The 576,716-nt window shown below is 40.2% G+C and overlaps 6 protein-coding genes, 1 long non-coding RNA gene, 1 other non-coding gene and 2 pseudogenes across 15 annotated transcripts; 6 read left to right on the top strand and 4 right to left on the bottom strand.

Moving 5' to 3' along the window:
• The first annotated feature begins 25,651 nt into the window (after nucleotides 1–25,651).
• Nucleotides 25,652–26,752, top strand: GPR6 (G protein-coupled receptor 6). Its single transcript, XM_060168015.1, has one exon. The coding sequence runs from the start codon at nucleotides 25,655–25,657 to the stop codon at nucleotides 26,750–26,752; it is 1,098 nt and encodes a 365-aa protein (XP_060023998.1). The 5' UTR covers nucleotides 25,652–25,654.
• Nucleotides 26,753–158,499: 131,747 nt separating this feature from the next.
• Nucleotides 158,500–252,174, bottom strand: WASF1 (WASP family member 1). Its single transcript, XM_060167428.1, has 9 exons — nucleotides 252,162–252,174; nucleotides 184,951–185,111; nucleotides 179,174–179,308; nucleotides 166,528–166,681; nucleotides 165,342–165,459; nucleotides 163,693–163,865; nucleotides 161,892–162,071; nucleotides 160,148–160,776; nucleotides 158,500–159,288 (listed from the first exon to the last, which is right to left on the bottom strand). The coding sequence occupies exons 2-9, from the start codon at nucleotides 185,081–185,083 to the stop codon at nucleotides 159,131–159,133; spliced, it is 1,680 nt and encodes a 559-aa protein (XP_060023411.1). The 5' UTR covers nucleotides 185,084–185,111; nucleotides 252,162–252,174; the 3' UTR covers nucleotides 158,500–159,130.
• A 973-nt stretch (nucleotides 252,175–253,147) lies between these two features.
• CDC40 (cell division cycle 40) lies at nucleotides 253,148–308,215 on the top strand. Of its 3 annotated transcripts, XM_060167425.1 has the most exons (16): nucleotides 253,285–253,343; nucleotides 253,507–253,649; nucleotides 271,528–271,614; nucleotides 277,803–277,932; nucleotides 284,810–284,893; nucleotides 287,023–287,162; nucleotides 288,537–288,633; nucleotides 290,176–290,315; nucleotides 291,144–291,218; nucleotides 293,851–293,896; nucleotides 296,109–296,210; nucleotides 297,487–297,602; nucleotides 297,846–297,979; nucleotides 302,623–302,699; nucleotides 305,074–305,218; nucleotides 306,219–308,215. In XM_060167425.1, the coding sequence occupies exons 3-16, from the start codon at nucleotides 271,600–271,602 to the stop codon at nucleotides 306,394–306,396; spliced, it is 1,479 nt and encodes a 492-aa protein (XP_060023408.1). In that variant the 5' UTR covers nucleotides 253,285–253,343; nucleotides 253,507–253,649; nucleotides 271,528–271,599; the 3' UTR covers nucleotides 306,397–308,215. The 3 variants fall into 3 exon arrangements, with proteins under 3 accessions (XP_060023407.1, XP_060023408.1, XP_060023409.1); XM_060167424.1 differs by lacking the exon at nucleotides 253,507–253,649 and having other exon boundaries at nucleotides 253,148–253,343; XM_060167426.1 differs by lacking the exons at nucleotides 253,285–253,343; nucleotides 253,507–253,649; nucleotides 271,528–271,614 and adding an exon at nucleotides 275,109–275,151.
• A 266-nt stretch (nucleotides 308,216–308,481) lies between these two features.
• On the bottom strand, nucleotides 308,482–429,434 carry METTL24 (methyltransferase like 24). Of its 3 annotated transcripts, XR_009543762.1 has the most exons (6): nucleotides 429,046–429,434; nucleotides 392,416–392,514; nucleotides 384,801–384,940; nucleotides 375,613–375,841; nucleotides 313,958–317,880; nucleotides 308,482–308,599 (listed from the first exon to the last, which is right to left on the bottom strand). XR_009543762.1 is itself a non-coding variant. In XM_060167429.1 (5 exons), exons 1-5 carry the CDS (start codon nucleotides 429,361–429,363, stop codon nucleotides 317,566–317,568), a joined length of 1,101 nt encoding a protein of 366 aa, XP_060023412.1. In that variant the 5' UTR covers nucleotides 429,364–429,434; the 3' UTR covers nucleotides 312,708–317,565. The 3 variants fall into 3 exon arrangements, 2 of the variants coding, with proteins under 2 accessions (XP_060023412.1, XP_060023413.1); XM_060167429.1 differs by lacking the exon at nucleotides 308,482–308,599 and having other exon boundaries at nucleotides 312,708–317,880; XM_060167430.1 differs by lacking the exons at nucleotides 308,482–308,599; nucleotides 429,046–429,434 and having other exon boundaries at nucleotides 312,708–317,880; nucleotides 392,394–392,433.
• LOC132530888 (small ribosomal subunit protein eS8-like) lies at nucleotides 368,203–369,826 on the top strand (annotated as a pseudogene).
• On the top strand, nucleotides 393,764–397,732 carry LOC132530854 (uncharacterized). The gene is made up of 2 exons (XR_009543924.1): nucleotides 393,764–393,903; nucleotides 397,479–397,732. It is a non-coding gene; the product is annotated as an uncharacterized LOC132530854 (long non-coding RNA).
• Nucleotides 429,435–455,992: 26,558 nt separating the features above from the next.
• Nucleotides 455,993–474,082, bottom strand: DDO (D-aspartate oxidase). Of its 4 annotated transcripts, none has more exons than XM_060167508.1 (5): nucleotides 474,008–474,069; nucleotides 471,974–472,149; nucleotides 467,549–467,657; nucleotides 464,144–464,320; nucleotides 455,993–457,434 (listed from the first exon to the last, which is right to left on the bottom strand). In XM_060167508.1, exons 2-5 carry the CDS (start codon nucleotides 472,143–472,145, stop codon nucleotides 456,867–456,869), a joined length of 1,026 nt encoding a protein of 341 aa, XP_060023491.1. In that variant the 5' UTR covers nucleotides 472,146–472,149; nucleotides 474,008–474,069; the 3' UTR covers nucleotides 455,993–456,866. The 4 variants fall into 4 exon arrangements, with proteins under 4 accessions (XP_060023491.1, XP_060023492.1, XP_060023494.1 ...); XM_060167509.1 differs by lacking the exon at nucleotides 474,008–474,069 and adding an exon at nucleotides 473,075–473,159; XM_060167511.1 differs by lacking the exon at nucleotides 471,974–472,149 and having other exon boundaries at nucleotides 474,008–474,082.
• A 9,539-nt stretch (nucleotides 474,083–483,621) lies between these two features.
• SLC22A16 (solute carrier family 22 member 16) lies at nucleotides 483,622–508,448 on the bottom strand. The gene is made up of 8 exons (XM_060167681.1): nucleotides 508,423–508,448; nucleotides 506,278–506,757; nucleotides 503,070–503,187; nucleotides 497,269–497,800; nucleotides 494,285–494,412; nucleotides 492,052–492,161; nucleotides 490,940–491,039; nucleotides 483,622–483,955 (listed from the first exon to the last, which is right to left on the bottom strand). The coding sequence occupies exons 1-8, from the start codon at nucleotides 508,446–508,448 to the stop codon at nucleotides 483,758–483,760; spliced, it is 1,692 nt and encodes a 563-aa protein (XP_060023664.1). The 3' UTR covers nucleotides 483,622–483,757.
• Nucleotides 508,449–529,669: 21,221 nt separating this feature from the next.
• LOC132530766 (V-type proton ATPase subunit e 1-like) lies at nucleotides 529,670–529,929 on the top strand (annotated as a pseudogene).
• An 8,492-nt stretch (nucleotides 529,930–538,421) lies between these two features.
• Nucleotides 538,422–538,528, top strand: LOC132530943 (U6 spliceosomal RNA). Its single transcript, XR_009543950.1, has one exon. It is a non-coding gene; the product is annotated as a U6 spliceosomal RNA (small nuclear RNA).
• The last annotated feature ends 38,188 nt before the right edge of the window (nucleotides 538,529–576,716 follow it).

The following is a 576,716-nucleotide window of genomic DNA, read 5'->3' as shown; positions in this document are numbered from 1 at the left end:
ACTAGGATGCGCCCACCCACTTCTAAGTACAGAAGCCGACCACAGTGTCCAGATGCTGGGTGCCTCCACATATTTGGCAGATACTCAATGAATGTCCATTATTACTATTACTGGCAGTAGTATTCAGATTCTTAAGTTTGGCATGTGATTATTCCAGGTGATAACCGAGACCTACCAACTTAGCCACAGGATTCCACAGATCCATGGAAATGGTGGGGGAAGGGAATGGGTGATCAAGTAACATCTGGAAAAACCACTGCCTCATGGATTTTGATGGTCATTAGGTCCTATGTCACTGACCAGGAGATCCACCACAATTACAGGGAGGCTCTTCTAAGCCAAGGATCACACCTGCCTCACCTTCTCTTGGTCAATGGTGCCTTCCAAGGTTTTGGAGCCTAATAGCATCTGGATCATTAACACTTGCTATTCCAAGTGGTATGACTTTACCAGAAACCACAAGTGTGCAGTGTGAAGGCTCTGATTTCACAGCCCAACCCTTTGGAGGGATATCGTGATAGTTTTCTCCATTGGTTTTGTGAAAGACTTATAGGAATGATTCTAGCTGTGGTGCTGGACCCAGGCTATGGCTGGGACACATTATAGAGGAAGAACCTGGAAGCTTGAACCTGTGGACATAACCTTCTACTCAGTGTAACAATAAGCTCTTTTGGGAAATTGACAGGAAAAAGCCAATAAATAATCTGTCACACAAACCTGTCCACCATCATGAATCCTGGTTAATGACGAAATGATCATATAGCCATCTAAGCCAAAGACCAAAAAGTCATTCTACATTCTTCCTTTTCTTTTTCTCCATTCATCTAAGCAGTCACTAAGTCCTCTTAGTTTCACCATATTAACATTTTTTCAACTCACTGCCATGGCCTTAGTTCAAGCCTTCGATATTACTCAGCAGCTTCAATTATCTCCTGTCAACTGTCCTAAGCCTTCCATCCAGCCACCAAACCTGATCATGTCACTCTCATTTTTAAAGTACCTTTCACATCTCCCCATGGCCCAGAGTATCCAAACTCCTTAGCACAGAGAGAAGCTGCTCCCAAATCCCCCTCCCAAGCTCTATCCGCTGCCAAATTCTCCAGCCTCATTTCTCACCACTCCCCACATGTACTCTACGAGTCAGTATAAGCTGGGATATACTGTAGTAACAAACAACTTCCCAAACCTCTGTGGCTTAACATACCAGAAATTTATTTCTTAATCATGCAAAGACCACTGTGGGACCACATCCTCACAAAGGAGATGAGAAGTATAATCTTGCATGTGCTCAGGAAAGAAAAGAGAACCAGAAACTGTTGAACAGTAGTAATGCCCAACTTGTGCTGTGGCCTCCTTAACATACCCTGCCCTGTGAGGCCTCTGTGCCTTTGCATTTGCTGTTCCCATCCTCTGGAATGCCTCTCTCCTTCCTCCTTTCCCATCTCTTGCTGCCTTTCTTTCTCTGCCAACATCTCCTGGGAAACTCTCCTACTTGGTTTTTGGAACCCAGACTTTGTCTCCTCCATGAAGCCTTCCCTGACAGCCCTCAGGCCCAAGGATGAATGGTTTGCACCCTCTTCAGTGCCACAACATTCTTAGAATATGGACAAGTTATTGACTTCCCATGTTGACATGGTTTGTTGATCTGTTCTTCCTGCTTCCCAAGATCCTAACAGAGTCCCTGGCAGTGGCAGTTGGCCAATAAGTGTGTATAGAACGACATTGAGTGAGTGAATGTGGCCCTTACTGGGGAGGGCTCAGGTCTTTCTCGTGGACCCCATCCCCATTAGACTTTCCAGGTCCAAGCAGGTTGGACGCAGCGGTCCATGTCAGAGCTGGTGTCCTCATGTCTCTCTAAACCCTCCACCTGTAAGTCAGAAGGGCCTGTTATCTTCCTTGGGCCTAGCAAGCACTGCTAGGAGCAAACAAAAGGTTAGGTTAATTCTTTGGATTTCTATGAATATTCTTCCCACTCATTCCTGAGGCCAGGCCCAGGGTTAACAGAAGAGGGAAATAATACTAAGAGGGTAGGAGCTTTGGAAAAAGGAAGAAAAGGTGAAAAGTAGCTTAGGTCACCCAGGGGGTAAAGGCATTTCTGCCCTTTCCCTCTTAGGCATAATCACCATACATTATGTCAACCTCTGCCCAGTGAGACTCCCATTGACCACTTACCCCCAGGACCCTGAGAGAAAGAGATACTACATCAGTTCTTTCCTGGAGAAAAGGGAGCCCTTCTACACTGTTGGTGGGAATGTAAATTGGTACAGCCACTATGGAAAACAGTATGGAGGTTCCTTAAAAAACTAAAAATGGAGCTACCATATGACCCCGCAATCCCACTCCTAGACATATACCCAAAGAAAACCATAATTCAAAATGATACATGTACCCCAATGTTCATTGCAGCACTATTTACAATAGCCAAAACATGGAAGCAACCTAAAAGTCTATTAACAGAGAAGAAGATAAAGATGACGTGGTACATATATACAATGAACTATCACTCAGCCATAAAAAAGAACAAAATAATGCCATTTGCAGCAACACGGATGGACCTAGAGATTGTCATACTGATTGAAGTAAGTCAGACACAGAAAGACAAATATCATATGACATCGTTTATGTGTGGAATATTAAAAAAAAAAGGGTACAAATTAACTTATTTACAAAACATAGTAGAGTAACAGATGTAGAAAACAAACCTATGATTACCAGGGGATAAGACAGGGGAGGGGTAAGGGAGATTGGGATTGACATATACATACTACTGTATATAAAATAGATAACTAATAAGAACCTACTGTATAGCACAGGAAACTCTACTCAATACTCTGTAATAGCCTATATGGGAAAAATCTAAAAAAAAAGAGTGGATATATGTATATGTACAACTGATTCACTTTGCCGTACACCTGAAACGAACAAAACATTGTAAATCAACTATACTCCAATAAAAATTTAAAAAAAATTCTACTTTACTTCAGTTGCCTCCTGGACTTTCCCACTAATGTGGGCTGCTTCCACTGGCCTCTACTTCTTCTAGTAGGGCTCAACCAACTAGATCTCAACAACCCCATTCTGTAAACTTAGTCTCAAACCACCTGGCTTCCTCTTTCCTGTCCTTGAAAACTAATTTTCCAACTAATATTCCAGTCTTTTCTCTTTTTTAACATCTTTATTGGAGTATAATTGCTTTACAATGGTGTGTTAGTTTCTGCTTTATAACAAAGTGAATCAGCTATACATATACATATATACCCATATCTCGTCTCTCTTGCATCTCCCTCCCACCCTCTCTATCCCACCCTTCTAGGTGGTCACAAAGCATGAAGCTGATCTCCCAGTGCTATGCAGCTGCTTCCCACTAGCTATTTTACATTTGGTAGTATGTATTCTCTGGAGATCCAGTTCACGGGCAGGGCCATGCTAACTCAGCATTCTTGGTGAACTATAATGATAGTAATTGGTATTTCCTTCTTATTATTATCTTTCTGATAGCCTGTGCATCTAGGGTATTTTTCCCCTCATCTTCCTTCACTGTCATCAAAACTCATTTTGCTGTTCTCATTCCATGTACTTAACAGCTCAGAGTGAGTTAGTGTGGCATCTGTGCTTTCCCCCTGGCTCGCTGTGCCTTCTCGATTAGTATCCACAGTAGGTTTAATTGGGATAATATTTATCTCTGCTTCTTGCTCATTAATAAAGATATCACAGCAAAGCAGACTCCTGTGACAGCCCTCCTAAGCCATATCCAGGTGTATGAATGTGAGAAGAGGGCCATTTGATTATTTGTGTGATAACTGACATAATAATGTGTTCATAACTTTTTCCCCGAGGCTCAGCAACCTCTTCAGAAGCAACTGTCATACAGTTATTAGCTACTTTCAAAACCACATTTTTTTAAATCAATAAAGCACTTAAAAGATCTTTAAAAAATATTCCCTTCACTGTTCCACCCTCTCCACATCTTCTCATTGATCCAGAGCCCCTAAAATGGAAAAATATGAAAACAAGGTCAAAGATACAGAGCAGGAAGAAGAGAAAAAGAATGGTGAGCAAGCCTTCTGTGGGGTCACCAGTGGCTCCCTGACATGGGTTGGAACATATCTTGTTTGCCCTTCCTTGAAAGGTGACTGTTGGGGTGTTTTTGGTTACCTACTGATTTTCTCATCTAAACCAACTGGAATACATGTTTGAGCAGGGAGATTTCATAAACCAATTTAGAGCCCTCTATCTGCAATATTTACTGTGAACTCTTCAGTTATTAATTCCAGAGCTCAAGGGTATTTGGACAATGCAAAGAATTCTTGTATGTGAAATATCTCAGTAGGGTCACTGAACATGATTGTTATACATTACCAGTGTAACTGGTGATAAGAACATAAACTGTCCTCCTACAGAGATGTCCCTAAGACATCTGTAAAAAGGGTAAAAGTGACACAGAATATACTTGGGAGGGGGACACAGGTATTAGTAATAGTAACTTAGAGTTGGTTACATGGAGGCTCTTAATTAGGGAGGTGTCAGAGGTTTTTCAAACACCCCAAAGGTTTGCATCCAATTGATCGGGGGCTGAATCCACACATGTGTATTTTGAAAAAGCTCTCCTTGTGTACCTCTTCCTTTGGAGAAGCAACCATAACACCTCATGGTTTTCGAAGCTCTTTTCCATCCTACACAACCGCTTGATGAGACTGCCTCCACATTGTCAGGTTCAAGGTCATTTTTCTTATCTTATCACTTGGCCTCTCAGTTGACCACTCACCCCTTCTGGTCAGACACTCCCTTCTTTTCTTGCCTTCAGGGACACCACATTCTTCTGCTTTTCCTCTGAACTCAGTGACTACTGTTTCTGTCTCTTTTGCTGGACCCTCTTCCTCACCATCATCTAAATGTTGAAGGGCCCCAGGGCTCAGTCTTTGCATATCCTCTCTCCTTAGGTGACTCATCCAGTCCCATGGCTTCAAATACCTCTTCTACATTGCAAATTCCTCATTTCTATCTCCATCTCCTATCTCCTCCTGCATTTTGGACCCCTCTATCCAACTGCCTGGCTAACATTTCTCCTTGGATATTTAAAGGACATTGCAAACCTAAAGTGTCTTAAAAAAAAAAAAAAGAATTCTTGATCCCTCCAAATCTGCTCTTTTCCTAGGCTTCCCCATTTCACTCAACCAGCTACTCAAGCCAAAAATCTGACCTAACCTTTATTCTTCTTTTCCCCACATATCCAATCCATCAGCAAGACTCATAGCCCAGAAGTATCCTTTCCTCTCCATCTCTCTCTTACCGTTCAGGGCCAATTCACCATCATCTTCTACCTGGACTCAAGCAACAGCCTCCTAACTGGTTGTCTTCTTTCCACTTGGTTTTCACTTTCCTCACAGTGACCAGAGAAATCTTTTTAAAACAAAAATCAAATCATGACATCCCCCCTCTCATGAAAACATTCCTATGGCTTCCTAACTCTCTTAGAATAAAATCTCAATTTATTACCGGGTTTACAAAGGTCTGCAGGACCTGGCCCCTGGCTCCCTCACCCCTTCACTCACCATATTCCAGGCATGCTGCCCTTCTTTTGGTTTCTCGAACACTCCAAGTTTATTCCTGTAATAGGACCTTTGAACTACATGTGTCTTCTACTGATTGACCTTCCCCTTCAACTTTGCATGGCTGGTTCCTTCTTGTCATTCTGATCCCAGCTTAAATGTTACTTCTTCAGAGATGCCTGCTCTGACTGCCCCCACTCCCAATCTAAAGCAAATGCCCAGTTCCTTCTTCCACACTTCCATGTTTATTCATCTGCATACTATTTACCCCCTATTTATTATTTTTTCATTTATGTATGTACCTTAGAATGAGAGGAGAGACCTTGTCTCATGCTCATTTGAAATATCCCCAGCCCTAGATAATTGTTGAATGAATGAACCAATTTAACTTAACTGTAACAACCTGGCTGTGAAGGAGGCTTGATCATCCTCTTCTACAGATGAGAAAAATGCCATGCATTTGGGCCAGATGACTTGCCCAAGATCCCACAGCTAGATCAGTGGCAGGTCAAGTCTTTCAAGTCTTACTCCAGCCCTCTTCTCTGCATATGTTGAGTCTGCCTCTACATGGGGAATTCCACCTTGCAAAAATGTCCTCATCTTCCTTTAAAAATTAAATGTCCAGGGAATTCCCTGGTGGTCCAGTGGTTAGGATTCCACACTTCCATGGCAGGGGGCGCAGGTTCGACTCCAGTTCAGGGAGCTAGGATCCCCAAGCTGCTTGGTGCGGCCAAAAAAAAAAGTTAAATGTCCTGCACATCAATGCAAAATAAAAATGGTGTGCAGACTGTGGATCTCAGTGAAACGAGAAGCGACCTTTGTTGGAGTCCTAAGGTTCGGTGGATTTCTTCTGACCAAATGTGACGTAACCTCCAGGAAGGGAACGTAGTAGAGCACAGAACAATTACACTGGGGCTGTGTGTGTGTGTGTATGTGTGTGTGTGGTGTGAATGAGTATGTGCACACACCACTCCTCATCTGCAGCTTCTTTGTGCTTGTACTGAACCAAGGCTCCTAGGATGATTCACAGTCACCAGTATGCATTCCTTGAACTGAACCTGCAGCACCTCCTTCACCAATCACTGCTCACCTAGGAAACAAGCCCAAGGAGAAAGCCTGAATGCACCACAGGGCAGAGCCTGTAGGTACCCCATGATTAGAAAAATGGGAATGTCAATTAGTTTTCAAGTTGTGAAGAAAGTCTTCAGGTTCTGTCTTTGGTAGGTGATTACCTGGCCATTCTTTTTCCAGTTGAACCAGTTGAAGTACATGCATTGACAATTGGCAGCATTTACCCCAGCCTGAGTGTCTCAGAAAATGTGTAGGAAATTGTCCCCATAGCAACGAGGAGATGGCAGTTCAAGTCTGCTGTTCCTGCTGGGTCACAGAATGCAGCAGGTGAGTTCTTCTTCTTCAGACCAAAGCTCTCCTTTATAAGGAAATGTTCTTAAGCATACCTTAACCTCCACGTAGCTTCCAGATCTGCCAGTTCAGAAAACACAGCCAGGTCCTCACAGCCATATTTCTAAACTCTTCCATAGACATCCAAGGAGCAAAAGAGGTTTGAAATCTGCTCACTCCTGATGGCTTTTCTTAACCCTCTGATTACTCTAGGCTCTCTGGTCTGTTCTGTTTGCCAGCTAATTGCAAGTGTTAGCACGTGGACTTGAAACCCCAGCTGCTACCCTCCATTTCCTTTGGTCTCCATGCTTGAGCCATGGAGAATAGCTGGCTATGAATAGCTATAAGGATTAGCAAACCCCTGTTGTTCTGGGGACTCTACCCTGAGTGGAAAAAACTGACTGAGGAACAGAGGAAGTTAGCTGGAGGTTCTACCAGCTGTATGACACTGAACAAATCCCTTAATCTCTCTGAGTTTTAGCTTCCTCGTTTCTAAAACAGGATTTACACATTAGAGGATTGTTGAAAGGATTTAGTACAAAAAGTAGAGAAAGCACCTAGTGCAGTGCCTGGCCAGTGTTAGCCCTCCATAAACTCTGGTTCTCTTCCCCTTGATACTCCACTCCTAAGACCACACCTTCCTCAGGAGGACAGACTTTCTAGACAGAGGCAAAGAATTTCGGGAGGAGAGAGCTTCCTTGATGGGCAGGGAGGGAGAGAAGAGGGATGGTGGACACCAAAGGATGTTGTTCTTTGCAGTGGAGTTGTGCGGCATGTGCTGGGTGACATCCAGCCAGAAAAAAACCCATGAACATGTTTTGGGATATTTGGTAGAAATCTTCCAGTTGGTTTTTTAAAGGCTGCTGAATAGCACTTTCTTGGTTAACTGACATTTTCTTTAATCCTGTATTGCATATGAGTTCCACCAGAGCTGTGCAAACAAGGTTTGAAATCCAGGGGCACAGGAGGACACTGAATAAGACTGATGAGGAGGGGCTTCCCTGGTGGCGCAGTGGTTGAGAGTCCACCTGACGATGCAGGGGACACGGGTTCGTGCCCCGGTCAGGGAAGATCCCACATGCTGCGGAGCGGCTGGGCCCATGAGCCATGGCCGCTGGGCCTGCATATCCGGAGTCTGTGCTCCGCAATGAGAGAGGCCGCAACAGTGAGAGGCCCGCGTACCACAAAAAAAAAAAAAAAAAAAAAAGATAGCGAGCAAGAAGAAGAACACAAATTACCTGTATCAGGAATAAAACAGGGACATCACTACAGCTGGTAAAAGGATAATAAGGTAATTTTATGAACAATTTTATATCACTATATAAATTTGACAATTTAGATTAAATGGATAAATTCCTTGTGTAATATTTTCCAAAACTGACACAGGAAGAAATTTTTTAAAAATGGAATATCTCCTATATTAAGGAAATTGAATTTGCAACTACAAACCTTTCCACTAAGAAAATTCCAGGCCCAGATGATTTCACTGGTAGATTCTATCCATATTACTAACATTAAACAAAATCCATCAAAAAATAGAGAGGAGAAAACACTTCCCAATTCATTTTGTGGGACCTCCATGATACTGATACAAAAATCCAATAAAGATATTGTAAGAAAAGGAAATTACAAGATCAATAATCCTCATGAACACAGATGCAAAAATGCATACAGTAAAATATTAGAAAATAGAATATAGCAATATATGAAAAAGATACATAATGACCAAGGGGTATATCCCAGGATATCAATTCATGCTCATCAGAATGACTGAAATTAATAAGACTGTAAATGCTAAGCATTAATGAGGATATGGAGAACTGAAGCTGTCATATATTGTTCTGACAACTTTTTATAAAGGTAACATAAGTACCATATGATCCAGTCATTCCATTACTAAGTATTTACTAGGAAAAATAACATGTCTGCAAAAATTTATGCATGAATTTTTATAGTAGCTTTATTCATAATTGCCCCAAACAGGAAACAGTGCAAATATCTATCAAGAGGTGAAAAGATAAATAAATTGTAATATATCCAGTTAATTACTCAGCAATAAAAAGGTACAAACTACTGATTTCAAGCAATGGCATGAATGAATCTCAAAAACATGAGGCCAAGTGAAAAAAGCCAGATAAACCAAGGATGTGCTGTATGATTCTATTTACAGGAAAATTATGAGGAGGTACAACTAATCTGTGATAGTAGAAATCAAGGAGTGGTTGTGTCAGAGGGCAGGGACTGTTTATAAAGGGGGCTGAGGGAACTTCCTGGAGGGTGATAGAAATCTTTAATGTCTTGATTGGAATGTTGATTACATGGATGTATTAATTTGTCAAAAGTCAATGAATCATACACTTAGTATTTGTGCATTTCCCTCTAGGCAAATTTTACTTTAGTTTTAAAAGAATAAGAAAAATGAATCACAAAACCAAACCAAAACAACCCAGCAAGCAATTTTCTCCAACTGAAAAATATCTTAAAAATTTACCCAAAGGAGTTGAAAACTTATGTCCACACAAAAACATGCACACAGTTGTTTGTAGGAAACTTATTCATAATTGCCAATACTTGGAAGCAACCAAGATGTCCTTCAGTAATGGACAAATAATCTGTGGTACATCCAGACAATGGAATATTATTCAGTGCTAAAAAAAAAATGAGCTATCAATCCATGAAAAGACACAGAGATACCTTAAAGGTATATTGCTAAGTGAAAGAAGCCAATCTGAAAAGGCTACACTTCATATGACTCCAAATATATGACATTCTGGAAAAGGCAAAACTGTGGAAACAGTTTAAAAAAAATCAGTGGTTGCCAGGGGTTTAAAGAGAGGGTGGGGTGACTAGATGGAATACAGGGGATTTTTAGGGTATCAAGACTATTCTGTATGATACTAAATGGGTGGATACATGTCATTATACATTTGTCTAAACCCATAGAATGTACAACACCAAGAGTGAATCCTAAATAAACTGTAGACTCTGGGTGATAAGGGTGTGTCACGTTAGGTTCACCAGTTACAAGGGTACCACCCTGGCAGGGGATGTTGATAACGGGGGAAGCTATGCACATGTTGGGGTGGGGGGCATGTGGGAACTCTCTGCACCTTTCTCTTAATTTTGCTGTGAACCTAAAACTGCTCTAAAACAAATACATTTAAAAAAAAAATAAGAGAAAAAAAAAGAGCAGAAGTAATCTCTAGGTGGATCAATATAACGTAAAACATAGGAGTTCAGCTTTCTGTCTGTTGTGTTAAGTGCAGATGATACAATGAACAGTATAGCACAGACTGCCCACAGGGAATGTTCAGTCTGGTGGAGAAAGACTAAAATTGATTATGCAAATAATGGTGGGCAAGTTGGACCAGTGCTGTAAGAGACAAGCTCAGGAGGTGTAAGATTAGAAGTGGAGCACCTAGGGACTTCCCTGGTGGTCCAATGGGTAAGACTCCACATTCCCAATGCAGGGGGACCAGGTTCGATCCCTGGTGGGGGAACTAGATCCCACATGCATGCCTCAACTAAGAAGCCCGCATGCCGCAACTAAAGATCCCGCACGGTGCAACAAAGATCCCACATGCCACAACTAAGACTCGGTGCAGCATACATACATACATACATACATACATAAAGTGGAGCACCTAACCTAGTTTGAGGACCAGGGAAAGATTCCTGAGGAAGTGACACTTACGCCCTAGGAAGATGTGTTAGCAATGCAAAGAACCAGAAGAGGACTCCAGCCAGAGAGAGCTGCATATGAGCAGACCCCAGGTGGTAAGGCATGTGGCCAGTGTGCCCTGAGCACAGACAAGAAAGAGAGAGTGTCAGGAGATGGGGCAGGACAGCAGGGCCTCCTCTCAGAGCCTTATGTTAAAGATGTGGTGTTTTATCTTAAAAGCAGTGGGGAGTTGCTGAAGGGGAGAAGCATGGCAGTGACATGGTCAATTTTGTCCTTTTAAAAGACTACCGTGGGTGCAGCATGGAAAATGGTCTATCCGAGCACTATCCATTAGAAATAACAAGAGCCACAAATGCAAGTCACATATGTAATTTAAAATTTTCTAGCAGCCACATTTTAAAAATGTAAAAAATTTTAAACCCAGGAATAATCTTAATAATATATTTTAACTCAACAATCCCAAATTATTATCATCTCAACATGAAGGAATGTAAACAATTACTAGCGAGCTAGTTTTACATACTTTTTTTTTTTTTTTTCTCTAAGTCTTCAAAATTCAGCACGTACTTACAGCACATCTCAATTCAGGCTGGCCACATTTTCAAGCGCTCAGTAGCTACATGTGACTAATGGCTACTGTAATGGAAAGTGCAAGTATAGGCTGAGGCAGAGCTGGTTAAGGGACTTCAGCAATTTTAAGGCAAGAGAAGTTGGTGACTTGAAACAGGGTAAGTAGTAGGGGTTGATCTGAGAGAAAATTTTCAGAAGGAACACGAGTGCTTGGTGACTGGTTATCAAAGTCTCAAATGAACTCCTTTCTCTAGTAGTCAGTCCCTGCCTTACTTAACCCATTTGATGTAGTTGATCATTTCCTCCTTGAAACATTTCCATCAATTGACTTCAAGCACATCACACTCTCCCACTTTTCCTTCTACCTCACTGCCTCCTTCTTCTCAGCCTCCCTTGTTCTTCTTCATCTCTCTGCCCTTTAACACAGCAGGGCTCCAGGGCTCAGGCCTGTACCAGTTCTCTTCTCTATCCATATCCATCCACTGCCCTGGTGATCCCATCTAGTCCTGTGACCTTAAACACCATCTACATGCTGGTGACTCCCACATGTGTGTCTCCAGCCCAGATCCCTTCCCTGAACTCCAGATCTATAAATCTCTCATAACTCATGTCCAGTTTTGTTGGCACTTTCTTCCTTCAAAATCAACCTCTATACTCAATACTCTGTAATGACCTATATGGGAAAAAAATCTCAGAAAGAGTAGATATAGGTATATGTGTAACTGATTCATTTTGCTATACAGCAGAAACTAACACAACATTGTAAATCAACTATACTCCAATAAAAATTAATTAAAAAAAAAAACTTTAGTGTTCTCTGTTCTACTGCTATCAGCCTAGTCTAGGCTCTTGGAATGTATCAGTGAGCAAAACAATGACCCTTGCCCTCAAAGACCTTACATTCTAGTGGGAGGGGGGACAATAAACAATAACATAATAAATAATTAAATTATACAGTATGTTAGAGGTCGATTAGGACCAGAGGAAAAGATAGAGCAGGAAAAAGTAGAAAAGGGGAAAGCAGGGGGTGGGAGTGCTGGTTGCAGTTTTAAATAGAGTAGTCACAGTGGAGGAGGGGCAGAATCTAACTTTCACCTTACAGAAGCTTCTTTCTGCCTTCAGTGTTGAGAATGGAATGAAGGTGGTCAAGGGTTAGCCATGGAGGAGGTGAGAAGTGGTCAGTTTCTGCTTCTCTTTTGAAAGTAGAGCCTAAAGGATGTCCTGATGTTTCCCTCATTACCTGTGAGAGCTGAGAGAAATTCTCTCTAGAGGGCTATGTTTCTCCCTCTATTACCATCAACATTTTAAACATTTTCCAGAAAGAGAGAATTTTCTTCAGTTCACAAGATTATTCCTAATAAAATGAACAACATCACGCCAGGATGCTGGGCTGTTGGCCAAGCTCACTTGAGCTAAATAATAGGTGTCAAATCTGTGCCTCAATAAAGCAGCCCCCATCTCCACGTGACTCCTGCATGGGCAATGCTGCAAGTGTTCAGGAGGGGAGCTAGAATTAAGGGCAGAGTTCTGAAAGCAAACTGCCTGGGTTCAGATACCAACATGGACACTTACTACATGTGTAACCTTGGACAAGGGAATTTCAACGGCAGTTTAAACTATGGGTAATAGTCTGTTCCTCCTAGGGTTATATGCATAATGCGTACACGCTAATGATCCCACATTTGCAGTCCGGGCACATTCTCAGATGTGCCCAAAACCAGCCAGGAGGGACAGCAAGCTCTAGAAACCCTCTAATGCCTGCCTGCAGGCTCCATCTCCTCCTCATATCAGTGTGGCAAGTGCCCCTCCCAGCCAGTGCTCAACAGCACCACTTAGGGGTAGCCTGGCACTTCCCCAGCACAGCATGGAGATGCAGAGTCCGGGCATCCTCTCCTCGCAGATCTCCCAGGCAATGGGCACCTTCGCATTCTGTGTGAGAAAAACTTCAGGAGGTCAAATGATCCTGTAGAGTCAGGGATCCTAGGTACATAGAGATATAATCTGTAAATACTCCCACAGGAATGTGGGGACTTTTTTCCCTTTTAGAGGGTCTCCGTGAATCCAGACCTGCTCAGGAATGACAGTCACAGTAGTGAGTGAACCGGAGAGCAGAAGACGATGCATTCTTTGTGGAGATAAAGTGGTGACGTGAGAGGTGCCCAAGAATATTTTTCACACCAAATGTGTGAAAATAGCTGAAATGTCAACACTGTATTTCGTTAACATCTGTTTTTCTTCATCTGATATCTCCCTTTTATTTTGTTATTTTAAGTATTCCTTACGTTTCAGGATAATTTTCCCTTCGCAGTGTAAGCAAATGTCTGGGAAATAATATTTAAAAATGACTTTTAGTCATTTGGAGCAGCAAAAGCAAAAGTAGCAACTGAATCGAAGCCAGCTTAAAATTAAATTGCTGGTGCTTGCCTGCAGTTTAGATAAACAAATGTAATGTAAACCTTGCACTATTATTAGGAATGAATGGGGACGCCTGTGATCTAGAAATGTAAGAGGAGGAGGAGTGGTGGGATGGGGGCTCTTCCACATGACGGGTGCTGGCATGGCTCCTAAATCAACTGCAACCCTCCTCAGGACCCAGTAATGCAAGGTTTCTCCTCTGTCACTGTTATATAACAGGACTACACATGGGTGTGTGCAAGCATGAGCTCACACATCCAGACACTGCAAACACACACCAACGTGATATGCGTGCACACACGCACACCCCTATGTGGCACAGGAGCACAGTATACATCCCCACTTACACACACCCCTATACAACACATAGGCTCCACAAATATAGCTCACAAAACACACATGAACATGTGAACACCTCATGAACATGTGTGCATCACCCACATGCTAAAACCACACAGCACGTGAGCAACACCCACCCACATCAAGCATGTGTAACACATAGCTGCAACACACAGACTTTCCTCTTGGTCCTCACAGGCCACAGTCTCAATATGTTGATAGAAGTAGCTCACTTGGGCAGGGAAAGTGTTGCCTAAACCATCTCAACTTTGGTTTTGCCTCAACTTACAAGTCTCTAATAACCTAAAAGGCTGTTACAAATATTCCCCAAATCCTTACGATGGAGCCACATCAATACTTTATTCCCAGGAGAGTTGTGAAAACGTTTGAACTAAAATCAAGACAGTCTTTGGACTAGGGATGGGACAATGTGTTCTTTCTATGAACACTATGTTCTTTCTGAACATAGTGTTAAGTGCTGATACAATGCAATTTATTTGAATGGTATATGAGAGCAGATATGAGTGAAACTTGGGACAAGTGGTTTCAATGAAAAATTTTGCAGCTAGAAAAATCATCCCATGTATAAGACTTGGACTAGAATTTTCAACATACCCCTATGTATTTCATGGCTTTCAAAAATATACAAATGTATTATCTAGAATTTGGTTCAGCTGTCAAGTGACAGAAAATTCAAAATAGTAGTGACTTATACAAGACAAAGAGGAAAAATAATTCTCATGTAGATATAGGGCATCCATGCCTGGTATGAATGGCCCATAACCATCAAAGACCCAGGGTTCTTTTCTCTTATTGCCTCAACATCTTCAGCATTATGGCTTCCACTTCAGGATCCAAGATGGCTGTCCCAGCTCCAGCCATCATGCTTACATTCCAGCCAGCAAGAAGGAGGAAAGAGAAGAAAGCATGCTTCTTCTTTTCAAGGACACGTTCTGGAAGGTGCCATACAACACATCCACTTATATCTCACTGGTCAGAATAGTTACTGTGACTACATCTAGCTGCAAGAGAGGCCTAGAAATATGCTATTTATTCTAGGTGGCCATGTGCTCAAATAAAATTGGAGGTTCCATTACTATTGAATAAAGAAAGAATGGATATTGGAAGATAGCTATTGGTTTCTGGCACACATTAAAAAACAAAAAAGGATAAAAATAGCCTCCATTCCAAGGTGATCACTGTTAACACTTTGATATATAGCATATATATGTAAATATATGTATATATATAATTTATTTTATAAAACTGAATTCATACAGTATACCCTGTTTTTTTGGTTTTGTGTTGTGAATATCTTTTTATGTCTATATGTCTATCTTTTTAAAAGCTCAAAAGAAAAATTTAATCCACCTCCACCTATAAAATAAGCATATTATACAAGTCATTTAAATCAATTATTCTTGCTTGAAGAATCATTCAGTTTGGGGTTCAGGGTAGGGTGTAAATCTATATCGAGTGAAAAGCCAGGAGAGTTTGAGAATCTATGAGAGGGTAGGTCCCTGGCTGAAGGAACTTTGGGGCTGCAGACATCCTGAGAATGCAGGTGTGAAGAGGACTCTTGGTGGGGACTCACCTCTGTGTACGTGGGACGAAAGTCTAGAGGAAGGGAAAGCAGATCCCTGCTGGCTCCCTCCTCATCTCCAATCAAACACTCAACTGCTGCTGGCTGCAGAATTGAGCTCATTTGGGAAGATTATTATGAATTCTGCTGCTTATGATACTTAGGCTTTATTCCCTTAGCAACCTCTCCTAGGTTTCAGAATCCTTCTTAAAAGATGACGGGATTACAGTTCAGATAAGCATCCAGAGTGCTGACTTATCTTAGCAGCAACTCAGAGATTCCCGCTTGCTCTCATTGGATAGGCTGCTTTATCTACTTGGTGCCCACAAGTATGTCATAGAAAAACAGGCTGCTTTCTGCTCTCCACTCCCTGCTGTCTTCCTAAAGCATTGATTCAAACCAACTCTCTGCTCAGAATCCTCCCCTGGGTCCCCATTTCCTCTTGCACCAAATCCAAACTCCTCCACTTGACTTGCTGTGCACTCCAAAATATGTTCACTGGCCGGACTGATCTCCCCTCTCCAGGACACACACTGTACTGACGCCAATACCATCTAAGGTGCCTTCCTCAGAGCTGAGACATTGTTTAGGGAAGTGAGACTTTGAGAACCAAATGGACTCTCTTATAAGCTGCGTAACAGTGAATGTTAGTTAACCCCTTTGACCCTCTGCTTCCTGGTGTGTTAAGTGGGAATAATAAAAATAGTCCCATGGGGGCAAAGTGGGTAAAACTAGATCATGCATGTAAAGTGCCTTGCACTGGGTCTGGCCCCTGGCAAGGTCCTAAGTGATTGTGACTTTCCTCTTCCCATCCCCTCTCAAACTTTTCTCTCAAAGTTTGTGTTCCAACTGGATGCCATTGCTGGTTGTGTTCCAACTGGATGCCATTGCTGGGGCTGGTCTGTCCCTTGCTCCCTCTTGGCTGGGTTATTCCATTGCCTGGAGCCTATTGGCTTCCCTTGCAGCTGAGGCCCTAACCTCTGACCCCACCTGGGGAGGTCTGTGCCAGAATTTGAGAGTCATGACCTCCCATGTCTGCCCAAAGGCTCTGCTGTCCTCATATGCCAAACCCTCCTCAGGTAGATCATACAGACCTTGGCCAGAGAGTGAGGTTTTGACTCTCAGATGAGACTGCAGCCTGCCTCAGGTCCCATTCCCCTCCCAGAACCTTTTGTCTCCCCAGAAGATCTCTGTCCTCTCTTTTCCCTAATAAATGACAGGAAAACTCTACTGCAAAGCCATGTATGTACCTTTCTCAGGCTAGAAGCCAAAGTATACATTATCTTTCTTTTAAAAAAACAAACTTTATAAAAATATAATATACCTAAACAATCAAAACTAAAGTAAAAAAAGGGAAAATGGATAAATTTCCCTCAACTCAGACACACAAACAATTTTTGTGTGGAAACTTTGTCAGCTATATAAAAACAGCATTAAGTCCTAACAGACTGAGGTTAAGAACAGATAATTCAAATAAAAGAAAATTCAGATTGTTTAAAAAAAGAGAGACAAATGGTCAACCTTAGTGGTCATCAAATAAATATAATTTAAGTCATTAATGAGGTACCACTTATGCCCACTGAATTGAAATAATGTTTTAAAATAATAAAACCCAGTGCTACAAAGGCTGCAGGGAAACTGGTATGCTCACAGAGTGCTACTGGCATCATAAACTATTACGGTCATTCTGAAACGCAATTTGGCTGAGCATTTCAAGAGCCATGAAAATGTTTCTGCCCTTTGGCTGACAATTTTCACGTCAAGATAATCACACAAATAAAAATAATTATGTGCATGAAAGTAATCTTTGTGGGGTTACCTACAATGGCACACATATAAACAACCTGAAAGTCTAACATTAGGAGAACTGGTCAATTAAATGTTGCTCTATGTCCTCAATGTAATATTGTGCAGCCATCAAACTGATAACTGTAAGGTCCCTTCCATTTGTCAACTCACCATTAGCTGATGTCCTCCTCCCCAAGTTTCACGAGGAATTTGAAGGCAATCCCTTGATTTCCTGGCTCCCCACTTAAAATTTACATGTATGGCCCCACCTGCATTCCTCATTCTTTCTGTCCCTGTCCCTTTCTCAGATTAATCTCTTCACCTGTCTTCAGACCCTCTCTGTCTTCTCTACCATCTCACTCCTTCAAATAGGTACTCTCTCTGAAATCAACCTTGGCCTCTCAGCCACCTCTTTCCCTTTCAAATCTCTTCCATTTTTAAAAGTAAACTCTCCCTTGAACTTACATCTCTGTCTAACCACTGCTCTATTACTCTCTTCCCCTCCAAGCCAAACTTCTTAAAGACATCCCACTCCCCTTTCTCACCCCTCCTTTACAGCCTGTTCACTTTCTCCTGGCTGCCCGCCATTCCTGCCCTTTTACTGAAGTCACCAATAACTTCCTAGCTAAATTCAGCTAATACTTTTTCTTCCTTGACCTTACCTCATTTGACCTCTCTGGGTATAAGTTGACTCTCCTCCTTCTGAAACTCACTCTTCCTTTGATTTCCATACCCACTCTCTTTTCTCTGACTGAGGCTGGGTTTCCATGATAGGTCCTGCCTCTCTGACTCTTCTCAACTTCCTTTGTGGTGATCTCTTCCTCCATCCATGCTGTAGGGACCGCCCCTGGTCCTCTTCACTTAGGTTTATCAGTTCCCTTCAACTGGAGTCAGAGGAATGGCATTCAGATTCACTTCCCAACCATGTGGAAGAGTCACTTCACCCCTCAATCCTCAGTTTGTCTTCTGTAAGATGAAGATAGTAATAGGGTCCACCCCATAGGGTACCTTAGCAAATGGCACACATTCAGTGAGTGGTAGCCTTATTAGTAGTAGTATATGGCATCTTAATCTGCTTTTCCAATCTAGATTCTCTGCTGAGTTTCAGAACAACCCCTCTATTTAACATCCTACTGGAGATCTGCGCTGGATGTCCTACCTCAAACTCAATATGTCCACAATTGCATTAGCCATTCTGCCCCTCTCCAATCCCATTCCTGTCCACACCTGAAAACTGGAAGTCATCCTTCATACCTTCTCTCCCTTTATCTGTGTCTGTCTACCATTCCACTTCCAGGAATGTCCCATAAAATACTCCAGGTTCATTTCCCAATCACAAGAATGGTGAAATGCTGAAATGGTGAATGCTGAAAACTCTGAAGTCCTAGAGGAGGTTACAGCTAAGATGGAAGGAGCTGGGTCCCTGATTGATCATGTGAAAGGCTGTCTACTGCTCAGGAAACCTGTTTTGGGTTTCATGTAAGAGACAATCCTCTAGTATGTTATGCCACCAAGATTTGTAGAACTAACTTTTATAGCAGCAGATATGCTTTAATATAATGTCCAAAACATGTGAAGGATCCATCAGCTTCTCCAGTCACTGCCGTCACTACCCACTGTTAAGCCTTCAGGATCTCCTGTACAGGTCACTGCAACAGCCTCTTAACAGGTTCACCTAACCTCATTCTTGCCCTTCTCTACTCCATTCATTGTATAGTTGTTGGTGGGGCCTCCATGGGTTGTAAGAGGGACCCAAATCTGATTATATCAACCACCTTGCTTAAGAACGTCTGTCACTGGCTCCCCATCACCTTCAGGATAAAATCTCACTTCCGCCATGACGCAGGAGGCCCTTCATGAGTTGCCCCAACCTATCTGATGTACCTATGCTCCTGCCCTCTTCATCTGACATGCCAGCCACAATCAACTGCCCACAGTCCCAGCGACCTGCACCAGCCTCACCTGACCTCATGCCTTTGCACATGCAGCTCCTTCTGCCTGGAACACTTGCATGCCTTTCTTACCTTCCATGACTGTTACTCATCCTTCAAAATTCAGCTTGGACATCATCTCCATCATCTCCTCTGAGAGGCCTTTCCTGATTCCTCTAGGTTGGGTGATACCCTTCTCTCAAGTGTCCCCATTACTCCTGCGATCACCTCTTTTTATTAGTATGTACCACACTTTTCTCACAGAATCCATTTACTTGTTTCTGAGGACAGGCACCTATTGTGCCATCTTGATTTTCTAGCACAATGTTTAGCATGTAGTAGGCACTCAATAAGTGTTTACTGAATGAATGAATGGCTATGCATAAGTATGAAAAATAATTATAATACAACATATAGAAATATTGACAACATACCCTTTACTACAAAGTGAAAAATTGTGTACTGTACATATAGTACATGCATACTATGCAATATACCTACATCAAATATATATGCGTGTGGATAAATTTTGGAAATAGTCATTCACTAGACATGTATTGAGCACCTCCTCTGTGACAGATCATACTGATGAAAAGATTAATTAGAACTTGTCCATCCCCTCAAGAAGTTTACAATCTTGGGAGGGAAAAGCAATCCTGGTTAGCTGATGGGAATATGGATGAAAGTTTTTCTTTCAAAATTCCCTTTAATTTTTTTTACAATACATTTTAAAAGCAGCTTACAAAACAGAAAAAAAAAGTCATCTATCAACTGCTGCTCATAGTGATTTTGAAGTTATAACCTCCATCATTTTGGATGCATCTATCCAAGGTAAGGCCTCTTTGAGTTTTGGAGTCTACATACCTTTGCATACATTGAATCCATGTTTGTTTTGCTTTCCCATGAGATTGTTGCTATCTTGTACACAATGTACTTGCTGGTGACCTGTGTGCCCTTGGACAACTCATTTCACCTCTCTGAACTTCACTTGTCACATCTGCAAAGAAAATAACCCCAAACTCCATGTAATTGTTTCAAAGAATAAAATGAGGTAATGAGTATGAACCCACTGTGTGAGCTCCAAAGCACTTTGAAAAAGTAGGGCACAGCAGATTAGAAGACTACCTCCTTGTTAATTTTCAAATATACCAATAGAACCAACTTTATCATTCTCATATTCAGCTAGTAATCTAAATTGTAAGATTATACATACCTCCACAAAACTCAATAAAGTTATTTTCACTCTTTATGAACAAAAACGTGTCTTTAAACGTTATTATTTTTCCTGATTTGTTTCTCATGCAAAAAAAGAGGTGTTGCTCACCAACTGAATTAAAGAAAAAATTTCAACTGTACTGCACAATGTTCTGCATCATGTGGACATGTAATAATAATAATGTAGCCTGGTCCTTTTCTAAAGTTGGTGGGAATATCATGTGATGCTGACCTCCCTGGATAACAGCCCTCTGGAGTGATGACTGCTCACCTGGCATGAAGCAGGAGCATCCCTGATGTGTTTGGACATGCTGAGGAGGTAGGTACCTTGGACATTATGACCCATCGTTGATGCTTTAGGGGGAGAGGAAACCATGGGGACAGGTGGAGACAGAGAAAAGGAGACATTTTTAATATCATTTATCTGCCTCAGCATGTGTCCCCAGAAGATTACCTCCATCCAAGACCTTGGTTCTGGCCATACAATTTAGAGTATTCAATGCCCCTTGTGATTCCTGCCTCTTTCAGCAACGACCTTTCTTAGTAACGGCTTCATACATCTCACTAAGCACCTGCTCTCTTCCTGAGCTGTCAGCACAAGTATTTGTATACCAGCAAATAGACCTATACTTCCCAGTAGAAAACTGTATTTTTTATTTCTAAGAACCAAGTAGAGGGAGTGTGTGTGTGCCCATGAGTGTGTGTGTGTGTGTGTGTGTGTGTGTGTGTGTGTGTGTGTGTGTGTAGATGCCCAGAGAGAGAGGCCAGAATTGCTGGTAAGGGTCTTTCCAACCCAGTTTTATAAGGTCTAGACAGTTTGGCTGACTTCAGCTCTGATTTTGTAAAATAGAATTGATTTGCAAAGATCTGGGCCAGGAAAGGGCACACCTGGGAAGTGGCTGTGAACTCAGAATAAGGAACAGGGAAAATACCTGAGAGCTACAGAAAAATAGAGGGTCCAGGGCAACCAGAATTTAGAGCTCCTTGATGGGGCTACTGAGTTCATCAGGGCTAAAAGGGAACCAAGCGTCAGCTTTCATCTTGGGACATAAAGAAGGTTCTTGTGAGCGTGGAAAATTAAAGGTCACAGAGGACTGGTCAGTGTCCTGAATCTGAAATTACACTAAGTGATTTGAAGCTGGATTGTTGCTAAAATTCCCTTATTGCAACTATTCCAAACTCCAATCTACAATTTTCAGGAGTTTCACTGCATGCTAAACTGACAATGAAATGGTATGATTGCTAAGATGAGTGTTCTCAACCCTGGCTTTCCATTAGAGTCTTTAGGAAATTTGGTGCCTGGTCCTCACTCCAGGACAAATGAATCAGAATCTCTGGGTGAGAGATCCAGGAGTCAGTAGTTTTAAAAAGCTTTCCAGGTAATTCTAATGTGCAGCAAGGGTTGGGAACCACTAGCTGAGCCTGAGGTGGGCAAGAGATAGCCAGGGGAGCAAGAGAAAGAGTTGTGGTTGAGAGGTTGTGATTCCTGGGCATAACCTCAGAGAAGGAAAGTTTCCTTGTGTTTATGCTTGGATAGTACTGGAATATAAAGGCGCCAGAGGATATGTTGGGTGTGTCACAGAGGTGGTAATGAGTTTAACCTGTGCCTGTAAGCCAGAAACCAAACTTTGCACATCCCAAAACATAACCAGGATCAGACAACCTGGTGGATGAATAATACATTTAGTTGTGTGTTTCAGTCAAGTATCAAAGATTCAGAGTAGAAACCCACTCAAGAAACCTCAAGATTAGGAAGGTTTGTAGTAGAGACTACAAATACTAATTTCAAGGGATCCAGGGATCTAGACTCCCAGAGCTGGCAACCAGATACTCAGGGACTGAGGTCATTCCCTCCATCTCTCACTCATTTGATCTCCCTTATCTCTGTTCCTCTCTGCACATCTGCTTCATTCCTCCATTGCAGCTGTCTTCCTCTGATTCTCATTTCACACAAGGTTCAACATGAGTGCTGCAGCCCTAACTTATCATGATCTTTCAGGTCCAGAGCCCAGCACTGACTGACCATTGTCACAATGTTTCTTAGTTCAAATTTTCAGGAAGGGAATCTGGTCACTGTCCAGCAAATAATGGCTGGTCTTGTCTAGCCTTGGGTCAAGCATCAGTCTCTTCCCATAAGCTGGGATGGGGGTGGAAATTGTCACATGGTTCACAGGCTGAACATTCTAGGAGACCACTGGAAGGGCAGGTTCTTGTGAGGAGCTGTGGGCAGAGTGGCAATGAAATACATCTAATACCCATCCATAACCAATGAACCCATACCTTTCTTCTTTCCCATCTTCTGCCTCCCAGGAGATAGGTGGGTGTGGGGGAGATAAGGAGGAGCTTGAAAGAATGTGCCTGTCTGCTGTCAGGATCCAGTCTAGCATCTGAGAGAGGTAACCACAGACTGGCACGACCAAAAGACAGTCTACAAACCCTCAACCAGCATTTATGTACATGATTATATGGGTGTTGTCCTCCTCCTGAAACTACTGAAAAGTCAGTCCCTTCTTGGCAATAGTGAAAGCCTAAAGATGTCTGAAACACAGGATCTCTGTTTGCTCAATTTTATTCTCATACTTTCTACTGCCTTGTGACATGTAAAAATGTAATACATTCAGTCACTAAGAAGGATTCTCCTTCCCTTGGGCCTTTATCTAATTGTTTGAAAAATTTGCAATTAACATGTGATTACAGTGGTTTGACAGTTTGCTTGACAGCTCTGAAATAACATTCTTGGCTTTTAGTTGACAATCTTTTACTGAAACTCAAAATGATACTTTCCAGAAACTTAGAACTTCAGTCAATTTGAAGGTTCATGAGAATTTTATAAACTCTCCAAATGGAGAAATTGTATGTAAACTCATCTTATGGGCCAACACTGGCTAATGCAGCAAAGAGCAGCAAAGAATTGAGTGGTCCTATAGTTTTCCTTCTTTTCTTTAGTTAAGTTCAGTTGCACAGGTGCAGGAGGGCAGGAGTAGTCTGGACTTGGGGGCCATTTTTAGAGGGAGAAGGCCAGGATAAAAATCCCCCTTCCACTCCAGCCTGTAGACAGTCCGAATATATTTTTTCTTTTGGGGCCCCTGGGTGTAGAGGCAAAGTGAAGCCAGGAGAGAGAAGGTATACAGGGAAAAGTAGAGGAAGGACCAGTAACAAATGTTGTCTATTTTCACCTTGCCCAGAGCATGTGGTCCCTGAAAATCATGTCTGTGGCTCTGGCATAATGCCATCATGCCAATATGCAATCATTTATTCTAGAGTCTTAGATGGAGTCAACTATTTTAGCTTTTTCCCCAAGTACAGCTATTGGAGATTCTGGATAATTAAAAAAAGAAGAAGAAGTCTAATACTTGTATTTTACTGACAAAACAAAACGCCTTTAAACCAAAAGGATGATTTATCGGAGCTGAAAATAAAACTCCTGCCTACTGAAGTCTGGTGCAGCTGAGTTATCACTATTTTCGTCCTGTAATTTGTTTCATAGGGTACTAATTAACAGGGCAAAGTCTGTTGCCAGCAAAGTAAATCACATTTTGCTGTTTTCTTCTTTTCTAACAAGACCCAGACCTGGTCTTTAATTGAAGAGCAAGTTCCAAGAGCACTATTAGCTAGTGCAGTTGGGAAACATTCGACTGGGAAGATCATGATGAAACCCGCTATGTAGAGTTCAAGAAAGATAGTGAGGGACAGGAAGAAATGGAGGGAGAGAGAGGAATTGATTGCACAGGTAACCTTCAAAAGAAGAGATTGTTTTCCTCAACTGTTCCATCTTTTCTCTGTTCCCCACAACTTGGCTTTTCTCCTCTGGCTCTACTCAGCTGACACACTGTACCAGAAACATCCTTAAAACATCCTTTAAAAAAACCCTCATCCTCCCCCACCCCACACACACCAGTTCATTCCTGTCCCCCAAACAGTACTTTTCCTTTAAGGTAGCAACTCTGCGTGCGATTGGGCCTCTCTGCCCCCAACCTCCCCCTTCTCCAGGCCTTTTCCTTCAACCTGTCCCCCTCAGTGACCTTTGACTCGGGGCCTTGCAGCCTGGCCAGTGCAACTCATCCCTCATCGCTCCCCTCCCATCTCACCCTCTTTGCCTGCCCTTAGTCTCCACTCTTTTCTCCCTTGCCTCTTTCTTCCATCCCATTCCTGGAGGGTCCGGGCCGGCGGCGGCCCTCTGGTTTCTCCTCCCTCCTTGAACCCTCTGAGACATCCTTTGGAGAGGGTATATGGTGAGGGAGCTTGCTGATGGGCGGGCGAGGAAAGCGAGTGCCTAGCTCGCACCCTGGAAACAGGAGCCTGACGTCACCACGCCCTGCCTGTCAATCTCCAGCGGGCGCGCTGCTCGTAACCGGCCTTTTCTTGTACTGACTGTGTCTCTGTAACTCTCAGCGGCGCCGGCACAGCTACCAGCGCCCTGCACTCCTCTGCGCGCCGTCCCGGCCACCTCCTTCAGGCGTCGGCTCTGTCCGCGCGGGCAGCGCATCCTGGCGCCCAGCCACAGCGCTCATGATCAGCGATTTCCTGAAGCCCTGACTCCCCAGGTGAGCAGCCCGGCTCTCTAAAGGAACTCTGAGGGCGTGCAGAGGGGAAGGGGTGAAGGATGGCCAGGGGATGGCTCCTTCCTGGAGCCAAGCATGACGCCACACACCCTCCACCTACACAGACCTCCTAGCTTCTCTCCCCCGAAACCGCTTTCCCAGGGGGTCTCTGGCCTCCGGGGTCCGCTGTGCTCCACGGTCGCAGAAACTTCGCTTTCAGCACCGTGGACAGCTACTCCGCCTCCCAGTTGAGGAGAGCGCCTGACCGAGCCGGTCAGAGCCAGGGCGGCACTCACTGAGGCTGACACTACTAGCTTGGTGCGCAAGATGCGTGTGCAAATACAGGCATACTTACGTGATCTGTGTGTATGCGAGTGCGTGTTATTCGTGTGTATATCTGTGCAAAAACTCAGATATCAGTGCGGGCATCCCTTGTGCATTGCACTCACACGCTCACTCACTTACCCAACAGGTATTTATTTTTGGCTCTCAACCACTGCTTCCTCGCTCTGCTCTGGGGTCCCGGGGTGGGATGGGCAATATGAGCGGGGGAGCAGCGCCCGGCGAAGTACCCTGGCGGCGTAAACAGCACACCTGACGCTTGTTCTCCCTTTCCACGCAGGGTGTAGCTTCCCGCCGTGATGAACGCGAGCTCATCTTCGCTCAACGACTCCCAGGTGGTGGCAGTGGCGGCCGAGGGTGCGGCGGCAGCGGCCACCGCAGCAGGAGCGCGGGACACCGGTGAATGGGGGCCGCCGGCAGCCGCAGCCGCAGCTGCGCTGGGGGGCAGCGGCGCAGCTAATGCGTCGCTGGAGTTGTCTTCGCAGCTGCCAGGGGGGCCGACGGGGCTGCTGCTGTCTTCAGTGAATCCATGGGACGTACTGCTCTGCGTGTCTGGGACGGTGATCGCAGGCGAAAATGCGCTGGTGGTGGCGCTCATCGCGTCCACACCTGCGCTGCGCACGCCCATGTTCGTGCTGGTAGGCAGCCTGGCCACCGCCGACCTGCTGGCGGGCTGCGGTCTCATTCTGCACTTCGTATTCCAGTACGTGGTGCCCTCGGAGACTGTGAGCCTGCTTACTGTAGGCTTCCTCGTGGCCTCCTTCGCTGCCTCCGTCAGCAGCCTGCTGGCCATTACGGTGGACCGCTACCTGTCCCTCTACAACGCGCTCACCTATTACTCGCGACGGACCCTGTTGGGCATGCACCTCCTTCTCGCTGCCACCTGGACGGTGTCCTTAGGCCTTGGGCTGCTGCCGGTGCTTGGCTGGAACTGCCTGGCAGAGCGCGCCGCCTGCAGCGTGGTGCGCCCGCTGACGCGCAGCCACGTGGCACTGCTCTCCGCCACCTTCTTTGCCGTCTTCGGCATCATGCTGCACCTTTACGTGCGCATCTGCAAGGTGGTCTGGCGTCACGCGCACCAGATCGCGCTGCAGCAGCACTGCCTGGCGCCGCCCCACCTTGCCGCCACCAGAAAGGGTGTGGGTACGCTGGCCGTGGTGCTGGGCACTTTCGGTGCCAGCTGGCTGCCCTTTGCCATCTACTGCGTGGTAGGCAGCCACGAGGACCCAGCTATCTACACCTACGCCACCCTGCTGCCCGCCACCTACAACTCTATGATCAATCCTATCATCTATGCCTTCCGCAACCAGGAGATCCAACGCGCCCTGTGGCTCTTGTTTTGTGGCTGTTTCCAGTCCAAAGTGCCCTTCCGCTCCAGGTCCCCCAGTGAGGTCTGAAGGCTCCCTCCATCCTCTAACCAACACCACGCCCCCAACAAGCCAGCCTTTGGTGAGCTTCTCAGTGCCTGCTGATGGACTCTGAGATCCCATACTGTGACTCTGACTTTGGAAAGAGATAATAAACATAAGCACAACAAACTCACAAGGACAAAGAGGCTTGTTGGAACTTTACATATACAGTGTATACATGTGTACATATATATACAAATATTTGTATCTTCTGGAGGTGTTCAGGATGTGGAATTTCCTGTTCTGTGAAAAAACTAACAAAAAAGCGGTTGTATACTCAAATTGTACATCACACTTGTCAAATGAAGACATTCCAATACTGCTTAATTATAGCACTTTATTTTTAGCTGCTGAACTGCCAAAACAGTGTTGCCATTTTCAAGGGCAGGGGAAGGGGGGTAAAAGTGTATTTTTGTTGTATGTGATAGAATATTTTGCTGCATATGCATCAGTAAATTACAACATATTTTGTACACAAATAAACACATTATAAAAATGTAATTTTTGGCATGTGACTGATGATAGAATTACTATTTAAGAGACAAATTATTAGTGTATTTACTTTAAAAGTTTATTATGTGTTATCTCCATCCTGTGAAAATCTTAATGTAAAAAATCACACACATTTGCACATTGCTCATAAATTGTCACTGAAACACCTAATCCAGATTACTGGGGAGGTACAGGAACTGAGTAATATATTCCCATAACGGTATTCACAGGACACTAAAGGGTTATTTGTGTATCAGTGCAAATTAATCTACTCCCTTGGTTACTGGGTTTGGAAGACAAGCTCCAGAGGATGTCTGAAACCATTCCTTTATCTTACCACATGTGCACTTGTGAATCCTGAAACCACAAATCTTAGATGTATTTTTTCCAGTTTGGAAAGAATTTTAAATGTTGAAAATTCATATTGACTGAGTATACTGTTACTGGCCAGGTCTTGTAGCAAAATGCACAGCCTTATAAAATAAATAAATTCATCAAAGACAGGATTCCAAGATATACTGTGTTCATCAGGTAAATTAAGATAAGCCCAGTAGTCCACTTTGAGGCACTCTTATCTTCAAAGTACAGGACATTAAACTAATATCCTCAAGAACTAAGTATTCCCATTCGGAATTGTTAAATTGTTCCCCTCCTTCCTTTCTTACAGGTTATGTGAGTATAAATAAGATAACATATATGGACATATTCTGAGCACCTGTGAAGACATATGCACACAAGCACAGGTAGTTACTGGTCTTAGGCCTTAGGAAAACATATACAAGCAAATTTTTTCATACAGTCCACAAATATTTATTGAATGCCTACTATCTGCTAGACACAATCCCAGGGCTGGGAATACAGATGTGAACTAAATAGAAGAAAGGTCTCTGCTCATAGTGTTATCCTCTAGTAGGGGAGATGGCCTACAAGCAAATAAACAAATATATATGAAGAGATTTATTATAAAGAATTGGCTCGTGCAACTGTGGAGGCTGAGAAGTCTCAAGGTGTACAGTCAGCAAGTTGGAAACCCAGGAATGCTGCTGGTGTAGTTCCAATCTGAGTCTGAAGTCCTGAGAACCAGGAGAGCCCACAGGTTCAGGACCCAAGAAGAACTGATGTTTCAATTAGAAACCAAAGGCAGAAAAATACCAATGTTCCAGCTCAGACCAATCAGGCAGCAGGAGTTACTCAGCTCTTTTGTTCGTTTCTGGTCTTCAGTTGATTGGATGAGTCTCCTCTACATTAGAGAAGGCAATCTGCTTTACTCAGCCTACTGAGTAGGCTGACACACCCAAAATAAGACACACCCAGAATAATGTTTAACCAAATGTCTGGGCACCCCGTGGTCCAGTCAAGTTGACACATAAAACTAACCATCACACCAAGAGAACACGGTAATCCAAAATAAAGGAGAAAAAGTGTTCCGGGAGGGAGGAGTCAATTGGGTCAAACATTGCTGAGAAAATAAGTAAAATGAGCATTAAAAACAATGACTCTAGATTTTGTAACGTGAATGTCATTGGTGAACTTGACAAGAGAAACTTCAGGAGAGTGGGGGCGGGGGGGGAGGATTAACTGTAGAAGGTACAAGAGAAAATGCACAAGCAATCTAGTCTCCAACATCTTGCAACAGAGCTGTGACCTTTTTAACAATATAAAACACACTAAGTTTTATAGACTTATAGTTTTATAGTGGCTGTAAATTTAGATCTAGTAGGATCAGCGTTATTGCTCATTCATCAAATTAACATTTTCTAGCTATTCAGCAACATCAGACACTCTTTCAGGCCCTATTAGTATCCAGGATGCTTTCAAGTGGATTGAAATAACAAAAGCTCTGGCTGTAAACTTTTCCAAACATGTGGTGGGGAAACCAACATGATTTCAGAGATGGAACAAAGAAGTCAAATTATTATACATGTTATAATTACAGAGAAAAATTTCTTGCAATCAGCAAGTTAAGAAAGTTCACCACTAAGATAGTAAGACAGTCTATGGATCTGACTTCAGTCCACTTGGTATTAATATTCAATATCTCCCCTAGTCCTAATCAAAACGTTTGAGAGAGCCAAGAACAAGAGGATACTAAACAATCAAGCTGTTAATATCCCTGGCTTACACAGTTGGCCAGGCTGTGTGATGTCAAGGGTCTGGATATTAACCTACTTGATGATGTAAGGATAAAAAACTGTGAGTATATCTTGAAACATTTCTAGGAAGGAATGTCACATATTCACTTGACCCATCAACTATTAATAATCTCTATTTCAAGACCCTATGCTAGTTGCTGGAAGCATACAGTCTTTGAGAAAAGCAAGATTCACTCAAATATCCAACCACTTACCCATTTTGCTATCTAACAGGCATCCTAAATTTAATACATTTAAAATAGAGCCACTCATCTTTACCTCAATAAGTGCTCTTTCTCCCTTCTTTATCATCTAAATTAATGGCAATGACATCTTTCTAGTTGTGCAGACCAGAAACCTTGGAATCACACTTACACTTCCCTTTCTCTCATACCTCCCATCCAACGTGGATGCCTATTGCCTTTATTTTCAAAGTATACCCAGAATCTAGCCACTTCTCACATTTCCACCACTATCATCATCTCTTACTTGAATTACTGTGGTAGCCTTCTCTCTGGTCTCCTGGCTTCAGTTCTTGTGCCCTTCAGTCTATTGTCTGTACAGTGGCTCATCCTACAAACAGTTGCTCTCTTGACTACCCTTCAGATCAAAGCATGGGTCCACTAGCAGTACAGTCTGTCTCAAAAGAACAAACTTGGGGAAGAGTTATTTAGGCTCAAGAAATAGGCCTCCAGGAAGAATTTCTTTTTTCGTTTTTTTTTTTTAACATATTTATTGGAGGATAATTGCTTTAAAATGGTGTGTTAGTTTCTGCTGTAGAACAAAGTGAATCAGCTATACATCCCCATATCTCCTCCCTCTTGCGTCTCCCTCCCATCCTCCCTATCCCACCCCTCTAGGTGGACACAAAGCACCGAGCTGATCTCCCTGTGCTATGTGGCTGCTGAGGAAGAATTTCTTGAGTCTAGAAGTGAGGACATAGGCTCTTTACCCCCACAGCTGGAATAGGAATAGAGCAGGGGCCTCTGCAGCCTGAGGCCCAGGGCAGGGCTTCACTTGGCCCAAGGTATTAGTTTCCTATTGCTGCTGTAACAAACGACCACAAACTTGGTAGCTTAAAACAATACATATTTATTCTCTTACAGTTATGAAGATCAGAAGTCTGCAATATATTTCATTGGGCTGAAATCAAAATTTAAGCAGGGCTGCACTTTCTTTGGAGGTTCTAGGAGGAGAATCTGTTTCCTTAAAATTTTCAGCTTTTAAAGTTGCATTCTTTGGTCTGTGGCCCCTTCCTCCATCTTCAAAGCCATCAGTGTATTATCTAGCTTAAGTGGTTACACTGCCTCCTTCTGTAGTCAAATCTCCTTCTGCCTCCCTCTTATAAGGACATTTGTGATTACATTTAGGACTTGCCCAGATAATTCAGGATAACCTCCCCATCTCAAGATCCTTGATTTAATCACATCTGCAAAATCTCTTTTGCCATATAAGGTAACAGTTACAGCTCTGAGAGCAGTACTAATGAAAAGTACAATAATAAAGGCATATACAGAGTGTAAGGATCCCATAGGAAGGTCAGAGAAATTCTATGGAAATCCAGTAGGAAGGCAATACTGAACTGAGTCAAGAAGAACAAAAGAAGTTTTCAAGGCAAAAGACACTGAAGGGGAGTGTACCAGACCAAGAGGACAACATGAAGCATAAAAGTGTGGCCCATTCAGAGCAATGCAGGCCATTCAGTATAGCTGGAGTGTGTAAGAACTAGAACCCAGAGAGGAAATAACGGGAGATAAGTCTGGAGAGGTAGGCAGGAACCAGATCACAAAGAGCAGTGCTGGGAATGGATTGCAGGTGGAAAAGACTGGAAGCCAAGAGACTATTTTGGAGACCAGTTGCAGCAATCCAGGTGAGAGCTGATGTCAGCATCAACTAAGGGGTAGGAGAAGGGGATGGATTCAAGAGGTATCAAAGAAGAGAGTGTCTTTGACTAAGTGAGTGATTATGGGGATTAAGGAAAAATTGAGGAGTCAAGGATGTTCAAATGGGGGGATAACACTGAGATGGGAACATAGCAGGAAAGGCAGATTTGAGAAAGAGGGTGGTGAATCAAGTTTTCTACATATTAAATGTCAGGATCTGTGGGAATATCCAAGTGGAGGCAGCTGGGCCTGTGGCTTTGGAGCTTGCAGGGTGGCGGGAATGGAGACATAATTTCAGTAGTCATTGACCTTAAGGTGGAAGTGAAGCCACGGGAGGGAATGAGAAAAGGCCAAAGTTACAGTCTGGACACAATAACATATGGGAGTACCGTGAAGGAAGCAAAAGAGAAAAGGAGACCAAGGAGGATCATCCAGGCGAGACCTCTGGAAAACCAACAGGAAAAAAGTTTTAAGAAGGAAGTGATCAAGTGTGTAAAGCATGCCCAGAGTCAAGTAAGAGAGGGTTTGGAATGTGCTAGATTTAGGAACATGGTGGTCACCAGTGACTTAAGTGAGAGCAGCTTCAATGGAGAGTGAGATAAAAGCTAGATTGCAGTAGATTGAGGAGGTAATGGAAATTTTCTAATTTTTTTCAATATATTTAACTTTAAATGGAAGGACAGAAATAGGGTGGTAGCTTGAGAGAAATACTGGGTCACAAGATAGTCTTTGTTTTGTTTTGTTTTTTAAAGATGGACAAGAATAGAATACGTTATTAGACTGAGGAGGAAGTACCATGTAATTGGAATGTCAGAAGACAGCAGAGAGAGTAAGATGCCTCACAGAGGGAGGCTTCACAGGAGAATGGGGTCCAGAACATAATGTGATGGGGAGAGAGGGACTTAGACAGGAGGAGGTGGAGACACAGTTCCCCTGCTCTGACAGGAGACAAGGTAGGAATTATTGGTACTGATACAGCTAAGTTTATAGGTGGTGGGAGGAAGTTCACAGAGTTCTCATCTGACACCCTCAATTTATCTGAAGGAGGAGTGCCAGTTAAGAGACTATTGCAAGAAGTATCAAGAACCTAAAGTGATGACTTTGGGGACAAAGCTGTGAATTTGGGATAGTGTAATCATTTAATCAAAATTAAAGGTCAGACCACACCAAGTACTGCAAGGATGTAGAGCAATTAGAATTCTCATATACTGATGTTGGGAATGTAAAATAGTACAAACACTTTGGAAAATAGTTTGGTGGTTTCTTAAGAAGGTAAACATACTCCTCCTACCATATGACCCAGCCATTCCACTCCTCCTAAGTATTTATCCAAGAGAAATTAAAGCATATGTCTATATAAAGACTTGCACATAAATGTTCATAGCAGCTTTACTTGTAATAGCCAAAAACTGAAAACAACTCAAATGTCCATCACAGGTAAATGAATAAAAATAAACAAACTGTGGTACATCCATACAATAGAATGTTACTCAGAAATCAAAAAGGATGAACTATTGATTCATGCAACAACATGGATAAATCTCCAAATAATTATACTGGGTAAAAGAAGCCAGGCAAAAAAGAACACACATTGTAAGATTCCATTTATATAAAGACCTTGAAAATATATAGTGACAGAAAGCAGATCAATGGTTGGGATTGGGGGAGTAGGGATGGGAAAGAGAGAGAGGCAGGGATTGCAAAAGGGCACAAGGTAACATTTTGGGGTGATGGATAAGTTCATTATCTTAATTGTGATGACGATTTCATGGGTGTATACTTGATATGTCAAAACTCATCAAGTTGTATACTTTAAATATGTACAGTTTATTATACATCAATTATACCTCAATAAAGTTGTAATAAATAAGTGTCAGAGAAAGAATCATAGTAAAATAGAATCTAATTGAAAATAATGCCGGATGGAAATAAAATATAAAGTTCCAGGGCTTCCCTGGTGGCACAGTGGTTGAGAATCTGCCTGCCAGTGTGGGGGACACGGGTTCGAGCCCTGGTCTGGGAAGATCCCACATGCCGCGGAGCAACTGGGCCCATGACCCACAACTACTGAGCCTGCACGTCTGGAGCCTGTGCTCCGCAACAGGAGAGGCCGCGATAGTGAGAGGCCCGCGCACCGCAATGAAGAGTGGCCCCCGCTTGCCGTAACTGGAGAAAGCCCTCGCACAGAAACGCAGACCCAACACAGCCAAAAATAAATAATTAATTAAAATATATATATATATACAAAGTTCCAATATGGCATGATTCATGTGTCAGAATAAGTTATGCTGCAGTAACAAACAACCCCCCAAAATCACAGTGACTTAACACAGCAAAGATTTCTCACCTATAGATGTTAACTGCACTGCCTGGGCAACTTCCCAAGACAACTGTTCTATATGCAGCAATGTAGCCATCCATCTTCTGACTCTATCCCTACAACATGAGGCTATCTCTATAATCACTGGGGAGAGGGAGAACTGGAGGGTCTCACACCAGCAATGCAATGCTTTGGCCCATAAATGACACTTCCACTCACAGCCCATTGGGCAGAGCTAGTCACATAGCCCACCTAACTACTAGGGCATGGGGAAAAGTAATAATCCTGACTATTCAGAAAGAAAGGCGAATCAGAAATGGATGAATTCACGAAGATTTTACCACTCATGGTTTCGAGAACAAATACACTGTCTCTGCCATCCCAACCTGAACATCAAGTTGCAGAGAGAAGAGATTCACAAGATTCAAACACAAATCTTCAATTATTTAAGACTAGACAGAGGTTTATCACCGTTTAATAAAACTTTACATTGTGGGGCTGTTGGGTTCATTTGAAGGAATACAGTGTAAAAACGTCAAGACGTGAAGTGAGCATAAAGGAAATGCAGTTCCAGACTGGACCTGATTTTCTAACCTCAGTCAGACTTTGCCCCTGGTCACACAGGAGGGGAGAATTGTGAAGGTTTAGCACAAACCCTTCTCCACAAACAGACTAACAAGCCCAAGCCCATGTTTTGGATATGTTGTTGAGATTCTGTGGGAAAAATTGAGGGAAAGAGTGCAAATTGATGGTGATCAGAGAATCCAGAAATATCTGAATTCTACCACAAACTTACTGGGTCCCTTAGGGAAATAGTGAGGGAAAATATCCTATCAAAATTATTAGCTGTTGGAGGGAAGGAAGGAGGAAGGAAGTTAGCTGTGACTGTGAGCTGTGGCTTTGGCACACAGCCTAAAGGCAGAGCATCCTTAGAAGCTGGGCTGGGTTGTATAAACCGTCCTGTTCTCTTAAATCAAGAATGTATAAATGGCCTCAGTTCAAAGCTTGACTTGCTTTGCCCAATTTAAGCCCTTAATACACAAACCCAGGTCTCAAATCTTGCCGTTAGTGGTTATAAAAAGAAACAAAACCAACACCAAACTTCCAGACATGGGAAGAAGATAATCAGAATGAGAGAGAGAGGGTGAGAGAGAGAGACCCAGTGGCCAGTTAGCCTGCACCTGTTTGCCTCAGAGGATGGCGAGAAGAAACCGGCAAGGCCTCCACACAAGGAGCAGTTCTGTCCCTTCTACTCCAGCCAGAAGGAAGGGAGTATGCAGTTGGCCATTTACTAGATGGGCCAATTGGATCAGTGTTCCTGCCAATTAAGGGTAGAGAGAAAAGAAGATGGAGAGAGAGAGGAAAACAGCAGCTTACATGATGCGGTCATCTGGCTTTTTAACTAGCTGTCAGACCATGGGAAAATTCTTATTTGTTCAGTGGGGAATCATAATAGTAATTACCTTCTAAGGCTGTTGTAAGGGTTAAATGAGTTAATATATAAAGTTCAGTAGTGCACATGGTAGCATCATGTATGCCTTAGCTGCTATTGTTATTACTGTTGGTGACAGCAGACTTCACGAATACTGAATTTCACCTAGTCTAGATTTTACAGCCTTAAGTGCATTTTGCTTTCCAAGTTTCCCTCTACTGCACCCATAAAATATTTTTCATATGTTATCTGTTTTCAGTAATCTTCAAATCTCAAAAATGCCTTTTCAATATCTTTAGCTACTGCTTTGAAAATAATTTGAATACAACGTATGATATTCATATAACATTTTTGATACCTAGTTAAGATTTATCTCCAAAACAGCAATCCAAATCAGCATTATGCCCATTTTTTCCAATGAATGAAATTGAGATCTACATACTTGCTAAAAAATATTGATCTTTAATTTTCAAATAGAATCTTGATATTTAGGAATACCTGAGCAGAACAATATTGATGCTGATTATATTACCTCTGCTTCCCTGAAAGCAGATTTTTTTTATACATAAAACCAAACAAAAAATTAACCTGCACACACACACATCCTCTCTTTGTCTTTCTGTTTCTCTCTCTTTCACGTACACACACACACACCATGTCTCTATTCTCTGTGACTTACCAGGGCTCACTCACTAGGATATACTACACACCCAGTAGTTGTTTGTGTTCCAGGATGTTCTACAGAACTCCGTTATTTTCTAGAGCAGTGCAGCTATAAGAAAAGAATCTGTCTGGATGAACTTCAGAGGTGTATAGGAGAGCCAACATTCCCAGAGTGGTGGCTGGATGAACACATTCGAATACATATATGTAGGTGGAAGGAAGCGGGGACAAGGACCTACACTCACTAAGAGAGTCCTCTGAGTACTGTACTTATCAGTCCAGGCATGTTGTGTTGAGGGAAAAGGGTTTATGGCCATTTGAGTATGCAAGTGAGAGCCATGTCCTGGAAGCCTTCCTGTGTGTGTTGGCTTAAGTCCTAGTGTAACCAAATTCAAGAATGATTATAGTGCCTGGTAGTGGGGTATTACTGTAATATTCAAGTGAACCTTGTATTAAAAGAATAATTGCCCCTAGATGTTTTTATTATTATTAATGGGAACACACAGTAAATAAACACAAGACAGCATTCTTTCCTTCACTGGAAGTGTTAAATTTGTGTTTTGCCAATATTTTACACAAAGATGCTTATGAAAACATTGGCAGAGGTAAAGACAGCTATACAATCACGTTTCATAACATACTGGTAAGTCACATTTCCACCACTGTGAATGCACATCCACTTTATTACTGAAACAGCTGACAGTTGATAATATTATCTTTTGTTGCTGAGACATTTAAACAGTGTGTGACAGGTGTCACTGGACAGGCTGGTACCATACCAACAGAACTTTCTATATCATGCAGTGTGCACGTGAAAACCAATCTGCCTGGGCTTTGCAGATTTCACTTAACTCCTGGAGCTTGTGGCTATCTGTGACTTCCTTCCTCTCCAGTTGTCAAGGGAGCCAACTGGGTCTGCTGGGGGTTTCGGCTGTAGCATCAGAGCCAGTCAGGACTGCAGGGACCTGAGAGACCATCTTGTCCACTCACTTGGGCTTCAGACTGTAATACTGTCTTTGGATTCAGTTCAGAGAAAATGGGTCATTTACCCAAGATTGCACAGCTTGTAAATGGGGAAGGCAGGTTTCCTCTTTTTCCTCCCTATCACATGAAGTATTTGGCATTCTGTCAGCCCATATAGACTCACATGTTCTCTCAACTACCTTTACAGTCCCTCTCTGCCCCTCCCTCTCTTCTCAGAGATGTCCCTTTCTTACATCCTAGCAAAGCAGCTGGGCCAGGACTCCATGCCAACTCTAGTGCCTGGACTGAGAGCTCTGAGTGTTGTTAGGATCGGTGACTCAGGCTGGACTTTTGGCAAGGAGGGTGCTGATGGAGGTATTTGCAAAGCCCAACACTATCTCTTCTGGACTTCAAACCCCAGGCTCAGAGTGAATGGTCCTACCACTCCAGAGTCCTGGCCATTCAGTGTGGTGAAAGAAGGGAGTTTTCACCCTGGACTCTGCTTATCATTCTCCCAAAGCTCAAAGTTTGGCCGCCTTTCTTTCTGTCAAGACAGAATGATACCACCCAGGAAGCAGTCTTGTGGCAACTTCCAGATCCACTGTTGTGGAGGACAGTCTTTGGCTAAGCATTCAGTCAACTGGCAGACAAGCTGAGTAATCAGCTTGTAAATCAGATGTCCCTAAATATCAGAGCCAAACTCTCTTGTGCCCTATAATTCAGTCCAGGATTTGCTCTGTATATTGTTTATACTTGAAATACCATCTTCAACCGCTAAGTCATGCAGCTGACCATCTTCAGGACTTTAAGTAAAGCTTTTAGCCTAAAGAGTCAAGAGTTTTCTACCTCCCCCAATTAAGCTTAATGTAGATTAATGAGTTAAATTACAAATTTTTATTCTATTAAAAATTAGAAGAAAATATGTGAGTACCTATCTCTGACATCTCTGGAGTGGGGAGGATTTTCTGAGCTGAAAGCAATGAACAGAGTCACAAAAGTACATAAGAAATTAAAGTATGTGTGCTAAAACAAACCTGTCATAAACTAAACCAGAAGAAAAAGAACATAGTAAATATTTAAAGTGTATATATGACAAAGGGGTTACTCTCTTACATTTGAAGAATTTTTATAATCAAGAAAAGCTAATGAACCCATTAGAAAATTTGATAAAAATATGAAACATATTTCAAAAAGGAAGATAAACTATTCAATTATATTACCCAAGAAATGTGAAAAGAAGCAGCAAGATGCCATTTTTCATCTAGCAAGTCAGGTACTTTTTTCAGTGAAAGTATCAAGTATTGACAAAATAATAATCATAATGTCCTGTTGACTTTGAAATATATGTAGAAGTAAAATGTAAGACACAACATTTCATTGTATAAGAGCAGAAATTTATGAAGTAGAAAAAAAACTGTATGATGGAGAAAATTAACAGTCTTCTCATTGTTTGGGAAATGGTAACAGTACTGTATTAGTTTCCTCTGGCTGCCATAACAAATTACTAGAAACTGGGTGGTTTTGAAAACAACAGAAATTTATTCTCTCACAGCTCTGGAGGCCAAAAGTCTGAAATCAAGATTTCGGCAGGGCCACTCCCTTTGAAGGCTCTAGGGGAGAATCCTTTCTTGCCTCTTCCAACTTCTGGTAGCTCCAGGCATTCCTTAGCCTATAGCTGCATAACTCCAGTCTCAGCCTCCATCTATACATGGCCTTCTCTTCTCTGTGTCCTCTCCTCTTCTGTCTCTTACAAGGACCTTTTTCGTTGGATTTAGGGCTCACCAGATAATCCGGGATGATCTCATCTACTGAGATCCTCAATTATTTCCTCAAAGACACTTTTTCTAAATAAAGTCACATTCAAACATGTATTTTAATTCAGCATTTACAGTTGTTCTTGGTGGAAGGATTGGTTTCTTACAAGCTAGTCCATCATAGTCAGAAGTTCCTAATATATGCTTACTGAGTATCATTTTGTCTGGATGTATTCCAGAAGAATGTATGCTTTCTCTGTTTCCTATGTATATATTTTAAATTTACATTAATGGTGTTGTGTTGTGTGAGATCTCCTTGTGTTTCTTACCTTTTTCTCTGAGTACCATGCCTCTGAGCTATCCCTGTGGCTGTGTAGACTCTAAAGATTATGCTTCTCACTGCTGAATTTCACAGTGTGCTTCCACCACATTCCAGTCTCCCAGTAATGGCACCCAGGCTGTCTCCAACTTTCTAAAACCACAAATAGACTCGAAATGAGCACTCCCAAGTATGCCCCTTTACTGACCAGTCTGAGAATTTCTTTGAACTATATATACTCAGGAGCAGAATTACTGGATCACTTGACCCAGAATTTCTGACTCAAATAATTGCTAATTTGACTAAGCAGTATAATATTGCTCTCCGGAATGGTTTCATCTCTATATTAATTGCTCAATATCACAGAAGTGTGAGTATTTGGAATTTTCCATAAAGCAAAATGGATACAGTAGTGATGCTAATCACTTTGTTCTCACGCCGCCTCCACCTGCCCTGTACACACACACCTGCTTCCTGCTCTGGCCTCCTTAGTTTTACCAGATGGACTTATACAATGATGGACACCTTGACCATGCTGAGCCAACCAGATACTTTCTACCAAAAATTTGGGATAAGGACACTGAAAGACTCAGTTAGAAGATGGTGGACACTTGAACTGAAAGTTTAGAGTCAGAACTACTCTGGTTCAACCACCGTCAACAACTTTCGCACTGATAATTAAGCAGGGAGAAACAGTCGAGAGAGAGAGAGACAGACAGACAGACAGACAGACAGGCAGAGAGACAGACAGACACAGACAGAGACAGAAACAGAGAGATAGAGACAGAGAGAGAGAAGCAGTGAATGGAGCTGACATGTAGCTGCACTAGAAATGGAAGAAGCAGTTTATCTGCTGACTCCCTGGACCTGGTCCTTGTGGGTCTTCCTGAATTTTGTTCCCCATTTTGGATGCCTATAAGGTTTGTGACCTACTGAATTCTTTTTTAAAAAACTGACTTTACCTAACTTAAACAGGCTACTTTCTAGTAACCAAATAGCTCCTAGGAAAATATATATTTTCTTGCCTTAGTAGACAGAGCACACTGATTTTTGTAAATAAAGTTTTACTGGAACACAGGCAGCTCATTCATTTATATATTGTCTATGGTTGCTTTTGCACTACAAAGACAGAGCTGTTACTGTATGGCCTACAGAGTCTAAAATATCATCTGGACCTTCACAGAAGAAGTTTGCTTACCCCAGGCTAATCTTTAGATAACTCAGTGGCATCATTATGAATATCGTCTCTTGCAATCTGCCTTGGTCCAGTGTTGCGCTCAGGGTTTCTTGAGGTGTATAGAGGGCTATTTGCCCCACTCTAAACGCCCCCAGAGAGCTGTGATGCTCTAGCAACCGGTTTTTTCTCTCTCCCCCTCAGGACCATTCTGCTCTGCATTGTTACTTCTCTCTGCTCTTTGGGTAGGATGGCAGCACCATGATTAACTGTTCCTGTGTCTATCACCTCTTGCGATGTCTGCTGGACCCTCCCCTTTCCTCCTCCTTTCCTCTCTCTCCTTTCCCTGCAGCTTCTCACTTTGCACTTTTGTCTTTGAACGTTGACTTTTAGGGCCAGTACCAGTCATCCAGTGCTCTGCTGAGGAGCTATCTAGACATACTGTCTCTCTTTCAGTCTTCTTATCTGAGGTTCTTATTGATTATTTTAATTATAGTTTAGTTTTATGTTCAGACTGCTGACACCTCCACATTGTGGAAAGTGCTGGAAACAGAGAAGTGGAAAAGTACAAAGAGGATTTCAACAGTTCTGCAGGACACATTAGATACTAGGCACTGGAACAAAGGTGGAGATAGACCACCCCTCCTCTGCATCTTCATGCAGATTCCACTTGGCCACCTCGCCATACCTCTGTCCCATTCTTCCCACTTCCACACAGGGCTGCGCTGGGCCAGAGTTCCAGATAGCCCTCTTTACATTTTGTCTTGACACAAAGACCCCACCCTAAACTACACCCTGCCCTTTAGAATCATCGCTCTAGCCATCTTTGGGGTGAAGTATTAAGAGAGGACAGAAGCCCCAGACATATGGACCCATCTAAAGTCCTCAAATGGTAGTCCTATATATATAGTAAGCCGCTTGTATTGTAATCAAAAGGGTATAATTTCTGCTCATGGGGGCACTGGCACCCTGGGAGTCAGACTGAGGCCTCAGCCCTGGCTCTTCCTTTGCATGTGTGACCGCAGATGAGGTCCTTCACCTCTCGGGCCTCAGCTTGTTCATCTGCAAAATGAGGGGTTTGGACTGAGATGAGTTCTGAGTTATCTTTTATTTTAGCCTTGTCACTCTGTTTTGAGCAGTTGGCCAGCCAAGATCCCATCTCTGATGGGGCTTAGAGAGATGCTACGTTGGCCGAGAACTAGCTTACTCTTCAGGGGATCCCTTGCTTAAATAACTTGGGTGGGGGTTCACTATATCCAGAGGCTGCTCTGTGCTTTCTGGCTTTGACTAAGGCAGAAATGCTTTGAAAACTGGTGGAATTTCATGTTCTAGAAGTTCATCACAGGGCTCCACCTGCATTAGAGAAAGGTGTATGAAGAGCAGAGAAGTGAGCTATTCTTGTCAGCTCCTCTGCTTAAACCCACAGTAGCTCCCATTGCCACTAAAGTCAGACTCCTTCACATGACCAGCCAAACTCTTCATCCACGAATCCCTGGCAGCTTCTTCCCATGGACCCCTCCTCAGCCAAGCCAGATGCCTTTTAGTGCTTGAATATGCTGCTCTCATCCACCTCCAAGGCTTTGTATGTTCTGTTACCTTCGACCTCAACCTTCCTCCCCTGCCCTCCCCACCTCTTCCCAACTGGTGAGTAATACCTCAGGTCCTAGTTTACACGTTCCTCCGCCTCAGACGAGGCTAGGTCTCCACAGGATGTTTTCCAAGTGCGCTGAGCATCCTCCAGCCTGGTAGTCTTCACCCTTTCTGGCAATTATTTCTCTAAATTGCCTCTCCTTGCTAGATTCTTAGTTCCAAGGGGCCCTGTCCATCTTGTCACCACCATATCCCAAGGTCTGAAGCAAGCCTTGTGTTTAAAAGGTATTCAAAACATACATGGTAAAGGAGGGCCAAGGAATGAGTTTGCTTCCTCTTCATGATGAGAAACACCTTCCTTCTTAGGCACTGCTATGGCGATTGGCCCAGAAGCCTTAAAAATGATCCAGTTAAGTGGCTTTATTAGCTGAAAGCTAAATGATGGGGAGATGTCTGGTGGCAATGGGAGGGCTGCAGATGGGGCTCTAAACCATTCTGGTAGCTGGGATGGTAATGTTATTAGATGGTGTCAGCACATCACAGCATAGGGATAGGATATGGCTCAGCTGATCAAATAACTAGCTAAAAAGCGAAAAGCAAAGAGACTCTTTCCAACTCTTAAACAAAAGGGGCATTAAATCCTTTGCACTTTGATCTCTTGACTCACTAGTCAAGTTAATTTCCAACTGTCTCAGGCCCTAGGATAGCAGGTTCCTCACTCCCTGTCCAGAATCCTAGAGTGTCCTCAAGCAGCTGCAGCCAGCACAGCTAAATCACACACTCCTGGGAAAATTCTGAGGTCCCAGAGGCAGAGGGAAGCCAAGAGGCCAGCTGGGAAGCCTGAGAAACCCCCTTGTTACTGCAGGTTCTTCTCATTATAATCTCTATGAATAGCAGATATTCATAGAAACAAAGTGTCCATTAAATAGTATTTACATAAAGACACACTGCAACCGAGCTCCTTACATTTTCAGAGGCAGCTAGTACAGCTGAAGAAAAATGCTAAGTGGTTGTGTTAAGATAGGGGCATGTTTGATTTCTTTTTATTTTCTCTGTATTCCAAATTATTTTTGATGAAGCACATAGATTTAATAATGGAAATATTAATTTATAGTAGAGAAAATATAAAATGGGGGCTATATTGTCTAGTATTAAAGACAACATAGTATTGTGACCTTTATACAAAAGTTAAAAATGTAGTACTTGGCCTCTTATTCCAAATTTCTAGTTCGGTCTCCTGCCAGGATTCTTAATACACAGCAGCAAGGTCAACTCTTAATCAACTCTTAATCATCATAGCAAGAGCTGGGATGGTGTGGGCTTCTAGCAATCATCTCTCTGTAAGAACCACCACCCTGCAACACATTTTAGGACGAGGAATGACTCACTCAAAAATATGCTTGCTGGTGGAGCCTCTGGGTGATCCCTGGGCAACCTCAGACCACCCGCCGTCCGGATCTTATTAGGCCCAAGGAATCCATGGTTGAACACTATGAGATTTCCATATATAATGATTCTGTGATTTTTCCAAGTCCTCAGGCCCCTCATCGAATAAGAATTAACCATGATTCAGTACCTGATTCTCACTGAAAATGGGCATATATGTACAAGCACAAGTACACTTGCACATTTAAGAATATACAATTATACCCCTACCTTGTTCCCAAAAGTATTTAAGATATATATGAGATAAACCTTAAATTAGTTTTGCCATTTAACATCTTTCCCTGAAATAAAGCTTCATGAATATTTATCTTATATTTGCATAAAAAGGCAAACACTTTGTCATGCGACCCTTTGTTCAGTTGGTTCACATCACTCAAGTTCATGATGAGAAACTGTCCTATTTATACACAGAATGTTAGATTTGCTTTTGACTGAAATGTGGTTAAGATCAGAAAAGTTGCCCTGTTAAGAATTTTGCTTTTCCTCAGTGACATCCACTTCAAATTCTCATTTCATGACTCTTCAGATTGTTTTTGGTCATGAAAATAGGGGCGCATACCTTTTAAATTCACACATACAATCCAGTTGTTCTAATACCTCTTGCACAGAAAAACACTCTCTGCTGGAGATGTCTGCCTTCCCCTTTGTCATCTCATCACCCATCATCAATAAAAGCCTCAGAGTCAAAAAGTAGATGGAAGCAATTTTCCTGCAAAGCAGGAAAAAGAAGCCAAATCTCCAAAGATGTCTTTGACCATCCGAAAGCTTAAAAGTTGGAGAAAACATGTTCTGTTTGAGCACTACAAGCAGGGGTATTACACCAATTACACCCACTTACAATCATTGCATAGACTGAATCCCACTTGGCTGAAATTCTGTTAGTTTGCAGGCAACTGGAGCTTAACCTGACTGGGTAACAGCAGGGCAGGGCATGCTCTAGGCACAGCCACTCCAGCCTGAGGGATTCAGGGACCAGGCAAACAGTGGGAAGTCATTGCAAACCAAATTAACCTGGAATAAGGAATTACAACCACATTTTCTTTTTCATTCAATGTTAATGAACAGCTATCAGTGCTAGGCACTGACTGTTGACAGGTCAAGGATGCCTAAATCCTGATCCCCACCCTCACTGTGCCCCTGAGACCTGCAATTTGTCCTATCACTAAAGTAATTCTCATTATAGAAGCTTGGGAACGTTTAGTAAATTAACCAGTGGGAGCGATGAAAAGTTAGGAAATGTGGTCACTGATAAACAAAGGTCCCTCAAGAGCCATTCAGAATAGCCTAGAAAATGAGTTTAATCATGCAGACCAGAGATAATTCTCCAAATTACTTGTGGGGCACTGACCATCAGTCCTGCCTCTAAGCCCTTCTTGATTGTCCACTTAATGGGTCAGGCAACAGCCAGGTGCTTTAGATCACTGGCTCTCACCTAAACTGCACATTAGAATCACCTGGACACCTCTTAAAGCTTTGAATGCCCAGGTTAAACCCCAGACCAATTAAATTAGAATCTCTAGGGATGGAATCTAAGCATCAATCAGTATGTTGTTAAACTCCCCCAGATGATTCCAATAGGCACCCAAATTGAAAAGCCAGTGATTTTAGATAAGTAATCTCATTTAATCTTTAAAACCACCTCATGAGGGGGTGTTTTCCATGCCTAGCCTATACAGGAAGAAACAGTCTTAGAGATTTTGAAATTTACAGGTAGTTTCTAACCTACATTTGTCTGATTCCAAAACTAAGGTTTGAACAAGAGCTTTCCTTACATTAACATCTAAGGAAAGCAGCTATTCAAATGCTGATCTTGATGGATCAGAATTCAATGACACATTAACAGACTAGTGTGCTAGCCTCAGAAGCAAAAAGCAGCATTCCTAGTGAATGGAGCCCAGGAAGGAAATTTGTGGTTAAGGGGAGGAGGTTGGTGTGTTCCAGACTTCGGTCTATGACACTAAGATGCCTTAGTCCCATGCCCTGGAGTATGTCTCTTGTTTAAATGTTGGTTTCATTGTGTTGTACTGAAATCTGACTAGGGCCTGATAGATATATGCTATTTTCCTTGAAGAAGAAATTGCCCTTAGCAACAAATAGGACATCAGTGGGAGGAGAAAGTCTCTTTTCTCTTGAGTTAGGTGCTCTAGAAGCCCAAAGCTCTCTGAGAATGGTCTGGATCGTAGAGGAAAACTTGCATATACCTTAGTGAGGCAGGCTGGGGGCCAAGCAGCAAGGCACTTCCTATTCTTTTCTTCCTATTCTGCCGACTGAAGAAAAATGCACAACCTAAAAGTTGAGAATTATGTTGTATTCAGTGGACATTCTGAAGACTTCAATCCCGGGACACAGCATCTCAGATAACTATGAGAGACTGCTCCAAAGAGGTAAGAGGCGGTGGGGGGTAGGGGGGAGTCAGGATATATAGGAGTTTTTGCAACAAAGACCAGGTAGTCAGAACATCAGAAGATTCCTGTTAATTAAAGAAAACCAGGGGCTTCCCTGGTGGCACAGTGGTTGAGAGTCCGCCTGCCAATGCAGGGGACACGGGTTCGTGCCCCGGTCCGGGAAGATCCCACATGCCGCAGAGCGGCTGGGCCCATGAGCCATGGCCGCTGAGCCTGCGCATTCGGAAAAATTAAGGAAAAAAAAAAAAAAAAGAAAAGAAAACCAGATATCTCAAGTTAAGGAATTTAGCGCTTTTCTATGTATGGGAAGATGCAGGAGTCTGGGCTCACTGAAATCATTCCTTTGATATGCACCTCAGCTATCTGGGGCCAGTATCCTGCTTTTCTCCATCCTGAATCCCCTCAGGGTGCACAGCTGGCGGTGATTGCAGTGGCTGAGGGCTTGGCAGTGGGCAGCCCATCTGTCTCCATCCTAAGTTCCCTCAGGGCTCACCACTGGGGGCAGCGAGGCGACTGTAATGTGATGGCTTGATGGCTGCAACATCCTTTGCTTACTGATACGGCAGGCAATATTTTTCATTCACACTACATATACTATTCCTTGGACAGAGCTTTTTAAAGATGCAAACTCCCAGGCCCCACCCCAGTCTTAGAGACCAATCTCTAAGGATGGGATGGAAATGTGTCTTTTTTTTTTTTTGCGGTACGCGGGCCCCTCACTGTTGTGGCCTCTCCCGTTGCAGAGCACAGGCTCCGGACGCGCAGGCTCAGCGGCCATGGCTCACGGGCCCAGCCGCTCCGCGGCATGTGGGATCCTCCCAGACCGGGGCACAAACCCCTGTCCCCTGCATTGGCAGGCGGACTCTCAACCACTGCGCCACCAGGGAGGCCCGGAAATGTGTCTTTTTATAAAGTTCTCCTAGGTGGAAATCACTTAGTTGGGAGACTTTTTTTTAATTTTTGTCTGCGTTGGGTCTTCGTTGCTGCGCACGGGCTTTCTCTAGTTGCGGCGAGCAGGGGCTACTCTTCGTTGCTGTGTGTGGGCTTCTCATTGCGGTGGTTGCTCTTGTTGCAGAGGACAGGCTCTAGGCACGCGGGCTTCAGTAGTTGTGGCATGAGGGCTCAGTAGTTGTGGCTTGCAGGATCTAGAGCGCAGGATCAGTAGTTGTGGCGCATGGGCTTAGTTGTTCCGCGGCATGTGGGATCTTCCCGGACCAGGGCTCGAACCCATGTCCCCTGCATTGGCAGGCGGATTCTTAACCACTGCGCCACCAGGGAAGCCCGGGGGACTATGGACAAAAGATGATTGAGCTACATTTTGTAAGTCTAAATAACTAATAATAGAATGTTCCTATCTGTGTTTATTTCCCTTTTGTCTTCCCTCAGCCCATAGCATAGCCTTGTTTAAACGTGCTAGCCAAGTCTATTGTGTATTATGAGTTGTGTGTCCATGCTTGTGCCAAAGTGTTAAAAGTAAAGTAACACTTCATCTCTCTGAGCACCAGTTTCCTCATCTGTTAAACACCAAATGAAATAAAGAATATATATAATGCATTTAATACAATGCCTGTAGGTCCCCAATGCCTTCCCTACATGGTGATAAGTAAAAATGCTCATCTCTACTATCTTTCTGCTGTGAAAGGAAGCAACTTCCTCCCATCCTTGGTCAAGGAGAGCCATGCCCAGGTGGAGGATATTAACAACCAATTGGGCAGGGAAGGCGGCCCAAGGACACTGGGCCCAGGTCATGCATTGGACATGTATAAAAACACAAACCTGTATCTGAATGATGGAAGATTCACTATTCACACTCCATAGTAGGTCTGAATGATAGAAAATGATTCAAAGTTGGATTTCTTCAATCTGCTAGTGCCACTACTGTATGTAAAATAAAATTTAATTTACACAAAATTTTATCTCCTGCATTAGACACAAGGTCAAGTATTTATGAAAGAGAAATTTCCTAATGTAAAACCAAGTGCAAAGATAAATGATCAGCTGGGAGCTCTACCAGATCTCATTTTCCTTGTTTTTGGACTCATGTAGACCCAAACTACCAGAGGTGTCACCATCACATTCAGCAACTATTATTGTATCTACTATGTCCATGGCATTGTGCTAGCTGACAGAGCCAGTTTTGGGTGGGAGTGGAGGACTGGGATACACGAAGAGAAATAGTGCAGACGTCCTGCCAAAAGAGTCAGGCAGCCAAATTACACTAAGAACCGTGGCCACAAGGCCCTGCACCATCTGCCCTGCCCACTCCTCTGTGCTCATTCTGCCGCATCTCACTGGCTCTTTTCTCTTCCTTGGTCCCAAGCTTGTCCCCACTCAGGACAGTTGCCATGTGGTCCCCTCCATCTGGAGTGCCCTCCCAACCCTACGCATTTCTTGCAGACCCTACTTCTCTTGATTGGAGGAGCCCAGCACTGTCACCTCTTCAGAAAGGCCCTTTCCTGACCATCCAAATTAGGATTCCTTTTCCTTTCCTCTGCTGGTAATCTCTCTCCCAATCCCTTTCTGGCTTCCTTCACAGTATGACACCTCCCATCATTTATTGTTATTTTATTTATTTGTCTGTTAACTGGGGTTTTATTTGTCTCCCTCCCAAGAGGTATCCTCAGTACTTATCATTATGTTTTGAACATGGTTAGTGCCCAATAAATAAATGAATGATTATCAAGTCACAACAAAGCAAGAAGAAGATTCAAAATTATAGAAATTAAAGGGATCAGAGTTCAGAAGAGGAAGAGAGAGCCTCCTGGTGCAGAGAGAAGATGGTTGGGGTCCATTTTCTGAGTGATAACAGGCCAACAGTCTCATTAGACTTGTGAGAGTGGGTGTTGGTCTCATCCCTAGTGGTCTCTTGGCAGAGAGCCACAGGGCTAATCATCTAAGAAGCCACTGGGTATTTGGGGGTGTCTCTGTAAGATGCCAGAAAACAGTACAGTATTTACAGTGACCTGGGCCCCTCTTAATCAACATGAACTTGACTCTGAGGGGTCCAGGCTGAGTAACCCTGAAAAGCCATTCCTTGTATCACAACCAAGACTTCCTTAGTGCCTACAGCATCCTTACTCTCACATTAAACATTAATAACTCACATTTATTGAGCACCTACTTATGTGTTAGGCACTAGCTTTACCGTTTAATATGCCCACAGCAACCCTATAAAGCAGATATTACTCAGGAAACTGAGGCAGAACATAGTTAAATGATTTACCAAGGTCACCCAAGCTAGGAAGTGGTAACACTGGGGCTCCATCCCAGGCATCTGACTCCACAGCTTATTCTCTGAAACCCTGCGTGACCCCACTTCTTAGAGCTGTTCATACACACTGCTGGCTGACTGTACTCCTAACCACTCTAACTCAAATGGAGTTTGCTAAATATTTAAAAGCATTCTTCAGTTTGACAATCTATTCTGGGAAACTATTAACTTTCTCTTTTGAGAATGTGGAAGCTTAATTAATTTATCCATGACAGTGGTGTGGTTTTTACCAACAGTAGGTTGTTTTTAACAAGCTGATTTTTCAGCATCTTCCCAGCATAGGAAAAGATCCTGTCATGGTCTTACCCAGCTTGGGGGCCACAGGGTCAATACGCGGATTTGTTGAAAGTCTTCAGAGGTGTCTTTCTACCACTTGATGAATCCTCCCCCCCTTTCTTCAACAAGCTGCCTTTTGGATTTCTTCCCCACCTTGGCTGGCATACAATCTCAAATTAAAATGACAGTTGGAAGACTGGTACACAGTCATGTGCCCAAAGCTCACGCAGAAGTGGTAAATGCTGCTATTGCTGAGAAATTGCTGGTAGCATGCAAGGATGCCAAAGCCCAAATCCTCAATCTTTCTCATCCAAAATAATGCAGAGGCAAAAAATCACAACTGCCCTGAAAACTCAGAAGTGGTGTTGGCTTTTTTTGTATGATATTGGCATACACTTATTGGAATTGTGCATACTGCTGGGACTGGGTGTAGAGGAGAATGAGTCTTTTTGGTTTTCTGCACAGAACTGCTCTGTAAACTCATCCATGCCAATATCAACATCTGGATCTATTAGGAGAAAGTATGGGGGAGTCCAGAGCCCCCTGTGGTCTTTTCCTCACATGAGTGACAGTTCTCACAGGAACCAGGCATGCCCAGAGCTCTACTGCTTTTTTATCTCAAAACCCTTTGTTCTGATAAAATGTACAAATATATACATGTATAATGTCCTACACAACACTAATAACATGTTGCCAGAAATGTGTGCTTTTTCACCTCTAAGTCTGTTGCAGTTCAAAACAGGATTCTTTCCCCTCATCAGCCTATAGAAAAATATAAATTTGCTTACGGCCAAATTCCAGGAAACCACTGAAAGGTATTTTTAATCCTAGGTGAAGCATCAGAGTATACCTTTTTTTTTTTTTCCTGCTTGCTTATTGTAACAAAGCCATTCTAACAAGTTCTTCTGGAGGCATTTCTAAAAGTCTCTAAATAGAAGCAGACAGAACTAGGTCTTTTTACTAAGCTAGAATTTTCATATACACCTTGAGATATGTTATAGGTGGTCACCTGGTGGTGGTGACCCTAAAATGACCTGACTAGTAATAAAAGATGTCAGATCCTGAATACAGCTACATCACTGGGTGATTGATTATTATAATTTCTTTAGAAAATGTTTTTGCATCATCTGCTAAAGTTGGACATATGCATACCCTGCACCTCAGCCATTTTCATTGCCATAGAATTGGAATTTTCTGAGGCAGAGCTCAGGCTTTGTAATTCTATCAGATGCTTCAGATATGCAGACACGTGAAGAATGTTCATAGCAGCACTATTTGTAATAGTCAAAAAGCGAAAACAACCATAGTGTCTATCAACAGTAGAATGGAAAAACTGAGGTCTAGTCACAGAATAGAATTTCATTTCCAAAATTAAAATGAAAAACTATTTCTACATACAACAACATGGATGAATCTCACAAACATAGTGCTTCATGAAAGAAGCAGAACACAAAAGAATGCATCTTGTTTGTGTCCACTTATATAACAAAGTTCAAAAGTATCAATGGTGGAAACACTGTAGTTGCTTTGCAACTGTTACCTGGGCTATATATTTTGGGTTTGGTGTACTCTTCCATATGTGAGTTATACTTCACAATAAAAAATGATTTTTTAAAAGAAAATTAATAAACTATATATAAAATAGATAACCAACATGGTCCTACTGTACAGCATAGAGAACTATACTCAATATTTTGTAATAACCTATAAGGGAAAAGAATCTGATAAAGAATATATTTATATATAAATAACTGAATTGCTGTGCTGTACACCTGAAACTAACATGATATTGTAAATCAACTATACTTCAATTAAAAAATTAATAGGAAGGAACTAAAGTCGATGCATATGGTCCATATTCTCAAACAATTTGGGAAGAAATCTGGTTTCATCTATGTCCTTTTTCCCATTGAAACCTGAGCATATGAGGCCAGAAGCCAAAGGCAAAAGTGGGTCTTTCTGGGAGCCTTTATGATTGCTCTAAATCAGATCAACTCCTGAGTTCCCAGTTCCACCTGTGAAAGATACCTAGTCTTGAACTCAGGAGTTCTAAATTCCATGTGACCAGCTTCCTTTTGCTTTTTACTTGACGAACAAATTGCACTGCCAAGAAAGTGTCAAAATTCTATCAAGATTAATTATGCAATTTCTGTCTATAAATGATATACCTCCTGTACCTGGTGAGACCCACCCATGCACTAATAGTATATGACAGCTGCATCACCAACAAAGCCTCCCCGGCCTTCAGTTCTCTTCAGAGGTGAACGCTTCCTGCTTGGGAGGTGCTGACAGGCCCTTTAACAAACGTGAATCCAGTGAAGTCTCAAACCTGAGACAGTGTGACTGCCCAGGCTCACCCAAGGACCATCCTGTGCCACCAGTGGGTAAAGAGGGGAATTCACCACATTTCCACCTTTTCAGAACAAAATACATTCCTGTTTGAGGTTTTGGAATTTTTTTCATGACGTTTTTTATTTTTTAAAAAGAGTTAAAAACTTTATTATTTTTTTGGTCAAGGTCATATGCAGTGTATTCCTGTCCAGAGACTGGGGAACCAACAGGCACCCCCTTCATGAGTGTCCTGAACTGAAGACTCAGCTGTACCCTCATCCTGTTACTAAGGCGAAAGGGACAATATCTGTTCTCCAGGTTTTCCTTGTCTCTTTATCCTCTTTGAATGAATAAAGAAATGACTGAAAGCTAAAGTTTTGAGCCTTAAGAGAAATAAAAATTCTTTCAGCATTGGCTACAGACTCATTCTTTCCCAATGTATTTAGATTGGGAAAAGGAAACAGCCACTGCACTGGAAAGAAAAAAGAAATTGTCCCCTCCGCTACTCCTGTGAACCACACACCCAGTTCCTCACTCAATTCCCACTTGTTCTGAGTTCAAAGGAAGATGCCAGAAGAAATGAGAGCAGAGACTAATCAGCATATGCAGCCCTTGCTCTCTAGAGACGTCCATATAAATATGGAAGGTGCAGACTAAATATAAGAAGGAACTATAAGATAATGGGCCTGGGATTTTATTTTATTAATCTTTTACTAGTATTATCCAAACAAACTCTACATCCAAAGGTACACGTTTTAGTAGAGGCTACACCATCATTCCACTGGTGCTGATTCTATTACAAACACTTTGGTAATACAAACAAGTTTGAACAATACAATTTTGAATTTGTTTTTGCATGCAATGAGGACGTTTTGAAATGTAAGAATTGGAGGAAATATTTGTGGATGATTTTATAAAGCCAGTTCAAAGAAAGTGGCATGTTCTTTGCTTTCCCTAGTATATTGTTATTGGGAAAGAAAGGGGGAAAGATCAGGAACAACAAAGGCAAAACCAGGGGCTGGAAAATTCTCCAAACCAGTGGTTCTCAAAGTGTGGCCCCTGACTGGCAGCCTCAGCATCACTTGGGAAGTTTTAGAAATGCAAATTCCCCACCCGACTTTAGACCTACCTACATTTCTAAATGTCCCCAGGGTTTTTAATAGTCTGATTCCATTTTTACTCTTTTTTCTCCTGTTTAAAAATAACGACTAACACCTTTGGATTTATTTCAAGTCATCCTTTTGGGGTACTTATGTGCATGGACCCTGTCCCCTTCATTCTAAACTGTATGATTTCACATTAGTATAGAATAACCCAGTCCTGCCTTCCTGTGTGTCACTAGGCTGCCCAGTGTGAACTGGGTCACTTCTGTGACTCACTGATCTGGTTTTTCCATAGCTGGTAGAAGAAAAAAGGAAAATCAGGAAGCAGCTTGTTTCTCATCTTTAATTAATTGTTCCTTCCTCGCGGAAAGGCTATTAGAATTAAACCAAGATTCCCTGACCCTCCATGGGAGAAGAGGAGCTATTTTCCCACCCCAGAGCCTGTGAGTATGCTGGAGGGTGGTGGATGGGCTTGTTGGAGGGGAGGGTGAGGGGGGGCCAGGGTGGGTATGAGGGTAAGGAAAGGTGGTAGTAAATTCCAGAGCAGATCAGGGGAGAGGGACCATGAAAGACACCCTTGGGGGAAACAGATCTGGAAGCCACAGTAAGAAGAGGCCTATCTGATTCTATTCAAGATGTACTTTGTCTTCATAAAACCATTTTGGAGCCTTTTAAAAGTAAATTCAATGAAGAAGCATTACATGATAGTGGATGCTCTCTCTCCGGCAGTACTTTTATCCTTATTCCATTTTATCATAGAACAATTAGTTACTGGACAGATGCTTTTGATCTCAGTATGGAGAATGGCAATGTCAAGAAAGAATACACATAAAAAATTATAACTTCTTTCAACCGTTTCTAATGAGTGTTGGAAGGGGGAAGAACTCAAAACATTTGCAAAACCAAAAACTGCTTTGGGAAAGCAGTGGGAAAGCACTGAGTAATTTTTCAAATTTCTCTGTTTCCACAGAAAGAGGATGTGCAACAATCTGGAAGACAGATGGGGTTGAGGAGGCGGGGATTCCATTTCCAGCTCCATCAGGGAGCCGTGGAGTGAACTTGGACCCCCAGAGCCCTTGGCTCCTCAACTGTAAGGGTTGGTATTTCCAATCTCAAAGACCCATTTCAGTTCCAGCTCCCTGAGTCTAAAAAAATTTAATAGCCAATAGGTAGAAACAACCCGAATGCCCATCAACTGATGAATGAACAAAATGTGGTCTGTTCATACAATGGAATATTATTCAGCCATAAAAGGAATGAAGTACTGACACATGTTATAACATGGATGAACCTTAAAAACATTATGCTATGGGGCTTCCCTGGTGGCGCAGTGGTTGAGAGTCCACCTGCCGATGCAGGGGACACGGGTTCGTGCCCCGGTACAGGAAGATCCCACATGCCACGGAGCAGTTGGGCCCATGAGCCATGGCCACTGAGCCTGCGCATCCGGAGCCTGTGCTCCGCAATGGGAGAGGCCACAACAGTGAGAGGCCCACGTACCGCAAAACAAAACAAAAAAAACACATTATGCTAAGTGAGAAAAGCCCGTCACAAAAGACCACATATTATATGATTCCATTCCCAGGGAATGGAAATCTATAGAGAAAATAGATTTGTGGTTATTTAGGGCTGAGGGATGGGTAGGTGGGGAGGATAAGGAGATGATAGATAAGGTCACAGAAGGTTTTTTTTGAGGTGATGTATGACGGTCATACAGATCTGTGAATACACTAAAAACCACTGAATTGTATACTTTAATTGGGTGGATTGTATGGTATGTGAATTATATCTCAATAAGACTATTTTCTAAAAGTCTATTAGAAAATGCATTTTCATAAGTTGCTAAGTTTTCTACAGGAAACAAACTCATGCTGCTAGACCAAGAACACCTTTATGAGATGGATAAGAATTATTATTTCATATAAAGCAAGTTTCACAGGGCTTAATACCACTCCCTTAAGATAAAATCTGGAGGAAAATTGAACTCCAGGACTTTGGGCATCGAAAGGGAATGACACAAACTGAATAGGTGGAAAAGTAGAGAAATGAGGTGAGGAAAAGTTACATGAGAATCAGCCCAAGGAGCTGACTCTGCATTTGGAAGGTCAGTGATGTGAAAACAGTGCCTGAGTGAGAAGAGCGGCTGCTCAGTGACCCCGGAGCAGGGGGAGCAGCCAGGCCAGCAGTGGTGAGGACAAGTGAGAAAGCTGGCACTGGCAGGTAACTTGGCAACATGCATGGGGAGGGGCGAAGGACAGACTGGGGGTGGGGGCCGGAAGCAATTACTAGATTGCCCAGCTGTAACCACCCCAGCGCAGGAGCCCATCTGCTGGCTGAAAGGCGTTTTCAGGTCAGAGAACTAAGGCTGGCCCTCAGCAAAATGCCCTCAGCCCACAAAAGCAAGCCCGGAAAAACTGACCACACCCAAAAGCAGCGACCTGAGTCAGTCCTTGGCTAACATTCCAAATTGGAAAACGAATGTTTGCGTCTGTTTTCTCCTTTGAGAAAACAGATACCATGTGGTACCGATGTACTGCACAGCCATAATCCTAGCAAGGGGGCTGGGGATTATGCAGCCCAACAAGCAAGCCCCTCCCCCATTCTCACAAAAGACAATGCAGCCAGACCCCGCTGACTCATCAGCACTAGCGTGCAATTTACAGGGAAGGGGCTACAGGAGGGGGACCAAGGGCAGCAGAGAGCTTGAATCTCTAAACTCTCAAGTGAGAGCCCCCTAGACTCCAATCTGGTCAGCCCAAGGCAGTGGTTCTCAAGGCATAGCCCAGGACCAACAGAATCAGTATCGCCTGGGAAATTGTTGGAAATGCAAATTTCTACTGAATCAGAAATTTGGGGATCGGGCCCAGCAATCTGTTTTAATAGGACACACGGAAGTCGCAGAACCATTAACTAAGTCATTCCCTATTCCAGTGACCCTAATGTTGAGCACCTGGGAGCCATATCCTATAACCTTTCTGGGGAATGTTGAGGTGGGGGGTCAGCGGGGACTTAGTCTGAGTAAGAGAAATCTACAAGTGACATGCACCAAGGACAGAAAACCTCTGAGCTTCACCTGAGCCCTGCTCACCAGGGCAGACTTCTGGTGTCTCACTTTTGTGAGTGGAACCCAAAGGGTGAGCCAAGGTCTCATGCAAACCCATCTCCCCACCTCTGCACTCCCCACCCTGCTCCGCCCTCCACAAACCTTCCACGGGGTGATTATTCCCTGGAACAGTCCCAACACTCAAATAGTGCTTTTCCATTAGGAAGTCCACTCACATATGTGCGTGCTTGATTTATTCTATTTAAGAACCTTGTGAGGGAGGGCACTCCCCCCGAGAGACAAGGAAATGGAAGAGAGGGGTACCAGGATTATACCCCATTATTCTCTCAGGTCTGAGTGATCTCCCCTGAACCCCGTACCTTCCTGGAAAATATCTCCTCAAAGGTTACACAACTGACTCAGAGACTAGAGACGTGGTGGCCTGCAACGTGAAAATAGATGCTCGAGACTGCTTTGCTCTTTCTCCGAGGGGTCCTTAATCCCTTCCAGAGTCTACTATCAGCCTGGACCATGAGGCACTTCTGCTCATCAACCACCCTGGTCGTGGGTGTATGGTTGAGTCTGTGTGCATGCACCCTTGTTTCAGGCCTCCTGGCTTCAACAGCCCTTGCTCCCAGCAATGGGCCATTTGACTGGCCTGCAGGGGATTTTATCTTATCTTCTTCACCCCTCCTCATGCATTCCACAGTTCTGGTCCTGTGGACCAGAAAGTCCTCCACCATGTTTTTATTTGATAGTAATGGTGTCAGGTAGTGTTTCACTTAACTAATTATTTGAGGAATTGTTCCACTGTAGCATTCTACAGCCTCTTATTATGGAGAGAGAGATTGTTACAGGACCAAGGTACCTTTGGGAAACACTGTGTACGTTTACCTTGCACAGTAGGTTGCTAAAGGCTTTGAGAATTCCTGCAATCAAGAAACCTACTGAACTTTGTTTGCCCATTTCCTCCCAAATGTAGTTGATTACAGAACTAGTTTTCATGGGATACCTATCTACCTCTCCCAGGACATGAGTGTTCCATGGAATGCATTTAGGGTGACAGGACCCTACCTTCTCCCCCATCCTGTACTTAACTCTGTTGGGTTTGTCTGACACATGTTCACTGTCCATAGCCTTCAGAGGACCATAGCTCTGATTCTTGGGCTCCACCCTAGCCCAGCTTCCTAGGTGTGGAAGCACCCTGTCCCTGGAACCTGGCTGCTTTTCATTAGCCTCTCCCAATTGTGAGGAAGGACAACTTCCTGTTTTGAGTCCACAGCCCACTCAGGCTCCCCACTGAGTTCCTGGTTTCCTGTCTGAAGGGTGTTTCTGTGTTTCCTTAATTCTAGGACAGAGAAGACTGTGGTGTTCTGAGCTTGGTGAATGGTCAGACCTTTCTTGAGGCAGGACCCCAGCCCTACCTCTTCCCTCAGGGTTTCTTTTGTGAAGGATAGGTCAGGCAGAGTTTCCCACTTGTTAGAGATTTACAATCAGAGAAACACAGCCAGCTCCAGGGACATTAAAATGGAGCTTGTAAGAAGTGACTAAAATGCAGACCTGGGCTTGAGAGGGAGGTCAGGGCCAGAGCTAGAGAGTGGAGCTCAGGAGGGAAGACAGTGAGGGACATATAGCAGGGCTTCTTAAAGGTCGGAAGGGAGGATGAGAACATGAAAGGTTTGAATTATGAGGACCAAATTCTAAAGAGAATCAGAGAGCTCACTTGGCATCCTCGATCTGAAAAATTCCTCATTTTATTCTCATTAGACTCATTAAATTGAGTACAACTTGGAAATGGCTCAAGTCGACACTACAAATAACTGAGAAATTTCACAGCAAAAAAGAGAGAGGCAAATACAAGTTACCATTTTCAAATTTTTTACCAGAGTTACAAAAGAAAGAATTGATGGAACCTGTCAAACTTCTCAGAGTAACATTTTATAGAATGCTCTTCTGTATACCTTTGGGAAGCAGAGAAAGCAAAACACGCATGAGGTAACTTCTACAGAATACCTGCAATAAAAACTTTGGATATCTTCTAGAACTTCTTATAAATGACAACTCATTTTTAACCTTAAGATGACTTTCAGCTCACCATCTACAGCTAGCATCTAAGCTCTGAAAACTATCCCCAATCCACACATTACTCACTTCCAAGCACTGTGGATTTTAGAGCCCTTTATCTCTAAGGAAATATTTCTACTTGTAATAGTGATGTCCTATAGGAGCAAGCCAAACATATTAGAGAGAACCAATGTAATTAGTTATTAAAAATAATCAGACTATAAAAACAAAAATGTAGATCAAAACTGTATTCAATACTGAGTGAAGTAAGTCAGACAGAGAAAAACAAATATATGATATCGCTTATGTGTGGAATCTAAAAAAATAGTACAAATGAACTTATTTACAAAACAGAAATAGAATCACAGATGTAGAAAACAAACTTACGGTTACCAGGGGAAGGGGTGGGGAGGGATAAATTGGGAGATTGGAATTGACACATACACACTACTATATATAAAATAGATAACTATTAAGGACTACTGTATATCACAGGGAACTCCACTCAATACTCTGCAATGACCTATATGGGAAAAGAATCTAAAAAAGAGTGGATATATGTATATGTATAACTGATTCACTTTGCTGTACAGCAGAAACTAACACAACATTGTAAACCAACTATACTCCAATAAAAATTTTTAAAATAACTGTATTCACTCCATGTCAGCTCAAAATGATCTGAAAGATGGAGTAGAGTGAAGGAGGGAGGAAAACTCATAATCTTAATGATCTTAAACATTCAGCTATCTAGAATAGGTGTTTTTTTTTTCCTGCATTGAACAAGCAGCCCCTAACCTCCTTCTTTGAGGCTTTGGCAAATGATTACTTCTGAGGTAGCAGCACCAAATCTAATGTACTCATTGTCAGAAAAGCCTGAGACTACATTATATTTCTTCTAAATTAGTCACCTAATAAGACTGGCTCCAAGTAAAAATCAAAAGTGTGTGTTCCTGCTATCTTTAGCTCTTGGGAAGGAAGAATCTGTCTCTTGCCTTTCAGAAGAGTCAGAAGCCCCTTAGCTGCTGATAGAATTATATACAGCTTCTCTCTGGCACTTTCACAAATTTAGCACTTGCACAAATATAATAAGGGGTCTGGCTGGGTACACATGCAGCACGCTCCAATAGGAGCCCACATTTATGTCCTTGGCCCATGGAGATAACTGCTCTTGGGGCCAGCCCTGAGGCTGGCTGTCTTTGTTGGTAAGGTTCTCTCTCTCTCTCTTTTTAAATTTTTATTGGAGTATAACTGCTTTACACTGTTGTGTTAGTTTCTGCTGCACAGCGAAGTGAATCAGCCATACGCATTCACACATCCCCTCCCTCATGGCCCTCCCTCCCCACCATCCCACCCAACTAGGCCATCACAGAGCACCTAGCTGAGCTCCTTGTGCTATACAGCAGGTTCCCACTAGCTATCTATTTTACATATGGTAGTGTACTCATGTCAAACCTAATCTCCCAGTTCATCCCACCCTCCCTTTCCGCCCCCGTGTCCACACGTCAGTTCTCTATGTCTGCCTTTCTATTCCTGTCCTGCAAATAGGTTCATCTGTACCATTTTTCTAGGTTACACATATATGCGTTAATATATGGTATTTCTTTTTCTCTTTCTGACATACTTCACTCTGTATGACAAACTCTAGGTCCATCACATCTCTACAAATGACCCAATTTCATTTCTTTTTATGGCTGAGTAATTTTCCATTATATATATGTACCACATCTACTTTATCCATTCATCTGTTGATGGACATTTAGGTTGTTTCCATGTCCTGGCTATTTTAAATAGTGCTGCAATGAACATTGGGGTACATGTGTCTTTTTGAATTATGACTTTCTCAGGGTATATGCCCAGTAGTGGGATTGCTGGGTCATACGGTAATTCTATTTTTAGTTTTTTAAGGAACCTCCCTACTGTTCTCCATAGTGGCTGTATCAATTTACATCCCCACCAACAGTGCCAGAAGTTTCCCTTTTCTCCACACCCTCTCCAGCATTTGTTGTTTGTAGATTTTCTGATGATGGCCATTCTGACCGGCGTGAGGTGATACCTCATTGTAGTTTTGGTTTGCATTTCTCTAATGATTAGTGATGTTGAGCATCTTTTCATGTGCCTCTTGGCCATCTGTATGTCTTCTTTGCTGAAATGTCTATTTAGGTCTTCCACCCATTTTTTGATTGGGTTGTTTGTTTTTTTGATACTGAGCTGCATGAGCTGTTTATATATTTTGGAAATTAATCCTTTGTCTGTTGCTTCCTTTGCAAATATTTTCTCCCATTCTATGGGTTGTCTTTTTGTCTTGTTTATGGTGTCCTTTGCTGTGCAAAAGCTTTTAAGTTTCATTAGGTCCCATTTGCTTATTTTTGTTTTTATTTTCATTACTCTAAATGTAAGACCAGACACTATAAAACTCTTAAGAGGAAAACATAGGAAAAACACTCTTTGACATAAATCACAGCACATAAATCACAACAAGATCTTTTGTGACCCACCTCCTAGCGTAAGGTTCTCTCTTATCCATAGAACTGGTGAAGACAAAAATCAAAACAAAGGGTCAACAAAGAAGCACTCAATCTCTTCCCTGTTCTTCTATAGACACACTGTTTTAAAATGTATCTAGGATCTATCATAATCAGGTATGGAAAAACAAGCAGACACATAAATGACGGTTATGAAGGAAGAAGTTTTTACTCACAGATCCCTAGAAGCAGGAGGCACAGCAGGCCACACAAGGCCACATGGGGAAGCACCAGTGTTGGTCAGGAGGCAGGAATGAAGGGAAAGCATAGGCAAAAGACTTTATTGTGGTTTTCGTAGAAAGGGATGGATGAGCAAGGTAAGCAGTTTAGGATTGGCTAGTTTGAATAATTTCAGCAAGCTCTGAACTACAGGGTGGTCCCTAGTTGTCCAGTACCTGTCCCTGGGTGATTTAGAGAGAATATTGGCTTGGTGTGTGAGTTAATAAAGGAAGTAACTGGGAATATGGACTTTGGATTGGTTGGTTTGCATATGAAGGGTGTGCTCACAGGCAAATTGTTTACTACCTCTAGGAATTAGCTAGCTCTGGAAGGGGCAGTCTCTTTGGGATTAGCAAGGCCCCAAGATGTCAAAGTATCATAAAATACAGAAAAAGTTAAAAATCACCTGATGTCCCTCCCTGCAATTCTCATTTCTTCCTTCCTCCTCTCCAACAAAGGACCAGTCTGTTCAGTAGCCCCCAGATGTACAGTACTATCCTCTCATCTGTGCAGGAACCCTTCTCACAGTGCTGCCTTAACACATTGCTTAAGCATCCTGGTTGAGAACCAGAGTTAAATATACCTGCACATCAGAATCACTGGGGGAATTTATTAAAAATATAGTTCCTTGGTCCCATTCCAGACCCACAGAATCAGAATTGTCCAAGGTAGTGCCGAGGTGTTCTGTGATGGTTAATTTTTTGTCAAATTGACCCCAGGGTGCCTAGATATCTGGTTAAACATTTTTCTGAGTGTGTCTGTGAGGGTATTTCTGAATGACATTAACATTTCAATCAGCAGACTAAGTAGAGCAGATTGCCCTCCCCATTGTGAGTGGAGTTCATCCAATTCATTGACGGCTTGAATAGGACACAAAAGGCTGAGTAAAGAGAGAATTCACACTCTCTGCTAGACTATCTTTGAGCTGCGACACCAGTCTTTTGCCTTCAGACTTGGACTGGAATTTACACCACCAGCTCTCCTGGTTCTCAGGTCTTCAGAAGCTTGTTGACTGCAGATATTGGGACTTCTCAGCCTCCATAACTGTATACCCCTCCTATGGGTTCTGTTTCTCTGGATAACCCAAGCAATTACACCTTGAAATTCTATCAAATGCTTCAGATCTTCAGATTTAGATCCAGGGTATGTATCCTCCAGTTCCCTGCCCTTCTGGTCCATGAAGACTTCTCTGCCTCAGCCCACACAGAGTTTTCCTTTCTCCTGAATGCTTGGCACATTAATTATCAGAACTACACATTTTTCTATATATCTGCATTTTCACTGTCTTGATTACTATAACTTTATATTAAATCATAAAATCATGAAGTATAAATAAAGAACTCCAAATATGTTATTTTTAATCAAAATCAATTTTTTATTCAAAATTGCTTTGGCTATTCTAGGTCCTCTGCATTTCTCTACAGATTTCAGAATTAGCTTGCCAATTTCTACAAAACTCCTTCTGGGATTTTGATTGGAAATGCATTGAATATACAGATCAATTTGGGGAGAACTGACATCTTAATATCATTTAGTCTTTCCACTGTAAGCATGGTATGTATCTCTATTTACTTAGGCCTCGTTTAATTTCTCTAAGCAATATTTTATATTTTTCATTGTACAGGTCTTGCACATATTTTATGCCATTATAAATAGTATTATTAAATTTCAGTTTCTAAATTATTCGTTGATTATATATAAAAATTTGATGATTCGCCTTTTATCCTATGACCTTGCTAAATCCATTTATTAATTCTAATAGATTTTTTGTAGTTTCTTAAGATTTCTTTACCTAGATAATAATGTCATCTGTAAATACAGTTTTATTTCTTTCTTTCTGATCTATATGTCTTTTATTTCTTTTCTTATCTTACTATACTGGCTAGGATCGATACAGTGTTGAATAGAAGTGAGAAGAGTAGACATCTTTACTTTGTTCCCAATCTTAGGGGGAATGCATTCAGTCTTTCTCTATCTAGTATAATGTTAGCTATAGGTTTTTTATTGATAATCCTCATTTTGGTGAGAACAATTTCTTCTTTTTCTATTTTACTGAGAGGTTTTTTTTTTTTAAATCAGTATTGAATATTATCTAATTCTTTTTATGCATTAGATCTGTTGAAATGATCATACTGTTTTTCATTTTTAGTCTGTTTAATGTGATAGACTATACTGACTGATTTTTGTATGTTAAACCAACCTTGCATCTTAAAGTGTATACAGGCCTTTAATGTCAGTGATAATGTCAGTGCATCTTAAAGTGGATACAGGCCTTTAAAATTCCTGTCAGTTGGCACTTATGCTGGCTTTTTTTTTTTCTTTCTATTACTTGTATTGATAATTTTTAGATGCGAAAATTAAGGCTCAAAATTGAGTAACTTGTCCAGTAGTTAGATTTGGGATTCAAACCCAGGATTCAAACTGAAATAGGAGGGAAGGGGGCAGGACACAACCTTTAAAAGAATGGCATAGCCATTGAGGATACGACAAAAACTGGTTAGAGCTGATTAGGCCCAACATGGTGAAAGATTTGACTTCCAGTAGACCTTGAGCCTCATTATACACTCACTGTAATACATTAGCATGCTAAATGACACACCCACAAGCACCAGGACAGTTCTGAGGCTGACCATAAGAGGCCAAAAGGTGGGCAGTGGCCCAATTCCTGGAAATCCCCACCCCTACCCCAAAACAGTTGGAATAATCCTCCCACCAGTTAGCCTGTGAAATTACTCAGCCCATAAAAACTAACCACCTCTTATTTCAGGCCTCTCTCACCTTTTGAGATGGACCACATTCTGTCTATGGAAGGTATATCTCTCTAAATAAATTCACCTCTTACCTATCACTTTGTCTCTCACTGAACTCTTTTTGCAACAATGAGACATAAAGAACATGAGTTTCTTTAAGTTCTGAAACCAGATGTTTGATTTCAATTAAAAGACAGTGTGTTCGAGTCCCAGCCCATGGGTTCAAGTCCCAATCCAAGTTGTGTGGCTTCAAAACCACCTTATGTTCATGCTGCCTTTAGAGGGAAGTGACTTCTTTTCATCTTGTGTAAGGATTCTGTATCAATTAGAAATGCATTTGGCTTCATGGAATAAAAGACCCAATATACAATGGCCTATTCAAATGGATATTTCATTTTTATTTTATTTTAGAAAGTCCAGATTTATGAACTTCAGAGTTCGCATGATGGCTCCTCAATGACACCAGGGACTCAGGCTCCTTCTGTCTTCCCACTCAGCCCTGTTTAGTGTTTGCCTGTCACCTCACGGGTATGAGCTGGCTTGTCCACCTCTAGCACTGAGACAAGTTCAAGGCAGGAAAGAGAGGATGGGCAAAAAGCAAAAGGAGATTGCTGCCTAAGTCTACCCTCGTTAAAAGAATGTCCCAGAAACAACAGTTAATTAATTAATTACTTATGCTTATACCACACTGGCCAGAACTGTGTCGCGTGGTGACTGAAAGATCGGGAAATGTAGTATTTCTCCCTAAGCACACTGTCTACCCCCCTCAGGGTATATTGCTGCCCTGTGCAAAACTGTGTATAATCAGTAAGAAAAGAAGAGAGAATAGATATTGAGTGGGTACTTAGCAATGTCAGCCACAATGTCTCTCAGGGAGAACTGATTATTCAACAATCAATAACCCTAGTACACTGGCTAGAAATGAGAGTGAAGTTCTGCTTTGACTATTTCCCACAGGCCACCAGGTAACAGTATAATCCTATGGTTATACACAAGTTTGACTGAATTATAGTCAGGGTGACTCTCCTTAGAGGTGTAGCTTACCACTCCAGCCCAAGCATTTCATCAATGGGGATTCTGTGAAACCATCTACAGTGTAAGAACGCTGAACTAGAGGTTGCAAAGAGGCTTGAGTCAAAAGTTATTCAGGTCTTTAAAGCAGGAGATGACCTGCTGCCAGTTTTCATAAATAAAATTTTATTGGGACACAGCCATGCCCATTTAAAAAAATATTGTCTGTGGCTATTTTCTGTCAAAAACAGTGCTAAATACTTGCAGCTGAGGCCTATGGCCCACAAAGCTGAAAATACTATTATTTGGCCCTTTGCAGCAAAAGTCTGTTGACCTCTGCTCTAACACAACGCTGCCCAATAGAACTTTCTTTGATGATGGAAATGTTCTGTGTCTGCCCAATATGGTAGCGACTAGCCACCTGTGACTGCTTGAAATGTGGCTAGGGGGACTAAGGAAATAAAATTTAAATTTCATTTGATTTTAATTAATTTAAATAGCTTCATATAGCTAGTGGCTACTGTATTGGACAGTGCAGCTTTAAAACGTTAGTGCATCTTAAAGTGGATATAGGCCTTCAAGATCCCTGTCAGCCAGGCACTTATGCTGACTTGCTGACTTTCTTTCTTTTTTTTTTTTTTTTTGCGGTACGCGGGCCTCTCACTGTTGTGGCCTCTCCCGTTGCAGAGCACAGGCTCCGGACGCGCAGGCTCAGCGGCCATGGCTCATGGGGCCAGCCGCTCTGCGGCATGTGGGATCCTCCCAGACCGGGGCACGAAGTCGTATCCCCTGCATCGGCAGGCGGACTCTCAACTACCGCGCCACCAGGGAAGCCCTGACTTTCTTCTTTGCTATAATTTCTTACATTAATAAGTTCCTTACACCTTGGCAGCTGAAGAAGCAGAGACTCATCCAAATTAACTAACTTGCCCATTGTTACAGTGTTAGTTAATGACAGACCCCACAGTTGAACAGAATCTCCATAGAGCCCATGTGTGATGCTTGCCAAGAGTGTGGTGAATTCATGTTTTGGTTCTCTAGGAGTTTTGGGGGTGGTATGGGTGGGCTTCGCCCTGTGTAGTCCTGGCCTAGGTGAAAGGCGTGTTATTAACATCCTGTCCATCCTTGGCTCCCTGTTGCTCTTTCTAATATGAGATGATAGAAGGATTTCTGCTCTAAAAGATATTCATTATTTTACCATGAATAGTCTTTCTGGCAAGGGTCTGAAGAGCTGTTTATGCTCCAGACTGCTCATTAAGATCCATTCTCTCCCTGGAGAGAGAAGACAAAGGGACCCCAATGACTTCCATTCTTTTGGGGGACCAGTAGTTGCATTTAAGTTGTACCCAAGAGGTACCAGAAAAGGGGCTCAATAATGTTGCTGACTGAATGGCTCTTCCAGCCAAATGTAAGTGGTTGTACCCAGAATACTAGCAAGGAATTAGCCCAGTGCACGTACAAAATGCAGCATTCCCTCCTCTGCAGTGTGGGTCCATGGACCGCTCTGCTTTTCCTTGGTTAAATGGGAGGTGCCTGTAGTCTTTTCTGCACTGGTTGTTAAATACCATTCCTCCCCCTCCTCCCACCCCACACCTTCCCCAGTTCTCTATTCATACTGGCCTGGAAACCTGCTTTTCCCATAAATGAAATAGTAAGAAAGGAATATAATCTGTGTTCATATCCATGTCAGCATGGAAGGAAAGTGTTCCCTGGCTGTGACAAGGCCTGAGTCATTCAGGGGCGGGTTCTGACCCTGGTGTGGGCCTGCAAATTATGGAAGTTAAAATGTGTGAGGGATGCCCATTGCCAGAGGAATCCTGTGATGTAGCCTCAGCAGGAAGGGTATCACTCACAATAGTAACAAAATACAGAATGTACTGAGAAATAAGCCTGGCATGCCATGCATGAGACCTATATAAAGACAACAAAAAGGCTTTATGAGAGACAAATGAAGAAGGGCTCTGTATAAGCCCTGAATATGGGGCCTGAGAGGACTGCTAGATCATGGATAAAATGCCAATTGTTCTCTCATTCGGGTAATAATAATTCTACCTTATGGAATTGTGGCAAAGATTAAATGGGAGAGCTCATATAAAGATCAAGGTCAGTACTCATTATATATTAACTACTATGATTATCAGTTAATTTTAACCAAACAAAACCTATTTTTAAAGGAAAGCAGAAAACACTAGTATGATTTAAAACATACCAGATATTTAAGTACGATTTAAAACAATGAGTAAAATAAACAGGTTACTGACATAAAGGTGGACATGTAAATAAATAGAGAATAGAAAGTGCTGGAGACTTACTCATTGTGAGAATGTAATCTATTCTAAAGGAACCATCACAAAATAATGATGAAAAGAAGGATTTGTTCAATATTCTTGGGATAACAATAAGCTATTTGGAAAGAATAATTTAGATTAACTCTTCATACCACACAATGAAAATAAATTCCATATGTGTATTAAAGAGTTAAACAGTTCTTATAAAACACAGAAAAACTAGCAAAAAACAAAACTGAGTGATTATCAGGTCTCTGGGGGATTAATTAACTTAAAGCTATGAAGTGATCAAAGTGTTAAAAATAAGACAACAGGCGCAAAATGAAGTTGCTTATGCTAAGCCCCACATCACAAAACCAAGACTTAATTACAGTTTCAGCCTCTTTCAGACATGAAATCTTAACGCAGTCAATCAGGAATCGTCTGATCAGCACTAGTTAGGTAATCTGCCTGAGAGATCCCTGCCATCCCCTAAAGGAAAGTAACCTTGCAATAATCAACTCGCTTTTTGCTTAGTATAATTTCCTTGTTTCTGTTCCCTTCTGCCTATGAAAGTCTTTCATTTTGTACAGCTCCTCAGAACTCCTTTCTATCTGCTAGATTGGATGCTGCTTGATTCAGGAATCATTTAATAAAGCCAACAGGATCTTTAAAATTTACTCAATTGAATTTTGTTTTTTAACAAAAGAAAATACAAAAGTAAAGATCAACAGAACTGACTACATAAAAGTGTTAAGTTTGACAGGACAAAAACTGAAAGAAAGTAATAGATTAGAGGAAATATTTTTGTTCAAAGTCCAAAAGATTAATATTTATATTATATGAAGAACTCATGAAGATATATTAAGAAAACATTAAGACTGACATAAATAAGAAATGATACATACAGTCCACATAAGAAGAGATATAATTAGCAAAATACATATGAAACAGTGTTTGCATCTTCCTCCTTACCTAAAATCACCACCAGAACAAAATGCTAACATACGAGGGAAGCATTAGAGTCTATGTATTAAATTGGAAAAATGTAGAAAATCTGACAAAACCCAGTGTTGATGAGACTGATAATACTTGCACATTTGTACATTGATATAAGTGTTACTGAAATTTGACACAGAACTTTGAACTCTGCAAATCAATTTGTCAATCTTCAAATCTTTTGACCTTGTGTATTGTGTGTATATATATTTCAATTCTCTTTATATTATGATGCTTTGACATCTTAAGAAAACTTTCTGGCTGGGAAGAGACTGCCTCCCTGGCTAGCCAATTCTTAGAGATAGCTAAGGGCCCAGCAGGGAGCAAGCCTTTGATATACAAACTAGCCAAGGCAGTCCTCTATCTGGCCTGTGTGCAGAAGGCCATATTCCTGTGCCTTTATCATCCCAGGGCCTGGTCCATACTACTAGGGACAACCCCTATAGCCCAAAGCCCACTGAGATTATTTTAAATCACCAATCCATACCCTGCCCTGCCTTGCCTTTCCCCCTGGAAACCCCAATAAAGGCTGTTGGAGGCAGCATTCTCCTCCATCCTCTCATCTGCTTCCTAACCAACCTGGTCAACACCTTCCTGGTGTTTTCCACATGTCCCAGTGCAGCATGCTGTGCCTCCTGTCTCTATGACCTGTTAATATAATAAACTTTCTTTTATCCTGAGCCTCTTTCTTCTTGTGGCCACACATGACTGACCATCTCAGAGTCAAAAATACAAAACACCCTGAAATACCATTTGAGGGAAATATTCCAAAAGAAAAATAAAATGGGTTTACTGCAGCAATATCTATAATAGTGAAACACTGGAAACAACCGAAGTGTACAATGGCAGGGAAATAATTAACCAACTTATGCTATCTGTAATTAATATAATATCATTTAAAAAGACAATTATGAATATATTGTAAAAACATTAAATGTTTATATGATATAACATTTAGCATAAAAGCAGCATACAAGTACAAAATAATGAAAACAATTTGATATATTGTGGTAGAAATATTGTGAGTGAATTTTTTTCCATTTTATATTAGTAGCTATTGATAATGATATCTTGTCAATGCAATTTAAAAATTTAAAGTTTTATAACTAATAAATGTAAGTATTTTCTAACATTAAGCACTATGGGTATCTCAAGAATATAATATGAAAACGTCTGTACCCATTTGAATGATTACTTTTCACTCTTTAAGTTAAAATATAAAATGGAAGAGATCTTTCCTAGAATTAATATCTATTTTAATATGACTTTTAAATTGTAAATCTTCTTAAGAAATGATGACTGGAGTGATGAATGCCAATTTTCCCCCAAGGCCAAGTGGAATACCTTCTATGGCCCATGATGACCCGGAAGAATTCAGTGCCCCAGCTCTGGGTTCCCACAATCCTTTTCTTCTCTGCTAGATGTCAGAGAGGCTATCTCAGCCCAGTAACAGTGGAGCCCAAGAAGTCCATTCCTCTCTGGGATCCACTTCAATAAAGGGGTACTTCTCCCCGACACTGGTCTTGGCAAAGGTTTTTTGGATATGACACCCAAAGCACAGCAACGATGGCAAAAATAAATAATTGGGACTATGTTAAACTAAAAAGCTTCAGCACAGCCAAAGAAATAACCAACAAAATGAACGAGCAACCTATGGAATGGGAAAAAACGTTTGCAAACCACACCGATAGGGGGTTAATGTCCAAAATCTATAAGGAACTCATACAACTCTAGAGCAAAAAAACAAGCAATCCAATTAAAAAATTGGCAAAGGACCTGAATAGATATTATTACAAAGATATTCAAATGGCCATGGTACCTGAAAAGGTACTCAGCATCACTAATCATCAGGAAAATGCAAATCAAAACCACAATGAGATATCACCTCAAACCTTTTAGGATGGTTATACCAAAAAGACAAGAGGGGCTTCCCTGGTGGCGCAGTGGTTGAGGATCTGCCTGCTAATGCAGGGGACACGGGTTCGAGCCCTGGTCGGGGAAGATCCCACATGCCGCGGAGCAACTAGGCCCGTGAACCACAACTACTGAGCCTGCGCATCTGGAGCCTGTGCTCCGCAACAAGAGAGGCCGCGATAGTGAGAGGCTCGCGCACCACAATGAAAAGTGGCCCCTGCTCACCGCAACTAGAGAAAGCCCTTGCACGGAAACGAAGACCCAACACAGCCAAAAATAAATAAATAAGTTTAAACATGCATTGGTAAAAGCCTTTACAATATGAGGATTTTAGCTACTTCAGCATAATCTAGCCTATTCTGACTGGTAGAGAATCTCTGTCATCACTTTCTCTTAAAAAAAAAAAAAGAGATAACAAATGCTAGCAAGGATGTGAGAAAGGGGAACCTTTGTACACTGTTGGTAGGAATGTAAATTAGTGTGGTCACTATGGAAAACAGCATGCAGGTTTCTCAAAATAGAATTACCATATGATCTAGCAATCACACTTCTGGGTATATACCCAAAGGAAATGAAGTCACTATCTCGAAGAGATATCTGCACCCCTATGTTCATTGCAACATTATTTACAAAAGCCAAGATATGGAAGCAACCTAAATGTCCATCAATAGATGAGTGGATAAAGAAGTGTGGTATACACACAGACACACACACACACACATACACACACTGGATTCATCAGTAGTTTGATTGATTCAGCCATTTGTGACAACATGGATGAAATGAGCACATGATGCTAACAGAAATAAGTCTGACAGAGAAGACAAATTTTGAAAGATCTCATTTATATTTGGAATCTAAAAAGAACCAAAACAGAGAACAGACTGGTGTTCACCCAGGGGCAAGGTGTGGGGAAATTGGTGAAAGTGGTCAAGGGGTACAAACTTCCAGTTATAAGGTCAATAACATGACGACTATAGTTAATAATACCCTATTGTATATTTTAAAATTGCAAAGAGTAAATTTTAAAAGTTCTCACCACACACACACAAAACTGTAACCATGTGAAGTGATGGATGTGTTAACTAACCTTATTGTGGCAACCATTTTGCAATATATACATATATACCACACTGTATACTTTAAACATATACAATGATCTATGTCAATTATATCTCAATAAAGCTGGGAGGGAAAAGGATACCTCTGAGACAGAGGGACAGTGAAATCTGAACTGGGTTCAAAACCTCCTGGCAAGTGTATGATTTTCAGTTTGGTCAGGAGCTGAAAAGAACTAAGTATTCAGTAGTCATGGTATTTCCAATTCACACATAGACTAAGACAGAATTTTTACAAAGTCTAAAACAATAATGATAATAATAAGCATTCAGATTCCCTAATAGACCCTCCATAAGTTTACATCAAAAAGTCTCTCTCCTTTTCAGGGGCTTCCCTGGTGGCGCAGTGGTTGGGAGTCCGCCTGCCGATGCAGGGGATATGGGTTCGTGCCCCGGTCCGCGAAGATCCCACATGCCGTGGAGCGGCTGGGCCCGTGAGCCATGGCCGCTGGGCCTGTGCATCCGGAGCCTGTGCTCCGCAACAGGAGAGGCCAAAACAGAGACAGGCCCGCGCACCGCAAAAAAAAAAAAAAAAAAGTCTTTCTGCCTAACAACTCTTCCCAGAGAGATGATGTGATAAACATACTATTTTTAGCCACAGGCTTGTTTGCTCTTATGGCCACTGTGATTACACTGTGATTATGTTCCCTTTTTTCTTCAGTTGCTAGGAAGCTCAAAGTCAATTTGTAGTCCACTCCAGCTGTCGTACAGGACTTTAATCGTGGGTAGCTATCTCAGTGTTTTCACACCACCCCTAACATTACTTTCTTTTCATTCCATCATTTTCCCTTTTTGCAGCTTCTTCAACTACTTTTCTTTTATCCCATTATAGACAATGTTATAAATTTACTCCAATCCTTTTTTTTTTTTTTTTTTGACTGCGTTGGGTCTTCATTGCTTTGCGTGGGCTTTTCTCTAGTTGCAGCAAGCCGAACTTGCAGAAACACACAAATTAATCAAATATTAAATTATGCCTGTCGTCAGTTCCTGACTCTACTCCTTTTGGCACCTGACAAACTGAAGAAGTATAGTTGGGGACAGGTGCCCTGACTACCCTGAGAGCCCTTGACATGCTCCCTTATTAGAAATGCTCTAAGAAATTCAACTGCAGGATCAAAGCCATCTCTGATTTAAGCCCTAAAACCATCCCCACAAAATTAATTTATTCAGTCCTTTTAAAAAGTGGAATTAACATTTATTAAAAAACCAACTTTATGCATTAGTTTATACAGACGTATAAGTTTTGACAGATGTATACATCTGGGGATCTATCACCCCAGCCAAGATGTAGCAATTTTCCATTACTTCAAAACTGCCTTTCTGCTACTTTCCAGTCGATCCTTCACCCCCATGCCCTATTCCTACCACCACTTACCTATTCTCTATCATAAATTTGCTTTCCTTGTAGAATTTTATGCAAATACAATTGTACAGTATGTACTATTATGTGCCTGACATCTTTCATTCAGATTAATGTTTTTAATTTTTATTTATTTATTTATTTATGGCTGCTTTGGGTCTTCATTGCTGCGCACAGGCTTTCTCTAGTTGCGGCGAGCGGGGGCTACTCTTTGTTGTTTCGGTGGCTTCTCTTGTTGTGGAGCACGGGCACCAGGCACGCGGGATCCAGTAGTTGTGGCATGCGGGCCCAGCAGTTATGGCTCATGGCCTCAGAGCACAGGCTCAGTAGTTGTGGCTCACGGGCCCAGCTGCTCCGTGACATGTGGGATCTTCGCGGGCCAGGGCTCGAACCCTTGTCCCCTGCATTGGCAGGTGGACTCCCAACCACTGTGCCACCAGGGAAGCCCCAGATTAATGATTTTAATTGATACATACATGTTGTATGTATCAGTAGTTTGATTATTTCCACTGATGAGCAGTATTCCATTGTATGCATGCTCCACGTTTTGCTTATTTACTCATTTGTTGATGGATATTTGGGCTGTTTCCAGTTTGGGGCGCTTATGAATAAAGCTGCTATGAACATTTACATAAAAATATCTTTGTGGACATATATTTTCATTTCTCTTGGGTAAATACTCAGGACTAGAATTGCTGGGTCATATGGTAAGTATGTTTAATTTCATAAGAAACTCCCAAACTGTTCTCTAAAGTGATTATATGATTTTACACTTGCTCTGGCAATGAATAAGAATTCTAGTAGTTTCAAATCCTTGTTAACACTTGATATTGTCAGTCTTTTAAAATTCTAGCGTTTTTAGAGACTGTGTCATGGTATTTCATTATGGATTTAATTTGCATTTCTCTGATGATTAATAATTTTGAGCATCTTCCATGTGCTTATTGGTGTTTTGTATATCTTCTTTTGTGAAATGCTTGTTCAAATCTTTTGCCTATTTTTTCATTGGACTGTCTTCTTATTGAGTTCTTTACATCTTCTGAATACAAGCCCTTTATGATGATCGGTAGATAGATATAGATAGCCACAAAATATTTGCAAATATCTGTATTTATATTTAATAATAGATATATTTCATATATTTGTGAATATAAATGCAGATATTTTATTTTTTCATATATTTTTATATGCAATATGATATATATTTACATGTGTAACATTTATGATACATGTACATTTTAAAATATTTTATCTCAGTTTATGCCTTTCATTTTCTTAATATTATCTGTTGAAGAGCAGAGCTTTCAGTTTTGAATAAATCCAATTTTTTTTTAAGGTGTGATTTTTGTGTCTTAAGAACTCTTTTCCTACGCCAAAGTCAGAAAGACTTTCTCCTATGTTTTCTTCCAGAAGTTTCATAATTTTAGCTTTTTTATTTAGGCCTCTGATCAATTTTGAGTTAATGTTTGTATATGGTGTGACATAAGATTCCAGGTTTGTTTTTCTCTTTCCAAATGGACACCAGCATCGTTTGTGGAAAAGACTATCCTTTCCCCCACTGAATTACGTTAGCATCTTTTTTGAAAATCAAAGGACCATATATATATGGTTCTATTTCCGGGTATTTTTTCCTGTTTCACTGATGGATATAACTACCGTTATGCCAATACAACACTCCTTGATTACTGTAGCTGTACAGTAAGTCTTGTAGTCAGGTAGTATAAAATCTCCAAAGTTGTTCTTTTTCAAAGTAGTTTTGGCTGTTTAAGGTCATTTTGTATTTTTATATAAAGTTTAGAATCCATTTGTGAATTTCTATTTCTAAAAATGGCAGCTAGAATTTTTATTTGAATTGTGTTCATTGACTCTATTAATCAGTTTGGAGAGAATTGACATCGTAACAATGTTGACGGTTCTAATCCACGAACACAAGTAATGAAAGGCTATATGATTTCTAAAGTGCTGGGTATTTAACAGTCCTGAGTGAACTTTCTGTTACTATACTTTTCATACATATGCTTTATTTCTCACTGTATGTTTGATATTACATTATTATATTTAAGAAAGCACTAAAATTTGCTTTTTATTTTCTAAGTGGTAAAACTCTTTTATGGAGGTGTTCTTTAATTTTTCTCAGCAACGTTTTGTCATTTTCTGTATAGAGGGTTTGGATGCCTTTGCTAAATTTATACCTAAGTATTTCATCTTTTCTTGGATACTACTGTAAATAAATAAATGGTGTTATTTTTTAAAATTTATATTCCAACTCTGTTGCTAGTCTACAAAAATACAATTAATTTTTTAAAATTGAAGTATAGTTGATGTACAATGTTGTGTTAGTTTCTGCCGTACAGCTAAGTGATTCAGTTATACATATGTATATTCTTTTCATGTTCTTTTTCATTATAGGTTAGTACAAGATATTGAATATAGTTCCCTGTGCTATACAGTGGGACCCTGTTGTTTATCTATTTTATATACAGTAGTTTGTATCTGCTAATCCTGAACTCCTAATTTATTAAATACAATTATTTTTTGTGTATTTGACATTGTATTGAGCAACCCAGCTAACTCAGTTTTTATTTCTAATAGCTTTTGGCTGATTCTTTAGGATATCCTACATACATGGTCATGCCATCTGCAAATAAAGACAGTTTTACTTCCTGACTCTTGAATTAGTATGGCTTTTTTCTTACCTTATTGTACCAGATAGTATCTCCAGTAAAATACTGAATCAAAACTGTGAGAGTGGCTACCCTTGCCTTCTTGATATTATGACAAAAAAGTGTTGTCTTTCACCATTAAGTATGTTGTGCATTGTAGGTTTTTTTGTAAATGTCCTTCATATATGGAGAGGCTTATCTTTGCAGCTCATCTCTGATGGCTCTGTGCTTCTTTCTTTCTTTCTTTTTTTGTGAAAGAGAGCTCCTTTTTTAAGATTTTTAAAATTTATTATTTATTTATTTATTTATTTTTGGCTGCATTGGGTCTTAGCTGCGGCACGCAGGATCTTTTGCTGCAGCGTGCAAGTTCTTCCTTGTCCTGCACAGGCTTCTCTCTAGCTGTGGTGGGCGGGTTTTTCCTCTTCTCTAGTTGTGACACGCAGGCCCCAGGGTGCGTGGGCGCTGTAGTTGTGGCGCGCAGGTTCCAGAGCACATGGGTTCTGTAGTTTGCGGTACGTGGGCTCTAGGTGAGGCGTGCGAGCTCAGTAGTTGCAGTGCACGGGTTGCCCCACAGTATGTGGGATCTTAGTTCCCTGACCAGGGATCGAACCCGCATCCCCTGCGTCGTAAGGCAGATTCTTTACCACTGGACCACCAGGGAAGTCCCATCTGTGCTTATTTCTGAGGACACGTGGAACCATGAAACAAACCCTTTGGCCAAGATAGGAATGATAATTAGTAATTTATAATGTGCTATTTAAAGTCCAGAACTTCCCTAGGGGCACCCTATATCAGCTTGTCTACATTGTTTATTGAAAATGTATAGATTGATGGCTTGAACCTGGTTTACTGTATACACAGCCCGGTTTTGGCTTTATGAGAGCAGAGAAAGGAAACTGACTTGGAATTTTTATGGCGGTTATTGGTGGGGGCAGAGTGAGGGTTTGTGAGCAGAGGGTAAAAGGTCTTGTATGGTTTGAACCTCCCACCAGCAAAAGAGGAGGGAGTATCTGCATTTTTTGTGGGCTTGTCCAGACGTGTAACACAAAGAGGGAGGACCGAGGCCTAAAAGCTGTCAGCAGTCAAACATCAAAAACTGGAATCATGGGCTTCCCTGGTGGCGCAGTGGGTGAGAGTCCGCCTGCCGATGCAGGGGACACGGGTTCGTGCCCCGGTCTGGGAGGATCCCACATGCCACAGAGCGGCTGGGCCCGTGAGCCACGGCTGCTGAGCCTGCGCGTCCAGAGCCTGTGCTCTGCAGCGGGAGAGGCCACAACAGTGAGAGGCCCGCGTACCGCAAAAAATAAAACTGGAGTCAGACACACATGATGAATTTGTCCATATTACCTAAGTTGTCAAATTTAGTGATATAAAATTATTTATAATATTCCTTAATATCCCTTTAATTACTGTAGAATATGTAGTGACGTTTCAGACACACATGAATTTGTCCATATTACCTAAGTTGTCAAATTTAGTGATATAAAATTATTTATAATATTCCTTAATATCCCTTTAATTACTGTAGAATATGTAGTGACGTTTCCTCTTTCATTCTTCATATTGGCAATTTGTGTTTTCTCTTTTCTGCTTGATTGGACTAGCTATAGTTTTATGAGTTTATTTAGTCTTCCAAAGAACCAGCTTTTGGTTTTATTAATTTTATTTATTGCTTATTCGTTCTCTGTTTCATCAATTTTCTCCGTATTATTTCCATTCTTTACTTTTCTTTATATTTACTTGTGTTTCACTAGCTTCTTAAGATGAAAGCTTACATTGGTCATTTTAGAGCTTTCTTTTTGCTCCGAGCATTATTGAGTTATGATTGATAAATAAAAATTGTATATATTTTTATGTATAAAACCTGGTGTACAGCAGGATGTTTTAATATACGTATTCATTGGGTTACCTTTCTTCTTTATTAATACAGGCATTTAAAGCTAAAAGTTTCCTTCCAAACATTGCTTTAGCTGCACTCCACACACTTTGACGTATTTTCATTATCATTCAGTTTAAAATATTTTCTTATTTCTCTTATGGTTTGTTCTTTGACCCATGGGTTGTTTAGAAAAGTGTCACTTAATTACAAATATCTGGAGATTTTCCAGGTTTCTTTTGTTTGTGATTTCTAGTTTAACTTTGTTGTGGTCCAAGAATATACTCTGTGTGAATTCAGTCCTTTTAATTTATTGAGATACTGTTAATGGCCAGCGTGTGGCCTACCTTGGTGAATGATCCATGTGTATTTGAAAAGGATGAGTATTCTGCTCTACAAATGGTGAAAATTTAGACTGAATGGTCAGGAAGGGCTTTTCAGGGACAGTCATAGTTAAAATGTGTAAATGACAAAAAGGAACCAACTAGGTAGAGACCAGGGTAAGGGCAGACTGGACGGAGGGAGTGGCTGGCGCAAAGAACCTGAGATGGGAGGTGGGTCCTATAATAACTGCCATCCGAGGACAATAACCTCCACACAACTCAGGCTCACTCAGGTTTTGGAGAGCTTCTGTCACACCTGGACTGCTGGTGCTTTATATCCAAGGGCCTCCTTTCTCCCCTGACCAGAAGCCAGTGGAATTGAAGAGATCTGCATCCAGTTACCCAAGAGGTGGGCGTGCCTCTGGTCTTTGCCTCAGTTATGATTTCAAGGCAGCTGTCTTATCTCAAGACTCACTAAAATAACAATAGATCTAAAATAACAATAGCAGTTATCACATATTGTACAGTACCAAACACACACACAGTAGACTCCACTTAATCCTCACAACTACCTTATGAAGTAGGTATCATTAGTCCTTTCACATGTAAGGAAAGTGAAGTTCAGTGAGGCTGAGGAATTCTCCCAAGTTCAGGTAGCTAGAAGAGGCAGAGCTGGGTTTTAAGCCCAGATAGCTCTGACTCTAAAGCCCATGCTTTTAACCATTAGACCCCACTGCCTCTCTTCACCCACCCGCCATGTCAGTTGTGACCCCGAATCCCTGTCTTAGTTCCAGTCTTGATGCTGTCAAGTTTCTCAGCACACTGAGCATGGAGCCCTGCCTTGCTCCTGCTGATTCTCCCGGTCTGGACACAAACACATGACGGGAACCTGCTCTATCCTGACATCCCCAATCCCATTGCCCACTTCACTGTGTGATGCTGGCCTGCAGCTGGATGTCCCAGGCCTACAGCAGGGGCTGTGAACACTTTACCATACCAGTGGGATTCCAGTTTTTGCCTCCTGGCCTTGGCCTCCCTGACTAGGGCCTGGGTCCAGTTCCAGGTCTTGGCCTCTCACCCACAGCCTCATGCCGCTGTGGCTCACTACACTCCACGTCTGAAGGACACACACTGCCCCTCAGCTTCCACCTTCTACTGGGGTTCTGTGACGTTTGGATTCCTGAGACTTATGGGGACTCCATTTGACTTCACACCTTGAACATCATCTGCAGCAGTAGACACCCAACCATTTTCATCAGAAACCCCATCAGTAAAACATTTCTGCACCTGTGCCCCTAATATACGTACATTTAATTATATGTAAATCAGAGACACGCACTATTGTACCAGTATATTATATACTTCATAAAGCACAAAAATATGGAAAGTGTTACATATGGAAAATGTTAAATTATAAAATATAGCACTCTCTAATATATGTTTAATATTTAATATATATAATATACATTGCAATATTTTCCACCTTAAGAATTCCACCTTAAGAATACCTGTGTGGGGGCTTCCCTGGTGGCGCAGTGGTTGAGAGTCTGCCTGCTGATGCAGGGGACACGGGTTTGTGCCCCGGTCCAGGAGGATCCCACATGCCGCGGAGCGGCTGGGCCCGTGAACCGTGGCCGCTGAGCCTGTGTGTCCGGAGCCTGTGCTCCGCAATGGGAGAGGTCACAACAGTGAGAGGCCTGCGTACCGCAAAAAAAAAAAAAAAAAAAAAAAAGAATACGTGTGTGGGACTTCCCTGGTGGCTCAGTGGTTGAGAGTCTGCCTGCCAATGCAGGGGACATGGGTTCGAGCCCTGGTCCTGGAAGATCCCACATGCCGTGGAGCAACTAAGCCCGTGTGCCACAACTGCTGGGCCTGCACTCTGGAGCCCGTGCTCCACAACAAGAGAAGCCACTGCAATGAGAAGCCCGTGCACCGCAACGAAGAGTAGCCCCCGCTCGCCACAACTAGAGAAAACCCATGCACAGCAACGAAGACCCTACACAGCCAAAAATAAATTAATTAATAATTTAAAAAACCATGTGTGTGTGTGTGTGTGTGTGTGTGTGTTGTGAGAGTTTTATTTTCTCATTCTTTAATACTTTTTATATTTTGTACGTATAATGTATATACACACTAATATTTTCTATACCAAGGATTTTTTTGTGGTTCACGTGAAGGGTACACCCTCCTCTGGAGACCCCTTAACCACAGGATCCAAACCAAGCCCCTCAGAAGCTGTCCTGGCTCTCCGCAGGCAGACCTGCCACCTTCTCCATGCCGACCCAGAACTCCGCCTCTGTCAGGCAGCTTTCCCCATTACTCCCCTCCATCCCAACACATGCTTTGGAGTCAGAACCCCTAAGGTTAACTACAGATGGCTGCTTACCAGCTGTGGGACCACGGACAATGTATGTAACCTCTACAGGCCTCAATTCTCACCTGTAAAATTGGAACAATAGCATGAACTTTTCTGGTGGTTGTGAGGACAGAAAGAGGAAATACCTAGAAGGCGGCCTGGCCCAGAGACGGCGGTCAACAACTGATGACCATCACCATCGTTTTGCCAGGGGGCTCACTACTGCCTGCAGCTGCTGTTTATTCTGATCTCTGCTGCCCTGCTGAGGGCTCCTTACCTTCTAGTTCAAGGGCTACCTTTCCTGACCGCTCCAGCCCTCTTGGCCTCCTCCATACTCTCTCTCCTCTGGCACCCCCCCAACCTTCTGCACTTAGGCCCAGGTATCTGCAGGTTACCAGTTAACCATTTCTGTCTACTCTCACTTCCCCATCCAGCTTACTGCTCCAAAAGGGCAGGGGCCAACAGAGGTCCTGCTCCTGGGTGCTCACCACAGGTGGCAGGTGCTCAGGCAAAGCAGATGAAGCAGACATGTGCCCTCAGACTGCATGAGTCTACAGTCTTCCTGAACCACCACCTCCTGGCATTTTGTCACCCTTTGTCCATTTGCTGAAATCACAAGGTTGCATCTGCTGTCCTATGAAATCCCACAGGCTCCTACAGAAGAGGCCACTCTAACCAGACACTCCAGCAGATTCTGCCAAGCTGGGATCAGCATCTAATCACGTTTCCATCACAACACAGTGAGAAACATGTGACTGGCCCTTAGCAACAGTTTCTCAAGAAAGCTACCCCTATAGAGAGCTCATTAAGTTAACTGAACAAACGTGAGGCAAAAGCTAAAAACAGACCTGTGCTGTCTGAAGCCTCATGCAGCACGTGGCAGAAGCTGGAAAGGGCAAGGATGGAGCCTGACTCCCAGGACGAGCAGGGAAAGAAAAAAAAAATCTGCTGGGCAGGCAGCCCCTGGGTGGGTCCCTATCCCTGAGAAAGAAGAGAGCTCTGGACTTCCTCCTGGGGCTGAAGACCCTTTGGTGAGGCCAGACCAGCCCCGCCCTGCCCCACACCCCAACACACACAGACAGCTGCTCCCAGGTATGAAAAGCTCTCCTCCACTCCCTAACCCCTAAGTCATTTGGAACCCAGGGCAGGGTAACACCAGGAACTGGCTTTGAAGAGCAACTTAAATAGTGAAAATTTTAAATTTAAAATTCATTTCAATTCAGTAAACCTCAGGCACTTACCATGTGTTCTGGGTGACATAGTCCTCACTCTTAAGAGGTTTACAAGGACAGATAGGTTACGTAACAAATACCCACAACTCAGGATAACACACAGTAAACGCTCTAATGAGGGAGCAGGAAGAGCATTCTGGGAGCAGAGAGGAGAAAGGAGGAATAATACTGAAGGGGGACAACAGGTAATCAGCGAGGGCTGCATGGAAGAGGCAGTACTTGTCCTGGGGCTTGGCTCCTGACTCCTGGAACCTGTGAGTTGTCTTCCTCAGGGCTCAACTGAATTCACCAAGTACTGGTTAAGTGGTTAAATAAGAAGGTATTCCAGGAGTTTGGTTATTGCCTATGCGTTGGTTGCCGAGGGTAGACTGGAAATGCTGCAGCTTCTTTTGTCTTTGGGGAACCTATTCAATGCGGTTAGAGAGACTCAAACCTCAGAGAGCAGACACCAAGGACGCTGCTCCCTTGCACCCTTTGCTAGTTGTCCCCCTTCCTTATGGAGACCAGTGGGGTAAAATAGACTCCTTGGCTCACTTTGATGTAAACATAGGAAAGCAAACTGGGGCAGCACACACCTGTGAGTTATGGCTTTTAAAATAATTTTGAAATGCAAAACAGTCTCAGCTACCTTCACTGACTGCTTGCCTTCAAGCAAAATCAGCACAAGGGGTTAATACTATTCCCTTTGCCTGCAGTATATAAAAGGCAACCGTCCTGTATTAAAGGAGCAGCAAACCTGGAAAGAGGAGAAAAGAAGGATGTGTTCCACCCCTGACATTCTGTATGTTTCAAAAGAACTCAAGACAGCAGGTGAAGGAGTAGGCAACTTTAACCTGAAGGTCTTAGCAGCCCATCACATTAGGAAACATGTCCACAAATGCACCTACGTACGCACTCAGACAGAGAGGGAAATTTCAAGAGTGTCTAGAACATCAGACATGCAGGCCACCAGAGCCTGGGTCAAAAATCTCTGGCCACCGCAGCTGGTGAAGGTGTAGAGGGAAGGGTGGGAGCCGCTGTGGGGTGTCAGCAGTAGGAATTCAGCTCTCATTTTCAAAGTCACCAGGAGGCTCCATCCCTAGAGGCAAACTCTTGAAAGGAAGGGGCAGCTCACACCTGCTTCAGACAGAGCCACACTCAAAAGCAGGGACATATGCCTGTGGTTATCTCTCAGACACACAGACGATGTAAAAGTTGTGACAAAGGGGTCTGTGAGGCCTGGAGACTGTGGCAGGGCTCTTCAACGAGAAAATGTGCACCGTAAAGCACTATACCAGGGGTCCCCAACCCCCGGACCCCAGACCCCGGACCAGTACTGTTAGGCACCAGGCCACACAGCAGGAGGTGAGCGGCGGGCGAGCTTTCATCTGCCGTTCCCCATCCATCGCTCCGCATCACAGCCTGAACCATCCCCTACCCCCACCCCCCACCGCCGTCTGTGGAAAAACTGTCTTCCACGAAACCGGTCCCTGGTGCCAAAAAGGCTGGGGACCGCTGCTCTATACAAACGTTAGGATTTAGTGTTTAAGGAAATTAACATCAACATTACTTCAGCTGAAATGAGTAACTGTCATTCCCAGCCTCCGAGGAGCTAGTGCTGTTTTTGCCTCACTCCCACCCGCCTCACTGAAAATTAATCAGTTCATTTATTTATTCCTTTACTCGATTCATTCAATACGTGCCGTTGAGCACCGAATACATGCAGATGCCCTCAAGAAATTCGCAGCCTGGTAAAAATGTTCCAAAGGTACTAGTTACACCAAATGCATAGAAAAGGTCTGAAAAGAAACACGCCAGAAGTGGCTTCCTCTGGGGAGGGGAGCAGGATGGGGGTATTAACTGAATTCTTTACCAGTGAAAGACTCAACCAAAGCACCCAAGTGTACCTCTGATTTTTGAAAAATGACGGCTCTGTAAGCTACCTTTTCATATGCAACAAAATGAAAAAATTTTGATCTTGGAATAAGCTGCTATTTCAGTGAGTCAGAAACTTCCTGAAATAGACGTGACCACTGCTGGCAGCTGTTCCCAGCTGAGTGAATTCACTCCTGAGTGAATGTCCCAACCTGCAGGTTGCAAGAGCACCAAACAACTTTTAATTATGTCCTCCTTCACACTGTCCTCTTGGAGGCCAAGCAAGTTCTGTTTCACGTGAGTGGAGCTCCTCGGGCTCATTTTAGTTCCATTTTCAACTTCCCGTTGACCCCAATTCCTCTCTGGCCCCAGGAATTAAGAGGAACACACTGGAACTGTGTTCCAGCTACATAAATTCTAGGCCTCAGAATGGCCGCGCATGCTGACAGTCATGTACCCTGTCCCTGGGCCCTCCAGTTCCTGCTGTCCTGCCCTTTCAGATGACCACAGCGTCTGTCAGCCCTCTCAGGTGGGCAAGGCCAGGGGCTGCTGAAAAAGGTCCCTTAAGAGGGTGTCCCAGACCACCCAGCCATGCATGCTGGCTCACGGTGCCCACTCCCCACTAGAGGACATGGGGAAGGAGACTTCCTAAGTGTCCTCTGAGAAGTTTTAAACAAGCAGAAGCCACTTAAACAATGAATGGTAGAATTAACATATAATTCATTCGTTCTCAAAGTATAGTCCCAAGGCCGCAGCATCAGCACGCCCTGGGAACTGGGTAGAAATACAAATTCTCAGGCCCTGCCCCACACCTACTGAATCAGAAATTGGGGGTGGGGTGCAGCAAACTCAGTCTCATCAAAAGCCCTCTAGGGGAGTCTAGTGCAGGCTGAAGTGTGAGCAGCACTAATATAATTATCTGAAGCTGCGATGAGAAATGACTGGTTCCCTTTACATGAAAATTCTAGAAACTGCTCAGTTTGAGTGCCTGCCTCAGAGAGTGTGTGTGATTGCCTCAGACACTTAATTCTACAGATGAGCTAAGTTATTTGAGGATGTCTGCTAGGGCTGCCATTACAAAATGGCACCAGGGACTGGGTGGCTTAAACAACAGACATTTTCTCTCTGATCTAGAGGTTGGAAGTCCAAGATCAAGGTGTCGGCAGATTTGGTTTCTCCTGAGGCATCTCTCCTTGGCTTGCAGGTAGCCGCCCTCTTGCTGCCTCTGCAGAATGGTCACCCCTGCATACATGCATGCCCCTGGCATCTCGCTATGCATCCTCATGGCCTCATCTTATAAGGGCACCATGTTGGATCAGGGCCCACCCTAACAGCCTCATTTTAACTTAATCACCTCTTTAAACCCAATCTCCAAATACTGTAACATTCTGAGGTACTGGAGGTTAAGAATTCAATGTATAAATTTGGGGGGATACATTTCAGTCAGAACAAGAGTCTTCTCAAAATGGACTGTTCTATCAGTTTTCACCAGTCCTGTCTGAAACACTTTCCCGGGGCGTGTGGGACCAAGGAGAGGATGACTGGATTCTCTTTCCTTCTCCTTGGCTCCCTCATCCCCTCACACTGCTTCAGGCCTGTCCACTACAGGCCCAAAGACCCCTGGGAAGGACAGCCATGCCATCGGCTGAGAAGCAGACAGGAAGAGGAGGAAACGGAGGGGGAACGGGAAAGAAGAAGGGAGAAGGAGAGACTGAAAAAAAAGAAAGGAGAAGGACAAAGGGTGAAAGCATTAATGAGCTCTGCAGGGAGAGGCCTACCTGCCTTTGTTTCCAGAATCAGAGATTCTAACCCCACCCAATGTGGAAGGCCAACCAGGGAGCCAGCCCAAAGCTATATCACTTATGAGCTGGGTGGTCTTGGGTCAGCCATTTACACCCTTGATATCTCTGCTCATTCATTTATTGTCTGGTTCATTCATTTGTTTGTTCACTAGTTTATTCGATCGTCCATCCTACAGAATAAGAATAGGCTTTAGACACTGTCCTAGGTATTATTTCCTTGTTGGTCAAATGGGAATAATAATCCCAATCTGCAGAGTTGTTAGGAGGATATGAGACAAACACCTAGCAGAGTGTCTAACCTTTTCGTGACTGGTTTGTGACTCTCACCTCACGTGAATGTAAGCCCTTGAGGATAGGGACGTGGTGTGTGTTTGTTCCCTCTGTCTCCCAGCACCTGGAGAGTGACTGGTGCTCAACAGACATTTGAGGAAGGAAAGAAACTTGGGATGAGGGGGGCAGAGAAGAAAGTGAGGCAAGCATGGCACGCTGAGTGCCCACTACCATTGCTTCTACCTCTTGGGATGGCCCAGATCCCGAGGAGTCCTGAGGACAGAGTCACGTTAGCACCAGATCTTGGAACCTCACCACTTCCCTCCTTCCTCAGCAAGGCTTCTGGGAACAGAAGGCTATACTTCTGAAGACATGAGGGATTCCAGGTCAGCTGTAGACCAGTCCACAAAGCAACTGAATTTGTCACCAGTGAAGCCCATTAACAATTCCCGGGAAATAAAAATAGAATCTGGGTAATAAAATAAAGTCTAACCTTTTTTCTTTTCCTTTGCGCTTGTCTAGCTTCATTCGAAGTGCACCCGACTCTTCAGACCAGAGATCCTAGTGTGAAACTGCGGCGCCCAACACCTCAGCTCGGCAGGCCGTGTGCGTGAGTGCTACGCTCGACACTGCAATCCAAGATGGCGGCAGGGGCGGGCCGCGCGCAGAGACGCGCGCCCCGCACGGCGATCAGGATCCGCAGCCGTGAGCATTGCAGCTGCGTGAGAACTCCGCCCCCTCCCTCCCCCACCCCACTGACGCAGATGAGAACCCTACTCAGCAGCCCACAGCCGGTGGGAAGAGCATGTGCTCTAAATCAGTAGCTCGCACCTCTCTGTCCTCCGATCAAAGAAGAAAGCTTTCCGTTGCTTCTGAACCAAACTTGATCTCATTCTATTGGCTCAAACGACACTGAGCAGGAGAGTCCTTGTTGGGGACTGACTCCGGTGGGTCCATGACAAAATTTCTCTTTGACGCTTTTCCAATTTCACCCCCCTTTCCTATACCCCTTACTCCTGATGCCCACGGGCTGCTGGAGCCCCGCACCCTGAGGGGAAAAGGGAGAGGGTGAGGTCAGAGCTCTAAACTCTCCCACACTATCCCCTTTGCACTTGCCAAGGCTTGTGTCCCTCCTGATAATTCCAGACATCTGGCCTGTGGAATGAGCTGAAGAACAAATTCTCACCGTGGTGTAAGAAACATGGTAGGATGGTGTGTTACCCCTCCCAAGGGTCCTTGCCCTGCCGCCGGGCCTGTGCTTTAAGCCACAGACTGTAATTACAGAAAGTTAGCACTGGGAGGGATCTTTTTTTTTTAATTTTTTAAAATTAATTAATTAATTTATTTTTGGCTGTGTTGGGTCCCTGTTTCTGTGCGAGGGCTTTGTCCAGTTGCAGCGAGCGGGGGCCACTCTTCATCGCCGTGCACGGGCCTCTCACTATCGCAGCCTCTCCTGTTGCGGAGCACAGGCTCCAGACGCGCAGGCTCAGTAGTTGTGGCTCACGGGCCCAGTTGCTCCAAGGCATGTGGGATCCTCCCAGACCAGGGCTTGAACCCGTGTCCCCCGCATTGTTAGGCGGACTCTCAACCACTGCACCACCAGGGAAGCCCTGGGAGGGATCTTACAGACCAGCCAGCCCAACCCTTCATCTCCAACGGCCAATTGCAGCCCCACAAAAACATAAAATCTAATACTGATCCCCTGAACAGAATGTCTCTTTGTGACTCCCTGAACCCCAATTTCTGAATGAGCCAGGCTGTTGGTGCTGACATACATTTTTGGCTTGGCAGAGACAAGTGAAGAAATTCTCTGTTCCATCTCGTTGCCTTCTCAGTGTCCTCAGACACTGCCAGGTATTGTCCTATTCTCACCTCTAATTGGACAAGAATTAATTTCCTGATACATGCGCTCTCCCGAGAAACCAGTCCCACGACCAGAGCCGTCAGGCTGGACCGCCGTGACACCAGCCCACCCAAGACCTTAGACCCCCAACTCCCCTCCTCTCACACACTCTTCCTTGGGACCGTAAGAGAAAACAGAGTTTGCCTTCCTTCTTCGGGCAGAAATTGCCATAATGGGGAGACAGCCCCTTCCAAAGCTGTTTTTATCATTCAAAATTTGAGAGCCTGTGTTTCCTGCATCTTAGCAAAGGAGGTGGGGAGTTAAAAGGCAGGTCCTGGCCTTCTCTGTCCTGGGCCCCAGGCTAAACGGAGAGCTGTCCCAGCACAGAGGGAGCCATGCTTAGGCCTGTCCCTGCAACATGCATCCCCAGCACAGAAGCTAAACACAGAGCCGAGACAGGAAGAGTCTCTGCTTCATTTCCACAAACTCAGCAGCAGCAGAAGTGGACTAATGCTGAGGTGAATGAACGCCTTACTTCAAGGTTCTGTGTAGGGTCCTAGCAACGCATTCATACATCATGTTTTTGTAAACTGTGTAGATATTTTATAACCTCAGTCAGTGAAGACTTTCCCTTCTGCCATCCCCTCCAACATACTCTTGTAGAGTGATGGAGACATTCTGGGCATGAGTTAAGGAGAAACAGAGTAAGGAATATGGGTTTCATGGGACATTTTGTGGTCCACAGTTATTTCCATGTCTTGCTAGATTATTGCTAGCCACCCTGAGGAAGGGCTTCCAGGAAATCTTCCACTGCCCACTGGGCATTCTCCTCTGCCCTCCTGACACAAATGTGCAAGGCCAGGGGCTGTGTAGCAATGCGAGCACATACTGGAAGAGTGGGGTATTGAAGGAGAATCAAGGTCTGGAATGTATGAAGCCAGAGGCAAGTCTGTGGAAAATTCATCCACTTCTTACAGCTCACATATGAAAGAAATTTGATAGCAGTTTTCAAACATCTGACAACAAGCCTAAACATTTGCATGGCATTGCCAATGAAAAGTTGTGAAGCTGGAAGAAAGTTTGCTAAAATATAATAAGAAAAAATAGGCCAGGTTTGATCAGCCAAGTCAGAGGAAAGATGAAGTATCTTTCTCTTCTCTCCATTAAAAATATACTACACTGGGCTTCCCTAGTGGCGCAGTGGTTGAGAGTCTGCCTGCTGATGCAGGGGACACGGGTTCGTGCCCCGGTCCGGGAAGATCCCACATGCCACGGAGCGGCTGGGCCCATGAGCCATGGCCGCTGAGCCTGCGCGTCCGGAGCCTGTGCTCCGCAACGGGAGAGGCCACAACAGTGAGAGGCCCGCGTACCGCAAAAAAAAAAATATATATATATACTACACTGAGAGTTAAATAATTGTAAGAATCAGGGACAAATAATTATAAGCCTTTATTTTATTAACCCAGAAAAACTACAAGTAATGACTTTCTCTATTCAGCTAACAACTTGGCTTATGGTTTATTTCTGAAGGAGAGATCATAAAGAAGATTGTTTAATGACTGTAAATCAATGTTCAAGAGAATTCACTTACTCATTCAACAAACATTCACACACCACCTACTATGTTCCGCTGTATTCAATACAATTTTACAATAGTGAAAAAGAAAAAAAAACTACAAAATCATTGTCATATGAAGAGGTGATCAAAGAGTATGCAAGGAAAAGATAAATAAATAAATGAAGGGAATAAAGCATTATAAGAGTGTTTCAAAGTTAATTAAAATAGCATATTGTTGGGCTTCCCTGGTGGCACAGTGGTTAAGAATCCACCTGCCAATGCAGGGGACATGAGTTTGATCCCTGGTCCGGGAAGATCTCACATGCTGCGGAGCAACTGAGCCTGTGCACCACGACTGCTGAGCCTGCGCTCTAGAGCCTACGAGCCACAACTACCGAGCCTGCATGCTACAACTACTGAAGCCTGCGCACCTAGAGCCCGTGCTCCACAACAAGAGAATCCACCACATTGAGTAGCCCCCACTCGCCGCAACTAGAGAAAGCCCACGCACAGCAACAAAGACCCAACGCAGCCAAAAATAAATTTTAAAAATTAATTTTTTAAAAAAAAGTTAAAAAAATAAATAAAATAGCATATTGTTTGAATTTTATAATGTTTGTGTTATATTTGATTTGTTTGTGTTTTCTCATTATAAATAAATACTTTTATACCTAACTTTGTAATGTGTGTTTTTGTTTTTAAGAGGACCTCCAAAACTATGTAAGCTTCATGCCCCAGATAACCTGGATGGAGCCCTGTCAGGGAGTCACTAAGGAAACAATTTGAACCCACTATATAGAAGTCAACCATGTAAGGACAACAATGACATTCTCCCTGTGGCACCCCCAAACAGCTATGCCATATAAATAAGGCAACTGAGCACAGAGAGGCTTTAGGTTCATAGGAATAGAGAGTTACATGGTTAAAGGAAATGTTCTCACTTGGGGGTAGATAATGCACATTAACTTGTGCATTGGTGCAATGTGAGTTGATACAATGTGAGTTGTGAGTCGGTAGTTGGGACTTCAAAAGAAAGGCAAGCCCCAGTGTCAAGTGAACTCTGCCCCTGGTTCTGGAAGATTGGAGCTGGGGTGTCCCTGATGGGAACAGGGAATTGTGTCCCCCTGCAAGGATGCATCAGAGAACTGGGGCTTCCCCTGACCTCACTCAGAGGAGGGGAAGACTCACATCTCTGGGATGAATCTCCTGCCCACTAGTCTGAGCCTTACAATGGTTAAGAGTGCTTTTAATCTCCTGAGTCTACCTTGAGTGCTCATTTTTCTTGACTTTGGTTTTATCCCTTTCTTTTCAAGTTATTTTATGTTTGGAGAAATGAAATATCAACAAAAAATCAACATGCTTCTGTAGGGTGGAGGGTGGCTAGAGCTCAGGCTTGTGCTGGAGGAGGACTGGGACTTTCATGGGGCCCTAAGGAAGGTTCAACATGACAAATGTAACCAGCGCAACTAGCATCCAAACCCAAGAAGCCTAACTTCTGACTCTGCACCAGGGAGTGTGTGCTCCTAACAGCCTCCCTCACCTATCTGGCCTTCCATATGCATCACTTCTGGTACATATTTTCTGTGGAAGAGAATGCTAAGTGTATGCCATGATTCATTCTTGCCGTCTTATAAAAGAATAGAATTTTAGGCCGTTCCCGCTGTATGCCCAGCCTCCCTTGCGGCTAGGCACAGCCACGTGGCTAAGTGCTGATCACAGTCACGTAAGATGAAATAATGGGAACAAATTCCAGGTGGTGCCCTCGAAGGGAAGGAGACTGCTTTCCCCTTCCCCTTCTCTCTTTCCCAAAGCTGGAGTGCAGACCTGGTCATTGGTGTTAGAGCAGCTTACACCACAAGATGGAAGCTGAGTTTTGAGGGTGGCAGTGCGCTGAGATGAAAGGAGCCTGGTGTCCACCACCATGGAGCCACCACACAGCCCTGGACTGTGATGTAAGAGAAATAAACTTCTAGCTTGTTTTGTCCACACTTGTTCCAGCCTTTGCTGCAACACCCAAACTTGCACCCTAGTATCCTTTCCACCAGGCAGTGTAGTACAACTGGTTAGAGCTAGCCTCTGGAGTTAGACAGATCTGGGTTCAAATCCTGGCTCCATCACAAAGGATGGCTCTGGTTCTTTTCTGGTAATTGCTATTCATCTTCTTTGACAGCCACTTTGTAGACCTTCCTAAGGGACATTTATTCATACGCCATATATACTCAGCACAGTATGGGCTCGATGGTTGAGCCCAAAGACTCATACTGTTGGGCTCAAATCCTAGATCCATATGTCCCAACTATATTACCTTGAGCAGGTTACTTACCCTTTCTGTGCCTCAATTTCCCCATACGTAAATGAGGATACTAATAATGCCTCCCTCATAGGATTTGGTGAGAGGTAAGACAGATGACAGCTACCCACTATGAATGCAGAGCAGACCCAGCTCCCTAAGACTTAAAGATCCCTGGCACAGGACCTGGTATATGATAAGCATTCAATAAATGTTAGCTGTTGCTGCTGCTTATTATTGTTTTTATTATTCCCAGGCTGAGCACAGAGCTTGGTGCCTAAGAGGTAAATGCTTTCAAAAGGATGAATGAATGAAGATCTAAACCATATTCTGTGGAGTGGAATAAGTCACAAAATAAACCAAATACCAAGGTGAGGTGTTTTACCCCAGATTGACCACTGCCCATCGGTGTCTGTCAGAGACACCTCAGTCTGCAAACCCTCACAAGAGTCCCTCAAGCTTGAAATGAAGGGTTTCAGTGTTGTTTACGCTCAATCAAAGCTTAGACTATGGCTCCCCATGGACCTTGTCGATAGCGGGGATCTCGTACAGCCCTGGGGGATTGTCCACGAAACGCAGATGTCCAGGCCACTTTTACTCTGGGTATTGACCCCTGCTATTTGGTGCAACCATAAGAATCTGTGATTCTTATTCAAAAAAGGTGAGTGTAATTCTCACCAGTGATGAAGCTGCAGTAAACTATCTCAGTCCAGGTGTTCATGAGGAGCTGACCCTGGGTGGGGCATCACTTCTGGTACAGCCCTGCTTGGGCACCAGAAGCCGACTCCACAAGTTCCTCCTCCAACAGACAACACCACGGTTTCTAAAGAAACAGGGACTGACTTGAACGAGGCAGTTGGCCCGGACTCCACAAGTCCTGAAGGTCTCTGCTTGGAGAGCTGGAGTCGACCAGAGGCAGAGCACAGAATCAGACCCCTGGGTTTGCCATTCACATTCTGGATCTATTACTAGTTATATGGTCAAATTTCTCTCTCTGAAACTTGATGTTCTCATCTGTCAAATGGATATAATAATGGTATCTACCTCACCGGTGGTTGTAAGAAATAAATTAAACAATGTGAAAAGCGTATAACAATGCCTGGCACATAGTAAGGCCACAATAAATGTTTACTATTATTCTTGCTGTTTTTAGTTTTTGGCTGGGGCGCACAGCCAGATGCAGTGGTCTGTGGGTTGTGGTGTGGTTTGCCCTCCTTCCTGCTTCTGCGCCTGACCCAGGCCATCCCTCCAGCCCAATGACTCTGCTGGCTCCATCCTGACCACCAGACAGTGGCCCCACTGGACCAGCTGTCACTGGGAACACATCCCCAAATCTCACCTCCTGCCTCAAGTATGCCCCACTGTGGTTTTAAGTTAAAAGCAAATGGAAAAGAGATATTTTAAAGCACTTTATAAATTACACTTGAAGTAACAATCCAGTTGGGCCCAGCCTGGTCAGCACTGTTTTTCTCTTTTCTCCTCAATTCTTTCCCCTCAGAGACCTGAGGGCAGATTGTTCTGGAGGAGGGGACATTGCCAGGTGACCCCTCTATTACAGTGTGGGCAGGTTGGTGCAGGGGGCCCCCGGGGGCACTGCCAGGCGCTAGCTCATCCACGAAGGCTGCCAGCTTTTCTAAAGTTCTTTATCAGTGTTTAACCCAGAGGTCCGTCCAGGAGCAGTATTCCTCCTCTCAGCCGGCCAACAGGATTGTATAAGGCAGGGAAATACTGCCACCTGTTGGTCATCCAGAATCCCTGTTTGAGCACAAACATTTCGCTGTACACCCACTTTGTAAATATTACTCTAGCCTTCTACTCGTGCTAGATACTTAGAAAATTCAATATCTTATGTTTCTGCCCAATGTGTCCATTTTACACAAATAGACCTAAAAATTAGTAAATAGACTTAAAAATGGCCTGTCAATACCAGCTCCCTATTCTCAAAATCACCTCTGCATAACCAGGTGTCCATTTCATATACAGTAGTCTACAGTCGGGCTCCAACACCGCCTGCATCCACGGGTTCTGCATCCCACAGCAGGCAGACGGTGAGGGACTGGAGCAACTGCAGTATCCTCTGGGGGTCCTGGAACCAACGCTCAGCAGACACTGAGGGATGACAGTGCACTTATGAAAGTTTTGTAGGATCAGAGGAGTAAGGGAGTCTAGAAGTTCAAGTTCGGAATTCTGGGCTCTGTCCTTGTCTGGCCATTGATTAGCAGTGGGACTGGGCGAGTGCCTTCCCCTCACAGGCGCTCTGGTGGGTGGGGTAAGCAGGGACTTCCAGCTCCAATACTATATGGTTCTGGGTACCTAATAACATGTAATGGGAAGGCACTGCAAGTGAATTTTCTGAACTAAGCATAACATCAAAAATTATATTGCAAAAATTCTATTTTTAAAAAAATGAATAGAAAGAGTTCTCTTTGAGGCCTTCCCCAGTGGGTCATTACCACCCTTGCAACAATTAATTGGGCCTGCAGAAAAGAGGCGCCTCCAAGCAAGAGAATGACCGTGGAAATGGCTGTGTGTCCATTCTCCCCGCGTTTGTCTGAATGGTTCCCCTCTCGACCTTTCAAACAGAGAGTGGGGTGTGCTCAAACCACCCTTGGCTGCCGCCACCGCTAGGAGCCCAGGTCCCCCAAAGAGTGCAGCAACTGGGGCTTCCCCACATGGGGAACCCCTGGGGTCGTCAGCCAGAGACTGGCAGTAAGGGATCCCTCCTTACTGCCTAGGACACCTGTGTACAGGGCCCTGGGGCTTTGAGGGTTTGTGGCACAAGTTAGGACTTTTTCTCACACCCAGTAAACACAGGACATTGCAGGTTGGACAGTCACCCTCAGAAATGGAAGAACAAAGAGGGTTCAGAGGTACATGTACAGTCCTGATTTGTCACATCTTCAAATAAAAATTTGTTACACATTTGCTAAAATTAAAAAATCAGTTATAAATTACAGTAATAAAAAAGACCTTATCCCGTAAAATTTTCAAAATACTACTACGCCCGTTAAACACATCTGTTAGTTTTTAAATTGTGCTTACTTATTTCACCTAATTCATCCTCAGATGCCCTGTCTCAGAATTGGGCTTGGGTTAGTCTGTGCCTCAGACTCCAGTGTTTCCAATCATCAGAATAGCTTGTCAGCCACACCTGCCAACAGCAAATCTCTTTCCTCAGTTAAGCCCCACCCAGTGATGACCTGAGAATTTGAGGCATAACCTCCCCAGATGAGAGTCTCTGTTTCACAGTTCCCACCTTGTCTCTCTAAGTCCCTGTTAAGTAACTTTTGTAGCCCTCAGAGCAGTGGTAGGCTGGTAAATGTTGAATAGCCACACCACCCACCCGCTGGGGCCAGGAAGCCCTGATCTGTAGTGTTTGCCAATTTCCATGGTGTAAATGCTCCTGCTGTGGCCAGTTTCAAGCGACTGTGATGTGACTGAGCACGGAGTTGAGAAGAAAAGTGCACAACTGGCAAGCGCCAGCCCCATCCCACCCCGACCCAGCACATCTCTGCAAAGTGAACTCACGTTCAGAGCTGATGATTTCTGAAAGACACACTTTCCCTACATGTTTGTATACAGAGCAGAAAATAGTATCTCTCAAACAAAACATTATTGTGGTAATCTGCAAAAACGTCGATACACAGTTGTTTTTTTCACACACGTGCCCCTGAGAAAGCCTTGGGAGAGTCTCCCCAGTTCTTGCGGATGCAGAAAACAACAGTGTAGGTAGGAGGAAAGGGAGTCGCGTATTTCATGACTGCAAAATCAGGAAAGTGAGAGAAAAGTCTGGGAAGGAGGACTAGACGCAAGGAAACAGGATATGCGCGGGTTACGGTTGAAAGAGGAGCTGGGTAGCAGTCCATCTCAAACTGAAATCTCTCCTCGGGGCCGAGGCCTCGCGGAGAAGCAAGCTGAATGCCGGATGCATGAATAGCAGCCCAACCCGGAGTCCCCGTGAGTCCCCCTCAGCACCCATCAAACCTTAGTGTGACTTGAGAGAGCTCCCACTTCAGGGAAATGAGATATGCAGCAGGGTCCCAGGGAACCCGCGAAAAGATGAACATCAACCTCATTCACACCCGTCTAAGGGGTCAGCACAGCCGACGGTGTACTGGGCTCAAGTATTCACATGCTATTAAAGCTTAGTGGGAGACGACCAGCCCCAGAAGAAGTCGAGAGGAAGCACACGTGTGTTTTCCTTCTTCCATCCTAATCCTCTCTCTTCCTCTCCCCGTTTGTCCGGCTGTTGGCTGCCTTCCAACGAATAGGCACACGCAAGAGGATTGGCCAGTCTGCTTCAACTAAGAATTCCCTTCAAAAAGCAATTTGCATTTTATTAATGGATCCAGGGAGACAGAAAAGCTTTCAAGAAATCAGCAGTCAGTGCAGGCGGGTCAGGGTGGAGGCTGCTCTGTCTTCCCGGGAGGCCGGGGCTTGGTCCCAAACAGGAGTCTTAAGAGATCAAGGCTGAGGTAATTAAAACAGAAGTCAAACACATTGGTGTTCATATAAATGGTGAGCACCTTCTGCGGAGGACTAAATGAGAGTAAACGAGTTTACATTTTAGCATGAACTATATAATGGATATAAGAAAAAAAAAACACTACAGATAACAGTATTTTAGATGATTTATCACATCAGTCGTTGACTTGGTGATTTTCCTTTCTTTCCCTCTTAGACGCTGTATATTTTTTAGATTTATTTTTTAAGTTAAACTGAGTAACATATAATTTTGCTTTTAGAATTATCCTTTAAACTTCATTACATGAGATATCCTGAGGCATCGTGGGAACAATTTGGAAGTGATAGTGGGTTTTTTTTAACCTTTGCACAAAGCTAATTAATCAAAATTGACATGATTAAGCAGAAACTTCTCCAGCAATGTGTCTATTAAAATGACCTCTACCCAGGTGATTATGAGTTCTACGTACTTTCTATTTGCTTATTTGTTCATTTGTTTTTAAAAGTTTATTCCTTCTTCCTCATGTCTCACGCTCATTCTCCCATCACGTTCACATAAGCAGACATTCCAATATTTTTCATGTATGTATTTTTGCATATCTGTATTCCTATAAATTTTATGTTGTTATTTTGTATACTTGGACTTTTATTTGAGTGATATTGTGTTGTGTACCACACTCTTTGTTACTTTTTTCCCTGAGCATTGTGATTTCTATATTCATCCAACTTGCGCTCTCGTAGTGACTTGGATGAGTACAACTGCTGCAAAGTAACCCAGGCAATGCACCATCACATTTTACCTCTGCTCTCCTTGTAAAGGACACTGAGTTCATTTCCAACACTTGGCCACCACAAACAATACTGTAACGAGCAATCTCCTCATGGACCTGGTGAGAGTTTCTTTGAGATAAACACCCAGGAGAGAATTGTTGAGTCATAGGGGATGCATATACTAAATTTTTCTAAGTAGGACCAGAAACCTTCTTTGTGTTCTTTCCAGAAAGAATGAACCAGTCATTCCTTCTGTTGAGTGGTGAATAAGGTTTCCTACATTCTTACAAATATCTGGCATTATCCAACTTCATATTTTTGCCGGGCTAATTAGTCTAAATTAATATCTCGTTTTCATTTGCATTGATTACTAATTATTTGAAGCTTCACTTCCTATACATGGCCCAGTGTTATATGATTAGCTTCTGGGCTGGCTATAAATGTCCTATTCCTATCCTTTTCCCATTTTTCTACTGGGGCTTGTCTTTTTTTTTTCCAAAAGTTTCTCATATGGTCTAAACATTAATCCCAGGTTTAGCTTAAATTTTGAAAATGTTTCCTCTTGTCCTACCTTCTCTCCATTAACTTTGTTTTTCACTGAAAAATAACGTTTAATTTTTAGTTAATCCAATTCATTTATTTGTTGTTTGTTATTTTTGCAATGTGATTTGTGCTTTTAAAGATGTGCTTAAAAAGTCTTTCCCTGCTTCTGGGTCACAAAGATAACTCCTGTATTATCTTGGATTAACCTTATAATTTTATCTTTCATATTTTCATTTTTAGTTTATCTCTAGTCCACCAGTGATATGGCATTGTGTAGGATCCAGTTTTATTCTTCTCTATAAAGTGAACCAGATCTCCAAACATGTTTTTACTAAACAGTCTGTCCTTTGCCTAGGATTGTCACCTCTATCCTGTAGTTTCCACAAATACTTGGATTTGTCCCTGAGCTCTCCATTATGTTCCATTGATCTATTTGTTCTTACTCCAAAACTAAACTTAAAAAAATAATTTGGTTTTGTAGTATGTCAGTATCTAGTAGGATTAGCCCCCCTCCCTATCTTTACTATTCTTTTTTAAGACTGATTAGCCATGAATTTTTATTTCTTCATATAAATGTTAAAGTTAACCAAATTCCTCAAAAAAATTCACCTGGAATGTTGATTGAAATCGCATTTGATTTATAGCTTACTCTGAGGAAGAATTGACATCTTTATAATACCACATCACAGCATTCAAGAGCATGGACTCTCTCTCCATTTACTGACATATTCTATGGTGTTTATAACAGTTTAAACGTGTTCTCCATAGAGTTATCATGTAGTCTTGGTCAAGTGAATTCCTGGATACTTTATGGTTTTTTGTTTCTATTATGAGTGGTATCTTAATTCTGATTATATAGTGTAAGAGATGCCGTTTTTACAGCTTGATCTTTATTCAGTAATATGGCTAAATTTGTATTACTGCTAACAATTTATAATTTCTGTTTATTTTTCTAGAAAGATGATTATATCTACTGAAAACAATGAAAGTTTCAACTCTTCCCTTTCAGTCTTTAAAGAACATATATTTTTTTCCCCAATAGGTTGTTCAGGATCACGAGTCCTGTATAAGATAGTATTAAGTAGTATTAATACTAATAGTAGCAGTAGTCATCATTGTCATCATCTTCGTCTTTTATTAGTATGTAAGGGATATTGTTTTGATCCCTATCTGAAAGGAACTGTGTCTAAAGTTTCATCATTATGCATAAGTATATTTACTGTATGTAAGATTTTGGTATATAAGCTTTATCAATTCAAGGATGTTTACTTCTACTCGTAGTTTGATAAGAGTTTTTATCACAAATAAGTAGTCTACTCGTAGTTTGATAAGAGTTTTTATCATAAATAGGTATTGATCCTTTTCAAAAGCTTTTTCTGCAAAGATTGAGGTAATTAAATAATTTTCCTTTATATGTGTGGAATGTGGGGAATTACACTGATTGATTTTCTGTTGTTGAGCCATCATTTTATTCCCGGGATAAACCTCACTTGATTTTGATGTATAATTTTTACAATAAACTGATGTTTTCAGTGAATATTTTATTCTCTGCTTATGTATCTACGTTCATCGTGAAATGAGTCTATAATTTTCTTTCTCTTCTGTCTTCGCAATCAAGAGTATACTAAATTCATAAAATGAATGAGGCAGCTTTCATTTTTCCTATTTTGTGGTACAACTTGTATAAGATAGGAATATCTGTTCCTTGAAAGTTTGGTGAAATTCACCTATGAGACTGTATGAACGTGGGATTTTTTGGAAGGTATGTCTTTGATGATCTTTTCAATTTGTTTAATACTTGATCTAGTTCAAGCTGTTTTTTCCTGTACCATTTGAACATTTCATATTTTTCTATGAATTCATTTCTTTCACCTAGGCCTTCAAATTTAGTGGCAGATACGTGTCCGTGTGCTCTTCCAATCTTTCTGTTATAGTTATTTCCCTCTTTTTAATTCTGTATTTTTAAATTTATGCCTTGTCTTTTTTTATTTTTCCCCTTTCAGTCTTGCGAGAGATCTGTCTTGTTGGTACAAAAAAAAAATTTGTTAATCCTGTCAATCATTTTTTGTTGTTCACTATTTTATTGAATTCTGCCCTTATAATTATTTCCTTCTTTCTTGTTTGCTTTATTGCTGTTTTCCAAATTCTCTTATTGATTGTTCACTTCATTTATTATTAATATTCCTTGTTTCCTGACAAATATATTTGAAGCTGTAAATGTTCCTGAAATTTTCAGTTGAATCCCACAATTTTAACGTGTAGTGTTCACTGTAGTCCTTGTATTTCTTAAAATTTCTTTATTATTTTCTCTGTAACGCAAATGTTGTTTAGTAGTATGTTATTTTGTTTTCTAACAAAAGGAATTATTTAGTTCTATTTAGTTGTTTTCTTGTTAGTGTCTGAATGTATTCATTATTAATTTGTTGCCTAAAACATAATCTATTTTTGTAAATGTTCCATGTGTGCTTGAAATCTTTGTTTAATTTTATTGTTAGGTCTTTGATCACTGCTTTTTCTTTCTTTCCCTTTTTTTGGGGGGTGGGTGTGTCTACTCGATCAGTCTTTCTCCAGTTACCATTGTAGGATCATCTATTTTTCTCTGTCATTCTCTGAAGCTTTTTTATTAGGTATATATATGCTCATAATTTTTTGTTGTTATTCCTTTTATACATATATCAACATAACGTCTATCATCTATCCTCTGTGATATTTTTTGCCTTAAATTCCTATTTTGTAAGATATTAATATTGCTACTCTAATTTTCTTTTTACTCATAATTACCTGGTATATATTTTTTATCTACTTTCATTGTCAACTTTCTGTATTTTGTCATAAATTCTGTAGATTCTTTTCACTCATAATTACCTGGTATATACTTTTTATCTACTTTCATTGTCAACTTTCTGTATTTTGTCATAAATTCTGTAGATTCTTTTCACTCATAATTACCTGGTATATACTTTTTATCTACTTTCATTGTCAACTTTCTGTATTTTGTCATAAATTTTGTAGACAACATACTGTTGTGTCATATTTTGTTTGTTTTTTAATCCACTCTGAGAGTCTCTGCCTTTGGTGAGTTTAACTTTTTGCTGCTCTAGTTCCACTATCTCATTTAGTTATTTATTTCTTTTTTATAATCACCATGCTATACATTACATCCCCAGGATTTATTTATCTTATAGCTGGAAGTTTGTACCTTTGACCATCTTTACTTGTTTTACCTGCTTCTGGCAATCACCAACCTGTTCTCTGTATCTATGAGTTTGTTTTTCTTTAGATTCCACATATAAATGAGATTATATAGTATTTGTCTTTCTCTGACTTATTTACTTAGCACAATGCTCTCAAGGTCCATCCATGTTGTCGACTATTTTGTTTGCTCTACTCTCTTTCCTCTGTTCCTCAGTTCCACTGCATATATGAAGTTTTCCCAAATGCACTGCTGTCTACATATCCCCGCCTTAATTTACCATAATCTCATGTCCTCTTGGGCTCCCTCCCACTCTGCTCCCTACATCATGCTGATAGAATTTTAGTTCTGGGTTTTATGTGAGGGGTTTTTTTCCTTCTGACACCAAATACGTGGAGTCTTTTCCAACACTATTTCTCCAACTCCCCAACTCCACCGAGGTGCCCTACAGTTCAATTCTGACACTAAGTACCCAGAGTTAGTCAGATTGCACAGGTTTAAGGACTTAGCCCTGGAGACTGCCCTCACTTCAGATGCTAGTTACAGGTCTCGGGTTCCCAGTTTACTCATGCTTCTGTCCAATTTGGCTACAAAGTCAGAGGTTTTCACAACCCTTACCCCAGGCTTGATAATTTGCTAGAATGACTCAGAATTCAGGAAAATACTATACTTACTATTACAGTTTATTATAAAGGTTATAAATAAACAGTCAGATGAAGGGGTATGCAGGACAAGGTCCAAAAGTGTCCTGAGCACAGGAGCCTCTGTCCCTGTGGAGTTGGAGTGCACCACCCTCCCAGCATGTGGATGTGTTCACCAGTTTGGATATTTCCCAGACCCCATCATTTCGGGGTTTTGAAGGAGGTTTCATTACATAGGCAAAATTGATGAAGCCATTGGCCACTGGTGATTAACTCAATCTTCGGCCCCTCTTCCTTCTTGGAGGCTGGGGAGTAAGGTTGAAAGTTCCAAGCTTCTAATCAAGGCTTTTTCTTTCTGGCCACCAACCCCCATCCAGAAGCTATCTAGGGGCCTGACAGACCTTGCCTTATTAGTCAAAAGATGCTCTGTCACCTTATCACTCAGGAAATTCCAAGGGTTTTAGGAGCTCTGTGCCAGGAACTAGGGACAAAACCCAAATATCTTTCTTATACCACATTATGTAAATATATTTCCTTCAACCTTAGCTTTTAAGACAAAGATAAGCTTTACCAAGATATTTGATCACTCTTACTTCCTATAAATCTTGCTCCATCATTTGGATTTATTTCTTATTTAAATACTTCTTCCAAAAGTGTTTTTAATATGGGTTTTTTTTGTGGCAAAACTTCTAATGCTTTCTATGCCTGAGAATATTGTTATTATGTCCTTACATTTGATTAGCAGATTGTCCGGATATAGTAGTTTAATACCAGAAAATTTATCTTTATTTCTTCAAATATTGCCTTTTCTTGTTTTTATTTTCCTCTCTTTCTAGGACTCTATTCGTGTGGATGTAGACATTTCTCTATCTTCCATTTCTCTAAGCTTTATTTATTTTAAATATGTATTTTCTTCTCCTCTTACCCTTTTCTGTTGCATTCCGGGAGAATTTCTCAATCTGATCTTCTAACTCACTAATCATTCTTTAGCTGTATCAACCCTACTAGTTATCCTTTCTATGGTGTTCTTTATTTTATTGCCTACTTTTTCCATACCTAGTAGTTCTACTTGGTTCTTTTTGGTGACTTTATTCTTATTAGTATCGCCCCTATTTCTTTAGGTGTACTTATAGTGCTTATTTTAAATTCTTGGTCCATCTGTTCAAATACTTCTGCCTGATGACATATGTTGTGCAGCTTATTTATTTTTTTGGTAGTTGTATTTCTCCAGTCATTTTGGCCTGTGAGCTTGTGTTACTCCCCTCTCCTCATTTTACCTGTTAATATTTCCTCTACTTTATTTTTTAATACATATTGGGAAAGAGCCAAAGACATGAAACCAGGCCAGTTCCAGTGAATATGGGGAGAAAGGAGGGAATGGAGTTCCTATGGGCTGCTGGCTTTCCGTCAGGCACCTCCTCTCGTCAAGATTTCATCTTTAAGTCTTTAGGATAAGGCAGGACTGGGAGGAGGTAGTCCCCTAACATGCTGTCCCCCATCCCTGGGGGTGTGGAGAGGGAGAGGTGAGGAATGACTCTCAGAGTTTAGCTGTTCAGTCCACATCTGTTTCCATCACTCTTCCCTCAGCAGGGCTGTTGTGCTGCCATGAATTTGCCCTGCAAATACCTGCACCAATAGTCCAGGCTACGAGCACAGAGAGTCAGGTCATGATTGTCATAAGGCTACTCCAGGGAGATGCAAGGACGGCCTTTTAAAGGCTTTTCTCCACCTGGTCTCTTCACTGCTGCCTCCGGGTCCTGCCACCCCAGGCTGCAGTACCCCCTCCATATATATAAGAGTTTAAGACAACCTTCCCAGCAGCTTATTGAGGGTTTTGTTTGTTTCTTTGGTTGTTTTTGTTTGTTTTCCCAAATGCACATTTCCCTCTTGCTTCAATGTTAGCAAGCAGCCTGATCTAGTTTGCCATCTTGCTAGGAACCTAACAGTAAATATTTAATAAATGTAATTGATTAGCAAAGCTAACAATGACGTATGTCTTTCTCTCCAGGTTTTGCTGTTTTTAAACAGGAAAAGCTTTTCAACTGGTTGCAAGGTTTAGGTATGTCCCTGACAGAAGGGGACAGGAAAGAGAAAGGAACGGACTTCTCACTCTGTGCTCACTAGGTGTGGGCACTTGCTAGCTGCTAAACATGTGAGATAGGTATGAAATGTACTCCACAAAATTTGTTTCATTTCTTTATTTCTCTAAATCAGATGACCACTCTGGGCTCCCAGCCAGATGGCTAGTGGAAAAGTCAATCTCAGTGATGGCGGGAGCTTCCCCTCCTTAGGGTGATACAAAAGTCCCAAGGGAATGAGTCTTCAGCAGCCTAGAGCATTCTGGAAAGGGCATCTACTTTTCAATTCCTGCTAGCGTCTCTTGGGGGACTCTGTGTAGTCTTTGGAAAGAGGCAGTTCTGCTGCTTCTCTGCCAGGCACCAGTCCAGGAGGTCTTTTCTGAGATTTCCAAAGCAACAACTAAAAATGTACACTCTCCCTCTTCTCAAATGCACATCACTTTCTGGGGGCTAAATAGAAGTGGAATGAGACCCACCTTCACAGGTCAGAATCCACATTCACTGATCTTCTCTCAGTTGTAAGGAATTTCTCTCCATTTCCATTTAAAATCAGGACCATTTCCATCTCCTTATCTTCAAATGCGCCTCATCCCCTCTGGGCTGGGACCATCCAGCCTGCTGGCCCTAAATGAGTTTGAAACACAAAAGCTTTCTCTCTCCCCTCTGGGGTGTTGAATTTCAGGATGGCAGCTGAGAACTTTAATGACACAATGCTACTTTTTCCAAGGATGAGGCTGGGAAAAGATGAACCAGTTAGGTTTTGTTTATTTATGTTTCTTACCTTATTATATAGATGTTATGTCAACACCTTCAGCAGTTGCTGCAGTTCACTGCCCAGGTCCTCACCTGGTAGGGAGGGCAAGGCAGTTTGGGGTCACTTTCCTTACCACAATGTCCAGAGGCTGGCTGATGTGGGATTCAGGTGAGGTATGAAGGCCTGGTCCCCTTGACTCAAGGTGGCACAACTCTGAAAGGCCATTTGTTGGAGCTGCCTGTGAAACCAGCTGAGGCCTTGTGCCTCATTGTCCCAGGTTGTCTCCCTGCCCACCCTGCTTCCTTGCCTTTCCCTCCACATGTTGGCCCATGAAAGCATTCTCCCAGGAACTTCCTGTACACAGATCTCTGCTTCAAAGACTGTCTCCTAAGATAAGCCCCAAGAAAGAGACATTTATTCACACTTTATAGGTGTGGAAACAGGCTCTGGGAGCTTAAGTAACTTGGTCAGATAGTAAACTTGATATTTGATTACAAAATCTGTCTGATTCCCAAACCTTTGGACATTTTTTGTCCAGTGAGGGCAGGACTGTGGAGTAATAACACTCATTCAACTGTTCTTCCCATGTCCTCCCTACCAGGCACCATGCCCCAAACCTATAGCTACATTACACATGCACACATCTTTGCACCAGGGTTACCATCTCTTCCATGTCGAAAATTCCCAAAGAGAAGTGAGGAGCTGCAGCCCATGGAGATATGCTTCAAATGCCTTTGCAGCTTCAGCAGCATTAGGCCAGGCTTTCGGCTGGGAAAGAGGGCTCTGGCTGACAGTCCCTCCCCTCAGGGCTGAGGCTGTGCTTCCCCTGCAGAGTCCAGAAGAGGAGGGGACGCCAGCCAGGCTCCAGGAATGGCTGCACCGGGAGGTCTCCTTCACCTCCCCTGACGTCCACCTCTTCCATTCCTGAAGAGCTCAGGGCTGTGAGGGAGGGGGAGTGAGTGAGTGTGAGTGTGTGTGTGTGTGTGTGTGAGTGCGTGTGTGTGAGTGTGAGTGTGTGTGTGTGCGTGCACACGCGTGCTGGTTTTCAGATTCCAAGGCAGAGTCAGGAACTGCTGCATTCTTTAAGAACAAATGCCGGGGATGAGGGGAAGACGGCGGAAGAGTAAGACGTGGAGATCACCTTCCTCCCCACAGGTACACGAGAAATACAACTACACGTGGAATAACTAAGACGCGGAGATCACCTTCCTCCCCACAGATACACCAGAAATACATCTACACGTGGAATAACTCCTACAGAACAACTACTGAACGCTGGCAGAAGACCTCAGACCTCCCAAAAGGCAAGAAACTCCCCACATACCTGGGTAGGGCAAAAGAAAAAAGAATAAACAGAGACAAAAGAATAGGGACGGGACCTGCACCAGTGGGAGGGAGCTATAAAGGAGGAAAGGTTTCCACACACTAGGAAGACCCTTTGTAGTCGGAGACTGCGGGTGGCGGAGGCAGAAGGCTTCAGAGCCGCGGAGGAGAGCACAGCAACAGGGGTGCGGAGGGCAAAGCAGAGAGATTCCGGCACAGAGGATCGGTGCCGACTGGCATTCACCAGCCCAAGAGGCTTGTCAGCTCACCTGCCGGGGCGGGCGGGGCTGGGAGCTGAGGCTCAGGCTTCGGTCGGATCCCACGGAGAGGACTGGGGTTGGCGGTGTGAACACAGCCTGCACAGGGTTAGTGCACCACGGCTGGCCAGGAGGGAGTCCGGAGAAAAGTCTGGACCTGCCGAAGAGGTAAGAGACTTTTTCTTGCCTCTTTGTTTCCTGGTGCGCAAGGAGAGGGGATTAAGAGCGCTGCTTGAAGGAGCTCCAGAGACAGGCGTGAGCCGCGGCTAAAAGCGCGGACCCCAGAGACGGGCATGAGACGCTAAGGCTGCTGCTGCCGCCACCAAGAAGCCTGTGTGCGAGCACAGGTCATTATCCACACCCCCCTTCCGGGGAGCCTGGGCAGCCTGCCACTGCCAGGGTCCCGGGATCCAGGGACAACTACCCCGGGAGAACGCACGGCACACCTCAGGCTGGTGCAACATCCTGCTGGCCTCTGCCGCCTCAGGCTCGCCCTGCACTCCGTGCCCGTCCCTCCCCCCTGGCCTGAGTGAGCCAGAGCCCCCGCATCACTGGCTCCTTTAACCCTGTCCTGTCTGAGCGAAGAACAGATGCCCTCCGGCGACCTACACGCAGAGGTGGGTCCAAATCCAAAGCTGAACCCCGGGAGCTGTGCGAACAAAGAAGAGAAAGGGAAATCTCTCGCAGCAGCCTCAAGAGCAGCAGATTAAATCTCCACAATCAACTTGATGTACCCTGCATCTGTGGAATACCTGAATAGACAGTGAATCATCCCAAATTGAGGAGGTGGACTTTGAGAGCAAGATTTATTATTTTTTCCCCTTTTCCTCTTATTGTGAGTGTGTATGTGTATGCTTCTGTGTGAGATTTTGTCTGTATAGCTTTGCTTCCATCATTTGTCCTAGGGTTCTATCCGTCCGTTTTTTTTTTTTAATTTTCTTTCTTAATAATTATTTTTTATTTTAATAACTTTATTATATTTTATCTTACGTTATTTTATTTTACGTTCACTTCTTTCTTTCTTTTTTCCTTCCTCCCTCCCTCCTTCCTTCCTTCCTTCCTCCCTCGCTCCCTCCTTTCTTTCTTTATTTCTAATTCTACTAATTCTTTCTTTCTACGTTTTCTCCCTTTTATTCTGAGCCGTGTGGATGACAGGCTCTTGGTGCTGCAGCCAGGAGTCAGTGCTGTGCCTCTGAGGTGGGAGAGCCAACTTCAGGACACTGGTCCACAAGAGACCTCCCAGCTCCATGTAATATCAAACGGCAAAAACCTACCAGAGATCTCCATCTCAACAGCAGCACCCAGCTTCACTCAATGACCAGCAAGCTACAGTGCTGGACACCCTATCCCAAACAACTAGAAAGACAGGAACACAACACCACCCATTAGCAAAGAGGCTGCCTAAAATCATAATAAGTCCACAGACACCACAAAACACACCACCGGACGTGGACCTGCCCACCAGAAAGACAAGATCCAGACTCATCCACCAGAACACAGGCACTAGTCCCCTCCACTAGGAAGCCTACACAACCCACTGAACCAACCTTAGGCACTGGGGACAGACACCAAAAATAATGGGAACTACGAACTTACAGCCTACAAAAAGGAGACTGCGAACACAGTAAGATAAGCAAAATGAGAAGACAGAAAAACACACTGCAGATGAAGGAGCAAGATAAAAACCCACCAGACCTAACAAATGAAGAGGAAATAGGTAGTCTACCTGAAAAAGAATTCAGCATAATGATAGTAAAGATGATCCAAAATCTTGGAAATAGAATAGAGGAAATGCAAGAAACATTTAACAAGGACCTAGAAGAACTAAAGAGGAAACAAACAACGATGAACAACACAATAAATGAAATTAAAAATACTCTAGATGGTATCAATAACAGAATAACTGAGGCAGAAGAACGGATAAGTGACCTGGAAGATAAAATAGTGGAAATAACTACTGCAGAGCAGAATAAAGAAAAAAGAATGAAAAGAACTGAGGACAGTCTCAGAGACCTCTGGGACAACATTAAACGCACCAACATTCGAATTATAGGGGTTCCAGAAGAAGAAGAGAAAAAGAAAGGGACTGAGAAAATATTTGAAGAGATTATAGTTGAAAACTTCCCTAATATGGGAAAGGAAATAGTTAATCAAGTCCAGGAAGCACAGAGAGTCCCATACAGGATAAATCCAAGGAGAAACACGTCAAGACACATACTGATCAAACTGTCAAAAATTAAATACAGAGAAAACATATTAAAAGCAGCAAGGGAAAAACAACAAATAACACACAAGGGAATCCCCATAAGGTTAATAGCTGATCTTTCAGCAGAAACTCTGCAAGCCAGAAGGGACTGGCAGGACATATTTAAAGTGATGAAGGAGAAAAACCTGCAACCAAGATTACTCTACCCAGCAAGGATCTCATTCAGATTTGATGGAGAAATTAAAACCTTTACAGACAAGCAAAAGCTGAGAGAGTTCAGCACCACTAAACCAGCTTTACAACAAATGCTAAAGGAACTTCTCTAGGCAAGAAACACAAGACAAGGAAAAGACCTGCAATTACAAACCCAAAACAATTAAGAAAATGGGAATAGGAACATACATATCGATAATTACCTTAAATGTAAATGGACTAAATGCTCCCACCAAAAGACACAGATTGGCTGAATGGATAAAAAAACAAGACCCATATATTTGCTGTCTACAAGAGACCCACTTCAGACCTAGAGACACATACAGACTCAAAGTAAGGGGATGGAAAAAGATATTTCAGGCAAATGGAAATCAAAAGAAAGCTGGAGTAGCAATTCTCATATCAGACAAAATAGACTTTAAAATAAAGACCATTAGAAGAGACAAAGAAGGACACTACATAATGATCAAGGGATCGATCCAAGAGGAAGATATAACAATTGTAAATATTTATGCATCCAACTTAGGAGCACCTCAATACATAAGGCAAATACTAACAGCCATAAAAGGGGAAATCGACAGTAACACATACATAGTAGGGGACTTTAACACCCCACTTTCACCAATGGACAGATCATCCAAAATGAAAATAAGTAAGGAAACACAAGCTTTAAATGATACATTAAACAAGATGGACTTAATTGATATTTATAGGACATTCCATCCGAAAACAACAGAATACACATTCTTCTCAACTGCTCATGGAGCATTCTCCAGGATAGATCATATCTTGGGTCACAAATCAAGCCTTGGTCAATTTAAGGAAATTGAAATTGTATCAAGTATCTTTTCTGACCACAATGCTATGAGACTAGATATCAATTACAGGAAAATATCTGTAAAAAATACAAACACATGGAGGCTAAAAAATATACTACGTAATAACGAAGTGATCACTGAGTAAATCAAAGAGGAAATAAAAAAATACCTAGAAACAAATGAAAATGGAGACACAACGACCCAAAACCAATGGGATGCAGCAAAAGCAGTTCTAAGAGGGAAGTTTATAGCAAAACAAGCCTACCTTAAGAAACAGGAAACATCTCGAATAAACAACCTAACCTTGCACGTAAAGCAATTAAAGAAAGAAGAACAAAAAAAACCCAAAGTTAGCAGAAGGAAAGAACTCATAAAGATCAGATCAGAAATAAATGAAAAAGAAATGAAGGAAACGATAACAAAGATCAATAAAACTAAAAGCTGGTTCCAAGAGAAGATAAATAAAATTGATAAACCATTAGCCAGACTCATCAGGAGAAAAAGGGAGAAGACTCAAATCAATAGAATTAGAAATGAAAAAGGAGAAGTAACAACTGACACTGCAGAAACACAAAAGATCATGAGAGATTACTACAAGCAACTCTATGCCAATAAAATGGACAACCTGGAAGAAATGGACAAATTCTTAGAAATGTACAACCTGCCAAGACTGAATCAGGAAGAAATAGAAAATATGAACAGACCAATCACAAGCACTGAAATTGAAATTGTGATTAAAAATCTTCCAACAAACAAAAGCCCAGGACCAGATGGCTTCACAGGCAAATTCTTTCAAACATTTAGAGAAGAGCTAACACCTATCCTTCTCAAACTCTTCCAAAATATAGCAGAGGGAGGAACACTCCCAAACCCATTCTACGAGGCCACCATCACCTTGATACCAAAACCAGACAAGGATGTCACAAAGAAAGAAAACTACAGGCCAATATCACTGATGAACATAGATGCAAAAATCCTCAACCAAATACTAGCAAACAGAATCCAACAGCACATTAAAAGGACCATACACCATGATCAAGTGGGGTTTATCCCAGGAATGCAAGGATTCTTCAATATATGCAAATCAATCAATGTGATACACCATATTAACAAATAGAAGGAGAAAAACCATATGATCATCTCAATAGATGCAGAGAAAGCTTTCGACAAAATTCAACACCCATTTATGATAAAAACCCTCCAGAAAGTAGGCATAGAGGGAACTTTCCTCAACATAATAAAGGCCATATATGACAAACCCACAGCCAACATCGTCCTCAAAGGTGAAAAACTGAAAGCATTTCCACTAAGATCAGGAACAAGACAAGGTTGCCCACTCTCACCACTATTATTCAACATAGTTTTGGAAGTTTTAGCCACAGCAATCAGAGAAGAAAAGGAAATAAAAGGAATCCAAATCGGAAAAGAAGAAGTAAAGCTGTCACTGTTTGCAGATGACATGATACTATACATAGAGAATCCTAACGATGTTACCAGAAAACTACTAGAGCTAATCAATGAATTTGGTAAAGTAGCAGGGTACAAAACTAATGCACAGAAATCTCTGGCATTCCTATACACTAATGATGAAAAATCTGAAAGTTAAATCAAGAAAACTGTCCCATTTACCACTGCAACAAAAAGAATAAAATACCTAGGAATAAACCTACCTAAGGAGATAAAAGACCTGCATGCAGAAAATTATAAGACACTGGTGAAAGAAATTAAAGATGATACAAAAATGGAGAGATATACCATGTTCTTGGATTGGAAGAATCAACATTGTGAAAATGACTCTACTACCCAAAGCAATCTACAGATTCAATGCAATCCCTGTCAAACTACCACTGGCATTTTTCACAGAACTAGAACAAAAAATTTCGCAATTTGTTTGGAAACACAAAAGACCCCGAATAGCCAAAGCAATCTTGAGAATTAAAAAAGGAGCTGGAGGAATCAGGCTCCCTGACTTCAGACTATACTACAAAGCTACAGTAATCAAGACAGTATGGTACTGGCACAAAAACAGAAAGATAGATCAATGGAACAGGACAGAAAGCCCAGAGATAAACCCACGCACATATGGACACCTTATCTTTGATAAAGGTGGCAGGAATGTACAGTGGAGAAAGGACAGCCTCTTTAATAAGTGGTGCTGGGAAAACTGGACAGATACATGTAAACGTATGAGATTAGATCACTCGCTAACACCATACACAAAAATAAGCTCAAAATGGATTAAAGACCTAAATATAAGGCCAGGAACTATCAAACTCTTAGAGGAAAACATAGGCAGAACACTCTATGACATAAATCACAGCAAGATCCTTTCTGACCCACCTCCTAGAGTAATGGAAATAAAAACAAAAATAAACAAATGGGACCTAATTGAACTTCAAAGCTTTTGCACAGCAAAGGAAACCATAAACAAGACCAAAAGACAACCCTCAGAATGGGAGAAAATATTTGCAAATGAAGCAACTGACAAAGGACTGGTCTCCAAAATTTACAAGCAGTTCATGCAGCTCAATAACAAAAAAACAAAAAACCCAATCCAGAAATGGGCAGAAGACCTAAATAGACATTTCTCCAAAGAAGATATACAGACTGCCAACAAACGCATGAAAGAATGCTCACCATCATTAATCATTAGAGAAATGCAAATCAAAACTACAATGAGATATCATCTCACACCAGTCAGAATGGCCATCATCAAAAAATCTAGAAACAATAAATGCTGGAGAGGGTGTGGAGAAAAGGGAACACTCTTGCACTGCTGGTGGGAATGTGAATTGGTTCAGCCACTATGGAGAACAGTATGGAAGTTCCTTAAAAAACTACAAATAGAACTACCATATGAGCCAGCAATCCCACTACTGGGCATATACCCTGAGAAAACCATAATTCAAAAAGAGTCATGTACCAAAATGTTCGTTGCAGCTCTATTTACAATAGCCCGGAGATGGAAACAACCTACGTGCCCATCATCGGATGAATGGATAAAGAAGATGTGGCACATATATACAATGGAATATTACTCAGCCATAAAATGAAACGAAATTGAGCTATTTGTAATGAGGTGGATAGACCTAGAGTCTGTCATACAGAGTGAAGTAAGTCAGAAAGAGAAAGACAAATACCGTATGCTAACACATATATATATGGAATTTAAGGGAAAAAAATGTCATGAAGAACCTAGGGTTAAGACAGGAATAAAGACGCAGACCTACTGCAGAACGGACTTGAGGATATGGGGAGGGGGAAGGGTGAGCTGTGACAGGGCGAGAGAGAGTCATGGATATATACAACTAACAAACGTAAGGTAGATAGCTAGTGGGAAGCAGCCGCATGGCACAGGGATATTGGCTCGGTGCTTTGTGACAGCCTGGAGGGGTGGGATAGGGAGGGTGGGAGGGAGGGAGACGCAAGAGGGAAGAGATATGGGAACATATGTATATGTATAACTGATTCACTTTGTTATAAAGCAGAAACTAACACACCATTGTAAAGCAATTATACCCCAATAAAGATGTTAATAAAAATAAAAAATAAAAAATCTAGGAACAATAGGGCTTCCCCTGTGGCGCAGTGGTTGAGAGTCCGCCTGCCGATGCAGGGGACACAGGTTCGTGCCCCGTTCCGGGAAGATCCCACATGCTGCGGAGCGGCTGGGCCCGTGAGCCATGGCCGCTGAGCCTGCGCGTCCGGAGCCTGTGCTCCGTAATGGGAGAGGCCACAACAGTGAGAGGTCCGCGTACCGCAAAAAAAAAAAAAAAAAAAAAAAAAAAACTAGAAACAATAAATGCTGGAGAGGGTGTGGAGAAAAGGGAACACTCTTGCACTGCTGGTGGGAATTTGAATTGGTACACCACTATGGAGAACAGTATGAAGGTTCCTTAAAAAACTACAAATAGAACTACCATATGACCCAGCAATCCCACTACTGGGCATATACCCTGAGAAAACCATAATTCAAAAAGAGTCATGTACCAAAATGTTCGTTGCAGCTCTATTTACAATAGCCAGGAGACGGAAACAACCTAAGTGTCCATCATCGGATAAATGGATAAAGAAGATGTGGCACATATATACAATAGAATACTACTCAGCCATAAAATGAAACGAAATTGAGCTATTTGTAATGAGGTGGATGGACCTAGAGTCTGTCATACAGAGTGAAGTAAGTCAGAAAGAGAAAGACAAATACCGTATGTTAACACATATATATATGGAATTTAAGAAAAAAAAATGTCATGAAGAACCTAGGGGTAAGACGGGAATAAAGACACAGACCTACTAGAGAATGGACTTGAGGATATGGGGAGGGGGAAGGGTAAGCTGTGACAAAGCGAGAGAGAGGCATGGACATATACACACTACCAAACGTAAGGTAGATAGCTAGTGGGAAGCAGCCGCATAGCACAGGGAGCTCAGCTCGGTGCTTTGTGACCACCTAGAGGGGTGGGATAGGGAGGGTGGGAGGGAGGGAGACGCAAGAGGGAAGAGATATGGGAACATATGTATATGTATAACTGATTCACTTTGTTATAAAGCAGAAACTAACACACCATTGTAAAGCAATTATACTCCAATAAAGATGTAAAAAAAAAAGAACAAATGCCATCTGCTGTCAGAGCGCAGCTAATAACGCTCCCTCTGGGGCCTTCATTATAACATACTAACCCTCCCTCCCGCTCGTGCCCATATTAACGTGCTGCACGCTGAAATATTCTCTAAGCGTAAGGTCCTTGCCTAGCACCTTTTCAAGAGGCGGTCGTGTTTGTTGTGTAGAAGAAACACCCTGAGCCTGCCTGCGGTCAGAAAGGCGCTCCGTGCTGTGAGCTCAACCCCACCTCACACAGAGGGCCTGGGGCTCTCCCTCAGCAAAACACTGCTTCAATGTGGCATCAAGGAGAAAATGCAAAGAACCCCCTGCTGTGCACAAACCGTGTTGCTCCTTTCTTGCAGGGGATCTGAAATTACCCCGGGCCTGTGTGTGGTTTCTGGGTCCGAGACCAGGCCCGGCTCAGCCCCCATGCTTTCCTGGTGCTTCTCTCCCGTGAGGAAAAGTGACAGATTAGAGGAGGAGAGGGCGGGGCCTGAGGCGGGGCCCTCACTCAGTGGAGGAATCCGCAGCCAGAGCCTATACCTTGGTATTTCCCCGTGTGCCATTCATGTGCCCGCAGCTCGGAGTAGCAGCCTCCTCTGTGGGTCTTTGAGGTGATAGCTCCAGTTGTCATGCCTGGTTTTATTTTTTTTTCTTTCTTTTTGTCTAAAAGTTTTATTAAAATAATCGAAGGACAATAAAGTTGAGTGGATCACCTTAAGAGCTTAGAACAGTTCCGCCACTTTGGTAGCAGAGAGGGCACTACAACGTCAGAAGCACAGCAGTTTGTGGTGCCCCAGCCCCCACAGGGGGCTTATCCTCTCCTTCTCTTGGTGGACAGCTGTGGTCCCTGTACCCCTGGTGTGTGACTTTCCCTCAGGGCCCCTCCCAGGGTCGGGGAGCTGGGCAACTCTTCCTGCTTCCCGAGCACCCATTGTACTCATGTGCTCCCCAGGATACTCCAGAGTCCCAAACCTGAACATCAGAGCTGGCAACATGGTGGTGAGGAAAAATAGATTTAACAACCATCACGGAACTTACCAAGTCTAGGGGGAAGACCAACACTGATCACAGAATTAGACAAATAAAACTAAAGTTATAATTGTGCCAAGAAAAGGAGGTACATGGAACCGTGAGAGCACGTAACAGGGGACCTGACCTAGTCAGGCTGCCCTGACTCTGGAGGAGAAGCAGGCAAAGTGGGCGATGGCCATTCTAAGCAGAGAGGACAGCAGTGGCAGGAGGGAGTGTGGCCTTTGAGGACTGGAAGAAGGCCAGTGAGGGTGGGAAGGGGAGATTGACCAGGTGTGCTGTGAGCCCAAGCTAGAGAGGGGCCAGATGGGGCAGAACAATGGAAAGTCTTTAAAGTATTTGAAGCAGTCACAGGAAGTCATCAGATATGCACTTAAAAAAAAAATCACTATTGCCTGCAGTAGAGAACAAAATAGGAAGAGATGGTGAAGACCAATTAGGAGTTACCACTTGGACCACAGTGTACAGATGAAGAGGAAACAGGTATTAGAGATCTTTCTGAAGAAGGATCAGCAAGACTTGGTGGATTTGATATGAGGTGGGGGGCAGAGAGAGGTGTCAAGGGAGATATATGGGTTTTGACTTCATAACTGGTTATATAGTAAGAGAAAGATCAAATCTGAGAAAAGATAATGAATACCCTTCAGACATGAAGTTTGAGGTGCTTAGGGACATTCAAGTTGTGTAGTCAAGGGCAGTTGGGCATCTGTAACAGGAGCTCGGGACCAGGAACCTAGTTTGTAATATAGGTGGTTACCAAAGCCCTGGGCCTGGACAAGGTCGCCCAGGGAGCAGTTAGAGAGTGGGAGGAGAGAAGAGGGCCATGGATGATGGAGGAGCTCCAACAGTTAATGGCAGGCTGGGGAGCACGAGCCTGCCAAGTAGACTAAGAGGAGCTCCTAGAGAGCAAGAGACAAAGCAAGAGAATGTCAGGGCATGGAATCCAATAGAAAAGAATGTGTTTCATGAAGAAGAGGACTTTGCTTCTGGCCACAGTGGGGTAACAGGGTGTAGATTTGTCCCCCTGCCTTAAAGACCTACTAAAACAGATAAGGTATATGAAACAATTGTTTTCAGACACTGAAGAACAGGCAGCATGGGACAGCCATCCCTGAGAGAAGAGAAATAAATGAGGTGAGTCCAACACTTGATGCAGTCTACTGCCTGGAGAGAGTTCCAGGCTGCAGGGCAGGGAGGGGGACCCTAAGCAGAGACTGATGGTCTTTCTGGGTCCAGGAGGCAGAGTGAGAATTCAGGGAGACAGATATAGTCTTTTCCTTTTCTTCTTCCAGAGGGCCTGAAGTGCTTTGAAATCTGGGTCTCACACGGGGCCTTCCTAGGGAGCTGGGGGGACTTGCGGCAGACAGTTTGAAACTAGCTGCAAGTAGCCTAGGGAGCAGGTAGAAACAGGGCATGCAGCCTCGATGGGAGAGTGACAGAGGGGCCCCATTCTGCTTGGAGAGTACAAGTCTGGGGGAAAGAGGGTAGCTGGTAGCTAGGCGTTGGGTGAGGGGGTGACAAGGCTGCATGGATTTATACCACCCTTTGGGACTTTCAGGGACTTTCAGGACTAGCCAGTGTAGGCACCTCCCCTCCCCTGCTGGGGCTGCTCTTACTTTGGCTTGTCTTTGGAGAAACCTATCTGGAAATTCAACATTACACCCATATTTTTTAACTTCCCAGTAAGAAAGCAGCTCACCGAAGCCCACCCACCAGACCCAGAAGCCCACCTGCCAGGTGTGGACGCCCACCCTTGTGGAAGAGACACAGCTGCCTTTTTTTCCCCTCCCAATCACTTTAGCATGTTGTAGTTTATGCAGTGCCCAGGCTGACCTTCCTTGTGGGTGGCCCAGCTGGCATACCTCAGAGCCTGTGACAGGTAAATGTCTTCACCTTCAGACAGAGGAAGTGATCCCCAAATTAATCTGCCAGGGGGCATGAATGATGAGCCAAAGAGCCAGGGCTGCCACCAAGAGCCTCACTTCAGCAATGCAACCTAAGGGAGATACAAAGCCAAGAATCTCCAGCTAGAAAGTCAGCTCTGAGGGTGGGCCAGTGGCCTGTTCACTCCTAGCAGCACATGTGCCCCGCCAGGCAAGGAAGCCTGGGAAGGACAGGAGAAGATGGGGTGGGGAGAGGATGGAAGCATATGAGGGGACATCCAGGAGCACACACAGCTCTTGTCACCATGCCTGCCTTGAGATGCTAACTAACTACAATTCTGGTTTGGCGTCCGGGTGTGTTTTGCTTGAGAGCTGGGTGAAGGGAAAGGCCCTGTTCATACAGTGTTCATCACTCACTGCATTAATTTTCTGAATTTCTGCTTAGAACATTTGTGCCTGTCAGATAAGAAAGGAACTCAATTAGACTCCAAATGTCACCATTTCTGGTAATTACCATCATGCACAAATAATGGAAAACTCTCAACAATGGGTCTGATTTGAAACATTAACTTTCAAAAATGCTCACAAATGAATCATTTAATCTACAATCAACTTCTATTTTATTTTCTTTCTCCTAGAGATAGAAAATAGATAATTACTGAGAAGAGAATTGGGGAAACTTTCCACGCAGATAATTTGTGTTCAGAAACATAGAAACAAACATTTCTCTGCAATGTACAAAATGATTCCATATATAATGTTATCATTGTAGAAAACCTTTTAAAATGGATTCAGTGCAAGAAATTCTGGTTGAAAAACATCTGTGATTTAAGGCATGTCAAACTTAAAATATGCATGTATGGGCGTGTGGGTGTATGTGCGTGCTCCCCATAATAGAGTCCCTGTGCTTCTCATTCTGTACATGGCCCATGTGTAAGTGGGCATGATGATTATTAACAAAACCCCAAGTTGCTGTACCAAGGAGAGTGTCTGATAGAGCAACACAAAAAAGGAGCATAAAGCCAGCGACTGCTATGCACTGGGGGGAGACTTGGTAACTATAGCAACTTGCTTTAGAAGTTCTTTCCCTGCCCAAAATGAGGTGGGCCCTGTCAGCCCGCCCCACACTGCAGGGAGAGAGAAGCCATTCAGGAGAGGCAGCAGGCCAGCCCCACAAAGGGCACATGGAGGAAAGCAGACTTCCTTAAGTTCTGACACCACATGGGTCTGTGAAGCAGCAGATTAGGAACAAGAATGAGGGGTGCAATTGAAGAAGGTGAACATAAAGAGTGGATTCTGAACTCCTGCAAACAGAATGGGAATTCTCTGTCAGGAATACGTCCACCCAGCTGTGACCATTCTGATGTAAACTGGCACATGACATGAAAAAGATCAGCACACACTCAAGAACTGAACCCAGGTGGGGTCAGGGTATTTCTATCAGGCTCCTGGGTAAGCCCTCACCCCTTCCCAGGGAGGAGGGACTGGAGTTAACAACAGAACCCCACCATATATTAGATTTTTTTAGTTGTGGCAATTTTTTTAAAATGTTCAACTGTTAGTAAACCAGATAGTTGAACACATAGGGTGAGCTCATTTCGTCTCATCAAATCCTTTATACTTGTCATTAAAAAGCCTGGAGCCAGGAGGAGCTTCAAGATGGAGGAAGAGTAAGATGCAGAGATCACCTTCCTCCCCACAAATACATCAGAAATACATCTACATGTGGAACAACTCCTACAGAACACCTACTGAATGCTGGCAGGAGACCTCAGACCTCCCAAAAGGCAAGAAACTCCCCACGTACCTGGGTAGGGCAAAAGAAAACAAAAAACAGAGACAAAAGAATAGGGATGGGACCTGCACCAGTGGGAGGGAGCTGTGAAGGAGGAAAGGTTTCCACACACGAGGACGCCCCTTCCCGCGCGGAGACGGCGGGTGGTGGAGGCGGGGAAGCTTCGGAGCCTTGGAGAACAGCACAGCAACAGGGGTGCGGAGGGCAAAGCGGAGAGATTCCCGCACAGAGGATCAGTGCCGACCAGCACTCACCAGCCCGAGAGGCTGGCAGCTCACCCATCGGGGCGGGCGGGGGCTGGGAGCTGAGGCTCGGGCTTCGGAGGTCGGATCCCAGGGAGAGGACTGGGGTTGGCTGCGTGTACAGAGCCTGAGGGGGCTAGTGCGCCACGGCTAGCCGGGAGGGAGTCCGGGAGAAAGTCTGGAGCTGCCGGAGAGGCAGGAGACTTTTTCTTCCCTCTTTCTTTCCTGGTGCGCGAGGAGAGGGGATGAAGAGCGCCGCTTAAAGGAGCTCCAGAGACTGGCACGAGCCGCGGCTATCAGCATGGACCCCAGAGACAGGCATGAGACGCTAAGGCTGCTGCTGCAGCTACCAAGAAGCCTGTGTGCGAGCACAGGTCACTGTCCACACCTCCCCTCCCGGGAGCCTGTGCAGCCCGCCACTGCCAGGGTCCCATGATCCAGGGACAACTTCCCCAGTAGAAAGCACGGTGCGCCTCAGGCTGGTGCAACATCACACTGGCTTCTGCCGCCGCAGGCTCGCCCCGCATCCGTACCCCTCCCTCCCCACGGCCTGAGTGAGCCAGAGCCCCCGAATCAGCGGCTCCTTTAACCCCGTCCTGTCTGAGCCGGAACAGGCGCCCTCAGGCAACCTACATGCAAAGGCGGGTCCAAATCCAAAGCTGAACCCCGGGAGCTGTGCGAACAAAGAAGAGAAAGGGAAACTCTCCCAGCAGCCTCAGGAGCAGCGGATTAAATCTCCACAATCAACCTGATGTACCCTGCATCTGTGGAATACCTGAATAGACAAAGAATCATCCCAAATTGAGGAGGTGGACTTTTGGAGCAAATATATATATATAGTTTTCCCTTTTTCTCTTTTTGTGAGTGTGTATGCTTCTGTGTGTGATTTTGTCTGTATAGCTTTGCTTTCACCATTTGTACTAGGGTTCTATCTGTCTGTTCTTTCTTTCTTTATTTTTTAGTATAGTTTTCAGCACTTGTTATCATTGGTGGATTTGTTTTTTGGTTTGGTTGTTCCCTTCTTTCTTTCTTTTAACTACTTAAAAATTTTTTTAAAAAAATTATTTTTTTTATTTTAATAACATTTTAATTAAATTTAATTTAATTATATCTTTTTCTTACTTTCTTTCTTTTTTTCTCCCTTTTATTCTGAGCCGTGTGGAGGACAGGTGCTTGTTGCTCCAGCCAGGCATCAGGGCTGTGCCTCTGAGATGGGAGAGCCAAGTTCAGGACATTGGTCCACCAGAGACCTCCCAGCTCCACGTAATATCAAACGGTGAAAATCTCCGAGAGATCTCCTTGTCAACGCCAAGCTCCACTCAATGACTAGCAAGCTACAGTGCTGGACACCCTATGCCAAACAACTAGCAAGACAGGAACACAACCCCATCCATTAGCAAAGAGGCTGCCTAAAATCATAATAAGGTCACAGACACCACAAAACACACCACCAGACGTGGACCTGCCCACCAGAAAGACAAGATCCAGCCTCATCCACCAGAACACAGGCACTAGTCCTCTCCACTAGGAAGCCTATACAACTCACTGAACCAACCTTAACCACTCGGGACAGACACAAAAAACAATGGGAACTATGAACCTGCAGCCTGTGAAAGGGAGACCCCAAACACAGTAAGTTAAGCAAAATGAGAAGACAAAGAAACACACAGCAGATGAAGGAGCAAGACAAAAACCCACAAGACCTAACAAATGAAGAGGAAATAGGCAGTCTACCTGAAAAAGAATGCAGAGTAATGAGAATAAAGATGATGCAAAATCTTGGAAACAGAACGGAGAAAATACAAGAAATGTTTAACAAGGACCTAGAAGAACTAAAGAGCAAACAAGCAATCATGAATAACACAATAAGTGAAATTAAAAATTCTCTAGAAGGGATCAATAGTAGAATAACTGAGGCAGAAAAACGGATAAGTGACGTAGAAGATAAAATCGTGGAAATAACTACTGCAGAGCAGAATAAAGAAAAAAGAATGAAAAGAATTGAGGACAGTCTCAGAGACCTCTGGGACTATTAAATGCACCAACATTCGAATTATAGGGGTCCCAGAAGAAGGAGAGAAAAAGGGGCGGAGAAAATATTTGAAGAGATTATAGTTGAAAACTTCCCTAATATGGGTAAGGAAATAGTTAAGTCCAGGAAGCACAGAGAGTCCCATACAGGATAAATCCAAGGAGAAACACGCCAAGACACATATTAATCAAACTATCAAAAATTATATACAAAGGAAAAAATATTTAAAGCAGCAAGGGAAAAACAACAAATAACACAAAAGGGAATCCCCATAAGGTTAACAACTGATCTTTCAGCAGAAACTCTGCAAGCCAGAAGGGACTGGCAGGACATATTTAAAGTGAGGAAAGGGAAAAACCTACAACCAAGATTACTCTATCCAGCAAGTATATCATTCAGATTTGACGGAGAAATTAAAACCTTTACAGACAAGCAAGAGCTAAGAGAATTCAGTACAACCAAACCAGCTTTACAACAAATGCTAAAGGAATTTCTCCAGGTAGAAAACACAGGAGAAGCAAAAGACCTACAATTACAAACCCAAAACAATTAAGAAAATGGTAATAGGAACATACATATTGATAATTACCTTAAATGTAAATGGGTTAAATGCTCCAACCAAAACACATAAACTGGCTGAATGGATACGAAAACAAGACCCATATATGCTGCCTACAAGAGATCAACTTCAGACCTAGGGACACATACAGACTGAAAGTGAGGGGATGGAAAAAGATGGAAATCAAATGGAAATCAAAAGAAAGCTGGAATACCAATTCTCATATCAGACAAAATAGACTTTAAAATAAAGACCATTAGAAGAGACAAAGACAGACACTACATAATGATCAAGGGATTGATCCAAGAAGAAGATATAATAATTGTAAATATTTATGGACCCCACATAGGAGCACCTCAATACGTAAGGCAAACACTAACAGCCATAAAAGAGGAAATCGACAGTAACACAGTCATAGTCAGGAACTTTAACACCCCACTTTCACCAGTGGACAGATCATCCAAAATGAAAATAAATAAGGAAACACAAGCTTTAAATGATACATTAAACAAGATGCACTTAATTGATATTTATAGGACATTCCATCCAAAAACAACAGAATAGACTTCCTTCTCAAGTGCTCATGGAACATCTTCCAGGATAGATCATATCTTGGGTCACAAGTCAAGCCTTGCTAAATTTAAGAAAATTGAAATCGTATCAAGTATCTTTTCCGACCACAACGCTATGAGACTAGATATCAATTACAGGAAAAAATCTGTAAAAAATACAAATACATGGAGGCTAAACAATACACTACTTAATAACCAAGAGATCACTGAAAAAATCAAAAAGTACCTAGAGACAAATGACAATGAAAACACGATGACCCAAAACCTATGGGATGCAGCAAAAGCAGTTCTAAGAGGGAAGTTTATAGCAATACAATCCTACCTTAAGAAACAAGAAACATCTCAAATAAACAACCTGCCTTACACCTCAAGCAATTAGAGAAAGAAGACCAAAAAAACCCCAAAGTTAGCAGAAGGAAAGAACTCATAAAGATCAGATCAGAAATAAATGAAAAAGAAATGAAGGAAAAAATAGCAAAGATCAATAAGGCTAAAAGCTGGTTCTTTGAGAAGATAAACAAAATTGATAAACCATTAGCCAGATTCATCAAGAAAAAAAGGCAGAAGACTCAGATCAATAGAATTAGAAATGAAAAAGGGGAAGTAACAACTGACACTGCAGAAATACAAAGGATCATGAGAGATTACTACAAGCAACTCTATGCCAATAAAATGGACAACCTGGAAGAAAATGACAAATTCTTAGAAATGCACAACCTCCCGAGACTGAATTAGGAAGAAATAGAAAATATGAACAGACCAATCACAAGCACTGAAATTGAGACTGTGATTAAAAATCTTCCAACAAACAAAAGCCCAGGACCAGATGGCTTCACAGGCAAATTCTATCAAACATTTAGAGGAGAGCTAACACCTATCCTTCTCAAACTCTTCCAAAATATAGCAGAGGGAGGAACACTCCCAAACTCATTCTACGAGGCCACCATCACCTTGATACCAAAACCAGACAAAGATGTCACAAAGAAAGAAAACTACAGGCCAATATCACTGATGAACATAGATGCAAAAATCCTCAACCAAATACTAGCAAACAGAATCCAACAGCACATTAAAAGAATCATATACCATGATCCAAGTGGGGTTTATCCCAGGAATGCAAGGATTCTTCAATATATGCAAATCAATCAATGTGATACACCATATTAACAAATTAAAGGAGAAAATCATAGGATGATCTCAATAGATGCAGAGAAAGCTTTCAACAAAATTCAACACCTATTTATGATAAAAACCCTCCAGAAAGTAGGCATAGAGGGAACTTACCTCAACATAATAAAGGCCATATATGAGAAACCGAAAGCCAACATCGTCCTCAAAGGTGAAAAACTGAAACCATTTCCACTAAGATCAGGAACAAGACAAGGTTGCCCACTCTCACCACTCTTATTCAACATAGTTTTGGAAGTTTTAGCCACATCAATCAGAGAAGAAAAAGAAATAAAAGGAATCCAAATCGGAAAAGAAGAAGTAAAGCTGTCACTGTCTGCAGGTGACATGATACTACATATAGAGAATCCTAAAGATGCTACCAGAAAACTACTGAAGCTAATCAATGAATTTGGTAAAGTAGCAGGATACAAAATTAATGCACAGAGATCTCTTGCATTCCTATACACTAATGATGAAAAATCTGAAAGTGAAATTAAGAAAACACTCCCATTTACCATTGCAACAAAAAGAATAAAATACCTAGGAATAAACCTACCTAAGGAGACAAAAGACCTGCATGCAGAAAATTATAAGACACTGATGAAAGAAATTAAAGATGATACAAATAGATGGAGAGATATACCATGTTCTTGGATTGGAAGAATCAACATTGTGAAAATGACTCTACTACCCAAAGCAATCTACAGATTCAATGCAATCCCTGTCAAACTACCACTGGCATTTTTCACAGAACTAGAACCAAAAATTTCACAATTTGTATGGAAACACAAAAGACCCCAAATAGCCAAAGCAATCTTCAGAAAGAAAAACGGAGCTGGAGGAATCAGACTCCCTGACTTCAGACTATACTACAAAGCTACAGTTATCAAGACAGTACGGTACTGGCACAAAAACAAAAATATAGATCAATGGAACAGGATAGAAAGCCCAGAGATAAACCCACGCACATATGGTCGTCTTATCTTTGATAAAGGAGGCAGGAATATACAATGGAGAAAAGACAGCCTCTTCAATAAGTGGTGTTGGGAAAACTGGACAGGTACATGTAAAAGAATAAAATTAGAACACTCCATAACACCATACACAAAAATAAACTCAAAATGGATTAAAGATCTAAATGTAAGGCCAGACACAATCAAACTCTTAGATGAAAACATAGGCAGAACACTCTATGACATAAATCACAGCAAGATCCTTTTTGACCCACCTCCTAGAGAAATGGAAATAAAAACAAAAATAAATAAATGAGACCTAATGAAACTTCAAAGCTTTTGCACAGCAAAGGAAACCATAAACAAGACCAAAAGACAACCCTCAGAATGGGAGAAAATATTTGCAAATGAAGCAACTAACAAAGGATTAATCTCCAAAATTTACAAGCAGCTCATGCAGGTCAATATTAAAAAAACAAACAACCCAATCTAGAAATGGGCAGAAGACCTAAATAGACATTTCTCCAAAGAAGATATGCAGATTACCAACAAACACATGAAAGAATGCTCAACATCATTAATCATGAGAGAAATGCAAATCAAAACTACAATGAGATATCATCTCACACCGGTCAGAACGGCCATCATCAAAAAATCTAGAAACAATAAATGCTGGAGAGGGTGTGGAGAAAAGGGAACCCTCATACACTGTTGGTGGGAATGTAAATTGATACAGCCACTATGGAGAACAGTATGGAGGTTCCTTAAAAAACTAAAAATAGGGCTTTCCTGGTGGCGCAGTGGTTGAGAGTCTGCCTGCCGATGCAGGGGACATGGGTTCGTGCCCCGGTCTGGGAAGATCCCACAGGCCCCGGAGTGGCTGGGCCCGTAAGCCATGGCCGCTGAGCCTGCGCGTCTGGAGCCTGTGCTTTGCAATGGGAGAGGCCACAACAGTGAGAGCCCGCGTACCGCAAAAAATATATAAATAAATAAATAAAAATAAAAAACTAAAAATAGAACTACCATACGACCCAGGAATCCCACTACTGGGCATATACCCTGAGTAACCATAATTCAAAAAGAGTCATGTATCACAATGTTCACAGCAGCTCTGTTTACAATAGCCAGGACATGGAAGCAACCTAAGTGTCCATCGACAGATGAATGGATAAAGATGTGGCACATATATACAATGGAATATTACTGAGCCATAAAAAGAAACGAAATGGAGTTATTTGTAGTGAGGTGGATGGACCTAGAGTCTGTCATACAGAGTGAAGTAAATCAGAAAGAGAACAACAAATACCGTATGCTAACAGATATATATGGAATATAAAAAAAATGGTCATGAAGAACCTAGGGGCAAGATGGGAATAAAGATGCAGAGCTACTAGAGAAAGGACTTGAAGACACGGGGAAGGGGAAGGGGAAGCTGGAGCAAAGTGAGAGAGTGGCATGGACATATATACACTACCAAATGTAAAACAGATAGCTAGTGGGAAGCAGCCGCATAGCACAGGGAGATCAGCTCGGTGCTTTGTGACCAGTTAGAAGGGTGGGATAGGGAGGGAGGGAGGGAGACGCAAGAAGGAAGAGATATGGGGATATATGTGTATGTATAACTGATTCACTTTGTTATAAAGGAGAAACTAACACACCACTGTAAAGAAATTATACTCCAATAAAAACATTAAAAAAAATGCCTGGAACCAAAGGAGCTCCTCAGATAAGGTGAGACAAAGTTTTCCCACCAGGGGAGCCCCAGGGACCTTCAGTAATCTGGTATATGAAGTGGGCAGAAGGGAGGCCTCCCTTGCATGGAATGGGGCTTGGTGAGCTTAATGTTACAGGGACTTAGGTTCGGTTTACCCTTCTCACCACAGCATAGGGCACAGTTGATTGCTGCCTCTGTCCTGAACCATGTCCTCCATTTGACCGGAGAACTCATTCCTGTTTACCTGGCACCTCACTGGCTGCTCCTGATCCCTTCTCTCTGCAGGATCTTCCTTCTCTTCCCCAACTCTGGATGACCTAAGCCTTGGAAGTTCTCCCCTCCTATCTACCCTCATTCCCTACGTGATCTCATTTAGTATCAGGGTTCTCACTATATCTGCAGGCTGATGACTGACGTAGCCAACCACCATCTCAATGTGACCACGTGGATGTCTAACAGGCACCACACACACAGCATGTCCCAGACAGTCCTCCCGGAGTAAATGGTTGGTCCCACCATCAAAGTACATCCCAAATGTGAATGCTTCTCAGCCAGTCCTCTGCTCCCTGTCAAGGCACTGGCACCCCTGCCTGGATTGCACCAGCGGCCTCCTGAGTTCTCTGCTTTTTGCCCTTGTTCTTTCCTACAGCCTGTTCTCCACATGGCAGCCAGTTATCTCTTAACAACACAAATCAGATCCTATCACTACCTTGCTCAAAACCCTCCAGTATCTTCTGGTCACAGAACAGAAGCTGGAGCTCTTGCCAGTGGCCTCTGGGCCATGATCTGGTGCACCCTCCCCTCCAACGTCCTCTTGACCACCTTCCCCTTTGCTCACTCTGCTCCTGACACACTGGTTTTCTTTCTTTCTTTTTTTTTTTAAGTTGTTTTTTTTTTAACGTGGACCATTTTTAAAGTCTTTATTGAATTTGTTGCAATATTGCTTCTGTTCTATGTTTTGGGTTTTTGGCCGTGAGGCATGTGGGATCTTAGCTCCCCGACCAGGGATTGAACCTGCACCTCCTGCCTTGGAAGGCAAAGTCTTAACTACTGGGCCACCAGGGAAGTCCCTACACTGGTTTTCTTTGCTGCTTCAAACGTGACCTCAGAGCCTCACACTTGCTGCCACTTCTGCCTGGAACACCGGAAGAGCTCGTTCCCTCTCTCCAAGTTTCCTCTGTCTCATTAGAAACATCCTCCCTGTCTATATTAGTTAACAACACTCACTCCATCCATTCTATCCCTTTATCCTGCTTTACTTTTTTTTGTCACACTAACCTCTACCTATATTATCACAGAAAGTTGTCTCCCTCAGTAGGATGTGAGATTTTAAAAACAGGGACTTTTTGTTGTAGTTCACTGCTTTTCCCCCAGGACTCAGAACAGTACCCAGCACGTGGTGGGTTATCAGCAAATATTTGTAAATGAGTGAATAAACATACACATAAAGGAAATAACCATAATTTGTGTAACACGTTGGCTGTGACATGTAGTGGTTCAATGGTTTTTAAACTACTTTTGATTTTGTTGCTAAATGATCTGGCTCCTGAAACAAAGCAGGCCGTAAAGTCAGTCATTCTGTTGGAGAATTAAACACATCTGGGGTCAAAACATGGTGCTCTCCCATGTCTCTGATATAAAATGGATTTCAGAAATCTAGCTAACAGAGGAGCCTGGATAGAACTAGAATAGGATTTTGGAGCTAGAAGAGACTTCTCTCCTCAAAGGAGATATATACCCTCCTCCTCCAAGAGCAAACACCAGCTGTTCCTCCCACCGTGTGTCCTGTGGGCTCACCTGCCCCAACCTTGCTCACCAAGGCATCCTCCCAATATATGTGCCTCTCCCAGAGGAATCCCTCTTCTAGTTGCTAAAAAAAATTCCTCCATATCATTACAGAATTACATAAGTTTTAATAGTAGCCACCATGTATTGGGCATTAACTACTTGCCACACATTTGACATTCACTTGTTTACTCCTCAAAGCAACCTGGTGATGTGGTATTGTTAGTAGTCTCGTCTCACAGATGAGGAAACCATAGCAAGCAAGGCTAAAGGACATGTCCAAGGTTACAAAGCTAGTGAGATATGGAGCCAGGATTCAACCTGAGGTTCTGATCTCAGCATCCATGCTCTTAATGGCCTGCACAGTCTCTGCTCTTAGCTAGAAGAGGCCTTAGAGACCACCTAGTTCAAGTCAAGTTGGGTGACTTGGCTAAGGTCAAACAGCAGGTAATGGACAAATGGGGAGGAGGGTGGGTCCAGGTCTATGTTTCCTGTTCTCTCCAGTTGGCTTGAAAGATTTCAGTGAGCTACATCTGCCCCTGGAGAGTGGGCAGCAAGGAAGTTGTACAGTGGCACCAGTCCTAACTATGAATTGCTAATTTAAGACCAAAGGGGGAAATTGTCTTGTGTACCCTATAAAAGAGGGTAGGATTTAAAGTAAATATCTGGAACTTTATCTCAGTTTAAGTGGCAGAGTATGCCTTTTGTATTTGAAATATTTTTTCCTTTTTAATCCTTTCACTACAAGGTATTGTGTGATGTCTACCTAAAAAGTACCTTTAATAAAGTTTTTCTGTTGTTCCCAATTAGTAATTATGCTTATTTTAAACCTGGTGCAGACTGTACCCTCTATGTTCCTTAATTTTGCCACATTCAAAGATTACTGTGTGCACCCCTGATGGAGTCTTGGTGGCTAAACAGCATTGCCAGGACTCATCCTAATGTCCCAATCCCCAAGCACGCAAGGTGAAATATATGACCTTGAGCAAGTCAGCCTCTCTGAGCCAGTTTCCTCATCTCTAACACAAGGGATGGGCCTGGCTGGTCTCTATCTTACTGGATGGTGCCTTCTGATTCTATACCTAGAATAACAACAGTCATTATTTCTTTATTACCAGGCACTGTGCTAAGTGTTTTATGTGCATTTCTCATTAACTCCTCACAACATCACTATGAAATAGGTACTATTATTATCTCATTTTTACAGATGAGGAAACTAAAGTTTAGAGAGGTTAATAAACTTGACCAAGGTCACACACTCAGCAGGTGAGGGGCAAGGTGGGATGCAAAGCCTGGCACTGTGCCCAGATCCTACAGTCGTAACCAGCATGAGGAAGTAGTGTGCTCCCTTACAGAATCACAGAGAGCAGAGGTGCCACAGAACATCTCCCCTCACAGTACAGATGGAGACACTAGGGCCAAGAGAATCTGAGTGACGTCCAATGTCACATTACCAGGCAGTGGCAAAGCCAACATGAACTCTCTTCTTGGCCACTTACTGTGGCTGTTCCATCAGGTAGATTCTGGAGAATGGACGTCTCTCTCATCAACAAGCTTTTGATTAGACTCTGGGCCTGGTTTACTCACCTTTTGTCCAGGAATATATTAAAAATAGTTTGGGGAAGCGGTATGCATCTACCATGCATTAGATTTATATATTTTCATGCTAGACTTAAGCCAGATCCTATATATCTATCCTTTTTTTTTTAACTTTATTTGGAATTTGTTTTCAGAATCCAATCTGGGTTTCACAAGGATGCTATTGGTTGTCAATGTGCTGTTCTAATCCTTCTCCACAGGAACTTTCTCCACAAATCCACTGCCAGATGGGTCTGCAGAAGGCTGAGGCTGAACTGAACTTGAAGTTCCTGCATCTTCTCCCACATGCTAAGCCCTAAAACATTGTTCTCCTTCACGTCATCTACCGACTTCTGACCTTTAGGTTGCTTTTATTAGGGCAATGATTCTCAACTCTGCCTGTACATTAGAATCATCTAAGGGAATGAGAAAAAAACTCATTTGGGACCACTGAAACCTTTGGAAGCCCCAAACCCACTGAAGGTGTGGGGAATAGTATGTTTCAGGAAACACGATGTGGGGAATAGTATGTTTCAGGAAAGTTGTGGTCAGGTTGCCATTTCCATAATTAACTGGAGGGAGATTTTTACATATTTTTTGGAAAGAGCCAGGTCTTCTGTTCTTAACCTCCCAGTTTTGGATTAATCTTGAATCATAGGTTTCCCACGCACCCTATTCTTTCTTCTCATGGTTCCCTGGGGGATTTATCTGATTTTCATTTTGCAGTTCTCACTCCACACAGAGCAGCTTGTGGAGGAGCATGTACCTCTATACTGTTTTCTCCCTACTTTATTATTAATTTTGAAAATATATTTTGTTCACATTACAACATTCAATACAGAGTAAAAAATGAGTCTCCCTACTTTCCTACCTTTTGGCCTTGGTTTTCCTCCCTGGAGCCCAGTTTCCAGCTCTTGGGGTATCCTTGCAGAGACGGTTTCTACATGTACAGGCAGATATTATGCATATGGATTTACCTAAATGGCAACCTTCTAAACGCTGATCAGTAACTTGCTTTTTTCCCCTTTCTCTTTCATCTCCAAAATTAAGCATGCAGGCTCTTCTTCTAGGTATCTTTTTTTAGGGAAATAAAAAGGGCAATGACAAGGCTCCTAGAGGATCCAGAACCTTAAAAATTGTCATCATCATATTTCTGAGTTCCTTGCTCAGTAGTACTTGGAGCTTCCCGCTCTCTTCCTTTCTCCTCTGTACCTGACAGTGGAGCTCTCCAAATCTTATTGTTACTCCCCCAACCTCCTGGGTCCCCAACCCCATTCAGCAATGTTTCCTGTCCTTCCTTCATGAAAGTTTCTTTCACTAGGAAGTGGCCCTGAATTTACAGTTGAGGTGAAAGAAACAATGCTTATGAATAGGAGGCCATTCAGGGGCCTGCCTAACTTCATTTGGGAATTATACATCTCAGGGGAATTTAGGATCCATGGTCACCCTGAGCAACCTTTCATTTAGTAATTTAGGCAAGTGACAAGGGTCTGATTTATGATGTTAAAAGCTGGAATTCAAAGGAAGGGGTAAACAGAAGAGACCATGCAAAGAGAAATGTGATGCAACTTGATAACCGACTAGGTTCAGGGAGTGGAAAGAAAGTAGTGAACAACTTTCTATGCCTTAGAATTTAAGATTTTAAGCTCAAGCAACCAGAAGAATGGTGGGATCACTGTTAAACAAGACATTCTTTGTAAAGGCTTTCAAAAGCCTTGTTTTTTTTTCTAGGTTGAATACAGTACTCATCAAATTTCCGAGGCGGACCAGACATGGGAAAATCTGTGAGGTAATGGGGTTTGTCTCTGACCCTTCTCTGCACCTCTTCTCCTTCACTCTTCTGCCTGATTCCATGGGCTATTCTTCCATGCAGCTGCCTGTCATATAACCCTGCCAAAGTGATGAACAGTATCAGGTGTAGGCTGATAAGGCAAAGCTGTGCCCTCTCTCTCGGGAGTAGCTACATTTTAAAGGGAGACTCATGAAGAGATAAAGCCTTAAGACAAAAAAAGAGTGCACCTACAAGAGTGAAATTAATGCGTCCTAGGGTGCGTTTTTTTAGATAAGCTGGTAGTCTTCAAATCACACCAGTGGTTAATCACAAGGTGAATTCTGTTCCATTGGAACTACTTATGTCAAAGCTTTTCTTGCCTGAACAGACTGCTGTATACTGATGGAGCTTTAGATCTATTATTGTGTGAGGTACAAAGTTACTTTCTAGCCATCCATTTATTTACTTTAAAAGATAAAATAGACATTGAATATGTTTCTTCCATATTTTCTGACAGTCTGTTTTGGTGGGATTTTTTTGTGGTCCATAATAGGTCTTTCCCTACTGGGATTATGTAATGTTTAATGTCTTGTTGAAGAACAATGATACCTCCATCACCACATCCAAAGCTTTAAGAGAGATACATTGCTCTTTCTCAAGAGACAATTCCCCACATCCTCAGTTAAGTTGAATGCAACTGAAACAGCTGTGTGAGCGAGCAACTCAGACCAGAGCAGAAGCTCAATAATGCATGCATACAACCAACAGTCACCAATTCCAATCCAGCTGGGTTTACCAGAGGTCCAGCTAAAGGAGATACTGCTTCACCTTCTCCAGGCATCTGATGTTGAAAATATTCACACTGTATAAGAAATAGAATGGAATAATGGTGAAAAGCAGGAGCTCTGGAGCCAGGCTATTTGGATTCAAATACTAGCTCTGCCAATCATTACTTAGGTGACCTCAAGACATTTATTTATTCTGCTGTGCCTTGATTCTGTAAAATAGGGACCATACTAATACCTATCCTACAGAATGGTTGTGAAGATGAAATGACATAATACATGTACAGCACTTAGAACAGTACATGGCAGATAGTTAATGCCATATGAGTGTTAGCTGTTAGTGGTTTTACTTACTAGTTCAAACATTTCATATTACTTCAGATTTTGCAAGCATTCCATTTTGCAATTAATTTTAGTTTGTTAAAATGAGACAAAAGAAAAAAAAACAGTATCTGGTTTCTGTCTTTAACCATTTCAAGTTTCTCTGATGTCCTAGGGTCTAGTAATGGCATCCACACGTGGCAAGGGACTATAGCAGTTAGGCCACACACTAAATGGCAGAGATGTCAGGGGACCCTTCAGAGTCATCTCTAAATTCTCATTGCCTGTCAGCACAGATAAACCCTTTTTATACCCCTTTACTGTCATACTGTCCACTGGCAGGAGATCCAGTTTCAACTGAATTCAGCCAACAACTTTTCACTTCTGCTTCAAGCAAGCACCCCTGGCAATGGAGACAAGGCAGTTAAAAAAGAAATATATCCTACATTCATGTCTTTTTCTTAAAAAAAATAATGTATATGCCAAAGTAAGATTTTTAAAGAGGTGACATGCCAATATTAGTTTCTTCAGCTAAAGGAGATACAAGGTCCATCTGAATATATAATCTCAACGAAAGGCAGATCTGTGATACCTAGAGGTTTGGAGAAAACTGTTACCATCAAGGACTTGGGAACATCTGAAGATATACTGAACAAATGGGTCGTTTCATCATGATGTCTTATTATTATTACACTGTGGAGCTACACAAATATTTGTTGAATATTTATGCTAGGTGCTTTGCCTCTGTATGAAACGTCTTTCACATAAATGTTCATTAATGTTTTTGGTGTGTTGAAAAGTAATCGTAATCTAAAGCATTTAAACTGGATGGTTGAAAATATTTTATTTAGAATTATTATTATTTAGATATCGCATCCTCTATGTTTTGGCCTTTAACTAGGGTACCTTTTTCTACAATACCATAGCAGGTCAATTTTCTATTCCATATTGTTTAAAAAATTCTCTATTTGTGGAGTTCAACAGGATTCCAGAAAAGAAACAAAGTGAGTTTAGTACCTTTACCTTTTAGCTTAGCTAACAAACACCAAATTAAAGCCACAAATAACCTCCAGACAGTTTGTACTGCTATTGATAAAAAATTCACTTTGATAGCAGTATCTTTAGGTATGAAAATGGAGCATATTTGAAAGAACCCCAGAGATTGCACCTTTTCTTTGAGAAGACATATCATTTCCTGATGGAAATATAAGGCTGAATCAAATACTGATGTTAGAGGTCTAATAAATCTTGTTGATGAATTACACAGAAGCACATATAATATGTCTAAAGCGTAGCTCATGCTAGGAGAATATATTAAATAAAGTTACATGCATAATATGTATTTTCTTCCTTCAATCAACTTTCCAAGAAACTGAATGAAGTATTTTAATTTAAACCAGCCCAGAGATGGCTCTGTTTCATATCCTATTCCATGTTACCTAAACTTTTATTCTTTTCTCCTATTTCTAGAAAGACTAGCGCTTATACTGGATAATGGGATACCTGGCACAATTTAATTTATCCAAAGATCTCAAAAGGACATACACAGAACAATGTGAGTTTTACCAAAGAAAAATAGGGTTCTTCAGAGTCACATAACATGTAACACGAGGGCTGGAACAGCTCAGCAGGCAACAGCTAGACTAAGAATGATGTTCCTTACTCTACAGCTGTGTTTGCTGAGTTACCACTTAGAGGCTCTCTCTCAGTATTGAAATCACAAAACAACTAAAACATCTCAAGCCATAAAAATCAAACCACAAGCTCAGCTCTTGGGTATGAATTAAGAGGCATCCAAACTTTAAAGATTCTATGGGTAATAAAATAAATTATTCATGATAAACTTTTTCATGATTAGCTTGTTAGCTTACTGATAGTGTATAATAAGCCCATTGGGGAATGGAAGAGAACTGGTGAAGTTTTGGTGAGACTGGGGGTAAAGCATTATGGGTGGGACACAGCGATGTTAGGGAGCTGCAGCATTGCCAGCACAGTAGACAGAGGTAGCACTGAGGTAGTTGGGAAGGAATGTGTGGGGTGGGATAAGATGGAAGGGGCCTTGTGAGTGAGATGGAAAATTTATTGTGGGAGGAAAGAATATAAAACACTCTCTCTCTGCAGATATATATGCATGTAGGGTGTGTGTATATCTTTCCTTCTCTCCTACCCCAGGCTGGCTCTGGCTAGTGATCCAACCCAGCACTAGTGTGGTCTTTGGTAGATTTTTAAAAAACTCTAAAATATGGTTTTAAAATAAACTAAATCTTTTTTTGAAATAATTTTTTATGTAGAAAAAATAATAATTTTATGATCTAGAGATCTTTTGACAAGTTTCATCCAAGTGTTCTCTATGTTTATTGTATTTCCGTAACTGGGATTATGCCTATAAGATTTTTAAGAATGTGAATATATGTTTCTTTACCTACAAAAAAAAGCATTAAATATTCCCTTCCTAAGGATTATCTTGAATGCTGTTTATTTCCCTGTGATTAAAAACTAAGTCCTATAGCATGCCTTCTACTTCCCTCAAACTCCTGCCCTTTTGTCATGGTTTAATCATTTGCTTTGTACTTTTAGCTGTTATTCAGAAGTCCTTCTCCCCTGATCCCCCCCTAAAAAATGGGGACAAGGAAATTTCACCTGAATAGGCCGCTCCCTTGTGTTCGTGATTTTTTACTCTCTTCTTTCAGAGTTGAACCCCATCCCATCCCCTTTCCTGTAACACAGCATGACTGTTGTTGGTTGTAATCTTTACTATAGCGCAAGGCAAATCTTAGTAACTCAAGTGGTTGACACAGACTAAACTGTCTTGTTCAGACTACCCTGTAAATCCCTTCCCTAGTTTTTAGCTCTTGGGCGTAGAAGGGGGCAAGTGATGGGGGTGCTGCCTGCCTGTCCTGAAGGCTTTTATTTTATTGTGGTAACACTGGTTTTTAACATTCTATAAATTTCATGTGTACCACATTATATTTTTACTTCTAGATACACAACAGCTTGCTCACCACCAAAAATTTAGTTTCCATCTGTCGCCATACAGTTGATCCCCTTTATTCATTTTGTCCAGGGCTTTTTAACCCCATGCTGGGTTGACTTCTTCTTTCAGACAGGCTGTTCTTGTTTCTGGAGAAAGAGGATGTTTTCCCATCTGGGTCCAAGTCCATCCATCTCTTTGACATCAAAACTGCCTTACCAGTCTCCTAAGACCAACCTGCCTGCTGTCTTCTGGGCTCTACCAGGAAATCAACAACATGCCTTTCTCTCCTGGCCCTGGGCCTCCAGCTCCTTATCCAATGTACTAATCAGAGCCAAGCATCTCCATTAGGAGATTCAAGTTTATTCTTCCATGTCCTTGCTGTCAAGTTCTTACATTAGTGAGCTGAGTGACCCCAGCCTCTCCCTCTATTCAGTTACCTCACTCTGGTTCCCAGGAGTGTATTTCTACACCCACATCTTCTCTGAAAAGCCTCCTTGTTGCTGCATATCTTACCCCTGTCCTTGGAATATCTAAGTCACAGCAGGGAAGGTCATCCTTCATGAATCACATTGTTCATGTACTCATAGCATGTTAGAAAGTTAATCGTCTTTTCCTGGGGAAACAGAAATTTCATATGGTTCAACCTAATAAATGTCACCAATAGGAAAATAAATAAATTAGTCATAATCTATTAATACTCTGGCTTAATACTGTGCGCAGTGAGAATGAATGAGCTAGAACAACATATATCATCATAGGTAAAACTCACAAATATATTGTTGAAGAAAGAAGGAGGAATATACATAGTATATCATGAATACAAAATTTGAAATCCAGGCACAACAGGGACTTGCCTGGCAGTCCAGTGGTTAAGACTCCGCTCTTCCACTGCAGGGGGCACAGGTTCGATCCCTGGTCAGGGAACAAGGATCCCACATACTGTGCAGCGTGGGGGTGCTCCCACACACAAAAAATTTATAAAAAAGAAAGCTAGGCACGACGATGCTATATATTTCTTGGGGATATATATACACACACATACATATAGTACAAATATATTTATATATATACATATAGTATGAATATATTTATATATATATACATATAGTATGTATGAATATATATACATATAGTATGAATATATATATATACATATATAGTATGTATATTTATATACATATGTATGAATATATACACATAGTATGAATATATACAAACATATGTAATATGTATACATATAGTATGAATATATATATATAATAAAAATATAAATAAGTGCACGGAAATAATAAACACACTGAATTCATGGTAGTAATTACGTCTAGCAGGGAGAACACAAGTAGCTTCAACTGTATTGGTTAATGTATATTTCTTAAGATGGGAGAAGATATGTGGATTTCATTATATATTTTATAATTTTATGTATGCATAACAAATAAAAAGAAAATGCCTTCCAGCTTTTGCTGTAAAAAGGTAGTTAAAATATTTTCTTAACGTTAGCTGAAATTTTGATAGAATCATTTATAATTTGCCTTCCCACAATGTACTGTGTTGGCCAAAAAGTTCATTCAGATTTTTTGTAAGATGTTGTGGAAAAACCCAAACGAACTTTTTGGCCAACCCAATAAAATTCTGGTAAGAAGTTGCTGGCTCTGTTTTCTTAGGAAGATAAACTTTATGTCATTTTAAGTTAATGTAACACTCTCTTTCTCTTATTCCAAGCACAAGTCACAGTAGGAAACTTCAATCCTAATTAAAACCAGCTCCTCTCTTTCCTAAAACTAACTGTGGAATTAATGTGGATCTGGCACTAAGTTTCTTAACTGGTACAAGCAAACTGGCTATGATTTCTGCTTATCTCTACTCAGGTTTCAGTGTTATAAATCACCATTGGCCAATAATAAAATCATATTTTAATGAAATATAACCACCATTAATATTATTCCTGAATTTATGAATTTTTCATTAAGATATTCAGAGAGTATTTTCCACCTTATTTACCAGGCATCAGAGTGGTGCCAAGACCATGGGCACAGCTACCCAGATAATTAAAAAATTAATCTCTGTTATGAGCTGGTTCACGTGTACCTTTTCTTTTTTTTTTTTTTTGCGGTACGTGGGCCTCTCACTGCTGTGGCCTTTCCCGCTGCGCAGCACAGGCTCCGGACGCGCAGGCTCAGCGGCCATGGCTCACGGGCCCAGCCGCTCTGCGGCATATGGAATCCTCCCGGACCGGGGCACGAACCCGCGTCCCCTGCATCGGCAGGCGGACTCCCAACCACTGCGCCATCAGGGAAGCCCGTACCTTTTCTTTAAGTTTCTTTTCTTACACATAATTCTGGTACCATGAGTAGTCACTACAAACCATAAATAATAATGTTTATATATATGAGAATTTGCAAAGTGTTTTCAATCTGAGATAATCAGTCAGAATTCCTTTGTTGTAATTTTCTGTAATATAAACCATATGCCACCAACATATATAAAGTTCTTGAGAAAATTATTAAGTAAATATTAAAAAATCATACATTCCAAATAACAGTAGAAACCATAAAACTTAAAATTATATCCTATCCTAAGGAAGGAATGAAATAAAAAAACATCTTTAATGGTACCTCTAAAAATATCACACTTTGAAGACAATAACTTATTATTATATATACATATAGAACTATGACATAAAATAGCATAATATTCCTGTGAGGTGAAAATAGTCATGTTTTTAGAGAAATACTAGGTGCCCCAACTCTCAGCCACCAAGTTCCTCATTAAGTTCTCAAGATAATAAAGGTGTCTGAGTACATAGCAACTTCAGGCCAACATTTTATTCACAATAGAATGGAATTTGGGAAAAGATAGATCTCAAGTGTAAGGTTAGATATAAAACTAATAGCCTAGGGGCTTCCCTGGTGGCGCAATGGTTAAGAATCTGCCTGCCAATGCAGGGGACACGGGTTCGAGCCCTGGTCTGGGAAGATCCCACATGCCGTGGAGCAACTAAGCCCGTGTACCACAACTACTGAGCCTGCGAGCCACAACTACTGAAGCCCGCACACAGCAACGAAGACCCAACGCAGCCAAAAATAAATAAATAAATAAATAAATTTTAAAAACCTAATAGCCTAAATGTATATAACTTACTCTCAAATGGTTCATTAAAAAGTACACATACAGGGGCTTCCCTGGTGGCTGAGAGTCCGCCTGCTGATGCAGGGGACACGGGTTCGTGCCCCGGTCTGGGAAGATCCCACATGCCGCGGAGCGGCTGGGCCTGTGAGCCATGGCCACTGAGCCTGCGCGTCCGGAGCCTGTGCTCCGCAACGGGAGAGGCTACAGCAGTGAGAGGCCCGCGTGCCGCAAAAAAAAAAAAAAAAAAAAAAAAAAAAGTACACATACAAATACACACAAAGTAAATAATAAAGAAAATTCAGTAAAATGTTAATAACAAGTAAATCTGGGGAAGAAGTATCTGGGTGTTCTTTGTATGATTCTTATTCTTGCAACTTTTCTATAAGTTTGAAATTATTTCCAAATAAAATATGTGTAAAAAGTTAATTGCCCTATTTTGGGGTTTAGGGGAAGAGAGCGGACAGGAGGAGGGAAGGAGAAGAAAAGGGGGCAGATTTTAAGTTTCCAACAAGTACACAGGAGTCCCCTGAGGCCTAGACCCTAAAATAATCTACAGTTCTGTTATTGATTGTCACATTTCATTAATCACAGGAAGAATGATTTTAATATGGCCATATTTTCAGGGAAGAAATTGTCCCTTTCCAGCCTTGGTTCAGAATTCCAAACCTTGGTTTTGAGAGTAAGATCCTCTCATATCTTAGAGGAGAGCATATCTCCTCTAAGATATGCCCAATTTTCAGAATATTCCTGGAATCATGTAGAGGCTGATAGCAAAAAGGGAAAATGCAATCATTTCTGATGGTTTCATTTGCAGGCAAGTCCCAGACAACTTGATTGGTAGGACAGCCACGGTTAGAGTTCAGTCTGTCAAAACTCATAAAGGGCCTAAGACTGCATCTTACTTGCAAGCTAGTTTCCTGGATGCTGACAGAAGACATGAGATTCCTGAATAAGAAATGAAAGCCTATTACAGCAAAAGCAGTGGCCAGAGTGTCAGAGGTTCGCAGTGGTTCCCTAAGCTCCAGTTCCCACAGGGGTGATGTGAATGGGCCTCGATGTAGATGGAGCTGTAGTGGGTTGCATTACAGGAGAGTAACAAGCTTGGGGTACCTGCTGTTTTAAAGTAGGAAGCAGGCAAGTTTGCTCTTTGCCAGGGAGGGAGACATTGCCTTATCCTTCAAGGTTGCTCACTGCAAAAACAACCCTGAGAAACAGCCCAGATAAAGAGTGGTCAGGGCCTTGCTGGAGTGCAAGAGTCTTGGAGGACTGTTTTGCAAGCATCTTTTCTCAATAATAGATAGCTAGTGAGTAGCACAGTGCAGGTTATCAGTCATAGCCAAAACATTTTCAGGACGGAGCTAATGGCAAGTGGACTGTGCACAAAAATAGTAGACAGAAAGGATGGATGGGCAGGCAAGTATAGCTTATCTAAGGTCTTATATTTGATTAAGAAGTAGAAGGGGTAGAAGAAGAGAGCAGGTGCCTACCAAATAAGGAGGCTGGAACATTCCAAGGAGGATGGGAAAGGTCTCTTTTACTTGTATTGTCTGTTTTTTTCCCTTAGCAGCTGCTTCCTCCTCCCGAGCCTTCCCTTTTGCCCTCTATGGGATGGCACTTTGGTGGCTGGCCCCGCTTTGGACAGCTTTCCTCTGAGATGTCCTCCAGTCCTAGATATTAGCCGTAGACATTTGCATCTTGACCCTCTTTTGCATCCTAGGGCTCACTGAAGGTTCTGGTTTTACAATAAAACTAACAGAATTTAATTTCTCAAATGTCTAAAAACCTCTCAGTCCCAATATTTCAAAGGAACAGAGACACTACAATGATCAGTTTTATTATTCTTTTAATTGAGAATATTTTACTTTTTAGTTATATATGGCTTCCCTCCATTCCACATTTATGTGTCCTGGTACTGTGTTCATGCTAGGGATACCAACTTTAACAAGTCAGTGTGCCTATTTCCAAAGATTTTACAGTCTCTGCCTAGAAAATCCAAGAGAATCCATAAACTATTATAATTCTTAGGCAAGTTCAGCAAGGTTGCTGGAAAAGTACCAATATTTGAAAAATATATGTACTAGCATTTAGAAAATATAATAAAAAGACACATTTAATTATAACCAAAAAGATAATAAGGTATCTAGTAATAATTTAACTGTAAACAGGATGTTGATTTGGACTCTTCTGTTTTGTTTCCCCAGAACTGTTAAGACCCAAAGAAAGGACAAGTGACAAGTACACCACCTACAAGAACACTACCACTAACCAACCACAAATGGGACCAGACTCCTCCCTCTAGGGAATGCAAAATTACCATCATCCACCTCCACTCCTGCCCAGTGTATAAGGTAGAGCACTGACAAGGACAAAGAAGAAGTGGTCAGAGTGGACTTATGAGGCACGTGGTAATTCATGGTTAACTGAGTAGGGGTAGATAGGGCAGTTGGTTCAAGAAAGAGACTAATAAAGATTGGAGATGCCTAACAGTGGGTTCTGTAGCTGGTTGTTGGCTCAGCTGCAAAATTTGTAGGCCAACGCTGATTGTCCTCTAAGTGTGGAAAGGGAGTTTTTGGGAGTGGCTTGACATTTGCTCCCTGAGATTGGGGTCATATTCTAGGTATACAATCTATGCATAGTCACCAACCCATGGAATTTCAATCAAAATCTCAAAAAAGTATTAATGGGATTTGATAAATTGGTCCTAAAGTTCATCTGGAAGAATACAGGACCAAAAAATAGCCAAGATTTTTTTTTTTAATCAAAAGAAACATACCCAGTTCTTATACCAAGAACTGGGAGTAAGAAGATAAGTAAGACACAGTGTCTATCCTCCAGCAGAGGTATTATCAGTGATACCTGTTAGGGCACCATTTGTAATCAACAAAGATGCTACAGTCACCAAACAGTTAAAATAGAAATGGAAGTATAAATAAATGCTTCAAACACACTTGCCCTCCCTTAAGCAAGAATGCTTCAAAGTAAAGTGCCACTGGGGAATTTTGATTTATGATGAAGTTTTTACAACTTGTATAACTTCAGATAGCATCCTGTAAGTCCCCAAGCAGTAAACTGCGAGCCATTTGACAGGTCTGTCATTTGCTTTTTCTCATTCTTCAGAAAACTCCAGGGATGCACTGTCTCCACTTATGTAAGCCTTTGTAACTACGCTTTTGAACATTTCCCTTTGTTAGTTAAAAATAACCCGGATTGTTCACAGTTCTTTTTGTTCTGATGTGTCTTTAAATGCAGCTGCATGCAGTTTCACAGCAAACAGTTTAATTGTGAGCTTAAAGAACTCACTTAAAATTTGGAAATTGTGCATTTTATGTAATGCATGTTCAGGATGGAAAATGCTGGTTATTAATTTTTACTTTTTATTAGTACAAAAAATGGACTTAACACTAATTTCCTTTTAGTTGATAAAGGAGGAAAAAAAAAACAGAGAGAGAGAGAGAGAGAGAGATTAGGCTGGCCAATCTCTTCTGGTAAAGAGGTACTAGGTAATTTGGATCTACCTTCTTACTGTGGGTAATAAGAAAGTTGGACAAAATATTAATATAAAGATATATGCTTGAAACCACTTGAAAGACAACTAGATCGTAAAGAACTGCCAGGCCAAGATCTGGGGAAACTTGATGGCCAAGTTACTTTCTCTTGGATGACTTTAATGATTCTTGAGGGGATTACTGAGAAAATAAGCAGTGCTTCTGACACCCTCATGGTGCTAGGAGGATAGGAACTGGAGTCTGGGACTGGCCATAGAGGAAGGCCAGGTGAACCTCTTCACTTTAGGTTAGGACCCTTAAGGGCTGTATCCTACGAGTGAGGTCAAATCAAAAGTAGACAGGGTCTATAAGGCCTGCAATGCAACTTTGAAATATCTCCATTCCTAAAACTGGACTGAAGTAATCCCATACTGATTGCTGGGCCAGAAAATAGTAAAAACAAATCCTCTCTGGAAGAAGGTATCATTGTTTAAAAAACCTTCAAATTATTTCTATAATCACAAATAACTAGGTACATAAGGGAAGAAGACAACATAAAGAAAACCTACAGAAATAACAGACATTAGAAATAGGGAATACTTGATCTTTCCAGATTTATTCCAGATACTGGAATTATCAGACAAAGACTATAAAAGAACTATTCTTGGGCTTCCCTGGTGGTGCAGTGGTTGAGAGACCGCCTGTCGATGCAGGGGACACGAGTTCGTAACCCTGGGAAGATCTCACATGCCGCAGAGCAGCTAGGCCCGTGAGCCATGGCCTCTGAGCCTGTGTGTCCGGAGGCTGTTCTCTGCAACGGGAGAGGCCACAACAGTGGCCTCTGCGTACAGCAGAAAAAAAAAAAAAAAAAGAACTATCCTTACTTTTCTTTTTCTTTACATCTTTATTGGAGTATAACTGCTTTACAATGGTCTCTTACAATGGTCTGTTTATAACAAAGTGAATCAGATAAACATATACATATGTTCCCATATCTCTTCCCTCTTGCGTCTCCCTCCCTCCCACCCTCCCTATCCCACCCCTCTAGGCGGTCACAAAGCACCAAGCTGAGCTCCCTGTGCTATGCGGCTGCTTCCCACTAGCTTTCTATTTTACGTTTGGTAGTGTATATATGTCCATGCCACTCTCTCACTTTGTCACAGCTTACCTTTCTCCCTCCCCATATCCTCAAGTCCATTCTCTAGTAGGTCTCTGTTTTTATTCCCGTCTTACCCCTAGGTTCTTCATGACATTTTTTGCCCCCTTAAATTCCATATATATGTGTTAGTATATGGTATTTATTTTTCTATTTCTGACTTACTTCACTCTGTATGACAGACTCTAGGTCCATCCACCTCATTACAAATAGCTCAATTTCGTTTCTTTTTATCGCTCAGTAATATTCAATTGTATATATGTGCAACATCTTCTTTATCCATTCATCCCATGATGGACACTTAGGTTGTTTCCATCTCCTGGCTATTGTAAATAGAGCTGCAATGAACATTTTGGTACATGACTCTTTTTGAATTATGGTTTTCTCAGGGTATATGCCCAGTAGTGGGATTGCTGGGTCATATCGTAGTTCTATTTGTAGTTTTTTAAGGAACCTCCATACTGTTCTCCATAGTGGCTGTACCAATTCACATTCCCACCAGCAGTGCAAGAAGGTTCCCTTTTCTCCACACCCTCTCCAGCGTTTATCGTTTCTAGATTTTTTGATGATGGCCATTCTGACTGGTGTGAGATGATATCTCATTGTAGTTTTGATTTGCATTTCTCTAATGATTAATGATGGTGAGCATTCTTTCATGTGTTTCTTGGCAGTCTGTTTATCTTCTTTGGAGAAATGTCTATTTAGGCCTTCTGCCCATTTTTGGATTGGGTTGTTTTTTTGTTATTGAGCTGCATGAGCTGCTTGTAAATTTTGGAGATTAATCTTTTGTCAGTTGCTTCATTTGCAAATATTTTCTCCCATTCTGAGGGTGGTCTTTTGGTCTTGTTTATGGTTTCCTTTGCCGTGCAAAAGCTTTGAAGTTTCATTAGGTCCCATTTGTTTATTTTTGTTTTTATTTCCATTTCTCTAGGTGGGTCCAAAAGGATCTTGCTGTGATTTATGTCATAGAGTGTTCTGCCTATGTTTTCCTCTAAGAGTTTGATAGTTCCTGGCCTTACATTTAGGTCTTTAATCCATTTTGAGCTTCTTCTTGTGTATGGTGTTAGCGAGTGATCTAATCTCATACTTTTACATGTACCTGTCCAGTTTCCCAGCAACACTTATTGAAGAGTCTGTCCTTTTTCCACTGTACATTCCTGCCTCCTTTATCAAAGATAAGGTGACCATATGTACATGGGTTTACCTCTGGGCTTTCTAACCTATTCCATTGATCTATAAGTCTGTTTTTGTGCGTACCATACTGTCTTCATTACTGCAGCTTTGTAGTATAATCTGAAGTCAGGAAGTCTGATTCCTCCAGCTCCGTTTTTTGTTCTCAAGATTGCTTTGGCTATTCGGGGTCTTTTGTGCTTCCATACAACTTGTGAAATTTTTTGTTCTAGTTCTGTGAAAAATGCCAGTGGTAGTTTGATAGGGATTGCATTGAATCTGTAGATTGCTTTGGGCAGTAGAGTCATTTTCACAATGTTGATTCTTCCAATCCAAGAACATGGTATATCTCTCTATCTATTTGTAACACCTTTAATTTCTTTCATCAGTGTCTTATAATTTTCTACATACAGGTCTTTCGTTTCCTTAGGTAGGTTTATTCCTAGATATTTTATTCTTTTTGTTGCAGTGGTAAATGGGAGTGGTTTCTTGATTTCATTTTCAGATTTTTCATCATTAGTGTATAGGACGGCCAGAGATTTCTGTGCATTAATTTTGTATCCTGCTACTTTACCAAATTCATTGATTAGCTTCAGTAGTTTTCTGGTAGCATCTTTAGGATTTTCTATGTATAGTATCATGTCATCTGCAAACAGTGACAGCTTTACTTCTTCTTTTCCGATTTGGATTTCTTTTATTTCCTTTTCTTCTCTGATTGCTGAGGCTAAAACTTCCTAAACTATGTTGAATAAGAGTGGTGAGAGTGGGCAACCTTCTCTTGTTCCTTATCTTAGTGGAAATGGTTTCAGTTTTTCACCATTGAGGATGATGTTGGCTGTGGGTTTGTCATATATGGCCTTTATTATGTTGAGGTAAGTTCCCTCTATGCCTACTCTCTGGAGGGGTTTATCATAAATGGGTGTTGAATTTTGTCGAAAGCTTTCTCTGCATCTATTGAGATGATCATATGGTTTTTCTCCTTCTATTTGTTAATATGGTGTATCACATTGATTGATTTGTGTATATTGAAGAATCCTTGCATTCCTGGAATAAATCCCACTTGATCATGGTGTATGATGCTTTTAATGTGCTGTTGGATTCTGTTTGCTAGTATTTGGTTGAGGATTTTTGCATCTATGTTCATCAGTGAATTTAGCATGCAGTTTTCTTTCTTTGTGACATCCTTGTCTGGTTTTGGTATCAGGGTGATTGTGGCCTCATAGAATGAGTTTGGGAGTGTTCCTCCCTCTGCTATATTTTGGAAGAGTTTGAGAAGGATAGGTGTTAGCTCTTCTATAAATGTTTGAAAGAATTCGCCTGTGTAGCCATCTGGTCGTCGGCTTTTGTTTGTTGGAAGATTTTTAATCTCAATTTCAGTGCTTGTGATTGGTCTGTTCATATTTTCTATTTCTTCCTGATTCAGTCTTGGCAGGTTGTGCATTTCTAAGAATTTGTCCATTTCTTCCAGGTTGTCCATTTTACTGGCATAGAGTTGCTTGTAGTAAGCTCTCATGATCTTTTTTTATTTCTGCAGTGTCAGTTGTTACTTCTCCTTTTTCATTTCTAATCCTATTGATTTGAGTCTTCTCCCTTTTTTTCTTGATGAGTCTGGCTAATGGTTTATCAATTTTATTTATCTTCTCTTGGAACCAGCTTTTAGTTTATTGATCTTTGCTATCGTTTCCTTCATTTCTTTTTCATTTATTTCTGATCTGATCTTTATAATTTCTTTCCTTCTGCGAACTTTGGGGTTTTTTTGTTCTTCTTTCTTTAATTGCTTTAGGTGCAAGTTTGTTTATTTGAGATGTTTGTTGTTTGTTAAGGTAGGATTGTATTGCTGTAAACTTTCCTCTTAGCACTGCTTTTGCTGCATCCCATAAGTTTTGGGTCGTCGTGCCTCCATTGTCATTTGTTTCTAGGTATTTTTTTATTTCCTCTTTGATTTCTTCAGTGATCACTTCGTTATTAAGTAGTGTATTGTTTAGCCTCCATGTGTTTGTATTTTTTACAGATGTCTTCCTGTAATTGATACCTAGCCTCATAGCGTTGTGGTCGGAAAAGATACTTGATACGATTTCAATTTTCTTAAATTTACCAAGGCTTGATTTGTGATCCAAGATATGATCTATCCTGGAGCATGTGCCATGAGCACTAGAGAAGAATGTGTATTCTGTTGTTTTCGGATGGAATGTCCTATAAATATCAATTAAGTCCATCTTGTTTAATGTATCATTTAAAGCTTGTGTTTCCTTATTTATTTTCATTTTGTGTGATCTGTCCATTGGTGAAAGTGGGGTGTTAAAGTCCCCTACTATGAATGTGTTACTGTCGATTTCCCCTTTTATGGCTGTTAGTATTTGCCTTATATATTGAGGTGCTCCTATGTTGGGAACATAGATATTTACAATTGTTATATCTTCTTCTTGGATTGATCCCTTGATCATTATGTAGTGTCCTTCTTTGTCTCTTCTAATGGTCTTTATTTTAAAGTCTATTTTGTCTGATATGAGAATTGCTACTCCAGCTTTCTTTTGGTTTCCATTTGAATGGAATATCTTTTTCCATCCCCTCACTTTCAGTTTGTATGTGTCTCTAGGTCTGAAGTGGGTCTCTTGTAGACAGCATATATATGGATATCATTTTAGTATCCATTCAGCCAGTCTGTGTCTTTTGGTGGGAGCATTTAATCCATTTACATTTAAGGTAATTATCGATATGTATGTTCCTATTCCCATTTTCTAAATTGTTTTGGGTTTGTTATTGTAGGTCTTTTCCTTCTCTTGTGTTTCTTGCCTAGAGAAGTTCCTTTAGCATTTGTTGTAAAGCTGGTTTGGTGGTGCTGAACTCTCTCAGCTTTTGCTTGTCTGTAAAGGTTTTAATTTCTCCATCAAATCTGAATGAGATCCTTGCTGGGTAGAGTAATCTTGGTTGCAGGTTTTTCTCCTTCATCACTTTAAATATGTCCTGCCAGTCCCTTCTGGCTTGCAGAGTTTCTGCTGAAAGATCAGCTGTTATCCTTATGGGGATTCCCTTGTGTGTTATTTGTTGTTTTTCCCTTGCTGCTTTTAATATGTTTTCTTTGTATTTAATTTTTGACAGTTTGACTAATATGTGTCTTGGCGTGTTTCTCCTTGGATTTATCCTGTATTGGACTCTGTGTGCTTCCTGGACTTGATTAACTATTTCCTTTCTCATATTAGGGAAATTTTCAACTATAATCTCTTCAAATATTTTCTCAGTCCCTTTCTTTTTCTCTTCTTCTTCTGGAATCCCTATAATTCGAATGTTGGTGCAGTTAATGTTGTCCCAGAGGTCTCTGAGACTGTCCTCAGTTCTTTTCATTCTTTTTTCTTTATTCTGCTCTGCAGTAGTTATTTCTACTATTTTATCTTCCAGGTCGCTTATTCGTTCTTCTGCCTCAGTTATTCTGCTATTGATTCCTTCTAGAGTATTTTAAATTTCATTTATTGTTTAATAATAATTTAAATGTTTCTTGCATTTTCTCTATTCTATTTCCAAGATTTTGGATCATCTTTACTATTATTATTCTGAATTCTTTTTCAGGTAGACTGCCTATTTTCTCTTCATTTGTTAGGTCTGGTGGGTTTTTATCTTGCTCCTTCATCTGCGGTGTGTTTTTCTGTCTTCTCACTGTGCTTATCTTACAGTGTTTGGGGTCTCCTTTTTGAAGGCTGCAGGTGCGTAGTTCTTGTTGTTTTTGGTGTGTGTCCCCACTGGCTAAAGTTTGTTCAGAGGGTTGTGTAGGCTTCCTGGTGGAGGGGACTAGTGCCTGTGTTCTGGTGGCGAGGCTGGATCTTGTCTTTCTGGTGGGCAGGTCCACGTCTGGTGGTGTGTTTTGGGGTGTCTGTGGACTTATTATGATTTTAGGCAGCCTCTCTGCTAATGGGTAGGGTTGTGCTCCTGTCCTGCTAGTTGTTTGGCACAGGGTGTCCGGCACTGTAGCTTGCTGGTCATTGAGTGAAGCTGGGTGTTGGTTTTGAGACGGAGATCTCTGGGAGATTTTCGCCGTTTGATATTACGTGGAGCTTGGAGGTCTCTTGTGGACCAGTGTCCTGAAGTTGGCTCTCCGTCCTCAGCGGCACAGCACTGATTCCTGGCTGCAGCACCAAGAGCCTTTCATCCACACGGCTCAGAATAAAAGGGAGAAAAAGTAGAAAGAAAGAAAGAAAGAGGATAAAATAAAATAAGGTAAAATAAAATAAAGTTATTAAAATAAAAAAATTATTATTAAGAAAAAAAATTTTATTAAAGTAAAAAAAAAGAAGGATAGAACCCTAGGAGGAATGGCGAAAGCAAAGCTGTACAGACAAAATCTCACACAGAAGCATACACATACACACTCACAAAAAGAGGAAAAGGGGAAAAAATCATAAATCTTGCTCTCAAAGTCCACCTCCTCAATTTGGGATGATTCACTGTCTATTCAGGTATTCCACAGATGCAGGGTACATCAAGTTGATTGTGGAGATTTAATCCCCTCCTCCTGAGGCTGCTGGGAGAGATTTCCCTTTCTCTTCTTTGTTCGCACAGCTCCCGGGGTTCAGTTTTGGATTTGGACCCACCTCTGTGTGTAGGTCGCCGGAGGGCGTCTGTTCTTCGCTCAGACAGGACGGGGTTAAAGGAGCTGCTGATTTGGGGGCTCTGGCCTACTCAGGCCAGGGGGAGGGAGGGGTACGGAGTGCGTGGCGAGCCTGAGGCGGCAGAGGCCAGCAGGACGTTGCACCAGCCTGAGGCGCGCCGTGCGTTCTCCCGGGGAAGTTGTCCCTGCATCACGGGACTCTGGCAGTGGCGGGCTGAACAGGCTCCCGGGAGGGGAGGTGTGTATAATGACCTGTGCTCACACACAGGCTTCTTGGTGGCGGTAGCAGCAGCCTTAGCATCTCATGCCCGTCTCTGGGGTCTGCGCTGTTAGCCGCAGCTCGTGCCTGTCTCTGGAGCTCCTTTAAGCAGCGCTCTTAATCCCCTCTCCTCGTGCACCAGGAAACAAAGAAGGAAGAAAAAGTCTCTTGCCTCTTCGGCAGGTCCAGACTTTTTCCCGGACTCCCTCCTGGCTAGCCATGGTGCACTAACGCCTGCAGGCTGTGTTCACGCCGCCATTCCTCTCCCTTCGCTCCAACCGAAGCCTGAACCTCAGCTCCCAGCCCTGCCCTCCCGGCAGGTGAGCAGACAAGCCTCACGGGCTGGTGAGTGCTGGTCGGCACTGATCCTCTGTGCGGAAATCTCTCCGCTTTGCCCTCTGCACCCCTGTTGCTACGCTCTCCTCCGTGACTCCGAAGCTCACCCCCTCCGCCACCCACAGTCTCTGCCTGCGAAGGGGCTTCTAGTGTGTGGAAATCTTTCCTCCTTCATGGCTCCCTCCCACTGGTGCAGGTCCCATTCCTATTCTTTTGTCTCTGTTTATTCTTTTTTCTTTTGCCCTACCCAGGTACATGGGGAGTTTCTTGCCTTTTGGGAGGTCTGAGGTCTTCTGCCAGCGTTCAGTAGGTGTTATGTAGGAGTTGTTCCACTTGTAGATGTATTTTTGATGTATCTGTGGGGAGGAAGGTGATCTCCGCGTCTTACTCTTCCGACATCTTCCCCCTCTCTCCTATCCTTACTATTTTTAAGGAGATAGAAGACAAAATTAAAAGTTCTGACAGAAAACTTAAAAAAAAATTGGAAATTCTAAAAATGATAAATATATAACAGAAATCAGGAACTTATTCAATGGGTATAACAGCAGATTAGACAGAGATTAAGTGAATTACAAAGGAGGACAGAAGAAAATATCCAAATTAAACACAGATAGACAAAGAATGGAAAATAGAAAACAAAAATAAAGAGATAAAGAGAAGGGACTTTCCTGGTGATGCAGTGGTTAATAATCCGCCTGCCAATGCAGCGCACACGGGATTGATCCCTGGTCCAGGAAGATCCCACATGCCGCGGAGCAACTAAGCCCATGTGCCACAACTACTGAGCCTGTGCTCTAGAGCCCACGAGCCACAACTACTAAGCCCCCACGCTGCAACTACTGAAGCCTGTGTGCTCTAGGGCCCGCGTGCCGCAACTTCTGAGCCCACATGCTACTGAAGCCCGTGTGCCTAAAGCCTGTGGTCTGCAACAAGAGAGGCCACCACAATGAGAAGCCTGTGCACCGCAGTGAAGAGTAGCCCCCACTCACCACAACTAGAGAAAGCCTGTGTGCAGCAACGAAGACCCAATGTATACAAAAAAAAATAAATAAAGGGAGAGAGTCAAGGAAGAGACACTGAGACAATCTAATATGTAGGTAATTGGAGTTCCAGGAGGAAAAGAAAGAAAACATCCAGGAAGAACATTTTAAAGAAATGATGACTGAGAATGTTCCAAAACTGATGATAGATATCAAGCCACAGATTCAAGAAGCCCTTCTGGATTCCAAGGAAGATAAATTCTAAAAAACTCATAATATTACCGCATAGTCTAAAAACATTAAGAGGACAATAAAGACATATTATGAACAACTTTATGTCAATACACTAAATAATTTAGATGAAAAGGACACAAATAAAAATCTGAATAACTCAATGTCTATTAAAGAAGTTAAATCTCTTATAATAAACCACCCCACAAAGAAAACTCTAAGCACATATAATTTCATGGGTGAAATTTATGAAACATTAAAAAAAGAAAATACCAATCTTACATAAACTCTTTCAGAAAACAGAGGAGGAAACACTTTCATAAGGCCAGCATAAACACATATCAATATGTGAAAATCTGACAAAGACATTCCAAAAAAAGAACTATTAACCCTCCTGAACAGTGATTACAAAAATCTTTAACAAAGCACTAGCAAATCAAATCTAACAGTACACTAAAAAAAAAATCATGATTAAGCAAAGGCTTATCTAGCAAGTTTGATTTAATGTTTGGAAATCAATCAATGCAATTCATCAAATTAATAGAAGAAAGAAGAAAAATCATCAGTTCAACAGGTAAAGAAAAAGCATCTGACAAAATTCAACTCCAAATCAAGATGAAAAACTCTCAGCAGGGGCTTCCCTGGTGGCGCAGTCGTTGAGAGTCCGCCTGCTGATGCAGGGGACACGGGTTCATGCCCCGGTCCGGGAAGATCCCACATGCTGCAGAGCGGCTGGGCCCATGAGCCATGGCCGCTGGGCCTGCACGTCCGGAGCCTGTGCTCCACAACGGGAGAGGCCACAACAGTGAGAGGCCCACGTCCAGCAAAAAAAAAAAACCTCTCAGCAAATTTGGACTGGATGAGAACTTCCCTCAGTCTGATAAAAGGCATCTACAAAAACCTTGCAGCTATCATACTTAATGGTAACATCAAACTTAATTAATGCTTTCCTACTAAAGACAGGATCAAAGCAGGGATATCTGCTCTTACCATTCCTATTTAACATTGCACTGGAAGTCCTAGCCAGGGTAATAGAATGAGAAAAAGAAATAAAGGGCATACATGTCAGAAAAGAAGTACACTGTTTCTATTCACAAATAATATGGTTGTTTACAGAGAAATTTCTATGGATTCTACAAAACAGAACTAATAAATGAGTTTGGCGAGTTTGGAGGACACAAAGCAAATATACAAAAAATAATTGTACTTTCATAGATTAACAGCAAACTACTGTAAAGTAAGATAAAAAAATTACTGTCAAAAATATAAGCTACTTTCAGTATAAATTTGATAGAAAAAAATGCAAAACCTCTACACTGAAAATTACAAAATACTGCCAAGAATTAGAGACACAGACTATGTTCACCACTGAGACATGGGAAGACTTGATATTGTTGTCAATTCTCCCAGCTGAGCTATAGATTCAAAGCAACTCTAGTCAAAATTCCCAGAAAAAAGTTTTTGTACAAATTGACAAGCTTATTCTAAAATTCACATGGGACTATAAAGGACCTAGAATATATAAAACAATGTTGAAAAAGAACAAATTGGAGGGTTTACAGTACCTGACTCCAAGACTTACAAAAGGTACCAGTAATCAAAGCTGTGTGGCACTGTCAGAGGACACACAATTAAAACAGTTAAATAGTAGAAAGCCTAGAAATAGACCTCCACTCATACACTCATTGAATTTTGACAAAGGCAATAAAGCAATCTCTGGTGGCCATAAAAATGCACCATTCAGATCTCCTGCTGGGGGAAGCATACTTGACTAAGGTAAGGCCCCAGCTGCTGCCCTTCTGGATCTACTACTATGTTCAGGCAAAGGCCAAGTTTACCTTTCACTAACCCTAGCCAATGATTTAGCACAGCAGGGTTAGTAATACTGGTCCATTCCTCTAACAAGGCAACTTTGGTGTGAGGAGTCCCCATAGGCCTGGCCAAAACTTTCTTAGAACAGCACTGCAGTTCAAGATACTTTTCAACCAATCATCCTTTCCCCTCCTCTCCTTTTACCACCCAAAGGCCTTCTCTGGCCTCCCTCCCCTTTCTCCTTCATAGGCATTACCCTCAGTAAATATCTAGTACATCTAATCTTGTCTTGGCATATGCATCTCAGAGGACCCTAAACTAACACAGGTGGTAATGGAAGTGATCTAAGAACACAAGTGGTAGGATCGAGTTGTAGACTGGCTTATTAATTACCTGGTAGGCAAAGAGGAATGTCATTCTGAGTAGTATGTGGGGCATGGATAGTCCCTGGCACCGGGTAGTGGCCAAACAGTTAAAGATTTCACCAATGGTGACCTGGGAAAACATGCTGGGGAGGTGATTGCCCTTGCCTGTGTATCGATTCAGGCATCTCAATGAAATGGGGAGAACAATGTCTAAAAAGACAGAGGAATTGGCTGATTACTGCCAAGTTACTATGATTCTCTACAGAGGGAGGGTGAGAAATGAGGGCTGTTGATGAGCAGTTAAAGTCTATGGGTGAGATATTAGTTTGGTAGCTTATAAAAAGGCCCTTATTTCTAGCTGTAGAAGATCAGATACAACTGAGTGGCTGACTGAAGGTCTGTTCATTAGAGCCACAGAGTTCTAGAAACATTTAAATGCTCAGATGGAGGTCTGCTATGCCAAGACCAGGAGGAGTGGCATAAGGGCACATGAGCAGAGTGGCCATGGTGGCAGAAATGAAGACCATGTGATGGGCTTCCACTTACCAAGGCCAATCAAGCCACTTCTGCCTCTGAATGGCCAACATGTTAGCAGCCAATCTGATTCTAAAATTTATATAGAAATACAAAGGGCCAAGAATAGTAAAGGTTATCTTAAAGAAAAACAATAAGGTGAAAGGGTTTGATTTCTTGGCTATCAACACCTTCTATAAGGCTAAAACCAATAGAAAAAACTGTGATACTGGTATAAGAATAGACTAGTAGAAAAGAATAAAGTCTATAAATAGACTCATTTATTTGTACCTATACTGTCATCATTACACAGTCATATCATAAATCATATATCAATATAAATATATATGTATATTTATTTTTCGTCTATGTTTATGTATTTTTAATAAATTGGCCCTGTAGAGCAGTGGGGAGAGGACAGTCTTTTCAATAAATGGTGCTAAGTTGATTCCATATCCATATGAAAACAAAATGAAACTTAACCTCACCTCATATGGCTCACAAAGATCAATTCCAGATGGATTACAGATCTAACTGTGAAAGGTAAAATAACAAAGCCTCTAGAAAACAATATAGGAAAATCATATAACCTCGGCATAGGGAAATATTCCTTAAATACGGCACAAAAAGCACTAACCATAGAAAGATTGATAAAATGAACTATATTAAAATTAGTAACTTATTTTCAAAGAGCACCATTAAAATGAGAAGACAAGCCACAGATAAGGAGAAGATATATCTAATAAAAACATGGAAAGATGCTCAACCTTAATAATCAGGGAAAAGAAAACTTAAACCATGAGACACTGCCACAAACCCACTAGAATAGCTAAAATTAAACAGTAATATCAGAAGCTGGCAAAGATAAAGAGCAACAGGAATTCTCAGACTGCTGGTAGGAAAATAAATTGGTACAACTTTGGAAAATCATTTGGCATTACTACTAAAGCTGAAGATAGCATATCCTGTAATTTAGCAATTCCACTCCTAGATATATACTTAACATAAATGCCTGCACATGAACAAGAAATATATGCAAAAATGTTCACACCAGCGTTACTTCTGAAAGCCCCAAACTGCAAACTAAAATATCCATCAACAGTAGAGTAGATAAATTGTGGTATATTTATACCACGGATCACTATTAGCAATGAAAATAAACAAAGCAGTTTACATACAATAATATAGTTGAATTTCACAAATAAAATTTTAAGTAAGAGAAGCCAGACACTGAAAAATTCAACTTATGTAAAGTTCAAAATATAGGCAAAATTATTACATTCAGAAACACATGCTTAGGGGGTATAAGTCTATATAAAAGCAAGGAAATGATTACCATAAATTAGGATAGTGGCTACCCTTGAGGGAAGGGGTGGTAATTAGGAAGGGCATGAGAGAGGTTTTCGGAAGTAATGACAATATTCTATTTCTTGACCTGGATGATGGTTACATTTGTATTCACACTGCAGTAAGATTACTGAGCTGAAAATTTTATGCACTTTTCTGTATGCATGTTTTGCAATAAAAAAGATTAAAAAACCAAACAAAATGAATGGTCTGGTCTTTGATATCAAGATGAAAGGATTAGTACTTGCTTCATATGCCCTTATCTTTGAGTTATTTTATTGACAATGGTAAGTAGTTCACATTGAATTATTCAGATTCTTTTACTGAGACCCTATGCCACACATTTCTAAGATGTTTGGCTAAGGGTAAAAAAACAATTTATTGCCAAAGAGTTGTGGAAAATTAACCAACCCAGGAATCAAATCTAAAAATATGGACTCATTTTAATACGCTCTAAAAAACAAAATTAATAGAATCACATCACACATAGTACTTATTTTTTGAGCTGAGTGTCTTCAAAAGAAAATGGATTCTTACCAACAAAGTAAATGAGGCGGAAGAGATAATATAGACATGAAAGGGGTAGATAAAAAGTCAAATTCCCCAAAGCCTCCCCCCTTGTTGCTGCTTTGTTTTGAATTAGAACCTCCACGGCAGAATTATCTTTGACAAAATCCTTAGAAGATTTCTAGATCTGAAAGATAACAGAATAAAGGGTAGCTGAGCATGTTAAAATGGGAATAGAGCAGAGATTCTGCAGATGTAACAGGATAAAAAGGAGAAACTGCATAATAAACTGAGGTAGAAAGAAAACCAAGATGGTGTTGAGCCTAAGGGTGGTGGAATGTAAGGTCTTAAAGACAGAAGATTCATCTGCATGATTTGACAATCCAGGAGAGCCTACTAAGTATACTTAATGAGAAAAGGAGATCAAACTAGTATTATGGTAAATTAGATGAGAAGAACTTCAACATGGAAGTTTAAGCATGGGATTAAGATACTAAGGAGATGGTTCTTCCATCTCACAATACAGTCAAAACCCAACTCTAGATAAATCCAACTCTCTTTTTGACAATTGCCTTCAGACTGCTGGGGAAAAAAATTACATATTGCAGACTGGAACCACTATAAATTCATGGTCACCAATCTCAACAATATTTCATGACAATTTCCTATTTCCCTGGAAAGCTCTCTCCCATTTTTCACATGACGACTTCAAACCTTCTCTACTTTTCTTAAAACTGCTGTCACTTCTCCTGCTCCCCATTTACCCTGAGCAGTGTTGTCATCTACTTCAAAGAGAACACAGATGCCGTTAGAAGGAAACTTTCTCAACTTTTTTGGCACCAGAACTTCAAATCTTTTTTACACATTCATCCTTTTCTCCTTCCTGGAGGCAAGGTTTCCTTTTACGAATGTAAGATTAATCCCTCCCTCCAATCATGTCAGTAATCCCTTCCCTGCTTTATGTCCCAAACTGCATTACTCATCCTCCCAGACCTGTTCTTCCTCTTAATGGTCTTTATATCAGTAAGCTAGGACTCTGGAAATTATCCTTTACTCCTTCCTCTCCAATTACCAAGTTCAGTGTATTCCACATCCTAAATATCTCCTGAACCTATTTCATTAACTATCTCCTCTGTCACCATCATCCCCAATTATTATCTGTCATCTACTGTACCTGCCTAACTGGTCTCGACCTCCAAGTGTACTTCTAACTCATTTACCACTTTGCAGCTGCCAATCATCTTTCCAAAATGCTACTCTGATGTCACTTCCTCAATTTTACTGCCCACAGAATATAATGCAAGCTCCTTAACAGGAGCTCCTATTACCTTCTGAAGGTAATATTACCTATTACCTTCTTAGCTCCTAAGACCTTCTCATGGTTTGCTCTTGCCTACCTTTCTAATTTATTTCTAGTTACTCCACTCCTTGTATGCTTTGCATCAAGCATTTCCAGACATGCACACTCCTATTTCCTTTGGCTGGGAGACTGTCCATCCTCACTTCAACATTCGCCTGCCTAGGCCACCTCAAACTTTAAATATTATTTCCTTTTGGAGGCCTTTCCTGACTTCCTAGACTAGGTTTGGTGTCTGTGCTAGGAGCTTCCCTAACATAACATTCATTGTTCTTTGTTAATTTATCTGTATGCTCAGAAAGTAGGACTCTGTCTATTCACTGTTGTATCCCCAATACCCAGCAGAATAACTGCAGGCGTCAAAAATTTTTGCTGAATAAATAGAAATATAATAAATGTAAAAAGAAAAAGAAAAGCAAATCATTAATAATAGATGTGCTCCTTTATCTGGTGTGGTCTAGATAAAAAGTTGCTATAGGTTTTCTTTAAAGTCAAGTATACATTTCATGGCTTTCATAGGTAAGAATGAAATAGATACTTTTAAGTAATATTGGAAGCTGTTACAATAGAAGACAGATTGTGATTTGATGACTCTTGTGTCTTCTGTATTGCTTCCAGGCCAGAAAGCTGTAGTTTTATTACTCCTGGAGACATCAATGTCCTATATCAAGAGAGTAGTATTGAAACAGCTAGCCTAAAGGCAGGATGGATAAATAAGAAATTTATCAAGAAGTCTTTGAGTATTACACAGACACATACACAAGGAACATATTTATATAGACGATAAAATATTCAAAATCATTATCACTAAACAAATTTATCTATTATAGCAAAAAGAAGAGAGTATAAATATCCTGAGGAAAATGACTTCAATACATGCTCAGTTGTCTTTAAAATTTTTTTTTCTAAAGAAAAAAAGTCAGGGCAGCTGGCCTTACAATAATGAGAAAAGATATTGATAACTAGTCTGTAAAAAAAAAAAAAAAAAGTGCCTGAAATGTTCATTCAAGGCTGGTATTCATTCTTTATTCAGAGCCTGGCTGTCAGACTTGAAAAGCAACAGAGATTACTGATGCATTCTACAGCCAAGTCATGGAGAACATAAATAAATTTGTTCTTAGTACAGCAATGAATAAAGGGAGGAAAAGACTTATTCTTTGTATTACAAGGGTTCTATGCCTTCTGTTTGGCTTCAGTAAGATGATTTCTATTAACTACAGTTATATGACACAATTTAGAAATACCATAATTTGATATTTCATTTTCATTAGTTCAATGCAGCAAAGCCACCTTTAAATCCTGATATTGCATGATTAATATCCTGCATTTGTTTATCTGCACTTATTTATTAAGTAGTTAACATAGGGATCATGAATTCCAAAAGGAATTTATTGGACTATTTAGGAGCTTTCAATAATTTATGCTTGCTTCAGTTTAGGGAGGTAGTTTTCAGAAAAATAAAAATATGGGGTCAAGATAAATGTAGTAAAGTGAAAACCAACAAAAAACCCAGCAGCGGTATGTTTACTAAAGTCAAAGTCAAAGCTATGTTTTGAAAGTCATTCATGAGAATTCCTATTAAATTAAAACATTTGATCAATTTTGTTCCCTGCATTAATAAATTACTTCAGAAATATTAATAACTTTCACCTTTTGGCCAGAAGGGGCGATTCTATGCTTTCCATTTCTTAAATTACACACACACACACACACACACACACACACACACACACACACACACGCACGTGTGCGTGCATGCACAGAGTTTTTATGAAGCTAGGACGAGTTTTATGTCAACTCTATTACTGAGATCAGCAGAGGAAATTTTTTTAAGCAGGAGCAGTGTCTAGGAAGATATTATTTTAAGAGTCTTAGTGGACAGAACAAAAAAGATATTTCCGAACCCGTTTACAAGAAGAGATATTGTGAGTTGCCTGTTTAAGACAAGGCCGCTGCTGTCTTGTGAGTTACCGATTTGGCAAGCTCGAGTAGTTAATAACTGTGATGCAAAATGGCTTAAGTATCACTTGAAGAAAGCCTATAAAAGAATTAGAGAAACTGAAAAGGAATATGAACTGTAGTTGTGGTGATCTGAGAAGACTTCATGAAAATATGGATGTGAGATTGTTGTTGAAGAAAAAGGGTAGGGATTTTTAAAAGTGGAAATAAAGGGTAGTGTCTCATAATTTACAGAACACAACTGAAATGAACATTTTTCTTATTTATCTTTAATACATATTTATAATATGAAAATGCTTCAGAAGTCATCTCATCTGCCCAAATAGATTATAAATTATGAAAAGTAGTAGTTATAGCTTAAAACACCTCATAAATCTGCAGCTTACAAATATGCCTTACTTAGGAAAAGTTATAGACATACTTCCTTTCCCTCCATAGTGACTGAATTTCATCCCAAATTCCACTGCTGCTAAGTATTTTCCTCCCCTTCTTTTGTCCCACCATTATTGGGAAGGGGAAGGAACAGTGTTACAAAAAAAAAAAAAGAATGTCAGAGGGACTGACAGTTTCAAGGAGGTAGAGTATATGCAGAAAATGAAGATCAAATAAATTAAGAACTAAACAGTGTTTGTTAGATTTGGTAATATGGAGGTAAATGGGTGACTTCAACCATAACAAGTGAAGCCAATTATTTCTTCACAATATGTAATTAATTTTTTCTGACTCTATGCTTATGCATGACCTTGTGGAACAGTAACATAATTCAATAAGAAAGAAAATAGTCATTACCCAGTAACTTTCATTCTTCTTAGGGTATTAAAATTAACTACTGAATGATTTGCTCCAAAAGTCTCTCATCAAGGTAAGTTGAATACTAGACTGAAAAGTTATTTTGATTTTAAAATAAATACTACATGTATGGCCTCTTCAGCCTGTGGGCACTTTCTTATCTTCTAGAATGTTCTGAAAAACAAACAAAAAAAACTATCATAAACTATTTAGGATATACACTTCCAGGCTTTACAACAGATCCACTTCTATTGTTAAGTTTGGGACTGACATGTACACACTGCTATATTTAAAATAGATAACCAGCAAGGACCTACTGTATAGCACAAGGAACGCTGCTCGATAGTCTTCAATAACCTAAATGGGAAAAGAATTTGAAAAAGAATAGATACATGTATGTGTATAACTGAATCACTCTGCTGTACACCTGAAACTAACACAACATTCTTAATTAACTATGCTCCAATATAAAATAAAAATTAAAAAAAAAAGACAAAAAGAAATCCTCAACCATTTCCTTTTGTATCTCCCTTAACTGCACCAATACCAGTATCATTCCCTTTTTAGTTACCTGGCCACAATTGAGCTTTACAAAAACTATCTACTAGCTACTGCTTTTTGATCATAAGCACCTTGGAAAGACAAACTTTAAATTTTGGTATATTTTCTGGAGTTAAGTTCAACAATATACAGTTTTGTAAGGTGGGAAGGAAACTCAAATGGCTATCTAATCTCTTGTTCTAGGTCTAGACAAATCTACCTAAAAGCAAATCTTTTTTTAAAGCCATTGGGAAATGTTTTTTATGTCCAAACCGTATTGCTATTGGAGGACTTAGTTCATCATTCCTCTTCTACAAGGATCACAGATCATTAGTTAGCTACCTAAAACCCCCTCAAATTAGCAGGTTACCAATGACCTCATGTTTCAGCTATCTATTGCCACAATGCTATGCGAAATAATCCACCTCAAAACTTAGGTGTAAGACAATAAACATTTACTTTTACTCATGAATTTATAGGTCAGCTGAACAGTTCTGGGCTGGGCTAATTTTAGCTACGCTTGCTCATCTGTCTACAGTCAGCCAGCAGGTGAGCTTGCAATTGGGTCATCTAAGTTGGCCTCACTTGGGATAGTTCTCTGCATAAGGTTTCTGAACTTCTAGCAGGCTCGGCTGAGCTTACTTTTTCCACATGTTTTTGGCTAAAACAAGTCTCAGGACACTCAGATTCAAAGCGGGTGGTAACAGAACCCATCTTTTGATGGGAGTAGCTGGGATAGAGGGATCCCTCTATTGATGGGATAGAAGCAAGGATGAAGATTACAGTCACTTTTATAGTCAAACTACCAAAGCCTCATTTAGTCTTTTCTTCATACTAAATAATCTGATATTGATGCTGCTTCTCGTTCATCCCTGAATCTGGACTGTGTAAACATTAACAACTAATTTTATCATTGCAAAACATAATTTCAAGAATGCTGTTAAACTGAAGTCAAGATGTGCTGCAATTAGAGAGCAAGTTGAGATTTTAATTTAAGAGCATAAGGAGTTGAAAAATACTGACTTTTGACTTTAGGAAAAAATGACATAAAAGCTACCTTATGCACCAGACAATATGAGTCTGTACAATTAAGAGGAAATTATACAGCTTAAGTACTTTTTAACTTTTTCATTGACTATTTAGAGCCTACTTTATATTATTTGATAAACTATCAGAAAGTTTTATTCAAAGAGGTAACACCCATGAACCTTTAAAATGAACCATTTATTAAATCAGACTGTTATTCTTAACAGTTATGTAAGTTACATGGTTTATGTCAGAGTATTTCACATGGAAAATTTTTAAACTCTTATAGGCAAGCAAAATTGTACCACACAATATATAAGTAGGAAGGGGATACTGCTAAACATTCAAATAAGGCAAGTATTTTAAAACAATAAAACAATAATTAAAAATTCAAGCATTCCTTTAAGAGAATTCAATACTACAAGCTAAATGTACTTTCTGAGTGTATTCATATAAAGGTAGTGTTTCTTCTTTTAAAACGTCAGGAAATGGAATAAGGCTCATTAACAGATACAGCTGCCCTCAAGATTTTTAATCTCAGTTGCTCTCTTTAAATTAAAATTCACAAAGTGCACAATTAAGATATATCAAAAAACTGAATCAGCTACTCTAATAACAGCTGTCCATGCTTAATACTTAGTGGTTTATTTGACCAAATGATGCCTTTTCAGGGAAAAATAAAAAAAGATAAGCCACTGTAAAACATTTAGTTTGAAATGTATGCTAATATTTTTCTTAGAAATCAAAAATTATGGAGGAAAAGGGTTATTTACCTTAAGGAAAAGAAAGCAAAACACTGGAATGACCAAACATTTTCAAAGAACAAGCACCACAAAGGACATTTGCATTCGGTTTTGTAATATTTATCAATACATTTTTTCTTACTCCAACCAATCTACTTCATCAAATTCTGAATCATCTTCTGAATCACTGTATTCCACAGCAATACGGCGGGACAGGATGGTGGCAACATCATTTTCAATGCGTTCGTGTTTAGCTTCCTGTTCACGCTGCTCTTCGACTTTTCGTAGCTGAATACCTGATATAGTAAATCCAAACCATTCATTGTAAACCAAAATACTAGATATTATTAGATATTATTAATCGAATAAATTCAAATACACATGAGAAATACTAACAGGAAAATAAAAAGCAAGATCTATTAAAAAGAATTTGAAGATTTGATGAAACTTACCACATACCCCAGTGGATGTCTATAGTTTATTTAGCCATTATGGTCTATTGTGCTTCCCTACTCACCACCTCCTAAAGTTAACCAGGTGATACATTTCTTTTGTTTGTTACCTCTACGGTCAAATAAATTAAACATCGTTGAGCATATTTTCTGTGGCTTTGTTCTCCCCAGTACTTGAGGGAAAGGCACTATTCATTCTATACTGTTACTGCCTGGCATATAGTAGGAAACGTTGGCTGAATAAATAAATGAATGTGACAGGTTGTTCCTTTGTTACTAAGGTAGGAACCTTAATCCTTTAAAGGTATTGGTAAAGCAAGTGTCACTTACATATCAAATGGACAGCCTTAACACTGAAGAAAATACCATTTTAAAAGGAGTTATATATATTGAATATAATATTTACAAAGGGTTTTAACTAAATTTTCTATAACATTTAAGTCTGATACTTTTAATTTCTCATTCATTCAATAAACATTTCAAGAACACCTACTAAGTATGAAAATAAAATGATTAATGTGACATATTTTCTTGAAAAAGACTTAAAATATAAATTGAACATAGCTTTACTTTCTAAAGATCACTTGTACAAAAACATGAGCATCTAAACTTTTATAAATGAAGAAAACATTATTGTCTCCAATATTTAGAAAAGTTCTAATGCTACCATTGCAATGCTTTTAACGGCTCTTGAGAAAATTACCTTTTCGTATTGCTTCCAGAAGTACACTTCTGGCATCACTGATTACAGGTAGGGTTGATGGATGACGCTTTGGCTCAGAAGCAGGTATAATTTGTGATGGAGGAGATGGAGGCATTAATGGAACATGGGGACCTGGGGCAGTAGATGGAGTTGGATGTAGCCCAGAGGGAGGATGAGCAAGAGCTGCAACTGAGACAGGTGATGATGGTCGAATGCCAGGTGGAGGCAGAGGAGGCGGTGGTGGGGGCGGAGGCAGCCCCTGGACTTCTCCTTGTGGGAGTGGGTGAACTGGTACAGTCTCGCATACTGGGGCAGCTCTAGCTACCGGTGGAGAGGGCTGTACTAGAGGAGGTGCAATTGGAGGAGGAGCTGGGTGAAGAACTCCAGGGGCAATCTGAAGAGGAGCTGGAGGCGGTGGTACTGCTGGAGCTTGCAAAGCAGTGGTTGGAGGTGGAGGTGGGGGAGGTACTGGTGGGGGGGGAGTCGAAGTCATTGAAGCTCTTAATGAAGAAGTTGACAAGGCAGATGGAAGAGGTGGTGGAGGAGGTGGTGGGGCGGCGCTCACAAACACAGGTGTCCTGCCTGTAGCTGGTGACTGAGGACGATTTTCTATCAAACCTGTAGCAGAACTGAAATGATAAAGAGATCCCAGCAAGTTACTTAAAGAGAAAAAACTAACCACACAAAACATAAATGGCTACCAGTAATTCTATCAAGGTAGAGGCATTAACATGTTCCTATAAAAATTAAAAATTCTTCAGCAATATTTAGAATGAAATGAGAACTAAAAGTACACTAACAAGAAAATCAATACGTGGCGCTTTGATTTATAATATTCTAAACGATCTCATCCTCTCATGCAACTTTCATATCCACTCGAGCATTTTATCCTTCCTTTGATAAAATGCTCAGTTTTACACTGGGATATGAGTCTTCATAATGACTCAACATTTATCATATTACAACATTTGTATTGCTATACCTGTGGCCAAAACAATACTGTATTTGTATTGAAGCTATTAAGACTCATTACATGTCATTTCAGTTAAATCAATGACAACTAATTACAAACCACAAAAGGAAATTTATGCCCCTCTTCCTTGCTGAGGATGGAACATCAAATGAGTCAGTAATATAAGATTGATCTTTTTAACTGGAAATTGTAAAGCTGATCTCTATTTCTCTATGAAAAAAAATTATAATGTGGATAACAGTGGACAAAATGAAACTTCAAAAAGCTTTACTAAAAGATTATTATGAGCAATTGCCTATTCTCTCTCAAATTCTTAGAGTATTTCCCCTAATATTAAATTAACATTTATAATCAAGTCTTTGGTTCCCATTTCTTTGTCCCTAACCACATACCAAAAATTCTTAATTTTTATTAATATATTGCAGATCATGTGCTTGATAACAAAGCTATAATATAATGAAACACACTTTAATCTTTAAGTTATCATTAGCTAAAATTTCCCAAGAGAATGTGTCAGCTCTTATGAGAGGCTGGCAAACTACGGATCAAATCTGACCCGATCCCTGTTCTTGTAAATAAAGTTTTGTTGAAACACAAACATATTCATTTATTTATGTATAGTCCATGGCTGCTTTCATTCAACAATGGCAGAGTTGAGTAGTTGTGACAGAAGCCATATGTCCTAAAGCCGAAAACATTTATTATATGGGCCTTTAAAGAAAAAGGTTACCAACATCTGAGATGAAACATCATGTGCTTGTTCTGACATACCTGATACAGGTGGGTATGGGTTTTGCATCTCCTGCTCCATGCACTGGTGGAGGTGGAGGTGGTTCATGTGGTCTGACTAAGACCCTTTCCTCAGCTCTCGTCAGAAGCTCACTCATCTGACTAAACGGCAAGGCAGAAAGCGAGTAAGATCCATCCATATGATCCACATATGTCTGCGGTCTAAAAAATACATACAGTATCAGTGTATTTTTCTTGAATTATTGGTGAAGTAAAAGGTTCTACATGAGATATTGAAGGTTTATCCTTTGAATGCCAATATTTTAACTACTTTAAGAAACTTCTTTCAGAAATTTATTACATTCATCTTGCTTTTAAAACACAGAATGCTGCTCACAACGCAACCTTTCCTTGCTGATTCAGGTTATTATGATGACCTTCAGTTATTTTATTATTTTATAATATAATACTAATTCAATTCACAAGGGTGAAAAGTATTACTTTCATAATCTGATAAACAAGAAAATAACTTTCAGCCAATTGTGTTCAAAGCTATCTGCCTCTATTTAATTTTTTTCTTTACAATAAGATGCCAATGACAACAAGCTAGAATATGAAAACTGGAATTTTCTACCACCAGAATATCCTGCTGTTCTTTTAAACCTAAATGACTTCCAAGTGTCTGGCACCCAAGGGAGATAGGTCTGTGATACCAGCAGCACAGACATGGCTAACTACATTGTTTTTGTCTTTTTGCTGTTTTCAAAGGTGCTAGGGTACTCAGAAAATAGCTGCGTAACATAATAACATGTGACTTAAGTCAGATTTAAGCAAAATTTTAGATACCTTGAGCATGTGAAGACATAAATATTTACTGACTGTAGTGCATGCTGGAGACAAAGCTGGATTTAAAAGATGTGTACAAAGCAAGTTAGAAATTATTATATTTACACAACTGGGTAGGCTCAATACCTCAATCACTTAACAGTGATTAGAAATAAATGTCTGTCTACAGATTATTAATTTTTTAAAAAATCAATCCTTTCAGTCTCTTTCTTTCAGTACTACATATGGATAGTACCTTATATGTATATTACTCCTAAAATAGGCCAAAATAATTTACACTTATGACCCAATAATTTACATGTATTATTCGAAAGAAAGTCTTAAGTTCTTTTCCATTCAAAAATCAATAACTATAAAACATATAATAATAACTATAATCAACTGTACACAAATCTCTTCACAGAGAGATGCTAGTATAATGTTTGTTAGGGTTGCATATTAGTTAGATAGGGTCCCTGGCCACTGAGAAAGGAAAAGGACCTATTGCATATTTCTGCAAAAGGGGATGAGTAATTTTGTTTTGAAAGTCCTGATATATCTGAGGTGGAAGATGTGGCATAGAAAGGAAGTCAGGGGAAAGAAAAAGGAACAAAATATAACCCCCTTCCAACTCCTATTTTATATGCAGTGAATCAATAATACTTCAAAAAAAAAATCCAGACCCCATTACTCTATTATGAAATTCTAACAGACTCTGCCTGAACTACTGAGAGTGAGCTGAGACCTCATATGAAAGTTAAAACATCGAAGATCATCTACTCCAACCACTTCTTTCTACAGATGAGAAAACTGAAGTCCGGGTACAAAAATGATCTGCCCAAGATCAGACTTCAATAGGCTCACAATGGTCAGGGTTTCAAAATCAACTCAATACTTATAGAACAGAGTCTGTCAATTCAACAGTTCAGGACCTAAGACTTAGACATATAGATATTAGAAATAAAGCCAGTGTTTTACCATTAATTTTGTTTAAAAAAACAAACAAAAGAAAATAAACCTTGTTTCAAAATGAGAGGCTGGGCCATTAGCAACTTCAATATGCTTATGTAAGAGATTAGCATCATCTTCAGCCAGCTCTGGACCTTGGGCCAGCTTCTGCCATTCTCTCCGCCTGTCATGAGGTGCTCTTGGCACTTTTTCTGGTTCATGAGGACGATCTAGATTTTTCTGCTATAACAGATGTATTGAAACAAAGCCAAATGCTGAAGTACTACGTTTTTAAAAAGAGGTTATAACAACGAAAATAGAATTCTAACATCAGTATTGAAAAAGACAATGTCATCATAATATAGTAAAAGTAACAGAGATACAGTTCATTTGTGCATTCAGAGTTAAATCTTAGCTAGTTTGTTTGTAATCCCACTTTCGAATGCTTTTTTAACCTTTAAATGAAATTGATGTATCAGATAAAAATAGTATGTCTACATAATAAAACTTGAGGTCAGAAAGTCCTTTCAGATGAAAACAGATTCATCAACTCTGCTCCCACATTATTAGTTTTTGCTATAATGAGTGAAATTTCTACAATTAAAGGCACTGCCTACCTCTAGCCAAAACCTGAAAATTTACTAAGGTTATATTATCTGAGAAACGACTAATTAGCTAGCCAATACATTAGAAAAAAATCCAATTACCCAATTAAACCATAATAACTGTCACTCAACAGAAAATAGGGTATTTGAAAAATAAAACAAAAAGTGATTCCAACTGTGGGAGAAAAAGTATAGAAAGAAACCAAAGGGGCCAAGCAGGTAACATACGTGAATAAAAAGAGCCAGATATAAGATGAGGCCTGCACTGAACTAGACGGGTATGTCCATCTAAGGCATTCCAGTTCAAAAATTTAAAAACCACTGTGTTTGTCAAACAAAACTGCTTGCAGGCATAGTCTGGGCTACCAGTCACCAGTCTGCAAACTCTGGCTAGAACACTGGTACACTGTCTAGTGCAGAAAATAATAACATGTAGGCATTTTGGGGAAGAGCAGGGAGAGCAGAGATAGCTATAGAAGAAACAGAGGGATGATAAAGACAAACTTTGCCACCTTCATAATTCTGCCTAAATCCAACTTTGCTTCCTCCTTCTATATTTCTAGTTATCATTAACATGGAATAAAACAGATCCAAGTGAATTTTATTAGAAAGTAGAAAATGATAATACAGCAGACAGGTAACAGGAATTTAGTGAGACTGTTATAAGCTTTCCATTTAGGATATGCTCTGTGGTAAGAAAATATTAACTTAATCTACTTTACCAATATCTGTACAATATTCCTTTGTTCTGCTTTAGCAGAATGCCTTTCTCTTCCCTGGACCACTTAGTTCTTATTTGTTCGTCAAGATTCATTATAAGCTTTGTTGAAGTGTTTATCAGCCCCGTCCTCCCTAAAGCAGGTGCTATTTTGTGCTACTCAAACCCTCCATGCATACCTCTCTGTTAGGTGGGTATTTATCACACCATATTATAATAACCTAATTGTTCATTTGCTCCCCATTAGACTGTGATCTTTCTGCGTGGTTATAAAGACTTCAGTATTTGACCATATGGACCAAATAAAATAAAACTGTCAAAGTACAGAATTAATAAAGTCCCACATATGCAACAAATCACAAATACATGAAAACTAACTTCAATTTTTTGAAATACCTTCTGCTTCCTCTTTTCCTTCCTCTTATCCTCCGTATCTTGTAACATTTTTTCTTTCCATAGATCAAAGAAATATGAAGGATTGGTATAAAACTTCAAACCTTCTTTACCATCATCTCTGAAGTATAAAATATCAATTAAAATATACATTAGTAAGACTTAGAGAGGCAATAGGAATAGAAGTAATTTTACTAAAATTGTTTCCTCTTACATTAACAAAATATAGCATGTGTAAAAATATTGGCAAAATAAATGAGAATATGCACCAATAGAACATTTCTCACAAATCAGACAGGAAACTTCTGGAAAACCAGAAGTTTTTCAGAGTTGGTATTAATAATTTAAAGGTACAACTGGACAATTTTCATCCCTAACTTCTGCTGAATGCCAAGTTTTCTATAAGTCCTGTGGGAAATTCCAGTAATTACAAATGATTCTGCCAAAGAGAAAAGCCTGAAAGGACAACAGAACAGAGAAACTATACAGGGTTTCTGCCAATACTCTAATTTACTTATCATCTTACCAAATCCAAAAAATATCACCAAATAGTCATTCTAATAGTAATAGTTATATCCAATGCCTTGCATACTGACAAATAGTTTCAAATAACTATCCAAATACCATTTTATTCAGGACACGTGTTGTGCCTCTTAAATCACCCATTTAACAATTCATGTGAAAGACTCCAAAGAAAGGCTGAATAAGTCCAGAGTTTTTAAATGGTAAAAAAAATTTAAAAACAGATACTACATATTCAATACACAGATATTTAATGCAAAGATCAAGAGTAGACAAGAACCAGAAAAAAACAATATTTTATTAATGTGGTGGGATTTTGAACTCTTTATTTTTTCTTTTCCATCTAATTAGAAATTAAATTAAAAAGACAATAACAACTCCTTGTCTCTTCATATTCATGTTTGCCATTGGCTTTTCTTAAAAACACCTGTCAAAACAACTCCTTTGAGTAAGTCTTGTTTTTTGTATGCCCAAACCTTGGGAACTCACCTAGTGAATAAAGCAAAGGTTTTCTAAAGGTGGTGGATAAGGAGGGTTCTCTGCATTGCTCAGGAGACCAGTGAAATAAAAAATGTTTGGGGATTTAGCATTTAAAGGTAGACTGCTACATATCTGAACTTGAAGTCTGAAATAAATAACCGGCCTTCTTACTTATTAGCGTACTGACCTGTAAGGAGTGAGTATATTGAGAGGTGGAGGCTGTTCACAAACATCGTACGTCTCCTGTAATGGAACAGGCAAAGTCCTGCGGTCGAAAAGCTGCTGATCTTGAACTGTAGAACTTCGGAAAGCTTTTCTCATGGTTATATCTTGCAAAGACACTAAAACAAAAATCCAAAATGTATTGTTTTATTTTACTAAGATGATTTAACATAAGGACAAATTCATATACCGTATTTGTTTAAAAGTCAGAAGGTCATGACTGTTAGTGGCTTATGAATCAGGAACCATATTTTAAATGTTCTATCACTATATGCCACATCATTTTGTGCTTTATTTTTCCAATTAGATGGGTTTTAATGCAACCTCTGATTTCTAAGGCTCTAATGACACCTGAAGCATATGCTACATTTCCCATCAAGTGCACCTTTTCCTTTTCTCTCCTTGCCGTCCCCAGTCCCCACCAACCTACATTTTCCTCTTTTTTTCTATAATCTTTTTTCCATCTCCCTTTATTACTTTTATTTAGCTTATACCAATAACACTGAAGGAACTACTTAGTTATCAGTGGCATTCTGGGCTAAATGCACTATTGCCCTCTATGCTTTAAGTATGCTATAAGTATGATACATGGACTATAAAGTTAAAACAAACTTATTGTAAAGAAAATTAAGTTTTCAAGTACTGGGCAATCTGTACTGTTGTCTATTTCACTTATCTTTTATCTTGTTCTATAAGGGTCTTCAATTAACTACAAGTTCTTGAAGACTGAGGCTATCTTGTACATTAGTTTCTCCAGTAAGTTAACACAGCCCCATCATACATATGAGGATTTAAAATAACTTCATTTGCTCAGTTTCTTTTGGACTGTGCAGCATGTTAAAATAAAAAATTTACCAAAATACTAGATTTTTAACTCTTAGAGTGATTTCTTGATATTAAAAAATTAGGTGATTTTTTAACATATCTAATATGGGTTTTAGTACAAATGCCTTATACCATAGAAAGGTCAGTATTAAATAATCATAACAATTCTTAAATTATTTTTCTCCCTAAAATAGTATCTCTTTCATCCTTACAAATAAAATTCACTCAACATGAATGTTTGGGTCTATGAAATAAGTGGAGCAATGAGGCTGGCTATGCAATAGCCACAACATGACTGCATTCCCAGCAATTCCACTTCTGACTTAAAAACACCAAAATAAAATTCAGAGAAGGAAAAAAGTTTTTTTCCCACTATCACTAAAGAGTAGTATGAGAGATACTTAATGAGTATAAACTATAGTGTTAGATGCTTTCACTAATTTTTACTTAAGCTTTATAACAATTTAATGGGATAGGAATTATTATTCCATTTTTAAACATAAGAAAATAGAAAATATTATATAACTGGCCCAAGGTAAAATGGTTAATAAGCAGTAGAGCCAGAACAGAAAACGCAGATCTGTCTGCCTTTGAGGCTAATCTCTCTGCCACAGTACCACATGCTGTTCCTCTGGCTCCTATCAGAAGTGGCCTCTGTTTTCTGCAATCAAAATGGATCAATTTTTGCCACCCTCCTACCCCACTTATTAACTGTAAGTATGAAACCTAGTGTTTGATTTCCCAAAACTGTCTTAGTAAAGGATATAAAGAACATGTAAAGTAATAAGCATTTTTCTATCTTCAGCTCCTTTCATTTATCATTTCTCTCATTTGTTAACAGACCAATGTGACAAAGCCCCTTCCAGTTGCCAACAATGACATCTGATATTACTTAGTGTTATATAACACAGTAAGTCAGCACAATATGTTTGTAAACATAACTGAATTAAAGATAATGGTACAGAGCTTTGTTTAAAGACTCAGTTTTTTACCCTTTCTAAATTACTGTTACTTACTATTTAATGGTAATTAAAAATCCCAAAATATTGATATTACATTCTGTAATTTATTATCCTACTCATAATGTTATTTTATGTGAACTTTAACTGAGTTAAAAAATCTAGGTAAAATAACTTTGAAAATTCCTCTATTCAACATCCCCATGACAATTTCAAATTAAGTAGTTCAACGTTTTAGATTCTGAATTCTTTCCCAATGCTCCATATAATTTTAAAGGAAACTGAATAATTCTGATAGTTGTTGGCACATTAAGAATTTTTTAAAACACTTAAACACACCTTAAGTTATTTACTAGTATCTGTATTTTCATTTTCAATTTTAATGGGAATGCTAAAATACCTGTTAAAATTTAACAGTATTTTCAAACTAAATATTAATTTTTATTTGTTACATAAAAGAACTGCCTGTATATTTCTATATTTTTAGATGAAATGTACTTGTAACTTACATGTTTAAATTATTTAAAAAAGAAATTTTGGATATAAATGACATATTTGAAAGTATGGCCACAAATTTTTTTTTAATATTAGCAATGATTTTTATCTCAAGAATTTCATGACGTATAACAATATACATTGTATACATTACAATATACACAAACATGTTTCAAGGGATACCACCAGTAAAAAACAACCGACAGAATGAGAGAAAATCTTTTCAAATCATAAGATTTGGGACTTGGATCCAGAATATATATAGAATTTGCGTAACTCAACAATCACAAGAAAAATAATCCGAATTAAAAATGGGAAAAGGATCTGAACAGATATTTCTCCAAAGAAGATACACAAATGGCCAGTAAGTCATTTAAACCCTGTTTTGTTTTTTTAAGTTAAGTTTTATTATTCTTTTTATTAATTTTTTTTTTACATTTATACATCACTGTGAATTACATTTGACTGTAGTTTTATTAAAGGAAGAAACACATTTTTACTATCTATTTCTGTTAGATTTTTGGTACAATGTAAAGTCAGGTTATAGATCCAGCCCTTTGCACAAAAATAGAATCATTTTTGTCTTAGTTGCTTTTAACTGAACTAGTTGCAGTTGTCAACATTTAAAAACAAGAGGTAAGAGATAAAAATCTAAATACCTGGCTTCTTGGACAAAAGAAAGATCTGGCATGACTACACTGACTTCACCTCATTTCATGTCACCCACATGCCAACAATCTGCTCCCTGTTTTGTACACAGTCTCAAAATCGCGCACTTGGTCCACTTCACTCAGAGTAACCTGGGTGTAAATCCTGGTTTTAAGTCCTAGCTCCACCACTTTCCTGCTTGGAGACTCGATTCTAAGTGGCTTATAAGCCATGAGAAGATGCTCAACATCATTAGTCATCAGGCAAATGCCAATACATTCTACAAAATGAACCAATATTGAAAACATTAGGCTTAGAAAGAAGCCAGTCACAAAAGACCATATATTGCATGATTCCATTTATTTGAAATGTCCAGAATAGGCAAATCCATAGAGACAGAAAGCAGATTAGTGATTGCTGGAGGCTACGGAGAAGGGGAGATGGGAAGTAACTACTGTTGGATATAGGGTTTCTTTTTGGGGTGAGGAAAATGTTCTAAAACTGACTGTGGTGATAGTTGCATAACTCGGTGAGAATACTAAAAACCACTGAATCATACACTTTAACTTTAGACGAGTTAATTGTAGGGTGTATGAAATATATTTCAATAAAACTGTTTTTTTTTTAAAGTACTGTCTTGGTTTTTTCTCATATCCAGACCTATGAGTTTCTATCTTTGCATGTAGAGGAAACTTAGCATAGTTAAGTACTCAACTCTCCTTATTCAGGCATTAAATTATGTCAGAAGTTGGTTCAATCACTAAAACAGCCATCATTATATTCTACCTTTTGCTTTTTTCAGCGATATCCTTTAATTTTTTTTTTTTCGGTACACGGGCCTCTCACTGTTGTGGCCTCTCCCGTTGCGGAGCACAGGCTCCGGACGCGCAGGCTCAGCAGCCATGGCTCACGGGCCCAGCCGCTCCGCGGCATGTGGGATCTTCCCGGACCAGGGCACGAACCCGCGTCCCCTGCATCGGCAGGCGGACTCGCAACCACTGCGCCACCAGGGAAGCCCTCCTTTAATATTTTTACTGTTCAAGTTTAGATCTATTATATAACTTACATTTATAATAAAAATGTTATTCCACAAAAAATATTTTGAACAGAGGATTATAAGAGATTCACATTAAATAATACTCTAGGGTAGATAAGTGAAAATTATGTTCTTAGTAGTTTCAGTTTTCCTTCTTAAAAAATAAACAAAACAGAAAGAGACATTTGAGAAACACCACCACTCAATGTTTTCTATCAAGGCATGAAATGTTTTACCACTAAACTTTCTACCATTATTATTTTTTTAAACCTAATATCCCTAGCTTAATATCTCAGCATAGAACACTTTTGTCCTATATACTGGCAATTTGGGAACTTTTTTTTTCTTTTGGAAATGTTGATTTAAATTGGGAAGTAACATTGAAAGAACGAGATCAGATTCTAGCAGTTTAGCAATATGCACACACACAAGTATATTAAAAGGAATTGCATTCTTAAACAATCAAACCTAAGAATTTCAGGTAATTTTCAAATTATTTCTAAGACAAATGTATACAAACAAATTATAAGAGAGAAAAGACAAAGAAACTGGAGGAAGAGTCTGGCCAAAAAAATTTTATGTCAAAAAATGAAGAGCTATTTAATATACAAAAAGAAGAGGTAAAAAAGGGGAAAAAAAGCTTCCCTGGTGGCGCAGTGGTTGAGAGTCCGCCTGCCGATGCAGGGGACACAGGTTTGTGCCCCGGTCCGGGAAGATCCCACATGCTGCGGAGCGGCTGGGCCCGTGAGCCATGGCCGCTGAGTCTGCGTGTCCAGAGCTTGTGCTCCACAACGGGAGAGGCCACAACAGTGAGAGACCCACGTACCGCAAAAAAAAAAAAAAAAAGAAAAAAAGAGGAGAAAACCCAGGAGACTCATGCTAATGGCATTTATACATAAGCCACCAATCTATTACAACATGTACAACAAAGGTCGTGGGTAAAAAAGTTGTGTAGTAAATTCCTTTTTTTTTTTTTAACATCACTATTGGAGTATAATTGCTTTACAGTGGTGTGTTAGTTTCTGCTGTATAACAAAGTGAATCAGTTATACATATACAAATATCCCCATATCTCCTCCCTCTTGCATCTCCCTCCCACCCTCCCTATCCCACCCCTCTAGGTGGACACAAAGTACCGAGCTGATCTCCCTGACTACGCAGCTGTTTCCCACTACCTATTTTACATTTGGTAGTGTATATATGTCCATGACACTCTCTCACTTCATCCCAGGTTACCCTTCCCCCTCCCCATGTCCTCATGTCCATTCTCTACATCTGTGTCTTTATACCTGTCATGCCATTAGGTTCTTCAGAACCAGTTTTTTTTTATTTTAGGATTCCACATATATATGTGTTAGCATATGGTATTTGTTTTTCTCGCTGAATTACTTCACTCTGTATGACAATCTCTATGTCCATTCACCTCACTACAAATGACTCAGTTTCATTTCTTTTTATGGCTGAGTAATATTCCATTGTATATATGTGCCACATCTTCTTTATCCATTCATCTGTCGATGGACACTTAGGTTGATTCCATGTCCTGGCTACTGTAAATAGAGCTGCAATGAACACTGTGGTACATGACTCTTTTTCAACTATGGTTTCCTCAGGGTATGTGCCCAGTATTGGGATTGCTGGGTCGTATGGTAGTTCTACTTTTAGTTTTTCAAGGAACCTCCATATTGTTTCCAATAGCGGCTGTATCACTTTACATTCCACCAGCAGTGCAACAGGGTTCCCTTTTCTCCACACCCTCTCCAGCATTTATTGTTTCTAGATTTTTTGATTTTGGCCATTCTGACTGGTGTGAGGTTATACCTCGTTGTAGTTTTGATTTGCATTTCTCTAATGATTAATGATGTTGAGCATCCTTTCATGTGTTTGTTGGCAATCTGTATATCTTCTTTGGAGAAATGTCTATTTAGGTCTTCTGCCCATTTTTGGATTCGGTTATTTTTTTTTTGATATTGACCTGCATGAACTGCTTGTATATGCTGGAGATTAATCCTTTGCTAGGTGCTTCATTTACAAATGTTTTCTCCCATTCTGAGGGTTGTCTTTTGGTCTTGTTTATGGTTTCCTTTGCTGTGCAAAAGCTTTGAAGTTCAATTAGGTCTCATTTGTTTATTTTTGTTTTTATTTCCATTTCTCTAGGAGGTGGGTCAGAAAGGATCTTGCTGTGATTTATGTCATAGCGTGTTCTGCCTATGTTTTCCTCTAAGAGTTTGATAGTTCCTGGCCTTACATTTAGACCTCTAATCCATTTTGAGCTTATTTTTGTGTATGGTGTTAGTGAGTGTTCCAATCTCACACTTTTAAATGTACCTGTCCAGTTTTCCCAGCACCACTTATTGAAGAGGCTATCCTTTCTCCACTGTACATTCCTGCCTCCTTTATCAAAGATAAGGTGACCATATGTGCATGGGTTTATCTCTGGGCTTTCTATCCTGTTCCATTGATCTATATTTCTGTTTTTGTGCCAGTACCATACTGTCTTGATTACTGCAGCTTTGTAGTATAGTCTGAAGTCAGGGAGCCTGATTTCTCCAGCTCCAGTTTTCATTGTCAAGATTGCTTTGGCTATTTGGGGTCTTTTGTGTTTCCATACAAATTGTGAAATTTTTTGTTCTAGTTCTGTGAAAAATGCCAGTGGTAGTTTGATAGGGATTGTATTGAATCTGTAGATTGCTTTGGGTGGAAGAGTCATTTTCACAATGTTGATTCTTCCAATCCAAGAACATGGTATATCTCTCCACCTGTTTGTATCGTCTTTAATTTCTTTCATCAGTGTTTTGTAATTTTCTGCATATAGGTCTTTTGTCTCCTTAGGTAGGTTTATTCCTAGGTATTTTATTCTTTTTGTTGCAATGGTAAATGGGAGTGTTTTCTTGATTTCATTTTCAGATTTTTCATCATTAGTGTTTAGGAATACCAGAGATTTCTGTGCATTAGTTTTGTATCCTGCTACTTTACCAGATTCATTGATTAGCTCTAATAGTTTTCTGGTAGCATCTTTGGCATTCTCTATGTATAGTACCATGTCATCTGCAAACAGTGACAGCTTTACTTCTTCTTTTCCGATTTGGATTCCTTTTATTTCTTTTTCTTCTCTGATTGCTGTGGCTAAAACTTGCAAAACTATGTTGAATAATAGTGGTGAGAGTGGGCAACCTTGTCTTATTCCTGATCTAAGTGGAAATGGTTTCAGTTTTTCACCATTGAGGACAGTGTTGGCTGTGGGTTTGTCATATATGGCCTTTATTATGTTGAGGAAAGTTCCCTCTATGCCTACTTTCTGCAGGGTTTTTAAAATAAATGGGTGTTGAATTTTGTCGAAAGCTTTCTCTGCATCTATTGAGATGATCGTATGGTTTTTCTCCTTCAATTTGTTAATATGGTGTATCACATTGATTGTTTTGCATATATTGAAGAATCCTTGCATTCCTGGAATAAACCCCACTTGATCATGGTGTATGATCCTTTTAATGTGCTGTTGGATTCTGTTTGCTAGTATTTGTTGAGGATTTTTGCATCTATGTTCATCAGTGATACTGGCCTGTAGTTTTCTTTCTTTGTGACATCTTCGTCTGGTTTTGGTATCAGGGTGATGGTGGCCTCGTAGAATGAGTTTGGGAGTGTTCCTCCCTCTGCTATATTTTGGAAGAGTTTGAGAAGTATAGGTGTTAGCTCTCCTCTAAATGTTTGATAGAATTCGCCTGTGAAGCCATCTGGTCCTGGGCTTTTGTTTGTTGGCAGATTTTTAATCACAGTCTCAATTTCAGTGCTTGTGATTGGTCTGTTCATATTTTCTCTTTCTTCCTGGTTCAGTCTTGGCAGGTTGTGCATTTCTAAGTATTTGTCCATTTCTTCCAGGTTGTCCATTTTATTGGCATAGAGTTGCTTGTAGGAATCTCTCATGATCTTTTGTATTTCTGCAGTGTCAGTTGTTACTTCTCCTTTTTCATTTTTAATTCTATTGATTTGAGTCTGCTCCCTTTTTTTCTTGATGTGTCTGGCTAATGGTTTATCAATTTTGTTTATCTTCTCAAAGAACCAGCTTTTAGTTTTATTGATCTTTGCTGTTGTTTCCTTCATTTCTTTTTCATTTATTTCTGATCTGATCTTTATGATTTCTTTCCTTCTGCTAACTTTGGGGGTTTTTTGTTCTTCTTTCTCTAATTGCTTTAGGTGGAAGGTTAGGTTGTTTATTTGAGATGTTTCTTGTTTCTTAAGGTAGGATTGTATTGCTATAAACTTCCCTCTTAGAACTGCTTTTGCTGCATCCCATAGGTTTTGGGTCATTGTGTCTCCACTGTCATTTGTTTCTAGGTATTTTTTGATTTCATCTTTGATTTCTTCAGTGGTCACTTCATTATTAAGTAGTTTATTGTTTAGCCTCCGTGTGTTTGTATTTTTTACAGGTCTTTTCCTGTAATTGATATCTAGTCACAAAGCATTGTAGTCAGAAAAGATACTTGATACAATTTTAATTTTCTTAAATTTACCAAGGCTTGATTTGTGACCCAAGATATGATCTGTCCTGGAGAATGTTCCATGAGCACTTGAGAAGAAAGTGTATTCTGTAGTTTTTGGATGGAATGTCCTATAAATATCAGTTAAGTCCTACTGGTCTAGTGTGTCGTTTAAGGCTTGGTTTCATTATTTATTTTCATTTTGGATGACCTGTCCATTGGTGAAAGTGGGGTGTTAAAGTCTCCTAATTTTATTGTGTTACTGTCGATTTCCACTTTTATGGCTGTTAGCATTTGCCTTATGTATTGAGATGCTCCTCTTTTGGGTGCATAAATATTTACAATTGTTATATCTTCTTCTTGGATTGATCCCTTGATCATTATGTAGCGTCCTTCTTTGTCTCTTGTAATAGTTTATATTTTAAAGTCTACTTTGTCTGATATGAGAATTGCTACTCCAGCTTTCTTTTTATTTCCATTTGTATGGAATATCTTTTTCTAACCCCTTTCAGTCTGTATATGTCCCTAGGTCTGAAGTAGGTTTCTTGTAGACAGCATATATACGGGTCTTGTTTTTGTATCCATTCAACCAGTCTGTGTCTTTTGGTTGGAGCATTTAATCCATTTACATTTAATATAGTTATCTATATCTATGTTCCTATTATCATTTTCTTGATTGTTTTGTTGGTATTTTCCTTCTCTTGTGTTTACTGCCTAGAGAAGCTCCTTTAGCATTTGTTGTAAAGCTGGTTTGGTGGTGCTGAATTCTCTTAGCTTTTGCTGGTCTGTAATGGTTTTAATTTCTCCATTGAATATGAATGAGATCCTTGCTGGATAATCTTTGTTGTAGATTTTTCCCTTTCATCACTTTAAATATGTCCTGTCACTACCTTCTGGCTTGTAGAGTTCCTGCTGAAAGATCAGCTGTTAACCTTATCGGGATTCCCTTGTATGTTATTTGTTGCTTCTCCTTTGCTGCTTTTTTTTCTTTGTATTTAATTTTTAATAGTTTGATTAATATGTGTCTTGGCATGTTTCTCCTTGGATTTATCCTGTATGGGACTCTCTGCACTTCCTGGACTTGACTATTTCCTTTCCCATGTTAGGGAAGTTTACAACTATAGTCTCTTCAAATATATTCTCAGTCCCTCTCTTTTCTCTTCTTCTTCTGGGACCCCTATAATTCGAATGTTGGTGCGTTTAATGTTGTCCCAGAGGTCTCTGAGACTGTCCTCAATTCTTTTCATTCTTTTTCTTTATTCTACTCTTTGGTAGTTATTTCCACTATTTTGTCTTCCAGGTCACTTATCTGTTCTTCTGCCTCAGTTATTCTGCTACTGATTCCTTTTAGAGAATTTTTAATTTCATTTATTGTGTTGTTCATCATTGTTTGTTTGCTCTTTAGTTCTTCCAGGTCCTTTTTAAACATTTCTTGTATTTTCTCCATTCTATTTGCAAGATTTTGGATCATCTTTACTCTCATTACTGTGCATTCTTTTTCAGGTAGACTGCCTATTTCCTCTTCATTTGTTTGGTCTGGTGGGTTTTTACCTTGCTCCTTCATCTGCTGTGTATTTATCTGTCTTATCATTTTGCTTAAGTTACTGTGTTTGTGGTCTCCTTTTTGCAGGTTGCAGTTCGTAGTTCCTGTTGTTTTTGGTGTCTGCTCTCAGTGGGTAAGGTTGGTTCAGTGGGCTGTGTAGGCTTCCTGGTGGGGGGGGACTTGTGTCTGTGTTTTGGTGGATGAGGCTGGATCTTGCCTTTCTGGTGGGCAGGACTGAGTCCATTGGTGTGTTTTGTGGTGTCTGTGACCTTATTATGATTTTAGGCAGCCTCTCTGCTAATGGGTGGGGTTGTGTTCCTGTCCTGCTAGTTGTTTGGTATAGGGTGCCCAGCACTGTAGCCTGCTGGTCCTTGAGTGGAGCTGGGTCTTAACGTTGAGATGGAGATCTATGGGAGAACTTTCACTGATATTATGTGGGGCTGTGAGGTCTCTGATGGACCAATGTCCTGAACTTGGCTCTCCCACCTCAGAGGCTCAAGCCTGACACCTGGCTGGAGCATCAAGATCCTGTCAGCCACACAGCTCAGAATAAAAGGGAGGAAAAAAAAAAGAAATAAAGATAAAATAAAAATAAAATAAAGTTATTAAAATTAAAAAATTATTATTAAAAATAAAAAAGCAGGGCTTCCCTGCTGGCGCAGTGGTTGAGTTCGCCTGCTGATATAGGGGACGCGGGTTTGTGCCCCGGTCCGGGAAGATCCCACATGCCGCAGAGCGGCTGGGCCCGTGAGCCGTGGCCACTAAGCCTGCGCGTCCGGAGCCTGTGCTCCACAATGGGAGAGGCCACAGCAGTGAGAGGCCCGTGTACCACAAAAAAAAAAAAAAAAAAAAAAAAAAGTAATAGAAAAAAGAAAGAAAGAAGAGAGCAACCAAGCCAAAAAACAAATCTACCAATGATAAGTGCTAAAAACTATATGACAAAATAAAAACAAACCAAAAAAAAAACGGGCAGAACCCTAGGACAAATGGTAAAAGGAAAGCTATACAGACAAAATCACACAAAGAAGCACAGACATACACACTCAGAAAAAAAGGAAAAAAAATACATATATTAAGAAAAAAAAGGAAGAGAGCAACCAAATCAATAAACAAATCTACCAATGTTAATAAGCTCTAAATACTAAACTGAGATAAACATAAAACCAGAAACAAATTAGATGTAGAAAGCAAACCCCAAGTCTATAGTTCCTCCCAAAGTCCACTGCCTCAATTTTGGGATGATTCGTTGTCTATTCCGGTATTCCACAGGTTCAGGGTATGTCAAGTTGATTGTGGAGATTTAATTTACTGCTCATGAGGCTGCTGGGAGAGATTTTCCTTTCTCTTGTTTGTTTGCAGAGCTCCTGGGGTTCAGCTTTGGATTCGGACCCGCTCCTGCGTGTAGGTCATCTGAAGGCATCTGTTCCCCACCCAGACAGCATGTGGTTAAAGCAGCAGCTGATTAAGGGGCTGTGGCTCACTCAGGCCACTGGGAGGGAGGGCTACGGAATGCAGGGCGAGCCTGCGGCAGCAGAGACTGGCATGACGTTGCAACAGGCTGAGGCATGCTGTGTGTTCTCCTGGAGAAGTTGTCCCTGGATCACGGGACCCTGGCAGTGGCAGGCTGCAGAGGCTCCTGGGAGGGGAGGTGTGGATAGTGACCTGTGCTTGTACGAAGGCTTCTTGGTGGCTGCAGCAGCAGCCTTAGCGTCTCATGCCCGTCTCTGGCGTCCGTGCTGATAGCCGCGGCTTGCGCCCATCTCTGGAGTTCGTTTAGGTGGTGCTCTGAATCCCCTCTCCTCGCACACCCCGAAACAATGGTCTCTTGCCTCTTCTGCAGCTCCAGACTTTTTCCCAGACTCCCTCCCAGCTAGATGTGGCGCACTAGCCCCTTCAGGCTGTGTTCACGCAGCCAACCCCAGTCCTCTCCCTCGGATCTGACCTCCAAAGCCCAAGCCTCAGCTCCCAGCCCCCACCTGTGCTGGCGGGTGAGCAGACAAGCCTCTCAGGCTGGTGAGTGCTGGTTGACACTGATTCTCTGTGCGGGAATCTCTCCGCTTTGCCCTCTGCACCCCTGTTGCTGCATTCTCCTCCGTGGCTCTGAAGCTTCACCCCCCCGCCCACCCCCCATCTCCTCCAGTGAAGGGGCTTCCTAGTGTGTGGAAAGTTTGCCTCCTTCACAGCTCCCTCCCAGAGGGGCAGATCTCGTCCCTATTCTTTTGTCTGTCTTTTCTTTTTTCTTTTGCCCTACCCAGGTACGTGGGGAGTTTCTTGCCTTTTGGGAGGTCTGAGGTGTTCTGCCAGCGTTCAGTAGGTGTTCTGTAGGAGTTATTCCACATGTAGATGTATTTCCGATGTATTTGTGGAGAAGAAGGTGATCTCCACATCTTACTCCTCTGCCATCTTGAAGGTCTCCCCCTGCCCCCCGAGGTGTAGTAAATTCATGTTTTGTGTGTGTGTGTGTGTGTGTGTGTGTGTGTGTGTGTATGTTTCTTTCATTAATTGAAGCACATTTCTCCCAGTTGTTTTTTTTTAATAAATTCATGTATAATAGTGTTCTTAAATATATCACTCATCCCACCTAACCAAAAACATACATGTGAAAGAAAATATAACATGAATAAACTTACATTCTTCTTCTTTAGGATCAAGCTGTGTAACACTAACAGATAAACGGTCCACACGTTCTTGTAATGAGTTAACTCTGAAGGAAAAACTATGTGCCTCATTGAATAATTCTCCAAATATATCTTCAGCATATTTACCTAAGCAAAAATGAAGCATATACCATAAAAGTTAATGTTATCTGAGATAAATATCAAACAATTTAACATTTAAAAACGCTGCCCCAATGAATTTGGTATTTACTTGAAAGTAGTTTAAATTTTAAACCCATCCTAAAGTAATCCAACTGTGACAGAGTGAGAAGAAAACACAAACCCTGGGAAATACAGTTTTAGATACTAGCTCTACCACTTCCTGGTAGGTGACTTGTGGCTAAGGAAATACTCTCCTGCTTTATCCCTATCTACACCTGTTGAGGGTTAGAGAGGTTATAATGTAAAGTACACATAAATAATACATCTCTAATCCCAATTCAGCAGTCATAAACAGACTGTGCACTAGAACCGAATTTCAGGCCAAGTGGCAGAATCCAAGATATTTCATAAACCTAGTAGATGACCTAATCTCAGGTACACCCAAAATACAGATCCTGAAAATTTATGAGATATTTTATATTTTCTCTCATTCTAGTTTCTTAAAACATCATAAATCTAAAATCACTGAATTCCTCTAGTCATGTAAATTTCCATTACTGTAAAGAATAAGCCAAAATAATCCCATTCTAAAAGGAGAAATAAAAATTTCTATCTAGTAAATAAGCCAGGGAGAAGTTTTAGATGACCTATAATTTTAAAATGTTCAAGTGTATTTAGAACATATAAATAAATGCTCACAATATAAAGATAAGTCAATCACTATCTATACCTTTGAATAAAAAAAAATTGATGGTCTTCCTAAATCAAGACATTTTAGACCCAAGCGTACAGTCTAGGTTAAATGTAGCTCAACAGTAAGCTCTATAGAGTCCTGTAACAGGGTACTAAATACTTATAGAATGAATTCATTAATCTCACCAGTTTACATTTGAACAATGGCTGTCTTTTTTTCAAAGCACTTCAATATATTATCAGTTAAATCAACAAAGGTTTACTGAGGGCTCACCCTGTGCCTGGTAGGTGTATTTCTTACTGAAGACACCAAGAAATAAAACATAAAATACCTGTCCTAGAAGATTTTATAATCTTTAGGAAAAAAATCATAACTTTAATCTCTCTATAATAAATTAAGAGAAAAAGGATAATTTTGTATATATTCATTCGCTCACATATATTCTTTAAGCCAAAATGACTGGGAATGTCTTATGTGCCAGACTGTGTGCCAGATCCTGGAGATATAAAAATGATTGGACGAAGTTCTCTGCCACTGACGGGTTTTGAACAGAGGGAGAAACAAATATTTAAATAAATGTGAAAACCAATTTAATAAATAAGTCCAAATCTTTGTTCCATTCACTTTGAGGCCTTGACATCAATTTCCTCACCCATAAAACAGGAATAAAAATATCTCCTTCAAAGAAGTTATAAGAAAAGGAGAAAAAAGAAGGAGAGGATGGGGTGCAATTGTAAAGTACCTGATACAGGATAGGGGCTCAACAACAGGCAGCTCTTACTATAAAACGACGTAAAAGTCACAAAGCACAGAGAAAGAAGCATCTAAACGTTTGGGTGTGGGATGGTATTAGAGACACTTCCAGAGGCACAGAGTTTCTCTGGCAGATAAGGGAAGCATTCCATACATTTATTCATCAAATGTTAGGGATACAGAGATGGAAGAGACAATTTTAAACCTAAAAGAACTTAGTTTAATACACGGATCTTTAAGTTATAGTCTGTATACCACCTGAAATTACATGCAGATTTTTAATGCATTTGCATTTTTCTGGAAAGAGGGCCCACAGATTTTTCTTTTTTTTAACAGATTTTTTAAAAAGAGTTTACACTTTCCCCACCTCAGGTTTAAGCACCAAAGCACTGCAGTGGGTAAGATAAACAACCCCATCTGTTCTCTTTTCATATTCCTTCTTACTTTCCACATCTACCTCCTCCTTCCCTCCCAGAGACAGGTGAAAGGAATAAAGTCCACAATGTAAAACTAATTGTGTATTATCTGAATTTCAACTAACCTTACATTTATTATACTATGTCTCTACTCAAGAATCTATGAGGTCTCATTACCTCTGATGTTAAAATCTAAATCCTCTCAGCTAACACTGTCCTCCATAATCAAGCTCCACCTTACATGTCTAATATCATTTGTCCCTTTAATCCCCCTCATATATTTATTTTTGCCTCCATTCATCTGCCTACTTCTACATGCAAGTTGAAATGCCTTCCTTCTTCATTCATCTCCAGTTTCCAAATTCTTTTGTTCCTTAAAGGCCCAATTCAATTCATATTTCATTCAGCAAGCCTCCTCTAATGACTTCACCTATGCCTATCTCCCTTTTCTCAGTTCCTATAATCTAAAACTCCTGATTTTAATTATATACATGCTCACACTGTTTGAAACTCACAGAATTCATAATATTAGACTCTTCAACTAAATGGGGTATGTTCTTTTTGGACAAGAAACATGTACCTTTATCACACAGCAAAATATTCAGTGTTATCTGTCCATTGTCTATCTATTATCTAATTAGTCTTATAGAGCCAATCTATTTATCCACCCTCTCACCCATCTACTTTCCTATCTATCTGTCAAATTTTCTATGATTGAGAACAAGAAGTAGGCTCTATCAGCTCATCTTGGTAGCATGAACTGACCATATTCAATAAGAGAAAGGCCTTGGGAAAAGAAAATGTAAAAGATCTCTCAGGTAATTAGAGTCCCAATCGTTGTTAAATAAGATGGCAATAAAATGGGGAAACTTTTGGTATAGCAAAAGAAATTTAAATAAAGTGAATTCTATGTTTTCAGTAATTATCTATTATAAAACAGAATTGTGTTCCGCTAGGAAAAACAACTGAACCAGATGCATATTTTTGCAAGGAAGAGGTCAGGACGATGTGCAGCTCCAAGCAATGATGAACTCTGGAGTTGACCTTCACTGCTGTGTGCAATAGCACTTTTGGTGTTAGGAATAGTACCAAAGTGAAAATCTGAATTACCTAGAACCATTCTGAATAGCCTAGCTTTCTAAGTAATTCAGAAATTATTTAATGCATTAATTATTATTTTAACTATTTTGGATGGAAACAAATGTAAAATCTACTCTAAGCTTCCCTGTCTTCTTAAATAAAAATTAAACATAATTTAACCTTTTATTGAGGACTTATAGTCATGAATTGATTATGAGAAACAACAGCTTTGAAATGTATAAGAATATTTGCTTTTATATTAAATGGCCTCTTTCCAGTTTTTATGTTGCTTTTTCCCTTATGTCACTTCTTCCTTTGCTATAAACTATATCTTTTGGTTGGCTTCAGTACTGCTTGCTTCTATTATCTCCCTACCCCCCACCCCCGCCCCGTATCTCCTCTTTTAATGCTCTGAAACATTAACGTTTGGAAACCACATCATAAACCCTGTCTGAATTACCAAAGTAAAAGTAAACAAGTTGGGAGAGGGATCAACTGGTTATTTTATGTGCATGGTCTTTAGTGCTTGGGCTTGTTTATTCTGGCTATCTAGAGGTCTTTTAAATTTAATTCCAGGTTCTCAACTATGTCACGTGGGAAAGCTGCCAGAGAGCTTAATTCTGGAGTGGTAAACTATTGTTAAACCTTGCTACAATATTTTATGCTTTTTCTTTTTTCTTTTTTTAAATCTCTACAAACTGCTTAGAACATGCCTCTATAGTCTCTGATTCCAAGTTTGAAGTACCCAAAACCTAATTTAGTTATATCTTTACGATGTATTTCTATTTTCAGTCTGGCTACAACATGACCATGTGCTTGCTGACAGATGTTGCTTATATGGACTTTCTGTATCAAACTTGAAAATTCCTTAAATTTTCACCTTCAGATTATGTAAGAAACAGGTTAGTACTGCAAAACTGACACACATTAGTTCTAAATTCTACATTGAAAATATACCTAAAAGAAGTTGTTTATATTAGATCTAATATTCATTTTAATTTAAAGAAATATTTTAACCAAATTTATTAATGTCATTTCTATGCTCTTAACATGTATTCTAATATTAACAAGCTGATGTACCCATATACATATAGAATATATGAATTTTATATGAAGTTATGTTACGTTAATAGAATCTAACAGATCATAAAACCGATTAGTGCTAGCAAATGACTTTAAACAATATGGATAATCATATATTAATGTACTTTCTAGGCCTTTTCTTTTGACTTGTCTCCAAAGTACACTTTATATTGAATTTCTCAAGGAAGAAACAAGTAAACAATACATTAATGATTCACTGCTGATAACTAACCTGAAAAAAAAACCCCACCAAATGAGACAACAAATACACTTAAACTCAAAGAAACAGTCTTTTAATTTACTCCTACAACTATTTCATAGGCAATGTAGAAATTTAGTGCTCTCACCAAGAATATTCAAATATAACTTTTTATGTTGCTCTGACTACAAGTGTATGTCCAAATGCTCTCACTTGAAACACATCAGATTAACAACATCTTTTTACCTTGTGCTAAGTAGTCAATTATAAAAAGAAAGGACAAAAGTTAAAAGGAAAAGAAAAGAGGAGCTAATCCTGCCTATAAAGCCAACCTATGTGGGTGGGTATGGCTGATAAATCTAGGACTACTTAGAGAAGATATGTAGACTAAAACCATCTTGTTTTATCTTTAAAATGAAATATAAATGTCTAATAAAAAGCTAATCCTTCAATTCAAAAGATAAACTATATTTAAAAAATTTTTCTAATATTACATTTAGAATAAATGGGAAATAATTTATTTAATTCCTTGACCTACTGGCTCTGTTATGTAATCTTATAATGGAAACATACTGCCTGTCTCCTCCTCCCCTAACCTGTCCCTTCCACTGGCCTTTATTATCTGACCAACCTGCTTGCCTTCTGTCTGCCATCATGCTGCACTTGACTGATATCCTAATGTCCTTTAGACAACTCACCTGACTAACCTAAATCCTCTGACTAGTTAGTTACTATTCCACATCTTTCACTTTTAGATATTTGGTAATAAAAAAATATTTCCCTATGCTAGTAAGATATATATATATATGTATATAAAGAGAGAGATACTAGCAACCCCAAACACAAATAGTTTAAGCCTCGAAAAAAGTAAATAGCGATAACAAGCAAGCAAAAGTACAACTTGAGCACCACCTTTTACAGACTGAATTATATTTTAAAAACAATCTCATTAATTCTTAACCATCATGTGATTCTGTTCCTAAAGATTCTATCCTTATTTCCCTTTCCCAGAGGAAACATGCAGGGGAAGAAGAAATGATTCTAAAACGCATTAATTTTACTTAAAATGACTACATTTTTCAAGATAACTTTGTACTCTTCTCATCAACTATCCCCCCCTCCTCCAAATTAATCACAAGAGTATCATCTTAATACCCTAAAGCATAACATTCTGGTTTACGAGTAGTATTTTTTTGCAGTACATGGGCCTCTCACTGTTGTGGTTTCTCCCGTTGCGGAGCGCAGGCTCCGGATGCGCAGGCTCAGCGGCCATGGCTCACGGGCCCAGCCGCTCCACGGCATGTGGGATCTTCCCGGACCGGGGCACGAACCCATGTCCCCTGCATCGGCAGGCGGACTCTCAACCACTGCGCCACCAGAGAAGCCAGCGAGTAATATTTTTAATTGATGTAAAAATACTTACTTAGGCTACTTAGTTGTCTAATTATATTTGCCAAGGAAATATTGGTTACACATTCCAGTTCATTCTTAATTCCTCTAGGCAGTGCTGTGTGGCACAAGTGCCTAGGATCGATGTTTCTTTTCACTAATGGCATCTTGAGATCAACCTCTATGGCAGTTCACCTGTAGGAAATCAAACAATAAATTAACACTTCAGTTTCGACCAACACAGAGTGAGACCTTATCTTTTTCATTTAATAATAAAATATTTGCTAGTATGAAGATGGTGAAAATGGAGTCACCGGGCTAAATGAATCAAAGTTGATTTGTTAACCATTTTTATCTTCAATTATTAGAATGTCAACATTATGTAAAATTTTTTTTTAAAAACTTACTTTCAATGTCAATTGCTTCATGGTGAATTCATAATCATCATCACTATTATTCTCCTAAAACCACTGATTTTACTTACTATACAACTAGGGGTTTTGTTCTAGAGAGTTAGTATGAAAGGTCCTCTGTAAGGAAGTATCTAAAAGGATTAAAGAAACTGCAAGAGTAGTATCAAAATTACACTTCCACATAAAATGTATCAGGCATTCAATAGCTCAGAAATCAGATAGTCCAAGTAGCCCTACATCCTCAATCTAATCAAAACCAACCAAATATTTAATTGATCAAATGGCTCAACCTTCTATGTATTACAGTCAGTCCTCACTTCCCAGGCTTCCCATATGCACAAATTTCAGCTTCCACAATTCGTTAAACAGTCCCCCAACAACATGGCTCCAACTTCACTTACCACAGTATACTAAGTGTGAGTAACTACATAAATACGAACTTCTTTGCTGGCACTTCACAGTTCACAGGTCACTATGTTAATAAGAGATGCACATCATTTCAGTGACCAATCACATCACTTCTTTTCAAAGTCTGTTGGTGATAGGTCACTTCTCATCTGTTACTCAGTTCTACAGACAGCAAAGCATGTAGCTGGTTTACCTTCTTGCCTCCCACTGATAAACTCATATGAAATTTTACAAAATGGTAACTGAAAGAGGGAACTGGCCAACAAAGATAAAAGTGTGGCACAGAAACGAAAAATGATGACACTGGAGTGAAATTCAAATTGAATATAAGTTGAGTAACAGAAAAAACAGCTGATTGCAGGAATGTTGTCACTGCCACTGTTTGAGAGACACAGATATGCAGTCAGAGGAATTTAGTGAAGGTGAAATTATTGATGTAAATGAGGAAAGTCGTTGTGACAAAAAGGAAGATGTCCCAGAAGAAGTGACAACAGCAAAAAACTTCACAATAAAGGAATTCTTGGAGATATTTCATGACACTGAAAGTGCAAAGGATAAAGTGTTGGAAGCTGATCCAAATTTAGTAGAAAAGAGTAAGAAAATTTACCATGGGACAGAAAAGATGCTTACTCTACTAGCTCTGTTTTTCTAAGTTATACAAGGAAAAGGCAAAGCACTGTTCAAGCTACTCTTGGTTAAGGTTTTTACAAAGAAATAAAGCACTATAATTCTAATTGTTTCTAATGTTTCATATTACATTATACTAAATTAATATTAGCTTTACTAATATTTTCATTTCCCTATATATTTATAACCAACATAGAAGAATTTTTAATGTTTTGACAAAAATTTTTAAAGATTATGGAACAACTGTTATTTTTTTCCCACTGATCATTAAGATCATTTTGTACAGTTTTATCTTGTATGCTCATCTTTTTTTCTTTTTGGTCCCACACTACCATACAAAGTGAGGACTGCCTGTACTTACCTACTGGTAAACAATGTTTACTGAAGGAAGGCACTTAGTATTTACTGAGTTTTAATCACTACCAAAAGGAAAGTTTTGGATAAATCTCATTGCATTTAAGTGTTACTCATCACCATTCTTTAAAAACAAACTTTTACATGAAATCTGTCCTCTTTGACATGTTTGCTCAGCATTCTCTCTACAATTTTAAACCTTTTTACAATTGTACAACATGAAACATGTAGGAAAAAAAGTATACAAAATTGTGCAGCTCAATGATTTAAGCCCCTAGCAAGCTAACATAAGAAATAAAAATCCCAGAACTGTCCCACTTTGGTCTCCTCCCCAGTCACCCTCGCTTCTTTTCTCCCCAAAGGTAACCATTATTCTGACTCTTACAATACATATTTCCTTGTTTTTCTTTATACTTTCACACCTTAAGCAGATAACTCTAAACACTGTAGTTCTGTTTTTATTGCTTTTTGAAGTTTATGTGAATAGAACCATATGATATGTATTATTATTTTGTGTCTTACCCTTTACAGTCAACATATTTGTAACATTCATCCATGTTGCTTTGTGTAACCGTAGGATGTTCATTTTCAATGCTGTAAGATATTCCACTGTATAACTACACCGCAATTTATTTACACATTCTAATGTTGCTATTATATACATGAGTGTTTCCAGTTTGAAGCTATTATGAATAACATGAACATTGTACATGAACATTCATGTACAAGTCTTACAAATGTGTCTTACTCTACACATTTCTGTTGGAAATATACTTAGGAGAATAGCTTGGTTAAGGATATGCACAGCTTGAACTTTAGGAGACGATGTCAAACTGTTCCAAGAGCGACTGTACTAATGTATACTCCTTTCAGCAGTGTAAGAGGCTGCTGCTGCTCCACATCCTCACAACACTCGGTACTGTCAGTTTTAAAAAATCTAGCAATTCTTGTAGGTAAATTGTGATAACTTACTGCAGTTTTATGTTTTCCCCAGTTACTGAGAGTTTATGCACCTTTTCACGTGTTTATCTTTTGGATTTTTCTCATCTGAGAAGTGCCTAGTCAATGCTCTTGCCCACTTTCTATTTACCATTTGTTGTGTTAGGGTTGATTTGTAGGAACACTGGATATGAGCCATTTAAAGGTTATATATGATGAAAACATCTTCTCTTGTGTCACTTGCTATTTCATTCTCTTGATGTCTTTTATGAGAAAGTGATGGAATTTATCACTCTTTTTCTTTTTGGTTTAGTATGAAAGCATAGGTTTTTTAAAATGTATTTATTTATTTATTATTATTTACAGCTTTATTGGAGTATAATTGCTTTACAATGGTGTGTTAGTTTCTGCTTCATAACAAAGTGAATCAGTTATACATATACATATGTTCCCATATCAATTCTCTCTTGCATCTCCCGCCCTCCCACCCTCCCTATCACACCCCTCTAGGTGGTCACAAAGCACCGAGCTGATCTCCCTATGCTATGCGGCTGCTTCCCACTAGCTATCTATTTTACGTTTGGTAGTGTATATATGTCCATGCCACTCTCTCGCTTTGTCACAGCTTACCCTTCCCCTTCCCCATATCCTCAAGTTCATTCTCTATTAGGTCTGTGTCTTTATTCCTGTCTTACCCCTAGGTTCTTCATGACATTTTTTTCCCCCTTAAATTCCATATGTATGTGTTACCATACGGTATTTGTCTTTCTCTTTCTGACTTACTTCACTCTATATGACATACTCTAGGTCCATCCACCACATTACAAATAGCTCAATTTCGTTTCTTTTGTGGCTTAGTAATATTCCATTGTATATATGTGCCACATCTTCTTTATCCATTCATCCGATGATGGACACTTAGGTTGTTTCCATCTCCAGACTATTGTAAATAGAGCTGCAATGAACACTGTGGTACATGACTCTTTTTGAATTATGGTTTTCTCAGGGTATATGCACAGTAGTGGGATTGCTGGGTCATATGGTAGTTCTATTTGTAGTTTTTTAAAGAACCTCCATGCTGTTCTCCATAGTGGCTGAACCAATTCACATTCCCACCAGCAGTGCAAGAGTGTTCCCTTTTCTCCACACCCTCTCCAGAATTTATTGTTTCTAGATTTTTTGATGATGGCCATTCTGACTGGTGTGAGATGATACCTCATTGTAGTTTTGATTTGCATTTCTCTAATGATTAATGATGTTGAGCATTCTTTCATGTGTTTGTTGGCAGTCTGTATATCTTTTCTGGAGAAATGTCTATTTAGGTCTTCTGCCCATTTTTGGATTGGGTTGTTTGTTTTTTGTTATTGAGCTGCAGGAGCTGCTTGTAAATTTTGGAGATTAATCCTTTGTCAGTTGCTTCATTTGCAAATATTTTCTCCCATTCTGAGGGTTGTCTTTTGGTCTTGTTTATGGTTTCCTTTGCTGTGCAAAAGCTTTGAAGTTTCATTAGGTCCCATTTGTTTATTTTAGTTTTTATTTACATTTCTCTAGGAGGTGGGTCAAAAAGGATCTTGCTGTGATTTATGTCATAGAGTGTTCTGCCTATGTTATCCTCTAAGAGTTTGATAGTTTCTGGCCTTACATTTAGGTCTTTAATCCATTCTGAGCTTATTTTTGTACATGGTGTTAGGGAGTGATCTAATCTCATACTTTAACATGTACCTGTCCAGTTTTCCCAGCTTATTGAAGAGGCTGTCCTTTCTCCACTGTACATTCCTGCCTCCTTTATCAAAGATAAGGTGACCATATGTGTGTGGGTTTATCTCTGGGCTTTCTATCTTGTTCCATTGATCTGTTTTTGTGCCAGTACCATACTGTTTTGATTACTGTAGCTTTGTAGTATACTCTGAAGTCAGGGAGCCTGATTCCTCCAGCTCTTTCATTCTCAAGATTGCTTTGGCTATTCGGGGTCTTTTGTGTTTCCATACAACTTGTGAAATTTTTTGTTCTAGTTCTGTGAAAAATGCCAGTGGTAGTTTGATAGGGATTGCATTGAATCTGTAGATTGCTTTAGGTAGTAGAGTCATTTTCACAATGTTGATTCTTCCAATCCAAGAACATGGTATATCTCTCCATCTATTTGTATCATCTTTAATTTCTTTCATCAGTGTCTTATAATTTTCTGCATAGACGTTTTGGTCTCCTTAGGTAGGTTTATTCCTAGATATTTTATCCTTTTTGTTGCAGTGGTAAATGGGAGTGTTTTCTTGATTTCACTTTCAGATTTTTCATCATTAGTGTATAGGAATGCCAGAGATCTCTGTGCATTAATTTTGTATCCTGCTACTTTACCAAATTCATTGATTAGCTCTAGTAGTTTTCTGGTAGCATCTTTAGGATTCTCTATGTACAGTATCATGTCATCTGCAAACAGTGACAGATTTACTACCTCTTTTCCAATTTGGATTCCTTTTATTTCCTTTTCTTCTCTGATTGCTGTGGCTAAAACTTGCAAAACTATGTTGAATAGGAGTGGTGAGAGTGGGCAACCTTGTCTTATTCCTGATCTTAGTGGAAATGAAAGCATAGGTTTTTAAATCATTTTATACACTAAGATCGTAAGTATGATATTATCTCTTGGCTTCGTTGTTTTGCCTTGCACTTTTTTTTTTTTCCTTTCGGTACGTGAGCCTCTCACTGTTGTGGCCTCACCCCTTGTGGAGCACAGGCTCAGGATGTGCAGGCTCAGCAGCCATGGCTCACGGGCCCAGCCACTCCACGGCATGTGGGATCTCCCCGGACCAGGGCACGAACCCGTGTCCACTGCATCGGCAGGTGGACTCTCAACCACTGCGCCACCAGGGAAGCCCTTGCCTTGCACTTTTAATCTATAATTGACATGGAATTAATTTTTGTGAATGGTGTTAGGTAGCAGTCAAGTTTCCTACATAATATTTCAACACCATTCACTGAAAAGACTGTTCATTCCTATTGCTCTACAGTGACGCTTTTGTCTTAAACCAAGTGTCTATGTATTTTTAAGGTGGAGCTTTACAGTAAGTCTTGATATTGAATAGGGTAAGTCCTCCTACCTTGTTCTTCAAAAATGCTGTTTATTCTTGGCCCTTTGTACTTCCATGTGAATTTTAGAATCAGATTATCAGGTTATACACACAGACACAAACACACCTATTGGGAATGTGACCAGAACTGTACTAAATCTATAGATCGTATTGGGAAGTAGGGATATCTGTACAACATTGCATATTCTTATCCATGAATATAGTGTATCCCTCCAATTATTTCAGGTTTTTAGAATGTTTCTTAATAATGTTTTATAATTTTCAGAATAGAAGTCACACATCCTTTGTTAGATTCATTTGTATGTATATGATTTTTTTTTACAATACTAGAAATGGCATATTTTGTTTTCTCTTTATTGTATATATAGAAAATAAGTTAATTTTTGAATATTGACTGCATATCAGGAGACTTTCCTAATCTCCACTAACCTATCTAAAATTATTTTGGATTTTTAAAATGTATACAATCTATTATATATGATTAATGATTGTTTATTTCTTCCTTTCTAATCTTCATTTATTTTTAATTTTTTCTTCCTTTTTTTTCCTTATTGCATTAGCTAGAACTTTTAATACAATGTGAAATAGAGTATTATTGTCTTTTCCCTAAACCAAAAGGGAGAGCCTTCAGTATTTCACAAGATGACTGATATAGGGTTTTTGTTGTTATTGTTGCTTTGCCTTGTAGACACTTTTTTTTTTCCTTGAAGTATAGTTAATTTAAAATGTTGTGTTAATTTCTGGTAGACAGCACAGTGATTCAGTTATTTATATTATTATATATTATATTATATTATATTATATATACATTCTTTTAAAAATTCTTTTCCATTATGGTTTATCACAGGATACTGAAGACAGTTCCCTGTGCTATACCGTAGGACTCTGTTATCTATTCTACATATAATAGTTAACATGTGCTAACCCCAAACACCCAGTGCCTTTCTCCCCCATCTCCCTCCCCTTTGGCAACCACAAGTCTGTTCTCCATTGTAGACACCTTTTAATAGACTAAGGATGTTCCTATATATTCCTAATTTGCTAAGATTTTTAAAAAATAATGCTGATTCTATAATTTTTTCCTACATCTATTATAATTATGAGGTTTTCTTCTTTTATTGTTAATGTGGTGAACTACATTGATTGATTTTTTTTATGTTAAACAGCTTTGCATCCTTGGAATAAACCCAGCCTGGTTGAGATGTATGTGGCAGGGCAAAATTATGGCCCTCCAAAGCAATCTATGTTCGATTCCCCAGAATATGTGACTGTAGTACATGGCAAAGGGAAATTAAGATAGCAGTTGGAATGAAGGTTGCTAATCTCAAAATAGGAAGGTTATATCATTTTTATTGTATTGCTGGATTTGGTTCTGGTTTGTTACTAAGTTTATTAAGTTTTGCATTTATGTTCATGAAAGAAATTGGTCTATTATCTTCCTTTCATGTATTGTCCTTGAGAAGTCTTTTGTATTAAGGTTATGCTAGTCTAATAAAACAAGTTGGGATATGTTCCCTCTTTCAACTATTCTTTGGTAGAATTTGTATAAGATATGCATAATTTTTTTCTTAAAAGTTTGGTATAGTTCAATTATGAAGCCATTTAGCCTCAAGTTTCCTTTGTGGGAAGGTTTAATATTATGAATTCTTAAGGGAACTCTCCTACACTGTTGGTGGGAATGTAAACTGGTACAGCCACTATGGAGAACAGTATGGAGGTTCCTTAAAAAAATGAAAATAGAGCTACCATATGATCCAGCAATCCCACTCCTGAGCATATATCTGGAGAAAACCACACTTTGGAAAGACACATGTGCCCCAATGTTCACTGCAGCACTATTTACAATAGCCAGGACATGGAAGCAACCTAAATGTCCATCAACAGAGGAATGGATAAAGAAGATATGGCACATATATAGAATGAAATATTACTCAGCCATTAAAAAGAATGAAATAATGCCATTTTCAGCAACTTGGATAGACCTAGAGATTGTCATACTGAGTGAAGTAAGTCAGACAGAGAAAGACAAATATATGATATCACTTATATGTGGAATCTTAAAAAAGGCTATGGGACTTCCCTGGTGGCACAGTGGTTAAGAATCTGCCTGCCAACGTATGGACACGGGTTCGAGCCCTGGTCCAGGAAGATCCCACCTGCTGCAGAGCAACTAAGCCCATGTGCCACAACTACTGAGCCTGTGCTCTAGAGCCCGTGAGTCACAACTACTGAGCCTGGGTGCTACAACTACTGAAGCCCGTGCACCTAGAGCCTGTGCTCCTCAACAAGAGAAGCCACCTCAATGAGAAGCCGGTGCACCGCAATGAAGAGTAGCCCCACTCACCGCAACTAGAGAAAGCCCATGTGCAGCAATGAAGACCCAACGCAGCCAAAATAAATAAATAATAAAAATTTTAAAAGGCTACAAAACAGAAAAAGAGTTACAGATGTAGAAAATAAACTTATGGTTACTGGCAGGTAAAGGAGTGGAGGGATAAATTGGAAGATAGGGATTGATACATATACACCACTACATATAAAAGAGATAACTAATAAGAACCTACTATAGCACAGGGAACTCAATACTTTGTAATGGCCTATATGGGAAAAGAATCTAAAAAAGGGTGGATATGTATATATAACAGATTCACTCTGCTGTACACCTGAAACTAACACATCATTGTAAATCAACTATATTCCCAATAAAAATTATTAAAAAATATGAATTCTTTGTCATAGAATTTTTGACATTCTCTATTTCTTTTGTTAATTTTTGGTAAGCTGCATTTTCTAGAAACTTATCTACTTCATTTAAATTTTCAAATTTATTGACATAGATTATTCTTATGACTTTCCTATGATCATAAGATTGTAAAATATCCTCGCTTTCATCTACTATATTAATTTTGCATGCTCTTTTTTTTAAATCACAAAGGGTTTATTGATTTTATTAATCTTTCTAGAGAACCAATTTTTGGCTTCACTAAATTTCATTATTGCTGATTTATTATTTCTCTCCTGCTTTCAGTGGGTTTAATATGATGCTCTTTAAAAAAGTTTCTTGATATAGATGTTTATTGATATTCAGCTTCATTTCAGACATATGGTTTTAAAGCTATAAATTATCCTCTAAGCATATATTTAACTGTATCCCTCAAATTTTTTAAAAAATAAATTTATTTTTGGCTCCGTTGGGTCTTTGTTGCTGCATGATGGCTTTCTCTAGTTGCAGCAAGCGGGGGCTACGCTTTGTTGCAGTGCATGGGCTTCTCATTGTGGTGGCTTCTCTTGTTGCGGAGCACGGGCTCTAGGCACGTGGGCTTCAGTAGTTGTGGCTCATGGGATCTAGAGCGCAGGCTCAGTAGTTGTGGTGCACGGGCTTAGTTGCTCTGCGGCCTGTGGGATCTTCTTGGACCAGGGCTCGAACACATGTCCCCTGCATTGGCAGGCGGATTCTTAACCACTGCGCCACCAGGAAAGCCCCTATCCCTCAAATTTTGATATGTAATAATTTTGTTATGGTTTACTGCAAAATATTTTCTAATATGCACTGTGATTTATTTTTGCTCCATGGGTTATCTAGAAGTATATTATTTTGATTAACAAACATATGGAGATTTTCCAATTATTTTTTGTTACTAATTTCTAGCTTAATGGCATTAATAGTCAGAGAGCATATTCTGTATTATTTCAATCCTTTAAAATGTATTTGTGTTTACAATAGAACTACCATATGACCCAGCAATCCCACTACTGGGCATATACCCTGAGAAAACCATAATTCAAAAAGAGTCATGTACCAAAATGTTCATTGCAGCTCTATTTACAATAGCCCGGAGATGGAAACAAACTAGGTGTCCATCATCGGATGAATGGATAAAGAAGATGTGGCACATATATACAATGGAATATTACTCAGCCATAAAAACAAACGAAATTGAGCTATTTGTAATGAGGTGGATTGACCTAGAGTCTGTCATACAGAGTGAAGTAAGTCAGAAAGAGAAAGACAAATACCGTATGCTAACACATATATATGGAATTTAAGAAAAAAAAAACCTCATGAAGAACCTAGGGCTAATACATGAATAAAGACACAGACCTACTAGAGAATGGACTTGAGGATATGGGGAGGGGGAAGGGTAAGCTGTGACAAAGCGAGAGAGTGGCATGGACATATATACACTACCAAACGTAAAATAGATAGCTAGTGGGAAGTAGCCGCATAGTACAGGGAGATCAGCTCGGTGCTTTGTGACCACCTAGAGGGGTGGGATAGGGAGGGTGCGAGGCAGGGAGACACAAGAGGGAGGAGATATGGGAACATATGTATATGTATAACTGATTCACTTTGTTATAAAGCAGAAAGTAACACACCATTGAAAAGCAATTATTACTCCAATAAAGATGTAAAAAAAATGTATTTGTGTTTACTTTATTGCTCAGCATATAGTCAATTATACATAAAGAATGTATATTTTGTTGTTGGTGGTTACAATGTTCTACATATGTCCATTAGTTGGATTTGCTAATTGTGCTCAAATCTTCTATAGTCTTAATGATTTTTTTGTGTTCTGGTTCTATCAGAGAGATGTGTTAAGATCTTCCACTATGATTACAGATTTATCGAATTCTCCAGATGATTTACACATTTTGAGACTATGTTATCAAGTACATTTATCACTATAAAGTTCTCTTTATCTCTAGTAATACGGCTTTTGTTTGCATGATATAGCTTTTCCCATCCTTTTCCTTTCAACTTTCTTGTATACCTACCCCTATAGTTTATACATGTCATTTCATAGCATACAGTTGTTTCTTTTTCATTCATTATTTTTTTAACTCAGTTTGACAACCTTATTAGTATGATGCTGATGTTCCCTCTGCCCGGGATACTCTTCTTGCCCACATTCCCTCTCTTCCCTACTCCTACTAGTTCTTCAGATTTCAACTCAAATAAGAGCATTCCCTGATGCCCCAGCCCCAGACTAGATCAGGCCCTTCTGTTAAAATTTTCTCATAGGACCTTATAATGTTTCCTTATAGCATTTGTCTCAGTTTGTAATGACATATCTTCATGACTGATTTCTGTTTCTCTCCTTTATTAGTTTTAAAGCAGATATCGTGTAGTTTGTTCCTCACAGTATGCTGGATGCTGGGTACATCACTGGCACATAAAAATAATTCAATATATATTTATCGAAAAGCTCAACAATTCTTAACTCCAACTCAAATCTCTCTCCTAACCTGTAGATGCATTTATGCAACTATCTCCCGGACATCTGTACTTGGAAGTTCTGTAACATCCCTCAAATTCAATATGTCCAAAACTTAACTCATTATATTTCCTCTTCAAATCTAGACATCACCGAATTAACTGTCCTACCACCACAGTTCCCAACTATATCCAATAGGAAATAAAGCCTTACTAATTCTATCTCATAAACATCTCTCATATTCTATTGTTCCTTTTCTATTCTAACTTCTGCTGCTTTAATTCAAGCCCTGGTCATCTCTCACTTGGTTGAACTAGACTTTCTGTCTTAAGGCTTACAGCTTTTTCCTGCCATGCCATCTATATCAGCACTCCCATCACAGCATTAAGAATACTGTCAAAATTTTGAAGCTGGTAACGTCACTGTCCTACAGAAACAAACTCTTCAATGGTTCATTGCTGCCAGGATAAAGTCCAAACATAATATACCAAGTTCTTCAGGATTTAGTCCCTCCCAATGTCTCCTAGCTTCATTCATACTACACTCCTTCTACCTCATGCTCTAACACACCTTGCTGCCTTATAGTCCTGCCTTTTCTCATGCTGTTCTCTGTCTAGAATGCTTTTCCCTTTTTATCCTCACAGAGAATAGCTGTTCAAGACTAGACTCAAGCATTACCTCTTTTCTGAAGCATGATTTAAGCCCCAGGCAGATGTAACTACCTACTCTTTGGTGCCCTCAACTCTGACCCACATATGCATCTATCCAAATACTACCAATTATACTCTTCTGTATTATACTTATATGTTTACATGTCTATGCTTGAATAAGAACTCCTAGAGGACAAAAAAATCTTGCCTTACTCAGCTTGTGTTTCCAAGATCTAAGAAATGGAAGATGTTCAATAGTTGATGATAAATAAAGGGAAAAAGGAGAAAACCATTAACTGTAAGGAGGCAAAAAAAATTCTTTAGGTTACTGAGTGGAGAGGACACACGCACACACACACCTTTCTAAAGCAACTATTTAATTATGATCCTAGGGAGTTGCTCTTTTCTATGTGCATGGAAAATACATTTGAGAAAAATAATATCTTTCTATTCTATTTGTATTGTGGAATCACAGGCTTACTTGTTTCACCCTCCCAAGAGAAAGCATGGACCACATAGACCAGTTATATATTTTTTATATATATATATTATATATATATAATATACACACACACACAGACATGCACATACACACATACATATACACAAAAGTATAAATATGTAAAGTGTTAAAAATAACCCAAGATCAGGTATCATAGCAATTTTATGGCTTTAAATATTAGAAAAATAAATTATCATTTTCAGAACACAAAAATAGCCCATAAAATTTATTTTAAATATTTAAAGGACTCCTTCAGTTAGCAATTCCAAGGAAAATAAAATAGCTGCTTTTTAAAAGACTGCCATAAAGTAATTACAGTTAATAATTGCTTTGCAGGTTATAGAAAGAGCATAAGAATTAAAAGTATTTTATTATGTCATCAATGACAGGTATTAATTCCTTATATTCACTAATATATTAATGAAACAACTAATCTATGATTGTTTAAGGATATTTCTGATTTTTTTAAATGACATTAATATTAAATAAGAAAAGCTTTATGTTAAATCATGGAAATATAATTTTCAAACTTTATAAGGATTCAAACTAAAGGATTATATTGTATTATGTAACCTAAGGGAACAGGTTAGAATAAAATGACCATTCTAATAAAAATAAATTTCAGTATTTTAAATACTTTAAGAACTTCTGAGGGTGCAAATACTTTTTAAGAAATTTCCTACCTCCTTAAGAGTAGAAGCCACTTAATTATGCATAACAGAAGAATTAAATAAATTTTATATATTCCTTGGGAATATATAAAAATAACAAATTTCCCCTTTGTTATGAGCAGTAAACTTTAAAACTACTCACTACTCATGAATCTCTAAAATTCTACACACGAAGAGATGACAAAGCCAAACTAGGCACTCACAGGATTAAAGAACTATTGATCATGCAGAACATCTACAGTTATTTGACTGTTTTGAGGTGCTCTGGCCCTTGCTTAAAGAATGTGCCCTAAGAAGAGTGCTATCTTTACGAAAAAGAAAGTATATTTTTCACCTCAAGTCACAATAGCAAAGTATTAAATTTTGGTTGAAAAGAATACACTGCTATATGAACTAAAGCAAAAAAGAAATGAAGAAATAAGCTACACACTGCAATTCATTACTGACGTTACTGTTAGATTCAAAAAGAAAAGTGGATGCTAATGAAATAATTAATATTGTTAAACACCTCTAGAGTGGAAATGAGATTCAGTGTAGTCAAATTTGATTCCATGTTACTCTCAAAGAAAATATGTATTTCTTTGAAATTAATACAACCACTATTGAAACTCACTTGGATAAATCATACAGGCATAAAATCGCTCCAAGGTTATTTTTAGTGTTTTAAGAGATGTTAATTTGAAATTTGAGGTATGTAAACCACAAATGCAGATTAAATTATTTGAAAAACGAGATCAGGTGTTCTTTATTCTATTGGAAAGTAATACCTCTAAAAGCAATAATTACCTATATGTTGTACTTTATATGAAAATGGCAATACTGACACACTGCCATCCATCCATTCATCTAGACATTCAATTACTGAACACCAATGGCTCAAGCACTATGCTAACTGCTGAAGATAAAAAGGTAAGCAAAAACAATCTCCCAGGGATTAGCTAGAATTTAGTATCTAATTATACTTATGATAAGTGCAATGAAGTAAAAAGTACTAGGTATTATAAAGAGATCTATTTCCTCAAGAAAATGACATTTAAGTTGGCACCAGAGGATTATTAGGAATTAGCTAGCTAGGTTGGGGGAGTTGGAGCATGTGTGTGTATGTTTTTATTCTAACTTAGAAGGTGCATCACACGCGAAGACCCTTAACCGCTAAGGGGTTTAATGTACTGGCAGCTATGAGAGCAGGACAGTGGACAAGAGTACAGTGAGCATAGACTGAGAGTCAGTAGGGGGTCAGATCAAGTAGGACCTTGAAGGTAATGTCAAAGATTTTCAATGTATCCTAATGGGAAGTCACTTAAGAATTTTAAGTAAAGAAGTGCCAAGATCAGGAATTGCTGTTCATTCTAATTGCTGCATGGAGACTTGGGGGGGTGAGTGATAGCAGAATAAATGCAGGTGGACCAGTTAGAAAACCCAGGTACAAGATGACAGAAGTTGTCCTGATAACAGAGATAGTAGTCATTTGGACTAGATGATGGTGACATAGAAGCATGTCAATTCAAGATATATCCTGAAAGTAGAATCAATAGGACTGATGATGGATTAGATGTAGGGGTGAGGCCCAAATTCTTGGCTTAAGAAAATTTCTATGTCAGCCAAAACTGAAAATTATTTCTAAATCACATCAATTCTATGATATATTATTCCCTATCTACAAAGTCTACGAGATTAGGAAGAGATTTATGACCAATACTAGTAATAAATATAACCAGGTAACTGGGATCACAGAGAGAGTAATTTCATGGTATTTGCGGCATAGGGTTATGGGGGAATGATGGCTTTTAAAACCAAAACTAATTGAGAGGATAAAGGAGCATTTAGTGACTTTCTTTTTCCCTTTTTATTTCTTTATAATTCATTATTCTCCATATGTCTTCTTTTATCTATTTCAGCCCCAAAGGAGAAATCTTAGATACACTTAACTCATTTTTTTCCCTACACTGTTCCCATCTCCGTACCCTGTAACTTGAGTTCACTTGATTTCTAGAGTAGAGAGCCTGGGTAAAACAATATTCCTAGCATTTCACCTTCCAGTTTCCCCACTCATATGAAATTTCCAGCCATCTTCTTTCAGCAAAACAGCACAGCAAAACATGGGTTTCTGCGTTAACAATTTAATTTCTCCAATGTTGAACTGTACCTTTCTCTTCATGTGTACTATGAAACAGAATGGATGATGACCATTGACAATAACAACAGCCATATTATTCTGTGGAACTGTATATCCATAATGGGACGAATTTCATTTCTCTGTTTTGTTGAAATTTACTAAACAAGAGTTTAAAAGATCTCCTTAAATATCTTAAAGTTAACAGTGAAGTGATATATAGTATAGGGAAAATTTTAACGTTTACACATCAAAAACTAAATAATGTATTAGCCTTTTTTTTTTTTTTTTTGGCCGTGATGTGCAGCATGCGGGATCTTAGTTCCCTGACCAGGGATCTAACCCATGCCCCCTGCACTGGGAGTGCAGAGTCTTTACCACTAGACCACCAGGGAAGTACCACCTTAGCACTTTTTTGGAAGAGAAAAAAATCTTTCAGACCCTTGATATTAGCTTAAATTATTTTTAATGTAATGTTACTTAGCAGTATATGGATGTACAATCAGATGTAAAATCCTTATGCTTATAACTCTTATGCCAAATATATATATAAATCTATGAAACCAAAATAGATTTAAAATAAATTCAAGAAAAAACCAATAAAATTCAAAATAACAGTATTAAATACAATGAAACCATTTTGCTTTAATTCCATCCTGCTTGCTATATGAATCTTGTACTGACTGCTCCAAAAACCTCCTTTATTTTGTTTATGCCTATCCTACTATGTATAAGAGCCTTTTCTCTATTTAAACTGCTGTGAAATTTTATTCATTCATTACCTGATTGACACTATTTAGGCTTTACTATTTACAAATACAACATTTATGTAGCAAGTGTGCCCCTGTGATATCATTATTAGATTGAAATAATTAAAGCTGTACTATTTGGCACCAAAATTATGCTAAACATAATCATAAACAGAGATACTAAAATTACTTGACAGGACTCACTAATTCCTTTTTAAAATAAAAATAAAAAATTATAATTCTCATAGAAAACTCACAAACATCCAAAAATATTCAGACTGAGAACCATAGGCCAAGCCAAAGACATGACTCAAAGAGGTGGAATGAGTGGCTCAAGAGTCAGGGCCAGGGGTATTATTTAAGAAGAGACCTGGAAGATGGCGGAAGAGTAAGACGCGGAGATCACCTTCCTCTCCACAGATACACCAGAAATACATCTACGCGTGGAACAACTCCTACGGAGCACCTACTGAACGCTGGCAGAAGACCTCAGACCTCCCAAAAGGCAAGGAACCCCCCACGTACCTGGTTAGGGCAAAAGAAAAAACTAAACAGAGACAAAAGGATAGGGACGGGTCCTGCACCAGCGGGAGAGAGCTGTGAAGGAGGAAAAGTGTCCACACACTAGGAAGCCCCTTCGCGGGTGGAGACTTCGGGAGGCGGAGTGGGGGAGCTTGGGAGCCGCGGAGGAGAGCAAGGCAACAGGGGTGCGGAGGGCAAAGCGGACAGATTCCAGCGCAGAGGATCGGGCTGACCGGCACTCACCAGCCGAAAGGCTTGTCTGCACGCCCACTGGGGCGGGCGGGACTGGGAGCTGAGGCTCCGGCTTTTGTCGGAGCGCCGGGAGAGGACTGAGGTTGGCGGCGTAAACACAGCCTGCAGGGCGTTGGTGCGCTGCGGCTGGCCGGGAGAGAGTCCGGGGAGGGGTCTGGACCTGCCGAAGAGGCAAGAGACTTTTACGTCCTTCTTTGTTTCCTGGTGCACGAGGAGAGGGGATTAAGAACGCTGCTTGAGAGAGCTCCAGGGACGGGCGCGAGCCGCAGCTAAGAGTGCGGAGCCCAGAGACGGACATGGGACACATGGGACGCTAAGGCCGCTGCTGCCGCCGCCAGGAGGCCTGTGTGCGAACACAGGTCACTAGCCACACGCCCTTCCGGGGAGCCTGTGCAGCCCGCCACTGCCAGGGTCCCGGGATCCAGGGACGGCTCCCCCGGGAGAACGCACGGCGCGCCTCAGGCTGCAACGTCACGCCGGCCTCTGCCGCTGCAGGCCCGCCCCGCACTCCGTGACCCTCCCTACCCCCCGGCCTGGGTGAGCCAGAGTCTCCGAATCAGCGGCTCCTTTAACCCCGTCCTGTCTGAGCAAAGAACAGACGCCCTCCGGCGACCTACACGCACAGGCAGGACCAAATCCAAAGCTGAGCCCCTGGGAACTGTGAGAACAAAGAAGAGAAAGGGAAATCTCTCCCAGCAGCCTCAGAAGCAGCAGATTAAAGCTCCACAATCAACTTGATATACCCTGCATCTGTGGAATACCTGAATAGACAACGAATCATCCCAAATTAAGGAGCCCTGTGGATGAAAGGCTCTTGGTGCTGCAGCCAGGAGTCAGTGCTGTGCCTCTGAGGTGGGAGAGCCAACTTCAGGACACTGGTCCACAAGAGGCCTCCCAGCTGCACATAATATCAAACAGCAAAAATCTCCGAGAGATCTCCATCTCAACGCCAGCACCCAGCTTCACTCAACGACCAGCAAGCTACAGTGCTGGACATCCTATGTCAAACAACTAGCAAGACAGGAACACAACCCCACCCATTAGCAGAGAGGCTGCCCAAAATCATAATAAGTCTACAGACACCCCAAAACACACCACCAGACGTGGACCTGCCCACCAGAAAGACAAGATCCAGCCTCATCCACCAGAACACAGGCACTAGTACCCTCCACCAGGAAGCCTACACAACCCACTGAACCAACCTTAGCCACTGGGGACAGACACAAAAAACAACAGGAACTATGAACCTTCAGCCTGCAAAAAAGGAGACCCCAAACACAGTAAGATAAGCAAAATGAAAAGACAGAAAAACACACAGCAGATGAAGGAGCAAGATAAAAACCCACCAGACCTAACAAATGAAGAGGAAATAGGCAGTCTACCTGAAAAAGAATTCAGAATAATGATAGTAAGGTTGATCCGAAATCTTGGAGATAGAATGGATAATAGAATGGACAAATTGCAAGAATCAGTTAACAAGGACCTAGAATAACTAAAGATGAAACAAGCAACGATGAACAACACAATAAATGAAATTAAAAGTACTCTAGATGGGATCAATAGTAGAATAACTGAGGCAGAAGAACGGATAAGTGACCTGGAAGATAAAATAGTGGAAATAACTACTGCAGAGCAGAATAAAGAAAAAAGAATGAAAAGAACTGAGGACAGTCTCAGAGACCTCTGGGACAACATTAAACGCACCAACATTCGAATTATAGGGGTTCCAGAAGAAGAAGAGAAAAAGAAAGGGACTGAGAAAATATTTGAAGAGATTATAGTTGAAAACTTCCCTAATATGGGAAAGGAAATAGTTAATCAAGTCCAGGAAGCACAGAGAGTCCCATACAGGATAAATACAAGGAGAAATACACCAAGACACATATTAATCAAACTGTCAAAAACTAAATACAAAGAAAACATATTAAAAACAGCAAGGGAAAAACAGCAAATAACACACAAGGGAATCCCCATAAGGTTAACAGCTGATCTTTCAGCAGAAACTCTGCAAGCCAGAAGGGACTGGCAGGACATATTTAAAGTGATGAAGGAGAAAAACCTGCAACCAAGATTACTCTACCCAGCAAGGATCTCATTCAGATTTGATGGAGAAATTAAAACCTTTACAGACAAGCAAAAGCTGAGAGAGTTCAGCACCACCAAACCAGCTCTACAACAACTGCTAAAGGAACTTCTCTAGGCAAGAAACACAAAAGAAGGAAAGGACCTACAATAACGAACTCAAAACAATTAAGAAAATGGGAATAGGAACACACATATCGATAATTACCTTAAATGTAAAGGGACTAAATGCTCCCACCAAAAGACACAGATTGGCTGAATGGATACAAAAACAAGACCCATATATTTGCTGTCTACAAGAGACCCACTTCAGACCTAGAGACACATACAGACTGAAAGTAAGGGGATGGAAAAAGGTATTTCATGCAAATGGAAACCAAAAGAAAACTGGAGTAGCAATTCTCATATCAGACAAAATAGACTTTAAAACAAAGACTATTAGAAGAGACAAAGAAGGACACTACATAATGATCAAGGGATCGATCCAAGAGGAAGATATAACAATTGTAAATATTTATGCACCCAACATAGGTGCACCTCAATACATAAGGCAAATACTGACAACCATAAAAGGGGAAATTCACAGTAACACATTCATAGTAGGGGACTTTAACACCCCACTTTCACCAATGGACAGATCATCCAAAATGAAAATAAATAAGGAAACACAAGCTTTAAATGATACATTAAACGAGATGGAGTTAATTGATATTTATAGGACATTCCATCCAAAAACAACAGAATACACATTTTTCTCAAGTGCTCATGGAACATTCTCCAGGATAGATCATATCTTGGGTCACAAATCAAGCCTTGGTCAATTTAAGAAAATTGAAATTGTATCAAGTATCTTTTCTGACCACAACGCCATGAGACTAGATATCAATTACAGGAAAAGATCTGTAAAAAATACAAACACATGGAGGCTAAACAATACACTACTTAATAATGAAGTGATCACTGAAGAAATCAAAGAGGAAATCAAAAAATACCTAGAAACAAATGACAATGGAGACACAACGACCCAAAACCTGTGGGATGCAGCAAAAGCAGTTCTAAGGGGGAACTTTATAGCAATACAAGCCCACCTTAAGAAGCAGGAAACATCTCGAATAAACAACCTAACCTTGCACCTCAAGTAATTAGAGAAAGAAGAACAAAAAAACCCCAAAGCTAGCAGAAGGAAAGAAATCATAAAAATCAGATCAGAAATAAATGAAAAAGAAATGAAGGAAACAATAGCAAAGATCAATAAAACTAAAAGCTGGTTCTTTGAGAAGATAAACAAAATAGATAAACCACTAGCCAGACTGATCAAGAAAAAAAGGGAGAAGACTCAAATCAATAGAATTAGAAATGAAAAAGGAGAGGTAACAACTGACACTGCAGAAATAAAAGAGATCATGAGAGATTACTACAAGCAACTCTATGCCAATAAAATACACAATCTGGAAGAAATGGACAAATTCTTAGAAATGCACAACCTGCCAAGACTGAATCAGGAAGAAATAGAAAATATGAACAGACCAATCACAAGCACTGAAATTGAAACTGTGATTAAAAATCTTCCAACAAACAAAAGCCCAGGACCAGATGGCTTCACAGGCGAATTCTATCAAACATTTAGAGAAGAGCTAACACCTATCCTTCTCAAACTCTTCCAAAATATAGCAGAGGGAGGAACACTCCCAAACTCCTTCTACGAGGCCACCATCACCTTGATACCAAAACCAGACAAGGATGTCACAAAGAAAGAAAACTACAGGCCAATATCACTGATGAACATAGATGCAAAAATCCTCAACCAAATACTAGCAAACAGAATCCAACAGCACATTAAAAGGATCATACACCATGATCAAGTGGGGTTTATTCCAGGAATGCAAGGATTCTTCAATATACGCAAATCTATCAATGTGATAAACCATATTAACAAACTGAAGGAGAAAAACCATATGATCATCTCAATAGATGCAGAGAAAGCTTTTGACAAAATTCAACACCCATTTATGATAAAAACCCTGCAGAAAATAGGCACAGAGGGAACTTTCCTCAACATAATAAAGACCATATATGACAAGCCCACAGCAAACATCATCCTCAATGGTGAAAAACTGAAAGCATTTCCACTAAGATCAGGAACAAGACAAGGTTGCCCACTCTCACCACTCTTATTCAACATAGTTTTGGAAGTTTTAGCCACAGCAATCAGAGAAGAAAAGGAAATAAAAGGAATCCAAATCGGAAAAGAAGAAGTAAAGCTGTCACTGTTTGCAGATGACATGATCCTATACATAGAGAACCTTAAAGATGCCACCAGAAAACTACTAGAGCTAATCAATGAATTTGGTAAGGTGGCAGGATACAAAATTAATGCACAGAAATCTCTGGCATTCCTATACACTAATGATGAAAAATCTGAAAGTGAAATCAAGAAAACACTCCCATTTACCATTGCAACAAAAAGAATAAAATACCTAGGAATAAACCTACCTAAGGAGACAAAAGATCTGTATGCAGAAAATTATAAGACACTGATGAAAGAAATTAAAGATGATACAAATAGATGGAGAGATATACCATGTTCTTGGATTGGAAGAATCAACATTGTGAAAATGACTCTACTACCGAAAGCAATCTATAGATTCAATGCAATCCCTATCAAACTACCACTGGCATTTTTCACAGAACTAGAACAAAAAATTTTGCAATTTGTATGGAAACACAAAAGACCCCGAATAGCCAAAGCAATCTTGAGAACGAAAGAAGGAACTGGAGGAATCAGGCTCCCTGACTTCAGACTATACTACAAAGCTACAGTTATCAAGACGGTATGGTACTGGCACAAAAACAGAAAGATAGATCAATGGAACAGGATAGAAAGCCCAGAGATAAACCCACGCACATATGGTCACCTTATCTTTGACAAAGGAGGCAGAAATGTACAGTGGAGAAAGCACAGCCTATTCAATAAGTGGTGCTGGGAAAACTGGACAGGTACATGTAAAAGTATGAGATTAGATCACTCCCTAACACCATACACAAAAATAAGCTCAAAATGGATTAAAGACCTAAATGTAAGGCCAGAAACTATCAAACTCTTAGAGGAAAACATAGGCAGAACACTCTATGACATAAATCACAGCAAGATCCTTTTTGACCCACCTCCTAGAGAAATGGAAATAAAAACAAAAATAAACAAATGGGACCTAATGAAACTTCAAAGCTTTTGCGCAGCAATGGAAACCATAAAGAAGACCAAAAGACAACCCTCAGAATGGGAGAAGATATTTGCAAATGAAGTAACTGACAAAGGATTAATCTCCAAAATTTATAAGCAGCTCATGCAGCTTAATAACAGAAAAACAAACAACCCAATCCAAAAATGGGCAGAAGACCTAAATAGACATTTCTCCAAAGAAGATATACAGAGTGCCAACAAACACATGAAAGAATGCTCAACATCACTAATCATTAGAGAAATGCAAATCAAAACTACAATGAGATATCATCTCACACCAGTCAGAATGGCCATCATCAAAAAATCTAGAAACAATAAATGCTGGAGAGGGTGTGGAGAAAAGGGAACCCTCTTACACTGTTGGTGGGAATGTAAATTGATACAGCCACTGTGGAGAACAGTACGGAGGTTCCTTAAAAAAGTACAAATAGAACTACCATATGACCCAGCAATCCCACTACTGGGCATATACCCTGAGAAAACCATAATTCAAAAAGAGTCATGTACCAAAATGTTCATTGCAGCTCTATTTACAATAGCCCAGAGATGGAAACAACCTAAGTGTCCATCATCGGATGAATGGATAAAGAAGATGTGGCACATATATACAATGGAATATTACTCAGCCATAAAAAGAGACGAAATTGAGCTATTTGTAGTGAGGTGGATAGACCTAGAGTCTGTCATACAGAGTGAAGTAAGTCAGAAAGAGAGAGACAAATACCGTATGCTACCACATATATATGGAATTAAAAAAAAAATGTCATGAAAAACCTAGGGGTGAAACAGGAATAAAGACACAGACTTACTAGAGAATGGACTTGAGGCTATGGGGAGGGGGAAGGGTAAACGGTGACAAAGCGAGAAAGAGGCATGGACATATATACACTACCAAACGTAAGGTAGATAGCTAGTGGGAAGCAGCCGCATAGCACAGGGAGATCAGCTCCGTGCTTTGTGACCGCCTGGAGGGGTGGGATAGGGAGGGTGGGAGGGAGGGAGATGCAAGCGGGAAGAGATATGGGAATATATGTATATATATAACTGATTCATTTTGTTGTGAAGCTGAAACTAACATACCATTGTAAAGCAATTATACTCCAATAAACATGTTAAAAAAAAAAAAAGAGTCAGGGCCAGGAACAGAACCTATCTGTATGCATTTGTGTCTTATCATACTCTATTGCTTCTATTATATTAAGATGAATTTATATAACACAGACTTTATAAAACCATTCTAACAGTTCACTATTCAGCAACTGACCAAAATTTCACTTAAGAGGAGAAACAAAATGATTCTTTCACCAACCGAAACAGATTAACACATTTTTTTTAAAAGTATAAAAGTATATCAGTATGTACCATGGATGAGAATAAGCCCACCCAGCCTCCTGCATGTGATTTATGCCAAGATATGGAAAATTTTATTCCCCCTTCCCACTGTCTTTCTCTCATTCTCGGGCCAGTGTTTCTCTTATCTTCAGATATGTATTTTCAGATACTGTTTACTCCCTATGAATAAACCTCAAAATCAACAAGCCCCAAACCAAAGCTGCTATTTTTCCCCAGCAAAAAAACCCTATCTCTTTCTTATTTTAATTAACAGTTCCATTGGAGAGTAGAAAGTTAGAAACAGATTTTTCTTTGACTCCTTCCAGTCTCACCATATCCAACCTGTACAAGAATATCCATTAAATTCCTAGCAGAAGACCTGTTGACAAAAACTTTTGGTATATTCCTTAATTTTTTGAAATATTGACCAATAACCTTCTAAAAATTTTCTACAAATTATATTTCCATATCCTCGCAAACACCAGGGAAAAATGCTTTCTAATGCCCACATTATAGTCTATAAGATTTATCATAATTTATTTGGATTCCCCTAATGCTGGACATTTTGGTGACTTTAGAAGTTTTACTATAATACATACTACTGGAAAATTTTTCATTATATAAATCTTAATGCAAGTTTCAGGTTATTTTCTTAGAATATGAAAAATTCAATGCCTTTGAAGTATTTATTTCCAAATTGCCTCTAATAAAATTATGCCATTTCCATTTTCATCACACGAGGCTATTTTACTACTTTCTCAGCTCCATTATTTACTGTCTATGAGACCACTTGTACTTCAAGTTTCTCATCTTTAAAATGGAGATAATAACAACACCTACCTCAAGGGTTGTTTATGAAGGTTAAAATGGTTATTACATATAGAGCTTTTAGAAAAGTCCTTGGCACTCCTGAACCACCAATGGGTCAACGAAGAAATGAGAAAATATCTTGAGCAAACAAAAAGGAAAACAAAACAAAGCAAAACTTAAGGAATGCAGCAAAAGCAGTTCTAAGAGGGAGGCTTAAAATGATAAATGTTTGCATTAAGAAAAAAGAAAGATCTGAAATAAAAAACTTAACTTTACACCTCAAGAAATGAGAAAAAGAACAAACTAAGCCCAAAGTTAGCAGAAGGAAGAAAATAATAAAGCTTAGAGAAGACACAAATGAAATAAAGACTAGAAAGACAATAGGGAAAAGTCAGTAAAACTGAGAATTGGTTTTTGAAAAGATAAAATTGACAACCTTTTAGCTAGACTAACCAAGAAGATAAGAGAGAGGACTCAAACAAAATCAGAAGTTAAAAAAAACATTACAAATGATACCAGAGAAATACAAAGGTTCATAGGCAGCTACTATGAACAATTATACATGAACAAATTAGATAACCTAGAAAAAAATGAATGAATTCCTAGAAATATATAAACTACCGAGACTAATTTATGAAGAAATAGAAAATCTGAACAAATAAGTAACAAGTAAGGAAATTAAATCAATAATCGAAAACTTCCCAACCAAGAAGAGCCCAGGACCAGATGGTTTCACTGGTGACTTCTATCAAACATTTACAGAAAAATTAAAGCCAATCCTTCTCAAACCCTTCCAAAAAACTGAAGAGAAGGGAACACTCCCAAACTCATTTTATGAGGCTAGCTTTACCCTGACACCAAAGCCAGATAAGGACATTACACAACACTTAGTAGTGTACACCAATATCCCTGATGAATACAGATGCAAAAATTCTTAACCAAATACTAGCAAACCAATTCAACAGCACACTAGAAGAATCATATATCATGATAAAGTGGGATTTATCCCTGGGAAGCAAGGATGGTTCAATATATGCAAGTCAATAAGTGTGATATATCACATTAATAAAATTAAAGATAAAAATCATATGATCATCTCAATAGATGCAGAAAAAGCATTTGACAAAATTCAACACTCTTTCATGATAAAAGCTTTCAACAAATTTGGTATAGAATGAACATATCTCACATAGTAAAGGTCATATATGACAAGCTGACATCTAACATCATACTCAACAGTGAAAAGCTAAAGCTTTTTTCTAAGGTCAGGAACAAAACAAGGATGTCCACTCTTACAACTTTTATTCAAGAGTACTGCAAGTCCAATTAGGCAAAAGAAAAAAAAAATGAAAAGAAATAAAAGGCATCCAAATTGGTAAAAAGGAAGTAAAATTATGTCTGTTTGCAGATGACACAGTATACCTAGAAAACCCTAAAGACTACCAAAAAAATTTGTTAGAACTGATAAATTCAGTAAAGTTGCAGAATACAAAATCAACATAAAAAAATCAGCTACATTTCCATACACTAACAATGAACTATCCAGAAAAAAAATAAAGAAAATAATCCCATTTACAATAGCATCAAAAACAACAAAATACTTAAGAATAAAGTTAACCCAGGAGGTAAAAGATGTACACTGAAAACTATAAGACACTGATGAAAGAAATTGAAGAAGACACAAATAATGGAAAGATGTCTCATGTTCATGGACTAGAAGAATTAATATTGTTAAAATGTCCATATTACCCAGAGCCATCTACAGATTCAATGCATTTTGAATGCACTGAATTCCTATCAAAATTCCAGTTGCATTTTTCACGGAAATAGAAAATGCAACTCTAAAAATTAATATGGAAACACAAAAAAACCCAAATTGCCAAATCGATCTTGAGAAAGAAGAACAAAACTGGAAGCAACATACTTCCTGATTTTATACTAAAAGGCAATAGAAATTAAAACATTATGGTACTGACAGAAAAATAAGATATACAGACCAATGGAACAGAATAAATAGCCCAGAGATACATGCATGTATAAATGGTCAACTAATATTTGACAAGGGAGACAAGAATACTCAATGTGGAAAAGATAGTCTTTTCAATAAATGGTATTGGGAAAAGTAGATATTCGCATGCAAAAGAATGAAATTGGACCCCTATGTGACTCCACTCACAAAAATTAACTTGAAATGAATTAAAGATTTATATGTAAGACCTGAAATGTAAAACTCCTAGAAGAAAACAAAGGGGAAAAGCTCCTTGACATTGGTCTTAGCAATGATTTTTTTGGATACAAGACCAAAAGCACAAGTAACAAAAGCAAAAATGAACAAGAGGGATGACATCAAACTAAAAAGCTTCTGCACAGCAAAAGAAACAATCAACAAGTGAAGAGACAACCTCCAGAATGGGGGAAAATATTTTCAAACCATTTATTTAATAAGGGGTTAATATCCAACATATATAAGGAACCCACACAATCCAACAGCAAAAAACCCCCAAACAATCCAATTAAAAATTGGGCAGAGGAGGGGCTTCCCTGGTGGCGCCATGGTTGAGAGTCCGCCTGCCAATGCAGGGGACGCGGGTTCGTGCCCCGGTCCGGGAGGATCCCACATGCCGCGGAGCGGCTGGGCCCATGAGCCATGGCTGCTGAGCCTGCGCGTCTGGAGCCTATGCTCTGCAACAGGAGAGGCCACAACAGTGAGAGGCCCGTGCAAAAAATAAATAAATAAAAAATAAAAATAAAAATAAAAAAAAATTGGGCAGAGGAGTGAACAGACATTTTTCCAAGATGACATACAAATGGTCAACAAGTAAAAAGATGATCAACATCATTAATTATCAGGGAAATGCAATTTTTTTCTTATTTAAAAAAATTTTTATACAATTTTAAAGGTTATTTTCCATTTACAGTTATTACAAAATACTGGCTATATTCCCCGTGTTATACAATACATCCCTGAGCCTATCTTACACCCAATAGTTTGTACCTCCCCCTTCCCCATCCCTTTATTGCCCCTCCCCTTCCCCACTGGTAACCACTAGTTTGTTCTCTATATTGGTAAGTCTGCTTCTTTTTTGTTGCATTCACTAGTTTGTTGTATTTTTTAGATTCCAAATATAAGTGATAGCATGCAATTTACAACCACAATGAGATTATCACCTCACAACTGTTATAATGGCTATTCTCAAAAAGACAAGAGATAACAGGTACGTCCCTGGTGGCTCAGTCGTTAAGAATCCACCTGCCAATGCAGGGGACATGGGTTCGATCCTTGGTCTGGGAAGATCCCACATGCCACGGAGCAACTAAGCCCGTGCACCACAACTACTGAGCCTGTGCTCTAGAGCCTGCGAGGCACAACTACTGAGCCAGCACGCCACAACTACAGAAGCCCGTGTGCCGCAACTACTGAAGCCCATGTGCTCTAGGGCCCGCGTGCTGCAACTACTGAGCCCATGTGCTGCAACTACTGAAGCCTGTGTGCCTAGAGCCCGTGCTCCACAACAAGAGAAGCCACCGCAATGAGAAGCCCACACACCACAACAAACAGAAGCCCCCACATGCCGCAACTAGAGAAGGCCCGCACGCAGCAATGAAGACCCAACATAGCCAAAAACAAATAAAGTGGAGAAAAGGGAACCACTGTATACTGTTGGTTGGAATGTAAATTGGCACAGCTACTATGGAAATGGTATGGAGGCTCCTCAAAAAAATTAAAAATAGAATTAACACGTGATCCAGCAATCCCCCTTCTGGGTATATATCTGAAGGAAATGAAATCATTATTTTGAAGAGGTATCTGCAATCCCATGTTCATTGCAGCATTATTCACAATAGGTAAGACATGGAAACAACCTAAATGTCCACTGACGGATGAAGAGATAAAGAAAATGTGCTATATACAGTATTTATAATGAAATAATATTTAGTCATAAAAATAAAGGAAATCCTGCCATTTGAGACAACCTTGATGGTATTATGCTAAGTGAAATAAGCCAGACAGAGATGAACAATGTATAATCTCACTTATACATGGAATCTAAAAAAGCTAAACTCAGAAACAGAAAGTAGAATTGTGGTTGCCAGGGAATGGGGATTGAGGGGAATGGGTACAAAATCTCCAGGTATAAGATGAATAAATTTGGGGGATCCAATGAATAGCATAGTGACTATATTTAACAATACTGTATTATACACTTGGAAGTTGCTAAGAGAGTAGATCTTAAATGTTCTCACAATAACAAAAAAGTAACTATGTGAAGTGATGGATGCAGTTAACTAATCTTATTGTGGTAATCATTTCACAATACATACTTGTATCATATTATCACATTGTACACCTTAAATTTATACAATGTTCTGTCAATTATATCTCAGTGAAGCTGGTGGGGAAAAGGCCCTGGCACACAGTAAGTGCACAATGGATACTAATTTATTTGAATTTCTCACCAACATTAATGGTTAGAAGATAGAATTGATAGAGATGGAAGGTTTAAGTTTGGAGAAGAGAATGAAAATGACTATACATAGAAAAGTTTGCAGGTCACAGAGACAGAAGTTCTCTGGAGCACAATGGGAAGATTTGAGAAAGATGGAGAAATGGGTCAAACGAGGAGCTATTCAAAGCAGTATGAAGATGTGAGTTCAGAAGATAACAGAAAACAAGGCCTGTATTTCTGCCAGTTGACACAGGTAAACAGTGATATGAGGCATAGTCAAATTATTTCTAGGTCTTTTGAAAGAGTATGGGTACACTCTTTGGTTTATGCGATGGTCCTGAAGATATCAATAGAGGATGCTATGGCATGCAGAAGTAAATATCCTTTCAATTTTACCACATGCTGCCATATAGCTAACTATCGGCATTGCAGGGATAATAATTTCAGTTCTGGCTTCCAATTCAGTGTTTCCTTCATTACAACAAGTTGACACTTTCTCCTAAATCTTATTCCTGGATTTGTAACTAATTACTTGGAATACATAATCATTTAAACATAGTTTTATTTTTCCTTAGTTGTATTCAGTTTGCTACAAAGAAGCTCATTTGCTATTTTCTTGTGCATTGTCTCATTAGATCTTCACATAATTTTTCACCACACAAAGGGATGTACTGGCATTTCAACATGTGCTTTCTCCTCTTGAACATTTTAAACATATAAAACCAGTATCAACATTAATCCCTACTGTTAATAGTTTTCAATTCAAAATAGACCTCTTTAAAGAATCTTAAGGTGGAAGAGATATTAAAAACCATTTAATCTCTCATTTTTTTGGATGAACAAACTTACCTGAGAAAATATTAAAACTTGTCCAAGTTCACAAAATTAACATCAAAGTTAATACTAGATTTTAGGTTTCCAGATTTTTAATCTACTGCTCTACTCTTAATCTGTTAGTATTTTTTAATTCCATTTTATGTTCTTGACAAATCAGCCTTCAAATTTCACAATACTCTAGAAGATTTTCGATGGTGTTTTGAAGCTCCGCAATTCCCAGGTGACTACCTCTTCCAACAAATATTTTAAGATTATATATTATGATCAAAACACAGGTGGAAAAAGAGATATAAATGAAATAAAATACCTTCACTACCCAGAAGCTTACAAGATAATAAGGAAACAAAGATATATGTCAAAAAATTTAAAACAATAAAAATTAACATATGGCTATGGTCTAAAAGTAGGATAAGACAAATTATTAGGTATGTAGAGAGAATGAAATCAAAACAAGGTAAAGAGATAAGGAAGACAATATTGATATAGACCTGTGCTATCCAATATATTAACTGTTAGCCCCATGTAGCTAAATTAAAAGTAAATAAATAATTTCAAGTTCAGTTTTTCAGTCACACTAGCCACATTTCAAGTGCTCAATAGCCCCATGTGGCTCGTGGCTGCAATACCGGACAACATAGTTATAGAACATTATACCATAACTGCAGAAAGTTGTACTGGACAACACTGATGTCTGTGATGGATAAAATGGCAAGGAGACAGGATATTTCAAGTCAAGAATAAGAGAGGAAAAGTAAGGAAACATGCCTGAAAGGAACACAAAGGTATCAATAGAACTAGAAGATAAAATGTAATCAAATTGAAAAATTTGAACTTTGATATTCAATAAAGAACATACGAGTCTTCTTAAGGAGCAAAAGATCACAAACATTTGCCTTTAAAGAATTTTAAAGAGATCTTATTGTTTATTATGGAACATATGTGAAATGACTGGAGGCAGTAAAATGCTGGGCCATAGGGTATATATACACATACATAAGCAGAGCTTTAGTAAATATTGCTAAATAGTTTTCCAAAGTGCTTGAACCAATTTATACCCCACCAGCTCTTTATGAGCATTCCAGCTGTTTGACATCCTTGCTAACACTTGGTATTGTACACTAATAATTTGATGATCCAACCAAGACTAATCACATTTTATTCTAAAGCTTCTAGTCTACAATATTTTTTAAATTTCTAAAATCTTTGGCCATTAAATAATAATTATAATAAAATATTAAATATATTATTCTTGATTTAATCCTTGTTAGAAAGTAAATGATGAATACATAAAATCTCTTCTATGATATACAAACAGTATTCCCTACATTCTGTAATATAAGAATTCTGTAAACTCAAGAATTCCAAGATTGGTCTAAATAATAAGATCAACAAAATTCATAGCTACATTAATTCATCTATCATACAAGTTTAAATAATGAATAGGGACTTTATTAAATTTATATTGGTAGACATACAATTAAATTATAATATTCATTAATCACAATTTTGAGTCAAGAACTTGTAAAACTTTCAAAATCACCTCTTTTCTATTATGTTTGATTCATAGTTACATCCTCAACATTCTAGTTTCCTCTCATTACAGGTGAAAAAAATACAAATACTGAAAAGGTGCTAGGCATATTATTAATATTTTAGTTCTATTCCCTGGCTTTGACATGGAAATGCTATGCAAATGCTATGCTGAATCAGTGAGAATAATCAATCTACATCTTTTCTAAGTCTCACAATCATCCCTCTGCAAGCATTTATTATAACCATTATTATTATTAGGTCTTTTGTCTTATTTTTAGAAAAAAACCTCATATACAAACTTTATTGAGGTATAATTGAAGTACAGTATACTGTCCTATGTGATAGGCAGAATTCTAAGATAGCCCCCAGATCTCCAGCACCTCCTCCTCCTACTCCTGTGATTACATTACATGTTACAAGAGATTATGAAGATGTAATTATGTTTGCTAATCAGCCAACCTTAATATACAAAGATTATATGCATGGGTTTAACCTAATCACATGAGCCCTTTAAAAGCAGAGTGTCTTCTCCAGCTGATAGCAGAAGAGGAAGTCAGAGATTCAAATCATGAGGGAGATACACCATATCATTGCTGGCTTGAAGACAGAGGCCACTTGGAAAGGACCTGAGAGTAGTCTTTAAGACCTAAGAGCAACATTTGGCTGACAGCCAGGAATAAAACAAGAATTTCAGTTCTACAACTGTAAGGAACCGATTCTGCCAATTTGAATAAGTGTGGAAGCTGATTTCCCCCCCAAAGCCTCTGGAAATGAATGTAGCCCAGTTAACACCTCGATTTCAGCCTTATCAGACTCTAAACAGAAAACCAGCTGAGCCCACTCAAACTTCTGACCTACAAAACTGTGAGATAATCAATAGATGCTGTTTTAATCTGGTAAATTTGTGGTAATTTGTTAAGCAGCAACAGAAAATTAAGTGTACATATTTATAACTGTACGATTTAGTTTTAAAGCAGTTTTAACAATTTAACACTGTGAAATCACTACAGTCACTCCTTACATTTTCTTTGTGCCCCTTTGCAATCCTTTCCTCCACTCATGCCTGCAATCAACCACTGACTTGCTTTCTGTCACTATAGATTTGTTTGCTTATTATAGAATTCTGTATATATGGAATCATATTTATACATTTTGCCTGTCTTCTTTCCATTAGCCTAATGATTTTTTTTAGATTCATCCCTGTTGTTGCATGTATCAACAATTCATTCATTACTATTATTGAATTTTATTGTTCATGGTATGGATGTACCCTAATTTATCCATTCATCTGTTGATGGACATTTGGGCTATTTTCAGTTTGGGGCTATTACAAATAAAATGACTATGAACATTTTGTGCAAGTCTGTGTGTGAACATATGTTTTTGTTTTTCTTGATAAATAACATACATAAGTTTGTTTTAAGAGCCTGAGGTGGGGCAGGGAGAGGATAAGTGGCAGGCAAAGAGTTACCTTTGCTGCAAAAAACGAGAGGAACTCTTTTGAGTTCCAAAAGTAGATTTCAGGAGAAGCTGTGAAGTCTCCTCTTCTGTACCTGGAAAAAACCTTGGAGGAACTAGGATTCTACAAACAGTTTGAATGATAACAAGGACAATGGGCTAACAGGCAAAGATCTAAGTCTCTTCTAAATTCTACTTTTTTTCAACGTATCTTTCTTTCCATGGTTTTATTTTGTTGTCTATATGCCTAATAAAATACAATATCACACATATTATATACAATGCATTTTCAATGCATTATTACAAAGATGCCTGCATTCCAGATTTCTCATTTACTGTGATGAACAATGTTACTTTGTCCTCTGTGAACAGGCTATGTGACAACAAGAACCATAGCCCAGCCTTAACCTGACCTCTATGGAAGGACCACAGTTCAGCAAGAACTCAGCCTCTATGAGTAGTCTTCAATTAAGAAGTATTACACACATAAGCAAATAAAGAAAAGAAGTCTAAAACAAAACACATAATGGTGGACTTGTTACCGCCAACTAACATTAATAAATCTGAAGTTGATTAATAAGCAATTTTGAAAGAGCACAAGTAAGCGGTGAAATTCATTCTAGCTCTCACGGACATATCTGAGTGATTATTGGGCATTTCAGTGAATATATTTTAGGAAATATATTCAAGTGTTTTTAAAGAGTAAAAGGAATTTGAATTTATTGAGAATGATTACTTATGAAAAATATTTTCTTTTTGGGGGGACAGGTCCTAGAACATAGAGAGATAAAATCTGCTCCAACTCCCCTTTTTTTCCATGATTCCTCTCCTGTGAGTCTACTCTGACCTAATCACATTTTCACTTTTTCATTGTATAGTATTCTCAAAACAGGTAAAATATAAACTAAGATATATCAGGCAGATAGCACTTGCTTGCTTCAAAAGTCATAAAACAAAGACAGAAGTAGAAGGAATACTTCCTAACTCAATGAAGTTGGCATTACACTAATACAAAAGCCAGACAAAGAAGTATCAGGAAAAGAAAACTACAAATCAACATCTCTCATGAATATAGATGCAAAAATCCCCCACAAAAATTAGCAAAATCAATCCAATAAGATATAAAAAAATTATACACCATGACCAAGTGGAATTCATTCTAGTTATCGAAGACTGGTTCAACAGTCAAAAATCAATCAAACGAATCCATCACATCAACAGGCTATAGAAGAAAAGTCACACAATCATATTAATAGAGTAGAAAAAAACATCTGACAAAAATCCAACACCCATTCATGATAAATTCAGAATGGCCAGCAAACTAGGAATAGAGGGTAACTTCCTCAACTTGATAAAGAACACCTAATAGTTAAAGCTGTTACCTACAGCTAACATCATACTTCATGGTGAGAAAATAGAAGCTTTCCTGCCAAGATCAGAAACAAGGCAAGGATGTTCCATATCACCATATCCTACTCAAAGTCTTAGCTAATGCAATAAGACAAGAAAAGGAAAAAGTATACAGATTGAGAAGGAAGAAATAAAACTATCATTATTCACAGATAACATGGCTGTCTATGTAGAAAATCCAAAATAATCAACAACAACAAAAAAACTCCAGGAAGTAGTAAGTTATTATAGCAAGGCTGCAGGATACAAGGTTAATATATAAAACTCAACTGTTTTTCTATATACCAGCAATAACAATTGGAAATTTAAATTAATAACACATAATTTACATTAGCACCCCAAAACCCAAAAATACTTAGGTATAAATTTAACAAAATTTGTATGAGAGCTATATGAGGAAAACTATAAAACTCTGATTTAAAAAAATCAAAGAAGAACTAAATAAATGGAGCAATATTTCATGTTCACAGGTAGGAAGACTCAATATTGTCACGATGTAAGTTCTTCCCAACTTGATCTATAGATTCAATGTAATCCCAATCAAAATACTAGCAATTTATTTTGTAGCTACTGACAAACTAATTCTCAAGTTTATGTGGAAGCCAAAAGACCCAGAACAGCCAATGCAGTACTGAAGGGAAAAAAAAAGTTGGAAACTGACACTACCTGACTTCAAGACTTAGTATAAAGCTACAGTAAGCAAGACAGTGCAGTATTGGCAAAAGCACAGGCAAAAAGATCAATGGAACAGAACAGAGCCCAGAAACAGACCTATATAAATAGAGTCAACCGATCTTTGACAAAAAAGCAAAGGTAATAATAGACATACCTCAGTTGTATTATGCTTCACAGATACAGCATTTCTTACAAATTGAAGGTTTGTGGCAACACTGTGTTGTCAGATGACAGCATATTTTAGCAATAAAGTATTTTTTAATTAAGATATATACTTTTTTTAGACATAGTGCTACTGCACATGTAATAGACTACAGTATAGTACAAACATAACTTTTATATGCACTGAGAAACAAAAAAATTCATGTGACTAGCTTGATTGTGATATACATTTTATTGGGGTGGTCTGGAACAAAACCCACAACATGTCCAAGGTATGCCTGTACAGTGGAGCAAAGACAGTCTTTTCAACAAATGGTGCTGGAACAACTGGACATCTACATGCAAAAAAGTGAATACAGACACAGACCTTACACCCTTCACAAAAGTTAACTCAAAATGAATCAAAGACCTAAATGTGAAATGAAAAACTATAAAACTTCTAGAAGATAACATAGGAGAAAATCTAGATGACCTTGGGTTTGGCAGTGACGTTTTAGATCCACGAAAAGAATTGAAAAGCTGGACTTTATTAAAATTAAAAATTTCTGCTCTACAAAAGACATTATCAAGAGAATGAGAAGACACATCACAGACTGTGAAAAAATATTTGCAAAAGACTGGAAAAGGGCTGTTATCCAAAATATACAAAGAATTCTCAAAAACAGTTTTAAAAAAAAGGAACAATCTGATTAAAAACTAGGCAAAAGATCTAAGCAGACACTTCACCAAAAAAGAGATATAGATGGCAAATAAGCATATGAAAAGATGTTCAACATCATCTGTCATTAGAGAACTGCAAATCAAAACAATGAGAATTCCCTGGCAGTCCAGTGGTTAGAGCTCCACGCTTTCAGTGCCGAGGGTGCAGGTTCAATCCCTGGTTGAGGAACTAAGATCCCACAAGCCACGTTGCACAGCCATAAATAAATAAATAAAATAAAAAACAACAATGAGATACTGCTATATACCTATTAGACCATACTGACAACAATACCAAATGCTGACGAGGATGTAGAGCAACAGGAATCTCATTCATTGCTATTGCTGATGAGGATGCAATATTTGTACAGCTACTTTGGAAGACAGTTTGGCAGTTTCTTATAAAACTAAATAAACCCTTACCATATGATCTAGCAATCAAGTTCCTTGGTATTTATTCAAGGAACCCTGTAGTTGAAACCCTATGTCCACACAAACACCTGCACATGGATGTTTATAGCAGCTTTATTCATAACTGCCAAAACTTGCAAGCAACTAAGATGTCCTTCGGCAGGTAAAAGGATAAAGTATGGTACATACATCCAAACAATGGAAAGTTATTCAGTGCTAAAAAGAAATGAGCTATCAAGCCATGAAAAGACATGGAGGAACCTTAATTGCATATTACTAAGAGAAAGCCAATCTGAAAATATATATTGTGTGATTCCAACTATATGACATTCTGGAGAAGGCAAAACTATAGAGACAGTAAAAAATCAGTGTTTGTCACAGTTTGAGAGTAGGGAAGAGGTGCATAGGCAGAGCTCAGAGGATTTTTAGGGCATTCTTGGATGATACTAAAACAGTAGATACATGCCTTCAGACATTCATCAAAATCCACAAAATATATAACACCAAATGTGAACACCAATGTAAACTATGGACTTTGAATAGTAATGATGTGTCAGTGCAGGTTCATTGATTGTAACAAATGTACCACTGGTGCAGAATGTTGATACTGGGGTAGGCATACCTTTGCAGAGTGAGTGTGTATGTGGGAACTCTGTACTTTCTACTCAATTTTGCTGTGAACTTAAAACTGCTATAAAAATAAAATCTATTTTAAAAAGTCATACAACATGTGAATGTACTTAATGCCACAGAACTGAACACTTTCAAAATGCTTAAAATGGTAAGATGTTATGTATATTTTACCACAATTTTCAAAAAGTCCTAAGAGAGTTCTAGCAATATTAGGAACTTAGAAGGTATTCTATTCAGATGTCTGTGTCTTCTCCATCTCTTCTTACTCAAACCACTGCCTTACTGTTCAGACTATTGTAACAGAATAACACAGACTGGGTGGCTTGTAAACAAAGAAATTCATTTCTTACAGTTCTAGTGGATGGGAAGTCCAAGATCAAGATATCTGGTGAGGGCCGGCTTCCTAGTTCACAGATGCCTGTCTTCTTGCTGTGCCCTCACATGGCCAAAGGGGCAAGGGAACTTTTATAATAACATAATCATTTAAGAATGAGTCTCCTTTAAGGCGATATTTTTCCTAACTACTTCCTTCTGGCTTAGACTTTCCATAGCAGCACTAATTCAAAGTGTGGTTCTTAAACCAGCATCACCTGGGAACAAGTAAGAACTGCAAAATTTTAATACCACCCTGTAACTTCTGATCAGAATCTACTTTTTTAACAAGATCCAGACCCAGGTAATTAGGATGCACAATAAAGTTTGAGTACAGTGTTCTAGAAGACTTAGCTCTTGTGTACACCCCCTTTTACCTCTTCCTTTAGACTCTTGGCAAGAGGCATGAATTCTAGCAATAAAGGAAGCAAGGAACAACAAAAATTTAAAGTTTTTATAAAAGGAGAAAGGGTAGGGATGCAGTCGTGTCAACTTGAATTTAAAAGGGAACCAAGCGTGTAGGTGGGAAAAGAGAAACATTTATGAGAAAAATCAGTGGTATACCAAGCCAAAATGGAATGTCAGTATCAGGGACTAAGGGGAATGGGAAACAGATGAATGCATGTGAAAAGAAACAGTTCGATGGACCAGGAAATTAGGGCAAAAGACTAGGAAGAGGGTTTAATAATGAGAAAAAAAAATGATACCCAACAATAATTCTCCTATTCTAAATTCTCATTTTGACCAAAATATTTCTGAACCCTTTTATCCTGAACAGATTTAAAACTGTAATGTTTTTAAAATACCAATGTCATTCTCAGATTGCATTTACACACCAAAAGTAGAGTCTTTACAGAGAATATTCAGATTACAATAGCATCCTCATTTTATGGAAAGCAAGGCTCAAAGAATGAGCAGAGACCCCAGGAAAGCCAACATGAGATGAAACCTATTTCAGTTTTAGTATTACATACATTATTAAAACAATAAACTAATATTGGCATTTTATACTCCAGCAATAGATGAAACATTTTTATTTACTTTGTCCTCTAGCAAAAATATTGCTAGTTGAACTTAATTTGTAAAATTTAAAGGCAGTTTCCTATAATGTTTAGGAATACAGAGTTTGACAACAGAGGAGATGGGGTTTGAATATGGTTCTGCCACTCACAAATTGTGCTAAAGACTTTAACCTCTCCGTGCCTCTGGGATTAATAGTACCTACTTCACTTGGTTGTTTGTGAGGATTAAATAAGCTAAAATGACTAGCAGAAGGCCTGGTACATAGCAAATAAGAACTCAAAAATGTTAATTATTATTTCTGTGAAAAAATTCTATAAGTATTTCTTAAAGAAAAATCTTCCAAGGATAAAGGGCTACCCTATCTTATTATAATTGGAATGACTTTCTTTCATTTTAAAGAACAATATTTGAATGAAAGGAACAGTAGTAGTCTGGATTTCTGCCACCTTCCCTTTTATGAACTATTATTTTGCATGTCCACAGAATCCACTATGTATATGCTTGTAGAAAAGTGCTTTGTTGAATCTTCAGACAGACTGGTCTGGTCTTTAACATAATCAATAATCAAATCTGAACGTTAGTTTTAACAGACTCAGAAGAACAGAAGTACTGTGATCTGTTTTTACGCACACCTCACTTCTGACAACAGATGTGTAGATTTTTCCATACCAAGGAGTTCTCCAATTCTCTGTGGACATCAACTGAGTGTCCTACATGTCAATTCAATTCTGACATTAACTACCCAGAGACTGCGCAACCCCACAGGTTGCTCACTCCCGTAAGACTGCCGCAACTTCAGAAGCCAGTCAAAAGTCTTAGGCCTTCCATCCTTCTCACCAACAGGCTATAAATCAGGGTTCCCATGACCCCCTCCTCAGATTTGCTAGAACAGCTCATGGAACTCGGGAAGGCACTTTACTTACTATTACTGGTTTGTTACACAACTCAAGAACAGCCATGTTCTTGAACAGCAAGGTATTGGGAGTGGGTAGAAATCAGGGCAGAGCTTCCATGCCCTGTCTGCGCACATCACCCTCCCAGCAGCTCAATGTGTTCACCAATCTGGAAGCTCTCCAAACCCTGTAATTTAAGAGTTTTTACAGAGGTTTCATTACATAGGCATGGTTGATGAAATCATTGTTCATTGGTGATTAACTTAATCTCTAGCCCCTCTTCCCTTTTTGGAGGTTGGGGAGTAAGCCTGAAAGTTCCAAACTTCTTTTTTTTTTTTTTTTTTTTTTGCGGTACGCGGGCTCTCACTGTTGGGGGCCTCTCCCGTTGCGGAGCACAGGCTCCGGACGCACAGGCTCAGCGGCCATGGCTCACGGGCCCAGCCGCTCCACGGCATGTGGGATCTTCCCGGACCGGGGCACGAACCTGTGTCCCCTGCATCGGCAGGCAGACTCTCAACCACTGCGCCACCAGGGAAGCCCCCCCAAGCTTCTTAATCAAGGCTTGGTCTTTCTGGTCCCCACCTAGGGGCTATTTAGCGGGCTCCTTGTCACTAGTCATCTCATCTGCATACAGAAAGACACTCAAAGGTTTTAGCAACTTGTGCGAGGAACCAGGGACAAAGACCAACTATATGCTTCTTATTATATCACAATATCACAAGAAGTAATTCTGCAGTTAAAAATGAAGATTAAAAGAAAATTTAAAAAGATAAAAAATAAATTAAAATCAAAATGAAGGTATATCTTAGTCATTTATCCTTGTGTCTATACTCCTAATAGTCCAAAAGTACATTCAATTAAATTGCTTTAGAGGCTATTAAGTCAGAAGGCAGTAATACATTTTCACCTCCTTTTTATATCAAAGGATGAAGAAGGATAGAAAAAAAGAGATCCAGTTTTCAGATTTCTAAAAGTCTAGCTACATGTAATTGTCTTATAAAAAAGATAAAAACTGTGAAATTATTCTTTTTGTGAGGATCCATTCCTTGCAAATAACATTTCTCTTTGCTATTCCATGCCATTTAAGGAAATTACCTTAGACTCCATCTTCTTATCACCTCCCACATTTCCTCAGACCTCTGACTCCCTAGCTTATTCTACCAAATAACATAGGTCAAATTTGTGTGGTAATTTTTTAATAATTGTGTATTATTACCCATAGGTATTGTCCAGTTCATGCAACCTTAAGTGCCTCAGGACCTATGGTAAATTATAAATGACTGCAAATTCTTTGCAACTCTTTATTACATTATTTCCATACTCCTTGAATATGGGCTGGTTTTGTGACTTGTTTTGACAATATCATGTGGTAGAAGTGACACTGTGATTTCCAAGTCTAGGCCTCAAGAGACCTCACAGCTCCTATAAATGCTCTCTTTGAAGTCTTCCACAGATAAGCTCAGATAGCCTCCTGGAGATCTATGGCCCATCCAATATCCAGAACCAACTGCCAGCCACATGAATGAGGTCTTCTTAGACTCTCCAACCCAAACTGGGCCACCAGATAACTGCAGTCATGTAAGTAACCTTGACAAGATCAGCAGATGAATTGCTCAGCTGATCCCAGCCCAAATTACTGGCCTACAGAATCATGAACAAATAAAATAGTTGTTTTAAGCCATTAAGGTTTGCAGTGGTTTATTATCCTGTGAGAGATAACAGACACAAGCCCACAACCCCCTTCTAAATAAATGAAATTATCTTTTCATAGAGTAAAACTGAGTTGTACTACTTTGCCTTCAATTAAACCAAACCTGATAATATGATCACAACCACTGGATTGGTATTTGATCTAAAAGCAGCCACATATTACAAGACATAGGAAAAGCTAGTCATCTATAAAGTGACATGGCACAAAACTCTGCCCTAGTGGACAATTCCGTGGAAGGTAGTGACAAACAAATTCACATCGTTTATTAGGTAACAGGAATGCAATATAAACACTGAAAAACTGGTCACTAAAGCTGTTATTGCATCCTGAAAAACATAATGTAAATCCTTATCCTGTAAGCACTAGGACCCAAGGGGCTGTATGTCTACTCAGCCTCTTTGTGACCCTACTCTGGAGTGAGCCTCCATTGGCTAAGGAAATCTGAGCATTTTTCTTTACAATCTGAAAGGACCTAATACACTATATTAATTTCATCTATAGTAACATTTTATAGTGTTTTTTTTAAGTTTATAAAACATTTTTAAATAATCTCATTTGAAAGGCAGCATGGCTTACTGGACAGAGCACAGACTTTGGGTCAGGGAGACCTAAGTTCGATCATACTAATCAAGAAATCACTACGAGCAGTTTTAAGGATTAGAAACAAGAAAAATTCATGTAAAAATTTTAAATTATCTGGCAAATAACAGCACCTCAATAAATTCTATTTTTCTATAATTTAGTAAGATTTATTAAGGACACTGATCTTATCAATTGGCTTCTGTTACATAAAAAAATGCCTCAAAAACTAGTAGCTTAAAATAACAACCAATTCTGAGTCAGCAATTTGGGCTATGCTCAGCTGGGCAGTTCTGTTGATCTTGGCCAGGCTCACTCATGTGCTGTGGACAGATGCCAGGTAGACTGGCTGGTCTAAGAAGGCTCAGCTGGTATGGTTGTCTCTGTTCTAAATGATCCCTTGTCATCTATCTGGCTAGCCTAGATTTGATTACATGTGGAAACATTCCTCTTAATGCCCAGGCTCAGAACTCATAAAACATCACTTCCACTGAGTTTACTGGCCAAAGCATATCACAAGGCAAGCCAAGACTTAAAAGGATGGAGAAACAAAGTCAAGGAGCTGCTTATTGTGGTCATTTTTGCAATTTACCCAGAGACCTATATATCAGGTATTGTTAAGGTCTTTTTATACATGTAGATGTGAATGTTTTATGTATTTAATCATTACATTAAATCATTACAAAAAGTCCTCAAGAGAGATATAGACTAATCCTATTTTTCCATGTGGGGCAACTGAAGTGTAGAGAGCTAGTAACTAGCCCAAAATATTATTACTTATACATGGCAGAGTCAAAATTGGAAATCAGGCTTCCTAGGTTCTACCTAGTTCAATGTTTTTTCCCTTATATCATCCTATTTGTCTAGAAATTGATTGCAAGATCCTAGTGGTCCTATAACACCTCTATAAAATAGCCTCTAAATAATGTCACATAACAAAATATTTTATAATTTGAGATGTTAGTTTAAGTCATATTTGCTTGATTTCTTTGTCACAGTCTACCTAACCTAACAAAACACCTGTGGGCAACTTTAATGAAAACCAGTTTACATGGCACAGGAATCATCTTGTTTCAGTTTGGTTCTGGGCACATTATTTTTCTTTCAAACAGAATTCATTCAATGAATCTCTACTGAATGCCTGTTGCCTATGTCAGTCACTGTACTAAATACTGAAGGTACAGCAAGATAATCTGCTCTTATAAACTTTATTAAAAGTTTCTCCCACATTATGATGCCTTCCTTGAATCATGAATAAGAAAGAAGTATTAATAAGGGAAGTATTTATTTTCGGAGAAATTTCTGGGATATACTATTTTAATGGAAATATATTCCTTTTTACAGTCAAACCCTGCAATAGCTAATAGGAATACCAAGTTCAATAAATTGTGTCACCTGTATGTATAAACAGATATTCACAAATATGCATTTAATTACCCAAGTCAGAAGCCTATTAATCATTCTGACTCCTATGTCTATTCATCCCCCTCATCTTGGTTGATTCTACCTTCAAAATATATATCAAGTCCATCTACTACTCTCCATTTCCACTAACACTACCTTGAATCAAGCTACTACTGTCTTTTGCTCAAACCATAACTGACACCAATTTGGTCTCCTTGTGTCCATTCTTGCCTTCTTAGAGGAGCTAAACATATTCTTTTTTTTAAAAAAACATATTCTTAAAATATAAGTCTGATCACATTATTTCTCCTGCTTAAAACCCTTCATGACAGCTTCCCTATTCTAAATGTAATCCCTTCAGTGTAGCCTACGAGACCCTGCTTACCTTTCCATCCTCACCTTTAACCCTTCTCTTTGTTGCTCCAGTCACACCACCCTTTTCCTTTCGTACCACGCTCTTTTCACTGTAGGGCCTTTGTATGTACTGTTCCCTCTTGACGTCACTGGCCTCTTTTCATTTCTCAAGGCTCAAACAGGCCTTTCCTAACTCCTCTCACATACATCCCCTTCTTGTCCTATTATAGTGCCCTATTTGTTTCCTTCATAGCATGTTTTCAATTTATAAATACATACTTACTTATCTACTTGTTATATCTTTCCTACCTGGCTGTAAGTTCCCTGAGAGTACAAACTATGTTTCATTCATTACTGTATAAATACTTAGCATACTGCTTGCTACATAGTAAGTGTTCAATAAATATTTTTTAAAATAATCAATATTTAATTCTTTGTATGGTACCATATTGGTTTATTCTCCAATAACTGCAGATAATAAAAGAAGGATGGACAAAACTAAATTTACCACAGGGAATGAAAATGAAAAGATTTCCAAGGTCAACACCCAACATGAAAATAAAATTTATTGCCTAAAATAAGTACCTGTTACCATCATCTTAGATTATTAATTGTCCAACAAATAAAACCTAATTCCTATGTGCCTAGAGTATCTACAGGGATAATCATATTACTGCTAGTGTGACTCTTCAGAATAGGCTTTTCTCACCTCTTCTATTTCTCTATAGGAACACTTCTCAGGTTAAATACTAGGTTGCTGAAATATACAGAAATGGAATTTATACATTAATTTCAAACACAGTACAGTGTATTTCCAAAGACAGAATTACACTGTTTCCAGCATAAAAGGAATAACTAATGTTGAAACAGATTTTTAAATAATGATTCTCTGCAGGCAGTTGAAAGAGGGAATTTCTAAGGTCAGTTACTTTAAAGTGGAATAACATATCTATATGGCATGTAAGTTAGTACAGTATAACAAACTAAATAAGTTTAGATAGCTCACTAATTTAAAAAAATATGTATCAAATAGTAGTTAGCTTCAAATGAAGTGTTTTCCCAACTATATTCAGAAACAACATACCTGTCTTTTTTTTTTTTTTTTTTTTGCGGTACGCAAGCCTCTTACTGTCGTGGCCTCTCCCGTTGCAGAGCACAGGCTCCGGACGCGCAGGCTCAGCGGCCATGGCTCACGGGCATAGCCTCTCCGCGGCATGTGGGATCTTCCCAGACCGGGGCACGAACCCATGTCCCCTGCATCGGCAGGCGGACTCTCAACCACTGCGCCACCAGGGAAGCCCCCATACTTGTCTTTTAATCATGTGAAATAATGTTTATTGCTGCCAGTTATATAATCAGTACATGTTTCTTGAAGAAAATTTAGAAAATATTCACATACATGAAAATAAAATTATCTCAAATCCCAGCAACCAGAGAGACTAACAGTTAACATTTTATTTAACAGATAACTATATTTTGGATCAATTACAGTATTATGTAGATAAACTCTTAAAAGAATCTAATTCTCTGAACTTATTCTGTGACTTCTATACAACTACTTCCAGACTTCTGCTCATGCCATTCTCTCCTCAATCTCCCCAATCTCAATCTACTCACCTTTAAGACTGAGTTATTTAACATCCCTGAGCATCTGTTTTATTATAAGATTTTTGTGGGGATTTAGTAATGCACATTAAGAACCTAGTACAGAAGGTGCTATACAAATGGTAGTCATTGTTACAGCTAAAAAGTCCCCTCTTTAGAGGAACTTTCACAGATTACTTCAGTTCTTCTCTGATGCTATTTGTATGTCACTTACATTGGAATGCCTCATCATGAGCCAATACATGTCTTATCTCCTTCACTAGGATCTGAGATGATTTTGGCAGGTCTCCTACAACTTTATACTCCCCACAGTGTATACAAATATTTAAGGTCAATTCAATAATATTTTTTTCACACATATTACCTGTAAGTCATTGAACTGGAGACACAAAGATAAATCTCAATTTCTGCCCTCACTTAGCTTATAGTAATCTTTTAGAGGGAAAGAGACATTATTTAGTGTAAATGACTTTAGGTCCACAAACTCTTTTTTTTTAAACCCTTTGGGGGAAAATGTGTTTCAGAATTTAGAATTTCCCAGATTTTAGAAAGGTAATACAGTATATATACTATATATTAAGAAACCACTCAGCAAGGTCTAGTTCAGCACCCTATGATCCAACATTGTTATTTCTATGATGAAATATATAAATATTTACTAACTGGTATAAATATTGACTATAAATAGCCTCCCATCAGTTCAGGTCAGGTTTTATCACTGTATTAGCTTCCAACTGCTGCTGTAGCAAATTACCACAAAACGTAGTGGCTTACACAATACAAATTTATTATCTTATACTTCTAAAAGTCAGAACTCTCACTGGGCTAAAGACAAGGTGTCTACAGGGCTGGGTTCTTTTTAGAGGATAAATGGGAGAATCTGTTCTTTGCCTTGCCTGACTCCTAGACGCTGTTTGCATTCCTTGGCCCCTGGCCTTCTTTCATCTTCACAGTCAGCAATCCCATTACTCTAACCTCTACTTCTGCCATGACATTTCCTTCTGACTCCCTTGCTTCTCTCTTCCTCTAATAAGGACTCCTGTGATTACACTGAGTGCATCTAGGTAATCCAGGCTAATCTCCCCATTGCAAGATCTTTTTTTTTTTCCTTGTCTATAAATAATGTTTTATTGAAACAGTTATACTCCTTTATTTACATTTTACTGTGGCTGCTTTCTGGCTACAATGACTGAGCTGAGTAGATACAACAGAGATCATATGGCAAATCTAAAATATTTCCTCTCTGGCCCTTTATACAAGTTCCATTCCAAGCTCTTTAATTTAATCATCTCTGCAAAGTCCCTTTTGCCAAATAAGGTAATATGTCCATAGGTTCCAGGGATTAGGACATGGACATCTTTGGGGGGCCATTATTTTGCCTACCAGAGCCACCAATCTAGTCTTTTTTTTTAAAAAAAAAGAAACTTCTAGTTTTCAGTCTTTTGAACTTTAGAACTACAGGTAAGGAATTTTGGACCTGTATAACCAAAGGTAGTACAAGGCCAGTGATATAAGAAAAGCACAGGAGAACTGCAGAAATATGATGAATGGAAAGACCACAACCAGCTAAGTATCAGGAAAAGCTCAATGAAATAGATGGAATTTGATGAGAGCCTTCAAAGGTGCAAAGGATCATGACAGGTGAACACTAGTACAAGAGGTAATTTTCAGACATACTTGCTCTCAAAATTTTATAGAGACATACAAAATAGCAACAACAAATTTGGAGTCAGGAAACTACAGTATATATTTGGAGAAGAAAGAGAATGCAGTTTGACTGAACTATACAGAATAAAAGTAGAAGAATAGTGAAGGAAAAGAAGGGGAAAGATAAATTGAAGACAGATACAATGGGCTATGTTGCTTGTCAGTATGAAGAGTTTGTCCTTAATTCTGGAGGAAGTGAGCAGTCAGGTGGAAATAGTTTTGAACTGAGAAATGATGTGATATGATTGGTGTTATATTGGAGAAAGATTAACTTGGCAAGAGGAATGATTCAAATTGAGAAAGGCAGAACAGTAGCAGACAAATGACTAATCTAAAGAAGTAATAATGGGGCCTCCCTGGTGGCACAGTGGTTAAGAATCCACCTGCCCATGCAGGATACATGGGTTCGAGCCCTGGTCCGGGAAGATCCCACATGCCGCAAAACAACTAAGCCCGTACGCCACAACTACTGAGCCTGCGCTCTAGAGCCCATGAGCCACAACTACTGAAGCCCGTGCGCCTAGAGCCCATGCTCCGTAACAAGAGAAGCCACTGCAATGAGAAGCCTGCGCACCGCAACAAAGAGTAGCCCCTGCTCGCCGCAACTAGAGAAAGCCTGCACGCAGCAACGAAGACACAACACAGCCAAAAATAAAAATAAATTAAATTAATAATTTATTTTAAAAAAAGAAGTAATAGGTACTTTAGCGTGATAGGAAAAATAGAATGATGTCAAGGTAGCTAGAATTCGTTAAGAGATTTTCATCAACATGATTTTTAATAAAAGTAGCTATGAATTATAGTTTACTGTATGTCAGGCACCATTCTATGAAAGAGTTTAACTCCATTTTATAGATGAGAAGACTAAGGCATAGAAAGTGTAAGCAATCCTACACTGAGTAAATATCATGGCTGGGATTTGAATCCAGGTGTATATGACTCCAAAGTCCAAATGAATGTGAGCCTGTAGTGACAATTTGAAAGCTGAACAAATTGATCTGTGAAAAATTCACCATTCCACTTAAAAGTAAACTATGGTAAGTTAAAGATGTATACTATAAACTCTGAAGTAAACACTAAAATATCACAAGGAATTATAGCTATTAAGCCAACAAAGGAGAAAAAATAGAATCATTAAAAAAATTAATCTAAAAGAAGACAAAAAGGGAGATAAAAGATTGATGAACAGTTAAGACAAAAAGAAAACAAATAGCAAAATGGTAGATTTAAACCCTACCGTATCAATAATCACATTAACCATAAATTATCTGAACATGCCAGTTAAAAGGCAGAGACTGTAAGACTGGATTAAAAAAATGAGACCCACCCACACGCTGCCTACAAGAAACATGTTTTAAATATGAATACACAAATAGGTTAAAAGTAAAAGGACAGGAAAAGATACACCACGCTAAAGAAAAAAAAGTTGGAGTGACTATATTAACATCAAAGCTGATTTCAGAGAAAGAATACTACCAGAGATAAAGGGAATCATTCGTACTAACATACAGTTAGAAATTTCAACATATCTCTTTCAATAACTAATACAATAAGTAGACAGAAAATCAATAAGCATACAGATGTCTAGAAGAACACCATCAACCAACTTAACCTAAGTGAACTTTATAGAACATCTTATCCCAAAACAATACACATTTTTTCAAGTATTACAAGTATATAAATAACATTTACCAAGAGAGACCACTTCTGTGTCATAAAATAAGTAAGACTAAATTTAAAGGGATCCAAATCCTACAAGGTATGTTTTCTGACCACAATCTAATTACGTTAGAAATCAACAACAGAAGGATATATGGAAAATTCTCAAATATTTGGAAATCAGGAAGCATATTTCCAAATAACCCCAAGTCAAAGAGGAAATAAAAAGAAAAAACTTGTTTTGAATTGACTGAAAATGAGAAAAATGTATCAAAATTTGAGAGAAGCAGCTAAAGCAGTACATAAAGGGAAAATTATAGCACTAAAATTTCTATATTGGAAAAGAAGAAAGGTCTCAAATAAATGGCCTCAACTACTTTCGCCTCAAGAAACTAGAAAAAATAAAGCAAATTAAACTGGCAGTAAGCAAAATAGAGGAAATAGTAAAGGTGAGAGCAAAAATCAATGGAACAGAAAACAGAAAAATAATGGAGGGGGCAATAAATCAACAAAAACAAAAGCTAGTTCTTTGAGAACATCAATAAAAATGATAAACCACTAGCCAGGCTGAGGGGGGGAGGGTGGCATTTGAGGGAGATACAAATTGACAATATCTGGAATGAGAGGAGTGCTATCATCATAGATTCTACAGATACTAAAAGAATAGTTAGGAAATATTATAAACAACTTATACCAATGAATTCCACATCTTAAATGAAATGGAAAAAATTCCTGGACAACCACTAAAGCTCACTCAAGAAGAAATACAGAGCCCTCTGAAAAAGAAAAACAATATTAGAGGATTTATATTACCTGACTTCAATACTTGTTATAAAGCTACACTATTCTAGGTAGTGTGGTATTGGTATAAAGACAGACAAATATCCAATGGAATAGAAAAAACTCCAGAAATAATCCAACTGATGGATTATTGGGTCAACTGATTTCTTACACAGGTGCAAAGTTAATATTCTTTTTTTTAATGGTGCTACAACATTTGGATATCTGTATTAAAAAAAAAAAAAGAACTCTGATCCTTACTTCATACCATGTACAAATAAGTCATAGACCTAAATGCAGAATGTAAAACTATAAGACTTCTAGAAGAAAACAGCCTCGGGTTAGGCAAAGATCTCTTAGATATAACACCAAAAGCACAATCCATAAAAGAAGAAATTTTTGAATTGGAATTCATCATAATCAAGAACTTCTGCTTTTTGAAAGATACCATTAAGGGAATGAAAAGACAATCCACAGGCTGAGAGAAAATATTCACAAATCACATATCTGATAAAGCACATGTATCTAGAATAAAAAACCCTCAAAATTCAATTAGAAAACAAATAATCCAAAGCTAAACATCCAGAGATTTAAACAGATACTTCACAAAAGAAAATATACAAATGGCATATAAAAAGATGATCAACATCATTAGTCTTTAGGGAAATGCAAATTAAAGCCACAAGGAGATACCACTACACACCTATTAGAATGGCTAAAACTAAAATGGTGAGGATGTGGAGCAACTGAACTCCTACCTTGCTTGTAGAAATATTATAAAATGACATAACCACTTTGAAATAAACTTTGGTACTTTCTTATAAAGTTAAACATATGCCTACTATATGACCCAGCCATTTTACTTCTAGGTATTTACTCAAAGGAAAGCATATGTCCAAACAATGACTTATACATGAATGCTCACAGTAGCTGTATTTGTAATAGCCAAAACTTGGAAACAACCCAAATGACCACCAACAGACGAATGAATAACAAATTGCTTTCCACTGGAATAGTGTTTACAAAATAGAATAGTATTCGGCAAAAAAATGAACTAATGATGGATGTGACAATACAGATGAACTTTAAAATCATTATGTTGAGTGAAAGAAGCCAAACAAAAAAGACTCTATACTGTGTGATTCCATTCATATAAAGTTCTAGAAAATACAAACTAACCTATAGTGTCAGAAAGTAGACTAGTCGTTGCCTAGGGTAGGGATTGGGATAGATGAAGGAGTAGGAAAGACAGGATATAGGAATTACAAAGGAAGAATAGGAAATTGAGGGGAGGAGTTTATTATCTTGATTGTCACGATGGTTTCAAAACTTATCCAAGTGTACAATTCATTGTATGTCAGTTATATTCCAATACAGCTCTCAAAAAATCCATTTAATCAAATAGCAATAACCATTTATTCCAATATAGTCAATACTCATATCCTGCTATACAATGATTATTTTCTACCACCTATTAACAAAAAAATGATTTAAATTTATAGTAGTAATATTATACTACTCAACTTCAGTGTGCAGAAGAGTACATTTCTTTCTGGAAATGTGCAAGCAAAAAAATCTTGACTAATGGATTAAAACATAGTGCAAATTCAGTGTACATCAGTGAGATTGCTTAGCTATCTTCTGTCAGCATATTACAATCCTATTCCTGACTTGAAAATAAATGCAGTTATCACAATGGAAAACTGGTAGGTGGCTTTAACAATTTCCATCCCATCACTAAAAATAATCTACAAGTGGGCTTCCCTGGTGGCGTAGTGGTTGAGAGTCCGCCTACCGATGCAGGGGACACAGATTCGTGCCCCGGTCCAGGAGGATCCCACATGCCGCGGAGCGGCTAGGCCCGTGAGCCATGGCCGCTGAGCCTGTGCGTCCGGAGCCTGTGCTCCGCAACGCGGGAGGCCACAGCAATGAGAGGCCTGCATACCGCAAAAATAATAATAATAATAATAATCTACAAGTATAAAATGGTAGATGAGCTGGATTACTACTCATTTGTAATCTGCCTATGCCGAAGTGAAAAATTTCTCCACAGAAACCATTTCACATGGTGGGAAAGTTCCAGGCCAGTTCCCAAATCTTATTTACACAGTAAGGATTAATTATCCCCTCTTTCTCTTCTGCAGCACTGTTTTCCCTCTACTGGATCACTGTCATCAACAGAAGGACATGCTATAATTTCATCCATCTTAAAAAAAAAAAAAAACAGAACAGCAACAACAAATACAAACTTCTCTTGGTCCTACTTCTGCCTCTAGCCATTCAACCCCCCATTCCCTGATTTCTCCACCCTCCTTTTTGGTAAAATTCCTTGAATTAGTTCCTGATTTCTCTCCTGCAATTCTCACTTAAATCTGCCCCATTCGGGCTTTCATTTCCAGCACTGTATCAAACCATCTGACCAAGGTCAGTTATGTGCTATATCCAGTGGTTAATTCTGAAGTCTCTTTTCACTCAGCCTCTTAATAGCATCTGACACAGTTGTTCACTCCTCGAAATCACTTAATGTGGCTTTCAGGAAACCTCAAGTTCCTGGCTTTCCTCCTACCTCCTTCTCCTCATCTTCTCTACCTCTAAATATTAAGAGTACCCTAGGACTTAGTCCTTGGGCCTTTTTTCTTATTTTTATCTATACTTACTCCATTAGCAGTTTCATATTAAATTTCCTTAAAGTAAGATACATCTATACCTAACTTAAAGGATTTGATTGCTTCACAGTAATCCTCAAATAAGGTCAGTTATGGCTAATTCTATCATTTGGAGAGGCAGCTGCAGATGAAAAACAAATACAAAAAAATTAAAAAGAAAATAAGTGATTTAATTTTCAATAAATTATCACCATCTTTCTTTAAAATTCAGTATTACTAGTATAGAGAGTTACTTAAAAATTAAAAATAATAAAGCTAAATTGATGAATATCAAAACAAACATTATTTATTCTAGTTATTTATTACATTGGAAACATTTAAATACCACATTAAATATTTCATTAAAAATGTAAATCATGACCTTATCTATGGTCCTAGTCCCATATGGGCCTATAACAGTAACAACTTATATTAATATAGACTTGTTTCAAAAGTCTTTTTTATAACAAGTATCTCATTTTACCCTAAAAAGACTCCATAAGAATATTACAGTAAATACTATTTAAGCCAGCAGTTTCTGCTCTTACCATGACTTCTCACATAACAGTCAGACTTTTTTTTTTTTTTTTTTGCAGTATGTGGGCCTTTCACTGTTGTGGCCTTTCCCGCTGCGGAGCACAGGCTCCGGACGCGCAGGCCCAGCGGCCATGGCCCACGGGCCCAGCCGCTCCGCGTCACGTGGAATCCTCCCGGACCAGGGCACGAACCCGCGTCCCCTGCATCGGCAGGCGGACTCTCAACCACTGCGCCACCAGGGAAGCCCAACAGTCAGACTTTTAATGAGCAGATTTAATTAACTTAAAATTAGTTGGAGGGCTTCCCTGGTGGCGCCGTGGTTAGGAATCCACCTGCCAATAGATAGCTAGTGGGAAGCAGCCGCATAGCATAGCACAGGGAGATCAGGTCGGTGCTTTGTGACCACCTATAGGGGTGAGATAGGCAGGGGGGGAAGGAGACAAAAGAGGGAGGGGATATGGGGATATATGTATACATATAGCTCATTGATTTTGTTATACAGCAGAAACTAACACATTGTAAAGCAGTTATACTCCAATAAAGATGTTAAAAAAAAAAAAAAAAAAGAATCCGCCTGCCAATGCAGGGGACACGGGTTCTAGCCCTGGTTTGGGAAGATCCCACATGCCCCGGAGCAACTAAGCCCGTGCGCCACAACTACTGAGCCTGCACTCTAGAGACCGCGAGCCATAACTACTGAGCCCACGCACCACAACTACTTAAGTCCGCGCGCTTAGAGCCCGTGCTCTGCAACAAGAGAAGCCACCAAAATGAAGAGTAGCCCCCACTTTTGCCGCAACTAGAGAAAGCGTGCACGCAGCAATGAAGACCCAACGCAGCCAAAAATAAATAAAATAAATTTTTTTAATTTTTAAAAATTAAAAAAATTAATTGGAGAACTCATAAATCCATCTCTATTACATGAAATATATATTAAAATTCATGTTCAACTGATGACAGGTCATTAATGTCATCTTTCTGTACTTAGCATAAAATTACAAAAAGAAATTTACATTTTCTTTTTAATGTTAATGAAACTAAGTCCTTTATATACATATCCATTAAGAGATATTCTTTATTTCATTTACTTCCATGACTACACTGATGATAAAAATGATATTAACACTGATCTCCTATATATTAGGTACACAATTGTTGCCTGTCTCTATCACAATGACAAGACTTATTTTTGCAAGCAAGAAGGGGAATATACTTATAATTGAGCATTCACAAGTAACGCACGATGCTTTTTCTCCCTCCAAAATTCCCACTTCAAATAATGTGGCGTACACTGCCTACTAATCCCAGGGCAACGGTTAGAGGCATAAAGACTAGAGCAAAGCTGTGTAAAGTATACCTCATCTCTCTTGAGGGCTCAAACTTCAGTCCTTCCAGTCCTGAGGACTGAGGAGTAGCCCCTTCCCCTCTGCTACTGAGCATACATCAAGAGTCAGTATAGACTCTTACAGTTCTGCCTCTAAGATCTCCATCTATGAAATGTCCCTTTCTGACCTAAATATTCTATTCCACCCCTCCAAGTCCTCATTGTTAAATTTCTTTGTCCTTACCCAGTCCTTGTGATCCTTTCATTCTCCTCTGTTTTCAAAACCATCAACATACTTTGGCTTTGCTTCCCTTCCTACCTCACTAGCATTTCAGATTTCTTTTCAAAGGAGAATTGCCCCAGACCACAGGCCTTACTTTATCCTCTGGTTCCTACTGAACAGTCATATCAGAATGCAACACATTACATCTTCTCTGATCACATCTTCAGCATCCTCTTCTGGCTGTCCTTTTAATTTCCACTCTGTAAATAATGAGTCAGGAATCAACAGTTTTGTTATTCCCCAGTTATACCCCAGTTCATTCTATACTATACATAAATTCTACATACATTCTATACATACATTCTATACATAAATCCATCTATATCCAGATCTTGAACTATCATCTCTAAATTACTGACACAAACAACCCTAACATCCCTGTAAACATTTAGACCTGTGCCGTCTGCCAGACAGCAACACAATAATGTCTCATTAACTCATTTTCAACATATCCAAAATCATATTCATCATCAGTGACTCCCCACTCTCCCCGCAAAGAAAATTTACTCATTCTTTGGACTTCTCTATTTCTAATAACATCACCTAATCACCTAGCATTTGAGGTCATCTTTAAAGCAAAGTACTGGTTTCTTTACAATATCAATTCAGTAAACTTTTGATTGTATGCAAATTGCTGGCAAAATAACTGCATTTTCATCAAAAGGATATGATACAGCCATTTTCATTCAACTCTTTTGATGGTTCACTAATTTGGTACACGATTTTTACTCTGCGCGTGGCTTGAACTCTGGAACCAATCCCCAACACATACCTCCAATTTTGCCACCTAACAAGTTAATCAAAATAATCCCATTTTTCCCCTACATCTAGAGGACACCTGAGTCAGGAGTAAGCATAAGAGATTGGGCAGTTAGATTTTGGCTAGTATTGTGAAAGACTGTAGCTGTCTATGCTTAAACCTTAGTTTCCACCTGATAAAAGTGAGAATTATACCTCCTCACTGGGTTGTTTTGAAGATTACACCATACATATGCCTAGAACAGTGCCTAACACATAATAGGGGCTCAAAAAATGGTGCTACTGTGATTACTGGTGTCACTATTAAGTCAAGAGCAATACAGCCACATGGGAAGCCATTCTGCTTCTTCAGGGGACTGCTTATAGCACATCTTTATTTTAAATCAATCTATGTCTTAAATTTTAGAACAATTCTAATTTTGATCACTGTATTCTAGTCCACTGTTCTTTTAAACCATTCAAATGTTCCAAAAATTCCAATATTCTGTCAATTTAAACCTCATCTTTCAGCCCACTTTTCATTCCCAGAAGTAACATAAAAATCCTTAGAGAGCGTGATGGTAACCATACTTTTGGTTGCCATGTTCAAAACTGCAGAAATACTTAAGATTTATACCTTAAATAAACACCTGAGGATTCTAGGCAAAGTGGAAGCCATAGTCTGTACACTACATTTATGTACCCTTTTTTAAAAAAATATTATACATATCTCAATTTACTTCATTCAGCTCTCTGCTCCCTTCACTCTCCCTTACAACCCTATTTAAAGTAGTGGTCCCTCCCATTACTTACTATATCTATGCCTTGCTTTATTTTTCTTCATAGAACTTACATCTATTACATAGGTATTTATTACTTATGTATTACACAGGTATTTGTCTATTGCCTATCTCCCCAACCAGAATGTAAGCTCCACATGAACAATGATTTTGTTTTGTTCTCCACTGAATACTCAGTACTTAGCAGAGCCTGGCATTTAATAAGTGCTCAATAAATATCTATTAATGAATGAATGACTGGAGAGGTCAAGACCCTCATGTGATATATAGTCTCATCTGGTTTCTTAGAGTGCAGTTAGAAACAACAAATTAAAGGGGGCAGCTGAGAGAAGCAGCAATATAAACACTGAAAGCTGACAGAGAAAGATAGGGAAAGTTCAAAATTGCAAACACAGTAATGTAGGCCAGCAATGCAGATCATTTGTTATATGGATAAATAATCCTATATCCTTTAATAATCAATATCACTGTATTACAACAAACTGCAATAACAGAAGGTCTTCATAATAAGTCAATTCATCAGTTTAATTGAGCATCTATACAGATAAGGCTTTGGTAGGAGCTAGGGGAATCTTTATTACTAAGAAAAGGTTAAATTGTATTCCATGCACTTTGTTTAAGGAAGCAAAGTCTCCTTAAATTTTAAAACTTTTAAATTTTTTTTAAAAAGTGAATTTTAAAACTATTTCCATGGAAAGTAATTAAAACACAAATTTTACTTTTAAAAGGAAAAGATATAATTTTTTGGAAAAGACATGTAAATGGAATCTCTCAATTCCCAATGAAGTCAGATGAAGAAATCATTACCACATTTGACAAGTTTAAAAATTAACTTAATTTTTCTTTTTAAGAAAAAATTCATTATTGACCTATAGATCATTAGGCTTGCAACAGCCTATCCTCACCTCTGTTAGAAGTGTGTAAGATTTTTAAAATAGATTAGTGCATTCCTCTGTTTAGCATAATTTCTAACAATACTGGTAAAGTTACACTTAACCCAATACCCATTTCTCTCTTTAAATCATAAGCTATTCAGAAATACTACGTAGTTGAAAACCTTGACAAAGGTCTTTCTCAACTGTAAGATTTATGTATACTAAGTCAGAGCTTCTCAAATGTAAAGGTGCATACCAGTCATCCAGGGATTTTGTTAAAATGATTCAGTAGATTTGGGGTAAGCCTCATATTCTGCATTTCTAAAAAGCTCTCAAGATGATGCTGACACTACTGGTCCACAGATCATACTTCTGAGTATCAAGGCATATGACCTCAAAAATTACTAAGTCACTTTGGAGAAGAATATTGAAATAAATGAAAAATCAAAATTCTATCTGATTAAGTCTTACCAAAGTTTTAGAACAACATATTGAATGCATAATTGCAAAGCTAAGTTAAAATTAGCTTTGCTTACTTTTCTTAGTTCTTATCTTCATAAAACCTAACGTGGGCTTCCCTGGTGGCGCAGTGGTTGAGAGTCCACCTGCCGATGCAGGGGACACGGATTCGTGCCCCGGTCCGGGAAGATCCCACATGCCGCGGAGCGGCTAGGCCTGTGAGCCATGGCTGCTGGGCCTGCGCGTCTGGAGCCTGTGCTCCGCAACAGGAGAGGCCACAACAGTGAGAGGCCCGCGTACCTCAAAAAAAAAAAAAAACTTAATGTATTCTATCATAAGTTTAAGAGTATACTATATCAGCTTCCACCAACATATTATTTCCTCAATTAAGTTTTCAAAGTGTACTTGTTACTTAGCTATCTCACTCAGAATCAACTATGACCCCTGTCTCAGAATCAACTATGCCCCCTTTGTCAGAATTATCAATAAATCAAAGTATCTTCTTTCAAAATACTGTACTAAGCAGCCTGGTCTAAAGCTATTTAATTAACAGAGTGCTTTATTACTAAGACTCACAGTTTATATCACAACTGGATATACCTAAACTACCCAACTTTTATATAGTGCTTTATAGTTTACAAATGCCTTCTATTATATTATTTAATCCTCACAACAACTCTTCAAGGTAGTTTTTATCATTTACATTTCATAAATAAGGAAACTTATCAGAAGTAAAATGGTCCAAGAGTACATAATAAGTGAAAGTACTAAGAATTAAATTCAGTCTTCTGATTTAAATACAGTCAATTCCTGATTAATTTCTACGTAACTGCAGGAGGAAATATAGATAACTGAAAATAGCCATTAAAATCAAAACAACAGTTTATTCACGGACAGTTACTACATCATGGCTTGTCATATGACAAGAAAGGAAGCAACCTAAACATCTACCAGTGAGGAATAAGTGAAATAAATTTCGGTTTACCTATACAATGAAATACTATGCAGTTTTTTAAAATACATATGATAACTTTCAGGTTCCACTCCAACATGTAAAGAGCTTGGAAGCCATCACTCTTTCTCTCATAACGAAACAAAAGCTGAACGAACTGAAAACCAATGGACTTTTCTTAGATCCATCAGAGACTGAAGTCACAGGACAAAGTGCCACCCAAGAAACTAGAGAGAACAGTGAATCCAGAGAATATAGATTAGCTAACTGAAGCAGAAGCCACGGGAGCCAGGAATTGGTATGAACACTTAAATGGTAACTTCAACAAGTTGCTGGACACTGACTGTGGACTAGTTTGAAAGTTTAAAACTCCTGTGGGTCTCCTCTAAGGAGGTATGGGCTGCTATACTTTCCTGGGCTTTATGCCCTACAAGGTTATCATAGTGAGGATCAGAGAAAAATCACCTCCTGTTTGGCCAGAGGAGGGGGAAAGTAACCATTCTGATATAAGTCCAGAGATTTCTCCACAACAAAAGCCTATTCAGCAAAGGAAAAGACTTTGCCAGAGCTTTATCCAACTTGGGGAGAAGAAAATTACCCAATTCCTGCCCACTCTAGCCTTACTGACATACCTACAGAAAGAAGAGCGGAAGCTGAGAAGCATTTGTGAAGACTCAGGGGCACAGACCCTGCAAAAGACTGATATCTTATCATAGGGTTATAGACCACTTTCCATCCCCTACACCTTACCACCACATGAATAGGGCTCCTACACAATAACAGGGTTATGGCTGAAAAAAAAAATGTAACACTCTAACTCTATTTAAGAAGGTGTTTCTAGGGAAATCCAAAGACAACAAGGGAAACAAAAACAAGGACACTAAAGGAAATTGAAACCTCTGACACCTACTGCTACAGCAAACAGTAATCACAGCCTAATTCCCAGTCAGATAAATACAAAAAAAAAAAAAAAAATTAAAAGTCATGCTAAAAGGAAAGAAAAAGCATAGTCAGAAGAGTCAAAGCAAGCATTAGAACCACACTCAGATATAGCAGAGGTTTTATGATATCAGACTGGGAATTTAAAATCACTATGATTACTAAGGGCTCTAATGGAAAAAGTGGACACCATGCAAAAGCAAGATGGATAATGTAAGCAGAGAGATGGAAACTCTAAGAGCCAAGAAATATTAGAAATAAAAAATACTGCAACAGAAATGAAAAATGCCTTTGATAGGATCATCAGTAAACTGGACACAAATGAGAAAAGAATCAGCGCACTTGAAGAAGTATCAACAGAAACTTCCCAAACTAAAATGCAAAGAGAGAAGAGAATGAGAAAACAGAACAGAATATCCCAGAACTGTGGGACAATTAAAGAAGGTGTAACATATGTATAATGGAAATACCAGAAAGAGAAGAGAGAAAAGAGTAGAATAAATACTTGAAGTAATAATGCCTGAGAATATTCCAAAATTAATGATAGGAGCCAAACCATAAATCCATGAAGCTTAGACTACACCAAGAATGAAAAACTGCAGAAAACTAAAAGACAAAGAGAAAATACTGAAAAAGCCAGAGGAAAAAACACTTTACGAATAGAGAAACAATGATAAGAATTACACTGACATCTTGTCAGTAACCATGAACAAGAGAGTGGAGTGAAATATTTAAAGTGTTGAAAGAAAAAGCACCAACCTAGAGAAACTACCCTTCAAAGTGAAGAAGTAATGACTTTTTGGACAAGTGAAAACTGAGGGAATCTGTCACCAGTAGACATGCCTTGAAAGAAAAGATAAAAGAAGTTCAGAGAGAAGGAAAACAACATAGATGAGAAACTTGGATCTACATGAAGAAAGGAAGAGCAACAGAGAATGAATAAATAAATGTAAAATAAAATATTTTTTTAATTTCTCTTTGATTTTAATAGACAACTGTTTTGTTCAAAGTAATAATAGCCACAAAGTATTGGGTAATTATAGTATATGCATAAATTAAATGAATGGCAGCAATGATATAAGGAATGGATGGAGGAATTGGGAATATTCTGGGGTTTGTTTTGTTTTTACTTTTTTTTTTTTGGCCATGCAGCAAGGCATGCGGGATCTTAGTTCCCCGATGAGGGAACAGACTCGTGGCCCCTGCAGTGGAAGCGTGGAGTCTTAACCACTAGACCGCCAGGGAAGTCCCTGATATATTCTGTTATAAGATACCTGTGCTACTTGTGAAGCAGCATAATGTTATGTGAAAGTGGACTTAGATCAGTTGTAAATGTACATTGCAAACTCTAGGGCACTAAAAACATTTTTAAAAGAAATATAATTGATATGCAAGGAAAGGAGAGAAAAATGAAACCATATAAAATGCTTAATTAAAGCCAAAGAAGGCTGAAAGAGACAAAAGTATTAAAAAAAGAACAAATGTAATGAATACAAAATAGTTACAAATATGGTAGATAGTTATCCAACTGTATCAATAACCATTTTAAATGTGAATGGTTCAAATACAGCAATTAAAAGAACATCTGAGTGCACTAGAAAAAAAAAAAAAGACCCAACTATATGCTGTCTACAAGAAACCCACTTTAAATTAAAGACACAATTTCAGAGAATGCAGACACTTTTGAGCAGAGGAATATCCCAGGGATAAAGAGGGGCTTTACATAATGATAGGGGTATAAATTCTCCAAGAAGACATAACAATCCTCAATGTATATACCTAACAACAGAGCACCAAAATATGTGAAGCAAAATCTGACAGAACTGCAAGGAGAAATATAGATGGATTCACTATTACAGAGACTTGAACACCTCTCTATCAGTAACTGACAGATCCAACAGGCAGAAAATTAATAAGGATAGGGTTGAACTGAACAGAATCATCAGTCAACTGGATCTAATTGACATTTATATAGTACTTCACCCAACAACAAAGAACACACATTCTTCTCAGGCTCACACAGACCATTCACCAAGATAGACCATATTCTGGGCTGTAAAACACCCTCCCCCTAAAAGAACAGACATCATACAACGTATACACTCAGACCACAATGGAATTAAACTAGAAAGTAATACCAGAAAGGTAGCTGGAAAATCCCCAAATATATGAAGACTAAATAACACACTTCTAAATAACATATGGGTCAAAGAAGTCTCAGATAAATTTTTGAATATTGTGAAGTAAGTGAAAATTAAAATACCACTCATCAAAATGTGTGAGATCTATCAAAAGCTTAAAGGGAAATTTATAGCACTGACTGCATATATTAGGAAAGAAGAAAGATCTAAAATCAATCTCAGCTTCCACCCTAGGAAACTAGAGAAAGAAGAGCAGTATAAGCCTAAAGTAATCAGAAGAATTTTTTAAAAAATAGAGCAGAAATCAATGAAATTGAAAATGGAAAATCAACAGAGAAAACCAATGAAACAAAAAAGGGTCCTTTGAAAATATCAACAAAATTGATAGATTTCTAGCCATGTATTATGGTGTATCACACAAAGCTTTTATTTTGGTTTTCAAAATAAATGAGTGCTAGTTTTCTTCTCCAACTAAAATATAAAATGCTTCTCATATTCCTCCCATTTTGCTTAACCTTTCCACAATTCTCTGGCTTTATATAGAGCACATTTATGTTACAAAAATTTACCAAAAAACAAGCAAACAAAACCCAGATATAAGACAACATACGTCTTATCAAAGAATGGAAAACAAAAAAGCTTACTTTTGTAGCATAACATGAAAACATAACAGACTTCACATTTCTCAGTAGAGGAATCAAATGAGTTAATCCATTCCCTGACACACACGCTTTTTCTTTCTCTTTTTCTTTTCAAATGAGTTAGTCATTATAGAAAGGCTAACTTTTTAGAGTAGACCTGAGTAACTGTTACTCAACGGAAAAGAATGCCAGGAAGTTTTACCATTGCAAAACATACCCCAAATAAAGCACTGCTGCCATCATCATCCAACAGGTGTCATCACACCCAACACCCACCTCCTTAGAATCACTTTAGAATCATTAATTTAAGGAGTGGTGGCTTGGCAGCATATGGTTATAGGAAAAAATGGGACTTTGAAATCTCTATTCAAGTTCCACCTCTACCATTTTTATTACCGTTGTGACCTTGTACAAGTTACTTAATCTAGGACTCAATTAGTTGGTTGCCAAGCACCAAAAATATCATTCCAACTAGTTTGTGTAACAAAGGACAACTTATAACAAAGATACTAAGGTGCCTCTTGCAACCCAATCTCAGGACCATGGACAAAGTCACTTGAACACAGCCAAGACTCTGTATCTGCTTCTCTTCTTGTTCTTTCTTCAAGATGCCCCTGCTTATCTACTTCACAGGGCAAGAAACAAGGCCATTAACAGTTTCTCAGTTTTGTGTTTTATAGCTTCAGCCACTGGAGAGAAAACAAATTATTCCACCCTCTGGGCACTTAGGACCCAGGAAAAATTGAGTAGCCTGGCTCAGTGCGGGCGTCTAGAACTGGACCAATAAACTACAGAAATGGGCAGAACTGTGATTGGCCTCCCTGGCCCCCTCTAAGCCAGAGCGATCTTTTTAAAGGACAGAACTGATTCAGGATTAACCTGGTTAAAATTCCTCATGGCCTTCCCCAATACACTTAAAGTAGAAATCCATACCTCTCACTGAGCCAGAGCTAATGCGCCTTGCCTGGTCTGCCTCCCGTTTACCTCCAAAAGCCCTCCTGCCCACTACACAGCTCAGCTTCATCTACTCTGGCCTTTCTTTAGTCCCTTGAACCTGCCAAGTTCTTTCCCATCTCAAAAATTGTTTTCCACGCATTCTTTACCTTCTATTCTTTTTTCACATAGGTAATGTCCACCAATCTTTCCTCAAAGAAGCTGTCCCTGATTTCCAAGGTAAACTAGGTTACCTGTTCTTGTCCTTTAGAGCGCTCATCACAATTTCTAATGATAAATGTGTGCCTTTCTCTAGTATCAGTCTCTTACCGTGCTGCTTAAGAGAATCAAGACCTCTATTTTACTTTCTTTTCTGTATCTATCTAGCACCTAGTTGGCCCTCACTAATTATGTGCTGAATGAATAATTGGCTTAGCATGGGACAATCACCACTAGATTATGCAAATGCAGATGAAGGAGAGGTAGCAGGCAGGCAGAATTACTATTATCAAGTTATTAAAATGGCTGCTTCAGCAGTAAAGGGAAGAGAGTGGTGCCCAGGGAACCTGTGCTCCTGCTGAGCAGGATGAACGTGTTTAATTCAGTTAACCCCCTTCTTCCATAAAATCCTCATAAGACTATGATATCAAATAAGTAAGACAATAAATATAACAGTACCTATACAGTAGCTGGCACGCGGAGCAAGCATGCAATGGTACTTCTTTTCCTCTTAGGAGACCACGTTACCCTGTTACCTGTTATTCTTGAATATTATTAACCTCCAAATAAGAAGTTAATTAAAAACCTACAAAATACTCCAGTGTATATGACAAACACAGCTGTGTTTCATAACCCCTTTTCTCACAGCATCTTGATCTTACCACCTTCCTAAGAGATTTACCTGCTCTTCCGTCGTAATTATATCAACTCAAACATCCATTTAGCTTAAAGAACAAGTACTAGAAACACAAAAATGAATGAGGGCAAAACAAAACAACCAACCAAAACAACAACAACAAAACTGCCCTGTCCTCAAGGAGGACTTTCTCCCTGTCTCCCTCTGCCTCCAACCACCCCATCACCGTACTCTTGCCCGGCCAAAAGATCCACAGCACCCAAGGCAAGGCTGCCAGATTTAGCAAATAAAAATACAGGATACCCCGTACATTATCTGACAACCCTATTCTCAGGTCATATTCCAACTCTTTACCTTCATACACCCACTCCACAACTTTAGTTACAATATTTTTGCCTTCTAAAACAATTTCTCTGGAGATATCTTAATTCTGTTTCTTGGTGGTGCTGGGAGTTTAAAAAAAGAATAAAAACAAAAGCAAACAAAACAGCAACCGTAACAACAACAAAAATTCCTTTAAAAACCTAAAAAGTCTTGCTCCCACGAATAGGCATGTGAGAAAAAGAGTAAGACTATAATCTTTCCAGAGGTAGATCCAGAAAGGAGAAATTTTTTGACAGGAAGTATATAAGCAGTCACATTAGAAAGGGAAAATGAACTCTCAGAAAAAAGGGTTACACTTAGCTTCAAAACGCCTTTGAATTTTATTTGTAACCAGAAGGAACCTCAGAGATCATCTACTTCAACCTTCTCAATTTATAAATGAGAAAACCAAAGACCTTAAGAGGTAAAATGACTTGTCCAACGTTACAAAACAGATCTTAGCTCCTTCCAATTTTTCATTCTCTGACCTCTTGCCCCAGATGATGTAAGGTTGCACCACTCACTGAACTGAGGAAAATCTTCCTCTTCATGTCCAGTGGGTGTCAGAGGACAAGTTCCTAATAACATTGTTATGTCTAGCACAAGAGAAACGTATTCCTAGCATTTCAAGGTAGATTCTGAATTGATTTTCCCACAGAAAGATTGTTGTACACATTATTTTCAATATAGGTATAGGTATTATACCTATAGGTATTTTCAATGTAATAGGTATTTTCAATATAGTATTTATATTAACTAATAATACAATTTTACAACTCTCTAATAGTATTAGTCTACTCTTAAAATTCAAGTATATTATAGGTTAAATTTGGTGAGTTGTCTGCAAATCTAACCAAGCATATTGTTTCTGAGAACGTAAGTTCCAAGTTCTAAACCATTTTACAAGTTTTAAAATATAATTAATCCTATTGTAAGTTAGGAACTACCACTACACAAAGATTCAAAATTATAAACTGAATATGATAAACTAAAAACACAAGATTCTTCATTTTATAAAAATCTCCACCCTAGAGGTCACTTATTCTTAAAATTAGGTACTCAGGCACATTTAGCACAGGATATACTCTACATACACATTTTTATTAATATTTTACTGGAAAAATGAAAAGTCAAAAAGAATCAAACATATATCTATACTCATCTAATTTAGGGAAAAAAACCTTTAATGTACATTTTCATGAAATGACCTGTAAGAAATAAGGAGAAAATTATTATCATTTCATAAACGAAAGGTTGACAATGTATGCATTATACAGTATTTAGTGCTAGTTCAAAAAATGTGTGGCTAAAGGAATTATGCCTGAACAGGTAAATGAAGTTCAAAGAACTTCCAAATACATTTTTTTTCTTTTCTCTTGAGATAAAGCTATAAGCTTTATGAATTAAAAATTTATTTGATAGATCTTTTAAAAAATGTCTATATGGTACATTAAATCAATGGATAGTCTTCATTCATTCATTTTATTTGTCCAATAAAAAATTAAACCTATACTATTTGCTAAACACTATGCTAGCAATTTCAGATTTATGACAATAAGCACTGGGTCAGATCCTGTCCTCAAGAAGCTTAGAAAAACCTTGAGTAAACTGTACTTATCCAAGTAATAATGACAGCTAAATTTTAGTTGGTCATTTAAGAAAACATTAAAAATGTCATCAAATTAATTCTCAAAAATAGAAGCTATACAATAGTAACTTTAAAGACATTTGAATAGTCTTATTTATATGAAGTTTACCCACAAAGTAACTAAAAGCACTGTTTTGGTAAAAGTAATAATAATATATTTTAATAGTTTTTGCTATGAAAATTAACAGTTAATCCCACGATAATAAAATCAAAAGCTACTAGCTACTGTGATAATGAAAATCAAGCACTTGGAAATACCTTAAATTATTCTGACAATAAAGCAAAATGTATAATTAAATATAGTATTATATTTATACACCATCTCTGAATATATAAATGGTTATTTACAAACCTGAATAATAAACAAAGTAGCTCCATATCACACCTCACAAATGATCAACGTATTTTCAATGTATTACAAAGTCAATGTATTATATTACACTACAAAAATCAATGTATTACAAATTCAAAATGTATTTTGAATTGTGTCATCTGCAAATTTTTCAATGAAAAAGGCCTTAATATTTTCTGGAGATTTTCTTTTTCACAAACTTAATTCAATATTCTACTTGTTTACTACCAAGTCATATAACTTTTTCATGAATATTAACTATACCTATATTTACAACTACATATATGTATTAACTATAATACCTATTAAATTTTCAATTATTAAAAACTTGATAGATGAGAAACATTCTTCAATTTACAGCCATATGTCTCCAAAGCAAAATTCAATGTAAATCATCCATTCTAACATGCCACAGAAATTCCTAATGACATTTTTCACTGTATTTTACACTGAAATATTTTCATCGTTCATTAGCTAAAATATTTAAATTTTCTTTGAAAGCGTCATGAAAACATATTTACTTAATTTATGCATACTACTTATTGGCATAAATGGGTTTATTTCCATTTACATATAAAGAAACCAAGACAAGGTGTCCATTTTGTAAACTGCAAGGTCATTTCCTAACAAGCAACTGATGCTACACCATCAAGTTATATTATATGTGCGCCACTTCCAAGTGCCATAAAACAATTACTGTATCTTAAAACAACTGCCTCTGCAATGTCTATGTGCAATTCCGTTTTACCAAGAGGGTTATGGCAACAATCTTAAACAAGAAAAGCTGGAAAGGGAGGATCACAAAAAGAAAAATAAAACACTTATTTTTGGTCGTGAATCGTTTATTTTTAAATAGTGGGATGTAAACAGTTTTTAACATAATAAATAACCAACAGTTGTTTCTTCCATGTTCAAAAAATATTTCATTTTTCAAGTAGATCGTGCAAAATTGTAGCCTACCCATCCTTGTAGACAGAAGTTGGAAAAATGAGAAGAAATTCTATAACAAGTAATTAAATACATGATATTGCAAAGAAAAGAACTGAATAAAAAGTAAAATTTAGATAAATTTAGGAAATGTTATGGCAGTTAAAACCCCATCTTAAATATTAAGTGCTTCCTTTCTTTCAACCGAAGGCTAGAACTGGCAATCAAATATTCCGCTACTGAAAAACAAATACAAAACTTCCCTTATTCAAAACTTAAGAAATTTTATATCAAATATTGGACATTTAAAAATACACTTTTCCTAACAGAAACTTAGAGCATAAGGGAAAAAACTGTTCCTGAGAGTTCAAAGACTGAGACTGAATCTGTAATTATGATACAGTGCTACCAACAATTAGGAAAATGAAAGTTATCTCCTATACAAATTAAATTTAAAACATTAGACGGGTTGAATAACCAATAAATCAATTACATCAATTACTGGACAGGAATAAGACTTAGCTAATACATGGATCTAACACCGACAACAAAAAAACAAAACAAAAAAACCTATATATAATCCTAGGCACACTTTACATAGAAAAGGACAGAATTAGACTGAGTCGTATTCAAGTATCTAGTCTATCTGGGGATTAGTTAATTAATCGGCTATAGGACAGGTTATGAATGTTCATGTCAGATGTGCTTTCTTTTCACCATTATTCCAGTTCATCATCCGCAAGTGCAAGAGAAGGCGTCAGAGTACCGAAGCTAGGGGGCATGCTACAGCAAGGGGAAAAGAAAAATGGGAAAGGTGCAATGGATGCTGCAGAGTTGAATAATTATCCGGGTGGCACAATGGGCGAGTCCTGCTGACATCGGAGCTGGGTGAGCAGCTCCCTAACTCTGCTCAAGGCACCCCCCTCCCCATAGCAGGCATCGGAGGCTAGAACCGCGCTTGGCCTCCTCTTCTAGCGAAGAAAGAGATCCCCGCACTCGCTTTACCGTTGTCTCTTTAGACACAGACGCGCGGCGCAAAAACGCAAACGCACCAGCTGGCTTTACAGAGCCTCGGGCACGTATCTCGAGCGGGGCTTCTCCGGCACCGGGTGCCGCAGCCTCCCCCAGAGCGAGGAGGTACAGGGGCAGGCCGCGGGGGCAGGGGCTCTCAGGCGGTGGCACCTAAGTAAGACCCGCAGTCTCCCCGCCTAGAGCAGCCTCGGGGCGGTCCCCGCAACCAAGCCCCAGGTGCGCCCGCCGGCCGCCGTGTCCCTGGGTACCCAGCCGGGCCGGCGGTCTGGCTGCCGAAGCTCTGGAAACCCGCGAATGGGGGTGGGGGCCGTCGCGGGGTAGGCGCGCCCATCCTCGCAACCTTTGCTGGGTTAGTGCTCCACGCACACCTCTCCGTTCTGGCCAGTGAGGAAGAGTTCCTCTCCTGGCACCCTGTCCCCCCAAAAAAAACAATTCCTAAGAGACTCGCGCTCACCGAGGAATCTTGAGGGGCTCTAGCCTTACCCCTTCTTCATGCTTCGGCGGTGGCCGCCGGTCCCTCTCAGCTCCAGGGACTCCACCTAGAGCCTCCAGGATTGTCAGGCTTCCCGGTGGAACCCGCTGTGGGCAGTGGCCGAGGTACCGGGCCACAAGGAACGCCGCCTGCGACGACCGCCGGTCACCGGACCCACCGTGTGCTCGACGCGCGAGCGAACAACACCGCGAGCCGCCGCCGCCGCCCCCCAGCTGCCCCCTCCCAGCGCGCGACTCTCCACAACCGGGCTCGAAGACCCGCGCCTGAAGCAGGGGGAACCGCAGGACTCTCGCCACCTAATCCCCCATCTTTCCCAAAAGGAGCTATTCCCCGCCAGTCAACGTCTTCCCACTTATGATTCTCACTTTCCTCTTCAGCTCCCAGTGCCCAGGTGCATCTGTGGTGGGAAACTCAGCCCCCACCCACTCACCCATCAGTGGGGGAAATGAATATCTCTCTTCCCCCCCCCTTTCCTGAGGCTTTATGGTATTGCCCAATCCTCAGTTTGGGGGAGGGGGACGGAGAGAACAGTGCTCGGCCAGGGAATGAGGAAAGATGATAGCCAATTGAATGAACCTACCATTCAGGGGCGGGGTCAAAGAGGGGCCTGCCCACCCCGCCCCGCCCCCTTGACCTAAACTACAGTTCCCATCGTGCCTCTCCCACTTCCCGCCGCGCGGCACGCCGGAAGCGTAGCACTTCGAGGCCTCAAGGCATTTCGGAACTCGTAGTCTTTAATCTAGCCGCAAAGGTCCCGAAAGTTATAAGCTATTATAATTCTATTTCCCTAAGTAAATGTTTCAAAATTCCAAGTCCTGTTGTTCTTATTCTAATACTAATTAATCTACTGTAATGATTGTTTTAAAATATAAGCGATTTCGTAGGAAAGGAGCTAAATAATGTGTGTCATGGCAATCTGTCAGGACCTGAAGCTACTCCTTCTTCCGCTAGGGCCTGGTCTCCGCAGAGTGTCTGTTGCCGTCATGTCGGCTGCGATCGAATCTCTGGCTGCTTCGTATGGTTCGGGTTCAGGGTCCGAATCGGACTCGGACAGTGAGGGTGGACGGTGTTCGCTGCCAGCCGCGGACTCCCTTATGCACTTGACTAAATCGTCTTCAGATAAGTCCTCTCTGGCAGTGGCGGTGGACTCCGCTCCGGAGGTGGCAGTTAAGGTAAGCGTTTTGGCTACTATTGCGGGGCTGGAATTGTCGGTTTCTGCTCCAGAATCCGACAGTAACTTCTTAGGCCCCGGGTCACCTCGTCCTCAGTCCTGAAAGGTAAGTGGCTAACGCTTGGATCTCTTCTTCTCCCTACATGCATCCTCCTTGGGAGAAGCTGGGAACTGGAAGTTCAGGACAGCCCTGCACTCCCTGCTCTCGCCTCCCACCTTCAGAAAGCAAGCGGGAAGAGGGGGTGAAATTTGAATTTATGGATTAGGATGTGGCCTGGATGGAGTAGGTGTAACAACATAAACAAAGGTAAATAAGGACTTCCCAAACTAGAGTATGTGCCCACACTTGAAGTGAGCTGTGGCCTGGCTTTGTTTTGTTTTTGACGTCAGAACTAAATTCTGATCCCGGCTCCACCACTTGTTTGAACTTGGGCAAGTTGTACAACGTCCTCAGTTTCCTCACCTGTACAATGGAGATATAATTTTAAAAGGACCTATCTATATGAGAGGACTATTGTGACGATTAAATGAAATGATAAAAATAAAGCTTGCAGCAGAGATCCTGGTATCTAATAAAAGTGCATATATAAGTCAAGACAGTGAGAAAAGGCCTTAGATTTAAGAAACAGTGTGCATGATCCCAATTGAGGAAAGTGACAGAGGGAGAAATTGAGTTATATAGTTCCTTTAACAAATATTTATTGAACACATGTTACTTGCCAGGAACTGTTCTAAGGGCTGAAGACACAGAGGCAAACAAGCCAGACATCTTTGACATCATGATTGCGTACATTTTAGTGGAAGAGGCAGCCAATAAAATATGAGCAAATAAAGTGGTTACAGATTGGATTGAGTACTGTAAAGGAAAAAGAATTCCGTGAAATAGAGTTCAGTGATGAAGAATAAGCTAGGAGTATGACTTCTGTAGATTGGTCAGGGAAGTTCTCTTGCAAAAGCAGCTTTGAGGAACAGGAAAAAGCCAGCCAAGTGCACGATAAGGCAAGAGTTTCCCAGCAAAAGGAGACAGCAAGCCTTGAGATGGCAAAGAGCTTAGTGTGTTTGAAGAACTGAGGAAAGGTCTGTGTGTCTAGAGCTGGAGAAGAGCATCCACCAGTTGGTAGTAGAGGCCCAGTAGAGCCCAGTGGGGGTGATCAGGAGCTGAAGATGTGGTGACAGGAGGCAGTGTGCAAAAACTCCTTTGTATTTAAGATGTTTCCCAGTCTAGTGATAGTGATATACCTGAGTCTTTTACAGGCTTTTAGTGAGCTATTCATGGATTTTACTTTTTACTAATGTATATCGAGTATGAAAGAATGCTTAGGATCCTCCTACTTTTATAACAAAATAAACTCCCCAAACTTACACCCCTCCTCTAGCAGCCTCCTGAGTCTTCATTCTTTTCACAGCTCAGCTTTTTGGAGCTCTCTCACTTTATCTCATTTTCTCCTCAACTCAATGCAGCCTTGCCCTAGCCTCTTGGGAAACTTACTCTCCCTGAGTAATATCACTGCCCTTCCATTTGTCAAGTTCTGTCATCTGAGTTGAATATTTGCATCAAGTGACACTATTAAATAGTTCTTTTTTGAAACTTTCTCTCTTTTTGGCTTCCATGGGGCCATCCGCAGTCTTCTGATCCCCTGTTCTTCTGCCCTCCCTTTCAATATTAGTGTTTCCTGAAACTCTGTCCTTAGTCCCCCTTTGCACCCCTCATACTCTCCAGGCCTTCAACCTGCAGTGCTCCTGATGACTTACAGGTGAACACTGTGAAGTGGTTCACACAGGCTCTGGAATCAAGACCGCCAGCATTCAAGTCCTACCTCCAGCAGTTACCCAGATGGTGACCTTGGATAAATTAGGTGCTCTGTGTCTAAGCTTTTTCTCATCTGTGAAGTAGGGATAACACTAGTAACTATCTCATGGAGTTCAAGACTTGTCATAAAGCATGTGCCAGGCACACTATCCTTATCCAATTCTAAACTCCTTGCTAGCTTCAGAACTATTGCCGTCTCTCCCGGGATAGCTCTCAGGCACTTCCAATCCAATGTGCTAAAAAATTGACATTTTCTTTCCCTCGGGATCTGCTTCACCTGTTTTTCCCATTTGGATTAATGACCCCACAACCCACCCATTAGTCCAAGCCAAGAACAGAGGGGTCTTCCTTTTCTCTTCCTTCTTCCTCAGACCCTGAAGCTAGTCATTCAGCTGCTTCTAACATTTCTGCTTCATTAATTTCTCTCAAATCAACTCCTTCCTTTCCATTTTTACTGACACAGCCTTACTTCATATCTTCCTTACTTCTCTCAGGAGTCATTCTTGACTCTTCTTTCTTTCTGAACCCCTGCTATTGGGTAATGGGTCCTGTTCATTACCAGGACCCATTACCCAATAGTACCAATGATGTTTATCAAATCTCTCTTTCCTCTCTTTCCTCCTGCCACTGTTCAGATTCTTATAATTTTTCTTCAAGACAATTATAATAACCTTCTAACTGGTCTTTCTACTTCCTCCATTCTTGTCTCCCAGTTCCATACCCACTTTTCCCTTCACAATGCACTCAGAGTGGTCTTTCTAAATTACAGTGTTATCATATCACTTCCTTGCCCCAAGACATCCTATTGCCTGCTGGGTAATTTTTGAGTTCCTTATGAGACCTGCCATTCTCCCATGCTGAACTCTCTACAAAGCACCCAAAGCCTATTTTCTTTTTTTCTCTCAAGTTTTTGCCCACGCTAGTCTCTCTGCATGGAGATCCCTTGCCTCATGCCTCCCCTCATCCCACCCCCGAAAACTCTACCGTCCTTCAGTCTCAGTGCACATATTTCCTCTGTCTACCTTAGCCCCCTTTCCACATCTCAGTTATAGCACTTGCCACATTGCTGTGATTTGTTAATTTTTTTCTTTCCCCTGGACCAGACCCTGGCGACCAGAGATTGTTGTGTATATTTGTTTTCATGTCTTCAATGCCTAGTACACAAGATTAAGAGAAATACATTAGGTGAGAAAATGAATGAAAGAGTAAGTGAAAACCAAAGTCTTGAAAAAGCATGTATGTTGAGATTCAAGGTACATTGATTGGGTGGGAGTGAGAGGAAGTCTCTAAAACTCAGTTCAATCACTTCAAGTTATAAGTAAGATAATCCAGGAGGAAAGACTGAATAGGTATCAGAGGTCCATTAGAAGCAGAGCTGGGGCTAAACCCCACAGTGATCTGGTTTCTATGATGAGAGAGTAAGGGATATTGATCATCGCTCGTTTGTTAACATGCTTTTAAAAAAGCTTACACCCACTAAATTTAATGACAGAAAAATGTCCAGGGGAGGAGATGTGAAGCATACAAATAAGTTCATCTGTATTTGTCAAATTGTATTGTGACTAATAGCAAGCATTCTGGCAAAGTATGAACTTATGTAATGTTTTTAATCCATATCACTGAACACTAATGAGATTTCACGTACCTTATAGGTGATTTGATTTGATTTTTTGAAGTTACTGTTGGGTTGTCTTTTTCCTTTTGATCTGTAGGATATCCTTATATATTCTGGATACTATCCCTTCATCAATTATGTGTTGCAAATTTGTGGCTTGTTATGCATTGTGGTTCCTTTTCCTTGTTGGAGAAATTCTTCCTTTTCCCAAAGTCCTAAAAATATCCTCCCATTTTTGTCTCTTGAAAGCACTCTATTTTTGCTTTTTCCATTTAAGTCATGACTCCACATGGAATTAAGTTTTGTGTATGGTGTGAACATTTTTAATAATATAGCTCGATCTTTGGTAGGGCTGTTCTACCTCCCCCACCCCCACCCCACCTCCATCCTTTTTTGTTGTTATTCAAGAATGTCTTGGCTATTCTTGTCCCCTGTAACTCTGTATACGGTTTAGAATTAATATGTAAATTCTGCTAACACCCAGGTGGGATTTTGTTTGGAGTTGGGTTGACTCCTAGATCAATTTGAAGACAGTGTTATATCTGTTCATTCATTTAGGTCTTCTTTAGGTTTTTAATTTCTTTGAAAGTTTATAATTTTCTCTATCAGTATCTTGAACAGTTTCGTTGCAGATATTTCTAGGTGCATCTTAGTTTTATGCTATTATAATAATAAATTGTGTTATTTTTTCCATTATTTAATTTTTTGACTGATCTTACTACTTAAATAATGGTATCAGCTGCAAACAGAGTATTTTTTTCTTCCTTTCAGTCCTTTTTGCTTTTTTTTTTCTTGCCTTGCCATGATTGCTAAGATCTCCAGAAAGATCAAAAATAAAAAGAGGGGAAAAGAATATATCAGGCAAATTCCAAGAAGAAGAAAATGGCATTGGCTGTATTAGGGTCAATAAAATAGACTTTAAAACAGAAAAAGGATCACTTCATAATGATACAAGGTTCAGTTCACAAAGAGGTACATAACAATTTTAAATTTATATGCACCTAATAATGTAACCGCAAAATATTTAAGCAAAAGTTTTTATAGGGGCTTCCCTGGTGGCGCAGTGGTTGAGAGTCCGCCTGCCGATGCAGGGGACACGGGTTCGTGCCCCGGTCCGGGAAGATTCCCACATGCCGCCGAGCGGCTGGGCCCGTGAGCCATGGCCGCTGAGCCTGCGCGTCCGGAGCCTGTGCTCCGCAACGGGAGAGGCCACAACAGTGAGAGGCCCGCGTACCGCAAAAAAAAAAAAAAAAAAAAAAAAAAGTTTTTATAACTACGAGAGAAACTGACAAATCTACAATTACAGCAGAAGATTTTAATATACCTCTTTCAATAATTGATAGAATAAGCAAAACAATATCAATGATGACACAGAAAATTCAAACAATGAAATTAGCAAACTGTATCTGAAGGGTATAAAGGACATGGCACTCAATGCAGAAAACTGTTTTCAAGCAGTAATAAAACATTTTTTAAAAACTGACCATATACTAGGCCAGGGATTGGCAAACTTTGGTAAAGGGCCAGACAGTAAATATTTGGGGCTGTGCAGGCCACATACAGTCTTTGTCACATCTTATTGAATGTCTTTCCCTCTTTCTTTCTTTTTTTAAACAACCCTTTAAAATGTAAATATCTTACATTTACTTAGCTTGTTGGTACAAAAGCAGACTGTGGGCTGGACATGGCCCAATAATTGTAGTTTGCCAACCCCTGTACTAGTCCATAAAATAAATCTCAATACATTTTAAGTCATGTAATCACATTCTCTGACCACAGTGCATCTAAGCTAATCAGTCACAAAAAGATAAACTATAAAATTCCCACATTTGAAAATTATAAATTGTACTCAGTAAACCATGGGCCAAATTTTTAAAAACTAGAAAATATTTTGAACTAAACAATAAGAAAACAATGCTTATCAGAACTTATGAGGTGCAGCCATAGTAATAATTTTTTTTCAAGTATAGTCTTAAATACACATAACAGTATAGAAGAAATGAGCATAGAATATCTTTCCATTTTTTGTATCTTTTCAATTTTTTTCATGAATATCTTATAGTTTTCAGTGTATGTATCTTTCACCTCCTTGTTTAAATTTGTTCCTAGATGTTTTATTGTTTTTCATGCTATTGTAAATTGGATTGTTTTCTTAATTTCTCTTTCTAGTGGCTCATTGTTAACATATAAAGCAACAGACTTTTGTATATTGATTTTGTACCCTGCAACTTTACTGAATTCATTTATTAGTTCTAATAGTTGTTTGGTGGAGTCTTTAGAGTTTTCTCTATATAAATGATGTCATCTGCCAGTAGTGACAGTTTTACTTCTTTTCCAATTTGGATGCTTTTTATTTCTTTTTCCTGCTTAAATTGCTCTGACTAGGACTTACAATACTATGTTTAATAAAAGTGGTGAAAGTGGGCATCTTGTCTTGTTCCTGATCTTAAAGGAAAATTTTTCATCTTTTTGCCATTGAGTATGATGTTAGCTGTGGGTTTGTCATATATGGCATTTATTATGTCGAGGTACATTCTGTCTATACCTGCTTTGTTGAGACTTTTTATAAGGAATGGATATTGAACTCTGTCAGATGCCTTTTCTATGTCTATTGCGATGATGTTTATTCTTTGTTAATGTGCTGTATCACGTTGATTAATTTGCAGATGTTGAACCATCTTTGCATCCCTGGAATAAATCCTACTTGATCGTGGTGTATGATCCTTTTATTGTATTGTTGAATTTGGTTTGCTGACATTTTGAGGATGTTTGCATTTAAGTTCTTCAGGAATATCGGCCTGTAATTTCCCTTTTTTGTGGTATCCTTGTCTGGTTTTGGTATCAGGGTAATGCTGGTCTCATAAAATGAATTTGGGAGCATTCACTCTTCTTCAGTTTTTTGGAAGAGTTTGAGAAGGATAGGTGTGAAACGTTTCAATATTTGGTAGCATATTGAAGCCTTCTGGTCCTGGAGTTTTATTCTTTGGGAGTTTTTTGATTACTGATTCAGTCTCCTTACTAGTAATTGGTCAGTTCAGATTTCCATTTCTTCATGATTCAGTCTCGAAGATTGTATGTTTCTAGGAATTTATCCATTTCTTCTAGGTTGTCCAATTTGTTGGCATATAGGTGTTCATAGTAGTATCTTATAATCCTTTGTACTTTGGTATCACTTGTAACTTCTCTCTTGTTTCTGATCTTATTTATTTCATCCTCTGTTTTTTCTTAGTGAATCTAGGTAAAGGTTTATCAATTTTGTTTATCTTTTCAAAGAACCAGCTCTTGTCTTTTTCTTTCTGTTGTCTTTTTAGTCTCTATTTCATTTATTTCCACTCTGATCTTTATTATGTCCTTCCTTCTACCAACTTTGGGCTTCATTTGTTCTTCTTTCCTAGCTCCTTTATGTGTAAAGTTACGTTGTTTATTTGAGGTTTTTCTTGTTTCTTGAGGTAATCCTATGTCTCTAATTTCCCTCTTAGAACTTCTTTTGCTGCATCCCATAGATTTTGGTATGTTGTATTTCCATTTTCATTTGTCTCAAGATATTTTTCTTTTTAATTTCTATTTTGATTTCTTCATTGACCCATTGGTTGTTCAGTAGCATATTGTTTAATCTCCACATATTTGTGGTTTTTCCAGTTTTCTTCTTTTAATTGATCTCTAGTTTCATACCATTGTGGTTGAAAAGATGCTTGATATGATTTCAGTCTTCTTAAGTGTATTGAGACTTATTTTGTGGCCTAACATATGATCTATCGTGGAGAATGTTCTATGTGCATTTGAAAAGAATGTGTATTCTGCTGCTCTTGGATGGAATGTTCTGTATTTATCTATTAAGTCTATCTGGTATAATTATTGATTTTCTTTCTGGATGATCTGTCCATTAATGTAAGTGGAATATTAAAGTCCTCTACTATTATTGTATTCCTGTCAATTTCTCCCTTTAGGTCTGTTAATACTTGCTTTATATATTTAGGTGCTCCTGTGTTGGGTGCATAGATATTTACAAATGTTATACCTTTTTGCTGGATTGACCCCTTTATCATGATGTAATGTCCATCTTTGTCTTTTATTACAGTCTTTTTCCTCTGTATTTGTTAAGGGCCAAACTCAAAAGATATCTTTATATGAATTTCTATTTTTTTCCTCAGCCACTTAAACTCCCATTATAGAAAGTCTGTTCATTTCTATTTTTTGACAAAAAACCTATAACATAAATTGATAGTTTGTAATAATGGTTGATATTTATGTCTTGTTTATAGTTTACAAAGTGCTTTCACATCCATTTTCTTATTTGTATAACAGTAAGAAATGTGAAAAGGACTAAAAGGTAAATATTATATGATTTTATTTTCAAATTACTTTGAATCAACAAAAGGTAACATATTTAAACTTATTTGACTCATAGGGTATACTTTACTTACTGCACTTTAATTTTTATGGATAATGAAAGCTGAATAGAAATCCTTTGTAATTCTCTGGTAATTTCAATTGCATGCCTAATTGTTATTGAACTCCTCATGGGTATTAAAACAAGGTTGTGGTGTTGTCCAACTTTTTCTAATTAAACGTAAAATTAATAACTCTTCATTTTCTGAGGAGTTGTCCAGTTTGTTCTATAATTTTAGCAGGAGCCAGAGATGGAGGACCTAGTTATATTTTCATTAGTTGCCACATTGCTTTTTAAGAGTAGTTCTTTTAAAATTGTATTTTGCATTTAAAACTTGATGTCTTGTGGTACTCTGTTCAAAATAATTCAAATTTAGAATATTTAAAATACCCTTAATCAGAAAGATCTGGTAAACCATATTATAAAGTGGTTCTAACAACTGTATTCTAAAAAAGCCATTGGGGAAGTATGAACATGGCTAAGCCTTTTGTTATTATAAGCAGTTTATCCTTATAAAAGAGAGAAAAGCATTTAATTTAGTTTTTATGCAGTTTAACTTTGTGGTACTTGGTTTTGCTACTGAGCCCTAGGTAGATACTCTCTCTAATCAATGAAGATTGGGGTATGCTTTCTAGGGTAATATAGGTGGCCCAGCATTTGAACCCCCTTCCTTAATAGTCTTAATGTAAACAGCATCCTTCCCTGCCTCCTACCTTCAGAAGCTGGAAACCCAGATTCTATCCCCCCAACTCCCTTTCAGCTAAGGTTTAGGACTATAATTTGGGCTCTCAGGCAGATGCACCCACCTAAATTCTAGTCTAAAGCTAATCCACAAAGAAGCAAAGAAAAAGAATATTTTAAGTGGCAGTGATGACTCCCAACACTAAAAGATTAAAAGAAAATTAAAAGATCATCTATGCTCTTTGCTAGCTTCAGATCTATCATCATCTACTCCCAACATCTCCCACCAACTCCAAAAATCTATCACCCATCACCCATTTTTGTCTTTGTAATCTCTGTTTCATCTCAGGGAGGATTCTCCTTCTCTTTTCAGAGGCTAGTTGGTTGTATCCTGGATTATCTCCACTCTCACCTCTTCCAGAATGACCATACCTTTTTGATCATTCCCTCATTCTTATCATATGTTTCTCCCTACTTGCTCCTTTCCTGTAGCTTATGATTGACTAAATCTTTGGCTTAGCCTTTTCTTTTAAAAGGAAAAAAGTAAACTGAATTTTACCCTGAAAATCCTTCAATCTGGTACCTCATCTCTTCTTCTTTACTGCCAGATGTCTTGAAAGAGCAAAAATATTGATGTCTTTTTTTTTTTCTAAATCCTCGGTTATACCTCTGCCCCTTGCAACTGGCTCTCCATACTTCACCCCGCTACCAAAATTGCTCTGGCAAAGGTTTTCTGTGACATAATTGCCAATTTCAGTGATCTTTGGTCAGCCTTCATCCTCTTTAATTTCTCTAGGAATTTGACATATCTTTCTTCAGTTTAATTTAACAAATATTTATTGAACGTGCACTTCATGCCCTGCATTCTACTGGGCAGTAAGACTATAAAATATAAGTAAAAGTCATGTGCAACAAATAATGTATCACAAGGGCTATTAGGAGTTATGTGTAACATCTCTTAGGACTGTGGATGAAAAAGCATTTTTCCTGAGCCAAGAGGAGGGGCGGTATCAGGGAAAAGAAGAAGATGACATATTATCAGATAGCAAAGGGAAATGCATAAGGAACAAAGTAACATTGCCAACAACACAGGAAGCATGAAAGTGCTTGATATTTTAAAAAGTCAGCAATTAGTCTAATACAGCAAAAATGGGGGTACGTTAAAGCAGATAAGGACATACTATAATAGACCAGGCAAGATATGAAGTCTGAACTAGGATGGTGGAGAATGGAAGGTGGGAATAGGGTTGCTAGAGAAATATTTTAGGGGTAGAATCAGTAAGACTCAGTGCCTAATTTGTTCGTGTGTGACAGTGGAGTCATGGGGAAATGGTATCTTGTGTTTGGGACATACCAAGGTGTTTGATGCTGTGGAATATCCATATAATGAAGTTCAGTAGGCCGTTAGATATGTGAATACAGAGGCTAGGTATGGTCAAGGCTGCAGATAAAAATTGGGGCTGGAAATTGAAGTCAAGAGATAAGATAAAGATGTGGACAAATTTGAAACAAGAGAGGAAGGAAGTTTAAGAGAGTCTGACCTGAAGGACTCTATCTTTGTAAAGTAGAGAAACTAAGTCACCTGCTTTGGTGGGGGGTGTTTTAATAGTGACAAAATTTTGGAACAATAACTGTGTGCCTATAGTATTACTTTTCCTGTCAGTTTTCTATCTTTGGTCATTACCTGGTCTAACTCTACGAGATCTTCATTTGTCAGTGGCATTGCTTCTTCTCCAGCATCACTGTCAACTTCATGCTTTTCTACCTGTTTTGCAAAATTCGCGATGTTACTTTGCATTATCTTTGCATTATGTTTACAGATATATCCTACATCCGCAAGTGGCCAACAAAGATGGTGACATGATAGGAATAGTTCTAGGGGGTTAAGGCCACATTCGTGCATACAAAATCCAACTTCTGTAGCTTTTTTTTTTTTTAACATCTTTATTGGAGTATAATTGCTTTACAGTGTTGTCTTACTTTCTGCTATATTACAAAGTGAATCAGCTATATGTATACCTATATCCCCATATCCCCTCCCTCTTGTTCCTCCCTCTGACCCTCCCTATCCCACCCCTCTAGGTGGTCACAGAGCACTGAGCTGACCTCTCTGTGCTATGCAGCTGCTTCCCACTAGCTATCTATTTTACATTTGGTAGTGTATATGTCAGTGCTACTGTCTCACTTCATCCCAGCTCACCCTTCCCCCTCCCCGTGTCCTCAACTCCATTCTCTACGTCTGCATCTTTATTCCTGTCCTGCCCATAGGTCCATCAGAACCATTTGGTTTTTTTAGATTCCATATATATGTGTTAGCATACAGTACTTGTTTTTCTCTTTCTGACTTACTTCACTCTGTATGACAGACCCTAGGTCCATCCACCTCACTACAAATAACTCAATTTCGTTTCTTTTTATGGCAGAGTAATATTCCATTGTATATATGTGCCACATCTTCTTTATCCATTCATCTGTCGATGGACACTTAGGTTGCTTCCATGTCCTGGCTATTGTAAATAGTGCTGCAGTGTATACCCTGAGAAAACCATAATTCATAAAGAGTCATGTACCACAGTGTTCATTGCAGCTTTGTTTTTTCGATATTGAGCTGCATGAGCTGCTTGTATATTTAGGAAATTAATCTTTTGTCAGTTGCTTTGTTTGCAAATATTTCCTCATTCTGAAGATTGTCTTTGCGTCTTATTTATGGTTTCCTTTGCTGGGCAAAAGCTTTTAAGTTTCATTAGGTTCCCTTTGTTTATTTGTGTTTTTATTTCCATTTCTCTGGGAGGTGTGTCAAAAAGGATCTTGCTGTGATTGATGTCATAGAGTGTTCTGCCTATGTTTTCCTCTGAGTTTTACAGTGAGTGGGCTTACAATTAGATCCTTAATCCATTTTGATTTTATTTTTTGTATGTGGTGTTAGGAAGTGATCTAATTTCATTCTTTTACATGTAGTTCTCCAGTTTGCCCAGCACCACTTATTGAAGAGGCTGTCTTTTCTCCATTGTATAGTCTTGCCTCCTTTATCAAAGATAAGGTAACCATATGTGCGTGGGTTTATCTCTGGGCTTTCTATCCTGTTCCCTTGATATGTATTTCTGTTTTGGTGCCAGTACCATACTGTCTTGATTACTGTAGCTTTGTAGTATAGTCTATAGTCAGGGAGCCTGATTCCTCCAGCTCCGTTTTTCTTTCTGAAGATTGCTTTGGCTATTTAGGGACTTTTGTGTTTCCATACAAATTGTGAAACTTTTTGTTCTAGTTCTGTGAAAAATGCCACTGGTAGTTTGATAGGGATTGCATTGAATCTGTAGATTGCTTTGGGTAGTAGAGTCATTTTCACAATGTTGATTCTTCCAATCCAAGAACATGGTATATCTCTCCATCTGTTTGTATCATCTTTAATTTCTTTCATCAGTGTCGTATACTTTTCTGCATACAGGTCTTTTGTCTCCTTAGGTAGGTTTATTCCTAGGTATTTTATTCTTTTTGTTGCAGTGGTAGATGGGAGTGTTTCCTTAATTTCTCATTCAGATTTTTCGTTGTTATTGTATAGGAATGCAGGAGATTTCTGTGCATTAATTTTGTATCCTGCTACTTTACCAAATTCATTGATTAGCTCTACTAGTTTTCTGGTAGCATCTTTAGGATTCTCTATGTATAGTATCATGTCATCTGCAAACAGTGACAGTTTCACTTCTTTTCCGATTTGGATTCCTTTTATTTATTTTCTTCTCTGATTGCCTTGGCTAAAACTTCCAAAACTATGTTGAATAATAGTGGTGAGAGTGGGCAACCTTGTCTTGTTCCTGATCTTAGAGGAAATGGTTTCAGTTTTTCACCATTGAGAACGATGTTGGCTGTGGGTTTGTCATATATGGCCTTTATTATGTTGAGGTAGGTTCCCTCTATGCCTACTTTTTGGAGAGTTTTTATCATAACTGGTTGTTGAATTTTGTCAAAAGTTTTTTCTGCACCTGTTAAGATTATCGTATGGTTTCTTTCCTTCAATTCATTAATATGGTGTATCACATTGATTGATTTGCGTATATTGAAGAATCATTGCATTTCTGGGATAAACCCCATTTGATCATGGTGTATGACCCTTTTAATGTGCTGTTGGATTCTGTTTGCTAGTATTTTGTTGAGGATATTTGCATCTATGTTCATCAGTGATATTAGCTGTAGTTTTCTTTTTTTTGTGACGTCTTTGGTTTTGGTATCAGGGTGATTGTGGCCTCGCAGATTGAGTTTGGGAGTGTTCCTCCCTTTGCTACATTTTGGAAGAGTTTGAGAAGGATAGGTGTTAGCTCTTCTCGAAATGTTTACTTGTAAAGCCATCTGGTCCTAGGCTTTTGTTTCTTGGAAGATTTTTAATCACAGTTTCAATTTCAGTGCTTGTGATTGGTCTGTTTAAATTTTCTATTTGTTCCTCGTTCAGTCTCAGAAGGTTGTGCTTTTCTAAGAATTTGTCCCTGTCTTCCAGGTTGTCCATTTTATTGGCATATAGTTGCTTGTAGTAATCTCTCATGATCCTTTGTATTTCTGCAGTGTCAGTTGTTACTTCTCCTTTTTCGTTTCTAATTCTGTTGATTTGAGTCTTCTCCCTTTTTCTCATGAGTCTGGCTAATGGTTTATCAATTTTGTTTATCTTTTCAAAGAACTAGCTTTTAGTTTTATTGATCTTTGCTATTGTTTTCGTTGTTTCTTTTTCATTTATTTCTGGTCTGAACTTTATGATTTCTTTCCTCCTGCTAACTTTGGCATTTTTTTGGTTCTTTTTTCTCTAACTGCTTTAGGTGTAAGGTTAGGTTCTTTATTTGAGATTTTTCTTGTTTCCTGAGATAGGATTGTATTGCTATAAATTTCCCTCTTAAAACTGCTTTTGCTGCATCCCATAGGTTTTGGGTCGTCGTGTTTTCACTTTGTTTCTAGGTATTTTTTGATTTCCTTTTTGATTTCTTAAGTGATCTCTTGGTTATTTAGTAGCATATTGTTTAGCCTCCATAGGTTTGTATTTTTTACAGATTTTTTCCTATAATTGATATCTAGTCTCATAGCGTTGTGGTCAGAAAAGATACTTGACATGATTTCAACTTTCTTAAATTTACCAAGGCTTGAATTTGTGACCCAAGATATGATCTATCCTGGAGAATGTTCCGTGAGCACTTGAGAAGAAAGTGTATTCTGGTTTTTTAGGATGGAATGTCTTATAAACATCAATTAAGTCCATCCGGTCTAGTCTGTCACTTAAAGCTTGTGTTTCCTTATTTATTTTCATTTTGGTGATCTGTCCATTGGTGAAAGTGGGGTTTAAAGTCCCCTACTATGATTGTGTTACTGTCAGTTTCCCTTTTTATGGCTCTTAGCATTTGCCTTATGTATTGAGATGCTCCTATGTTGGGTGCATAAATGTTTACAATTGTTATATCTTCTTCTTGGATTGATCCCTTGATCATTATGTAGTGTCCTTCTTTGTCTCTTGTCTTTATTTTAAAGTCTGTTTTGTCTGATATGATTATTGCTACTCCAGCTTTCTTTTGATTTCCATTTGCATGGAATATCTTTTTCCATCCCCTTACTTTCAGTCTGTATGTGTCCCTAGGTCTGAAGTGGGTCTCTTGTAGACAGCTTATATACAGGTCTTGTTTTTGTATCCATTCAGCCAGTCTATGTCTTTTGGTTGGAGCATTTAATCCACTTACATTTAAGGTAATTATCAATATGTCTGTTCCTATGACCATTTTCTTAATTGTTTGGGGTTTGTTTTTGTAGGTCTTTTCCTTCTCTTGTGTTTCCTGCCTAGAGAAGTTCCTTTTGCATTTGTTGTAAAGCTGGTTTGTTGGTGCTGATTTCTCTTAACTTTTGCTTGTCTGTAAAGGTTTTAATTTCTCTGTGAAATCTGACTGAGATCCTTCCTGGGTAGAGTAATCTTTGTTATAAGTTTTTCCCCTTCATCACTTTAAATATGTCCTGCCACTCCCTTCTGTCTTGCAGTTTCTGCTGAAAGATCAGCTGTTAACCTTATGGGGATTCCCTTGTATGTTATTTCTTGCTTTTCTCTTGCTGCTTTTACTATTTTTTCTTTATATTTAATTTTTGATAGTTTGATTAGTATGTGTCTTGGCGTGTTTCTCCTTGGATTTATCCTGTATGGGACTCTCTGCGCTTCCTGGACTTGATTATTTCCTTTCCCATGTTAGGGAAGTTTTCAACTATAATCTCTGCAAATATATTCTCAGACCCTTTCTTTTTCTCTTCTTCTTCTGGGACCCCTATAATTCGAATCTTGATTCATTTAATATTGTCTCAGAGGTCTCTTAGGCTGTCCTCAATTCTTTTTGTTCTTTTTTCTTTATTCTGCTCTGCGGCAGTTATTTCCACTCTTTTATCTTCCAGGTCACTTATCCGTTCTTCTACCTCAGTTATTCTGCTATTGATTCCTTCTAGAGAATTTTAAATTTCATTTATTGTGTTGTTCATCATTGTTTGTTTGCTTTTTGGTCCTTCTAGGTCCTTGTTAAACGTTTCTTGTGTTTTTTCCATTCTATTTCCAAGATTTTGGATCGTCTTTTCTATCATTACTCTGCATTCTTTTTCAGGTAGACTGCCTATTTCCTCTTCATTTGTTTGGTCTGGTGGGTTTTTACCTTGCTGCTTCATCTGCTGTGTATTTCTCTGTCTTCTCATTTTGTTTAACTTACTGTGTTTGGGGTCTCCTTTTTGCAGGCTGCAGGTTTGTAGTTCCCATTGTTTTTGGTGTCTGCCCACTGTGGGTGCGGTTGGTTCAGTGGCTTGTGTAAGCTTCCTGGTAGAGGGGACTCGTGCCTGTGTTCTGGCGGGTGGGGCTGGATCTTGTCCTTCTGGTCAGCAGGGCCATGTCCAGTGGTGCATTTTGGGGTGTTTGTGAACTTAGTATGATTTTAGGCAGCCTCTCTGCCAATGGGTGGGGTTGTGTTCCTGTCTTGCTAGTTTTTTGGCATGGGGTGTCTAGCACTGGAGCTTGCAGGCCGTTGGGTAGAGCTGGGTCTTAATGTTGAGACGGAGATCTCTGGGAGAGCTCTCGCCGATTGATATTACATGGGGCTGGGAGGTCTCTGGTGGTCCAGTGTCCTGGACTTGACTCTCCCACCTCAGAGGCTCAGGCCTGACACCCGGCTGGAGCATCAAGACCCTGCCAGCCACATGGCTCAGAAGAAAAGGAAGAAAACTAGGAAAAAAAAAGAACAACTAACAGATAGAACCCCAAACCAAATGGTAAAAGCAAAACTAAACAGACAGAAATCACAGAAATAAACATACACACACACTCATAACAAGAAAACAAACAAATAAACAAAAAAAATAACGAACAGTCAGAACCCTAGGACAAATGGTAAAAGCAAACCTAAACAAACAATATCACACAAAGAAACATACACATACACACTATAGACCAGGGCTTCAGAATATCTGGTCCTTTTTCAAACTTCTCTCTGTTCCTCTGTGAAAGGACTTCATGGTCAATTTGCTTAGACTTTGGTTCTCAGCCTGCAACTTTGGAATCACGTGGGAAGCTTGAACCAATGCCGGGCCTCACTCGGGAGGAATTAAATGAGAAAATATGAGGTGAGGCCTGGCATGAAACTTCTTTAAAGCTTCCTGCTGGACTCCACCAGTCTATGGAGGCCAGCTTATACTTTAATAGAGGGAGGTAGACAATTAATACATGTCAGGTGATGATAAATATAATAGAGAACAATAAAGCAAGGTAAGGGGAAAGTAGGAAAACTGTGCAGAGACCTGAAAGGAGAGAGAACAGTCATGTGGGTATCCAGAGAAAGAACATTCCAAGAACAGGAAACAGTAAGTGTGGAGACCCCAAAGCAGGACTGTCTTTTGGTGAATTCCTAGAATAACAAATGAGCCAGTGAGGCTGGAGTAAAGTGAGCACAGGCACAGGGCTAGGTGAAGACAGAAGTTAGTAGGGGCAAGGGACAGATTTGGAGGGCAAATTCTCTCAACCAGTTAGATTCAGACTTCTTCAGTTTATAATAGTGATTTTGTAACTTAAGCTTTCCTGAAATATAACCCATAGATGATATATAACTTCCTTAAGAATTTCAAAATATAACTTGAATACCCTAATTAAATTAAATTTTGTAAAGCAACTTTATATCATGTTTGATATGTAAATTAAACATGTACTAATAACATGTTTTTACTAGTAAATGCTCAGGCAGCACAATACAGGAAGACAAAAATGGCCTATAAAACTACCCTTGGGAGCCATACTTTCTGAAAACAACTGGTAATGAGCCCTGTAGTTCTTTGTAAGGCCCCTACCCTAAATGGGGAAGCTACCGGAGGATTTAGAGTGAACGAGTAACATAATTGGACTAATATTTTAAAAGAATCACACTGGCCTCTGTGTGGAGTGAGGCTGTGGGTAGACAAGGGCAGAAGCAGGGAGACCAGTTAGGAGGCTATTACAGTAACAGGTGCAAAATGATAAACTGGACTGAGGTGATCGTGAAAGAGGACTTGAGAAGTGGTTGAACTCTGGGTGTTCATAGAAGGCAGAGGATTTGCTGATGGGTTGGCTATACAACGTGAAAGAAAGAGGAGTCAAGGATAACTGTGGCAGTTTTCGCCTGAACACATGTAAGGGTGGGATAGTCGTTAATTTAGAGGAGGGTAGAAGGAGTCACTGGGGAAGGGAGAACAGAAGTTCCCTTTTTGGATATATTAAGTTTGAGATGTCTGTTAGACATCCTGGGAGAAAAGATGTTGAGTTGAAGCTCAGATATATAAATCCCTAGAGTTCAAGGGAGAGATCCAGGCCAGAAAATTGTTATATTGTATGTATTGCAGGTATTGTTTATGTGGTGGGGCTACACAAAAGATAGACTACCAGTGATTCTCTAGTGGAGATGAGATTTTTATGTTCATTAAGTTAGGGGATGAATTTAATAGTCGATGTAGATTGTTAGACTTTAGATTTAGAAGATTTGGGCCCTGGCACCTCCTTTTGTTTCTTCTGCAGTCCCTAAGCAGGTCCATCTGGGTACATATCTAATACGGTCTGCTGAATAAAGGAGTGCTTCTCCTGAATTTGGGACCAGAAGATCAGGTCTTTTGAGTTCATAAAAAAGAGCTGGACTCTCTTACTTTAAGGCTTTGAGTAGTATTAACTTACTTAGAAATTTTAATTTGTTCAGCTGGAATAAAGTCAATGTTTTGGGGGGGTTTTTTTTGCGGTACGCGGGCCTCTCACTGTTGTGGCCTCTCCCGCTGCGGAGCACAGGCTCCGGACGCACAGGCTCAGCGGCCATAGCTCATGGGCCCAGCCGCTCCGCGGCATGCGGGATCTTCCCGGACTGGGGCACGAACCCGTGTCCCCTGCATCGGCAGGCGGACTCTCGACCACTGCGCCACCAGGGAAGCCCAAAGTCAATGTTTTTGAAGGAAAGAATTTTTGTTATGCATTCTAACCTCTATAACTGTTTATATTACTTTTATTAGTCTTTGATTATTAGACCTATATATAATTCTATACATTAATATATAGAATTTTATACTAATCACATAGCACTAGTGTAATCTTCATAAAAGTGATGTTAAAATGGCTAGTGTGACCTTAATGTAGTTTCTAAAATACAGTAAATACTTGTCGTATCTTTCACGTTTGTTTGGTTTTCTTGTAGGAAGATTTGGAGACTGGAGTTCACCTTGACCCTGCTGTCAAAGAGGTTCAGTATAATCCTACCTATGAGACCATGTTTGCTCCTGAGGTAAGAAAACGTATTATAGTTAAGAGTGTCTTTTGCTTTATAGTATTTAAATTATACATACGTAGATAAACAGTTGGTGAATTTTTCAATGTTTTCTGATGAAAGTATACTACTTAAACTGTTAGAAAATATATCCTGTTATATGTTAGTTATATCTCAATTAAAAAAAGAAAGGAAAAGATATCCTTCTATTCTCCAAAAGTTGAATAGTATGCTTTTGTAAGAATATCTAATTCTTAGATGCAAACTTAGTTAACATCTTCCTCTCAATTTTGATAAGGGAGTATTACAAGTTAACCATGAGGGAAAAAATTTTGGTTGATTAGCATCATTAATGCATAGTATATTATGAAACATCTAGTGACAAATGCTGCTGTGTTAAACACTAAAAAGAGGTACCATACTGACGTGGTCACTGCTCAAAAATAGTCACATGGTTTATTGCTTGCTCTGAGTCAGACATCTTATGGATTCTTTTTTCTGATGATGATAAATGGTCATGGAAGCATTTAAAAAAGCTGAAGAAGAAGAAGAAAAAAAGCAGAAATAGTGAAAATTGTCCATTTAGGAAAGTCTTTGTAGAAAAGATTAGATTTCTAGGTATTTAGCCTTTAAAAAGGAGAAAAGAATGCTTGACTGACAAGATACAGATATCAGAAAAAGGTCATTATAAGAAATAATAATATGGTTTCAGTAGCAGGATCTTTAAGAGCACTTTAAAGATAGAGATGAGGAGCTATATCGTATTGCACCCTGGTGGAGAAAGAAGTACTTTTTAATATTTTTCATTTTTTAGCATATAGTCATTGTCTTTTTTTTTTTTTTTGATAAAGCTGTTTCATGTAATTTTTGCCTGCTTAGGTTTCCATAGTCACTTAAAATATGGCAGTGGAAATGTATAGCACAGCCAAGGATGTCAGTGCTAGTGCTCTAGCTGTTCTCCTAAGTGTACAATAAGCAAAAAACTCATTCTCATGCTCTGAGACTGGTACATTTTTTATTTTATTCCATTATTTCCTAAATCCTTATAACCTGTTGAATTATAGGCTGTTTTATATCCCTTGGCACCATTTTAGCGCTGGCACGCTGCATGATTTTTTTTTAATGTAAAGTACTTCAATTTAAGCCACTAACTTTAGAAAATAAGAAAATTTGGAAGTGGCATGGTGTATGACATTCCTGTGTCAGTGTATTTTCTATGAAGCCTGTTTTTCTTAAATTTTTAGATCCTATGCATAACTAATATATTGCTGTATGATTAGTTTTCCAAACTTTCAAGAAAAATTCAAAAGGTCAAAAAATTTTTGGTGCTATTGACGAGGCAGTAGGTTTATCATTCTCTTTGGGGGATTATCAGTCTAATTTTCTGTTCTTTTTTTTCCCGTGTTAGGGAAGCTCACATTAACTATATCAACTAGTTTATGTCAGGAACATTTCAGTGCTTATTGTCAACAATTTAAGGAAAGACTGATGGGACTGAAAAGTGAAGAAAAATTACAATTTTTCTAAGGAATTGTCTGTGACATAATAAATTATCAACTTTGAACTTTATGACTAGGGTCTGTATAACTTGGCAAAGTCTGGAAGGGTATTACCAGGAACTTTGCTGGATGAAATTCAAGTTCTCATATTTTGAGAATCCATCATTAGAGACAAGATTTAATCCTTCTTCTCAATCTAGTGTTTACCAGAGAGGACATGCTAAGTGCTTTTTAAAAAAAAAAGATGGAGACCACACTATTTCCTATAGTGCCTCTAAAGCACCAGTGAAGTTTAAGGAGAGACTGCATCTCGTTATAAAGATAAAAGTTCCATGAAAGTATTTGTAACTGGCAAATGTTTTTTGAAATAAGTGATACAGTCCAGGTTAAGAACATGAGATGTGGGGCTAAACAGACCACTTGTTAGCTCTTATGTGACCTTAGATTATCTTAGTTTTTTCACAGGTAAAATGAAGATAATTTCTACTTGACCAAATTATAAGGATAAATGAGATAATACGCGATGTGCTTAGGAAACTGTCTGGCACAGAATAAGCATTTAATAAATTATAGCCTTTACTGTTATTTATGTTAATATTATTGGCATTGATGGCGAGATAGGCCTTTGTGAGGAAAGATTCCAGACAGAGGGGAACAGCATGAGCCAAATCATAAAATCTAAAGAACAGCAGTGTTTTAGTCATTATCAATAGGGGAGAACGGGATAAGGCTAGAATAGTACTTTGTACAATCGGTATTGCACAGGCTTTAGGGGCCAAGGTAAAGAGTTCGGTCTTGATTTAATAGATGAATTTTTAGGAAGATTAATTTTAAAGGTTTGCATGATGGAAAAGAACAGGGATGGAGACTAATAAAACTACCATTTAGTACACTATGCCAGGTACCACACTGAGGGATTTGTATACCTTATCTCCTTTAGCCCTCACTACAACCCTATGAAGTAAGTACTTTTATCCCTATTTTATAGTGAGGAATTCAACTGTCAGATTATACTGCCAGCAAGTGCCATATTTGAGGCTTTGAGTCCAGATCATTCTTAACAATCACACCATAACTGTAAGACCATTTAGAAGGTGCAGTTTTGACTTTATTAGTTCAGTAAACTAACAAATTGGCTATTTTATTTTATAAATTACTGTTTCCCTCCCAACCAAGGACTTTTCCTAGTTGATCTACCTAGTTATCCAGATAAGCTTTCTCAAATTACAGAAGGAACTTGAAGACATAAGAGCCATTGTTTTAGTCTAGTGATTTTCTTCATTTCACTCAATCCTGTTGGATCCGCTTAGAGAAAAGTCTGTTTGTTAGCTTCTCTAGACTCATATAAAACCCATAAGCCTCAGAGAGAATTTCAGACTCCTTAAAATAATATTACTTTAGGAATAGAAAAACTATAAAAGTTTAGAGGGGGAAAATGCCAGTTACTGTTTAAAATCTGGCCAAAAGGGCTGCTATAAATATTAATGTTAAAATGGACTTTAGAAGTCATATAGATCAGCTCTTTTATTTTATAGATGAGGGAACTGAGGCGCAAGGTCATAGAACCACTAATAAAATATACTATCGTAATAATTAAACTGTGCTTATGTCTTACAAGATTGAGGTATTCTGCCAATAAAATTGAATTGTGGTGATCTTTTCCAAAATTATAGAAAATAACAATTAATATGCTCTTCTCACCTTAAACTTTGTTTATAAATGTTTTATACATTGATTACTTCAATGAATATTAATGGAAAACTTAATATAGCAACTTGAGTATATGATTATTTGTTCAGTAACTTGGGTTTTTTTTCCTATATGTGAATTTATGGTTATGATTTCATATAGTCAATTTTTACTTATATGAATTTTCTTAATTCCTGTGATGTTATACTGCTAAGGCATCAACCCTCAAGTACTCTGCCTGTTGAAGACTTGAGAACCACTGCCTTATAATACATGGATCTCTTAGATTTATCAACTAATGTCTTAAATTAAAAGTGCTTTTCTCCCAAGTTTATAAATAAATCACTACTTCACTGAGATGAAAGAGGTAAGGTTACTTACCTCAGAAACATTTTCGTTTTTGGTGCAATGTCTGAATTAATACTTAAATATGTATATTTTATATAGGAGATTTACAATTGTAATTGACTGTGATATACTTCAATATTATATTAGCCAAAAACTATTAAATACTCATACCTAATTAACTTGAATATGTATTTTAAAAAAATCACTTGTATACAAACTTAGGCTTAGACTTAACTACCAAAAGTCGAAAAGAAGCATTTAGAAATCAGTTTTGTGTATTTTTAAATATGCATCGTTTTGTTTTTTTAATGGTTAACCCAGAATTAAGAGTTGCATATTCACACAGACCAGGAACATCTCAGAGAGTAATTGGTAAGAGCTGAGTCCTGCTGAATAACATTCTCTGCCTTCCTCTGTTGACATGTAACGTCTTTGAGGTCAGCTCCAATAGCTGCCAGTAACCAGAAAGTTAAGGTGAGCCAGAAGTAGATGAGCCTACCCCAGGCAGCTTCCTATATCAGTGGAAGATTTTTTTCTTGTCTCAGCTTAAATATGTATAAAATATAAGCACGTTTAAATTTTTAGACAGTGTTAGGAAGAGTACCACAAGATATACTTTGCTGTAATATATGGATCTATATTCTTACAGAAATCAAAGTTCTTAACACTGAGAATTTTTCTTTAAAAGATGGAGGCAGGGCTTCCCTGGTGGCACAGCGGTTAAGAATCTGCCTGCCAATGCAGGGGACACGGGTTCGAGCCCTGGTGGGGGAAGATCCCACATGCCGCGGAGCAACTAAGCCCGTAAGGCCACAACTAAAGGAAGCCCACGCGCAGCAACGAAGACCCAACGCAGCCATAAATAAATAAATAAATAAATATTTAAAAAAAAAAAAAAAAAGATGGAGGCAGTTTGATATGTATGACCTGTAGAAGAATTATTCCCTTTTTGTAAAATTTTAATAGAATTAGAATATGGAAATTGTACTTTCCTTTTTGAAATTGGAAATTATAAGCATAACGATTGGTAATTTATTAGATGTGATAGGAGTAACAATATAGGCAATGGGGATTTTTATCATTTTGGAATTTTTTTACCCCCAGAAATATCACATGCTGCTTTGCAGATGTTAACTGACTATAGCAGTTAGATCATCTAGTCAACTTAAGTCATTTTATTATCTTTGATTTTATGGATGTTTTTGTAATAAATTTCATGTAATAAATTTCATGACTGAATGAAGTTAACTGTAACTTCCAGCATTCAGCAATCTAGATTTTTTTCCCTACATTTCCACCCGTCAGCTCAGGAAGAACTAATACGGGCTATAAAGTCTTGCCCTATCCTTTAATTTAGAATAAATAGTAATAAAAGCTTTATATATGAATTAGATATCTTAAGATTGAATCATTTTAAACCTAGAAATGGAAGCTGTCAATAGAAAGGAATATTAATTTATTTTCTTCTAAAGCAGAAAAAATTATAAGGCAAATTAATGTTTAAATTCAGATTTTTATGCATAGCATAATGTTGATATGTAGAGAAGACAACATTCTGGTTAAGGAAAGGTCAGTAATTTATATTTATGGCTCTGGAAGTGTATCATGGAAAAGGTGGTTTCAAATGGTAGTGACCTAAGATGTTCTAATGTCAAAATATTTATTATGACAGTCGACCTTCCAGAATTCAAATAAAAATATCCCGTCTACTTCCACTGTTTCCAAAGTGGGAAGTTCATTTTATTCTTTATTTTTAAAACTGTAAAGAAAAGAGCTGGATCTTCCCAATACCTTTTCTAATAGCATTAGTGACTTTAGGCAGGCAAGGTATGTCATCTTGACCTTTTTCTCCATTTCTAACATGAGAAAGAGAATACCTCTTTAACTTTCCAGAATTTTTGTACAGATCAAATTAAATAACATTTGGAAAGCCATTCTGGAAACTCAAAACATTGTAAACATACAGATAATAATGGCACTATTTTGTGTAAGACTTTCATAGTGTGACTTTTCAGAGTGGAGAAGTTTTATTTACATTTGTAATGTCTTTTCCTAGGGACTTTTTCAAGAACTTTACTTTTACTGTCTATTTCCTATCTTCTGCCCCCAGTGAGACTGATTAATCTTTCCTTCATTAGTTCTTTCTATATGCCAGGCACTATGGAAAGTATTGACGGTTCTAAGTCTCCACCTTTGAGGAACTCATAATCTAGTAGCAGAGAAACATATGTTTTTTAAATTACATCATGGTACCATTCCAAAAATCCCCCAAATCATCGTTTAGACAAAACTATAGTGTGTCTCAATTATCTAGAGCAACACTGTCAAACAGAACTTCCTGCAATAATGAAAATGTAGTAGCCAGTAATTGTATGTGGCTGTTGAGTTCTTGAAATGTGGCTGGTATGGCTGAGGAACTGAATATTTTAATTAATTTAAATTTCAATAGCCACACATAGGCTTGGGTGAGCTGGTTCCTCTCCAGTCCTGTGCTAACCAGCCATTGTCCAGTTGTACTAAACCATGGGAGGTAAGCATGTTCCCACACAAGTTAATGGGCCCCTGATGATTTAGAGTTAAAAATACATTGTACAATAATTCTACTCATTCTAGCTTTATACACTGAGAATTTGGGTTTTTTTGTTTGTTTTTTTTCTTATAACATTGTAGTTTGGACCAGAAAATCCCTTCAGAACACAGCAAATGGCTGCCCCTAGAAATATGCTTTCTGGATATGCTGAACCAGCCCACATCAATGATTTTATGTTTGAACAGCAAAGAAGAACTTTTGCCACATACGGTAAGATGATACGCGAGTTTTAGGTTAAACCTTATTAGAAGTGGGGTGTGTGTGTGTGTGTGCGCGCAATGATCGATTTTATCGTCTGGCTTTTTAAATTTATTAACCTGGATTCCTTAAAAGGGTAGTATGTTTTCTTATACACATTTATAAATATTTATACAAATAGGAAGGTGCACTAATATTTTTAGCTGTCATTCTAAATCTGTTCTGATTTCTGAGTACTAGAAATATTCTGTGGTCTTAAAAACAGAACATTCTCTGTTGTACTTTTTTTTTTTTTTTGCGGTACGCGGGCCTCTCACTGTTGTGGCCTCTCCCGTTGCGAACACAGGCTCTGGATGCGCAGGCTCAGCGGCCATGGCTCACGGGCCCAGCCGCTCCGCGGCATGCGGGACCCTCCCGGACCAGGGCACGAACCCGCGTCCCCTGCATCAGCAGGCGGACTCTCAACCACTGCGCCACCAGGGAAGCCCTCTCTGTTGTACTTTTTAATGAACACTTGTTATTGAATGACTGTTGCATGTAGACTGCTATTGAAATTGGTAAATAACCGGATAGTGTTAAGAGGTATATTTTTATCTTCTTATGTACTAGTTGACTTAACTCTCTTTCTCAGATTTTATCTCTGAAAAGTTTTCTGTTGATTACTGAGGGTTATCAGGAAATGGAATGGCCACAAATTCATTGCGTAAAATAATTATATCCTATCGGTGGGATTTGAGAAAGTTAATGTGCATACAAGGCTGGGGATCCCCTCTACAAGAAGATGGTCTTTATAAAAATGTCCTTGCTCATGGTTCCACAGACCATAGGTCTGGTCACTTATATCAGCTTTGTCCATATTTGGTAGTGCCTTTTCTTTCTCTTCCCATAATCTACATCTGTAGGTTGACAGACACACTGATCACCTTCTGCTTTGAAGAGCTTTTTGGTAGGGTGGGTGAGCAAAGTAACTGAGAATGTTTTTATGCCTGTTGTAGTTGTGATCTTTATGAATTAATTATTTATGCTGATGTTCTCTTCCCCAAAGAGTAACTGAAAAAGAAAACTTTGAACTTTTTTAACAAGAGATTTAATAATCACATTTTTAGACATCAGCAACATTGTCTCTCTTATTTTCATTTAGTTTTCTTTGCAGTTAAAATTCTAATACCTCCTCCTTTTATTTCTTATAGGATTTTTTTAAAGTTCTAAACAGATTTTTCTGTCCTATCTATGATTAACTTCCATTATTATAAGATAGCACCCAAAAATAAAGTTAAGAAAGCAGTATCATGGGAAATGTTATGTATTCGGTGATGCTTTTTAATAGCAATTGTTTCCACTAAAAAATAACATAAACCAATTTTAAACATTTAGGAAAGAGAAGAAAAAGGTTACCTATAATCCCACTATACTAAAATATCTACTTTTAGTAGATATTTTATTCCTCCAAGTCTTTTTTATTATACATATTTGTATTACAGTGCTGTAATCCTTCTAAACTGAAAATTTTGCAACTTCTTAATTCAATATTCTATCATAAGCATTTTTCAATGTTACTTTATAATCTCAAAGCTTATTATTTTTAAGCACTATGTAACATCCACTGATGGGTTTATATTACAATTTACATAATTATTCTAATGTTAGAAAATTACTTTTTTCTAGTTTTTAGTGAGCCATGCAAACTGATTCATCGTGAATTAGTTTAGAGGTTTAGTACAGATAGTCTTATTTATTTATCCACAATATGTTCTTGGAAACTGGTTGTAAAATGATTGACATATATTAAATTATATTTCACTGTGGCTAGGTTATAATTGACTTAACAGGTGCCAAAAGTCATAGCAAAGACTATACCTCTGAAATCTCCTAAAAGAGTTCAGTGACACTTCCAGTCCAATAAAATGGTTATAAATGCATTGTACCCATTGATTGTATAAGGGATCCCATGTAAATCTAAAGTATATGTGCATTACATAAAAATCAATTCTATTGCATCATGAATTTATTATATCCTAGCCTATAATAAAATGGACTTTTAAAGACTCTGCAGGGTTATTTTTAGACTTTAGAAGGAAGGGCCTTAAGCAATATTTTAGGTAGCTTAAATCTTTAAAACAAAATAAAACAGGTGAAAAAACTATCCTATCGCATTGAAAGCTATTCAGTTGGCTTTAGACCCAGGTTCAGAAACAGCTTACTTGGAAAAATAATAGCTGGTATTTTTTGCCTCTTCCATTAAGAGGGCGTGGACTAGAACAAAGATTGAACTATTTAGTGAGTCAAAGACATAAAAAAGGAATGTGGGGTATATACTATGTTAGGTGGCCTGGAATAAAAGGAGTAGCCACTTGCAAATTAAGTAATGTATGTCTGTCTCCCTTATGAGAATCTTAGAACTGAGAACCATTTATCTGAACTTAAATAAACAAGTTAACCAACCTCAAGTTTAGCAGTCTTTTTTTCTTTACCCCCAAGTACTAAGCAAGTATAGCTTCTGTTAATTTAAAAGTCTTATTTTCTCATAGAAAGTTCTTGTCTAGCTTCTGATAGTAATTCCTATCTGAGTTTTTCCTCTCACTCTTACACATGGAATGTAATGCTATGAGACCTTTCTGTTACCTTCTGATTTGCAAAGTACCAGGGAGCAAACCTTCCTTATATCTTGTATAAGACACAAGACATGTCTCTCTTACCTACGAGACATGAAGGAGATGGCACAGGAATTCAGCTTTTTTTTAATTATTTTATTTATTATTTTTGGCTGCGTTGGGTCTTCATTGCTGCGCACGGGCTTTCTCTAGTTGCAGCAAGCCGGGGCTTCTCATTGCGGTGCCTTCTCTTGTTGCGGAGCATGGGCTCTAGGCACGCGGGCTTCAGTAGTTGTGGCACATGGGCTCAGTAGTTGCAGCTCGCGGGCTCTAGAGCGCAGACTCAGTAGTTGTAGCGCACGGACTTAGTTGCTCCGCGGCATGTGTGATCTTTCCAGACCAGGGATCAAACCCGTGTCCCCTGCATTGGCAGGCGGGTTCTTAACCACTGTACCACCTGGGAAGTCCAGGAATTCATCTAAGTCTCATATTTATCACTCTATAACTCTGCTGGAATATAGAACACTGATCCTACTTTTCTAACCATTTTTAAATGGTTATAGCAGTGTTATAATCTAAGTGTATTATTTTACTTAGTTTATCACAGCCACCTCTATTCCTTAATCTGTAAAGACAGTCTCCTTTACTGTATCATCCCATTTACTTATGCTACAGTTTTGCTTTTAGCTCCCATTTATCATGTTTGTCCTGAGTTCTTAGTCTCTCAATGGTTTGTATGAATTCTTTTGTCCTGTTCTCCTCCCTTTTTGTCTTGGGTTTCTGGCCTGTTCCCTTACTGGTCTTCCTTGGGGATTCTCAGTAAGGTTTCTCCCCTTTGTCCTCCTTTCACTCATGATTTTCTCCACACCAGTCTATGAAAGTGGAAAATTTTAAATAGACACGTTTAAGCTGATTCACTTCATTGTACAGCAGAAACTAACACAACATTGTAAAGCAAGTATACTCCAGTAAAAAAAATTTTTTTAATTAATAAACACATTTAGTTTCACCACACTCATTATTAACTGAGTTTTAACTTCAATATTAACTCTTTATTAAACCCTTTTATTAACATTTTTTAACATCTTTATTGGAGTAGAATTGCTTTACAATGGTGTGTTAGTTTCTGCTTTACAACAAAATGAATCAGTTATATATATACATATGTTCTCATATCTCTTCCCTCTTGCGTCTCCCTCCCTCCCACCCTCCCTATCCCACCCCTCCAGGCGGTCACAAAGCTTTTATTAACATTTTTAAATGATTTTTTAAAATACTCTGCTGAATGAAGATGTCATAATTTATGAAAAAATTCTTGTATCATTTAGATTGCAAGTTGGTTCTAGTTTTCATTATTTAAAATGTGGTGATGTATATTTTAAGCTGCAGTAAAATGCTTTTTAAAATGTGGTAGTGAATTTGTTTGTGCATAAAACTTTATGGGTTGTTTTTCGTTATTAAGATGAATCTCCAGAAGTGGATCTAAGAATGTAAATGTTTTTAAAACTTTTGTTACATATTGTCAAATTGTTTTCCAAAAGAATTCTCCCAACTTTTACTGCCACCACCAGGTATAAAAATCCTACTTTTCCTTACTCAAGATCCATATGATTGTTTTTCCTTTGTTTATTTGATAGTCAAAATATTGTATTTCTTTATTTTAACTTTATCCTTTTGGATTACTAGTGAGGTTTGAAGGTTTTTTCATATATTTGTAATCATTCTTTTGCAAATTGTTTACAGTCTCTTCTCATTTACCTATTGAGACATTAATATTACTAATCTTAAGAATCTAACAATAAAACTAATATTATTAGAGCCATTTCAAGTAAAACTACAAAGAAAGAAAGTAAACACTGGGAATTCCCTCGTGGTCCAGTGGTAAAGAATCTGCCTTCCAATGCAGGGGACACAGGTTCGATCCCTGGTCAGAGAACTGAGATCCCACATGCCGCAGGGCAACTAAGCCCATGCGCCACTACTAATGAGCTTGCGCACCTCAACAAGAGACCCCGCATGCCACAAACTACAGAACCCACGTGCTCTGAAGCCCCCTCACCACTACTACAGAGCCCACGTAACCTGCAGCCCACACGCCACAACTAGAAAGATGCCTGCGCACCACAATGAAGAGCCAGCACGCTGCAATGAAAGATCCTGTGTACTGCAACTAAGACCCGACACAGCCAAAAAAATAAAGAAAATAAATTTAAAAATTTTTAAAAAAGTGAACAGTAATTCTATTAAAAAGATAAAATGGAAAATAAGCTTCAGAAAGATAGATAAGAATATTTCAGAACTTAAATATAGATATATTCACTTATTTGAGACATAGGTTGGTAGAAAACTAATTGGACTAAAATTCTGTAGTGTTAGAGTTATATCTTGTTCTGTTGCTGGCTAACTTCTAGTAAGACATTTATCAATAGATAAATATTTAACATCCCTTATTAGTAAAGGGAAAATACTATTATCCCCTAATTACCTGGGTGGGAGGCAGTAGTGGTAATGGTGACAGTGGCAGTAAAGATTTTACCGCAGAGGGTGTGGAGAAGGAGGAGAACATAAGTTCCTTTCCTCAGAAGAAGAGGAAATTCCAGGCCAGATGAGCTGGCAATTGGTGCTTACACAGAGACCATAAGAAGAACCAGAGTTCTCCCTTCCCTCTCTGCCTCCTACACCATCTCCCTAAACACATAATGCAACGCCATTTGTGTAGATATATATCTCCTTCAAGACAGAATTACATTTTAGATAAATTTTTATGGTTGAGATGGGGATTTTTAACTTAGGGTATGTTTAAATTTTACATGAGCCTTATGAAGTCTCATTTTAGAAAAATAATTTATAGAACACTAAACACTATTCTCTATGTCAAAGAGATGAAAGATAAAATAACTCATGGGATTTGAACCTGTGATTTCAGAGGTTGCAAAGCTGCTTTCTGCCATCAAGCTCTCTCCTCAGGCCAAGAACATATTTTAATACTAAAAAAAAAAACTATATGCAAATGAGCTAATACCTAGGTGGTTGGTTCAGTGTTAGCGTATTATGAGGGTGAGTTGAATACCTACGTGCTTAGCTTGTCTGAAAAGTATGTTTAATGACAAATCTTTTTCTTTTTCCCAGAAGAAGTTCCCTTTAATCTTCAGCTGGAAAATTAAAATGTAAATAAATAAATAAGAAAATTTAATTGTTAGCTACATTCACTAGAATGTACCGCTAAAGAAAAATGCGCAAGTACTCTTATGTAGTATTTCATGCTTGTTCACATGGGTTGTAGGCCATAGACTGATTTAATGATCTAGCTCTCTTTTGTGAATATACTGGATTATTACTAAAACTGATTTTACCAAACATTTATCATACTAGCACCCCCAATTGAAGAAAAACTGATTTCAGTTAATACAGACTTTCTTTCCTGAAGTTCCCATAGACCACTGAAGACTACATTTATATGTAGCTACACACTCTAGCTGAAGGAGTACATAAATATGCTAATAGATATCCTTACTGCTCTTACCAAAGAAATATAAATAATGATTTATGAAGTAGAAATATACTATTTTTACATTGGGAGGGAAGACTATCTTTACTGAGAATAGCATTTGCAAAATAATAGCTAAATTTTATGTAATTCTTCTTACCCTATTTCTTTTTTAAATTATTTAAAAGTTTATATAACTTGATAAACTAAACCATGCATTATCTGTTACCAAAAATAAAAAGATTTCTAAACTCCTGAATGTATGATATACGTATATTTTTAAGCTCTTAGAAAATTTAAGACTAAAGTTTGATATTTTGGCCTAACGGGCTGTTAGTAATGTAATGTCAATATGCTAGATTCATCTGTTCTACTGAAGTCATTCATTGTCCAGCCTGAGATTTGGGTTAATGATTCTAAATAGAAACATAGCTCATGAAAGAAGGATTAGTCCTCAGAGTAACAGTGGACAGTTGAATGTGATAAAGTAAAGTGATAACTCTTTTGGAGATAAGCTCAGAGAGATCCAACACAATGAAAGGTCTTTGAAATTATCTTGCACAAGCAACTTTACAATCGAAAATTTGGTTTGCTTGTGATAGAATTATTGGTGTGTACATCCTGATGATAAAGGAAGCTGTAATACTTTCAGAACATAAGGAAGAAATAAAGTCACAAGAAAACAAACAAAAAAAGAGACCATTTTCAGCATCTGGGAAGGAAAATGTAAAATGAGTAAATGTGTATAGAATCAAAATGAATTGTAAATGGAAAAAAATGGAGTCAGTAATTTGTGCTTTGCTCCTTTCAGGTTATGCCTTGGACCCTTCATTAGATAACCATCAAGTGTCTACTAAGTATATTGGTTCTGTAGAAGAAGCGGAAAAAAATCAAGGTAATTTATTTGAAATATCAATATTTAATATCAAATATATATACCTATACTTATTGGTTGTAGATTGACTTTGGACAGTAGGGAAAAACTAGTATGTAATTTATCTCGATTTTTTTTTTTTTAAGTTGAGACAATAGTGGGATATAGTTTAGAGCAATGTATAGAAATATTAGTTTGGAGCTTGCTTTTGCCACTTACTAGGTGTGCAACCTTGTAAGGAAGATAGTCGTACCTGTAGTGGCGGGGTTGGGGGGTGGGGAGTGATTTCTTGGCACAGTTCCAGTCCTGTGGAACTCATTCAAGAAATGAAAACTAATGTATATCTGATTTTAGCAGTTTATTTCTCAACACTAATGTCAAGCTCCATTTTAAGAGAGCAGAAAAAAATCTCATCGTGCATGTCTGTGGAGATTGTCTTTCAAGGGTTGCTTTGAAGTCTGAGTTTGAATATGTGTTTTAAAACATATGTTTATACTTGTATTCATTTTGTACTTATTTTAAGACAAAGCATCATACTCTAAATGCTAACTTGCCACAAAGCTCATTGGCCCCTTGGAATCTCATCCATAAAATGTTCGATAGAAAAAGAGTATGCTGTTTGTACGAAGGCACTTAGTAACTCTAGAGCCTATATCAGGGGTCCCCAACACCCAGGCCACAGACAGGTGCTGGTACGTGGCCTGTTAGGAACCAGGCTGCACAGCAGGAGGTGAGCAGTGGGCGAATGAGCAAAGCTTCATCTGTATTTACAGTCACTCCCCATCGCTTGCATTACCACCTGAGCTCCACCTCCTATCAGGTCAGCGGTGACATTAGAGTCTCATAGGAGCACGAACCCTACTGTGAACTGCGCATGTGAGGGATCTAGGTTGTGCGCTCCTTATGAGACTCTAATGCCTGGTGATCTGAGATGGAGCTGAGGCAGTGATGCTAGCGCTGGGGAGCGGCTGCAAATACAGACTATCATTAGCAGAGAGGTTTGACTTCACAGAGACCATAATAAATCAACTGCTTGCAGACTCATATCAAAACCCTATCAGTGAGTGGCAAGTGAAAACAAGCTCAGGGCTCCCACTGATTCTGCATTATGATGAGTTGTATAATTATTTCATTATATATTACAATGTAATAATAATAGAAATAAAGTGCACAATAAATGTAATGCACTTGAATCATCCCCAAACCATCCCCACCCTCCCACCCCCCGGTCCATGGAAAAATTTTCTTTCACAAACCAGTCCCTGGTGCCAAAAAGGTTGGGAACCGCTAGCCTATATGATGGTTTATGAGCTAGATTGTTGTTAAAATAGGATTTTAACAACCTTTTGTTATAACACAGCTTAAAGGAAACTGATTTGAATTAATATAGGTTAAGCTTTTCTCTTTGTTAGACCTCTACAAGCTACATCTTTATGTAGCTAGATTCTCAGTTAGCAGTTAAATTTTGACTGACTCCCGTAAACCTTTCTTTTTCCAATTTAATGACTACACACAGCATGCCACCTCCTACTGATCAAATGAGAATCCCAACCAGAAACATCCTCTTTCCTCTTTTCTTCTTACTGTTAAGATTTATGGTATTAGAGGTCAAGTTTAGATTGAGATCACCTGGAAGAAGTACCAGATTCTTGTGAAACCTTCTTTAATTTATATTGTTGCATTACAATACAGTGAAGCAAGTGAAGCAAGGAAAAGTTATTAATTATTTAATGTAATTTTATCTAATTCAGCTTTTGAATGAGAAATCTTAGCTTATTCTTGCTTTCAAAGGTAACTTTATCATTATTCAGCATTATTAAATTGCTATGTTTCTTTCAAAAAGTGGTAAAATCTACTGATAAAGATCTGTGATTAATTAAAAAGATTGTGTACCACTGCAGGATTACATAGCTGGGTCTTTTCTTCCTTCACATATACTAGAATTTGCAACATATTGCAGTGTTAGAAAGCTGCTTTGCCCAGAAGGTTGAGTCTCTTTTTATATAGCATGAGTTGGTGTATCTTGATTCATGTAGGTTTCGTTTTGTGTTTTAAATATTTTGTGTTTAAAATATATATAAATATATACATTGCTGTTTCTTTAGAAAATATCCATATTTATGATCTCTGCTTTTTTGTTTTTAATATAGGTTTAACTGTGTTTGAAACTGGTCAGAAGAAAATAGAAAAGAGGAAAAAATTCAAAGAAAATGATGCATCTAATATTGATGGTTTCTTGGGACCGTGGGCAAAATATGTGGATGAAAAAGATGTAGCCAAACCTTCAGAAGTAAGCTGTGATGTTTTTCATTGCCAATTCAGGTGTCTGCTATGTCTCTATGAAGGATACCTATATTAATAAACGAGGTTTCCTTAGAGAACCAAATGACTCATCAGAATTTCTCTGCCTTAGATAGAGAAAATACAATAATTCCTTTGTTTTTCTTTGGAATAATTTTTGTTTATATTTTTCTGATTTATTATCTTCCATACTTTTTAATTAAAATACAATATTGAACAATTTTTAATAAAAATCACCTTGATAATACTATTAAGGTGCTATGGTAGCTGATTTTCTGATGCCAGATATTCAGATAGTAATTACAGAATCAGCCTTTCTATGATTTTAGAATTCATGATGGGTTTTATTTATTAATTTATTTTAAAATTTTAACAAAGTAGTATGTCTATTTTTTTTCATAATATTATGAAGTTTATAAAGTAAAACTATAAAACCCTACTTGCCCCTCTCCACCTCCTAATCCTACTGTCTCTATGAGCCAGTCACTGTTCTAGGTCATAGGGATATAGCAGTGGAAAAGATTAAGAAAATCGCATCCTCATGAAGCTTACATTCTAGCTGTATCTCACATCCAATTATCTCAGTAATACATATATGCTGCTCTTTATTTATTTTGACATCTCAGTTATTATAAGGATTTACTACTACCCCACCTTGCTTTTACTGCTTCTCCCACAAAAGTTGTGTCACAAATCTGTAGTCACTGCTTATATCCTTATGACTATTAAAAGCTGTTTACTGAAGAACATCATCTACTAAAATTCACTGTCTTTTCTGGTACTAGATTTTCTAATTGCCTCATTTTTTCACTTACATAATTAGCATAATACATCAAATTACTTTCTAGGTGTCCCAGAAGGATGGGTTTTGTATACAATGACTTTAGAAGTATTAACTAGTACCCACTGTGTGTTTAGTGCCATTTTGTAGTCTGCCAAAGGGTTGAGATTGTTATCCTGGGAGACATACTTGCGGCTATTGCCTCACCAAAAAAGTGTGCCTCATTATAAAGAATTTACGACCAATGTTGGCCAGGATGGGGTTCTAGAACATCCATTTTATATATATATATATATATATATATATATATATATATTTTTTTTTTTTTTTTTTTTTTTTTTTTTTTTTTGCGGTACACGGGCCTCTCACCGCCGCGGCCTCTCCCGCTGCGGAGCACAGGCTCCGGACGCGCAGGCCCAGCCACCATGGCCCACGGGCCCAGCCGCTCCGCGGCACGCGGGATCCCCCCAGACCGGGGCACGAACCCGCGCCCCCCGAATCGGCAGGCGGACTCCCAACCACTGCGCCACCAGGGAAGCCCTAGAACATCCATTTTAAAAGTTCACTCCTTAATTCCCTTAGGAAGAACAAAAAGAATTGGATGAAATTACAGCAAAGAGGCAGAAAAAAGGCAAACAGGAAGAAGAGAAACCTGGAGAGGAAAAGACAATCTTACATGGTAATATATTTTTTATGCCTCCTCATTTTTATGATAAACTTTCAGATATTTACTCTGTTCACATAATATATGTATTGCCTTTACTAATCAGCTGCTAGAATTCATTTTATTAAGAATTATATTGGACAGTTTGCATCCCAAAGAAATTATAGCAAACCTCTTCTATGTTCTAATTAAAGAGATAGCCACAGATGATTTTTTTTGAAGTGCTAATGAATTTTTTTTTAAAGGTAGATAAAGGAGATTATGGTTCACAGTCTGTTCTTTCCTAAGATAAAGTTGACTCTTTTTGATGTATAACTAGTCTCCCAGTCTTTTTTTTTTTTTTTTTTTTGCGGTACACGGGCCTCTCACTGTTGTGGCCTCTCCCATTGCGGAGCACAGGCTCTGGATGCGCAGGCTCAGCGGCCATGGCTCACGGGCCCAGCCGCTCGGCGGCATGTGGGATCTTCCCGGACCGGGGCACAAACCCGTGTCCCCTGCATCAGCAGGCGGACTCTCAACCACTGCGCCACCAGGGAAGCCCTCCCCCAGTCATTTTAACCTTTTGTTTTTAACCCAAGCCAAATATTCTCCAGGTATGATCACAGTTCGTAACTGTTACTAAATTATACTTTAAAAGAATAAACTTTGTTTTTCATGTAAGTGGACTGGAGATTAAGATTCTCATACTTACTTTGATTTGTAGAAGGAAATGCATATTCACCAAAATAAATTATATTCTAAACTCTACCTGGTTCATTAGTAACCAGTTATATTGGGGAAATTATGTAGTGACTACCAGACTAAAAGAATAATTCAGTTCTGATAGTATTGATTATTCTAATGTTATATCACTTATCAAATATATAGGTTTCACGAGGTCACGTTTAGCTTCTCAAGCTCCAGTTTTATCTCCAAGGAGTCTATTTAGTACTGTGGTGCTTGTGGCCATAATAACAATAATAGCCAACATTTATTGAGTACTTACTCTGTGCAGCATGCTACTAAATGCTTTATATATACTATGTCATTTAATTCTCACATGTGACTTTATTGTAAAATCTGGGTTGAAAGTAGAAAAGAGATTGGAAAAAGAACCTGGAAGGACATAAAGGAGGAAAGCAGGGAAAAAGGTAGTTGATATATTTTTGTTTTGTTTTAACTTCCTTCTTATCCTGTTTTGCTTCTGATTCTTTGCCAATGACTCACAAGGCCCAAGTATTATCTTTTCTTCTCTCGCTGTAATTGTACTGCAGTGGAGTCTTTGTATATGCCACTAAAATGTGTAACTGGATAAAGAAGTAAGAGCTTATTTAAAGGTCTGATATTCTCTCGATATTTAGGGATTCTAAAATACTACCACTAATTGTAAATAATAGCTATGATTTCAGGCAGTTAAATTTTAGCTGACTCTTGGTCTTAACATCATCAGAGTATTTTTACCAAAACCTTGATATGCAACAATATCCCTATGAATAAAATGTTTATTATTTTAAGAATGTAGATTTCATGACTATGGCTTTTATTTGTTCACTGCTTTCTTTTGCCTTCTTGTTTCAGTTAAAGAAATGTATGACTATCAAGGCAGGTCCTATCTTCACATACCTCAGGATGTTGGTGTTAATCTGCGGTCACCTGTGCCACCTGAGAAGTGTTATCTTCCCAAAAAACAAATTCATGTGTGGTCTGGACACACAAAGGTAAGCAAATTGGTTGTTTTTGTTTGTTGTAATGTATAACAGTGACACCAGCATAACTTTTCAGCTATTGATGTGGGACATTCAATATTTCTAGTAAAGATGTAGAGAAGTCAAGATAGAACAGGGAGGTCAAACTGAAGATAAACCGGAGTCAGACTCTGGCGGTACCAACACATATGAGTCACAAGTGAATACTCAGTCTTCAAGGTCATCTGATTGGGCCATGACATAAGCATTCATGATTTGGTGTCCTATCCCCTTATGGTAGCCCAGGCCTTCGCCTCCAAGTTCCTGCCATAATATTCTTCCTCTTGGGCACCAAGTCAGTGAGTAATGGGCTGATACTAGCACAAAAGCCTCAATAATTTTACCTTAGCAATTAGAGTTATCACACTTCAAAGAAGATTAGATGCTCCCTGGTTTATACACTATGATATTCTTAAACTGATGCAGAGACAAAGACACTTGAAAATTTTGATGTTACTATTCTTTGTCATCTGCACTGTTCCAACTGATCATTTCCAGCTCTTAGCAAAGAGCAAAGGTACTGAGTAAAAGAAGGAAGAGGAGTGAGGGCATTAGTAACATGATTGACCAAGAATTCCCTTGGGTGAGGAAGTCGGTAATGAAGGTTAAAAAAAAATCTTTAAAAGCTTAGCGTCCAAAGGGCTGCTCTTAGAATACTAACGAAGGTTATTCTAGGGTATGATTTTTAGAATGAAGAAAAATAGTAAATTAGGTGGCTTAAAAATACACTGTCTTTCCCTTCTGTTTAATTTTAGCTGAGATTTCAAATGCTTCTGACATAATTTTAATTCCTTTTTACAGGGCGTCAGTGCAGTCAGATTGTTTCCTCTCTCTGGCCATTTGTTGCTGTCTTGTTCCATGGACTGTAAAATTAAGGTGAGTTTTCAGTAAGAGAGTAGGAGTGCTACAAAGCTAGTGCTTTGGTTAAATCTATTCGGTTATTATAGATAAATCTGGGTTTGTTAGGCAATTAGAGGCTAATTATTTTCTCTTAAGCCCTGTGAATGCAGCAGTTTATGAACTGCTTCCAAACACGTTGATTCAGATATGGCTTTGTGGTCCAATTGGCTAGGCTCTTTTTTTTTTTTTTAATTTTTTAAAATTTTTATTTATATTTTTTGGCTGCGTTGGGTCTTTGTTGCTATGCGCAGGCCTTCTCGAGTTGAGGTGAGTGGGGGCTACTCTCCGTTGCGGTGCACGGGCTCTAGGCGCACGGGCTTCAGTAGTTGTGGCATACAGGCTCAGTAGTTGTGGCTCACGGGCTCTAGAGCGCAGGCTCAGCAGTTGTGGTGCACGGGCTTAGTTGCTCCATGGCATGTGGGATCCTCCCGGACCAGGGCGCGAACGCGTGTCCCCTGCATTGGCAGGTGGATTCCTAACCACTGCACCACCAGGGAGGCCCTTGGCTAGGCTCTTTGTAAGCTTAGATAGCTGATTAGGACATAATCAATCACATTGGCTTTAGGCACATAAATATTTAATCACCAATAATGCATTTTTATAGAGGTTTTAGATATGTAACTGAGTTCATTTGTTCCTTAGTACCTTAAAGGTAGAGAGGACATGTGATAGAAAACCCATTTTTAGAGAGCAGATAATGTAATTCACCCTTTTTCTTCTAAATGCTAGTAGCAGAATTGCTCCCAGCCTCTTCTCACACTTTTTATAGTCTTGGGAAGGTCCAACTTTAGTTGATGTTCAGCTGTAGAATGTGTGGTAGAAAAACTCACTTGCCAATACATGTCAACTTGAATATGGGAAAGCCTTTTAAAAACTTAAACCTGGAAGCATGGTTTTTATCTTTTTTATGTCTTCTGTGTCTGGATCATTATACTGGTCAATAAATATCAACCCTATAGTGCTCTTGAGTCTTGGAAAGTTGACTCATGAAAATTTTATTCTTTGTAAATAATTCATGGGTAGTAACAACATATAAAGGCAGCTTTTTTTGATGAGAGCAACCATTTAGGCATTTACCTCAACTTAGTGGCTTAAAATGACCGGACAACAGTTTGGAGTAAAAAGACTTATTTCCTTTAACTTGCAGTTTATACAGACTATGTTAATTGAGATTAAGGTCTTCTGTTTGACCAGCATAGAATTTAATTTGTTCACGTCTGTAAACATTTATTAGGTACCTATTATGTGCAAAGGACTGAGGATGAAAAATTGTTTAGGGGCTTCCCTGGTGGCGAGGGGTTAAGAATCCTCCTGCCAATGCAGGGGACACGGTTTCAAGCCCTGGTCTGGGAAGATCCCACATGCTGCAGAGCAACTAAGCCTGTGAGCCACAACTACTGAGCCTGTGCTCTAGAACCCATGAGCCACAACTGCTGAGACTGCGTGCCACAGCTACTGAAGCCCACACACCTAGAGCTTGTGCTCGGCAACAAGAGAAGCCACCACAATGAGAAGCCTGCGTACCGCAACGAAGAGTAGCCCTGCTCACCGCAACTAGAGAAAGCCCACGTGCAGGAACAAAGACCCAATGCAGTCATAAATAATAAATAGATAAGACAGATAGATAAATAAAATTTTAAAAAAATTGTTTAGGCACTGTCCCTGCTCTTAAGGTGATTGTTTCGTTATGATGTAAATGATCATTGTAGAGGCAGATGCAAGGTATTCTGGTTTCAGAGAGGAAGCATACCTCAATAGGAAGGTAACTAAGTAAGCAGGGGAAGGGCATAGGGAGTAGAGTATGTCTGAGAGGAGTAAATAGAATGAATCAGCATGGTATGTGCTGAAAACCGCAAGTGGTGTGACTGCTAGAGTCTAAAATCTGAGAGGCATAGAATGACTACAATCAAGGCAAAGGACCAGGACCTAGGGTCCTTTCCTGGTATGCTATGGGAACTGAGACTTTATCCTGTAGGCACTGGGTGGCCAGGAAATGCTTTCTATTTTAGATCATTAGCAACACTGTCAAGGATTGGATTTGAGGCAGGCAATAATAAAGGTAGTTTCAAAGCTATTGTATTAATTCGCTTTAGATGTGATCAGAATTATGAACTTGTTATATTTTAGTCTAGATTATCATTTTCATAACAGCTTTTATAAGTTAATACTTCAGAAAAGTTAAAAAAAAACCTCTCAGTACCAAAATGTTATAATATTTTAATAACATAATTCTTTTAAAAGTAGTTCAAAGTATTACATAAGTAGAAACTTTTCATCATAGAAAATATATCAAATACAGAAAAGAACAAGAAGAAAATGAAAACCACCTGTATAAGCTCCATCTAAGTTCTCTTGATTTCAGAGTTTAGCTTTAAAGTGTGTGTGTATGTGTGTGCACATGCGTATGTGTGTAGTCCAAATAGTGCAAGTCACTAACAGCACTGAACAATATGTTTAATGATATATAATGCCTTTGGTTAAATAACCTGTACACACACAGATATGCACATACATAGCTGGCATACGACTATTGTTAGTGATTGATAGTTGTCATTTTATAAAAGTCTTGTATTAAATTTAATGTTTCTGTGTGTTGTTTTTTCTCCAGCTATGGGAGGTTTATGGAGACAGGCGCTGTCTGCGAACATTTATTGGTAATACTTCTTTTCTCTCTGGCTATAAATCTGTTTGGAAAGACTTTTTAAACTACAATAACATTAACAGTAATTTTACTACACTGATATGAAGGAAAGCCTTCATGGACTTGAGCTGAGTCTTGAAGGAGGGGTAAGTCTCCCCATGTAGACAAAGAACTAGGAAGAGACAGCAGCAGAAGCTAAAGCAAGAGTGGAATGAGAAAGCATACTGCTTTGAGGGAACCACTTATACTTCAGAATTGTTAGCCTGAGGGATATAGTACGAGGTGACAGTGGAGAAAAGCAGTAGAGGAGGGGAGAGTATGGAAGACCTTTAGACTGTCCTGGGGGCCTTGGGAAGCCAACCACTGAACTGCTCTTGCAGGAAAGCAACGTGATCAGATTTGAAGTTTACAAAGATCACAGTGGCAGTATGGAGGATGCTTTGGTGGGGCAGGCCTGGAGGCAAGAAAGTGATTTACAAGGTTATTTCATTGGTCTGGATTAGAGATAATGAGAGCCTGAACTAAAGCAGCAGAGAGAGAAAAGAAACAAGAGTTAGGGAAGAGATATGGGAACATATGTATATGTATAACTGATTCACTTTGTTATAAAGCAGAAACTAACACACCATTGTAAAGCAATTATACTCCAATAAAGATGTAAAAATAAAAAATTTTAAGATAGAAATTAAAAAAAAGAGTTAAAACCAATGGGACTTGGTTAGCAAGTGAGTGATAAGAGTGAGGCAGGAATCTAGAGTGACTCTCAGGTGGCTGGAAGAATGGTGGTGCTACTCATCATAGGAAGATGATGAGATTTCAGACTAATGGAATTTGAGCTGCCTTTGAGATACTGAGATAAAAATGTCCAGTAAGCAATTAGATAGCCAGATGTTGAGCTTTGCAGAGAGGTTGGGAATTGGCAACAAAAACAGATAAAGAGATAAGGTTGAGAGAATTCCTTGAAGGAAAGAAAGCCAAAAAGAGGACAGCCTTGTTGGTAGATACTAGTTTATTGTCTTTGTCAGATTTTGTATGAAGGCTAGTTATGTTTTGAAATTTAACTGTACCAAATTGAAATGGTATTTGTGTGAATTACATTGGCTTTGTTTTTAGATTTAAGTGGGGGTCCATTTGCCAGTGCTTTGTTACGATTTTAGGGCCTCACTGCACAAACGCGGCCTGAGATGCCAGGGCAGCCCAGAAGAAGACTTGTGGGAAGGCTCTCAGCAGTGTACAGGGAACAAAATGTCTCCTGCGACACAGGGGATTTGATCTCCATCTGTCTCCCCTGCACTGGCAGTTTTTCAGTGGAAAACTGAACATTTCCTACTTAGAAAGATGATAGCAGCTCTGACTGGGACTCCTGCTGTACAAAAGAATGCCTAATTGCCATGACTGGAGGTCATCGGTGGTAGTGGTTCAGGACCCCTGGGTACGGCTGACAATTTGTGCCATGCACATCTTGCACAATTGTGCTTGGCAGTCTTTGTCATGGTGGGATGGTAAAGAGTAGGAAAGTTTCTGCTTTCATTTAATCATATTTTATTTGCCTCTGTAACTTTCAGAAGAATTCACTGGTCAGGCAAGACTGATTTCCGAGGAAAGCACCTTAACATTATTGTCAAATGCCATTTTAAAACTAAATAATAGTTAATATTTGTTTTCAAAAAGGTTTAGTCTCTGAGATTCTGAATCCATTTCTATGAAATTCGGGAATGTGATCACAGAAATAGACAATTATTGAACAAAGGCCACAACTTCATGAACCTTAGGTTTAGGTCACTTTGTTTTCACTTCCAGCTTGGCAAGTAATCTCAGAGTGAACCTTCAAAACGTCACCAGCCATTTCTCTTTCATTGGCAATAACTGGACTATTATGTTTCCTTAAATTCTTTTGACTGTTTAGTCATCAGCTGTATGTATAACATATTAAGAGAGTGCATGAGAGACTTTTTAAAACAAAGTTACATCTTTTCTTTTGGTTCTTACCTAAATTTTATGCATCAGAATCACCAGAGGAGCTTTTCAAAGGGGAAAAAAACCACCTACATTCCCAAGCCCACACATAAAATATTCTGAGTCAGTAAATCAGCATGTGGGGTTCCAGTGATTTTGACTCACAGCATGGCTTGAAAAATACTGTTTAATGCTGTTTCTCTTATGGTGCTTATATTTTAAAAGAACATACTTCACCTCACCTCCATTTCTATTGTCTCTGCCTTTAGGTCACAGTAAAGCTGTTAGGGACATCTGCTTTAATACTGCAGGAACACAGTTCCTCAGTGCAGCTTATGACAGGTATCTTAAGCTCTGGGACACTGAGACAGGTAAGAAAGAGCTCACTTATACTAACATCTATTTACCTTATAAATTAGTGTTTTTAAATGAAACAATGTGAGTGGTCTTCTGTGGTAAAATGGTACCTTCCCTAACTGCTGATTCTCTTATCATTGACTATCAGCTAATATCACAAAATGTTTGTAGAGTTGAAACTCAGCTATATAAGTAGCTCTTTTACTATGAAATTTCTTTTCCACCAAATATTTACAATTTATAAAGCAAATATATTGATAGACAAGGAAATTTAAAAATTTCCGTAGACTATTTAATTGATCTTTTTGTTCCCCTACATAACCTAGCACACTGCATTGCACAACATAGAAGCACAATAAATAACTGATGAGCAGAATTTAATTTAATTGCCCCAATTGGTTAAAATGTAGGTCTAAACTTCCATGGAAAGATTGGTTTTATATATTCACAGACATATTGATTACATCAGCACGTTGTGGCTAGTATAATTTTATATAATTAGACAACCATCTTTCATCCTACTGAGTTTTAAGGATAAAGAAAATAGGTAATAGTTATTGAACACTGTCTACCAGGCATTGTACTAAGTGCTTATATTGCAGTATCTTGGTCAATCCTTAAAATATCACTATGAGATTAAATACTATTATTGTTATAGATGAGGAAACTGAGGCTTAAGAGGTAACTTTTCTAGGGTCACACAGCTAGTAATGGTCGAATTGGGTTCAAACCAAGGTCTCTGTAATGCCAAAGCCCATACTCTTAACCTCTTTGGCAGTGGTCCTCAACTCTAGCTGCATTTTTTTTTATAAATTTATTTATTCATTCATTTAATTTTTGGCTGCACTGGGTCTTCGCCGCTGCACGCGGGAACGCGGGCCTTCCCTAGCTGCAGTGAGCGGGCCTCTCATTGCGGTGGCCTCTCCCGCTGCAGAGCACAGGCTCTAGGCACGTGGGCTTCAGTAGCTGTGGCTCGCAGGCTCAGCAGTTGTGGCGCACGGGCCCAGCCGCTCCGCGGCATGTGGGATCTTCCCGGACCAGGGCACGAACCCGTGTCCCCTGCATCGGCAGGCGGACTCTCAACCACTGCGCCACCAGGGAAGCCCCTTGAATATACTATTTTTAATCATTAAAAATCCTTGAAAAGGAACAATGTAGTTTACAGTAAAGAACAAGCAGGTTGCCATTCCTCAAAATTTATTAGCAAATGATCTCTAGATCTTAATCCCAGGGTTATCTTTAAATGGTCAAATTTATTTTACCTACTTTAACTTGGGTCTTTGGTTTTAGGACAGTGTATATCAAGATTTACAAACCGAAAAGTACCCTATTGTGTCAAATTTAATCCTGATGAAGATAAGCAAAATCTCTTTGTGGCTGGGATGTCTGATAAAAAGATTGTGCAAGTAAGTCTTTTCACAATATTTTTATTAAGATTCCTGAGCTTTACACTATATGAGGGGCTAGAATAAGGAATATTAACTTGTTTAGTGTTTGCTACTTCTAGGGAGTGCTGATGCTCTAGTCTTGGAAGCAGTAAAACTATAAAAACACGATTTTGGAGATCTTTTTTCCTTCTCCATTTTCCACAGTTATGATCTTTGTTTTCATAAATCTGCTCTTTGCCATTTCTCTTATTTGATATACAGTGGGACATTCGAAGTGGAGAAATTGTACAGGAATATGATCGGCATTTGGGAGCTGTCAACACCATTGTTTTTGTTGATGAGAATAGGAGATTTGTGAGCACATCTGATGATAAGAGCCTAAGAGTTTGGGAATGGTGAGTTTTTATCAGTAGAAAATCTAATTAATATAAAGCAAACAATTTAAAATTTTGTAGTGAAAGGCTTTCAATTTGAATATTTTCACAACTGTGATCTCTGGCCTGTCAGTCAAACTGGTTTAACTATTTAGGTATCCAGAATATGAAAATAAAAATTTAAACATGCTACTTTTCATAGTCTTTAGATAATCTTTCTAAAGAATATGTATTTTGAGTCCTTTTTCTTGCACTAGTAAAAAAGCTTATATAGTGCCATCTTACATTCTTTATTAGGTATCTTATTCATCTTTGCAAAATGACTGACGAAAAGTAGGGGTCACACACGTATAGACTGTGTTCCTTATGCTAGGGATTGAGCATAACATCCTAGCCTTAGAACCAACCCAAAGAAAATATTTTTTAAATCTCTTAATTTTTTAAATGTCTGCATTTTGATTATTCAGTACTGAAAATTGCCCCATGTCATCACCCCTGTGTCCTGCTGTTTATAGCCCATAATGTTTTACTTGTAGAGTATAATCAGACTATATTGCTTAATTTTGCTTTCCTAGAGAAAAAAACACTTTTCTAAAGTCAAGAAATACTAAAGCTGATTTCACTAAGTATCTATCATAGATCATGTTTTATAGTTGATTTTCAAAGCAATGCATAATAATCTTTTTTTTAGAGTTAATGTTTGGTTGGAACCCAGCTTGTTTTGATAGTCAATTATAAGGCACAACTCAACTGTGGTTACAGCCTTGCGGGGACTAGAAACTATCTCCCTACCCCCAGAAGTTGTTCAGCTGTAGGAAGTGAGAAGCCTTGAACTACAGGCAGTAGTTTCCTCCTGAAACTGAGTCTGTTTGGGGACCTGAGCACGTCCCTAACCATTGTCAGGACAGTTTGGGTAATTGAAGATTTAATGTAATTTAACTGCTGTTTCTCCCATCACCAGTATACCCCTCCAAATTACCCCCAATTAATGGAGAGTTGACTGTACTTTACACATAGTCTTAACATCATTCTTAATGTCCATGGTTTGAGACTATCTCATAACTAAGATCTCTTCTACTTCAGAAATGATGTTACATGCAGAGGACCTGATAAGGATATAGTTTTATATGAGCCATATAGACCATTTGCACAACAAGCTAGATAGTTTAGTGTACATATAGCTGTTTTGTTTTATGTACTGTAACAGTTTGATTATACTTAAACTTTCAGGTGTTTCTATCAGATATTTTCGGCTCCATTTGAAAATGGGAAGTAGTATAAAAGAAATTGGTAAATGTTTGAATGATGCACCAGTTACAGGGCTTTTAGAACACTTGTGTATGTTTTCTAATTAGAGCATCAGTCAGTAAAATATTTTGATTAAATGATCATGTTTCTTTTTTTTCCTTCTCAGAGCTTAAGAAATACTCCTAAGACTCATGATACTGTTTCATTATAAATGATGACATCCTGTAGATTTTAGTTTAATTCTCACTTGCTATTCGAGCCTTCCTAACCAATCCTCACATGAGATTAGGCATCTTCTCTATTATCCCACAGACAACCCTTTGCTTCTCACAGCTTTTTAGTTCTTGCTTATTTATTCTCTTCCCTGCTGAGTTCTTTTTTTATTTTTAATTTTTTTTGAAGTATAGTTGATTTACAGTGTTGCATCCTGACGAGTTCTTAATCATGAGAGAAAGAACTGTGTCAGTCAAATTCTCCATCTGTCTTCAACACCAGCACAGTGCCTGGCATGTAGTATGCACTGAATATCTAAGGAACTCATTGTCATGATTATTAATGATGTTACATTTATTGAGCTCTTTCTATGTCCCAGGCACACTAAGCATTTTACATGAACTATTTCATTTAATGGGCAAGTAATCTTATGAGATAGGTGTATTTCCTATTCCTGTTTTATAGATAAGGAAACTGAGATAGATTAAGTAATTTGCCCAAGGTTCCACGAGAAACGAAAGAGCCAGAATTCAAACTCAGATCAAACTGATTCCAAAGATTTTTTTGTTTTTTTTTTATAAATTTACTTATTTAATTTATTTATTTTTGGCTGTGTTGGGTCTTCGTTGCTGCGCGCAGGCTTTCTCTACTTGCGACGAGCGGGGGCTACCCTTTGTTGTGGTGCGCGGGCTTCTCATCGCGGTGGCTTCTTTTGTTATGGAGCATGGGCTGTAGGCACGCGGGCTTCAGTAGTTGTGGCATGCAGGCTCAGTAGTTGTGGCTCGCAGGCTCTAGAGCGCAGGCTCAGTAGTTGTGCCATACGGGCTTAGTTGCTCCGCAGCAAGTGGGATCTCCCCAGACTAGGGCTTGAACCCGTGTCCCCTGCATTGGCAGGCAGATTCTTAACCACTGCGCCACCAGGGAAGCCACTCCAAAGATTTTTCTTTTCCTTTTTTTCTCCCCAGTTTTATTGAGGTATAATTAAAACTGAGATATAAATAAAATTGTAATGTATTTAAAGTGTACAACATAATTATTTGATATACGTATACGGTGTGAAATAATTCATTAACCCTTAATTAATATATCCATCACCTCACATATTTACTTTTTTGTTTGGTAAGAACACTTACGTTCTACTCTCCTAGCAGATTTCAATTATTCAATCCAGTATTATCAACTATAGCCACCATGGTGTATACACTAGAACCTCAGACCTTATTAATCTTACAGATAAAAGTTTGTACCCTTTTACTAGCTTTGCCTAATTCCCTGCCCACCCCTCCACCCAGCCCCTGGCAGCCACTATTCCACTCTCTATTTTTATGAATTTGACTTTTTTTTTTTTAAGACTGCACAAATAAGTGATACCATGCAGTATTTGTCTGACTTATTTCACTTAGCATAACACCTACCCTCCAGGTTCACCCAAAGGAACCTTGGTTTTCTTAAACAATACTATACAAACTAAGACTATTATACAGTTTTAAAGAAGAACAGGAGATTGTAATTAGATACTGAGCATCCTGTGGTATCCTAATTGCCTAAATTCTAAATTCATGAGATATTATAGGCATGTTTTCTCCCAAAGGCATTTATTTTTCTTAAAATGTTTTTAAAAGAAAATTTTACAGTGGTTGGCACAAATGTCTTTTGTTTTTAAAATTTCATAGGTTTTTGTTAGGTTTTGTTTTTTTGATGATCTCATTTCCAGACTGAAGATTATTTGTAACATAAGTTACTAGCTTATTATACTGATTTACAATTTCTAATTAGAATATAGTATTATGTTTATTAAATAGAACTATGCCTAGCATTTTTACTAGCAATTATGAAGTTCACAGGTGTTCAGATTCTTTTCATGTTATAGAGCTCATTGCACCAAGAGTCCTTGAAGTAAGGGATCTGTTTAAATTTTAGTAAACCATTGATTGATATGAACCTGAACTATCATTAACTTAATTTAGAAAATGCTCTTATTTTTTAATTCATGTTATAAAATTATCAGCCACTAATAATGAGAAGGGAAAAGTAGTTGAACCTTTTTAAGGTTGAGGCTCTTCTCAATACATTTGGGTCATTCATTCTGAATGTCAGTTCTCACTGGTAACTTAGAGGTATTAAAGGGTTGGAGGTTTGATAAATGATACTGTTCTTCAGGTTATACCTGAAAATGTTTTCCTCCAACCAAGACTCTGATAGAGTTTTTTCCAATCATTTGCTTCTTCTTCCGGGTTGATAGAGAGATGGTTAGAGAAGATGCTTACTTAAAAGGCAAATTATTATTATTGTTCTAATTAATCAAAGTCTTTGAACTTGAACCATGGTTTGACATTGAAATTGGTGCTTTATAGTCTGTATTATTTATCAGATTACATTTCCCACACATTACTCTATAAAAAACAATTCTGATGTCTCATGGTCTCTGAAGGACCAAAATCCTTCAGAATTAGTAAAGAATTTTTTTATCATGGAGAATATTAAAAATGAAAAGACACTTAGAATTTTGGATAGGTCTAGATTTAGGTGACCAGTTTTGGATTTTTGTTGTTTTTGTTTTATCTTTTGTATCACTCACAAGAAAAAAATTTTAATGCTTTTTCTCCTACACTGTACACATTTGGAATACTTTACAAATAAGCTGAAAAACAGAAGATGTCCAGGTACCAAGCACTTAATCTACCTTACCCATCCCTTACCCATCTGGATGGGCTCGACCTGCTTGCAGATCCCTGTACATCTTTGCCTACCATCTATCTGCTTGCATTGCTGAAAGCTCTTTAGCACTCTCACCTGCTTGCAGAGTAACAAGTTATGGTTGACTGGCAGGTAAAATAAGAATATTTCCCTGTAGGCTTGCTCAGACATCTTGCTTCTGCCTACCGTGGTACATTTTTAGATGAGTTCATTATTAAAGAACTTATAGTAACAGATTTTTTTTAAACATAAAGGCCAAAGTTTAAATCAAATAGAGATAGAAAACTAAATCACTGACACTTGTAATTATCATGGAAAGTCATTTGTAAAGTAAAAGCTTTATAATAATCAATAGAATGTCATTTTGTGGTTTTCCTTCTTCCAGGAAGTTTCATGAAAGGTTTATTAAATATATAATTTCAAGAGCATCTCTTTTGTTTCAGAGATTATTATTCTAAAAGTACTTTTAGAAATTACTATTCTGATATGCTATTTTTAATTTTTAGGGATATCCCTGTGGATTTCAAGTATATAGCAGAACCCAGCATGCACTCAATGCCTGCAGTGACTTTGTCTCCAAATGGTAAGTTAGTAGATAGTGTTTTTAAATGAGCTCTGTTTTCAAAAGAGCCTTGGCCATTCCCTCCTAGGGGAAGTCTGTCACAGTGCCATACTTATATAAGGAAATCTTTTCAATATTAGAAATAATCACTGGTTTTCATGTGTGAGTCACCTCACCCATTCTCTTGTTATTTTTAAAAGGTAAACATAAAAGAAATGATGATTTGCAACTAACATTGCCCGAGCATCTAAGGATTTCTATCTGAGAATCAGGATTTGTTTTTTTATATGTAATTATCCTTCCAACAGAATCATGTTCAACAGCTCAGTGATTTATTGTGAGCTCTTTTTCTTTCAGAGAATAGGAAATTTTGTTCTGGTTCCTCATAGAGAACACCTTAGCAATTTACTGTAAAAGATTTTTTCAGGCAAAAATTAAAAAGATAAGTCTAATACCATTTTCTATTTAGTAATTCATTGCCTTTTAAGTACAAGTACTACAGATATACTGATATAATTCTACATGACGATATTAAAGTGGAGGATCCGATATTTGGGCAGCATTGTGAACTCAGTAGCTACTGTGAGTATAGAGCGAGGAAGAGGGGACAAGAAAGAGTTTGCTTTTCTAGTCGGGGCATCTGCCACAGGCAAATCAGTGATATTTGTCAAATGCCCTATGATTTTTATGAGAAGAGCAACCTCACTGGGTGCTGTTCTGATAATCACTATATTGTATACAGTCACATTTGTCACTGTGCACCTGAATTTCATATAGTGTATTTTTAAACCATCCATTACAAATACTGTGCCCATCTTGAACAAGGCCATTTACCCAGTCAGACTGTGAGCACTGTCAGAGTCATCCCTTAGTTAATCATGTTTACAAATATATAGGATGTAAAGATACTGCAGTTAAGACTCTAGTGGCTTTGGTGGATCCTGGGTAGATAGAAGCAAGGTGGCCCAAATTGAAAAATGGGCAGAAGACCTAAATAGACATTTATCCAAAGAAGACATACAGATGGCCAGTAGGCACATGAAAAGATGCTCATCATTGCTAATTAGAGAAATGCAAACCAAAACTACAATGAGGTACCACCTCACACCAGTCAGAATGGCTGTCTTTAAAAAGTCTACAAATAATAAATGCTAGAGAGGGTGTGGAGAAAAGGGAACCCTCTTATACTGTGTAAATTGGTGTAGCCACTAAGGAAAACAGTATGGAGGTTCCTCAAAAAACTAAAAATAGAGTTGCCATATGATTCAGCAATCCCATTCCTGGGCATTTAACCAGAGAAAACTATAATTCGAAAAGATACATGCACCTTAGTTCATAGCAGCACTATTTACAATAGCCAAGACATGGAAACAACCTAAATGTCCACTGACAGATGAATGGATAAAGATGATGTGGTACATATATACAATGGAATACTACTCAGCCATAAAAAAGAATGAAATAATGCCATTTACAGCACAATGGATGGACCTAGAGATTATCATACTAAGTGGAGTAAGCCAGAAAGAGAAAGACAAACACCATATGATTTCACTTATATGTGGAATCTAAAATACAACACAAATGAACATATCTATGAAACAGAAAGACTTAACACAGAGAACAGACTTGTGGTGGCAGGGGGAGGGGAGGGGGGAGGGGGGGGGGGAGGGGGAACTGGGAATCTGGGATGAGCAGATGCAAACTATTATATACAAAATGGATAAACAAGGTCCTACTGTATAGCACTGGGAACTATATTCAATATCCTGTGATAAACCAGAATAGAAAAGAATATAAAAAGAATATAGATCTGTATAACTGAGTCACTTTGCTATACAACAGAAATTAAACACAACATTGTAAATCAACTATACTTCAATAAAAAAATTTTTTAAAAACAAGTGTGGCCCACAACAACAGTTACTAGAATTTTTTTAGTCATATCTTTCTTTGTACAGTTTTATTTAATAATCCTAGGTTTTCTCACCTGGAGTTTATCCTTCCTCTTTCCATAATTAACATAAATAAGTCTCTTTCTCTCCATGGTTCTATTGTTTATACTTACTACAAATTAATTTCATTTCATAAAATTTAGTTTTATTAATGCTAAACTCAGAGTTTTTGTATATCCTAATTTAAACAAACAAAAAAGCTTTTATAGGAAAAGTGCTAAATGATATAAGATTGTATGAGCAAAATCCATTACTTTATATATAAATACCTCTCACCAGCAACAAATTTGTAACACTTTACAGGTGGTATGGTAAATTAATTTTCCTACTATTATGAAGTAGTTGGGAATAAAATAATATTAATGATTGAACATATTTAAATAAAGTCTTTTTAAAATTTTCAGTCTTCCTCTAAAATGTCTCATTTATTGAATTTACAGGGAAATGGCTAGCGTGCCAATCAATGGACAACCAAATCTTAATTTTTGGAGCACAGAACAGATTTAGATTAAATAAGAAAAAAATTTTTAAGGGCCATATGGTAGCAGGCTATGCTTGTCAGGTAGACTTTTCACCAGACATGAGGTAAGTTTAAACCTTCTCATGTATTCCTATATTCATATATAATGATATAAACTACTGCTGTACAAATAACACTGTACAAATCACTTTTATATATGTAATTGTATGAGAATTGTTCAGATTGTCAAAGTGCCAGATAAAAGGCAAGAACAAATTAAGACAGCTACATTTGGCTTTTTTTTAAGTTCTTTAGTCTGTCTCTTTATATTGTTTAGTTCTGTGCCCTTTAACCACATAATGAATCCCTGTCTTTATAGGCTATGTCCTACTTTCTTTCTGCGTTTCTAAGCAAGGCTGGAAGGACTGTAATCTCTATATTGCTGTGATTGAATGAGCACCAGAAGAATTAATCCTGTATTGCAGGGTTGAAGTTAACAGTTTCACTACAGCTTTTCTGTGCTGAAACCTCAAATCCATCTTCTGGTCACACTAGGTTTCTGAAGCCTATAGCCTTCCTAAGAGTGAAACTCTGCATTCATTCCCCTATTGTTAAGCTAAAATGTATGGGTATCACTAATTTAGAAATCCCTATAAACTTGTGTGTTTAGCCTGGTAATTGGGATTTAGACTCCTACCTCTGAGTGAATCTTGTATATATTCAGAAGCTGTTGGAGCCAAAAATAATTATGAAGGTGGTAGAGTCCACTATAGTTGAATGGGTCTACATGTGTTTGCTGGCTCTGTATGAAATTGGTTCCCTTACACTGTTTCTGACTGTCTAGAGAGTGATTGTGATACCGCATTCACTGTGGCCCCTGGCTCTCCCAATCTTCCAAGTTAAAAATAATTTTTCACTCTTAGATTGGTCACTCAGTGGGGAGGTTTTCTGATAGAAGTTTAAATTATAGACTGCTTTATACTCTACCTTATTATTCTAAGTATTATATAATCACAGTGATTTTCTTACGTTAAGGTGAAAAGATAAATTATTTCTCTGTTCCTCACCCACTTTACCAGTTGAAGGTGTTTGAATAATTTGAATTTATTTTTCTTCTCATTATAGCTATGTGATTTCAGGAGATGGAAATGGAAAATTAAACATCTGGGACTGGAAGACCACAAAACTCTACAGTAGATTCAAAGCTCATGATAAAGTGTGTATAGGTGCAGTGTGGCATCCTCATGAAACATCTAAAGTCATAACTTGTGGTTGGGATGGTCTCATTAAATTGTGGGATTAATGGGATTAATCCTTATACTATCTGGGATCATTTTTGATCCAGTATCATATTTAACTATATTTAATTATTAAATGTGTTAAATGACAACTTGATTTACAGATTATGATTTTCTTACGTGGCCTTATGAAGTTGAACCATTGTTTTAAAAGAAAAAAACTTTGTAAATTTGGCTCGTATAATTTCATTGGCAACTTCATTTTGTTCTTTATAGATGTTATTTATACAGAGAATGACCATTAACTTTATATTTGACAAGTAGTTATTTTTGGCAGGCAGTTTGGGTTTACTCCCATGACGTACTGAAAGGATCCCTTTAGAGCTAAGAAGGAATCCCTAGTGGATTACCTCTTCAACAAAAAGGGAAGAACAGGGATGGTATAATTTAATGTGAATCTGAAAGAAGGATAAAACCACCCACAGTTACTGTTCCCATTATTTTCAGTGGGTCAAGTTCTAATCTTTCGGATTCACGAGTTCCACTATTTTTTATTACATATGTTGTGTCTGTTTAGTTGTAAGCCAGCAATCTTCTCTGACTGCAGCATTCCTCTAATTATTAAACAGTGTAAAATAAAAATCAGTCCAGAGTTCTTTCCTTGACTTTCTTCCTGATCAGTATAGACAGGATTGTATATAATTAGAGAATTACATTATTTTTGAAGATGGAACTCAAGAGGATGAATCAAGACTTTGAACTGTATTTGTATTTACTGTCCAATAAAGACCTGGCTACACTTTCAAAAATCAGGGTCTCCTAGGTCACTCACCTCTTCACTGTTGTTACTACTGAAATACTCCTCATAGGAGATTGGATGTGAGGACATAGTTCAAAATGTCAACTTGTAATTTCTTTGAAGCTGTATGTTTTATCTATTAAAATTAATCTGATTCTTCTTATGAATATATTCAATAAAACTTTTTAAGATTAGAAAAATTTTAAACTTCTTTCCAAATCTTTGGGTAAAATTGACACTCCAGAAAGATGGCTAGGTTTCCCAGTTTGAGAAGCAGGGACTGTGATTGGTTAAAAAAAATTTTTTTCAACTTCAGATTGTGAAATCAAGATAGCCTCTTAAATATAGTAACCAAGAGCACTTTAGTTTGACAAGACATTTCTCCTGTTTTTTTACAAATCTATGTTAGATGTTTGAATGTAGTGTGAAATATTTCAATACCATGCTGTAAAAGATTGGTTCATAGCTGCTCAGAGTGCTGACTTGGAGACCAGAATCATGTCGAGTGTTGATATCCTAGGAACATCATTATTAGCTCTGAGTCCTGTGCTATCAAGAGCAGTTCATGCTCCATACCCTTAGAACTTCCATTTTTAAACATTAAATTTAAAAAGACCTGGTATAGATGACCAGGTACTATAGCCACATATAAATAAATTTCAAAGAAGAAAATAGAAAAAGAGAATAAAAGTGGTAGAGATGTATTTTTGGACACACAGGCACTCAAAGAAATAAGAATACACTGCCTGGCTGCTGTGATTTCTATTTCTTTATCTGCTGGGAAGGGTGCCTACCATTTCCTGGAGAGGAAAAAATTCAGACAGGAGCTTTTCTTTAGTCCCAACCACTGGTTTTAACAAATGTGAATTACTGAAATATGATGGGACAAAAAGTTAATCATACATTTGAACTATCTTGTTCAGCACCAGTATTGTGTATGTTACAAATCATAATTTCAAAATATGGGTTTACTTTATTGTGTTTTTAACTGTTTCTAAACTAAGGAACTGTATATAAAAGTTGTCGCTTTTTTTTAAAAGACTGTATTTTTAAATAAAGCACTTTTGTAGAAAGTGTTATCAAAATTTTCGTTCTTAGTCTCCTTTTAAGTCTTAACTCTGAGACACCACGTTAAACCATTTGCATATTTAAATGGGTCATTTTGATTTTCTGGGGAGAAATGATGCTTTAAAGGTGAGTATAGTATATTAATGGGTTTATTCTAAATAAATGACAAAAATACAGGGCAGTGTCCTCAGAGCACATAGATTAAGTTTAACACAGTCCATATTTATCCACTTGGTGCCACTGAGTCATGATTGCATCCATTTTAGAGGATACAAATGAGTGGGGTTCTTTTCCAGCATAAGAAAGTTTACAGATTATGTTGTGACTGGAATTAAGTGGTTACCATCTGGCTCCTTTTCCTCACCGCAACCCTTTTGTCACACCCAGGACAGATTTCCTTCCTAAAAGTTAGAATAAAAGTGATGCTTTAGTGAAGGTTTAATGAATATTTCAATACTGAAGCACAGGCTGAGAATATGTTGTCCTAAATAGGGAGCCCGTTTTAAGATAAGGAACAGGGCGTAGCCTCAAACAGGCACTTCTCTAAGTAGAACAGTATAGAGTGATTTTTGAGGATACATTGTGAGGCTGGTTCATGTCCTCAGCATGTTTATTAATTACCTGGAAGAAAACATGGACAATGAAATAGCAAACCCTTGGATGGTAGCTGTAAGAATTGCAACACTAGCAACAATTATAGAGACTCTACTTGAAGAATACTGTTTCTCAGAGTGTAGACTGAGAACCACCTGGAGATGGTGTCACTTACTGAGATACAGAATTCAGAAGAAAGTAGTGGTTGGTTGAGGAAACCATAATGAATTCAGGTATGGAGAAGGGAAGTGTGAAGTGCCATCCAGGCCAAAATATCCATCAGCAGTATTAACTTTGGGTCTCAAAGTGAGACCTAGGGAACATTGATGCTATATTTCATCAAAGATGCAGGTTTTTCACATTTTTAACATCTCTGAAATAGGGCTATGTCTTAAAATCAATGATGTGTCATAGTTTAATTGGCGGCATTCTTTCTTAATGGATCATGAAATAACTGATGAAATACAGTGTAAACAAGGCAATTACTAAGGGACCTAAGAAGGAGAAGAGAAGATCCAGAGGAAAGAAGATTCCATCTTAGCAGCTGGTTCAAAATTTATGTTATCAAATATTTATTTGATCAGTGGGTAAATAAAGTGAATGAACTAGCAAAAGACTGCAATTTTACAAATACTATATATTCATTCCCTGGTTCAAAGTCAGCACTTACTATAGTAAGTTCCCCAGATGATATGCACACTAAGAATGAGAATTAGCGGAGTCTGAGTTTATCTTGAGTATTTCAGAAACTACACTGTTTAGAGTGTGTAAACTCAGAGAAATGTAGCTAACCAAAAATATATACACGTGTGTGTATGTGTGTGCATGTATTTATATGCATGTATGTATGTGAATATGATATACATTTTACATGTTTATATGTACACCTTCCCTGTTCAAAGTCACTTTAATAATTGTAGAAACCATTTTCTCAATCTAAACACTGAAATTTTATCTGAAACTTAAGTCACAACTTGCAGCCAGAGTCCTTAGAGTGGCTTTATTTTTAGTGACAAAGTGATAACTCCTTTGCTTTTACAGCTTCCTGTAACTGCAATAACTGTCTTCAGATGATTTTTTAGCTCCCCACATCCTACTCTCCAACCTTCAGCATTTTTGAGATCTGAGGGACTAACTCAAATCTCAAACATTTTGTATTTAAGTATGTGTTCTAGTATAGCACTAATAGAAATACATGAGCCATATACATAATTTTTAATTTTCTAATGGCCACATTAAAAAGGGGATATTAGTATAAATAATATATGATCCAAAATATTCTTTCAACATTCAATTATTTTTAAAATTAATATTTTACTTTTCTCATACTAAGATCTGGTGTATATTTTACGCTTAACAGCACATCTCAATGCAGACACTAAATTTTCATCAAATATTTTATCTGTTTCACACAAAGTAGATTTACACGCCTAAGTTGTTCCAAGCAGACCTACTAAGAGTTTTCTAATAATTGAATCAAGTATAAGTTTTTAACTTAATTAAAAGTAAATAGAATTTAAAATTCATCTCCTCAGTCATACTAGCCACATGCTAGATGCTCAGTAGCAACATGTGGCTGCTGGTTACCATACTGTCCATACAATTCTAGTACCACTTTTTACACACAGTGGCTCAAATACCCAGCTTTACTGCTTCATCTTCTGAAAGACATTTTAAGGTTCAAACTACTCATAAGATGTCTTATTTAAACAATATAAATGTTCATATTTTTCTGTACTACATTTTGGACAGTTTCCTCAGGTTTATCTTCCAGTTCACTTTTACAGTCTCTTCAGCTGTGTCTAATCTGCTGTTTAATTCATTAAACTCATTCCAGTGACTATTTTTCCTTTGTGGTAGGTCTATTTGTACTTTTTTATATCTACCTGTTCTTCATATGTCTTATTTTTTATGGTTTCTATATAGTCTTTTATGCCTTTAATCACATCAAATAATTTATACTTTCTTTAAGATTGTTATTCTGTTATCGCAAATTCTTGGACTGAAAATCCCAGTGTATAATGTGTCTGTTAACTCTATCTCATGGTGGGCCATTTCCTTGTCAGTTGTAATTTTTTATTAGGAGTTCATCTTACGTGGGTCTTGTTTTTTGGAAGAAATACTTTGTAGTCCAAGTTGAAGAGTCCCTTTGAGTGGTTTTACATTTGCTTCTGCCATGTACCCCTGAGACATCACCCCCTAGAACCAGTTTTATATCTAAATTTTTCAGCTTATGGATTTCTTAACCACGTGATTATGGATTCAACTCTTTAAACAGGCTGAAGTTTTCAAATTCTCATGAGAAAATTTGATTTTCTCCAGAGCTATAGCAAGGGTAGACTTCCTTGTGCTCGGAGGAAGGGGGATAGGGGTAGTTTTTAGAACCCTCTTCCATCGAGATTGTAGCCCTCCAAGGGTCCCACTGCTTCAAGTATCTCACTCAGTTCCAATCCTTTCCCCCAACATAGCAGGCCTTATCTCTAATGCTCTAGGCCACTGGCCATCACTAGTATACCGAACCAGGACCACTGCAGTGTAGATTCCTGCTCTACCTCTCTGGTTCTAGGGTCCCCCGGGCTTTCTGTGCCTGAAGATTTTTCTTTCTTGGGCATTCATATATGTACATAAACACATAGACATACATACATAGATAAATGCATACATACATATTCACACATATACATACAGAGGATCACCATAAATACTTAATCTAGTATCTTTGGATATTGCCACTTTGTTAGGATAGTCTAAAAACACTGAAGTGTAAACAAGTGCAGTCTGAAACATTCTGATTTTTAGAACCTTGTGAATTTAAGTGTGTTATCCTAAAAATGTACTTTACCTAAGGGCACTTCACTCGATGACTGGAGAGGCATCATAATGGATTCATCTTTTATCTGGGGCTTGTCTTCTGAATAAACATATCATTTGGATTCTCCTGAATTTATCCTAAGACTTTATAGCACACAAATCAAGAAATTACCTAACCACTGTCTAAGCCTTCTCTAATTATAAAATGCTAGAATAATGAGATTTTCAAGCTAGAAGAAACCTTAGAAATCAAATATTCCAACCTAAGATAAGAAAACAGGCCGATGAGGGTGATGAATTGCTTGGTATCACGCAGCTGGTTAGCAGCAGGGTCAGAATCTTTCTCCCTTCATCCTGCTATCCTTTCTCTTCTACATACTGCCACTTAAGTGTGTATTTTTAAAACTGTCAAGATTTGTGTTGTAATCTTTGTGGCTTCCAGCTTGCTTTCACTGAGGTAGTTTTAAAGACTGTATTTATTTCATCTTTTAGTAAAACAGAACCTATAGCTAAAGAGATTCTCATAGCCTCTTCCTTGAGAGTTAGACCTAATGATAACTGCCCGAAAGGACTTTTCTTGGTCAGACTTCAAATATTCTGGAGAACATAATACCCTCTCTCACCTTGTTTGTACTCTTTGAACAACTACCTTAAATTTTTTTGTCCTAGAAAAACAATGTGATTTTAATCATTTTTGTAGAAATACCAGCCCCTGTCCTTTACATCATACCTTCTTTCTCTCATAAACTGAAAAATATTCTCCATGCTACTGTGAGTTGTGACCAAATACACTGACTCTAAAGTGTGTTTTCTGGGAATTGGTTAAAAAAAAAAAAAAAGGACAATGAGGAATGAGAAAGGAAGATTGAGGTTTTATATCCTAGGGTACCTTCTACCAATACTTGAGCCTTTAATTATTATTGTATTTATTCGATTCAATTATTATATAGCTCTCAAGTCCCTGAGGTCAAGAAAGATCTTCAGGTTAGCATCCTTTAATCAGGAATGAGGACTATTGCAAGCAGTGCAATAAACAACCATGTCAAGAAAAGGACAAATTGTGCCTAAAATTAAATTAACCAAAATGAGAAATATTGGTCCATCTAAATTCCAAAGACATTTTTAATACCAGAAAAAAAGTCAATAACAAATGATGATGAAATAATTTCACTGAAAAATCCTTTGTGAAATAGCTTTCTTTATATTCATATTCAACAATATTTATTGAGCACCTTTGACCTAGCAGGCTCCATGGTAGGCACTGGGAATACTGACATGGTGTTTACCCTCATGGAGCTTACAGTCTGCTGGGAAAGCCATTACACAAGCAGATCCATTAAAGTAAAAGGAGTGTGAAGCGGGGGAGAATAGAAGACATTGTTAGGAAACATAGCTGGGGGCCTTCAATATGGGAGTCCCTGAGAAAACGATGTTCGATCTGACACCAATCCTTGAGAAGTAATACTTTCTTGTACAGATAACTAATAGCTTATTTTTATTGATACATAATTGTGGTTTCTCAATAATGTTATGGAACCCACTTGGACTTTTGGTTATTATATATACCCACCTAGGGGCGATGTCAAAATATCCAATGACCGGTAACGCATGACATAGAGCAGTTAGAATAGAACCTAAACACAGGAATGGTGCAGGGTCCTGGAGGATGCCTATTGTGCTGTGCATTAATTGCTTGATCTTGGGGCGGTCTGGGGGTCTTGTGGGAGGCAATGCAGTGGAGGAGAACCTCTGGAGGACTGAGGACCACAGTCATTCACCAACTCTGCTCCCTGGTACACACTGATTGCATATCTGTCCTATATATACTGACTTTCTATATTAAAATAGTCTAGATTAGAATCCAAACTTAACAGGAAAAAAAAACCCTTATTACTTCAGACAATCTTATTGCATAAAACCAATCACTAAGAAAAACATAATATTTTATATGAGAATATAAATTGCTAGTTTTACACAGCAATTAGTTTTAACAAGTGTTGGGGACTAGCATTTCTCCATACAGCGCTAAATATAAAGCGTGACAATATTAAGCTTGCTTGATTTACTTTTCTTAAGGACAGAAATACAATAAAATTATAGAATTTCTAAATTTAAGCAGTTTAAGAATATCCTGAATCTTTGGATTACGATTTCATGTGATAAGTAAAGTTCAAATACCTCTTTAAATGTAAGAAAAAGGAACATATTTTAGCATACAATTAAATGCACTGAATTCACAAAGAACCAGCAATTGGCTAGTACAAAAAAGAATTATGTTATTGCTTAAAAGGCAAAATAAGTTTATCTCCAAAAGAAGAGAATTATATTATGTAACTGAGCTTGTAGGTACCTACCATTGTATAGTCAAGTAGAATAATCTGTTTAAATGAGGCCTTCATTTTTCATCTGGAGAAATATGACAACGAGGCTGGCTCCCTGGTATTAATTCAAGCTTTGCAAAATCCAAACATGTAACACTTAGGAAATGCAAATCTTGTACTGTATTTACTATATACTAAAATCTTATAGTCAAAGCAGAAATGCTTACATGAATAACTGATTTGGACTAAACACTGTAAATTCATGAATTTGCTTTTGTTCCACCCTGATGTAAATACTAGCGGACCTTCAGTCAATTCTAACATAAGTTTGTTTATCTCTTCCTGGCTCACTTCATTTGAACTATGTCAAATAGTTACAAATATTTATATGATAACCTATTATAACTGTGTCAAATACAATCACTCTAAGAAAAGGGAGAATGGGAAAACTGCTTTTCTTTGACTTTAATCTCAAATCGTGATTTAGCACAACCTTTTGTGCTAAAAGGTTGACCTCTGAATCTCTTACATCCTCATATGTCTTTCATCCAAAAAGGAACAGTTTTTAAAATCATCTGAGAAGAGCATTATTAAATTTCTATCTTCAGATTCATTTATGAGCACTGCTCTGGTAGGAGTTAATTAAGAGATGTATGTCACAGATATTCACATCTGAGCTCATATATCTGCAGGTCAAAGGCGAGTTTGAAACAAAGGAAACTTACACTACACTTCCAAGTGACTGGGCCTTCCCTAAAATCTAGGAGCAAAGTGCGGCATATTGGGACCAATGAGGGCCAAGGGTCATTTCCAGGACTTGCAAGATCTTTCCTGGCAACCTGAATATATTGACAGAGAAACTGTTGGGACCCCATATTTTTTCAGTAAGCCTCCATTTGGTGGGCACATTTTAATTAAGTAGACTGTTTAAATTAAACCTGCATGCTATAAAAATGATCCCAACTCTAACAGATTTGCAGGTCTGGTATTAGTAAATTTGTAGGCTTTTCTTCCCATTTACTAATCGGGAGGCAAAAATATGTCCTTACGTTTGTCAAAGGCTATTGAAGCAGACGGAGGAGGGGCCCTGCATGGGCTTTGGGATCTGGCAGTCTGAGATATGGATTCCTACTTCACCATTTGAATAATCTGAATAAGGTATTTAACCTCTCAGAGTTTCCTTACCTGTATAATTGGGAAAATTACACTTCCTTATAGGACTGTTTGGAGAATTAGGAATAATCTATGCACAGTACTGGGCACATAGTAAGCTCTCAATGAATAGCAGCTCTTGATTTTGTATGTTTGTTTTTTGTATTTTGTTTGTGTTGTTTTTGTGGTGCTCCTGGCACCTAGGGGGAGGGCCAGGGATGCTGCTAAACATCCTACAATGCACAGAATGGCCCTCCCTCCCCCAACAAAGAATTATCCAGCCCCAAATGGAAATAATGCTGAGGTTAAAAAACCCTGGCCCACACAATAAACATAATAATTCTAGAGGCAGGGAAACCATAGCAACAGTCAGAATATTCATCACAAATTTCAAACTCTCCATGAAGGGAATGAAGGACAGTCTTAGAAAAAATATCATAAAATAAGTACAAATAACAATTGAACAGGCTGCCTAGTAGGTGGGTGTGGGTGGGTGTGTTTGGGATTTATTTTGAGTTTGTCTTTATTTTTTTCTTAACAGTACTTCCATTCTTGCTCAGATATATATAGTGTGATGAAGTCAATGTTCTGCACCACCAATCCAGAATCAATGGTAACCTGTCCTGTACAAAGGGGGCTTTCAGTAATACCATTAATCTTCAATCCCATGAGTTAAAAATCTTGGTATGAGTGTGAATACATCTAAAACCTAGTCACACTAGATACTTAGGATTAGTATACTTCATACCTTGGTATATAAGAAGGGTTAAAAATTTTAATGTATAAAAAGATCTGTGTTTACTTTAGTGTATAAAATTTTTATTAAAAAATGAAAGACAATCTGTGATATAATCCAAACAGGACTGAAGTTAACTTTGTTTTGGAGGCTACACCATGCAAACTAACAGTAAAAACCACTTTTGAGTTTGATAAACTTTTTGTACTTTTGAAATACCTAGGGACATTGAAAGCAACTAAACTGTTATTTCAAATCAAAGTTATTCAAGCTGGTCCTCTCACTTCAATGACTTTTATTAGTGTACTATAAGTTTTAATATAAAAAACCTCATTTATATTTTAAAAAATCATCACTACTAATTCAGAAAGTCTTATTCCCTTTTGAACCCAAGTTAGTAAGATGATATAACTCTATTGTATTTTGGTTTCTCACCTGAGGAATGGTATTTTCAAACCACTGCAAAAAGCAAAAAGCCAACCCAGGGCATGTCTAGGGTGGAAGGAGGTAAAACGATGGGGAGAAGGAATCGAGGTCTAGTAGTAATCAGTATTTTATGCTCTCCCAAAATTCCTTAAATGAACAGTGTATGTATTCCTGCTCTCTTGGGATATAAAAAATACCAGAAGATGTACTTAATTTATAATAAGATAATAATTTGATTTATTTTTATACTATTTAATTAATTTATTTGAAATAGGATTTTTGAAAATCATTTGTAGGGGGAAATGTCTAATCCTCTAAATAGAAATGATAGAGATTGTTTGAACTACTGAGAACATGCATTATCTGCTTAATTAAAAAATATATACAAAAAAGGATTGGTATTACCAAAACACACTGTACCTGTCCCGGGAAAGAGAGAGACTCTGGCCCTCAGGCCACAGGCTTACAATGAATGCCAACTGGCAGCAAGGAAAAACTTAATCTTGGAGATAATAAAAAAAAAAAAAAGATTTGACACCATAGGCAAGTCAGAGGTTGAGAAATCAGGTTTGAAGACACCCAAGTTCTGCTTTGTGTTTAGTTTCATAGGAACAGAGGGGATTTAAGGCTGAGCATGAAAAGAATCCTGAGTTGAATAACTTGATTCTCTAGTCTTTTAAACTCAGTTACAGAATTTGGTGTGTCTGAGTTCCCAGAAACCAGAATCAGTGGTTCTTATAAAGTCACAGCATGGCCTCAACAAAAACTGAGGAAGAATAATTGAAATCTACAAGGCTGTAAAGAATGTTATTGACACAGTGAACAAGAAAATCCTAGGAAAAGGTGAGTTAACATCAAATGAAAGGCCCTATTTTAAACAGCAGGCTACACATTTAAGGATCTCATCAACCCAGTAAAAACAGAAATGTGAAATAATTTCTTTTTCATGGTGGTAAATTCATGGATTACAGATACATAATTAATTTTAGGGAAAACTGAGATAAGTGTGGGATTATCTTCCAAGCTGAAATGAAAGAGGACAAGCATCCCCACTCTGTCAGAGGCAGACAGGCAAAGAGCCGGGGTTTGGGCAGATGGAGATTGACTACTGTGGCACTCCTGTGTCCATCCCCTCAGCAAGTGTTAACTGTTCCCCTACCATGTGCGAGATGCCAGGCTACGTGTACTACAAAGGCAATAACACAATCCCTGCCTCAAGCAAGTCACAGGCTAGTGGGAGACTGGACAAGTAAACCAGAATAACTAGAATCATGGACATGATCCATGCTGCAAATATTTCCTTGAGTTGTTGATGAGCTCCTGCATCCTATTTCCATCTTGTATTCACCCAACTCAGAGTATAACAGCTACTCGCATTGAAAATATCTTTCTTCAGGAATAGCTGAGGTTTAGATAAATCTTTGTAACTGTGAAAAAGCCTGAAATCCTGTAGTTCTAACTCTTTGAGGAGGCTGTACCAGAACCGCACAACACTGCTGTCACTGCCACTGACCTCAAACCCGGGCCAGTGGAGATGGATCTCAAAGATGAGCTGTCCAATTTGTTCAAGGACATCTTCCAGAATAAGATTTTCCAAAACTTTCCATTCTGCGCTTTCCAGATCTGCTTTGAGAACATCAATCTGTAACAAAATGATGAAATGAGATTAGCAGAGTCAATAAACATTGTTAAAAATACCACTGATATCAGAAGCATCACTGTGTAGCTACCTTCCAAGAAAGCAGAATTTTTCAAATTTTAGAGTTAGAAGTCTTTTTCAAATGGTCACTTATGACATGAATTCCTAACCTCACACCACACCAAATGTTAATATACAAATAATGAAATACCAGTCAGAAATCATGATGGACCTTCTTACTCTCTGCCCAGTGGGAATGGATGTCCAAGAAGGAGATGCTGGAGCATGTATATCACAAAGCACCATGTCCACAGCCTCTCCCCAGCAACCTATATGCTGCTCAGAGGAACCCAGCCATGTCCTGGCAGAATGGTAGCCTGCAGGGAGGGACTGACAAAGGGCCACTGCCTACAGGAACCATCTCAAAAAACCTTACCCCCCCACCAACTTCATCAGGATTGGAAGCCAGGGAAAGAGTTCTCAGGTATCTGAATTCTGGACTTGAAAAAGAAAATTATTAACATTATTCCATGATTGCTTTAAAAAGTATATACCAGTACAGTGTTCTAAAAAAATTTCTAATAAAACCATTCTCTGTTCATTTAATGAATACACGTTCACATTCCAGGTGAAATGGAACATAGGAAGAAGAGTAGGATGGGAGAGATTTTGCAATTAATCAAGCTACGAGAAGCAGCTCCTTTCTGCTGACTTTGCACAAAGTCCGTTAGAATAGCAGAATACCAAATACTTCCAGAAAGCAATGAAAGCTAATTACTTTGCTCCTGGCACTATGCTAAGTGCTTCACCTCGCAATATTCATTTACTCCTCTCAACAATTCTACAGCGGTGTATCCCTATTTAAAGCTGAGAAAACCAGACTCAGAGATTAATCCATCCTCAGTCACATAGCTTGAGAGACAGTGGTGAACTCTGAACTGAGTCTGTCTACATGGCCCATGTTCTTAACCACGACATGATGTTGAATTCCCATAAACCACAAGAGGAAAAATGGTAACTCAGAGTTCCTAAAAGGCTTTGGTTTGGAAAATAAGGTGCTATTGGAGCGGGAGTAAGGGTCAGTGAGTACAAGTATTGTTATCAGCATCGCCATTTTACACTGGAAAGCAGAGCACCTTCCAGCTTAAAGAATCACTTTCCACATACATTATCTCAGCAAAACAGCCCTATCGGTACGCAAGGATTTGGTAAAAATGACTTTTCTGCTGCCAAGAAATGGAGGGAGAAGTTAAAGGGGATAATTTGACCACACAGAGGAAGGCTGGCACATTCAGACACAAACGGGAATAATCAACATGCAGGGAATCACTGCAATAGAGCAAAGCCTATAGTTCCAAGAGGTGACAGCAAAACCCTCAACAGCTCTTCAGGAAGCTGCTAACTGAAGTCGCCAAAATCCTACCCATGAAAGTGAAGTATCTTTGACTTTTCAGAAGGATGAATAAGAACCAAGGCCAATCCTGCCCCAGCCTCTCCTTTCTCTCAGTGCATGTCTATTTGACAAGCTTCTCATTTGCAGCTGAGATGTGAGGCTCTCAGTGAATGGTAAAATTCCTTGTGTCATTTCAGAGTTGACTGGAGGAGATGCATAGAATTCAGATATAATCGATCCAAGAAAATGGCCTTTGCCCGGCATACTGAGACCCTGCAGGAGAGACTTTCATTCACTTGCCTTGGATAGTACCTCCTGGTCCACCAGAGAAAGAGTGATAGTAACAACCCCAAGAATATCAGGAGGCCTTAGAAAAGGCTAGATATCCATAAACCAGATTTTTTGTTGTTGTTGTTCAATGCTTCCAAAATCAAAGGGAAAAGTTTAAAGAAACAAAAGCAACTTTCTTTTCTAAAAGGAAGCGAGCAAAGGCAGGTTTCATGTGAACATATACAAGGCTGAAATAATTCTTGTGAACTGGACACAATAGAGTTAATTCACTCTTTTCTTATCTCTGCTGCCCTGGAGCATCCTTGGCTTTGTTTAATCTTCAAAGTTTTAAGCAGAATATTCCTGAATAGGGTAATTAGGCTGCCAAAAGAAATACTAAATCAAAACTTCACAGAATTTTTTAACTTATACAGAAAATATTCAAAATCAACATTTGTTGTGTCAGTTCACATAGTCAAGAATATCTTAGGTTTCTTACAGGTTTATTTTTTACTATGGCTTTCTGTGAGTTTGGATATACTGAATGTGATCAATAAATCAAAGTATTAGAGGGGCAGAGTAAACTTAATCAGCCTAAAATTGGCCTAAAAATTATATTGGTGAAGTGTAGAAGAATATACTTAACATATTTTTTCAATCATATTTTTAAAACAAGCCATCAATCAGAAGTTATGAGCAACTGGACTAGAGCCCGCAAGCCACAACTACTGAGCCCGCATGCCACAACTAATGAAGCCCACGCGCCTACAGCCCGTGCTCCCCAACAAGAGAAGCCAGCCCAGTGAAAAGCCCACGCACTGCAACAAAGAATAGCCCCCGCTCGCCGCAACTGGAGAAAGCCCGCGCACAGCAACGAAGACCCAACACAGCCAAAAATAAATAAATAAATTTATATAAAAGAAGCTATGCGCAACTGGAAAAAAACAAATTATTAGGCTAATTCATAGCAAATACATGCTTTCTTTAGAAATGCAATTTTCATTTACAAAATGCTATTCCAACTAAAGAGCAAAAAGTATTTCAAACATGACCACACTCCCCCACCCCCTTTTGAATCCAGTGACTGAAAATTCTCCACTTCAATCAGAATTATAAAGGTTGATCTAAATCATGCAGCCCAGGGGTAGTACAGCACTGAGGAAGACATAGCTCTTTCCTATCTTCCAGCCTTAGCGCACAGACAGCCAAATGCGGTGAATAAAACACGGTTTTCTCTTCCAGTGTGCTTTTTCTATTTCTTGCATTTCAGAATGTTCTATTACCACAGCTATTTTGCAAGTGTAATTTCTATTATTACTGCGTAATGCACCCAATATTATTGTTATTATAAGGTGCTAAACATCTCTGAATAAGGTATGCCACTCTTAAGATTCTAATATCAGCTTTCAACAATTATGGCACTAAAAATCATGCAAATTACTATATCGGAATAATCAAGTGTCAATCCTAATACAGTTAGGTTAAATCAGGTTTCTTGAGAAAAACAACTAAATGTTAGCTCTCTGTAAACTCTGGAATAACTGAGGACATATTCTCAAAGGAAGTAGATGAAGCAACCTATTTGGTATAAAATCAGAGGCATTAAAGTAGTCCTCCCATCAAAGTTATCTCCTTTTCCTTGTGCCTGAAATATATAATAAATCACCTTTTATAGAACTTTTTGAGGAAATGAGAATTTTAATTTTAACTGGATTAAGATGTGAGGCCACCTGGCAGCTTCCTCTTCATGGGCACAGTTTATTCTGTGTTCATCCACCCAGAAATGCAGAGATGAGAGGAAAGGAGGGTAAGGTGCACTGGCATGGGTATTAGTTCGCTAGGACTGCTGTAACAAAGTACCACAGATTGTGTGGCTTCAGAAACAGAAATGTGTTGTCTCATTTCTGGAGGCTAGATGTCCAAAATCAAGGTGTCCAACACTGTTGGTTCCTCTGAGAGCTATGAAGGATACTGTTTCATGCCTCTCTCCTAGCTCCTAGTGGTCTGCTGGCAATCTTTAGCATTCCTTGGTTTCTTCATCTCTCTGATCTATGTCTTCATCTTTATACAATGTTATTCCTGTGTATGTGTCCAAATTTCCCCTCTTTATAAGGACACCAATCATATTGGATTAGGGACCCACCCCCATCATTATGACCTCATTTAAACTAATTACGTCTGGCTTGACTCTGACTCTATTTCCAGTTATGATCACATTCTGAGGAACCAGGGGTTGTGACTTCAACATACGTATTTTGGGAGGACACAACAGTGTTTGAAGTAACTACTGCTATAGAGCTTTGGCAAGTATGTGTCAGGAGCCAGTTTTCTGGGGCCAGTGCCCAGGGAAAGTGTCCTGTACCAGAGATCCAAGGGCAAGCAACTACCTGAGGGAATTATGGATGTTGTCCTGATGGTCCCCTACATCAGCCAACACTGACAGCTCCAATCTTGCTAAATGTCAAACCCAAGGCAGATCAACAAGCCTCCAAAGCCAATTAAAACCATCATCATGAAACCCCTTTGCTTCATTCCCTGGGTCTTTCTTGGCCACACAACCAGGCCCAGCAGGTGTGGCTCCTGTTTGGCACCCTCCTGTTCCCTAGCCCATCCCTCTCCCTCCTCTGGAACTCCTTCAGGCAGTCAGTGTCCTCATGCCTACAGCTCCCCACCTGAGCCTTTTCCCCTTTGAGGGGGTTCTCCAGCAGGATAGGAAGATTTTGTTACATGCCTGCTAACTTGCAAGAGGGCAAAAGTGGAAGCTGCAACACCAGCATCATTTCTGCTGCATTCTATTGGCCAAAGCAAACCACGAGGCTAGCCCAGATTCAAGGGGAGATGAAATAGATGCCACTCTTGAGGGGAGGAGTGGCATACACAGAAACGAGGAGATAGTCATTGTTCACAGCCATGTCTGCAGATAATTGACCCCAATGATTGAAAACAATATTATTTTATATACAAATCCATGAATGAACTACAGTATTACCATAGACATGAGCCTTAAATGAACACAAGCAACACTCCAGGAAAAATGAATAATAAAGCCTTTATTCATCAGAATATTATTAAAGAAGGGACATTAGGGTATTCCCTGGCAGTCCAGTGGTTAGGACTCCGTGCTTTCACTGCCGAGGGCCCGGGTTCAATCCCTGGTTGGGGAACTAAGATCTCACAAGCCTCGTGGTGCAGCCAAAAAAAAAAGAAGGGACATTAATTAAAACATGGTATTTTCTGTTACATCTGGCTTTCCTTGGAAGTTGACAGAGAACATGGGATATCCAATGGATTAAAGATGACTAATAAAGAAAATTCTGAAAAGAACAAGTAAACATGTATAAGTCCTAGATATATTAGTCTACTAGGGCTCCTATAACAAAATACCACAGACTGAGTGACTTAACAACAGAAATTTGTTTTCTCACAGTTCTGGAGGCTGGAAGTCCTAGATCAAAGTGTCAATAGGCTTGGTTTCTCCTAAGGTCCCTCTTCGTGGCTTGCTGAAGGCTGCTTCCTCACTGTGCTCACATGGCCTTTCCTCTGTATGAGCACTCCTGGTATCCCTTCCTCTTCTTATAAGGACACCAGTCCTATTGGATCAGGGACCACTCTTACAACTTCATTTTAACCTTAATTACCTCCTTAAAGGCTCTATGACCAAACACAATCATATTGAGGGTAAGTGCTTCAATTTGTGAATTTGGGGAGGACACAATTCAGTCCATAACAGATATAAAACAGGTATTTTTGCTGTACTTTATTTAGAGGCAACCAGTATCTCTGCACGAAGAGTTTTAAAATACATCCCTGTTACTGCTATGGCAGCCCGGTTGCTGGAGAGGGCCAGCAGTTCTTCCTGCATAGCTAATGGCTACTCCAGTTCTGGGTAGTAAAAATGTGAGCCATCTAATTAATTGAAGGTAAGTCATAGACACTGTGGCAGATTTTATTTTCCAAAGGTGGTCTCACCATTAATGCCCATTTCACATGCTTTTCTACAATATGGCCTTGATCTTCCTCCTATCAAGAGATGAAGTTGACGTCCCCTCCCCAGGGATAGCTTCTTGGGATGCAACCTACACAGTCACACCAGGCCCTGCACTTAAAAGGGCTCAACACTTGGTTTAATGCTCTGTTGTCACTGACTTGAATTTCTTAATACGTTTTGAACAAAAGACCCTACACTTTCACTTTGTACTCAGCCCCACAAATTCTGTATCCTGTCCTGTTATCCTCCCCCTGAATCTTGATGGGCTTGTGACTAGGGACTACTAAAGTCTGGTAGAAGTGACTCTAGGTGACATTCAAGCACAGGGCATAAAGGTGATGCAGCTTCTCCTTTGTTCACTGGTACTCTTTCTCTTGAAAACTTTAGCCAACATGCAAGGTGCCCAAGTGCCCTGAGGCCACCATGCTATGAGTCCAAACTAGCCCTTGCAGAGAGACCATACGAAGAGACTCAATCAATATGAAGAGAGTGATGCCTGACTGACCCCAGTTGCTCCAGCCAGCATCTGACTGCAACCCGATAAGAGATCCTGAGCCAGAACTGCCCAGAAAAGCCCTTCCCAAACACTGACCCCCAGAAACTGGGAGAGATAATAAAATGATCAATTGCTGGTGTTTTAAGAAACTTTAAGTTTTGAGGGTGACTCATTATGTGACAGGAAATAACTACAACAGAGACCAAGTGCTGTTTATGCAAGTCTTCTTTTGAAACATTACAAGTTACTTGTATAGTGTCAAATACTATATTTTCCAAAGCTATGACTTCTAGAAATTAATGTATATTTAACCAAAGATATTTTCTTATTAAAAAACCAATACATAGTCATTATTTAAAAATTAAGGCTACAGATAAGCAAAAAGAAAAAGAATTAAAATACACATCATCTAGAGTTTAAAAACAATTCATTTGAACACCTGGTATATTTCTTGTTAAACATTTTTCTTTGTCTTAAACACACACACATACACACCCCACAGATTACAGCCTACATGGGCATAATTCAAATACACATGTTGTTTATACAATTAGAATTATACTGTTTTAAAATCTGCTTTTTAATGTAACAGGCCATGAATATTTTTCCAGGCCAATAAATTTTCATCTAAAACATTCTCTCAAATAGCATCCTTGGGAGCTTTCATAAGAATGTGATGGAGGTGAGTAAGGCCCCTGCAGGAGTGAGGGAGATGTGGAGGAGGTCCCAGACCTTCTGCCTCGATTCAACAGGAGCAGCTCCCCTTTTCCCTCTTTTATATGCTTGGAATCCCTTGTAAATTTTTGCTTAAGAAAGAGCTTTCCTGCCTAAGAAAAAAAGAATTTGGAAGCCTCCAGCTATAATTGTTTTTTTAACAATTTTTATATTGGTTTAATTTACTTAACCAAATTCCCCTTCTGATGGTCATTTAGGTTCTTTCCAACTGGATGATGTTACAAACTGACATGTTCAACCAACTTGCAGCTAAATATTTAAGTGTGTTTGATTCCTTCCTTAGAAGAAGAACACTCCCAGAAGCAGAGTAGCAGGTTCAAAGCATAGGCACAGTTTACACCTTTAATAATTTTACTAACCAGCAACCCCTTCCTGTCCCTGCTCTTGAGAAACTGAGGACAAACCAGGTTGCCCTAAGGTGGGAAGCATGGGCAGGCAGACCACAAAAGGCTCCTCCACTGTTATCAGCCCAGTCTACACTCGCTTGTTTTCTTACCCTGAAGCCACATGACACTCTGGAGCATTCCTAAACAGACCTATACTTTTATGTCCCAGTGATTCTCTAGATAAGACAAAAACCATTTAAAGAAAGAGAAAACAAGACAAATCAATTTTAACTAAGTACATGTTAAACTGTTTTTATATAACTTTTTATTTTAAACATTTTAATAAAAAATGCTTTATCTATTGTTCTATATTAAATCTTTAAAAGAAGATAGATTCTTTTTCCACCCAGAAAATGTGTATTAAAGCTTCAAACTGGCATTACCATCCCTCATAAAGCTAATTAATCATTATATTAGGCAAAATCCCTGGCTAAGAGCCAAAACTACATAACACCAATAAAATGTCAATATTAACCATACAGCTTATCAATCGACTAACACAGAACAAGGGATTTCCCATTCATACCAGAATTGACCTGCAAACACAGCTGCTTGCCTCACTATGGGCAGTCTAGTTCTGAGGCAAAAATCAGACACTACGTATATGGCATTTACAGATATATCTCACATTTTGTAAAAGATAGATTCCTGAAAAAGTGTGGAAATTGATTTTTGTCATTAGGCTCTATTTTTAAAATTATTATTTATTTCACCACTCATTGAGTTATTTATAAATATTTTTAAATTAATTTCTCAGCAATTACTTAGCACCCCAACAATACATGCTGCATTCATTCTCCATATTCACCGTGGTTTAGGTCAATATTCAATCATAATTTTAAAATTATTTTATCAATACAACTTCTTCCTGGCTTTTAGTTTAATTATGAAAAGTTGTTATTTAATGATTGAAGCAAGGTAAATCCAGGCTTTTATATACTGTCTGCTTAAAGCAAGATATATCTGCACCTACAAAATTAAAAGTTGAACACATTAGAAAGAGGATCTTGTTTTTGTAGAAAAATACAAGAAATTTATCTTAAGTGAAGAAGAGGATTAAAAGTCTCCTTAAAAGCCTTAAACTTCAAACACACTAAATCAGGCCCAATTATCATTGTTGGCTGGCAGAAATGTAACATTACAGGATTTTTGCTACCACTACAGAAAGGGGGAGATAAGACTTGCCCTGCATAGTATGGGAAATATGAAGGGTCACTCTAAGCTAATGTAGGAGCAATTCTGAACTAATAATAAAAGAAAATGATTTGTATGTAGTAATCGGCTCACAGAAGTGACCTCTGCAAGGAGCAACACTCTGTAAATGAATTTTAAAGGAATTAAGGGAAACATTTACAAACACTTTTTTCTTCTGCCAAATCTCTAGCCTATTCCAAAGGAGTTAACCTGAAGCTGCCGGGCAAGAACATTCTGGGCTGGGTGAGGTCATATAACATGTAACCCCAGAAACCTAGGTCAGAGACAGGAAATGGGTGAGCTGGTGACAAGTCAAGAAGTCAGCAGGGCTACAGGTGACATGCAACAGCAAGGAACCAAGCAGTGCAAATTTAGGCAGGATTGAGGTGGCAGCAAGGGACCTGGCCCAGGGCAGAGTCAGGCAGCACCAAGGACAGCACCAGGCAACTGCTTTAATTTCCATCAGCACAAAAAGTTCTATTGGACAGTGCTGCTCAGAGTATCACATGCATCAGAATCAGCTGGAGGGCTTGTGAACACACAGGTTCTGATTCAGTGGATCTGGAGTGGGGCCTGAGTATTTACATTTTTACCAGGAGCCCAGCTGATGGTGATGTTACTGGTCCAAGGATGACACTTTGAGAACCACTGGGCCACACATCGGACTTGGCCGATGACACTGGGTGAGCTTTTCATGGTGTGTTTGCAAAGAACTCAGCCTCAGCACAGGCTGGGTTCTCCCCCTTCTCATAAGCAGATGCAGAAAGTATCTATGCACTGGTAGGGACTTCCCTGGTGGTCCAGTGGTAAAGAATCCATCTTCCAATGCAGGGGACATGGGTTCAACCCCTGGTTGGGGAACTAAGATCCCACATGCTGTGGGGCAACTAAGCCCACATGCCACAACTACTGAGCTTGTGCACCTCAACAAGAGAGTCCACGTGCCACAAACTACAGAGCCCATGCACTCTGGACCCTGCACACCACAACTACAGAGCACACACGCCCTGGAGCCCGCATGCCACAACTAGAGAGAAGCCAGCACGCCACAACAAAGAGCCCGCGCCACAACGAAAGATCCCACACGCCTCAAGGAAGACCCCGAGTGCTGCAACTAAGACCCAATGCAGCCAAAAAAGAAAAAAAAACGGGAGAGAGAAAGAAAGTATCTACACACTGGTCATCTTTGGCTTGGAAGGTATATGGTGGGCTTCCAACACCAGATGTTTTCTTTACTAGGATACAGTTAGGTCAGGGTCTCCTAAACATATCACCAAGGTGTTGATAAGGCTTGTACTCCTTGACTGTGTACAGAAAAATGTGTGTTTATTTCCATGAGCACTTTTCTAAGAAAATTCTAGTCCCTGGGACCTTGGCTCTGGGGCCAATTGCCTTATCACATGGGTCTAGGGCAGGTTGTTTAGCCTCTCCCACCACAGGGCTCTCTTGAGGTTGAAGGAGAAATGCACATAACTCACAGAAATGCACGGCACCTAACAGAGAGTATGTGCTCTGTTTGTGGCAGCTGTTATTATTTTCACAAATTCTCAGCGTGGTCCATAACCCCTTCATTAGCCCTGCCTCAGTTAAGATTATCTTGTTTAAGCTAATATTAAAACGTGCCTGGGCTTCCCTGGTGGCGCAGTGGTTGAGAGTCCGCCTGCCGATGCAGGGAACACGGGTTCATGCCCCGGTCTGGGAAGATCCCACATGCCACGGAACGGCTAGGCCCGTGAGCCATGGCCGCTGAGCCTGCGTGTCCGGAGCCTGTGCTCCGCAACGGGAGAGGCCACAACAGCAAGAGGCCCACGTACCTCAAAAAGAAAAAAAAAAAAGTAAAAATAATTGATAGGTAGATAGATGGATGAATGGACAAGTGAATAGATGGACAGGTGGATGGATAAGAGAATGGAGAGATGGTTAAATGGACCTTCCAGGATCCAGGTTCTGGAAGATTAGAGCCAGTAATGATACGTGAATATCTGGGCCTCATTTTCTAGACAAGGAAAACTGAGGCCTAAGAGGCTAAATGATTTGTCCAAGATCACAAATTAATTAATCAGTGGCAGATATTCTACATCTCAAACATCACTCTCTGCTCTGAGTCTTAGATACACATACACATACATACACATACATCCATTAACATTTATCACGCATTAATACAGCTTTGAGACGAGTCTACAACTCTAAGCTTTATTTTCCTTGAGACTTAAGGACTAGCGAAGTGTTTTATTTCATGACTGCTACAATATTTGAGAAAGAAGCATGATTCCTTTCTTCTCTCAATATTCCTCTCTGCCAAGAATCACTTTGCACCAGAAGTGCCCAGAAAAGCACAATCTGGCATTTTCTAAATTTACTTCTGATCAATACCAGCTCACCACTAAGAACATTAATACAAATTCAGATCCTATAAAATGCTTTTCTCTTAGTAGAGAAAAATAGCAACATATACTATTGTTTAGTTTAAAGGGAAATGTAGCATGGCAGAGGTATCACTTGCACACATATCCATTCCTTCTTCTTTCTCAATAACAAAATCCTGATTTCTAGCTGATCACATTGCTGCCCAGATAAAAGACTATATCTCCTAGTCTCTCTTATGGCTGTGTGGCCACGTGGCTAAAACCTGACCAATGATATAAAAGTAAAATTGTCATGTGGGATTTCCAGTAAGTTCCCTTAAAGGAAAAGGCTGTACTTAGTGCTTCCTCCATCCCTTTGCCTGGAGTGAGAATGTGATGGCTGGAGCTGCAGCAGCAATACTGCACCATGAGGAGAAAGATTACACCCTAAGAAGAAAGACGAGCTGGTTGAAGCTCAGATTCCTGGTGACTATGGAGTCTCTATACAAGACTTGTACTACATACCTCTAGACTTCTCTTATATGAGAGGAAGAAAATTTTCCTACTGTTTAAGCCACTATAATTTTTTTTCACATGTAAGTCAACCTAATTTTATTTTATTTATTTATTTATTTTTTGCAGTACGCGGGCCTCTCACTGCTGTGGCCTCTCCCGTTGCGGAGCACAGGCTCTGGACGTGCAGGCTCAGCAGCCATGGCTCATGGGCCCAGCCGCTCTGCAGCATGTGGGATCTTCCCAGACCGGGGCACGAACCCGTGTCCCCTGCATCAGCAGGTGGACTCTCAACCACTGCGTCACCAGGGAAGCCCCCAGTCAACCTAATTTTAAATACATTCAACATATTCTAGTATTCTTAGCTGCTAATAAAGAGTGGTGTCCCTGTTGAAAAATTTATTTAGAATTGAAATCTTCTGTGAAGAAGTAGTTGGTGGCAGTGAAACAGACCAGGAATCCATGACTGCTGGAAATTAACTTATTCAGCACTTCCTGAATTGGTAAGCAACTTTCTAATTCTGGAATTACTACTCTTCCTCTAGATTCCCTACATATTTCTTTCTGGCCTCCTCCTCCTTTGCTCCAAAACCATAGCATTTCCTCTCCCTCCAGAATTCTTATGACCACCACATTGCACTCTCCCTTCCTCTCTTAACGCATAAATTTACAATGCATTAACAAAATGGATCTGCAAAATACACCTGGTCAGTTCTTTTAGCCTGAAAAATCTAGGTTTGAGTCATCATGTTAATGAAGTTAGTACTATTCTTGATCTGTTCTATACATTTGAAATTCTAGTATATGCTTAAGAAGCCAGATACTGACTTATTATCTTGACCATTCAATGAAATCTACACATTTGTATATTTTTATTGAAAGCACAGATGCTTTCTCTTGAAGAATCAAAGCAAAACTCAGTCAGTCCTGAACTGGAGCAAGAAAATAAAGATATCTTTAGTCTTATAACGCTCTCATAATAACATTCACTTTAGGCAATTTTAAGTTGAATGTGTCAAGTCTTTCACCTGCAAAACAAATGTAACTTATAATTGGGGTATATCCAGGTTTTGTGAAGCTTGAAGCTTATTTAATTTGAGGACCCTTTTTAAGAAAAAGAATATAAAATTACAAATACAGAATTAGGTAAAATCACTTCCGCTTATAATCAAGACATATGTACAAGTCCCAACTCAAGAGAAAAGAGGATTAAATGATAGCAAACTATAAACAGATGTATGGCTAAAAGCCAGAAAATAAGGGAAAAAATAAAAAGAGTTTTTTAAAAACCTACAAGAAAAAAATTCAAGCAGTACCAGTTTTGAACCTCCTGTTAAATTTATGTAGCAATTTCAATGAGGGGAGAAAAACTTTATACACAGAAATATCAGTGCCGACTATCACATATGGAAATTATCAATAAAATACCCAAAGAAATCTGCTAGATATTCAGACACAGCTTGTATCTAAAGCCTCATCTTAGGGAAAATGTTAAGACAATGATGGAGAAATAACCACTCATTGGTTCTCACTGGATATTACTTAAAAGTCCCTAACATTTGCTCTAGATGCGCCATCCCTCAGAACATACCTTTTTATCTTATACCTACTGGTAATAAAAAAAAAAAATTAATAGCCTACTTTAATCAAGCACTTGCTATATGCCCACTCAAGCAGCATGCTAAGCACTTTTCATTCAATGCCCCCAATTCATCTCCCAACAAACAAATGAGGTGTTTAATTATCCTCATGCTACAGATGGGCTAACTGAGGCCTAGGTAGGTCACACAACTTGCAAGAGGTGAAGCCAAAGCCAAACCCAAGCAGTTTCCATAGAAACCTGAGATTCAGAGAAGTTAATCAACCAACCCAGGTCACACAGCTATTAAGTGGTAGAATCAGGAATCTAACTGGGTCTGACATCAAAACAGACGTTCTTAACACCATATTTTTATATCCTCAGAATGTTAAGGAAACCAAGCACAAAATATGATATTGTGGAGGGTTTCTGGATTTACAGTTCCCTTTGCAAAAATGACAGACAGGTGGAAAGCAAATATGGAGTGTTTATTAACCTAATACATCTTTGTTGAGCTCCTAGCATGTGTATGGCCCCCTTGCTGCCATTCTTGGGGGTAAAAGGTAGCAATTAGGCCTGGCTTTAGACAAAACACCCACATTTTAGCAGTTGTATCAATAGCTTATTTTATCATTGGAACTAGTGCCCTCTCCCCTTTGTTCCACGTACTTTTTCTAGAATAATAACATTGTCACTATATTCATTTCATAACTTTTGTATGACCAAAAGGCATAACTTGGGGCTGAGACATTTTCTTTACCAAGTCATGTTTTATAAAGTTCCATACAAAGTAATATAAATACATAATAATAAGAAAACCACCATTTGCATCTGTGGAGGCTGGAACAACAGACACAAGACTTGTGTCCCTTAGCTAAAGAGGGGTTTTCTCCCGCTAATTCATCCCCTCCACACCAAAAATGGATTATGTATTCCCTTTAATTCCTAATTTCAGATTCAGGTCCAACCAGAAAGGGCCAGGTCTATAGCCAACACCATGTCATGTGTTAAATTGTCCAAAAAAAAAATTATTTGAACCCTAGCATACCAAGAAACAAATATATGACATTCCATCCACCTCAGGCCTCTCCATTCCCTAAAGGGCAATAATTTGGGATGCTGTTTGTTTGTTTCTGTTTATAAAAATAAGACACGAATTTGTTAAAAATTGGGAAAGTACAAAAAGATATAGAGAAGAAGGAAAAAACTGTTTAAAATCCCAATCCCAAGTGGAAATAACTATTAACATTTTGGTTACATTTCTTGTAGTATTTTATCTACCTTAGAAAATAATTGAGATCAAACAGTACATATAATTCTGAAATCTCTTTCTAATGGGGAGTTTTTGCTTTGCTTGTTTTTTCACTTTAAAAGGTCATCTGCTTAATACTCATGTACGGAGCCCTTTTTTACAGGCAAAGAGCATTTCAACAGCTTGACTGGAACATTCTAGAGACATCTGAAAACAGGCCAAGCTTTTCTTAGACATAATTCAGTAGGCTGTCCTGGGACTTTCTGCTCCATAGAAGTGAAGATGCGCCCTCACAATTTACCCTCCATAGAGTTACGTGACAAGATGGGAACTCACCTTCCTGAAAAATAAGAGTTGTCAATCTATGTTCATGCTAACATGAATTTAGTGAGAAATTTGTATTTTTTCATGTTTTACAACATCTACTGATTTACACCTGGCACTCTCTGAATTACACAAGCAGGAAAGATTGCAAATTCAGAAGAAAGGAAGCACATATGGAGAAGTGGAGGAGTCATTTAAACATTTATCAAGATAAAAGTGTGCAAGAGCCTCATTCGTTTGACAAGGAAGAGGTGAAAGAAGAGGGTGTGAAGGAGGAGGAGGGGGGAGAGGAGACTCAGCTTCATCCTCCAACTGCCCTGTGCCTTGTAGAGGACTTCTGGTTGAGATTTCTCCTTTCCAACAGCCCTAAAACCTTTCTTATTCCTCATTCTCACAGCAAGTAGAATGGCTGCCCAACAGTTAAGGTGAAAAGATTCCTTTACTACTTTGTTTGCTATGAATTGACGTGTGGGACATTTGGCAGATGATCACCTGAAAATCACCCAAATCTATACACTTCTAACTGAATCAAAGAGATCAATACATATAATAGATTTTTTTTAAGCCTGTGTGTTGGCCCAGAACAGAGAGAGTGGAGGTAATCATGAAAGTTTTATGGGTTGTCAGCCAAGGACTTCATCATCTTGCTTGATTTCAGTGGTAGCTGTTTTTATAATTTTTAAATTGAGGTTCCCAGGATTCTCTATCCTCTTATTCATCTTCCTTTATTTTTTAAAAGAATTGCTGATGCCTGGGAGGTTTCAGCCATGAGGCAATGCAGTTTTATTGGAGCTAGAGGAGTTTTCCAAATGGCATCTTTTCAATAGAAACAAAGGAAGGATGTCGTTTCCCTAACGTGCATACACCCACTTGTGGAGCTTGGCGGCCAGTCCGTTGTTAACCTGTCACCACGAACAACACCTTCCCTATATTTCAGGGAGTGAGTGGTTTCAGGCAGACATATTTCAGGCACCAAGGTTAGCTCTGAATCATGTTAAGTAGAATGACAGCCTACTGGCTACTTCCCTGAATAATGTAGTAATAACACATAAACTTCTTGGAAAGCCAAAACTCTTACAAGACATTTTACTTAGCAAGTTTAAATTCTTTCAGTTACTAGTGACCTCATACCAGTGTTTTCCATAAATGTCTAAATGGAGATAAATGTGTTCTAATTGTCTTGTTTCTTATGAGAGGAGGAAAAGCAGTACCATCTTGGTTCTTCTGAAGTGAGTTGCCAAATTTAGTTGAGTTCCTTACTAACTGGATGTTTAACTAAACAATTCATGCCAAAAACAGCTTCTTAATGTCTTTAGTTAAGAGCATACATCTTTAATTTGTTGTTTCAAAAAACTGAGCGTGGTGTACTGTATCAGATGCGAGCTTATTGATCTATGTGCTAGAAATTGTCAACCAGATACACATTTGAAATTGAAAAAAAAATTAACAGGGAAGGATTAAAAGGAGTCCATAGTTTATTGTAAAAAGTCTATATAGCCTATATATTTTTTGAAGTCAGTTCTCAGTTATCTATGGGGTAATTTCAAAACCCACATTCAAAAAGCAGTTAGACATGTACACTTCATAGCTAAATATCAAATATTTATTTTTAGTTATATACAATTTGGATTAACCAGATCCCTGGAGGAAAATAATAAATTGTTGACAGTGCACAACCAGCTTTCATTATTTGTGGGTAATGTGACTTATTTCTATTTTCTTCATAGACAAAACCCAGTTCAAATTTGTTTATAGCAAGCCCCAGAGCAACTTTAAATGTTTTAGTAATGAATATTTCTTTTAAAATGAATTCTTAAATAGTTTTAAAATGTTTCATGCTGTAGCTTTAATTTTTATTTTATTTATTTATTTATTTATTAACATCTTTATTGGAGTATAATTGCTTTACAATGGTGTGTTAGTTTCCGCTTTATAACAAAGTGAACCAGTTATACATATACATTATGTCCCCATATCTCTTCCCTCTTGCGTCTCCCTCCCTCCCACCCTCCCTATCCCACCCCTCTAGGTGGTCACAAAGCACTGAGCTGATATCCCTGTGCTATGCGGCTGCTTCCCACTAGCTATCTACCTTACGTTTGGTAGTGTATATATGTCCATGCCTCTCTCTCACTTTGTCACAGCTTACCCTTCCTCCTCCCCGTATCCTCAAGTCCATTCTCTAGTACGTCTGTGTCTTTATTCCCGTCTTACCCCTAGGTTCTTCATGACATTTTTTTTTCTTAGATTCCATATATATGTGTTAGCATACAGTATTTGTCTTTCTCTTTCTGACTTTGTAGCTTTAATTTTTTATTGCAGTAGGATTTGACTTTTTTTTCAAAAATAAATTTATTTTATTAAAACGGTTGTAAAAATGCAACTGGGACAGAAATGTATAAAACAAAAAGTAAAAGTACCTTATTCCTGCCCACATTTTAAATTTTGGTAGAGACTGATAGATGTAATAGCTATTGCTAAAATGCCAAGGCTGACTGATAGCACCTTCACCAACACTGGCTCTTATCAATCTTTTTAGTACTTGCTTGCCCAATATTTCTAATGAACTATGCCTTCTCTCAAGAGTTCACAGCCTTGAATTGTCCACCTTCCACAATGTTTCCAGAATTATCTACCTAATTTTAAACCTAATTACAGTAAGTCCCCTACACATGAACGAGTTCCGTTCCAAGAGCATGTTCGTAAGTCCCATGTGTTTCTAAGTTCAACAACGTTAGGCTAGGTACCCAACTAACACAATCAGCTATACAATACTGTACTGTAATAGGTTTATAATACTTTTCACATAAATAATATGTAAAAAAAAAGACACAAAAAATAAAACAATTTTAATCTTACAGTACAGTGCCTTGAAAAGTACAGTAGTACAGTACAACAGCTGGCATACAGGGGCTGGCACTGAGTGAACAGGCAAGAAGAGTTACTGGCTGGAGGAGGGAGAGGAGGTGGGAGATGGTAGAGCTGAAGGATCATCAGCAATAGAAGATGGAGGGCAAGCTGCAGTTTCACTCACGCCTGACGTTGACTGCACGGTTCTGGTTCCTTGCTGGATTCAATTCTATCTACCCTCTTAATAAAATGATCCAGCGATGTCTGGGTAGTAGCTCTTTTCTTCTCATCATAGATGACACTGTAGCACTGGATTGCATTCTGAACGGCCGCTGCAACCTTCACGTACTGTTCTATGTTTGGGTCCTATGCCTCAAAAACTAACAGAGCCTCCTCAAATAAAGACAATCCCCTTGCCATTTCCTGTGTCATGAATCTCTTCAGTTCTTCAGTTACTTCTTCTTCGTCCACTTTTGTTTCCATCGTTATCTCTTGGCGCTTCTTAGCAGTACCAGCTACATTACCACTGCTTTTACACTTGCTTCTGGACATCCTGGGCTTGAAATAAGGATACTGTACTACTGTACTCCATACGGTACTGTACAGTAAAGTACACAAAAGCACAACCACTTGTAGAGGATGCACGAACGTGACAGTGTATGCCAGACATGTGAACACATGAACTTATGTGACTGGACATGCGAACACACGTTCGCATATTTGAAAGTTCTCAACTTGAAGGTTCGTATGTAGGGGCCTACTGTATTTTAGTCCCCACTTTCAGGGCCTCTGCTAGCTCCCTGTAGCTACAAAATGAAATCCAAGCTCCTTTACAGGGCTCACTAGGGCCCTCACGGCCTGGACTTAACCTCCTTTTTTTTGCCTCATATCCTTTTTCTCTCCACAGATCACTTTTTGTGCAAGCCACGCTGAATTTTTTACCTTTTTGCAATTCACGATTCTCTTTCTCAAGTCTCCACCCCTGCACTTACTATTTCCCCTCACTCCTACCTCTGACAACCTCCCATTCCACTTCTAAGAGCCAGCTGAAGTATCACCTCTTCTGTGATATCTCCCTGACCCCCCACCTAAAAGGAGCTATACATCTCCTCTTCTGCTTCTCTTGCATTAGCACTTAGTACATTTCAGGATAATTTCTGCACAAATGTTTGTCTCCCCCTACAGACCATGATGTCTTTGAGGTAAAGGACCCTCATCATTGCTGCCCTTCATTGGTTGAGTTCCTGATTTACAGGAGAGCCTCAAAAAGTGTTTACTGAACACCTAAAAAGTGTTCAACAGTATCCAGCAAAACTGAAAAACAACAACAAAAATCCAGGCTCTTTGTCTGTGGCATGGAATATGAAATAATTCAGAGTGCTTAGTACATAACAAGCATTAACAACCTATGGCTGCCCTGCACAAGGAAAGCATGCTAAGAAACTGCTGTTGGGCACTTCCACAGCCACAATCGAAATGACCAAGAAGGAAATCTATACCTAAGTATTTCTCCTTCCTGCCCTCCTCTGCCTTCCTCTCTCACCTCCTGTGACTTCACACCCATGGCATTCACTCTCAGATGCCCTCTGGCTGGACAAAGCTCTTTACTACAAAATGTTCATCAAGCCAGACACAGAAATTTCCTACTTTTCCATCTCAGTCAACTTCCACTCCCTCAGCCAAGTGTTATGAGACACCTACCCGAGAAACAAATGAGGTCATACGGTTTAAGTAGCTGATGTCCAGGCAAGAATAAGCTCAATCTTCCAGAGAGAGACGGCTTTTTAAAAGATTAGCTAATTGGGACTTCGCTGGTGGTCCAGTAAAGAATCTGCCTTCCAATGCATGGGACACGGGTTCGATCACTGGTTGGGGACCTAAGATCCCACATGCTGTGGGGCAACTAAGCCTTTGCACCACAACTACTGAGCTCGTGTGCCTCAACTAGAGAGCCTGCGTGCTGCAAACTACAGCGCCCACACGCTCTGGAACCCGTGCACCACAACTAGAGAGAGAAAAATCCGCACGCTACAATTAGAGAAAAGCCCGCGTGCCGCAACAAAGACCCCACGTGCCATAACTATGACCTGAGAAAGCCAAAAAAATAAACAAAATAAATAAATATTAAAACTGGAAAAAAATAAAAGATTAGCTAATTCACTCAAATGAATCTAACCAGCAGAATGTACTTAAGAGATATTTTTATTGGAAGGCATTCCTGAAGTCCCTTGGACTTTCTGGGTATTTAGACCCTACCAGCCCCAAGACGGAAGAGATGGTGTCAGCAACCAGACCCCGTATTTCTGAAAGGTTGCCCACATCAGGCACATCTGCAGGCATTTCTCAGTGTACCTTCTTTAGAGGGTCAGTGCTCAGAAGATCACAATCGCTCAGTGTATACACTTTTGGTCTGGTAGAAAGAAATCATTAAAAAACAAATAAGGGGCTTCCCTGGTGGCACAGTGGTTGGGAGTCCACCTGCCGATGCAGGGGACACGGGTTCGTGCCCTGGTCCGGGAAGATCCCACATGCCGCGGAGCGGCTGGGCCCGTGAGCCACGGCCGCTGAGCCTGCGCGTCCGGAGCCTGTGCTCCAAAACGGGAGAGGCCGCAGCAGTGAGAGACCCTCGTACCGCAAAAAAACAAACAAACAAACAAAATACAAATAGAATTAAGGCAAGAGAGCAAGGAGGGAAAAGATTGAGAGAAGAGTGACAGATGAGAAAGGATGTCAATATTGGGAGAATCACATAGGAGATAAAAAGCCCAAACAGATGACACTGGGCACTCACACAAAAAAACTACTGAAAACATCAGAAATGCATCCATCCCATCATTAAAATGCTTTTCCCCTAAAAAAGCTGAGTGTCCTATAACATATTAGCTAAAAAAAAGAAACAAAAACAAAAAGACATAAAAGACTGAGTGGATTAGAAAACCACAGAGTACTTTTCTTCCTGAAATTATGAAAGCCTGCTGAATGGCTGAAAGTGTCTCTGCTCTACCCTCACTTCTCGTGATATTAGTTTCCATCCCCAATTTGATCTGATTTCCAGGGCGGCCATTTCTCTTATAGCCACACATGCTGAGATCAAAGGATGGAGAGGCTGTTATATTCAAGACTAATGTTATAGAGAGAAGAGTTGGAAAGGGCTCAAAATTCATTATATATATAAAAAAGTTTTCAAGGCATAAAAACCATTTTCAGGGGAAGCCAAAACCAAAAATAGTAGCAACTTTAAACTTCATTTCAGGAGCATGAGGGATGTTATACCCCTCCATGTGGTTGCCTAGGGAACAGGATTCATTTATTCTTTGCTATTCAATAATATCTTGGAAATTTCTACCCTATATTATACCTATGATTGTTAAATCTACTCTAAATGGAAAGGCTCCTCAAAAACTGCACTTTAAGTTACAGTACAGGAATCTTTGTCAGGAAAATGTCATATAAAGCCAAAGTTCCTTTAATATCTCTTGCTGTTCCAATACATTAACATTCTTCTACTGGGATAGGAGATTTTCTTATCCACAGTATCTTATTCTTCATTTTGATTACTGAATGTGGAGTCTTCTTATACGTAACTGAATTTGCCTCAATTAAACACACTTATATGAGCCTGTCAAAAAATATAAATAGGAATATTGTGGTCTGAACTAAAGCATGCAAAATTATTCTGACTTTCCCCTAAACATTAATGAAAGAATACCCTTGATAACAATGTGTAAGAAGCAAAAGGAATGATATTTGGTTTTCTGTACATGACAAATGTTCTTCAGCTTTTGTCTGTTATAGGCCCAACCATGAGGGAGAAAAGTTCGAGTAACTGCCATGGGGAAACTTATAGAAAGTGCCATCCATGACATTAGCACATGTTTGTTTTATGTAAAAACCACACTGCTGGCCAAATCCCTGTCCCTCTACTTCCTGTACCTCTCTGAGCCCTAAGTAATTATTTCATTGAGTGTGCTGGGTCTTCCATTTCTGGTTCCCTGTGTTGTTAAATGAACAAAGGGCATTCTGAGAGCAGACTCTCCAGTGGGTAGAATATTCCTTCTGTTTATGTCCCTTGCTCATACTTTTTTTCTTTTTTGGCTGCGTTGGGTCATCGTTGCTGCCTGTGGGCTTTCTCTAGTTGCGGCGAGTGGAGGCTACTCTTCGTTGTGGTGAGCAAGCTTCTCATTGCAGTGGCTTCTCTTGTTGTGGAGCATGGGCTCTAGGTGCACAGGCTTCAGTAGCTGCTGCACACTGGCTCAGTAGTCGTGGCTCACGGGCTCTAGAGCTCAGGCTCAGTAGTTGCGGTGCACTGGCTTAGTTGCTCCACGGCATGTGGGAATCTTCCCAGACCAGGGCTTGAACCCATGTGCCCTGCATTGGCAGGCGGATTCTTAACCACTGTGCCACCAGGGAAGCCCTTGGTCATGCTTTTGGCTTCTCCACACATTAGCACTTTTTACAGGAAAACTAGATGAGGTTAAAGTTTAACTCTTTACTTTCCTCTTTGAAACAGCTTGTGTTAAAACCTACATTAGGGAAGAAACTGAGACCAATGGCTAAAGAGGGGGGACTTCGTGATTTGGCAAGTTCAATTTTCTATGAAGTTTTAAGATCCTGGCTGTCCTGTACCTAAAACAGAGACTTTGTACCTCAAATACATATCTTCCAGTACAACCATCTCTGAAATGATAGCCATCAGCTGAACAGCAAAATCTTAATTAACCAGAATCTAACCACAGGAGAAAAATTTCTACTTGTCATAAAGCACTGTCTTGGGCAATATGGGGCTGAAAAATATGCCAAAATAACTTTTTCTGCAGATCAACTTTAAGGGAGTTGAATGATGAAAGAACAAATTCATATAAGAAATCTTGTTTTTAAAAAATGAAAACAGTCCAGTGGTTAAGACTTCACCTTCTAACGCAGGGGGTGTGGGTTCAATCCCTGGTTGGGGAGCTAAGATCCCACATGCCTCACGGCCAAAAACCCAAAACATAAAACAGAAGCAATACTGTAATAAATTTAATAAAGACTTTTTAAAAATGGTCATCAAATATATCTTAAAAAAAAAATGAAAACAGGGGTTTCCCTGGTGGCACAGTGTTTGAGAATCTGCCTGCCAATGCAGGGGACACGGGTTCGAGCCCTGGTCTGGGAAGATCCCACATGCCGCGGAGCAACTAAGCCCGTGCGCCACAACTCCTGAGCATGCGCGTCTGGAGCTTGTGCTCCACAACAAGAGAGGTCGTGACAGTGAGAGGCCCGCGCACCGCGATTAAGAGTGGCCCCTGTTTGCCGCAACTAGAGAAAGCCCTCGCACAGAAACGAAGACCCAACACAGCCATAGATAAATAAATAAATTTTTTTAAAAAATGAAAACAATTTCCAGGGAAGGTCCTAAGATAAGTGCATACCCAGTTCTATCTTCTACAGCTAATTTCTATACCACAAGAGTGAAGTTCAGAGTGACTTTACAGGATTGTCAAATACCTCACTTTGCTCACTTTATTTTTTTTTTTATTAACTAGGGCCTATTAATGACTTCTATGGAATACTGGATACAGATGTTTGAACATGTAAATGCTGAAGTGGATTAACAATCAACACAATTTTATCAGTTTTAAGTTTTAAATTGTTTTATTTGAGAATATGCAGTTCTGCTACAGAAAATGAGAAATCAAATGGGATAGGTGAAACTTGTAAGATATGCTAAGTACAGATAAGTAACTTATGAGACATTAGGCATAAATAAAATACATAGATGTGCTGAACATAGAAAGAGATAGAAATGCTGGGTAAACACTAAAATTGTCACTAAACATTACACATACATGATGTATGAGACACTTAATATTTATGAAGTCTTAAATTGGTCACCCATTGGTTACACCCATTCTAGCTCCACAGAGAGTCTGCCAGATAAAATCCATAGCTGCTCATAGACTAGTTGGTGAGCTTACCATTGTGGCCAGACACACTTGTCTCTGTATCTCTCTAATTGAGCTTTCTTGCTCCAAACCTCAAGTCTGTTCCTTGTAACCACACCATCAGCAGGGAAGGCTGATGAGAGAGGAAGGGTTGCAGGGGGAGAAAGTGGGGGGGGGGGAGGCGGAGACTGACCAACTGACCAAGACTCATGCAGTGTGGTCCTTCTACCTCACTTGCACCCAAACCTAAGTACATAAACCTACTCCATCTCTTTCCCCTTACTTCTCACTGTGTGTTTTTAATTGATTCAATAAACGATGTGATTAAACCATCTTAATTTGTGATGCATAACCCATGGGATAGTTTACCTGGTAGTATATGTGAAGGCTATATTGCATCAAGGTAATTTCCCACATGACAAAAATCATCAGTGTTTCTTAAGCCTTCATACTGTCTGCTAATTGTCTGCCACCAAGGGCCAATAGAAGGAAAATGAATGGAAGGTGGCAACCAATTATTAATTGGCTAAAGTAGTTAATCCTGCTTAGTCCTACAGCTTGGTTACACGTGGCCTTTGTTCTGAGTTTATATTACATACATATAAAGACTTATGTTTTCTCCTGGTGAAATTATTCCTAGCTCAAATCATTAAATTACAGATATTGGTATTTCACGATGTTCCACAATGAGTATAGTGGCCTAAAAAGGGGGTTATGAGCTCAGGATGCTCACCCAGCTGAAGTTTCACTACCATCACTGTAGAAAGATGCTCACTAACAGTGTGAAACTAACTCATTTAACTGCACCTGTACTTATTTGTTACATATTTCACATGGGCCAGGCACTATGTTGTGTGCTGCAGTGGAGAAAAGGTGAATATGATAGAGTCACTATCTCAGAAATTTCATAGTGTATCATAGAGAAACAATGTATCACAAAGATACACTACATATCCAGGTAATTATGATACAGGGAGCTAGCTACATTCTATAAAAGACATGCAAACAAACCTTTAGGGACCTTTCTTTGTTTCCTGGTGCGCGAGGAGAGGGAATTCAGAGCGCTGCTTAAAGGAGCTCCAGAGACGGGAGCAAGCCGTGGCTGGCAGCGCGAACCTCTGAGACGGGCATGGGACGCTAGGGCTACTGCTGCCACCACCAAGAAGCCTGTGTGCGAGCACAGGTCCCTATCCACACCTCCCTACCGGGGAGCCTGTGCAGCCCGCCACTGCCATGGTCCCGGGCTCCACGGACAGCTTTCCCGGGAGAACGCACGGCGCTCCTCAGGCTGGTGCAATGTCGCGCCGGCCTCTGCCGCTGCAGGCTCGCCCCGCATCCGCACCCGTCCCTCCCCCAAGCCTGAGTGGGCCACAGCCCCCGAATCAGCGGCTCCTTTAACCCCGTCCCGTCTCAGCGAACAACAGACGCCCTCCGGAGACCTACAAGCACAGAGGCGGGGCCATATCCAAAGCTGAGCCCTGGGAGCTGTGAGAACAAAGAGAACGGGAAATCTCTCCCAGCAGCCTCAGGAGCAGCAGATTAAATCTCCACAATCAACTTGATGTACCCTGCATCTGTAGAAAACCTGAATAGACACCGAATCATCCCAAATTGAGGAGGTGGACTTTGAGGGCAAGATTTATTATTTTTTCCCCTTTTCCTCTTTTTGTGAGTGTGTATGTGTATGCTTCTGTGTGACATTTTGTCTGTAGAGCTTTGCTTTCACCATTTGTCCTAGGGTTCTATCCATCCGTTTTTTTGGTTTTGTTTTTTTTTATTTAAAAAAATGTTTTTACCTAATAATTATTTTTAATTTCAATAACTTTATTTTATTTTATCTTACTTTATTTTATTTTCTTTTATCCTCTTTCTTTCTTTCTACTTTTTCTCCCTTTTATTCTGAGCCATGTGAATGAAAGGCTCTTGGTGCTGCAGCCAGGAGTCAGTGCTATGCCTCTGAGGTGGGAGAGCCAACTTCAGGACACTGGTCCACAAGAGACCTCCCAGCTCCATGTAATATCAAACAGCAAAAATCTCCCAGTGATCTCCATCTCAACACCAACACCGAGCTTCACTCAACAACCAGCAAGCTACAGTGCTGGACACCCTATGCCAAACAACTAGCAAGACAGGAACACAACCCCACCCCTTAGCAGAGAGGCTGCCTAAAATCATAATAAGGCCACAGACACCCCAAAACACACAACCATACGTGGACCTCCACACCAGAAAGACAAGATCCAGCCTCATCCACCAGAATACAGGCACTAGTCCCCTCCACCAGGAAGCCTACACAACCCTCTGAACCAAATTTAGCCACTGGGGACAGACACCAAAAACAACGGGAACTACGAACCTGCAGCCTGAAAAAAGGAGACCCCAAACACAGTAAGTTAAGCAAAATGAGAAGACAGAAAAACACACCGCAGATGAAGGAGCAAGATAAAAACCCACCAGACCAAACAAATGAAGAGGAAATAGGCAGTCTACCTGAAAAACAATTCAGAATAATGATAGTAAAGATGATGCAAAATCTTGGAAATAGAATACAGAAAATGCAAGAAACATTTAATAAGGACCTAAAGAAGAACTAAAGAGGAAACAAGCAACGATGAACGACACAATAAATGAAATGAAAAATACTCTAGAAGGGATCAATAGCAGAATAACTGAGGCAGAAGAACGGATAAGTGACCTGGAAGATAAACTACTGGAAATAATTACTGCAGAGGAGAATAAAGAAAAAAGGATGAAAAGAACTGAGGACAGTCTCAGAGACCTCTGGGACAACATTAAATGCACCAACATTCGAATCATAGGGGTTCCAGAAGAAAAAGAGAGAAAGGGACTGAGAAAATATTTGAAGAGATTATAGTTGAAAACTTCCCTAATATGAGAAAGGAAATAGTTAAGTCCAGGAAGCACAGCAAGTCCCATACAGGGAAAATCCAAGGAGAAACACGCCAAGACACATACTAATCCAACTGTCAAAAATTAAATACACAGAAAACATATTAAAAGCAGCAAGGGAAAAACAGCAAATAACACACAAGGGAATCCCCATAAGGTTAACAGCTGATCTTTCAGCAGAAACTCTGCAAGCCAGAAGGGACTGGCAGGACATATTTAAAGTGATGAAGGAGAAAAACCTGCAACCAAGATTACTCTATCCAGCAAGGATCTCATTCAGATTTGATGGAGAAATTAAAACCTTCACAGACAAGCAAAAGCTGAGAGAGTTCAGCACCACCAAACCAGCTCTACAACAACTGCTAAAGGAACTTCTCTAGGCAAGAAACACAAAAGAAGGAAAAGACCTACAATAACGAACCCAAAACAATTAAGAAGATGGGAATGGGAAGATACATATCAATAATTACCTTAAATGTAAATGGACTAAATGCTCCCACCAAAAGACACAGATTGGCTGAATGGATACAAAAACAAGACGCATATATTTGCTGTATACAAGAGACCCACTTCAGACCTAGAGACACATACAGACTGAAAGTGAGGGGATGGAAAAAGATATTCCATGCAAATGCAAATCAAAAGAAAGCTGGAGTAGCAATTCTCATATCAGACAAACTAGACTTTAAAATAAAGACTATTAAAAGAGACAAAGAAGGACACTACATAATGATCACGGGATCAATCCAAGAAGAAGATATAACAATTGTAAACATTTATGCACCCAACATAAGAGCACCTCAATACATAAGGCAAATGCTAACAGCCATAAAAGGGGAAATCGACAGTAACACATTCATAGTACGGAACTCTAACACCCCACTTTCACCAATGGACACATCGTCTAAAATGAAAATAAATAAGGAAACACAAGCTTTAAATGATACATTAAACAAGATGGACTTAATTGATATTTATAGGACATTCCATCCAAAAACAACAGAATACACATTTTTCTCAAGTGCTCATGGAACATTCTCAGGATACATCAAGCCTTGGTAAATTTAAGGAAATTGAAATTGTATCAAGTATCTTTTCTGACCACAATGCTATAAGACTAGATATCAATTACAGGAAAAGATCTGTAAAAAGTACAAACACATGGAGGCTAAACAATACACTACTTAATAATGAAGTGATCACTGAAGAAATCAAAGAGGAAATCAAAAAATACCTAGAAACAAATGACAATGGAGGCACGATGACCCAAAACCTATGGGATGCAGCAAAAGCAGTTCTAAGAGGGAAGTTTATAGCAATACAATCCTACCTTAAGAAACAGGAAACATCTCGAATAAACAACCTAACCTTGCACCTAAAGTAATCAGAGAAAGAAGAACAGAAAAACCCCAAAGTTAGCAGAAGGAAAGAAATCATAAAGATCAGATCAGAAATAAATGAAAAAGAAATGAAGGAAACGATAGCAAAGATCAATAAAATTAAAGGCTGGTTCTTTGAGAAGATAAACAAAATTGATAAACCATTAGCCAGACTCATCAAGAAAAAAAGGGAGAAGACTCAAATCAATAGAATTAGAAATGAAAAAGGAGAAGTAACAACTGACACTGCAGAAATACAAAAGATCATGAGAGATTACTACAAGCAACTCTATGCCAATAAAATGGACAATCTGGAAGAAATGGACAAATTCTTAGAAATGCACAACCTGCCAAGACTGAATCAGGAAGAAATAGAAAATATGAACAGACCAATCACAAGCATTGAAATTGAAACTGTGATTAAAACTCTTCCAACAATCAAAAGCCCAGGACCAGATGGCTTCACAGGCGAATTCTATCAAACATTTAAAGAAGAGCTAACACCTATCCTTCTCAAACTCTTCCAAAATACAGCAGAGGGAGGAACACTCCCAAACTCATTCTATGAGGCCACCATCACCCTGATACCAAAAACAGACAAGGATGTCACAAAGAAAGAAAACTACAGGCCAATATCACTGATGAGCATAGATGCAAAAATCCTCAACCAAATACTAGCAAACAGAATCCAACAGCATATTAAAAGGATCATACACCATGATCAAGTGGGGTTTATTCCAGGAATGCAAGGATTCTTCAATATACACAAATCAATCAATGTGATACACCATATTAACAAATAGAAGGAGAAAAACCATATGGTCATCTCAACAGATGCAGAGAAAGCTTACGACAAAATTCAATACCCATTTATGATAAAAACCCTACAGAAAGTAGGCATAGAGGGAACTTTCCTCAACATAATAAAGGCCATATATGACAAACCCACAGCCAACATCGTCCTCAATGGTGAAAACCTGAAACCATTTCCACTAAGGTCAGGAACAAGACAAGGTTGCCCACTCTCACCACTCTTAGTCAACATAGTTTTGGAAGTTTCAGCCACAGCAATCAGAGAAGAAAAGGAAATAAAAGGAATCCAAATCGGAAAAGAAGAAGTAAAGCTGTCACTGTTTGCAGATGACATGATACTATACACAGAGAATCCTAAAGATGATACCAGAAAACTACTAGACCTAATCAATGAATTTGGTAAAGTAGCAGGGTACAAAATTAATGCACAGAGATCTCTTGCATTCCTATACACCAATGATGAAAAATCTGAAAGTGAAATCAAGAAAACACTCCCATTTACCACTGCAACAAAAAGAATAAAATATCTAGGAATAAACCTACCTAAGGAGACAAAAGACCTGTATGCAGAAAATTATAAGACACTGATGAAAGAAATTAAAGATGATACAAATAGATGGAGAGATATACCATGTTCTTGGATTGGAAGAATCAACATTGTGAAAATGACTCTACTACCCAAAGCAATCTACAGATTCAATGCAATCCCTATCAAACTACCACTGGCATTTTTCACAGAACTAGAACAAAAAATTTCACAATTTGTATGGAAACACAAAAGACCCCGAATAGCCAAAGCAATCTTGAGAACGAAAAACAGAGCTGGAGGAATCAGGCTCCCTGACTTCAGACTATACTACAAAGCTACAGTAATCAAGACAGTATGGTGCTGGCACAAAAACAGAAATATAGATCAATGGAACAGGATAGAAAGCCCAGAGATAAACCCACGCACATATGGTCACCTCATCTTTGATAAAGGAGGCAGGAATGTACAGTGGAGAAAGGACTGCCTCTTCAATAAGTGATGCTGGGAAAACTGGACAGGTACATGTAAAAGTATGAGATTAGAACACTCCCTAACACCATACACAAAAATAAACTCAAAATGGATTAAAGACCTAAATGCAAGGCCGGAAACTATCAAACTCTAAGAGGAAAACATAGGCAGAACACTCTATGACATAAATCACAGCAAGGTCCTTTTTGACCCACCTCCTAGAGAAATGGAAATAAAAACAAAAATAAACAAATGGGACCTAATGAAACTTCAAAGCTTTTGCACAGCAAAGGAAACCATAAACAAGACCAAAAGACAACCCTCAGAATGGGAGAAAATATTTGCAAATGAAGCAACTGACAAAGGATTAATCTCCAAAATTTACAAGCAGCTCATGCAGCTCAATAATAAAAAAACAAACAACCCAATCTAAAAATGGGCAGAAGACCTAAATAGACATTTTTCCAAAGAAGATATACAGAGTGCCAACAAACACATGAAATAATGCTCAACATCATTAATCATTAGAGAAATGCAAATCAAAACTAAAATGAGATATCATCTCACACCGTCAGAATGGCCATCATCAAAAAATCTACAAACAATAAATGCTGGAGAGGGTGTGGAGAAAAGGGAACACTCTTGCACTGCTGGTGGAAATGTGAATTGGCACAGCCACTACAGAGAACAGTATGGAGGTTCCTTAAAAAACTACAAATAGAACTACCATATGACCCAGCAATCCCACTACTGGGCATATACCCTGAGAAAACCATAGTTCAAAAAGAGTCATGTACCAAAAAATTAATTGCAGCTCTATTTACAATAGCCAGGTCATGGAAGCAACCTAAGTGTCCATCATCGGATGAATGGATAAAGAAGATGTGGCACTTATATAAAATGGAATATTACTCAGCCATAAAAAGAAATGAAATTGAGTTATTTGTAGTGAGGTGGATGGACCTAGAGTCTGTCATACAGAGTGAAGTAAGTCAGAAAGAGAAAGACAAATACCGTATGCTAACACATATATATGGAATCTAAGGGAAAAAAATGGGAAGGGAAGAACCTAGGGGTAAGACAGGAATAAAGACACAGACCTACTAGAGAATGGACTTGAGGATATGGGGAGGGGGAAGGGTAAGCTGTGACAAAGTGAGAGAGTGGCATTGACATATATACACTACCAAACGTAAAACAGATAGCTAGTGGGAAGCAGCCGCATAGCACAGGGATATCAGCTCTGTGCTTTGTGACCACCTAGAGGGGTGGGATAGGGAGGGTGGGAGGGAGGGAGACGCAAGAGGGAAGAGATATGGGGACATATGTATATGTATAATTGATTCACTTTGTTATAGTTATAAAGCAGAAACTAACACACCATTGTAAAGCAATTATACTCCAATAAAGATGTTAAAAAAAAAAAGAATCACAGTCATATCTCAAAGACATTTGTCACTCTTTTCCAATATCTAAATATTAATATTCTAGTACCATTTTTTACTCACTGAATTACAGCCTCTAGTAAATGTGGAATTATTGTGTGAAAAAGAAAAATTAAAAAATTTTGGGAAACTCAAAGAGGTAAGCAATCACATTCACTGTAAGAATCCCCGTAAAGTAAAATGGTACAAATTCTCTTGAGGGTAATTTAGCAATATGTATGAAAAGCCTTAACACTGCACAGTTTATAGTAGTTAAAAACTGGAAATAATCGACATGCCTAACATTTTGGGAGTGGTTAAATAAACTCTGATACACCTATTAATCAGAATATATGCAGGTCTTAAAATTTACATTGCAAATATGTATTTCATTATAGGTTATAGAAAAAGTATAAAATACACACAGTAAAAAAAAAAAATGTTCGGGCTTCCCTGGTGGCGCAGTGGTTGAGAGTTCGCCTGCCGATGCAGGGGACACAGGTTCATGCCCTGGTCCGGGAGGATCCCACATGCCGCAGAGCAAGTAAGCCAGTGCACGACATCTACTGAGCCTGCACTCTAGAGCCCGCGAGCCACAACTATTGAAGCCCGCGTACCTAGAGCCCGTGCTCCACAGCAAGAGAAGCCACTGCAGTGAGAAGCCCGCGCACCACAATGAAGAGTAGCCCCGGCTCGCCGCAACTAGAGAAAGCCCATAGGCAGCAACGAAGACCCAACACAGCCAAAAATAATAAATAAATTAAATAAATAAATTTATTAAAAAATAAAAAAATAAAGTACACACACATACATATGTATGTAAAACTCTTCACGTTTATTCAAATAGTGGGTAACATACTATTTGGATCTTTGTTTGGGGCCTTTAACATTTATCTCAGATATCTTTATGTATTAGCAAAATATAGTTCTATAGCATGTTTGTAAATAGTCACAGAGAACGCAATTGTATGGATAAATATATTATTATATATTTATATATTATATATGTATTATATTATATAATATATTAAAATATATATTAATATATAAATTTATACATTAATAAATGTTTATTTATATATAAATATTTGTTGTGTTTATAAATATACAACATATAAATGTATGTTTTATATTAATATATTAATATATACATTTATATATAATATATATTTATATATTAGTATATATTTATATAATAAATATATTTAAATATATATAAATCCAACAAAATATGTACAAGATCTATATGAGGAAAATCACAAAACTGTGATGAATAAAATCCAGTAGGAACTAAATAAATGGAGAGATATTCCACATTCACGGTTTGGAAGACTCAATATTTTCCAAGATGTCAGTTCTTCCCTGTTTGATCTATAGATTCAATGTAATCCTAACCAAAATCCCAGCAACTTCTTTTGTCAACAAATTGATCCGGAAGTTTATATGGAGAGGAAAAAACCAAGAATCACCAATGCAATATTGATTGAGAAGGACAAAGTTGGAAGACTAACACTAACTGACTTTAAGACTTACTATAAAGCTATGGTAATCAAGACATTGTGGTACTGACAAAAGTATAGACAAATAGATAAATGGAACAGAATAGGTAGCCCAGAAATAGACCCTCATAAATATAGTCAACTGATCTTTAACGAAGGAGCAAAGGACAGCATTGGAAGAAAAACAGTCTTTCAACAAATGGTGCTAGAAAAACTGGACATCCCCTACAAAAAAAAAAAAAATGAATCTAGACCCAGACTTTATACCCTTTACAAAAATTAACTCAAAATGGGTAACAGACCTAAATGTAAAATACAAATCTATAAAACTCCTAGAAGATAACATAGGAGAACATCTAGACGACCCTGGATTTGACAATGATTTCTTAGATACCACACCAGAGACATGATCCATGAAAGAAATAAGATAAACTGGACTTCATTAAAACTAAAAACTTCTGCTCTGTGAAAGAAAATGTCAGGAGAAAAAGATAAGTGACAGACTGGGAAAAATATTTGCAAAGGATACATCCAAAAACAGAGAAAAAACTCTTTGAATTCAGCAATAAGAAAACACACAACCAGATTAAAAATTAGACAAAGACCTTAACACACACCTCACCAAAGAAGACACACATATGGCAGTTGAGTATATGAAAAAATGTTCCACATCATATGTCAGTCATCAGGCAAATGCAACTTACAACAGCAATGAGATACCACTATGCACCTATTAGAATGACCAAAATTTGTAACACATTAAATGCTGGCAAGGATGTGGAACAACAGGAACTCTCATTCACGGTTAGTAGGAATACATAATGGTCTGGTACAGCCGCTTTAGAAGACAGTTTTGCAGTTTCATACAATATTAAACACTATTTTTATAAGATCCAAAGGAGTTGAAAACATTTCCACACAAAAAACAGCAAATGGATATTTATAGCAGCTGCATTTATTATTGCCAAAACTTGGAAGCAATCAAGATGTCCTTCAGTAGGTGAATAGATAAACTGTGACACATCCTGATAATGGAATATTATTCAACACTAAAAAAAAAAGAATAAAAAGAGCTATCGAGCCATGAAAAGACATGAAAGAAACTTAAATGCATATTTCTAAGTGAAAGAAGTCAATCTGAAAAGGCTACATACTGTATGATTCCAACTGCATGACATTCTGGAAAAGGCAAAACTATGGAGACAGTAAAAAGATCAGAGGTTGCCAGCAGTCTGGGGCAAGGGGGCAACGGGAGAGATGAAGAGGTAGAAACAGAGGATTTTTAGGGTAGTGGAAATACTCTGCATGATAGCATAATAATGATACATGTCATCACACATTTGTCCAAACCCACAGAATGTACAACACCAAGACTGAATCATAACATAAACTATGTACCACTCTAGTGGGGAACATTGATAATGGGAGCTCTGTGTGTGTCGGGGGCAGGGAGTATACTGGAAATCTCTGTACCTTCTGTTCAATTTTATTGTGAACATAAAACTGCTCTAAAAAAAGTCAATAACAAAAGAGCAGATTATAAAATAGCATATACAGTATGATCCCATTTTAATTTTGTTAAAATATATTTACTATACAGAGAATAATCTGAAAGGAGTGACTATATGTATTAATAGTAGTTATCTTAGAGGTAGAATTAAAGGTGATTTTAATTTTCATCCTTTTACTTTCTGTGTTCTCTAGTATCTAAATTTTCTACAATGAACATATGCAATTTATATAATTAAAAACCACTAAAATAAATGTTTTTAAGAACAGCTTTGTGGATGAGACAGCATTTGAAGCAGACCTTGAAAGATGAGTGAAATTTTGACTTGTTCAGATACAGAGAAAATATGAGTGACAAAAGGAATTGTGACTGAAGTTATATGGGGTGAGGAAGTTTGGGCAAGTTGGAAATAAAATTGTCTAGTTAGGTTAGAGCATAGAATATCTGTAGAAAAGTGGTGGAAAATAAAGAAGTTGGAAACTGAATTGAGACCTTGCACATCAGATGAGGTGTTTATACTTAACACAGTAAGTAGCACAGTAGAGGAACAATAAAGACAGAGGTGGGCAACAGCACATCTTTCATTTAGTCAGAAAATCTAGTTATTCAGAATATTCTTGAGCACTTAGTTCAGCCAACAGTTGGTGCTTTACCTGATGTGTCTCCAAAAAGGAGTCAAAATTATCTCACAGAGGGTTTCAGAGAGAGAAAGATCAACCTAGAGGAGATTCAATGTCATAAGGCAAATGTAGTGGTAAGTATTAAAGAGTTATTACTATATAAAATACCTTCGAAGACATCAATACTCACCACCCAAATGATTCCACAATGGTATACTCAATAAGCCTGTGGGGCTTATACCCAAGACATGGACATGGGAAAAAATGACTGAATTACAAGCTTTCTACCAATGCCATGAAGCAGGTGAACTATTTGAAATGCACACCAACCATATTTATTACTGTCACTGCAGAAAGATTGATCCCAGGGACACTGAAGGCATGTCTGGACATCAGATTCACATTGCTACTGTTCTAAGCACTTCCAAAATCCAATCCAGGATACTGACTCTCTAACGTTTTCTAGAGTAAATGGCTGACCCATCGGAAATACCCCACTATCACTAAGAAAGCAGAAGAACAATGAAATACACCAAATGGTCCACACCATAATATTCCATTCCAAGTATTTGAATATCGGCCTAAAACAATTCAAATCAATTCAACCCAGTAACTATTAAATACACAGCTATCATCTGGGGATCAACAGCCCAGGCACTGTGTGCTAGGTTCTTTATAGACCTTTTGTCTTTAATCCTAACAATCTCACACAAAAGGTATTATCATCTCCATTTTACAGAAAAATAAAGCATGGCTCAGAGGGCTTAATTTGCCTATGCTTTTCACACAACTAGCAGGAGGGAAAGGCAGCATTAGAGCCCTTTTCGCTGAAAGCCAGTGACCCCTCCACTGGGCAACCTGGCCCCATACTCCCACCTGCCCCCAAAACAGCATTCGGAAAATGTCATCAACGTTTGTTTTCCTCTGCCAATACTGTGTGCAGGGCAACTGTGAAAAACCCTCAGGACTCATTTCAGACAGATAACTGGATCTCTCTAGCCCATCAGAATAATAATGCCATAGCAAACAGCAAAAACAATCTAAGTTTCTAAGGAAAGAGCTGTGCCAAGTATTTTTGTAGCCAGCCTCTTCCTTTGCCTCAATTGCTAACAAAATTAAAAACTGGGCAGAATAATAAACATGTCTTTCGTTGGTTTGGGGATCAGATAAAAAGATTCCTTTTGTAAAACCAGGATCAAGAAGTTTAAGTCTCCAAATATGCCTATATATCTTAAATATCAGACAATCCCTTGAAAAATCTCAAAAATGAAATTTCAACTGAAAGTATCTATAAATAGCACAGGATTGAGAAAAATGTTACTGGAATGAGAAAATGAGCGAGAGGCCCTTTTGCTATCTTGATAGAACAAAATTTTCTAGGGAATACAGGCAGTGTTCTAAGAATAGAAAGAACATTTTCTCCCTGAATACCCCACGACTCCCTAACATCACTACACTGTCATCTTACATACTCAGGCAGCTTTCTTTTTACTCCCCCAAAGAAGAGGCAGGGACATATCTGCTGGAAACATCTCAACATCTCTAAGTATTAGACGAGGTACAGAATAAGAAAAAGAACTTTACTGGGAAAATGTTTTCCATAATCTTGCAAAAGAGCCATAGAGGCAACCAAGGAAAAGCTAGTAATCTATTAACAAATGCTCTCACTGACCTCCATTACCATTCCTGCAGTACAGAGGGCAGCTGCATAGCAGGAAGGAAACAAAGGAAAAGGGTCGCCATGGCCTACCCTCCCACCCACCGAACACTTACCGAGTCTCCACTATCGACTAGGCATCAGGAATACAAAAATAAATGGCATATTAGATTGGATTTCTCTGTTAAACACTCCCCACAGCACATCGCACTTCTCTGTAGCACTCACTACAGATTCACATTTCTGCCTTTTTAGAAATGTGTTAAATCTTAAGACACTTGTTTGTAGAAATGTAAAGTGGTACAGCCACTATGAAAAACTGTATGGCCGTTTCTCAAAAAAATTAAAGATAGAATTACCATAGGATCCACCAATTCCATTTCTGGGTATATATCCAAAAGAACTAGAGGCAGCGTTTTGAAAAGATATTTGCACACCCTTTGTGAGCATTACTCACAATAGGCAAGAGGTGGAAGCAACCCAATTGTCCACTGACAGATAAATGGATAAACAAAATTGTGGTATATACGTACATGGGAATATTATTCAGCTTTAAAAAGAAAGGACATCCTGTCACATGCTACAACATGGATGAATCTTGAGGACATTATGCTAAGTGAAATAAGTCACAAAAAGACAAATAGTGTATGATTCTATTTATACGAGGCACCTAGCATAGTCAAATTCATTGAAACAGAAAGTAGAATGGTGGTTGCCAAGGGCTGGGGGAAGAGGGGAATTGGTGTTTAATGAGTACAGAGTTTCAGTTTTGCAGGATGAAAATGTTCTAGAGATTCCCAACAATGTGAACATACATAGCATTACTGAACCACACTTAAAAATAGTTAAGATGGTAAATTTTCTGTTATGTGTATTTTATCACAATTTAAAATTTTTTCAATTAAAAAGAGACTTGTTTGCCCCTACATCTTTATTATTTAAGCACAGGTCCTTGCATATAGAAGATGCTTAATAAATATTTATTAGATGGATAGATGGATGGAGGAATGGATAAATGGATGGATGGACTGGACAGATGGGAATGTGAACAGAAATGTAACATATAAACCAATAATTACTATACCATGTGAACATTGAGAAATGGGCCCTGTGAATGTGAAGAAGTGGAGAGTTCTTGTTACGGTTGGTTTGACATAATATCTTTCATATAGAATTACTTTGTTTTACCAACCAACACCACAAAAACATTTTTATATAGATTCAGTTCTATCTAGTTGAATAATTCCTATTTTTTCTCTTATTTCTCTTCACTACAGTATAATCTGTCCTCTGACCTACATGACATTAAAACAGAAAAATCCATTTTCTGTCACCTTTGCTTTTTCCAGCACCTCTCTTAATCCGAAAGGGTAATGTGAAATAAAGCTTACACTCAACACTGCAGAAGATGAAAGAGGGTGATAAGTTGCTTGCCCACAGGTTATTAATCAGCTGTCCTCCAGGGCATAGTGTTATGAAGCTGTGTCGTGTAATAAACAGTAGGCGAAAGGAATAATCTCCATTTTCTGACTCTGAAGTGCAGGCATGTGCTATAAAACTAAATTGACATCTGTTAGCAGGCTTGTCACATGAACGGTTTTTTCCCGCAGAATCTGGAATAAATTAGATCTTAAAACTTGGAACAGAGAGGCTGCTTTACATAATTCCTTCTAATGGTGTGCTGTGAACCCATCACACTGATTTTAAAGAGAAGTTCTTATGAGAGATGTTTCATTATCATTTTAATTGCAAAACTGTTGAATGCCACTCCATGCTAGGAAATTTGTGTTTTTTTAAAGGTCCTTATATTTTTAACTTAAAAGTGGCAAATGACATCTTCCTTTTCTAATATTTTCATGGCTGAAAAATAAATCAGCTTTTACCTCCAAGTGAAACTGCGACCACCTTTCCCCATGCACTTGGAGCCTGCTCTGTGGGTGGTTTATTATGCATGGGCACCCCAGAGGCTGGCATGGCTGAGCTCCCGAGGCAGAAACAGCCGGCCTAGGCGTGACCTCACAGATTTGTTCAGGAATCTCTCCCTCAGAGGATTCGCTAATATGATAGCAAGTTCTTGGGGCTCTTAATGTCAAAAGGCATTAAGCATTTTTTAACACACATAAAGGAACTTGCAGAGCTGCCTGACCCAGTGAATCTGAGCTGTGTAGCACTGAGCATAGCATCCCTCTATCGGCCCACCATCTCCTTTAGGAAAGAAAGTCACAAAAAAGGAAACCTTTAGAGGCACCTGGAGCTTAGAGACCCCCTCTGCTCCCTCAGGATTCATTTGGCTCTCACGCCCCAAAGTTTGTCAAAAAGGAAGATTCTCAGACAAATACACCCAGCCCTGGTACACAGCGACGAAGAAAAACAAATGCCAGCTTCCTGGAGCCTAATTTCCTCCATTTGTGAAATCTTCCTCTTTGGTAATAATACTGGACCCCCTTGAAAATCTCAAAGGAGTGAGAGTCAGTCACAGTGCTCTATAAAATAAAGTTCCAATTCTGGTTCCATGAATACTCTTCATTCATCACTGTCACCAACATGAGTTTATTTGCCTGTACAACCTTCTCAAATGGCAGAGATCCATATCGCTCACCTTTTAGTAGGGAACACTGAGGCACAGAGGACACAGAGACTTTGTGAGGAGCGAGGGAGTGAGGCTACAGAAGCTGACAGCCAGGCTCGGGACTCCATTCCTGTTTAACGGGTTTTATGCACAGCAGGGGATGAGGGATTTGCAAACGGAAGGCTGAGCCACTGAAGTCCTCTCTACACAGGGAGGTTCCTCAAAGGGTGATGCTTATATCACCTGGGGCAGAGCGGGGTGGGGTTGGTTAAACATGCAGGTTCCTGAGCTCCATGCCAGACTAGTTAAATCAGAATCTCTGAGGTTGGTCCTGGGCTTGACATTTGAATCAATCTCCCTAGAAGACTGGATGCTTTGACGGTGGCCTGTTGCTGTTATTTTTGGTTTGTTTTCTGGTGTTCTGAATTCTAACACTGAAATCCGAGAAGCGCTTGGTTGTACAGGTGGGAGTGGGTCTCTGGATTCCAAGGCACTGTTCACACACAACCTTTCCGGTCATGGCTTTTGGCCATGGAAAACCAAGGGGAGGACACATCTAAGGAAACAAAAACTGTAGCTCAATGCAGAGGCACTGAACGGTTTGAAAATTATTAAGAAGAGCCAAGCCTTTTTGTTTCACAGCAAATCTCACCATTACTGATGCGTGAACAGGGTAAAAAAAGCCAAAACTCATTTCCTAAATGTTGAGTGCACAAGTGCTTGACTCATGTTCTCAAGATGGCTTGTCCTTAGGGTCCACTGCAGATTGATGGAGACAGAAAGATGTCTCTGCATTTCAAATTACAATTCAGTACCGTGAATGACTCATGACTCTTAAATTGCCACTGGCTTATTTCACAGAAACACAGCACCATCATGATTAAATAGCAATTCTGTGAGATGAAGTTGCCTTCAAATATACAGAAAGATACATACCTCTCTTTGAAAAAGGAATAGAAACAAGTCTAAATAGAAGATTCCACTGGGCCCTAAAAGAATCACCTGGACTTCTACCTTTATCACAGCATATCTTGTTTTCATGCAGTTTTCTACCCAAATGTTCTTCTGAAATACCAGTGACTAAGGCCTCTGGATGCTCATGCTGCTGCTGATTAATTCCACGGTAGGTTGTAGGAAAAGGTGAAGTATTCAAACTTTGATACCCTGCACGTTTTATTTAGAAAGGTACCAGGGACAAAGTGAGGTGGACAAGCATGTATTTCCTGAGCTCCTCACTGGGTAGTCAGGATGTGACTCCATACGATAAAGAGTCTCTGGTCTTGAGGCACACGCAGTTTAGTTGGAAGCACACATCTGCGAAGCAGGGGTCCAGCTACAGGGTAAAGCCATTAGTCATCCAGGACTCAGGCATGTCTGGGCCTTGCACTGGTGTGGCAGATGACCAGGGGATATTTTTATAAAGGAGTTTTCCTCCTGAGAAAAAAAAATGTCCCAGAAAAACAGCAAGTCTAGTACACAAAGCTGGTGCAACAGGCTGGCACATGAATAGAAAAATGACCTGAAGCACAGCACAGCATCTGTGCCTTGCTCCACCTTTGGTAAGGACTCAGGCTAGAGGCAGAGGACATCAGGAGAACACAAAGTGGCCCAGTGCTGGGCCTCTGGGTGACACCACTTAAGTTCAGGTCCCAGCACTGACAATTACTATTAATATCCTCTGCTCCTATGCTTCTCAGACTGTGGTACACACCTAGCTGCTAGTCATTGTATGGTCCCCAACCAGAAACATCAGCATTGCCTGGAAGCTTGCTAGAAATGCAGAGTCTCGGGCCCCACGCTGAACCTCCTAAATCAACATCTACATTTTCATTAGATTCCCCAGGTGGTTCACATACACAGCAAATATGAGAAATATTGGTAAAGAATATGATTTAGGGCAAGATAAATAAGGATTTCAAAATCTTTCACGTAAGGTATTTTTAATGTATATTGGAAAACAGCCAGGACAGTTGACTCATGAGTCCATGGATATTATTTCTGCAAATAATTCTAAGGAAGAAAGGTGAATCAATTTAAAGAAAAGTATGAAGGAAAGATGCACATCCTCCCCATTGTACCAAACACAAAGTGAAAAAGAGAATGATGAGGGAGGGGACAAAAAGATCAAAGCAGGGCTCAAAAACAAGATGAACGTCTCCATGGACCAGAACATAGTGCAGTGAGCAAGACTGAAGCCAGGACATGCTGGGTTCTCGACATAAAGCAGGTATAGCAGTGGTCCTGGGGGTGCATCTCCTGCAGAGAACAGGAACTAAAAGTGCTCCCATGAGAGAGCAGCTGGGCCACATTCACTGATTAACACCAAAGTCTGTAATGGAGTACCCTGGATCCAGAAAGGAGCTCAAAATAAACTGCTGACAACCACTGATGCGGCTATGGCTTAAAACCAGTCATTGGCCTAGGGAGGTGAGAGAAGAGAGACTCACCCCTGCAGACAGCAAATAAGCCAGACCCCAGATGGTTCAGTAACTGAATATTCCCAGTATCACTGGAAGAAGCAGGAGTCCCCAAATACTTACAAAAGACCAGACCTGAAGGCTATTATAAAATCACTAGGCAGAGAAGGGTGGAACCAAAAAGGAAAGAAAAAAGCAAAACCAAACCAAAAACCTTCCACTGAAAATGAACTAACAAATGAAACTCGAAAATACACACAGAAATTAAATGATGAGAAACAGCCAACCAAAGCCAATAACTGGAACATTACTTCATTCCGAGATTAAATTAATTTTGTTGAACAGTCTGACAAAAGTTTAAAACAAGTATGTTTAGGGCACTCAGAGCAATCAGTAAGAATAATATTTACTTTCACAAAGACGGAAGTAGTGGCAATACACTTTGAAATAAAAACATGCAGAACTAAAAAAGAACGGACGGACAGGCAAAACACCAATTAAAAATCTTGGAAGTGAAAAATACAATAATTATAATTCTTAAAAATATCAACAAAGGGTATGAACTCTAGACTGGACATAGTTAAAAAGAAAATTAAAGAACTGGAAGCCAGCACGGAAGAATTCACCCAAAAGTAGGCCAGTGACTGAGATTTTAAAATATGAAAAAGCAATTGAGAGACAAGGAGGAACCTCTCAAGACTGAGAGGTTCCAAAAGACATCTAAAGGGAACACCAGAAGTAGAGAATAAAGGAAATTGGAGGAGAAGCATTGAAAATATTTTAATTTTTCAAATATTCACAAGGTGTAAAATTAAAAGATATAGAAAGTAGAGTCCCTTCCCCATCCATTCAGTTCTCCTCCCTGGAGTCAACTAGTATCACCAGTTTCTTGTATATATTTTCAGAGAGATCCTATATGTATAAAAACAAGTATGTGAATGATAAAAATCTACATACATTCTTTTGCAATTTGTCTTTGAGATATAATTTATATACAACAAAATTCATATTTTAAGTATACAGGTTGATGAGTTTTGACATACGTATACACCCATGTAACCACCAACACCCCAGAACATTCCCTTGTGACCGTTTCAGTAAATCTCCTCCATTCCACCACCACATGCTTCAGGCAACCACTGGTCTGATTTCTATCACTATAGGATAGTTTTTCTTCTTCACTGAAGAGAATCATACAACATGTAATCTTTTGTGTCTCACTTCCCTCATTCAATATGAGGTCTGTGAGATTTGTTCATGTTGATGTATCTCTATACTTGTTCCTTTTTACCGCTGAGTGCTATTCCATCATAGATGGATGGAATGGTGTATGGTATATTGTATATGGTATATTCAAACCATAACTTCCTTAACCATTCACCTGTTGATGGACAATGGGGTTGTTTCCAGTTGGGGTGATAATGAATAAAGCTGTTATGAACATTCAAGTACAAGTCTTTGTGTGGACATATGTTTTCAACATTCTTGGGTAAATACCTAGAAGTGGGTTTGCAGGGTCAATTGGTAAATGTAAGAACGTAGTAAGAAATTGCCAAACTCGTTTCCAAAGAAGTTGCCTTCCCACCAGAAATGTTTGACGGTTCCAGTTACTTCACATCCTTATCATCACTTAGTATCATCAATCTTTTTAATTTTAGCCATCTTGGTGTTTGTGAAGTGGTATTGCATTGTGGCCTTAATTTTCATTTCCCTATTGATTAACAAAATTGAGTATCTTTTCATGTGTGCTTTGCCATCTGTAATATCTTCTTTGGTGAAATGTTTGTTCAAATCTTTTGCCTATTTTTTAGTTGAGTTGTTTCATTTTTGGTTGTACAGCTCTTCATGTATTCTGAATACAAGTCAAATAATCTGCTTAAACACTTCCACAATGGTAAACATGTAGATTATTTCCTGTCCTTTGCTATTACAAACAATGAGGCAAATAATAATAACCTTGTTCATATATCAGTTCACATATATGGGAGTATGACTGTATGGCAAATTCACAGAAGTAGAATTGATGGATCAAAAGGTACTTGCATCTGCAGTGTAACAGATATTGCCAAATGGCCTGGCATAAAGACTGTACCAATTTATGTTCACGCCACTCTTTATCTTTGATAATCTGATTCCTGAGAATATTGTATCTAAGGGTAGTTTCATTTCCATTTCTCATACTATGAGCAAGTTTAAATACTTTTTCATGAGCCATTTGTATTTCCTTTTATGTGAACTACTTTTTCAGTCTTTATCAAATTTTCTGTTAAGTTGCTAACCTTTTACTTATTGATTTGTTAAAGCTCTTACATACCAGTGAAATTAGCTCTCTGCTTATGAAATGAGTTGTAAATACTTTTCAGTTTTTTATTTGCCTTTTAATTTTGCTTTTGGTATTTTTACTGTGTAGAAATTTTATATTTATATGTAATCAAATTAATCATTCCTTCTTTTATGACATCCTTACTCCAGGATTTTTTACATAATTTTTTAAATTTAATTTTATTTATTTTTTATACAGCAGGTTCTTATTAGTTATCTATTTTATACATATTAGTGTATATATGTAAATCCCAATCTCCCAATTAATCCCACCACTACCACCATTCCCCCCTTGGTGTCCATACATTTGTTCTCTATATCTGTGTCTCTTTTTCTGCCTTGCAAACTGGTTCATCTGTACCATTTTTCTAGATTCCACATATATGTGTTAATATACAATATTTGTTTTTCTCTTTCTGACTTACTTAATTCTGTATGACAGTCTCTGGGTCCATCCACGTCTCTACAAATGATCCAATTTCATTCCTTTTTACAGCTGAGTAATATTCCATTGTATATATGCACCACATCTTCTTTATCCATTCATCTGTCGGTGGGCATTTAGGTTGCTTCCATGACCTGGCTATTATAAATAGTGCTGCAATGAACATTGGGGTGCCTGTGTCTTTTGGAATTATGGTTTTCTCTGGGTATATGCCCAGGAGTGGGATTGCTGGGTCATATGGTAATTTTATTTTTAATTTTTTAGGGAACCTCCATACTGTTCTTCATAGTGGCTGTATCAATTTACATTCCCACCAATAGTACAAGAGGGTTCCCTTTTCTCCACACCCTCTCCAGCATTTGTTGTTTGTAGATTTTCTGATGATGCCCACTCTAACCGGTGTGAGGTGATACCTCATTGTGCTTTTGATTTGCACTTCTCTAATATTAGTGATGTTGAGCAGCTTTTCATGTGCTTCTTGGCCATCTGTATGTCTTCTTTGGAGAAATGTCTATTTAGATCTCTGCCCATTGTTTGACTGGGTTGTTTGTTTTCTTAATATTGAGCTGCATGAGCTGTTTATATATTTTGTAGATTAATCCTTTGTCCGTTGATTTGTTTGCAAATATTTTCTCCCATTCTGAGGGTTGTCTTTTGGTCTTGTTTATAGTTTCCTTTGCTGTGCAAAAGGTTTTACGTATCATTAGGTCCCATTTGTTTATTTTTGTTTTTATTTCCACTACTCTAGGAGGTGGGTCAAAAAAGATCTTGCTGTGATTTATGTCAAAGAGTGTTCTTCCTATGTTTCCCTCTAAGAGTTATATAGTGTCCGGTCTTACATTTAGGTCTTTAATACATTTTGAGTTTATTTTTGTGTATGGTGTTAGGGATCATTCTAATTTCATTCTTTTACATGTAGCTGTCCAGTTTTCCCAGCACCACTTATTGAAGAGGCTGTCTTTTCTCCATTGTATATCCTTGCCTCCTTTATCATAGACTAGTTGACCATAGGTGCGTGGGTTTATCTCTGGGCTTTCTATCCTGTTCCATTGATCTATATTTCTGTTTTTGTGTCAGTACTATATTGTCTTGATTACTGTAGCTTTGAGTATAATCTGAAGTCAGGGAGTCTGATTCCTCCAGCTTCATTTTTTTCCGTCAAGATTGCTTTGGCTATTCAGGGTCATTTGTGTCTCCATACAAATTTTAAGATTTTTTGTTCTAGTTCTGTAAAAAATGCCACTGGTAATTTGATAGGGATTGCATTGAATCTGTAGATTGCTTTGGGAAGTATAGTCACTTTCACAATATTGATTCTTCCAATCCAAGAACATGATATATCTCTCCATCTGTTTGTGTCATCTTTGATTTCTTTCATCAGTGTCTTATAGTTTTCTGAGTACAGGTCTTTTACCTCCTTAGGTAGGTTTATTCCCAGATATTTTATTCTTTTTGTTACAATGGTGAATGGGATTGTTCCTTAATTACTCTTTTTGATATTTTGTTGTTAGTGTATAGGAATGCAACAGATTTCTGTGCATTAATTTTGTATCCTGTAACATTACCAAATTCATTGATTAGCTCTAGTAGTTTTCTGGTAGCATCTTTAGGATTATCTATATATAGTATCATGTCATCTGCAAACAGTGACAGTTTTGACTTCTTCTTTTCCAATTTGTGTTCCTTTTATTACTTTTTCTTCTCTGTTGCCATGACTAGGACTTCCAAAACTATGTTGAATAATAGTGGCGAGATTGGACATCCTTGTCTTGTTCCTGATCTTAGAGGAAATGATTTCAGATTTTCACCAATGAGAATGATGTTTGCTGTGGGTGTGTCATACATGGCCTTTATTATGTTGAGGTAGGTTCCCTCTATGCCTACTTTCTGGAGAGTTTTCATCATAAATCGGTGTTGAATGTTGTCAAAAGCTTTTTCTGCATCTATTGAGATGATCATATGGTTATTCTTCAATTTGTTAACATGGTGTATCATATTGATTGATTTGCATATACTGAAGAATCCTTGCATCCCTGGGATAAATCCCACTTGATCATGGTGTAAGATCCTTTTAACGTGTTGTAGGATGCTGTTTGCTAGTATTCTGTTGAGGATTTTAGCATCTATATTCATCAGTGATGTTGGTCTGTAATTTTCTTTTTTTGTAGTATCTTTGTCTGGTTTTGGTATCAAGTTGATGGTGGCCTCATAGAATGAGTTTGGGAGTGTTCCTTCCTCTGCAATTTTTTGGAAGAGTCTGAGAAGGATAGGTGTTAGCTCTTCTCTAAATGTTTGACTGAATTCACGTGTGAAGCCATCTGGTCCTGGACTTTGGTTTGTTGGAAGATTTTTAATCACAGTTTCAAGTTCATTACTTGTGATTACTCTATTCATATTTTCTATTTCTTCCTGGTTCAGTCTTGGAAGCTTGTGCTTTTCTAAGGATTTGTCCATTTTTTCCAGGTTGTCCATTTAATTGGCATAGAGTTGCTTATAGTTGTCTCTTAGGATGCTTTGTATTTCTGCGGTGTCCACTGTAATTTCTCCTTTTTCATTTCTAATTTTATTGATTTCAGTCCTCTCCCTCTTTTTCTTGATGAATCTGGCTAAAGTTTTATCAATTTTGTTTATCTTCTCAACGAACCAGCTTTTAGTTTTATTGATCTTTACTATTGTTTTCTTTGTTCCTTTTTCATTTATTTATGCTCTGATCTTGTTTTTTAAATTTATTTATTTATTTATTTTTGGCTGCATTGGGTCTTCGTTGCTGCGCGCGAGCTTTCTCTAGTTGTGGCTAGTGGGGGTTACTCTTCGTTGCAGTGCGCAGGCTTCCCATTGCAGTGGCTTCTCTTGTTGCAGAGCATGGGCTCTAGGCATGCAGGCTTCAGTAGCTGTAGCACACGGGCTCAGTAGTTGTGGCTCACGGGCTCTAGAGCGCAGGCTCAGTAGTTGTGGCACACATGCTTAGTTGCTCTGCATCACATGGGATCTTCCCAGACCAGGGCTTGAACCTGTGTCCTCTGCATTGGCAGGTGGATTCTTAACCACTGTGCCACCAGGGAAGACCCTCTGCTCTATCTTTATGATTTCTCTCCTTCTACTAACTTTTGGCTTTGTTTGTTCTTCTTTCTCTAGTTCCTTTGGGTGTAAGGTTAGATTGTTTGAGATTTTTCTTGTTTCTTGAAGTAGGATTGTATTGCTATAAACTTCCCTCTAACACTGCTTTTGCTGCATCCCATAAGTTTTGGATTGTCACGGTTTTGTTGTCATTTGTCTCTAGGTATTTTTTGATTTCCTCTTTGATTTCTTCAGTGATCTCTTGGTTATTTACTAACGTATTGTTTAGCCTGCATGTGTTTGTGTTTTTTATGTTTTTTCCCTATAATTTATTTCTAATCTCATAGCGTTGTGGTCAGAAAAGATGCTTCATATGATTTCAATTTTCTTAAATGTACCAAGTCTTGATCTGTGACCCAAGATGTGATCTATCCTGCAGAATGTTCCATGCGCACTTGAGAAGAAAGGGTAATCTGCTGTTTTTGGATGGAATGTCCTATAAATATCAATTAATCTGGTCTATTGTGTCATTTAAAGCTTGTGTTTCCTTATTAATTTTCTGTTTGGATGATCTGTCCATTGGTGTAAGTGAGGTGTTAAAGTCCCCCACTATTATTGTGTTTCTGTTGATTTCCTCTTTTATAGCTGTTAGCATTTGCCTTATGTATTGAGGTGCTCCTATGATGGGTGCATATATATTTATAATTGTTATATCTTCTTCTTGGGTTGATCCCTTGATCATTATGTAGTGTCCTTCCTTGTCTCTTGTAACATTCTTTATTTTAAAGTCTATTTTATCTGACATGAGTATTGCCACTCCAGCTTTCTTTTGATCTCCATTTGCATGGAATATCTTTTTCCATCCCCTCACTTTCAGTCTGTATGTGTCCCTAGATCTGAAGTGGGTCTCTTGTAGACAGCATATATATGGATCTTGTTTTTGTATCCATTCAGCGAGCCTGTGTCATTTGGTTGGAGCATTTAATGCATTCACATTTAAGGTAATTATCGATATGTATGTTCCTATTACCATTTACTTAATCGTTTTGAGTTTGTTTTTGTAGGTCCTTTTCTTCTCTTGTGTCTCCTCCCACGTAGAGAAGTTCCTTTAGCATTTCTTGTAGAGATGTTTTTGTGGTGCTGAATTCTCTTAGCTTTTGCTTGTCTCTAAAGCTTTTGATTTCTCTGTCGAATCTGAATGAGGTCCTTGCCTGGTAGCGTAATCTTGATTGTAGGTTCTTCCCTTTCATCACTTTATTTTTATTTTTATTTTTTTGCAGTATGAGGGCCTCTCACTGTTGTGGCCTCTCCCGTTGCGGAGTACAGGCTCTGGACGCGCAGACCCAGTGGCCATGGCTCACGGGTCCAGCTGCTCCGCGGCATGTGGGATCTTCCCAGACCGAGGCACGAACCCGTGTCCCCTGCATCGGCAGGCGGACTCTCAACCACTGCACCACCAGGGAAGCCCCCTTTCATCACTTTAAATATATCGTGCCACTCCCTTCTGACTTGCAGAGTTTCTGCTGAGAAATCAGCTGTTAACCTTATGGGAGTTCCCTGGTATGTTATTTGTCATTTTTCCCTTGTTACTTTTAATAATTTTTCTTTGTCTTTGATTTTTGTCAATTTGATTACTATGTGTCTCGGCATGTTTCTCTTTGGGTTTATCCTGCCTTGGACTCTCTGTGCTTCCTGGACTTGGGTGGCTATTTCCTTTCCCATGTTAGGGAAGTTTTCGACTGTAATCTCTGCAAATATTTTCTCGGATCCTTTCTCTCTCTCTTCTCCTTCTGGGACCCCTATAACGAGAATGTTGGTGCATTTAATGTTGTCCCAGAGGTCTCTTAGGCTGTCTTCATTTCTTTTCATTCCTTTTTCTTTATTCTATTCTGCAGCTGTGAATTCCACCATTCTGTCTTCCAGGTCACTTACCTGTTCTTCTGCCTCAGTTATTCTGCTACTGATTCCTTCTAGTGTATTTTTCACTTCAGTTATTGTATTGTTCATCTGTTTGTTTGTTCTTTAATTCTTCTAGGTGTTTGTTCCTTAATTCTTCTAGGTATTTGTTAAACATTTCCTGCATCTGCTCGATCTTTGCCTCCATTCTTTTTTCCGAGGTCCTGGATCATCTTCACTATCATTATTCTGAATTGTTTTTTGGAAGGTTGCCTATCTCCACTTCATTTAGTTGTTTTTCTGGGGTTTTATCTTGTTCCTCCCTCTGGTACATAGTCCTCTGCCTTTACATTTTGTCTGTCTTTCTGTGAATGTGATTTTTGCTCCACAGGCTGCAGGATTGTAGTTTTTCTTGCTTCTGCTGTCTGCCCTCTGATGGATGAGGCTATCAAAGAGGCTTGTGCAAGCTTCCTGATGGGAGGGACTGGTGGTGGGTAGAGCTGGGTGTTGCTCTGCTGGGCAGAGCTCAGTAAAACTTTAATCCGCTTGTCTGTTGATGGGTGGGGCTGGGTTCCCTCCCTGTTGGTTGTTTGGCCTGAGGCAAACCAGCACTGGAGCCTACAGGCCCTTTGGTGGGGCTAATGGTAGACTCTGGGAGGGCTCACACCAAGGAGTACTTCCCAGAACTTCTGCTGCCAGTGTCCTTGTTCCCACAGTGAGCCACAGCCACCCCCCCCACACCTCTGCAGGAGACCCTCCAACACCTGCAGGTTGGTCTGGTTCAGTGTCCTATGGGGTCACTGCTCCTTCCCCGTGGGTCCTGATGCGCACACTACTTTGTGTGTGCCCTCCAAGAGTGGACTCCGTTTCCCCCAGACCTGTCAAGGTCCTGCAATCAAATCGCGCTAGCCTTCAAAGTCTGATTCTCTGGGAATTCCTCCTCCCCTTGCCAGACCCCCAGGTTGGGAAGCCTGATATGGGGCTCAGAACCTTCACACCAGTGGGTGGACTTCTGTGGTATAATTGTTCTCCAGTTTGTGAGTCACCCACCCAGCAGTTATGGGATTTGATTTTATTGTGATTGCACCCCTCCTACCATCTCATTGCGGCTTCTCCTCTGCCTTTGGATGTAGGGTATCTTTTTTGGTGAGTTCCAGTGTTTTCCTGTCGATGACTGTTCAGCAATTAGTTGTGATTCCAGCGCTCTCGCAAGAAGGAGTGAGTGCACATCCTTCTACTCTGTCATCTTGAACCAGTCACCCCCTACACAATTTTTAAAGTTACTTTCCATTTACAATTATTACAAAATATTGGTTATATTTCCCACATTGTACAATACATCCTTGAGCCTATCTTACTCCCAGTAGTTGTACCTCCTACTCCCCTACCCTTATATCACCCCTCCCACCCACTGGTAATCACTAGTTTGTTCTCTGTATCTCTGAGTCTGTTTCATTTTTGCTATATTCTAGTTTGTTGTATTTTTTATTTTCCACATATAAGTGATATCATACAGTATTTGTCTTTCTCAGTCTGATTTATTTCACTTAGCAAAATGCCCTCCAAGGTCAGCCATGTTGCTGCAAATGGCAAAATTTCATTCGTTCTTATGGCTAAGTAGTATTCCAGTGTGTGTGTGTGTGTGTGTGTGTGTGTGTGTATAAATATATATAACATATCTTCTTTATCCATTCATCTGTTGATGAACACTTAGACTGCTTCCTTATCTTGGCAATTGTAAATAATGCTGCTATGAACAATGGGGTGCATGTATCTTTTTGAATTAGTGGGGTTTTTTTCCGAATATAACCAGGAGTGGAATTCCTTCCAAATTGGAAAGGAAGAAGTAAAACTGTCACTGTTTGCAGGTTACATGATACTATATGTAGAAAATCCTAAAGATGCCACCAGAAAACTATTAAAGTTCATCAGTGAATTCAGTAAAGCTGCAGGACATAAAATTAATATACAAAAATCAGTTGCATTTCTATACACTAACAATGACGTATCAGAAAGAGAAATTAAGGAAACAATACCATTGTAGCAAAAAGAATAAAATACCTAAGAATAAAACTACCTAAAGAGGCAAAAGACCTGTACTCCAAAAACTATAAGACACAAACAGATGGAAAAATATGCTGTGTTCTTGGATTGGAAGAATCAATATTGTTAAAATGGCCATACTACCCAAGGCAGTCTACAGATTCAATGCAATTCCTATCAAAATACCAAAGGCATTTTTCACAGAAATAAAACATAAAATTTTTAAATATATATGGAGACACAAAACCCCAAATAGCCAAAACAATCTTGAGAAAGAACAGAGCTGGAAGAATCACACTCCCCAACTTCAGACTATACTACAAAGTTACTGTAATCAAAACAGTATGATACTGGCACAAAAACAGACATGTAGATCAATAGAACAAGATAGAGAGCCCAGAAATAAAGCCACACACTTATGGTCAATTAATCTGTGACAAAGGAGGCAAGAATATACAAAGGAGTAAAGACAGCTCTTTCTAGCCAGCACCGAGTGATTGGCATCTCTCGGGACAACTGGCACAAGCGCCACAAGACTGGGGGCAAGAGAAAGCCCTACCACAAGAAGCAGAAGTATGTGCTGGGACACCCCACTGACACCAAGGTTGACCCCCCACTGCATACACACAGTCCGTGGGTGGGGAGGCAACAGGAAGTACCAGGCCTTGAGGCTGGATACAGGGAACTTCTTCTGGGGCTCGGAATGTTGTACGTGCAAGACAAGGATAACTGATGTTGTCTACAATGCATCCAACCACGAACTGTTCTGTACCAAGACCCTGGTGAAGAACTGCATCATGCTCATTGACAGCACACCATACGGACAGTGGCACAAGTCCCACTATGCACTGCCCCTGGGCTGCAAGAAGGGGGCCAAGATGACTCCTGAGGAGGAAGAGATATTAAACAAAAAACAATAAAAAAAATTCAGAAGAAATATGATGGAAAGAAAAAGGATGCCAAAATCAGCAGTCTTCTAGAGGAGCAGTTCCAGCAGGGCAAGGTTCTTGCATGCATCGCTTCAAGACCAGGCCAGTGTGGCCGAGTAGACGGCTATGTGCTAGAGGGAAAGGAGCTGGAATTCTATCTGAGGAAAATCAAGGCCTGGAAAATCAAATAAATCCTCCTCCCTCCTATCTTAGCTTGTGTAATGAATGTGTTTATTGTTCTGAAAAAAAAAAAAAGATTCTACCAGCAATTTTACTGGGATCATGTTAAATGAATAAATTAACATAAGAAAGATTAAATCATTATGATGATGAGTCCTTCTACCCAAGAACATGTTATGCTTTTGAATTTGTTCAAGTGTTATTTTAAATTCTTAAATAAAGTTTCCTTCTTATAGATCTTGCACATGTCTTAAGTTTATTTTTATCTTTTTTTTGTTGCTTTTGTAAATGGTGTCTTCTCTGCCTTTATATATTCTGGTTATTCATGAATGTGTATGTTTTTAATTTTTGTACACTGCACTCAAACAGTTCCTTAAATTCTCTTATTGTTTGATAGTTTTTCATTAGATTCTCTTGCGTTTTCCAGTATGCAATCATATTATCTACCAATAATGAGTGCTCCAATAATAATAATACATATGCATATAATAATAACAATTTTTACCTCCTTCTTCCTAAATTTTACCCCTAAGATTCTTTCTCTTTTCTAATTGCGTTAACTATTATCTTAGGAACTGTGTTAAATAACCGTGACTATACACTGTACAATTTTGTTTATATAACAGTCTTGAAATGACAAAATTATAGAAATGGAAAACAGATAAGTGGTTATCAGGGGCTAGGGAAAGAGGTGGAGAAAAGGAAGGTAGGTGTGGCTATAAAAAGGTAACATGGGGGCTTCCCTGGTGGCGCAGTGGTTGGGAGTCCGCCTGCCTATGCAGGGGACACGGGTTCGTGCCCCGGTCCGGGAAGATCCCACATGCCACGGAGCGGCTGGGCCTGTGAGCCATGGCCGCTGAGCCTGTGCGTCCGGAGCCTGTGCTGCACAACGGGAGAGGCCATAACAGTGAGAGGCCCGCGAACCGCAGGAAAAAAAAAAAGTTAACATGATCCCAACAGTACTAGAAATGGTCTGTATCTGAACTGTATCATTGTCAATATACTGGCTGTGATATCATACTATAGGTTTGCCATTGGGAAAAGGGACATGGAATCTCTGTATTATTTCTTACAACTGCATGCAAATCTATAATTATCTCAAAATAAGATTTTTTTTAAAAGAGCTCTAATCCAGTTTTTTTTAATGATAATGACAGGTATCCTTATTTTTCCCCAACTTTAATAAGGATATTTTCATTGTTTCAACATTAATCGTGATGCCAACTGATATAACAAAGATGCAATTAATCCAAATATATCAGCAATCACGATAAATACAAATGGATTAAATTCACATACATAGATGTATTATAGAAGTATCCATCCATTCCTTTCCATTGAGTTTTTTAAAAATCTGCAGAGACAACAGTCAAATGCAAATGTAATATTTGTACAAATGAGAGAGGGCAAGTGTGGCAAAATATTAACAATTGATGAATTTCAGTGATGAATATATGAGAGTTCATTGTATTATTCTTATTCTTCCAACGTTTATGTTTACATCTTTTCAAAAGAAAATATAAAAATTTTAAAGAGGTAAACTAAAACTCCAGATAATAGCAATGTGGGGCTCATATTCAATGGGTAGTTAAGTTGCTAGGATCCTTGTTGTGTTTAGGAGGAATATAGAAATACTGACTAATTTGATACGTTGTTTTAAAATTTTATAGTTAATAATATACATTTAAAATTTAAGGGTAACCAAGACGAATTTTTAAAAAATAGCCCAATTTAAAAGAATTGAAATTTGTCCAATATGCCAGTAATCACAATAAAGGTAAGTGAATTAAACACACCTGTTTAAAGACAGACTCTCAGATTGGATTTAAAAATACAGTCCAGGCCTATACTTAATATGTCACTCTTACAGGCTACACATAAACTGAAACTATATCCAAAAAATATAAAAATAAAGGACTCTAGAATATCATTTAATATAAAACGTATTTCCCCCCCGTTAAAAAAAAAAGCTGGTATGGCAGAGCTAACAGCAGACAAAACAGAATTTAAGGCAAAGAAGATTTCTAGAAATAAAAAGTGACATAACTTATACACATGGTCTGATATTCTTCCTGAAAGAATCTTATCATTTTCCATTTCCAGCAGCAAAGTGTGAACAGTATTCCCAACAAGCATTTCAATGTAGGGCAGTATCAACATGTTGTTTATATTTGCAAACTCGATAAGCGAGAAGAAAAAGGAATCTTTTTGTAGTTTAATTTCAAAGCTCATATTCTCTTAAACACAGCACCAAGCATACAACAGATGTTTTGCAATTAATAGCGGGCTGGCTGCCCAGGAAAGCAGAAACTGGCATTCCTTTCAGAGTCCAAGCGGGCACTCAGCCTCGGGGGCAACGTCCTGGGCGAGGGAGGACCTGCCCCCCCAGGGCTGAACAAGCAAGAAGTCAGCTGCACCTGCATCACCTGACCAGCTGCCCCAACCCCCATGGTCTACATCTGCTCTGAATTAACTCTCAGCAGCTTATTTCACTTCTATACAGCACAGGATTTACTTTCTATACAATCACCACAAAGCTGTTCAGTGCCCTGAGGAGGCAAACAAGGACAGTTCTTCTATGACCAAGTCTGAACGACCAATTCCCTTCAATTTCACACAAAACTTTCATTAAAAACTCTTGACTAGAATTAGGTGCAGTTAGCAATTTCCAAAGAAATTGCCAATATATTTTCCCTGGAAACAAAGAGAAAAAAGAAAACATTTCTATAAAATTTAGTAAAAACTTACTGAAATTGTTAATAAAAATTCTTTGAATTTACAATCAAATGACAAATTGACGCCAGGCACTCTGCTGAAGGCTTTCACACTGTGTTCTCTGACCCAATTCTCAGAAACAATCCATTTAGGTGGTATCATAATATCCCCATTTTACTGACAGTCAAACTGAGCGTCAGAAAGGTTAAATGACTTGCCCAATGCCAAAAACCAACAAGAGCACCCATGCCTCAAACCTAGAGTAATGAGCTCACAGAGGTAAGCTCTAATGCAGTCAGTCCTGTTATTCATATTATCTCCAGCATGGTTATGACTGAAAATAATAATTCTCATTAACCAGCCTGGATCATTTAGGATACTCTGTGTAATAAAGTCTTCAGAAGAAAGCAACCATTATGATTAATATGAGCAGAAATCTCAGATTCGATATTTCTAGTCATGTTCTGGAAAAATTCTTATGCATAGTTACAGCAACAAGCACTTCAGCCAAGAGAAGACAGTTAATCATTCCAAATAATGCTGGACCCAGGTGATATTATTCCCTGACAGACTGGGCTTCTCGTGCACACACTTTTGCTGATACAGCTGCTCTCACTTGATGCTCTAGAAAGGTTTTCTGATTTACGGCTTGAAGTTGAAATTACCCAAGAGTTTTAAAAGCAGTAAGAAAGCCACATGCATTTTACTGTCACCATCTCAAAATTCTGCCTTTCATTTTTGCCTACATTTTTTTCCTGAGTTGCTGGAATGTACATATGGCTAAAGAGAAGAAGAAAAATAACTCCTTAAAATGGAAAACATCGCAAAACTATATGTGATATTTTAAAGTCATGAAGTGAAAACAAAACAACAAAACCCCTTTGGTCTCTATGGTCACTTGCAGGAAAAATAAGTGAAGGAGGCAAGGCAAACACACTGACATTTTTTAGTGTGTTTTTCCCATTTGTTTTCCCTGCCAGAGCGCTACATCGTATTTACCAGGGTCTGTACACATGCAGAGAAATGAAAACAGACCTTGCCTGCTGCAGGCCAGAAATGAGGTTTCCTTTTATCTGGCACCACGTAGCTTCTAGCTAGAAGCATGTTCCTAATGGAAGCAATCACTCACCAATGGCTTTAGATTTTGTTGTTTTTGTTTTAAAGGATTCACCCAAAAAATCTCTATGAAAGAATACCAGTATCTTTTCGATTTTCAGCAAGGGACTCTTTTTTAAGCGACAAATACATACTTGGCAATTCTGAGCCAGATCACTTTCACTATTTATGGGGTTCTTTCCTCCATTTTTTTTTATTATGGTAAAAATCACGCAACATAAAATTACCATCTTAATCATTTTTAAGTGTCATTATTAGTGTTTTCAATAAAATAATAGCCCTAAGAATATAAAAAATCCTTTAAAACATTTATCCCTTTTAAGTATCACTGTAAATATTTCTGCTGTTTCAGGAGCAGTGCTGTAAAAGGCATCATGCTTCAGCTACAGCATAAAGGTTCGCCCACTGCAGCTCCCATGGAGTTAATTAAACAAGCACAATTCAGGTGCCTACCTGGTTATCTGAAAATACGTTTTTCATATGAAATGTGGCACAGATAAATTATATCCACAGATCATTTTTCAAAGTCAATTTTATCCTCACATTTTCCAAATCTTTGGCTAAAATATTATCCAATAAAAGCAAAATGGCTTTGTGTTTTTCACCTCTTTTCTCTACTCAGTCTTTTCTTTGAAGAATGGGGGTGGAGGGCCAGGATGTAAAGAGCATTAAGGGGGAGCAGCAAGACTCCTAAATGAACACAAGGAATCAGTAGTTAGCTCTTTGAATAACCTAGAGTTGACATGCTAAAAGGGTCAAGCCTGTAATTTTCAGCTACAAAAAACATGTCTATGAAGGTAACATGCAGCAAAAACAAAACAATATTCTGAAAAAATGCTCTCACTTCTTTGGGTTCTGTTCAAAGATTTTACGCAAAAACCCCTATACGTGTTTCATTAAGGCTCCTAACTATTAAATGCTAGTTACTCTGAATGGCAAGTCAAAATACAAATCAAAATAAATACAAAATTCAAAACACATGTTAAAAGAACACCAAATTCTTTGAAGTTGTTCTTGAAGAAGTTCCTGTTGTCCAATTAAAGGAAGTTTTTGTTTTCTGTTTTTGGATTTTTTTTTTTTAAAGGAAGAAGAGGAGGAGGAAGGGGAGGAGGGGGAGGGGGAGCAAAAAGAACAGTGCAGAGGAAAAGTCTTTTTATTAAAGATCAAGCAGCCAACTCAGATTTAAAATTGAGTTCCATGTACACTGTATCTCAGGAACACCCATTCTGGCATGTCCTAAATTACATGTCATCTCTGGCTGGGAATAATAGGCCAAGATAGGCCAAGCCCAAGAAGAGCTGGTAATCAAAGGCAAGACAACTACACTCAGGAGAATTTCTCTAGTATCTACCTACAGAATGCAATTAGTCACATCTAAAAATTGCTTTCAAAACATGCAGTTCAAAGACTGAGTTTCCTTTTGCTATCCATTCACAATAAAATATTTGTAGAGATTTGACGTCTTTTGACATAATTATATCAGTTGCAATACATATAATGTCCATTCAATTTTACAAAGTACATTTTAATCAAAGCTACATGTATCTTCTGACCTTTAAGAGACTCAAAATCATTGTTACAACAGTGAGAAACAAGCGATCTCTTATCAAACACAAACCTGGTTCTGATTACTTTTTGTATTTGAAGCTGACATAAGTAGTTTGCTCTGTCTGGAAATATAAAATCAATTCCCAAATGGAAATGGTACTCTTGAGCCCACACCAGAGTAAGTTTCTTACTCTCCTTGCCCAGTCTTGGTCAAAACCTCAGCACTACTCAACAGCAACTAAAATCTTGAAATCAATTTAAAATCTCTATCCTTGCCCAAACGTTATATCTACAGAACTGACTCAATAAATAATGATAAGTGATCAGTAAGGTTAAAACTGGACCTTCAACTATCCAATCCTTGGTTTGCATTAAAAAAAAAAAATCTTATGAGTTTGTTCACTTTAACTATGAAATCAAATGAAAAATCTGACCTTGTGATGCCCAAATTCATTCAAAATGGTTCTCAGTTTTCTGGTGTTGCTATATGGTTTTCGGGCAGCAACAGCTGGATGGGAGTCCCGCCAGTCGACGGACAAGCGGTGATACCAAAAACGCTCACTCTCCAGAACATGAGCTGATTTAACAGTAGGATCAAAACGATGCACTTCACATCCATCATTGGCCATGCTGACCTCAAAATGGGTATCATCACTTCCCAGCCTGTAAAGAAAGAGGATGAAAATCAACAACAAAAAAATATATGGAGCAAAAGTGTTGTATTGACAAAAATGACAGTGCCAAGGTCAATTTCCTTAGTCATATCAAGCCTTCTCCTGTTTTAACACATGGCTTGTTGTACACATTCCATAAACCTTCCTTCACAAAAAGCATTAAAGCTAAAAGCTTCTGGATAAAAGAAAGGAGAGAAATTATGTGCTAAATGCAGACCAGAGAACCACATGTTCAAACATGTAGAAGCGTATCAAATTGATTTTTTTAAAAAAGATATAAATTATAGTAGCAATGAAACAAAGAAGACTATCTAGTCGTCTTAAGAGATTTTCTCAGAATATGTCAAAAATATAAGTCTGAGCAACAGTTCCCTTAGGGAGAGGTGCATGGCTATGGCGCTGTGCATGCAGTTTGACTTAAAGACAACAGCTGTTTTCTTAAGAACGGAGTGCATTTTAAATAGTACAGTTAAAGAAAAAAGGCAGACGTATGTGGTTCTACTGGATCTAGTACTCAAGAAGCAAGAGGTATATCACCTAAATTCACATCAGCAGGGGGTAGAAATCATGAATTAGTTGTACTTAAGTACCTAGTTAGGTAACACATATTGTGGAATATTCATAGTTACAAATTTTTAATTTACTCATAAATATTCCTTACTTGGTGATACAAGATTCATAACTTTGATTAAAGCATCATTTTGAATGAAAAAACATGAAATTAACCAAGAGAAGATGATTTTTTTTAAAAAAAAGGTGATTATGACTTTTCTGCCCCAAATACTATAATTAGATGTGCTTAAAGATACCAAAATCCCAGAGTATCTATAATGCATTGGCCAAACCTGAACCCAGGGCAGAAATGCTTCATCCTCTTAGACTCTACTATTACAGACTATTTTATAATTTGGAAATATACAAGCTTATTGGGTAACAATTTAGTTAACTAAAGTAAGTCTTCACTACAGAGATCTTCCACCTAAACATTCTTAATATTCTGTTTGCCTTGTTCTCTCCCTTCACTCCCACTACATTCTTTTAATCTCACCGGACCCATGTCATGTTAGCCCTCTGCTATTCTTCAGCTGTAATTCTCTTGACACTTTTGGCTAGAAAAAGATTCAGCACTCTTCTCACAAACATTCCCATTCCTTCTACCCAAGAGATCCTGTTTCCTATTTTCAACCTCCTATTGAACCCACACAGCTCAGACCATTGTAATCTCTATCCAAGCTTTCCCCCAATTTGTTCATTATCTAATCTGGTGTTGCAGATTGATTTGCTGGCCCTAACTCTTCACCCCTTCATCCACACTACTGCCATGCTCATCACGTATGGAGTGTCCTTTCCTGTCCCTTGATTTTTTGGCTTGGCTATGTGACTTGCTTTTTGGAAGAAAGGGACATGATACCAGTCCTGATCCTAGGCTTCGAGCACTTCAAGAATGAACAATGGTTCACTCTTTTGTACTATTATTGTGACAAAAACATACCCTGGATAGCTTGCTGGTCTCAGGAAACTAAAAGACATGAGGAGCAGAGGTGTCCCAGACAATCCACTGGCCTTCTATGAAACACACAGCTGCCCTTAGCCACCTCAGCCTGAAGTAAAGTCTCTCAGCTGAGCCTGACGTGGATCAACTGAAGCTCAGCTGATCTGCAGACATGTGAGCAACAATAAATAATGGTTTTAAGCTACTGAGTTTTAGAGTGACTTGTTACATAGCAACAGCTAACTGATAAACCTGGCATTAAATGTATATCTAAGAGTTGCAGTAGACGCTGCAAAGCACTTTTTAGTACACAGATTTATTTCTTTATAGATCAGAATGTTATAGAACTCACCTGTCCCAAGAGATTTTTCACTTAATTGAATTTGTTGAAATTTAGGGAATTCCCTAGCAGTCTAATAGTCAGGACTCCACACTTTCACTGCAAGGGCCTGGGTTTGATCCCTGGTCGGGGAACTAAGATCTCCCAAGCCGTGTGTCATGGCCAAAAAAAAAGAGTTTTTTGAAATTTAGATGAGCAAAACCTGTGTTATCATGGAAACATGGAACCCAGTGGAAAAATGGCAGTCCTGTAGCTTTACTAAGAGAACAAAACACTAGTCAAATAAGTACTCATTAAATATAATTTCCATATAAATTTTCTATGTAAAAAAGTGAATGATTTCTCCATGAATTTTCAAAATATAATTTCAAGAAAACACTTTCCACTGTAAAACATGTATGTATTTTAATCAAGCCCTCAGAAATTTTTAAGAATTAACCACACAACAGCTGTGTAACTAGTTTTTTTAGTAAGGCACTATATTATGTATTGATATGTTTTCAATTTAAACTAGCTTCTTACAATTAAAAAAATAACAAACACACTTAGAAAAAGTTAAAGTTGTATATAAGTATATAAAACAAAAAGTTTCCTACCACGAGAATTTTAGCCATCAATTTCCAGAGATAATCAGTTAGCAATTTTTTGTGTATCCTTCCAGAGATTTTCTACACATGTACAAGGATTCTCTATTAGAAATATCATAAGTACACATACACATATATAAGTTAATCATTAGATGAAGGGGAACTATTCTGTATGATACACTAAATAACATGAAACTACTGAAATTTGTAAATTTTCTGTTATGCTTTTACTAAACAAAATCCATTTAATCTAAATGTATAATATGTACTGTATTGGAAAGTAATAAACTACATTTATTTAATCAAGGTCTGTAATTCTTACTTTCATTTATTCAAAATGGTATTGCTACTTCTTCACACTTAGTTTAAATTAGTCAAGTTTGTGGTAGGTGTAAAAAGCAACAGGAAGAACAAATTTAATATACATAAGTGTTGCAAAAAGTGGCCCAAAGGGGTAAAATCAGGACTCAAATCCAATCCAGGTAGTTCCAAAGCATGTGCTCTTTACACTCTACCTCACTGCAAGTAAGGGTAGGACACAGAATCATGGAAGGAATATTTGTGAACTTAGGGATCTAGGAAACTGTCAGCTACTAGATAGTAAAGCTCCATGAAGTAAAGGGCTGTGTCAATCTTGCTTATTTCTATATCCCTAGTGCTGAGGAGATAGATGAATGATGACAGACAAACCCACAAAATGCTGCACTAAGTAAAAGAAAACTATTAGGTAGGGTCTGGAATTCCCAGAATATACAGTACAATATCCAACACAGCATGGAATGGGCTACATTTCACTGACTTATTCATGTTTATTAATAAATATTTACAGAGCACTTTATATGTTCAAGGCAGTACCCTAGACACCAGAGACAGATAAATTAAACATGATCCTTGATCTGAAGAAACTCAGAAGTAGTAAAGAAGAAAGATCTTTGAACAAATAACTACAATAAATTAAGTAAAAGAAAATTCTTTTTATAGCAAAAATCTATTTAGTCTATAAGGAAACTATTTTCTGCACTTATTTAACTGGAAAGAGAATTCGCTGTAGAAAATTTTACTTTATAGAAATTATCTGTCTATCTGTATCTATATATATACATATATATAGATCATGATCATATGGCTTTTACCTCAAAGTCTAAGACAGTTGTTCCAGTTCCTGCCATCACAACTGCATTCCAGCCATCAAGAAAAGTAAAAAGGGAGGTGAAGGTCACATCCTTTCCTCCTAGGTGCATGGCCTAGAAATTGCACACATCACTTGCACTCATATCACATTGCTCAAAGTTAGTCATATGGCCACTTGTAGCTGCAAGGAAGGCTAGAATATGCAATCTTTGGCAAGGTGGCCACGTGCCCTGCTAAACTCAGGAGTTCCGTTACCAAAGAAGGATGGAAGAATGAATACTGGGGGACAATTAGCAATTTCTACTATAACCCATTTTTGAAATAGTTAAGCTGTTAATACATATATTCAAAGGTATAAGCCTTCATGAAGACTGTAACCTATCCTTCTATGTGGCAGAGAGATAAATTATATAACTCATGCTTATAAACATTACGCTGTATATGTTAATGGAGAGGTTTGAGATCACAAAAACTCTTCAGTACAGAAAGGTCATCAAATCTGAGGGATTTGTTGAAGAAATAGGAAGGGGGCAGATAACAGGACTAAACAGCCAAAGGTAGTAGAATAACAGAGTAACCATTTTTGCCCTCCTCTCCTGATGTCTCAGAAAGCAACAACTAGGATCCCTAAGTGTGGGTGTGCAGGATGTGCACTAAACAACTCTAGGGGGCACCACGCCTAATCACTATAATGATTATGCAGCAGATAAGTAAAGGTTCTTGAGAGAGCAAATGCCTTTCCCATGTTGTATAAAAGTGTCCCTTGAACTAGCTACAGTGCTGGCAACTGCATCCCCTTTAGTGTTACTGAAGAGTAGAAGGGATGGATGTGGCACTGTTTCAAGTCCTTGGTTATTCTTTTAAAATATTTCCAAGAGTATTGAGGTGACTATCCTTTATGTTCCCTAAGAAGCAAAAGCTCAGAGTATAAACACATGAAGAGATGCTCAAGATCGTTAGCCAGTAGGGAGAAACAAAATAAAACTATAATGAGATACCATTTCACATCTACTAGGATGGCTATAATCAAAAAGACCAATAATAGTAAGTGTTGATGACAATGTGGAGAAATTGAAACCCTCATACATTGCTGGTGGGAACATAAAATGGTATATAACCAAGAGAAATGAAAACATATGTCCACACAAAAACTCATACATGACTGTTCATAATAATATTATTCATAGTAGCCAAAAAAGTGGAAACAACCCAAATGTCTATCAGCTGATGAATGAATAAATAAAATGTGGTATATCCATACAATGGAATATTATTTGGCAGTAAAAAGGAATGAAGTACTGATACATATTACAACACGGATGAACCCTGAAAGCATTATGCTAAGTGAAAAAGCTAGTCAAAACACCACATATTATATGCTTTCATTTATCTGAAATGTCCAGAATAGGTGAATCTATAGAGATAGAAAGTAGATTAGTGGTTGCCTAGGACTGGGAGACAAAGAGCTGAAAGAGGGTTGGAGGGAATTGAGAGTCAGTGCTACTGGGTACAGGCCTTCTTTCTTGCAGTGATGATAATGTTCTAAAATTGACTGTGGTGACTAAAAACCATTGAACTGTACCCTTTAAATGGATGAATTGTGTGTTATGTGAATTATACCTCAATTTAAAGCTGTTTAAAAAAATAAAATCAGAGCAGATACAGGGAAAGTTTTTAACTCTCATCACTGAAGACAGAAAGGTTGGAAGAAGTAAGACAATTAGTGTTTTTCCCAGGAGGAGTTTCAGTCGTCCATTCCTCATCCTAGCAGGAACCAGAGAATCTGGCCAAATAATTATCTAGATCTGTAAACTGCCAACTACTAGAGAAGGAGAAATAGGTTTTCCAAAGCATAAATGACATTGAAGAGTGGATTAAAATATTTTATAATTATTAATTTTTATTAAATAACATTGCATAAAACGACAAGACTTCATCTAAAATATATTCTTAACAGGAATGATATCACACCTAAGCAGGCAAAAATTGATTCTTGAGGGCCAAAAAAAACTTCTTGTTTTTATGTCTAAAGCATAGATAATAATATGTTACATAAATAGATATACGGTGTATCTATAGTATTAAAATTTCATGGGGAGAGTGATTAGGAAAAAAATTGTCTAAAAAGGGTCCTTGGGTCCATGATTTTCTGATTCCTCATTCATATAGAATATGAGCTCCTGGGCTTCCCTGGTGGCGCAGTGGTTGAGAGTCCACCTGCCGATGCAGGGGACGCAGGTTTGTGCCCTGGTCCGGGAAGATACCACATGCCGCGGAGCGGCTCGGCCCGTGAGCCATGGCCGCTGAGCCTGCGCGTCCAGAGCCTGTGCTCCGCAACGGTAAAGGCCACAACAGTGAGAGGCCCGCGTACCGCAAAAAAAAAAAAAGAATATGAGCTCCTGCTGTGCTAATTAAACTATTGAAAGATAAAAATTTTGGCTCTGAAGCTCATTCATTCCTCTTGAAATGCTCAGGGCAACCAGAAGTCCCAGATTTTCTGCCTAAGATATTGGCTCTTGTTGCCTAACCATGTATCAGTATCAAATTTTCTTCTGTCTCACATTGAGAATCTGTCTTCAAACCAAGTGGTATTAACATGTCAGAGAACTAAAGGAGAGATGAAAAAGATTTACCTATGTATTATCCCTTCTCAAGTTTTCTCTTCTATTCCCACTCCTACCCCTGAAATATAATCTTTGACATGAAGGATAAAAAGATGATTTTCCCAATGCACTTTAGCTACCACCCTCATCCCCACCCCATCTCCCCACCATCACCCCTCCACCTCACACACAAAAAGACTTTCAGGGAAGGCCCCATCTAAAGTCATGCAGTAGACAAAATATCATCATGTGAACCCACATCCTCTCCTCCTATCTCTTCTCTTTCTCTTTCTCCGTAACATAACCTTCCTTTTCAGTGCCTTCCCCTATCTTAATTGGTCTATTCTATCCCTTTTCAAAATTGAAAAGGAGCTTCTTTAAATTTTCAACTGAACTTTACTCAGAGTATACTCTCCTAGAAAAAGGTCTTTTACATTAACTACAGAATAAAAAGCTTTGATTCTTAGTAAAGAAATTTCAGACATCAGAGAGAAGGTAGAGGTGACGGCTGCTTCAGTTCTTGGGAGTGGAAGAAAGGTAGGACATGGATCAGAAGGAGGGCATTCAGCCTCTGCTTTCTGATCAGTATATCCTCAGATCCCTTCTTCCTCTCACCCCCAGAAGGCCACCACCCCTCCTCACCCCTCCGTTGCAGCTTCATTCATTATGCTCAGGATAGGAATGGCTGCCACAGCCCTGAGGTTTGGAGCACATACTGCCTGGATGTGGGTGCCCCGTGACCCACCTGCCACCTGCCCTCCCCACCCATCTCACAGCTATCCCAACACGCCTAAATGCTTGCACCTCAGGACCACCACTTCTTCCCTCAGCATCAATTGAGGTGTTGTCAGTTGGCTATTTACCTGCCCCTGAAGCAAGCAATTCACCTGAGAAGATTCTCAATCCTGAGTAACAGGACAATCAACATAAACATCCACAATCCAAAGCATCCTTTTTTAGGACATAAGAAATATTTTCTTTAGTTTCCAGTTTTCAATTAAGCATTGTTAGGTTTTAAATCAAATGTTGGCACTTAAAATCTATTCACTTCTTTTCCCAGTGGAATTCAACTGCTCCTATCTGCTCTTTACAAAGTTGATTTTGAATAGTGAACATTTAAATGAAAATAAGAAACTACCTTTTTACATGTAATAATCTGAAATCTCACAGCAGAACCACTTCATCTAATGGCTCTGAAGTATAAGGAAAGCAAAAAGGAACGTGAAAAATTTCCCCCAAAACAGCTTTCACAGTTTTGTTTTACACAGTTGTATGCTTTAAATGAAATTATTCTGGGGTGTAAAATATTAACCAAAACATAAAGGCAGTTTGGAGCAAGAAAACAGGACCAAGCTGAGATCTCTAATTTGCATGTAGTACTGTGCAATTATTTTTATGACCTATTTTCATACATTGTTAATATGATATAAAATAAACTTTCGACTCTCACAAGTTCCCATTCTTTATACAATCTTGCATCATAGCTGGTGGGTTCCCAGAAAAAGAGCTCTGTTCTAATCAACTGGCTGAGCAACTCATTTCCTAATCTTCAGGCTCCTAGTTTAAACCATGGCAGAAACAGCTTCCCTCTTTAGTCTTCTTGCCTCAAGCAATCTTTATGTAGCAAATATATATTTAGTGCCTACCGTGTACCACGCTCCACTGATAATATACCATGGCTCTTCATTTAACCCATAGAAGAATGTGTCCATTATCCTGAAACTTATTTCAAACTTGTTGTTTTTGCTTTTGTTTTAATCCACAATGACTCTAAGAATTCTTGTTTGGTGAAGTTTGACAACGGTCGTGATCCTCCGTGCGTTAGCACCTTTTGGTGGGTCTCCACAGCACCCAAAAATCAGCTCTGAACCCTTATCATTTAGGATTCTGGGTGGCAGCTGTCACTCATGAGCCTGAATGTAAATCATAGAGGAGATGAAACCTATCAGTGAGGAACAAGCAGAGGACACTTGTGAGGGTCCCCAGTATTTTGTAAAGGACTCCAGGGATCTTGCCTGAGAACCTAACCACACAGCTTCTAGAGTCGATGCAACAGAGTATTCCAAACAAAAATAACCCTCTCCTACCTTTTTTTTGAGACACATATAATTTGAAAATTCTCGGGACTGTTTATATGAATACTGATGCGTTTCGTATATTTTTTATATAATCTCATTATTTTATATTCACCCTTTTACAAAAAGCTCTCTATATCTATGCGTACATTTAGGTCATTTTCAGCCTGAATAACTGAATATCAATAACTTCCCACAGTTTTGACAAAATCTCATTATTTTCATAGGAGTTCACTCTTCTTTCTTTTTACAGTGTAAAAGTACACACAGATTTACCATTGGCATTGAACATAAAATAAACATAAAACATAAAAATCCAACAGTGGCCATTTGTCTTGGGTCACTCATCATAACTGAGCATAAAATTTCTAACATACTCACTGTTCCTTTTTTTTCTAGGTGCATTCTTAATACTTTTCTGTTTCTAATAAGAATGCTCTAATTCTAGCTGAGAATCATCGGCTTCACCAAGAGGATCATCATCATGCTGAAAATGGAAGTTGTCAACTTACTACCAACAGAATGGGAGAGAAAGTGGTCCTGGCCACTGGTGCTCTGCAAGTGCCCACAGTTACATAACAGAGAGATGAGTCTGAAATGATGGCAGGAGAAGAAGCATAGCACTCGTTATACCCTGCAACCATTCATAATTTGTGTTGCTGAAAAAGCGTTGGCTGCCTGCAGGAGCGTTTTTTGTTTTCTGCTGTAAAATGTACTTACCCTAAAGAATAGAGGCGGCACTGCTTGTTGCGAATTTGATGACCTAAGCCAAACCTGTCATCAAGACAGACAGACCAGGGCTTTTTTGAAGGGCTGGAGTCAGTAGCCAGGCTGTCTGTGCTCACGTGATCACACGCAATCTGTAAGGATTGGAAATCAATGTGAATAATTTAAAGCACCGGGTGATAGATGGTAGGTAGAGATTTAACTGCTTTCCCAGTCCCTGAAAACCGTAACGGGAGAGTTATGTCCTTCTCCACTGATAACTACTCCCCTCCCCAGGGAATCACAAGACTGCTGTAAAATGTTTGGAGGAATTCCAAATACTAGATTATAAGTAACCTCGTGGAGACTAGAGGCAGGTTTGAAGGGAAGTTAAGAACTGCTATAGCCTTGTGCATGGAGTATACAGGGGAGAACAAATCAGGAGCAAGGAAGGCAGGGAGGAAAAGTCAGGAAAGCTCTACAGAGGTATGTCAGTCTTGGAGGAGGAACAGAAGTTGACTAAGAGGCTGAGACCAAGAAGGGCATTCCAGACATGGAGAACAGTGCTCCCAAACCACAGAGGTCTGTTACCCACAGCATTCCTATTAGAAATTGTGAGATATGACCAAGAGCATAGATCTTTGAAGGATACAAGATTATCTACCCTTTATCTCAGGCAGATACAGTCGGGCCACCATGGTCTGACCAAGCATGTGTTAACCAAGGTAAACAGCATGGGGTCAAGTGAGACTAATGCATAGTTCCTACTAACAAAACAGTACTCTCTGGGTTACACTGGTCCACTGAAATTCCTCCTGGGGGGAAAGGGCAAGAGCCCCAGCCAGGAAGGAGGTTTTCCAGAGCTAGCCAAAGCAACTCTCTTAACTCATCCATCAAAATTAGATAAGAAAACCAAAAGGAACATGTATCTAAGTCAAGTGGAAGGAAGCCAGTCTCTAATTTCAAATGCACATTAAGTAAACATACTTAGTGAGGAATTCTGACTTGTGTTGGAGGCTGGCACTGTGTGCACAACTGAGGCTGTTGGAACCAAAGAAAACAAGTTCTGTGGCCAAGGTATTTATCTTACTGAGCAACAGTATTTCCGCCTAATCCCTCAAAACTCTCACAGTCGTCATGATGCTCCATGAATCATGCAGCAGCTTTTGCTGTCACATCACAGACAACAGACCACTCCAGATGCAAAGGATGTTTTGAGGTTCATTGCTTTAATGCATTAGAAAACATAACAGGACAATTTTCTTCTTAAGAAGGTACTCCAGACTTGCCCAATCCTTTTATTTAACTGATTTTCCAAAATGTTAATCTGAAAAGAGCATATTACATGGAGCCAGCATCTCCCTTATTCTTGCTGTAATCTAGGGCTGGCCTGGCAAAATTATCCTGGCACTATCTATCAGTGACTGAGAGAGAGCCTTCTGCTAGAATCTGGACATTTTATAGGAAAGCTTAAAAAGTGAAATCCTAAATATTTATCTGTTCTTTTCTTTTGATGAAATAAAAACTCACATTTTAAGGCAAGAAAAATTTAAACATGAAATTTTATAACCCACCACACGCCTTGTATGTGCAGACATCTTTGGTGAACTTTATGTACAATGCAAATACATCTTTCCCCTTAAAGATAAGAGACTGGTGCAGAACAGACTGGGTCAGATGACCTGGGGAGATACTGGGCCTCAACTAATGGAAATTCTTAGCTTAAATACTTACTTAGGACCTTATTAATGTTACTAGCTGTATTACTTGCAGTCTGCCTATTTTGCAAGATAACTGTTTCTTGTAGTACTACCATATGTGTGATGGAGCCTTCAATAAAATTAATGATGATTAGATGACTTGAAACAACTGACCAAATATATAGTCCTGTAAGATCAAAGATTGTAATAGTGTAACTTTGGACATGAGAAGCAACAAGAGCAAGCATTTCCTAGACCATAACAGACTAGAAAGACAGATGGTCCAGAGGCTTTTGACTATACTTAACAGGGCCAAGTCCAGTAATAGCACATTAAGTAGCCTATCAATGAAATCCTTGACTGACCTGGGAATGAGCATTCCTAGTGCCGTGAGACAAATTGATCATGAAATGCCTCCCAAACCTTGGTCAGAATTAAGACCAAAAGGGAGGGGATTGTAGAATAAAGAATGTTGCCCACCACCTAGTTCTACAAGAATCTCATTAGCCACTGCAGTCACTGACCTACAGTACACCCTGAAAGGAATTCAGGGCAAAAATCAGGATGAGACATTCTGTGCTCTGGAAAAACTGGCAGAATAGGCCTTCAGATAGTTAGATATTTTCAGGGGAAAATGTATGAATCCTGTTTCTTGCATCTGCCCATACTTAGAAAAGCACTATAACTATTAACTAAGATACCTGTTCCTTGCTATTAATAGTAACTTTCTACCAAGATGTGTTATTGATTGCACGGACCCCTTTGTCAAAATCATGTATCTACTAACCTCCCCCCAACCTCCTCAGAACAGTCCTCAGAGCTGAGAGACCATCTCCCAGGTAATAATCCTCGGTTTGGCCTGAATAAAATTTTCCATTTCTTTCTCATATTCACTATGATTAATTTTTGTCAACATCCTCAACCCAGTATCTTGCTCTCAATACTTCTCTATCCACAACCATGGTTTAAAGAAAAAAGTGATAATAGAAAATGGAATTGAATCTTCTCTCAAGCAACTAGTACAGAACACACTTATTAACTGGATCCATCAACATGTTAATTTGTATAATTCATTTCCTACCATTCTCCCACAAATAAATGGAAATTATGCCTCTGCCTGCCCACTTCTTGCCTCCACTCACCCACCCAAAGGAGAAGCTGCTAATCTAATTAGTCAAAGCTCAATGTTCATCTGGCTGGTTTTCACTAGTAGGTAGATTATGATGCCTTCAACCTTCACTGGAACTTGGTTCCACGCCCTGGCTCCTGCAGGCAGTTAGTTAAGCCCAGGCAGTTTGGTGGGCCCCAAAGACGTGCCTGGATCTCGTAAGACTGAACCTTTTGTTCTAGGGCAGCTTCCTGGGGGTATTTTTATTAAAGTGGTATGATGATTTATTTATTTCTTAAAATGGTATGATGATTTGCTATTGTTTCTTTGTATGTACTCTCCCTAAGAGCCTCCAAAAGACAGATCAGGAGACTGACATTCGCAGGTACTTGTTCATAGAACCCTCCCAACACCATTTAAACCTAACTCTAGCCTCTCCCACTGCGTTTCTCAAGGTGTGGCCCACCTACATTCTGATGGATGTGGGAGTACTTAAAAATGCAAATTCTTGAGTCCCACTCCATTCTATAAAATCAGAATCTTTGAGGCCGATGCACGTGAACATGCATTTTAATAAGCTCCCCCAGGTGATTGTTACGCAGGTGGTCCTGTGAGTTTCCTGGCAGCCTTTTGTAAAGTCCCACTGAAATGTTCCAGCCTGGCCTCACCTGTGCCTTAGCAAATTAAGGGAAGAGGCTACACTTGGGCCAGAGCTTTCAACTGAAAACAGCAGCCTCTCCAACCTCACCCCTAGCAAAGGGCCAGAGAGGCGGCCCCTACAATTAGCCAGAGGCCCCCAAGAGTCCGCTAAGTCAAGATAGAGGGCTTTGAGGTTCAGCTGCTCCTCCACTGAACCTTGAGGAGTGGGGTTTTATTCCATTAAAGTTAACACTTTAAGCATTTCTTCTTCTTCCACAGACTTCATCTTGCACAGATATCCCTACTGGAAAAACATTCTTTTCCATTCAATCTCTGCTAATGTTCCCCTTTCCTCTCCTAGCTCAAAAATAGAACACAGAAGTTTTTCCATTTTAACCATTTATTAACCATCTCATTAATATACATTAGCTTTTGAAAACAACTAGGAGTAAGGACTCAGTAAAATTCAGCTCCTAAAAATTAATTAAATATTGATTTTTCAAACTTTCTTGTTAAGATTTATGGCCAGGGCTTCAATGAACTCTCTTGTGAGCAAAATCAGCGAAGGCAGTAACTCCTAGCTAAGTTCTAACTTAGGTAATTATGGTTTTTTTTCTCTCTCTCTCTAATTCCCCTTGTAATTTTAGCCATATAAACAGAATTAAGCCTGGACAAAGGAAAATAGACTCCAGGAAAAAGTGTTTTCTGAAATGCTATTTAACTTCAAGTTATTTAACTTGAAGGGATCTAATTTATTTTCATTTCATTTTGTATCCCAAAAGCCTGAACAGCATTTCTGCCAACCCATAAGTAGAATCTGGCAAAGGGAGGCCTTAAATTTTGGGGACTTGGCAAGAATTACTTCAATAATCAAACTGTATGTTAATGAAATACATTATTTTGAAAGGTAAAATATCAAGGGAAGAGTTGTATTTTTGTTGCTTTTATCCCGGTTTGTGTGTGTGTGTGCATGTGTGTAGCAGTAAATATAATAGAAACTTCTTGTAAAAAAGTTTGTAAAATTTGTAAAATCTCAATCTCTAGATCCATAGGTTCTTATGTCATTCTCACAATCAGTTAGATGGGTAGATGATTAGATAGATAGACAGACTGACTTTAAAACGTATTTTTTCTTTTTAAAACAGCAACTGTTGCTTAGATTAATTTCATACTGCAAGCCATGCTTCCTGAAGGCATATGGTTCGGGGGTTGCCATAAAAAGCTGGATCTGGAGCCTTCCTTTAGAACAGAGCACTGGGTTTATGATTTAACTGTTTCTTGTTAGCAGCAGTATATCGTCTACTCCAGAACTCAGAGATGTAACCATGGCCTTTCACATTAGAAAACAATACCTAGTAAAACTGAGCTTGATGTTATGCCCACTCTACCCAAATACCTTGCTCTGTGCTTCTGTTCCCAAGCTCCTTTGGCCTGGGGAAGTTTACCCACCCCATCTGTCCACCCTGTTAGAGAACACACAGCTCTCTTGCATCCTAGCCATTCACCACTGTGGGCCAGGGGTGGGGGGGCGGTATTTAATTCAGGTTTGACATCCCAGCCAGTGCCTAGCACAGCGTCATACACAGAGCAGGTACTCAACAAATGCCTGCTGAATTGAGGAATGAATAAATCAACTGATAAACATATCAAATGCTAGGACTTGCTGTACAAGCTTGAACACGGATTTGAGGGAAATATATATATATATATATATATATAAAAGCAGTGTAAGAGGATGGAGGTGGAATTTGCTTAAGTACCTACAGAGGGTTTTTTTTTCCCTTGCCCATTATGACTCACTACTGCTAACTGTGAAAATTTTAGGTAATAGTGACTCTAATATTCTGCCAGCTTTGCAGGCTTTCATTGTCAAGATGAGTTCTAAATGAGGCATAAGCTCCCAAAGCAGCCGAAAACTCTGCATTACATAGAGAGGGGGAGGGAGCACTGGTCAGTAGGATTCTGATTAAACCAGTTAGTGTCATCTCTGAAGAGCTCCCACCTGCTGGTCTAGTGACTCGGAAGCACACAAAAGCACAGGACTTTAACTGGGTAAAATGACCTCTGATTGCAAAGCAATTGTGAGGTCTGGAACTTTATCTTGTTCTTTCTAGAGGATGAAAAAGTCTTCTAGCGAGCTTTAACAAGCAACTCTCTATTATTATACTCATCAAGCTGAATAATAATTGTATGTCCATTTATCTACCTTCCCGACTAGTTTGTTAGCCACTTGAGGGCAGAAACTGTATTCCCAAGGCCTATGCTCCTGGCACATAGTAGGTGCTCAGTAATACTTGGTTAATAACAATTCTACACTAGTCTTAACAAAGTACAGGCTCACGGAGCTGGGAGGAACCTTAGAAATAATTTGATACAATCTCTTCGTTTTCAAGATCAGAACAGCCAGAGCCAAACAAGCAAAATAACTTGCCCAGGGTCACAACATTGAACTACATCACAGGATGCTTTTTTTAAAGAATTTTTTCCCTCTCAGCCCATAACTCATGGGAAAACTCCAAGAGGGGCTTGAAACAACACTTTCATGCCTCAAGAGCTTCTTCTAAGTTAACATGCCTTTTATAAGTTACAGAACATTAACCTAAAATACATATAAAATAGAATTTAGAGGCTTTCATGTGGTCAATTTATACTGGGGGGTGAAGCTCACAATTCTCAAATTCAACTCATAAATTTAACACCTCTCATTTTTCTCTAGGGCTTTTAAGGGCTTCTTATAGTCATAGTTAAGAGATCCAGCTTCTTATTCTTCGTGTAAAACCAAACTATAAAATTAAAATTTCAGTATTTTAATTGTCTGTGTGAGTCCACCAAATTAATTTGCAGCAGCAAAATAAGATGAAATTATGTAAAGCACAGGGACCAATTTATCATCCCATTACTCATGATGAATTCAACAAGCTTTTACTTCCATGTCTAGGTGACAAATATTAAAATTCCTGGTTGTCTGACTGCATCATATGAGAAATGGGACTTTCTTTTACCCCTAAACTAGCCTTCTAAAATTCCAGAAATATATGCTCTCCCATGGATGAAAAACGGGCTTGGCCGCCAGTGAGGTTTGGGAGGGGAAGTGGGTTGCCAAGAGCGAGTGGGCCAAAGGGAGATCAAAAGACCCAGGGACCCAGGGACCCCCAGTGCCATACCAGCTCCATAGTGCAGCCTCCTCAGCTGCAGCTTCACAGGCAGTCTGAGTTACTAGCACCTCTCAGTTCAGGGCGAAGTTTCCCTCGGGCCTTGATTTTCTTTTCCGTCTCTCTTTCCCCAAGATCAGGCTACTTGAGAATGGAACCTCCTGATTAATGTGTCAAGAGCCATAGACTCTCCTTAAGGGAGGGTCTCTGCCTGCTCGGGTCGCCCGGGCAGGAGCTGCCACAATGTGTTAAGTCACTAATGAAGGCCAGTGCTCAGTAATGATTTAAAGTGCCTTAAGAACAGAGAGTCTTCGGATTCAGTAGCTTCTCTTCCTGCTGCCTGCAAAGCCTCCTTTACTCTCTGGCCTAACGCATCCCTGTCTGCCAAGCTTCTGTGGCAGAAAAGCGAAAAGGCAGACTTCTCCAAATACAAAATGGAATTTGAACCTCCAGATGATGGTTTTGGTTTGTGACACACTGGACTGCCTACTCATGGGCACGAATCTGTCGCTTCACATGGTTTTCCAAAACAATTTTCTAAAGTGGATCTTTAAAACACATCGGGATGAATCATTAAAACATCTCAGGGTGACGATACTCCTGGAAGGGATAAGATGCCGAAGCAGATGGAAGGCATCTATTATATGCCTCTAAGTGAGTGAATATATTTAAGCAGCTAGGCATCAGAAACTCTATCAAGTCCCTATCAGGAGGCACTGAGAAACTCCCCAGCCTTCTTTAAAAGGGAGTAATTAGTGGGACTTCCCTGGTGGTCCAATGGTTAAGAATCCGCCTTCCAATGCAGGGGACTCGGGTCCAACCCCTGGTTGGGGAACTAAGATCCCACATGCCATGGGGCAACTAAGCCCGTGCGCCACAACTACAGAGCCCATGCACCACAACTAGAGAGAAGCCTGTGCACCGCAACTAAGACCCGACGCAGCCAAAAATAAATAAATAAATAAAAATTTTAAGGGGGCAATTAGCGTCTTTTACAGAGTCTCCATACCCACTTGTGCCTGAAACACAACCTGAATGGTGCTGATGTATCTCAGGAACCTCAAGGCTTCTTCATCCAGGGACCGAGCAGGGCCTGCCCAAGGCTGGAGGTCTATATGCCACCGGGGACCCTGTAAGGAGAAAACATAGGTCAGTGTGTAAGGTATCAGGAGCTTGGGATGGGGGTGGGCAGGATGCAGAGCATCAGGGAGGCAAGACTACTAGCCACCTGCAAAACAAACACGGCTGCACTTTGCGGCAGGGAGTTGGTTCGGAGCTGCTATAGGTGAGGCCACATCAATCACAGGGAGACAAATGAGGCCTGAGAAAGCCCGGCTACCAGATTAAGCAAGAGACTGCAAAAGCTAGAGGGGATGTCTGTTTCGAGCTTCTGATCAAAGGCAAACTCCACTCGACCCCGTCAGGCTCTCTCAGCTGCGGCTTTGTATTACCCGGAGCCGCTACCCGTTGTGGAGAAAACCTCCCCTGCCTACTATGGTTTCCAAGGCTTAGAGCTTCAGAAATAGGTGCCTCCTAGGGGCCAGTTTTGTTGTCATGGTCCCATAATGCCTGAATCCTCAGGGCGCTTGGGCACCTTCCCCCCGAGCAAGCGGGGGGCGGCACCCAGAGTTCTAGACCTCAGTGCACCTGTCATCTGGACCATGCACCTGCCAACAGTCCCTGGAGCTGGCACTACCACGGCTGGCAAGGGTGGCCTTCTAGCACTGTGAGACAACCTCCAGCTTTCAGCTGAGGACATGAGGAGCTCCCAGGAGCAGGGGGATCAGAACCCTAAGCCCCCTTTTACAGCAAGGGTAGAGTGGATGAAGGGTTGGAGGAAAGTAGTGGTGATCTAGAAGAATAAAAAATGGGGACCCCTCCAATCAAAAGGAAGCACTAGTCATAAAATCCTTGCTAGAGCTCAAGTTCCCCGCCTACAGCTGTCACCACCTGGAAACCTCTGGAGGCTCACTGTGATCCCAAAGGCAGAGTACTGCCCAGAGTGTATGATGCGGAAGGGCAGGGCCCTGGGCAGGGAGAAGCCCCAGCAGCTGGCAGGGTGAACATCTAGCGTCAGGAAAGACTCTGGGGGTCTGGGCACAGGGGTTCCTGCAGAGTGGTTAAGATGGGCCCCTAAACCCCATTTTAAGGTGAGGAAAGGGGCAGGGGAGGGTTCTGGGGACAATATAAAGGGACTGTTCATGTACACACATTGTTCTCCAGTCAGGTATTGCAATGGTCTGAACGTCTGTCTCCCACCCCAAATTCCTATGTTGAAATCCTAATGCCCAGTGTGATGATGTTAGGGGGTAGGACTTTGGGGAGGTGCTCATGTCATGAGGGTGGAGCCTTCATGAATGGAATTAGTGCTGTTTTAAAAGAGACTCCTCATAGCTCCCTAGGCCCTAACACCATGTGAGGACACAGAGAGAAGTCAGCCCTCTGCAGCCCAGAAGAGGGCCCTCACCAGAGCCCAACCACGCTGGCACACCAGTCTTGAACGTCCAGCCTCCAGAACTGTGAGCAATAAATTTCTGTTGTTTGTAAGCCAGCCAGTCTGTGGTATTTTGTTATGGCAGCCAGAATAGCCTAAGACAGGTATTATGGCAAGAACTGTCTGTCACCCACAAAGAAATATCGAAACAGGCCAGCCCTGAGGCACTTTAGTACATTTATGGTTTTTTTGCCCCTAAATGGGGTGGCCTAGGTTACTTGAGGTTAAACGGAAAGCAAGGAAGAGCGGGGGGCAAGCAGGTTAGTCAGTGTGGAGCCAAGTGTGTGGGCTTGGGGAAGAAGAGTACACTCTGGCATGAGGGTCAGAGATAAATGCAGACACTTTGTAAGTGGTAAGGCGTTATTCCAGGTTAGGCGTTATGAGACTCATATCACTGCACCAAGTCCCGAGAACCCACAGTCTTATTGGCTAGTCAGGTCTGCACTGCCTTACGGTGGCGGAGACCCCTGCAGTCCTCTGGACTGAAAAAACCCTCACTGATTTCCCACAGGCTGTCTTTTCCTCAGGAATCCTTAAGGCAGGGACAGTTTCATGGCCACGCAACCTGCACAGTCTTAGAAGGGCTTGTGTTTGGCTCAGCGCTGACACCCTTAATAATTTTTTAACAAGAGCCTCCACATTCTTATTCTGTGCTGAGCCCTGCAAATTATGTAGTCAGTCTGCCCTGAGGGGCACCTTTTTTTGGGAAACAGGCTTTTCGTATAGCTGTTCCTGTTCTGTGAAGGTTGAGTAGGCAAAGAGACTCCAGTCAGAGAGCCTGAGAACATTAAGTAATGTATCTTCCCAGTTAATGGCTCCCACCCCCTATCTCTTTGTTCCTTCTCTAAATTAGCTGTTGACTAGCATTCAGTCAAACAATACTTATTGAGCATCAGCCACTCTGTGCCAGGCACTGGTCGGCACACGTGGGAACAACACCTGGAGGCTCCTGGGACGTGCTCACAGTCTGGTGGGGGAGACAGATACATACAAGATAAGTTTGACAGGGAAAGGCTGAAACGTTAGGGAAAGTCATTCTTTCTGGGAAATTACTTAATTATGAAATCATAAATTATAGACACACTTTAGTACAAACACCTCTTAGTTTTGCTTGGTCACACTCCTTTTGCGTCTAATGACAAAGAGTGTCTTCCCAGGTTGCCGCTGCTGTCAGCACAGCAACACAATGCTGCATGCAAGCTTGTCCAGCCCTGGGGTTTAACACTCCCCACATGATTGTCGTGGAACCCTGACAAGTACCCTGGCACCTGGCCCAGGAGCGTCTTGATGAAAATGATAAAGTTCCCACATTATGGTTTTCCTCTAAATCAGGGATCTGTAAACTTTTTCTGTAAGAGGTCAAACAGCAAATATTTTAGGCTTTGCAGGCCATACAGTTTCTGTTGCAATTCCTCACCGCCTGTTGTAGCTCAAAGACAGTAAGTAAACAAATGGTCAGGACTGTGTTCCAATAAAACTCCATTTACAAAAACAGCCAGCAGGCTGGATTGGGCCTGCAAGGCTGTAGTTTGCTGACCCCTGCTCTACTTGATTCTAATTTGGTTGTAGACCAGCCTAGAGGAGAGTGTTTACTTGAAATAATGCAAGAGACACAGATTATGATATCTAGGTTACAAACAACTTTGTCATCTGGGTGACTGGGGAAATATCGGCCAGGTCCCAGCAGGATACAGTGGGAAGAATTTAATAGAGAGACTATTTATAATACAAAGGTGTAGGCAGAGTTTAGGAAACAAATAAGGAGTAATGCAATACCTGTGGCTGGTAGCACCAGGGAGCCCTTACAAACCCTGAGCCTGAAGGAGCAAGGAGGGGGAGGAATCTGTGGAACCCAGAGAGGGAAACTGCACGGAGAAGGTGTTTCATAGAAGAACACAGCCAATCCCATCACATCCAGCCCTATTACATACCCACCCTAACTGTCAAATCGAAGGGGAAGCTAGAGAAGAGGGAGGCTGTGGTTGGCCCACAGGTCAGCCTAGGGGGTGCAGAGCAGGAAGAGCAGGATGGAAAGTGGCTCTAGACAGGCAAGTGGAAGGCCTCCTGCACAGCATCTCTGGAAAGAGGCACTGAGACTTGACCAGGGAGTCATTCATTCATTCAGTGGCCATTTGTGCCTCGTGCCAGGCTCTGGGTTACAATTTAATATAGGACAGAGCTGTGTACACCAATAAATGCAATGAAGTTCTGCAAGAGCTTTGACTGAAATCTCTACAGGGCACAATGGGGTCACGGAGAGAAGTACCCAAATACCACTCCAAAATAAATGCTAGAGAATCCAAATGTAGATTATAGGAAGCAGTCTCCAGTGTGAGAAGTCCAAAACTCTCATTAAAGAGACAACTTAAAAACAGTAGAAGCACTTAACCTGGGCTAACACACGAAAGTAATGTCACAGATCAATAACAGTGAATCCATACGGTGACTCAACATGACAAAACTATATAATTATCTTAAGAATCCACAAGCAGTATCCATCTTGCTAGCTGATATTCCTCAGTTTCACTGAGCATTGACCACGACAAAGCTAAACGCGACAGCTGGAATGGTGAATAACGTAAGTTGAGGGGCCTCAGGTGGGGATATAATAGAAATACACAGCAGACAGATGCCCTCAGAAGTGCTCTGGCTTAATGCTTTGGTTGAGCTGTTTAAAAAACATTTCACATAAAGTAATGTTCTCATCGGCATCAGTGTGACAGCAGTTTGTGATTATTTCCCCAAGGAAACCACTAGCTTTTATCATCTCTTTCAATTATCACTTGTCTTAATTCTCTAGTGCACACATCAATATTTGCCCTTCAAAGATCCCACAAACAGAATTCTCTGAGCACCTTAAAATACCCATGGTTGGAGTTTACTAGTACAAGGCAAAAAAACCCATCTTTTTCTTTTAAAAAGATTTTATCATTATGATTTTACCCTCAAACAGTTCCCTAAAATGCCAGCGTCCACTATTAGCCATGTGCTCCAAATATCAAGTGGCCAGGGCAAGGCTACCCCCCTCACTCCCAGGAGGTGGGAAGGTAGATTCCCAGTCCCTTCTGTCACCCCCACTTCCTCTTCAGGTGGGTAAAGGAGCAGCTTAAGCAGAAGGTGGTGGAGGTACAGTCACAGGGGTCATTGGGGGCTGGTCTGTCTGTCCCTGGCAGGCTTGAGCTGAAATGTCAAATGGAGCATACACAATGCGTTGCCACAGAGAAGCGGCCAGGCTCCTGAGCCCCTGCAGGGGCGGTGGGCAGGGTCGGGGGGCGTTGTCCAATTCCTTTGCAATCTGTGGTCCGGCCCCCTACCTAAACCACCAGGCCAGTCGTTCAAAGGAGCCTCTCCCACAACAAAGACAGCCATCCCAGAAAAGGCAGGGTCCCAGGTTTCTGAGGAAAGGCAGCAGCCCCCACCGCTTTTCGTCTGTGAAGGATTCATCCTGCACTTCCTCCAGGAAACATGCATTGCAAAGTGAACTGGTTTCTTCTAACGAGGGGAAATGTTTTGATTATACAGAAAAAAATTCCAAAAATTAACACTAAGCAAAGGATTCTATACACAACTAACTCATGTTGTTTGGGGGTTATTTTGCAGACATCTGAGCATCTCTTCCCAAAGGGTAAAAAGTGATCGCTGAGTCAGCCCAAGTTGGTGCAGAGATGATGGATCTGGCTCTAAAGACCGCAGCAAGCACAGCCGTGCGGCTTCCACATATTTTTATAATTTATGACTTCAGCATCAAATTTGTTTCTTGAAAAAAGAAAATGATTCTTTCAAGCCAAAGAAATTGAATTCCAAGATTTTACTAATAAAAGATAATGCAAAAAATAAAGCAATCTTTTAAAATACTCTTTTGCCTACCAGCCTATATGTATGCATATAATAGAAATATATTAACTCAAGACCATAAGCCCCAAGCAAAACTGGTTGCATTAAAAAATATGTATATATATATATATGTACATATATATATACACACACATATAAAAGCAGAGCCACCCATGACCTGAAAAGAGAATCATCGATTCTGCCTTGTGCAAAAGCTTTCTTTGCCTTGAAATTTGGAACAACAGCTTCCTTCTTCAGAGGCCATTTTCCCCACACCCATGAATGACCTCATGCAGGCCACACAGAAATTGTCCAATTAGCAACAGTTCCACCATCAGTTGTACAAGCAAGTTTTGTACGTGCATGTTTTTTACTTTCTTTTAAAATAAGAACCAAAGAAGAAGTCTAATGGTCCCACTCCTCTGTGTTTCAATGCTACAGTTCTTTGAGGATGAAACTGTATGATAAGTGATTTAAATAATCAGTTTCTTTATTGTGATGGATAACTGGTAGAGTGTCTGGGATATTTTTACGATGTTTCAATACTCTCAAATGCGCATTCCCACAGCTACTAAGCTCTTGAATGGTTTTAGAACCAGCAATTTTCTGCTGGGAGAGACGGCTAACAATTGATTTTCTGTGCTGTGGTTGTGCCTGTGGAAAAGAACAAGGTTGTGAGTCCTTGACTCAAACTAAACAATACGCTGGGCCTGTGTGATGAGTTGATTTTGGGAAGCCTAAGCTTTCTAGAAAAAAAAACAAACTCAAAACAAGCAAAATCTATTTATTTGGCAATTCTGCTGCAATTCTGTGCTAATTAAGAGCATCTGTCAGTAGGCAGGAAACAATGATTGAAGGAAATTGTTTGCTCCTTTTTAGAAGGAGAAGGGGGGCTGTGGGAGTTGTTGGGAGAGGCGGAGGCACAAAATGGTACCTGGGCAGAGCATGAATCTAGGTAAGCACCACCACTGTCTTTCTGGAATGCACTGAGATAACCATAGTTTCTAGGACTTCGCTCGAGTGGGATTAGGGGCTCCCAGAGTCTGTGGGTGGCAGCTCCCATGTCTCTCCCCACCAGTCTCATGTAACAGGACTTTCTCTCAGAATCAGTCCTGCTTTGGAAAGAGCAGGGGTCAGTTACACACTTTATGGTAACATTTAAAATTCAGGTACCCCATGCAAAAATTTCATTAAAAAAAATTATCTCAGTTTCAGTTCTGGGTAACATGGATAAGCACGCCCGCACCCTGTGTCTGGCACTGAATACGGCAATAAAACCTGGACAGAATGCAGAGGGCAGCCATTTGAGGAATCTGAAAAGTAAATACTGGCAGGCAGATTGAAGGCCAGAACTCAAAAGTACCAGGAACCAGCAGTGAGGTCACCACTGTTTTTCTCCTGGTATCCCCCTCAAGCCCCGACTCAGGCAGCCGCACACTGGATGTGGACATCATTGCAGACCGAGAGCTCCAGGAGAAGCCCTCAAGGGCTCAAGGAGGGAAGGGGTCTCCTAATGCTCAGAGAAAGCAGGGGGCTTCCCCATTTCCCTCTCCTTGCATTTCTCTTCCTTCATTCTAGCATCCCAACTCCCAGGCAATCCCACTGCAGTGGTGGAAGCCACAGCAGGAGTCCGCAAGCACCTAAAACTCTGAGGAAAGGGAAGTTTCTTCTCTGATCTGAGGTTGTGGCCCCAAACCCTGCTGAGTATTTTCTCTCTTCTCGGGCAGCTGGGCCTTGGACTTGGACATAGTCATGGGAAGGGTGCCATAAAACACAAGCAGAGCAAAGAGTAACTAAAGTCTAGCCTTTCCAGCCAGAGGTTCAGAAATGCAGGGAGCTAGATAACACAGTCAACCCTCGGTATCTGTGGATGCGGAACACTGGGGATACTGAGGGCCGAACGTACTATGCCATTGTATAAGAGACTGGAGCATCCACAGATTTTGGTATCAGTGCACGTGCTAAAAACAATCCCCTCCCCACCCCAGATACCTAGATACTTGCATCTGCACGTGCATCTGAACCATTAGCGTATCAAAAACTTTGAGAACCAAGCTAACAGACAGACTTCCACCAGGTGCCAGACTGGCCCCTGGTGTCATGCATGTGGGACAGATCTGAAGAACACTGCAAAGATTTTGAAAACAGAACTGATACTGAAACCATAATCCATAGAAGGCTGGCTGGAACTTAAGACCTGAACCCAACCAGGTCAAGTGCCTGTAGAAACAAATATATGGACATTATCTATAGTATTTAAACATGACTCAAGAGTCTCACGATATTACATACAAAATACCCAGGATATAACCCCAAACTACTCAGCATATGAAGAATCAGGAAAATCGCAATTGGTGTGGGGAAAAGACAATCAACATATGCCAATGACATGACACAGATACTGGAATTATTTGACAAAAACTGAAAAGCAACTATTACAGAAATACTCCAAGAAGTAATAGTGTACACTCTTGAAACCAACAGAAACATAGAAAGTCTCAGCAAAGAAATAGGATATATAAAGAGCCAAATGGACATTTCAGACCTGAAAAATACAATAAACAAAATAAAAATCTCAGTAGATGGACTCAATAGCAGAATGAATATAACACAAAAAAGAGTCGGTGAACTTGAAGATAGATCAATAGAGAGTATCCAATCTGAACAACAGAGAGAAAACATTTGAAAAAGAAATGAGGGCTTCCCTGGTGGCACAGTGGTTAAGAATCCGCCTGCCAACGCAGGGAACACGGGTTCGAGCCCTGGTCCGGGGAGATGCCACACCGCAACTAAGCCCGTGCGCCACAACTACTGAGCCTGTGCGCTAGAGCCCGCGCACCACAATTCCTGAAGCCAGTGCGCCTACAGCCCATGCTCCACAACAAGAGAAGACACCGCAATGAGAAGCCTGCGCACCGCAAGGAAGAGTAGCCCCCGCTCACCACAACTAGATAAAGCCCGCACGCAGCAATGAAGACCCAATGCAGCCAAAAACAAAATAAATAAATAAATTTATTTTTTAAAAAAATGAAAAGAGCCTCAGGGACCTGTGGACAATATCAAGAGGTCTAACACTCAGTTACTGGTATCCAAGAGGAGGAAGAGAAAGAATGCAGTGCAGAAAAAAATATTTAAAGGTATAATGGCTAAAAGATTCTCATATTTGACATTAGACATAAACCTAAAGATTCAAGAAGCTCAGCAAACCCCTAACAGAAAGACACAAAGAAATCTATGCCCATACACATCTTAATCAAACTGCTGAAAACTAAAGACACTGACAACAACAAAAAGCTCAGTCTCTTTAATCTTGTGATAGACTTAATAGTGGGCCAGGGTCCAAATGGCTAGATGGGAAAGGCAGAGCCAGCCGAGCTCAAAAGGGCTTCTTACCCTGAGGTCCCCTCCCTGTCAAGGCCCAGTCCCACCTCCCGAAGTCCATCTGCTAAATGTCTTTGGCAGCAGAAAGCACACATACTGAAACCCAAATCCAGAGCACATTGTGAATCCCTTCCCCATCAATCTGCCGCCTCTGCAACATTACACAGAGCGTAGGCTGGGAGGCAAGGGAACCAGAAATCAAATCAACTCTGACAAGAAAAAATGCACTATCATTCAAGCAGATAACTTTTAGGAAGAAATTTTTTAAATAAAATAAAAAATAAAAGGACAAGGAGGAATAAATGCTCAGCTCTAGATTTATTCTCTAAGTTATCCTGGTAAGTTGGAAAGAAATGCCAAACTAATTTGAGTTGGGTTTTGTTCTTAAACTGACATCTTTAAATTCACTGTGTTTTCTGTGTGTGGCAAAACAGTTCAAGTCTGGGTGAGATTGAAACACACAAAGGGATGGTGAAGAGAATAAAATATATAATGTATTTTAGGCTTTTATCATTGACAACAGAAAGAGAAGCCAAATTCCTGGAGTAGATCCAGTGAAATGCAGAGGTTTTCATTCATTTTCATGATATAGAAACTATATAACATCTGCAGACACAGTAGGCACTCAAATGTCAAATCATGGATCTCACTAGGGTTACACATCAACCATGAAAGGAAGGGAGGAGTTTCATTTGTCTTATGAAAGTAAGATTATACAAGACTGTTTGCCTAAGAAAGCAAAAAGGAATGTAGAAACAGCACTTACACATTTTTAAGGATTCTCTCTCTCTCTCTCTCTCTCTCTCTGGCACACACACCCCTCCACATACATGCACACTGTATTCAAAACATGTAAGTTACCCAGACTTGGGACTCAGAATCTTAGAAGCTTAATATCATCTGAATCAACATCAATCTGTTATGAGGTCATGGATTTACTTCAGTTTGAAAACTCCAGCCAGTTAATATCCCCCAAGTTATTTACCAGTTCCCAGAACATTACCCTCTCAAAATGGAAGGTCTGCAGGACCCCTATAAACCCATTTCAAGGATTCTTTTTTTTTCTTTTTAACATCTGTATTGGAGTATAATTGCTTCACAATGGTGTGTTATTTCAAGGATTCCTGAATCCTGAGAAGCTGCCAAAGCCAAAGGAGACATGGAGTTAGCAGAGGGCAGGGAGAACAGGAAAACCACCAGGAGGGAGGGAGAGGAATGGGGGGCATGAGAGGAAAAGGGGTTGCTCCCCCAATACCTGCTCAGCAATCTCCATCCTCCCCACAAGTTCACCTGGGACCCAGGGTTGTACAATAAGTGGTACCCAGGACTCTCTGGTGGCTCTCATGAGCCACATGAGTCCTCAAACCTCATGCCAAACCACAAGTCCCCCCATGGGTTCCCTCAGTGTGATCCTGAGGCTGCCAGTCACGTCCATGCAGATGCCTCCCTAGCCTCTCAGCCTCCGAACCTCTAAAGAGGCTCTGTGGCACAATGTTGAGCAGAAAGCCTGTCAGTGGCAAGGCTCAGTGCTGCTGAGCAGTTTCACAGGGAAAGTGTTCCAGTTCTACAGTCTAAACATGATTTTTATTACCAAAAAGAATTAAAATGTGTCACCCAGCATCACCAAGTGCAGGGAGATGGGGATCATGGCAAAAAGAATGCATCCCAGAGGCCACATCTGAGATGCAGAGCTGCAGCATCCAATAGCCACCCCACAGGCTGACAGAGGGAACAGCAGCTGCATGTGGCACAATGCATAGATGGGACACAAAGCCATTCCTGGAAATCAACCAGAGACACTGGATGATGCTTGGGTAGCCTCCTTTGAAAAAGGACGTAGCAAGCAAGACAAGGTGCTCTGCCGTGAGTAGGACAGCTGAGGGTGGGTGCGACAGAAAGAGGAAAATGGGGTTCAGGACCCCAGAAAAACCACACACCACGGTTCAAGGGTATCATCAGTTTCCTGATGAGGCTGTCATATCCCACTGACTATAAGCCATCGGTTGCACACAACTATTTATGTATGTATATTTATACGTGTGTATGTCTGCATATATGTGTTTCTCAGTTTTAAGTGTCTGTTCATTCATTATTAACTGTCACCTTTATATTGTCCATATATATTGTCCATATTGCCACTCTCTGGCCCTTTTGATTATGATATAGTATCTGGTAGCCTAAGTGAGTCCTACTGACAATTAGAGATAAGACTCTGGTTCTGGGACATTCCTCACATGATTCTATATTTATAGAACATTTTTCTGTCTGAGTGCACTGTAAGTTATAGTGTCTGACAAGTAGAAGCAGCCCAATAAATGTTTTTTTTTCATCTGTGGGAGGCTGCCAGCAGTGTAAAACAAGGCAGAGAGAGAGCTGGCTGGACAACTCTGGAACCAAAAGCAATTTAAGCTTCAAACCTAAATGGAAGCTTATCATTAACTGGCCCTTTTCAGGAACACGAAGAATTGCCGAAGGAAGCAGACCTTTTCGGAGGTCAATTATTACCGGGTTTGTAACTCTCTGAACTGAGAGTTCTTTGGTGAAAGAGAAAAGGACTCTCAAAGGTTAGAAGTGAAGCTGCCAAAGTGTCATCTGACCTTGGCCCAGTCCCCTTTCCCCATCTCAAACTGGAAATAACAAGAGTAAAGGGGACAGATTGTGAAAATAAATACAGCAGATCTAAACTGATGAAAAATGTTGACCATATTTCTTAATTGTATGAGAAAGGAGCACTAACACTCCTTGCATTAAAGAAAAACAAGCAAACTTCCATCCACAGGAAGAGCTTTAAAAATAAACAAGTTATAGAATTCAGAAGACAGAAACTATTTCTAGCCTTACATTTTATTTGTTTCATACTAATAGAGAATCACTGTATTCTAAAAGACCTAAAGAGTGATCTAGACCAACTCCTTTATATTATAATTGAAGAAAATGAAGCTTAGAGAGGTGAAGTGACATACAAGTCATATAGGTAGGAGGAGGAGGGCTGTGACTTGGACCCATACCTCTAGGCTGCTAGTCCCATCGTTGCTCTGCTACACCATGCTGCCTTCATCCCAGGTCCAAGAGTTTTATCTTCCCCATATCTAGTTTTACTTTTAAGACAGACATTTTGGGCTTCCCTGGTGGCGCAGTGGTTGAGAGTCCGCCTGCCGATGCAGGGGACAAGGGTTCGTGCCCCGGTCCAGGAAGATCCCACATGCCATGGAGCAGCTGGGCCCGTGAGCCATGGCCGCTGAGCCTGCGCGTCCGGAGCCTGTGCTCCACAACGGGAGAAGCCACAACAGTGAGAGAGGCCCGCATACCGCAAAAAAAAAAAAAAAAAAAACAAGATAGACATTTTACGCCCAATAGCAACTTAGAAGGGATTCCCAGGTGAAAACCACAATGGCTGTCTTGCACTTACACACTCATTGATGCAAGGGGTAACAAACTTACGAAATTCTTCATCCATAAGATGTGGAATATACTAAAAAATTCACCAGTGGCTCTGAAAATGTCATGGACGATGAATCCTCAGTGAGTTAAAAAGGAGGATCAGAAAAGATTCAGGCCTCTCTGATGAATGGCAATGGTATATCTAAGTTGAGGCAAGGGCATCTTGAGTCCCTGAATGACAGCAAGAAGGTGAGATCTTGCCTCTCACCTCCCTCCCCAACCCACACTGGGAATATAGCATGAGTGATAAATATTTCTTCTTTTAACCTACTGAAATTTTGATGATGTTTGTTACTGCAGTATAACCTAGCCTATTCTGACTGATACAGTTCCCTAAAAGGCACTGGGTAAAAGATGGTTATCATTATTATAAATGCATCCCCACAGAACCTTCCCAATGCCATGCCGTCAAGGACTGAACGGTAGGCTAGAATGGATGATTGGTCTTACGGAGATTCTCCCATAAGGAAAAAAAGGAAGTGTAACCAATGACAATTCATTGCCAAGACAAGACTCAGGGAAGTTAGGAAGTGCTCAGATAAAGACCATAAGGACACTGATTACAAAACAGATCCTACTCTCTGGTCTGTTTCCTAAAAGCATCTTGCCCCTAACATGCCAGGCCAGGCCTTTTCCCTCCTACCCAGAATTCTCTCCCTTATTCCCTAGTCAGTTCAAATTCCACTTATTCTTCTGGATCCAGTTTTAGTCCCACATACTTCCCCCAAATTTCCTAATCACTCAAGCCTCTACTATACACAAAATAAACTATGCAAAGCTGGATCTTCAGCAACTATTGCTTGTACTTTTCATTTATACTAAATCAGATGTTTGCTATAATTTGTTTCAAGTGTGTCAATCTTGTTTCTCAAACCAGACTACAAGCCTTGTGAGGACACCATGTGTTTTATTTCTTTGGCAGTCCCCCAGAGATATTATTCCAAGGGACATTTTTACATTGATTTAAATGCCAGGGAGGAAAGAACATGATAGCATTCTTAGGATTAAGGACAATTTATTACTTTTGAAGAAAGTAGGGAAATTCACTAGCTGGGCTTTATAGTAATATCTTAATCTAGCTAAATATAAATACTATTTATTGAGGTGGAAATAAATTATTATCAACCTTAAATGTCTTTGATTCAAATTAAAATAAACACAGATGACAAGAAGTTTAGCAGGAATTCCGACAGAAACTTTAAGAAAGCATTGTTGAAAAAAAAAGAAAGAAAGCATTATTGAGAATTTAAGCCATTTCATTCAAAATTAACGTTTGTTTTGGTACATATATACAATGGAATATTACTCAGCCATAAAAAGAATGAGATAATGCCATTTGCAGCAACATGGATGGACCTAGAGATTACCATACGAAGTGAAATAAGTCAGACAAAGACAAATATATGCTATCACTTATATGTGGACTCTAAAAAAATGATACAAATGAACTTACTTATGAAACAGAAATAGAGTCACAGATGTAGAAAACAAACTTATGGTTAACAGGGGGTAAGGCGGGGAGGGATAAATTGGGAGATTGGGATTGATATATACACGCTACTATATATAAAATAGATAAGTAGGGCTTCCGTGGTGGCGCAGTGGTTGAGAGTCCGTCTGCCGATGCAGGGGACGCGGGTTCGTGCCCTGGTCCGAGAAGATCCCACATGCTGCGGAACAGCTAGGCCCATGAGCCACGGCCACTGAGCCTGCGCGTCCGGAGCCTGTGCTCCGCAACGGGAGAGGCCACAGCAGTGAAAGACCCACATACCGCAAAAAAAATAAAATAGATAACTAATAAGGACCTGCTCTATAGCACAGGGAATTCTACTCGATACTCGGTAATGGCCTATATGGGAAAAGAATCTAAAAAAGAGTGGATATATGTATATGTATACATGATTCACGTTGCTGTACACCTGGAACTAACACAACATTATAAATCAGCTATACTCCAATAAAAATTTTAAAAAAATATTCAGAGATCCTGCAGATTAAGGGGAGGCTCCTGATGTCGTGGGTTAAAGAAGTAATTTTTCATCTCTGGAGACTTGGGTTCAAACCTCACTGAACCCACAAGAGAAAACAGATTTTGTGACCTCAGTCCATCCCACAATTTGTCACCATCCAGCAGAAGCAAAATCCTTCCTGAAAGCCATTAATCAAAGAAAGTGGAGTCATCAGAGCTTAGGATTTATGGGATGTGGGGAAGCTAAGAGGCTACAGGTGACACTGTCAGCCTAGTTAGAAATGGGATCTAGGACACAGGCTCAAAGGTGGATAAAGGTACAGATGATAACATTGCCTATACTTTCACTTCCCCCTCCTCCACCTCTGGCAACCATCCATCTACATTGTATCTCTGGAGCTTTACCCATTCTGGACATTTCACATAAACGGAATCATACAATGTAAAAAAAAAAAAATTCTGTTAAATCAAAAGAAAAAATTTAGAGATTCTGAAGGTAAAAAAAATTAACAATTGTTTTGATAGAAGGGTAAGCTGGGACAAAGTGAGAGAGTGGCATTGACATATATACACTACCAAATGTGAAATAGCTAGCTAGTGGGAAGTAGCTGCATAGCACAGGGAGATCAGCTGGGTAGGTGCTTTGTGACCACCTAGGGGGGTGGGATAGGGAGGGTGGGAAGGAGACGCAAGAGGGAGGGGATATAAAAAAAATTTTTTTAATTAACATTTGTTTTGATAGATTAAAAAGGTTAATTAATATTTATATACTGGTTATAAAATTTCAGTTAAATCTGTACATATTCTATATCTTGAAATCACAGTTAGCTTTTATCCAAATCTATTTGTTAAAAAGAGCACAGAGCTTTTCTATAAAATTGAACGTTTTTTTCATAATTCTAAAGATTGTTGGCATGTAACCTTGAAACTATAAATATTTGTTATTGTAAATTTTGTTAAATGCAGAAAAATTAAATGCTCAGGTAAAGGTGAAAACTATGTTTGCCATGGGAGGTTGATTCCACAGAGCCTTGTAGAGATTGACCTTCTGCTCATAACTGCCCTGATCTAGTTCTAATCATTCAATCTGTATAACAATGCTGTGTAGATCCTCTTTTTTTAAATTAATTAATTAATTTATTTATTTTTGGCTGCGTTGGGTCTTTGTTGCTGAGGGTGGGCTTTCTCTAGTTGCGGCGAGAGGGGGTTACTCTTTGTTGTCAGTATTTACCTGTGTACTCCTGCTGCTACCAGTTTAGTCATATTTTTACCAGGAGTCATTTGATTTGTTCCCAAACCAGTTTATATCAGTTGTACAAGTTACTGAAATTATATAATTTAATTAAAATTTACGTAAAATGATGAAATTGTGCACAGAAAGAAAACGGGTTCTCTTTTCTATAAAAACCAAGTCGAGAAAAGCTAGGTGCTATTTTTAAATACTGTTGCGGGTTAGGCATGGGTGAAGTAACTGTAAAAGAGAATAACAAAATCACTAAAATCTAGAGATGTTCGGCACTCAGATTGCTTCACAAGTGTCAAATTCTTGCTCTACTTTAAAGAAACCAAAACTGAAAATGGTGGGTTATGCAGTTCATGGGTTTTTGCAAGAGACCAGAACTCCAGCAGGGGCTCATACTCAGAACAAAAGACTGGCAAAAGAATGCACTTGCACATGTTTTAAGTTAAAATAGGCTGTGTGTATACTTTTGGGGATTCTCTATTTTAACCACCTTCTATGTAACTAACCAATTACTGTCAACTGGTGACTATGGATATGGGCCCACTTGCTAATTATATCGTTTTAGAGATTCCATAAGTGCATAGTTAGAGAGTGCAACGTTACCAATTAGCTTAGATGCTGGACTAACGATGGTGAATAGCTAGAGAAATATAAACATAAAGCAGGACTGTAAACAAGGCAGAAGACTGGAAGAGATGACCCATAACATAATAAACATAAGCTTCTCAAGAGGCTATGAATTTTTCTGCCTTAAAAATTTTTTTTAGCATTCAATATTTTAACAGCATGGAACACACACTTATTTACAAATGAAAAAACATAAAAATCAATACCAGGGAGGAACCATTGGCTGCTATTCTGAAAACAAAACCTGGCTCCTCTTCAAGGTGTAGCCTGAGACCCCGGAGAGCAGAAGAGGCCATCAGTAGGATTGGTAATACCTCTCAGCACCATATCTCAACACCAGGCCTCACCTGGGCTGGTCCCGACTCTACAGGCTGTTAACCAGGACTCCGAGTTCCACCTTCTGAGGAAGCTCAGCCCAGCCAGCAGTGAGATGATTCCAGCAGACAAAAGCCCATCACACGGGGGCACCCCTCAGTTAGAGATGAACACTAGTTATTGAAACATTTATCCCAACTTTAGGAATCAACCGTCCCAACCATAATGGAACCTGTCTTAACCCAGCACTCACGCCTCCCTCAGGGAGGAGGTCTGGGGTATGGGAGGCTGAGGCATTTGTATTCTGAAAACGCCATGAATGATTCTGATCCACTCTCAAAAGAAGAATTTTTGTGAGGCCCATGAACCCCCTGAAATCAACTGTAAACAAATGTGTATGCAAACAGATGTTCAGTATTCTGGAATGCTTATCCATAGCTTTCATCTAATTGTTTTCATCAAATTTTCATAACTCAAAAATTGTGAAGGCTCATTGTTCTGAACTTGATTCTAGTCTTCACCTCACTAGTTGTCTACACAATCCTGAGGAAATCTGAGAAGCTGAAGACAAGCATTCCCTGTACAGAGCCTTCCTGTTATATTTCTCTTTTTTGCTCTAATTTTTTTTCCTCCAAACTCCAATCTGTTCCTATTTCTTCACTTCTATTTTTAAATTGAAAATTTTTGGCTTCAAAATAACTATAATCTAAGAACTCCTCCAATAAAAGACACAGAAAATTAAATTTCCAATTTCCCTTACTCCACTTCTCCCACTCTTTTTTTTTTTTTTTTTTGCGGTACGCAGGCCTCTCACTGTTGTGGCCTCTCCCGTTGTGGAGCACAGGCTCCAGACGCGCAGGCTCAGCAGCCATGGCTCACGGGCCCAGCCTCTCCGCGGCATGTGGGATCTTCCTGGACCGGGCACGAACCCCTGTCCCCTGCATCAGCAGGCGGACTCTCAACCACTGCGCCACCAGGGAAGTCCTCTCCCACTCTTGTATGGTTTTGTTACTGAAACTTTTTTTAAAACCTTAAGAGAACTTTTGCTCTGTTTTTCCTATTAGGTTAATGACTTGACCAAACATATGTGCCTTTATTTTAATTATCAGCATCCTGGCTTGCCTATATTTTTAAAATAACAAATTATACACAGAGATAGTACTCATAACAAGGAAGGATACAATGTTGTATGTGTTAAACAGGCTCCGATCTGTGCTGGTGGTTTGCTTTTATAAGTAAGAACATTCTCTGTCCAGGAGGAAGGCCTAGGCACTCAGATTTTCCAAAACAATTCTCTGTATCCAGGGTACCCAAAGAAATTCAAGCACTTCAGTTTCAAAACTCAGTTTCAAAACTCAGGAGCTGTCTGCTCCTGACTGAGGTTAATGTCCTCTAAGTGCACATTAGTTAAATAAGCCATTTTTTACTATTTCTGTACAAAATGAATATTCACTATTCAAAAGAACATGACCTATCATAATTATATAATCAGTTCAAATTTGTTCTTAAGTAATGTCAGGCATGCTTGAAAATTCCAACCTGATAAAATAGCTAAAAGTAAGCTTTAAAATACATTATTTGGGGCTTCCCTGGTGGCGCGGTGGTTGAGAGTCCGCCTGCCGATGCAGGGGACATGGGTTCGTGCCCGGGTCCGGGAAGATTCCACATGCCGCGGAGCAGCTGGGCCCGAGAGCCATGGCCGCTGAGCCTGCGTGTCCGGAGCCTGTGCTCCGCAATGGGAGAGGCCACAACAGTGAGAGGCCCGTGTACCGCAAAAAGAAAAAAAAAAATGTTAAAATACATTATTTGACTTGGAAAATATCTAAGAAGTCTTTGTATCAAACTTAACATCTACAATAGTCAACTATTTTTCTGAGATCCAGACTTCAGCATGGAGGTAGCCATAGTATATAGTAGAAACAATACTAAATATGACCTCAGCCAACTTGGGTTATAATCTCTATTTACCTTGAACTAATTATTTAAACAGATTCTTTCTTGGTGGGATGGAAATAACAGCCATCTCACTTATAAAGCTACTATGAGAGCCACTTGGGGTAACATCAGAGCAAGCCTTTGGAAGGTGGGGAGAGTTGTATAAAAGCAAGGTATTGGTATAACTGCTGTTCCCTTTAACACAAATGCCCTCCAAAATGTATAAGATGCTCCCTGCACACAAGTCATTATGAATGAGGTGACAAGGGTCCTGTGGGTGAAAGTGAGAAAAAGAGCCAAGGTAACTGAAGTCCTAAGCAGAAGAACTCACTCCTAGAAGAGGTGCAGTGGGCTGACCCATGCTCGGCCACCTCTTTTGACAAACCCCTGGTGCTCTGGGTCAGAGCTCTGCACAAAAAAACTGATGCACTAGGAGGCCAGCAAGCTCACAGTGATGGCAGCTTCAGCTTCCCCCTTATCTGGTAAACAGCCGGCTCCTGGATTCCTAATGTACGGCTGCTTGTGTCTGATTCTGCAATGCGTCTGCCACGCCTGGGGAGCTGATGGGAGAGTGAGCACCATGCAGTTCACCAGTAGCCAAGTGACCACTCCTGAGAGGCCAAGCCAGGTACTTCCTAGAGAAGCAAGCATGTGGACTCTGCCCTTCTGTTGAGCACACCCATGCCAATTAGTGAGCACCATCAGGCTGGGGTCCCAGGGCTCTCTCACAGTTAATTTACCTTTATCCAGACAGAGCAAAGCATGTGGTTTCACACCTGCCATTTATTCCATGGGCTTCTGAGAATTTTTTTTAACTGAGATATAATTCACACACCCTAAAATTTACCATTTTTAAGTGAACAATTAAGTGGCTTTTAAACATATACATGGATTAGGCAACCATCACCACTAATTCCATAATATTTTCATCACCGCAAAAAAAAACCATTTCCAGTAGCAGCCATTTCACATTCCCCTCTTCCCCCAGCCCCTTAGCAAACACTAATCTACTCCTGTCTCTATAGATTGGCCTATTCTGGTTATTTCATTAAAATGGAGTGATGCAACATGTGGCCTTTTGTGACTTTTTTCTCTCACTTATCATGTTTTCAAGGTTCATCCACATCATAGCATGTATCAGGACTTCATGCTTTTTATAGGTGAATAATATTCCACCATACAGATATACCACATTTTGTGAATGCATTCATCATTTAATGGAAATCTGGGTTGTTTCCAACTTATGGCTATTATGAATAGTGCTGCTGTGAACATTCATTTATACTATTCAAACAACTTTTGTGCAAACATGTTTTCAATTCTCTTGGGTATGTTCCTAGGTGTGCCATTTCTAGGCACTCTTGAACCCTAAAGTTCAAGTTAGCACCCTCTATGTAAACTAATTTCCATGGCAGACAGAAGGAAATATAGTTCACCAGGGACCCCAAAAGCCAAAGGAAGTAATGAAGACACGTATGAAGGAAAAAGGAAGTTCTGCATGAAGCAACATATTACTGTTCCCAAAATGTCACTAGTAATATATTTCCCCTATATCACAAAACAGCAGTAGCCACAGCCAGGATGAGGGGACCAGCACTGGACATAAGCTGGCACAATCAACAGGTAATGAGTGCTTACTACACACATCCAAGGCACTGTGCTGAGCACATTATACAGACTGTCTAATAGTAGAGAGGATGTAGGAAACATGATTTTTGTTGTTGTTGTTGCTGTTGGTTTGCGGTATGCGGGCCTCTCACTGTTGTGGCCTCTCTCGTTGTGGAGCACAGGCTCCGGACGTGCAGGCTCAGAGGCCATGGCTCACGGGCCCAGCCACTCTGCGGCATGTGGGATCTTCCTGGACTGGGGCACAAACTCATGTCCCCTGCATCAGCAGGTGGACTCTCAACCACTGCGCCACCAGGGAAGCCCAGGAAACATGATTTTTTAAAACAAACACTGATTGCAACCAATTCTGCTTTCCTGCCAGAGTGGTATAATTCATCTCTATGCCAGGCCTGGAAGGAGAGGAGAAAACTAAACTGCCTGAGTAAGAAAATGACATGCATTTGGGATTTGTTTGCTGTAAGTTCAAGAGAATAGGATGGGAAGTGATGGTCTGAAGGCTTGAAAAATGGAAGAAAGGGATTGATGTGTAGATAAGAGAAGGCAGGATCGATGGTATAGGAGCCTAAGAAGAAAAGACAGCCAGTAAGAAATTCCCAATGGGCAAGAAATCTTTAATCAATTTTAAGTTGAATTTGTTTGGAACTTCACTGACATCTCTATTACCCTAAGACCTTCACTAATGCCTGCATCATTCTGGGGGATAAAAGAAGTGGGCAGAGCAGAACAGAGAGGAGACAGCAGTGGCCAGAGGTAAAACACTTAGCTAGGAGAGTGATCAGAAAATGTAAGCCCCAGATATTATCAGAACATTGAGGGGAGGAAAGGTACTGGACCTCTCACAGCACACGGCTCAAACCATTTTAAGTATTAAACAAAGAGTGAACCCAGAAGCTGGAAAAAATATGGTCATCTGACTGTCACAATATAATCTCAACAAATCTACATGTGTGTTAGAAAAGGTGGGTAACAGGCAGCAGTAAGCAAACACCAGGATTTAAACCATTTTAACATTCACTGCATGGCAGTGGTCTCAAAACAAAGACCTTGGATAACTATGATGACATTCCCATGAATGGTTACAGAGGACCAAAACATATTCTCAGTATCCCTGTTGGAAGCCTAGGACCATTCTTCTCATGTTGAGGATGGCAAAACTCTAGCACAAGAGTCTCCTGGACTCGACTGAGGCAAGTGTAGGTTGCCCTGAGGCTATTTCCACAGCAGGGGTTGGCAAATGTTTTCTGTAAAGAGTCAGATAGTAAATATTTTAGACCTTGCAGAGCCAAGAGGCAAAATCAAGGATATTAAGTAGATTCTTACATAATAAGAGAGAAGATAAATTTCTACATTTTTATTGATAAAATTCAACATATAATAAAAATTGTGCAGAATGTTTTGTAACATAGATATACTATATTACTTTTGGATAGTATTTTGCTTCATTGGGGTTCAAAGTCAGTGTTTCCTAACATCAAGTCAACTGAAAATGTTTATCTTATAAAAACCATTCTTTACTCATGGGCCATACAAAAACAGGTACAGGCTGGATGTGGCTTCAAATCTCTGTAGTATAGTCACTGTTGTCTGAAGCAAAGTCAAGACTGGGAGCTCTGTTCCAAGAGTCTGTGGTGTAAAACCCTGACTGAGAAATTAAGAGATCTGGAGGGGGCTTTAGAAAAGCTCTTGAAAGATCCAAATGTTCCTCAAACACATTGGTCTAGTACCCCAGCGGATTGAAATAACCGTTTTTCAGCCCTATTTACTAAGCACCTGCTTTGTGCTAATGCTATCATAGTCTCTGGGGATAGAGTGGTGAGCAGAACAGATGAGCCCCTACCTTCATAGGAGATGAAACTGCAAACAAGAATTAGAGAAGGAAAAAATATCAGAGAGTGGGAATGCCATAGAGAAAATAAGAGAAGGTATTAGAAGAGCAACTGGGATAGGGAGCTACTTTGGATAAAGTAGTTTAGTAAGGAGTTCCTTTTCCTCAACATTCTTATCAATCTTTGTTTTATCAGACATTTTGCACTGTTCCAATATGACTGGGGGTGAAAATAATCCCACTGTGTTTTGATTTGCTTATTCTGCTTATTGGTAGGATTTATCATCTCTCTGCACTCACACTCTCTCTTTCCATATTATAATTATATTATATTATATTGTTATTTGATAGTTATATATGTGTTATATATGTATGTCTTCCAGGTTCCCTCTTCTGTTAACTCCTAGTTAATGCCCTGTTTGTTTTACTGTTCAGTTGTTTATCTTTTTTCTTATTGTTTTGTTGGGTTTTTTTAAACTTTGAAATATTAATCCTTTATTTGTGATATGCATTGCAGATATCCTCTCCCAGCCTATGACTTGCCTTTTAACTCTGTGGTGTCTTTTGTTTACATGAAGATTTTAATTTTCAGCTGGTAAATGATCTATCTGACGTGAGACTTGGTTGTTAGCTGCCCATTTCATTGGGCAAATTGAAAGAGTCACGGATTGTGAGTTTAAACCTTCATCCCATCCCTTTTAGTTATGTCTTACTCACATTTATTAATGTCTCTAGCCTCAGCTCCCTCATCTGAAAAATAAGGACAATTCCTACCTTGCAGATTTTTTGTGAGAATTGAGTGAAAGAATACTAGCATTGGGCTTCCCTGGTGGTGCAGTGGTTGAGAGTCCGCCTGCCGATGCAGGGGACACGGGTTCATGCCCCGGTCCGGGAAGATCCCACATGCCGCGGAGAGGCTGGGCCCGTGAGCCATGGCTGCTGAGCCTGCGTGTCTGGAGCCTGTGCTCCGCAACGGGAGAGGCCACAACAGTGAGAGGCCCACGTACCGCAAAAAAATAAATAAATAAAAATAATAAAATGCATACAAAGTACCAAGTAGAATAATACGCACTTAATTATTAGACTAAAATGTGGAAGACAGAACCAGAAAAACAGTTTAGCAATTAGCTCTTTCACCCACAATTACTCCAGTGGCCCCTCCTGAACTAAAGAAGCAGCAGAGTTACAGTAAGCGGCAGTTAATAGGAGATTTATAAACATTCTTTTCAGTGAAAATTGTATTTTGAAAGCTTGGAAACACATTTTATACAGTCAACCCTAACATGGACGAAAATTATTTAACAGAGCAATGTTGTAAAAGATATTTGTAACTGGATTTAAGAGAAAAAAATCACAAACTTATATGAAAAAGTAAGTCTTAACAATTTTATAATAAATGAGTTACATGAGGAATAAGTTTATAATAAAAATGCTAACAAAAATTTAATATTTACTTTAGCTTTTATTTTTTATTTTTTTTTATTGGAGTATAATTGCTTTACAATGGTATGTTAGTTTCAGCTTCACAACAAAATGAATCAGTTATATATATACATATGTTCCCATATCTCTTCCCGCTTGCGTCTCCCTGCCTCCCACCCTCCCTATCCCACCCCTCCAGGTGGTCACAAAGCACCGAGCTGATCTCCCTGTGCTATGCGGCTGCTTCCCACTAGCTATCTACCTTACGTTTGGTAGTGTATACATGTCCATGCCTCTTTATTGCTTTGTCACCGTTTACCCTTCCCCCTCCCCATAGCCTCAAGTCCATTCTCTAGTAAGTCTGTGTCTTTACACCTGTTTCCCCCCTAGGTTTTTCATGACATTCTTTTTTCTTAAATTCCATATATATGTGTTAGCATACGGTATTTGTCTCTCTCTTTCTGACTTACTTCAGTCTGTATGACAGACTCTAGGTCTATCCACCTCACTACAAATAGCTCAATTTCGTCTCTTTTTATGGCTGAGTAATATTCCATTGTATATATGTGCCACATCTTCTTTATCCATTCATCCGATGATGGACACTTAGGTTGTTTTCATCTCTGGGCTATTGTAAATAGAGCTGCAATGAACATTTTGGTACATGACTCTTTTTGAATTATGGTTTTCTCAGGGTATATGCCCAGTAGTGGGATTGCTGGGTCATATGGTAGTTCTATTTGTAGCTTTTTAAGGAACCTCCATACTGTTCTCCACAGTGGCTGTATCAATTTACATTCCCACCAACAGTGTAAGAGGGTTCCCTTTTCTCCACACCCTCTCCAGCATTTATTGTTTCTAGATTTTTTGATGATGGCCATTCTGACTGGTGTGAGATGATATCTCATTGTAGTTTTGATTTGCATTTCTCTAATGATTAGTGATGTTGAGCATTCTTTCATGTGTTTGTTGGCACTCTGTATATCTTCTTTGGAGAAATGTCTATTTAGGTCTTCTGCCCATTTTTGGATTGGGTTGTTTGTTCTTTTGTTATTAAGCTGCATGAGCTGCTTATAAATTTTGGAGATTAATCCTTTGTCAGTTGCTTCATTTGCAAATATTTTCTCCCATTCTGAGGGTTGTCTTTTGGTCTTCTTTATGGTTTCCTTTGCTGCGCAAAAGCTTTTAAGTTTCATTAGGTCCCATTTGTTTACTTTTGTTTTTATTTCCATTTCTCTAGGAGGTGGGTCAAAAAGGACCTTGCTGTGATTTATGTCATAGAGTGTTCTGCCTATGTTTTCCTCTAAGAGTTTGACAGTTTCTGGCCTTACATTTAGGTCTTTAATCCATTTTGAGCTTATTTTTGTGTATGGTGTTACGGAGTGATCTAATCTCATACTTTTACATGTACCTGTCCAGTTTTCCCAGCACCACTTATGGAATAGGCTGTCCTTTCTCCACTGTACATTTCTGCCTCCTTTGTCAAAGGTAAGGTGACCATATGTGCGTGGGTTTATCTCTGGGCTTTCTATCCTGTTCCATTGATCTATATTTCTGTTTTTGTGCCAGTACCATACTGTCTTGATTACTGTAGCTTTGTAGTATAGTCTGAAGTCAGGAAGCCTGATTCCTCCAGCTCCATTTTTTGTTCTCAAGATTGCTTTGGCTATTCGGGGTCTTTTGTGTTTCCATACAAATTGTGAGATTTTTTGTTCTAGTTCTGTGAAAAATGCCAGTGGTAGTTTCATAGGGATTGCATTGAATCTGTAGATTGCTTTGGGTAGTAGAGTCATTTTCACAATGTTGATTCTTCCAATCCAAGAACATGGTATATCTCTCCATCTATTTGTATCATTTTTAATTTCTTTCATCAGTGTCTTATAATTTTCTGCATACAGGTCTTTTGTCTCCTTAGGTAGGTTTATTCCTAGGTATTTTATTCTTTTTGTTGCAATGGTAAATGGGAGTGTTTTCTGGATTTCACTTTCAGATTTTTCATCCTTAGTGTATAGGAATGCCAGAGATTTCTGTGCATTAATTTTATATCCTGCTACTTTACCAAATTCATTGATTAGCTCTAGTAGTTTTCTGGTAGCATCTTTAGGATTCTGTATGTATAGTATCATGTCATCTGCAAACAGTGACAGCTTTACTTCTTCTTTTCCGATTTGGATTCCTTTTATTTCCTTTTCTTCTCTGATTGCTGTGGCTAAAACTTCCAAAACTATGTTGAATAAGAGTGGTGAGAGTGGGCAACCTTGTCTTGTTCCTGATCTTAGTGGAAATGCTTTCAGTTTTTCACCACTGAGGACGATGTTGGCTGTGGGTTTGTCATATATGGCCTTTATTATGTTGAGGAAAGTTCCCTCTATGCCTACTTTCTGCAGGGTTTTTATCATAAATGGGTGTTGAATTTTGTCAAAAGCTTTCTCTGCATCTATTGAGATGATCATATGGTTTTTCTCCTTCAATTTGTTAATATGGTGTATCACGTTGATTGATTTGCGTATATTGAAGAATCCTTGCATTCCTGGAATAAACCCCACTTGATCATGGTGTATGATCCGTTTAATGTGCTGTTGGATTCTGTTTGCTAGTATTTTGTTGAGGATCTTTGCATCTATGTTCATTCCAGCACCTCTGATGGCTCAGCATATTATATATGCTTTAAATTTCAAGAATAATAAAAGAAGTATTAAAAATTCCAATGAATATTGTGCTTTACACCACACAGACACACGTGCCTATACCTTTTTGAGATTCAGGGGCTAGTGTCACAGCCAGCAATACGAGGCTGAACAGAGACAATCTTCATTTACAGGACTATTTCCATAGGCCAGGTGTTTTCACCTACTCACTCTCCTTTAACCTTCATGAGTTAAGTACTACTACATTTTTACAGAGGAGGAAACTAAAGTTCAGACAGGGTATGCCACTTGTCCACATCCAGTAAGTAGGGGAGCAGAATTTAAACTTCTGACCTCAAGTGTAAAATTACGAGCCCATCTTAGAGGTGAGGATGCATCATAATGAAGTGTTTTCATGACATTTGCAAATACAAGTAAATAAGTCTCCTAGGATCTCACGCGTTACTTGGCTTCTCTATATTCTACCCCAAAAATTGCTGAAAGAAGAGGTCTCCTTCCATATGTGACTGAATCCTTCTGCACTCAATAGGCATGTGTTTTGCTAATTAGGGTTTTTTTTTTTTTTTTTTTTTTTTTTTGCTGTACACGGGCCTCTCGCTGCCGTGACCTCTCCCGTTGCGGAGCACAGACTCCGGATGCACAGGCCCAGCGGCCATGGCTCACGGGCCCAGCAGCTCCGCAGCATATGGGTTCTTCCCAGACCGGGTCACGAACCCGCGTCCCCTGCATCGGCAGGCGGACTCTCAACCACTGCACCACCAGGGAAGCCCTAATTAGGATTTTAAATTGATTTGTTGTGCTGCACTCAAAGTAGATGGAAAATAAACTAAAAATACTGTTGTCATTGTGCGCAATAGCAAACACTATACAACATGAATACTGCCTCTGATTTGTGGCCAGATTCTGAAAACAAGCTTGGAAGTCTTTCAGCTTGCTCTAACTAAAAATGAGTAAGCGATTGCCATGAAGATGCATTTAAACATGGAGTTTGATTCATCTCACCAGAGGCCTTCGGTTCATTTACACTCATGGCTTTATTTATTCAAATAACTTGCCCTTTTTCTCCGCAGAACTGCAGACCATCATCCCATCATTGCTCTGCACAAAGAATCTAACATAAACACGTCAACGAGAATCACTGTACTTAACAAACTCCAGGACATGCCACAGCACTGTTTATAAGATGTAAATCGCGTCTTGTTTTATTTCACTGTTCTGCTAAATTCAGATGTCTGCTTCATTTTAGATCTACATCCCCTGAAAAGAGCCTCGCATGCTTTATTCAATACTGCCAAATGTGCAGATTCAGTGAGGCACTGGAAATGGCAAGCATGAAACATGACCTAGACGATGTCCATTTAGATACGGATGATTGAAGTGTTACCATAGTGTGGTGACCGTAAGTGCTGCTCACCAAACAGTTCCTGTCTCTGACTTCTGAGCATATGGCAGACCCCTGGCCTCCTGCACTGGGTAAGGCCCAGCAAACAGCTCTGGTCATTGGATTGTGAGCAGGAGTGTTATATCTGGCTTCTGGTCAGGGCATTTAACAATGCCACGCAAGACTCTCTAGAGCACTCACTGCTCTGCCGAGGTGACAGGCAATGTTCCAGACTGGGGTCCAGAGAGAGGATGAAGACAGCATAGAGCAGCACCCCACTCCTGCCAACCAGCAATGGATACGCAGCATAAGCAAGACAAACCTTTGTTGGTAAGCGTCCTGAGATTTGAGGGTTGTCTGTGATCACAGCATAAACTGGCCTCCCCTGCCCGATACCCTAGACAAATGGTGCCGTGAAAAAGGGCTTGGTGTTTCTAGTGATAAGTCAGCAGATTTGTATGATTTAGTATCTGGTGCTAAATGTTATTATCTTGTCAGGGAAAGGTCCCTTAGCCCATAGTTCACTTGGACCCCAATCATCATGTTCCAAAATCTGAATTAAATAGAGCAAGCAAAATTGAAGAGGGAAAGCTACAGCTGTAACCTTCCCAACTGCCAACTCTAATTTATTGATCTGCCAAGGTTCTTGGTTGTAAACAACAGAAACCACTCTGGCTAGTTAAGTAGAAAAGGAATTAATTAAAGATTTATTAGCTTACAGAATCTCAAGAGCAGGAGGAACACCACCGTGGACACCAGCGTAGACCGCACTACCGCACCACTGGGCACAGACTCCATGGCTCATTTCACCACCCTAGGCACTGGATGTCTCTGCTAGAACCTGGAGCTCTGTGATCCTTGTGCTGAAGCTTGCTTCTTCAAATCTCTGAAGTACAATCCAAACTCTCACGCGGGTGTATGTGAATGGTAAAGCCCAGGTCACAAGAATGCCCTTTAGGGCCAAGGAAATTTATTTTTTACCTTTTTCTTAGAAAGGTGGAGAATTCCTCAAACACAGGAAGGGAATCCAAAGGTGTGGCCAAAAAAGAATGATAAATACCCATTACACCTTTGGTAATGGGTAATACGGATAACTAACGTACTCAATACTCATTTTAGTCCATAATCAAGTTCCGAGAGCTGTCCTGGTTTCTGCAGCTCTTTCTTCAGTTCTACCCTAGTACCCTTCCGATCAATCCGTTTTTACTAGTTTCAGTTGGGTCTGTCACTTGCAACCTAGAGAGTCCTGATGCAGAAGTAATCATATGTTAAAGAATCCCAAACCAACCAGTTGCAAAAAGGGCTATAAATATTCAGATGCTCTGAAGAATTTTTCAGATCTTTTTTGCAAAGTAACTTTCTGAACTGACAGACAAAAAATCAAAGAACATAAAATTCTAATAACTTTGGTTTGAGAACCCTAATGGGGATCACGGGATGAATACTGATTATATTTACCTTCTCCACAAAAGTCCTCACAAATAACGTTTTACTGGTGGTCCAGTGGTTAAGACTCTGCTTACAATGCAGGGGGCGCCGGTTTGATCCCTGGTTGGGGAACTAAGATCCCACATGCCACGTGGCACGGCCAAAAAAATATATATTGCCTAAGTATAGATCTTGTGTATATATACCAAACTGAATAAAAAATCAGAAGTATGTACAAGGTACCAACTTATTGCTGAGTGCTACTTGGAAGTAAGGCTATCTTTAACAGTTTTAAATAGAGAAACAGTTAACCAATAAAGAAATACACACACACAGAGGCACAGAGGCTAAGCTCCGAGATTATTATTTTTAAAAAAGACCTACACTCTATTTCCAGGTGCTCAGAAAGTCTCTCCTTTCTCTAAAAATGGCTCCCTGCACAGGGACAGGGGCTGCTGGGCTATTTGTGGCCTGTGGTTAGTGCTGGCTGACCCAAGGTGAGTATCTAAGAGACCAAACCCAGGAGTTGAGGGAGGTGAGTCTTACTGTGGTGGACCTGGAGGGAGAAGCCCAAGGAAAGCTGGGAATTCTAGAGTAACCTATTCTTTCTCTCCTCAACAGTATGATCATTTAACTCTTCCTCCAATTCAGTGGTAAATTCCAAAGTTTCAATACATTTATTTAATTCTTTTTTTTTTTTTTTTTGCTTAAGCTAGGCCAGAGTCCATCTTTCTTGTTTATAATCAAAAGAATATTGTATTAACTAAGTACACTCCCCTATAATCTTACTCTCCCCAATAGCCAACTCTAGCCTTAGGTAACTCAACTCTCTTGACTAGGAATGACTTAAAAGACCTTCAGCTTCTGTGTATTTAAGTATTTATGTGCCATGCTACCATTGAGCTTTAGCAGCATTAACCTCGCTTGTCACTTTTTAGGAAAAACAATTGCAAATTTTTTTTTAAATAATAGTTTTATTTTTTTACATCTTTATTGGAATATAATTGCTTTACAATGGTGTGTTAGTTTCTGCTTTATAACAAGGTGAATCAGCTATACATATAGATATATCCCCATATCTCCTCCCTCTTGCATCTCCCTCCCACTCTCCCTATCCCAACCCTCTAGGTGGTCACAAAGCACCGAGCTGATCTCCCTGTGCTATGCGGCTGCTTCCCACTAGCTATCTATTTTACGTTTGGTAGTGTACATGTCCATGCCACTCTCACTTCGTCCCAGCTTACCCTTCCCCTCCCCGTGTGCTCAAGTCCATTCTCTATGTCTGCGTCTTTATTCCTGTCCTGCCCCTAGGTTCTTCAGAACCTTTTTTTTTTTTAGATTCCATATATACGTGTTAGCATATGGTATTTGTTTGTCTCTTGCTGACTTACTTCACTCTATATGACAGTCTCTAGGTCCATCCACCTCACTGCAAATAACTCACTTTCATTTCTTTTTATGGCTGAGTAATATTCCATGGAATATACGTTCCACATCTTTTTTATCCATTCATCTGGACAATTGCAAATTTTGACATCTGGCTCAGAGGTTGAAACTTCAAATGCCTTCACAGATCAGACAGATAATATAAAGGGAGACAGTGCTGAACTGGACTCCACTGGACACTATATGTCATATCTGAAGATATTTATGTTTAGATACTTAAAAACACCGTGTGGCTCAAACAAAATTCTTCACGGGTCCAATTTACCGCCCTGAGCCATAAACTAACAAGCCACCTTGCTATTAGTTTAAATTACATGTGGTCCTAGACTAGAAGGCTAAAACTCAATTTTGTTTCAGTCATTCGAGCAGAATAAAAATGCTTCTTGGACAGCAAATTTTCCCACCCTGTTTTAGCAGAAAACTCTATAGGTCATTAATGGGATTGATGTGAGGTATCTAAGAGGACTCAGGGGCTGCTTTTAGAGAAGCTTATCAACGCTAGCATCTCATGGTAAATGAAGCAGGCACCTGTTACTTTCTATGAATCACAGAATAAAGAGCCAAACTCCTTATAAGGACTCCAAAGGTGTCATAACACAGATGGAAAAAAATCAAATGTCTACCACTCTTAACAGTCTCCAGTTTAACTACACAGCTCTGATTCTCTTCACAGACCAAAAATGAAATCCAATTCGAGAAAACCAATAAGGCTTTCTATTCCTTGGAGAAAATGAACTGGACAAATTGCACACAAAAAAAACTAAAATCTCCACCACCAATTGTTGAAAACAGTGGGGCCTCCATTAGCAGTTTCTTTGCCCACAGAATGCTCTCTGAGGAACTGCGGGGTTTGGAAGGAGTGCAGAAGCCTATTCTCCACCTACAGCACATCAAAGTTTTCATCAGAACCTGCTTTTCTTTGCGAAACTAAGCAACTGCTCTTTCACACCCACATATTGCTGGAGCACATTCAATTACCCTCAACGACTGCTTAAAATGAAAATGCTTTGCCTCCTGAGGACAATGTGAGAGGATTAATGAATGTTGTTCTTGAAGGACAGAAGTGTAGGGATACAGCAGAAACCTAAGTAGCTGGAAACTACTGCTGGGCCATATTTTACAAGCAATTCAAACCTACCTTCAAGTATTTTGTAAAGAAGAATAATGTTTAAGGCAGTTGGATATATCAAGGGGCATACTATGCCATTTTTCCTCCTTCTTGATGACCATCATGGAATTAGAAAACTAAGAGGATAACAAGAAGTGATGAAGAAAGACTAACTTTTGCCATATGGTTTTTCAGGAGAAGAGGAAACAGCACTTTTTTTCCCCTGACACATTGTTCCAAAGGATCTGTAACTAACAAACCAAGCCAGCACATTGCTGGGTTCTGTAGGCCTGTGACTCAGAAGTCACTTTTCTACCCAACATATTAAATGTCAAGCAAAATACATCCGATAAGAGAGAAGAAAATTTCTTCAGGAAGCTTGTCTCCTGTATGAATACTAATGAAACAAAATTCATATTTTAAGGCAATACGAGAAAAATTTAAACATAAGATTCTTTTCTCTGCCTGTTTGGACCTCCTCCTTTCCTTCCAGCGTGCACTGTGCATCTGCATTATACATTAACCAGACCACCCCAATGGCAGAAATACCCGCTTAACCATAAAGATCAATTTTTCTTCTTCTGGAGCCAGCCATGTAATTCCTTAGAAGTTAAACTTCCTTTCTCAATCCTGTAAAAGGTCACGATGACCCACCACTCACCTTATACATGCAGACTTTTTGGTGAACTTTATGTACAATGTTAATATATCATTTCCCTAAAAGATAGCAACTGGTACAGAACAGACTGGGTCAGATGACCTGGGGAGATATTGGGCCTCAACTAATGTAAATTCTTAGCTTAAATACTTACTTAGGACCTTATTAATGTTACTAGCTATATTACTTGTAGTCCGCCTATTTTACAATATAATTGTTTCTTGTACTGCCAAATGTGTGATGGAGCCTCCAATAAAATGAATGATGATGAGGCAACTTGAAACAAATGCCCAAATATATAGTCCTGTAAGATCACAGATTGTAATAGTGTAACTCTAGATATAAGAAAAAGCAACAACAGGCAAGCATTTCCTAGACTATAACAGACTAGTAAGACAAGTAGTCCAGAGGCTTTTGACTATTGTTAACAGGGCCTACTCTAGTAACAGCATGTTGAATAGCCTATCAATGAAATCCCTGACTGACCTGGGAATGCGCATTCCTAGTGCTGTGAGACAAATTGATCATGAAATGCCTCCCAAACTTAGGTCAAAATTAAGACCAAAAGGGAGGGGATTGTAAAATAAACAATGTTGCCCACCATCTAGTTCTACAAGAATCAAGTTATTAGCCACTGCAGTCACTGACCTACAATACACCCTGAGAAAGGAATTGTGGGCAAAATCAGGATGAGGCACTGTGCTCTGAGAAAACCGGCAGAATAGGCCTTCAGATAGATATTTTCAGGAGAAAATTCATGAACACAGTTTCTTTCATCTTCCCATACTTAGAAAAGCACTAAAACCATTAACTAAGATATCTGTTCCTTACGAATAATAGTAACCCTTCACCAAGTTGTGTGCTTGATTGCACTTAGCCCTTCTCTAAAATCACTTATATCCTGGCCTCTCCCTTTACCTCTTTGGAACAGTTCTCAGAGCTCTCTGAGAGACTGTCTCCTGGGTTATAATCCTCAGTTTGGCTCAAATAAAATTTTCCATTTCTTTCTTAGATAGACCACTGATTAATTATTTTGTCAACAGTACTTCTCCTGTGCATATGAGACATATATTTTGCTGCTGTCTTTTAGGTGGATTGCCAACGTGTAAAAGAAACATCTACCCAAGATTGTAGAAAAAAGCATAAATCATGAAGACCATCATTAGTCCTCTATTAACGCCCCCTAGAATAACTTTACCCATGTAATCATAGTAAACGTCTGTTTAAGAAAGAAAAACCATAAAGAAACACAGACAGAAAACAGAAAGAAAGGAAAGGAATGAAATAGAATTATAGTGGTATTTGTAGGCTTAAAGCCTCTGTAATATACAAAAATATATGGGTTCCAGGGGAGTCGTAATCACATAAGACACTATTTATCCATCATGTCTCATTTGTCCTCAATTCATAATGCTGTAAGATTAGAACCCCTGATGTGAAAGAAGATTTACTATTTAGAGCTATTTCTTTCTTTCTTAGGTTGGTGAAAGAAGGGGATGAGAAAAGAGGAAAAGAATTATACCGGAACTACACTTCACTTCTCTTTTTTATAATAGATTATTTTCTTTGAGAGAAGCATAAGCTATGATTAAAGTGGCAATATAATTGCTAAATTTTTGAGCCTCTAACACCTGCAAAGGAAGCATGTTGACAAGAAACACTCAGCAACCCAATTATTTCATGCAGGTTCTCATCCACCCAGAAAGCCATCCTCAAAATAGAATGGAACTTTTTCTCCTTCACCAATCTGGTAGGTGCCTACGGCAAAGTAACCAAGAACCTAAATAACATTATTTATCATTATCCACAACAAACAAAATTTAAATAAAATAGGATCCAAGGAGTTTAACACATAGCTTCCAAACTTTAATTATATCAATTATTTAACTGTGCATTCAGTTTATATTACACCTTGTCTTGATGGGAGGCTAAAAAGGAACAAGACTTGTTCCCTGAGAGATAAGGGACATTGCACTCTGTTCCCAGAAGTGGGAGAACAGATTAGATAACTGGTCTTTCCAGTTTTGAGGAACATTTTAATTCAACTGTGAAATAATGGAAAAATGAAATAAATTCAAGATTTCTACTATCTAGGAATTTGGGAAGCTTAGAATGTATACCTTGAAAATAAGAAAATAAATAACTAAGTAGCTAGGGAAAAGAAAATCCAGGGAATTTTTTTTCTTTAAGAGGCTAAAAACTAAAACAATACTTTAAAAATAGTAATTTTTAATTGCTATTTTCACTCAATTCTTTCTTATATATTTTTAACCAAAGACACTTAGAGTTATACGTAATAGGTTGAAATAATAAGATTCTTATTTGTTTTACTTATTGGTGTCTTGGGAGTAAGCATTTACTAAGGGTCACTTTGGGAAATGTGATCCTTTCCATCACAAACAACTGTGCAGACAAAACATTCAATCTGAAATAGATTATTAGGTCAAAACACGTACAAAGCAACTCACAAATCAGAATGCACTTCTGTTGTCTCCCAAACTGGCAAAGATAAGCAAGGAAGTAGGAATGATGAGTAAAGGTTTCCAGGCCACGATCCTTGACCTGAATGTTCAAGGGTGGAAAGGGCATGAATCATAGGAAAGAAGGATGGGGGTAAAAGCATCAGTGTAAACCAAAGGAATATAAATAGGTTATAACAAAGGACATTTAGCAAATGGCTGAGGCTAAAGACTTGGGACAGATTAGTGAAAATTAAAGCTACCATTATTGAATGCTTACAACATGTAAGGTTCGATGCAAATATTTCCTTTTTTGGGGGGGAGAAGTATAGTTGTTTTACAGTGTTGTGTTACTTTCTACTGTACAGTGAAGTGAATCAGCCATATGAATGTTTCTTTTTTTTTAATTTAATTTAATTTTAATAAAACTGAGCCCCAGGGCTCAGACTCAGATCTCTGTCTTTGTTAGCCACCCTCACTGCCCAGATGATCTCCTGCAGTCTCATGGCTTTAAAAGGACCACTTGTACACTGATGACTCCCACACCTCTATCTTCAGCCTGGACATTTCCTCCACCTCCAGACTCATATGTCCAACTGCCTATTTGACATTTCCACATGGATGTCCAAAGGATATCTCAAATTCAAGATGTTTAAAACAAAACTCCTGATTTCCATCCACTCCACCGAAAACACAAAACTAAACAAACAAACAAACAAAAAAACCTACTCCTTTCTCATCTTCCTGCAAAATATATCCAATATTGGACCACTTCTCACACCTCCACTTCAACCATCCTATCTAAGCCACCACTATCTCCTGCAGGAATCACTACAGCAGCCTCCTAAAGGAGGTGGATTTGAACTTACTCTCCAGTAGCCCTCTGAGTCTATGCATTTCAAACCTTTCCATTTGTAGGACAGGCTCCAGTTATCGATTCTGTTATCTGAAGTGGAGACTGAGACTAATCATTTAAGAATGATTCTTGAACAGGTGAAACGGAAACAACGGAGGCTGAGAGCAGATGTGAAAGGGCAAGTGCAAGGTGGGATTGAAGGTGCCAAGGATGGAACATTTGAGGACATCCAGAGGGACAAAAAAACCTGAACTCCTAAGAAATATCAAATCCTAGGTCAAAGGTCCCCTCCGGGTTAGCCTTTCTTGACTCCCCAGGCAGAGTTCAAGACCTTAAGTATAGCAATGGTCACAGTACTGGATGTCTGTGCTGTGTGCCTCCTTCACTAGACTCTGAGCTCATATTGTGTCCCCAGCACCTGAAGCAGCACTGGGGACCTGGTAAGCCCTTGGCAAAAGAGTGTTGAAAAGCCTTTAACAAAACATGGTATCATGGAAAGTGCATTAGGATCATGAAGAAGTGACTACATTCTTCTAGAAAAGCAAATTAGGACTTTACATAGGAAATGACGTTTCAGATATATATATATATATATGAGTTTATCCAGGAAGATAAACACTGATGGCCTAGACAGGGACAGCAGCGGTGTGGAAAGACAGAGGGCAAGGCTTGGAGAGGAAGTGAGGGAAAGGAAAACAGTAGTAGAAATTGGTGGACATGATATTGAAAAGTAAGGTAGAAGTTAAAGAAAGCAGCAGAGTCCAAGGAAGAGTTTTTCTTTCTTCCCAATAGTGGGGTGGTGGGGAAGCTGGAGGGATGCAGGGAGGATGTTTCAAAGAAAAGAGGGAAAGCAAGGCAAAGGACGTTGTTAGGGTTGATGGGTATAAAGACCAGGCAAGCTCATACCTGCAGTTCTTAATCTTTTCACTCCCAAATACCAAGTAAATTATGGAGCTCCAACAGGTGGATAGGAGGCCAGAGGCTTAACAATCAGAGGTTAAAATTGAGTAAGATAACGACTAAATGTGTGAGCCAAGAAGTTAATGAGGGAGTGAGACCAACACTGTTGGTGTTGTAAGAAAAACCCCGGTTATTACTACAGTCCTCCAAGTTCCAATTAACTTCCCATTAAGTGGTGCTGGGGGCTCGACTTCTCACCCCACACCCAACAACCTGCCAAAGTCTGCGGTGGAATTCAAGGAAATTTCGACTAAGTGTATCTTCATCACCGCGATGAAGGTAGAATGGAAAAGCAATTCACAGTGGATACCCACCCAGCTTTGTCCAGGCCTCAAGGAGAAAACGGGGAGGGGCACAAAACATCAACAAAACCACAACTTTCTTTTCCTGGCCTTGTAAATCGCTCACGCCCTCCCTCCCCAAAAGATAAGCTCCTTGAGAGCAGGGCTTGGTCCTTCCCTCCTGGATGCCCGCATAGCAGGGGGCCTGGCACACAGTGGGCGCTCAGCAAATACTGGTTGAATATTGAATGAGGGCTCTGTAGCGAGGACCGGGAGGGGGATCCGGGTCTAAGGCCCAAGACTGTATCTTTTGCAACTGACCTTACGGCGGGGACGCCCGCGCGGAGGGCAGCAGCCCGGCTCCTGCGTCCCGCTCCCGCCGCCCCCCGGCGGCGCTCGGCGCCCGCTGCGCACGTACGTCACCTGCCTCCGGCTGGCACCGCGCCGCTGGGCCGGCGCGGGCGGTAGGGGCGGCTCGGGCGGTCGGGGGGCCAGGCCCGGCAGGCCGCTGCGGGCCGGGGGCTGGGCCCCGGCGCGCCGCAGCTCCGTGCAGAGCCGCAGGCCGAGCAGCAGAGCAGCGCCGAGCAGACAGCGGTGCAGGGCACCGCAGCCCCTTCCCGGTAGCCTCTCCCACGCCATGGCGGGCCGGGCCCGGGGCTGCGCTCCGCCGCCCGCACGCGCCGACCCGCAGCCCGGAGGTGGCCCCTCGGGCCGAGCTGCCAACTGTGGCGACTCCCACGCGGGCCGGGGCGCGGGCTCGGACCCGCCTCCCTTCCTCCGTCCAAGGAAGCCTCGGCGTAACCTTATCCAGCCCGGTCGAGAGCGCCCGGCTGGCAGGGGAGAGGGACGACGGGCCAGGAGGGGTCCCGGCGGCGCAGGCGACGGCAGGCGGCACGCAGGCGGCTCGGCTAAGCCAGACTCCGGGCCCAGCCCCACCTTGAGGGTCCCGGAGGAGGCGACCCCCAGCCCGGCCCCCGGAGCCTGAAAGCTACATAGCCAGAAAAAGCACGAAAAAAAAAAGTCCTAACGGGATCCTAGGCTATAACTTCATTTTCTAGTATTAGTGTTGTTGAAGAAACACAGGAGGAGGATAGGTGAGCTGACAGGTTTTGCTACAAGGAACAAGTTCTGATTGTCAAGCAGTTTGTGCCATTAAGCACATTATAAAAATACGTCACACTTATGCTCAGGTTTACAACTTCTCTCCCTCAAGAAAGAAGGGAAAGGGGGAGGAGACAATAGCGCTGGATGCAGAATAATCAAATTAAAGTTATTCCATTTCTAAATTCTGCCCGAAGCCAACCCGTGCTTTCTCCTCGTGTTATGAAATGTGTAGGAGGTGAAGGAAGGGGGGGGCGGGGAAGCCAGCTAAGATATCTGACAGCAGGGAGAGAGAACAGAAGTTACCATGGCATGATGTAAATCAAATTAATTTAGCTCCAAACACACACCTCCCTGCTGTCTTGCAGAGAAAAACAGGGACAAATTTATCTTTCGGCAAAATGCTCCCCAGCTGGTATTTCCATCACCACCTTGACCTCAATTAATCAGCCTGAACGCTCACAGCCTGAAGTCCAGTGTTGGCTGATTCCGTTTTCAATTGTTAGTAAAATTCTTTCTCACCACCCGTTCGAGGTTTGGGTTTGGGTTTGAGTTTGCTTTCTTTAGCTGGGGCTACGTTTTTTTCATACTCTACGCTTGCATTTTCCATGCTTTCATGTTAGATTACCCCTGCCGAACAATCCTCTCCCCCTGACAGCCTATAGCAAGGACAGCAGAGAACAAATACGGAAACCCCACCTCCATTTGAATTTTGGGAATTTCCCATAGAGTCCGCCTTTCTAAAATCTCCTTGGCTTAAGAAAGATGTGATTTAATCTTTGTCACTCACAGAGCACTTGGGCTATTTCTCTACATGTAACAAAACTTCTCAACCTGATCTAGTCCACTCCCTGGGCATGCTAGGTCCTCAGGCTTCTGAGTGTTTCATTATGATTTTTGTATTTTTCATAGATGTAGCCCTCTGGCTATTGCACAATAGATGGGCTCTGTTTTAAAGAATCCAAGCAGGTACATTTTTCCTGACACAAACTCTCAGAGAAAACCTCATTATTCTGTGACTGTTTAAACAGCATGAGCTGTGGTGTTACACTTGAACTGTGTGCTGAATCAGGACCCTGCCTTTCAGAAGCTGTAAGACTTTTGCCAACCTCTATGAGCCTCAGTTTTCTCACGTGTAAATAGACTTGTATATCTGGTAGAATGACAAGATTGCATAAAACATTTTATGTTCAGTACCTAAATAATGCATGGTTATAGAAGTTATTCAATTAATAGTAACTGTTTTTATCATTTACCATTAAAAAAATCCTGGATGTTATGAAAAACAAAATTTAAGCATTCCAAGGTAGATAAACATAAGAAAGTAGAAGGGTATTTGTATATCCTTAAGATATTTATCTTACACAGTATTCTCTGGATTAGGAGTACCCAACAGCTGCAGAAACAACCACTAAAAGTCAAGATCCCACAAATGCACTCTATTAAATAATTGTGTGAAGCTTTTGAAGATATGATGTGTATCGTGCTTGTGGTGATTGTGGATCACCAATGTCTGATGCGGACTTTGCCAGAAGTTTTAATTTCTATGCAACCAACATAGTGCCACTAACTAAAGAAGTCATCTTTTGAAGATTATGATACCACTAAATTATACCCTCTGCTCATCTGCTGAGTTCCTCTCCAGGGGAGAAACATGAGGAGTATCCTATATTATTAAAATGAGACTCTGAACTGGGGGTAGAGGAGGGGAACACAGAACAGTGTAGCTCTTGAGAATGGGCAAGAGGCAAGATGACCTCATGTTTTCCCTTATCTCATTTCTGTGGTTCTCTAATATTTCCATTATGCAGGGGAAAATCCAAATAAAATGTAATATTTAAAGGCCCTTTTTCCTTACCATTTGCAAATGTCTCATTTGTTTATTATTAATAAAAAGGAACTGTTTATATGTATGTAGCATCATTAATTTTCTAGAAAAGAATCTCCTATTTTTAACTTGCATGCATATTTCCATGTGTTGTCAATGGTAACGAATCAGGAAATGGGTCAGTTGATAGAGGAAAATCTAACTGATCACTGTGAGAGCTGACAAGCAATCTTTCATTCACGACCTTTGCTTTTCTTATAGACTTGAACTTGTCTCAGTCATTTCTGGATGTTTCCAAAATGCAGATAATCATTAACCACTGAGTCGTAGGTTGGTTAAATGTGCAGTTGAGTAAACCACAAAAGCAGCTTTCATCAGATCACAAATTACATCCTCCTTAAGGTTTCAGCCAACAAAAGGAGTGAAACCGAAAATTTTTACTACTAATCTCCTAGACAACATACATTTCAACTTGCACACATGCTGTAGTGCAGTGGTTCTCAATCAGGGATAATTTTGCCTCCTAGAGGACAAATGGCTATTTCTGAAGACATTTTGTTTGTTTGTTTGTTTGTTTTTACTTTGTGGGTTTTTTTAAAATTTTTGTTTATTTTTATTTTTGGCCACACCATGTAGTTCCCTGACCAGGGATCGAACCCGTGCCCCCTGCATTGGGAGCATGGAGTCAACCACTAGACCACCAAGAAAGTCCTAGCCATGGATGTTAATGTACCAACTTTTAATTAGAGGCTGTCCAGAGAGAGAACAGAAGCTGACAGACTAGGATCCTCATCTCTACTAGGTGGTTATTTCTGTTTCACAATGTGAAGTATCCAAACTGAATTAAAGTTATCAAACTTAGAAAGGAATGGAGCTGTCATTAACATCTTCCCCTAAACCCCATTCTCTTTTCTCCACGTAATACCTGTTCATTGTGGAAAATATACACAAGCAAAAGAAGATATCAACAATCATTCATAATACCACAATTCAAATAGAGCTATATTTTGTTCCTATTCATATATATATATATAAAACAAAAGTGAACTCGTATCATGTGTATTTCTTTATAATCTGCTTTTGTAACATAATGCTATATAATTTACATATTAAATAATAAAGTATATTATTTAATATATAATTATATTATTTAAATCATATTTAAATACGTAATTTATCATGTATTACATAATATGATGTCTGGGATTTGCTTAAAAACAATCCAGTGGGGAGGTGGGAGATAAGCAGGGGTATAAATGAAGCAAGAACAGCTGTGAGCTGATAATTGTTGTAGCTGGGTGATGGGGATTCACAGCTCTCTACTATTGAGTATGTTTGAAATGTTCCATAATTAAAATGTCACTAAACATTAACATATTAACCTACAACATCATTTTTAATGGCTGCGTGTACCACAATTTAACAGATCTTTCACTGTTGAATGATTAGATCATTGTCAAGTTTTCGTTTTATAAACAATGCTGTGATAGACATCTTTGTAGCTAAATCTGATGAATCAGAGGTAGACTGAGAAAAAGAAAGAAGTCAAGGATGAGTCCAAGGTTTTTCCTCAGTAACTAGAAGAATTAAGTTGCCATTAACTGAGAAGGGAAAGGCGCAAGTAAGAGTTGTCTGGGTGAAAAATCAAGGGTTTGATTTTTGTGGTCATGTTAAGTTTGGGAAACCATCCAAGTGGAGATGTCAAGTAGGCAGTTGGATTTAAAAGACTGGAATTCAGGGGTGCAGTGAAGCCTGGAAATATAAATTTGGATCATCAGCATATTGATGTTGGGAGTGAGGGAAGTAATATTTGAAGGCTTAGCTCTGGGGTTGATCAGTTTAAGGTCAAGAAGATGAGGCGGATCCAACAAAGGATTTGTAGATAGATAGGCAGAAAAGTAAGAATGTGGTGTCCCAAAAACCAAGTGAAGAACGTATTTCTAGAAGTAAAAGACTGAGAGGTCTAATAAAATGTGGGCTGAAAACTGCCCATGAGATTTGATAACACCATGCTTTTTTATTACCTGTCTCTTCCAACTAGAACGTAAACTCCATGAGGTCAGGGACTTTGCTTTGATTATTGCTATAATCTCAGTTCCTTGAACTGTACCTGGCATGTAGTATGTGCTCAATAAATAATTGTTGAATTGAAGAGTGAATCAAATCTGTATTAATAATTATGTTAAATTTTTAAGGGCAGAATTGATAAGTTAAAGCAAAACTGAAAGTCTTTCGATGTGAAGAGCTATTATTAATTTTTCAGTCCATCAAAAAAGACTGTATTAATCCCATTTAAAGCCCATCAAATACTCCTTTGTTATCAGTGGGAAACCTCAAAGGATAGCTTGAGCCAGCCTCTAAGATAAACTAATCAGTTTATTTTTAGTTCCCTCCTACTTCTCTCACTACACTTGAACCAACTTGATTTCCCCTCCAATGCCCATCTCAAGCTGCATCTTAGATGGGACTGTGTTCACTGAACTGTCAATTAGTTTCCTCCTCCCCACCCTAAGGATGTAGCTAAATATTAAGATGACTTCAACACGACTTAAGTCCCCATCAGAAGCATCCATGTTAAAGGAAGAACTCATCAAGATGAAAGCTTTCAAGACCTAGAAGAACAAAGTTATAATAGAATGACAGACACTGGAACTGCTATTTGGGGCTGGGAGCCCTCCCTAAAATCACACCACTGCCTAGTCTACAACCTAATAAAGCCGGCTTTGGGCTAGTCTTATGGAAAATGCTTGGAGGATATCTCCATTTCCCCGGCCTGCTTGGGAAAGAGCTCTTTCCTGCCTCTTTTGAATCCCCTAATGCTGTGTTCTCTCATTCTTGGTGTTTGTCTTACTCAAGCATTTGTGGACTTGCTTTATCCTTCCTCTACACAGGCTGTTTCTCAAGCATGGGATGGGGTCTTACTCACCTCTGCAACCCTGCAATGCCTTTTGTGGATACGGCCTCAATCAGACCTCCAGAAGTGTTGACAAACAGCAGACATCACACCCAACCCCGCTGAAATCAGACCCAAGATAACACATTTCTTCCAGCAGATCCTGGTGCTCATCCACCCTAACCAATAAAGAATCATGCTCAAACCCGTGCTGGATGGCTCACAGGTAATATTTCCAACCTGGTTCCTTTCTTCCCCTCAAGGAACTTGGGAAGAATCAGGGAATGCTTCACATAAGCCACTGGGAAAAAAGAAAGATGTGGGTGTGGGGAGAGCAGTACATGGAATGGGTGAAAATTATGAGGGCTGATAGCTCTAGGCCTGGAAAGGAAGTTCATAAAAGACACATCACACACACACACACACACACACACACACACACACACACACACACACTCACTCACACACACACACTTTCCTGTATTCTGAAAACATATCTGAAGCATTGTTAGATAGGTTTATTTATAGACATCAACTCTCATGATGAGACATTCCTGGATTTTATGACAATAAAGCAGCTTAGGTTAAGAACGATCAAAACATTGCCTCTTGGGCTTCCCTGGTGGCGCAGTGGTTGAGAGTCCGCCTGCCGATGCAGGGGACACGGGTTTGTGCCCCGGTCCGGGAAGATCCCACATGCCGCGGAGCGGCTGGGCCCGTGAGCCATGGCCGCTGAGCCTGCGCGTCCGGAGCCTGTGCTCCGCAACGGGAGAGGCCACAACAGTGAGAGGCCCGCGTACCACAAAAAAAAAAAAAAAAAAAAAAATTGCCTCTTTCATAGGACCAGGACCACCTACGGAGCATTTCCCCTCCCTCACCCTCAACTCATCTTATTAAGACACATGCCAGAAATAATCTCCCCACTACAGATCACTTTGAAGTCACAAACATTCCTGGTTGAAACTTTCCCAAAGTCAAGGGCTTAAGAAACCTTTTAAGGTCAGAAAAGATCACCAGGGAACTGACAGGATAAAGTGAAGCACAGCATGTCCAAAGGCAAACATCTCAGGGCTCTATCATTTCAACTTAGCTTGTGAATATATTAAAAATCCTGGGGTCGGGCTTCCCTGGTGGCGCAGTGGTTGAGAATCTGCCTGCCAATGCAGGGGACACGGGTTCGAGCCCTGGTCTGGGAAGATCCCACATGCCACGGAGCAACTAAGCCCGTGCACCACAGCTACTGAGCCTGCGCGTCTGGAGCCTGTGCTCTGCAACAAGAGAGGCCGCGACAGTGAGAGGCCCGCGCACCGCGATGAAGAGTGGCTCCCGCTCACCGCAACTAGAGAAAGCCCTCGCACAGAAACGAAGACCCAACACAGCCATAAATAAATAAATAAATTTATAAAAAAAAAAAAAAAAAAAAAATCCTGGGGTCAAAAGCCATTTTGCTTTTTCATCACATCACTGCTCTAGCCCTAGAGAGAGCAGAACTATACTATTTTTAGATCATAATGGAGAGGCTCTCATACTTAAGTGTGTGTGAGAACCACCTGGGAGTTATTGAAAATGTAGGTTCATAAGCCCCACCTCCAGAGATTAAGTCAGAGGTGAGTCCCCAAAATCTTTCATTTAACAAGTTTCAGAAGGTCTGTGACCAAACTTTTAGAAGCCTTGACATGGACCCCAGCCATGTTGATGGTTGAGGGGGATAAAGGGGTTGCAGAATGTAGGAAGCAGTTATTACAAGGTGTCCATGTATCCATGGGTGCAAATGTTCTCCTTCAATCCTCTAAGTACAGTTACTAACAAACTTTCAGAAGTTAACAAGGGATTCTCATATTCAAAAGTTCAGGGTTGGCAGCTAATCTATTCTTCCCTATGACACCTGACAGGAAGGTGAAGGGAGTACGAGAGGAGAATTTCCTTCCCTTATCTGCTCTGGGAATTTCTCAGAGATCTGGAATGAAAGGGGAAGGAGCTGGGGGCACCCACAGGAATATTGTATGGGCAGAGCTGCTCCTTGCTTACTCAAAGTAAGGCAGTAGCACCTGGAAATCTGCAAAGCCCTCGCTGAGATACAATGCCCTTCAGCTCACTAAAGGACCCCAGAGAGTTAAACAGAGATGGACTCAAGAAGGCAGGTAAAGGAAACAAAGTCAAAAGATCAGATGAAGCAGAAGACCCTAGTCTAAGCTTGGCTTCTCTGAAACTACTCACTAGCAGTGTAGCCCTGCACAAGTTACTTTACTTCTCTATGCTCCAGTTTCCTCATCTATAAAACAGAGATAATACTAGTACCTTCCTCATTGGGTTGTTGTGATGATTAAATGAGTTAATGTATTTAAAGAACTTAATGTGCCTGGCCCACAGTAAGTGCTGTCATGTGTAATGTGTTATTGTCACTCACTGTAAGTCAGAAAGGACGTTTGTTTTAGTTTTGCTCTAGATTATATTCCTTTTGCCTTTAGGTTGGATTGTTTGGGGTTTGAGACTGGGTCTTGACTGGCATAAGAGGGGAAATGAAAACCACGCCTCTGTTTCTGGTGTTACCACCCAGCCCACAGTCTTTTTCTTTCAGAATCAACACATGCCAGGGTGTATCTTCCTAAGGTTTCCATTGTTTCTGGGAAAGCACCTTGATCCAATTTAACTAGCAAGTCTTTTCCTTCCCACTTTGACCTGCAGTATTCTAAACTATGTCCTTTCTTCCTTTTATTTCTGATTCCTATGGGTTTGGTGTGCCATAACCCACACCACTCTTCTCCCGTACCTTTCTTATTGTTTGCTTGCTCACTTTTACACTTTCTCTTTAAAGCATGCTCTTCATACTGGGCCAGCTCCATCACCTTTTCACCTGCCCCTCAGAACAGCCACAGCCTTGATCACTCGACTGTGAGTTTGCATCATCAATCAGATACAAACCCCGTTGCAGAGAACACATCTCCCCACACTTCCTTCAGGAATGTTCACAGTGCAGAAGCCTGCTGAGAATTTCCAAAGAGCAGCTCTCTCCCAGAGGGGAGAAGAAGGCCAGGAACTACTATCCCGCCTCCCACCCACTCCACCCCACCCCCACCCCATGACTTAGAGGATTGCTCAGAGAGGTAGACAAATGCTGTCTGAAAGAATGTTGCTGTTGCTAGGAGAGAACGAAGGAGAAATAGTTCCCGCCACAAAGGGCCTCCAGGAGAAAAGAAAAAACTGGATGACAGAGTGGGGATAAGTTTCTGTGTCTTGCTAATATTGTGGGTGTGTAGCTACCCTTAGCTGCTTCAACCGCAAAGTATGAGGTCACTGGAATGGGTTTTTAATAGCTGCAGTTCTTCTTTTAATGTCTTTGTGGGTTTACATACTATTCCCCCACATTGTTGACCTTTAATGTGGGAAAATAGTATGTAAAAACCAGGAAACAAATTCCCATTATTGCCATAACTTTGGCCCATCAGGTATCATAGCACTTAACTGTCTCTGCAGTGCTTGTTTACCAGTCTAAGTCCCACAGTAGATGCAGGGATGGGGACATGCATGGTGAATTATTCATTTTTGCCTCCCTGCTGTAACCAGTCTCTGGCATGGAGAGGAGCTCAGTAAAATGAGTGTATGAAGAACCCTGCAATGCTGGACTTCGTAAAAATGGACCCAACCTTCAGGCACCCCACATTCCAGCCAGGAACCCCGAATGGCTATACCCCAAACACCACTCTGCTTTCCTGCCTCTGGACCTTTTCTCGTACTAATTTGCCATGTCCTAGAGATGGGAAGGTCCTGGGCAGGTTTGGAAAGAAGCTAGCTGAATAGTTAGGTTTTCAGTTAATGGGAAATGAGGAGTTATTGATGGTTTTTGGGCAGAAGACACTGGTATGAATTCAAGGTAGAGCCTGATTTAGACCTTCATAGACCCTAAGAATGCAGATGGTGGCTCTCCCAAACCCCCATCTGTATACTTCAAAGTGAAAACAATACCAATCAGTAAAACACAAAAGATCAGATACATTGACAATGAAAAAGTTTGATTCTACATCTTCTGAATGTAAAATTCTAAGTGCAAAAAGAGAACCCTTTTCTAGGTCTTTCTCTGCTTCTCCTTATCACCCAAGACTGAGATGGACCTCTTTCTTTACTTTAGATCATGCTCCCAGAAATGTATAGAATTTTATCAGTTTCAAACACAGAGATATAAGAAAATAAAGTGGTCATTGTCCAACTATACATTTCCTTCACACAAAATTAGATAATGGTGTAGCATAATTATTTCAGAACAAATCCTCTCACTTTTGCTGCAGCCTCACAGAATGCACTGAGAGTAACCTTAAAATACATCTCATGTGTCTTTCTTGAAGCTCTTAAAGGCAACACTGGTGAAGTTTTAAGGAAATCTTGATTTTGTATATTTATTACATTAGATTAGAGCCTTCCCAAGTTTTGTGGACAATAATGAAAATAGTTTGCAAGTCACACAGTCGTATTCCAGCATTCAGTTTCAGCATAAAGGGGGAGCTAGTCAGCACTGGGGCATCTATATGAACAATCAAATCCTTCATTTTGCCTAACTCTGCTTTAAAAGCAAAAGGGTGTTGTTTCACAAGGGTCTTTCACCCCTAAGCTTTTTTTTAACAGTGAAATTAAATATGAAAAGGAGATAGCTTAAGGTTTCATTGATAGGAAATTAAAATCAAAACTAAACTCACAGTCTATCTTTAAAACAGAGAAACACCCCTTTAACACAAAGGTCTGTATCCTGTTGACCACCAAGCTGTAATGTAATACAACAATTTCTATGTAGCCTGTTTCAAATCCTATGTTAAAGAGAAGTGGTTTCATTATCTTTCAGGCTTTAACATCCCAGGATAAATTGGCTGTTCGTCTATTATTCATCCGGTGTTGTTAGAAATTAAGTCTTTGTTACTGGCAGTGGTAAAACTTAGTGGAGTAGATCAATAGAATTATTTCTACAATAATAGAAGGTAGGAAGATAATGATGAGCCATGTCTTTTTTTTTTTTTTAATTCTGCCTTTCATTAGCAGTTCATGCTCCAGTAAAGGCCTTTTGAGTTGCTGAATAAAAGACAACTCCTAAGGTTCAACAGCTTCATGTACCAGAGAAATTTTCTGTAGCCCTGAAACCTCTCTAAAACCTAGCAAAAAAAGAAAGAAAAAGAAAAGCATATTCTGTGCACAGTCCACTCTCAGAACCAGAGGAAAGCCTTCATAATTAACACACTTATGAATCCATTACAGGCCAGTGCTAAACCCTGCATTACTACATTGAAGGCCACCAATAGCCGTAAGATCAGAACAGAAAGAAGAAAGGACACACTGAACAAGATGCTTCGGCAACAAGAAAGACAGCTCTGCTTTCAGAAGACTGACTGTTCGGACTGGTTTCACACTTTGGCCCCATGTGGTTTCTTTGGAAACTACTTGTCATGAAATTTTATGATCTGTTAAAAAAAAAAAGTGTAAAAATATTTCTTACCTACCTCACAAGGATGTTGAAAAGATTAAAATTAGATAGATGTGAAAGTGTTTCTAATTCTCCTAGGAAAGACTGGAGAAATGCTTTGTGGATAAACTTGTTCCTTGGAACTTTAAAATAGTCATAATGATCCCATCTCACAGCCTTCTCCCATTAAAAGCCCAGGATTCTGCTGACCAAGCAATCAGTAACCTTGCCTCTAAATAGCTCTTTAAAAATCATTCCACTTGGGGGCTTCCCTGGTGGTGCAGTTGGGGGCTTCCCTGGTGGCGCAGTGGTCAAAAATCTGCCTACCAATGCAAGGGACACGGGTCTGAGCCCTGGCCCAGGAAGATCCCACATGCCGCAGAGCAACTAAGCCCATGCGCCACAACTACTCAGCCTGCGCTCAAGAGCCTGCAAGCCACAACTACTGAGCCCACGTGCCACAACTACTGAAGCCCGCATGCCTAGAGCCCGTGCTCCACAACAAGAGAAGCCACTGCAATGAGAAGCCTGTGCACTGGAACGAAGAGTAGCCCCTGCTCACCGCAACTAGAGAAAGCCCTCGCACAGCAACGAAGACCCAACGCAGCCAAAAATAAAAACCAAACAAATAAATTAATTTAAAAAAAATCATTCCACTTGAAGCCCAAAAGTATTTAATATGTGACTGACAAATGTGACTGACAAAAAGAAAAAAAGAATTGCACCACCCCCTCCAAACCCTTCCTGGATTAGTCAGAAGAGAAATTCCAGCAGCCCTGCCTTCTCTTGGAGTGGAAATACTCCCATTACCCACTCCCTTCCTTTTCTCTAAACACATTTTCCTTTGTCTACTTCCAAGTATAACAAATGCATTGCCCACTGTTTACACACCCTCTTCTCATCTGTCCATATCAGCATATACTATTCTCTCACTTAAGCTCTAATGGATAAAGGCATGACCACCCTCAGATGTATCTTCAATACTTCCATGCTCTGCACATCAAGCCCTTAGGCAACAAACACTTGCAACTCCAGAAGAGACCTGATATATGTGGATTTCCCAAACATTTTCACCTTTTACTCCACAACCCTCCCCAGCTCTGATTCTACCTAATCAAAAGCAGCTCTCAGCTGAGACCAGCAACTCATTCACATAAGGTGTAAATCAATAATGTCTGCTTAAGGAGCTACACCTTCCTAAATATTTTTACTTTGGTTGCCTCTCCTTTTGACTATAATACAACTTCCCTCCCCATCCTTCATGTATATTCACTCCCACAACCTATCACCAGTGAACACAGCAGAGAGGAAATCTCACCACTGTTAAAAATCACTATATATAATAAGAGATGGTCCCACACGGGTGTGATGCACATAGTTCAGAGGAACAGTTTAGAGGAAGGGGAAAAAGACCTTAAATTAAAGAAATTTAATACTAAGAGTAGAGTTTCAGGTGAAATTTGAGGTCAGTAAACTCAGGGAACAGAGGGGATCCCCCAAAGTCACTTGACTTGGGTGCTACCTATTCTATCTACAGGCTAACCTAACCCTGGTAACAAGACTGCATGGTTCCAAGCACTGAGAACTGGGTGGTGGAGCGTATAGCTTCTCAGGCACCTGGCATGGTTATTATATAGCATTCAGTTGTAGACAACAGACTCTACTTGCAATGTAAGCATAAAAGTATTTATTTCCAAGTATTATGTGGCTTCCTAAACCATGGAAAAGTAGAGGGATGGGTACTAACAGCTACGGAGAACAATGCCCAACTGCCTCTGCCATTTTGGGAAAAGCATTTGCCATTACTATCAGATGCAGCGGAACCAGGAAGTGGCTGATGTAGAACCGCGAAGCCTCTGCCATCATCTGCTTCACTCAGTTTAAGTTTCCACACTTAACTCAGTTTCAAATCCAAGGTTCATGCAAATACACAAGTCCAAAGGAATCTTAATCACATATGGAACCCTAGCTGTAAGACAGTCTAGGAAATGTAGGTCCGCCCCTCCACTCCCACCCTCGTGCTGCACGGCTTGCAGGATCTTATTTCTCTGACCAGGGATTGGACCCGGGCCCCGGCAGTGAAAGCGCCGAATCCTAATAACTGGACAGCCAGGGAATTCCCGAGGAAATGTAGTTTTTAACTTTCCAGACTCTACATCACAGAAAAACACATTATAAGGACATTAGAATAAATTTTGACCATTTCACGGAATCTGTCACTGGCAAAGCCCATTAACAATTCCCAGGAAATAAAAATAGAATATGGGTAATAAAATAAAGTCTAACCTTTTTTTTCCCCCTTTGTGCTCAGTCTAGTTTCACTTGCTCATAGCGTACGGTGTGCAGAGGCCTTGCACCCGGAACTTCTGACCCAAGTTCATAGCGTGAAACGTCTGCGCCCAACACCTCAGCTAGACAGGCTGCACACTCCACCTCAGCCCAAGATGGCGGCGGCCTGTGTGCAGAGACACTGCACCCGGCACTAGAGAACTCCGCCCCCTCCCCTCCCCGCTGATGCTGCCGGGAAGCCTGTAAAGCAGCCCCGCCCACGGCCTGTGGGGAGAGCTTGTGCTCTAGAGCAGAGGTCCCGAGCCTTTTTGGCACTGGGGACTGGTTTCGTGGAAGACAATTTTGCCACAGACGGGGGGGAGGGGGGATAGTTCAGGCGGTAACGCCAGCGATGGGGGAGCGGCAGATTAAACTTCGCTAGCTCGCCCGCTGCTCACCTCCTGCTGTGCGGCCCGGTTCCTAACAGGCCTCGCCCGGTACCGGCCTTCGGCCTGGGGGTTGGGGACCCCTGCTCTAGAGTACAGGTTCGAATCTCTCCATTCTTTAATCCGAAAATAAGGCTTTCCTTTGCTTCAGAACAGAACTCAGTCTCATTCTATTGGCTCCAATGACAGCGGGCAGAAGGACCCATGCTGGGGCCTGACTCAAAAGGGCTGTTAACAAATCTACTACATTGTATTCCTGACTAGTGAAGTTCCAATTAAACTGAAGACCAACCTTGAAGTATTAAAATACATTTCTTTTAACTATTTTCTGTGAAACGTTTTTTCAAGTGCTTTCCACTTTTCCCAGCCTCAAAAAAAAAAGACTAAATGCAATTTATTTTTTGTCAACGACCCCAAATCATAACATAAACATTAATTACTGTGCTGCAAATAGCACACACACATACACACAAACATATTCATAACAAAATAAAGAGGAATACTCATGATAATTACAGTCCTTGTTTCTGTTAACTGTTCACATGGTCATAGCTGGTATTTTTAACTACCTTCTTCCACTATCCAGTCTGTACTCCCTTTACCTTCAGCAACCACCTCACCTGGTTGTGGTTCTTAACCTGCTGGGGTGACCCAAACCCTCGTTCCTGAAGAGTTTGTGCCGTTAGTAGCCCTGCCTGGATGGCGTTGTTGTCGTTTTCCATTGACCTTAATCACAGGGTATGGTAATCATGCCCTAAGGGATTTCCTGTACTTCACACATTCTTCCTTACCTCCATTGTGAAGCAGTCCGATTTCCCCATCTTAGTCAGGACCAATCACCCCAGGCAACACCAAAATTCCTTTCTTTGTCTTGTTGATTCAGAGGCATGAGGGGCCCAAAGTGAGCAGGCAGCAGTCTTTACTCCCAGTTCAATGGAATCACTGTTGTATCTGCAGGTGGAAGCATTACCTCACGCTGGAACTAAGACCTCCCGGCTAGCAGAGCATAAGGTTGTGGGACCAGGAAGCAAATATTTTCCTCAGGGGTCACTAGGGGGTAATAATAAGTGGTGCCACTTCCATTTCCACCTCTTGATTCCTGGACCTGTTACTAACCTTTTAAGTCAGGCCCCAACAAGGGGTCCACCTGCCGGATGTCACTTGGGCCAGTAGGAGACACAGTTCAGTTCGAAGCAAAGGAAAGCTTTATTCTTTGATGAAAGAACAGAGCAGCAGGATCTCCTGCTCTGGAGTCCACGCTCTCCTGACAGACTGTGGGCGGGGCAGCTTTATAGGGTTCGTGTCAGTGTCAGTGTCAGCCTCAGCCATCAGCTGGCGGGCGGTACAGCTGCGCTGCTCGTGGCTCCAAATTGCAGTGCCAGGCGCAGCCTCTCTGCACCCGTCCTGCTGCCGCCATCTTGAATTGAGGTGTTTTGCACACAGCCCCAGAAGTTGGGGTGTCAGGCACAGCGGTTCTGTGCTGGGAACTCTGATCCAACCTGTCAATTCCAAGGCCTCTGCACACGACACCCTATAGGTGAGTGAAACTAGACTTAGCACAAAAGAAGGGGTTAGACCGCATCACCTAGATTCCATCTTATTTTTTCCGGGGACCCAAGTGAGCTTTGCCGGTGACAAACCCTTGAATGCTGGCTATCAAGAGAAACAGCACCATACACTGGATGCTGATTCAGAGCATACACAGCCTTCTGGAGAACACAGCAGTCTTCAAAAGGCCTTTGCATCGTTCCATCAAACCAGCCGCTTCAGGGTGGTGGGGAGCATGGTGAGACCAGTGAGTTACATGAGCATGGACCCATTATCATACTTCTTTTGCTGTGAAGTGAGTTCCTTGATCAGAAGCAATGCTGTGTGGAACACCATGACAGGGGATAAAACATTCTGTAAGTCCACAGATGGTAGTTCTGGCAGAAGCATTGTGTGCAAATCCATTGCACACAATTGACGGCAAATCCATGTGTCCAGAGTAAGTGCTTACTCCAGTAAAAACAAAACATGACCCTTCCATGATGGAAGTGGTCCAGTGTAATCAACCTGCCACCAGGTGGCTGGCTGGTCACCCCAGGCAGTGGTGCTACATTAGGGACTCAGTGTTGGTCTCTGCTGCTGGCAGTTTAGGCTCTCAGCAGTGGCCACAGTCAGGTTGGCCTTGGTGAGTGGAAGTTCATGTTGCTAAGCCCATGTATAACCTTCCTCCCTGCCACAAGGGCCACTTTGTTCATGTGGCTGGGGAAAGAGGTTGATTGATATCACAGAACAGGTCATCCTATCAACTTGATTATTAAAATCCTCCTCTGTTGAGGTCACATAGGACACAAATATATTCATGTTTTTTCCCATTCAGAGAGTTCTATCCACATACCTCCTCCCCAAATATCCTTGTCCAGTTTTCCAATCATGTTCCTTCTTAGTCCCTGACCATCCAGCCAAACCACTGGCTACAGCTCATGAATTCGTATATAATCACATCTGGCCATTTCTCCTTCCAAGCAAAGTATACCACTAGGTGCACTGCCCGAAGTTGTGCCCACTGGGAGGATTTCACTTCACCACTGTCCTGCAGGGCTGTCCCAGGAAGGGGCTGTAGTGCTGCAATTGTCACTTTTTGGATGGTGCCTACATATATTGTGCAGAACCATCTGTACACCAGGTCTGAGTCTTCTCTTCCACTGATCATAGAGAACTCCCTCTGAGTTCACAGATGCAGCCTGGGAGAGAGAAGGCAGTGTTGCAGGAGTGGGGACCACGGGCATTTGGGCCACTTCTTCATGTAACTTACTTGTGTCTTCGGGGCCTGCTGGGATCCAACCACATACATACAGCTCCCATTTGATGATGGAGTGCTGCTGTGTATGCTCAGATTTATGGCTTGGTGGGTCAGATAACACCCAGTTTACGTTGGGCAGCTCAGGTCATATGGTAGTTCAGTGGCCCACAGTCATTTGTTCAGTTTATACTAAGGCCTGGTAGCAGGTCAATAGCTGTTTCTCAAAAGAAGAGTAGTTATCTGCAGAGGATGGCAGAACTTTGCTCCAAAGTCCTAAGGGCTTGTGCTGTGATTCACCTATAGGGGCTGCCAAAGGCTCCAAACAGCATCCTTATCAGCCACTGCCACTTCAAGTATCAATGGATCTGCTGGATCGTATGACCCACGTGACAGAGCAGCTTGCATGGCAGCCTGGACCTGTGGCAGAGCCTTCTCTTACTCTGGGCTCCACTCAAAACTAACAGCTTTTTGAATCACTTGGTAAATGGGCCAGAGCAACACACACAGATGAGGAATATATTGCCTCCAAAATCCAAGAGACCCGTTAGGCATCGTACCTCTAATTTTTTATAAGAAAGGCCAGATGCAACACTTACCCTTCACTTAGAAGGGATATCTTGACATGTCTCACGCCACTGGACCCCTATAAATTTCACTAAGGTCAAAGGCCCCTGACCTTTTTTGTCAGACTTATCTCACTCTCGGACATGTAAATGTCTTACCAGTAAATCTAGAGTAGTTGCTACTTCTTGATCGCCAGGTCCAGTCAGCATAATGTCATCAATGTAGTGAACCAGTGTGATATGTTGTGGAAGGGAAAGGCAATCATGATCCCTGCAAACTAAATGATGACAGAGGATTGACATCAACTATGCCCCTGAGGTAGGACAGTGAAGGTGTATTACTGGCCTTACCAGATGAAAGTAATCTGCTTCTAGTAGACCTTATGGACAGAGATGGAGAAAAGGCATTTGTCAGTTCAATAGTTGTTTACCAAGTGACAGGGAATGTGCTAGTTTTCTCAAGCAATGAAACCACATCAGGTACAGCATCTGCAATTGGTGGCACCATCTGGTTAAGGCTACGGTAATTCACTGTCATTCTCCAAGATCCATCTGTCTTTTGCACAGGCCAAACAGGCAAGTTGCATGGGGATGTGGTGAGAACCACCACCTCTGCCTCTTTCAAGTCCTTGATGGTGACACTAATCTCTGCAATCCCTCCAGGAATGTGGTATTGCTTTTGGTTTACTATTTTCCTAGGTAGAGTCAATTCTAGTGTCTTCCACTTGACCTTTCCCACCATAATAGCTCTCACTCCACATAACAGCAAACCAACATGGGGATTCTGCCAGCTGCTGAGTACATCTGTTCCAATTATGCATTCCAGAACTGGGGGGATAATCACAGGATGGGTTTGGGGACCTACTGGGCCCACTGTGAGACAGACCTGAGCTAATACTCCATCGATCACCTCCATGAGCCCCTGCTCTGACTGGTCATTCACGTGATTATGGAGAAGGGAGATTACATCTCTCTTTTTGCTTTCTTGCCCCTCCATTCCGTTTATTCTCCACACAGCAACCGGAGTAATACCAGATCATGTCATTCCTTTGTTCTCAAGTCTCCGATAGCTTCCCATTGCACTTAGTACAAAATCCAAAATCTTTACTGTGGCTCCAAACCTGCAAGCTGAGGCATTCTGCAAACTGGAATCCCAGGAAGGCCAGTGGTGTCATTTTAAGGCCTGGGAGTCAGTGGTGTAAATTCCAGTCTCAGTCTGAAGGCCTAAGAGCCAGGAGCACGGAGGACAGAAGAAGACTGGTGTCCCAGCTCAAGCAGCCAGGCGGGGAGAAAGCAGTTCCTGCCTTCTTCTACCTTTTTGTTCTACTCAGGCCCTCAGTGGATTGGATGAAGCCCACCCATACTGGGGAGGGCAATCTACTTTACTGAGTCTATGGATTCAAATGATAATCTCATAAACATACCCAGAAATAATGTTGAACTAGTTATCTGTACATCCCATGATCTGGTCAAGTTGACACATAAAACTACCTTTGGAGGGATGCAAAATGAGAGGGGCATGAGAGAGCCTTCTAGGGCATTGTAAATATTCTGTATCTTGATCTGGGTGATAGTTACCTCTGTGTAGTTTGTAACTTATACAAGTATGACTTGTACATGTCAGTGTATATAAGTTGTACCTCAGCAAGGAAGGAAGAACGGACAACAGGAGTTCATGTGCTTCAGAGCCAGGCAGAACCAAGTTCAAATTCTGACCATTTGCTAACTGTGTGACCTCGGGCGTGTTATTTAACCTCTTGAATTGCAATTTCCCTGGATATAAAATGGGAATTTTAATATCTCAGGCTTTTGAAGATATTTTAAAGAGATAGTACATGTAAAAAGCACCTAGCCCATAGTAGGTCCTCAGTACATGTTAGTTTCTTTCTCTCCCCACTATTACTTTGTCTTCTAAACTTCTTGTTTCCTGGTTGTTCTTCCTCATTCATCTTGGTATCACACTCCGATTAAGAAAGCCATTCTCAATGTTGCAGTATAGACTTTGACATCAAATGCTTTACTTCTTTGATTCTAATTTTCCATGTACTTCTCTCTGACCACAGTGTCCTATCTCTCTGGTTCCCTACTTCTTTCCTCCTAAGGATCATGGTTTTACCTCCTTGGCCATCCAACCCAGTCCCAGGGGGCTTACTTTAGCCATTCTGAGCAGCACCCTGGATGGTTTGGCCTCCCATCCCCCTGCCGCACCCATTCTGCAGTCCCCAGCCCTGAACTGGTCTAGTTACCATCTTCCACGCTACTTGCTGAGGCTGCTGGAGAACATCTCACCAAATCTCTTGGAGCCACCCCTTCCAGCCACCGCCCCCTTTCTCTACTCCCTTTTGTAGCAAAAACTCCTTAAAGGAGTTGTCTTATACTCAATATTTCCACCTCCTCTCTTCCCACTCTCTCTTGATCCTACTCCAGTCAGACTCTCTCCCTCACCACTTTAGAGAAACTACTTTTCTCAGGCCACCAGTGATTTCCACTTTGCCAAATCCAATGGTCAGTTCCCAGGTCTTGCTTTATTACACTTCTCAGCAGCATTCAACACAGGTGGTCACTCCATCCTTCCTGACAAACTCTTCATTTCACTTCTGAGACACCATATTCTCCAGGTTTTGCTTCTACCTTACTGGAAGTTCCTTTGCTATCTCCTCTTCATCTTCCCACCCTCTCAATGCTGACTGACTGCAGAGCTCGGCCCTCAGGTATTTCTTTTCTTTTTTTACAGTCACTCCCAAAATATCTCATCGACTCCCATAACTTTAAATATACTAATAGCTCCCCAATTTTTTTTTTAGACTATTTGATTCTTCCTTTATTTCAGGGAAGTTTTACATTTGTTTTTTAGGTTTTCTATTTTAGAGACTTCAGTTATTTTTTTAAACATCTTTATTGGAGTATAATTGCTTTACAATGGTGTGTTAGTTTCTGCTGCATAACAAAGTGAATCAGCTATATGCACACATATATCCCCATATCCCCTCCCTCTTGTGTCTCTCTGCCGCCCTCCCTATCCCACCCCTCTAGGTGGTCACAAAGCACGGAGCTGATCTCCCTGTGCTATGCGGCTGCTTCCCACTAATAGCTCCCAAATTTATACCTCCATCCTGGTCCTGTCCCTGAACTCCAGACAAATATATCCAGCTGCGTACTCAACATCTCCACCTGGGTACCTAATAGATGTCTCAAATTTAACATACCCCAAACTTCTGATTATTTCTACCTCCCACCCTCCAACTAAACCTTCTTCTCCCTCGGTGTTCTCCATCTTGAAACACAGCAGCTTCATTCATCCAGATGTTCAGACCAAAAGCCTTGGAGTCAGCTTTATCTCCTCTTTTATTTTCACATCCCACATCAGATCCATTAGTGAATCCTGTTGTCTACCTTCAAAATATTCAGAGTCCTGCCACTCCTTACCACCTGCACTATTCTAGTCCAGCCCACTCTCCTCTTTGCCCTGGACCCCTGCAATGGCCTCCTTGGTACTGTCTCCCTTTTTGTTTCCTCGCCTCTCCATTCAGTTTATTCTCCATCCAGGAACCAGAGGAACACGAGATCATGTGATTCCTTTGCTGTCAACTCTCTGATGACTTCCCATTGCCCTTAGTACAAAATCCAAGATCCTTACCACAGCTGCAAATCTGACCCCCGTCTACACGGCTGAGCCAATCTGCTCCCACTCTCCTTCTCACTCACAGCACCCCACCACACTCCACTGTGTGTGCTGCTCTGTACACTAACCAAACCACTCTAGATAAAATAGCAGGCTTTGAGCCTCCCAGTTTTTTTTAAACAAGTTTTTTTTCATAGCGCTTAAGACCTCCGAACACGAGTGTATGTACTTATGTACTCTACCTCCACTAATTGAATGTAAACTCCATGAAGACAAGACCTTTGTCCAGTAGAATAACACCAGTGAGATATACAGGCTTGAATGGGGGCACAGATATCATGGCTTTGCTCCTAAAAAAATGTTCTTCGTCCTGGTCCTTCTAGCTGGTTAAGTAATTCAGCCACCTGAGAATCCAGGCCATGAATGTATTCTCTGTGATATTCTTTTTTTTTAAAATAAATTTTATTTATTTATTTTGGCTGCATTGGGTCTTCGTTGCTGCCCGCGGGCTTTTTCTAGTTGTGGCGAGCAGGGGCTACTCGTTGCAGCGCATGGGCTTCTCATTGTGGTGGCTTCTCTCGTTGCGGAGCATGGGCTCTAGGCACACGGGCTTCAGTAGCTGTGGCACGTGGGCTCAGTAGTTGTGGCACACGGGCTCTACAGCACAGGCTCAGTAGTTGTGGTGCACGGACTTAGTTGCTCCCCGGCATGCGGGATCTTCATGGACCAGGGCTCAAACCTGTGTCCCCTGCATTGGCAGGCAGATTCTTAACCATTGTGCCACCAGGGAAGTCCTCTGTGATATTCTCAAACTGTGAGATTTTAGTAATAGATAGATTTTCACAATTTTTAAGGAAAATCAGTCAGAAAGCCAACAGGAAAGACAATTTTTTTCAAATTTAAGCTGGAATAATCTGTCCATTGATGTCACATTGATAGTTTACTCACTAAGTCATTCAACAAATGTTTACCAAGAAACAGACCTGGCATTTGGAGCTGGGTATAAACTGTTCAACAAATCAGATATGTCCCTGCCCAAATGGAGCTTATAGTTTAGTACAAGGCAAACTACAGCCTTTAGGTCAAATCTGGCCCTCTGCTTGTTTTTGTAAATAAAGTTTTATTGGAACCCAGCCGTGACCATTGTTTACACATTATCAGACTGCTCCCAGGCTATGGTGGCAGAGTTGAGGAGATAAGTTGCAACATAGACTGCATGGCCAGCGAAGCCTAAAATATTTACCATTGGACCCTACCATTGGACCCGTTACAGAAGCAATTTGCTGCCCCTGGTCTAAGTGGGTAGCTGAAATCTGTTTTTTTATCCCAGGGATCCACTCATTTTTTATAAGCAGACTTAGACAAAAGTTTTTGGTTGAAAGGAGAGGATCTACTTAATGGGCTCAAGGAGAAAAGGGGATTATGGTAAAATATTTCCCCATAGAATCCACAGACAGGAAATGAAATACAGATATTACTCCTACAGTCATACAAATTGGCCATAATTCAATTATACTAATTAAAGGCCAAAATATGCACTACTAAGAATACCACTGATTACAATAGGATCTTGACCAGGGACTGATAATGTATTCAGGAGGTAGGGTAACACCAATGTTAGAACACAAGAGATTTATTTGCGTAGTTTAGACTTTGTCTATCCTAACAAAGGGTGATAACAACTATAAAGGAAATAAGGATATAAGGATATATAAAATGTCCCTGTTTAGGAAAAGAAAGGACAAGATTTTTAAGTAAAAGCTAGAATTCAGCAAATGCTGGATTTGCTCCATGATATTAAGATTTTACTCTTATAGCTATAATAGGTATCATTAATAGCTCCAGGAAAAAATAACTTCTTTTGGGGGGAATCTGAAACTCTCCAGCTCCCATACCCTTTCTCTTCTTAACACAATAATTTCTGAAAAGCAATTTTTAAAAACATGAGGTTTCTGAGGAATGCAGAATTGACTGTCCAGGCAGACAGCATGAGGAGTGGAACTGGGTCAGGACCTGGGTCATTCTTGATGCTTCCCCCGAAGTACATCCCCTTGGGCTTTCTTCTCTCCGTTTTCTGCTTTTCTTTGCCTTCTCTCTCTTGCCTTGCTTCCTCTACATAAACCTGAACAGCCTACACTGTTGCCCCAAGTCTACATGCCTCCAGAGCCTGCCATTACCAGGAAACAGTTTTAGAATCCTTTGGTACAAATTCTTAAGAATCTGACTAGCTTAACCCAACTTACTTTTAGCAGAGCCTGCTAAAACCTTGACTTTTACATTGTTCACAAAGTCAAAAGACTACATCCCCAGCTTCATTTGAATCTAGTGTAGGCTTATGCAATAAGATATAAGCAAAAGTATTGTGTGAGTCTTCTGGAAAGTTTCATTGGGGGTGGATTAATGATGCGATGGCTGGAGCTCCAACTGCCATCTTGGAACCATACCCTTGAGATAGCAGAACATGAGCAGGAAGAGCCTGGATCACTGATGAAGTCCCCACACAAGCCCAGAACTGCCTAAATCCAGGCTTCTACCAAGTAAGAGAGAAATGCATGCCCATCTTATTTAAGCAGCTATGTGGGAGAGTTTCTGTTACGTATAACTGAACCTAAACCTAACTGGAAGTTTCCTCTGATCCAATAACTATAACCAGAGAGGCAGGGTACCGGGGATGCTGCCCAAATAGTGAACTCCCAGGTTTGAGCAGATTTCCCAGAAAAGGGGTGCTGGGTAGAGCAGGCAAACCATTTGGAGTATTCACTACAATAGCTGAGTTCCATTGCCAGACCACTTGGATTTGTATGGAAGAGAAATACTAGGACGCATGAAAAATTGGGGGGTGGACTGATAGCTCAGAACATGCATCAGAGTAAAAACTGTAATTCAAGGGAAATTTAGGCTCTGAGTGGTGGAATTATAGGTAACACGTCTGCAGGCCAGGTCTGCAGGTGCCCTGACCAGATGCAAGTCAATTGTTCTGCTAATAATTGAAGAAACATTGGTTACATTTTTTCAGGCATTTGGTTAACTCATTCCCTTTAGCCACTTAGTGCTGTGATTTATAGGAGCAAAGTCACTCAGGATAATAAAGCCCCCAGGCCTGGTGGCAAACTGCAGAGATTTTTCAAGAAGAAAGAGACCACTTAAACATCTCCCTTAGCTTTTCCTCAGTGAGTGATACCCAGGGGAAACAGGTTTCAAAGTGTTTCCATCATTCACACCCTCAAGAAGAAAGATGAGAGGAATCAAGAAAAAAATACTCTAAGTGCTACGTTCATTTCAAATATCTGACAAGTTATGAGAGTCCTGGAACAGGTTTCCCAGAACTACAACTCCCAGAGGACACAGCTCCCACCATCATTTTCTTCCTTTTCTCTAAAAGCTCTTAATTGATTGAGGAAAAAAAGACAGTTCAAATCAATTGGGTTGAATGCATGTATTCAATAAAAGGAAGAATCTATATCATTTTTTAAAATAGCCTTTCTTCTGTACAACCGTGTCCTAGTGGGCTATGGCCTTTCTGTTTAACTTTTTCTTCCTAAGCAAATAAAATCCTAAAAGTCTACATAACCTCTGTCTGCTGAAGAAGAGGTTCAGCAAAGCTGCTGTGTCCCACTGGGTCATGGCTGCAGCAGGTCCTAGCTCAGCCACAAATGTCAGACCCTTGAAAGCAGGGATTTAAGAAGGAAATCGGTTGTTCTCCATGTTATGAAAAAGTTTTTAAATGATCTGTAATAGAAAATGGGAGCCCATTCTCGGGCTTTAGCATAGTGATCTAAGACTTCAGCTTACAAAAACAGGAAATCTTTGTGGAAACAAACAAACAACAATAACCAAAAAAAAGACCAGCCAAATGAGAAAAGCAATGACTATTTATTCAGAGCTTGCTATAGTAAGGGAGTTCAGCCACCGCAACTCCAAGGCAGGCAGAAGAGTGGGAAAGCTTTATAGTGACAAAAGAGAAGACTTCAGGTGTGCCCTGAATGGATGCTCTTGGCGTGGGGAAGCTGTCGGCAGGCTATTAAGAAGTGGGGCATCCTGTGTGATTGGTCAGGGGTGCATATTTGGCTTTCTCTGGTTGGTCCTAAGTTGGAAACAGGACAGAAATTGGGGCAGCTGGCAGTTATTAATCAAGTACTGGCCATTTGGAACCAATTGTTCCAGAAATGATTGTTTAACTTTCTGGATTGTTACTAGAGATAGCAATTTAGCTTCTTACAAATCTGACCTATAGCAGACTGGCTCCCTTGCTGGCTACTGTAAAGAAAGAGGTTAGTTTCCCAGGCAGGTTGCTACAGACCATGGATCAGAGTTCTTTTATATATAGTCTGGCCACTGTCCATTTGTATATTCAGCCTCTCATCTTTCAGACAGGCAGCTGTCTCTGGGCAGCTGACCTACAGCCAACAATGTGGTTCCCAGCATTTCTAGAGAGCCACTTTGGGAGACAGCTAATTCCTACCTACCACCTTGCCCAGGAGTGCCTAACAACACACCTGCATATGTGAGAACATTCCTCTTAGCTCAATGCCCCAAGATGGTGAGGAAGGAAAGGGAGGCGAGTGGTTATAGAAGTGGCAGAGCCCCGTGAGTAGAGGAGTAAAACAGTGCTCATAACCTTCAGTCCCAGCTATTGGATAGAACTCTGCGGGTTATGAGTAAATACTGTTGCCGGGGCCCCACCCAACCCCCAACAAATGCTAATTTACTAGAGCAGGGCTGGGAATGATTAGTTTTTCAAACTTCCCTGGTGACTTTAATGTGCAACCCAGGTTGGCAGGTACTGATCGAAATGAATTAACCTTTAAGAGAAGGAGCAAATATTTATCAATTAGTAAAAATGAAATCAGGGCATGCCCCCATGACCACTTTCCCAAGAAACCTCTAATCTTTCAGTCTTGTATAAAATGCAGAGTTAAATTGAACTAGAGTAATTGCTTAGACCATTGCAAATAGGCAATAGTCATAGAGTATGAACCTACCTACAGGAAATGAAAATGCTGCAGGATCTAAACTGTGGGCATAAGGAACAACCGAGTACACTTAAAACTGCTGTAACAATGACTGAAATACACCTATTCTGAAGATTTTCATTTTTAACCATTAAAAAATGTATTCCCCCTCTTCAAAATGCCATTTGTCATAACATATTATTTCTCACTGGTCATATGTAGTGAGTGCATGTGTGAGTGTGTGGATGGATGTGTGTATTTTCAGTCTATCTGAGCTTGTACATTTCTCAAATACTTTAAACAGAATTCAAAACAATTGCATTTGGGGCATATAAACTCCAAAACCTCAAAAGAATCACCCACATACTCCACACACCTGGTATCCAATTTTTATTTCTAACCATTTCTAAATTTTCCAATGTACCAATTTATCTGAATTTGATACACCACCACCCCCTGGTGGAAATCTATAGAAAAGAATCCACGCGATTTAACTTGGGAACCTTAATACTGCAAGGGATGATTAAGGTCCTTTAGTACACTGGCATGCACGCCCGCTCTTTCCATCTTTCTCTCTCCCAGCACAACATTCTCTGCAAACAAAATCATATGCAGTAGGGACAGTGGGAGGGAGACGCAAGAGGGAGGAGATACGGGGATGTATGTATATGTATAGCTGATTCACTTTGTTATAAAGCAGAAACTAACACACCATTGTAAAGCAGTTATACTCCAATAAAGATGTTAAAAAAAAATCATATGCAAAAGCTCAACGAACAAAACAGCAAGAATGGACCTGTGCTGGGGGCTTTCTCTTTCCCATTCTCTTTGCCAGTTCCACATCTCCCCCCAGGATGTCTAAAATAGAACTTATCATCACTAAACATAAGCCATATCCTCCAAAAATTAAAATTACACATATTTCTTTTTTTTTGACCCTCATGTATCTATTTTCATTCACCTTTTCAACGATAGCTGTACTTTTTTTTTTTTGGCCACACCACAAGGCATGGGGGACCTTAGTTCCCCAACCAGGGATCGAACCTGTGCTCCCTGCAGTGGAAGCGTGGAGTCTTAACCAATGAACCACCAGGGAAGTCCCGATAACTATAACATAAACACCATACACATTACATCTTATTAAGGCCTACTATTTAGGCCTATATTTAAATTAGAAATATTCAAACTTAGAAATTCTCCAGTCCTAGAAAATGTCAAATAAAACAGACTATTCTCATAAAAAAATAATTACATATATTTCTCCCAAGCTTCCTTACCTCAATGAATAGCATCTCCTTTACCATTCACTCAGCCAAAAACCCTCCTAAGAATTCACAATACACATGAACAGATTAAAGACCAAGTCAAGAATCCAGATTAGATTTATTAATTCAGCAATTCCCAAACTCATTTTATCATGAGATACATTTCCACTCCTCCCCAGTACCTTTTAACGACTTGCAGAAAACTCTTTGTTTATATTTTATTCAGAGTGATTGTTCCATTTTAATTAGCAAATTAGCCCTTTGGCTGCACATACTATTCAATCTTCAAAAATGCTCAGGCAAAGTCAACCATCCAACAAACCAGCTCTCAATCATTTGTGGTAGTGGAAAGTACACCCCCCAGGTGATTGACCCCAGACCGCAATTGAGTTAATGCCACATCTGTAGGCAACATCATCCCTATGTTCTACCATCAGTACCAGCTGAGAGGAAGTAGAGGTTGCCACTAGCACTAGCAGGAATCATGCTTTGTCTTCCACTAAATGGAATAAGCCTGAATTGTATATCACTGTGTAATTTTAAAGGTTTATGGTGTTCACTTGACTGCAACCTATAAGCGTCATGGGCAGCTCTGCAACCAACAGTGAGTTAAGTGTTTTCCATACATTATCTCCTCCTCTGGATTTATGAGTCAAAAAAATCCCTGCAACCATGTGAATCGGCATAGATCCTTGGACACGAGATCTAAAAGAAATCTTACTTTATAGCAAGTTTTTTTTAACAAAAATAGAGCTTTATGCCCTATGTCATTTGTACTAGACTTAAGTCTAGTACTAAGTTAGATTAGTACTAATCTTAAGTCTACTGATACATATTGCATCATTTCTAATTTTGAAAGCAAAGCCATGTCCAATTAAACTTTCATTCAATGGAAAAATTATTTGAATCTCTTCTGGTACTTAAATTATATTTTGATTAATAGTTTCTGGGGCCATTTGCTGTCACTTCATGCCTACAGCTTTGATTTGGGAGCAGGGGTCCTGAGGGCTTGGGCACACTCGCTCACCAGCCTGGCGGCTTCCAGAGCAGTGCCCCAGTGCATGGCTATGCCCCCACTACCGTGGCCGTAGTGATGGACGACAGGCAGCCTCCGGCTGCCCTGGGCTAAGAGCTCTTTCTCCAGCCGCACACCTGGCCTGGTGGGCCTCAAGCCCACCTTCTCCCTTATGTCACAGGCTCCATGGAGAGAGGGCTCGAGGGCACAGCATCGGGAAAGAATCCCTTTGCTAATTTCTGCATCTGGGGACAGATTCCAGTCTCCTTTTTGCCTAGTTCCACCCAGGGTTACATTGGATATACCTGGGTAAATGTATGTCAGCCCACTCCCATCTCGGATAAAATGCTTCACCCAGGGAGCCTGCACTTTGAGCACTTGACCCCTCACTGGGAAAATCTTTGGGTCTCCTGCAAGCTGCCTGCTTCCAAGGCCTGAACAGTTGACCACAATGTCGAAGGACGGGTGAAGCTCCCACAGGTCTTCTATTCTTCGGGTGAGTATCAGACCCCCACTTCCTTTTAGCCTGGGGAGAACGAGAGACCATGAAGTGAGCCATAGCAGTTTCCTGCTCAACCCCTTACAGAAGTGATGGACAGGAACTCAGAAACAAAACTGAGGAGACCATCGAATGATCAAATACCTCCAGAGCTTCCAGGGCCCAAGCAGGCCAAATTCTAGCTGACTGCCTCACATCCTTGGAAACCAGGGATTCCTAAAGTTGAACCTAACTAAATAAATACCTATTTCAAAAACTCAAAGCAAACTACCTGCTTCATCCTTTTTATGTTTAATGGAGTTCCTAAATCATTCTAGATGCTAAATAAATACCAGGTTAACCTGGTATTTTAAAAACCCCAAGCACTTTTTGTTCATGCCATTTATTTAGCACTTAAATTTACTGCCTTGGGGGCTTCCCTGGTGGCGCAGTGGTTGAGAGTCCGCCTGCCGATGCAGGGGACGCGGGTTCGTGCCCCGGTCGGGGAGGATCCCACGTGCCGCGGAGCGGCTGGGCCCGTGAGCCATGGCCGCCGAGCCTGCGTGTCCGGAGCCTGTGCTCTGCAACGGGAGAGGCCACAACAGTGAGAGGCCCGTGTACCGCAAAAAAAAAAAAAAAAAAAAAAAATTTACTGCCTTGGACTTCTGTCTCATGTTGTTAATTAACTCTTGCATGTTCCGGTGTACTACTCTGTTCTCCCTAACCAGATGGTTGGGACAGGGCTCACATGCACTCCTCCTTATGTCTACCACAAGGATGCTAGCATAAGAGGAACACAAAATATTTGCAGCTGATGGACTAAATAACAGTTGTGGTTGCTAATGATTTTTTGGACCAAGTACATCAAGAATGAAAAGAAATGGTTTATCCAAGTTCTGTAATCTTATTTTTTAATAGTAATAAAATACGCATAACACAAAATTCACCATTTTGACCATTTTTAAGTGTACAGTTCAATGGCATTAAGTTTAATACATTCACATTGTTTGCAACCACCATCATCATCCAACTCCAGAACTTTTTCACCTTGCAAAATGAAACTATGTACCTATTAAACAATAACTCCAGGTCCTATCATCTTATTCATAGGTCACTTGTAGAATATAGGAGACGTAATATGAGAAAAAGACTATTGGCGGCTCTCTACACCAGGGTGCAGGTTGAATGCCTGTGTGCAAGGTACTGCTTAGAGGCAAAGTGCCCTTCCTCAGGATTGACAAAGGAGTTGGGAGACAGAGTGTAAATACTTGGCAGAATGAAGCAAGTTCCAAATGAGAGGTGATGTAGAATTGGAAAGCATGGGTTTAGGTCTCAGTTGCCTCACATTAGCTTAGCTTTGAGGTCTTGACCAATTCACCTCTTGTCTCTAGCCCTCAGTTTCCTCATCTGTGTTATGGGGATGACACCTCCCTTGCCTGTTTCAGAGATGGCTGTGAAGTTCAAATTCAAGTGAAATAATAGGCATGACAGTGCTTCACAAGATGTGAGCACAACAAATTCTAGGGGACCAATATCAATAAATTATAAATTTCTCAAGGGGAGAGACTACGTCTTATGCTTCTCACTACACCTATGACCCAGCTCAATGCCCAATAACTAGTGGACTTGACATGAGTGTTGGCCAATACCGAAGACAATATGAAATCCTAGTTTGGGTATATGATGATTAACTCTATGTTTTGGCTTGACTGGGCCATGGGGTACCCAGATATTTAGCCAAACATTCTTCTGGGGTTTCTGTGAGGGTATTTTTGAATGCAATGAACACATAAATTGGTAGACTGAGTAAAGTAGATTGCCCTCCTTCACGTGGGTCTCATCCAACTGGTTGAAGGCCTGAACAGAACAAAAAGGCTGACCTTCCTCCTGCCAGACTGCCTTCAAACTGGGATATCAGCTTTTTCCTGTCTTCAGACTCAGACTAAAACATTCGCTCTTCCTGGGTCTGAAGTTTGCCAGCCTTCAGACTGGAATTACAGCCTTGGCTCTCCTAGGTCTCCAGCTTGCCAACTCACCGTGCAGATCCTAGGACATGTCAGCCTCCATAACTGTGTAAACCAATTCCTTATATTAAGTCTCTTTATATATATATTTTTTTCTATTGGTCCTGTTTCTCTAGAGAACCCTAAAAGCTAGAGAGTGGCACCACATTGGCATCCTTGCTTCAAACCTGAAGCAGGGTACTTTATTAACAGCAATCAGAAAATTAACAATTTTTAGTCCATTTGTCTGAAGAAAAGGAGAAAAAGAAGAAAACTAACTGAAAATCTCAGTTGGCAAATAATGCTATGCATAGAGATTCAGGGGGAAAATCCACTGTTTATTCCTAGTGACACTTAATGTAGCTATACTTAAAATATCATAGTTAGAATTTTTAAAATGCATTTTAGGTTTACAAAGCAACTAAATCTCTCTCTCTCTCTCTGTCTCTCTCTGTCTCTCTCACCATATAATTTTAACCTGATAATTTTAACCTCATCTGATGACCATACTGCTCACTCGTTCTGCTGCAATGCATGTTCTAATAAAATAAACTGCATTCTATTTCCCACTTCTCAGAAGATCCATCTCTGCCTTGTCCACTGCACGAACTTATTTTAATCGGTCTAAGCCCTGTTCAGTCACAGAGCAGCTTCTGTTCCCTTTGGGGAGGAGGTGTGGATGAGGCCTGGGGTTTCTATGGGCAGAGTGGTCCGGAGGGGAGCAGCCGTGCACCCTTAGTCAGTCCAGCAGGTGGGGTTCCCCTCTTCTACTGCCTTAGGGCAGCAATTGGAGCCCCAGTGGAAGCCCCCAAGGCCATTGCACCACAGCCAGCCTCCATTTATTCCCTACTAACCTTGTTGCCATCCTCAGAAAAAATAGGACTTCCCTGGTGGTGCAGTGGTTAAAAATCTGCCTGCCAATGCAGGGAACATGGGTTCGAGCCCTGGTCCAGGAAGATCCCACATGCTGCGGAGCAGCTAAGCCCACGCATCACAACTACTGAGCCTGTGCTCTAGAGCCCGCGAGCCACAACTACTGAAGACTGTGCGCCTACAGCCCGTGCTCTGCAGCAAGAGAAGCCACCGCAATGAGAAGTCCGCACACCACAACGAAAAGTGGCCACCACTCGCCGCAACTAGAGAAAGCCCAGGCGCAGCAACAAAGACCCAACACAGCCAAAAATAAATAAATTGAAAAAAAAAATAAACACCATCATTTTCCACTTTCCTGGCTGGTGCCCTCCTGCCTCATCCTTGTGTAACCAGGAAGAAAGTGGGGAGTTCATATTAGACCTGTGTCTAAGGCCAACTTTTGCCCATGGCTCCTCTGGTTAAGGGCCAGGGGCCAATGCTGGGAGTAGGAGGAACTCTCTAGGGGCCTGGAAAAGGAAGGCTGTGCTCTGGTGGGCACGGGGTGTGTTGGGCATGGGGGAACAGGGGTCTACTGTGCACGGGAAGGGACCTTTGCAAGTTGGACATTTGTTAGGCAGGGATGACCTGTCACATGCCTGATGTACAATCCATATTTCTGTCCAACTGTCGAGGGAGTGGCATAGGCACTGCTGTGAGTCAGGCCAAGTAGGAGAACAGAAGCTATAGGAGACAAGAGTCTGGGACCCTGCAGGGAAAGTAACAGAGAGGACTCATTAGATGAGTGGGAAGGAAAGTGCAGGGAGAGAAGCTCAGTGTGGTTAGTGCTGTGCTCAGTGCAGGGCCCTTATCAGGGCCACAGAATAAGGCGTGGCCTGCTGGAAAGAAGGCAACGCACCAACGTTACAGGGCCCCCAGCACCGAAATGGGGCACGCCGCTTTCTGAATGTCTCCCAAGGCAGGACCATCCTGCTCCAGCCGGGATGATTTATTTAGATAGGATGCCTGGTGAAGAGACAGGCTCAGTTGACTTATTGCCTCTGTGATTTATTTCCTGGAAGGGCAAGTACAAAGCAGCAGAATATAACTCCACTGGCCAAAGATATAAAACATGATCTGCATGGCTGATTAACCCTCAGGGGGTTTTGTTTATTTGTTTGTTCTGGGTATTATTGGATTTTTTTTTTTTTTTTGAGAAGCGGATGATTCCTTCTGTTCTTTGAAAAATGCTAACGATCTACTTTGTGGTTATAAACTTTTTTTTTCTTTCCTGGAAATTAATATTATTTCAGAAGGATAGAGCTTAAATTGAAGGCATTGTTATGCGGCTTGCTAAGGAAAATGCCTGTTTTTGAGTCAGAACGCTGCAGGCTGAACACTCACACTGTGTAGAAGGGGCGTAGGAGGCAACATAACAGACCCTGGGTGTGAGGAACAAGCAGGGATTGTATGGCTCCCCAGCTGGGTCATCCGAGGTGGAAAGTGGGTGGCAGCCTACAGAGGGAGCCCCAGGGGTCCCACGCTCTCACCACCATGCTGCCTGGCCTCCCACCTGGCCTGAAGTCCTTGCTCTGAGAGGGTTGCCTTGGGCTTAAAGGAGTCCCAGCCCTACAAAGCCTTCCTCAGAAGTAAAGGGAAGGGGTGACCCTCTTCCTCCCCCACATTGGCCTTCTGGTCAGGTGCCAGGGCCTGAGGGAAGGGGGGCTGACCAATCTTACAGAGAGGAGGCCCCTGCATACTGTCTGTGCAGGCCCCTCACTGGGGGTTAAGAGGAAGCACGAAGTATCAGGGACCTAGGGGGGTACCAAAGCAGGAGGTGGGGTGGGGGTGGGACAGCTAGGACGAGGGTCTCCTCGTGGCTTCCCTGCAAGTGTATACTGTGTATACTGTCTGTCTGAGGCGCACATGTCCCCACCCACTGTCATGGTGGACATGTATATCAAACAAATGGACTAAAAAGTCCTCCCCGGGACTCTATGGGGACAAAAGCAGCCCCTCAGACCTCTTCTCCTTGACTCTGTCACCTAAAAACAGACAGGAAGCAGCATGCTCCAAGGCACGACTCCAGCTGGCTGGTCATCGGGCCCGATGGCGTTGCACCCGGGAGGTGGCTCCCACTAGCACAAAGTACCACTCGCTCAGGGTTATTTCAAGTAAAGTAAAACGCTGACAGCAGGCTTCCAACTAATGAGAGAAAATCAAGACTTTTCCCAGGCCTTCATCCCACAGTTAGAGATTAGGCTCGAAAATAAGGTTATTATGGAAATAAGGGGCCTGTTTTCTAGAAGGTGATACTTGAACACATTGTTCAGGTAATATATGTTCTCGTGTGAAACTGGCTGAGGGTGGCCCAAAATAAATATGTATATATTTACAACAGAGCTCTGCCACTTATGGCTTGCCTAATAATTTCCCCTTATCTGAATTTTATTAAGATATATGATACCTCAACTACACATCAATAGCATTAGCAATTCCAATGTTCTTTTTCCAGGCATTTTTATAATATAAAGACAAAAATGCAACACCACATAACCTTGCCACACAGAAAAGATGGTGATGCCCTGAAACTGGAACGTTGGCTGATGGGTAACTCCATCACACGATGGCTCAAATGTTCATTTATCAGCTGATATACAGTGGTTTAAATCTGGCATACAAACAGGGGTTTACGGGCCAGCGACAAGGCACAAAAGTGTAGGTTTTATGAAACTGGCACTTTAAGAAGAAAAAAGTCCCATATAAATTGCTAAGAGATAAAAGTGAAAAGAGCACTTATAAAGCTACAAAAATATATCATGGTGCTCCCAGCATGTGCCTAACAGACTTAGGTTCCTTCCTCTGCACTCCCAATCCACCTTCATAAATTTGTATTTAACCCTCATCACATGTGTTACTGTAATTGTTAATTAACATGTATATCAATGTGCACACACATATATACACCATCATCCCCAAATAGACTATGAATTCCTTAAGAAAATTGATCATATTTTATCCTTCATTTTTGACTAGCTTCTAGCACAGTGCTAGGTATACATAGAAGTTCAACAAAGAATTAGGGAATTAATTAATTATTCCAATTAATTATCCTATCTCCTACATCTGGGACCAAGCCATTGCTGCCACTGCTTACCTGAAGTCACTTTTCCAACATTTACCCAATAATTTGCATTGTTCCTATTCATCTACCAAATATACAGACTTGGGGATTGAAAGGGCCAAAGTTTCACAACCTTCAACATGCTTGCAATTTCAAGATGAAACTAAAGAGAGATTTATTGATGTGTCTTAAATAAAAATACCCTTGATGTGTTTCCTAACCAACTGGAAACAGAAAGTCCTGAAAACCAAGCCAAAATGCAAGTTCATGAAATTTGGGGCTGAACTTGGTAAGGAAGCAATTACCTAATTTAGATAAGCCCTCACTTTTAAAGTTCTTGCTCATAACAAAATAAAATAGTGGGGTTATTTTCTTTTTCACTAATGAGAAAAAAATTCAAAAATAACTTATAATAAGCCTAAGATTCTCGAAAGAACTAGAGTAAATCATATCATTTTACAGCTGGAAGCATATTCTCCAAACATCTCACTTTACGGATGAGCAAAGTAAGATACTGTTTCAACGAGGGGGTCTTACTGGTGCGGAGAGAAGGACCAAATCGTGCATCAAGGTGCACAGTGAAGCAGAAGATGGACGTGTTACTAACTTGGGTATGACTCACTCCTTGTGGCACAGTGTCTTCAGAATGTTATACAAAGCCCTAGCCACTAATGAACAGCAAGACACAGTGCACAAGAGCTCTGAGGAGCCACAGAGAAGCTATGAAGTTATTTATGGGTGTGACAGACAAAGAAAGCAGCAAAGAGCCACTTCAACTGACCTTTTCTCCAACCACGGGAGGTAGACAGGGCCTTCACATTTGAGTGTAGTAAAAGCCTGACCGAACACATGTTGGGGGAATTTCTTCAGCTCATCCTCAGTCATCTTTCGAAATCCCAGCACCACATCAGCCCAGAATGGCACTTCCTCAGTAGGAATGCTCCGAAATATCTGCCAACTCAAACACATAAAGTGGAAAAATTTCCTGAAGTTCTATGAAATTTCTAGTGAACTCCATGTTACATTCTCTAAAGCATTTTTAAAACACACTTCTTATACCCATACAGAGAAAGAAATTATTCTTCAATTCTCTCAGGTTCAGATAACTCAGTAGCTAAATTTAAAATGTTCATGGCGGGGGTGGGGGGTGCGGCATTGGAATAAGACATTTAAAAAGTTGTGTGCCTTTTAAAGATTGAATTTAACTCTCTTTTTCTAAAAAGCTCTTGCCCAGATTTTCTTTATTTACTTATGATGATGCATTTTTGAGGAAAGATTTTTCTGTTTTGCATAATGCTTTACATAAAGTGTAAGTAAACCAGCAAAAGTTTAACGGTTGGCCTCAATTCTGAACAAAATATCTAAGTTAGAAGAAGCAACGGTGGTGGTGCAGGAGACAGGGCTGTGAATTATGAATTAAGTTGTAGATCATCACGTTACATTCTTGATAAGAGAAGCCAGGAGTTGTCAGGACAAGCCCTGTTATCGTTCAGTCATGGCTGGGGCTGATGAGGCTAGAAAGATATTAGTTGTTAACAAGAAGCTTATAACTTTGCTATCAATAGCTGCTAGACACATGTTTGGATTTATAAGTATCGGGCTCTTTACATCAATAGGAATAAATGTTGCAAAGCATGGCTGCTCTAAAGTAGCAAGGGAAGTCATTTGAGTGCTATACATGGTTGCTAATGCTATGGTAATTAATGTACTGGAATTTATATCTCTAAGTAATTCATTCTATACGGTTCCTGTGGAAGGTATAAATGTTGTTTGCTGCAGGTCTCTACAACAGGTCCTCTTGCTGTCTCATGCTGCATACTCTCCCTGGGCTAGATTGTCCTCTTCCCTGTCTTCACCATCATACTATAGGCCAAACACTCAGAAGACTCTATCTCCTCTTCTCTCTCCTGAGCTCCAAAACCAGATCCAGACCCATGTTGCCTACTCTCTACTGGAGAAGTCTACCCCCATGTCTCAGACATTTACCCCATGCCCACTGCTCTTTCCCTCCCCCTTTCCCCATCCACCCAGGTGCTAACTCCAGAAACCAGAGAATCATCCTTGACCTTCTCTCCACTCTCACCCGCTACATGCCATCAATTATCAAGTCCCATCTAATCTCCTCATAAGCATTTCTCAAATCCATCTGTTCTCTATGCCCACTATCAACACCTAATCTATCCCACCATCATCTCTCTTTCCACAAATCTGTTCTCCACACTGCAGACAGAATGTTTTTGAAATGCAAATATGATCAGTTACTTCACTGTGTAAATCCCTCAATGGATTTCCATTATCCTAGGCGTTTTTCAGTCCCTCCAACACACCAGAGTCACCCTAGATTCAGGTCTATGCATGTACTATTGCTTCTATCTGAATGCTGCCTCCTCTGCCCTGGACCCTATCTCTGTCCCCTTCACCTCTACAGGGTCAGCAGACTAACCTACACTCATGTGGATGGTCTCCACTGAAACATCACTTTTTTTCTGAGTGGCTTCTCATAACTTACCAGAACAAGTTTATTCTCCAGATAAATGCTTCCATAGCACCCTGTACTCTTCCCTTGGTGACTCATGTCTCATATGTAACTCATTAGATTTAGGACATTCCCTACAGAACATAAGCTACATGAGGGCAGGACCATGTCTGTCTTTCCTAAAAAGTCACTCAACACATATTTATTGAGCATCTACTATATGCCAAGCAATATGTACTAAGTTGCTCATTTCTATTTCCCTAATTCCTAGAAGAGTACCTGATACTGGTGAATGCTGAGTAAATTGTTTTGAAGGAATAAGTAGATGAATAAAGTTTATACTTATGCCAAGGTGCATAGGACATTTGTGCCCTTATCTTCACTTGACTGATTCAAATGCTTTTTGGAAGCAAGTGGGATAAAAATCATTCATATGAGGAAAACAAATAACTCTGTTTTAGAATGGCTTAAAGTACATTCCTTTTAATATCCTCAATAGTGGCAAAGTCTTGCTCTTGAAAGGACATTTGAATTTTGGACACAACTGTTTCCAAAAATTACTGAGAGCTGATGTTTGTGAATTAGACTGGGTCGTGCTGGGTTTGGACAAAAACAAAGTGTGACCATAAATCAATGACAACGATGTTTCTATGTGGCTTATCAACTGGCTCTGGAGAGAGTTACAGTTTCAATCCATCTTCAGAAGGTAGAGAAGTAAAGCTGCTCCTTTGGGTAGGGACTTTGAGAAATTAGTGATATCAATAGCGTTTGGTGTTTGTGATGGTGAGGGAGAGCAAGAAGCGGAAGAGAGTAGAAATCTGCCTGATGCAGGTATGTTCACCAGCAGAAAATGTCAGCAGACAGCCTGAACTCAAAAGAGGAGACAGGACATTTTTTTTTTAAACAGCACAAAAGATGCAGTGGTTTTGAGAACTTAGTAAAAGGCAGACATCCCTCTGTTCTTCAGAAGGCTGTAGGGCATAGTTGTGTTATCACATAGAATAACACAGACAATGTATGTGTTATGTCGTAACTTAAAAGTGACAGTATGGTTAGTGATTTCTGTTTGAGAAGATATAGAAAGGTATTGTCATATTTTAAGTGCCAGTTTCTGTTAGAAATGTTTAATATTCTAAACTCTTTTATTTAATTTTGCATTTCTTCGGAAATTGGATGTGAAAAATCAAATGAAGCTTGCTAACCATTTCAGAAATATTTTTTCCCAAATGGCACTTTAAAAGGTAACTTTAGTGACCTATAATAGTTGCTTTTTTGGAACACTTCATTCTCCATGGACACCAAATAAGAAAGATGTGCCTGTGCCTTGGGCCTCTGCACCCATTCCCATATCAATCACACCTGTTTGCTTTCCATCAGCCCCCCCCCATCAGCCCCATATAACCCAAACTCAGTGTTTACCTGCTATATATATTTTTAGCCATATTTGCAAATCACTGCATATTCCCTGAGGAAACTCAAAATAGCATTTGTGATGAGAAACTATAACGGTTGTTTATTGTTTAAAAGTCTAATGCTATAACTTGTCTTTCTTGAGTTCTTTGGAGTAAAGCCTAAAATGTTCTTCTAAATCCTCCTACATCTAGTTCAGCACTCTGCTCATAGCAGGTACTCAGTGATATTTTCTGTTGAACTCTAAAGTCTGTTAAGATCACTCTAAATTCTAAAATAACTTCAGATTTCCTCTCTTACCCAGACACCAGGAGAACACCAGCATCTTCAGCTTCTGCAGAATTGGCAATTGCAAACAGGTGATCAAAAGTCTCTTTAAACCACTGCTTCTGCTTGTGAATGGGTGTGTCTGTGATGGTGGAGAAAAGCAAAGCAGAACAGAAAGGAAAATAATGACAATGACTATCTTCAGAGAAGCTCCTTCCTACGAACTGGGAAAAACTAAAGAGGCAGGGAGGAACATTTAGATAAAGTACCGCATTGTGGCGGAGGATCAGTCAGCCACCAGAGTTTTGAATGTTGACACTTGCTGTCAGGGTCGGTTCATATAATTATTAATCAACAGAGGGGAAATCAACCGATGAAGGAAAAATCTAACATATGGGCCAGCTGGAAAGGGTGTATTGGCCTTTGGCACTAGGCATATTTCAGAGGTCCTTGAAAGGTCCATAACCAATCTGAGCCAAGTTAGCCAATCTGGCTGAGGCATCCAGCTGGCCACACAGTCGAGAAGATAGGAGAAAAAACCCAGGGCCTCTTTCCTGAGGGCTGAAAACATGGCAGGAGATAAGGGGAGATCTGTGGGGCCCAGATCAACCAGGTCGAAGAACAGACTGAACGTCAGTGGGAAGTCAAGGTTGCTCACCCTTCTGATACAAGGAAAGAAGGCCTGCATTGTGGAACTGAGCTCCCTACAGCCCCATCCAAGGCTGCCATTACCTCCATTCCCCTCCATTCCATGGAATCATAGACCAGCTTGGAGTAGCATTCCTGGGGTCGCCAGGGGTGTGCAGGGACCACACCTCTCTGTCAGAGTCCTGTGGAACAGTGCCCCCTATCCCCCAGGCATCCCTGCCTGTGTACAGGAGATTGGATCTGGACATAGCTCTGGAAGGGTTCCAGGCCTGCCAGGGAGAAAATACGGGTCAGGGTTCAAGCCCCAAAATAATAGTGTCCAGTGTAGGCACAGAGAGCAAGCATGACACAGAAGCACTGACAAATCCAACTGTGGATGAAGTATGATCCCTGTGGGACGGTCTGATCCCTGTGGGACGGTCATGAGAAAGAGTCCAGGGTCAGGCCAGGGACTGGGGAACAGTAATCCTGAGGGGCTGCTATAGGGGGAGACACAGAGGAGATGGGGGAACTGAGCAGAGAGGATACTGGGTCAGCTTTGCTTGGAGAGATGTCCCTAGAGCTCACGGTAGAGACGAAAAGCCCCTGGAGGCATCCTGCTTCCAGGTGAATGAGGGCATTTCAGTAGCAGGTTTTAAAGCAATTCACTTGCTCAGGAGCTAGTAAATATTTCTTTAGTAGTGGATCTGTGCTGTTGTCTTTAAACATATGCCCGTGTGAACTCAACACTCCCCAAATTGCAGACTGGGTCTACTGGTTTACAAATAAGGAGGAAATAAATAATAAACGGCAAAGAACTAAATTAGACCTCATATGGATTATACCCCAACAATCTAAGACAGTGTACGAGGCTGTATTGAAATGCACACCCTCGTTCCCACTCCAAACCTTAAAAAACAAAATAGTGACTCCTATTCACACACTGCAAAAGCCACCTCAAAAGAATAGACAACTCCAGTTCAACAGTGGGTAAAGCAAGCCTGGGACCTAATTCATGTTCAAGTGTTGGTAAAAGAACACTGTAGCCAGAGTAGCGGTAATAACAATAGCAAGTGCTGACATAGCACTTACTATGTCCAGGCACTGTTCTAAGTGCTTTACATGTATTAACTCATTTAATCCTCACAACAAACCTATGGGACAGTATAGTCCCCATATGGTATTGACATTTATGGGCACAGAAGATTTTCATCACTGGGGCTGGTCTGAAAGAAGCCCAGAGAGAAAACCAAAGTCTATCTAGCAGCACCAGAGAGAAAGACCCTGATCCAGGAGCCCCCATCACCCAGCCAAAGGATGAGCTGGGCCTCAGTGGCCTGAATGAACTCTCAGGTGAGCCTCCTTATTTGAAGATGATTCCATGACTATCAGGCAGCCTTCTCACCATTCACCTGGGCCTGATGCATACAAGGGGATGCCTGGGAGATGGACACAAGGACTCTGGTCACAAGAAAGGTGTCCAGTGTGAACTAGCATTCTGCAAACACACCAGGCTCCTGTGCTTGTTTCCTGCAAGGCAGCTCCCAAGAGGTACACTAGCATCACGGGTGCTGACAAAGCCAATTTCCTGGACTGCAATAGTGAGGTGACTGCCCTTCCCACTCTCGCAGAAAATGGGTTTATCCTCTGTTAGGTGAAGCAGGGGGTGTCTCTGGACTAGGAAAACACCAAGTGCAGGCAAAGGCAGGAATACCCTAGTGAAAACAAGAGCGTTAAGGAAACATGTGCAAACCACATGCTAAGACCTCAGACCTCTTCTCCCCCTCCTTCTAGAATGCTGCCAGCCAGGCCTTCACCCACCCCAGCCAGGGGACTGGAAGCCTCTTCTCTGGGAAACATGACTTGTCCAAGCAGAAAGACTTAAATATAATGACATCAGAGGTTCTCCAACCAAACAGCACTCCCATCTCACTCCAGTGAGCCTCAAGGCAACGAGCCCTACGCAAGGACCCAGAAACTCCCATCAGCTGTTTAAGATCCTGTTCTTAAAGGTCAACAGACAGGTAAAGATGGCCAGACCACATGGCCAAGGAAAACCTGTAACATGAAAAATGAGCACATCAAATAAAAAAACACAACTTGGAGACAACAGAAGCTATGCAGGGAGGAAAAACTTTTAAAACTATTACTAGTGTCTTCAGAAAGATAAGACATTGCAACCACAGAACACAAATAGTATAACAAAGGGAAATTCAGAGAATAAAAATGATCTTTGGAATATTAAAAATGCTACAGTAGAAATAATAAATCCAACAGCAAGGCAAAAAGAAAAAATTGAGAAAATCTCCCAGAAAGTAAAATAGAAAGAGAAAAAGATAGAAATAGGAAGGGGAAAAAATTGAGCCAATGGGAGGACTCGTCCAGGAAGCCCAGCAAAACAGCAATTCTGGACAGAAAGGCAGAGATGGCAGGAGGGAGGAATCGGCAGTTGGGTAACTCAGAGATTGTATCTTGAACTGGAGACATGAGTTTCCAGATTAAATACGCAGGGCAATTTTCAAAGTCCAGATTGCTGTTTTTTTGTAATAACATAATCATTTGACTGCTTAAACTATGTCCATGTATAATTTTGATACAAAAATAAAAACTAAAATTAAAGGGGAGAAAGGAGAGTGGAAATGAGGAAGTGAAGACACTGAGTATAAACTTCATTAGCTGCAAAGTGATTTTGTTTCCTATTTAATGCTATTTCCTCCTCTTCCCATTTCGTATGACGAATACAGAATGGAAAGGACGCATGAAAGTGTTTTTAAAAATCAATGCATTGGGATTTCCCTGGTGGTGCAGTGGTTAAGAATCCGCCTGCCAATGCAGGGGACACAGGTTCAAGCCCTGGTCTGGGAAGATCCCACATGCCACGGAGCAACTAAGCCCGTGCACCACAACTACTGAGACTGCACTCTAGAACCCTCGACCCACAACTACTGAGCCCACGTGCTACAATTACCGAAGCCTGGGCACCTGGAGCCCGTGCTCCGCAACAAGAGAAGCCACCGCAATGAGAAGCCTGCACAATGCAACGAAGAGTAGCCCCCGCTGGTGGCAACTAGAGAAAGCCCACGCACAGCAACGAAGACCCAACGCAGCCAAAAATAAATAAATAAACGAATTAATTAATTTTTTAAAAAAATCAATGCATTTTTAGTCCTGAATACATATTGACTGATTGTTTTTAAACTGGCTTAGAAGTGAGGATAATGTTAGTCCCATTACAAGTATTTTCTGACTTGATGGTCACTACTGGTATCAGTAGAAAGACTTTGAGTTACCAGTTACCAACTGTGGTAGCCATTGGTGCTGTTTACCAAATACTCTGGCTGTCTACCTTCTGGGAGCCTTATAGAATTGCACTTCCTGGCTTCCTTCTGAAGGGTGGGAGCATGTGACTAGCACTAGCCAATAAGCTGTCACCAGAAGTGATGAATGTTGCTTCCTGACCATGAACCTTTAATTGCTAAGGCAAGACCCCTCAGGGCTCTCAATCCCCAGCTACAGGTACTGACCACATTCAAGGCTCTGGCTGCTTCATCAGCTTAGACCCCTGAGTGATGAACAGAACCCTTGCTGATGCTCAATCAATATACAGCATGAGCAAGAAATAAACCTTTGCTTTTTAAGCTGCTAAGATTTGAAGGTTCTTTCTGTCTTGCTGCATAACTGAGCCTTTCCTAACAGATGAACCAACAAGATGTCAAAAGTGCACATTACACTTACGTGAACCTCCAGCTGTCTTCGTCAACAGAATTCCACCAACGTCATTCTATCTAACGTCCATCATATCTGACAGAGGAGCAGAAATCTCTTTCTCACCTGGATAAACAGGAGGAATAAGCATTCCAGCTGCCACATCACTCGTGGTCTCGGGAGTGAACTGCTCTGAAATGACTGTGATGGAGCATCGCGGGACTAGTTTGGAAATGCACACAGCAGTGGAGAGTCCCATCACACCAGCTCCCACAGTTGCAATCCGTACTGTACCCATGGGCCTGTGAGGAGGCACAGTGTGAGCTGCAAACCTTGTTTCAAGAGTTATTCCGTCCAGTACAAAGCTTGGCCCTGAAGGTTCTTTCCTTAGGTCCACAGCCTCTCCAAATACGACCTTTCTTGCCGGCATTTCTCATGGGTTAAAGAGAGCTCCCTGTAAGCCCTCTTTCCATTAAATGTCAGGGTACGGACAACAAGGTCTCCATGGAGTTTAGACATTAGTTCCAAACCTGGGACTAAGTTGCCTTTAGAACAAAGGACAGCTGAGTAAGTCTGCCCTTGGGGGTGGATTTTTACTCATTTCATTCCTAAACCCTTTTCCCTGTGGACACCGCCTAGGGAAGGTTGGTGAAATAAGCGAGGTGGACAAGAGCAGCAGAGCTGCTGCATCTGCTCCCAGAAACCTCCTGAGGAGCAGCCATGGAGAGGGCACGATCCAGACCCTGGGGCAATTTAGAACTCAGCTGTTACTGTTTACAAACTGCTCTTTAATTATAACAATGTGACACAAAGTCCGAACAGTGGAACTCAGCATCTCTCCTGCTCTTCACTCTAACTGGAAACCCACTCCTCCCACAAAAACCTCTGTCCTGAAACCCCATCCTCTGAGAGCAGGCTTTCCAGGTAAGGAGCCTGGATTCCTTCGTGGACTCAAGTTCTGATTCCGTAACCTGGGGAGCTAGCCATGGTCTCCTCGCCTCCACTCCCTCATCTGTAAACCAGGCCAGGTGAATTCTTTATTAGATCCTGCGGGTGGTAAATAACAGAGATGCACTGAGGTTGTCTTGTAAAGGGGGCTTCTTCTGAGAGTCCATATGGAAATGCAGGAGACAGACATCCAGGGGTCTGGGCTGGGCATCCTGAGACCGGCACCCAGGGTGGAAACCAGAGGGTTGATGAGGGTTCAACACTCTCCCACCGCCTCACCTCTGAGCACCAGGAGTCCATTGAGCCCTCTCCACCGTCAGCTCCCGTGTCCCCCCAAGCTTCCCTGCTTATCTTTCCACTTCTGGTTCCAGCTAACTTCCCCTAATAGGTCTCGGGTGGAAACACCAGAGAGAGAAAATGCAATTAGTCCAACTGGTCGTCACCAGCCCTATTACACAAAGCTCTAGCCCCAGCCCAGCTTGTTGGGCTGACAGAGCCTACAAATCTGCCCTTGGCACAGGTGCCCTTCCTTGTCCAGTCAGCAATAGCCAGGGCATCAGGTCATGTGGTATAAAACACGGCCACCTGCACGTAAAATTCATCTTTTCTCAGGAGGGAGTGGCGTGGTTCGCTCCACTGTGAGTACAGCAAAGGCAGTCAGCGCTCACTTCCATCTCTGAAGGTCTCTGGCACTGAGATATTGTAAAGTCTTCCAAAGTGGTTTAGTGTGTGTTATTTCCATTTCTCAAGCAGTATACAGTTTCCTCAGCCATAATTTTACCTGACTGCTCCCCAGTGGGCTGGCTAGCTGAGAAGGAACAGGATTGCCAGGGCAGAGGGAAGAGAAGGGAAGGGTCCAGGGCAAGGAGCAGACCAGTGGATGGGGGGCAAGCTTGAGGAGCGTAGTCCTGTGCGTGGCCCCTAGAGGTAGAAAGCAGACACCTATCCCCTTACCGGCTTTCCTATTTCACAAGGCCTCCCCTTCCCAGCAACCTTCTCAAAATAGCTTGAATAAATTAAGTTGAAAGGGAAAGTAACCTGTGGCTGAGAATATCCAGATACCAGGGAAGAGAAAAGTGACCCAGCAAAGGGGGTACATTCTGGTCCAGTGACCTGTGAATCTCTGTCACCTGATCCCCCTTAGACACACCCCCAAACTCGTGGAGTAGGTCCAGAACCACCCCTGAGCGGAAAGCAGGAGCATTCAAGTACCTGTCTCTGAAAAGGCAGCCTTGGAACCCACCGAAGGCTCTGGCACCAAAACTTGTTTTCCCAGTGAGTGGTTGGTCTAGTGCCCTAAGAGACAGAAGAAGCAAAACTGCTTCCCATTGGCGGATTTATTAAGGACATTCCCTCTAATCTTAATCTCCATTGGCCCACACGCCTCTGTCTCTGTCACTTATTACCCTGGAGAAAGGAGTGACTGACCTCATCTCGTCCGTGGAGCTGCAGCTCTGCTGATCCCCTGGAAGCCGGTCCGTGCTTGGCAGCCCTCGCTTCTCTTCCTGGTTTACAAACCCTCTGTCTTGCCACAAATCTGGGATTTCTCCAACTGATTTGTAAGCGTGGTAAATAAGGGGTGAACCTGTCCAACTTCCAGCACGTTCCATCCAGAAGCAGACGCGTTTTCCTCATTTGGCTGCCCCGAGTTAGCGGCCCTCTCCTGGTGCCTGGCTCTGCTGAGTCAGCTGATGGGGGTGGGAGTGGGGTTGGGTGAGGGCAGAATAATGTTGTTGATCACTAAGATGATGACCTGATTGCAGCTGGAAAAAATGATTCAGGAATTAATCTAGGATAAGAATCAAATGATTCTTTAGCCCACATATTCAAATATTTGCTGAGTGTCCACTGTGTGGTAGACACTTTACAGTCAGTGAGTCTGTTTATAGGGAAGCAGTTTGAAGTATCAGAATAATGATAATAATATTGTAACTAATATGTATTTAACATGAACCCTGTGCCAGACACATTCATGATACCATGTAACACAATCACCCTATGAGGTAGGTACTGTTATTATTATTCCCACTCTATAGATGAGCAAATTGAGGCTCCAAAAGACTAAGGACAGGCCCAAAGTCTCTTAAGTGGCAAAGCTTCATCTGAGTGTTAGATTCCAAGGCTCAAAGTCTTAACTAAAGCACGTACTTTGGTGTCAGGAGACCTGTCTGTTTTACTTTGAACAAGTCACCTTGCTTCTGAGTTTCAGTTTCCCCATTTGAAAATTGGAAATGAACTAATTTTGTGAGCACCTGCTGAATGAAGATGTGTAGAATTCCTTCTACAAATAACAAATGCTGGAGAGGGTGTGGAAAAAGAAGAACCCTTTTACACTGTTGGTGGGAATGTAAACTGGTACAGCCACTATGGAGAACGGTATGGAGGTTCCTCAGAAAACTAAAAATAGAATTACCATATGATTCAGCAATCCCACTCCTGGGCATATACCCAGAAAAAACTATAATTTGAAAAGATGCATGCACCCCCATGTTCATAGCAGCACTATTTACAATAGCCAGGTCATGGAAGCAAACTAAATGCCCATCGACAGATGAATGGATAAAGATGTGGTATATATACACGATGGAATATTACTCAGCCATAAAAAAGAATGAAATAGCACCATTTGTAGCAACATGGATGGTCCTAGAGATTATCATACTAAGCGAAGTAAGTCAGAAAGAGAAAGACAAATACCATATGATACCACTTATATATGGAACCTAAAATGTGACACAAATGAACTTATCTAAGAAACAGAAATAGACTCACAGACATAGAGAACAGACTTGTGGTTGCCAAGGTGCTGAAGTCCAGGAGTTGATGTGATCTCCCTGAGACTGCAGGCAAGCTCAGCTTCACACTCCTCTCCAACAATTTTTCAGGAACTTTTTACTTTGGGCTCTGGAGGTCCCCAGAGCCTCACCTGTGCAGTGTGTTGGGGTCCTCCCTGCCCACCAGCCCCTCCTGCTCTGCTCTCCATGGGCGTCAATGGCTCGAGACATGTTAGCCTGGCTGGTGTGTTAGTTTGCCAGTACATCAAGGGCCTCAAGCCAATGGAACTTGAATAGCCTCTTCAGAGGTTATTGAGGAAGCAAGGCTCATGGGACCAGGGATTCAGCAGTGTACGGCTGCAGGTTGGGGCAGGGAAGCATGGGAGGGGTGAGTTCAGGGAGATTCGAGTCTGTGATACATTGGCTTAGCTCCGACTTGGGACACAAAAGTAGAGCAGAGTCTATAATTGAACACTTTCTTCCTTATAAAATAAGACTTTTAAGATTTACCTGTACAGGGACTTCCCTGGTGGTCCAGTCGTTAAGAATCCACCTTCCAATGCAGGGGACGCAGGTTTGATCCCTGGTCAGGGAACTAAGATCCCACATGCCACGGGGCAACTAAGCCCACGCACCACAACTACTGAGCCTGCATGCTCTGGAGCCCGCACACCTCAACCATAGATCCCACATGCCACAACTAAGACCCTACACAGCCAAATAAATACATAAATATTTAAAAAAAGAAAAAGACTTACCTGTACATCCAAGAAAATCTCTAACGTTTGGTCCCTGATGGGATAGGTGAGCACAGGGAGAGGCAGGGAATGAAGGAAGAAGATGAAGTTACTTAGGGAACAAGAAGCTGTCAGTATATACTGGTACAGTGTGGGCTTCAGAGATAAAATGAGCAGCCACTACTGACTCTTGGCAAATTCAGATAAGACATGAACACCCACAACTCCCAGACACTCTGTTGGGGGGAGATACCACAGACTGGTTTCCACAGTCAGAATTCACAATCTTAAATAAGAAAATATTCCTCTTCACCACCACAAGAATTTATGTACCCCCTTCGCATAATGCCATTTTACAGAATGAACCCTTTGTATTGAGTATGTGGTAAGTATTTGATAGGAGTGATCAAAAGGGGACAGGTCAGCCCCAGAACTGACTGTTCAATTGAATATGTTCAGAGAGTATATTTTTAATATGAACTTATACCTAACAACATAGCTATTAACAGAGATTCAGGGGGTGGGGGGAGGAGGACAGATTCAGCTTTTATGGGATCTGAAGTTATACAGGTTTAAGCCCTCTTTTGTGTGTGTGTGTATATATATATATATATATATATATATACACACAAAATCATGAAAGAACAAAATGTCTAACCACTTTGATGTCATCTGACAGAGAGGAAATCTTACAGAAGGAAAACAGAGTGGAAAGAGGTAGTGGTCTTAACTGATTGCAGTGAATAGATCTTACTTTTGCAAATTTTTTTACAAAATTTACCAAGATTTATAACCAAATAAACCAATTGCTAAGGTCTTTCTCAAGAGGCCGTGCAAGTGAGGGAAGTGAGTCTGAAGTTTGTGCCTCATTAGCTTCACAGTAAGTCTTCCCTGCAGCTATTATGGGCCCAAACTATCACCAGAACAATCTAAATTGCAGAGTCCTCAAGGGAGAAACATATGTTGTAGGACACAATCAAATCGGACAGGGACAGCATGATGGGCTCCAAATGCCAGCTGGCCAAGACCAAGGCTGGACAGGACGGCTGCCACACTCTCCTTGATGGCATAGTGGAATCGTATAAAGTGCATGGAGAAACAGCATGGTACAGTGTCTGGGTTGTGCAGGGTGGCACTAAATGATGTAGATATAGTATCTCATCTTTTCAGTCTTGTGAGCAACATTTTATTATGATCCTGAATTTTCAAATGAGAAGACTGAGGTAAAGAGAGGTTGATTTGCCCAAGTGAGAAGGCTGATAGCCAGGTTTTTTGTTTTTTGTTTTTGTTTTTGTTTTTTTTGCGGTACGTGGGCCTCTCACTGCTGTGGCCTCTCCCATTGCGGACCACAGGCTCCGGACGCGCAGGCTCAGTGGCCATGGCTCACGGGCCCAGCCGCTCTGCGGCATGTGGGATCCTCCCAGACCCGGGCACGAACCCGTGTCCCCTGCATCGGCAGGCGGACTCTCAACCACTGCGCCACCAGGGAAGCCCTGTTTGTTTGTTTTAATCCACGTGCTTCCACTGCCCCTCACACTTCATTGCCTGTTGAGGTCAAGTTGATGTATGGTCCACAGTTAAACAGAACTGGTAACAAGGACATCTGCCTGAAGTTTACCTACTTGTATGTGGGTTGTTTTCTGGGCTTTCCAATGTGGTGGTAGAGTACTCCTTGAAATGTTTACAACCAGAGACGGGTTTGATGTGCTATGTATGACTAGCTTCCAACTATTATAGATATACAACATCACTGTTTTTCAAGTATAAAATCAGAAAGCTGTGCATACTAAGAAATGCTAGAGGAACAAAGTATGTTTGGCTTCCTGTATGACGTATCTGTGAATTGTTATGCTGTAAAGCCCAATTTTTCTCCCAATAAAGTGGGTTTTTTTTTCCTTTTGAGTTAAAAACACTCTTTATCAAGGTTGCTGGATATAGGAGCAACATAGAAAAATCAAGCACCCTCCTTTATGCCCACAATAAACAGTAGAAAATATATTAGAAACTTAACATCTCTAATTGTAATAAAAATAGTTACCTAGGAAAAATACAAGAAATGTGCATGATTTATGGAGAAAATTATACTTCATTGAAAGACATTAAAGACGATCCAAGTAAATGGAGAGATAAACCACAATAATGGCTAAAAGGAGGAGACCTTCAAGATGGCGGAAGAGTAACACGCGGAGATCACCTTCCTCCCCACAAATACATCAGAAATACATCTACATGTGGAACAACTCCTACAGAACACCTACTGAACGCTGGCAAAAGACCCCAGACCTCCCAACAGGCAAGAAACTCCCCACGTACCTGGGTAGGGCAAAAGAAAAAACAGGGGCAAAAGAAAAAACAGAGACAAAAGACTAGGGATGAGACCTGCACCAGTGGGAGGGAGCCATGAAGGATGAAAGGTTTCCACACACTAGGAAGCCCCTTTGCGTGCGGAGACTGCGGGTGGCGGAGGAGGGAAGCTTCGGAGCCGCGGAGAAGAGCACAACAACGGGGGTGCGGAGGGCAAAGCGGGGAGATTCCCGCACAGAGGATCGGTGCCTACCGGCACTCACCAGCCCGAGAGGCTTCTCTGCCCACCCGCCGCGGGGGGCGGGGGCTGGGAGCTGAGGCTCGGGCTTCGGAGGTCGGATCCCAGGGAGAGGACTGGAGTTGGCGGCGTGAACACAGCCTGAATGGGGCTAGTGCACCACGGCTAGCCGGGAGGGAGTCTGGGAAAAAGTCTGGACCTGCCTAAGAGGCATGAGACCATTGTTTCAGAGTGCGCGAGGAGAGGGGACTGAACCGCCTAAACGAGCTCCAGAGACGGGCGCGAGCCGCGGCTATCAGCGTGGACACCAGAGACGGGCATGAAACTCTAAAGCTGCTGCTGCAGCCACCAAGAAGCCTGTGTGCGAGCACAGGTCACTCTCCACACCTCCCTTCTGGGAGCCTGTGCAGTCCGGCACTGCCAGGGTCCTGTGATCCAGGGACAACTTCCCCGGGAAAACACAGGGCGCGCCTCAAGCTGTTGAAATGTCACGCCGGCCTCTGCCGCCGCAGGCTCGCCCCGCATTCCGTACCCCTCCCTCCCCGCGGCCAGAGCTCCCGAATCAGCGGCTCCTTTAACCCCATCCTGTCCGGACGGGAACAGAAGCCCTCAGGCGACCTACACGCAGAGGCGGGGCCAAATCCAAAGCTGAGCCCCCGTGAGCTGTGAGAACAAAGAAGAGAAAGGGAAATCTATCCCAGCAGCCTCAGGAGCAGCAGATTAAATCTCCACAGTCAACTTGATGTACCCTGCATCCGTGGAATACCTGAATAGACAACAAATCATCCCAAATTGAGGCAGTAGGCTTTGGAAGCAATGATATATATAATTTTTTTTTCCTTTTCCTCTTTTTGTGAGTGTGTATGTGTATACTTCTGTGTGTGATTTTGTCTGTATAGCTTTGCTTTTACCATTTGTCCTAGGGTTCTGTCTGTCCTTTTTTTTTCTTTTTTAGTATAGTTTTTAGCACTTGTTATCATTGCAGGATTTGTTTTCTAAGTTTGCTTTCTTTCTTTCTTCCTTCCTTCCTCCCTTCCTTCCTTCCTTTTTTTCCTTCTTTCTTACTTTCTCCCTTTTATTCTGAGCCGTGTGGATGACAGGGTCTTGGTTCTCCGGCTGGGTGTTAGGCCTGTGCCTCTGAGGTGGGAGAGCCAAATTCAAGACATTGGTCCACCAGAGACCTCCCAGCTCCAACTAATATCAAACGGTGAATATCACCCAGAGATCTCCATCTCAACACCAAGACCCAGCTCCACTCCATGACCAGCAACCTACAGTGCTGGACACCCTATTGCCAAACAACTAGCAAGACAGGAACACAACACCACCCATTATCAGAGAGGCTGCCTAAAATCATAATAAGGTCACAGACACCCCAAAACACACCACCGGATGTGGACCTGCCCACCAGAGAGACAAGATCCAGCCTCATCCACCAGAACACAGGCACTAGTCCCCTCCGCCAGGAAGCCTACACAACCCACTGAACCAACGTTAGCCACTGAGGGCAGACACCAAAAACAACAGGAACTATAAACCTGCAGACTGAGAAAAGGAGACCCCAAAAGTTAAGCAAAATGAGAAGACAGAAAAACACACAGCAGATGAAGGAGCAAGGTAAAAACCCACCAGACCAAACAAATGAAGAGGAAATAGGCAGTCTACCTGAAAAAGAATTTAGACTAATTATAGTAAAGATGATCCAAAATCTTGGAAATAGAATGGAGAAAATACAAGAAACGTTTAACAAGGACCTAGAAGAACTAAAGAGCAAACAAACAATGATGAACAACACAATAACTGAAATTAAAAATTCTCTAGAAGAAATCAATAGCAGGATAACTGAGGCAGAAGAGTGGATAAGTGACCTGGAAGATAAAATAGTAGAAATAACTACTGAAGAGCAGAATAAAGAAAAAAGAATGAAAAGAATTGAGGACAGTCTCAAAGACCTCTGGGACGACATTAACTGCACCAAATTTCGAATTATAGGGGTCCCAGAAGAAGAAAAGAAAAAGAAAGGGACTGAGAAAATATTTGAAGAGATTATTGTTGAAAACTTCCCTAGAATGGGAAAGGAAATAGTTAATCAAGTCCAGGAAGCACAGAGAGTCCCATACAGCATAAATCCAAGGGGAAACATGCCAAGACACATATTAATCGAACTATCAAAAATTAAATACCAAGAAAAATTATTAAAAGCAGCAAGGAAAAAACAACAAATAACATATAAGAGAATCCCCATAAGGTTAACAGCTGATCTTTCAGTGAAACTCTGCAAGCCAGAAGGGAGTGGCAGGACATATTTAGAATGATGAAAAGGAAAAACCTACAACCAAAATTACTCTACCCAGCAAGGATCTCATTCAGATTCGATGGAGAAATTAAAACCTTTACAGATAAGCAAAAGCTAAGAGAATTCAGCACCACCAAACCAGCTTTACAACAAATGCTAAAGGAACTTCTCTAGGCAGGAAAAACAAGAAAAGGAAAAGACCTACAATAACAAACCCAAAACAATTAACAAAATGGTAATAGGAACATACATATCAATATTTACCTTAAATGTAAATGGATTAAATGCTCCAACCAAAATACATAGACTGGCTGAATGGATACAAAAATAAGACCCATATATATGCTGTCTACAAGAGACCCACTTCAGACCTAGGGATACATAGAGACTGAAAGTGAGGGGATGGAAAAAGATGCAAATGGAAATCAAAAGAAAGCTGGAGTAGCAATTCTCATATCAGACAAAATAGACTTTAAAATAAAGACTATTACAAGAGACAAAGAAGACACTACATAATGATCAAGGGATCAATCCAAGCAGAAGATACAATAATTGTAAATATTTATGGACCCCACATAGGAGCACCTCAATATATAAGGCAAACACTAACAGCCATAAAAGGGGAAATTGACAGTAACACAATCATAGTAGGGGACTTTAACACCCCCCACGTTCACCAATGGACAGATCATCCAAAATGAAAATAAATAAGGAAACACAAGCTTTAAATGATACATTAAACAAGATGCACTTAATTGACATTTATAGGACACTCCATCCAAAAACAACAGAATATACTTTCTTCTCAAGTGCTCATGGAACATTATCCAGGATAGATCATATCTTGGGTCACAAATCAAGACCCAAGCAATGCTTTTTAGCCCAGCAAAGCTTTTTAAACAACGGTATCTCTACGATTGTCTTAATCTTTTACTTGCCTCTGCAGATAACACTAACGCTTCATCAATTCTAATGTACTGGACATAAGACATATCCAACAGCTAAATTTCAAGAGCAAAGGAAAAAATAATGAACTTCTGATGAAACCCAAGTGAAGAAAATACCCAAAACCTATGGGAAACTTATGTAGAATGCAAACTCCTCTAACAGATAAGGTTATGCCATAATTTTGCAGCTGAAATGTTCAGAATCTTAATCTATTTTTGCGAAATAAAAGTGAAGTTGAGGGCTTCCCTGGTGGCGCAGCGGTTGAGTCCGCCTGCCGATGCAGGGCACACGGGTTCGTGCCCCGGTCCGGGAATATCCCACATGCCGCGGAGTGGCTGGGCCCGTGAGCCATGGCCACTGAGCCTGCGCGTCCGGAGCCTGTGCTCCGCAACGGGAGAGGCCACAACAGTGAGAGGCCCGCGTACCGCAAAAAAAAAAGTGAAGTTGAGGAAACAAAGTTTATTACTTTACAAAAGTAAAATCTTTACAAAAGTAAATCTTTCTATAAATTATGTTTAGAAGGCAAGAATACTTAAAAATTTTTTTTAATATTGGGAACAGATCCAGATGTCAATTTCCTAGATGATCTACAAACTTAAAATATTTGCGGACTTCCCTGGTGGTGCGGTGATTAAGAATCCGCCTGCGAATGCAGGGGATACGGGTTCAAGCCCTGGTCCGGGAAGATCCCACATTCCTCAGAGCAACTAAGCCAGTGCACCACAACTACCGATCCTGCACTCTAGAGCCTGCAAGCCACAACAACTGAAGCCCATGTGCCTAGAACCCGTGCTCTGCAACAAGAGAAGCCACTGCAATAACAAGTTTGCACAAAACAAAGAGTAGTCCCCTGCTTGCTGCAACTAAAGAAAGCCCGCGCAGCAATGAAGACCCAACACAGACATAAATAAATAAATAAAAATCAAGTTCCCTTTTTTTTTTAAAAAAAAGTTTGCAATACACTAAAATGCCACAGCTTCTATGTACAGGGAATGAGACTTATGGAGAGAATTTGGTAAATTTAGGAAAAATCAGACTGTCAGGCTAGAAAACTCACTCCTGGCCCCTAGCAGATGTATGTCCCTTAACTGGGCCAAACACAAGCACATGTGTCTGCATATTCAAGCCCTCTTCCTTCAGGGTGCTGGAAAGCAAGATATCTTTTTGTGTAGCTATAATTTTTATGGTTAGACAAGTGTTTTTTGATGGGGCATTTCTGAATGACTTGAAAACTTGAATTTAGAGCTATGATTCTCCTAAGAGAGGAAGGAATATCAGAAATAGAATCTTCGAGCGGCTTTGTCAAAAGAAACACACTTTCACATGCCCCCTCCTCTTCCCAGTCGACAGTCCCGGTGTTGGGGGGAGGGGATCCTGATACTGAAGGGAGTGTGTAGCAGTCCCTCAGGGCTGCAAGAATCAGTGACACAGAAGAACAAATACGGAAAAATATTTTGTGGCAATAAGAAAGCAGTGTAAAAAAAGTGCGAATTCTCATCTTGCTTTTTATTTCTTCTACTTTTACCAAACCATTGTTTCAAAACTTTCTTACAAAATTAAAAAAAAAAGACACATACACGTGACATGCAGGAGATGAGAATAATGTTCCTCTAATACAAAAGCATTAAACAATATTTCAGGTGCTACACAGCACGTCTGGCACATTTATTTATTAAGACCGGAATCCTCAGAGTTAACCACTGCGATATTTTCTAACGCAGTATTATCGGTTGTGGAAAGTAATTTGCCTGAACTGCTCTCTTTTTCAGTCTCCTCCCAAGTAGTTGTCAGAGGCTTCCCGAGGGTTTCTGGAAGCATGAACGTTAGCACTCCACTCACGAAGGCTGAAGTCCCAACAAGCAACTAGAAGGAATTAAAAAAGGAATAAGTGACACATCGAGAAAGAAGGGTATCCTTCAGAGAATAGTCATTTCTGAACCTTTTTCAGAGGGCAACAGAATTGAATTTGACCTAACAGTTGTCATTTATTCCTTAGTGAGACCTTTTGGTTACTTATGCTGGTCCAGGGGTTCTTTAATTTGTTGACTAGGCTTAATCTGATCACTCATTAACCACCTACTAAATAAATCCCAGTTACTACCTGCATTATTACTCATGTAGGCACTGTCCTAGGAGCTACACAGGGGAAAAAAAGTCCCTGCCCTGTCTTCCCAGACTCCAGAGTCTCATGGGGAAACCCAGAGTCTTGGATTTGGACTTGACGGCCAGGGACTGTCTTAGTCAACCCTGCCCCGGCCCCAAAAATTGACATGCTATCAGCATCCAATAAATGGTGGGGAATGAATGAATGCAAGTATGCACAAATGAATGTTTCAATGAACCAAAACCTACAGAATTTAGGGGGAAACAAAACAGAGGCAATGTAAACTAGCTGCTACTGTGGGGGAGGGGTGGGTCCAAGTGATTTCCTGTAAAAATTCAGTATTTCTTAACTTTCCAGGTTTTGACACATAAAAGGCAACCTTTTAGACTAGCACCAAGGTGTTTGCTTTTAAAAATGCAAATCACATTAAAAACTAAAGTCTGCACATCTATTCTCTGTTGATCACTGTGTAGATTTTGGGTGGATTTTAGAACTAAATCTCTTTATGGTCTGTAAAAACTTTGTCCTTATATAATTTAAACCCCTTTAGCAAAAAATACTGCCCGGGAAGACCCCATAAAAATAAATGAAGGCACGGTTTTTCTGATAAATCTGCATACTTATGCTTTTACAGCCTCTGAGACACAGTGCAACTGTGACGCGCTGTGAGGCCACATCACTAACAGACGTGACCCGGGAAGACGGTTCCTTACTTTGTTTGCAGAACGCTGACAACCTAAATCTAGAAATACATGAGTAAGCCTAGAAGCAGTAACAGAATCTAAAGTGACATTGCAAAGGACGTAGAAACCCCAGAAGAGCCCTCTGCCAGGGTGTGAAAAACACTGAATAAGTCTAAACAAGAAATAGAATCAAATGGAATATCCAAGACAAGACTGGATTTTCCTTTTTAACTTGGTGGTAAGAATAGTCAGGCACTAAACAAACTCAGAACCCTCCATCTCCTCTCTCACTCTCAGCAGAAGACCTGGTCTCCCACGGCCCTTGGCCAGCTCCCCCAACCCCACTACAAGCATCCCAAAGACCTCCTCCTCCCCCCACCCCTTCCCACTCCCCCCTGCCCCCTCGCCCTCCTCTCCCCACCCCCCACCCCCCCGCCCCTGCCTCCGGCAAGGAGGAGCCTTTGTCACCTCTCACCTCCTCCTGCGGGTGGGAGGTGGAAGGGTGCCGGTGGGGTGGGGTCTTCCTCCATCAGTAGACCTCCCTCCTTACCCGCTGATTTGTTTTTTTGGAACGCATCAATTGGATCTAACTTTTTAAAAGATCTGTATTGGAGTATAGTTGATTTACAATGTTGTGTTGGTTTCTGCTGTACAGTAAAGTGGATCAGTTATACCTATACATATATCCCCTCTTTTTTAGATTCTTTTCGCATATGGGTCATTACAGAGTATTGAGAAGAGTTCCCTGTGCTATACAATAGGTCCTTGTTGATTATCTACTTTATATATAGTAGTCTCTATATGTCAATCCCAATTCTCACTGATGTTTGATCCTTTCCTTTCCACTGGCTAGCTTCCCTCGGTAAAAATAGAAGTTCTTGAGCCTCTTATAATTTCTGTACCCACTCTGCCCAGGAACTTGTATTTGTGACCTGTATGACCCTGGGCAAGTGACTTAACTTTCCTGCTCCTCAGTTTCCTTATCTGTAAAATGGAAATAATACTACTACCTGCCCCCAAAGGACTGTTGGAAGGATAAAATTAAGTAACACATTTAGGGCACTCAAAACAGGGACTGGCTTATGTTAAGGAGTCAATAAATGGTAGCTATCATTACTACTCTCGAGTCTTTTGAAACAAGCAAAAGAGGCCCTCTGCCTCAGCCCACACCCACTGCAGGCCCCAGCCCATCCTCTCCACAGCGCTCACTGCTTCTCCTTCCATCCTGCTCCCCACAGCATGGCCCACTCCCACCACCCACAGAAGCTGCTCTTCCCAGGCCACAGATTCCTAGCTGCCAAACCTGATGCATGTTTTCCTGTCCTGCTCTTTCTTAGCTGCTGTCCCGTCCTGCCTTCCTCACTTGCCCTCCTCCTTTGGGGTTCTGGTCACCTCCCTGTCTCCCCGGCTGCTGCATCTCAGTCTCTGCCCTGGACCCCTCTTCCCATCAGGCTTTAAATGCCACCGTTCCCAGGGTTCTGCTCTTCAGTCTCCCTCACCTCTTCATAAGCTGACTCCCAAATCTGTACCTCCCATGGGGGTGTCCCCTGAGCTCCAGACCTGCCTCCTGGATGCCTCCCCCAGCCTCCGCCGTCAAGCAGGTACCTCACATTCATCACCCACAATTCAAGTGCACTGTCCTTCCCCACCTCAACCTTGTTCCCCCTCTGGGTTCCCTCCAGCCCCGAGAACAAGCTTCCCATCCTTCCAGCTGCCCCCCTCCACCATATGCAAACTCATCATGGGTCCTGTGGATACAACTTTTGCATCCTGTCCTCTCCAACCCACCTTTAGGTCTGAATGTTCTTCTGTTCTGCTCTCCTTTGAGATCCTGCCCATCCTTTCACCCATATCTCCTGGCTCCCTCAACCCACCCTGGGTGTTAGCAGTAATGCTTGCACCCAAACTCAAACTGGTCAAGTTCCTTTTCCCTCTAAGTTTTTGCCTTCCTGTTTCCTCGGCGTGGAACTCCCTTCTCTCCCCCTCCACCTTGCTGACTCTCACTGGCTCCTCCAGACACAGATTAAAGCCCCCTCCTCTGGGAAACCTCCCCTCTGGCCCTAGCCTTGGTTGGTAGCCCTCGCCTACCACCCCATAACCCCTGCATTTCCCTACCACAGCCCTCTTCTCTGGGGCTTCTGCCTTCTGCGCCAGACTGGACATCTCTCAGGACAAACGCTGTTTCTTTCATCTCTGCTGCTTATCACCTAGCAGGGAGGCTAATTCAAAATCAACACTCAACCTTTGCCAAATGAGTTCATGAATACAAACAGGATATGAATTAGGTGTCCACTTTTTTCCCTTAGATTACTAAAAAAATGATGGTTAATAATAAAAGCAACAGAAGGAGTGATTTTCATGTGCTTCTTTTTGAAAGAGAAAATATAAGCTTATCTTCTAGATTACCATTTCTATTCCTCAAAATGAAAATACTGGCTCCCTAGGCAGTTTGACACCCATAAATAAGCTTAATGAGAAATTTAATAATTTATTTTTTTACTCATTAAAAATAACAAGTAACATCTACTACGTCCAAAGGAAGTACCTTCACAGAATAATTTTGCAAATATACACAAGACCCTGCTGACAGAGGTTGTCCTGGGGAAGGGGGGACCAGCGTCAGGGTGGAGGAAAAACTTATTTCTCTGTATCCCTTTTAGGACTGGTTGTTTATTTGTTTGACCTATGCAAAAGGCATGGTATTTGGGTTTGAACCCAAGTTCTGTCACTTAAATAGGGATAACAAAAACAGTACCTGCGTTCTGTGAAGACTACTTCTTGTAAAGCACTTAAAATAGAGCTTGTGGGCTTCCCTGGTGGCGCAGTGGTTGAGAGTCCGCCTGCTGATGCAGGAGACGCGGGTTCGTGCCCCGGTCCGGGAAGATCCCACATGCCGCGGACCGGCTGGGCCCCGTGCGCCATGGCCGCTGAGCCTGCGCGTCCGGAGCCTGTGCTCCGCAACGGGAGAGGCCACAACAGTGAGAGGCCCGCATACCGCAAAAAACAAACAAATAGAGCTTGTTACATAACAAGCACTATTTAAGTACCTGTTAAATAAAATTTAAAAACCCCTTTTAACTCTGTAGTCCATAATGAACCGTTATGGATGTCCTTTAAAAAAAAATCTTTATTTGGTTTTAGTGATTTTATAGCAGTTTGCTTTTATAGATTTGTCTATCTTCTTCTGTGTGTCTTAGCTTATTTTTAAAAACATCTTTTCCATTTTTATCTTTTATTTATTTAACAAAGAACATAAAGTGCTAGCACAAAGGAGATGCTTCTGGAAAAGTCCGTGACCTAAAAAGAGTGGTGGATTCTCCAAAACTCCTTCCTGTGTAGGCCAGACCCTACGCCCCCAATTAAGCAAACTTGACTGAGTGCCTGTTACTGGGACACGAGAGAGAACCATGCGGAGACAATGATTCCCAAAGAGCAGACGCATACCACCTGTGTATGCCAGGTGATTTTTTTTTTTTTTAAGAACATCTCAAACAATTTGTTTTACTACTTATGAGATTGTTAGTGTATTTTAGAAAAACATGTAACTAGTATAACACCCATGATTTCACTGTTACTGTTGTTTAGGGCAAAGCTAAATTTTAAAAGCCATTCTATTTGATTTAAAATATTAAGTAAATTATAGCATGAATGGCACGCAAGGTGAGAGAAATGCTCCAGTGGACTCAGTTGTGGGTACACAAAATGCCCTATCCTGCAAGAGTTCAACAATTTAACTGGGGGACAAAGACATACGTGTGAATAATAGAGCCAGACTGCGACAGCGGGCTGTGGAAAGGGTACACACGAAATGCTATGCAGACCTGGGAAAGGGAGAGGTTGCATCACTGGATCTGGGTGGGCTTCTTAAAGAAGTGGGGTTTGCTCTGGTCTTAAAAGAGGTTTAGCTGCCTCATCTAAACCCCTAGAGCTTTGGGCCTTCCACTAGTTGTCCGGCAGAGGCAGTGCAGGAGGACGAACTAGGAATGAGGCAAGTGGGTCCAGCTCTGGTCTCATTTCCCCAGCCATGCAAGTCACAGCCACTAAAGCTCCAGGACATCCTCATCCAGAAGAACCTGGTGAGGCCGTTGCTCTCCACGAAGCCCAGGAAGACCCTGTGAAAGGGACTTCATAGACATACTGGGAAGAAGTCACTGCCTTAACGCATCTTACGGTCCTGGGAGCCCTCAGGGCTCTGACCCAGATGGAGTGCAAGCTTCTGAGGCAGCCTGGATCCTAAAAGTTCTTGGATTTACCTCTCAAAAAGGAAAAAAAAAAAAAAAGTCTATATCTATCTACCTATCTACCATAAAATGACATAATTTTTTTAAATGCATAAAACAAATGCAGTTTAAGAAATAATTATAAAGCAAACACATCATGGTCTTGATCACCCACAAGATAACACTGCTTGTACCCCAGAAGCCTCCCCTTCTCTCCTCCACAGGTGGTCCTGATTTAGTCAATAAGCCTCATCTGCTTTTCTGGTTTTAACATTACTTTCATGGCTACAGAATGTATAAAACTGGTCCCATTCTCTTAAAAAAAATAAAGATACATGAAGTTTGTGGGGGGAGGAGCATTCTCTGCAGAGGGGATGTTCGGGCAGAGGACGCCAGTGGGGATGAATGAGAACAGGGTGTGGAGAGGAGGGGGAAGTGTGTGAGGAAACAAAACAAAATAGGGAACATGGGCAGGGGGTCAATCTGGAAAGGCCATGAGTATCAGGCAGAGTTTGGGTTTTGCTCTGAAGGTGAGGGGCAGTTGGACCAGAGCTCCGGTTCGGCAAACTACTCTGATGGGGCCGGGGGCATGTGCAGGGAAGGAACCAGAGAGGCAGGCGGTGATGAGGGGCTGGACTGGAGTAGGTGAGTAGGCTGCTTGTGAGAGAGAAGGAGAGGACTCGGTGTCGTGGGTTGGAGGGGGTGGGAGAATAAAAAGTTGGTGCTCAAGGGTCACGCTGTAGGCCACGGACTCCTACCGCAGAGCAGAGTCGGGTGGAGGAAATGCAAGTCACCGGCCGGCTGGGTTTGGGAAACGGTGAAGCTGTTTAGTCACCCAGGGAGACTATCCATGAGGCTAGTGGGTCTGCTGCTTGGAAGAGAAGTCAGAATCAGGAGAGGTCACCCGCGCAGGGACTGAGAAAGACAGCCAGAATGGCTCTTGGAGAATGAAGCAATCAGAAGAAGACAGGAGCACAGGAGGAGCCCCAGAGGGAACAGCCTAGAGAGAACGAGGACCAAGAAGTCCCGGAGAGGGAGCCTGGAGGGGGAGGGAGGGCCGGCACACCCAGGGCTCTCCCCTTGGTGGTGCAGCCCCTCAGGCCACCCCCGACATTCCGCACTGTCCGCATCTCCCTGCCCCCTTCCCTCCCCCCATCCTCTTCCTGACCCGGGTGTGTAACAGTGGTCCGCGTGGTTTCCCAAACTCTCAGCCCGGCCACGAGGACACGTGCAAACTGCACAGAACCCCTCGCACACTTCATAACCAGGAGGACGGCTCACACTGCCGGAGCCAGGAGGAAGCACGCAGGCAGCCTTGCCTGTGAAGAGCCCCTCAAGTTTTGGGGAAGCTGGAAACCACAGATCCCTACACCTCTCCGCCAGACACCACTGGGTCCTTCCGGGAGCAGCAGCCTCCAGAACTGGCCTTGACCAGCCGTCACACGGTGGGAACACAGAGGCAAGCGCTGGGGGTGGGAGGCAGCCTGCGGATCCAGACAGAGGGGCACAGGCTGAGAGACCAGAGACCAGAGCTCTCCCTGCGCAGTCCCGGCTTCACGATGTGCTGAGCAGAGGCCCTGCTCTGGCTGGCAGAGCTGTGATTGATTAACAGCTCACGGCCGCAGGCGGGGCGGGATGGGGAAGAGGGGGAGAAGGCAATCAACGAACAAGAAAAACAGCAACCCACCACCCTACTTACCAGCTGGTGAGCTGTTAATTAGGTTTCTATAAACCCCCATAACCGAATTATAAATTGGCTTCCAATAAATAAAAATAAAGGAGGCAGTCAGCTCTTCTGCCTCGCTGCTATCTCAGTAAAGTTCTATCAACTGATGAACACCTGTGGCATGAAGATCCAAACGCTGGAGAGGTAAATGCAGAATGGGGCCGCGATGCTCCCCACACGGCCCACCGTGCTGCCACTCCCCACAGCCAGCGACCTGGAAACGCAGAGAGGATTCATACAGCAGCAAGAACAGAAGACGAGAAAGGCACAGGTTGCAGAGAGTGAGGGAACAGCTGCCCAGAGCCCCTGTCCACCCTTCTAGCAGAGAATAAATAGTAAAACTTAACTTAGCTTAATATACTTGGAAATAATTTTACTTTGATTTTTTAAGAATCATTCATGATTTATATTCTCATTCTGTGAAACAGCAGTGTGAACAAACATGCAGATAATTCAAGACAATTCAAGACCAAAAAAGCAGGGAAACCAATCAGCATCAGCTATGCAGATGAGGCCCTTACATACGCTCATTGAGTCTAATATTGAGGATAACATCAGTCTTGTAGAGCAGGAGTTTATTTGGGGTGTGGAGTGGGGATTTGGGAAACCGAAAGATTTATATCTATGGAACATCCTATTTCAATTTTTTAAAGTCAAGCAATATCTTAACGTGCTTTCCTTTAAAAGTTATTTAAACCTTATAGAATGTCTAGTAGGAAGCAAAGAATGTGCCTTCAACAGGAATAAGTATCTCTTATTAAGGTGAGGAGAAAGGCCCCAGGAGAAACCAAACCTGCCACACAGCTTGATCTCAGCCTTCTAGCCTCCACAACTGTGAGAAAATTCACTTCTGTTGTTTGAGCCCCTCAGTCTGTGGTGCTTTGTTATGGCAGCCCCGACAAACTAACACAACTAACATCAGGACATCAAGAGATACAACCTGAGAAAATTAGCCTTGAGTCCATGTAAGTCGACTGTATTTGAGACTTAAAATGGTTTTAGGATAATAAGAGTGTTATTTCAAAACAAGTTCTCTAATATCCTTGCTAATGACGTATAGACAAAGCCTCAGGTTCAGAATTAGCGTCATCATGTAACCCTCCCATAGCTTGGAGCTCCAGTAACTTCTACGGAAAGAAAGCATTTATACTCAAAGGCCAGATGTAATCAAATGACACATAAGTGAAAGATACCAAGAAAACAACAGAAAAATAAGTAACTCTTACCTTACAATGGTTGGATACAGCTCTGCTGTATAAAGGTATATAAGGCCAAACGCTGCCCCTATGGAAAATTTTCCAGCCATAGTTGCCACCACACACCAAACATGGTAATCCTGAAAAAATATATATTAGCAAAATAGACCATCATTTTGTCATCAAGTAATATTTTTAAAAGAAAAATAGAAAATCCTTAAAATTATTACTTAAAACTTTCTAATTCTCCAGTATTTTTCAGAACAATGAAGAGTTTTATTTTGTAAACTCGACACATGGTCTGCAAAAGCTTTCCATCTTTATGAAATTTAGAGGAAAGTTTTATTGTGCCTCCCTGCAGCCTTGGAGATTTCAAATTACCAAATAAGAAAAGCTATTTGGGGAGAGACACTTTGGAATGAGACCCTCCCAGATGGTTTCTGCTGTCGTCCCTGACATGTTCTATTTCCTGCAGTGGTTCTCAGAGACCTCCCACAGTCGATCTTTTCTCTCCTCCTCTGTCTGCCAGCTGGGTGTTGAGACCCAGGTGACCTTGGAGCTCATGTGTGAGGAGTGGCAGCACCTCTGTCAACCCGAGTCCCTGAATGATTCCATGGAGCCGAACACCCCCTTCACCACTCCCACAGCCACCAACGAGGTACACCCACATCGAACTTCCTATGAGCAAGAAATAAATGTCTATGATGTGAAGTTACTGAGATTTGGTGGTGCCTCTACTAAGGCAACCAGTGTCACCTTGCCACCTTAATTACTATTGTAGACGATATTTGTTGGATGAATTAATGGGACTTAAAAATTTTGTATTGTGACATTACCATTTGGAGAGAAGTGTTATTAGAGGGGAAAAATTTGTGGCTAAGGGTTAGTACTCTATTTCTAGAAATCCCCATCAGCCACTTTCCTGTCTTCCACATTGCCGCTGGGGCTTAACCACCGTAGAACCTGAAGGTTCTAGGGTTTCCCTAAATCTTCACCGCTCAAAGACAGCTGCCATCAACTCAACAAATATAACTGCAAGCTACTTAAAAACACAAACAAAAAGGGTGTGGATGAAGCTCCCTCAAATTGGCAGAGACCTCCTTGTCTTAAGCAGTTTTAACTGATGTGTATCAGTCGTATATATCAATCAGCTGGAAACGTCAATACATTAAAACATTTGATTCACCAAAGTGAAGCGTTACTATAAAAGGAAGTCACTGGTTAGCTTAAGTTAAATTTCAAACAATATGCAAAACTTAAAATGCCTTGATCTAAATGTTGAGATACTATTGCTTAATAATTATTAAATCGATTTAAAACAAAGTATTTTAAAGTATTGTCATAGTGACCACATTTTCCATATTGAGAATGAAAATACAGGTTTTCCATTTTGGGGGGAAAGAGAAGAGCACTTCTGGGTGCAAGAGGTATTCTAGGGGATGGAGTTTGCCAAAATACAGGAATGTGAAAGTCGTTTCAGTAGTTTATGGTACTGTTTCTCACTAAGAAATTGAATTTTAAAAACAAGCTCCTCGGGGGATTTATGCACACTAGAAATTGGAAACTACTGATCTACCACAGTGGAAAAAAAAAAACAAGACTACTTAAACTGGACCAAACCTGAACATAAGACTCATCATATCTTTCAGCTGTCTCCATGGCTTCCTCCCTCCAGGTTTCTGATCAAATATCACCTTCTCTGAGAGGCACACCATCCTCAGTCACCTTAGATAAAATAGTTCACATGTGTGTTCCCCCTCCATACACAGTCATTCTCCATCCCTCATCCTATTTTGCTTTTCTTTATTATACTCAGAGAAACTTGACTTACTGCACATCCTCAGCACCTAGAAAAGAACCTGGCACATACTAGATGCTGGATAGATCTCTCATGAATGAATAAAAGTTTAAGATGACGATAACTACTGGAAGGTGCAATCCACTCTTCTCACTCAGGATGATCATGTTGGCAAGATACAACCGTGGCCATCTCTCGGAAGTGGGATTATAGGCTTTTCCCCCTACCCCCACCCCACATTTCTTTTTTTCCTTAAATTTTCAACTATCTTCAACTATCTTCAACTATTTTCAAACTTTCTCAACAGAGAAAGAATCACTTTTAAAGAAAACATTTAAAATACTATGTACAGCATACTCTATCCATATGTCTTAATTCATCTTCATATTCCTAAACTGAAAATGCTCCCATCACACTGTCATAGTATAACTAACCATTCCCTAAATAACACATAAAGTAACTCACCTTGGGGATCACCATAATCACACCATTGGTCACTGCACTTGAGAGAAGGGAGAAAACCAGAATGCTTCTTCTCCCCACATGGTCCATCCCAAAGCACACAAAGATGTAGGCAGGAATTTCCACTGCACCTGTCATGGAGCAAAATGATACATCTCAATAGCCACAGTGTCCAACTGAACAAGGGGACCCTGCCTTCTAACAAGGGGACCCTGCCTTCTAAAGAGCTTCCCTATGCCCCCCAAAAGGAATGGTCAGCCCTCTCTCTGCTGCCAGGGGCTTCTAAGAACTAACAACTGCCCGAGAGGCAGCAAGCCCCACGACTTTTAAACTCACTGGAGCGGGCAGGATGTTTGCTGTGACGTGCGCTAATGCTCACATAATCTGCCTAGCACTTATCACCTGTCTTCCGAATCTTATCCCGGACTAGGCAGGAAGCTCCCCAGGACACAGCACAGTGACTGGAGCATGGGCTGGTTGAATGAATAAATATGTAAATTAATAGGCAACATTGATCTTTCTTGACCTTTGGCTTCTTCTGCTTGGCAGAGCTATGGGGAAATGTTTGTACTGTAACTTCGAACATAGCAAAGTAGAAAATTCAGTGCCAGCTTTACATCTATCAGCCAGAATGCATCAGGGAGCAAGCAAGAAGTTCTCTCAGCAAAACTGACCAAACCCAATAATAGCCTTTGAGAAACTGTCACTGTTTACTAGCCTAGCTTGTCCACGTAATTCAAAGGTCCGTTCTTTCGACCCTCCGGAGCTTGCCTAATCCCAGGACACTACCCACCACTGCCTTTTAGGACTGATGTGCATTTTCCCATTCAACTACAGAATGCTGCAAGCATCTGGACCGGCAGGTCTGGGTCTACATGTCTCTTACAGTTTTGGGAACATATCTCTGCAGGTGGACACATATTTTCTGAGTTGACATTAATCAGAAATTAAACTCAGTTGCAGCTGCTCAGAAAAAAACAAAAAAAATGGCTGGGCAAAGACAAAAAAATAACATTCTGAGCCCCATTGGAGAGACAGCCTCCCTCCTTTTCATTAACATGGAAAATAAACAACTCCAGAGAAAAGGCCTCCCTTTCACAGACCCTGCTGTAGGGTCCGTGCCTCCAGGCCCGAACAGTAGGTACATCTATTACTCTACTCTTTTTTTTGCTTGTTTGTTTATCAAACACTTTTCAAGGTCAAATAAATCAATGATTCTCCAAAGAACCTCATGGGAATAGGCCTGGATTATTACCCCCACTTTCCAACTCAGATTAAATGACTTGAGCCCAGTGAGTAAGTGACAGCTCAGGGACTGGTCTTTGGGAGCCAAGGCCCCTTTCCTGCAACCTCCCTCCCTCAGGTCTGGTTCCCTCCACGTCTGACTCAGGGCTCCCCTCTCTACAGCACTGTGTGCAAGGCCACCAACCAACTTCCTGGAGTCTAGCAAAGCTGCACAGCAACTGGGAAACAGCTGAAGAGACCTTTTAAAGTATATTCCACCTTGATGTTTCTTGAGTTGTTGTATAGATGCTGCATCTAAATTTTGACTTGACTATGTCTGGGATAGAAATGGTGCAACCAATGAGGCCCAATCTGTCTGGGATTAGGACCATGTGCCCTTATCTTCTTTACTTTATAATGTATAACCCCATTCTGCTCCTGTCTCCACATAACCTCAAAGATATGCCTTCAGGCTACTGTAGCGCTTATCACCTGCAAGTAGCACAAAACCTAAGCTGAAATTCCCACCAGCACCAAACCATCTCAGGAGGTGAAAACTTGTTCAAAAATTTCACAGCTCGGAAGTGTTGACTAGAATCGCCTGTCAGGCAGAGGGCTGCTGGCAAGGGTAATGACATGAAAAATCAAAGGCAGTGGAGACTATAAAACCATGGTATTTGTCTCGGAAAGATTTTTATATTTACGAGATTGCCCGGTTTCTTGAGAATTTACATCTCCATCAAAATTAAGACTATAGCATAAAGATCTAAAACTCCAGCACTCCTAAGCTTCCCTGTGCCACACCCCACCCTACTTCATTCTCCTACCATTTGCTGCTCTGTTCTACGAATACTGCATCCTTTCTCCAATTGACACATAGAATGTGTTTGAAGTCAAGATAGGCTCTTTTTACAAACTTGTTGGTCTGCCCAAAAAAAGAGTAAAGTTTTTTTCTTAAAATTACTTATCTCATAATTTCTGCTGAGCTATAATAAACAAAAACAGGTGTCTCATTAGAGCACTTTAATGAGAAGGGATGTTAGCTATGTATAAAAATTTTAAAGCGAACTTTTCTGGGGATAATATCAAATACAAGCAGCCTACATGGAAGTAACCAGCTGGACAAATGCATTTCTGATAATTCTCTCGTGTCTGGTATGAATTTGGTTTACCCTAGGAGTCACGCCTCAAGCTATCACAGCAGTATCTGAAGCTATTTTAACCTGCTACTTAATTAAAAGAAGCATGACAACATAAATTACAGTTGCATGTATTTAGGTTATTTTACTGACTAAAATTCCTAAATTAAGGACACTTGAAGGTAGAAAGATACCAGAAGGTCTCCAAGACATGTTAAATATTAAAAGGAATGCAACTTGCAAAGAACAGTATGTAGTGAATCTCATTTATGTTAAAATATAAAACGTTTATCTGCACAAATGTATGGAGATGCATAAAAAGAGATCTGAAAGCACAAGCCAAAGGTTATAGAAGTTACCTCTGAAAGATAGTTCTGAGATGGCAATGGGCTTAAAGAAAGGAAGCAAACAAGGAGAAGAGGCAGAAGAGGAAGGAGGGACTCAAGTCTTCTAACTGTTTGCATTTTTTTAAAGAGAATATATACATGTGTAACACTAAAAGAGACCATAATCACGTAGTTGGCAGTATTGTTCCTGGTAGAAAAAAAGACAATAGAAACACTCTCAAAACTTGGTAGAAATTTCACTTCATGGCTACAACTTAAATGTAATTTAACCACTTACCCATGAGGAAGAGATTTAAATATTCATTGCCTCCCAAATTAACAGAATTCAAGGAGAAGGTGTAGAACCCAAAACAACCCGTGAACCAAATCAGCCAAACAATAAGTGTCCTTGTTCCAATTCTCCAGTCATAAAACAGATCTGATAGGGTGTGCTTCTCAACTTGAGAGGGCTTATTACCAGCAGAACCATTGTGATCCAGTGATAAAAGTTCTGACAGTTTACAGGATCTCGTCCTATTCCACTTGGCCATCGTATCAATTACTTTTTGTGCTTCTTCATATTTTCCCTCTGAGAGAAGCCAAAAAGGTGTCTCTGGGAGCATCCAACAGCACAGGACAAAGGGGACAGTCACTGTGGAGAGGACTATCTGATAGATCCACCAGGTCCTGACCAAGTAGCCCGTCAAAGCCACCACCATGGTTCCAAAAGCAAAAAAGGAATGCAAGTGGATGGATGCCCACGTCCGAGACTTCATGCCGACAAATTCTGTCACATAGACAAACACCACCACGAGATAGCCACTTCCAGACTGCAAAACAAAGCAGGGAGGGTGGTCCAGATTTAAGGTCACACACGTAACTACTGAGTCCAATCTCTCTGCAAATCACACATAGGCAAGAAAGAAAATGACAAAGCATTGTTTTCTGAAACCCGTATCATATTTATACAATGGCGTTTAATCCGATCCATCCTTCTTCTTTAAATGGGTCCTTTCATCTTCCCACACCCTGTCCACCCCAAATGGCAAAACTTGAGTGGTTATGCATGATATAAATGTCAGACACTGCCTTTTGCTTCATTTAAATATTCCTTTACAGTGTGAATTTATGTCTCAGTTCCTTGCAAATGTGTGTATCAATTTATCTATATAGAGAAGAGCCTTATTATCAAATCCTAAATTTTAAATGGGGACAAACAATTTATGGTAACTAGTGAGAAGAAAAAAGATTTGATTGAAACTTCATTTTGACAGGCAATAGCAATTACAACAAAAAAACCAGACAAACTGCACTTCAGGGAAATTCAAAATTTCTGTGCATCAAAGGGCACTATCACCAGAGTGAAAAGCCAACTTACGGAATGAGATATATGCAAATCATGTATCTGATAGGAGACTAACATCCAGAATATGTAGAGAACTCCTAAAACTCAACAATAAAACATACCCTTACAGGATATTTGGTTCTGTCAGAAACATCCACAAAACATTTGGTCCACACCAAAAGGTCCTTGAAATTTGCTCCTATCCAAAACATCCATGAGCATATTTGGTCTATGCCAAATGGTTTTGGACAGGACCAAATATCAAGTACCTTTTGGCCTGGACCAAATGTTTTATGGATGCTTTGGATAGGACCAAACGTCTGCTAACCAAACAATCAAATTCAAAAATGGATTTTTCCAAAGAAAATACAGGAATGGCAAATAGCACACAAAAAGATGCTCAGCATTACTAATCATTAGGGAAATGCAAATCAAAATCACAGTGAGATGCCACCTCATGGCCATTAGGATGGATAGTATCAAAACAACAAAAAAACAAACAAGCAAAAAATAACAGGTGTTGGTGAGTATGTGGAGAAATCAGAACCCATATGCACTATTGGCAGAAATGTAAAATGGTACAGCTGCTATGGAAAACAGTATGGGAATCCCTCAAAAAATTAAGAATATTATTACCATATGATCTAACAACCCTATTTTGGAAATATACCCAAAAGAACTGAAAGTGAGATCTCAAAGAAATATTTTTATACCCATTTTCATAACAGCATTATTCACAGTCGCTAAAATGTGGAAGCAAGCCAAGCATCCATCAACAGGTGAATGGATAAGCAAAATGTGGTCTCTACGTACAATGGAGTATTACTCAGCTTTAAAAAAGGAATATTCTGACATATGCTCCAACGTGAATGAACTTTGATGACATTATACCAAGTGAAATAAGCTAACTCCAAAAAGACAAATACTATGTGATTCCATTTTTATGAGGTACCTAGAGCAGTCACATTCATAAGACAGAAAGCAGGATGGTGGTCGCTAGGGGTTGGGGGGAAGAGGGAATGGGGAGTTATTGTTCAATGAATATAGAGTTTCAGATTTGCAAGATGAAAAGAGTTCCGGAGATGGATAGTGGTGATGCTTGCACAACAATATAAATGTACTTAATATGTACTGAACTATATGCACTTAGAAATAGTTAAGATGGTAAATATTGTTATGTGTATTTTACCACAATAAAAAAAATGGGGGAAAAAACTTTATTTTGAAAATAGGCCTATCTTTTTTTTTAATAAATAAATTTATTTATTTATTTATTTAGGGCTGCATTGAGTCTTCGTTGCTGCGCGTGGGCTTTCTCTAGTTGCGGCGAGCGGGGGGGGGGCTACTCTCTGTTGCGGTGCACTGGCTTCTCATTGTGGTGGCTTCTCTTGTTGCAGAGCACTGACTCTAGGCACACGGGCTTCAGTAGTTGTGGCTCGTGGGCTCTAGAGCGCAGGCTTAGTAGTTGTGGCGCATGGGCTTAGTTGCTCCACAACATGTGGGATCTTCTCGGACCAGGGATCAAACCCGTGTCCCCTGCATTGGCAGGCAGATTCTTAACCACTGCACCACCAGGGAAGCCCCCCCAGATAGGCCTATCTTTAATTTAACAAAATTTAGATTATAATAACAATGTGTGACCCCTCATGGAATAAACAAAGAATGAAACAAATGATGGATTTTTGTGTGTGTGTGTGGAGGGGGGTGGTGGTGAAAGGATTAGAATTTTTCCTACAAAATTATTTCACATTTGACTTTTATAAAACAAATCGTAAAATTAATTTTTGCAAAATTATTCTAGAGTGCCACTGATTTCTCCAAAGGCCTCTCTTAATCCTTTGATATTTGAATCATACTCTTTTGAAGGCTCATCTTGTCATTATCCTTGTGGATGCTAATTTCTTCAAAAGTTAACTGGTTTCTATATGGGAAAAGAATCTAAAAAGAGTAGATATATGTGTATGCATAATTGATTCACTTTGCTGTACGGCGGAAATGAACACAACATTGTAAATCAACTATACTCCAATAAAAATTAATTTAAAAAAAAAGTTAACTGGTTTATCTCTGCCAGATCCCACTTGGTCAAGGGATCTGTGTAGGATTCAGGCAGTTTTCCCCCACTGCTTTCAAAGACTTTCTGTAATCCAGAATCTTTGGTAAGATCTGCAATTTCACTTTGCGTCAGAGTCGCAAAGAGGCTGGCCTGCTAGCAGTAAGCAGAGAGGTGCTGGATGGGGACTATTGTATTAATGGTCAGTTTCATATTCTGTGGCAACAGCTTTTATTTCCCCAGGAAACCTTGCAATTGCAAGACTCAGATAACGAACCCTGATAATGAGGACTCCCAAACTGAAGAATCCAGTTGTTTGGTAAATTTAAACCTTCAAATACTACAAATTTCCCCATTAAAGTAAGTTATAACATCAGTCCCCAAAATGTTTTTTTTCAGTGCCAGTTCTTTTTGTGTTCACTCCCACTTCCTACTGGTTACTTCTGTCACTGGGTTCAAACAATCCATTGCACAACTGCCTAAATAATTCCAGAAGCCTCCTTGACACCATTCATACCTGTCACCTCCACTGATAACACTCTATTCTTCACATCTACCCTGACCCCACCGCCAACATAGCAGCCAAAATGACCACTTCACCCCTGAATTCACTGAACTCCTTCAGGGGATTCCCATTGCCTTTAGGAAACCAGGCAAACTCTTTGTCATCCTACAAGGCCCTGCCTCATCCTCTCTCTCTCCTTCAGCCTTATCATGTATTTCACCTCCTCTCTATTCTCCAGGCATCAGCACCTTCAGTTTCTTCACGTCTCAGGGCCTTCTCACTTGCTGTTGCCTCTGCCTGGAAGGTTCTTCTCTCACCCACCCCTTAGACTAAAAAGCCCCTGACTCTCCAGACTCCCCATCCCATCCCCCGCTACGGGACCCCCCTCCACTGTTAGTCCTCCGTCGTCAACATTGTATGGGTTTTTAAAATGGCCCGTCAGTGTCTTGACTTGCTCTACGATGTAGGGATATTGAAACAGCCTGGTCAGGTTTACTTAGCATTACACTCTGTAGGCAGACCCATAAATGTGCTGAGTGAATGAATCTGCCTGCATCTTCCCTACTCAAAATTGTATCACAAATACATTTCCCATAAAAACCAAAGGAAGGAGCCACAGAAAATTAAGGCCACATTTTACAGATGTATTCTATGGGTGGCCTGTCTCATTTTCTTGGCTCTGGAAATCAACTCATGGTATTTTACAAGACTGAAACAGATATTTTTAGAATTATCCTCTTAAATCTTCCAAAAGAGGGCTCCACACCCTCTCAAGTCCTGTCTGTGCCTCTGTTGTACCATCATTCTCACCACAAGGTCTCTTATCAAATCTCACTCTGTAGCTACAGAGCCATTTCCTCTTATTCCATCCTCAGTGGAGACAGAACTGCTGGTTGTTATTTTTTGTATTAAAAACTTTCTACATACCTAGATATATGTACATTTTTTTAAGAGGCAACACCTTCAATTCTCCTAAATTTTTTTTAATGCATCCTCCTATCCTTGGCCATCTGTGTGGCTTTCTAGGAACCCTTCCCAGCCATCGATGAAGACTCCAAAAGAGAATACACCCTTTTCCCTCTGAGGGGGTGCAGTGACCTCTTCTTCTGAGACTGAAGTCCTTGGCTTCTCTCCAGACCCTTGGATCATCCATTCTGGTGAGAGGGGATGCATGCCCTGCTCTGTGTTCAGCAAGATCACAAGCTCTCCCTGAAGATAAAACTTCACCTGGTTATCCTTGACCAGTGACCTCCAAACAGAACCACTGCTGCTGTCGTTTGGTAGTTTGGAAGCTGTCTGGAAGCCTCACCAAGTGTGCAAACAGCTTCCTCACTCTCTGGTCCACTTCCAGTAATAGCACCCTTGTCGGGAGTGCCAAGTCCGTGCCAGGTACTGAACTGTGGATGCTTACATGAATCCTGGTAACAGCCCAGTGAAGCAGGTATTATTTTCTACAGTCTATAGATCAGGAATTAAGGTTTGAAGAGGATAAGGTGTTTGCCCAAGGTCATACAGTTGAGAAGCCAATACATGACAAAGCTGGGATTCAAACTCATGCCCTTTCCACTCTACCACCCTGTTCCCCATAACAGAAATGCCCGATGCCTTCTTGTTCTCATTCTTCCTGCACATTATACAAATGACTTTCTTAACAATACAACTGAACCTTCTGTTTGGCTCATGCATACAAAGCCTGACTAGACCCATACAATTGCTCAGAAGTAAAACAATTTGTAGCGATTATTTGTAATGGCTACAAATGGTGACTTTTTTTTCCTTTCTTTCCCCTTATGCCTTCCTCTCTCCCTCTTGTTCTCCCTATCTCCTCTCTCTCTTTTGCTTTATAGTATCGGCTAGAATCCCCAGTACAATGCCAAGTGGAAGTGATGTTCCACAAATCCTTGCTGTTAGTAATCGTGGAATGTGGATCACCTGTCAGCCATCGAGTCAAACGTAAAGTTTCTGCCTACTAAGCAACAATTTTTCATTTTAATGAGTTCCATTCTAAGCATAGGACATTAATATTCTACAGAAAGACTTCTGCAGTGGGGTGAACAAAGATTAGTCCTTGATCTCTCTCACTAGATTCTAAATGAACAAGACTAAGAGAGTTAAGGTTTAATGTAAAAGTCCTGCAGTGGAATTAAAGAGGCAAAACAAAACAAAACAAAACAAACCAACAACAACCCAACTCACGATAGCAAGAAGGAAGCGTGCGACTATGAAACTGTAATAATCAAACGTGAATGCCGCTGCTATGCCAAACAAAAATACACCGGTGCTTGTGGCCCACAAGACAAGTCGTCTTCCTGCCCTGAAAAATAAGAATTACACAGAGGAAGGAGCAAGGTGTGGCTGCAACAGTTTAAAACATCCACTCTAATTCATGAAAGATAAGTGCTACCTATATTTTGATAGCTTATGTATCAATATTTGATTGTTGTTACTCATTCATTTATTTTGAGCAAATCATGAGTTAACACATGATTTCTTCAAGAGGCCAGTTTTTCAGTGACTGGTCTCCACCTGAGCTGCTAATATACACACTCGATCACTCTGGGTGGTCCCCAAAGGACCACCTAACCTGAGATTGGGAGCAAGGAGAGGAAAGATTTGTCCTTTCCCTGTCAGGATCTGCTCTGTGACCTGCTGGATCATCTTCTCTGTTGGGCTGGCTCAGCCCACCAAGGGGAGACAACTCTTACTAAGCCCCTCTAAAAACAGAAATCTTGCTACATCCTGCTACTAGAATAAGCTGCTTACTTGCCCTATATTTTCATAATTGGGAAGTGCATTTCTTTGCCTAAAAAGCAAACAAATAACAATTATATGCCTGCAGACTTAAAAAAAATGAGATGTAATTCACATGCCATAAAATTCAACCTTTTAAAGTACACAATTCAGTGGCTTTTAGTGTATTCACAGAGTTGTGCAACTCTTACTACTATCTAGTTCCAAGGCATTTTCATCACTCCAAAAAGAAACCGCACCCAGGAGTCATCATTCCCCATGCTCTGCTCCCTCTAGCCCCTGACAGCCCCTAATCTGCTTTCTGTTTTTACAGAGTTGCCTATTCTGGACTCTCTATATATAAATGGAGTTGCCCAATATATAACCTGGCTTATTTCACTAAGCATTGTTTTCAATCTTCATCCATGTTATAGTCCTTCATTCCTTTTTATGACTAAATAACATTCCATTGCATGGCTAATACCACCTTTTGTGCATCCATTCATCAGTTGATGGACACCTGGATTGTTTCCACTTTTTGGGCTATTATGAATAATGCTGCCATAAATACTTGCGAACAAGATTTTGTGTAAAGTTATGTTTCAATTCTCTTGGATATATACCTAGGGGTGGAACTGCTGGGTCATAAGCTACTTTATGTTTAATTTTTTGAAGGACTGCCAAACTGTTTTCTAGGATGGCTGCCCCAGTTTGACAATCCCACCAATTTCTCCACATCCTTGGCAACACTTGCAGTTGCCTGTCTTTTTGATTATAGCCATTCTAGTGAGCAGGGGTTATCCCACTGTGGCATTGATTTACAGTTTCCTAATGATTAATGATGTTGAGCATTTTTATATGTGTTTTTTGACCATTTGTATATATTCTTTGCAAAATATCTATCCAGATCATCTGTCCATTTTTAAATTGGGTTATTTGTCTTCTTATTGTTGAGTTATAAGTGTTCTTTATATATTCTAGATACTAGACTGTCATTATACATGTGATTTGCAGATATTTTCTCCCTGTGAGATGTCCCTGACAGATAATTGTAAGGCAAAAAAAATACAGTCCTGAGATTCCAACCAACAGGCTTGCCCAGTGCAGCAGAGGGTATGCAAGCAAACTGGAAACAGTCACTTTCATGGCCTCAGCCTTCTCTGCTCCCACATGCATTAGTAGGGATTGTTGGCCCTGCACATAAATGTTCCCAATCTCATTTGAGTCCTGAGTGCCATTTAAAACTATTTTTCATCCATCCCTGATCAACCCCCTGTACCACCCACAAAGTCTTCACTCTCAGCAGATGAGCAGCTCTCTCCTGCAGAGAACAGAGACCATCAAAGAGAAAGCCCCACAAGTTCCTTGTCTGCCCACCTGCCAACATGACCTGCATCTGCCTTCAGGCTTCTCTTCTTTCCTCCTCTCCAGAGACCACACCCTTTTCTCTCCAAATACCATTTTGCAGTCTTTGTATAGGATCATGTCTCTTCCCACCTCCTCTGAGGCCTTATGCTACCAATTACTTCTTTTTCCTCTGTCTTTCACTCACCTCTGACTTCTCCCTTTCAGTTTAAGTCTCTTCCAGTCAAAGATAAGAACCTTCTCTGGACCCCATCACTCTGGTAGCCACCTTGCATCTTGCAGTTCCTCCACTGACAGACTTACCAAAAGGGAATATCTACCTCTTCATCTCCTATTTTGTTCCTCTCCCCACTGACACCCTAACTTCCACACTTCCCAGGAAGACAGTTATGAAGCAGAAGATTCTTAAACACTGAAACATAACTTCAATCACCAAATAATAACTAGACTCCGCTTCTGCTCCAATTTCATTATTCAAATGCCACCTCCTGGAGGGGATGTGTGTGTTGGGGGGAAAGACCTGGGTACTCCTCCCTTTAGGCTTCCACAGTCTTTGCCTCCATTGCTTTTACTTCTAGTATGGCCCTGGACAAAACAAAGCCCTATAATTTTTATTTGGACATGTTTGTTGGCCCCATTTGACTAGCACACCCTGAGGGCAAGGATTTCTGACCTAAGCAGTTGTTTTTAGGTTCCCAGTGCCCAGCACATACCTGTAAAACTCACAACTATGGGGACCAAATAAATAAGTTCATCTCTGCACTTTAGGACAGATACGAAAAGTGTGGTCCATGTCCATATAGAGATGAACTTTGCTTTATTTTAAGAGCTACATATTCATTTTAATGTGTATTTCTTAAAAATATGGCTGGTATATCACACAATTTCATAGATATTATTGCTTAGGACCAGACTATCCTCCTAAAAAGCAAATCTATTTAAAGAAAAAAAATTCACTACTGAGTGGTTATGTGTCCAAGGTACTTTTTCTGTATTAATTTTGCAATAACCCTCTGAGGTGAGCGCTATTATTTTCATTGCCAGCTTACACATGAGATTCTAAAACACATGTTAGGCAATTCACCCAGGTCCCACAGCTAATAAATGGCAGAACACAGGCAGACTGTCTTCAGAACCCATCCCCTAAACACTATGTTATTTTGTGTCTCTAAATAACAGATCAACAAGGAATTTAGATAGGAGGTATGAAAATGACTACAGTTTTGAACATAATTCCCTGTCCCCTAAGAAAATCAGATAGGAAAATGAACCCTACACTGATGTAACAATACTAAACATTTCATTTTACCTGTCAGAAAGGTAGCCGAAGATCACCGCTCCCAGCAGGACTCCAAGCATAAATGTAGGCTGGATCAGCCTTCCAAACCATTCTCGGTTACACACCAGATCCCACTCAGTCACCACGGTGCTGCGCCACTTGCTCTTGTCATAGATGTAGCCATCCAAGCAAGGGAAACTACTCTTATGGCCGTTATAATCATAGTTCAAACTCGACTTGTCATCCCTCCGGAACCTGTGACAGCTTGTGAGCTCCCAAATCTCACCGTCCTGTAGCTGCACTATGATGTGATCTTCACGGCCGATGGAAAACTGGGTCCAGATGTCCTCCAACCTCCAACTAGAGATATCTTGGAAAAGAACCCGACTCACATTGCCTGGGGGCCTGCAAGTATGCTGTGGGGACACTGACAAGAACACAGAAGCCAAGTAATGGATACCACAAGAGATGTTCTGGAAGGCACATATAAAATAGAGGAATATCTGGTATCTGCAAAGAGAAAAAAAATCAAGTTATTATATCTGGCCTATGGGCTAAAAAAAGACATATGCAAATATGAAAAGTCTCCATTATGCCTTAGCTTGGATAAAGGGATAAACATAGAAATAATTATAGATATGTGTGTATACATATGTGTATATATCTGTCAACAGGGCCTAAAAGCGATGATATCCCAAGAGCAACAAGCACATCGGTGCCCAGATCTTGGGCTCTAGATATCATTCTCCATTAAAAGGAACCAGGAAAATTGTCTGATTCTAAGACCAGGACAGGGAGAATACAAAATAAGCCTGGAGCATCTTACAGTATCAGAAAGTAAGGAAGTATTCAAAATACAAAAAACGTGGTGGCGTGTCAGGGGGACAGAGGAACCAGTATGAAAGAGCTCCCAAAGGGCAAAGCTGAGACAATCTGAGCAACAAAATAAATAGCACAGTATAATCCAAAGTATAAAATAAAATAAAACATTTTTTAAGAATTCCATGAAGTAGTTTTTATTTCCATTTTACAGAGAAGGAAACTGAGGCTCAGGGAAGGCCAGTGACTTGCTCAGAGCACAGAATTAAGAGCTGGGAGATAAATTCAGTCTATCTTAAGCCAAAGCAAGCTCTTTCCAAATGTCAAGCTAAAACCTGAGGTAGCACCGTAATGTGAAAGTGCCATTCACTCACTAGCTACATTAATAAAATTCGTTTCACAACATTTAAAGTTATTTGAACTCCAGCAGTACACATGCTGATAGCTTTTGAATAAAATGTATTCACAACTATGTCATTCAGAAGGCAAATCAGATCTAGTGAGCATTCGTGTCATATATATTTTTTTAACCTGTTGAAAGATAGCCTGCACTGACAATCCTTTTAATACTTTGGGATATATGATATATGATATGATATGATGTCATATGATATGATGTCCTATACTATGTTGTTTAATTTTATATGTCAACTTGACTGGGCTAAGGGATCCCCAGACATCTGATAAAACACTATTTCTGGTGTGTCTGTGAGGGTGACTCTGGAGGAAATTAGCATGTGACTGAGTAAAGAAGATCGCCCTCACCAATGGGGTTGGGCATCATCCAATCTGTTGAGTGCCTGAATAGAACAAAAGGTGGAGGAAGGGCGAATTTGATCTCTCTGCTTGGGCTGAGACATCCGTCTTCTCCTGCTCTCCAAAGACACTGGCATTCCTGGTTCTTGGGCTTTTGGACTGAGACCAGGACTTACACCATCAGCTTCTTGTTCTCAGGCCTTTGGACTTGGACTGAATTATAGCACTGGGTCTCAAGCTTGCAGACATCACATTGTGGGACTTCTCACCTCCAGGACCACATGAACCAATTCCTACAATAAATCTCCTCTTACCTTTATCTATATCTATCTATCTCTTACTCATTCTGTTTCTCTGGAGAACCCTGACAAATACACCATACTTATATAAGAAAATGACTGAACAAATAAAGAAAAAAGAAAGAAGAAACAAATCTTTCTTACAGTAGAATTCCAACTAATACCTGTAGATATTCCCTCTCTACAGAAGATGGACCTTAATTCCCACTCTTTCCCCCTTGGCTAGACTTAGTGACTCATTTCCAAAGAACACAGTAGGATAAAAGGAAACTTCACAGTGGGGAAATCTGGCAAACAATACCTTAACTGGATGTTGACGGTTAACATCCTCAGTGATGTTGTATGGATGACCACATTCCCCCTCATGTGATGTGATGAACAGGCACTTCACCTCTGTGGCCTTCTTTCCAAAAACCATAACCCCAGTTTAATCATAAGAAAAACAATAGATAATCCCAGATTGGGGGACATTCTATAGGTTGCCTGGTCAATACGCCTAAAGAGTGTCAAGGTCATAAAAAACAAGGAAAGACTGAGAAATTGCCATAGACCAGAGAAGAGTGGGATAACATGACAACTAAATGCAGTGTGGTACCCGGGATTGGATCCTAGAACAGGAAGACGACATTCCTGGAAAAACTGATGAAATCTATATAAAGTCTAGAGTTTAGCTAATAGTAACGTACTAATGTCTCTCAGTTTTGACAAATATCCCATGGTAATATAAAGTGTTAACAATGGGGGAAACTTGATGAGGGTCACACAGGGACACTCCTTACTCTCTTTGCACCTATTTTGTAACTCTAAAATTGTCCAAAAATTAAAAGTTTATTCAAAATTTTAAAAGTAAATGTAGGGTCTCCAAATTTACAGACTGAAACCGACAGTGACCTGAAATTTGGTCAATCTTTGCTTAGCAAATTACTCATGTAAATAAAGTGGAAAGCTAATCTTACTTAAGAAAAGAGTTCAGATTTACTAATTCTTTTTTTAAAATCAAGCACCTAAGCATCTCTACTACACTAGAAGATATTAGACTAATGGGTATTACCATCTGCCCTTGAGAGTAAGTTTTATTCTTTACTTCCCTGGAGTAACAAGTACTCAACATCATAAAGATATCAACTCTCCCAAAGTTAATGTACAAGTTTAGTCTGTAACTGGAAAACACTGGAAATTTAAATGTCTTCCAGCAGGAGATTAGTTATATAAATTATGGTAAAAGTTATAAATGCTGCCTGGGAGATGCCAGAGGAAAAGGGCAGCATGGAGTCTTTCACTAAAGGCAAGCTCCTGGTGTCTAGAACAGAGGGAGAATCACCCTGTCTAGATCATTACAGACTGGAGTCTGCGGTGGGCCAGTGCCTAACTGCCAGACACCGAGGCAATGAAAGACTTGGGCACCAGATCCTCTTGCAACCAAATCCTGTTTGGGACCTAAGAGGCATCCTATATGAATATGACTGAGAATGTAACATACATCATTGTTATAAGTCTTTCACTCCTCCCCACCCCCCAAATTCCAACACTGCAAAGTACAACACAGCCCCCGCAAGCAGCAGACAGATTTTGTTTGTCTGAAGTTTACCTGCCCCTGAAGGCGTTTGGGTTTGGTTCCTAAGTAGTCTCATCACCTGGAGCAGCTCCACGGCTGAAAAGCTCACCACGGCCTCCCATCCTCCCAGCTCCCCCTGTCCCTCCCACTCACCCCACCTCCTGCACCGTCCAGGGCTCCAGTCTTTGAATCCCACCGGCTTCTCTAGTTTGTCACCATGTTCCTGGCCTCAGGTCCTTCCCCAGCCAACCTGAACCCCACAGTTGTCACTAGAGTTCTCTACAGAGTCACCCAAGTGTTCTATTCTCATTCTCCATTCACACACAGTCCCCGCAACAGAGTACCTACCCTGGCAGGCCTCTGAAGCTAGGATTTGTCTTCTCTGCCCCACCCTCAGGAGGCCTGAGGTGGGATCCAGGACTCTATACAAGCTTAATAAGCTTCCCAGGAGAGGGGCTTCCCTTGTGGCACAGTGGTTAAGAATCTGCCTGCCAATGCAGGGGACACGGGTTCGAGCCCTGGTCCGGGAAGATCCCACATGCCGCAGATCAACTAAGCCCATGCGCCACAACTACTGAGTCTGTGCTCTAGAGCCCACAAGCCACAACTACTGAGCCCATATGTCACAACTACTGAAGCCCGTGCACCCTAGAGCCCGTGCTCCACAACATGAGAAGCCCGCGCAATGAGAAGCCCACGCACCGCAAGGAAGAGTAGCTCCCGCTCGCCACAGCTAGAGAAAGCCCATGTGTGGCAAAGAAGACCCAACACAGCGGTAAATAAGTAAATAAATAAATAAATAAATAAGCAAGCAAGCTTCCTGCTCCGAAAAATTGAATTCCCTGGTTTAACCATATGCTGACACAACGTTTGACATTCAAAATACTTAACAATTGTTGTGGAGCCACTGGAAGTCTCATAAACAACTTGCGAGGGTGTCATTTATTACAACCACCTTGCAGAACTGTTTGGCAGCTGACCACATGCACATTCAGGTAACAGAGCAATTCCTTTCCTAGGAAAATACCCAGTGAAATGTGTACATGAGCTCCCGAAAGTCATATACAAGAAAGACTATTCATAATAAACCCAACCTGGAGACAATCCAAATATCTGTTGACAGTAAATGAATAAACTGTGGAATATTCATGCCATGACATACTACACAGCAATGAATATCCACAAACTACTGTGACATACGATATGGGTGAATCTCACAAACACAGTGTTGAGCAAAAGAAGCCAGACAGAGAGTACGTGACTTTTTACTCCAATTATACAAAGTTTAGAATTAGGCAAAACTAACCTATGGTGTTAGACGTGAGGATAGTAGTGAGTTTGGGGGAGAGAAAGGGGGCATGAGAAGGGGTGATCTGGGGTGGTAACACGTATGTGTTCATTTTATGATGATTCATCAAGTTGTAGATTAGGGTACACACTTTTCTGTATATACATAATACATCAATTTAGAAGTCTTATATTTGCAAGACCCAGGGAGAGGAAAAAGTATTCAGCAACGCCCCTGCTGAGGTGTGACTGGAGTGGCTGCCGAGGCACACCCAATCTGTCCACATGGTGCGTATCATCTAGACTGCAGCCCCGGTTGGCCACCCAATCCATGCTGACAAGAAGGTGTCTTCTAGAGGGGTGGGAGGGAGATGCAAGAGGGAGGGGATATGGGGATATAAGTATACGTATAGCTGATTCACTTTGTTATACAGCAGCAACTAACACAACACTGTAAAGCAATTATACTCCAATAACGATGTTTAAAAAAAAAAAGACTGGCACTTCTAAATTTTAAAAATTTATGTATATCTATTATGACAACAAAAGGGGTATAATTTGTGCCATGGAGAACTTTAGTGGTGCAAGATTCTAACAGCAGCATACACCCACCACCTCCATGTTAGCTGTTTTTTCTTTTCAATGTGACTTGCAGGAATAAACTATGGTCCAACATTCAAAAAACAACAAGTATATAGGAATGTGTAGACATATACATTATGAGCATTTCTAGCTATTCAAAAACAATGATTACAATGATAAAAGTGTCAAATTGTGTCCATCAAGCCTCTATCATTAATGTACCAATGTAATACCACTTATTGGCTTCGTACTGGAATTCCCACAATGAATTTCCGTTAAGAGCCTCCAATGGATCTCAATACCTAAGTTCCAAGCCTGCCCCACCTGGAGTGTAACTGCTTCTGAGTTTAGGGCACCACCATCCACACAAACCAGAAATATGGGGTAGGGGCAGGGCATGGGGGGCCCTCATGGTCCTTCCCACTTCTCCTTCACGCCTTAGGGCCTGGAGGACCTATCAATTCCACCGGTTAAAACTATCCCATCCTACCTGCTCACACTGCCCCTGCTCCGGTCCAGACCCTCATTATCTCCCACCAGGGCTCTTACCTGGGTCTTCTCTGGTCTCTTTGCCCCAACTCCTGCCCCTCCAATACACCTTTCATTCTCCACAGTGATCCTAATACCCAAACTGTTTAGCATGATATCGAAAATATTCTTGTGGATGACTGTAAGTGTACCCCTCACTGGCCTTCTCTCACCCTCATACTTTATACTCCATAAATAATAAGCCACCTAGCAGTCCCCAAACAAACCATACTAGTTCATATAATTATACTTTCTACGTGCTGGGAAGGTCTTGAGCGCTCTTTCAATTTGAATTTCCCTTTCCCTGTTACAAGGATAACTTCCTGAAAAAAACAAAACCCTACTTCCTTAGGTGTCTAGCATTCTAACATATCACTTTGTCCCTTATAAAGATTGTTGTCCGTAAGGTGTCCCCCCCAGCCTAAGGCCCCTTCAGAAAAACAGACTTAGAGACTCCACGCTTCCTCCACAGGAGGCTCAGGTTCCACCCCTGGTCAGGGAACTAAGATCCTACAATGCCACGTGGTGCAGGCAAAATAAATTTTTTTTAATTAAAAAAAAAAAAAGAACAACAGAGACACAACATATCACTGTGCCCACAGCTGGAGAGAAACACTAATGGAAAAACATTCATACAGACACAATAGACAGGAAACCCAGAGGCAAGGAAAAGCAAAGATGATCAGAACCCCCAGGAAACAGACTCATGCTATCTGGGTGACAGGTGAAGAAGATTACTTTTGGTCCTAGATTTATATCATTCTGTATAATGAAGCATAACTAGTGTCATCCCGTTGTGGTTAAGAGCATGGATCCAGAGCCAGACTGCCATGGTTTGAATCTTGTCTCTGGTTACTTACCATCTGGGTCTTTGGGCAAGATCCTTACCCTTTCTGAGCCTCAGTTTCCTCACGTGAAAAATGGGTTGTTGTGGGAATGTAAAGAGTTAATACATGGAAAGCACTATGGCATACTGTAGGTGCATAAAAGTGCTAGTTATTATGATGTTCATAAGGTGAAGTCAAAAAAGAACCTAAGGGACTTCCCTAGTGGTGCAGTGGTTAAGAATCCACCTGCCAATGCAGGAGACAAGGGTTCGATCCCTGGTCCAGGAAGATCCCATATGCTGCAGAGCAACTTAAGTGCATGCGCCACAACTACTGCGTCTGTGCTCTAGAGCCCGCGAGCCCCAACTACTGAGCCCGCGAGCCCCAACTACTGAGCCCATGTACCACAACTACTGAGGCTGCGCTCTAGAGCCCACGAGCCACAATACTGAGCTCGTGAGCCCCAACTACTGAGCCCACGTGCCACAGCTACTGAGCCCACGCCACAACTACTGAAGCCCACGCACCTAGGGCCCACGCTCTGCAACAAGAGAAGCCACTGCAATGAAAAGCCCGTGCACCCCAATGAAGAGTAGCCCCCGCTCACCACAACTAGAGAAAGCCCGTGTGCAGCAACGAAGACCCAATGCAGCCAAAAAAAAAAAAAACAAAAACCTAAAAGGTTCACATATTGGCCCCAGTACCTATATCCATAGATTAAGTCAGTCACAAGGCTCAACATTCCAACTCTGAAATTTTAAACCATCTCTCCCTTTAACCCAAGATAACTCAAAGATCCAGGTTCTTAGATCCCCCAACACAGATGCCTGAATCTTGGTTTCCTCAGCTCCCTCTAACATGGGACTTAAGCCATGAAGTTTTTGTAACTTCAATATGGCTTCAGGACGAGTCCTGGGAACGTAATTCTTCTTAGGTGTCCCGCTTTCCTCTCTTAAAGGTGATTAGGATAGTGCTTCCGCACCTTAGAAATGACTAATGAGAAATGAGAGATAATTAGGGTTTTCTACTTAACACTTTCACTAGGTTTCCTTAAGACTAAATAATAGAGTCCGCCTGTGGATGCAGGGGATGCGGGTTCGTGCCCCGGTCCGGGAAGATCCCACATGCTGCGGACCGGCTGGGCCCGTGAGCCATGGCCGCTGAGCCTGCGCGTCCGGAGCCTGTGCTCCGCAATGGGAGAGGCCACAGCAGTGAGAGGCCCGTGTACCGCAAAAAAAAAAAAGACTAAATAATAATAATACACAATAAACTAGGTTTCCTTAAGACTAAATAATAATAATACACAATAAACTCTCTGCTTATAAACAATAAAAAGACCAATTAGAGCGAATGCCAAAGAAAATATGGGTACTGTGATATTTTATAGTATTTTACACTATTTTCACCTTTTGCTGTAAGCATTGACTTGTTACCCTTTTCCTTCTTATAAGCAGCTTTCACAATCTACCCTTCCCACTAGGATGGGGACTCAGGTAATAATAGCCATGATTTATTGAGAACTTACTGAATAATAAGACTTTTGCATACATTATTGTGGCTGGCTAAGAGCTGTCTCTCAAAATCCATTCTCCCCTCTCCCACCATGGTGAGCCACATTTGACCATGTGGGTAAGGACATGGAGCAGCTGCCCCCGGTGCTGCGGATGGCGGAGCTGCCTCACCCACTTGGGTCCCTGGACAGCCCCATGGAGCACAACCTGGACAGCCCCATGGAGCACAACAATAGCAATAGCCCTGCACAGTTACCAGAGAGGAACAAACTCCAACTGAGGGATCTTTTTGTTATAGCACCTAAGTATCTTAGTTAATCCCTAAAATACATGGGGAAAGAATGGCATTAGTAACTACTACCTCATAGGGTTACTGTGAGGATGAAATGAGAGGCTGAAGGTGGAGTGCTTACAATAAACATTTGTAGTACTATTATTACCCCCATTTTACAGATGAGGAAGTGGTAAGTCAAATGTCCAAGACCATACGGTTAATAATTGGTAAGTTAGGATCGGAACTCAGACATCCATCCCCGGAGCTGATTTTGTAATCCCCATGCTATTCTTCTTCAAGGAGTCTAAGATGAGATAATATTGGGCGAGGGGTCATACAGCGTGCAGATCAGAGGTTGGGAGCTCAGTCTGAACCCTGGCCTGCCACTCACTGCTAACGTGATCCTGGGAATACATGAAGGACCTGGCTGAGTCCCAGGGCTGTGCTCAGGAGAGCACCATGGTTGACAGCATGGACTGTGAAGGCCAATGGACGTCCAGTTCTGCTCTGCTACTAACAGATTTGTGATTTAGGCGCAAGGCCTGGTTTTCTCATGTGTGAAATGAGTGATGCCACCCATATCATGGGACTGTAGTGAAGGTTAAAGAAGGTAACATATACAAAGAACTTATGACGGAGCCAGGCTCAGCTCAGCATTCAATAACGCAGGTATCAGGAGGAAGCAGGGGAGAGATGGGACCTCCTGCCCCTCCTCTACCTGCTCCACCACTTCTTTTTTGTGGACACTGAGAATCATAACCAAATTTTTGTGCAACTTTCCACCCTGGAGAACAGCACATCATCATCTCTTCACCACAAGCCTGGGAGGGAGCTAAAGGCAGGAATGATTATAATTCTCACTTGGCAGATAGGAAACTGAGGCACAGTATTCCCATGGTCACGTTCATGGTGAGTGGCAGGCCAGGATTCAGACTGAGCTCCCAACCTCTGATCCGCACGCTGCATGGCCCCTCACCCAGCTACCTCTCCTCCCAAAACGTTCCAGGTAAGACAGAGAAGTGTTTTCTCCATGAATGAATGAATGAATACACTTTAAATTTTTTAAATTAACTTGACAAATGAAAAGAGGGTGACAATCGTACAAAGGTTAAACCTAGGTCCCACCTTGCCGTAGCTTTGGGTCCTTGACCCACAGACTGAGGGACCTGTGGGTCCCTCAGTTTCCCAATCATTAAGATAAGGATTCACCCCCTTTGCAAGATTCCGTGGGCATCAAATAAAGCACTGTGTAGCTGGCACATATTAGGTTTCTATAAACAGAAAAAAACAAAACAAAACAACAACCGCTAAAGGTTGTTTCTGGAGCAATTCAATACCTGCCAGGCACTGAGGAAGACTCTACCGCGGGGCGGGGCGGGGCAGCAGTCGTCTGGGAAAGTGAAAGAGGAGCCCATTTGGCCGATTAGAGAAATGAGCCGCCAAGAACCGGCATTCTTCTACTCCTGTGAGCTGGCTTTCCAGCCGGGGCTCCGGACGCCGGCACCCGCAGACGGCGCGCCCCAGGTTCCACCTGCCAAGCGGTAGGCGCGCCGGACGAGCCCTGCACCCACCACTCCCGAAGCGAGCCCCAGAGCCCACTGCTTGCTCTGGGGAGGTGCCGCCGCCAGAGTTCGAGAGGATGAGCCCAGCCAGGGCCAGGAGTCAGGACGCAGGCCTCCCGACTTCTCTGGGAAAGGAGGGATGGAAATGTTTTCGGATCGCGAGCTCAGCGCGAGAACCCCGTCGCAACTGGAAGAAACAGATCCCACCGGCGCCTCCCCCGACTCGGCTCCCCCTCCGCCCCCAGGCACCGACCTCCCTCCTCACCCCCACTCCAACTCCCTACCTGCCAAAGTGCCCCACGCTGTCAAAAATCAGCTCCAAGTTGCCGGACCCCACGCTGCCGCACCCCATGCTGCCGCCGTGCCCCGTGCTCCTAAGCAGGACGCGCGAGGCTCGCCTAGAGCCGGGGGCTGCGGGCACAGCGCCCAGCCCAGCCCAGCCTAGCCCAACCCAGCCCGGCCCCCGCCCGCCGCGCCTCGGCCCGCCCCGGCTTCTGCGTCCCCCGCGCGTCAAAGTGCTCGAGCCGCGCGCGGGGCCAGGCTTTGTTCCTCTCTCTTCCCATCGAGCGAGTCCCCGCCGCCGCGGCCTCTTTCACAGTGCGCTGTGCTCCCGGAGCCCGCAGTAGCACGGTGCGCCCAGCCCCGCCACTTCCCGCGGCCTCCCCGCCGCCCCATCAGACTCTGGACACTTACCACGTCCGTTTGGGTCGCCGCTCGAGGGAAGCGCCGGTGCCTGGGTAAAGGTTGTCGCCCGACAGCCCAAGGCGGGAATGCGGAGGCCGGGGTTCGGTCTGGAGCCGCGCGCCTAACCTCCGTGGCTCTCAAAATTGCGCTTGAGTCTACCCCAGCACTTGGTTTTATATGCACATTTCTGGACGCCACTCTTGGGCACAAATATCGCTTTCTCAGAGAAGTCCACCCTTTTGAGGGCCAGGACAGGGATGTACAAGAGCAGGGCATAGAGAATGGATTCTGATGACCCTGAGAAGTGGCAGGATCTTGCAGAGCTGTGTGAAATATCTTATGTTAACCAAAGGGCACTCCCTGGGTAGAAACTTAAGCAGAATAGTGAAAATAGCAAACTTGTACTTGAAGAGGATTTGAAAAAGAGGAAAGCGCATCTCCCAAAGTACTTCCCTTACCTACTTGTCACAAAGCCTGAAATAACACCATTAACGATTTATTTATTTTTGATATGAATAATTCTATTTTCTTTTGAAATGCAAATGCTCCTGGAATGATTAATCCATTAAGTAATAAACAATTTGGAATGGATTTTTTTTTAATTAGGTAGATTCTTACTAACTAGAAAGTCTTAAGGTTGGAAATGCTGGGGAGGTACACGTGGTGGGGGAAGCGGGGGGGGGGGAGATATGGGGAAAGTTGAACTTTTATCTGCTATTCTAATTACACCAAATAGAAATGGCACAACATAGATAAAATGGACAAATTCCCTGAAAGACACAAACTACCAACACCCACTCAAGAAAAAAACAGATAACCAGAATAGCCCTATATCTATTAAAGAAATTGAATGTGTAGTTAAAAACCTTCCCGCAAAGAAAAGCCGAGGCCCAAACATTTAATGAAGAAATAATACTGATTCTGCACATAACACTTCAAGAAAACTGAAGAGTGGGGAATACCTCCCAGCTCATTCTATGGTCCAGTATTATCCTGATACCAGAACCAGGCAAAGACATAAGAAAACCACAGACCAGTATACCCCATGAAGATAGACATAAAAAATTCTTAACAAAAGTTTAGCAAATTGAATGCATCTTTCTATATAAAGGACAATACATCATGACCAAGTAAGGTTTATCCCAAGAAAGCAAGAGTGGTTTAACATCTGAAAATCAATCAATAAAATTCACCATACTAACAAACTAAAAAAGAAAAACCATATGATTATCTCAATAGATGCAAAAAAAAGCATTTGACAAAAAACCTAACAAAATTTCATAATAAAGACACTCAACAAACTAGTAATAGAAGGTATTATGATCTCTTTCTGCCCATAGAACACTTATGACATGAAATGTGTGGGTTTTTGCTCATACCAACAACCAATTCTCCAACTCTCCAAATACCAGTTGGGTTACCTAAATGTAATTCAAATCTGACACTAACTATTGGAGTTAGCATCAGATCCCACAAGTTGAGGGCTCAGTCCCACAATACTGTCCCCTATTTCAGATGCCAATCGCAAGTCCGAGGCTTCCCGTAATTCTGATAAACTGACAAAAATCAGGGTTCCCACTACCCCCTCCTCAGGTTCAATAATTTTCTAGAACAGCTCATAGAATTCAGGAAAACACTTTACTTACATTTACCTGTTTATTATAAAAGGCTACAGATGAACAGCCAGATGAAGAGATACACAGGGCAAGGTACGGAAGAAGAAGCACGGAAGGCACACCACCTTTCCAGCACCCCATATGTTCACCAACCCAGAAGCTCTCTCAATCTCAATAGAGGTTACATTACACAGGCATGGTTGATTAAATCATTGGCCATTGGTGATTAACTCACACTCCAGCCCCCTGCCTTCCTGGGAGGTCAGAAAGTAAGACTGAAAGTTCTAACTCTCTAATGCCTGCCTTGGTCTTTCTAGAAACCAGCCCCCATTTTTAAGTTATCTAGGGGCCTCCAGCCACCTGTCATCTTACTACCATACCAGAAAGACACCTTTATTACTCTAGAGATTCTAAGGGTCTTAGAAGCTCTTGTGTCAGGAACTGGGAATTAAGACCAAATATGATAACAATAGATCCTCCTATCACCCCTATCACTCAGGAACTTACAAGGGCTTTAGGAGCTCTGTATCAGGAACTGAGAATTAAGACGGCATATGTATTTCTTATTATATTACAATATCACAGAAGGGAATTTCCTCAATCTGATAAAAGTCATCAACAAAAAACTCATAGCTAATAGCATACTTAATGTCTGAAAGACTGAACGCTTTCTCCCTAAGATCAGGAATAAAATAAGGATATCCACTCTCACTGCCACTATATTGTACTGGGGGTTCAGGCAAGAAAAGAGAAAAAGAAAAAGTTCTCCAGATTGGAAAGGAAGAAGTAAAACTGTCTGTATTCACAGATGATATGATAATCTACGTAGACAATCTGATGGAGTTTACCAAAAAAAAAACACAAAACAACCTATTAGAATAAGTGACTTTGGCAAAGTTGCATGATAACAAGATTAATATACAACAATGAACAACTAGCAATGAACAACTGGAAATTGAAATTAAAAAAACATTTTAATAGCACTAAAAATATAAATATTTAGGGATAAATCTAACAAAAAATGTGCAAGATATATCACTAAAATCTAGGTATGTGCATGTACTCTGCAACTTGATTTTTCCTCTGAATGTTTGTGAAATTCATACATATTAATATGTGTAGCTCTAGTTCATTTCTTTTTCATTGTTATTTAGTACTCCATTGTTCCAACAAACCACAATTTACTTAACCATTTTCTAATTGATGGACATGCAGATTGTATTCAGATTTTTACTACAGCAATACTGCTATAAAGAGTCCCTATGTACATATATTAGAGTTTTTCTAAAGTATACACCTAGGAATGGAGTTGTGTTGTAAGGCACATACATCAACTATTAAATATTGCTGAATTGCTCTCCAAAGTGGTCATACCAATTTGCCTTCCAACTGGGAGGCTATAAAATTCCCCACACCTTTGTCACAATACTTGTTTCATCAGACCCTTAAACATTAGTCAGTTTCAGAGATGTGAAATGGTATTATGTTGGAGTTTAAATCTGCATTTCCCTAATTAGTACTGAGGTTGTACATCTTTTCATATCTTCATTGATCATTTGGTTTTCCTTTCCTGAGAATTGCCTATTCATATTCTTGCACATTTTCTATTAGGTTATTTTTATTTATTTTGATTTGTAAGGGCTTTTTGCATATTCCAGACACCTTTGTCAGTTAAGCATTAGGAATAATTGTATTTTCAATCTCTTTATGGTGTTTTTGATGATCAGAAGTGGTACTTTTTTATTTTAATTAAGTCAAATCCATAAATATTTTCCTTTATAGTTTGTGATTTTGTATTTTGTTTTAAATTTTTGTTTTTCCATGAGGTCACAAAAATATTCTATTTTCTTCTAAAAGTTTTAGCCTTTGGCTTTTCTTATTTAGGTCTTAAAGCCACTGGAACAGATTATTTGATTTGAGGTAAAGATCCAATTTTGTTCTTTTCCATACATGTAAAAAATTGTCCCAGCACCATTTATGGAATATATTCCATCCTTTTCTCTGCATTTTCACCTCTGTCATCTATAAAGTTTCTATTTACATGTGGGTTTGTTCTGGACTCTTTAAATCTGTTCCATTGGTCTATTTACTTTTTCCTGTGCCCATGTGTCTTTATCATTTAGTTTTATGCATCTGCTCCAATCTTTTACTACTACTTCTCCAAAATAGCTCTTACCAAAGTCACCATGATCTCCATATTGCCAAATTCCATGGTCAGTTTTCAACCCTTATTTTACTCAATGTCCACCGTTAAAAAATAATTTTAAAAGGTAAAATCATGGACTTCCGGGAAGATGGCGGAAGAGTAAGACGCGGAGATCACCTTCCTCCCCATAGATACTCCAGAAATACATTTCCGCGTGGAACAACTCCTACGGAGCACCTACTGAACGCTGGCAGAAGACCTCAGACCTCCCAAAAGGCAAGGAACCCCCCACGTACCTGGTTAGGGCAAAAGAAAAAACTAAACAGAGACAAAAGGATGGGGACGGGTCCTGCGCCGGCGGGAGAGAGCTGTGAAGGAGGAAAAGTGTCCACATACTGGGAGGCCCCTTCGCGGGCGGAGACTTCGGGTGGCGGAGTGGGGGAGCTTGGGGGCCGCGGAGGAGAGCGCGGCGACGGAGGTGCCGGGGGCAAGGTGGAGAGATTCCAGCGCAGGGGATCGGGCCGGCCGGCGCTCACCAGCCAAGAGGCTTGTCTGCTCGCCCATCCGGGCGGGCGGGGCTGGGAGCCGGGGCTCCGGCTTCTGTCGGAGCGCTGGGAGAGGACTGAGGTTGGCGACGTGAACGCAGCCTGCAGGGCGTTGGTGCGCCGCGGCTAGCCGGGAGGGAGTCTGGGGAAAGGTCTGGCCCTGCTGAGGAGGCAAGGGACTTTTTCTTCCCTCTTTGTTTCCTGGTGCGTGAGGAGAGGGGATTAAGAACGCTGCTTGAGAGAGCTCCAGGGACGGGCGCGAGCCGCGGCTAAAAGTGCGGAGCCCGGAGACGGACATGGGCCGCTGGGGCCGCTGATGCCGCCACCGGGAGGCCTGTGTGCGAACGCGGGTCGCTAGCCACATGCCCTTCCGGGGAGCCTGTGCAGCCCGCCACTGCCAGGGTCCCGGGATCCGGGGACAACTCCCCCGGGAGAGCGCACGGCACGCCTCGGGCTAGCAGCGTCGCACTGGCCTCTGCCGCCGCAGGCCCGCCCCGCACTCCGTGACCCGCCCTGCCCCCCCCACCCGGCCTGAGTGAGCCAGAGCCTGCGAATCGGCGGCTGCTTTAACCCCGTCCTGTCTGAGCAAAGAACAGACGCCCTCCGGCGACCTACACGCACAGGCGGGGCCAAATCCAAAGCTGAGCCCCTGGGTACTGTGAGAACAAAGAAGAGAAGGGAAATCTCTCCCAGCAGCCTCAGAAGCAGCGGATTAAAGCTCCACAATCAACCTGATGTACCCTGCATCTGTGGAATACATGAATAGACAACGAATCATCCCAAATTAAGGAGCCCTGTGGATGAAAGGCTCTTGGTGCTGCAGCCAGGAGTCAGTGCTGTGCCTATGAGGTGGGAGAGCCAACTTCAGGACACTGGTCCACAAGAGGCCTCCCAGCTGCACATAATATCAAACAGCGAAAATCTCCCAGAGATCTCCATCTCAACGCCAGCACCCAGCTTCACTCAACGACCAGCAAGCTACAGTGCTGGACATCCTATGCCAAACAACTAGCAAGACAGGAACACAACCCCACCCATTAGCAGAGAGGCTGCCCAAAATCATAATAAGTCTACAGACACCCCAAAACACACCACCAGACGTGGACCTGCCCACCAGAAAGACAAGATCCAGCCTCATCCACCAGAACACAGGCACTAGTACCCTCCACCAGGAAGCCTACACAACCCACTGAACCAACCTTAGCCACTGGGGACAGACACAAAAAACAACAGGAACTACGAATCTTCAGCCTGCAAAAAAGGAGACCCCAAACACAGTAAGATAAGCAAAATGAAAAGACAGAAAAACACACAGCAGATGAAGGAGCAAGATAAAAACCCACCAGACCTAACAAATGAAGAGGAAATAGGCAGTCTACCTGAAAAAGAATTCAGAATAATGATAGTAAAGATGATCCAAAATCTTGGAAATAGAATAGACAAAATGCAAGAATCAGTTAACAAGGACCTAGAAGAACTAAAGATGAAACAAACAATGATGAATAACACAATAAATGAAAAGAAAAATACTCTAGATGGGATCAATAGTAGAATAATTGAGGCAGAAGAAGGGATAAGTGACCTGGAAGATAAAATAGTGGCAATAACTACTGCAGAGCAGAATAAAGAAAAAAGACTGAAAAGAACTGAGGACAGTCTCAGAGACCTCTGGGACAACATTAAACACACCAACATTCGAATTATAGGGGTTCCAGAAGAAGAAGAGAAAAAGAAAGGGACTGAGAAAATATTTGAAGAGATTATAGTTGAAAACTTCCCTAATATGGGAAAGGAAATAGTTAATCAAGTCCAGGAAGCACAGAGAGTCCCATACAGGAAAAATCCAAGGAGAAATACGCCAAGACACATATTAATCAAACTGTCAAAAATTAAATACAAAGAAAACATATTAAAAGCAGCAAGGGAAAAACAGCAAATAACACTCAAGGGAATCCCCATAAGGTTAACAGCTGATCTTTCAGCAGAAACTCTGCAAGCCAGAAGGGAGTGGCAGGACATATTGAAAGTGTTGAAGGAGAAAAACCTGCAACCAAGATTACTCTACCCAGCAAGGATCTCATTCAGATTTGATGGAGAAATTAAAACCTTTACAAGGACAAAAGCTGAGAGAGTTCAGCACCACCAAACCAGCTCTACAACAACTGCTAAAGGAACTTCTCTAGGCAAGAAACACAAAAGAAGGAAAAGACCTAGAATAACGAACCCTAAACAATTAAGAAAATTGGACTGGGAACACACATATCGATAATTACCTTAAATGTAAATGGACTAAATGCTCCCACCAAAAGACACAGATTGGCTGAATGGATACAAAAACAAGACCCATATATATGCTGTCTACAAGAGACCCACTTCAGACCTAGAGACACATACAGACTGAAAGTAAGGGGATGGAAAAAGGTATTTCATGCAAATGGAAACCAAAAGAAAGCTGGAGTAGCAATTCTCATATCAGACAAAATAGACTTTAAAACAAAGACTATTAGAAGAGACAAAGAAGGACACTACATAATGATCAAGAGATCGATCCAAGAAGAAGATATAACAATTGTAAATATTTATGCACCCAACATAGGTGCACCTCAATACATAAGGCAAATATTGACAGCCATAAAAGGGGAAATCGACAGTAACACATTCATAGTAGGGGACTTTAACACCCCACTTTCACCAATGGACAGATCATCCAAAATGAAAATAAATAAGGAAACACAAGCTTTAAATGATACATTAAACGAGATGGAGTTAATTGATATTTATAGGACATTCCATCCAAAAACAACAGAATACACATTTTTCTCAAGTGCTCATGGAACATTCTCCAGGATAGATCATATCTTGGGTCACAAATCAAGCCTTGGTAAATTTAAGAAAATTGAAATTGTATCAAGTATCTTTTCCGACCACAATGCTATGAGACTCGATATCAATTACAGGAAAAGATCTGTAAAAAATACAAACACATGGAGGCTAAACAATACACTACTTAATAATGAAGTGATCGCTGAAGAAATCAAAGAGGAAATCAAAAAATACCTAGAAACAAATGACAATGGAGACACGACGACTCAAAATCTATGGGATGCAGCAAAAGCAGTTCTAAGAGGGAAGTTTATAGCAATACAATCCTACCTTAAGAAACAGGAAACATCTCGAATAAACAACCTAACCTTGCACCTAAAGCAATTAGAGAAAGAAGAACAAAAAAACCCCAAAGTTAGCAGGAGGAAAGAAATCATAAAAATCAGATCAGAAATAAATGAAAAAGAAATGAAGGAAACGATAACAAAGATCAATAAAACTAAAAGCTGGTTCTTTGAAAGGATAAACAAAATTGATAAACCATTAGCCAGACTCATCAAGAAAAAAAGGGAGAAGACTCAAATCAATAGAATTAGAAATGAAAAAGGAGAAGTAACAACTGACACTGCAGAAATACAAAAGATCATGAGAGATTACTACAAGCAACTCTATGCCAATAAAATGGACAACCTGGAAGAAATGGACAAATTCTTAGAAAGGCACAACCTGCCAAGGCTGAATCAGGAAGAAATAGAAAATATGAACAGACCAATCACAAGCACTGAAATTGAAACTGTGATTAAAAATCTTCCAACAAGCAAAGGCCCAGGACAAGATGCCTTCACAGGCGAATTCTATCAAACATTTAGAGAAGAGCTATCACCTATCCTTCTCAGACTCTTCCAAAATATAGCAGAGGGAGGAACACTCCCCAACTCATTCTACGAGGCCACCATCACCCTGATACCAAAACCAGACAAGGATGTCACAAAGAAAGAAAACTACAGGCCAATATCACTGATGAACATAGATGCAAAGATCCTCAACAAAATACTAGCAAACAGAATCCAACAGCACATTAAAAGGATCATACACCATGATCAAGTGGGGTTTATTCCAGGAATGCAAGGATTCTTCAATATACGCAAATCAATCAACGTGATACACCATATTAACAAACCGAAGGAGAAAAACCATATGATCATCTCAATAGATGCAGAGAAAGCTTTTGACAAAATTCAACACCCATTTATGATAAAAACCTTGCAGAAAGTAGGCATAGAGGGAACTTTCCTCAACATAATAAAGGCCATATATGACAAACCCACAGCCAACATCGTCCTCAATGGTGAAAAACTGAAAGCATTTCCACTAAGATCAGGAACAAGACAAGGTTGCCCACTCTCACCACTCTTATTCAACATAGTTTTGGAAGTTTTAGCCACAGCAATCAGAGAAGAAAAGGAAATAAAAGGAATCCAAATCAGAAAAGAAGAAGTAAAGCTGTCACTGTTTGCAGATGACATGATACTATACATAGAGAATCCTAAAGATGATACCAGAAAACTACTAGAGCTAATCAATGAATTTGGTAAAGTAGCAGGATACAAAATTAATGCACAGAAATCTCTGGCATTCCTATACACTAAGGATGAAAAATCTGAAAGTGAAATCAAGAAAACAGTCCCATTTACCATTGCAACAAAAAGAATAAAATACCTAGGAATAAACCTACCTAAGGAGACAAAAGACCTGTATGCAGAAAATTATAAGACACTGATGAAAGAAATTAAAGATGATACAAATAGATGGAGAGATATACCATGTTCTTGGATTGGAAGAATCAACATTGTGAAAATGACTCTACTACCCAAAGCAATCTACAGATTCAATGCAATCCCTATCAAACTACCACTGGCATTTTTCACAGAACTAGAACAAAAATTTTCACAATTTGTATGGAAACACAAAAGACCCCGAATAGCCAAAGCAATCTTGAGAACTAAAAACGGAGCTGGAGGAATCAGGCTTCCTGACTTCAGACTATACTACAAAGCTACAGTAATCAAGATAGTATGGTACTGGCACAAAAACAGAAATATAGATCAATGGAACAGGATGGAAAGCCCAGAGATAAACCCACGCACATATGGTCACCTTATCTTTGACAAAGGAGGGAGGAATGTACAGTGGAGAAAGGACAGCCTATTCAATAAGTGGTGCTGGGAAAACTGGACAGCTACATGTAAAAGTATGAGATTAGATCACTCCCTAACACCATACACAAAAATAAGCTCAAAATGGATTAAAGACCTAAATGTAAGGCCAGAAACTATCAAACTCTTAGAGGAAAACATAGGCAGGACACTGTATGACGTAAATCACAGCAAGGTCCTTTTTGACCCACCTCCTAGAGAAATGGGAATAAAAACAAAAGTAAACAAATGGGACCTAATGAAACTTAAAAGCTTTTGCGCAGCAAAGGAAACCATAAAGAAGACCAAAAGACAACCCTCAGAATAGGAGAAAATATTTGCAAATGAAGCAACTGACAAAGGATTAATCTCCAAAATTTATAAGCAGCTCATGCAGCTTAATAACAAAAAAACAAACAACCCAATCCAAAAATGGGCAGAAGACCTAAATAGACATTTCTCCAAAGAAGATATACAGAGTGCCAACAAACAAATGAAAGAATGCTCAACATCACTAATCATTAGAGAAATGCAAATCAAAACTACAATGAGATATCATCTCACACCAGTCAGAATGGCCATCATCAAAAAATCTAGAAACAATAAATGCTAGAGAGGGTGTGGAGAAAAGGGAACCCTCTTACACTGTTGGTGGGAATGTAAATTGATACAGCCACTGTGGAGAACAGTATGGAGGTTCCTTAAAAAGCTACAAATAGAACTACCATATGACCCAACAATCCCACTACTGGGCATATACCCTGAGAAAACCATAATTCAAAAAGAGTCATGTACCAAAATGTTCATTGCAGCTCTATTTACAATAGCCCAGAGATGGAAACAACCTACGTGTCCATCGTCGGATGAATGGATAAAGAAGATGTGGCACATATATACAATGGAATATTACTCAGCCATAAAAAGAAATGAAATTGAGCTATTTGTAGTGAGGTGGATAGACCTAGAGTCTGTCATACAGAGTGAAGTAAGTCAGAAAGAGAGAGACAAATACCGTATGCTAACACATATATATGGAATTTAAGAAAAAATAATGTCATGAAAAACCTAGGGGTGAAACAGGAATAAAGACACAGACTTACTAGAGAATGGACTTGAGGCTATGGGGAGGGGGAAGGGTAAACGGTGACAAAGCGAGAAAGAGGCATGGACATATATACACTACCAAACGTAAGGTAGATAGCTAGTGGGAAGCAGCCGCATAGCACAGGGAGATCAGCTCGGTGCTTTGTGACCACCTGGAGGGTTGGGATAGGGAGGGTGGGAGGCAGGGAGATGCAAGCGGGAAGAGATATGGGAACATATGTATATATATAACTGATTCATTTTGTTGTGAAGCTGAAACTGACATACCATTGTAAAGCAATTATACGCCAATAAAGATGTTAAAATGAATAAAAAATAAATAAATAAAAAATAAAAGGTAAAATCATGACTCGCATACAAATATACGATGAACACATCAATGATTTTATTTTAGTTTTAAAATTTATTTATTTTATTTATTTTTGGCTGCGTTGGGTCTTTGTTGCTGTGTGTGGGCTTTCTCTAGTTGTGGCGAGTGGGGGCTACTCTTTTTTTTTTTTTTTTTTTTTGCGGTACGTGGGCCTCTCACTGTTGTGGCCTCTCCCGTTGCTGAGCACAGGCTCCGGACGCGCAGGCTCAGCGGCCCTTGCTCACGGGCCTAGCTGCTCCGCGGCATGTGAGATCTTCCCGGACCGGGGCACGAACCTGCGTCCCCTGCATCAGCAGGCGGACTCTCAACCTCTGCGCCACCAGGGAAGCCCGGGGGCTACTCTTTTGTTGCGGTGTGTGGGCTTCTCATTGCAGTGGCTTCTCTTGTTGCGGAGCATGGGCTCTAGGTGTGCGGGCTTCAGTAGTTGTGGCTCGTGGGCTCTAGAGCGCAGGCTCAGCAGTTGTGGTGCACGGGCTTAGTTGCTCCGCGGCATGTGGGATCTTCCCAGACCAGGGCCCGAACCCGTGTCCCCTGCATTGGCAGGCGGATTCTTAACCACTGAGCCACCAGAGAAGCCCCTCTTTTAATCATTAATTAATGAGGGAACTAATAAGATGTTACAATCAATTCAAAGAAGAATTCAATGAAGCCCAAGTATTAAAGCAATAAGGAATGCTAGAACAGATTTACAAATAGATGCAGAACTGGTCTATCCACAGGGTAATTGCATTCCACCAGCGCAATCAGTTGCATTCCACAGGATGCAATTCATTTCTGTGGACAAGAATCATTGGTTATGATCAGTTTTCCACAACTTAAAAAGTTATAAAATAGCTCAAAGACAATGAAAGATGAAGATAACCCTAAAGGGTATACTAGACAGACATTCTATTTGGCAGGTGGGGGCGGGGGGGCGCTCATTTCAAAATCTTTCACAGTGTTTACTGGCACCACAATATCATATTGTCCTTCTTGAAACATCTTCCTTTGCTTCTGTGCCAGCCCCGTCTCTTGATTTTCCTCTTACTTTGCCACTTTCTGTATCTCAGTCTCTTCGATCCTCCTCTTCCTCCCATTTTCTCTATATGTTGGAGTGCCCCAGGGCTCTGAGCTCTCTCTTCTCTTTTTACACTCTCCCTAGTAGCATCATGTAGCCCAAGAGTTAGTAAACTACAGTCCATGGGCCAAATCTGGCCTGCCACTTGCTTCTACAAATAAAGTTTTATTGGGACATAGTCATGCTCATTCATTCATAGATTACCTACAGCTGCTTTCATACTACAGTGGCAGACTTAAGTAACTATGACCGACTGTATGACCCACAAAGCCTAAAATATTTACTATCTGGACCTTCTGTTTGCCCTTCTGCTGGCAAACAGAAAACAGCATACCAACCCGTGATCTAGTCCTATGGCTTTCAAAACTTACATTAATGACTCCCAAATTTATATATCCAAGCTGACCTCACCCCAGCACTCCAGACTTGTTAATACCACTACCTTCTCCATGTCTCCATCACCTATCTAAAAGCCACCTCAAACTTACCATGGCCACCCTCAATCCTGCTTCTCTCCAGAACTTCCCACCTCAGTAAATGGCACTACTTTCACCCAGTTGCTTAGGCCAAAACCCTTGGTATCTTCTTTTACTCCTCTCCCGTTTTCACACTCCACATCCTTTTTCATCAGAAAATTCTAGTTGCTCTGCCTTTATAATAGAGCTTGATTCTGAACACTTCTCTCCACCTCCACTGCTAACCTCTTTATCCAAACCATCATCCCTTGCTAGATTATGCAACATCCTCCTAACTGGTCCCCTTGCTTCCTCCCTCGCCCCACACAGCAGGCAAGCATTTCTGAAAAATATAATTCAAGTTGACACTTCTGGATGGGACCAAAGTGAGGTGGCAGGGCAGGGGCTGACACCTCCCGCAGCAACCATGGCGTATACTGGCTTCACAGTGCCTCGCGTCGTGATGAGTGTGTTCTAGGGCTTCCTTGGCTTCTTGGTGCCCTGGGTTCATCCCTAAGGGTCCCAACTGGGGAGTTATCATCATTATCATCACCATCTTGGTGACCTGTTCAGTTTGCTGCTATCTCTTTTGGCTGATTGCAGTTCTGGCCCAACTTAACCCTCTCTTTGGACCACAGTTGAAAAATGAAACCATCTGGTGGGTACCTCAAACATCACTGGCCTTGAGGAAGAAGACCTGCTCGCCAGGGCTCAGTCATTGAGGTCACGAAGAGAACTCCTCTAGATGCAAAAGCACCTCCATACCCAGACCACCTTCCCTGACTTGCCCACTTTGGCCGTCAGCTGCCTTAAACATTCACACCACATTTGAATATCTTATTCTAGAATGCAGTATTTTTTCCTGTCTCCTTCTTTACATTTTGATGAATGATGTGTCTATTTAATCTAAACTCTGCTGCCTCCACAAAATGTTTATGTGCTCTTCCGAGATAGAAAGTACCATCCTTCTGAGAAATAATGTTACTGTGTCTCCTCGGATCCTGTGGGTTTGAAGGTGGCTCCTGCCTGCTCACAACATGAGAATGAGGGAAACGTTTGAAAACTGTTATGCACGGTAAGACTGCAGTGGGGCAGTCAGTAGGAGAACATGTTCAGAGGGAAAATCTGTCTCACCAGAATTATACCAAAAATATATACCAAAGTATATTTTCAGGATGAATTTCTTATTTCTGCCATCTTTAGGAATAATTTTTCTGCTTTCTATGGGAAAAAATATATATATATAAATAAAATTCAGATCATGACACTCCCTTGCTCAGCAGCTTCCTAGCACACTTAGAATAAAATCAAAGTCCTTCCATGACCCTGGCTGCTTCTCTGACTCATCTCCTACTTCTCTTTCTCAACCACTCTTCACTCCGGCCACACTGGCCTCCTAGCTCATTCCTCTAACACAGCAAACACACCCCGGTCCCTGCACTTTACACTTGCTATTCCCTCGACTTCAGAACTTCTTTTTTTTTTTTTCACTTTGACTTTCTTTTTATTTTTCAATTTAAGATTATGTCCCAAATAAAACAGCCACAACAATAAAATCAAACAGGGAATTCCCTGGTGGTCCAGTGGTTAGGACTCCACGCTCTCACTGCCAAAGGCCTGGGTTTGATTCCTGGTTGGGGAACTAAAATCCCACAAGCCGCCAAAGCACGGCCAAAACCAAAAACAAAACAACAAGAGCAAAAAAAAAAAAAAAAAAAAAAAAATCACGCCCTGCCTGCCACAGTCTGGAAACTTTCCTGTAACTTTTATTTCCCCTGCTTTACTGAGATATAATTGACATATAACGTTGTGTAATTTTAAGGTGTACAATGTGATGACTTGATATATGTATAAATGGCAAAATTATTACTGTAGTAAGGTTAGGAAACACATCCATCACCTCACATAGTTTTTTGGTGAAAACTTTTAAGATCTACTCTCTTAGCAACTTTCAAGTATACAATACAGTATTGTTAACTGTATTCATTATGCTGTACATTAGATCCTCATAATTTATTCATCTTATAACTGGTAATTTTACCCTTTGACCAGCTTCACCCATTTTCCCTACCCCTACCCCCACCCCCTGCCCCTGGTAACCACAAATCTAGTCTCTGTTTCTGAGTCCAATTTCCTCTACCTGAGACCTCTTTCCCCAAGAGCCATATGGCCACTTCCTTACTTCAGTCAGGTCACTGTTCAAATGTTGCCTCTTCTGAGAAGATTCCTCTGCTCCTCCTCAAGTATCAGTCTTCATCACTCTCTAGCCCCTTATCATGCCACCTTGTTTTATTTTTCTTCAACCTAATATATATATATATATATATATATATATAACTACTATATCATATATTATCACTACTATAGAATATAATCTCCATGAGGGCAGGAACTTTGACATATAGCAGGTGTGTTGAATGACTGAATACAGTAAGTATGTGTTGAATGACTGAGTGGACATAATCCAAACATAGGGAATAATGAAACAAAATTTAAGCAGTTTCCTAAGGGTGCCAGTTTCTCCACAAATGAATGGAAGAAAACTAAAAGGGCCTGGCTCAAACACTATCCACCACTCAGACAAGTCTTGGGTTCTCCTAAAGAGGAGCCCACTAACAGCACACTTTCCATCTTAGAAATACAATGAGGTCATTTTAACATAAATACAGTGCAGATGTATTTCTGCCAGTGGGTGGAAGGGACATGGGCAGATAGGGAGGGGATAAAGGAAGGGGCCTAAGAAAAAACAGTGTTCGTGCATCCTTCTAAATCTAAGAGTAGTTGTTAGATTGGGTGACTTAGGGTCCCTGGCATGTGAGAAAATATTCTGATGTCCTGTGGTCCCACAGCCTCCAGATCCCAGCCCTCATCCCAATGTGGACTGTCTTGTTCAATGTGGACCATCAACCATGCAAAGATAGATGGTTTCTGGGCTTCCCTGGTGGTGCAGTGGTTGAGAGTCCGCCTGCCGATGCAGGGGACACGGGTTCGTGCCCCGGTCCGGGAAGATCCCACATGCTGCAGAGTGGCTGGGCCCGTGAGCCGTGGCCGCTGAGCCTGTGCGTCCGGAGCCTGTGCTCCGCAACAGTGAGAGGCCTGCGTACCACAAAAAAAGAAAAAAAAAAGATAGATGGTTTCTGTTCTCATCACCTACCTATAGACTCCCCCAGCCCACTGCTCTCCCATAGCTCTAGCCCCTTATCCCAGCTCTCTACTGGACAACTCCACCCATCACTCCTCAGATTACCAGAATGACCTCTCTAAAATTCCCATGTAAATAGACCATGCCATCAGTAAAATCCTTCCATGGCCCCCTGGCTTTCAGAATTGTTTCATCTCCTCAGCATGGCCTCCAAGGCCTCCCAGGACTGGATCCCTGCTTACCTCTCAAGCGTCACTTCCAGTCATGTCCCTCTTCTCCAGAATTGTAAGGTTCCATTGGATCCTGTGATGAGGGATGTTCATTCACACCACCATCCCTTTGCTCATGCTGTTCGTTCAGCCTAGAAATCCCCCCCCACCTCCACAGCTTACTGGCTAAATCAATTAATTCTTCAGGACACAGCTCAGATGCTGCTTGATGTCTGATCCTTGATGACAATCAAATGAAGTTCCAAGTCCTTTCTCCAGTTTAAAAAAGGTGGAGTCAGAACAATCACTTAGTACCTGTGTGATCCTGGGCAAGTCATTTAACCTCTCAAAGTTTTCTCTTGTAGGTAATAATAGTGCCAACTTGGTTACGAGTGTTAAACGAGATCCGTGTCTCCTCCACTTTAGTATCCAGCCATGGGTGATCATCTTCATGATAATTTCCATATCTATATATCATGTTTATAAATATATTTTAAAATAAACTTTAAATTGACTAACATTTTAAAACTAATTTTAATACACTGTTTTAAATATATTATATGTATTAAGCAGAAGTTAGTGCTGGAAACAGAAACCTCTCTAGGTATTTCAAGAAGAGAGGGATACAATAAAAGGGATTCTATGCTTTCAATATTGTTGGAAGGGCTGGTGGAGGAGTCAGGGGCCACAGCTTGAATATTTGTTTCAAGGTCACACCACCATAGTTGCAGCCCAGAAGTCAGCAGGCTGCTGCAACTGCAGGTGCAGCTGCTGCCACCACTGCAGCACGACCGTCTCATGCCCACTTATAGGAGGAGGATTGAACTGGTAATGCTGCACAATTCCAAAAGATAATGGAGCCTATGTCATTGGCTACCTCACCTGATGTCCACTGAGAGAAGACAAATAAGGGATGAAGGAAGGGGTGGTCTAAGGAACAAAAATAATTCCGGTTTTTGATTACCTTCGCTGCTCTTATAATGCTCTTTTTTTTTTAAGATTTTCTTTTTTGATGTGGACCATTTTTAAAGTCTTTATTGAATTTGTTGCAATATTGCTTCAGTTTTATGTTTTGCTTTTTTGGCCACAAGGCACGTGGGATCTTAGCTCCCTGACCAGGGATCGAACCCACACCCTCTGTGTTGGAGGGTGAGTCTTAACCACTGGACAACCAGGGAAGTCCCAATACTCTTCCTTGAAAGGGGCTTTTATTTCCTGACCCCCATCTTCCCTCTTCCTTCCCACCCCACCACCTCTATCCTGCTGCTTCCAACTGTCTTTCATTTCCTCAAGCAGCTGTAATTGGTCATTTGCTGTAGAAGCCTGGGAGATGGTTTAAAGGAGTGGATATTTGTAAGACTGGTCCTTCGCTTAATAAATACACGTTTTACTTGTGTCTGCTCTGTATGAGGAGGCAACATGAGTAGAAGCTATGATCCCTTACATAAAAACTTTAGATAGATAGATAGATAGATAGAGGTATATGCTATATGCCAGATAGTATGCTAAGGCCTTAATGTTGGTTATCTCATTTACTTCTCACAGCTCTCTAAATCAATGCTGTTCTCATCTCCGTACTCAGATAAGAAAAATGAAACACCCAGAGAACAAGCAATCTGTTTAAGGTTGCCGAAGCTTGAGAGTTACAGAGCCAGGTTCCAGCCCAGCCCTGTACACTCTAAAGCTACCACTCATGACCACAACACTGGCACTGCTTGCTACAAAACGTGTGGGTTTTGCAGAATTACCGTTGAAATGACTGGAGTGGAAATCTGGTGACTTCAAACCACAAGTCCCCTCAACCTCCATAAGAAATGCCCACAAGTTACTGTGCAGTAAGCCCCGGAAAACACCCATTTGGCCCTGTGTTCAAGTCAAAGTCTTCAAAACTCAAAGGAGGAAGTAATTTCTTCTGGGTGAGGCCTTTGAGGACAGGCCTCCAGAAGGATTTGACATTTGATTTCAGATTTGAAGGCTCAGTATATATGGCCGGGCAGAGGTGGGGTAGGGAGCATGCTCAGGTGGAGAAGATAGCCTGAGTAAAGATCCAGATGTAAAAAGTCAGGACCTGCGTGGGGCCATAGTGTGCAGCACATGAGCAGATGGGATGGGAGCAGGCGTGTGTTGCACTCAGCCTCCTACCTGGCACACAGGAAATACTGGGCATGTCTTCCTGAAGGGCCTTAGAACACACCGTAAGAGCTCTGTAGTCGGACGCCTGGTCGTAAATATCTCCGCAATAAAAGCTGCGAGACCCTGGGAAAGTCACATCTCTCTAGTGTCACTGCCTCATCAAAATGATTGAAAGTGACAGTCCTACTTCACCGGGCCATGGTAAGGGTCTAATGAGCTAAGTCCTGTAAAGTGCTCCAGTCATCGTTTCAGTTGCAAATAACAGCAAACCTAACTCAGAAAAGCTTAAGTAAGGAACGGACTTTTTGACTCATTATGGTAAAAGGCCGGACGTATAACTAGCTGCCTGCGTGGTGGGATCCAGAGGGACAATGTCATCAGGTCTCCCCCTCTCTCTCATTCTCCATCTCTTCTCCTCTCTGCTCTTCTCTGCTTTTCTGTGTAGATTTCAACCCCAGAAGAAGAGAGAAACCCACTCTCTCTCGTACCTTTAAGTCAAATTTCCTACAGCTGGGCTTGGAGATGGGGGAGAGTAGAATGCTCTGATTGGCTGGCCTGCGGCTTGGGGTGGAAGAATGCTCTGATTGGCTGGTCTGTGTCACATGCTCAGCTCTCGTTAATGGCCGCCCGACGGGATCTCACTAACAGGGGGGACAAACACCTTTCCTGGAAAGAGATTCCAACTAGACAAACAACATTTAGAAGCTTTTAACAGCGTGCCTGGCCCTTGGTAAGTGTTTACTAATAGCTAATGCTATGAAGCTAGGCCAAAAAGAATAAGTTAGGGCCACATGCATGGGGCCTTGAATTTTAGGCTAAAACTAGCGAGCTTTAGTTAAACGTCTGTGGGGAGCCGCCAAGGCTTTGTCCAATGTGGTGGACAAAGTATGTTTTAGGAAGATTGGTCTGATAATGGGAGTGTGACAGAGGGTAGAGAATTTGGTGGTAGGAAGGTCAGCCGGGAAGCTGATAAATTGGTCCGCTGGGAGGCTGATATACTCCGAGCTCAGTGTTCAGGATCCCGGTTAAAGATGTGATAGTAAAAACAGAATGAAGGAGATTACCACTTAAAAGGCAGAGAAGGAAGAATGGCAGGCTTTGGCAGCTGGCTGCCTGGGGAGGGCACATAAATGTGAAGAGGTGAGAAGTCCCTGAGGTTACAAACCTGGCTGACTGGGAAGGTGGTGGCCTGGCCCCTTGGGCTCCTCTCTTTCCTCCTTCCTCTTTTCGTCTTCACCCTCCCTCCCACACTCTTTCGTGAACTACGCAATTTTCTCTTATCCTAGACAGCACAGTCTTTCTCTGGTGCATTTCACTTGCACACCCACCAAGGGATCTACCTGGAGCAGCTTTAAAAGGATTGACTTATAAACAAATGCAATGTGTTAAGAAAGACTCAGGTGAATGCAGTGTTCCCCCATTACCGTAAAAGAAAACAAGCAAACAAGAGGGAATTTGTAAAATGGACAAAAGATTTGGAATAACTTAGGTCTCTTTTAAGAACATGAAATGAATTAGAGTTTTGGGTAGGAGCCCTGAGTATTGTATCTGTGTCAGAAATGTAAAGAGTGTAGCAGAAGATGGATTTCACCCACTTCAGGAGAGAGGTACAAGAGGTGTGTGTGTGTGTGTGTGTGTGTGTGTGTGTGTGTGTGTGTGTGTGTGTGTGTGTGTGTGTGTGTGTGTGTGTAAGTGAGCTAAATGAGAACCACTGACATGTCAGAGACAGATGTATGTCAGAGTGATACTGACCCAAGTGGTCAAAAATTGAGGAGCAAACGTGAGGAAGGGAAGAGAGAGACTTCCTAGTTCTACTTCCAAAGTGCGTTTCTGGGATGTTAAGGGGAGGCTTGCACAATGCGGTGTCTCAAAGCCAACTGGTAGCAACCTGTCCCGTTCCAGGAGCCCTCACCCATGACTCCAGCTGGCCCAGGCAGTAGCCTTGATGGATTTCTTCTTTTAATCAATGATGAAAATTTTGTCTTTGTCCTTCACTTGTAACCTGGGTGTGTTACTGAATCTTGTGAAAACTTCAAGGGTGATTCCAATCCCCTACTCCATAATCTGGTTAGTAAAACTAAGTATAAAACAACTGAAGAAGTTATGGCGTGGTCGGTTATTCGTCTGTCACTTTTCATCCTCTTTCATAATATAGCCCCTTTAATAAAGGACCACATAGGGATGGCAGAGGAGCCAGTTAGAAGGAGCCTAGGACCCCAACAATCTGGCACAGACCTGAACAAGGGAATGACAAATGATGTTATCCAAAAGAAGCTGAAAGGCCCCTCTGCCCCAAAGTTTCTCTCTGACAATCTGCTGCAGACAACTCACTGCACCTTGCGTCCCACTTTAAGGTGAAATCTTTTCTCCTGAGAGCACTGGCCCTCCCTTTCTTTATGCCAAACACCTGCTCATCCTTCCGAGTTCAGCTTCAGCGATGTGCCTCTCCTTTGAAGCTTTAGCTGATCCCCACTCCCAACTCTCCATCCTCCCATCTATCTCTCTCTCCAGCATGGAGCTGACCATGTGGCTAGGTACTTATCTTCTCCAATGGCGGCCAGACCCCAAGAGGGCAGGAGCCTCATCTTTTCAATTTTGTATCCCAGCACCGTACACTGTAGTAGGGGCTCAAAAGATGAAGCAACGAATATGATGTGGAAAGGTCACTGAACCTGGACTTAATGATCATGTCAAACAGGCTCCTTGCCTGATGATCTTGGACAAGAGACCCAACTCTTTCGAGCCTCAGTTTCCTCATCTGACAAGTAAGAAAAACAATCCCCTCTCCCCTTTTCACACATCCCAGTTTTTCCATGGAACAAACGAAATAAGGTATTTAGCAGAGCAGTATTTAGGAAGAAAATCTGAGGCGACACTGGTCTAGCCCACTCATTTTACAGATGATAAAACTGGGCCTTAAAACTTTGTTTTTTACCGAAATTTACTATCCTTAGTCCCATTCCTCTAGGAGCTTGCTCTTGGAATCTGACCTGGAGGTAGGAACCTAATAAACTCATTTTTTCAGGCGGAGTTAATAATGGTTGTTCAGAGTGTGAGAGTACCTCTCTTAGAAATATTTGCATTTCTCTTAAGAGGTTTACAGTAGTAGGATTTCTTTCAGGTCTTTGAACAGACTAGTAGAGAGGTATTTTGTATGGGATGGTTTCCAAGTCTTCCCCAATTTGCATGATATAAAATAACTGTCTCTGTATATTATGTCTTGCACTGATCATTGGAGAAAAACTACATTAATGTTGATCTCCCACAAGTGTCCCATGCCCCAAAGTCTGGAGGACTCACCTTTTTAAAATATGAAAACTAGAAATCTCAGACCCCTGAAGTCACAAAAGCAGTAAACATCTTCAAAGAGATGAAAAAATAATCATGACACATTGTAAAGAATCTTTAAATAGAAGTAAGGAAATCTGACGCCCAGGTCTCACCCTAGCAAGTTATGTGAACTTGGTTAACTCAGGCTTTTTGAGCATTCCCCCCTCTTCAGTATTTTAATACTATTTTGTGTGTGTGTGTACATAGGTCAAAATTCAAAAGGTATTGTGGGGGACTTCCCTGGTGGTCCAGTGGTTAAGACTTTGCCTTCCAATTCAGGGGGTGCAGGTTCGATCCCTGGTCGGGGAGCTAAGATCCCACATGCCTCACGGCCAAAAAAACCCAAAACATAAAAAACAGAAGCAGTGCTCACTTCAGCAGCACATATACCCAAATTGGAACAATACAGAGAAGATTAGCATGGCCCCTGCACAAGGATGACACGCAAATTCATGAAGCGTTCCATGTTTTTCCTTCCTTCCCCAGGTGATGGTGTAATTCAGTAACGGGTGCAAAGGCAAAACTGCTGCGGTCCTGGTAGACCATTCAGGGCCTAGACTGGCCCTTTGTGCTGCCCTTTGGACCTTGTGAGGATTGGGGCAGGGGTCCTTTCCTTACCCCCTAGAAGTGATGAATTTCAATTCTGTCTCCGTCGTCAGCCTCAGATGTAACCTTTCTGTACAATCATTTCCTCTGAGGTTTGAAGATAAAAATAAGTTAAGGAGAAAGGGGGTTTTAATCTTCAGGAAATTAAGAGTTAAATACAGCAGAAGCTGGAAGGAAAATATTAGGGAAGTAGAGATAAAACCGTACATTTTTTGAAAAGCACCAGGTAATTCAGCATATTCCTAGTCCTTTATTATTAGTGTATATAAGATCGTTTATGTGCATAATTAATATATAATCAATTTGACATATTTTTCAAAATAGAGGGTTTGAGATGTATAGTAATGGGCAAGAATCATCCATAAACTATTGGGTCCTGAATGGGGTTTGTCACGTGCATGAAATGTTGTTAAATGCTCATGAGAAGTGTTGCTATTTTATTCACCAATTCAGTCAGTGAGTGACTTGATCAGCCAGTTCTAAAACCCATGTGAGCTGGGTGCTGGCTAGATGTGGAGAATTCAGATGTTACTCTTCGGTTCTTTACCTTTGTTTAAGGGGTTTAGTTCCTTCCCCATGGGCTGAAAATCTTCAAGGGGGCATCTTGGCAGACTTCTCTGTTTCCACCTTTTTGCAGTCTCTGTTTTTTCAGCAGGCAAACTACTTTAAGCCATTTCAAGATAATGAACATTAAGTATGTCAGTTTTTCTGCTTTGTCTCATTTGGATCTCACCGTTTTGTTAAAATGTAATGTTTTACCAGGGTAGTTTATTTCTTCTCTTTACACTTCTGGTGGAAAGTTCCTTGAAATAAATAAAATGTGAGAATATTCTGGTAAAAAAAAAAAAAGAAGCAATATTGTAACAAGTTCAACAGAGACTTTAAAAATGGTCCACATCAAAAAAAATTTAAAAAGAAAAGGTATTGTGATATTATAGGAAATATATATTTGGTCTTTGTGTCCCCCTCCATGCCCTTCTTGATACAGAACTCCTAAAACCCTTGGAATTTTCTGAGTGACAGAGTGTCTTTTGTTATTCATAACAAGCCCCTTTCAACCGTGTCTGAGTTCGTGCGAATGAGGTGATTCTTGGTGGACCTCTAGATAGCTTCAGGATCAGGAGTGGTCTCCAAAAAGACCAAGCCTTGATTAGAGGGTTGGAACTTTCAGTCCCACCCCCCAACCACTGGGGAGGGGTGAGGAGAGGGGATAGAGATGGAGTTCAATCACCAATGGCCAGTGATTTGATCAGTCATACCCTTGCAATGAAGTCTCCATAAACATCCCTAAACAGGGTTTGGAGAGCTTCCAGGTTGGTGAACACATCCACATGCTGGAAGGATGAAGCGCCCCAGCTCCACAGGGACAGATGCTTTTGCACTCAGGACCCTTCTGGACCTCTCCTATGTGCCTCTTCATTTGGCTGTTCATTTGCCTCTTTTATACTTAACCAGTAAATGTTTTCCTGAGTTCTGCGGGCCATTTTAGCAAATTATCATACCTGAGGAAGGGGTCACGGGAACCCCCAATTTATAGCTGGTTGGTCAGAATTACTGGTGGCCCAGGAGTTGTGATGGCATCTGAAGTGGGGGCAGCCTTGTGGGACTGAGCCCTTTCACTTGTGGGATCTGACACTAACTCCAGGTAGATAGTATCAAAATTGAATCAAATTGTTGGACATCCAGCTGGTGTTGGGGAATTACAGAGGTATAAAGAGCAAACAGTGAAAAATCACCTTTACTGTCCTATCCCCTAGCTCCTGTTTCCCTCCTTGGGCCAAGAGACAGCTGCTATTATCAGTTACTTAGTGCTATGGACTGAATTGTATCCCCCCTCCCAAATTCATATGTTGAAGCCTTAAGTCCCCCCACCCCAATGGGATGGTGTCTTGAGATGGAGCCCTTGGGAGGTAGTTAGGTTTTGATGAGGTCATAAGAGTAGAGCCCCCATAATGGGATTAGATTAGTGCCCTTATAAGAAGAGATACCAGAGAGCTTACTCCCTCTCCACCATGTGAGCACACAGGGAGAAGAGAGCCATCTTCAGCCAGAAAGAGAGTCCTCGCCAGGACGTGAGCATGCTAACACCCTGATCCCAGACTTCCAGCCTCCAGAACAGTGAGAAAATTCATTTTTCTTTAAGCTATCTAGTCTGTGGCATCTAGTCTAGTTGCAGACTGACCTAAGATACTGGGGATCCACTCAGAAACACTTTATGAATAAACAAGCAAAACTAAATATATTTCTATTAGTTTCCTTTTTTCACACAAATGGTTCTGCACCTTGCCGTACTCTATCTTGAAGAATAATCCAAGTCACTACATCTCTTTTTTCAATAGTTGCATGACATTTTTTCCATTGGATAAATATACAGTAGTTCATTTAACCAAACTTCTGTTGCTGAACATTTAGATTGTTTCCAGTATTTTGTAATTACAAATTATACTACAATGAATAACTTTGCACGTATACCATTTGCACATATGAGAGCTATTTGTTGGCTAATTTCCTAGAAATGATTGCTGGGTGGAAATATATTCATAACTATAATCTTGATAGATATTGCCAAATTGCCCTTTAGAGTCATTGTGCCAATTTACACTCCATTCAGTATGTGTAATAATGTTTATTTTTCCCTCACTTTCACTTGCATAGTATGTTAGCAAACTTATGAGATTTGCCAAATTGATATATAAAATGTTCTTTTTAGTTGTTCTTCTTTTTTTGCATTTCCTTATTATATGTGAGATTGAGTATCTTTCCATATATTTAAGAGCCTTCTGTGTTTTCTTCAACAGTACATCCTTTTTTATTTATTTATTTATTTTTAACATCTTTATTGGAGTATAATTGCTTTACAATGGTGTGTTAGTTTCTGCTTTATAACAAAGTGAATCAGTTATACATATACATATGTTCCCATATCTCTTCCCTCTTGTGTCTCCCTCCCTCCCACCCTCCCTATCCCACCCCTCTAGGTGGTCACAAAGCACCGAGCTGATCTCCCTGTGCCATGCAGCTGCTTCCCATTGGCTATCTATTTTACGTTTGGTAGTGTATATATGTCCATGCCACTCTCTTACTTTGTCACAGCTTACCCTTCCCCCTCCCCATATCCTCAAGTCCATTCTCTAGTAGGTCTGTGTCTTTATTCCCGTCTTACCCCTAGGTTCTTAATGACATTTTTTTTTCTTTTTTCCTTAGATTCAATATATATGTGTTAGCATACGGTATTTGTTTTTCTCTTTCTGACTTACTTCACTCTGGATGACAGACTCTAGGTCCATCCACCTCACTACAAAAAACTCAATTTCGTTTCTTTTTATGGCTGAGTAATATTCCATTGTATATACGTGCCACAACTTCTTTATCCATTCATCAGATGATGGACACTTAGGTTGCTTCCATGACCTGGCTATTGTAAATAGAGCTGCAATGAACATTTTGGTACATGACTCTTTTTGAATTATGGTTTTCTCAGGGTATATGCCCAGTAGTGGGATTGCTGGATCATATGGTAGTTCTATTTGTAGTTTTTTAAGGAACCTCCATACTGTTCTCCATAGTGGCTGCACCAATTCACATTCCCACCAGCAGTGCAACAGCGTTCCTTTTCTCCACACCCTCTCCAGCATTTATTGTTTCTAGATTTTTTGATGATGGCCATTCTGACCGGTGTGAGATGATATCTCATTGTAGTTTTGATTTGCATTTCCCTAATGATTAATGATGTTGAGCATTCTTTCATGTGTTTGTTGGCAGTCTGTATATCTTCTTTGGAGAAATGTCTATTTAGGCCTTCTGCCCATTTTTGGATTGGTTTGTTTGTTTTTTTATTATTGAGCTGCATGAGCTGCTTGTAAATTTTGGAAATTAATCCTTTGTCAGTTGATTCATTTGCAAATATTTTCTCCCATTCTGAGGGTTGTCTTTTGGTCTTGTTTATGGTTTCCTTTGCTGTGCAAAAGCTTTGAAGTTCAATTAGGTCCCATTTGTTTATTTTTGTTTTTATTTCCATTTCCCTAGGAGGTGGGTCAAAAAGGATCTTGCTGTGATTTATGTCATAGAGTGTTCTGCCTATGTTTTCCTCTAAGAGTTTGATAGTTCCTGGCCTTACATTTAGACCTCTAATCCATTTTGAGCTTATTTTTGTGTATGGTGTTAGGGAGTGTTCTAATCTCATACTTTTACATGTACCTGTCCAGTTTTCCCAGCACCACTTATTGAAGAGACGATCCTTTCTCCACTGTACATTCCTGCCTCCTTTATCAAAGATAAGGTGACTGTATGTGCGTGGGCTTATCTCTGGGCTTTCTATCCTGTTCCATTGATCTATATTTCTGTTTTTGTGCCAGTACCATACTGTCTTGATTACTGCAGCTTTGTAGTATTGTCTGAAGTCAGGGAGCCTGATTCCTCCAGCTCCAGTTTTCATTGTCAAGATTGCTTTGGCTATTCGGGGTCTTTTGTGTTTCCATACAAATTGTGAAATTTTTTGTTCTAGTTCTGTGAAAAATGCCAGTGGTAGTTTGATAGGGATTGTATTGAATCTGTAGATTGCTTTGGGTGGAAGAGTCATTTTCACAATGTTGATTCTTCCAATCCAAGAACATGGTATATCTCTCCACCTGTTTGTATCATCTTTAATTTCTTTCATCAGTGTTTTGTAATTTTCTGCATATAGGTCTTTTGTCTCCTTAGATAGGTTTATTCCTAGTTATTTTATTCTTTTTGTTGCAATGGTAAATGGGAGTGTTTTCTTGACTTCTTCTTGACTTTTCAGATTTTTCATCATTAGTGTATAGGAATACCAGAGATTTCTGTGCGTTAATTTTGTATCCTGCTACTTTACCAGATTCATTGATTAGCTCTAATAGTTTTCTGGTAGCATCTTTGGGATTCTCTATGTATAGTACCATGTCATCTGCAAACAGTGACAGCTTTACTTCTTCTTTTCCGATTTGGATTCCTTTTATTTCCTTTTCTTCTCTGATTGCTGTGGCTAAAACTTGCAAAACTATGTTGAATAATAGTGGTGAGAGTGGGCAACCTTGTCTTATTCCTGATCTAAGTGGAAATGGTTTCAGTTTTTCACCATTGAGGACAGTGTTGGCTGTGGGTTTGTCATATATGGCCTTTATTATGTTGAGGAAAGTTCCCTCTATGCCTACTTTCTGCAGGGTTTTTAAAATAAATGGGTGTTGAATTTTGCCGAAAGCTTTCTCTGCATCTATTGAGATGATCGTATGGTTTTTCTCCTTCAATTTGTTAATATGGTGTATCACATTGATTGTTTTGCATATATTGAAGAATCCTTGCATTCCTGGAATAAACCCCACTTGATCATGGTGTATGATCCTTTTAATGTGCTGTTGGATTCTGTTTGCTAGTATTTGGTTGAGGATTTTTGCATCTATGTTCATCAGTGATACTGGCCTGTAGTTTTCTTTCTTTGTGACATCTTTGTCTGGTTTTGGTATCAGGGTGATGGTGGCCTTGTAGAATGAGTTTGGGAGTGTTCCTCCCTCTGCTATATTTTGGAAGAGTTTGAGAAGGATAGGTGTTAGCTCTCCTCTAAATGTTTGATAGAATTCGCCTGTGAAGCCATCTGGTCCTGGGCTTTTGTTTGTTGGAAGATTTTTAATCACAGTCTCAATTTCAGTGCTTGTGATTGGTCTGTTCATATTTTCTCTTTCTTCCTGGTTCAGTCTTGGCAGGTTGTGCATTTCTAAGTATTTGTCCACTTCTTCCAGGTTGTCCATTTTATTGTCATAGAATTGCTTGTAGTCATCTCTCATGATCTTTTGTATTTCTGCAGTGTCAGTTGTTACTTCTCCTTTTTCATTTCTAATTCTATTGATTTGAGTCTGCTCCCTTTTTTTCTTGATGAGTCTGGCTAATGGTTTATCAATTTTGTTTATCTTCTCAAAGAACCAGCTTTTAGTTTTATTGATCTTTGCTGTTGTTTCCTTCATTTCTTTTTCATTTATTTCTGATCTGATCTTTATGATTTCTTTCCTTCTGCTAACTTTGGGTTTTTTTGTTCTTCTTTCTCTAATTGCTTTAGGTGGAAGGTTAGGTTGTTTATTTGAGATGTTTCATGTTTCTTAAGGTAGGATTGTATTGCTATAAACTTCCCTCTTAGAACTGCTTTTGCTGCATCCCATAGGTTTTGGGTCATCGTGTCTCCACTGTCATTTGTTTCTAGGTAATTTTTGATTTCATCTTTGATTTCTTCAGTGGTCACTTCATTATTAAGTAGTGTATTGTTTAGCCTCCATGTGTTTGTATTTTTTACAGGTCTTTTCCTGTAATTGATATCTAGTCACATAGCATTGTAGTCAGAAAAGATACTTGATACAATTTTAATTTTCTTAAATTGACCAAGGCTTGATTTGTGACCCAAGATATGATCTATCCTTGAGAATGTTCCATGAGCACTTGAGAAGAAAGTATATTCTGTTGTTTTTGGATGGAGTGTCCTATAAATATCAATTAAGTGCATCTTGTTTAATGTATCATTTAAAGCTTGTGTTTCCTTATTTATTTTCATTTTAGATGATCTGTCCATTGGTGAAAGTGGGGTGTTAAAGTCCCCTACTATGAATGTGTTACTGTCGATTTCCCCTTTTATGGCTGTTAGTATTTGCCTTATGTATTGAGGTGCTCCTATGTTGGGTGCATAAATATTTACAATTGTTATATCTTCTTCTTGGATCGATCCCTTGATCATTATGTGGTGTCCTTCCTTGTCTCTTGTAACATTCTTTATTTTAAAGTCTATTTTGTCTGATATGAAAATTGCTACTCCAGCCTTCTTTTGATTTCCTTTTGCATGAAATATCTTTTTCCATCCCCTCACTTTCAGTCTGTATGTGTCCCTAGGTCTGAAGTGGGTCTCTTGTAGACAGCATATATATGGGTCTTGTTTTTGTATCTATTCAGCCAGTCTCTGTCTTTTGGTGGGAGCATTTAATCCATTCACATTTAAGGTAATTATCGATATGTATGTTCCTATTACCATTTTCTTAATTGTTTTGGGTTTGTTATTGTAGGTCCTTTCCTTCTCTTGTGTTTCTTGCCTAGAGAAGGTTCTTTAGCATTTGATGTAAAGCTGGTTTGGTGGTGCTGAACTCTCAACTTTTGTCTGTAAAGGTTTTCATTTCTCCATCAAATCTGAATGAGATCCTTGCTGGGTAGAGTAATCTTGGTTGTAGGTTTTTCTCCTTCATCACTTTAAATACGTTCTGCCACTCCCTTCTGGCTTGCAGAGTTTCTGCTGAAAGATCAGCTGTTAACCTTATGGGGATTCCCTTGTGTGTCATTTGTTGTTTTTCCCTTGCTGCTTTTAATATGTTTTCTTTGTATTTAATTTTTGACAGTTTGATTAATATGTGTCTTGGCGTGTTTCTCCTTGGATTTATCTTGTATGGGACTCTCTGTGCCTCCTGGACTTGATTAGCTATTTCCTTTCCCATATTAGGGAAGTTTTCAACTATAATCTCTTCAAATATTTTCTCAGTCCCTTTCTTTTTCTCTTCTTCTTCTGGGACCCCTATAATTCGAATGTTGGTGCGTTTAACATTGTCCCAGAGGTCTCTGAGACTGTCCTCAATTCTTTTCATTCTTTTTTCTTTATTCTGCTCTGCAGTAGTTATTTCCACGATTTTATCTTCCAGGTCACTTATCCGTTCTTCTGCTCCAGTTATTCTGCTATTGATCCCTTCTAGAGTATTTTTAATTTCATTTATTGTGTTGTTCATCGTTGCTTGTTTCCTCTTTAGTTCTTCTAGGTCCTTGTTAAATGTTTCTTGCATTTCCTCTATTCTATTTCCAAGATTTTGGATCACCTTTACTATCACTATTCTGAATTGTTTTTCAGGTAGACTGCCTATTTCCTCTTCATTTGTTAGGTCTGGTCGGTTTTTATCTTGCTCTTTCATCTGCTGTTTTTCTGTCTTTTCATTTTGCTTATCTTACTGTGTTTCGGTCTCCTTTTTGCAGGCTGCAGGTTCGTAGTTCCTGTTGTTTTTGGTGTCTGTCCCTAGTGGCTAAAGTTGGTTCAGTGGGTTGTGTAGGCTTCCTGATGGAGGGTACTAGTGCCTGTGTTCTGGTGGATGAGGCTGGATCTTGTCTTTCTGGTGGGCAGGTCCACGTCTGGTGGTGTGTTTTGGTGTGTCTGTGGCCTTATTATGATTTTAGGCAGCCTCTCTGCTAATGGGTGGGGTTGTGTTCCTGTCTTGCTAGTTGTTTGGCAATAGGGTGTCCAGCACTGTAGCTTGCTGGTCATTGAGTGAAGCTGGGTGTTGGTGTTGAGACAGAGATCTCTGGGAGATTTTTGCCATTTGATATTACGTGGAGCTGGGAGGTCTCTTGTGGACTAGTGTCCTGAAGGTGGCTCTCCCATGTCAGAGACACTGCACTGACTCCTGGCGGCAGCACCAAAGGCCTTTCATCCACATGGCTCAGCATAAAAGAGAGAAAAAGGAAGGAAGGAAGGGAGGGAGGGAGGGAGGGAGGAAGGAAGGAAGGAAGGAGTTATTAAAATAAAAAATAATTATTAAAAAAAACCTTTTTTTAAGTAAAAACAAACAAACAAAAAAAAAAACGAACGGACAGAACCCTAGGACAAATGGTGAAAGCAAAGCTATACAGGCAAAATCTCACACAGAAGCATTCACATACACACTTACAAAAAGAGGAAAAGGGTAAAAAATAATATATCTTGCTCTCAAAGTCCACCGCCTCAATTTGGGATGATTCGTTGTCTATTCAGGTATTCCACAGTTGCAGGGTACATCAAGTTGATTGTGGAGATTTAATCTGCTGCTCCTGAGGCTGCTGGGAGAAATTTCCCTTTCTCTTCTTTGTTCGCAGAGCTCCCGGGGTTCAGCTTTGGATTTGGCCCCGCCTCTGTGTGTAGGTCCCCGGAGGGCGTCTGTTCTTCGCTCAGACAGGACGGGGTTAAAGGAACCGCTGATTCGGGGGCTCTGGCTCACTCAGGCCGGGGGAAGGGACGGGCACGGAGTGCAGGGCGAGCCTGCGGCGGCAGAGACCGGCATGACGATGCACCAGCCTGAGGCGCACCGTGCGTTCTCCCGGGGAGATTGTCCCTGAATTACGGGACCCTGGCAGTGGCGGGCTGCACAGCCTCCCCGGAAGGGGGGTGTGGATTGTGACCTGTGCTCACACACAGGCTTCTCGGTGGCGGCAGCAGCAGCCTTAGCGTCTCATGCCCGTCTGTGGGGTCCGCGCTGTTAGCCGCGGCTCGCGCCCGTCTCTGGAGCTCCTTTAAGCAGCGCTCTTAATCCCCTCTCCTCGCGCAGCAGGAAACAAAAAGGGAAGAAGAAGTCTCTTGCCTCTTCGGCAGGTCCAGACTTTTTCCCGGACTCCCTCCCAGCTAGCCGTGGTGCACTAACCCCTTAAGGCTGTGTTCACGCCACCAGTCCTCTCCCTGCAATCCAACCGAAGCCCGAGCCTCAGCTCCCAGCCCCCGCTCCTGCCCCAGCGGATGAGCAGACAAGCCTCTTGGGCTGGTGAGTGCCGGTCGGCACCAATCCTCTGTGCGGGAATCTCTCCGCTTTGCCCCCCCGCACCACTGTGGCTGCGCTCTCCTCCGCGGCTCCGAAGCTTTCCCCCTCCGCCACCCGCAGTCTCCGCCCGCGAAGGGGCGTCCTCGTGTGTGGAGACCTTTCCTCCTTAACAGTTCCCTCCCATTGGTGCAGGTGCCGTCTCTATTCTTTTGTCTCTGTTTATTCTTTTTCTTTTTTCTTTTGCCCTACCCAGGTACGTGGGGAGTTTCTTGCCTTTGGGGAGGTCTGAGGTCTTCTGCCAGCATTCAGTGGGTTTTCTGTAGGAGCTGTTCCACGTGTAGATGTATTTCTGATGTATCTGTGGAGAGGAAGTTGATCTCCGCTTCTTACTCTTCCTCCATCTTCCCCCTGTCCCGTTCACATCCTGTTTTAGTTGTAGGTATTTTTCTTATTGTTTTGTAGGAGCTCTTTATTATAACAGGAAAATAAAACTTATGCGTGATAAGAATTGCAAATTCCCCCCAGTTTATTTGTATTTTGACTTTCCTTATGGTAATATTTTTCATACTGAACTTTTTCATTTTTATATAGTTCAATTTATCAAACTTCTTTTCAAGCCTTCCAGGTTTCATATCATACTTAGAAAATTCTCCTACTCCAAGATGAAAATATCTCCATACTCCTTTCTACTTCTCTTTACTTCTTATAGTTAAGTCTTTGACCCACCTGAAATTTATTTGGTGTAAGGTATGAAGTATGGGTCCAACCTAGTTTATTTCCAGAGAGTTACCCAATTTGTCCCAATGCCATTGACTGATAAATTTATTTTTCCTCCTCTTATTTGAAATGCACCTTTATCATATACCAGAACAACAGTAAATGTCATATACTATGTCATATATAAGTTTTGGGGTCGAGTCCAGGACTTTATACTCTGTTCCACTGAGCTGCTTATCATATGCCAACACTGCACTGTGTAAATTGTTTTGACTTTAAATGTTTTAATAACTGGCTTGGTTTTCCCCTGTTATTTTTTATAATTATCCTGGCTCTTCTTGCCCATTTATTTTTCATATTAACTTGAGAGGTATCTTAATTGGTCTCAAAAAAGTTCCTTACAGTATTTTTACTGAGATTGCCTTAAAGTAAGGAAAGGTTTTTGTTTGTTTGTTTTTTAAACTTTTTGTTTTTTTTTTTTGTCTTTTTTAAAAATAAATTTATTTATTTTTGGCTGCATTGGGTCTTCGTTGATACACGCGGGCTTTCTCTAGTTGTGGCGAGCAGGGGCTACTCTTTGTTGTGGTGCGCGGGCTTCTCATTGCGGTGGCTTCTCTTGTTGTGGAGCATGGGCTCTAGGAGCGCGGGCTTCAGTAGTTGTGGCACACGGGCTCAGTAGTTGTGGCTTACGGGCTCTGAAGTGCAGGCTTAGTAGTTGTGGCGTACGGGCTTAGTTGATCTGCAGCATGTGGGATCTTCCTGGACCAGGGCTCGAACCCATGTCCCCTGCATTGGCAGGAGGATTCTTAACCACTGCGCCACCAGGGAAGGCCAAGTAAGGAAAGTTTACATGACTCCAATGTTGAGTCTTTTTACTCAAAAGCAGAATATGCCTTTCCATTTGTCCACATTCTCTTTTGTATCCCTCAGTGGTGTTTTAAGTTTTTCTTTAATTAGAACTTCCGTATTTCTTTTCAGCTTATTTTTTCAGTTACAATGCAAGTAAGGTCTTCCGTTACATCCTGTAATTGATTATTGTTTTTTATTTAAAAGACTGGTTTTTCAAAATAAATTTATTTACTTATTTATTTATTTTCAGCTGTGTTGGGTCTTTGTTGCTGTGCATGGGCTTTCTCTAGTGGCAAGCGGGGACTATTCTTTGCAGTGCATGGACTGCATATCTCATTGCGGTAGCTTCTCTTTGTCGCAGAGCATGGGCCCTAGGCACGCAGGCTTCAGTAGTTGTGGCTAGCAGGCTCAGTAGTTGTGGCACACGGGCTTAGTTGCTCCGTGGCATGTGGGATCTTCTTGGACCAGGGATCGAATCCTTGTCCCCTGCATTGACAGGTGGATTCTTAACCACTGCATCACCAGGAAAGTCCCAAAGGACTGTTTCATTCTGTTGGGTTCTTTGTTTTTGTTTTTTACCAAGCCAAATTACTTCCCATATTGTTTGACATCATTTTTCATGTGACTCAGACTTTCCAGGTATAGCATTACCTCATCTGCAGATAGTGATTGTTAGCTCTTCTTTTAAAATATATATATATATATATATATATCTGGTTTCTCTCTTTTATCTAACTGAATTAGTAAGTACCTGCAGAATAATGTTAAATAATTGCAGTGTTACTGGACATCCTTGCCTGTTTCCGATTTTAATGGAAATATGTATTGTTTCTCCATTAAGCTCAATTCTGGCTCTTAGACTGTGATAGATATATTTAACCATTTTAAGAAAGTATCCACCTATTGCTAGTTTACTGCATCTTTACCAAGAATGGATATTGAATTTTATCAAATGCCTTCTTAGTTCCTGTTGGAAAGATAATATTAATTTTCTCCTATCATAATAATAGATTCCCAAATATTGAATGGTCCTTGCATTCCTGGAATTCCTAATTGTTAATGTTGTTCTTTTAATGTGCTACTGAAATCTGTTTGCTAATATTTATGTTGTATTGCTGTATTGATATTCATAAGTGAGACTGCGCTATAGTTTTCTTGTACAATAATTGTATATTTTTATCAGTGTTATCTTAGCTTCATTTAAATAATTTGGATGCTTTATTTCTCTTTCTTTATTCTGGAACAGTTTAAATAGCATTAGAGTCATCTGAATCTTTCATAAAATTCCTCTTTTTTTTTTTGATTCCTTGCTTTACCAACTTTTTCAGTTAATCAACCATCTGTTGGTCACAGCTGCCTCAGAAAAAAATGTTTTTAGGGCTTCCCTGGTGGCGCAGTGGTTGAGAGTCCGCCTGCCCATGCAGGGACGCGGGTTCATGCCCCGGTCCGGGAGGATCCCACATGCCACAGAGCGGCTGGGCCCATGAGCCATGGCCGCTGAGCCTGTGCATCCGGAACCCGTGGTCCGCAGCGGGAGAGGCCACAACAGTGAGAGGCCCATGTACTGCAAAAAAAAAAAAAAAAAAAAAAAAAGTTTTTATTATTTCTAAGTTTTATAAACACACATTACCCTCATAAACATAAGGATATAAAAATATCATTAAAATAAGGAAATAACCATAGAAATGTGAAAATGTCTATATGCAAAATTTTTCAATACAGTGTTACTTATAATACAGGCAAAAGATGAAGCAACTTAAAGGCTAAATGTTCACCGGGGACTGGTTAAATTATGGTGTTCTCTACATAGTAAAATATGCTGCAGCTATTAAAAACGATGTTTTGGTATGGGAAAATAAGACTTTCTTTTTTTTATTGATGTATAGTTGATTTACAATATTTTATTTGTTTCAGATGTGTAACATAGTGATTCAGTTATTTTTTTTTTTGCAGATTATGTTTCATTATGGGTTATTACAAGGTATTGAATATAATTCCCTGTGCTATACAGTAAATTCTTGTTGCTTATCTATTTTACGTGTAGTAGTTTTTATCTGTTAACACCATGCCCGTAATTTGTCCCTCCCCACCCTTTGGCAACCATAAGTTTGTTTTCTATGTCTGTGAGTCTGTTTCTGTTTTGTATATAGATTCATTTCTATTACTTGTTAGATTCTACATATAAGTGATATCATATGATATTTGTCTTTCTCTGTCTGACTTCACTTAGTATGATAACCTTTAGGTCCATCCATGTTGCTGCAAATGGCAATATTCCATTCTTTTTATGGCTGAGTAATATTCCATTGTATATAAATACCACATCTTATTAAGCCTGTTGTCTCTTGATAAGCACTTGGGTTGCTTCTATGTCTTCACTTTTCTCAGTAGTGCTGCTGTGAACATCAGGGCACATGTATCTTTTTGAATTAGCGTTTTTGTTCTTCCTGGATACATACCCAGGAGTGTATTGCTGGATCATATGGTAGCTCTAATTTTATTTTTTTAAGGAACCTCTATATTGTTTTCCATAGTGACTGTACCAATTTACATTCCCAGTATAAGAGGGCTCCCTTTCTCCACATCCTGTCCAGCATTTATTATTTGTAGACTTTTTGATGATGGCTATTCTGACAGGTGTGAGGTGATAACTCGTAGTTTTGATTTGCATTTCTCTAATAATTACTGATGTTGAACATCTTTTCATGTGCCTATTAGCCATCTGTATGTCTTCTTTGGAGAAATGTCTTTTTAGCTCTTCTGCCCATTTTTTGATTGGGTTGTTTGTTTTTTCAATATTGATTTGTATGAGCTGTGTGTATATTTTGTATATTAATCCCATGTCAGTCACATTGCTTGCAAATATTTTCTCCCAGTTTGTAGGTTGTCTTTTCATTTTGTTCGTGGTTTCCTTTGCTATGCAAAAGCTTTTAAGTTTGATTAGGTCCCATTTGTTTATTTTTCCTTTTATTTCTTTTGCCTTGGGAGACTGATCTAAGAAAATCTTGCTACAATTTATGTCACAGAATGTTTTGCCTATGTTCTCTTCCAGGATTTTTATGGTATCATGTCTTATAGTTAAGTCTTTAAGCCATTTTGAGTTTATTTTTGTATATGGTGTGAGGAAGTGTTCTAATTTCATTGATTTACATGAAGTTGTCCAGCTTTCCCACTTGTTGAAGAGACTGCCTTTTCTCCATTGTATATTCTTGCATCCTTTGTTCTAGATTAATTGACCATAGATGTGTGGGTTTATTTCTGGGCTCTCTATTCTGTTCCATTGATCTATATGTCTGTTTTTGTGCCAATACCATGCTGTTTTGATTATTGTAGCTTTGTAGTGTAGTCTGAAGTCTAGAAGGGTCATGCCTCCAGCTTCATTCTTTTTCCTCAGGATAAGACTTCCTTTTTTATATGTTCCTGATTGTCTGAAGCTTTTACAGTAAGAAATTGTTACTTTTATAATCAATAATATATCATTTTAAAATTAAAATTAAAATGATGGCATAATTGTGTATTTATTAACATGGAAAAATGTTCACAATAGATGGTGATGCATGTTTCAGAGCAATATGATCTCATTTTTGTAATCTGTGTTTCTATAGTTGTCAAAAAAACATTTGGAAGTGGTTTTCTTGGGCTAATTGAATTTTGGATGTTTTTCATTTTTGTTTACATCTATTTTCCAGTTTTTCTAGGGTACTTATGAATTATAGCTGAATGGCTGGGCAAATAGATAAATAGATGGATGAAAAGCCATATTTCAGGATTAAACAAGAATCTTTTTATAATTAACTGGATGGAAGGTCAGGAATGCTACCTGGCTCCAGTCCACCCAAATAAGAAGTCTCCCAGTACAAACCACTGGTGAAAAGAAGAAAGTATTGTCTAGTCCCCCTCCATACTTCAGGCCAGAGATTAAAAATTGTACACCCACCATCTGGCTGGGCTGCCTAGTATCACAGACTTGAGTTTCCTGGCCTGCATCAGTACGATGTGGTGCAGGGAGAGAAGAGGTGTCTTTAGGGACAAGAATATGTAAACCACATCCTACATAATGGCCACAAACCTTAAATGTCCTCCACCCTTCAAGGGAAGGGTCAACTAAGTGGGTGGATGCTGTAAACCATTGGTTCTCTAAGTTTGGTCCCGGACCAGCAGCACCAGCATCACCTGGAAACTTGTGGGAAATGCACATTCTCAGGCCCCACCCTAGACTAGCTGAACTATAAGCTCTGAGAGTGCATACCAGCAATCTGTGTTTAATAGACCCCCAGGTGATTCTGAGGCCTTCCAACCACTTCTGTAAATATTCCCAATCCAAGATGATTTCTGAGGCAGGGTGATGTAACTGCTGAGGGGAAAGAAAAGTCTCCTCCTTTCTAAAATATCTTGGAGAACATTACTTGTTCCCAGAAAATTTCCAGAAAAGTTTAAAGTCAATACATTCACAATATGTTGAAGAAGATTCCTGAGTTTCATGGAACTATTTCCCATGTTAATCAAGTCTTTTAACATTTGTCTGAGTATATATAGAGTAGGATCCTAGAATAACAGAATGTCACAACTGCTTAGACCTCAGAGATCGTTCTGGAACAGCCCCCTTGTTTTCACATATGAAGATGCTGTGCTGAGAGAGGTGACTTGGCAAATGGCAAAGTACAAAAGATAAATGCAGGCTTGTTTGGATTTGTTCCCAGTAGACCCTAAGAAACCCAAAACTGTGGTTATTTAATAATGTACCAAAGTGTCACTCATAACTGACAAATGAAGAAGTTCTGGAAGAAGCCACAGATGCTGCAGGAATAAGATATTCCCCTCTCCAGAGCAGTGACAACAATCTCTAGACAAAACTGACAAAATTCATTCTCACAAACTTTCTCACTGAGGATGAATTTCAGTTAACGACAAAACAACATGAATCCCAAATCTCTCCTGGAAATGCTAGGGTGAACAGTATAACTCAAATATTTCCTTCCTGAGTAATTTCACATTAACTCTTTCCTAAAATGCATTTTTCTAGAGCAACCTCTAGAGTAAACATATGCTGGGGAATTCCCTGGTGGGTCAGTGGTTAAGACCACATTTCCAGTACAGGGGGTGAGGGTTCAATTCCTGGTCAGGGAACTAAGCTCCCACATGCCGCAGAGCACGGACAAAAATTTTAATAAATAAAAAATAAAAATAAATAAAATAAACATATGCTCTTCAAGGATGCTAGAAAGCACTGGGTTACATTTAATACTTCTTGAATTTATAAGAATCTTATCTCAGGCAAGGTTTCTTACTTTATTTAAAGCTGTATTTCAACAAATACCAGAGACATAGCCGATAGATAATTATTCAAAACAAGTAAGTCCATGGACAAGGCTTAGGTCATTGTGTTGTTCTATAAAAATGTTTTGCTATTGTTATAATAGTATTTCTATATAGGGTTTTTTGAATTTATGGTTTAACTCCTCTGTGGAGCTTGGACTTTTGTGTATGTTCAAATAAAAAGAAAGTATAATCATTTTGGAATCAGAGTACTGGAAAGAAGCATTAGTAAGTCAGTATGTTTTTACATACAAATTACTTTGCTGATCACTGGAAGTACAGCCAGACAAGGTTTTAACACATAGTCCCTGCTTTTAAATAGCTTCATTACCAACAAAACATTTATCAGACTCATATAGGCAGAATTGAAAGCTAAGAAAGTTGAAATTAGGGACTTCCCTGGTGGTCCAGTGGTTAAGAGTCCACGATTCCACTGCAGGGGGTGTGGGTTCGATCCCTGGTCGGGGAACTGAGATCCTGCATGCTGCGTGGTGCACCCCAAAATTTTTTTTTTTAAAAAAAAGGAAGTTGAAAACAGATTTAAAACTTTAGTGGTCATGTTTTTGTCATTAGATGTCCTTTCACCCTCATTTTAATAACATATTTTCTTCTGAGAGCAACCTTCTATCCTCTCCAGCAGGGACAGATCCAGGTTTTGTGAAGCTTGAAGTTTATGCAATTTGCAGAAACCACTTTAGAGGATAAAAATAATGAATACAAAATTACTTAGAGTAAGAAAAGATATGACAATACCTTACGATTTTCAAAAAGCTGACTAATACAGGACTTCCCCGGTGGTCCAGTGGTTAAGAATCCGCCTGCCAACGCAGGGGACATGGGTTCTATCCCTGGTCCAGGAAGATCCCACATGCCACAGAGCAACTAAGCCCGTGTGCCACAACCATTGAGCCCACACTCTAGAGCCCACAAGCCACAACTACTGAGCCCACGTGCCACAACTACTGAAGCCCATGCACTCTGGGGACTACGTGCCGCAACTACTGAGCCCACGTGCTGCAACTGCTGAAGCCCGTGCGCCTAGAGCCTGTGCTCCGCAACAAGAGAAGCCACCGCAATGAGAGGCCCGTGCACCGCGATGAAGAGTAGCCCCCACTTGCTGCAACTAGAGAAAGCCCGTGCACAGCAAAGAAGACCCAGCACAGCCAAAAAATTAAAAATAAAAAATTTTTTAAATAAATAAATAAAGCTGACTAATTAAAAAAAAACTCACAAAATCTGGAAACCAACCTAATGTTTTTTCCTGAATGTTCTGACACTCTCTAAAATTCTTTTCATGACATTGTTTGCGGAACCAAACCTTACCTGAAGCCAACTACCTCTGGACTTTTCTGTTACATAAACTGACATTTCTCTTTATTGTTTAAGCTACTTTGAGTTATTTGCAACATAGAATCCAGAATCCTAATTCATACAAAGATATTTGGAAAGCTCATAATAAGCTTTAAGGATAGATGGACCTCAGCTGAGGAAGAAAAGCACTGGAGGATTTATCCCAGCTTGCAAAATATAGAAGGTTTGTGCAGTCACAAAGAAATTCCCTGTGTCGACTGAAAAAAAATGCACAACCTAAAAGTTGAGAATTATGTTTTATTTGGCAGACTTTCTGAGGACTTCAAGCCCAGGAGGCAGCCTCTGAGAATAGCTCTGAGGGAACTGCTCTGAAGAGGTAAAGGAGGAGCCAGGATATATAGGGGGTTTTGCCAGGAAGACCAGGTAGTTGGTACATCAAAATATTACCATTAATTAAAGAAAACTAGAAATCTCAAGTTAATGAATTTAGTATTTTTCTGTATATGGGAAGATGCAAGAGTCTGGGCTCAGTGAAATCATTCCTTTGATATGCATTTACCTGTCTAGGCCAGTATCCTGTTCTTTCCCATCCTGAGTCCCCTCAAGGTGCACCGTTGGGGGCGGCTGCAGTGGCTGAGGCGATAGGCAGCCCATTTGTCTCCTTCTTGAGTTCCCTCATGGCTCACTGTCAGGGCGGCTGTAGTGGCTTGATGGCTGCAACATCCTTTGTTTACTGATATGGCCGGTAACATCTTTCACTCACACCTCCAATTGCAGAAGGAACTTAGAATCGCTTAATTTTTAGCACTGTGTGATAAATATAATTGAGTCACAGAAGAATATGGGAAAATAAAAACATTTGTTAGGTCAGAATAAAACAAAAAGATTGTTACTGCCTTTACTAAGTGTTCAGCAATTAGCCCTGAATGGGAAATGGTTACATGGCTCCTTTGATGTGATTGCCTAAAATTAATCATTACCTAGAACTTCTTTGTTTCCAGTAGAATAAAGAAATAATTAACCTGTATAAAGATGAAAAAAGGTGGAGCAAAGTTTAATTAGCTAAAAACTGTATTTACTTAAAATCCATTAAGAAAGGGCATTTGAAAGAAGTAAATGGAAATTGTAGCATGCAATAAACATCAAGTGATGTAGCTTTGAGACGTAAACGTGCCATGGGAAAACAACAATAGATCTGAGATAGAAAATTCTGTACAACTTTCTGTAGTGTGGAGAAACAAATGGTCATTTTGAAAGTGTGTGAGCTCAGTGTGGTTCTCTTTGGAATAATGACAGAAAGAAGCCAAAACAATAATTGCATTTGGAACAGAATTGATTTAGAACAGAATCCTGCTATGATTGATTGTTTTATTTTTGCCAGCTAAGGAGCAGAAAAGGCCAAGCCCACTACGCTTTAGCGTATCTTTTACAATTGTGGTTTATTCAATGATGACCTCTCAGGATTTATCTGGAACCATAAGAGAGGAAAGAGGCAGGATGACTTTGATCTTGGGGGTGGGCCGCAGTGTGTGGTGGCTTGAAGTGGGCTCTAAGCTCCCTGAGTGGGAATTGAACCTAGACCATGGCGGTGAGAGCACCAAATCCTCACCATTAGACCACCCAGGGACTAGTGGCTAGAAGCAGGGCCCTGGCTCTTGTCTTCTTTGAAAAAAAAGAATTTTAGCAAAGAGACAGAGAATAGTGAAACAGGTAAAGTGTTTGTTAAGAGACAGGTACATGCAGATAGGCACAAAGGCAGGCTCGGAGAGAGAGTTGCACCTTTCGGGTGGCTTAAATCACATATGTGGAGGCAGTTTCCCAGGGTTCCTCTGACCAGTCATCTTGCTTTGTCTGCCTCTGGGTCCATATTTAGTCTGACTCAGGGCCTTTCCCTGTGTGCACGTGCGTCTTTTAGCCAAGATGGATTGCAGCAGTAGGGTCTTTGAGAGGTTGGCAGAACATATTATGGGCTAGCGCCCCCCCCCCGAGGAATCTTGCTGCACATGTACAGTCTGGGAGGTCTTCTTGACCCCAAGAATGAGAACTATGTGGCCTCTTTATCTTTTACCTAAGCAGGGCTTAGCCCATCTCTGTTCCTGCCATTTCCATTATCTTGAATTGTCCACAGGAGACAAAGTCAAGCTGCTTATCCTATTCCTGTTATTATCTTTGTCTCAAAGCGCAAACAGGAGGCTAATTGTAAATGTCTAACCTGAGGCCCATCTATCTCCTTCCTCAAATTGAGAGGCTTACAAAAACAGTTAATATTTTGGATGGATTTTCATTATAGTTTGACAAAACACCTTCCCTTTGCTACTAATGGAAAAATAGTTTCCGTGACAGAATCATGGCACTGTTGCTGGGGCCTCAGAGAACAACTCATCTAGGATACTTTTGCCCATAAATTAAGAGACTTGTTGAAGACCACACCATCAAGCTGATGGCAGAGTGGGCAGCAACTAACTCTGCGTAACAGGTAAAAAGGAGAGCCGAGTCTAAGTAGGAATGTTTGTGTCTGTTCCGAGTTGTAAAATGTATGCCTCCCATCCCCCTGCCTTTGCATTCGTCAGTTCTCACAACCTTCCTTCTCTGCACCTACTCTCACTAGATACCTGAGACCATCCCTTTGTCCCCCATTTACTTCACTGCTAAAATTGAAACTTATTCTTACAGAAAATTATACTTCCATAGGTTATATGATCCATGAGGGATCTCTTCCACAATCACATCCTGACCTCCTGGTCTGGTGTGGGCTCTCAGTCAGTGTTTGTTGAATGAATTCAGTGCCACAGAAGGTAACAATTGCTCAGTAAAGGCCCACCCCACATCTCCCCACCCCTCCACCCGCTGCTCAGCTGTCCTTAAACTGCTTTGGTTTTCTAAGACGGCTTACCAGCCTGCCTGGTCGGTAGGCATGATGGTCTTGCAAATTCACTTATCTTTAATGGCACAATTTGACCAGCTGTCCTCCATTATAGGCAAAAGTTCTCCCTCACCTCTTGTGTGACTGCCTTCAAGCAACCAGCCCTCAGTCTCAGCTCTTACTCTTATTGCACTGAGAACATAGCAGAGAAAAATTAGAGAACTTTCACCCACGGCACCACATCTAACCTCTCTTCCGCTTTTACCCCTGCTTTTCCACCATGTGAAAGATAAACTGTTCTAACTCAGGCAGCCCAGCAATGTGTGTGTTGGGTGCCCATCTCCTCTCACCTACTCAGGAGCATCAATCATGCAGTTACCTCCTCTCTCTTCTGCATTCCCCTCTCTTCTTGGGATCTCCCACTGGCATACAAGAAGGTTGTGATATCTTGATCTTAGCATCCTCACTTGATTCCATATCCCTTCAGGTTAATGTCCCTTTTTTCCTCCTCCCTTTTAAGGCAAAATTCCTCAAAAGACTGATTATAAAATCAGTCTTCAATTCTTCTCCTCCCATTCTCTCTTGATACCAGTCCTGTCAGGCTTTTGCCCACATCAGAGAGCTCCACACTGTCAATTCCTATAGTCGATTGTAAGTCTTTATGTTACTATTGGATCTGTCAGCAGCATTTATCAAACTGGAAACCAGGTCTCCTTCTGTCTTGATGGCTATATCTTCTCGGTATCCTTCTCTGGATCTTATTCCTCTTTCCACTTTCTAATGCTGGAATGCTCTAAGAAGAGCCATGAACCCCTTCTGTCTCTGCACTCACTCCCTCTTGGTCTCATGGTTTTAGATACCATCCTTATGCTGATGACTCCTAAGTCAGTATCTCTGGCACTGAGCTTTTCCCTGAACTCCAATTTCTTGACATCTCCACTGGGAAGTCTGATGGGCACTTAACCTTAATATTTCCAAAACAGATTTCATGATATTGATCTTGTCCCTAAAGCTGCTTATCCCCCAGTGACCCGTATCTTAGTGAATGGTACCTTTAATCTCTCAGTTGTTTAGGCCCCAAACTTTGGAATCTTCTTTGACTCTTCTTTTCCCCTCACATGCTATGTCTAAGCATTGGCAGGTCATGTTACCTTTACCTCCGAAATGTATCTCATTTCAAACACTTGTCACCACTATCCTTGCCACCACTAAGCCACTTAACCCCTCATCTGGACTATTTCAGTGGCCTCCCAACCAGTCTCCCTGCTTTTGTTCTTGCTCCCTAACCCAAGTCTACTCTCAACACAACAGCCAATATTATCCTTTGAAAATATGAGAACTGCTACCTTCGAGAAACTCTCACAAGAGGACATGGGCTAGAAATTTTATTGTTTGTAATAGAGAAAAATTGGAAACAACCTGTCAAGGGATAAAGAAATTTTGGTCACGAGTATATGTATGCATGCACACACAAAGGCACACACATACTTACATATGTATGTTTTCTTCTGGCATTTTAAGGTTTGCTGGTTGGTTTGTGTTTTTCTCTTATATACAAAGCTTCATTGGAAATTTTCATCAGTGTAAAGAGTGAGATAAGGATACTACATTCTTCCAAATGACTGACAATTGTCTCAAACCTATCTACTGACTAATCCACTTTTTCTCCACTGATCAAGTGCTACCTTTATTATATACAACATTTCTACTGTTACTATTTTAATTATTACCCCCGTCAGCAAGTTTTTAAAACCCAAGTTAATTACTAGTTCAAATTTTTTTCCTTGGATTTGTGCTACACACTTATAAAAAAATTATTGGTCCAAACACACTTATAAAAAAAATTATTGGCCCAAACCAAACCATATGTATATACAATGCATCAATTATGTATTAATTTGTTTTAATAAAAAATGTGTCCCAAACTGTAAAGATATTTGAGTGTAAATATTGGCCTTTTCCTTAAAAAAAAAAAATAATGCAGGGGAGATCCTCTATTTCTTTGATAGATAGCCATGTTATTAATCCTAGAAACTGTGCCCACCCTGCTTATTGCTGCCTACATGCTTTCTACCCAGCACTGTGGGTATATAATCCTGTGTTTAACAAGCACTCATCTGGATTTATACAGTCATCTTGTATGAAACTGCCTCAGAACCAGCATGTGGTTAGGATTGTTCATCTCCCATTTAAATGCTGCTGCATATAGCACTGCCCAGCTGGGAGCTAGGCTTAGTGCTCACAAGAGGTACATTAAAGGGTTGAAAAGGACTTGGAAAATTTCAGGTTTATTGAGTTCTGAGCACTTCTCTTCTTCCCCAATATATTCAGAAGGCAAAGTCTTCCTTTATTTCTTCCACCTCTCCAAGTAGGAAAGTTCTATCTATGTTCTGTGGTACAATTGCACTGCAGAGAAACAATTTGTACATTCCATACAATTAATTTATAACTATAATGGTAACAGGAAGAGGTTAGTGTCAATCCTGGGATAAAAAATAACTGCAGACTTCTGTTTCTGGTAGTATTGCAGACTTGATTCCCTGGACAACCCTCCCCCTACAAAACAACTAAAAATGCTATTAATAATAGCATTAATTATTAATAAATGAAATTTAATTAATAAATTATTAATTATTAATAAATGAAATTATTCAAATGTTTTAATTTATCTAAATTTAAATGTATAACAAAATGTTAAATTCAAAGTTTGAGTAAGATGCCAAGGTATAACTATCAGACATATAAAGCAAGTTATGAGACAGACCAAGATGAAGATGTTCAACACAGCGGGCCAAGAATACAACCCACACTGAAGGCATAAAACAGTCCAGTGACTCTCCACCTGGAACTCCACTGAGTGGGCTGGTGGATAGGGTTCCTTGTCAAGAGTGGCTACTACGTTGAGAGGGGCAATGGCACCTTCTCACAACCCTAGTAAGAGGAGCTTCCAGGAAACCTTGCAGAGAGCTTGATATGGGTCCCCTGAAATTGTGAGACACAGAGGCAAGTAATATAGGGCTGGGGAAGCTCCAGGCAGAGGCTGTGGTTTTTGGTGCGGGACAGGGCATACTGATGAACCTGCTTTCTAATGTTTATATGGAAATGCAAAGCACCTAGAAGAGCCAAATTCTTTGCAAAAAAAAAAGAAAAGGAAGAAAGTTGGAGGAGTTGCAACTTTCTTTAAGAATTATTTATATAGCTACAGGAATTTAATAATTATTATATAGCTACAGTAATTAAGACAGTGTACATTGGTTTAAAGGTAGACAGAGCAACTGAACAGAAAGTTCAGAAATAGACTCACATATATATGGTCAGTTGTCTTTTGACAAAGATCCCAGGGCAATTCAGTGGGCAGAGGATGATATTTTCAACAACTGGTGTTAGAATAGTTGGATTAGTCATATGAAAAAAAAGAAAAGAAAAAGAAAGACCTTTACCTTACACCATCTATAAAAATTAACTTCAAATAGATTAAAGACCTAAACATGAGAGTTAAAATTATAAAACTTCTAAAAGATAACTGTACTATTTATCTATTGCAGAGTAACAATATTACTACCAACTTAGTGACTTAAAATAACACACATTTTGTTTGTGACTCAGAATAACAAAATGTGGTCAGGAGTCCAGCAGTGGGTAGGTGACATCTCAGCTTAGGGTCTCACAAGGCTGCAGTCAAGATGTCAGCCAGGCTGTGGTCTCATTCGTGGCTTCACTGGGGACATTTATTGACAGAATTCAGTTTCTTGTAGGACTGAGGATTTCATATCTCGCTAGCTATTGGCCAGAGGCCGCCCTCAGCTTCTAGATGCTGCCCATAGTTCCTTACCACATGGGGTTTCACAACATGACCATTTGCTTCCTCAAAGCCAGAAAGAGACCCTAGCAAAATGGATGCTAAAGTCTTAAGTAACATAGTCATATAATCACACATACTCGTGAACATCCCATCAGCTTTGCCATATTCTATTGGTTAAAAGCAAGCTGCAGGTCCTGCCCGCACTCAAGGCCAAAAGCAATAGCAAAAGCAATTGAAGAATGTACATAGCTTTTCTGCATTGATGGGGAAAAATGTACACGACCATACAGATCCTTTGTTTGTTTAAAAAATAGTTCTACCTAGATACTCCTTGTATACTGCATTGTATGGTGGCTTCTTTTCCATGTATGTTTTTAATCCCCTATTTAGGCCATAAATTCCTGAAGAATGGAGAGTATCTTACACTTTATAAGTCCCAGGGAGCCTGGCAGCAGTGTCTCGCATGTATTAAGTACTCAAGAAAAATTTAGCTAGAGAGTCAAGTTGGCACGATGGAAAACGTGCAGGCTTATGGAATCAGGGGAAGATTAATTCAAATCCCAGCTCTGCCATTTACTAACTGGATAAACACAAACAGTTACTTAATATCTCCAAGCCTCTGTTTCCCTATATAACCTCAGAGTTTTGAGTCAAAATGAGATAATGTGTACAAACTGCCTGCCACGTTTGCTAAATGATAGCAGTTACTGTTGTTCGTAGATGTGGATAACTATAAAATGTTAAAAGTGAAAAAATTTTAATATCAAAATTTAAACTCAGGTTTCTGTGATGAATATTTCTTTGCATCTGTGAAAACATTGGGGTTCCTTTCAACTGCTGCTCCCCTTGTGTAAGGACAGTCTCACCCAGATGTACATGCTCTCAAGTGCCCTAGAAATGACTCTTTTTGCCAAACACCTTCTGTAAGCCATCTTTTCCCTTGAACAAACTTTCCCAAATGTATCTGATCATTACTATATAAAATACAGCAGGGCGTGTCTTCTAAGTTCTAGTTGTAATAATACTTCTGCCACAAGAGGGCACAGTGTGACTGTGTATACTGCACAAAACAATTTACAATCCTAAAAGTTAATATTACAAGGCAGGATAAACTGTGCTCCAGTAACTTCATTTGAAGACTGTTTTTTTTGTATATTTGAATTAATTTTATTCTTTAAAGCAAGAATAATTGAAAGCAGGAAATTTCCACCATTTCCTTCTGGAAGATCTTTTCCAAGGCTATAACTGGTTAAGCACAAACTTAGCATCATTCTTCTCTGTTTAAAATACTGCAATTCATCTCCTTTCTGGGAGTCATTTCCTGTAGGTCCTTAAGAGGCCTTCTAGCTCCAAATTACTGTACATTCCCAGTTCTTGGTATGTTTCCTGCAGGCCATCAAGTTCACGGGTTTTATTATAGCCTTGCAAATTAGTAGAAAAATATTTACTAGCCCATAAACATTTTATCAACCTTACTTGCTCCTGGGGTCAGATTAGTAACAAAATATCTGAAAGCGCTGTTATGAATAACTTACTCAGCTATGAAACTAATCATTGTCATGCAAACGGTTTCTAGCTATTTATTTTCTCTTGGCGAAGAGTGTGCATGTACACTGGATGTGGGCATAAATGTAACGAAATAAACCTCTTGTGCAACACCACATGCAACCTGTGGCATGCGTGGCAAGCATGACACACACAGGCAGATTTCACTGACAGATGGAAGTCACTCTCCTGTGAGAAGTTGCACTGGCCCCTGCTCAAGTGAATTACTGGCCAGAATGTGCTTGTTCCCTCCTCCTTCTTGCCCCTCTGCTCTCCCTAACCTCCCCTGGATGCCCAGTGGGAGAGTGGGCAGAACGTTGGCACATGATCTTACAAAGATTTCTGATGTCTGGACTGAAATGGATGCCTCCGCACTCAGGAAGTTGGTGCCTGTGTGGCGTGATGCAGTGGTCCAAGTCACTGTCTACTTTTCCCCCTTTGCAGAGTCACATGTGTTTCTTTGTGGTTGCCAGGCCCATTTCAATTTAGACTTCATGTTCCATGCCAGCCTAATGTGGCTAAGGGTAAAAGCCCTTACCCCTATATTTTGGGAATGCCTGCCCCTTTCTGTAAGTGTAGCTGTGGTTCATCATCCTTCTCTTTCATACCAATTATGGCTCTGCCCACCACATAGAACAAGGTGGCAGATAGACCACGCAATTACTAATAATGGAAGCAGGTACACCACAAAAGAGAAGCAGCCCGCAGTAAGCAAGAGGGCAGGTGAGGACAGCAATGCAGAAGGAGCAGATTCTTTATCAACCACTGGCACTTCTCCCCTCTCAGTTCAAGCCTCTGAGAAGTCAATGGGAATCTGACTGACACCATTATTGGGTGTTTGCTCCTTATTTGAACCCTGCCCCATAAGCAAAGGGAGTTGGTGAGGTCAGTGGAGAGGTGGCAGCAGGAGGATAGGGTGGCTGAAATCAGGATTCCTGGTGGTTCCTAGGCCTGGGCTGCCAAGCAGAATGTGAGGATGCCAGCAACGTGAACTTCACGACAGATTTCAGAACCAGTTTTTCCCAGTGGAGGTACTGAGAGAGCTTAAGAGTTGTCCCGTGAAAATAGAGTTTCATAAAGTTTCCTTAGTACAGGACTTCTCAGAGTCTTTAATATATCAAACTTTATCTCCCAAAGAGGGATATTATTTATTACAAATCCTGTTTTTGAAATAATGTCATACAAACCTAGGGTTTGGAGTTATATACATGGGAACTGGTTTTCTAATCATCTAATTTGGACCAATTATTCTAAAAGAAAAAATCCTAATGTGTTATTCCTTATTAAATAAGAGCAAATATTGTTTAATTATATGTGACAAAAAGTAAGATTGAGGAGTAACTTTAGGGGATTATTAGGGGATTGGAGGTAACAGTATCATTGTAGATTTGCAAATACCTAGGGTCCAAGTGAAGGGTACAAAGATTGTCTTTCATCCAGGTGCATCTTTATTTCAACAAGCTTACAATGCTTCGTGGATGTCACCTTGTAAGAATTCCTGAGTTCTAGACACTGGGTTAGAGGTAGCATGGCCCATGGTGTGATGAATGAATAAATGAAGGAGCTCAGTGTTCATCAGGCAGGATTTAAATATCTGATATCTCAGAGAGATATACCCAGCAACTGTTTATTCTTGGTGAGGTATAGGATGCTACCCTTTCCAAACATCGTAGGCTAGACTATTCTCCTGCACAGAATCAATACAAGTTGATGACCTGAAGAAGCTAAACTGATTAAAAGGAAGCAGGCTGTGGGCAAATAAAACCCCAGGAAAACCTGAAATAACATGTAACTTGATGTTGTTACCATTGTCTTATGTGAAAAGAATTGCTATGGTAACACATGAGATGAGGATGCAAGAAGACATTTTGACTGAGTCCCTTTGCAGGCCAGGGTGTGTTTTTCTCTCATCTACAAAACTTCCCCCTGCTGATCTTGCTTTGCTCTGGACAGTGGGGGTGATGATGAATGACGGTGACCTTAGAGCATGTCCAAAGAAGTGGGGATTGGCAGGAATTATCTTCTGAATTACAAATAGTGGAAACCACCCATCAATGTTGAGGGGTGAAGAACAGATGACAGTCACTGAGTCCATAACTAATTCTGTTCATGTGATTTCGCCACAAATGATCAACACTTTGCACCTAAAGAAGCCTCCTCTAGAGTGTCTGCTGTGAGTACTTGTGTCAAGTTGGTCCAAAAGTTGACCTGCAGCGTTCTGACCTGATACCAAACTCAGCCATCTATCCTGAGAAACCCAAGTCTGAATTTAAAACAAGAAAACCAGACACAAGAAAAAAAGGGGAAAAAAACCCCATAAAACCTTAATCTCCTCCAGAAACCTAGGGAGAGAGAGGAGGTGCATACCAATACTTGTGGCCACACGGAGAGAAGACTTAAATGGCCCGAGAAAAAATGTGCCATTCTAAGTGGAGAAGAAAACAGCTATTGTCTAACACTTAAATAAAAAATACTGTATAAACAGCTAACAGCTGTTTTTCAGCCTTTGCTTTTTAGAGCAAAAGCCAATAAAAGAAAAGACATACTCTTTTAAATGTGGTTTTTGTTCAGAGCCCAGATTTTTTCTTCAATTAATTCCCAGCCCAGAAGCAGGCCCTGTTTCAGATCATTCTGTTTTGAAGGCTACAAAGTTCAGTAGAGAGCTGCAGATCTGGGCAGAGGCAGAGCCAGACAGACTTTGCTGTACCAGGGGGGAAGGTGTATACACATCAGAGGGGATTTTAGTGATAAAAACCGAAACCAGTCCTCTCAAAACCTTCTTCAATAAGTGGATATTGAAAGGAAGAAAACGTTAACTTTGCATGCAGAAGTAGAAAATAAGGTGCATCTCTTTGAGCTATTGTTTGATTTCAGCACCCTTCACTACAATATCATTAAGGAGAGTAAATGACATGGTCCATCCGTTCGTTGTCCAGGGATAAAAGCCACCTGATAAGGCCAGGAGGACTCTAATGAGCACCCATCTTGTAAATAAGGAAATTATAGAGGACTTTCAAAAGGGATATTCATTTGAAAATTACTAGCTAAGTCATAATTATGAAGCCAAAGGGATAAAATAACAGTAAGGCAAGGCCTGGTTTATAAACAGAGACTCAAAGATAAGGTCTTACTGATTCCCTCTTGGTGCCTCTGTTTACTCCTCTCTGAATACCAGTTGCTGTTCCTTAAAGCCTAATACTTAACTTCACGTATCAGCTCTTCACCCATCTCTTTTTTATTATATATATAAAAATATATGTGTGTGTTATACATATATGCATGTATACACATACATACATATATATGAAGAGAGGCAGAGAGAGCTTTGAAATTTTCTCTAATTATTTCTTATATCTTTATCTTAAAATTTTGAAGTACAGGCTAGGCCTCCTTCTGCATGTGCATATATTGCTGTTGTGTCCAAATGCCCTGAACCTTATGAACACGTGACATCCATTCCCAGCATTACAGCAGAGCCGATCATGTGAAGACCCTCCTGCCACAATTCAATTAGATCCTGGATACAGTGTGGTCTTTAATGCGTGCTGCTGGGCTTGCAGATAGCAAAGAAACCCTCCATAGTCCAAAGAAACAAGCAGTGAGCTGCAATCCAAGCAGGAGGTGGGAAGCGCAGACCAAACTAGAACACTAAACCCTGGGCCCATTGCAAGGGACAAAGGCTAAACTAAGTCTCCCGCTTTAAGCCCTGACACTTGAAGGGGGCTACATTGGCCCTCTGGGTCCTGGAGGAAGCAAAGGGAGACCTCTGCTGAAGTAAACACCTCCAAGTGAGACCTTCAGGATTCCCACAGATGGAGCAAAGTGAGCTCAGAATCAAAGATCGCCAAAGAGCAAGAAAATAAGCCACGACAGGTAAGAGAAAGCAGAAACAACAAGCAATGCATTCATACTCCCAGGACTTCGGTACTGGAATTGTTAAATACAAAGTTTAAAATATTGTATATGAACTATCTAAAGAAATCCACGATGGAATCATAAGTGTGTGCACGTACGGAGAGACTGTGGACAATGACCAGGCAGATTTGAAACAGAGCCAAGTAAAACATTTATAAATGAAAAATATAATTGTTGAAATTAGGAACTCAATGGCTAGATTAAACAGTAAATAAGACACAGTTGAAAAGAGAATCAGTTAACTAGTGTGTCTGAAGAAATTACCCAGAATACAGTACAGAGAGACAAGAAGATAGAAAATATGAAAGAGTGACTAAGACATGGAGGATAAAGTGAGGTTTAGTATACTGATCATAGGAGTCCCAGAAAAGACTGGAGAGAATAGGTGAAAAGGCAATATTCAAAGAGATAATGGATGAGAATGTCCGGCACTGCTGAGCAATATGAATCCACAGATACAGAAAGCATCGTATATATATATACCTTGCAGGATAAATGTTTGAAAATCTACACCCAGACACATTGAAGTAAAACTGCAGCATGCTAAGCTCAGAAAGGAAGATCTTAAAGGCAAGAAACAGAAAAAGAGGCAGATGTCCTACAAAGAAACAATTAGGTTGTCAGCCAACACCTTTGTACAGCAATAGAAACCAGAAAACTAGAATAATATCTTCAAAGTGATAAGAGAAAATAACTGGGAAAGCATGTGCAGCAAAACTACTTTTAAGAATGAGTTGAAATAATCTTCAGATAAACATTATATTTGAACAAAAAAATGAACAATATGATGAGTGCTATGCTTAAGCTCCTTTTTGGGCACCATACCAGGAATGCTTTTTCGTGAAGAAAAAGAAAGATTTAAGTATGAGATTAACATTTACTTAGTTGAGTGACAAAGAGGGTTTTTCGTGTTCCCTCACTCTCTGGGAATTCAGGAAACAATTGAGTTATGGGTGGTTTAAAATGTCAGAGAGGGCTTCCCTGGTGGCGCAGTGGTTGAGAGTCCGCCTGCCGATGCAGGGGACACGGGTTCGTACCCCGGTCCGGGAAGATCCCACATACCGCGGAGCGGCTGGGCCTGTGAGCCATGGCCACTGAGCCTGCACGTCCAGGAGCCTGTGCTCTGCAACGGGAGAGGCCACAACAGTGAGAGGCCCGTGTACCGCAAAAAAAAAAATGTCAGAGAGCAGTAACCACAATATGTTTCCCACTCAATTACTTAAAGCATTGTCAGATTTTGAGGCTATTCTTGAGAACTAAAATGTTTTTCTAGTATATATTGCGTAGTTTCCACGCTCTCAGTATGACTAATGCGTTAGTCACAAGTTACAATATGAGAGACCCAAGAAAAGACAGTCTTGGTCTCTGGAATGACTTTCTTCCCAGTGCTTCCCACTCCAACCAGTTATTGCCCCTGGTCACTGAGACCGGTTCTGTTCCTGGGAGGAGTTACTACCTGAGTAGAATCTGCTGCTTCTTGAAGCCTTTACTTCAGTAAAAGCTTCATCCTCCTTCTTGGGCAGACATTCCCCCTGTATTTCTCATCCCTTTTCCTATAATCTGTTGTCTACCAGTGGCAACATGTGTGAGCCCAGCTGTTAGAGAAGTCAGCAAGGGAGAGACAAGAGGAAAAATCACATGAGGCTGATGCAACTTGCACAAAGATATTTCAAGCTGTGCTTTTTGTAACATGGAAAAGCAGGAACCAACCCAAGTATCCCATGATCAAGAACTAGCTAAACAGATTTTAGCATATAGAAAAATGGAATATTATATTGCCATGAGTGATGATAAACGCAAGACTATGTGGACAGTGGGTACATGTGGATTATGGGACTACATCAAACTGTTTAAACTGATGTCAAACTGGTAAACATAGAGCACAGACTGAGTTGTGCACAAGGGTTGCAACCATGTAAGAATCATGCGGGTATAGAGCTAAAGGTTGAAAGAGGACACAGAGCCTTCTAACTTATTAGTAAATGTATTATTTAAGCATTGGTATTTACTGTGCAAGTGTTTTTATGTTCTTATGTTGTTTTTGTTTCTTCCATGATTCTTAAAGGAGGCTACATTTTTATTTTAAATGGTGGACTAAAAAATATAGTGAATGTATTAGTTAGAGTCCAAACAGGAGACAGAAACCACACAGTAATTTCTACAAGGAAAGTTAACTCTAAAGAATTATTGAGGGAATTCCCTGGCGGTCCAGTGGTTAAGACTTGGCACTTTCACTGCGAGGGCCTGGGTTCAATCCCTGGTTGGGGAATTAAGATCTCACAAGCCGTGCCGCATGGCAAAAAAAAAAAAAAAAGAATCTTTGAAAGGGAATTAGAGTATGTGAGTTTGGCTAGTAAGTGGTAGAGATAGCACTAAAGAAAAACAGGAATAGCAAACACAGAGAGCAGCTATCACCCCTAGGGCTGAGATAGAGCATTCACAAAGAGGCCATCTCCTCCCAGGGCTGAGATCTAGACCTCATTGGAGAGGGTATGGCCACGGCTCTCTGGATGGTAGAAAAGTTCATAGGGGACCAGACCGGTGAAACGTTGCAGAACCTACTCTCTGGAGTGCTGAGGAAGCCATCCATAGAGTGGGATACCAGGCCCCAGAATTCACTGCGAAGCTACCCGGTGGGGTGCCAAGGAAGCCATCCATCCATTTTGGCGCTCTACTATGAAGCCTCCTGTGGGGATTGCCCCAGAAGTCATTCACAGGGAGGTGCCCAGGGAAGCTACCCACAGAGGGCACCACTGCTGCTGGCTACCTGGCACTGCAGGAAGAGCTATGCCCACTGCAGGAGCCTGATGAGCAAGGCCACTGGAACCAGGAAGAGAAGCCCCTTCTTCTCACGGTGTCCCTTCAGGACCCTCTACTGACAAAACTTAACACCACACTAGCTGTCAAAGAGAACTGCTTTTCCATTATTGCCAAGCAGGTAATGAAGGGTCAATTTGGAGCCAAGAGGCAACAAAATGATAAATGTCATAATGAATTAAGCAGATGGGTGGAGCTTGAGCTATACCCATGTTCATTCCAGGTCAGAAGTCCCAGATTTTCCTGTCAGAGATCTAAGCTCATGCCAGAAGCTTGAGCTGCTGATCAGGCAGCTGAGTGAGCTGGTCTTCACCTTCTTGGGTGCAATATCTTTTATGCAAGCCCACTGGCTTTCCATAGTAATCATCATGTCTTGTCTGCCCCAAGGCAGGCTGGGCCACATGGGTCTGCTGGGTCTTAAGATTTAAAATATGCACCTTACAATACAAAAATGTCGTTCAGGTATATTAAGGTAGATCATGAGTTAAGAATACTGCATATATGTATAGTAGCTAAATAAATGCCAATCATGGTTTAAAAATTTCTGCAACTTCCTCTTTGACGATATAGTGACCAAGGGCCTGGGCTCGGAGCCATTTACTAACTGTTTAACCTTGGGCAAATCATGTCACCTCTCTGTGCCTCAATTTCCCCATCTGTAAAGTGCAGATAATGAGAGTACCTATTTCAGAGGATTGTTGGGAGGATTAAGTGAGTTACTACATGTAAAGCTCTTAAGACAGGATAGCACATAGCACATAGTAAGCACTGTATATATTAGGTATTATTATTAATATTTGAGAACAGTAACACCTAGACTCATTTATGCTAGACTCTTCAGTACCCTACAATGTCTCCCACGCTCCTTCCTTAGAATTTTGACCTTCCTCACAAATGCTGCTCCTAAGGGGCACATGAGCATGGTACAACAGCTGAATCCTGCTGGGTAGCCCATCAGTTCCACTGGTCAGTAGGACACAAGCTTCCTCTTCTATCATCAACGCTGGACAGAAAGGCTGAAAGCCAAACCAAGTAAACCTGCCCCCACATAACTGATCCAAACAGCTTGGGGCCTGGCAGTACCAGTGGAAGAGCTTGAAAAGAAAAACAACCAAAAACAACGCACAGACTTGTCTTTGTCATGGCTGACCCAGCTCGCAGCCAGGCACGGAAACAGAGCGGCTTTATGAGAAAATGCCTTTCTTTCCACGCGGTAATTGAATCCAGTTGTGGATTGAGGTTGTACATTAGTGGGGTTTAAGAAAGGTTTGCTTCTTAGATACATCTACTCCAGCTAAACAATCATTTATTTCTGTTAAATTCCTGTTAATCAGGGTGCTAAAGCATCCATGAGCAATATAATCCTCTGGAATCTGGCTCTCACAACTCATCCTACAGATATGCTGGGAATCTTTTAGGCTCTTCAAAAACTAAAACCTCTTGGGTGGAGTCCAAGACAGCCCCTCTGGACGGTGAATTCTGCTTTGTAGCATACAGCATTTGCAGCGGTTTTAAGGCAGCTGATTGTTAGGTCACTTTAGATTGACTTCACCATAACTCCTCTTCAAGGGGGCTCTCCTTGTGTGATTCCCATCTTTTTCCTGGAGAACCCGTAAAGGGGAAGAGTTTGCCTGTGGCTAGAGCAAGATGGATCAGTCAGATTTGGTTGCATCTTGTACCGTGGCTATTGCTGCCTGCTGAGAGCATACTTCACTGTGTTAATGAAATTAAACAGTCCCTGTTCTAACAACTGCCACCCACGTCAGGACACCAAGGCTTACACCACCCAGCTGGAGTCCCGCCCTGGAGCCTTCAGGGGCACAGATTCAAAGGCCTTAGCCAGCAGCTCTTCAGTAAAGCATGGTTTTAAAAAAATTTTTAAATTACTTCGGTAGTTTTGTAATGATGAAACACTCCGTGTGGGAAGTGGAGTGGGATATGGGTTAAGTTAAATAGAGTTAAGTTTCTGCTATAGATGTAAAAACAAAAGACGTTACTGGGCATCCACTGTGTGTGTGGGACTCCAGAGTGCAAGGCTATCATATGTGGCACAGTCTCTCCTGTCCTCAGGTACTTTATGAGCTTCTGCTTTCCAGCTTTTCCCTGGGAAAGGCTTTTCCACCATATATATCAGCTTGCTCGGCAGGGAATAAATGGCTCATTCAAACACAGAGGAAAGTTGACTTAAAGGGACAGTCATCTCTCCCTGATTGTTAAGCGCCCACCCCTCAGTGAGGCCCTCTCTGTCACTGGAATTTGGAAGGATTGGGATGTCTAAGCAACTAATACGCATAACATTTATGAGGGGAAGGCCTGTCTCCAGGCCTCCGCAGGGCTCCACCCTTCGCCACCTGCCGCCCAGCTCGATCGCAGGCCCCCAGGTCGCTTGGCCTGTGCAGATGAGCATGAGGTGTAAGATCCCAGAAGAGGTTCCCCCTAGAAGCCCCTGGGGACCATGCTGGCTCCACTGTCACAGCTGAAAAGATGAAAGGTGGAAGAGAAAGACATCAGGACTGTGAGATCTTTGTTGATTTTTCTAAAATTGAGAGGGAATGAGAAAAGAAAAAGTGAAGACAAAGGAAAATGATTTCTGTGAGTGAAATTCCCTTCTGTTTATTTGAGCCCCAAATTTCTAAACGAATCACTGAGCATCTAGCTGTGGTCTCCCTGGGCTCGGCACAGAACACTAAGATGCCTGAGACACAGCCCCAGGTCTGTTTCAGGACCTCAGACTGTGGCCAAATGCCTTCCCCACCCCTGTATTAGTTTTCTAGGCTGCATAACAAATAATCACAAACCCGGTGGCTTAGATATGTATTCTATCATGTCTGGAGGGCGGAAGTCTGAGATTAAGCTGCGGGCAGGGCCATGCTGCCTCGAGGAGTTGTAGGGAAGACTCCTTCGTTGCCTCTTCCAGGCATTCCTTGGCTGTAGCTGCATCACTGCCGTCTCTGCCTTTGTCTTCACATGGCCTTCTCCTATTCTCCCTGTGTCTTCTCTTCTGTCTCTTATAAAGGCACTTGTCATTGGATTAGGATGCACTGGATAATCCAGATGAACTCAAGACCCCCTAATTACACCTGCAAAGACTCTCTTTCCCAATAAGGTCACATTGATCGTTCCGGGGTTGGGACATAGACATATCTTTTGGGACATCACCACTCAACCCACTACATGCCCTCCCCCCAGCCCATCTTCATTCTCTCCCTGCCTCTGGATCCTCACACTGAATCTAGAAACATGTTCAAGCTGCCTCATCAAAAGAAAAATAAATTCTTTCTATCTCATTAACCTTATCAAGCATTGCCATCCATCCTTTTGTTCCTTTACTCAGCTATCAGACTCTTCCAGAGAGTCATCTGTATTTGCTACCTCCATTTCTGACTTACCACTTAATTTTTTCTCCACTTACTTTTTTAAAAAATAAATTTATTTATTTATTTGGCTGCACTGGGTCTCGTTGCTGCGCGGGCTTACCCAGGCTTTCTCTAGCTGTGGCGAGAAAGCTACTCTGCACTGCAGTACATAGGCTTCTCATTGCAGTGGTTTCTCTTTGTGGCGGAGCACTGGCTCTAGGCACGCAGGCTTTAGTAGTTGCGGCACGTGGGCTCAGTAGTTGTGGCTCGCGGGCTCTAGAGCTCAGGCTCAATAGTTGTGGTGCACGGGCTTAGTTGCTCCGCGGCATGCGGGATCTTCCCGGACCAGGGATCGAACCCATGTCCCCTGCATTAGCAGGCGAATTCTTAACCACTGCACCACCAGGGAAGTCCCTCCACTTACTTTTTAAAGCAATTTATTATGATGTATTTCAAGCATAGGAAAAGTGTAGAGAGCGATACGACTTTTGAGATGTTTAAATTTTTCTCCCACTTTTTTGTGGTAAAATATGACAAAGTTTGCCATTTTAACCATATTTAAACGTACTATTAAATTTAATTTTAATTTCTGTTTGGTACAGTAAATACTTAGAAATTATTTATTTAATTAATTTAAATATACATTATACTATTACAGTGACATTAAGTACGCCCACATACTTTTCAGTGCTTTATAATTTGGCTTTGACCCTCACCACTGTCCTTAATGATTCTCTCAAAGATCACCAGCTTCCATCCTCCACCTTCTCAGCCCCTTTATCAAAGTGGATACTACTGACCACCTCCTTCTTAAAACTCTTTCCTCAGCTTCCCAGACCCCTGCTCTCTTCCTGTTCAACTGTTTCTCTAACCCCTTCTCCCCCTGTTCCCGAAGTCAGGATTCTTCAAGGACCTGCCTGGTACCCCTTAGTTTTGATTGCTCCCTTGGAAACCTCCCATGTTCTCATCCAGTGTTATGGCTTCAACGAACTCAATTCAGATGACTCATTTAAGCTGAAGCTTGGACCAAAAGCTTAGCTAATAGCTTAAGCCTCCAAGGCTTTGTTGTCTTCTGATCTCCACCTACATGTCCCATTAACCCCTCAAACTCAGTATGTCCCAAAAGGGGACTCATGGTCTCTTCTTTCAAACTTGTGCTTCCCTTGCCCCATGTTCTCCCCAGATCTCTACATGGCACCACCATCCTCCCACTCACCCAGTGCCTTCCATAGCCACTCTGACCCTATAACTTTTATCTCTACAGTAGCTCTACCACCTCACCTCACCCCTATGACATCTTTTCTATCCGACATTCTCCTGCTCCCCTTCTTCAGCCTGGGAGACTGTAGTGGACGTCTCTTGGGTTTCCCTGTACCCACTCTCTATCTTCCACTCCATTTCACACATTGTTAATACATTATTCTCCCTAAAACACAGTTCTTATCAAAAACCCTCAGTAACTTCCACTACTTTGAGAAAAAAGCCTAAACTCCTCAGCTGAGCCTTCAAGACCCTCCCTGAACTGGCACTGACCCTCTCCTGACCGTCACATACCCTTTGCTCCAGCCAAAGGTATGAACTGTCTGTCCTCTGGACACATCCCACGCTTCCTTTCTTACCTTTTCCCATTCGAAATATGGGTTTCATAGTCTTCTAAAAGACCTCTTTTCTTTCTGTTAAAATATGAGTAACAAAATAAGAGATACTGACCAAAGAGATGATTGCCAAATTCCACAAAGTGGAATCACCCACCTCTCATTTCCTGTACCAAAGAGAAAACACACTGCAGATTATTCTTATCTGACAGTGTTACAAACAGAGCTTTGTTTGCTCATGAAATTCACCAGCTTGGAGTTGAACCATCACCTTTTGGGAACTCAAACATTTTCTTGGTAACTCTCCTGTTGGGGAAAGCATCAACTTTCCTGCTCCGAATTTCTATAACAGAAAAGGGGCTCTGGTAGCAGATAAGGTGGTAACAAAAGCTATCACTTCAAACCTGAAATCTTGTGACTGAGAGTTCCAGGAAG

This window comes from Lagenorhynchus albirostris, chromosome 12 (assembly GCF_949774975.1).
Source record: "Lagenorhynchus albirostris chromosome 12, mLagAlb1.1, whole genome shotgun sequence".
NCBI lineage: Eukaryota > Metazoa > Chordata > Mammalia > Artiodactyla > Delphinidae > Lagenorhynchus > Lagenorhynchus albirostris.
The sequence above is the reverse complement of the archived record's forward strand: the minus strand, read 5'-3'. Positions and strand labels throughout refer to the sequence as shown.

What these genes read in the sequence shown, in the direction of transcription:
- DDO (XM_060167508.1), bottom strand. Translation starts at nt 472,145, where the DNA reads ATGGGTACAGTACGGATTGCAACTGTGGGAGCTGGTGTGATGGGACTC. An exon ending in TATTCCTCCTGTTTATCCAG is followed by an intron (nt 467,658 to 471,973) that starts GTGAGAAAGAGA and finishes CCACCATCACAG; the next exon opens with ACACACCCATTCACAAGCAG. An exon ending in CTCCCGTGGTTGGAGAAAAG is followed by an intron (nt 457,435 to 464,143) that starts GTCAGTTGAAGT and finishes CGTTCTCCCCAG; the next exon opens with GCTAAAAGGAAGTGGGGGTC.
- METTL24 (XM_060167429.1), bottom strand. Translation starts at nt 429,363, where the DNA reads ATGGCGTGGGAGAGGCTACCGGGAAGGGGCTGCGGTGCCCTGCACCGC. An exon ending in GCGGGCGTCCCCGCCGTAAG is followed by an intron (nt 392,515 to 429,045) that starts GTCAGTTGCAAA and finishes TTCTCCTTACAG; the next exon opens with GGTCCCCGGTGGCATATAGA. An exon ending in TGCCGCCTCTATTCTTTAGG is followed by an intron (nt 375,842 to 384,800) that starts GTAAGTACATTT and finishes CTTTCTTTACAG; the next exon opens with GCTGGGAAGTGATGATACCC.
- CDC40 (XM_060167424.1), top strand. Translation starts at nt 253,155, where the DNA reads ATGTCGGCTGCGATCGAATCTCTGGCTGCTTCGTATGGTTCGGGTTCA. An exon ending in CTGATAAAAAGATTGTGCAA is followed by an intron (nt 297,603 to 297,845) that starts GTAAGTCTTTTC and finishes TTTGATATACAG; the next exon opens with TGGGACATTCGAAGTGGAGA. An exon ending in AGTGACTTTGTCTCCAAATG is followed by an intron (nt 302,700 to 305,073) that starts GTAAGTTAGTAG and finishes TTGAATTTACAG; the next exon opens with GGAAATGGCTAGCGTGCCAA.
- SLC22A16 (XM_060167681.1), bottom strand. Translation starts at nt 508,448, where the DNA reads ATGTTAACCGTCAACATCCAGTTAAG. An exon ending in ACCGTCAACATCCAGTTAAG is followed by an intron (nt 506,758 to 508,422) that starts GTATTGTTTGCC and finishes TTCTCTTTGCAG; the next exon opens with ATACCAGATATTCCTCTATT. An exon ending in TTCGGCTACCTTTCTGACAG is followed by an intron (nt 503,188 to 506,277) that starts GTAAAATGAAAT and finishes CTTATTTTTCAG; the next exon opens with GGCAGGAAGACGACTTGTCT.
- WASF1 (XM_060167428.1), bottom strand. Translation starts at nt 185,083, where the DNA reads ATGCCATTAGTGAAAAGAAACATCGATCCTAGGCACTTGTGCCACACA. An exon ending in TGATCCTAAAGAAGAAGAAT is followed by an intron (nt 166,682 to 179,173) that starts GTAAGTTTATTC and finishes TTTTTGTTTTAG; the next exon opens with TGTCTTTGCAAGATATAACC. An exon ending in TCTGGAAGCAATACGAAAAG is followed by an intron (nt 159,289 to 160,147) that starts GTAATTTTCTCA and finishes TTACTATATCAG; the next exon opens with GTATTCAGCTACGAAAAGTC.
- GPR6 (XM_060168015.1), top strand. Translation starts at nt 25,655, where the DNA reads ATGAACGCGAGCTCATCTTCGCTCAACGACTCCCAGGTGGTGGCAGTG.